Genomic DNA, 503,014 nt, shown 5'->3' with positions numbered 1-503,014 from the left:
AATTTTTGGTTGTAGGTCCTTGCTATTCATCACTTTGAATATTTCTTGCCACTCCCATCTGGCCTGCATAGTTTCTGTTGAGAAATCAGCTGACAGTCATATGGATACTCCCTTGTAGGTAACTAACTGCTTTTCTCTTACTGCTTTTAAGATTATCTCTTTGTCCTTAACCTTTGGCATTTTAATTATGCTGTGTCTTAGTGTGGGCCTCTTTGGGTTCCTTTTGTTTGGGACTGTCTGTGTTTCCTGGACTTGTAAGTCTATTTCTTTCACCAGGTAGTAAAAGTTTTCTGTCATTATTTCTTCAAATAGGTTTTCAATATTTTGTTCTCTCTCTTCTTCTTCTTTTGGCAACCCTATTTTGCAAATGTTGGTACATGTCTCCTGAAATTGGTAGAATGGCCTTTTGTAGTAGGTGCCCTGTAGAGCCCAGTGGCTTAGCCTCCCCAGTCATCTGAGCTGGGCATTCTAGATGTGCCCCTGTGTGGGCTGTGTGCACAATCTTGTAGTTGAGCCTTGATTGCTGTTGGCATCACTAGGAGGAATTGACCTCCAGGCCAATTGGTTGTGAGGACCAGCTGCAACTATAGTGGAAGAGCTGCTGTGCAGGAGACACCCCTATGGAGAGGACTTGCATCAGTGGGGCTTTGGTGCTCACTGAGGCTGCCACTTGAGTGTGTTGCTTGTGGATGTGTAGAGTTGTAATCTGGTATGGTCTGAAGCTGTACATCCGGTGCATTGGCTCTGGCACCTCCTAGGAGGTGCAAAGTCAGACACTGCCTAGGCTTACTCAGCAGGAGCTACAGAGAGATCTGTAGATGGCTGCTACTTGTATTGGGCTTGGAAGTGTCCAGGCAAGGTCTAGCTGTGAAGCAAGGCAGGCTGGTGCTAGTGCTGGGTCTTGGGCCTTTTACTGATAGGATAGGGGCATGCTGACATCAGCTGCTGCTTGTTTGAGAGATTTTAGCAAAGTCTGAAACCTGAGCCAGGACAGGCTATTCATATGGAAAAGCCACTGCAAACAATTGAGTGGGATCTTAGGGAATCACCAGGGTGAGCAATGTGAGCCATGCTGATGGAAAGTCATATATGGCTGCCAGTCAGGTCTGGGATGGGGGAGGTCCCAGCACAGGAACAATGACTCCTGCAAACACCCCTGTCTGTGAGAAAGCTGCCCCAGAGTTCTGTCCCAATGCCAGACAGTCTAGTTCCTCCACATATGTCCCTGGTTCCCCCAATGCTGCTGCTGCTCGGCAATGGCACTCAGAGGAAGCGAGTACAAGTAAGTTTGTGTGCCAGCCCTTTAAGAGGGACACCTGGGTCTCCAACAGCCTCCTTGTCACTCAGCCACGATCCCCGTTTTGACTGCCCAAAGTTACAGGGGCTTCTCTTCCAAGCTCTGGAATTCTGGGCTGGGGGTCGGGTGTGGGGCTGGCATCACTTGCTCCTCATGGGGCGGGGTAAGGGGTTGCGGGGTGAGTGGGGGGCTCTGCAGAGATGATCTCCCTCCTGATTAAAAAAAAAAATGCCACACGTGGGTGTTGGACCAACCCGGTCCGCACCTCTGCCCCTCCTACCAGTCTCAATGTGCTTTCTTCTTTACTTCTCTAGTTGTAGGACTTCCATTCAGCCAGATTTCAGGCAGTTTTGAATGATGGTTGTTCTGTATTGTAGTTGTAATTTTGATGTGGTTGTGGGAGGCAGTGAGTACCGGCCTTTACCTGCCCCGCCATCTTGGTTCCAGCCAGCCTGTTTTCTATTTGGCCTCATGTGAACCATGGGATCTTTGAGTTTTAGATCCTCTGACAGTCTGACCCAGTGTTTTGTTTCTTCACAGATGAGGAAAACAAGGCCCCAGCCTGAGGCCACAATGCTAGCTAGTGAGAGGAAGGAGCCTGGAGAGACTCTGGGTCTTCCAGCCCAGAGGCAAGCTTTCTGGGATTGTGGAAGCTGCTCTGCACAGACTAGCACAAGAGAGAGAGCCCATGTGCGTGTCATCGTGTGAGTCATGCCAAACCCACCAGGCTCCCTGTGGCAGGAGCGGACAGAGCGAGACCGAGCTCCTCTGCGCACAGCTGTGGGGTACAGTGCCCAGCATCCCACATCCCATCACCCTGTTAGAACAGGTACCGCCGAGGCTCTTCCTCAGCGTCCGTTACAGTCTGGAAGATCCGGGGTCAGCAGTCAGCATCTGGTGTGCTCTGCGCCGGGCTTTCTGTGGCCACATGCTTGTAGACCCATAGAAGCCTCTGAGAGGACCTGGGCTGCCCCTCATTTCAGAAATGAGGAGACCCAGGCCTCAGTAGTAAGTGGCATGACATGGTCCCTTTGCTCGCAGTGGCCAGCGAGGAGCAGCATCATAGAACCTTGGAGCCAGAGGAAACCCAAGATCTCTTCTCCTCCTGGTGCAGGAGTGCCATCGACAGCAAGGACCAGACTGGCTGCTGTCCCTGTCGCCGCCAGGCGCCTGCGCAGGTGACAGTCCCTGCCTGGGAAGACATGTCATGTTCCCGTCCTTCACTCCACACTCAGGAAACATTTACAGGTGTGAAAGGTAACATGCACACACCGCACCAAGAAAACACCTGGAATACTAGTACGCCCCAACATTTATTCTCAACGTAATGTTCCTGCAGTTTCATAAAAATGACTTTTAGTGAACACAGAGGCTAATCAGTAGATTATGGGCAAGAGGATTTAATAACCAAGAAAATTGGTTGAGGGGGAGGAGGTCAATTGGGGGAAAAGGAGACATATGTAAAACTTTAGACAATCAAAAATATAAAAATAAATAAATAAATGAAAGTAAATTGGTTGATCCATAACACAGCAAATGCAAGAGTCTCAGTTTCCTTCCTCATAGCTTTTGCTTAAGAGGAAAATGCCTTAAAACAAATTTACTCAAATTGTGAGGCTCTCCTGATCCATCTTATGTTCAGAGCCACACGGAACAATTGGATAATCACGAAAACATAGTTGACATATCGAGGGAGGAAGTTGTTGTTTGTACAAACCCTACATTAAAATGTCCTTGGAAAGCAATGCTAAAGTTTTTAGCAAGCAACAGATGGTGAAGAGAATTTAATTGTACATTAGCCACCATTAGTAATTTAAGATGCGGAAAATGTCATGGAGAATATCTTTATTTAAAATGCTTCCCTTAATGCTTCCTTTCAATAGAGGCAGAAAATGCTCCTAAATTTCCTATAGGAGCCTCCCCTCCCAGGCTTTGCTGCAGAGCCTCTGCCCCTCGGGGCAGGGTGTGGAAGCTGGAAAAGGGTTTGCTGCTAAAACTAGGATGACTGACCGGAAGCACGGTGTCAGAGGAGTCTGGACGTTCTCCTGCTCCTTTGTAGGCAGGGAGGGGAGTAAAGCAATATTTTAGGAAAATTTAAGTTGCGTTGGTCTATGGAAGGGACTAAGTGGGGAGGGGGAGAGACTAGAAGCAGGAGCGGGGTCTAAGGGCCACTGTGGACATGAGTGAGGCTATTAAGAGGCACTATATCAACAATAAAAAAAAGAGAGAGACAATATATTGGAATGATGGTGAGGACAGGCTTGGAAACCATAAAACGCTTCCTTCAACCCCAAGCTGCTCCCCATACTAGTCATGTGGCCTCGAACAAATGACTTACCCCAGTGCTTCCACCTCCTCACTCACAAATTCAGATAATAAAACCCAAAACTTCTCCCACATGCTTGTTATGAGACTAAGAACCGTGTTCAAAGCTGGAGCGTGGTACTTGGAACATGGCATCCCTTCAAGTAAACTGCAGCTTTTAGGACTGACTGCTGTTGGGTTGCGATATGATGTAAAACCTTAGAAAAGTCTCTGTGTTACTGACAACAATAAAAGCATTTCCACGTGCACACCCACAATCCATTTTCTCCGCATCAGAAAGGAGCATGCGCAGATCTGACCGGTTTTGCCTGCTGCAGCTTCCTCGGATGAAGCGCTGACCCCCATCTGTAGCACAGTCTCCCTGGCGCTGGGAGTTTGACCAGGAAAAGACAGCAGCAGTGGCTGGAAGCCAGCAGCCCCTGGCACTCAGGGTCCCCCAGCAGCGTCAGGCCTGGGACCTGAGCTGCACCCAGTCTCCCGGGGAAACCTGTGATATTGTGCTGCTTAGGAAAAGGGAAGGGCCTCCAGGTTTTCCCGTCTGGGGAAAAGGGATGAAACCTCTGGGTTTGCAAACATTTGGGGTATGTGTGGCCCTGCTCTTCCTGAATCGCAGATCCATGGCTGGATACACCAGCATCAGCTACATCCATCACACATCAGATATCTCAACCAGTAGCTCAAAGCTGGAAAAACAGTCATTCCTAATTCCAGACTTTAGGCTGGTTTATACAGCATCAGGCATTCAGATAAAAATGGAGGGGCTGGGGGGTTCACCTAAGAACCCAAATAAAATCAAGTCATTTAAACCTAAAAATCAAGACATTTGCACTAGCCGGTTTGGCTCAGTGGATAGAGCGTCGGCCTGCCAACTGAAGGGGTCCCAGGCTCAATTCCGGGTTGTGGCTCCATCCTTGGTGGGGGGCGTGCAGGAGGCAGCCGAGCAATGATTCTCTCTCATCATTGATGTTTCTATCTCCCTCTTCCTCTCTGAAATCAATAAAAATATATTTTTAATTAAAAAATATATCAAAAAATAATTACAAAAAATAAAAATATATATAAAATAAAAAATAAAAATAAAAAATATATCGCCCTAGCTGGTTTGGCTCAATGGATAGAGCGTCAGCCTGCGGACTGAAGGGTCCCAGGTTCTATTCTGGCCAAGGGCACATGCCTGGGTTGTAAGCTCAATCCCCAGTGGGGGGCGTGCAGGAGGCAGCCAGTCAATGATTCTCATCATTGATGTTTCTATCTCTTTTTCCCTCTCCCTTCCTCTCTAAAAATCAATAAAATATATATATATTTAAAAATCAAAACATCCCTGACCGGTTTGGCTCAGTGGATAGAGCGTCAGCCTGCGGACTGAAGGGTCCCAGGTTCGATTCCGGTCAAGGGCATGTACCTTGGTTGCGGGCGCATCCCCAGTAGGGGGTGTGCAGGAGGCAGCTGATCAATGTTTCTCTGTCATCCATGTTTCTAGCTCTCTATCCTCTCCCTTCCTCTCTGTAAAAAATCAATAAAATATATATATTTTAAAAAAATCAAAACATTTGGTAACCTAAGCAGTATTGCAATGTTTATTGGGTAAACACGCACCCAAAGTGATGGAAACTTGCATTTGTTTGTTTAGTTTTTAAGAACAAGTTTGGCCCTAACCTGTTTGGCTCAGTGGATAGAGCATTAGCCTTGGGACTGAAGAGTCCCGGGTTCAATTCCGGTCTAGGACATGTACCTCAGTTGCAGGCTCCTCCCCGGCCCAGGCCCTGGTTGGGGAGCACGCAGGAAGCAACCAATCGATGTGTTTCTCACATCAATATTTCTCTGTCTTTCCCTCTCCCACTCTCTCTAAAAATCAATGGAAAAATATCCTCTGGTGAGGATTAAAAGTGAAAATAAAAAATAAGTGAAGACCTGTTGGAAGACCACCTACATCTTACCAGAAACGCCAGAAGCAGCAGTGGAGGACCTGCCAGGCCCGGACAGCGGGGAGATTCTGGTTTCAGGAAAGGGGAGTCCGTGGGCCGCTAACAACCTTAGAGTCTGAGTGAAGCTAACTGTGGGCAGCGACTCCATGCCGGCTCCTGTCACAGAGAGCCCCAGAGAGAGGGGCGTGGCCTCTGCAGAGGAAAGGCGGGGTTGTGATCAACCATAAATCGCCACCTGGACAGGTCACCAGACATAAGCACAGCCCAGGCCTGTAACTTCTTGACTGATAGGTTTTTAAGCCAGCCCTGTCCGTTTTTTTCTGTCATCTAGGTCAGTGGTCGGCAAACTGTGGTTCGCGAGCCACATGCGGCTCTTTGGCCCCTTGAGTGTGGCTCTTCCACAAAATACCACGTGCGGGCGTGCATGTACAGTGCAATTGAAACTTCGTGGCCCATGCGCAGAAGTCGGTTTTCGGCTCTCAAAAGAAATTTCAATTCTTGTACTGTTGATAATTTGGCTCTGTTGACTAATGAGTTTGCCGACCACTGATCTAGGTTGACACACTTTTGAAATGCCAGAAGTAATACCTCTCCAAGAGGCATTAACCCTCAAGAGAGCAGATAATCTTTTTTTTTTAAATATATTGTATTGATTTTTTACAGAGAAGAAGGGAGAGGGATAGAGAGCTAGAAACATTGATGAGAGAGAAACATTGACCAGCTGCCTCCCGCACACCCCCCACCGGGGCTGTGCCCGCAACCCATGTACATGCCCTTGACCGGAATCGAACCTGGGACCCCTCAGTCCGCAGACCGACGCTCCATCCACTGAGCCAAACCGGCTTTGGCAAGAGAGCAGATAATCTTGTTAGCTCTCCTGTAATCCAATCCCCACCTTCCTGTAATCTTGCTCACATTCCTTCCACTTCCAATGCATAGACGAAACTGCAAAACTGTTCTCCTTCAGAGCATTTGAGATCCTGCTCCCATGCAACTGTCCTCAACTTTGACTCAAATAAACTCTTACATTCTCTACAGGTTTGGACTTTTAATTTTTTTTAAATTTATTTATTTTTGAGAGAGAAGGGGGGCGGGGTGGAGAACATGGACTTGTGGGTTCACTTGTTGATGCATTCATTGGTTGATTCTTGTATGTGCCCTGACCAGGGATCAAACCCGCAATCTGGGCCTATGGGAACGACGCTCTAACCAATTGAGCCACACAGGCCAGGGCATGTGGATGCCGCTTTTGTGAAATGATGTGCTGGCTTTCTCAAATCATCGTTGGTGACACCAGGTATTGACGGGGCTGCGACTACAAACAGAAGCTGCGGGGTGGAGGAAAGCATTCATTCAGTCCACAATCATTTATTTAGTAGAAACCGTCTGCTCGGAAGGCTCTGAGAATGTAGGAATGCGGAATACAGCCTCTGCTTCTTCCCGGGGCTCCGTCAACGGCGAAGATAAGTAACTACAATGGAAGGTCCGGGACCGAGGGCACCAGGGCCAGTCGCCATAAATGCAGACAGAGACCAGCTTTCCTCCCCACTCCCTCCCTTTTAAGCTCTTGTGCTTGAACTCATTGAGCCTCTCAGGCTTGTCATCTAAGAAAATAGTAATGAGCCCTGGCCCGAGTCACTCAGTGGTTAGAGCGTCGGCCCACACACTGAAGGGTCGCAAGTTCAATTCCAGGTCAAGGGCACGTACCTGGGTTGCAGGTTCAATCCCTGGCCCCAGTTGTGACCCATGTGGGTGGCAACCAATCAATGTATCTCTCTCACATTGATTTTTCTCTCTCTCCTACCCGCCCCCTAAATAAATGGAAACATATCCTCCAGAAAACTTGACACCAAACACCTGTAGTTAAGAATAAAGAGGAAATGCTGATGCTATCAGAGGAAAGGGAAGAGAGTTAGACGACATCTGTTTGCTTCCTTAATATCCCAGGGTAGAGGAGACAGAGAAGGGTAATGGATGGATTAGCTATTAAAAGTGGGGAAATGGGGAGAAGAACAGAAGTGAGTTACCTTGGGAAAAAGAGAGAATGGGTAGAGATATAAAAAACTTGAGATAAAGATAACTTGGAGAGCCCGGCTGGTTTGGTTCAGTGGACAGAGCATCAGCCTACGGACTGAAGGGTTCCTGGTTCCATCAAGGGCACATGCCTGGTTGCCGGCTTGATCCGCAGAACGGAGCGTGCAGGAGGCAGCCGATCAATGATTCTCTCTCATCATTGATGTCTCTCTCCCCCTATCCCTCTCCCTTCCTCTCTGAAATCAATAAAAAATATATTAAAAAAAAAAAAAAGATAACTCGGAGAGCCCACCCAAGGGATGATAGCCTCAGTATTCTTATCTACTAAAAGTGAGATGGGGAAAGATAAATTTGAACCCTTGAACATTTTTATTTTATTTATTTTTAAAAATATATTTTTATCGATTTCAGAGATGAAGGGAGCGGGAAAGGGGGAGAGAAACATCAATGGTGAGAGAGAATCATGGATTGGCTGCCTCCTGCACACCCCACACTGGGGATCAAGCCCACAACCCAAGCATGTGCCCTGACCGTGACCTCCAGGTTCATAGGTCGACACTCAACCACTGAGCCACGCCGGCCGTGCATCCCTTGAACATTTTAAATATGGAAAAGCTGGGCGGCAGGCTGCTACTTGCCGCTCTAAGTTCTTTTTCTCCTTTTCCTGCCCCAATGTCTTGTTTGGTAGGGCACTTTCCTCTGCTGGCGTGTCGACTTGGACTGGGTTTTGGTTAATGAGACGAGAGCAGAAGTATTGTGGGGTTCCTCCAGGAGGCCCCCTTAAAAAGCAGTCATGCAATCTTCCCCCCTCACTGCCCCCCCCCCCGCCCCCCAGTGCCACAGGTCTGCTCTGTGTCCAGCTTTGTGTGGAGACTTTGGGAAATGAGGGTTAGTTACCTCTGCTGCCATTCCTGCCCTTGGAGAGGAGATGCAGTTACCTCCATGAAACCATTGTGACCTGGTTCAAGAGGAGAGTAAGTATTGTTTGGAACAGACAGTAAGTTTTGCAGATCAGAAAAAGGAGAAATCCTTGAGGGCCGGAGTATTTGGGAAGACAGCAGGGGGAGCTTAAAGAGTGGGTTGGGTTGAAACAGCCGGGATGGAGGAGGGTCCGCGGGCGGTACTGAGGACACTGTGAAGGTCGGGAGGTTGGGTGGAGTCCAGCCTGTGCTGAACCGGCGGGATGATGAGGCCCGCACGAACAGTGAGAGGTGCACGTTTGACAAGGCGGTAGTAGAAAGACTTGATATGTCCGTGTTAGTATATTTAATATCAAAATGTACATGAGATTAATCCAGTGTCGGCGATTCAGAGGTTCTCCTGCTTCATAACCGGCTGCACGATTTGGTAATACAGGGTCCATGGGAGGGGTGGGCGCATGCAGGGTTCGCTTCGTCATTTGGCAGTATTTACCGAGCACCTACCGTGCACCAGCCACCCAGACTCTGCTGCCCGGGATGAGCTTGCATTCTTGCTGGGGGAGACAGAGAATAAACTAACAATGAAGCAAGAAAACGACAGGGAGTGATAAGTGCTTGGCAGAGCAATCAAACCGGATGACGCTAGAGTCACTGGGTGTTTCAGATGAAGTGGTTGCAGAGGACTTCCTGGAGGAGGTGGCAGCCATGCTGCGCTCAGCGGGGTGTGTGTGTGTGTGGGGGGGGCATTTCGGACAGAGGGAACTGTCAGGGCAAGGCTGCCCTTGGAGGAATCTGATCTTCATGCCCCCCCCTCCCCTGCCTGCCCCATGTGCTCTCTGCCATCTCTGCACTTTAACCTCTTCAGTTACCTGTGGTCTTGTACTGAGACACATCATTGGTGTTCTCTGCCACTCTTGCCACCAAGGCCTCTACTCTTCTGCCGCCTGAACTCTGCCTCCCAAGCATACAGCCCAGCACCGCGTCCTGCGTAATGAGAGTAATCTGTGTGAGTCACAAAACGCGTGGTTTGGTCCGTTTGAAATGATGCTCACACCGTGACGCCTCTCTCACTGGAGGAAGTTACCGCTCACTCCTCCGTTCCTCACCCGTTTGCACAGCCCTCTGCCACCTCTCACCCCTCCACCCAGTCTCGGCTGCAGGACCCCCCCGCTCCCCGATTCAGGACACACTCTCTCTCCGAAGATGAACTGCAGGTGCTCTCTAAGTTGGCCTTTAAGCTTATAGTTTGGATGGAGAAATCACAAAAGGAAGCAGGAGCCAGGGCAGTGTCAGTGTGAATACAGAGCAGGTGATGGGTCCCGGGACATTTTGAGGTAGAATTGGCAGGATTGGTTATTGGGGTGGAGGTTGGGTTGTTGAAGAGTGAAGCCACGTTCCTAGTTTGATTCCCCAGTCACACGAGGTGGAAATGGGGACCCAGCTGGGAACCAGGGCCACGCCCGCGCTGGTAGAGGGAGAGGTCAGGGGAGGAGCTGTGACCTGACTCTGGTCTCTCTCTGGTCCTGAGAATGGCAAGTCCCGGAAGAGAAGTATCCAGGTTCTCTGCCAGGAAGACCATGCCATCTGTAGGGTGGGCTCCTGCCCAGGGAGAATCACGGAGTATCAATAGTCACCTCAAGCTTATTGCCCTGGTCGGTGTGCTCAGTGGTTAGAGGTCGGACTGCAGACTAAAGGATCCTGGGTTCGATTCCCAGTCAAGGGCACATACCTGGGTTGCAGGTTTGATCCCCAGCCCTAGTCGTGTCGCATCTGGAGGCAACCAGTGATGTGTCTCCTTGCATCGATGTGTCTCTCTCCCCCAGCATCCCTTCCACTCTCTCTAAAAATTAATGGGAAGAATATTTTTGGGTGAGGATTAACAACAAAAAAAGATCATGTTTATTTGAATAATGCCATTAAATTTTCATTTCTGGGCTGAAAGCACACACACACACACCTCACACACACACACCACACACACACACACACACACACACACACACCTCACACACACACACACACACACCTCACACTCACACACACCACACACACACACACACACACACACACCACACACACACACACACACACACACCTCACACACACACACCACACACACACCACACACACACACACACACACACACACTCACACACCTCACACACACACCTCACACACACACCTCACACACACACTCACACACACACGCACACACACACCACACACACACGCACACGCACACACACACCACACACACACACACACACACACACACCTCTCACACACACACACAGCGTATCTGCCCTCCTGAGGCCCAGAGAAGAAAAGGGCGGCCTGGGCAGAGCGGCGAGTGATGAGTCAGTCTGTCCCGCTCCAGGGCTTCGTGTTCTGGGCGGAGCACCGAGTTGTGCGGACTCCCTCTGGCCCCCAGCAAACTGGTCTTTCTTCTCTGGCCCAGGAGGAAGGCCAGGCTCAGGCAGGTCTCAGCACAGAAGAGGCGCAGGCTGTTGCCTGAAGCCGCCCAGCACACAGCCGCCAGCCCTCAGTGCTTGGAGGCCCACCGGCGCTGAGCCACCCTGACCCCTTCCTGTGTCGCTGAGACCGCTCACAGCCTTGGGCTTCAGACAGGCCCTGGAGCCGAGGCTAACATTAGCCAACTTTATCCACTGAAAGATTTGACAGTTTAGGGGACATTGAATAAAGGAGGAAAATGGCTCCTTATAAAGTAGAATTTGCCTGGAGACCCACAGTCCCCAAGAGGGACGTCCTACAGCGACAGATGTAAACAATCTGCGTGCCCTCACTTCTTTAGAACCTTTGGTTGAGACAGAAACTAAACATTCTTTTTGTTGTTGTTAATCCTCACGTGAGGGTATTTTTTCCATTGATTTTTTTAAGAGAGAAGAAGGGAGGGAGGGAAGGGGAGAGGTAGAGAGAAACATACACATGATAGGAACACATCAATTGGTTGCCTCCCGCACAAGCCTCCGACCGGGCTGGGGATCAAACCTGCAACCCAGGTATGTGCCCTTGACTTAGGTTCGCAGGCTGACGCTCTAACCATTGAGCACACCAGCCAGGGCTAAACATTCTTATCTTCTCAAGGGAGTCCACACTTGCATGTGAAACTCATGGAGAAATTCAAGGAAAATAAAAAAACTATTTTTACTTGTGAGTCCCTCACCAACTCTCTCCTTTACAAGAAAATTGCTGCATTCTGATGGGATTTTATTTTAATGGCGAGACGAAACTCCCATCGCCATTCTCAGAGGCCCCTGTGGACCTTGGCGAGGGGCCTGGGGGCAGTGGAGTCCCAGTAGGTTCTTCACTTTGGAGTTTTCTGCTTACTTTTGCCTTCCTGTTCTTAATTAAAAACAACTTTTGTTTTCCCGTTATGAGATTTTTATGTGTTGAATTAAGGAAGAAATGTAAATACAGTAAAGAAGAGAATTAAAACCCCCATTGCTCCATTACTTAAGAGATAATTGTTAGTTACAACCTGGCATATATCTTTATGCTTTCTAAGTGCATATGTAAACAACTGTTCCATGTACCAAAAAAAGGAGACAATAGTGGTTTACTCTTCCTTTGAAACCTGGCAGGTTGCCATGTATTAAAACCTCTTCGGAACAATTTTCTATTGACTGTGTGTCCCCCACTCTATGAATGTGTCCTCGTTCATTTAATCAACCTTCTAGCATTGAATATTTGTATTTTTCTAACTTTTCTATGTCACAGCAACTCCACCGTGACAACTCTGAATATCTTTGCAACGAAATCTTCGTGTGCGTTCTTACTTCCTTTCCCCAGATAAGCTCTATAGCACCTCTGAATCAAAAGACACCCAGCCTGGCTGGCTGGCTCAGTGGTTGAGCTTTGACCCAGGAACCAGGAGATCACTGGTTTGATTCCCAGTCAGGGCACATGCCTCGGTTGCAGACTGTATCCTAAGTAGGGGGCATGCAGGAGGAGGCCGATCGATGATGCTTCTCTATCATCAATGTTTCTATCCCTCTCCCTTTCTCTCTCTGTGAAAATCAATTTTAAAAAAAACATATTTTAAAAAATTAAAAAAAAAGACGCCCACATGCTTCGTGCCTGGTGCCAACCTCTCCTCAGAAAGGCTGCAGACCCCCAAAGCACAGACCAGCGCGTAGCTCTGTGATTCACAAGCACTAGACTGTTTTAGACTTAAGACTCAAAATAGTGTCTCCGTGCCTTCTCTGGATGCCTCTGACTGCGGGTGGCATTTCTCTTCCCGTCAGCTTCTTTTCTTTTGCTGTGTCACTGTCCACAAGAGGCAGGACCGGAGGTGGTCAGGGGCCACCTGGGTTCCACATCTGTCTCGCTCATCAGCGAGACAGATGATCTCAGACAAATAACTGCACCTCAGTTTCCACGTCTGTAGAATGGAGTAACATGTAACTCAGAATCGTGGTAAGAATTCAGTGAGTGTATACATGCAGAGCGCCCCAGCTCATGAGAAGCACTTCATACGTTGGCTGTTATTTGCCTGTTTAAAAAAATGGATGTATGAGAGCACATTCCAAAGACTAGTATACCTGTACCGTATACATTGCAAGTATTTTCACCTTGTTGCTTTTTTAGAATTTTTTGTCATAAAATCTTTACTTGAGAGGTTTGACAATAGGGAAGATCTTTCAAATGGCACCATTTTCTCAAATGTTACCGCTGCTGGTGTAAATCTGTGTCTCCTAAAGGATTTGGACGGGAAAGTTACCTGGAGACTTGCAGGCTGGCTTTTCCCGTCGGGAGAGGGAGGGATGCCCGACCTGCGTGAACTCTTTTCCTCCTCTGCCTCTGAGAAGAGGATGTTTCCTCAGGCCTGGGGCTGACTTCACTCCTGGGAAAGCAGCCTGTGGAAGGACAGGAATGCAGTGGCCTCTGTTATCCAAAGGGTAGGCATGACCAGGAAGTTAGTCTAGGCCTAATCTAAGAAGGAACTAACTGTGACAGACAACCAATGGGTCCGTGCTGCCTATCACTACTTGAGCCAATTAAGCAGAGACGGCGTTGTATCATATAGTATGTGAGCGTTTATTCCAATACAGCCGGCAGTATGGGAGAGCAGCAGGTCATCCATGAAAATCTGCTCTGCACCTCCCATAAGCCAGCTGCTTGTATAGGTAGGACAAGGATTACGTGGGGAAGTAGGGATTACAGGCATGGGGAAGTAAGAGGCTGGGGTGGGACTCGATTGTTTGGGCAACTAGGTTGTTAACCTTTCCATGATGACAGGCAGTTCTTGAATGAGAATGGTTCCAAGGTTGACTCGCAGGTCCTGGGGGCGTACAACTCCCAGCCAGGTAAAAAAGTTCTTTATTAACCTTCATCACAAGGCAATCATGGTTAACAGAGCATGATTAACATTTCCAATAACCATAGCTAGTCCCCAATAGTCTATCTTTGCCCCTAACATAACCACAGGGAGGCCGGGAGGCAGGGATTCCTGCTGAGGGACGCCTGGACAGGTGACCCTACAGGGATGGCTGCGTGGGGAAGCCTGGACTAAGGAACACCACGTCTCCACTTAAGATTTCCCCCTAAAGTCAAGTTCGGCTCTCCCAGTCCTGGCTCTTCGGGAGCCGTACTCCCTCACCTAGTCTCTCCCTTTTCTTCCCGTCAGACCCCAGACTCCTGAGGCTGTGGGGTTCCCAGGAAAGAAGAGGGGGCACTTTTCCTGCTTTTGTTGTGGGCAGCAGGAACGGCACCGGGTGTTAGACCAGTGGGGTCAGACCAGACCTGGGTTCAGCAGCCTCAGTACTAGGGTTCTGTCTAGGAAAGAATTCAGAGCAAGACTCAAACTTTAAGAGAACACTTATTTATAAAATCACAAGTAGAAGTAATTTGTGGAAGAAATGGGCTGAGGAAACAAGTTATAGAGGCAAAGAAAGGGCCCTTGGAGTGAGGAAGGTGATAGTAATGTGCCTGGGGCAGGCAGCGGGGAGGGGAAGGCGAGGGCGGGCCTGCTCCCTGGAGGGAGAGCAAACTGGGTCCTCCGAAGGGATTTAAGGGCGGAGACTTTAGGGGAGGTCGGAGGGAACGATCTTATTAGAATATTCTGCAGCTTTCCAGGTGTGTCCTTTCAGGGTTGTGGTCTCCACTGATTGATTGGCTGGCACCGGGGCGGGGGTCATTGTCCAGTGCAGCTGGTCCTGCCATCAGCCGAGGCTGGTTTTGTTGTTTGTCTGGGCCTGGAGCTGAAATACAACTGAGGCCTAGACTATCTCTGGGGAGGAAAGGTCACAGGGTCCAAACTGCATGACCAGCGGTGTGCTAGTGGAGGGAAAGTCACCCTGGGGGCAAGATCTCATCCTACCATTGGTTGCCCCTCGCTAGGCACGGAGGCTTTCTGTATCTGGCCCATCGTCCTTGCTCTGCTCATGTCTAACTGCCTACAACACTTTTAGCCACTTGGCACGTGGCCATATTGTTCCAAACTCTTGTCTCCGTTTGGGAAAGTTTTCCCATGTTGTTCCAAAGAGCCCCCTTCCTACCATTGTCGAAACTCAATGATTTCAGTGTTTGCCTGAAGAAAAAAAAAGGTCACAAGGAAGCCAAGGATTTATTTGAAGTCGGACTGTAGTTCTCACGCACCCTTGGGGTACCCAGCTACATTCTGTGTAACTGTGGACAGAAATCCTCGCCCGGGATAGGATTCTGCCTATCTCAAATCAGAATAACCAGAAAGTAGAGGAGTCCTCCTGGAAGGTCACTGTGGTGAGTTGTAGGTGGGGCCATGTCACACTGCACCCACCCTGTCCTTCAGGGCCGACGGTGAGAGCTGTAGTTGCTACTTGTATGGTGTACAACTCCTGAAAATGGATGCCATCTGCAGGACGGGATCACCTAAATCAAGTCCGGGGAAGAGCTTTTGACAGCTGTCCTGACTTTATAAGAAGTGGGGTGATTGGATTGCAACCCCCACGTGAGACAGCTGGGTCCAGAGTTGGAAAGGAGCCTATGGGGGAGACGGTGACACTCACTTCCTCAAAACCACCCAGGTCCTGGCCAGGGAGCCCCTCCTGCCTCTCCCTGTGCACAGTGTCAAGGCCTTTCTCCAAGTTTCTTTCCCTTCATTTTAATCTCATCATCTAACCTGACAATGTAGTTAGGACGGGAGGGAGCAAACAACGGTTCCTCTGAGCTCTGAGTCCTCCAGGGAGTGCCATGCAAATGAAAATTGTCATCCTCCTAACCACAGTCATCACTGTGGCCAGGCCCGAGGCCCCCAGGGCAGCCCTTCATCTGGTAAACATTTTTTTACTAAATAGAAACACTCCCAGAAAGCAATCTCTTGGAAAAGTCCAGGCTGAGCCAGAGGCATCCAGGCTGGGCCTCGGTCTGCTGCCTCCGATGGCCTGTCTGTCACTCTCACCCCCGGCTGCCTTCTTGCCTGTGGAGATCAGTTTGCCTTTGACTAGCACTCGTTGCATTTCCAAATCCCTGTAATCTCTACTTCATCCAGTCAGCACAGTGGGCCCATTCTCTCCTGGCAGGCTGGGAGCAGAGAAACAGCCTTGTGTCTAATAAAGCAGACGCCCCTAGGGTGGGCCGCAGCCCATTTTAAGAAGACCTTAGAATTAACTAGCTATTCTAATATTCTGATTCTATCCTGAAATGGATGCCTTCTCAAGAAATATGAGCTAAATCAAGTTTCTGATGGAATTATAATATTCTGATTCTCTTCAAGATGTGAACGATACAGCCATGAATAGCTTTCCATCTTACCCCCGCCCCCCCCCACACACACACACACACACTATGCTTGCATATAAGCGGGGCCTTCAGTACTCTAGCCCAAGGTGAGAATGCTCAGCACTGGTTCTAAGCTCACCCCCAGGTGAGGTCCCCAGGCAGGAAGTTCTGCAGGGCATGAGTCACGTATTAGTCAGTGCAGGACACTCACCAGAGTCCAGTGTTGCTCGGACTTACTGGATGGTGGGACATAGCTAGGCACCCAGGCTTTCACTAAACACCTGCCAAAGGGGTGAGTGAGCCTTCCGAAGAGCCCACACGGGGGACGCTGCTTCAAACCACAGGGTTGAGGAGCATGAGGGTATTATATTAAAGACTCAGGCACTATAACTTTGGACAGGTGGTCCCTTACTACCCCTTCAAATCACACTCTAGGTCCCTGCTCTGGCGAGGCTCAGTTCCGCCAGCCTGCAGACTCCTGGGCAGGGCTGTCTCCACCCTACTCACCTATCCTGGCCGGGAGCAGGGCGCCTGGTGCTGGCTGATGCTCTTAATAAATAAATGCTTGACAAATTTAATAACTCCATTAGTTAATGCTTAGGAATGAGTACATTAACAAATAAATATCACCCTTAGTAGTAGAGACGCTCCCCGCTAAGTTTCCTCTAAGGGATTCTTAGAAGCTGCTGTTCCTGGGGAAGGAGCTGAGACCGTGGAGAATGAGTGGCTGGCTCAAGGTCACAGCTGAGTTAGTCATGAAGGTACCTTGACTGCTCTTCCTACAACAGTGCCTGATGGGTGACTGGTCCAGCCAGCTCGGCTGTTTAAACTACAGAGGGTACTCCACGGCCGGGGTAAGGCAGCCTCTTCCATTAAGCAAAGGCGCACACAGGGGCTGTCCTTAACCCTGCATTGCAGTACCAGCAATTGATTTGCAAGTGTATGACATTGTTTAATGTGTAAGTGTTCAATATTGTATAAAATGTTTAATATTGTCAGTTCCAAGAACAGATATTAAAGATCTGAGGGCTTTTAACTTTGATATAATAATCACTTTAGCAATCAGATATCCCCTTCAGTTCAGTATTTCTTACTGGATTTTATGGGAGCTTTTTTTTCCCCCTTTTTTTCTTTTTGGCTCCCTATTAAATTCCTTAAAAGCTCAAAAGAACTCACATGTATTCCCTTCTGAACCTGACTTATTCTCCAGGGAGTGGAGGAGGGTTTGTTTTGCAAGGGAAGGATGATAGGATGGGTGGTTTAAACTGTGCCAAGCCTTCAGTGACTATGGAAGAGTGGCCAGGATTTAAGTAGATGGCACAGAGGAGGGTAAAAAGTACAGCATACCTCAGGGATATTTCGGGTTGGGTTCCAGACCACCCTAATAAAGCAAGTAGTAACCTTTTTGTTGCTGGAGGGTCTTACCTTCAATTTGTAAAAAACACAACATCTGTGAAGCACAATAAAACAAAGTGCAATGAAACAAGGTCGGCCTGCAACCAACTGGTAAACCCTCAAAGAGCGGGAGTAGCTTGTACTGGGGTGGAACGGTAACCATTTGGAAAAGCTGGTGGGCATCCAAGAGCCAGGAAAACACTGATCTCAGGCCCTTGTTACACATGGTTGGCATAAACAAACTACCTCCACCCACTGCTGCTCTGGGGGAGCCTCATGTTGGACAAGGACAGAAAGGGTCTTGCATCAGAGAATGTCTACAAAACGCCACTCAGTGCCTGGCACACCAATTGATGTGTCAACCAATCAACATGTCTCTCTCTGTGTCTCACCCCCTTCCTTCCACTCTCTCTAAAAATCGATGGAAAGCCCTAACTGGTTTGGCTCAGTGGAAAAATACCTTCTGGTGAGGAAATAAATAAATAAATAAATAAATAAATAAATAAATAAATAAATCCTATATAATAAAAGGCTAATATGCAACCGGTCACTATGATGCATACTGACCACCAGCGGGAAGACACTCAATGTAGGAGCTGCCTCCTGGTAATCAGTGCGCTCCCAGAGGGGGAGCTCAGTGGTGGTGGTGAGAGCCTCTCCCACCTCTGAGGCAGTGCTAAGAATGTCTGATAGCCATCAGTCGGACATCCCCCAAGGGCTCACGGACTGTGAGAGGGTGCAGGCTGGGCTGAGGTACCCCCCCCCCCCCAATGCACAAATTTCATGCACTGGGCCTCTAGTAAATAAATAAATAAATAAATAAATAAATAAATAAATAAACAAACAAATCTCTATAATAAAGAGCCAGGGTGTAACACCATTACCACCGAAGCTTGACCAGACCGGAAGTCAGTGCTGGGTTGCCATGGCAACCCAACGCTGACTGCTTCCGCTGCAGGCATGGTGCCCCAGCACTGACTGCTGAGGGGGCTGCGAATAAGGGCCAGGGAGGGGTCTGAAGAGAGAAGCAGGAACTGATCCGTTGCCTCTGTGGCAGCTTTTGACCAACACTTGCCTCTCTCTTTCTCTCCCAGTCTGGCCAGCAGCCGCGCCTCCATCTCTCCAGGACTCCACTGGGGCTGCTGATCAGCCCCACCTTTCTGATCAGGCCCCGTTGATAGGCCCAGAGATGCTGACTGGCATAGAAACTGACCAATCAGAACCAAATCTGGGAGCTTAGAGGTGTTTCTGTCCATGGAGAGCAGTTGATCTCGAGGCCAGCTCCAGCAATGGCCTTTGCAAATCTACAGAAAGTGTTCATTAGTGACAACCTAGACCCTTGATGCTGGAAGATCCTGCAAGATGGAGGGCTGCAGGTGGTGGAGAAGCAGAACCTGAGCAAAGAGGAGCTGATAGCCGAGCTGCAGGACTGCGAAGGCCTTATCCTCCGCTCAGCCACCAAGGTGACCGCAGATGTCATCAATGCCGCAGAGAAGCTCCAGGTGGTGGGCAGGGCCAGCACTGGTGTGGACAACGTGAATTTGGAGGCTGCCACGAGGAAGGACATCCTGGTCATGAACACTCCCAATGGGAACAGTCTTAGTGCTGTGGAGCTCACCTGTGGATGATCATGTGTCTGGCCAGGCAGATTCCCCAGGCGATGGCTTTGATGAAGGATGGCAAGTGGGACCGAAAGAAGTTCATGGGAACCAACTTGAATGGAAAGACCCTGGGAATTCTTGGCCTGGGGAGGATCGGGAGAGAGGTGGCTGTCCGGATACAGTCCTTCGGGATGAAGACTGTAGGGTACCATCCCATCATCTCACCAGAGGTCTCGGCCCCCTTCGGCATTCAGCAGCTGCCCCTGGAGGAGATCTGGCCCCTCTGTGACTTCATCACTGTGCACACCGCTCTCCTGACCTCCACGACAGGCCTGCTGAACGACAGCACCTTTGCCCTGTGCTAGAAGGGCATGCGCGTGGTGAACTGCTCCTGCGGAGGGATAGTGGACGAGGGCGCCCTGTTCCAGGCCCTGCAGTCGGGACAGTGTGCGGGCGCAGCGCTGGATGTGTTCATGTAGGAGCTGCCTTGGGACCGCGCCTTGGTGGACCACGAGAACGTCATCAGCTGCCCCAACTGAGGGGCCACTGCGGGGAGATCACTATTCAGTTTGTGGACATGGTGAAGGGGAGAGCCCTCGCGGGGGTCGTGAATGCCCAGGCAGGCCCTTACCAGTGCCTTCTCTCCGCACACCAAACCTTGGATCTGTCTGGCAGAAGCTCTGGGGACTCTGATATGAGCCTGGGCAGGGTCCCCCAAAGGGACCATCCAGGTGGTAACGCAGGGTTTATCCCTGAAGAATGCTGGGAACTGCCTGAGCCCCGCAGTCATTGTCGGCCTCCTCAAAGACGCTTCTAATCATGCGGATGTGAACTTGGTGAACGCCAAGCTGCTGGTGAAGGAGCCCGGCCTCAATGTAACCACCTCTCATAACCGCACTGTGCCAGGAGAGCAAGGATGCGGGGAAGGCCTCCTGAGCGTGGCCCTGGCAGGTGCCCCCTACCAGGCTGTGGACAGGGCACCACACCTGTGCTGCAGGCACACAACGGAGCTGCCTTCAGACCAGAAGTGCCTCTGTGCAGGGGTTTGCCCCTGCTCCTGTTCTGGGCTCAGCTCTCCAACCCTGCCATGCTGCCTACCATGATTGGGCTCCTGGCAGAGGCAGGCATGCAGCTGCTGTCCTACCAGACCTCGGTGATGTCCTATGGGAAGACCTGGCATGTTATGGGCATCTCCTCCCTGCTGCCCAGCCTGGACGCCTGAAAGCAGCATGTGACTGAGGCCTTTCAGTTTCATTTCTGACCTTGGGGCTCACCAGGACCAGCCTTGGGGGCTTTGTGATCAACATTGACAGGTCACATTCCCGGGGCTGACACCACTTATGTAGTCTGATCCCTGTAATAGCCACTTAATAAACAGCCTACCCCCCCCTGCCCCCCCCCCCCCAAAAAAAAAGAACCAAATCTGGGTCAACTGTGAGGAGTCAATGGCTGCCTAGGAGGAGGAGCTTTTGATGCTGACTGGCACAGAAACCGACCAGTCAGAACCAAATTGGCCAGCAGAGGAGGGTAGTTGGGGACGAAATCAGGCCTGCAGGGGAGGGCAGTTAGGGGCAAGATCAGACCAGCAGGGGAGGGCCGTTGGGGGGTGGAGATCAGGCCGGCAGGGGAGGGCAGTTGGGGTTGGGGGCAACCAGGCTGGCAAGGGGAGGGAAGTTAGGGACGAGATCAGGTCGGCAGGGGAGGGCAATTGGGGGCAACCAGGCCTGCAGGGGAGGGCAGTTGGGAGTAAGATCAGGCCAGCAGGGGAGGGCAGTTGGGGGCAACCAGGCCGACAGGGGAGGGCAGTTGGGGGCGAGATCAGGCCTGCAAGGGAGGGCAGTTGGGGGCGAGATCAGGCAGGCAGAGGCAGTTGGGGGCGAGATCAGGCCTGCAGGGGAGGGCAGTTAGGGGCAATCCGGCAGGCAGGCAGGTGAGCGGTTAGGAGCCAGCGGTCCCAGATTGTGGGATCGGGCCTAAACCGACAGTTGGACATTCCCCCAAGGGGTCCCCGATTGGAGAAGGTGCAGGCTGGGCTGAGGGAACCGCTCCCCTCCGTGCACGAATTTCATGCACTGGGCCACTAGTAAGTAAATAAAAGGCCTGGTGGAAAGGGAGATTGGGTCAAGGGAGAGGAGGCCCTGGCAGGAGGAGGATGAGCACAGGGTTGGGTGGTAGTGAGGGTGATGGGTGGGAAGCACAGCGGAATGACCTGACCTGACCCCAGGTTCCTAGCTCATTCTGCCTCTGGGGATAGTGTCCAGAGGTGACATTGGGCCAGATTCTGTCTCTGAAGAGATTGTGAGGGCCTGTGTGGCTAGCGATTGGTGGGTTCTGTGGTGTCTGCTTCCAGTATATGTCCTGTATTCCTGTCTTCCTTTTATTTCCATTACGAGAATCCAATTCAAGCCCCATGATTTCTTCCCTGAACTCTTTTTTTCTGCCTCATGTCGTTTCTTCCATACTACTTCAAAGTGAACCTCCCATCATTTCCCGGCTCAAAACCTTCAGTGCCTCCCTACTAAATAAAGTTAACTGTCCGCACGTAAAGGTTGCAACCTTCCACGACATGCTGAGAATAGTTTTGTCCTGTGTCCAACCATGTCACCTTTCCCACTCACTACTCCCTGAGGTGGCGTCTTACTGTGTCTTCCTCGCTTTCCTGCAGGATGTCCCTCCTCCCAGCATGCCCTCTCAGATTTCCACCTGTCAAAATCCTGTTCTCATCAGCACACTGCATGCGCCAGCAAGCTTACGAAGCCCTTCTCCCTCACACGCACTCAGGGGTGATACTGAAAATATTTAACCACGCCCCACCATCAGCACCATCCTATCTACTCTGGCTGTGGACAGAGGAGGGCCTCTAGGTCCCTGCCATGATGGGTGTTAACCCTTTATCGCTGGATTGGGGGAGGGCTGTGGGTCCCAGGGGAGGGAGCCAGGGTGAGGGGCAGAGGGGAGTACAGTGAGAGGCTCAGGGTTTTAATATTTTAACAATGGCATTGTAGTGCAGGCCAGCTCCTCTGACACCCTCATGCGAACATCCTGTTCAGGCCTCTTCCAGTGTCCTTGACTTGTGCAGCATCCAGCCCATCGTGCTTGGTAGGTAATTGGTACACGCTTGTCCATCTCCTTCCCCTGCTTGCAACAAGATTACAGATCCTTTCCAAGGCTCTCTGACTCATCGCTGTGCCCTCCCTTCACGACACCTGGCAAATCACAGACACTCAACAAATGTTGGTTCCTTTGACTTGAAGAAGGGGACATTGTTCACTTTCAGATGTCAACCAAGTAAGGTTCCCGAGGAAAAGGGAAAAGATAAATCTTTTCAAATGAATGCCTGCTCCTTAAATGTCATTTCATTCTCATAATACACCTGGGAGTTGCTTTTCGTGTTCCCATTTTACAGCTGAGCAAATTCAAGTTCATTTCTGCCAGCTGGAAGGGGCAGAAATGCACTTGCCATCCTGTTTGTCTCCCGCTAAACTCACTGTAGCCTGTTCAGAGCTTGTGTGTCTCTTCTGAAGGGTAACCACTTGGTTTAATCGGTGGCTCTTTTCAGAATGTGCTCCCCTCAGATGTGTGTTGATTCTCTTGAAGATAAGTGGATGGGACCCTTTCTCCTGTGACTCCTAAAGTCCGTGACGGGACAGTGGGCCCAGTAAGAGCAGACCCCTTTCACCTACTCCTTCCCGTTTGTTCCCCGCCATTTCCTTTCACCAGCTCAGTTACAGTGTTCTTTCGAAGGACATGTCTTTCCGGATCTTTGCAGAAGGAAGATTTCAGCACAGCCAAGAGGTATAAAGGGAAACCATTTTAATGTTTTAATTCCTGCCATTATTAGCTCCCCAGCATCAGCTTCTAATTATGCAGGAGTGCGCATGTCTGACAGTGCGCCGGGCCCTTACTCATGACTTGCTAATGAGATCATATTTTTCATTACAATTCCAAAACCCCATCAATCTCTCCTTAATTATTGTAAGTGAATTTGCTGCTTGAGAAAGGAAAGGGCGTATGTGGTGCTAGCAGGAACGGGGAAGTTTCATGTGATTTCAATCTCAGGAACTTTGTTGGCAAGATGGCCCATCACTGTTGCCAATATTAATAAATCAAATTTTAAAAAAGTAATAAATCAAATTTTGATGTCTAGGAATGGGTTTCATGCCATGGGCTCTCCACCCCCACCCCACGCACTAGACCTCACTCTCAGATTCAGTGGGTCAGACCTTCAAGCTCCGCCACAGCCAAGCTCCTTCCAGATATCTCTGCCAACACGTATTCCAGTTATTGGTGCTGCCAGGGCTAATGCGTGCGATGTCTGACGGGTTTGGGTCCGAGCTGTAACTCCGAGACCCTCTGGACACCAGCTCTGCCGGACTTAACCCTTTAGCAGCTGGATTTTGAATAGCTCCGGAGGGGGCTGGAGGAGGCTCGGGCAGACAAATTTGGGGGTGAAGTGGGAGGGAGTGGAGCAGCATCCATTTAATGGCTGGCTGATGGAGGTGTATTTGAATATTTTATATATTTAAATTTTTTATTTATTGATTTATTTATTTATTTTTTTTAGAGAAAGAAACATCGATTTGTTGTTCTACTTAGTGGTGCATTCTTTGGTTGATTCTTGTATGTGCCCTGACCGGAGATAGAACTCGAAACCTTGGCTTATCGGGACAACACTCTAACCAACTGAGCTACCTACCCGGCCAGGGCTTAAATATTTTTATGTGTAACATGGTGTGGGCACTGACCGGTGTCCACGCTGTCCACAGCTCCCAAACCGATCAGAGTCACTATCTTGCCAGTCATGTGACCTAGTGATGTCCAACACTCCAGATGGGCTTTTATTAAGTGTCACACCTGAGCGTTGGCCAGCACCTGCCTCCACCCCTTCAAGTAGCTGGCTGTCCACTTGCCGTCCTCAGGCAGGATATGCGGAAAGCAGGCACTCGTCTGCGGTTATGTACCTGAGGGGGAGCCAACGTGGCAGGCGTTGTCCTCCTTGCTCAGGCTGACCTTTGCTCCACAGACTAACTTTTGTGTTTTCACCACGAAATACAGGACCTCAAAAGTGAAACTCCAGTTGTCTGATTACAAATTTAAAGGGTTTAATTAAAAAGATTTTTTAAACTTACAGCAGACGTTCAATGTTGATGCCTGCTGGTTCTAGTTTGTAGCTCAGGTTCTAGTAACCCCTTGAAAACTTGCCTGAAGGAGCGCCCACCGCTTTGGCTCCCAGGCTAGGCTCAGGGGCTGGTCTGGGCAGGAGGCACCCCTGGCTGCCCCTAGAGTCTGTCCACAGATGGACAGCCCCTGAGCCCTGACCTGGGCAGCCCCACTCTACTCTAACATCAATCCTGGAGCAGGTTCCCTTTTTCAGCGCATTGGTCTTATTTGTTATACTTGGTGCCTGGGCTGGAGCTGAGCCACTAGGGCCTCGCTGACCTCCCACTCCCTACCCGGTCCCCTTTTTGGAAATGTCCTAGCCCTTGCGCTGCCTTCCCCCTCCCCGCCATGGAAGGAGCCCAAGAAGGCGCCCTGGGCCGGGCAGTGGGAATGTGACCCGTGGCCATGGCAGGGCCAGGGAGCCCACTCCGCTCAGCCTGCAGCGCCAGGCCTGGCCTCCGAGCCTGCCCTCCCCGTCCATGTACTGTAATAACCAAGTCAACTGGAAAAGAAAGACTGAAGAGAGACGCAGGGAGGCGGTGCGGGCGGCCAGGCCAGGAAGGGGAGCGCGCAGCATAAAGGGGCATTGTGCGGGGCCCTCCCTGCGGGCTTGGCACCCTGAGCCCAGGGCACTGCGCTTTCTCTGGAGGGACCCTGAGATCCCCGCTGAATAATGAGCAGCGTGGGAGGGGCCCGGAGAGCAAAGAGGAAGCCAAGTGAGGGAGCGGGAGGGAGAAGGGGGACACAGAGCCCCTGTCTTTCCTGCTCCCTCCCCTGGGATTCCTCGCGGCTCCTCTTGCCAGCTGTCTCCAGGAAGAGCAGCTCCCCAATGACTAGTGAACGGCGCAAAAAGCCTGTTCTTGCGGGAAGGGGAAGGAGAGGGACTCGGACTCCATTGCCACGTGGTCCATCGCGATGCTTTGCAGCCGTCCTGGGAGACTAAGGAATGGGAGAGAGGACAGGAGAAATCAGGGAATTCGACCTCCCAAGGGATGTCGGATGAGGGGTTTCTTTTTCACATCTTCAATGACAGCAACTCCTCCTCAGCTTCCTGATTGGGAGCCTCCCGCTCCTTCTGGGAAGGTAGACAGAGCCAGGAGCTGTTCTCTGAAAGTACTGAGGAGTCAAGAGAATCTCAGGGTCAAGGGTCCAGGGCCTTGAGCTCCCCTCAGTCCCTTCCCTCTGGAGTCCCTGGGGCCACCAGTCAGCTCTCCTGCTCCCCAGGGGACAACCAGTTCACCCTGGACGGTGGTTTGCCCCAAGGTCACGTGGGGTTAGGGGAAACTGGGACCAGCCAAAACTGCTGAGAGGAGGAAAGGGCTGGCACTGCTACAGGAGGAGGGTTCCAGTGGCCGAACCCATCCGAACCCATCTGGGGCAGACCGTTCATCAGGTGGGGGCCCCTAAGGAAGGGAACTGGGAGCCCTCGCGCAGCCTGCCAGTCCCCCCTCACAGCTTCCTTTCCAAAGCCTAGTGTCTTTGTGCAGGAATTGTCCAGGCCAGCCCAGTCAGGGGCCACCTGTTCCCTGGCCTCGGAAGTGAGAGGAGACGTGGTGGGAAACCCAGACAGCTGTGACCCCCCCTTCCCCATAGAGCAAGCCCCCCAGTTTTGAGAACCCTGCCAGACCCTGGCAGATGCGTCGCTCTCTGTGAGAAATGCTCCTGGAAGCACATTAACTCTTTCATTCAATGACTAACTCTCTTACTGAAGAGAAGATGAAGTCAGGGCTAGGAGGGACCACCTACACCAGTGATGGGCAACCTTTTGAGCTTGGTGTGTCAAACTTCGCCAAAAAACTGAGCATAACTCGGGTAGTGTGTCACTTTGAGGAAAAAACTAACTCCAAGACTCTAGTCGCAAATGTTTCATCCTCAGGAGCAGCAAATATTTCATCCTCGGCATGCAGCCGCGTGTCATCAGAAATGGCTACGCGTGTCAGTGCTGACACGCGTGTCATAAGTTCACCATCACTGTCCTACATGAAGCCCAGTCCTCCCCTCCCTGTCCCAGCAACCTGCCCAAGGTCAGGACACTGATTCTAGCAATCACAGCAACGGCCCCCAAGAGTCCCTCTCACAGTGACTAGGGCTGCCCTGGGAAATCAATGGATTATCGCAGAAGTGACCGGGTGTGACTTCCAGGGCTAGGTCATAAAAGGCGTTCCAGCTCCCGCCTTCTCTCTCTCCTCTGTGGGAAGCCTGCTGCCATGTCTCAAGCGGCCCTGTGGCGAGGTTCCGCGGTGAAAGCTGAGGCCTAAGAGTTCATTGAGGTGTCATAGGGAAGCAGAACTGGTCTTTTGTGGCAACATAGACTCTACTTCGACTGCTGCAGGACGGGAGCGAGACTTCAGCTCCAATCTGTGCAGAGACTGGGCGTTTCAAGGGAAGAGGGAGAGGGCAGGGGGAGGAACCACTGAGCAGAGTCAGCGAAGTGGAAAATTAGCAAAAGTGGGTAGGGAGCTGTTTTCTGAGAAATGTTAGGCAAGGCAGGTGTTGGGTCAGGGTAAATCCCAAATGGAAAATTCTATCGGCAGTCTGAGTTTTTCCAGGCAAGAACTCAAGGGGGTAGGGTCATGCCAGGGACCTGGCCTCAAGCTGTTGGAAACCAGGCTAGTGTTTGTTCAAGTCCCTAAGTGTGAGGGGTGGACAAAAGTGTGTTGAGATTTTGCAGTTCTCACAGGCCACCATGGAGACCTTGTTAAGAAGAGGGCCCACGGGAGCCTGAGTAAGGTTTGGTCAGAGAGAGTCCTTGGCAGCATTTCTGAGCCACCGTGAGCTTGGGACTCATCTGTTTTGCAGCAGCAGTAGATCATTCATTATACCCTGTAAAGATGTAAACCCAGACCTCGAGTCCGTGCCTTACGCATTTTCTACTATACTGCTTGGCCCTCTTTCAGCAGATATCTCACCCGTTACAGTAATTACAGAGCTTCAGTCAACATATGCATGACAGTTGGATCTTTCTTGAATCACCTGTCTGTATATTAATTCTCGTGACCAGTCAGGGCCCAGCAGACAATCAAGTATATTTCTAGACTTAACAGACATGGCAGGGTCCTTCCTCACTATAAATACCTCCCCATGTGACATCCCTGCACCTGGGTATGAATCCCTTGAATGCAAGTGTCTGACATCAAACCCAGCATATAACCAACTTGCTGAGCACTTCCCACATGTCTGCATGCTCATCTCTGCCCTCCAGAAGCAGAGTTTTGGAACCCACTGCGGACTTGTTGTTTAGAGTGGGTTTAGAGTAGGAATTAGGGTTTGTAAATGTAACCCAGCCCTGGCCGGTTTGGCTCAGTGGATAGAGCGTTGGCCTGAGGACCGAAGGGTCCTGGTTTCAGTTCCAGTCAAGGGCATGTACCTCGGTTGCAGGGTCCTCCCCAGCCCGGGCCTTGGTCAGGGCGTGTGCAGGAGGCAACCAGTCGATGTGTTTCTCTCACATCGACGTTTCTCTCTGTCTTTCTCTCTCCTACTCTCTCTAAAAAAAATGAATGGAGGGGAAGTGTTCTCCGGGCCCAGAGCTATCTGGCTGGAGCATCCGGAAATGACTAAAGATTAGATTGCAGGAAAAGTAGAAGCAATGTTTTGAAGACCTGTATTGCAGGCTTTTCATAAATTTGTAAGACATGAGTTAGAAGTAGTAAGCAGCTTGGTTCTTGAAAGATCTCTGAATCGTGTGCAGTTACTTGGGCGAGTTGGTCAGGGTCCTGTCACAAGACAGGTGGAAGGGAAAAACCCAGTGACAATATTTTCTCTAGCAACAAATAAGATGTGGAAATCAGGAGACAATGAAGCATACCAAATGGGTGACATCAGTCAAAAGACAACATGGCACAGAATTTCAGTATTCCAATCAGGCCTCAGAGATGTGGCATATCAGTATGTGAAAAAGGGGTCTCGAATTTATGTGGGAGAGAAAGTAGACTATGGTGAATATATGGATAGAAATAATGTGAAGCGACAAGCAACAACAATCATCGCTGATAACATTGTATTTCTGAGTGACCAGACAAAAGAGAAGGCATAGAGCGGACCATTCTTCTTTGGCCAGTGTGTGGTATAGTCTCATTTCCAAATCATGTATAGTCTTTATAGTTTCTAAAGACAAAAATTAGAATATTCTTTTATATTTAAAAAATGAATGGAAAAAGCGTCCCCAGGTGAGGATTAAAAAGAAAAAAAGATGCACCTCAAATTCCTTTACCCGGTTTTCAGATCCTTTCTTCCTGGCTGCAGGAAAACTGATAGCCAATGAGATATTCCCAACACAGCCATCCTGATGGACTTCCTCTTCTTTCTCTTCCAATGGGTGGGCAGGTGTGTGCCAACCCTTTAGGACCAACTAGACAACCGATCAATATCATTGGGACAATGGTCTATACCAGGGTGGCCATTTTTCTCAAAAGACAATCCTAGGCCTTCTATGGATAATTTTTTCTATAGGCTTTTTTTTTTCTCTATAGGCTTTTTAAAACTCATAAACATCCTTAAACATTCATATTCAAGTTAGAGTAACAAGGGTGGTTGCCAGGCAGCTTGAGAAATCACGGCCTTCAACAAGACTCAGCACAAGTACCACTTCCTCTTAGAAGCCTCCTCTAGTTATTCGAGTAGAATTAAGTGTCCACCCCTCTGATTGGCTGTGTCTGCTGTTACCACTTGACTTTAACTATTTGCCTCCATCAGACTCAACCTCTGATTTCAGGGATCCTGTTGTCCACCTGTGGCCCTGACACCTAGAATAGTGGCTGGCAAGTAGTAAGTCCTTAACATGAGTGTAGGATGGATGGATGATGGATGAAGGATGATAGATGGGTAGATGGGTGGGTGAATGGGTGGATGACTGGATGGATGGATGGGTGGAAGGATGGGTAGATGAGTAGATGGATGACAAAAATGTACAGGTAGACAGCCAGTTATCCTTAAAGTAACTTCTAAATAGATAACATAAAGTAGTCAGCTCTACAAGCAGTCTACCAATTGTCAGAATGATGGTCTAAAATTTAGGTCTATGACCCTCCCTTAAATTTGGACTGTATTTCCCCAAAGAAACAATGCAGCAAAACTGGAAATCACAACAGTCAAACCACCAATTCTGTTAACCAGGATGTACGTGCACTACTTCAACAACACATGCTCACTATTGTTAGTCCAGGTTTCAAACAACAAACTTAACCAATGGGCTTCACTCATTTGTTAATTAATTTAGAAAAAAATAATATATCAATTATTATTATTTTGTTGTTGTTAATCCTCGCTCGAGAATATTTTTTTCCATTGGTTTTTAGAGTGGAACGGGGGCGGGGGGGGGGAGACTTAGAGAAACATCAATGTGAGACCGACACATCGATTGGTTGCCTCCCACATGTGCCCTGACTGGCACTGGGGATCGAGCCTGCAGCCAAGGTACCTGCTCTTGACTGGAATTGAACCCACGGCTGATGCTCTAACCACTGAGAAAACTGGCTAGGGCAAGTGTATCAATTATTCATAGGAAACACTGTTGTTTGTCAGGGACTAGTGCTGGATGGTGGAGACTCAGAGATGAAAGCAGAGTCTTTATCCCGGCTGGAGCCCCATTCTCCTGGGGAGAAAACAAACAGGTGTCAAATGCAGCAGGTGCCCAGCAGAGAGAGGGGCACCAGAGGCCAAGGTCCAGGGAAGAGTTCTTGGAGAAGACACTTGAATTGAAGCTTAAGGACAGCAGGCAGAGGAAAGAGCATTTTAAAGGACACACAGGTAAAGGAAAGGTAGATGATTTAGAACAAAACTTTAGAGTCACACCGGGTTCCCATAGTGCCTCTGTGCTTTCCAGTGGTGCTGCCTGTGGGTCCCTGGGTGAGTTACTCAGCGCTCTCAAATTCATCTTCCCATCTGTAGAGTGGGCGACACCGACCTCATGGGCTTTGTGAGCATGAAATGAGAACGCATGCACCTGACACAGGGTCTGAACCTGATGGCTTCAGGGAGGAATAGCAATGGCCGTCCTCTGGAAAATGACTGCCACTCTGGGTCAGCATCAGCGGGGATGCCGACCAGGTTGATGGGAAGTAGGATCAGTATCAGGAGCGGGAAGGAGCTAGGGAAGCAGTCAGACAGCAGGCAGGACCTGAAGCTGCGTGGTGAGAAGCCAGCACTGAGCCCAGCGCCTGAGAGCGAACTGTGAGCACAAAGGAGGGTTCAGTGAATTTTGGTCCAAAACCTTAGCAGGAAAAACCAAAGATGTACTATTTCCTCTGTTTCTAATTTCAGCTTCCCTGGGCCTTTATTTTGGGTGCAAATTACCCGAGTGATGGGCAGTTTTTCTCACAGCCATAGATAATGTGCCAGAAGTGGAAGAATTAAACTTCACAGATGAAAGACTTAATTAATCTTTAAGATCCCCATGAAATGGCTCAAAAATGCATTAAAATCAAAGTTAGATTCCAAGCCCTGCCAATTGTTGAGCGTCGACCTATGAACCAGGGGTTGTGGTTCAGTTCCCCGTCAGGGCACGTGGCCAGGTTTCAGGCTCAATCACCAGTGGGGGGCGTACAGGAGTCAGCCAGTCGGTGATTCTCTCTCATCACTGATGCTTCTCTTCCTCTCTCCTCCCTTCCTCTCTCTGAAATCAATTTTTAAAAAAATTAGATTTCAAAAGTAATGGAGTGATAGAAGCTAAGAGAAGGTACTTTTATGTTTGAGGCTCTCTGGAGTTGGGCTTAGCCTCACCATCCAAAAACTATAAAATTTGTCATTAGCTGATTGGGTCTTTTTCTTAAAATAAAAATGCTCAATTTCATTGTGAAAAAGGTATATACATAGACACATATGTATGTAAATGCAAAATGTGTCCTGGTTACCATCACCCAGGTTCTCATGTGTGAGAGGGGCAGGTTAATGGTGCCTTCTGCACAGAGACGTCATGAAGATTTAAAACATTCCCGGCATGTAACAATCACACAGTAACCATCCTACATAATAAAACCCTAATATGCAAATCGATCGAATGGCCAGTCGCTCTGACACGCACTGATGCGCGGACATCCCCCAAGGGGTCCCAGACTGTGAGAGGGCGCAGACCAGGCTGAGGGACCCCCCCCCCCCCCGCTAGCCATGCATGAATTTTGTGCACTGGGCCTCTAAGCGACCGGACGACCGGCCAGCCGGTCAGTAGGTATGACACGCACTGACCACCAGGGGGCAGATGCTGAACGCAGGAGCTGCCGAGGGACAGCAACTTTGCAGAGTGCCCTCTTGCACTCCAGGACCCCCTGGGGATGTTGGACTGCCAGTTTTGGCCTGATCCCCGCAGCCAGGCCGAGGGACCCCACCTGCCCGAGGGACCCCGCTCACTCTGCAGACACCCTTCGAGCCACGGCGCTGCCCCAGGTGCGGCCAGCCAAGGGAGGGACTGTAGGAGGTTGGCTCCAGGGAGTGTCTGGCCCGTCTCACCCAGTCCTGCCCCACTGTCCACCTTCTAATTAATTTCCTTTCAATGTGCATGAATCCGTGCACCGGGCCTCTAGTTAGCAATAAAAATACTACAACTACGGCCTGTCAATCATGCCTCCTAAATAGTCTTAATCCAGCAGGTCTCAGTGTGGCCTGGGCCCCTTGGAGGCAGCAGGTGTTCCTGAGACCTTGCAGGACATCCACAGGTCCAAACAATTTCATACTAATACTCAGACGTTGTTGCCTTCCATTCTCACTCTCTCACAAGTGCCAGGCAGAGCTTTCCAGAGAGCACATGGCCTGAGATTCTGCAACAGATTACATGCAGCAGATATAAGAATCCAACTGTCTGCTAATAAGCCAGTTAAAGAGAATTGTAATAACAAAACATGTCACTCTATCACTAAATGTTTTGTTTGGGAAAACGGTTATTTTTCATAAAAATTAGCTTACTATACAATGGGTTTATTATTGTTCATTTTCAATCAATTAAAGACTTTTTCATTTTCTCAGTTTTAATTTCTAATCGGTAAATCTTGGTAGCGATAGCCCATGTGGACAAAAAGCATTAAGGTTCTCAATCATTGTTAGGGTCAGAAGGTTTTGTTTTGTTTTGTCTTAATTTAGAGAGAGTGGAAGGGAGGGGGAGAGACAGAGAGAAACAATGATGTGAGAGAGACACATAGATTGGTTGACTCCTCTCCCAGCCGGCCAGCTCCCCCTACCCCCCCGCCCCTTCCCAATGGAGGTACGTGCCCTTGGTCAGAATCAAACCTGGGACCCTTCAGTCCATGGGCCAATGCTCTATCCACTGAGCCAAACCGGCCAGGACAGGATCAGAAGGTCTGAGAAGCTCTCCACAGTCCTACCTCCTGTGGTCTCTACCACAGTCAATGCCACTGTGATCACAGTCTGCACCCCGGCCCGGCATCCACTCTGACCCCATCGCCGTCCTCACGGAACATTGGAGCAGCTGCTCTGTACCTGGCTCTGGACTAAGCCAAGGAGACTCAAGGCGGTCGTGGTCTTTCCCTGTGGAGCTTGTATGAGGAAGACCAGGAACCAACAAAAGCAAAACAAATCAATAGAATGATTGCAAATTGTACTAGTAATAGCAGGAGGAAGAACAGGATCGTGGGGCTAAGACAGGAAACAGAAGGGGCATCACGAGGCCTCCTCGGCAGGAGGTGGCTTCCTGGTTCAGACCTACCGCAACCTGCCTCCCCAGTGGGGAAAGAGCATCGGGAAGCAGAGGGACCAGCTGGCCCAGCTCCCAGGGGGGACAGACGTGAGGGGTGGGACCAGAGCCGAGCAGGCCCGCAGCATTGAGCGTGACTCCCACAGTCGTGTCCCTGCGTCCCAGCCAGAGCCCCTGCATCTGCTCCTGTCACATGGACTCCTTTCACTGGCTGCCTATTGCTCTGGGAATGAAGAGCAAACCCATGGGTCCGGCTCCTGGTGACCCTATGACTGACCTCACACCCTCTCCCTCCCACAGCACACGTCTCGGCCTCTTCCCTCGACATCCTGTCTCTCAGGATGGGAGCATGTGGCCACTTCCCCAGCCTCCCTACCGGCAAATGCAAGATGGAATCTGAAGTCGGGGAGACCTGCTCGGGGAGAGTCTGAGAAGGACGAGGGAGGGGAGCAGCGGAGGACAGTCTGGGGCCAGGTGCAGGTCTGACACCTGCACTCAGAGGGAAGGACAGAGCAGGTGGGGAGTGAGCCCTAGTCTCCGTCAGGCCAATGCAGAGCCCAGAGCCAAACTCTTCAGCCTCCACTACCTCCTCTGGCCCTCCCTGCCACCCACGCCGAGGAGCGGTTCCTGCGTGTCGGAGCTGAGGACTCGGGCTCTCAGGGTGAAGTCGGCTACCCACACCCTACAGCCCAGCGGGAGCCCGAAGCCCACGTCCTCAGCTAAGGGTTTGTTTCTGTCCTCATGTGGCCACAGGGTGTAAATTCCTTGTGTTGGGCTCTGACTTCACCTTCCCTTTTAGCCTCCAAAGTGATTGTCTGGCCTCCAGCATACAGCTAGTCCAGAGGCCGAGCTGGGGAACCTGAGGAGGGCGCGGGCCTGGGGCTGACTGCTGAGCGAATCAGCTTTCCTTCCTCCCCACTCCCTGCCCTGGCCCCAGCGGCTGCCCCAACTCAGAGGACCCCAACTTCTCTAGTGCCCTTTCTTTTGAGGATTGCTTCCCAGGAAAAGCTAACCTCCTCAACTACATGCAGTAGCATAGAAATATCAGAATATAAGCATCCAAAGAAAACGTGGCTGCATGGATGGGGGACATTGGCGAGAGCAGCCTGGGTGTGTGCAGAGAGCTCCCAGGAAAGGCCGTGCTGCTGGCTGGCCTAGCCCCTGAGCAGCGCGGGCTCCCCCCACCCCGTACCCCCTCTGGGATGCACGTGCTCCCCCCACCCCCTACCCCCTACCCCCTCTGGGATGCACGTGCTCCCCCCACCCCCTACCCCCTCTGGGATGCACGTGCTCCCCCCACCCCCTACCCCCTCTGGGATGCACGTGCTCCCCCCACCCCCACCCGTTCTGGGATGCGCAGGCTCCCACCCAGGATGCGCTCACCGAACATGTGCGGGTGCTCACTTGGCTTTGCAGGTTGAGGGGAGTAGTTGGGTTTAGCTGGCTCCGTCCTGCCCGGCTCTGGCTCCCAGCTGCATGGTGGAGCCTGGGCCACGTTCCTGCCTCTCCCTCTGCTTCTGTTTCTCACCCGTAAAGTGGGAATAGCCTTCCATCTTCCTAACTGGGTTATTGTCAAGATGATATTAATAAAAGTAAAATACTTAACACATTGCCTGCCATACAGTAATGGCAAGTTTATCGTCGTCACCATCATTAGGAAAATGTCCTCCCCCCAAAACAAAACAATTTTACACACACCAATATGGATTTGCCTCTGTCCTGCATTCTACCTGAAACTGTAATCTCTACGCTTACTAGTCAGACAGTTATACACTGGTTCTCTTCACCTCTAATACTTTCCTTTCACATGTGTTTTAAATTTCTTTACTTCTTAAAATTTTTCCTTGAGTATAGATATGAAATTATTTAAAATAGGAATAGAGAGGAAATCTACAAAAATTCCTGATGAACCTTATTTTGCATCATTTGCTATTTTATTACAAATGTTTGGTAATTTAACAATTTTTGCTGTGGTTTGGATTTTTAATTACAATGTACATGAGTCCACACATTCTTTTTTTTTTTTTTTTTTTTTTTTTTTAAATATATTTTATTGATTTTTTACAGAGAGGAAGAGAGAGGGATAGAGAGTTAGAAACATCGATGAGAGAGAAACATCGATCAGCTGCCTCTTGCACACCCCCTACTGGGGATGTGCCCACAACCAAGGTACATGCCCTTGACCGGAATCGAACCTGGTACCCTTGAGTCCGCAGGCCGACGCTCTATCCACTGAGCCAAACCGGTTTCGGCGAGTCCACACATTCTTACTGTAGAAGATTCAAACAGAACAAGCCCACAGGAAAGAAGGCTACCCCCAGCCTTTGCCCTGTCCCCGCCCTCACTTGCAATGACTTGTAATCTACTTCCTGTGTGCTGACAGGCATCCTGCTGCCAGGGATCAAGCCCGTAACCTGGGCATGTGCCCTGACCAGGAATCAACCAGCAACTTTTCGGTGCCCAGCATGGTGCCCAACCAACCGAGCCACGCCGGCCAGGACTTTGCTTCTTTTCTACACACAAAACCATCTGTGTACTGACTTCTCAACATGCTTTCCCCCCCTTTGTGTAGAATATACAGCCTTCCCTATTAGGATATATCAACTGATTGATCCATCGATGGATATTTCACTCTTAGCAATTATTACCTTAACCCCTCTCCCCTTCACAGACTTTTGTTTCCAACATGTTACTTACAGATAATGCTTGAATAAACATCCTTCATATATATACACTGAGTGGCCAGATTATTATGATCTCTGAACGCATAATAATCTGGCCACTCAGTGTATATCCTATATAATAAAAGGCTAATATGCAAATTGTCCCCTCGACCAGGAGTTCAACCAGCAGGCAGGCCGGCCAACCGCCCATATCCCCTCCCCCTGGCCAGGCTGGCCGGACTCCACCTATGCACGAATTCATGCACCGGGCCTCTAATACACACACACACACACACACACACACACACACACACACACACACTGAGTGGCCAGATTATTATGCGTTCAGAGATCATAATAATCTGGCCACTCAGTGTATTTCTATCATTCTGTTTTAAATGTATTTATACACTGCCTACTACTAAAAAGGGTTTTAGAAAGCTAAAAATTATTTTCTAAGTTGAATCCAAGTCTGAGGGATGCCAGTTATGATTTTAGATAATGAGAGTGGGGAAATCAGGCGAATGTCAGAAAATTCATATGTGAATTAAGCTAAAATGGAAATTTGGAGAGGGCGAAGCAGATGGGGCCCTCTGATTTAGGATCCAAAGGTTTTCGGCGACACTTATGTTTGAAACAGAAGACGCAGCCCGGTGTTCTTGGCAGCACAAATCGAAAACACAGTGATGTTAAGCTGATTTTCCCGAAAACAGTCACTCACCAAATCATCCTTCTATTTTTAAGTAGCAATGAGAATGTTGTACACATTTAGGATCAGTGAATGTCATTAAATGAGGCTCTTATTTATGTCCTTTTTCCTTTTTTGTATATATTCTCACACTTTCTATCTTTCCATTTCTAATGTTCATTCTCTCCTCAATATTGGAAATGTTACTGGGAACGTTGTCCGGTCCCCCCGCACTAGCCAATTTAGAGAAAGGCTTGGAGTCATCAGGAAGTTCAGTCAAACCCTTCCCTTCCACCCACTCCCAGACTCCAGAAAGACACTCAGTTGCGATGTCACGCCCTGAGGACGCGTGCAAAGAGCTAGTGAGGCCAAGTCTGATTAAACTCAGCTCCTTACTCTGAGGATTTTCACAAGAAATTCCAGTGAAGGTGAGGGTAGTGGTGATGAGCCTGGGGAAAGTCAGTGAACAGTCACATAGGATCTTAGATAAAGGAAGGGACAGACAAGTAAGCTCTTTCAGTATCACACTCTTTCTGCCACCAAAGTAAATCCTGACGTCACGTGGCTCTGTTTGCGTCCTCCCCACGGCTCCGAGCCCCGCGCTGCTCCAGCTCCCAGGCCTGCCCTGCTCTGGGACTCTCGGCAGCTTGCCAGCCACACTCTCGGCGTCGGATCCTCCTGCTCTTGTCCCCGGTGGAAGCCGCAACTACCTCCAAGCCACACTCACCCAGCGTGACCCAGCCAGACACTTGCAACACCATTGTTGTCTCAAGCCTGTCTTTGCTGGGGACCTGTGGCAAAATACTCTGTGCTGGACTCGTAGTGTGATCAGCTGTGAGAACAGATGGTACTAGACCGCAGCTCCTCTTCCTCGTCCCCGGCTCATTGTGACGGTGAGGACTCAGAGAGCCATTTAGGATACAAAAGCCTGGCCTGGCCGGGTAGCGCAGTTGGTTAGAGTGCTGTCCTGGTACACCAAGGCTGTGGTTCGACCCTGGTCAGGGCACATATAAGAACCAACCCCTGAATGTATAAGTGAGTGGAACAACAAATAGAGGTTTCTAATTTTTAGTTAATTAATTAACATAAAAGAGAGAAAGGCTGTGTCCGCGGGTGGGCTGCACCTGGACTGCGCCGGCTCCCTCAGCCTCTGAGAGCAGGTTGTAAAAATGTCGGGTACTCTGCCAGCAGGTGGGTACCACCCTGGTAGCCTGAAATCAGTCATGGTGCAGCTTTCACACCATGGAATTCATCAAAATGAGGGCCTTTAAAAAAATGTATTCCAGAGAGCCATGGACTCAACAGCTACCAGCACACCAGCAGTCACACCTGAAGGGCTGAGACAACTTTCTAAGGGTGTGGGTCATTCTTTTGAGACTGTGTTTTCAAAGACCCTACCTCTTTCAGTGAACGAAACTGAAAGCAAGCCAGGAAGTGTGAGCGCTGGAAAGAACTCCTGTGAGGCTCTAGAAGGTTCCTGGGCCCTAGCTGACACCTGCACCTGCTCATGAAGTCCTTCCTTAACACATAGGACCAGGATCTGCATCCTGCCAGGTCATGGAACCCACAGGAGAACCATGTATGCTGCTTGAGCTAATCATGGAAGGCTACCCGGAGCGGGCGGCTTCCAACCAGCCTTTCAGTCCACTCCGTAGGCAGGGCAGCAGCACATGCCTCCTTGTCTTAATGCCCCACGGCTGCTCTGGGAGAGGGCTAACAAAGGTTTTTGGGGGAAAGAAAAGGAACTGCAGTGGGGACCGGCTCCAGTGCCAGCTGGACTGGAAGGAGCCATCTCCGGCCGGCTGGCTGGCTGTTTTGCACTTGCACCTGCTGAGCACAGATTCTTGTACAAGCAGCAGCGTGGATGACGTTAGGGATGCGAGCCCTGGGTCAGGACCCCACTCTGCCTGCTCAGCCGGCTGCCTCCTCACTCTGCACCTCAACTGCCTGACCTGTAAAGTAGAGACAGTAGTAATACCTGGCCTGATGGCTCATAGGGAAGATTGAAGAAGCAGGCCTTACAGAAGGCCACCCGCGAGGGCGTGCAGTCAGGGTAGTGACACCCTGCTCGAAGGGTCGGTGCTTGGGATCGAACCTTCTGCAGTCATTGTCTTGCAAATTGAAGAATATTTTGTTGCCCAGTCGTGTCGCTCAGTGGTTGAGCATCATCGACCTGTGAACCAGGAAGTCACAGCTCAATTCCCGGTCAGGGCATATGCCTGGGTTGCAGGCTTGATCCCCAGTGAGGGGCATGCAGGAGGCAGCTGATCAATGATTCTCAGCATTGATGTATCTATCTCTCTCCTCCTCTCCCTTCCTCTCTGAAATCAATAAAAATATATATTTTAAAAGAATGTTTTGTTTTATTTTGTTTTTAATTGTATTTATTGATTTGAGAGAGAGAGAGAGAGAGAGAGAGAGAGAGAGAGAGATTTGTTGTTCTGCTTAGTTATGCACTCACTGGTTGAGTCTTGTGTGTGCCCTGACAGTGGTGGGAATGAAAGGATTTACTCTGAGAACTTGGTGTGAATGTGAACTAACTGCCCACTATTCAGTCATTTTTATGATGCTGCGATTGGAAGTTGAAAAGTTCTGTACTTGTCAATTCTTCCCCATTTTCTAACACAATGTAAAACTATAACTTAAATATCTTAAATAATAAAATGAAATAAGGGGCTAATTTTATAATTGAAAATACAGTTGTTGGGCACTAACTGGTTCGGCTCAGTGGATAGAGCATCAGCCTATGGACTGAGGGGTCCCAGTTCCATTCCGGTCAAGGGCACATGCTCCGGTTGCAGGCTTGGTCCCCAGTAGGGGGTGTGCAGGAGGCAGCCAATCAATGATTTTCTCTCATCATTGATGTTTCTCTCTCTCTCTTCACCTCTCCCTTCCTCTTTGAAATCAATAAAAATATCTTTTTAAAAAGAAAATACAGTTGTTGGTATTTAATGGAGAGAGGAACTGTATCTAATAATCTCTCTATGAGTACTAAAAATATGAATAAATGTGTGTATATACATATTCAATCTAAATCGGTAGGTAAAATATATTCAGACCCATAAAAACTGTGGTTCACAGTTTAAACATTTATTTTTGAAATATATTAAATGAATTATAAACATAATAAAATTATGGCACTAAATAGGATCTTAAAGATCAAATAGGGTGACTTCTGTAGCAGATAAGGAAGCCACCTCAGCAAGGTTCAAATTCTTGAATCCTTTCATCTACAAAGTAGTTGAAACTCAGCTTATCTAAAAAGAGTTGGCTTAATAAAAACCATTTCATTGCGTAAGGGCTGAGGTAGAACCCGTGGAGAAATTCTTAACTGAGGGAGTTTCATGAGTTTAATTTTGAACTCAATAAGAATACTAGGCAATATTTAGTGGTGCCAGGAATCTTACATAGAACATACGATTCAGTTTTCACAAGGGTCCAATTAGTATATGTCTTTGTCAGTTCCTGCTGCTATAACAAAGTACCATAGAGGGTGGGTGACAGTTCTGGAAGCTGGAAGTCTGAGGTCGGGGTGCCGGCAGGGGGGGTTCCTCTGAGGAGCCTCGCCCAGGATGCATCCTCACATGGTAAAAACAGCAAGGCAGCCCTCTGGGGTCCCCTTTTTAAGGGCACTGACCCCATTCATAAGGGTTCCACCCTCATGACCTAATCACCTTCTGAAGGCCCCACTTTCTAATGATGTTCCTCTCATACATCACTTTGGCAGGAAGGATTTCAATATACCAATTGTTGGTGGGGGCGCGGGACGCACAAACTTTCAGTCCACAATAATATAGATATATTTATCCCATTTTACAGATTGGAAAGGTAAGTTTAAGTAACTTTAAGCAATTTCCTCACACTCACACAGCCTGAAGGGAGCAGCCATGTGCCTCTGGTCCCACTCCTTGCTCTGGGCACGCCGCACTGCCTCTCCACACAGTGTCCTTCAGCTTCGTCTTTCCACAGTCCTAGAACTCACTCAATTTCCTGGATCTCCGTTTCGCTTCTGTAGCGTGAGAGGGCAGACCCATCTCTAAGAAAATTAATGACATATGAAATCCTAAAATGAGGCTTTCTCTTCCTTTTTGTGGATCTAATTTCTCAATGTATAGATGAGATAATGTATGTCATTTCTGTTTCAACAACAAATATTTACTTCTTATTGTACTTCCACTATTAAATTGTTAGTTTAAGTCTGAGTTCCGAAGGCTCGTGGACTATATCAAACCTCACAGTGTTTTGAAAACGTAATCTGGAAATGTCACCTAAAAGTCTCGATTCCCAGCTTTCTGGGGAAAATGGGAAGGTCAGGCACTACTTGTTATACAGTCTGAAATGGGAATAATTAGCAGAAGTGAATAGCACAGTCCCTTAACCCATCCTGGTTCCTGCCACGTCCTTGATCCCACAACACTGAGGTCTGCTTTTTTCATTTACGCACCCTTATAGTCATGGGAGTTTGCAAACCCTGGTGTAAGAAAGGCTTTTCCCAGCCCTGGCCAGAGTTGAGTGTTGTCCCATGCACCAAAGGTCACTGGTTTGATTCCTGTTCAGGGCACATACCCAGGTTGTAGCTTCAATCCCCAATTGGGGTATATACGGGAGGCAACTGATCAATGTTTCACTATCACACATTGATGTTTCTCTCTCTCTCCCCCCCCCCCCCCGCCTCCCTTTCTCTCTAAAGTCAATTTAAAAAACCCATTTTAAAAATAATAATGTAAAAGGGGAATACTGGGACTAGAAAGGGGGAAGAGACTTTTCTGAGATACTCAAGAGGTAAGTCATAGACTGGACTTGGTTGCAAAGGACAGAGTCCAAGATGGCCCTGAAAGGGAGCAGTGTTTGTCACCACAAAATATGCCTCTTTGGGACATTGATCAGTTTCAGTTCGTTGTTTTTTAAGAAACAAAAGGCTCAGCGGGCCAGTGTGGCCCAGTTCCTTAGAGCATCCCATACACCAAAAGGTGGCAGTTCAACTCCTTGTCGGGACACCTACCCAGGTTGCAGGTTCGATCTCCAATTGGGGTGCATATGGGAGGCAACCATGTTCCTCTCATACATCAATATTTCTCTCTCTTCCTCTCCCTTCCTCTCTCTCTAAAATCAATAAAAACATATCCTCAGGTGAGGATTGAAAGAAAGAAAGAAAGAAAGAAAGAAAGAAAGAAAGAAAGAAAGAAAAGGCTCAAACAAAGATACTTGACCTTCCCCCTAATTCCCTGAAAGAAGTTAGACAGAGGACCTGCTCCAGGAAGGGCGAGATCACCAGAGATAACTACTAATATAGTTTAATCTGAACCAGGTGTGATCGACAGGGAGGAACCTAGCAAGGTTTGTTTGATCCAAGTCTTCCCTGTGTCCCATTGTTAAAGATGGTCCAACAAACATTTATTTACCAAACATTTGCTTTTCCATCCCCAAGTGAATTGTCTCCCTCCCCTTTGAAGTCCCAAACCACTACTCCATGCTCCCTTCTCCTTAGCTCAAGATGGCACTCAAGCCTTCAACTGCCCCATTTGTCCTGAGGCCCCATAGTCTATGCGACCCCTGTATGTACATACATAGTTAAATGTGGTTATTTTGTTCTGATAATCTGTCTTATGTCATTTTAATTATTCCACCAGCCAGAAGAACTAAGAGGGGAAAGGGGAAACTTTCTCTCTCCATTGTCCTGAGGTCTGGAAAAGTAGTTCTCACACTTGGCTATATGTTTGAATCATCAACAGAGTTTTAAAAAATGCCTCTGGAGTCTGGTTGGTGTGGCTCAGTGGTTGAGTGTTGACCTATGAACCAGGAGGTCATGGTTTGATTCCTGGTCAGGGTACATGCCTGGGTTGTGGTCTCAGTCCGTGGTGGGTGGCATGCAGGAGGTAGCCAATTGATGATTCTCTCTCATCATTGATGTTTCTATCTCTCTCTCCCTCTCCCTTCTCTGAAATCAATAAAAGCTTTTTTTTTAATGCTTCTGGATATTCCAATATAAGTGATCTGGGGTGAGGCCATGCATTTTTGGGTAAGATCCCCCCCTCACCCCCCTGCCGTGCCACACCAGAGTGCAGGTTAGTTGAGACCCACCTACTGAGAACCTCGGTGACCAGGAGTGTGGGAAGTCCGGTCCTGAACAGAAATAGGGAGCACAGGAGAGGTTGGTTTGGGAGGAAACAGAACGTCCTCTCAGGCCCAGTGAGTCCAAGGGGTTGGTGGCACCTCCAAGAGGAAGGACCCAGGAAATGTTGGAAATGCAGAGTAGGAGTTGTTGAGAGGTTAAATTAAAAATGTCAATTTACTATAGGGGTAAGCCAGAGACTGGAATTTATGGCATTGGGGTGATAATTGAAATTAGCTATTCTGAATATTGTTTGAAAGTAGGTTGGGGCCCCAACCGGGTGGCACAATTGGTTGGAGCATCATCCTGTATGTACACCAAAAAGGTTGTAGGTTCAATTCCCAGTTGGGGTGTGTACAGGAGGCAACCGAATTAATGTTTCTCTCTCTCTCCCCCCCCCCCCTTTCTTCTCTCTATAATCAATAAACATATCCTTGGGTGAGGATTAAAAAATAAAATAGGTTGTATGTCTGGCAAACAGTAAGTAAGTATGAAATTATCATGGGAGACAGAGAAAGAATAATATGGGTCAATGCTAGAATCTGAGGAAACTGACAGGTAGGGACTCAAGAATGTAGACCATTAATGTTTAACAGTTTAACTCCCTTCCTCTTTTCCTTTCTTCCATCCTCCCTTCCTTCCTCCCTCCTCAGTTTACCTCTCTCTGACTTTGAGGATGTGCATTTGTATGTTAGAAGAAGTGGAAAGTGGTGAGTTGTGGGGGCCTGATGCGGCGGGGATCTCCCTTTTCCGTGGCCAGCACGGAGAGAGATGAAACTGGTTCTTGATAGAGGCGTCCAGGGATTGAGAAATAAAGAAATAAAGAGACACAGAAGTAGATGCAAGCTGGGTGCCGGGTGGGTCGCTGACCTCTTCTGCTGGAGAGACAGCCGACTCCCTGAGCCACACAGCACATTTATTTATACTCCCATATACAAGGGGGGTTCACTGGAAAACTTAAGATTAAAGGAGCTTGGGAGGGCCCAGGTCTATTTCATTTCCTCTTTTCCGGTGCTAGACTGGTTCCACATCTCAAAGCCCTCTTCCGGAACCTAGACAAAGGTAAGCCAGGAAATGACAACACCTCCGCACTCCTGGGGCGGGGTGCAACTGACATGACTCTGTCAAATATCTTGGGCTCAGCAATCTAAAGAATGTCCATGTGTCTTCCCAGGGGGCCCTCTACAGTGAGTTATACACTTATATGATTAAATTCCCAACCTGGACCATCTTGGCTTCTATTTTGAGTTGGCTTTCCCAAAACATGACAGCATCCCTTAGGAAAAATACTCTTTACTGTAAGTGGAGAGTTGACTGTGGAGGTTGCGAGGTACATTGGCCAGGAAAGCCTAGGACTCAACTGGAACTAACCAACCTAACCTCTCAGACGCAGAGTAAAGGGAAATCCAAGGCGTTCTGGGGCTTGACCATGGAGCTCAGGCCTCACGTCTGTTTGAGAAATGTGGGCCTGGAAGCTCGCCAGTTTACTAACCTTCCTGAGGAGCCTCTCCCCACGCCTTCTCCGCTAACTCACCGGTTACTGCGATGGGGAGTGTGGCCAGCCTGGCATCATTATTCTGCTGTCATTACTTTTACAAAGTGATTTCTTTCTTTTTTTAATATATATTTTTTATTTTGGAGAGGAAGGGAGAGGGAGAGAGAGATAGAAACATTAATGACGAAGAGAGTCATTGATCGGCTGACTCCTGCATGCCTCTACCGGGGATGGAGCCCACAACTGGGCATGTATCCTGATTGGAATCGAACCATAACCTCCTGGTTCATAGGTCAATGCCCAACCACTGAGCCACACCCGCTGGGCCAAGGTGATTTCTTCATAGGCAAACACCTTTACCAATTTTCTGGTAGGGGAGTTTCTGAAGGGGGCAGGTCCTGAGGGAGTGTGCGGTCTTTGACCTTGGGGAAATCTGCTTGCCACCTACAAAGGGGTGAAGGAGCATCTTGGGGTCATGAGAGCTAACTGTGCCTGCGTAATGACTGTGAGGGAAGCTGGTCATGGCTGAAAAAAGACAGATAAGTCTGTTGTGACCAAGGCTGACCTCGTGCAGCCACAAAAAGCACCATTAAGAACAATATATGAAAGAAAAAAAAAAAGAACAATAAATGATCCTGTCAACCAAGGGGACATGTATGGGACCCAGGTAACAAGGTTAAGACGTCAGTAGTGGCTTATATGGACATAGACTTTTAGTCCATCTGTTACAAGATTTAAATTTGTTACAAGATTTAAAAACCCTATTATCTTGTTTTAAGCGTCCCGACTGCCACCCCAGCCCTGAGAAGTGTGTGGGGCAGGTACTGTTAGCCCAGGTCACACAACGAGCTACAGCAAAACCCAAACTGGAGGTCAATGTCCTGGACCAAAGCCCTAAACCTTTCACAGGGAACAGGGAACGCCCACCATTCTGCTTGTTCACCATCGTTACCTGTGGACAAGTGGAACCTATGACCTGACAAGTGGAACCCATGAGCTATTTAGTCGGAGCCTGTTTGGAATGGAATAGAGAACCAATTCAAGATGGCCTTGACTTATTGCATGAATAGGATAACTGCCAGGCCTACATTCAAAATACTTGCTACTGACCTCGCTTAATATAGGTCCTTCATTGTAACTGGAAAATGACGAAAGTCCGCAGGCCCTTTGGCTCACCAAAATGGGCACAGTTGTAGTAAATTGGAGCACTCACCTGTACTGACCCCCGTGTGCCTGGCTTTTGCTGTGCCATGGGGATGTGCCAGAGGGCAAGGGGGCAGGTGCCCCTGTTTCATGAATCCTTCATCCTAGTGCAAGTGAAAATCAACAGTAAATGAACAAACAGAATAAGTACAGCCTGGGATAAATGCTTCTCAGAAAGTGCTCTGACAGAGAAAGAGAGGGGCATGTTTCAGCCAGGCGGATTGGGTGTAACTTCTGCAATGAAGAGGTAATTCAGGTGAAGACCTGGAGGATGAAAACGAGACTGTGAGGTGTTGAGACCAGTCACTTGTGTCAGTCAGCTTGGGCTGCCGTTCCACAGACCGGGCGGCTTCAGCAGCAGACGTTTATTTCCTTACAGCTGTGGAGTCTGGGAAGTCCAGGATCAAGGTGCCTGCTGATTCAGTTCCTGGCTTTCAGAAGGCTGCGTTCTTGCTGACCTCACATGGCAGGGACAAAGTGAGCTCTCTTCTGGGAAGGATGCTAATCCTATTGGATCAGGGCTCCACTCGATGATCTCTTTTAACCTTAGTTACCTCTCAGAGGCCCCATCCTGAGACACAGTCACACTGGAGGTTAGAGCTTCAACTTGCGATTTTGGGAGGATGTCATTCAGTCCATAGCATCATGCAAGTTTTCTGGGCCTCAGTGCTTCCCCCAAAGATATGCCCTATGAATCCTACATAGAAAGTGCAGAAGAGCAAGTCAAAGTCGACTCAATATTGGCTAATGCTGGTTGATTTCCTTTGTGAGTTTACCAGTATACCAACTGATATGGATGCCAAGAGGGTTTTTAATTTTTAAAAGTTTGCTTTAGTCCAGATAAACAATTTAATATGAAAACAAGGAAGAGATGGTTACTTGCACAGACAGGGTTTTTTCTTACTGAGGCAAAATATGGTTAGATTCATTACATGGTCCCTCACCTTTTCCAAAAGGGACCGGAGCCATTTGGCTGCTTAAAAATTGTGTTACTGCAGAAAAAGCCAAGGCAGGCTGGAATTTGTTTTGTTGTTGTTTATTATTGCTACATGTGTCTCGTTTTGTATTTTATCTCCCCAATACTCTACTTCACCATTTAATACAGGTAATGAAAGAAAGTGTGGGGTTTTTTTTCTTCCATTCAGGCATATAGACATTAGTTCTTTTTAAAAAATCTTTATTGTTGAGAGTATTACAGATGCCCCTCTTTTTTCCCCCATTGCCCCCCCCCCTCCACCTGGTTCCTACCTCACACCAGGCCTTCACCACCATATTGTCTGTGTCCCTAAGTAATGCATATATGCATATAAGATCTTTGGTTAATCTCTTCCAACCCCCTGACCCCCCTACCTCTGAGATTCATCAGTTTGTTTCATGTTTCCATGCCTCTGGTTCTATTATATTATACTAGAGGCCCAGTGCACAAAATTCATGCATGGGGGGGTGTCCCTCAGCCCAGCCTGTACCCTCTCCAATCTGGAACATCCCTCTCACAATCCAGGACTGCTGGCTCCTAACTGCTCGCCTACCTGCCTGCCTGATTGCCCCTAACTGCTTCTACCTGCCAGCCTGATCAACGCCTAACTGCTCCCCTGCCGACCCAATTGCCCCTAACTGCCCTCCCCTGCTGGCCTGGTCACCCCTAACTGCCCTCCCCTGCAGGCCTGGTCACCCCTAACTGCCCTCCCCTGCTGGCCTGGTTGCACCCAATGCCCTCCCCTGCAGGCCTGGTTCCCCCCAACTGTCCATCCCTGCAGGGCTGGTCCTTCCAACTGCCCTCCCCTGCTGGCCTGATTGCCCACAACTGCCCTCCCCTGCTGGCTATCTTGTGGCAGCCATCTTGTGTCCACATGGGGGCAGCCATCTTGTGTGTTGGAGTGATGGTCAATTTGCATATCACTTCTTTATTATATAGGATTTTATTTTTTAAATATATTTTTATTGATTTCAAAGAGGAAGGGGAAGGAGAGAGAGATAGAAACATCAACAATAAGAGAGAATTATTGGTCAGCTGCCTCCTGCACACCTCACACTCAGGATCAAGCTCACAACCGGGGCATGTGAACTAACTGGGGAGTCAAACTGTGACTTCCTGGTTCATAGGTCAACGCTCAACCACTGAGCCATGCCAGTGGACTCTGGTTCTATTTTATTCATCAGTATATTTTGTTCATTTGATTCCCTGTTCATTTATTTTGATTCAGTTGTTGATAGATATATATTTGTTGCCATTTTATTGTTCATATTTTTTACCTTTTCTTCTCCTCTTTCTCCTTCCTCTTCTTAAAGAATACCCTTTAAAATTTCATGTAATACTGGTTTGGTGGTGATGAAGTCCTTTAGCTTTTTCTCCTCTGTGAAGCTTTTTATCTGACCTCCAATTCTAAATGATAGCTTTGCTGGATAGAGTAATCTTGATTGTAGGCCCTTGCTATTCATCACTTTGAATGTTTCTTGCCACTCCCTTCTGGGCTTCATAGTTTCTGTTGAGAAATCAGCTGACAGTTGTATGGGCACAACCTTGTAGGTAACTAACTGCTTTTCTCTTGCTGCTTTTAATATTCTCTCTTTATCTTTAGCCCTTGGCATTTTAATTATACTGTATCTTGGTGTGGGCCTCTTTGGGTTCCTCTTGTTTGGGATTCTGTGTTTCCTGGACTTGTAAGTCTATTTCTTTCACCAGGTAGGGGAATTTTTCTGTCATTATTTCTTCAAATAAGTTTTCAATATCTTTCTCTCTCTCTTCTCCTTCTGACACCCCCATAATGGAAATGTTGGTACAGTTGAAGTTGTCCCAGAGGCTCCTTACACTATCTTCCTATTTTTTAAATATTTTTTCTTTTTGCTCTTCTGATTGTGTGTTTTTTGCTTCGTCATATTCCAAATTGTTGATTTGATTCTCAGAATCCTCTTTTCTTCTATTTCAGTTAATATATGCTTAATTTCTGACTGGTTCTTTTTCATATCTTTGATGTTCTCACTAAGGTTCTTGAAATTCTCACTAAGATCCTTGCAAATTTCACTATGTGCCTTGAAGCCTTCATTAAGATCATTGAGTAACCTTATAACCATTATTTTGAGCTCTGTATCTAGTAGTTTGCTTGCTTCCATTTCATTTAGTTTTGTGGGGGTTTTTTCTGGAGATTTCTTCTATTCTTTCATTTGTGATATGTTTCTTTGTCTCTACATTTTGACTGCTCCCCTGTGTTTGTTTCTATGTATTAGGTAGAGCTGCTATGTCTCCTGGAATTGGTAGAGTGGCCTTGTGTAGTAGGTGTCCTTTAGGGCTCAGTGGCTCAGCCTCCCCAGTCACCTGAGCTGGGCACTCTAGGTGCACCTCTGTGTGGGATATGTGTGCAGTCTTGTTGTAGTTGAGCCTTGATTGTTGTTGGCATCACTGGGAGGAATTGACCTCCAGGCCAATTGGCTGTGTGGACCAGCTGCAACTACAGTGGAAGAGCTACTGTGCAGGAGACACCCCTATGAAGAAGGACTTGCTTCAGTGGGCCTTTGGTGCTCAGAGTCGACCCCTTGAATGTGTTGCTTGTGGATGTGCAGAGTAGTATAGAGTTGTAATCTGATATGGTCTGAAGCTGTCCACAGTGTGCACTGGCTCTGGGACCTCCCAGGCGGTGCAAAGTCAGTCACTTCCTGGAGCCACCCTGTAGGATCTACAGAGCAATCTGCAGATGGCTGCTATTTGTATTGGATTGGAAGTGCCCAGGTGAGGCCTATCTGTGAAGGAAGGCAGGCTGGTGCTAGTGCTAGGTCTTGGGCCTCTTATTGATAGGTATGGGGCACACTGACATCAGCTGCTGCTTGTTTAAGAGATTTTAGGAAAGTCTGAAGTCTGAGCCAGGAAAAGCCACTGCAAACATCTTGGGTGGGGCTGCAAATTGGATAGGGCGGGGTCTCAGGGAATAACCAGGGTGGAGAGAACAGTGTGAGCCAAGCTGATGGAAACTCACATATGGTTGCCAGTCAGCTCTGAGACAGGGGAGGTCCCAGCACAGGAACAATGACCGCTGCGAACACCCCTGTCTGGAAGAAAGCCACCCCTGAGTTTTTGCCCTGATGCCAGACAATCCAGTTCCTCCTCGAATGTCCCAGGGTCCTTTCAAGCCGCCACCCAGCACTGGAGCCCACAGGGATCAAGTCCGACTAAAGTCCACGTGCCGGCCTTTTGAGAGGCACTGTCTGGGTCTCCAGCAGCCTCCATGTCTCTCAGCCACAATCACCCACTGCTTTTTACAGCCTGGACTTATGGGGACTTCTCTTTCCAGCTTTGGAACCCTGGGATGGGGCTGGGACCCCTTGTGCCTCACAGGAGGCCTCTGCAGCCACAATATCCCTCCCAATTAAAAACACACCACACACCCTAGCCCATTTTGCTCAGTGGATAGAGCACCAGCCTGTGGACTAAAGGGTCCCAGGTTCAATTCTGGTCAAGGGCACATACCTCAATTACAGGCTCCTCCCTGACCATGACCCTGGTCAGGGCACGTGTGGGAGGCAACTGATTGATGTGCTTTTTCACATCAATATTTCTCTCTGTCTTTCCCTCTCTCTTCCATCTCTCTAAAAATTAATGGAAAAATATCCTTGGTGAGGATTAAAAATAAATAAATAAAATAATAAATAAATAAATAAATAAATAAATAAACACCACACACGGGTGTCAGACCATCCCATTCCATGCCTGTGCCCCCCCTACCAGTCTCAATTGCATTCTTCTTTATTTCTCTAGTTGTAGGACTTCCATTCAGCCAGATTTCACACAGTACTAAATGATGGTTGTTCTGTATTTTAATTGTAATTTTGATGTGGTTGTGGGAGGCAGTGAGTACCGGCATTTACCTATGCCACCATCTTGGTTCTCTAGACATTAGTTCTTTAAAATCAATTGTTGCCCTTGCTGGTTTAGCTCAGTGGTTAGAGCACCGGCCTGCAGACGGAAGGGTCCCGGGTTCAATTCTGGTCAAGGGCACATGCCTGGGTTGCAGGCTCTATCCCCAGTAGGGGGTGTGCAGGAGACAGCCGGTCAATCATTCTCTCTAATCATTGATGTTTCTGTCTCTCTTCCTTTTCCTTCCTCTCTGAAATATATAAATAAAAGCAATTGTTGGCTGGTGGTATCAGTTTACTATCCAGTAGATCTCCCATGTAGGCTTGCTATATTCACATATATATTTTTATGTTTGTATATATATATATATATATATATATATATATATATATATGTTTTTATTGATTGCAGAGAGCAAGAGAGAGGGAGAGAGAGATAGGAACATTAGTGTTGAGAGAGAATCAGATCAGCTGTTTCCTGCACACCCCCTACTGGGGATCAAGCCTGCAACCTGGGCATGTGCCCTGACCGGGAATCGAACTGTGACCTCCTGGTTCATAGGTTGACTCAACCACTGAGCAACACCAGCCAGGCTATAATTCATATATCTTTAAAAAAACAACAGCACTCATGTAGAATAGTCAACAGATCTGCTATTATCTTACTTTCCTCAGTTCTAATAATCTTTTTGATAACTTTTCATGACACTGTTATAAAGTCCTAAAGGCAGTCATCCACAAGTCAAGGAGAAAGACCTCAGAAGAAACAAACCCTGCATACACCTTGATTTCAGAGTTCAGCATCTGGAATTGTGAGAAAATAAATGTCTGTTGTTTAAGCCATCCAGTCTATGGTACTTTGTTACAGCAGCCCTAGCAGACTGATACACCTTCTTAGATGCTCTGGATCCTATACTTACCCTTCCTCAAAGGAAGTGGGGGACGGACAGGCTTTAAGAGCTGCAGTGGGGGAAAATATCATCTGACATCCTTCTCTTGTGGATGGCTGCTTCTTGATGTGCCCTCACATGGTCTCTCTCTAATCTCTTCATAAGGACACCAGTCTTACTGGATTTGGACCCACCCAGGTGACCTCATTTTAACTTAATTCCTATTTATTATTTTTTTAAAAGTACATTCATCCTGACATGTACTTTGAATCACTTTTCTAGCACTGGGGGTTGAGATCATTAAAAAACATTTTTGAAATCTGGAGGTGGTAACATTTCTGGTTTTAGTTTCTTTCATGGAACTAAAACTCAATAAATACATTTTCAGTTTGATTTTTAGTCCCTGCATCCCAATTTTTAATTATTTTCTTTTGATTATATAAATACTTTACAATCACTAGAAAAAATTTGAAAGTCCATTTCTAATTTTTTGTTTCTTTTTATTTTTTGGAAATTCAGAACCACTACTATTTTGCCATATACTAGTATCCTATATAATAAAAGCCTAGGTGGCATCATGTCACGCACAACGCCATCACAAGATGGCTGCCACAAGATGGCCACGCCCACAGCGGAGGCAGGGCCTGGTAGCCACTCCACGCAGTGAGGCCTGGGGGTCCTGCAGCTCTGCGTGGCACGGAGGAGGCTCTCCACTGCCTCACACAGAGGAGGCAGGTCCCAGCAGAGGAGGTGGGTCGCAGCAGGGGAGGGCAGTTGTGGGCGATCAGGCTGGCAGGGGAGGGCAGTTGGGGGTGATCAGGCCAGCAGGGGAGGGCAGTTGGGGGTGATCAGGCCAGCAGGGGAGCAGTTAGGCGTCAATCAGGCTGGCAGGGGAGCAGTTAGGGGGCAATTAGGCTGGCAGGCAGAAGCAGTTAGGGGCAATCAGGCAGGCAAGCAGTTAGGAGCCAGTGCTCCCAGATTGTGAGAGGATGCAGGCCGGGTTGAAGGACACCCCCCGAGCCTCTAATATATATATATATATATATATATATATATATATATATATATATATATTGATTTTAGAGAGAGGAAGGGAGAGAAATATCAATGGGAAAAACTCCTGTATATGCCCTTACCAAGGATCAAACTCAAAACCTGGGTATGTGTCCTTACTGGTAATAGAACTGGCCACCCTTCAGTGTACGGTATGCTTTCCAACCGAGCCATCCAGCCAGCCCTTAAATAGTACATTTATATAACATTTCAATCAATTTAAAATGTTAAACAATATTTTAACTCAATATGTTTGTTTTTTATTGCTGTTGTTGTTGCTGTGGTTAATCCTCACCTGAGGATATTTTTTCCATTGATTTTTTCTGTTGTTGTTAGAGAGAGTGGGAGGAAAGGAGGGAGGGGGAGAGAGGGAAACATCTATGTAAGAGAGACACATCTTACAATCCCAACTGGGGCTGTGGATTGAACCTGCAACCCAGGTACTTGACCTGGAATCAAACTGGAGACCCTTCGGTGCACCTGGCTGACACTCTAACCACTGAGAAACACCAGCCAGGGCCAAATACGTTATTTATTTATTTATTTATTTATTTATTTATTTATTTATTTTCCAAATATGTTTTTATATACAACTAGAGGCCCAGTGCATGATTGAATCATGCACGTGTAGGGTCCCCTACACGCTTTCGCTTTTCGCGGTGGAGCTGGGTGCCTGTACGCTGGTGCACCAGGCCTTTCAGAAGCCTCCGGCTCGGCGGAGGCTTCTGAATGGCCTGGTGCCGGAGCAGACAGGCACCCAGCTCCCCCACTTTTGATGGTCCGCGGCCGCTGAGGGGGGCTACCCTGCTGTTGAGAGGCGCAGGGGGCGGGAGTCCCGCCCCCTGCGCCTCTCAACAGCAGGGTAGCCCCCCTCAGTGGCAGTGGATCCGTGCCTCTCAATGGCCGGATAGGCCACCCCGAGTCCCACCCCCCAGCCTCCCGCCGCCCAATCGTGGGCGTAGAGGAGTGATGGTAATTTACATGTTACTCTATTATTAGATAGGTTTACATTTTTTTGGCTTTTTTTTTTTAATATAATATGGCATTGGGCCATCTTATTAAACTTTTGCAAACATGCCCTAACTGGTTTGGCTCAGTGGATAGAGTGTCGGCCTGCGGACTGAAGGGTCCCAGGTTCAATTCTGGTCAAGGGCGTTTACCTTGGTGTGGGCACATCCCCAGTAGGGTGTGTGCAGGAGGCAGCTGATCAATGTTTCTCTCTTATTGATTTTTCTAACTCTCTATCCCTCTCCTTTCCTCTCTGTAAAAAATCAATAAAATATATATTTTAAATAAACTTTTGCAACATTCTATTATGTGCGAGTATGCATTTTATTTAAACTTTCCCCCATCAATGTATCTGGACTCACCGGTGGGTGGAGGTTGTTTCTGTATCTCCATCTCTCTCTTTCATCGCTCTTTTTCTTCCTAACACATTTTTTGCCTCAATTCTTGGCTGATTCTCTCTCTTCTCTGTCCTAGAAAACGAATACAGTACGTCCTCAGGTTATGTTGGAGATCCATTCCTACGGCACAACGTAATGCGATTTTCGCCATAAGCCGGAACCCACCTACATAAGCGCCTACGTCACTCACATGGAACACATACACAGCAGTAATGAAGTGAAATAGTAAAAAAAAATTTAAAAGAAAGATAACAATTCCTGACCTTTACTTGTGGTAAATAAATAATTAAAAAAACATAAAGCACATATGTACATACGTCGAAATGACAGAACTTTTTTTTATATATAAATAAACTAGAGGCCCAGTGCACGAATTTCGTGCACTGGGGGGGGGAGGTCCCTCAGCCCAGCCTGCCCCCTCTCACAGTCTGGGACCCCTCAGCAGATGTCCTACTGATGGCTTAGGCTCGCTCCTCTGCGGGAGGCAACCGGGCTGATCAGGGGAAGGCGCTGCCCCCATCACCCCGCTGCTGCTGCCACTGCCAGCTGCCGCAGCTGCCAAGGTGTTTTCATCAACATGGACTCCAGTCCCTTCACCACGAAAAAATTACAACTTTCTTTAGGCATTTTTCAAGATGTCTCTTTCATAGGCTATGACATTTCTTTCTTTTTTTTTTTATCCTCACCTGAGGATATTTTTCCATTGATTTTTAGAGAGCGTGGAAGAGAGAGAGACAGAGAGAAACATCAATGTGAGAGGAACACTTGGATTGGTTGCCTCCTGCATGAGCCCTGACCTGGGCCCCAGCCAGGGAGTAGACTATGACCTAGGTACATGCCCTTGATCAGAATTGAACCCGGACCCTGCGGTCTACAGGCCGAGGCTCTATCCACTGACCCAAACCGGCGAGGGCAGGATATGACATTTCTTAGCCCCTCCAGCAGCGGACCTTGGTTTTTTCCTCTAGGAGTGAGGTGGAAAAACCCTAGATCACCTTCTTGGATTCTTATTACCCAAGTTACCAAGAACACTGCAAGTGGCATACAGAGAGCTTAGCCAATGAGTGGTCAGAAAAGGTGTTTCCTCTGCAGCTCACACGCAGAGGCAGGACTGCTGGCACGCCGCGGTGTGTCTGCTCCAGGCCTGCTCCAGCCAAGCCACAGCGGCCCTCCTGTGTGTGTGTCCGCTCTGGGCCTGCGCCACCCATGGCTTGCCTCACTGCACACGCAGTCCCCTCCCGCCCATCTGCGCGCACAGCCTCCTCCTGAGCCAGTTGTAACTGTTACGGTGTCCTGGCTAATTTGCATATCACCTCTTTTTAGATAGATAGATAGATAGATAGATAGATAGATAGATAGATAGATAGGAGATGGCGACATAACCATGAAATGACATACATTGAGTCTGACGTAACCCAAGGACTGTCTGTATTTCTTGCTGAAGTAAGAAATCTGATTCCAACAGGAAAAAGCACAGGCCACGACAGAAGGACAAGCTAGGGATATAGTCAGGAGAAGGCAGAAAAGAAGAAACATCTGGGCACTTTTAGAACCAATAATGGCCAAAGGTTACTGGCATCCTAAGGTACCACAAATTATTGCACTCACCTCATGAATGGGTCTTAGAGGGTTCAAGGCAGCTACAAGATCAAAAGTAAAGTGAGGTAGGTAGCAAATAGGAAATAAAAATATAATAACATGATGCAGTCCAGATAAAGCATTTAGAACAATGTCCAGCACATAGTTATTGCTCAGTCATGTCGACAGTGTCATCGTCATCGTCGTTGTTACTCTGTAACCCTTTGGGGAATCCCTTCTTCTTACATAATCTCTCACAGTTGTAACTATTTTTAGGTTCATTTTCATCAAGGCAATGACTTTCTAAGTGGAATGTGTACCACAGGAACATTATTTCCTTTCTTGTTGTTTGAATCCTCACCCAAGGATACTTTTCCATTGGTTCTTAGAGAGTGGAAGGGAGAGGGAGGGAGAGAGAGAGAGGAACATCGATTGGTTGCCTCCCACACGCACCCGACTGGGTCTAGGGATCCAGCCTGCAAAGTAGGTATATGCCCTTGACTGGAATTGAACCCAGGACCCTACAATCCACGGGCCGATGTTCTATTCACTGAGCCAATTCAGCCAGGACTCCATTTTTTTACTCAAGTTTTCACTTTCATACAACCTGATCTTTCCTTGTACCAGGGGACTGATAAGAGAAATAATGGGGTACATCCAGTTGCCATATATCATTCCAATTACTTTCCATTTTTGAGCTCATTCTATTTATTTACAACAAAAACTTAAGGTCATCTCTTCTTCCTAAATCTTAAGTTCTCTCTGTAATGACGTCTTTCACAATTTTACATAACCTACAGCAGGTATTTTAAGCAGATTCATTCCGTGGCCAAGGGGCTAAAACAAAGTATTATACTGAGCTCAACAGTGTACACCCTGTCTAAAGGGGGCAGCAGCTAGTCAGCTACACACACAATCAGGCAAGAAGTGAGCAATGTCTTCAAATTTTCAACAGAAGCAATTCGGTATTTTATCTGAAATCTCCCAGTTTTTTAAATCTTGGAAACTAATTTATAAACATTGTGAGAAGTAAAACACATCTGTAAACCACTGGTGGGCAACCTCTAACTCAAGGCATATTTATTTCCCATTCACAGAATCTTTCCCCCTTTTTGTCTAAACTAAATTTCCAATCACAGCCCAGGCTGAGCTGCCATGAAGATGTCTTTACCACCAGGTAAAGCCACAAGCCCATCTCTCCCAGAGAACTAAAGAGGTTGCCTGCTCTTTCCTTCTAGTCCAGGAAATACACTGCCAACTGAGAAATGAAACTGTGCCAAGGCATTTGGTAGGGGATTATAAAAATCCTCAGTGCCCACGCATCGGAGGCAACCAATTGATGTGTCTCTCTCACATCGATGTTTCTCTCTCTCTCTCCCTCATCCCCCCTCCCTTCCACTGTATCTAAAAGCAATGGAAAAATATCCTCAGGTGAGGATTTTTTAAAAATCCCTCTTCCTCTAAAAATCAACAAAAGTATTTATTTTTTAAAGAATGACACTTGGGCATAAGAAAATATGCTAATTTTTACATATATCCAATGAGAGCCAAGAGCTTCTAAGACTGAGGGTTGCTAATTGGTCAAAACAGAGAACAACTCCTCCCTTTGGAAAATTAGCTGGCAATTAGGAATTAGCTACAATAAAACATATAAGGTCATTTGTTGTTTTGTCAGCTTTTCATCTTTATAAAAAAGATTTGGCATCTACCCCAACCTTTTATTGATAATACTATACTATAGAGCAGTGATGGCGAAACCTGACACGCGTGTCAGCACTAAATATTTAGTTTTTGGTTTATTAAATACAATTATATATAACAATTATACATTTATGTTATTTAAACTATAAATATCGCGAAATAATGTTTTTTCCTCAAAGTGACACACTACCCAAGTTATGCTCAGTTTTTTGGCGAAGTTTGACACACCAAGCTCAAAAGGTTGCCCATCACTGCTATAGAGTAATAAATATGGTAGTTCAAGTATTATAATGTTACTGCTAAATTGATGGGTAAGCTCATGTACATTAAGCTCATGAATTTAAAGGACATTTTCTTTTTAAAAACTTTATCATTTACTTTCTTGATGACCATGTTTCTCATAAATGTAAAAAATTCACATCCATACATTTCGCACATAGATGATAAAATATATTGTTTTCTTCCCAATTCTGTCGATTTTAGATGTAAAAACTGGATTTTAAAACGAAATAAAATTATTTTACTGATGAAATATGCATTTGGTAAAGTAATAAAAATATTTGAACACAATGCTTTGCATAGAAACACATGCAAATGTTTGAGTACAATGCAATGCTTGGATTATATTAAAGATTTAAATGTTATTTGAATGAAATGTTTTATTTCATTGTAATATTGTAACGAAACACTTCAAATAATTACTATGTCAAAAAATATAAACTAAGCGTCCAAGTTTTAGTATTTTCAATCTACATTTTATTCTTAGATTTTTATACAGTTGGGGGGGGGGGTAACATAATTTGAATGGCCAAGTAGTAAAAATTAAAACCTGATAGTCACTGCCCATTCACTGTGTTAACATAAAAACATTCAAACCTGTAAAGAATTTTTGTATTTTTTGTGAGTTTATTTGAGCCAAACTGTGGACAATTGCCGGAAACAGAATCTCATCGGATTGGGATAAATGCTCCAGAGAATGGTGGTTTTTCACCTATTTTTATAAGTTACAATCAAAGGAGATGTAGGTGGGTTACATGAAATCCACTGGTAATGGATTAGAGAGAAGGGAGAAAGCAACGCCAGGGAAACCTCTGGGATGATATAAAAAGTAAAATGATAGCCCGGCCTGCACGACTCAGTGGTTGAGTGTGGGACCATGAACCAGGAGATGACAGTTGGATTCCCGGGTTGGGGGCTTGATCCCCAGTAGGGGGTGTGCAGGAGGCAATCAATGATTCTCTCTCATCACTGGTGTTTCTCTGCCTCTCCCCTCCTCTCTGAAATCAATAAAAAAATATTTTTAAAAAAGTAAAATGATAAGACACATACTTCTTTTACTTAGGTGGGTACAGGATAGATAAGTCAACAATTAACATGATAACAACAATGAAGGAATTTATGTTATCTGTCCTGGAGCCCAGGGCATTTGGCTGTGCCCTGAGGGGTCCGGAAAAAGGGAAGTTACAAGTTACCCTGACATTTCAATGTTATCTTAGATGCAAAAAGACAATAAGCTCAGTTAAGGTAAAGATTGACCTTGTCAGGGAAGGTACGGGCCTAGGAGGTGACTACCCACCATAATGGCTTTTAGAGTTTATTTTCAGGCCGTCCTTTTCCGTTACTTTAGGTCTCTGAGTTTGCAAGACGGCCAGGCAGGCCTCCCCTGAGCTTGTCAGGTTCGCATGTGGCCCTTTCGTCCACAATTGCAAGAGTCCTAAGCAAATTGCATGGAGAAGTGAACAGAACGGATACATGAACTTGCGCTGCTGAATTAGGGACGGTGCATCAACATCCATTTTGCGGACTGACCGCCACCAAAGAGCAACAGCGCAACAGCGCACCAGCGGTCCCAGCGGCGGGGAAGCCGGGACCAGACCGCCAGGGCGAGGTGAGCGAGCGTGCGACCGGGACCTGGGCTCCCGCGGGCTTTCACCGAGGCGTTCACTTCATTTAATTCTCCGCGTCGGAGCCGAGCAGGGAGACGTGCTGGCCGATGGCGAGGACCCTCCGCCGCCGCGCCGTGCTCAGAGCCCGGCGCCCGGGAAGCAGGGTCCCCGCGGCGGTGGGACCTGCAACCCGGCCGGTGGGTGGGCCTAACGCTCCTGCACGGATCCCTCCGCCGCCTCGGGTCCTTCCGCGCCAAGTAGTGCGCCGCCGGCCGCCAACGCGGGCCGCGGGGACCCGGCCGAACGGCGTGCGGACGGCCGCGATATGAGGAGTCCCCGGCAGTGGAGGGCCGATCGAGTGGGCCGTGTCTTCTTCTGTGCGGTCGCGGCGGGCCCGGTGGTCGGGGAGACCGTGGGGCCGAGGGCAGGAAGCTGGGAGAGCACCAGCCGGCGGCCGGGCGAGGGAGGCAGGTGCCGCACGCCGCCCCGCCCCGCCCCGCCCCCACCGCCGGCCGGAACAGGAAGCAGCCGGGCCAGGCCTCCCTGGGCGAGGCGCCGGGGCTGGGGGAGGCGCGTGACCCAGTTCGTCCCAGAGTAGGTTTGACAGGTTGTCAGCCGGGCTCCCCGCCCCCACAGCCTGCCAGGTTCCCCTCCCGGCGCCGGGCCGAGGGTCACCCGCTCTCTCGGCCTCGGCCTCAGCCTCCTATTGGCCCTCTCGCTCCTGCCGTTCCGCCACGCCTCCGTCTCGGTCTCTCATTGGTCCTCGTGCCGCCGACTCCCTCCCATTGGTTAAGAGGAGGCCCCGCCCACCCGTCCTCCCATTGGCCCGGGCCCTCTTGGGAGCCTAGCCCTGCTGGCCGCTCCGCTCGCGGTTCTTGCGGGCGTCTCCAGCCCCCGGCGCCCTTCGTCCTCCCCCGTCCAGGTCCTGCCCCTCGCTTCTGCTCCGCTCCCAGGGTTTTCCGTCTCCCCGTCTCTCTCCCTGCCCTGCGCTCCGGGAGCCGGAGCCCCGAGCCGGCTGCACCCGCACTGCCCTGCTCCGCCGGACCCTGGGGCTCCGCGTCCAGCGCTGCCCACTCGCTCCTCCCTGCCCCTTTCCTCTACTTTGCGTCACTTCGCATTTCCCTTTCTTCCCTGGACTCAGAGGCAGCGGAAGCCGTCTCGGGGCTTCCTCTTGGTGTCCAATAGGTGGGGGTCTTAGCGCGTCCCCCTTTCTCCGCCCCACCCTGCAGTTCCACCCTCCCTGAGCTCAGCCAAGGGGAACAGACCTCCCAGCTAGCACGGGAGGCAAGGGATAAAGGTGACAAATATCATTGTTACGATGGTTATTGCTTGGGTTTTTGAAACGGAAAGTGAACTGGAACGGCCAGATCAACCCAGACCTAGGGTCAAGATTGAGTTTCTCAAAGGACCAAGTGAAAACGTAATGACAAAGTTTATTATCCCCAAAACATAATCCGTTTTTCTTGGGGAATTTACTCATATCTTTGCCACATTGTTCTAACAATTTAAGCTGTGTGTGTGTGTGTGTGTGTGTGTGTGTGTGTGTGTGTGTGTTAAATTTGTGCTAGTTTTGTAAATGGCTGCTTGGCTGATGAGGCTGAGGTTTGGAGCTTAAGTGTTTTGGCTTAAAAGAAACCCAAGAAACCCTTAATTTTTCGAATGAGGAAAACTCAAGTAGATTTCTCAAGGTCATTAAAGTGAGAGATCAGAGTCCTCAGAGGCACACTAGGAAAACCCATCATGGCTTATTAATGTGTGCAGAATAGCAGGTATATAGCTGTGTTCCCCTGTCACAGGGGCCCCAAGACAGCTCCCACCTGGCCCCAAGGCCCTGCCTTCTAGGACTCCCCAGGCCTCTCCAGCTTCCACTACTGCACTCCAGGTACCTGACCATCTTTGTTTCCTGCTCACGTGGCTTAGCCATGCACCCCAGGGAGGCATTTCTGTCCCCTTATCTAAAGCAGGACCCTCCAGCCTGACTTTGTATCTGACGGGCCCTGTTATTTCCTTCAGAGCCTGGGCACAGTGTGAAATCGACTTGTTTATTTACGTATGATCCGTTCCCCTTAGCCTCCCCTCCACCACTAAGGTGTGAGCTCCTGGACACAGCAGCCTTTTCTGTGTTTTTTTCAGAGCTGTATCTCCAGGGCACAGAATAGGTACTCAATAAATCCTTGATAAATCAATGAGTGGTTCGGTACCTTAGCTGTGTTCACATGGACTAACCAGCTGTCCTTCATGAGCTCGTCAGAGGGGCTCTGAAGGACTAACCAAACTGTCCCTGTCCAATCCTGCCAACATTGTATATATAGTCACACCTGTGAGTGAGAGAGTTGGGGAAAATGGTTCCTCTCTCTGTAAGTCTTTTGTGTTTGATTTGTGTGCTTTATTTCTGGCCGTTCTTTAACAAGGAGAGTGAGAAACCTGTTGCCCCGAAAACCACCTTTCCAGTCGCCTCTTTTACAGCTGTTCCCAGCCTGTTGTCACTGCCTTGCCCTCACCCTGACCCCAGGTGGGCAGATCCCTGGCAGGGAGTGCCTCCTTCCTCCAGGGCAGTCTCAGAGGGCGTGGGCTTTCGGCGGGTTAGGGTGGAGGAAGGGAAGGAGCTGTGGCTCACTAGGCTGGGTCCCTGTCGTCGGTTCTACCTTAAGCAGAAGAGAAGGAAGCCCCTTTTCGTTTCCCCTTCCTCCTTCTGGGGTTCTGTTCAGCAGCTAGAACTGTCTCATCTTTCCCAGGAATCCTTGCACAGGGAAGCAGTCTCTACCTGCTGAGGCCGAGAGATCCTGAGTCAGTTGCTGGGAAGTAGAAATCTAGTCCTAACCGCCCCAAACAGGCAGTGTGACCTGGCTGGGTCTGTTACATCACCTGCTTTGCCTAGGCCTAGGGTGTGTGCGCATAGTTTGAGAGATATAGACAACTGTCAACCCAAACAAGAACCCTGCGGCTTCCCCTCGGGCCACAGAGAGGCTGCCAGGAGCAATAAAGCCAGTGCTTCCTAATTCCTGTCCCATAGGACAGATTGGACGTCTCGGCCTGTGGTCCAGGCCAGAACCCTCCAGTTCACTCTGGTGGGGCCGTTTGGGCCCAGGCCCACCCCTGGACCAGGGACTGGCCGGGAGAATGGAAAGTGTGGACCAGGTTAAACCAACCAGAGCATATCCTTAGACCAGGCGTGGGGTCAGCTCCTGGTAAGTGTGTGGCACTGAAATCTACTTGAAGATGGGGTGGGGATGGATGCTGAGGAGGAAGTCAACAGTGCCCCTGTAGGTACTTGACACAGTTCAGGTGTGGCTCCTGCCATTAGGGAGTGGCCTAGGGAGTGACTTTTAGGATGGGAGGTAGGTTATAAAACAGTATGGAGTTTCCTCAAAAATTTAAATTTGGAACTGACCATATGACCCAGTGATCCAACTTCTAGGAATATATCCTAAGAAACGCAAAGCACCACTCAGAAAGAATGTATGCACCCCTATGTTCATAGCAGCACAATTTACAATAGCTAAGATCTGGAAACAGCCCCAGTGCCCATCAGTAGACGAGTGGATAAAAAAGCTGTGGTACATTTACACCATGGAACACTATGCAGCAGTAAAAAAGAACTCTTACCCTTTGAGACAGCATGGAGGGACCTGGAGATTATCATGCTAAGTGAAATAAGTAGTCAGAAAGACAAGTATCACATGATCTCATTCATATGTGGAATCTAATGAGCAAAATAAACTGATGAACAGAGTGGATCCAGAGACATGGAAGCATGGAACAGAGTGCGGAATCTCGGTGGGAAAGTGGGGGAGGGTGGGTGGGTGGGAGGTAACCAATCAAAGACCTTTTATGCATATATGTGTAACCCATGGATGCAGATAATAGGGTGTGAAAGCCTGGGGTGGGGGTGGGCTGGAGGGGGTCAATGGGGGGAAAAGGGGGACATATGTAATACTTTCAACAATAAAGAATTATAAAACTAATAAAATTTACTGACCAAAAAAAAGCATATCTGTCTTGGAGTGACTGTTGAGGAGTCACTCACTGGGGAGGACAAATCTGGTGTGAGGAGGAAGCACCCTGCAGAGTAATCTGTTTAGGGCTTGCCCGCCCTGGTTAGTGCAGGTCCTCTACAAAGGAGGTGCCAGGTCAGGATTCGCCATGCAGCAGATTTCCAGGCTGAACTATCTGTGAGGGAAGAAAGAAGAAATCGTTGGAGGAAGCAGGGAGGTCTGACTCCTGGGGAGGGGATGGGAGGGGAGGGGCAGAGCGGTCTGCAGCTCTGAGATGGTGTTGGCCAAGGAATGTGGTTCTGGAGCCCAAGCTCCCTTCCAAGGAATGTGGTGCTGGACTCTGAGGACAGGTGCTAAGTCCACAGGTCCGCTCCTTGGAGCAGAAGATGTGAGTGGGGTGTTTTCACAGTCCCACCCCATTCCATGAGGTTTCAAACTGGTTCCTTCCTTTCTAACTCCTTTCTGTAGGCTGAGCATCTATACCAAGTGCCATGTGTCAGTTGCTATAGCACATGTGACCCTTGTCGTTCCCAGTTATCTCCTATGCAATTTGTTATTTCTTTTAACACTTTAACATTTTTTTTTTTTTAGATAGAGAGAAGGGGGGGGGGGGTAAGAGAGGGAGAAAGAGAAATGGGTTTGTTGTTCTACTTATTTATGCATTCACTGGTTGATTCTTGTATGTGCCTTGACTGGAGATCAAACCAGCAACCTTGGAGTACTGGGGATGATGCTCTAGCCAACTGAGCTACCTGGCCAGGGCCTAATCTATACTAATCTACACTAATAAGAGAGTAAGATGCAAATTGACCGTACATTCACGACACCCACCAGCCAATCAGGAGTGAGTATGCAAATTAACCCAACAACGATGGAGGGTTAATTTGCATATGCAGGTGCCGAGCGGCCCGAGGCATTCTGTACTGCCCCACCGCTCCGGGCCTCTGGGCAGCGTGGGAAGGCGGAAAGGCGGCTCCGACTGGAGCGAAGGCGGTGCTGGCAGCCAGGGGAAGGAAGGCCCATTCTTGCACGAATCTTTGTGCATCGGGCCTCTAGTCTCTATATATAAAAGCCTAATATGCTAAGTCGACCATTTGGTTGACCGCTCAACCAGTTGCTATGATGCGCACCGACCACCAGGGGGCAGATGCTCCAACCGGTAGGTTAGCTTGCTATTGGGGTCCAACTGATCGGGACTGGGCCAGATGGGCCAGACACACCCTAGAGCCCTCCCCCTGTCCCTCCCCGGACAGCCGGCCCCCATTGGCCCCAATCGGGACTGGATGAGATGGCCCTGATAGGCCCCAATTGCTGGCCAGGCTGAGGGACCAATACCTGTGCACGAATTTGTGCACCGGGCCTCTAGTTTGTTATATTTCAAAATGGCAAGTTTGCCTGATCAAGATTCCAAGCTGAATTCTGGTATCTGAGTGGTTCTTAACACTGGTGTGACACTGGATACATGTTCAAATAGCAGAGATAAACCCACTGTACCACACTGTGATTTAAGTATAGTTACATTTACTTCCAGAACTCTCCACTGTTGACTGCGCAGAGTGAGAGGAAAATGTTAACCATCAGCATTTCTGGAAGCCTATTATTTGATTAAGTCCAAAATACAAGTATATGAAAGTTCAGTAGATAAAAGAAGAGGGAAAATTGATGAAAGTAAAAAGCTGAAGAGATCAGGAGAGAGTAAAAAACATGAAAGAAGATAAATTTATGAAAAGGAAATCCAGATCTTGGGGAAAAAATAAGGAGTTATCTTTCTGCTTAACCTTACTCTTTTCCTTAAGGTTGAGCAGGCATTTTAAGAAGCTATTGATGAAATAAAAGCAAAGAAGATTAATTACTCACTGCAATGAGAACCCATAGAAACTGATGGAAAAGTAGAAACCATGGGCAAAGGAATAAAGAAATGGTTGAGAAATATATGATTAGGAATTTGAAATAACTCCGTGAGAAAAACAACACACAGAAAATGAAATGCGGGAGGGAGGAGAGAAGCAATTATACTTAATGAATTTGTAACAAAAAGTGTTGGTGAGGCTGTGGAGAAAAGGGAACCCTGGTGCTCTGTGGGGAGGAATGTAAACTGATGTAGCCACTATTGAAAACAGAATGGAGGTTCCTCGGAAACTTGAAAATAGAACTGCCATATGGTCTAGCAATTCCACTTCTGGGTATTTATCTGAAGAAAACTAAACTGCTGTCTCAAAAAGATATATGCACCCCATGTTCATTGCAGCATTATTAACATCCCAACATGGAAACAACATAAGTGTCCAAGTACAAAGGGATAGAGAGGGTGTGGCACAGCCCTGGTCAGGTAGCTCGGTTGGTTGGAGCATTGTCCCTATGTGCCAAGGTTGTGGGTTCGATCCAGGTCCTGGCACGTATAGGAATCAACCAATGAATGCATAAATAAGTGGAACAACAAATCCATGTTTCTCTCTCTTCCATTCTCTAAAATCAATAAAAAAGAGCCAGGCTGGTGTTGCTCAGTGGTTGGTGTCAAACCACGAACCAGGAGGTTAAGGTTCAATTCTCAGTCAGGGCACATGACCAAGTTGCGGGCTTGATCCCCAGTAGGGGGTGTGCAGGAAGCAGCCAATCAATGATTCTCATTATTGATGTTTCTCTCTCTCCCTCTCCATTTCTCTCTGAAATCAATAAACATATTTTTGAAAAAAGAAAAGATGTGGTACATATATACAATGGAATATTATTCAGCCATAAAAATAAGGGAATTCTGTCATTTGCAACAACATGAATTAACCTTGAGAGCATTATGCTAAGTGAAATAAGTCAGAGAAAGACAAATACTGTATGATCTGCTTATATGTGGAATCTAGAAAAATGAAGAAACACAAACTCATAGATACAGATAACAGATTAGTGGTACTAGAGGTGAAGATGAGGGTGGGTGGGGTGGAGATAGGTGGGTGAAAAGTGGTCAAAAAGTACAAATGGCCAAACTTGCAGTTATAAGATAAAAAAAGTCCTGAGATATAATGTACACCATGGTGATGATAGTTTACAGTACTGTATTTATATTTGAAGTTTGCTAAGAGAGTAGATCTTAAAAATTCTCATCATAAGAAACCAGTGGGAGGTGAGCAGAGCCTCTCAGAAATCCGTCAGCATCTCTCATTTCCAGTCTCCACTGTAACCTTCTTCCTCTCCTCCCGTGGGTGAGGAAGGGGGATCTTAGCGTGTGATGGGGGCGGGTGTCTTGGGAGAAGAGCGGGCTCAGCTGCCTTTGGAATCACAGATTCTAAGATCTCTGTGTCTACTGCAGATTTCCACATTTTAGTGCCACAGGGACAACTCCCTTGGGGCAGTGATCTTAACAGGTAACTGAGTACGTATAGAGGAATTTATTATTTTTTTTTAGATTTTTAATTGAGCCCCGCTGGTGTGGCTCAGAGGTTAAGTGACGACCTATGAACCACCAGGTCAAGGTTCAATTCCCTGTCCGGGTTGCAGGCTTGATCCCCAGTGGGGAGCATGCAGGAGGCAGCCAATCAATGATTCTCTCTCATCACTGATGTTTCTATCTCTCTCTCTCTCCCTAGCCCATCCTCTCTGAAATCAATAAAAAATATTAAAAAAAGATTTTTATTTTTAGAAAGAGAGGAAGGGAGATGATCCTATAAGATGCCTGAGTTCTCTGTGTCTTCAAATTTCAAGTGTGGTCAGGTGTTTTTACCTCTACAGCTCTCAGCATAAGCTAGTTAAATTTGTGCCTGCCATACCTTTCTTTGTCCCTTGCAAGACTGATCTTGATCATTTTTACTTGCATTTATATATACAAAATTGTGTGTGTGTATCTGTCTATCTAGAGGGAAAGGAGATGGCAATGAAATGTTACAATATGATTTCTCCCCAAATAAATTATCAAAACTTCCCTTGTGTATCAACCTTAGAATATTTAAAACACACTATGTTACATTGTCAGCTCTCCATATGTCTTGGATCTATAACTGAAATGTTCTCTGTGAGCAGGACCATCTATATTATTTATTTCTTATGAAACAAACATGGCTATTTGTCTAATGTTAAAAACACTAATTGTAGATTTTCAAAGGGCCATTTTAAGGCATATTTGCTTTGTAATGATAGGGGTTATATCTCTGAAAACATCACAATAGAGAAATTTATGAAATTTATGATTGGGGCAATAAACAGTGACTAAAATAATAGATTTCCCTTTTCTATTACTATGTAAAATTTACTATTGTAAAATTTCTGGAGCTCAAATGTGTCTCCTGCAACTGAGAGAGAATCCAGCTTCTTTCTCATAAGTGTGTTTTGATGATTAAATAAAATATTCAGTGTTCTTTTGTACTGCTTTAGAACGTCATTCTGTCATCACTATTATGGAATCGAGACTGTGAGAATACAGAACTTATGGGCAGGAGAGAAATATGAAAGCGCTTAGTTATATTCACTAAAATACAATGATGAAGACAAAACAAGGAAAGCCACATCATATGCCTTAAATTAGTAATAATGATTATAGTTCGCTACATTCTCATTTGCCATCATTTGTTCACAAACAGCTTTTCAGGACTTCACTTCTTGTGAATTTCAACCGCATCTTTGCAAATGTGTCTTGCTTGGTTGCAGCTAATGTACCTATTATAAGGTCTTTGTTTCTTGAGTCTGGCTCTCTCTCCAAATGCTTAAAGCTCTTCTGTTTTAAGATTCGAAGAGACTATAGCTTTCTATCTCCTAGATTCTGTCCCTAGATTCTGCTCTCTCCCCAGAGGCAGAGTAACCGTAGGATGGATGGCAAAGTGGAAAAGGTGTGGGGAGCATGTTCTGCTCTGCTCCCAGCTCTGCCCAAACCCTCTCTTCAATGCCCAGGGGTGTCCAGTCATAAAGCTAGCCCAGCCCAGAGGTCCTGGTGCCAGGTGCTCCTAGCTCCCCGCCCCTGCACAGCAACCTCAGTGAGGTCTAACCTGTGCGTTCTCATCTTTTGTTATCCATGCCAAAGATGCTTTAAAAAAACTTTACTGTTGAAAGTATTACAGATATCCCCTCTTTTCTCCCATTGACCCCTTGTAGCCCCTCCCCCCACCACCTCAGGCTGCTACCACCCTATTGTCTGTGTCCATGGATTATGCATATATGCATACAAAGGATGCTTTTAGAAAAAGTTATATTTCTGCCTGCCAGCTGATTTTCCTCCACGCTCCTCCTCTTCCTTCCCTCCTCCTCCTCCTTCTTGCCTCAAATAATATTCCTTCCTTTTTCTAAACACAGCAGGGGTGAGCAGCCAGTCCTGTGAGCTGGGACTGATGTTCTCAGATTACTAAAGTGACATCTAGAGAGAACTTCACATCCATTTAGGACATCACGCAGGAGCACGCAGAGTGGGGAAGAGAACCCTGCAGGTTACGTTTTTTCATCCCCCGGAACTTAATCGAGAAATCTTTAATAGGATTGAATCCCACTCTTATTGGAGGGAAGGAATAGGATCTGATGGACAGAAACAGGAAATAAAAAAAACGCCAAGAATCTGAAAGGAGATAAATCAATGAAAAGGACTTTTATGTTATTTTTTACCTAAAGAAATGGACTCTGTCCCACACATGGAGGAAATAAGGCCAACCATCATTGGGGGGGGTGACTGTGCCCTCCTTGGCAGCCCCCCCGTTTCTGAGGACGCGGCTACTGGCTGTCCCCCGCGGGCGGCGGGCGCTCCTGGGCCTTCCTGGGCTCGGGCCCCGGGTCCCGCTGGAGCGGGGCGCTCGTCTTGGCCAGCACGATCTCGTCCACGGAGGCCAGCTGCAGCACGACGTCCACCACGGCCCGGAGCGCCTGGGCCTTGGCCGCCAGCGCGTCCCACACCTCCGCCTGGGCCACGTTGACGAGGCCCTCGACGCCCACGCCTATCAGGAAGTGCCCGTGCTGGTGCGCGGCCGTCATGTCGGCCATCACCGTGGAGACGGCGAGGCCCGCGTTCTCCGCCAGGGCCGCGGGGAGCGACCGCAGGGCCTGGGCGAAGGCCAGGAGCGCGGGCCCGCCGGGCCCGTCCAGCGCGGCGCCTTTGTCCGCGAGGATCTTCGCCAGAGCCATCTCGGTGGCCCCGGCGCCCGGGAGCAGCCGGGGGTCGCGGCACAGCTGCGAGAAGGCGTCGATGCCGTGGTACACGGCCTGCTCCGCCCCGCGGAGCCCCTCCTGCGTGGCGGCCCGCAGCACCAGCGTGAGGGCGGGGGTGTCGCGGCCCTCCCACTCGAACACCACGGCCGAGCCCTCCCCCAGCTCCTGCGGGTACACGCGCTGGCACCTGCCCAGCGGCAGCGGCGGGAGCAGGTAGGGCATCACGGGCGTGCCCAGCACCTCGCTCAGGTACACCAGCTGGCGCAGCGCCTTCACCTGGATCACCAAGATGCCGCACTGGTCCGCCTGCGCCAGCGTCTTCTCGTCCACGTGCCCCCACACCACCGCCACGTTCACGGCGCCCATGGCCAGCTGCAGCACCTGCTTCTCCGTCATCTGTTCGGCTCCCTTCCGGAAGCGGACGAGCTCGGCGGGGCTAGAGAGGGTGGCCGTGGCGGGCGCATTGGGGCCGACGAGGCCGAAGGAGCAGGCGAAGAGCGCCACCCGGGCGCCGCCCACCACGGCGGTCACCTGCCCGCAGGGGTGGCCCGGCACGGCCAGCCCGGGCAGCAGGCACGAGCGGTCCAGCTGCCCGCCCTGCAGCGTGCACACGCCCAGGCGCTCGGGGCGGAAGGTGCCGTCCAGCTCCTTGGTCTCCCAGCACGCCTGGGCCACCAGCCGGGTCAGGGACTCGGCGTGGGACAGCGTGTGCGTGTTCATCACCGAGTGGAGGGCCCAGAACGGGTCCTCCAGCGGCCCCAGCGAGCGCACGGCCAGCGAGGGCAGCAGCGCCAGCGTCTCGGCGGTGGCCGCGGCGTAGGCCTGGCGGAGCTGGGCGCGGGGCAGGCCGGCCAGCAGCAGCAGCTCGGCCTGCGCCAGCAGGGCCTCGGCCAGCAGCACCACGAAGGCCGCGCCGTCGCCGCTCTGCTCCGCGTGGCTGAGCGCCGCGTCCCGCAGGAGCCGGGCGGCGGGGTGCTCCAGCTCCAGGGCGCCCAGGATGGCCGTGGCGTACCCCGTGAGCACCGTCTCGCCTTTGGCGGTCACCAGGAGCTTCTGGAGGCCGAGCGGGCCGTAGCACGGCCGGATGATCTTGGCCAAGGCGTGCGCAGCCGCCAGGCTCCGGAGAAGGTGCTGCTCTTCGCCTCCCGGGCCCGGCCACAGCCGCTGCGGCAGCTCCCGCGCCGAGGGGGCTCCGCCGTCCATGGCCTGCGGAGAGGGGCCCGCCGGGCTGCCGGGGCGCCCCCACGCCGACCTCTGACGCTCCTCAAGGAGCCAGTGGACAACAGGGAGACATCCGCCCTCCCGCGCAGTGCGGGGTGACCTGCTGAGAGCGCGGCCTGAAACGGATCTGTCCGGGAGCGGGCTCTTGAGGCCTGGGAGGGTGGGAAGCTGAAAGGGATCTTATCCTGATGACCTCACAGAGTGGCCCGTGGAACCCTGCGCGGGGAATGCGGTCACAGAGGATGGTTGCAGTCCGTAGGAGCTGGGGGCAGGCAGAAGGCAGGCCTGGTGGTCCGGTGATGAGGGACAGGCCTGTGCGCCAGGCCCCAGTTTCATTGAAACTTTGGAGACAAGAGGAAGGAGTCCGATGAAAATACCGACCCACGGCTGGAGCCGTGGTTCCCGCTCCCCTCTCTCTGCCCCCGCCCCCGTGCTGCCTGTCTGAGGGGAGGCGTGTGCAGCACCATCTGATACCGGCCAGGCTGTAACCTGTCTGCCTTTGCCTCCTTGGCCACCTTATCCGTCTGTGCTGTTCACCGGGGCCTTCAGATGGCTGTTGGTCTGTTTATCTTTCAGGTTGCAGGTGTGTGAGGCCACACAGAGTGTGACAACTCCTCCCAGTGACAGCCATGTCACTGATCTGGCACAGACAGGACCAGGCGAGGGGAGAAGAAGCCGACAGCCCATAGACACATGGAAATGGACTCAGGGGAGTGAAAGGGCCCAGCCGCCCAGAGTGAGGAAGGCAGGAAACCCAAGTGCCTGGAGTTGGGGCCTCCCACATCACCCTCCACCCTCAGAAGGTACGTTTCTTCCTGCCTCCTCGCTCCCCCGCCCCCTCCTTTCCTCTGTAGAGCCTGTTGGAGTATCGATGGCTTCTTTTTCGGTTTAACAAATATTTATCGAGCACCCACAATGTACAATGTAATGAGGAGTACAGAGGTGACAGGAATATAGAGCCCATCGCGGGAGAGAGATTTCTACCAAAGGAACACAACTTCCCACCAACTTCCCACAGGTGTTAGGCAGGGCACCAGCTGGTGGGCATGAATGTGTCTTTATTTATTTAATCTAGAGAGAGAAGAAGGGAGAAAGAATTAGAGAGAAACATTGACCTGTTGTTCCACTTATTTATGCATTCATTGGTTCTTTTTAAAAAATATATACTTTTATTGATTTCACATAGGGAGAGGGAGAGATAGAAACATCAATGATGAGAGAGACTCATTGATTGGCTTCCTCCTGCATGCCCCCTACTGGGGATCAAGTTCGTAACCCAAGCATCTGCCCTTGACTGGAATTGAACCCGGGACCCTTCCGTCCACAGGCCCACGCTCCAGCCACTGAGCCAAACCAGCTGGGGCTCGTTGGTTCTTGTATGTGCCCTGACTGAGGATCAAGCCCGCAACCTTGGCATATGGGGACGATGTTCCAACCAACTGGGCCCCCTGGCCAGGGCTGAATGCTGGAATAGCTATTATGATTAGGGGAAAGATGATGCTCACTGGTTAGAGCGATCGGCCCTCGCACCGAAGGGTCGCAGGTTGGATTCTGGGTAAGAGCACACACCTGGGTTGCAGGTTCGAACCCTGGCCTCAGTGGGGGCACATGTGTGAGACAACCAATCGATGACATATTGATGTTTCTCTTTCTCATCACCAACTCCCCACCCCTGCTGCGCTTTTCCACTCTCTAAAAAGCAATGGAAAAAAATATCCTCAGGTGACGATTAACAACAACAAAAAGGGATTAGGGGAAAGACAGAGCAATACCACTCATTTTCATTTGGAAAAACCTTGTTTAATGGCAGATGTTCCTGGGGAGTGGGAAATAGAACTCTGAAAGGGATAATAACAGTCCAGAGTCATGATAGTATGGCAGACATTGTTTTAATATTTCCACAGACAAGATAGTAGTGAGAAAGAAAAGGAAAAAAAATCACAGTGAAAGTGAAATATAATTAAGGCTAAAGAGGAGATAATTTTGGAGAAAAAAACTTTTCCCTTAACAACTTGATTGCTTTTATAAATATTATAGTTATTCATTATAAAAGATAAAAAGAAAAATACAAAGAAATGGGGATGTAAAGTACAGTATAGGGAACATAAATAATGCTATGATAACTATGGATGGTGCCAGGTAGGTCCTAAACTTATTGGGGGACCGCTTTGTAAGTTGTGTCTCACCACAATGCTGTACACCTGAAACAAATATAAAATAAAATAATATTGAATGTCAACTGGAATTGACAAATTTTTTTTAAAAAGGAGAAAGGAAAAGAACGTCATTTGGAATCTCAGCCCAGAGATAATCCTTGTTTATATTTTGATGAATGTGATTACTTTATGCATATACATACACAGAAAGTTGTGGACTGACACAGTTTTATAGAAGTGGGTTGTATGATACATATTGTATATGCTACTCTGTAGTCATTTTTCCCCTCAACATTATCTTGGCTGCGAGAAATGTTTCTAAGTAGGTGTCATGCTTGTCTAAAGACTATGGGCAACTCTTTCTGCAGCAGCAGCAGCTCAGAAACAGCCTCTGGTTCCCAGGAGGGCTCTCAGAGGGCATGTTGGTGTCACCACTGCCCATGTGCAACTCTTTTGACAACTCGTTGATTTTGGAGACTCTGTGAGAAACAGGCATGATCCTCTCCACTCAGGTGTCTGAAAGCCAGTAACACTGGAAGAGTGTCACCTAAGAAATGTTGATTATAGGTGGCAAAGATGACTTGCCAGTTTCTTTATAGAACTGTACATTGCGACAACCAACATAGAATGTAGCAAGGTATGCACATACACATTGTTTATAAAGATACAGTTTCTTCTTAAAAAGTAAACACTCCTGTAAAGGATTGTCTTAGATCTTTTTCTTAAGCATGTTTTCCCATTTATTTCACTTATTCCATAGTTGTTTATTGAGCTGCTGCTGAATAATACGTATAAAAGGTGAATAAGACAGACAGCTAATCCACAACTCATTACAGGCCGGGGACCCTTGATGAGGTAAAGCTCAGGTGTTACAGAAACATGGCGGGGAGGGGAGGGGGACACATAACTATCCCCATTGGAAGAACAGTGGTCTGGAATGGAAGTGAAGTCTAAAGTGTGAGCTGAAGGAAATAAAAAAAAAAAAAAAGTGGGGATTGGGACAAGCTGGTAACGGATGTTGTCCACCTAAAGTAGCCCTGAAGGCTGCAGCTCCTGGTGAGGAGGAAGGGAAGGGGCTAGAAGGAGGTGGCTAGAGGGTGGCAGGGGCTCCCGAGAGCCATGCCAAGGAATTTAGATTTCCACCTGAAGGGTGACCGATGGACTGTGAGTTCCATTTCCATTGGACAAGTGTATCATTTTCTGCTGTCAAGTCCTCACCTATTTGAGTACACAGCACAGGGGAAAGTGACCATTTGATCGCTGTCTCTGACCCTTAAGGATGGCCAGTGTCATAAGACAGGTCTCAAACTATACATTCTACACTCAATTTTTTTTTACTTATCTTTACACAGATCAAACTAGCCAAGGAACTACTAAATCTTGATTTTACTTTTTACTATGTGGACACAGCCATTGTTAAACTCACTTTGATTTTATTTTATTTTATTTATTTTTTTATATATTTTATTGATTTTTCACAGAGAGGAAGAGAGAGGGATAGAGAGTTAGAAACATCGATGAGAGAGAAACATCTATCAGCCGCCTCCTGCACACCCCCTACTGGGGATGTGCCCGCAACCAAGGTACATGCCCTTGACCGGAATCGAACCTGGGACCCTTGAGTCCGCAGGCCGACGCTCTATTCACTGAGCCAAACCGGTTTCGGCTAAATTCACTTTGATTTTATTTAACCTTCAGATTGATTGGATGTAAAATAAATGTAAATACATTTTTTTTGTGTGTGCCAAGAAGAGTTTGCATGCAGTTAACCCATTTCATACAATTGTCTAACACTTTGATCTAAGATGGGTAGGCATCAATGTAGGGTGTTTGGTAGTTATATCCTTACCAGAACCTGAGAATGTGATCTTACTTATAAACAAAATTGTTGCAGATATAATAATTAAGACGAGGTTATACTGGAGTAGGGTGGATCCTGAATCCAATATGACTGGTATCCTTACAAGAACAGAAGACACACACACAGCGAACCCCAGGTGAGCACACAGACACACACACAAGATGGCCATGTGATGATGGAGGCAGAGATTGGGATGATGCACCTGCGAGCCAAGTACGCCAAGGACTGTGGGCAGCCACCAGAAGCCAGGCCGGAGACATGGAACAGATTCTCCCTCAGAGCCTCCCGAAGAAGCCAGCCCTGCCAACACCTTGATTTTGGACTTCTAGCTACCAAAACCGGAAGAGAATAAACTTCTGCTGTTAAAAGCTGCCCAGTTTGTGGTGCAGCATCCCTAGGAATCTATATGGTCGTCTTGCATGTCAATAAAGGAGAGGAGCCTAAGAAAGTGTGTGTGTGTGTGTGTGTGTGTGTGAGAGAGAGAGAGAGAGAGGGAGAGAGAGAGCGAGCGCATTTGTAGGAGTTTATGACAATGCTGGCAGAATGTTTTCTAGGCCACCTCTTGTGAATAGACACAGTCTGCTGACTTGTCCCATCCCTGCCCTTCCCCTCAAACGCCTATGGTCACGGACACCATAGATATCAATATTTAATCATTCTATTGGCATGTTTTTCCATGTTTATTTTTCAGTTGCCTGCTCGCCCCTCTTTTGTTTATTTTGTTAAGTCGTGCCCGGCTTAGAGTGTTCACCCCCAGAGGGCAAGATGCTTATCTTTCTAAAATGTGCTCAGAAGGCCTGCTGACTCATGCCCCAGACTCTCATACACATATTATTATTGTTATTTTTAATTTATTTTAGAGAGAGGAAAGGGGAGAGATAGAGAAACATCAATGTGAGAGAAGCATTGATGGCTGCCTCCCATACGCGCCCCGACCAGGGATCGCACTGTAACCTTTTGGTACAGGAAGATGTTCCAACTAGGCCACGCGGGTCAGGAACACAAATTATTTTTGAAGGCGATTGTTTTGGTTGTGTCTTCTAAGTTTTTCCCTTTAACTTTTCTATCACACTGGTACACGGTCTGCATTACTGAAATAACTTATGCAAAGTAATATGAATTTTAAAAGCTAAAAATGCACCACAGACTAAATATGAGTGAATTTTAAATGATTGAAGTTATTTTTAAAACATTTTTTCTACTGAGAAATAAAGGAGAAAACAATGATAGCCATTAATGCAGCTATTTAAAGTGTAACTTTGATAGTAAAAATATGAACGCAAAATGGTACAATCTAGAATTTAAGTTTTCAGTGGTCTTTCCCCAACTGTAAAAGTTTGGTCCCTAAAAAACTCTGAGGAATTTAAGACTTTAAGGGAAAACAGAGAGGAACAACCATCAGTGAATCTACAGGAACAACAATCATCAGTGAATCTATAGGAGATCTTACGAATATTTTTACATTTACGCCCTGGCTAGTGTGGCTCAGTTGGTTGGAGAGTCATCCCTTGCGAGGAAAGATTGCTGGTTTGATTGCTGGTCAGGGCACATACCTAGGTTTTGGGTTCAGGCTTGATCCCTGGTGGGGGTGTGTACAGGAGGCAATCAATCGATGTTTCTCTCATCAAAGTCTGCGTCTCTCTAAAAAAAAAAAAATCATTAAAACATATCCTCTGGGGAGGAGATATATATATATTTTACATTCACTAAAAGTGATAAAGACACACTCTGAATAAAGACCATGTCAATGATATTTATAGGCCTTCAAATAGTAAAATGGGCACTGTACTATGAATTCTTATGCACTGCCACTTGTTTGCTGGACTCTGAGAATCTCATTTGCTTACAGTTCATGAGAGGTTTTTTTTGTTGTTGCAGATAAAAAACCCTTACCTACATTTCATATATTTAATATATAGTTCTGATTATACTACCTGTGCTTTGAAAGATTGTATTATTATAGAGCAATGTAATATAGAAAGTGAACGTTCCCGTAATCCCACCCTTCCGAGATGACTGCAGTTTGGTACATATCTACCATATTGGGAAAATATGCCTACTTAACGCGTACTGGATAGAAAGGAGACATTCCTTTTTTTATTTTTATTTTTCCCCAGATGCCCCTGCCTTTGTAGCTTTATAATTTGGAGGCATCTCAGCTACCTGCCTTCTGGATTTGTGGCCTCAGAGCTGTGTAATTTGGACAATGGAGATAGAAAAACCTTTGAAAACCTTTGTTGAACAATTATTTCTTGACTACTTCATCTGCATCCTGAGTTTTATTTGTTCTGCCTGTGATAACTTCATGCGGATGAGCCTACTATCCTTTTTAAAACAGATCCCAGAGACTTGTCTGCTCACACTACCCAAAGGAATAGAGATTGAAGGCTGGGCTCACTCATCATCACCATCTTTTATCTTTCCAGAAGCATCACTGCACAAACCTCTACTTTGCCCTTCCATTCGTTCCACCCACTTTCTGTCCTTAGTCCTTCATTGTTTCCTTTTATTTATTTACTTTTTTAAGGGTCTTGAAATATACCTTTTAAATATTTAAAACAATATTTTTATTGATTTCAGAAAGGGAGAGACAGAGAAAAATAGAAACATGACTGATGGGTATCATTGATCAACTGCCTCCTGCACATCCCTCACTGGGGATTGAGCCTGTAACCTGGCCATGTGCCCTGACCAGAATTGAACTGTGACCTCCTGGTTCATGGGTCAATGCTCAACCACTGAGCCATGTTGGCTGGGCTATACATTTTTTAAAATATATTGATTTGAGAGAGAGAAACATTGATTGGTTGGTCCATTTATTTATGCATTCATTGGTAGATTCCAGCATGTGCCCTGATGGGGGATGGAACCCAAAGCCTTGGCTTAATGGGAGGATGCTCTAACCACTGAACCACCTGACCAGGGCCCGAGTTGTTTCCTTTTAAAACGCCTCTCCAGCAGGAGTGACTTGCAGTTTGCACACACTGACACTTAAATTCCCCCAAGTGTTGAAGAAGTGAACTTAATTATCCAGGTACATAATTTTATGCACATTTGGAAATGGCTGTTCTAATTCCAGCATTGAACCCAGATAAACACTTGGATCAATAATCCAATTTTTCAAAGTTTAAAGTGTCAAGTGTAGAAAATATGAAAATGGGTAAGTAATAATAAACTTTATTTATTTATTTTTATTTTTATTTTTATATTTTATTGATTTTTTACAGAGAGGAAGGGAGAGGGATAGAGAGTTAGAAACATCGATGAGAGAAACAATCGATCACCTGCCTCCTGCACCCTCCCCACTAGGGATGTGCCCGCAACCAAGGTACATGCCCTTGACGGGAATCGAACCTGGGACCCTTGAGTCCGCAGGCCGACGCTCTATCCACTGAGCCAAACCGGTTAGGGCAAGTAGTAATAAACTTTAAATATGCCACTTCATACATTTATCGTTTGTCACAGATATGTCATATTTCTATGCATAATAGACACTTTTAATTTATAGTTTGCATTTACCAAGTGAGCTTCTCCCCAAGCTCAAAATTCCCTTGGCTGTAAATTTAGTCAACTTGGAAAAGCCAGTAGGGAATAAGCCCTGAAGGAATTCAGATGACTATCTTATTAGAGTCGTCATTTCAGCCATTTCAAAAAATGATGCTTTAATCAGAATAGACTCTTGAAATCAAATGGTGTATTTTGCTCAAATAGGAAACACAATTTAAAGTTTATTCTGGCTATTGGGAGAAAGGGAAGGTGAACAACATAGCTGGAAAAACCAACACAAACTGTTGTGAGGATGAAAAGAAATAATAGGAAGTGCCCAGTGTGTCCAGCCTACAGTTTGTGCTTATTAAATGGGTTTACCCTAATTCTTTTGCAGATGGTTTGATAGGATATTTCCCCCCCAATTCAAATCAATGATGTTTTCAACTACCGTGCTAATCTGGACGGAAATCACATAGTCCAGTTGCCTCCCTGTTCAAACAAGAAACCCAGAATCCCACATTTGTAGCCAGCCTTCCTTCCAGAGACTGCACATTTCAGATCTCTGACTCTAGCCCCATTTTTCTTTTGCCATTATTACTCATGACAAGAGTTAGCTTAGAAGTACTTGGTATTTTTTTGTCCGTCCATCACAACACACTGCACATTAAAATCAAGCTGCTGGGTTTGTATGGGCTTATATCTCCCAGCATTTTAGTCCACATGCCACCGTTATTTTTGTGTGCCAGCTGTATCAGCCCTTTCTGGATCATTTTATTAAAATGACTTTGTAATAACAAAACTGTCGGTGGAATAGGATTATCTCGAAGGTGCAGCGCATCTCTCCTTCGCAGACACGCTTTTCAACAGGAGAACCCCGGACGGGGCCGGCGGAGCCTGTCCGGCTCCGGGCGCGCGCAGCAGCAGCCTCCTCCTCCCCCCGCGGCCGCCGCGCACACCCGGACCCGGATCCCGGATTCTCCGCTCCGCAGCTTGGCGCTCTCCCGAGCCGGAGCCGGAGCCGGAGCCGCGGCGTCAGAGGAGGAGGCAGCGGGGGCGGGGGAGGGGCAGTGAGGTCAGCGGCGGCGGCGCGGCCGCGGGCGGCGCATGCGCGGAGCCAGCCCCGTGAGTGGCAGCGGCGGCGCGCGGGGGGCGGTGGGCCTGGCGGGTGGGGGAGGGGGGAGGGGAGGAAGGGGGAACTCGCGGCGGCCGTGTGTGGGCGAGACGACGGCGGGTGTGAGAGGTCTGTGGTGCCGGGCGCCCGAGCGACACCGGCGCGGCCCTCGCGCGACGGCCACGGTGTGTGGTGCACGCACGCCCGCCCGCCAACTTCCTCCTCCCCTGCCCGGGAGGCGGGCGCTGAGGGGCCGGCGCTGGCGCGGCCCGGAACCCACAACAACAACTGGAGCAGCTGTCAAAACTTCGCCGCCGCCGCCCGGCCTGACGCGGCCCGCGCGGGGGAGGGGCAGCCGCGGGCGCGACCCCCGCCCGCCCCGCGCGCAGTTCCCCGTCCGCCCACGTCTCCTCCCCGCGGCGGCGGCCTGGGGGCGGGGCGCGGGCGGAGACCCCGGCCGCCGCCCCTCACCCTCCGCTTCCCCGCCGCGCCCGCACCCGGCCCCCGCCCGCGCCCCGCCCGCCGCCCGCATCTCCCCGCCCGCGGCCCCTCCCTCGCGCCGCCCGCCCCGCCCGCCGCCCCCCGCCCGGCCCCTGCGCGCCGAGGTGCGCGCGCCCGCGCCTATGTGTGTGAGTGCGTGTCCTGCTCGCTCCATGCTGCCGCCGCTCCCGGTACCTGCTGCTGCTCCCGGGGCTGCGGGAAATGCGAGAGGCTGAGTCGGGGAGGAGGAACCCGAGCGGCGGCGGCGGCGGCCGCGGCGGCGGCGGCGGGAGGAGCCCCCCAGGAGGAGGACCGGAATCCATGTGTCTTTCCTGGTGACTAGGATGTCGTCGGAGGAGGACAAGGGCGCGGAGCAGCCGCAGCCGCCGCCACAACCCCCCGAGGAGCCAGGAGCCCCGGCCCCGAGCCCCGCAGCCGCAGACAAAAGACCTCGGGGCCGGCCTCGCAAAGATGGCGCTTCCCCTTTCCAGAGAGCCAGAAAGAAGTAAGTTGAGTGTGAGCCTCCAGGCCGGGAGCCAGCCGCGGCGCCGGGCCGGAGCTGTCACCGCGCGCCCGGCCCGCCGCCCCCGCGCCCGCCGCCCCCGCGGGGTGGGGGTGGGGCCGCCGCGCGTCCCCGACCCGGCGCCCTGCCCCGCGCCCCTCGCCGCGCGCGGGCCTCCCGCGGGCGCCCCGCACCTCCCGCCCAGCCGGGCGCCGCCGCCGCCGCACTTTACTTTTTAGTTGTTCCGGGCGCCGTGCTCGCCGGAGCCCCTCTCGGGCGACCTGTCTCGCGGACGCCGCCCGGTCTCTCCGGTCTTTTAAAAAACAAACGCTGCGCACACCTGGCGGAGCCGGGCGAGTTTATTGTCAACTACAAAGCGGCGCCCCGGGACGCCGGCCGAGCTGTCAAACGCCGCGGCCAGGTGGTCCCCCGGCGGGGGGTGGGGGTGGGGAGCGGCGAGAAGGGACGCGCCGAGTGCCGCTTTTCTTTGTCACCCTTTAACTTTCCTGGCTCCCAAACCTGCGCTTTCCTCCTTTCACGATCTACTAGGAAGTCGTTTGACTTTTCCCTCCCCTCCCCCACCCAGAGCCACACTGCCCAGCACCCGCACGCACCGCTCCCGTGCGGTCGCCCGGTGGAGGCTGAGCGTGCAGGAAGTTTGGGAAACGCGGCCGGCTGTGCCGAGCACGTTTGCTCTCGGGACGCCGGCGAGGCGCTGCCGAACTTCCGTGGAACTGGTAGGGCCGGGGACAGCCCTCGTCGGCTTTCGTGCGCGCACCAGCGCTGTTGACTCCATTGCTCGCGGTGGCTATACGGCAACTTTGCCTGGAAATGAAGACACCCGTTTTGGTGCCAGTGAGTCGCTCAGCCCTTGTGACTCCTGAGGGTGCCCTGGAAGGTCTGTGACTGTTCCGAAGTTGTAGAATCGTGTGCGCCGCTTATTCATGTCATTGTACGGCGCTCTACCCAACTGTTGGTAATGGAAGGGTGCAGGGGATGGAGGAAAGCTGCGCATTTATGGATACCCTTGTTTTTGTTGTTCCGGCGAATTCATTTAGTAACATTGTTGCGTTTGCTGACACATAGTTAAAATAGCAGTATTAAGTGAGGTAGAGCAGAGCAGGGTTATGGGAAGCTCAGGAAGCTCTCGAATGGAGTGCTTTTCCCCCTCTGCTTTCCTTTGACTATAAAGACGATTTAGGGCCTTCATCGTGCCTCCATATTTTATTGCCAGCTCTTACCGAGCTGTGACAGATCGTCTGGGAAACAAGTACAAGATGTACATATTATTGCATTAGCTTCTTTGTGATACAGAGTTAGGGTTTGGTATGCCATTTGCTTTGTAATGTCTGGTATAAAATCCCATTACTATTCCTGTATTAATTGAAATTTGGAGAAGGAAGGTAGAGTTTTGAATAACTTTAAACTTCTTTGCTACTTTTCGTATCCAAAGCAACACCTATCAAATCATATTAGGGTTTTAATTTGTTTCCCATTTCGTTATTTGGAAAGCACTTCTTGGCTTCTTTCTGAACATTAATTTGGGATTATGATATGTTTTTATGTTCGTTTTTAAGTTCTTACTCTAGAAAGAGTACACCTATCTGTTGTCAAGCCCCTCTTCCGTACACATGGCAAGTGTGTGCGGGCCCACGCACTTCCCCTGAGATGGAAATGAGCTCACTTTTATCGCAACTTCCAGTACACCAGAAGGAAGGCTGATTTGGGGTATTACAACTGTACTATTTTAATTTCTACAGAGTATACCCATCTAACAGCATAGGAAGTGTTTAGAACAATTCTAATTCTCAAGAGAGTTTTCTCTTTTAGATTTGAAAACGGGTACAGCATTCCTTACAGGAAATTAAGTCTAGTGGTAACTTGGATGGTTCCAAACTTTTTAGTGAATTCTTTAAAATTAGGTACCTTTTGAAGAGGATGGAATCTCCAATTGTTTTAAAGAAAAATATAAATGGAAACCAATGAGTGAAATGAAAGCAAAGAGAAGGGTTTTCAGTTGGGTAGTTCTACACAGTATTAGGACATGTACTTGCGGACAGACCCCGTATTTAATTGGGTATTGAAGACCCTGAAAGTGAAACTGATATGTAGCAAATGTAAATTGGGTTTGTAAATGCTAAAAGTATTTGCAAATTAATTATGTAAGAAATGAAAATTAGTATTCTTTGTGAAATGCGCTGGAAATAAAGGTTTTTAAATTGTCAGTGTTATTTAGATAGTCACTAAGTGGGTTGTTTTCTGCAGAATATGGATGCATTATGGCACATTAAAATTTTTATCTTTATTGTTGAAAGTGTTACTTATGTCCCCCCTCCCCTCCCCCAGGCATCATGACAATTTTTTTTTCATGACAATTTCTAAACAATGGATTTGTGTATTTGTCTTTGGACTAGAAAAAGTACTGCTAATTATACTTTCTTTGAGTTTGAATTTTTAATAATTAGGTAAACAAATTAAACATCTTTATAATAACTTTTTGACAGATATTGCCTCAGGCTTATTTAATATTAGACAATTTTAATGTTTTATCAAATTAAAAACACAGGCTATATAGTTACTGGTTTTACATTATTATTACTTTAAAATTATGTTTACTACTTAAAATCAAGAATTTTGAACTGAAGCTATTAACCTTATAATTTGAAAAGTAGGTATATAAGTAGGAATTTCCTGTAGTACAAAAGTCAAGTGCAACAGTGAACTTTACATTTGTATAAAAGTTCTTCTTAACAGTAAGGGCTGTCTAATTATTTGGTTATTTGGAGTAATTTTTATCAGAGGTACAGGTCTTTCTATTGGTGAAGAAGTTCCTGCCACAGAGTAGACAACATTCTAGAGGTCTGATTACTTTTCTATTAATATTAAGGAAACTCTTCTGAAAGTTTTGCTTTTTTTTCGTTCTCTTCCCTAGAATATATAAGGGAAGCCAAGAGAATATTCTACCATATTTCTTTGTTGTTAACCCTCACCCAAGGATATTTTTCCATTGATTTGTAGGGACAGTAGGAAAGAGAGGGTAAGACAGAGAAACATCAATGTGAGAGAAACAAATCTACTGGTTGCCTCCTGCATGAGCCCCACCAGGGCCCGGGGCCAGGGAGGAGCCTGCAACCGAGGTACGAGAAACATGCCTCTGACTGAAATCTGAAATCGAACCCTGGACCCTTTGGTCTGCAGGGCGACACTCCATCCACTGAGCCAAACTGGCTAGGGCTCTACTATATTTCTTACCAAGTCAACAAAGTTGTTATTAGGGATGCGATGGGTTTTGGGGTGGCACAAAAGCAGCAGGTGGTGGGGATAGCCTTTCTGAGGCGCTGTTCTTGACCCTCTTTCCATAAACTCTTTATACCCTGTACCTACAGTAGGTCAAGTACTATTATTAGAAGGCCACCTTGAAGATTCTTGCTGCAGAAAAATTAGGCAAAACTAATGCTGTCATATAAGGGATCAGCAAAATATAGCTGGGCTGCAGGTGATGTGAGGCCCCTCCCCCAACAGGTTTTCTCCTTTCTGTAGCTGTGAACTTGAAATAGTGATTAAAAAAACTGATGGTCCGTGTGGCTGAGTGGTTGAACGTCAGTGCAGGATCTGGTTCAATTCCCCGGTCAGGGAACTTGTGTGGGTTTCGGGCTTGATCCCCACTAGGGGCTGTGTAGGAGGCAGCTGATAGATGAAGTTTCTCTCATTAATGTTTCTGTCTCTCTATCCCTTTCCCTTCCTCTTTCTCTAAAAATAAATAAAAACATATTTTAAAAAATACTCTGTTGCACTATAATATATGCAGTTTCACAAAACAACAGTTTATAGTTAGGTATTGTTATTTATGCTTTTTGAGATAATACAACTTTGTAGTCTTTATGATAGTAATTCTTTTTATCTAAAAAAATTAGGTAAATGGACATTTTCAGTAATTACTGACCTCTGGAACTTAATGGGCACTGAAATGTTTTAATTTATTTGAAAAAGCTGGTCCAGGAACGGCACGCGTTGTCTAACCTGACCCTGCTCCTGTTTGTCTTATTCATGGAATCTCTGGTCTTTGAGAATATGATGTGAGTTTTTCTAAAATCCTCAGGTGAGGATATTTTTCCATTGATTTTTAGAGAGTGGAGGAGAGAGGGAAAGACAGAGAGAAATATCAATGTGAGGGAAACATCGATTGGTTGTCTCCTGCACGATCCCTGACCCCGGCCCCGGCCCCGGCCCTGGCCCTGGCCCTGGCCCTGGTCCTGGGGGAGCCTGCAACCGAGGTACGTGCCCCTGACTAGAATTGAACCCAGTACTCTTCAGTCCAAAGGCTGACGTTCTATCCACTGAGCCAAACCGGCTAGGGCGAGAATACAATGTCTTTATTTTTATTTTTTTTAAAATTTCTTTATTGATTAAGGTATCACATATTTGTCCTCATCCCCCATTCCCATCCCAAACCCCTCCCCACGCATGCCCCCACCCCCCTAGAATACAGTGTCTTTAGTCAAATATAGAATTTCTAGTAAGTATATTGGTGGTTATTAATATGTAAACTTGATAAACATGATTCTCATGTAAATATAAAAGTCTCACAAGCTTATTTTCCCATTCTGAAAGTAGTGCTTTAATACATTTCCCCATTATATCAGTTAATTCTACCATGCCAGATTTGTAGTCAGTTTGCACAGTGACAAGGCACACTGCCCCACCCTTACCTTTCCCCTACCTTTTTGCAAAACTGCACCTTATTCCCCAGCCACAATCAGATTTCCTCCGGGCAGATAGTACTTGTTCAACCTCGTGTTCTTAAGCCACTTACTGTGGTGCCTGGGGGCCTTCCATGGAGCCTCACAGTCCTTCCAAACGGAACGGTCAGTTTTTAGTGAGAGAGCCTGGATGCTCTCTCTGTGTGCTTTCCTGTTGGGGGCATGTGAGATCCCTGACAGGATTTGCTAGAATTTTTAATCTTTGAGATGTTTGGACTAAACATAGCTGATATAGAATAAACTTTCCGGTCACTGTGTGTGTGTTCCTTTTTTCTTTATTGTTTTGGCCCATCTTTTCATGTCAATAAACATATTAATTCCTTCTCTCTTAAAAAATTTTCTTTATCATGTTTGTGCTAAAGTGGCTATTTTCAGAACTTCTTGGCAATATAAATTGCAGAAGTTATTGAGTGAAGTAGGGATGATGTCTTTTTTTTTTTTCTTGTGATGGCCTGTATGCACATAAACACAAGCTTGTGGTTAGTGTAGAGCAGTGATGGCGAACCTATGACGGGCGTGTCAGCACTGACACGCGTAGCCATTTCTGATGACACGCGGCCGCTGAGGCGGCCACATGCCGAGGATGAAACATTTGCTGCTCCTGAGGATGAAACATTTGCGAAATAATGTTTTTTCCTCAAAGTAACACACTACCCGAGTTATGCTCAGTTTTTTGGCGAAATTCGACACACCAAGCTCAAAAGGTTGCCCATCACTGGTGTAGAGTCTACATTGTAGACCAATCTTGAATTAGTAATTGGAAGTGTCATTTTCTCTATTTGCAGAATTTGAAGGACTTCAGAACACAAGAGAAGCAGGAATGACACAGCTTTTTTTGTACTTTCTCTAGAAAAAACCTGTAAAGGATAGGAAAATTGTTTGACTTTGCTTCTGCTGTTAATTTTTGTGGGAGCAGTAACTAGGTGTGATGCACAAATGCTGGAATTGTTTAAGAAGTTTCATTCATGTAATTCACAGAGCGTGTACGTAATATGCTGGGATGTGGACAGTCAGCCTGGAGGAAGGTTCCCTGGGGCCAAGAGGGGTCTGCAAAGATTTGGAGGAAGCAGTACTTGAATTAGACCTTGAAGGATCCACAGGATTTAGCCTAGTAGAGTGGGAAGAAAGTGAGTGTTGGAGGTGGGTAGCAATGTGATTAAAATTATTGAGGACTGAGGAAAGTGTTAAAGGTGTTTTCTTAGAGTGTGACTAGAACAAGAGGCTTAATATGGGGATTAGGGCCAGGCTGTGATGGTTCTTGCATGCCACGCTAATGAGTTTGTGCTTTACAGTCCTGGAGTTATAAACTGTTTACAAGGACCAGGTAGGTAATTTAAATGAGTTGCTTGCGGCTTGTAAGATCCTGAATGACAGCTGACACTGAGGCCTTTGGGGAAAATGGTGAATGAAAATCTGGAGAGTCCCAGGAGCCCATGGGCCTTGCCTATGTGCAACCCATAGACAGTGAGACTGGGAGACGTTGCTGCTAGATACTCTGGTTTTTATGGGACTACGCCTTGTGGGCTAGGTTTAATCTGTGGTCCGTGGGTGTGCTGCAGGTCTTCAATGAATGTTTTATGCCCCAGGTTATTTTATTTTGTAAATTAATGCTTTGAAAGCAGATATTTGCAGTCTTCCAAGGACAGAATGCTATTAAATTACTTCGTATTCATTACTTTATTGAATGAAGGTATCTAATTCTTGGGGATTTGATGATAGCTATTTTAGGAAAACCATCCTGATGTTAATATGAGGAGAGGACTTACCTGGAGGCAGAGAGAATAGGCTCTTGCAGTAATCACAGTATGAGGTAATCAGGGCAGAGGGTAGACTGTTGGTAGTATGGTTGGAAAGGAAGAGGGATTTCAATCAATGCAGAGGAGGAATTTCAAAGTACCTCACAGAGAGGTCTAGAGGATGGAAATATCTGGGAGTACTGGGATGTCGAGTTGGAGTTTAGGAGCTAGATTAGGATAGGCGATTAAAGATGTGATTTATCTGAAATCTGAGAATATGGAGAGTAGAAAATAGTAAAAGGATTAAAATATTTACCCTTGGGAGATGGGGGAAAAGGGACCCAGAAAGTCCGTAAAAATGAGAAAGGAAATCAGAATATATTCCCAGTATAAATGGGCAAGTATGCACATATGTACAAAGATGCTCATGGCAGCAGAGAAAAGTAGAAAAACAGTAGAGAAGAATTGGCAACAACAGAATACCCATCAGTGGACAGCCATGTGGTTTTTGTCAGGACAGAGGGATAGAGTAGACCTGTGGGTACCCAAGTCTATGATAACATTTGTTGATTTGAGGAAACAATTTCCAAGAGTTGCAAAGCAGTAAGTTTAGAACTATTTTTTTTGTAAAAAGCCCAAACTATATATTTTGTGCATAGAAAATGATTTGGAAGGATACATAATAAACCTGAGTACTTCTGGGGAGTATATACTTTCGATAAAAGTTTTAAAAAAATACTTTTATTCAAATATAAGTACAATCTTAGTGGTTATATTAGTTTCAGATGTACAACATAGTGATCAACATTTTTATATCTTACACTGTGAATTCTTTTTCTTCTTCTTTTTTTTAATCCTCACCCGAGGATATTTTCCCACTGATTTTTAGAGAGTGAAAGAGAGAGAAATATCAACGTGAGAGAAACACATGGATTGGTTGCCTCCCGAATGAGTCCCGACCAGGGCCCCAGCCAGGGAGGAGCCTGCAACCGAGGTATGTGCCCTTGACCCGAATCAAACCCAGGACTCTTCAGTCTGCAGGCCGACACTCTATCCACGAACCAAATCAGCTAGGGCTCGATGTAATTCTTAAACAGCCAACACAGCTCACCCAGCATGGCTCAGTGGTGGAGCATTGACCTATGAACCAGGATGTCAGGGTTCAATTCCCAGTCAAGACACATGCCTGGGTTGTGGGCTTGATCCCCAGTAGGGGGCTTGCAGGAGGTAGCCAATCAATGATTCTCTTGCATCATTGATGTTTCTATCTCTCCCCCTCCTTCTCCCTTCCTTCCTGAAATCAATAAAAATGTAATTAAAAAAGCCAATGTAGTTGACTTTTGAACAATGTGGGGGTTGGGCACTGACCCCCTGCACAGTAAACAATCTATGTAATTAAAAAAAAATTCTCTTCATTGATTTGAGAGAGAGAGAGAGAGAGAGAGAGAGAGAGAGAAACATCAGTGTGTTCCACTTATTTATGCACGCATTTGCACTCATTGGTTGATTCTTACATGTGCCCTGACTAGGGATCGAACCCACAACATTGGTGTATCAGGATAATTCTCTAACCAACTGAGCTACCCAGCAGAGCTATATATGTTATATATACACTGTGTTCTTACAATAAAGTAAACGAGAAAAATGTTATTAAGAAAATCATAAGGGAGAGCAAATACATTTATAGTATTTATTGAAAAAATTTAGTATAAGTGCAGTTCAAACCCATGTTGTTCAAGGGTCAACTGTAATTTAAAACTGTGGTCTTGTTTTACAAATGAGAAAACCAGGTTCTGGGGACACCACCGATTCTTGAGCCAAGATGTTCTGAATTCAAATCCTGGATCCATCACTTATTAACTGTGTTTGACTTTGGGAAGTTACTTGACTCTTTTGTGCCTTTGTTACCTCACCTGCAAAGTGGGCATACGAGTACACCCAATTTTGGATGGTTGTGAATTTATATATGTGTAGAATTCAGAACAGTGTCTGGTACAAACTAAGTGCTATTAAGAGTGCTTTTATAAGAATTTGCTATTATTGTTTTTGCCACTGTCATCAATTATCAATCAAGTGTTTGCCTGGAATCATAGGACCTGTTAGTGACAGACATGTGATAAGATACCAAACTCTCTAAAAATGCCGTGGCATAAAATAAGGTAGTAGTTATTGGGATTCAGGAGTAAATAAAGATTTCCTTTCTATACATCTGTCCTTAATAAAGAAAAAAAGAAGATAAAAAACCTAGGTCAGCCCTAACTGGTTTTGCTCAGTGGTAGAGCGTCGGCCTGCGGACCGAAGGTTTCCAGGTTCGATTCCCATCAAGGGCATGTACCTTGGTTGCGGGCACATCCCCGTAGGGGGTGTACAGGAGGCAGCTGATCGATGATTCTCTCTCATTGATGTTTCTAACTCTCTATCCCTCTCCCTTCCTCTCTGTAAAAAAAAAAAAAAAAAAAAAAAAAAAAAAAAAAAAAAATCAAAAAAATATATTTAAAGAAAAAACCCTAGGTGAGCAGAAATTTCTATAGAATATTTCATATTAGGAGTAACACATGAAAAGCAACCACAGCAATTCTATAGAAGCTATATGTATGGTAATGTTATTACAGAATCATTTCAAAAATTTTCATTACCCAGACTTATTAATGCTTTCATAGTGATCTTTGATTAGGTCTCTCTAAATGAGACTTACAATAAAGTGGGGTTTTTTATTTTTCAAAGAATATATTTTTATTGATTTCAGAGAGGGAGAGAGAGATAGAACCATCAATGATGAGAGAATCATTGATTGGCTGCCTCCTGCACACTCCCCACTGGGGATTGAGCCTGCAACCTGGGCATATGCCCTGACCAGGAATTGAACCTCGACCTCCTGGGCCATGCCAGCTGGGCTGTAAGGTGGTTTTAAAGTGATTTTTTAAATGTCTTTTATGCTTGGGTCACTTTTAATCCATTTATGCAATCCATTTACATCAGAAGCAAAATAGTTGATGGTCATAGTGAAGTCTGTGTGTTTTGTTCTTAATTCCATCTTAAGTGAAGCCTAGCAAAAACTTCCTAATTTCCTGATCTTTGGGATCCTGATGACATCATATACCATGTGTTTGGAGTAAGCACCTCGTTGCATATAAAGTAACAATGTACTTAAAGAGTTATAGAATTTAAAGACTAGATGAGAATTCTGAGAACATTTAGTCTATCCCCTCATTTTATAGGTAGCTGAGCCCTAGAGAGATTACAGCATGCCAAAAGTCCTACATCAGGTGTTAACCTATCTATACTAATAAAAGGGTAATATGCTAATTAGACCAGATAGACCTGACATCTTCCGATCATCCAGTCCTCCTTCTGGACAAAGCCACGGTGGTGGGGGCCAAGGCAGAGGCAGTTAGGGGTGATCAGGAAGGCAGGGGAGGGCAGTTAGGGGAGATCAGGCCGGCAGGCAGAGACAGTTAGGGGCAATCAGGCAGGCAGGCAGAGGAGTTAGGGGTGATCAGGCAGGCAGGCAGAGGCGGTTAGGGGTGATCAGGCAGGCAGGCAGGCAGAGGCGGTTAGGGGTGATCAGGCAGGCAGGCAGAGGCAGTTAGGGGCGATCAGGTAGGCAGGCAGGTGAGCAGTTGGGAGCCAGCAGTCCTGGATTGTGAAAGGGATGTCTAACTGCCGGTTTAGGCCCGATCCCTAAACTGGCAGTCCGACATCCCCCGAGGAGTCCTGGATTATAGAGGGTGCAGGGCAGGCTGAGGGATCCCTCACCTCCATGCACAAGTTTTGTGCACCGGGCCTCTAGTAGGTAAATAAAGGGGAGGAGGTAGTCTGTTACATTGGTGACTCCCATGCTATTGAATCCAGTATCTTGGCTAGCTCTGTGACTCACTTTACCCAATAGAATGCAGCAGAAATGACACTGTGCTAAGTTTGGGGCCTACGTTTTAAGAAGGCTGGAACTTCCACTTTTGCAAGCTTGGAGCCCTGAGTCGTCATGCAAGAAACTAGATCATACCCTGCTGAGGAATCCAGGTGGAGTTAGGAAACAGAGAGGCCCAGCTATCCCCATGTCCCAGCTGAGTTCTGCCCAAAGTCAGGTGACCACCAGTAAGATCACCTGAGGAGCCAGCCAGCGAGCCTTGCCCAGATTGCAAAATTATGAATAAATAAAATTGTGTTGTTTACATTTGTTAGTTTTTATGGTGGCTTGTTATATAGCTGTATAGATTGAAAGCAGATGATTTTGGGAATTAAGGGACTCTGAGAACAAAAATATATTTGAGGTGTGTATGATAAAAATCATTTTTTGGCTTCTTTTACTAAGATAGTTCAATGATGTTGTCCTCTACCCTCTGCTCCTCATTTCACTAAAGGCATTTTGACATAGAGATGGATTTTTATTATTGGGGAATTTAAGTGGTATTTTAAAATGTAGCTGTCACAGTGGATTGGACTATAATTAGATAACATGCAATGGAAAGATAAAAGAACTATGAATATCAACCTTCAAAAAAGTATGATACTACTTTTTTGACTTATACAGAAGTCTCATATATTTAAAGTATCACAGACTCTGTGTCAGAATACCTGGTTCTGTTCTGGACCTGGGTTAGATTCATTTTTACATGATAGAAAAACCTCAAAATAATAGTGACTTGAATAGGAGTATTTATTTCTCTCATATCACAGTCTGGAGGGTAAGCCCTAGGGGGCTTGTTTGGGGTCTTGGTGCTGCAAAGGTGTCCGGGACTTGGCTCATTTTATCTCACTGCTCAGATATTTCTAGGATATGGCCTTTGTTGTCAGATTCCATGATGGCTACTAGAGCCCTGGTCATTGCATCCACATTGCATTAAAAAAAAAAAAAAAAAAAAAAAAAAAAAGACCAACTGCCAAAGACAATCCCTTTCTTTAAAACATTCTCTAAGAAATACCATTGGCTTCAGCTTGTGTGTAATTGGCTGGAATGTAGCCATTTCACCATATGTAGCTGCAAAGGAGTCTGGGGATATAGTCCTTAGCCTAGTCCCGTGGTCGGCAAACTGCGGCTCGCGAGCCACATGCGGCTCTTTGGCCCCTTGAGTGTGGCTCTTCCACAAAATATCATGGCCTGGGCGAGTCTATTTTGAAGAATGGCGTTAGAAGAAGTTTAAGTTTAAAAAATTTGGCTCTCAAAAGAAATTTCAATCGTTGTACTGTTGATATTTGGCTCTGTTGACTAATGAGTTTGCCGACCACTGGCCTAGTCCATTGCTGCCTAGAATGGATTTAGAGTGTTATTACCAAGGTTGGGAGTGGACATTACAGAAGTATCCAGCAGTTTTTACCATGTGGAGTAAGGAAACAGAGCAACCGGTTTATCTCCATAGGCCAAGTGAGATAGATTATATTGAACACTGGAGATACAGATAGATTTTATATTGAGGGCCAGTCCCAATTCAGTGATAGTGACTGCTTGCAATGCTCTGTTGAACCCGAGTTCCTAATTTTTTGGCCCCAGCAGGGTAAGGAAGTAGTAGAAGTATTTGTTTTTGGGTAAATATGGGAGTGATAACATGCTGTCATTTTCATATTATCCCATGTACACCTTAGCCTTTTATTATGTATAGTTACTTCTAAAAATATTTTTATTCAGAATTTTTTATTATTTTGCTAACCTTTGGACTTTTTTTTTCTTTAAAAAAATGTCCTAAAATGTATTCCATATTTTAAAAGTTTGCTAATAAGCCTGAGTCCCAACTTTGTGCAGAACATTCTCCAAACTGGAGATGATGATGATGATGTAGAGAAATACTGACCTCTTTTTATGTGTATGTCAGAATGTCTAGAATATACTGTGGAAACAAGGAGCTTCAGTTCTTAGTGGCTTCAGTCAATAGGGGTGTATTTCTCATTCATGCTGCACTTTATGATGGGCCGGTTTAGGAGCTGTGCGACATCTACACCTGGCCGAGGGAGCTGTCTCTCTGTCCTTCCATACTTGTCGAGGGAGGAAGACAACAGGGTAGACAGTGCTCTGGCTTCTAACGGCCCTCCAGAGGTGGCGGTGTCAGTCCTGTGTATGTACCACTGGCCCAAGAAGACCAGTGGGAGCACCCAACGAAGGAGGCAGGGAAGTGAAATCCTGTCGTATCTGTGGGGGGAGACTGGAACGATTTGATGAAGAGCACTACTAAACATCATATAGGGTAAAATTTATGTTAGACCAAATATTCACATTTGACTTTGGAATAAGTTTGGTTACCTGTCATTGAATATGACCACCTGTTTGTCTCTTGTACAACAGTGTTATAATTAAGGGCTGTGTTTAATACTATTAAACACACACAACGTTTTCCAGAGGTAGAAATAATACAGGAGGCATAGGGCTCGGGCTCTTGATTCTTTCTCTACTGTAGTCATGCTTTTTTCATTTTCCCCACTCACATGAAAGAAGGGAAGGAATCAAATGTTAAAATGGCTATGAAAAGTTAGTGAGATTATAGTTGACCTAAAATCTGTTTATTTCAAGGTTGGTTTTTCAAGCATGTGTTTTATTTTCAGGCTACTTTGCCTGTTTCCTACCAATCGCTCAAGAAGATGTTACTGACCATTTATGCACCATATACTGGAGAACCCAAAATAAGACACAATTCCTATCCTCATTTTTTACTAATACTGTGCAAATTATACCAAAACGACAAGTCCTACAATGGAAGATATTGCAAAGGACTGAGGAAGCTTAGAGAAGGAACAACTTAAAGCATGGGCATTGAATAAAGGAAACATCTGAGTTGAGTTTTGAAGAATTAAATCATTTTGACTGAAGGAAGGGGGTGAGTGAGGAACTAGTACATGACCATCATGGGCGAGGCACAACTGGGCTGACCAGTGTTATTCCAGTTGATATTTTTAACAGTCACATGCAGTAGAATCATTAGGTCTAGCTTTACAGGTGAAGGAGCTAAGTTTCAGGAAGATCACTTAGTGATTGTGTTAGGATTTGAATCCAGGTGTGTCTGACTCTGGTCTTTGCTTTTTAAAGAACTCCAGTCCAGCTTTCAGCTAGACCATGAAAAAGGTCTGGGAATCTAATGTATAACATGGTGGTTATAGTTGATAACACTGTGTTACATGATTGAAATTTGCTATGAGACTGGAACTTAAATATCCTCACCAAAAAAACGAAGATAAATATGTGATGTGATGGGTTTATTAATTAACTAGATGGGAGGAATCCTTTCACAGTGTTTATGTACAGTATATCAAATCATCATGATACACACTTTTAAATATCTTATAATTTTATTTGTCAGTTACACCTCAGTAAAGCTGAGAAAAAAATGCCCATGCACACAAGAGAAATTGCAGTCCTGTATGTGAGAAAATGAGGAAGGGAAAGAAAGTTGGGAATTTCAAAATTTAACTGTAGGCAATAGGGAGCCATTGAAAATTTTACATAGTTACATTGTCTCTTGGTTAGAAAAATAACCTTGGCAACAAGAGGGAAGATGGTATGTAGGAGGCATATATCCCATTTGTCATTTAAAAAAAATTGATTTCAGAGAGGAAGGAAGGAGAGGAAGATAGAAACATCAAAGATGAGAGAGAATCATTGATCTGTTGCCTCCCACATGCTCCCCACAGGGGATAGAGCCCAAAAGAATCGGTTTGTGCCCTGACTGGGAATCAACTGTGACCTCTTGGTTCATAGACTGATGCCCAACCACTGAGCCGCACCGGCAGACTACCTTATTTGTCTCGTTATAGGGACCAGAATGAAAACCCAAGTGATTTTTTTTTTTCAATCAAGAAATAATATATGCCTAGCTTTCACTTTCAAGTTATTCAACCCCAGAACCAGAAAGTCATCTATTCCAGTGTCTTCAATTTATGGGTCGAAAATGAAATGCCAACAGTCAAGTTTGACATCTGAGATTACACTTCCGGATTGGGAGACAATAGTCTTTTTTGCCAATAAAAGAAGGTAAATACCTATGGTAGGTTCCATTAGCTAACAACCAAGTGTTACACCTCTGATTGGAAAAATGTCCTTGTGGTCCATCCATGTTGTTGCATGTATCAATAGTTTCTTTAAAATTTTTTTAAATTTATTGACTAGAGGCCCGATGCACTAAATTCATGCAAGGGCTCGGCCCCTGCCTCCGCGGCGGCTGCCTCTGCCTTGCCCCTGCCCACTGCGGCAGCCCTCACAGCCCAGGCTTCGTCTGGAAGGTCGTCCGGAAGGACATCTGGTCTAATTAGCATATTACGCTTTTATTATTATAGATTTGAGAGAGAAACATCGATTTGTTGTTCTACTTATTAACACATTAATCAATTCACTTTTTAAAAATTTATACAAAGTGGATTTGGAAATACTGCTCTTATTTATTTTTTTATTTATTTCTCGTTGTTATTAAAACTATCTCGCGGATATTTTTCCATTGCTTTTTCGAAATAGTGCAGGGGATGGGGAGAAACTGCTAGAGAGAAACATGGAAGTGAGAGAGATACATCCATTGTTGTCTCCCACAGAGGCTGGGACCAGGGCCGTGGGTGGAGCCTGCAACCGAGGTATGTGCCCTTGACTGGAATTGAACCTAGGACCCTTCAGTCTGCGGGCCTACGCTCTATCTACTGAGCCAAACCTGTTAGGGCCATTAGTTCATCACATGTGCCCTGATCAGGGATTGAATCTGCAACTTTGGTGCATCAGGTCGATGCTCTAACCAGCTGAGCTATCCAGCCAGGGCTAATAGTTTGCTTCTTTATGTTGATGACTAGTACTCCATTGTATGGATTTACCACACTTTATTTATCAATTTGCCAATTGATGGACATTTGGATTGTTTTCAGTGTTTTGTCTACAGTGAATAATGCTACTACCATATTTGCTTACATGTCCTTGGACAAATGTTTTCATTTCTCTAGGGAGATACGTAGGAATAGAAATTGCTTGATTATATGGTTAGTGCATGTTTAACTTCTTGAGAACTTTCAAATCTTTCAAAGTGCCTGTACCATTTTACATTATTAAAATTGTATGAAGGTTCACATCCTTGCTGATGCTTGGAATTATATGTCTTTGATTTCAGCCATTCTAGGGGTGTGTAGTGATATCTCATTGTGGTTTTAATTTGCACTTCTATAATAATTTATGTTGGTGAGCATTTTTTGAATTGCTTATTTATCATTTCTGTATCTTACTTGGTTTAAATATCAATTTAAATCTATCCTGTTTTGGGGGTGTTGTGTCTTATTTTTGAGTCATAAGAGTTCTGTGTATGTATGTATCTATATATATAAAAGCCTAAGTGACCATCATGACCGAACGACCAGAATGACCAGTCAACCAGTTGCTATGACGCACATGACCACCAGGGGGCAGATGCTCAAAGCAGGAGCTGCCCACTGGTGGTCAGTGCGCTCCCACAGCCAACCTCCTGTAGTCGACTGGTGTTGGCATCCGATGTCCGTTCCTTCTGCACCCAGCCCAGCGACCATTGCCTTCTCTCCTGACTCCACTGGGGCCTTTGGGCCCCAGGCTGGGACGGGGAACCGGGGGTGGGTGGCGGCGGATGCGACCCCTTTTCCAGGGGGCTGAGGGCCAGCTCCCTCCTTGGGGTTGGCAGCCAACCTGTTGTGCCTAGTCCCTCCCCCCTGGCTGGCAGGCCCCGATTGGTCCAGTCTTGATCAGCCCTGATTGCTGGCTAGGCCTAGGGACCCCACCCATGCACAAATTCATGCACCAGGCCTCTAGAATGTATATTAGACTTTTTTTTTTTTGAGCAATTTTAGGTTTACAACAAAACTGAGAAGAAGGTACCTAGATTTCCCATATACTCTCTGCCCCCACACATGCATAGCTTCCCCCATTATCAACACCCCCCACCAGAGTGGTACATTTGTTATAACTGGTGTACCTACACTGACACATTTTCGTCACCCAGAGTCCATAGTTTGATGTGAGATTTCACTTTTGGTGTTGTACATGCTATGGATTTTGACAAATGTGTAATTACATGTATCCATTTTTATGATATCTAGAGTACTTTACTTCCCTAAAAATCCTTTGTATTCCAACTATTCATCCCTCATTTCTCCCTAACACTTGGCAACCACTATAGTTTGCCTTCTTTATATATTTTTGATACAAGTCCTTTATAAGTTACATGTTCCCACTCTAGCTTATTCTTTTAATTTTTAAGTAGTATCTTTTGAAATGCTGACGTTTCTAATTTTGATGAAGTCCAAATTATCATTTTTTCCCCCTTATGGATTATGCTTTTGGTTTCATATTTAAGAGCTCTTTGCCTAACCCAAGATAGAAAAGATCTATGCTTACTTCTCTAAGCTTTTATAGTGTTAGGTTTTACATTAAGGTCAATGCTTACATATATGTTGAGTTAATTTTTGGGGTGGTGTGAGGTAAGGTCTGAGTTTATTTTGCATATGGACATATAGCTGTTTCAGCACCATTTGTTGAAAAGACTGTCCTTTCCTCATTGAACTGTTACGGCTCCTTTTTGAAAATCACTTGATTGTAAATGTGGGTTTATGTCTGGATTCTCTTCTGTTCTTTTGATCTGTATGTCTGTCCTTATGCCAATACTACAGTAACGTGATTACTGTAGATTTATTATAAGTTTTGAAATCAGGTAGTGTAATTTCACCAGCTTTGTTCTTTTCCAAAATTGTTTTGCCTATACAGTTTCCATATAAATTTTATGGTTAGCCTGTCAACTTCTATAAAAAAATCTATGGGACTTTTGATAGGGATTACCTTACTCTTCCAATTATGAAATTGTGTATCTCTTCATTTTGATCTTGTTTAATTTCTTTCAACAATATTTTATAATTTTCAGTGTACATTCAGTGTACAGCTTTGTGCTTTTTTGTTAAATTTATTCCTAAGTATTTAATGTTTTTTGATGTTGTTGTAAGTTGAATTGTTTTCTTAATTTCATTTATAAATTGTTGCTAGTATATAGAAATGCAATTGATTTCTTTTAAAGGTGGTAAGGCAAACTTGATTTTGGTGGGGACTACTACATTGGGGTTTTGCAGTAAGAGAGATTGGGCTCAACTCCTGAGCTATAATTGATTTATTTATTGGTCTTATATTCTGTTACCTTACTAAATTTACTTAGTATTAGTATTACTTTAGTTGTAGTATTAGTATTTTTTGTAGGTTCTTCAGCTTTTTTCTACATCCAAACAGATAACTCATAACTGATGAGCTGCTTTAAAAACCTCAGACTACGTTTTATCCTGGGACAAGTGTCTTTCATGTTCCCCTTTCAACACTTGTACTCATGGTCTTTTTTTCTCTCTCTTTTTAAAAAGATGTTTTTATTGATTTTTAGAGACAGGAGGAAGAGAGAAACATCGATGAGAGGGAAACATTGATTGGCTGCCTCTTGCACAGCCCCCACCAGGGAATGAAGCCCACAGCCCTGACTGGGAATCAAACCATGACCTCCTGGTGCCTGGGTTGGTTCTCAACCACTGAGTCACACCAGTTGTGCGTATAGTCTTTCCTGAACTGAGGATCTATCTGTAAGTTGGCAGCCTAGCAGAGATGAGTTTTTGACAAAAAACCCACTTAATTTTCTCTCAAACTCAGGCGAGGGTTAAACAGAAAGACAACTAGCCAAGAGAAGTAAGAGAAGTGTACACAAGCAGCCACATTTCATTCTGAGAAGTTTTACACTTTTCAAGCAGAGTAGCTATGTGATTTTTAGCAAATGCCTTCTTGGTGCTTTAGTTGCTTCAACTGCTAAGTGGGTTAATAATAGTGTCTACTTCTTATGGTTGTTGAGATAATTAAATTCATGCATGTGAAGTGCTTAGCATGGTGTCTGACATACAGTAAACACTTTATTAATTTCATTAGCTTTAAACATGCAGGAATTCAGCAGGAGGATGAAGAGAGGAAAACTGTTTAACTGTCAGAGTCAGATCATCCTAGTGTAGGTTTGATGAAATCTTGGGGGGGGCGGGGCGTTCTTAATCTCTTTTTGGATTATAGACCCCTTTGGATATATTCTTCTGTAGATCTTTCTTCAGAAGAATGCAGATAGGATATAGCTATACAAATTTTGTGTAATTTAAAGGAGAAGGTTCAGTGACCCCCTGAAGCTTATACAAAAGCTTTGTAGGGGTGCATAGTCCCCAGAATAAGGACTCCTCAAAAAGTAAAGTGCTCTCTGAAGGCCACTATTTTGGATGTGGGAGGGGATGGAGGTTCCCCTCAAAGCTAAGTCCTTGAATGGAACCGTTTAGGACATAAATACCAGCATTATGTTGGAAGTCACCTGATTAATGATGTCCAGGAAGGGCACTCACTCTCAGGAGTGTGACCGGGTTTTGGCAGGTTGTGGGTTGTGTGCATTTCAGGGCATATGTTTTGATTGTACCCAAGAAAGCATGTTGAAATGAGTGAAGTTGTTAGAGAGATAACGGTGAAGTGCCCTAATTTATTAAGTAAACTAGAAGCCCAGTGCATGATTTAATCATGCACGTGTAAGCTGTCTGTCCGCTGGTCAGCAGCTCCGAAGTCCCTGGGCCCCTAGGGCGAGGCGGGGCGGGGGCGTGGTCCTCCTGTGGCAGGAGCCCAGGCCGGGGTCTTGCCTTTGCCTCCCGCCCAGGAAGGCTGGGGCCGCCGCCACGTGCTCCTGCGGCCCAACTGCCGCCAGACTCCTCCCTGGTGAGCCGCGCCCCCCCTCCGCCGCCTCCAAACCTCCAAAACGCCGGCTCGCTGCCCCAGAGGCCTGTCTGTGCCGCAGCACAGCCATGGCGCAGACGCTGAGCTCGCGTCACCGCTGGCAACGCGAGCTCAGCATCCTGCCGGCCCAATCACCACCCAGCCACCCCGAGTCCCGCCCCCTGTGTCACCCGCTGGCCCAATCGTGGGTGTAGCAGAGTGATGGTAATTTAAATATTACCTTTTCATTATGTAAGATTTGCACAAACTTTAGCACTTCAAGTATAATTAGTAGAAAAGTACAGTGACAAACCTCTTGTTGCCATATTGAGACCTAGAACTGAGGTTCAAGGTTTTTGCAGTTAAGCCAGATTACAGCTGAGGGACAGATTAGACTACTAGTGTCTTGGACAGTGCCTATGGCTTCTCCACATTGTATCCCCCGAACACAGAGTGCAAAGTGTTTGATATCCTTATGTTTACATTCTTTTCTTTTTAATCCTTACCTGAGGAAATGCTTTTATTGATTTTTTTTTTTTTTTGGGAGAGAGAGAAAGAAAGAAACATTGATGTGGGAGAGAAACATTGATTGGTTGCCTCCCATATGCGCCCCAACTGGGGATCGAACACACAACTTAGATATGTGCCCTGACCAGGAATCAAACTTGGGACCTTTTTTTTTTCTTCATTTTTAATAAATCTTTATTGTTCAGATTATTACAATTGTTCCTACCCCCCACCCCCATAGCTCCTCTCCACCCGGTTCTCACCCCACCCTCTGCCCTTACCCCCCCACTGTCCTCATCCATAGGTGTACGATTTTTGTCCAGTCTCTTCCTGCACTCCCCACACCCCTTTCCCCCTGAGAATTGTCAGTCCACTCCCTTTCTATGCCCCTGATTCTATTATATTCACCAGTTTATTCTGTTCATCAGATTTTTTTATTCACTTGATTTTTAGATTCACTTGTTGATAGATATGTATTTGTTGTTCATAATTTTTATCTTTACCTTTTTCTTCTTCCTCTTCTTTTTAAAAAAAATATATATATTTTTTTGATTTCAGAGAGGAAGGGAGAGGGAGAGAGAGACAGAAACATCAATATGAGAGAGAATCACTGATTGGCTGCCTCCTGCATGTCCCACACTGGGGACCGAGCCCGCAACCTGGGCATGTGTCCCTGACCAGAATCGAACCTGGGACCCCCCAGTCCACAGGCTGATGCTCTATCCACTGAGCCAAACCAGCTAGGGCTCTTCTTCCTGTTCTTATAGAATACCTTTCAGCATTTCATATAATACTGGTTTGGTGGTGATGAACTCCTTTAGCTTTTTCTTATCTGTGAAGCTCTTTATCTGCCCTTCAATTCTGAATGATAGCTTTGCTGGGTAGGGTAATCTTGGTTGTAGGTTCTTGCTATTCATCATTTTGAATATTTCTTGCCACTCCCTTCTGGCCTGCATAGTTTCTGTTGAGAAAGCAGCTGACAGTTGTATGGGTGCTCACTTGTAGGTAACTAACTGTTTTTCTCTTGCTGCTTTTAATATTCTCTCTTTGTCTTTTGCTCTTGGCATTTTAATTATGATGTGTCTTGGTGTGGTCCTTTTTGGATTCCTTTTGTTTGGGGTTCTCTGCGCTTCCTGGACTTGTAAGTCTATTTCTTTCACCAGGTGGGGGAAGTTTTTGTCATTATTTCTTCAAATAGGTTTTCAGTATCTTGCTCTCTCTCTTCTTCTGGCACCCCCATAATTCTGATGTTGGTACGCTTGAAGTTGTTCCAGAGGCTCCTTACACTATCTTCATATTTTTGGATTCTTTTTTCTTTTTGCTTTTCCGGTTGGGTGTTTTTTCCTTCTTTGTATTTCAAATCTTTGACTTGATTCTTGGATCCTCTAGTCTGCTGTTGGATCTCTGTATATTATTTTTTATTTCAGTCAGTGTATGCTTAATTTCTAGTTGGTCCTTTTTCATATCCTTGAGGGTCTCACTAAATTTATCAGCCTTTTCTAGAAAATTCTTGAAAAACCTTATAACCGTGGTCCAGTCATTTGCTTTCCTCCATTTCTTTCATTTGTGATGTGTTTGTCTCCACATTTTGGCTGCTTCCCTGAGTTGATAAGAGTGGCTTTGTGAGCTAGGTGTCCTTTATGGCCCAGTGGCTCAGCCTCCCCAGTTACCTGAGGTGGACACTCTTGGTTCACCCCTTTGTGGGCTGTGTGCACAGTCTTGTTGTAGTTAAGCCTTGATTGTTGTTGGTATCACTGGGAGGAATTGACCTCCAGGCCAATTGGCTGTGAGGATCAGCTGTGTCTACGATGGGAGAACTTCTGTGCTGGAGACACCCTTATGAGGCAAGACTTACTTCAGTGGGGCTTTGGTGCTCATTGAGTCTGCCCCATGAGTGTGTCCCTTATGGATCTGAGGAGTTGTAATCTGGATGGTCTTACTCTGACCCCTGGGTACACTGGCTCTTGGATCTCCAAGGAGGTGCTAATTTAGCCTCTGCCTGAGGCCTCCCAGCAGGAGCTACAGAGAGATCTGCAGATTCCTCTTCTTTGTTTGGGTTTTGGAGGTGCCCAGATGAGGCCCAGCTGTGAAGCAATGCAAGCTGCTGGTGGGACCTTGGGCCTTGGGCCTTCTTTTGGATGTTCTGGGTCTCACTGACAAATGTGCAGTTTGTTAGTTAAGTTTAGATTTTAAAGGACCAGGCCGTTCTTATGCAAAAGCCTCTGCACATAGTTTGGATGGGACGGAGTCTCAGGGCAGAGCAAACAGCAATGGCTTCCTGTCAGCCCTGCCTTAAGAGGCCCCCGGGTCTCAGTGTCCCTTGGTAATCGCTGCAAGCACCTCTGAGAGAAAGCCGCCCTCAAGTTTCGCCCACTGCGAGACAGTCCAATTTCTCTCGTATGATTCTGGTTCCCCAGAGTCTCGCCCGGAACTGGAGTTCAGAGTAGTCGGGAACTTTTGTCTCCCTCCCGATTGAGAAAGCCAGCCGCGTATTCAGTTGCCAGCCCTCTCCGCGTGTGCGCCTCCGTACTTCTGCCTTCTGCAGCTCCTGTAAGTCTCAGTATGCTTTTCTCTTGCCTTCTAGTTGTAGAGTTTCCACTCAGCCAGCCTTCCTGTGGTTCTGGATGATGTCCGTTTTGTCCTTTAGTTGTAGTTTTGAAATTTTTGTGCGAGGCAGCAGTTTAGGTGTTTACCTGTGCTGCCATCTTGGTTTCTCTAAACTTGGGACCTTTTGATGAATGGGACAATCCTACAGTTAACTGAGCTACACAGCCAGGGTGTTTTTTTTTTTTGTTTGTTTTTTTTTAAGGGTGATGAAGATTGGGAATAAATCAAAGTATAAATTCCCCCATCCCATATAATTATATCAGGAATTGTTCTCCCTTTCTAATTGCTGGCTTTACTTCTCTGCTTTTATTTTGTCTTTACCATATAGCCCTCTTTATTAGCCTTTTTAGTGACCCTTTACTCTTCCAATTAACCCTTCTTTTCAACCCCTTTTCTCTTGTTTCCAAGGCAGGGAGGGCCTGTTCCATCAGAAGTAGCTGGGCTGTGCAGGCATTGCAGTGGCATACTGTTGGTGCCAAGTGCCCTGAGGTTCTTATTTATTTATTTGTTTACTTTTTTTGCTCTGAGGTTCTTGATCCTTGTTATTGCTGCCTTTGGAAAATGATACTGGGTAAAGAACTTAATGATCACTTCACATTTGAAAAAAATATTTTAAAGTTTTTTTTATTGCCAAAATTCCATATCATGTGTTTATTTATGATATCTCATGATACTTACCAGTCTAGTATTTTTGAGTCCTAATCCAGGTCATGGTAACTGTTAACCTCCCTGTGTTATTAAGAGGGCTTTTCTTTCAAGGTGTATGGAATAATAGTGATAGGTTGGCATTAATTTGAGCTTTGGATAAAATAGAATTAGTTTAGCTTAAAATCAGCATGACGGATTACATTATGAAATAATTTTTTTCTAAAATTTTTGAAATATAACTAGATTATCCTTATGCGTATTAAGGCATGTCAAGCCTGATCAGTTGCTCAGTGGTTAGAGTGTTGGTCTTTGGACCGAAGGTCACGGGTTTGATTTCCAGTCAAGGGCATGTGCCTCAGTTGCAGGTTCAGTTCCCGGTGGGAGGCAACCAATCAATGTGTCTCTCTCTCTCTCTCTCTCTCTCTCTCTCTCTCTCTCTCTCTCTCTCTCCCTCCCTCCCTCCCTCCCTCCCTCCCTCCCTCCCTCCCTCCCCCCCTTCTCCCTCTCTTTCACTCTCTTTAAAAATCAATAGAAAAAATATCCTCTGGTGAGGAGTAAAAAAACATTGCCTTTTTCAGGTTGAGCCTGAGTTTCTTCTGCTATCATCATATAACCTGTGGATTTCTAATTGTAGAAATCTGTTATTTCAATCACTGAAAAAAATTTTTAAATTGTATTTTTTATTACAGAAAATATGGAACATGGAGAAAAAGAAATTCATCACACTACTCTTACACAGATACTGTTACTTTAATCTCTTTTCTTTTTCCAACTTTTTCCATATGCATATTTTGTTTTCATTGTATTAATGATGGTATATTACTCTAGATTTTGTAGGCTACTTCTGTGCTTGACATGTAAAAGAAAATTTCCATGTCATTAATCTTCATAACATTTTTTAATTTAAATTCTTTATTGTTGAAAGTATTACACATAACATTTTTAAAGGAGTTTAATTTTCCATTGAGTAAACTAATATAAACATCCTCTATCAACCCTGTTCCTCCATTTTTCTTGGTAATACGGTGTTTTGTTTTTTTTTTGTGCTTATAATTATACCATGTAAAATGCTTTGCAGACACTTTTGTAGGTAGTCATATTCATATTTTCGATTATTTTTATAGAAAAGATTTCCATAGGCAGGATCACTAGGTTAAAAGAAAGAACAATTTTCTCTAGCCGGTTTGGCTCAGTGGATAGAGCATTGGCTTGCGGACTGAAGTGTCCCTGCCCCGGTCAGGGCATGTGTGGGAGGCAACCAATTGATTGTCTCTCTCCCATCCATATTTCTCTCTCTTTGTCTCTCCCTCTCCTTTCCACTCTCTCTAATAATCATTAGAAAAATATCCTCAGGTGAGGATTAACACACACACACACACACACATACACACACACAAGAATTTTATGATTCTTCATACGTATTTAGAGGGGAGTGGGCTCTAATGTCTAATTGCTGGGTCTCAAATTTTGGCTCCATCACTTTCTAGTTGTTGGACTCTGTATAAACTGTTTAATTTCTCCGTTTGTTTACCCACCTATAAAAAGGGGTTGAAGCCTGGCCGGTGTGGTTCAGTGGTTGAGCCTGGACCTAGGAACCAGGAGATCGTGGTTTGATTCCCAGTCAGGGCACATGCCCAGGTTGTGGGCTCAATCCCCAGCAGGAGGCAGCTGATCAGTGGTTCTCTGTTATCATTGATGTTTCTCTCCCTCTCCTTTCCTCTCTGAAATCAATAAACATATATATTAAAAAAAATAAAATGGGCTTGATGATAAAATCCCTGCGTTAGGGTTACTGGGAGAACTAAAGAAGGTACATGTTCAGAAAGCCTTTAGAACAATGCCTATTAAATATGAACTCTTATTTTTATTAAAAAATGTTAAATGCTCCCTCAAAGGAGCATTTAACATTTTTTAATAAAAATGTCAGCAGGAATATGTGTTAGGACAAATTTCACTGAATCTTTGTCATGCATGGTACATTAAAACAAAACCTTTATGCCCTGGCCCGGTAGCTCAGTTGGTTGGAGCGTCGTCCCCATGTGCCAGGGTTGCAGGTTCGATCCCAGGTCAGGGCACATATAAGAATTAACCAATGAGCCCTAGTCGATTTGGCTCAGTGGATAGAGTGTTGGCCTGCAGACTGAAGGGTCCCGGGTTCGATTCCAGAGCCCGGGTTGCTGGCTTGATCCTGGTGGGGAGCGTGCAGGAGGCATCCGATCAATGATTCTCATCATTGATGTTTCTGTCTTTCCTCTCCCTTCCTCTCTGAAATCAATAAAAATATATTAACCTTTTGCACTCGGATGTCGAGATTAAAATTACTCTTTGAATGTATCAATAATTTGAAATATAAAAAAATCCAAATAAATAAGTTTGTATGAAAAGAAACTCCAGTTTTTTATTCTACTGCCGCGCTTTGTAAAATCTGGGGTATTTAAAAAATTAAATCCCGAGTAGAATAAAGGAATTGAGAAAAAAGCATGCGAGTGCAAAGGGTTAAAAAAAAAAAATCAGCCAATGAATGCATGTATACATGGGACAACAAATCAATCTCCTCCCTCCCTCTCCTCCCCCCATTCTACCTCTCTCTACACTTCTCTCCCCACTCTCTCTAAAAAAAAAAAAAAAAGAATTAATTAAAAATTTTAAAGAAATCCTTTATGTTTATAGTTTAATCACTGAAAAACCAGTTTTAAATTTTTACTTCCTTTACTAATTTTAAATTAGTAGGATTATTGAAGACTTCAATTTTACTACTTGTATTTCTTGTGAATTTCTCAAAATTTATGTTTTGTTTGTAGTTTATTAGCCAGAGTACATTCTTAATACTTTTTATATTATTTAACCTTTTTATATGACACTAGTGGCCCGGTGCATGGATTTGTGCACATTGAAAGGAAATTAATTGGAAGAAATATTTTAATATCGCTATTTGCCCTTTCTCTATAATAGAAGTGTCAACTAAATTCATGATCGACAATGACAGATCAAAACACATGTGTGCAATTGGCGCTAGTGAGAGCTTTATATGTATGGTGCATGCGTGAGTCAAATATTAAACTTGCTTAATTAGACCTGCTTTCTGATTTAGCTAAACTTTTTCCAGCCCAGTGAAGCACCCCAATTTCTCTTTCAGGTAATTGTCAGCAACACAGCAGTAAATATCAACACAAAGCAGATTATTATTGTAGATCACGCAGGGAGAACAAAGGGTAAAATATTTAACTGCAGCAGTGTTTGACTATATTCTGTGCAGTGAGAAAACCTGAAGTCATTTTCAAGGTCCACCATTTCTTACTTTTCAGTCAGGTCAAGTTTCTAAACTTTCTAAATCTCCGTTTTCCGGCTAATGAAAAAAAAAAAAAGGATTCTACCAAGTCTCCTATCTACCAACTCCAGGACTTATGAGTTGAGGCATGGGAAAACTCTTCACAGACATTTGGTTAACACGTTAAGCGCCCTGTTAGTCACTGGTGACTGACACTATACTTTCCGTTGGAAGACAAAACAGGCTGGGCGTTTAAAGTGTAAAATGTTTGTACCTGGCTGTAAAGCAAGTTGTGTTCCTGGACTGAAGAAATTGCAAGGAGGCTAGTCGCTAGGGAGAGGAAGCCAGGCATTGCTACGTGATGTCATTACCCAGCGCCCACAGCGACTGTTTTCAGGCTGGGCTGGACTGTGGGCCGCATTTTGCACCATGGGGTCTCGGCAGTATTGGCTGCGATTTGGTGGGATTTCGCTCTGGGGTGGTGCCAGGGTCTGTGTCCCACTTATGGGAAGCTGAGTGTTGCTTTGTTGGCATCAGGTCTGTGGTGCCATTTCTTTGTAAATGGCCAGTGCGCATTACAGCGGCTCCTGCATTAAGTGTTTGCTCCCTGGTGGTCAGCACACATCATAGCGACGGGTTGGAAGGATGGAGGGACACTTAGCATATTAGCTCTTTATATATATAGATAGTAAGACATTTAAAGATATTTTTATTGATTTTAGAGAGGAAAGGAGAGGGAGAGATAGAAACGTAAATGATGAGAGAGAATCATTGATCGGCTGCCTCCTGCATGCCGCCTACTGGGAATCGAGCCCGCAACCTGGGCATGTGCCTTGAATGGGAATCAAATCATGATCTCCTGCTTCATAGGTTGACGCTCAATTACTGAGCCATGCCAGCCAAGCACATAGGAAGACATTTGCTGTAAATATTTTGTCTTCTTTGGCAGTATAGAAAATTATCTTTTGTGTAGTTATGCTTCCTTATTTCTTTTAAGTGTTTCAAGATTTTATTCAATTCTTATTACAAGGAAAGGATTAGAAAAATATTTATAGATTAGGATAGGACCGTGGTCGGCAAACTGCGGCTCGTGAGCCACATGCGGCTCTTTGGCCCCTTGAGCGTGGCTCTTCCACAAAATACCACGGCCTGGGCGAGTCTATTTTGAAGAAGTTGCGTTAGAAGAAGTTTAAGTTTAAAAAATTTGGCTCTCAAAAGAAATTTCAATCGCTGTACTGTTGATATTTGGCTCTGTTGACTAATGAGTTTGCCGACCACTGAGATAGGACATTAGGACTATGTAATGTCAAAACATTTAATTTTTTTAAGTTCTTTTTCTTTCCTTTTAAAAATATATTTTTATTGATTACAAAGAGAAAAGGAGAGGGAGAGCGAGATAGAAACTTCAGTGATGAGAGAGAATCATTGATTGGCTGCCTCCTGCACATCCCCTACTGGGAGTGAGCCTACAACCTGGGCATGTGCTCTGACTGGAATGGAATCGTGACCTCCTGGTTCATGGGTCAATGCTCAACCACTGAACCACACCGGCTGGGCAGAACATTGACTTTTAATGTCATTTTTGTTTAATTCCATTCTTTATCTCATTAGTAGGGCATAATACTAGGAGGAAAAATGTCATTAGGTTTTAATCAACACAGGTATTGCTCCTCTGTGTGTGTGTGTTTTTAAAAAAATAATTTAGGACTAGTAATGAGTCTTCTCTTTTATTAGTGAAAAAATATTTTAATCTTTATATATGTGTAATTAAAAAGTTGACTTCATTTAAAGGTGTATGATACAGGGGAGAGTCTCGGAATTAGTGAAAACATTGAGAAGTTAACTTCATAGCCTTAATGAAAAACGGTAAAATATTTTGGGAGTCACAGATAAACCTGTTACACAAATGCAGAGGAGTTCTGTATCTTTATTTATTGTCATATCTAATTTTTTAAAACTCTTATTGCTTTTTCTCCCTTCATATTTACATTGGCAGCTGCTAAAGAACAGCTCTGTGCTTCCACAGAATTCTTTATTTTCCTTCATATTGAATTTATTGGGGTGACACTGGTTAACAAAATCACATAAGTTTTAGGTGCACAATTCCACAACACATCATCTACATCCTCTCTCGTGTTCTACAGAGTTCTTGCCTGCACTATGCCTTTGGTGTCTATTGCCTGCTTTGTAGTGATGTTTGGGATTTTAGGGGAAGTTGTGGGGAAAGTGAGGGGAACCATGGAGTGGGTGAGGGGATGCGATAAGTTAATTAAAGCCAATTGTGCTAGATTAATTAATCTTCCTGCTGCCGACAGAGTCCTGTCATACAGAATAAGCCATTGTGCCACAGTTTAGTTTGTCCTGTGGTGGAAGGACACAAAACCCAAAGTGATGAAGTAAAGAGAGTCTAGGAATTGATGATAATAGAAATGATTTCTCCAAATACAATATTTTTATTAAATCTTGTTGAGTAGTTTTCACCATTGGCAAATCTGTGTGTTTTATATACACTTTCTAAAAGACTTTTGTAAATTTAATTGATTAGAATAAAAATCTTGGGATTGAAACCTGTAGAATTTTATTCATTTTTGAAACTAATTACAGTGGAAATGAAAACTAGGAACTGTTTTGCATTGTGTCTCTAAGATATTCTTTGGAAGGACATTGTTTAACTCTGTTAAAATAAAAGAATAAACTTCTACTTTTTAGTTGTTTTCTTCTGCCCCCAAAGCCTGGGTTTATCCCTTGTCTGACCATCTGCATATAAGCATCAGTCATGCAGTCAGCATCTTTATACAAGGACAGCTTTCTTGGTTATGTCTTAAATCTGACCTCCTTTAACTTATTCTGAATTTCGGTGGTATTCCTATAACATTGTAGGTTTGGAGATTGTCGCCTAGAAGGTGATGATCTGTAATCAAGGTTATGAGTTGGTAAGATTTTGCAGGATACCAGATATGAAAAAGGCAATTTATTGACCAGGCCTCTGTGGGAACTTGACTTCCATTTATAGGGCTCTAACCCTGTGGCCCCTCCCCTCACTTTGAACCTCTTCAAAATATTTGTTTATTTAAAAATAGGGATTCTTTGGCCACCAAGACCACTGTTAAATCACCATTTAAGTTAGTTTATTAGAACAACAGAAGTAGGCTTCAGTTACATAATGGTTTTTAAAAATTTTATTTGTTCAGTGCCAGAAGTTGAAAACATTTGGCCAGCTTCATAGAGTATTAGGAAGTTTGTGGAGGAAAAGTAGAATTATTTATTTATTGAGCAGTAGGACAATTCTCCATAATTACAGATACTTGTTTAGAGGTTTGGAAAAGGTGGTTAAGAAAACTTATATATATTTAAAAAAAACACAAGATAAACATCTATAAATAAAAGGAGAAAGAAAAATTTGGCAAAAGTGATTGCAGCATCTTAAGTAGACTTTTTCATGGAAAAATATCCTTGTTAAATGGAAAAGAAAAGCTCTGGTTTGAAAGAGTGAGACTTGTTTGTATCCTTTTGTTTTATCTAACCTTTATATTCTCGGCTCCCAACAAAATTTCATTAAGTAATATAAAAGAATAAAATGTACTTGTTGGATTATTTGAAATTAAGCTGTAGAGGGGGAAAGTTCCTAGAAATGGTTAGCACAGAGTTAACAAAGAGTTAACGAGTTAACGTTGGGGGCTTCCTCCATTGGCTGGCGGTAGGCTCCCGGTCTGGACTTGGAGAAATCCATCCCACCTTTTTGAAGCAGCTGCTACACAGGGATCTACTTTCCCTGGTCTTCCTTTTTTCCTCCACCTACCTTCCCCCTCCTCTTTCTTGTAGGCTCCTGGGAGTTCTGTGTGGGTTTTTGGTAGTGGGTGTGTGTGGCAAGACCGTGGGAGAGCTTGCAAGAAAGACCTTTCATGCTCATTTGTTTTGTCCTGTGCAGTTGGTGCTGCAGGGTGATCAGGTTGGCAGGACCTGGTTGGCAGCCTTGCAGCCTGCCCTAGTGAATTGAGCTGCCTGCCTGAGGCTGAGCGGTGAAGCTGAGCATTCTCATCCCGGGGCATTGGATCTGGCTGGGGAATATGGCTGATCTGAGTGGTGGGAGCAGTTTTTTATAAGATGGTTTATATACAGAAATGAAAAATGACAATAAAAAAGAGCCAGAACCCCAAATACCCGGAGGGAAAAGTTGTTTCTTTTCAGATGATCATATTTTTGCATCTGGTTCCGGAGGGTGACTTGGCTTGGATTGTTACTATTAAAAATAAACAGAACCAACAGAAGCCTTTATTTCTCTATTATGTACTTAACTGTATGAAAGCTTTAGATATGGTCTATGGTACTGGATATTGAGATGTGTATATTTATTGTTGAATCAAATCTAGGTTTGGAAATAAGGAAATAACAAATTATCATGAAATTTCACATTCTGCATTTGGAAGTTGTTTGATAGAGGAGGATTGGGAATAAAGTAGCATTTTTATCCCCTCCCTCTTTAGTTCTCAAGATTTTTCACTTAGTTTCTTAAGTAGTTTTATTAGGTATTCAAAAATAATTCAGCATTTTTATTCTAATTCTGTATAAATTATGTGTATATAAGAATATATACTTCTGTAAAATATTTAAATGGTAATATGAATTTAACACACTGAAATATTTATATAATATGAAAACTCTGAAAAAACACTTTGGCTCAAATATTGCATTATAGGTTTGAGGATTTTCAAAATAGTTCTTCATGTATGTTTAATTCCCAGTTATAATTAGAAAAGTAAAAGAAACGAGAAGTACAATCTTTGGTTCCTTAACCAGCATTTGACCTATGTCTTCCAGTAATTTACTAGAATTTAGTCAGAAGGAATTATTTTAAAAATCTCAAATTATTATTTTTCTGTTGTGTTTTAGGGAACCTGTTTCAGCAGAAGATAAACAGTTTGATGGATTAAGTATATTCTCTTTTTGTTAAGTAAAACTATGATAGTATAGGGTTAACTTCATTATGTTTACAAACTCATATTTAGACTTTTACCTATACACCTGTCCTATTTAATATTTAGATATATATTACTTGTAAAATTTATATATTTAACCTCAGGTGGCATGTTATACTTGTTTTCTTACAAAACCTTGTATTATCCTAATATATAAAAACACTGGGTCCGTCGCATCCACAATGACCGGGAGGCTCAACCGTTCGCCAGGCTGTGCGTGCAGCAGGCAAGCGGGCTGAACTGCTGACAGAGAGAGAGAGAGAGAGAGAAAGAGAGAGAGGGGGGGCAGGGCTGATCAGCAGTGGCAGCGGCTGCTGGCAAGGCCCAGATAGAGAAGCAGGGTGATTAGACCCTGCTTCTCTCTCCCTCGCCAGCAGCCAAGCCTCTCTCTCTCTCTCTCTCTCTCTCTCCCAGAGGTCAGCAGTTCAGCCGCTCGCCAGCAGCCTGGGGTGGCTGCTGATCAGCCCTGCCTCTATGTTCAGGCCTGTTGATAGGCCCGGAGATGCTGACTGGCATAGAAACCGACCAATCAGAACCAAATCTGGGTGAATTGCAAGGAGCCAATGGCTGCCTAGGAGGTGGAGTTTTTGATACTGACTGGCCTAGAAACCAACCAGTTAGAACCAAATCTGGGTGAATTGCGAGGAGCCAATGACTGCCTAGGAGGTGGGGCTTTTGATGCTGACTGGCATAGAGGCCCACCAATCAGAACCAAATTGGCCGGCAGGGGACAGCAGTTGGGGGTGAGATCAGGCCTACAGGGGAGGGCAGTTGGGGGCAAGATCAGGCCAGCAGGGGAGGGCAGTTGGGGGTGATAAGGCCGGCAGGGGACAGCAGTTGGGGGTGATCAGGCCGGCATTGGAGAGCAGTTGGGGGCGAGATCAGGCCGGCAGGGGAGGGCAGTTGGGGGTGATCGGGCTGGCAGGGGAGGGCAGTTCGGGGGGGACCAGGCTTGCAGGGGTGGGCAGTTGGGGTGACCAGGATGGCAGGGAAGGGCATTTGGGGGCCATCAGGCCAGCAGGGGAGGGCAGTTGGCAGTTGGGGGTGATCTGGCCGGCAGGGGAGGGCAGTTGGGGGTGATCAGGCCAACAGGGGAGCAGTTAGTGATCAGGCTGGCAGGCAGAAGCGGTTAGGGGCAATCAGGCAGGCAGGCAGGCAGGTGAGCGGTTAGGAGCCAGCAGTCCCAGATTGTGAAAGGGATGTCTGACTGCTGGTTTAGGGATCGGGCCTAAACCTGGAGTCAGACATCCCCCGAGGGGTCCCAGATTGGAGAGGGTGCAGGCTGGGCTGAGGGACACGCCCCCTCCCCAGGGCATGAATTTCATGCATCGGGCCTCTAGTATGTTAAATATTGTAAACTATCTCTTCTAGAATAATTTTTATTTCGTATCAAAGCAGCAGTGTCTAATTTATAAATAGTTCCCCCCCACCCCCCCTCATTCAGGGCATGAAATCCTTCTTGGCTACTTTTCTAAAAGTAAGATAAAATAATATTGAAATATATGTTTTATTTTCTGTAAGGATCATTGATTTGGAAACATTGTATTCTTAACAAGATAAACTTGAATGTAACTTGAATAGCATATATTTCAGAATAAACAGTTGCTGCTCCTAATGTAAAATCATTTGTTACATAATCATTATTGTTCTACTTATGTAGTTTCTTTGCTTACATGTTTTTCATGTCTAGACCCATACAAAGATTAATGTGATATAGTTGTGTCCTTTCTAAACTACACAATGCGTTATTAAACACTGAACCACTTTTTTATTGGCTTCATTTTAGTGACAACAAAAAAATGTAATTTTCTGAAGTGTCAAATTACACAATAGCTTCCTGTATTTTGATTTGAGAGGAATTTGGTAAATTATTTTTTAACATTGCTTAGCTTTTTGTTACATCTCATGGATAGTGGCAGAGTGGGTCTGTAACTTGCCTGAAACGTGATGTGTGATGTGTTCATCTTGTGCTGCCATAGGCACTTGGCTCTTGATGCTGAGGGGAACCTAAACTGTTCTTCCAGTGAACACCTGCATCAGTTTATGTTTAACGGGTGTTGATGTCACTCGGAATGCTAAAGAAAAATGTCGTCATACTGATGCTTCCTCACAATGTAATTTGTAGTTTGAAGAAGTAAACTCAGTTTGTTTTTGGCATTTTTTTAAAAAAGGCTTTTGTTTCTTGAGTAGAATATTGTTAAACAAAATGACAAACACCATAAACCATAATGTTACAGTATTCCCCTTGAGCTGCCTTCTCCCTGCAGAAAAGAAACCACCACCACAAACAACAAACAAAACAAACTCAGAAATGCTTGTAATAAAGGCCAACAACCTTCCTCACTCCTTACAGCCGTTCTTCAAAGGAAACGTGTAAATAGTTTCTTCATGTGATATTGTTGTGATGAAATAATACGCTTACTTTAGGATTTATCAATTTTAGATCGATTTATGCTCTGACAATGAGGATTTAGCTCCCTTATATTCACTTTCCCAATGGATGTTATCACTTTTAGTTTCTCTTGTTATCTTTGTAGTTTATTTAATACAACAGACCTTTGCTTCACATTCCTATAGGTTGTGTATCTTGATTTCCCTGGTAGGAAAATGTTAGTACGTCCCCCCTATTCTTCTCACCGCTCCTTTCCCCTTTATGTTATGTGTCTGTCATTTCCACGTGGGCATTGTCAAGGTTGAGAACATTTATACTCTGTACCATACTCCCTTATTCTTTGCCTATGATTTGGTTTTAATTGTTGAAAATCAACAAATAGTTTCTACATTACTGTGATGATATAAATAATTGTTCAGAGCAGAGGCAAAGAGAATATCATTACCTGTTCTGTATTGTTTCCACTTTGAGTCAGTAATTGCCTTTTTTCCTTGCTTTATTTTTCACTATTTTTTTCTTCCATGTTATCAGCTTCCCATACCATTGTCTTTGTTACTGTTATATGATGCACATTAGTATCCCCCCGAGGAGAGGTCTTCCTGGTCCTCTTTCTCTAGTTTGGACCTGTTGTTACCCAGGCCTGTTCCAGGTCACTCCCTCTCAGTGCTGGACTCTAGTTCGGTTGTGACTGGATCTTTTCTGTAATGAAGTGCATCCCTCACATGCATTTTAGGAAAGAATACGTAGGAGATAAGGTTTTGAACCCTGGCATATCTGCAAATGTTCTCATTAGTCCTTGAAATACCTTGACTGCTATTATTTTATTCAAGCCAAACTATGTTGGAGATTATTTCCCCTCAGAGCTTTGAGTTCATTGCTTCCAGGTCTTCAGCATCCACTGTTGTTGAGGAGAAGTCTGATACAGGGTGATTCTTGTTCCTTTGTGGGTGATGTATTTTGTCTAGAAGTGTTCTTATTAAACTAAAGACTCATGTTTTTTAATTCTTGGAAATTCTCTTATAATACTGTAATTATCTCTTCTTTCTTTAACTCCTTTTAGTTGGTTATTGGACTTCCTGAGTTAGTTCCTCTCCCCCTTTTGTCTTTAAAAAGAAATTTTTTTAAAAATTGTTGCTAGTATTACAGATATATCCCATTTCCCTCCTTGTACCTCATTTTGTTCATTAGACTGCACAAATAAGTGAGATCATGTGGTATTTGTCTTTCTCAGATTGGCTTATTTCACTTAGTATAATATTTTTCATGTCCATTCATGATGTCCCAAAGGGTAAGAGATCCCTCTTTGTTACAGCTGCACAGTCTGCCACAGTGTAAATGTTCACTCATGTACTGATGGGCATTGGGCTGTTTCTAATTCTTAGCTATTGTAAATAATGCTGCTATGAACATAGGGGCACATTTATTCTTTCTGATTGGTGTTTTGGGGTTTTTAGGATATATTCCTAAAAGTGGGATCACTGGGTCAAACGGAAGTTCCATTTTTAATTTTTTGAGGAAACTTCATATCTGATTCCCATCAGCAGTGAACTAGTGCTCCCTTTTCTCCACATCCTCGCCAGCACTTTTTGTGGGTTGATTTTTTGATGATAGCCATTCTGACAGATGTGAGGTGATAGCTCATTGTGATTTTAATTTGCATTTCTCTCATGATCAGTGACTTGGAGCATTTTTTCTCAAAGCCGTGTATATGTCCTCTTTGGAGAAATCTCTATTTCTGGTCTTCTGCCCATTTTTAAATTCGATTGTTTCCCCCTTTTGTCTTTTAGTTCTATTCTTCTGGCCATTTCCTCTACTTTATTCTCAGGTTCTATAATTTTACTTTAAGCAGTCATATTTGAAATTTTTAAGAATTCTCCCCTCCTGCCACTCCCAGCATGTTTTTTTTTAAGACTATGGATTCATAACTTTCTTTTAAAAAATATTTTATTGATTTTTAGAGAGAGGAAGGGAGAGGGAGAGAGAAATAGAAACATCAGTGTGAGAACGCAGCATCATCCATTGACTGCCTCCTGCATGCCCCCCTCACTGGGGATGGAGTCCACAACCAGGAAGTGAGCTGCGACCCTTAGGTGACCAGGCTGGCAGGGAGGGGGCAGTTGGGAGCCACCTGGCCAGCAGCAGGGGGCAGTTAGGGGCAATCAGTCCAGCAGCGGGGGCAGTTAGGGGCAATCAGGCCAGCAGCAGGGGGCAGTTAGGGGCGACCAGGCAGGCAGGCAGGTGAGCGATTAGGAGCCAGTGGTCCAGGATTGTGAGAGGGATGTCTGACTGCTGGTTTAGTTGGACATCCCCAAGGGGTCCTGGATTGGAGAGGGTGCAGGCTGGGCTGAGGCCCCCTACCCCACACGAATTTCATGCACCGGGCCTCTAGTAATCTATATATATAAAAGCCTAGCCGGCTTGGCTCAGTGGATAGAGCATTAGCCTGCGGACTGAAGGGCCCCAGGTTCGATTCCAGCCAAGGGCACATGCCTGGGTTGTGGGCTCGATCCCCCGTAGGGGGCATGCAGGAGGCGGCTGACCAATGATTCTCTCATCACTGATGTTTCTCTCTCTCCTTCTCCCTTCCTCTCTGAAATCAATAAAGAAATATTAAAAAAAAAACAAACAAAAAACTTGCGGTAAATGGAGCCCGTGGTTTGGACCCATGTTCAAGGATCAACTGTAATGCTTTGTGGTTTGCTTTTGTCACTTAACAGTCTATCTTGGACATTCTTCTATCTTAGCATATAGACAGTCTTTTCAACAACTGCGTAATATTCATGCAGCTGATGTGAAGTGTTTTCTTATGCCTGATTCTAGATTCTAGAGATTCAGTGGTAAACAAGAGAGACTAAGCCCTTGCCTTCACTGGACCAATATATCAATGGTGGGAGATACAAAATAAATGTGTTTCTTATAATTAACTAGAGGCCTGGTGTACAAATTTGTGTACCAGTGGGGGTCCCTCGGCCTGGCCTGCGGGATCGGGCCAAACCTGGCTCTCCAACATCCCCCGAGGGGTCCTGGATTATGAGAGGGCACAGGCCAGGCCGAGGGACCCCACTGGTGCATGATCAAGGCTGGGGAGGGATGTGGAAGGTTAGCCAGCCAGGGAGGGACCGTGGGAGGTTTCCAGAGTGTGTCCAGCCCGTCTTGCTCAGTCCCAATTGGCCAGACCCCAGCAGCAAGCTAATCTACTGGTCAGAGTGTCTGCCCCCTGGTGGTCAGTGCACATCATAGTGAGCAGTTGAGTGGCCTTAGCATGTCATTAGTATACTAGAGGCCCGGTGCACGGAATTCGTGCACGGGGGGTTGGGGGGGGAGGGTGTCCCTCAGCCCAGCCTGCACCCTCTCCAATCTGGGACCCCTCGAGGGATATCCCACTGCCCATTTACCAGCCTGATCACACCCTAACCACTGCCCTGCCAGCCTGATTGATGTCTAACTGCTCCCCTGCCAGCCTGTTTGCCCCCAACTTCCCTCCTCTGCCGACCTGGTCACCCCTAACTGCCCTCCCCTGCAGGCTTGATTGCCCCCAACTGCCCTCCCTTGAAGGCCTGGTCCCTCCCAAATGTCCTCCCCTGCTGGCCATCTTGTGGTGGCCATCTTGTGTCCACATGGGGGCAGGATCTTTGACCACATGGGGGCAGCGATCTTGATCTTGTGTGTTGGAGTGATGGTCAATCTGCATATTACTCTTTTATTAGATAGGATAGAGGCCTGGTGCATGGGTGGGGCCCAGCTGGTTTTCCCTGAAGGGTGTCCCGGATCAGGGTGGGGGTTCCCTTGGGGCGTGGGGCAGCCTGTGCGAGTGGCCTGTGGTGGTTTGCAGGCCGGCCATGCCCCCCGACGACCCAAGCGGAGGCCCTGGTGTCTGGAATTTATTTACCTTCTACAATTGAAACTTTGTAGCCCGGAGCGAAGCCAAGCCTCCTGCTCGCAGCCATTTCTGTTGGAGTTTATTCACCTTCTGTAATTGAAACTTTGTATCCTTGAGTGGAGGCCTGGGCCCACCAGGGTGTGTGGAAAGCTTGGCTTCCTCTATTGCTGGGGAAACCCAAGCCTCTTTCCTGCTCTCTGTGGTGGCAGCCATCTTGGTTGGGGTTAATTTGCATACTTGCACTGATTGGCTGGTGGGCGTGGCTGGTGGTATAGCGGGGTGTAGGTTAATTTGCATATTACTCTTTTATTAGGTAGGATTATGCTTTGCTTGGTTGAACAGCCAGCCAGACACATCGCATATTAGGCTTTAATTTTATATATATGGGATTTTAGACATTGAGAAATGCTATAAAGTAAACAGTGGTAATGGTATTGGCAGTATCTGTTAGCGGTTCTGAGAGTGATGCATGTGGTAGGGGAGTCAGGCAGTCCCTCTGAAGTGATGACATTTAAATTGACCTGAATAATGAGGCAGTTAGACAGTTTAGGAAGAGCACGGTTAATTGTGAAGGCTCCAAAACTAGATACTGAAGAGACCTTCTGCCTCCCCAAATAGAAGGCTGGTGTTACTGGACCTTGAGGAGAGCCTAGGAAATGCCATCTAAGAGGCAAGCAGGGCCTTCGTGCCATGGTAGGGAACAGTGGAATATTTTTATTCTCAAAGCAGTGGAAGCCACTGAGGGTTTTAACCTGGGTGACCAGTTGGGCTATTGAAATAATCTTGGCAGATATGGCTTAGAGTAGGCTTATGACTAAGGAGAAGAGTGATAGGTTTCATATATGTTTTGAAAGTTACTAGGATAAGATCTACTAAAGGATTTGATGAGGTGAGCCTGAGTAAAAGAAGAAATTACAGTGGTTTTACAGATTTTTGGCATTAGCAGCTTGAGTGGACAGTGTGTCATTTGCTTAGATGAGAGAGCCTAGTGGAGAAATGGGTTTTTAACTAGATGGAGGTACCCTAATTTATTTAACCATTTCCTATTGGTGGTCATTTAGTTGTTTCCAATTGTATTATCTTTGTAGTGACCATCCTCATATACTCGTGGGCATGTTATAGAAGTTAGATTCCTCCATGTAGAGTTCTCTTATCAAAGAGCACATCAGTTTCAAGTTTTGATAGTGAGTGACCAACTGCTCTCCAGAAATGAGGTAACTGACCTGGCCTCCCAGAACAGAGCATGTCTTTCCTCTGGCATTCTTCCCAACAGTGGATGCTGGGGAGAGGATGGGACAGGACATACATTTCTGGTGGTTCTAATAATTTTTTCTTACTCACTTAACACTCTTCCCAGAATGAACACCAGTACTTGTTCTCCTTTCTTTTTTGGATTCTTGAAGTTGTAACATGTATGTGGTTTCTTTCAGCTACTAGCCATACAGTTGTTGGTTAGACTTGTAGTTTTGGTGACATATTTGAAGCCCTTCATCATAAGTATGATGATAATCGTGATTGTTTAGTGTGTGCCAGGCATGAGACCAAGTGCTGGCACATGCCATATTTATCTATTTAATCCTCATAACACTCTAAAAATACTGTGCCTGCTTCAGCCTTTATCCTCTGCCTTCTAGTAAATAACTATTATCTCCATTTTTTTCAGTTGAGAAAACTGAGACAAAGGACTTCTACAAATCTTTGTCTTTTCATTTCTATCTTCTTTTTCTGTCACAGCGTTTCTTTCTGGTAAGTTTGGCACTTGAATATCTTTTGTCAATTGTTGGGTTGAAACCCAAACACAATAAATGGCAGCAAACAGGGCACTGATGGAGTAAATGTGTTACAGACCCATTCAGTCTGGAGAATGCTCTGCCTCTTGGCTGATCGGGTTGGTAGGATGTTGGGTCTGGTCGTTAAAACTGACTAGGTGCAAATTTTAACCTCATCACTTAGTAGCTACTTGATTTGGGTCAACTTTTAAAATGGGATAAGTTAAAAATAGTACCTCTTTTGTGGGTGTGCTGGAGCCATAAATAATGCATGTAAAAGTGGATGGATAGCACATAGCCAGGTGTGCAGTAAGTTCTTCATCAGAGTTAACTGCTGTTTTCACATTATTGGCCAAGAATGAGCATCCTTTCTAGCACTCAATGCATTGGATGGAATAACAACTCTTATGAATGGTATATGTTTATGTATAAAATTTAAAAAACTAAATACAGCTGGTGTTTTAGTCATGTTGAATGGGATATACATCAGTTAATCTTTTATGTTGTTTTCTGTGTGACATTATTTCATGGTTATTTTAATTTACATGCCTCATGATTGAGATAAATTGGCTATACTTGCCAATAGCTTTTTTTTTTTTTTGTCAAACCACCTGTCTATGTCCTGTATCAGGTACCTTTTGGCTTCAAATAACACAAACCTTAATTTACCGTATTTTCCGGCGTATAAGACGACTTTTTAACCCAGGAAAATCTTATACGCCCAGTCGTTTTATACGCTGGAAAATACGGTACCATGTCTGAAGTGATGGGTAGAATTTTACCTCATGTGATCAGAAGTCCAGATGTAATTCAATAGCTCAGTGAAAGTACCAAGGACCCAGATACTCCTCTTTCCTGGTCTTTCATCTTCAGCGTGCTGTTGATGGTTGCTCCATGAATTCACTAAAATAATTATTCAACATCCACCGTCTCCCAGGCAGTAGTCTGTAAGTATGAGAAATAATAGCACTGAGCAAAACAGACCACAGGCTGAGTGTGTTGCCCTCGGGGAGCTTACTTTTGGTGGGGGCGAGGGAGGAGACAGACAAGTAGGTGGAATGGATTTCCATTGAGAAAATAAAGCAGTGCAGGGGACTGTGAGGCTGAGTTGGGCTATATTAAATGGGGTGATCGGGGAAGGCCTCACTGAGGTGACATTTGAGTCGCGTCTTAAAGGTGCTAAGAGAGGGTAAGGGCAGATGTGTGGGGAAGAGCATTTCAGACAGAGGGGTAGTGAGTGTGCAGGCCCTGGGGCAGGAGTGTGTACTCCAACCAGGCAGAGGAGCGCCAGTGTGGCGGAGCCGAGTGTGGGCCACGGAAGAGCAGGGCCTCCTAGGCCATCGGGAGCGATTTGGGCTTTTATCCTGGGGAGATGAGATCTCTTTGAGGGCCTTTGAGCAAAGGACTGACCTTATCTGATGAAGGCTTTCAAAGGTTCATGCTGGCTGCTGTGTTGAGACTTGAATGAAGAGGATAAAGGCGGAAGCAGGCATGGTGGTTGGAGAATATTGCAAGCAGGCAGGGAAGAGATGATTTGGAAAAAGGAGTCAAAGCAGTTTTGCAAGTTTTGAAGGTGGAGCTGAAAGGACTTGTGGGATGTAGAAAACAGAGGAGCTATAGGTCACAGTTCCAGTAGTCATGTGACGACAGCCAGTGGAAGCGAAGTACATTTGTTCACAGAACAAAAACCTTTCCTGGAAGCCGCAGCAGGTTTGTCCTCGGGTCCTATTGGCTATGACTGGTCACGTGCTCATGTCATGTGGTAGGTGCTAGTGAGGTCAGAAAGCAAACATCTGTTCCTCTTAGGCCTTAAAATGGGAGGTGGCCCTTGACCGCAAGATCAGGTTGTGAGGTGGGGTGGCTGTTGGTTGGGTAATATATGTCATTGCCCACTTTTCTGTTGGGTTGGTCACCCCCCTGCCCCTTAAAGTGATTTGTAAATCCTTTTTGCATCTTAAGAAAATAAGCTCTTGTTATAATAGATTCTAAATATTTTTAAGCCATATATTTCATTGAGGTTTTTTACTCTGAGATCAGTTTTTAAATTTTGAAATAATGAATCCTTTTGAAGCTACAAGTAGGAGCAGGTGAACGCAGAGTCCCATGCATAATTTATAGTTTTTCCTACTCTGGGTGCAAGCGTCATTTTAACCTGAGTGCTGGCTAGTCATTCTTTAGAAAACTATGCTTGTGGTCTTGTAAGGGCAGCAGTGGGGTGGGGGTGGGGGGGAACCAACTCCTGCCCCAATTCCTCTGTTCCCCTTAGACCAGTGGTCGGCAAACTCATTAGTCAACAGAGCCAAATATCAACAGTACAACGATTGAAATTTCTTTTGAGAGCCAAATTTTTTAAACTTAAACTTCTTCTAACGCCACTTCTTCAAAATAGACTTGCCCAGGCCGTGGTATTTTGTGGAAGAGCCACGCTCAAGGGGCCAAAGAGCCGCATGTGGCTCTCGAGCCACAGTTTGCCGACCACGGCCTTAGACCACTCAGTTGTTATTGTCTCCTTGCACCGAAGATGTGTATGTCTTGCTTCTTGCTTCTGTCTTCCATAGTCATTATCTATTGACCTTACTTCCTTTTCTCCCTCCCTTTCTTCCTTAGCCCACAAGGCCCATAACTGTGTTATTATATAACGAGAGATTTTTGTTTTGTGTGATTAATTGTTCAAGCTTCACTTTCAAGATGGGGGCAGTGTGGCTTTAAGGTTGGGAGTGTGTTCTTTCTTACCAGACACAGCAGAGTTTTTGGGCTTCAGCGTTATGGTTTACTAGCTGTCTGACACAGGCCACGTCACTGCACAGCACCATTCATTCTGTGCTAGGGCAGCATTTGCCAAAAGTACAATGCTGGTACCCCTTCCTGGAGTTGTGCAATTTGGTGATTCTGATGCGACTTTAGGCAAGTTAATTAAACCCTGAGCTTTCAAGAAGATAATGCATGCTGAATGCTAAGCTCAATGCCTTTAAGCCACGTAAGGGGGAAGATGACAGTTCCATAGCCTTTCATTTTACCTTGGAGTAAAGGTAAATGATGACTGATAACTGACTGGGTGAGTTACAAGTGGGGAAGCAGGGTCATTGTGAAGCAGCTGTGAGATATTATGGAAGGTATCTTTTAGAAAGCTGTTCTCTCCTCTAACACCAGACTTCACTGTTGAAGAAGCAATTGTGAGTGTATGAGTTTGGATCATTTCCACAGTTTTGGGAGTGCTCTGAGCCCTTCCCAGGTGCCAGTTGTGATGGAGATAGAGTGCATGGGCACGGAGAGGTGGCACACACTGACACTTCCTTCATGGTGACTTACCAAGGCAGAGCCAAGAGAATTCAGTGGAGGCAAGTAAATATCTACTTGGTTCTCTTTCTCCAAAGTGTTCATTTTGATATACTTTTGGTAGGGTATTAGAATAATTTCTACGTTCCCAGTTGTGTGTGTAAAAACAGGAGATTCTCCAAGCCAGTCACTGGTTTAGTGTCTGTGCCATATGTGAACAGAGTGACAACGTTGTTCAAGTAGTTGTTGGGTATCTAGGGTTATAGGGTTTCAAATAAACACACATTCACTATGTCCTTTTGTGCAGAATACTTTTGGGGGGAAGATTTAAGTGTAGATTTAAGAGGAAAATCGGTTTTAGCATGCACTGTATATACAATGTATTCCTTCTGATCAAAATTCGTCTGCATGAGGGTTTTTCCAGAAGGTGCAGAGGGGGGCGGGTATAATAATAAATAGGATAGTTTTATTCTTAATGTAGTTGTCTTAGAGCAAGAGAAAGGTACCTAAATTTTTTCTTATAGTAGGCCTATATTATAATTTGACTTACAAACTCATAGCCTTAGATTTATAGAGTGGTTACTATCCACCTGTCGCTATGCAGCTTTGTAAAGACTTCTTGGTAAGATGAATAGATATTTGCCGAAAAGGGTAGGAGTTGTGTGTTAGTGGATGTCCGGACAGAAGGAACAACTTAAGGATAGGTGGCACAGAGGCGGGAATTTGCTTGGCCTGTTCGTAAAGTGTTCAGTGTTAATAAAAACACAATATACTGTTTGTCAGAGTTCTTATGGGGTATTGAACCAAAATTAACTATGTAATTGTGGCTCTAATGCAGTTGTCTTCAATCTTATGTTTTTTTCTTAAAATATATTTTTATTGATTTCAGAGAGGAAGGGAGAGGGAGGGAGGGAGGAAGGGAGAGAGAGAGAAAGAGAAACATCAGTTATGAGAGAGAATCATTGATCGGCTGCCTCCTTCATGCCCCATACTGGGGATTGAGCCTGCAACCTGGGCCTGTGCCCTGACTGGGAAATGAACCGTGACCTCCTGGTTCATAGGTTGACACTCAACCACTGAGCCATGCTGGTCGGGCTCAATGTTATGTTTGAATCATGACTCCATTAGTAAGAATTTGAATCTGTGACTTCAACATTTGTATCCTTTTTACTTTTATGAATAAATTGTATGCAGGGGTGGGAAAAAGTAGGTTTACAGTTGTGAATACATGAAACAGTTTATTCTTGTGTAATTATTTATTATTATTTTCCATATGAACAACTGTAAATCCACTTTTCCCCACCCTGTACGTCTGTTCTTATATTAGGTACTAGAGGCTCAGTGCACTAAATTTGTGCACTGGGGAGGGTCGGGTCCCCTCAGCCCTGCCTGCGCCCTCTCGCAGTCGAATACATTAGTGTTGCGTGGAGGCAGGAGAGGCTTCCACCACTGCACTTGCCAGCCGTGAGCCCAGAGTCTGGCTGAGCAGTGCTCCCCCTGTGGGAGCGCACTGACCACCAGGGGCAGCTCCTGCATTGAGCGTCTGCTCCCTGGTGGTCAGTGCATGTCATAGCGATCGGTCGTTCCGCTGTTTGGTTGACTTGCATATTAGCCTTTTATTATATAGGATAAGGATACCTTATATTAGGTATGGATTACTAAATTTTAGGAGAGCTAAATTTAATGTTCCTTTTTTTTTTTTTTAATTAGTCCTCAGTTCTAGTGTTTTCTAGTTATAGTGATAAGGAGATTTGAGTGTCTCATGTGTGCACTCCACTCTGAAGCCCACTACTCTAAAAGACCAGGTTGTAAGGAAGCCTCAGAATGTCTATTCTTCTATTCTGAGTGTTAAGCAGCATGTAGTGTAGGAGAATGGGGTAGAGTGAGTGGAATCTGAGTCTTGAGGAGACCTTTGGAGAAATCATAGCACTGACCAAATACAAAGCTCTGGGTCTCAGAAGATAGGTGTCCCTTTCTAATCTGGCTTGTGGGACTCTAGAGGGAGTCAGTCTGCAGCAGTAAGTGCTGAGTTCCTCTGACTAGTGTCAGCATTTTGATGTTGGCTTTAGATATGCCAGATATCACTGATTGACTGCGGATGAAGTGGTCCCCCCATGGAAAGCTGTTCAGCTAATCTAACCAATTGCTAAAAAGAATTTAAAACAATAAAAACTTCTAGGTCTGCTTAACTCTGTAAAGGTTTGTAAATGAGTATTCATGTTTCATTAACATTTATTTAGTACCCACTGTGTGCCAGGCACTCTTCGCAGCAATTTCACACATATAACTTAATCCAGCGCCCCCCCCCCCCCCTTAAATCTACAATCCTTTTATTTGTTAATTTATGTAAATGGAAAATTTAGAATTTTCCAGGTCTTGGGACACTGATCTCTTTATCTTCCTCTTCATTCTATAGCTCTTTTGAGGAGCTCTAAAATTAATTACAGAGGTAGGAAAACATGTACGCAATGAGTGTGAAATCCCACACCAGGGATTGAGCCCATGACCCAGGCATGTGCCCTGACCAGGAATTGAACCGTGACCTCCTGGTTCAAGGTGAACACTCAACCACTGAACCACGCTCCCAGGCTCTAGAGAAGTGTTTAATAGCAGTGCTCTTCCCCGGAGCCGGCCTCCATCAGCTGAGCTGGTGAAAATAAAAATGAATCTTATTTTATCTCATTATATTACTTTGTTTCAAATTAGAAATAGTAAGATGCGGTTTGGCCAGAGTATTGTCAACTCTGATGTCTAGGATATTCAATTATATCATTAAGTTTAATAATACGTTTTAAGGTTTTAAAATACAGACTGACATGAAGAAAATGAAAATGTCCATAATCCCATTGTTCACATAACCTCTGCTGATTTAAAAGATATTCCATGGCCCTGACTGGTGTGACTCGGTTGGGTGTCATCCTGTGCACCGAATGGTTGCTGGTTTGATTCCTGGTCAGGGCGCATGCCTAGGTTGTGGGCTCGATCCCCAGTAGGGGTGTGTGCAGGAGGCAGCTTATTGATGTTTCTCTCTCAGTAATGTTTCTATCTCTCTATCCCTCTCCATTCCTCTCTTTCTAAAATCAATAAAAGCATTAAAAAAAAAACAAAAAAACAGGTCAGCCCTGCTGGTGTGCCTCTGTGGTGGTTGAGTGTCCCCCTGTGAACCAGGAGGTCATGGTTTAATTTCCCGTCAGAGCACTTGTTCAGGTTGTGGGCTCCATTCCCAGTAGGGGCCATACAGGAGGCAGCTGATCAATGATTCTCATCGTTGATGTTTCTATCTCTCCATCTCCCTTTCTTTCTGAAATCAATTAAAAAAATATATATTTTTATTGATTTAAAAAAGTCAGTTTGGGAGTCATAGCAAAGTACCATAGACTGGGTGGCTTAAGGAACAAAAACTTATCTTCTCACAGTTCTGGAGCCTGAAAGTTCAAGATCTAGGTGTTGGCAGGTTCGGTTTCTTTGGCTTCTCTCCTTGCCTCACAAATGGCCGCCTTCTCTCTGTGACCTCTCCTGGTCATCCTTCCGTGTTCTCTACTTATAAGGATAGCAGTCATCTTGGATTAGGGCCTACCCTAACAACCTGATTTTATTAACACAACTACTTTTTTAAAGCCCTATCTCCAAATACTGGGCGGGGGGAGGACGGGGTTGAAGGCTTTAACATGAATTTTGGGAGGGACACAATTTAGCATATAACACTGTCCTACCATTACAACTATTAATAACATTTATTTACAGAAAAATTTCCTGTCCTTATTTCTGTGGACACCTGAATTTATGATTGGGATGATTAAATTAGCTTATTTGAACTCAGTGTGAGTAGTATACATAGCAGCAAGGAATTAATTATTAATAGGATTGTGCTCGGTTGGGGAAATGAACCTGTTACCAGGTGTACTGGTTAATAATGTGGAATTTTTTCAATAGATGGAGTTACACATATGTTGATATATATGCGGTTTGATATGTATGCTATTTTGTTGTATTGACAACAAGCTTCAAAACTTCATATGTCAAATTTGCTGAAGGTGTTAACATCATAGATACTTTTACACTTAAAAATGTCGAATTTCGTGCCAAAAAAAGAGAGCATTTGTGGAAGTTATAATTCATTACTTTGTTTTGAAGAAAAGTGCTGGTGAATACTTTGGGAAGCTTATGGTGAACATGCTCCATCTCAAGATACTTGTGAACACTAGTTTAAACACTTTAAAAGTGATGATTTCAGTGTGAAAGACAAAGAACGTCCAGGTCAACCGAAAAAGTTTGAAGACCAACAATTACAAGCATTATTGGATGAAGATGTGTGTCAAACTCAAAACAACTTGCAGAAAGATTAAACGTTGCTCAGCAAACAATTTTCGATTGTTTACAAGCAATGGGAAAGATTTTAAAGGAAAATGGGTGCCACATCAACTGAACGAAAGACAAATGGAAAATTGAAAAGTCATCAGTAAAATGTTGCTTCAGTGGCACGAAAGAAAGTCTTTTTTTGCATCGAATTGTGACTGGCGATGAAAAGTGGATTTATTTTGAGAATCCCAAACGCACAAAATCATGGGTTGATCCAGGGCAACCATCAACATCGACTGCAAGGCCAAATCACTTCGGAAAGAAGACAATGCTCTGCGTTTGGTGGGATCAGGAAGGTGTGGTATTATGAGTTTCTAAAACCAGGTGAAACCATTAATATTGATCACTACTGACAACAAATAATCAATTTGAACCACGCTTTGATCGTGAAACGACCAGAATGTTGCAGAAGACACAGCAAAGTAATTTTGCTTCATGATGACGCACCATCACACACTTCAAAGCCAGTTAAAGACACGTTAAAAGATCTTGCCTGGGAAGTATTAACCCACCCGCTGTATTCACCACACCTTGCTCCTTCAGATTACCACTTGTTCCGATCGATGGCACACACACTTGCTGAGCAGCACTTCAAAACGTATGAAGAAGTGGAAAATAGGGTCTCTGAATGGTTTGCCTCAAAACAAAAAAAGTTCTATTGGGAAGGTATCCACAAATTACCTGAAAGATGGGGGATGTGTAGCTAGCGATGGACATTACTTTGAATAAAGCACTTTTGATGTTTCTCTTGAAATTATCATCTTTTTTTGATTACAGAATCCGCATTATTAACCGGTACACCTGGTATGTGGACATTTATCTATGGGTATGTGTATGTATATAAATACCAATATATTAAAGCCTCTTTAGTAGAGTTGACTAGCTTCATGTTTGTCTTAAGTCATTAAGGTGCTAAAACTTGTTTTGGCCCTAGCTGGTTTGGCTCAGTGGATAGAGCGTCGGCCTGTGGACTGAAGGGTCCCGGGTTCGATTCCAATCAAGGGCACATGCCTGGGTTGTGGGCTTGATCCCCAGTAGGGGGTGTGCAGGAAGCAGCCAATCAATGATTCTCTCTCATCATTGATGTTTCTCTCCTTCTCCTTTTCCCTCTCCCCTCCCCCTCCCCCTCCCCTTTCCCCTCTCCTCCCCCTCCCCCTACCTCTCCCTCTCCCTCTCCCTTCCTCTCTGAAATCAGTAAAAATATATTAAAAAAATAAAACTTGTTTTGTGTGTGAATCTATGTGTGTGACTTACTGATTCTGTACTGATTTTGCACCTGCTGCTCTGTCAGGTACTCTGCTAGGCATTAGCAGTATGGGGAATAGTAAGATGAGGTGCCTGTCCATAAATTCTACACTTGGGTGATGGGGCAAGGGTGGACCAGGTGGAGATAGGTATATGCTCTGAGTGCTGAAAAGAGAAGCGCCTTCTTGTCTCCTGAGGCTTACTCGGTGCTTTCCTGGATGAGGTCACCCTTAAAACTGAAGCCTGTAAAGACTGTCCAAAGGTGTTTCAGGCAGAGGGAACAGCACATGTGAAGGCCAAGAATTTTGAAAGGGACGATAAAGGGGTAAATGTGATAAATATATAACGTGGAGGAGAGAAGGTGAATGAGGCTCACCTGGTGGGCATAGAATGCGTCTTGAGGGTCCTTTGTGCTTTAGTAAGAAGGCTGTATTTCTGTCCCTGAGACATGTGACTACTGAAGGATGAAAGAAGGGGAGTGGCATCAGATTTGCCTTTTCAGAATACCTGCCTGGCACTAGTATGAAGAAGAAACAGAGGAAGTTGTTTGGAAGTTGTTGGTTGTTAGTACGTGAGAGGAATAAGAGCCTGAAATAAGACAGTTTTGGGGATGATGGAGAGGCAACAGATTGAGGAGGTTTCAGGTGTAGGATTAATAGGAGATATTTAGAAAAAGAAAATTGAAATGATTGAAGTTAGGCAGATGGAACAAATTTAGGTCGAAGCCAGACGATGCCAAGTTTACTTTGGGATCTGTTCAATTGCAGGTGCCCGTGTTACATTCAGGTGAAGGTAGCCGCTGGGTATTTGTATATGTGGATCGTGGGAGTGAACTCAAGAGCTAAGAGCCAGTGAAAAGGCAGGCGTTGAGGGAAGAAGAACCTCTCTAGTGAAAAGAGAGTATTTCCACGAGTTTTCAAAAGAAACATTGTCAGGAAGACTGAGAAGGACCAGCCAGAGAAGCCAGGAGACAGAGATTTGTAGCAGGAACATGTATTAAGTACAGAGGGTTGTTCTGGAGACAGCTCTGGGGGAAGGTGAAGACAGCTCACCATGTCTGATTGATCTGACAGTCCATCGAGTATCCGTAAAACAGTGGGTTTGTTAACCGGATGGCAGAAGGTTCAGTGGTGAATTAGAGATGAGAACATATAGGAAGTCTGATGAGACTCCCTAAAGAAGCTGGGCTCTGAAGAGAAAGTATATGGTGTCAGAGGAAGCAGGGTCCAGGAAGTATGGACATTGAGAGGTAGGTATGGCTGTGGCTTATTTATAGATTTACTAGAGGCCACAATGCACGAAATCTTTGCAGCCATGGCGGCTGCCTTGATCCCTGGGCTGCAGCACCAGCTTTGTCCAGAAGACCGTCTGGTCTAATGAGCATATTACGCCTTTATTATTATAGATGGGACGGGGACAGTGGCAGGGGTGCTGGTCATTAAAGATAAACGGGAGGGGGTGTGTGCATTTGGAGTGAGGGGTTGACTTCAGACCCAGAGCACGTGCTGCTGGTAGGTATGTAAGCACACATAAATATGGATATCTCCATGTTACAGTCCTTTAATTTCTAAAATGGTGCTACTGTGAATATTAAGGCAAGCTTTTATTCTTTATATTTTCCTCCTCTACTAAATGATTTTCTTGGATAATCTCTTGAGTGAGAGATGGAATATCCTCAGCTTGTCCCAGGGAGAAGGATCTATTCCGGTATCAGGAACTAGGTTTTCTTCCATCTCCAATTGCACTTGCATAGGAAAGGCAGAAATAATGAATCTGTGACGGAGCATCCAGACACCTGTTGATGGGCCTGCTGGTTACATGGAGGAAGAGGGGAGTCATATTAGTTTTGTAGGGCATTGGAACAGAGTACCAGAGATTGGATGGCTTGAAACAACAGAAATTCATTGTCTCACAGGTCTGGAGTCTAAACATCGGGAATCCAGGTGTGGGCAAGGTTGCTTTCTTTGGAGGCTCTGAGGGAAAATCTGTCCCGAGCCTATCTCCTAGCTTCTGCCAGTTGCTGGCAATCCTTGGTGTTTCTTGACTTGCAGCTGCATTACTCCAATATCTGCCTCTATTTATATTGTCACATGTCCTTGTCCCTGGCTGTCTGTGTGTCTCTCTGGGTCCCAGTTTCCTCTTCTATTTCTTCTTTTTTAAAAAACATATTTTTATTGATTTCAGAGAAGAAGGGAGAGGGAGAGAGACAGAAACATCAATGATGAGAGAGACTCATTGATCGGCTGCTTCCTGCACATCCCCTACTGGGGATTGAGCCCACAACCCAGGCATATGCCCTTGACTGGAATCGAACCTGCCACCCTTCAGTCCACAGGCCAACGCTCTATCCACTGAGCCAAACAGGCGAGGGCAAATTTCTTCTTCTTGTAAGGGCACTGCCCATCCTGTTCCAGTTTGACCTTATCTTAACTTGATCTGCAAAGACCCTGTTTTCGAATAAGGTCACATTTCTCAAATGGATAGGAGTTTTAGGGACACACATAAACTGAAATGGGTAGTTTTATAAATGAATTTCTAAAGTGAAAAATTTAATGAATTTAATGCATCCATTAAAATGTATAAAAGTATAGGCAGTTTTTATTAATGCAGTTGTTAAAACAGGCTCATTTCATTTGTTTGGACCTATTCAGGGCTAGAGTCTGATTACAAGGCTTAAAAATTTTTTTTTTAAACATTGAGTTTATGGGGGGAGAGAGAGAGGAAGAAAGAGAAAGAGAGAGGGAAAGGAAAACATTGATGTGAGAGAAACATCGGTTGCTCCTGGCCCTCTACAGCCCCCACCCCCTACCCCCAGGGCATTCGGACAGGGCTTCGATGACAAGTTTTTAGTAATTTTTAAAATTATGAACCAATTCAGATAAAATCCTATCTAGATTCATATATATGAATTATAAATTAAAACTTACTCAATTTTATTACTTTTTAAGCCCATGAATACCATTGTTGTCAAGGACAGCTCATTGAACATAATCTTTTCTGATGAGAAAAGTCACTGCATGTTTTCGGTAGATGGTTATAAAATGCTTACTTCCGGGTTCCCCTCAGTACCCAAATAGCATATAGGTTTGTTAACCTAGTCCAGATAGACATCACCCGAAGACGCAATGCTTCTTGAGGTTCTTTGTGTATAATTTCTGCTTTTTGTTGTATTTTCAGTTTTCAAGAGTGGTGGAGGGGTAGGTTTTCTTCACTGTCTTACCTTCTTTTAAAGTTGCCATCAGGCTTCCTTGTTGTGTTTTAGACCAGAGCTGTCTGTCCAGCACATCTGTCTGGAGCGATGTAAATGTTCCCTGTCTGTGTTGTTAGGTGTGATAGCTACTGGAAATGGAGCTGGCAGAATTTAGAAACTGATTTTTAATACTATCTAATTTTAATTAATTTAAATTTAAACAGGCACACATAGCTAGAATTCTTCCTTTTTCTCTCTCCAGTTCTGCCTTCTTCTCCTCTCAAGGGGTCATTGTTAATAGTTTAGGGTCTACCCTACTAATTTTTTTGTCCATATGTAAGAAAGAAATGCACACGTTGGAGGATACACTGTTTTTAAAACAAGAAAATGCGATTCCACTTTGCACACGAATCTGCATCTTGTGTTTTTTCACTTGGATGAGTTCTGAATTTCTCCATAGATGCTCCTGGACCTCTGGACCACCCTCAGTGTTCTGGTCGGGATGGTTTCTCAGCTGTTAATATCTACTTGTACATCACTTTTATTGTATGATGTGCATTTAACTCAGTAATCATTAATTCCAATTAAAATCGAATAAGGAAAGTAGAAATCACTCATTTTAAGATGTGAACTGCTTTATTAGATTTCTTTAGATAAATCAGAGTCCTCTCTATTTCTTATATTTGGGCTTTGTCTTGCTCTCTCATCTTTGTTATTTTTATGAGTTTACTTCTCTTTCAGATTAAAACTCACATGAGATCTTATACTTCTTTTTAGTGCAACAGTTTGAGTGATGGCAGCCAATTTTAATAACCAGGACAGTGGCTTTCTCTTCTGACTTGTAATAAAACCTTAAAGTTTTAAAGCTGCCAATCCTAGATTAACCATGTTTTTTGGGGAGAGGGAAGCAGAATGGAGATAGAAAAGATGCATGTAAAATTTCATTCTTTTTTCAAATAACCACTAGAATCAAAGAGACTGGGTTAGGTTGAACCACATGAAGTTGCCTTTTTTTTTTTTTAAGGATAAAATAGTCAAATATTCACAATTTCATGAGGTTCAAATGAATTGATTTAGTTTTTTTCAGTTTATATAGGAAGAAGCCCTAACTCAAGGAAGGCTGCACAAGTGAACTGATTCATGCAGGGAAGCACAGTTGAAGGTCATGCATCAGTTCAAGGTTCAGTTATTGGACAAGGCAACAGGATTGGGACCATATTATAAATATTTTAAATATTCCTTATTACAAATATGACTTTTGTGGAATCATCCTTTTTTTTTCATAGTGCAACTTTATTTTCATACACTTTGACTTTAAATTTTCAGCTATCAGAAAGTTTCTCAAACTGAAACAAGCCAAATATTATTTATTTTGAATGCTTGTTATTTGGGATTATCTTTACTATAGTCTCCCGCTCCCCCAATTCTATTAACAGGGGGTCATAAAACATTGTTTTCGCCAGGTTGGTGTGGCTCAGTGGTTGAGCATTGATTTATGAACAAGGAAGTCACAGTTCGATTCCTGGTCAGGGCTCATGCCCGGTCAGGGCTTGATCCCCAGTGTGGGGCATGCAGGAGGTAGCCAATCAATGATTTTCATCATTGATGTTTCTATCTCTCTAGATTTCAAGCATAATATAATTTAATTTATAAATATTTGAGAATGCATCTCTAAAAAGAAAACCCTAATACTACCATCGTTACCTATAAATTATTTAACAGTTAAATCCATAGTATCAAATATTCAGTGTTCAGATTAAGTAGGTATCTGTTTTTTTTTTAAAAACCAGTTTGCTTGAATCTGGATTTGAATAAGTGATTAATCCTTGTGATTAAGTCTTTTAATCTATAGTTTACCGCCCTCCTTTTTTACTTGCAATTTAGTTGTTGAAGAAGCAATTTCCCACTGCTTCTCGCTGCAGTGCCTTCTTCCATTGGGAGGCACATAGAGTCTGGGTGTCGCTTTTTGTGATGCCAGCTGCTGTTGGTCAGTGCCTAGATCCGTTGATCATTTTGGGTTGTAAAATGTTGTAAATGATGATGTTCTAGTTCTGCTATTCCTTCATTTATCTAGAACAGTGGTCGCCAACCAGTGGTCCATGGGCCACCGATGGTCCGTGAGGTCTGAAAGGTTGGCAACCGCTGATCTAGAAGACACCCCCCATATTCTTTGGTTGCCTGCTGTGTAGCAGTTTATGCATCAGTCACTGTGCTGAACAGTATCTGGAAACGCAGTGAAGGCCGGATCCCTACGCGGAGTCACAGCTGATGGCGTACAGCTCAGTGTGGCAGGGCTATTGTGAGCACGAAGTGGGAGCACACAACCGGCCCTGGGCACGAAGGTCAGGACAGGGCCCTGAAGTTGGTTCTAAGCTGAGTTTTGGAGGTTGGATTGCAGTTTGCTTCTGGAGGAGGCAGAAGTTACTTCTCAGGCAGAGGGGCTGCATGTGCGAAGACTGAGCACAGAGTGAGTTTGCACTGAGGATATTTAGTGTGGCCAGAGCCCAGTGTGCTTGGCGTAAGAGGTAGTATGGATTTTTTTTTTAAAATTTTTATTGATTTCAGAGAGGAAGGGAGAGGGAGAGGGAGATAGAAACATCAGTGATGAGAGAGAATCATTGATTGGCTGCCTCCTGCGCGTCCACACTGGGGATTGAGCCTGCAACCCGGGCATGTGCCCTTGACCGGAATCAAACTCAGGACCCATCAGTCCACAGGCTCACGCTCTCTTCACCGAGCCAAACCAGCTAGGGTAGAGGTAGTATGGATTTTAAATCAGTTTAAGGAGCAGTTCTGATTTAACTCTGAAGGCCACGGAGAGACACCGAAAGGTTTTATCCGGTGACATAGATACTGTTTTATGGAGATCTCTCTGGCAGCACTGTGCAGTGACTCACGGTACCTTGTTCCTGGTGTGCCTCTGCAGATCTGATGTTCTCTCCTGGTGTTACTCCTTGCTGGCCCCCCTCCCCCATCTTCAACATACACACACTGCCTCAGGCTTCCTTCTAGAGTCCTGGCTTTTGTTCTGTACAGACCCTAGGCACCTGACAAGGCTGTCTTTAAAAAAAAGTGGTTGACAGTTGAGAAGTCACCACTGCTGTCCCAAAGGCACAACTTCATGTCAGAGTTACAGGAGTAACGAGGATGCTAACCTTAATCACAGTGCCTGGCCCTGTTCTCAGTATGCTCTCATCCCCGTTATACAGAGGAGCAAATGCGCAGGAGAAGTTGCTCAAGGTGATATTTCTAGGGAGGTCAAGGTGAGATGGAACGGAACCTAAGCATCCTGCCTCTGGAGCTCATCCCCACAGCACTCCCACCATATTGCCTTTCTCATCACCCAACACAGACCAGTCCCATGCCACCTGCCGTGCAGTCCCTCCTTTCTCAGGCTTTCCGGGCCTCCTGTCTCACCCTTAGCCTTGTATCAGCACAGTCTTTGCTAGGATCTCTGGTCCAGTCGCTGCCCAGCCTGTGTCAAAGTGACATCCCCAGTCTAGCTGATGATTCGGTTTGATCATTGAACTATATGGGTGTGTGTGTGTGTGTGTGTGTGTGTGTGTGTGTGTGTGTGAGAGAGAGAGAGAGAGAGAGAGAGAGAGAGAGAGATATGGGGGAAGTGTTGTAGCATTTCTACTGAAAATGTTTTTCCCTCAGGTTTCTTGGGTTTTATAAGACTGCCATTTAATTATAAATAGGCCTTAAAATGTTTATATAAAAATTAATATAGCTAAATTATAAATATTCATCAACAAAAGAAAATAAAAATATTTTGTCCTAGCATCTTTAGGTTTGCAAACACTTAGTGGTATATGTTTTTTACATATGCACATGGTGTGTGTATTATACATATGTAGGAAACAATTAGAAAATAGAAAATCTAATCTAATAATAGACAAATATGCAAATTGACCGCACCTTCGCTACGCCCAAGCCACGCCCACCAACCAAACCACGCCCACCAACCAATCAGGACGAATATGCAAATTATCAAAACAAAGATGGCGGCTAATTTGCATATCACGGCAGCGTAGAAAGAAGCCAAGAGCTGCAGAAGGGAGCAAAGCTGCAGAGAAGCAAGCAAACCGGGGGGTGGGGGGGAGTGGGGGGGGGTGAAGCGGAGGCGGGGCCGGGGGAGAAGGAAGTTGAGCAGGCGGGGCCGGGGGAGAAGGGGCGGGGCCGGGGGAGAAGGGAGGAGCAGAGGCGGGGCCAGGGGAGAAGGGAGGAGCGGAGGCGGGGCCGGGGGAGAAGGGAAAAACAGGCGGGCTGGCAGAGAAGGCGGGCCGGGGGAGAAGGGAGGAGCGGAGGCGGGGCCGGGGGAGAAGGGAGGAGCGGAGGCGGGGCCGGGGGAGAAGGGAGGAGCGGAGGCGGGGCCGGGGGAGAAGGGAGGAGCGGAGGCGGGGCCGGGGGAGAAGGGAGGAGCGGAGGCGGGGCCAGGGAAGAAGGAAGGAGAGCGGGCTGGCAGAGAAGTTAGAAAAGCAGGCGTGCTGGTGGAGAAGGCGGGGCGGGGGACAAGGGAGGAGAGCAGGCAGGGTGGGGTAGAGTGCAGCAGGAAACCCTATTGCAGGATTTTTCCTGCAACGGGAACGCTAGTACATAGTATAAAACTATATAAATAAGGTCTATGAATCATCCTATATAATAAAACCCTAAAATGCAAATCGACTTAACGGCGGAACAACCGGTCACTATGATGCGCACTGACCACCAAGGGGCAGATGCTCAACACAGGAGCTGCCCCCTGGTGGTCAGTGTGCTCCCACAGGGGGAGCATCACTCAGCTAGAAGCCGGGCTCACGGCTGGCGAGCGCAGCGGTGGCGAGAGGGATGTCTGACTGCAGGTGGACATCCCCCGAGGGGTCCTGGACTGCGAGAGGGTGCAGGCTGGGCTGAGGGGATGACCCCGCCCCCCCCCGCCCACAGTGCACGAATGTCGTGCACTGGGCCTTTAGTATTGTTTATATTTGTACACTTAAGGAGGGCGATCATATAAAGATTTCCATGTCAATAGCCACGGTGCTACAGGAGTTTAGTAGCTGCAGAGCATCACCTTGCTTCGAGAAATGACTCATCTGAATAGTCTTTTCTTGTTGGACAAGGAGGATTTTTTTTTCTAGTCTTTGAGAGTTAGAAACAGTGTGGGGGTGAACATCCTGACAGCTAAACCTTTATGCACTTGATTATTTACTCATGATAAATTCCTAAGTGGAATTACTGGGCCAAAAGATATGTAGATTTTAAAGACTTTTAATATTCACAAATATCACTATGGCATAATTGTACCAATTTATGCTCCTACCCCAGATTGGAGAGGGTGCAGGCTGGGCTGAGGGGACCCTCCCCACCCATGCATGAAGTGCACGAAATTCATGCATGGGTGGGGAGGGTCCCCTCAGCCCAGCCTGCACCCTCTTCAATCTGGGATCTCTCTCACAATCCTGGACCGCTGGCTCCCAATCGCTCACCTGCCTGCCTGCCTGCCTGCCTGGTCGCCCCTAATTGGTCGCCCCCAGCTGCCCCCTCCCCCCCCCCCGCAGGCCTAGTCACCCCTCACTGCCCCCCCCCGTCAACCTAATCGCCCCCAACTGCCCCCCCCCCCCGCCAGCCTGGCCACTCCCAACTGCCCCCTCCAGCCGGCCTGGTCGCCTCTTACTACCCACACTGCCCCCCCTCCCCCCCGGCGGCCTGGTCACCCCCAACTGCCCCTCAGCTGGCCTGGTCACCTCTCACTGCCCCCCCCCCCCACTGGCCTGGTTGCCCCCAACTGCCTCCCCCCGCCCTGCCAGCCTGGCCACCCCTCACAGTGCCTCAGCTGGCCTGGTCGCCCCATGCAGCCTGCTGTTCAGTCATTTGGTCGTCCCTCGGGCTGGCCCTGGGCGGCTGGGCAGCTGACAGCCGAGGCTTGCCTGCGCCTCGGGCCGGCCCTTGGTGGCTGGGGGGCTGAGGGGACTGGGGGACTCCGGAAGCAGGCGTGCAGAGCAGCCGGACCCACCTGGGGGCAGGCCTGGCCGTGCCGTGCGCCTGTCGCCCTGTGGGGGCTGAGGGGACTGGGTGCCGCCATCTTGTGGCTGTGGGTGCTGCCATCTTTGAGGGCGTGGCAGTCAATTAGAATATTCCCTCCTTATTGGCTGTGGGCACTGCCATCTTTGTGAGGATGTGACAGTCAATTAGCATATTCCCTCTTTATTAGATAGGATGCCTATTTATCTATTTTCCTACCAGTGCTGGGAATTGTGATTTAAAAAAAAAAAATCTGTAAAAGCATTGAAGATTGGTTTGGGAATGGAAGTACCGTCTTGCCCTCCATAAGTTTACAGTTGAATCAATCATAATTTTAGCTGTCTGAATATAAAAGAAAACCAGTAAATGTGGAAACAGCACGTTCATTGCCAAGTAATGCTGCTCTGGAGCAGGGCTGCTCATCTCGGCACTGTTGAAGTTTGGGGCTGGCTGCTTCCTTGTGTGGGGTGCCTTGAGGGATGTTTGGCAGCATTCCCAGGCTCCACCAACCAGATGTCTTCAGACATTGCCAACTGTGTGTGTGTGTGTGTGTGTGTGTGTGTGTGTGTGTGTGTGTGTGTTTAAAAAAATGTTCCCCTTCTCAAGTTGAGAACCACTGCTCTTGTTATAGAACTGGACTACTACGTAAGAATGATTGGATCCCCAGAATGGTTTCCAGCACACAGCCAGCACTCCAATATTTGTTGAATAAACGAACAATCATATTTTGGCTTGAAATAAAAACTGAACAAGACTTGAGCTGACTGTTTAGGCTTCTTTATCACAGAAGAAGCTGTCCATTGAACACTTCTTTCAGGCCTTATTTTCTAATCTGGATTATTAAATTGACTGGGTTATTTCTTCCAGTGTGTAATTGATTCTGATTTTTTTTTTTGCTGTAAAATGTTTAGGACCTATCTGCTGAATTGTGTTCAAACACCTTAGTGTGGCATTCAAGTCCTTCCCATGTCCTGGGTCCATTTTATTTGTTTTCTTCTGGATGTGGCAGACTTTTACCCTCACCTCTACCTGCTCAAGGCATTCTTCCTACTTGAATTACTTCTCTCTCCTCCCTCTCCTCACTTTCAGTCTGAAATCTGACCCATCCTTCTTTGTGAAGTCTTCCCCGATCATAAGCACTCTCTCCTCTCTCACCTAATTGGTTTGTATTCACGGTACTTGAGACACTCTACTGTTTATTCCCATACACACAAGTTGTTTTTTTAATCTTCAACCAAGGATATTCTCCCCCCCCCCCCCCCATTGATTTTTTAAAGAGAGTGGGAGGGGAGGGGAAGTGGGGGGGGGAGAGAAAGAGAGTAAGAAAGAAAAAGAAACATCTGTGTGAGAGAGATACATCAATTGGTTGTCTCCCTCAAGCTGGCCAGGACCAGTTTTCAAGTTTGATGAGTTTCTCTTACTCATACTTGTATCTCCATCTAGGCGTTGTCATTATATGCAGTTGTGGGCGATCAAGCCTGCAGGGGAGGGCAGTTAGGGGTGACCAGGCCAGCAGAGGAGGGAATTTGGGGGTGACCGGGCATGCAGGGAAGGGCAGATGGAGGGGGACCCAGGCCTGCAGTGGAGAGCAATTGGGGGGGACCAGGCCGGCAGAGGAGGGAAGTTAGGAGTGACAGGGCCTGCAGGGGAGCGCAGTTAGGGGTGAACAGCCCTGCAGGGGATGGCAGTTAGGGGTGACCAGGCCTGCAGGGGATGGCAGTTAGGGGCAAACAGGCTGGCAGGGGAGCAGTTAGGCATCAATCAGGCGGTGGGATGGGGCCTAAACGGGCAGTCGGACATCCCTCGAGGGGTCCCAGATTGGAGAGAGTGCAGGCTGGGCTGAGGCACACCCACCCCCCACCCCCGTGCACGAATTTCATGCACCGGGCCTCTAGTATATATATATATATAAAATAGAGGAATATGCAAATTATCTGGGACGCCATCACATCATGACCGTTCACAGGGTGGGCGGGGCCGTGTGGTGGGATTCTGGCTCTAGCGCAATTTTGTCCCACCCAGGCAGACTCCTCCGCAGCTGAATCCTGACGCCGACCTGGGGTTTACTAAACTTGACTGGAGCTGCTCCCCACACCCCACCCCCTGCCCTAGGACCACGCTGCCCGCAGCAGGGATCCCCGGAAGCCTCCTGACAGGCGGGCGGCTGGGGAGAGCCGAGTGGGGTGGAGCCTGCAGGGAGCCACGGAGGGGTGGGGCAGCCGGAACCAAGTTCCTGGGGTCTGAGGAGAGCACCTGACAGGAGCCCGGACTGCAAATAAGGAAGATTTTTAAAAATGGCTCAATACATTTAAAAAAATAGATTTGCAAAGTACAGTTCCTACGTACCCCTCCCTGCAAGAAGTCTTACTTTAAAGGAAATTTTAGGTAAACAAAGTAGATGATGTGAGTTTAGTTTGTCATTTTTTAATTCAAGGCCCTTCTGAAAAATTGATCTCTGCATGGATCTCTTCCTTGTGCTTTGCATTTCTGTTTTTTTAACTGTCGTTCTTACAAATGCTCAAACTTCACAACTGTCTATTATTGAAATTTCTGTATACTACTGTAACTTCTTCAGTTGCAGAGTGGTAAAAATAAAACAATAATAAAAACAATATTGTTAGGTATTTATTAGGAAGTTTTATTTATGGTAATTATGATATGTAATTCCTCCTCACTCCAAATATTCAAGTCTTTGTAAAACCCAAATTTAGCCAAACAGTCATACCTGTTGACACACTGTATGAAATTATCAGCTGTAAATGTATCCAACTGTACTTACAATGTAGGAGGGACGATGTCATTTAATTATTATACCTATTTTGAGTTGCTGTGATGATTATTAGCTATGTAGTTGCAAAACTCTTGACGTTTTTCTTTGTTTTGCCTATAATGTTCTTATCGCTACATAAATTTACCCTGACAAATACTTGCATAACATTTCAGTCTTTATAATACCGGATGATTTTCCTCTTGTGTCTTTCTGACACAAGAGAATAAATAAGAGCTGCATTCTATATGCTCTGTATTTAGGATATTGTCTGTTTGGTTGTTCAATTTACATTCATACTCTAGCATCTGACTTCCTGTAACATGCCCAGATGAGGGCATTATCACCCTTTGCTCATTTGATTTGTAAAATGATATCTCCTTGCTTTAATTTCCATTTCTAAAATTGTTGGTGAGGTTGAATATTTCATGTTTAAAGTCCATTTCATATTTTAAAATTGCTCTTCATATTATTTATTCTTTGTTTTTCTATTGAGAATTTTTTTTCTCTTTAAAAAACACTACTGTATTAGTAATATTTTTAAGAAAAATTATATAATATTCAGTAAGTGACATATTTTAGGTGGCTTAAGGGGCAAGTTACATTCTGACCATAGAACAGTAATGTAGTGACTAAGTTTTTATTGTGTAGGTATGTATTGTATATACCAGTGATGGGCAACCTTTTGAGCTTGGTGTGTCAAACTTCGCCAAAAAACTGAGCATAACTCGGGTAGTGTGTCACTTTGAGGAAAAAACATTATTTCGCAAATGTTTCATCCTCAGGAGCAGCAAATGTTTCATAAATGGCTATGCCTGTCAGTGCTGACACGCGTGTCATAGGTTTGCCATCACTGGTATATACATATGTTCATACACAAGGTAGATATCAAATTATTGAACAAAATAGTCACAGGGATTTTTTTTTTTCTTTTTAAATAATCGGAATGATTGGCACAATTTTTCAGATTCCTGGTGGTTTGGTATTATGTGGTCTCCTAATGGTTAGAAGTATCACAGGTTGAAAATCAGGCCATTTCTACCTATTATTATAAACAAACCCCAAATACCATAAACTATTCCTTTACTTTTTAATTTTTTTTAAAGGTACACATTTTTAAAATATATTTTATTGATTTTTTGCAGAGAGGAAGGGAGAGGGAGAGAGAGTTAGAAACATTGATGAGAGAGAAACATCAATCAGCTGCCTCCTGCACACCTCCTACTGGGGATATGCCCGCAACCAAGGTACATGCCCTTGACTGGAATTGAACCTGGGACCTTTCAGTCCGCAGGCCGATGCTCTATCCACTGAGCCAAACCGGTTAGGGCTGTTCCTTTATTTTTGCATATGACTCCTAAGGACTGTCATGAGATACATCATTTTGGAAGGTTTGCTATATAGAGTGGGATTAGAAATAAACTAATTTTATACTAGAGCATAAAAGATAAAGCGCTCTCCTAGTAGTTCCCAAGGAAAAACATCTTTTAACCCTTCCCCCACTTACTAAATTATAGATGAACTAGAGGCCTGATGCACGAAGATTCGTGCAAGAATAGGCCTTCCTTCCCCTGGCTGCTGGCACCGGCTTCGTTCTGGCACCCAGGACCCGGGCCTTCCCTCTGGCCGCCGCCTTTCGCCTTTGCTCTGGCCCTGCCACCCTCCTGTAGCTGCCTCCACCTCCCCGCCCCCCATAGCAGGAATCCCACCCCGCCCTGGCTGCTCCGCACCTGCGCGCATGCTGCCCAGAGGCCTGTCCCGGCCTCCGCTATCTTTGTCGTGTCAATTTGCATATTCCCTCCTTATTGGCTGTGGGAGCTGTCATCTTTGTCATGGAGTGACAGTCAATTTGCACATTCCGTCTTTATTAGATAGGATATATGCTCTTTATAAAGAACTTGCCAGGAATTGAAAGGCCCTTCCTTGGCCCTCGTTTTCCTTCATGCCTCCAGAGGAAACCACTGTTACCAGTTTAGTGCCTGTCATTCTAACTATTTTGCTGTGTGTTTTTTGTGTGTAAACACACATGGTTATAAAACACAAATGCTTATTTATACATGCGTGTACACTTATAAAACTTTCATGGAATCATGTACATTCTGTAGTGCATTTTTTCTCATTAAACTATGTCTTAGTCTTAGAGGTCTTTATTAGTACAAATAGGTCTTCCTTTTTGTACTGATAATGACTGAAAATCATTGAATGGCTAGCACATACTTTATTTCAATATCCCTTCAACCAGCTTTTATGTTGTTTGTTCTATAGTCAATGTCCTCAAATATGTATTATCTAGATATTTATGCACGTGAAGTTGGGTATAGTTCTAGACATGAAACTGACAGAGCAAATGGTGTGAATGTCTTATATTTGGTACGTATTACTAAATTGCCTTCCAGTATACGCTACATTATTCACACCCCTGCAGCTGTTATGTGCGAGTTTTGTCTCTTCTGTGTCCCCACTGTCCCTGGGTTGTATTAGTGTTTTTCACTTCCCATCTCACTGTTTGAATTCCCTGATTACTTGGTGAAGTTCAACACTTTGTCATATTTCTAGGTTGAATCATTTTGTCTACACATGACTTATTTGAATCCTTTGTCCATTTTTATATTAGGTTTTCTCTGTTTACTTTTTTTTTTCTTTATGTTCATGAATAAGGTTTATTATATTTTTCATTGAAGTGATTCCTAGTAACTTGATTGTTTCATTGCATTTGAATTGATTATCGCTGCTGGTTGTTCAGCATGACGTACAGGAAAGTTGATGTTTTTGTTACTGTGTTGATCTGACAATCTTTGAGAACTCTTCACTTTTCAGTTAATTAACCTGTGTTTTCTAATAGATGTTGGTGGTGATGTTTGCCAATGATGACAGTTTTGTCTGTTCCCTTGTGGTGTTAAAAGTTGTTATTTTTTCTTTATTTCCCTTAATGACAAACATTTAGTATTATGTTACATGGCTTACTTTTAAACTTTGACCCCAGTCCTTGGCCGGGTGGCTCATTTGGAACATTGTCCTGTATACCAAAAAGGTTGCAGGTTTGATCCCCGGTCAGAATGCCTACGGGAGGCAACTGATTCTTCTTTCTCTCTCACATTGATATTTCTCTCCCCACCCCCACCCTTTTCTCTCTCTCTAAATCAATAAACATATCCTCGGGTGAGGATTAAATAAATAATAAACAAACAAACAAACAAACAAACAAACAAACAAACAAACCAAGTTCGGCTCCCTATGAAATTTTATTTTTCTGCTCAGTGGGAAGCAGAAGTATATTTGCATCTTTATTTTATTTTATTTTATTTTTTAAAATATGTTTTTATTGAATTTTATCGACAGAGGAAGGGAGAGGGATAGAGAGAATGAAACATTGAGAGGGAAACATGATCGGGCTGCCTCCTGCACACCCCCTACTGGGGATCAAACCTGCAACCCAGACGGTGCCCTGACTAGAAATCAACCTCTTGGTTCCTGGGTCAACGCCCAACCTCTGAGCCACACCAGCCGGGCTATAATTTGCATCTTTAGAATGGTTAGGTAGCTATCTCAATTCTTGTTATTAAATGTGTATTTTTCTCCCGAGTTGTAGAACCATTGTGTTCATTCAGCAAAGCCTGTTTTGAGGGCCTGTGATATGGCTGGTACTGTTAGGCATTGAAAGTGCGGTAGTGAATAGAACAGAGTTCTAACACTCATGGGGATTTCATTCCAGTGAAATGAAACAACAGGTAAGTATGCAAAGGCTTTAAAGTGGAACATCTTAGGTGTGTTCATGAAAGCAGTACCGCAGGGCCATGGTGTGGAAGGAGAAGTGTGCTCATCTATGACCTCAGAGGGAACCAGGATAAACACATCAAGTTGGCCATGGAGGATTTTCTCTAGGTGTGATGAGTAGCCACTGAGAGGAAGGAAGAGTGACCTGATTTAATTTAAGGCTTTAAATTATCATTAATAATTGTTCCGAGAGCCTGTAGGCCAGTGAGAGTGGAAACAGGGGCTACTAATTGCAGTATAGTCAGTGGTTAAGAATGTTGCTATGGAGCTAGAGCCATTAAATTTGGGCATAGCCATTATCTTCTCTGAGCTTCACTTTTTTCATATGTAAATAGAGATGGTAATAAGAGTGTCTCTTACATACTAAATACTCAGTAAAGGTGAGTTATATAATTCCCAATTGTAATAGTAACAAAAAACCCATGGTGACATTAGGCTGTTGACAGTGTAACTGGAACATATCTTGAAGGTAGAGCTGACAGGATTTGCTGATGTGATATATGGGGCATGAGAGAGAGGGATCTAAAATTATGAAGCCGAGCTACTTGGGTGATTGGTGTCACTCTTTACTGAGATAGGAAACACTGGAAAAAGAGCAAGTGTGGAATCAGATTTGTTTTTTGACATGTTAACTTTGAAATGTTTGTTTGAATCCAAGTGGAGCTTTTGGGTAGACAGTTAAATATGAGTTAACAGTCGACAGGTAGGGAGCGGAGGAATTGTGGCCAATGACAGCATAAATGTCAAGAGACTGGGTGAGATTGCCCAGGGAATGAGCCTTTGTATGTGGAGAAGAGACTTTGTGCCCGAGCCCTGGGCACTCTACTATTTAGAGGTCAATAAAGGGGAAGCGGAACCAGCAGAAGGAAAAATATGGGAGAAGTTTTAGGAGAGTGCTATGTCCAAGAAGCCAACGAGAAAATGATCACTTGTCTCATGGGCATGTGATAGATGCTGTCTGCCTGTACTGTGTGCAGCACCAAGTAGTCACCCTGGGACTTTGCTAGACATCTTATTAGTTCACTTCTGAAAGTCGTGTTGTACTGATTAGGGTCAGGCCCACCCATGGGCAGGTTGCAGATCAGCTCAGGCGCTCACACCTCCTCTGCACGCTCTTCTGGGTTTCAAACTGCATTGAGTTCATTCAGTACAGGGGATACTGGAGAGGTAAAGTAGTGAGTGAAGTCACTGACATTTTGGCAATACTTTGCATTTTGGTGTTTGTTCCCGATTAACCTGCTGTTATTATATATTTTTTCTAAAATATATTTTTATTGATTTCAGAGAGGAAGGGAGAAGGAGAGAGAGATAGAAACATCAATGATGAGAGAGAATCACTGATTGTCTGCTTCCTGCATGCCCCCTACTGGGGATTGAGCCGCAACCTGGGCATGTGCCCTACCAGGAATTGAACCGTGACCTCATAGTTCATAGCTCGACACTCAACCACTAAGCCACACCGGCTGGGCGAGCTATGTATTTTTAACCCATTGTATGCTATAAGCGTCTGTAGATGCAAGCAGTGGACCTTCCCCACATGCCACGTGCGCCTACGAAAAAATGTTTTCCCTAAGTGGCAGCCCTGACCAACTTTAAAATCATTTTTCATGAGAATTTTTAGCTGAAAATATTCAAGAACACCCGAATTGTAATGTATTTATTTTTTATAATATTCATTGCAAATTTACTTTTTTAATTAAATTCAAAATAATGTGGCATGTGGGGATGGTTTCTGTCTTGGATGCATGGTAGTTAATTGGTTAAGGAAACTCAAATAGTTGTTCCATATATTATTTTCATGTTTTATATTTGCATTCAGTGGGTGGCATATTTCTAAATCATATATAGAACTGGACCCCCTTGCTTGAGATTTTTTTGTATGTTTTTAGTGAAAAAACAGGCTGTATTGCATTTTTCTTAGTTTGATTTGGTATGATAATTTTAATATCTGGGGAAAATGGGTGGTAGAATGCCCTTTTTAAAATTCTGTGAAACAGGATTTTTGTTTATGATGGATGTTTGATTATGTCTTTGATTTTGCTGTCAGCGTAATGCCTACCTCATAGAATGAGTTAGGAAGTATTCCTTCCTCCAGTACATCCTGAAGATAGTATAGGATTAGTATTATTTCTTAAATGCTTAATAGAATTAATCAGTAAAGCCACCTGTAGCTGTTTGTCCTTTTTCACTTGTCCTTTAATTTTGGATAGATTTTTTTTTTTTGCTATGTCTTTAAGGTCAGTTATCTTTTTTTTTTTCTTTTTGCTGTTTCTAATCAGATGTTGATCTTTCAAAGTGAAATTTTTATTAGATGTTATCTTTTTGTTGTTGATTGGAAGGTAGGAAAGGAGGGAGAGAGGGAGAGAAAGAGAGAGAGAGAGAGAGGGAGAGAAACAAACATTGATGTGAGAGAGAGACATCAATTGATTGCCTCCCTCATGCACCCCCATGGGGCAGGGAGCAAACCCGAAACCCAGGTATGTGCCCTTGACTGGGAATTGAATCTGAGACTCTTAGGTGTGAGTGTTGATGTTCTAACCATTTAGCCGCATTGGCCAGTGCTGAGGTTATCTTTCAATGTACCTCTATGAGTTCCATTTTGTTTATATTTAATATCTCTATTTCTCTCTTCATATTCATTTTCTGTTACATTCTTGAGCGTATGAGGCATATTGATATAGCTGGTTTAATGTCCAGTCTTGTCCCTTTTATCATTTTTGTTGTCTGTTTCTATTCTTTGATTTTTATTCTGATTATGGCTGACATTTTTTTTTGCTTCTTTGTAAAATTTTATTGGATGCCACATATTGTGATTTTGTGGTTGCTAAGAGCTAGATTTTGTAATGCTTTCATAAGTGTTGAACTTTTTTTCTTGCCTGTCAGGGAAGTTAGTTGTGGATCATTTGGGTTCTGTTGAGACTTACTTGTCAGCTCTTTTAGGTCTAGAATAGCATTCGTTAGCCCTATTCCTGAAGAACGTTCCACTGTGGTCTCTACTGAATGCATAGTCTACTGAATCCATAGTCTTTCTTAGCACTCTGTGAACTCTGGGGCTTGCTTGTATTGCAACTCTTCTATAATCGTCCTTTTTTTGAAGGTGTTCTTGTTCAGCCTTATGGGGTTTTACAGCACATTTATACAGATTGGTATGCAGATAAAAACTCACAGGTCACCTCATGCAGGGTTCTGGAGAGCTCTTTCCACTCCACAGCACAGAAATTCTGTCCCATAGTTTGTAACCTCTTTTAGCCTCCTGCACTGATGATTTGTCCCCCCTTTTCAGCACAACTGCCCGTCTGTGAGTGCCACTCTCTGGTGCAGTTTAAATTAACTCCATGCAGACAGCTTTTGTGATGGCAGACTTCACCTTGTTTATTTCCCTTTGTTCAGACTCCAGTCCTGTCCCTGCCTGTTGTCCAGTGTCTGATAATGGCTGTTTCTTATATTTGGTCTGGTTTTCTAGTTGTTGATGGCTGGAGGGTAATTTTGAATCTTACTTCCAGGTGGCTTTAAGTAGAAGTCTCCTATATTATTTTAGTAACTCAGATTAGTTTTAATTTATAAGATTAATATGGACATTAAGTTTTTGAAGTCTCATATTTAGTTCTGCCTCTTTCTCCCCTCCCCTCATGAAATTTGAAATGATGCTGTTTTGGCTGTTTGACCTCGTGTGTTATATTGACAAATCTCTAATATTAAATCATGCTTGTATTTTGATTATACTTACTCATATTTTTAGGTTTTTAAAAATACGTTTTTGTTAATTTGTGAGAGAGGGAAGGAGTGGGAGACAAACATTGATGATTGTTTGTCTCCTACACGCCCCCTACTGGGGATCGAGCCCACAACCTGGGTATGTGCCTTGATGGGGAATCGAACCCCAGTGACCATGTGGTGCATGGGATGATGCTCAACCAATTGAGCCACACTGGCTAGGGTAATACTTTTTAAATCTATGTATTTTTTTTGCTATATTTATTAGGGTTTTGGTTCAGGTGTTTCTTTTTAATTGTATTTTTTGGGTAGAGATGACCTTTTGACAGTGTGCAATAATTCATTTATAAAAGCATTTGGACTTCGATCACTTTAACTCTAAAAAATTCTTATTTAAAAATTATTATATCTCCTTTATTTGTTTTAATTGTTGAGTGCACTAAATAAGATTTAAATGGGTTTCCTATTGTTTAAAACAGCCTTTTGCTTTATTTTTCCATTACAATGCTTTATTTTTTATTCTTTTAATGCTTCTCAATTAAATACTGAGTTTATTTGTATTTTTTCGTTTTAAGTAATAATTTATGTGCTGAAATCTGAATACTGCTTTGCCTATTTCTAAGTTTTTAAAATATGTAATGTCATGTTCTTTATTTTATTTGTTTTAATTTTTTGACTCATTTTTATCCCTTAATTACAAGACATGAAAAAATTTAAAGACATTAGTGTGTTTTTTTAAAATTGTTTGGGTCAAAGAATCCCACTTTACAACAACACTTTTAAAAAACTGTTTTTATTGATTTTTAAAAGAGAGAGGAATGGGGAGGGAGAAAAGAGAGAGAGAGAAACATCCTTGAGAGAGAAACATCAACATTGACCAGTTGCCTCCTATACCTCCTCTACTTCTCACTGGTGATCAAGCCCGCAACCTGGGCATGTGCCCTGACCGGGAATCGAACCAGCGACCTCTTGGTGCATGAGTGGATGCTCAACCACTGAGCTACCCGGTCAGGATACCACAGCTCTTATGTTTACTTTACTGAAGTGTTTATAAGTTAAATTTCATCACACTTGTAAGGTTGATATGACTAAATCTTGCTTATTACTTTAGACTTTTTTCTCTTTGAGTGGTTGACAGGGTGTGCATTGTTTTCTTAAAAATATACCTGTCTGGGCGTCACTCCTTAATACTAGATGTAGTGGTATAACCTGGTGTATGAACTTTGAAAGGAACCCATTAGGTGATCAGAGACCAAGACTGTAGACAGAGGGCAGCATCTGAAGATTAGCTAAACGAGGGACAAAGCCTAAAATGCAGAGTAATTGAGAAAGTGAGTTACGATGGCACAAACGTAGTAATCAGGGCTTGTCCTCACATGCAGGTAAAAGGCACACTAGGATTTGAGGGGGAAATGACTGTAAAGTATTATATTACTATTTAATATAGTAAAGTGTTAGAAATGTTTATTTTATTTTGTGTACCTACAACTGGTGCTTTACATTGAGTTTAATTCTAAGACTTAAAATTTAATATTTAACTATATATATTTATTTCTTTATAGGCCTCGAAGTAGAGGAAAAACTACATTGGAAGATGAGGACAGTATGGATGGTCTGGAGACAACAGAAACAGAAAATATTGTGGAAACAGGTATTGGAACTTAATAAAAATCATGAAAATGCACATAATAATTTGCACAATTAGCATTTGTCTGTATACAGAGTTCTGAAATTTCCTGTACTGAAATAGTTGGATAATCCTGATGAAGTGAAAAAACGGATTACTCTTTTTTTCCCCTACAGTCCTGATTTAGTAGAAATTATTTAATATCTGTAGAGAATGTTTTTTAAATTAAATCTTTAATGTTCAGATTATTACAGTTGTTTCTCTTTTTCACCCCCCGTAGCTCCCCTCCACCAGGTTCCGACCCCACCCTTGCCCTTACTCCCCCTCCCCCCGCCCCCACTGTCCTCATCCGTAGGTGTATGATTTTTGTCCAGTCTCTTCCTGCACCCCCCACACCCCATTCCCCCCGAGGATTGTCAGTCCACTCCCTTTCTATGCCCCTGATTCTATTATGTTCACTAGATTATTCTGTTCATCAGATTTTTTATTCACTTGATTTTTAGATTCACTTGTTGATAGATATGTATTTGTTGTTCATAATTTTTATCTTTACCTTTTTCTCCTTCTTCCTCTTCTTAAAGAATATCTTTCAGCATTTCATATAATACTGGTTTGGCGGTGATGAACTCCTTTAGTTTTTCCTTATCTGTGAAGCTCTTTATCTGACCTTCAATTCTGAATGATAGCTTTGCTGGGTAGAGTAATCTTGGTTGTAGGTTCTTGCTATTCATCACTTTGACTATTTCTTGCCACTCCCTTCTGGCCTGCATAGTTTCTGTTGAGAAATCAGCTGACAGTCGTATGGGGGCTCCCTTGTAGGTAACTAACTGTTTTTCTCTTGTCTTTTGCTCTTGGCATTTTAATTATGATGTGTCTTGGTGTGGTCCTCTTTGGATTCCTTTTGTTTGGGGTTCTCTGCGCTTCCTGGACTTGTAAGTCTATTTCTTTCACCAGGTGGGGGAAGTTTTCTGTCATTATTTTTTCAAATAGGTTTTCAGTATCTTGCTCTTTCTTTTCTTCTGGCACCCCCATAATTCGGATATTGGTACGCTTGAAGTTGTCCCAGAGGCTCCTTACACTATCTTCATATTTTTGGATTCTTTTTTTCGGTTGGGTGTTTTTTGCTTCTTTGTATTTCAAATCTTTGCTTGATTCTTGGGATCCTCTAGTCTGCTGTTGGATCTCTGAATATTATTTTTTATTTCAGTCAGTGTATGCTTAATTTCTAGTTGGTCCTTTTTCATATCCTTGAGGGTCTCACTAAAATTATTGGACTTTTCTAGAAAATTCTTGAAAAACCTTATAACCGTGGTTTTGAACTCTATATCCAGTAGTTTGCTTTCCTCTATTTCTTTCATTTGTGACCTGTTTCTTTGTCTCTGCATTTTGGCTGCTTTTCTGAGTTGATAGAGTGAGTGGCTTTGTTGCTATGTGTCCTATAGGGCCCAGTGGCTCAGTCTCCCCAGTTACCTGAGGTGGGCACTCTTGGTTCACCCCTTTGTGGGCTGTGTGCACAGTCCTGTTGTAGTCAAGCCTTGATTGTTGTTGGTATCACTGGGAGGAATTGACCTCCAGGCCAATTGGCTGTGAGGATCAGCTGTGTCTACGATGGGAGAACTTCTGTGCTGGAGACACCCTTATGAGGCAAGACTTGCTTTAATGGGGCTTTGGTGCTCACTGAGTCTGCCCCCTGAGTGTGTCCCTTATGGATCTGAGGAGTTATAATCTGGATGGCCCTACTCTGACCCCTGGGTACACTGGCTCTTGGATCTCCAAGGAGGTGCTAATTTAGCCTCTGCCTGAGGCCACCTAGCGGGAGCTACAGAGAGATCTACAGATTCCTCTTCTTGGTTTGGGTTTTGGAGGTGCCCAGATGAGGCCCAGATGTGAAGCAATGCATGCTGCTGTGGGGTCTAGGGCCTTCTTTTGGATGTTCTGGATCTCTCTGACTAAGCTGCAGTTTGATAGGTAAGTTTAAATTTCAAAGGAGCAGGCCATTCATATGCAAAAGCTTCTGCACACAGCTTGGATGGGGCGGAGTCTCAGGGCAGAACAAACAGCAATGGCTTCCCGTCTGCCCTGCCCTCAGAGGCCCCTGGGTCTCAGTGTCCCTTGGTAATTGCTGCAAGCACCTCTGAGAGAAAGCCGCCCTCGAGTTCTGCCCGCTGCAAGATAGTCCAGTTTCTCCCCATATGAGTTTGGGTCCCCAGAGTCTCGCCCGGAACTGGAGTTCAGAGCAGTTGGGAGCTTGTGTCTCCCTGAGGATTGAAAAAGCCAGCCACATACTCAGTTGCCAGCCCTCTCTGCGCGCGCGCACCTCTGTACCTCTGCACTTTACTTCCGCAGCTCCTTTGAGTCTCTGTGTGCTTTTCTCTTCCCTTCCAGTTGTAGAATTTCCACTTAGCCAGCCTTCCCGTGGTTCTGGATAATGTCCGTTTTGTCTTTTAGTTGTAGTTTTGAAGTGGTTGTACGAGGCAGGAAGTTCAGGTGTTTACCTATGCCACCATCTTGGTTTCTCTCCTGTAGAGAAATATTTTATTAAAAGAAATAAATAAAACTGGAATAAAGAGTAAGTCTAGGCCAGTAGGATGACAGCTCATAGTATATTTTTGGCTTATGAACCTGTAGTGTTTGTTTAAAGCTGATTGTGTTATTGTGTGTGGTGGGGGGAATAAAAGTTCCATAGTGCGTAATATTGTGCTGTGCTAGGTTACATGAGACCAAATGTATTCTAGTCTTGTCTGTTGGACTGTTAGGTGTCTTCAGTAAGCTAATGTGTCTGCAAAAGGTAGAATAGAGCTGGTTGCCCAAAGTAGTTTCCAAAATTTAGACAAGGTTGGTTGTTTTATAAGTTGCCTAAGGGATGAGGTTCCATGCTGTATTCAGAGGATGTTTGTGTGATATGGTCTCTCACTGGCAATGTTTTTAGCATCTGTTGCATAGAATTTAGATATGGTGTCAGGCTTTTTCTCTGAAGTTGAATGCCTTCTTGATGCTTATAGAATGTCATGCAGTTTTTAGAGAAAAGTTAAAAAGTGCTGTATCTTTTAAAATATAATTTTCCATACAATATTTTTGGTGTCAAATGTGTTGCTATTATATAGTTACAATTCTTGGGAAAGCTTTCAAATATTCTGTAAATCTCATCTCTCTTTCCAGCAGGGTCTGGTTAGGTAAAGTGACAGAAGTGAAGTTTGGATGATCAGAATTCTGCATTTCACTTTTTGGTGGACATTTATCACCATACTAGAGGCCCGGTGCATGAAAATTCATGCACTGAAGGTGGGTGGGTCCATCAGCCTAGCCTGCCCCCTCTCAGTCCAGGGGCCCTTGGGCAGGAGGCAACTCAGCAATCAGGGAAAGTCGACACCCCATCACACCTCTGCTGCTGCCACTGCTGGCAGCGCAAGCCTCAGCTGGCCCTGGATAGCTGAGCCTCGGGCGGCCCTGGGTGGCTGGGGGGCTGGGGGAACTGGGGGACTCCAGAGGCAGGCACGCGGAGTGACTGTACCTGCCTGGTTGGCGGGCCCGGCCGTGCCGTGTGCCTGCTGCCCCAGTGGGGCTGAGAGGACTGGATGCTGCCATCTTGTGGCTGTGGGCACCACCATCTTTGAGGGCAGGCAGTCAGTTAGCATATTCCTTCCTTGTTGGCTGTGGGTGCTGCCATCTTTGAGGGTGGGACAGCCAATTAGTATATTCCCTCCTTGTTGGCTGTGGGCGCCACCATCTTTGCGACAGCGTGAGGGTCAATTAGCATATTCCCTCTTTATTAGATAGGATTAGTAGCCCTGCGCATGAATCCGTGTGCCAGTAGCTTGCTGCTGCCCTCCAGTAGCTCTCCGCCCACTGCCCCACCCTCGTGTAGCTTCCCCTGACTCCCTTCCCTCACCCCCCCCATAGCTTTCTGCCCTGCCCCCTCCTGTAGCTCTCCGCCGCCCGCTTGTAGCCAGTAGCTCGCTGCCGCCCTCCTGTAGCTCTCCGCCTGCTGCCCCACCCTCCTATAGCTCCCTCTGCCCCCCGCACCTTCCCCTCAAAGCTTGCTGCCCTGCCCCCTCCTGTAGCTCTCTGCTGACCACTTGTAGCTCGCTGCCCCACCCTCCTGCTGATCCGTGATCTGGTTGTTACACTGTTGGTCGTTATGCTTCATGGCATAACGACCATTTGCATATTACATCTTTAATATATAGGATTATTTCAAACTTGGATTTATATATGTTTTCCACTAGTTATTTTTTGTATGACTTTTCCCCCCTTAATTTAATTTTTTCTGTACTGTATACAGTTACTTCCTAGTGAAAATCTTTGAAATTCTAAGTAACATTTCAGAGTGGCCCACAGGTCCCTTGGGTTGCACTTATTAGCAGCCTTCTGAGAACTCACCTGCATTCTCTGACAGTTGAGCACCTGCCTTCCTACTCTCCTCTGCTTTTCCCATTGCCAATTTTATTTAATTTTTTAATTTTTTTAAAAAATATATTTTATTGATTTTTTACAGAGAGGAAGAGAGAGGGATAGAGAGTTAGAAACATCGATGAGAGAGAAACATCGATCAGCTGCCTCTTGCACACCCCCTACTGGGGATGTGCCCGCAACCAAGGTACATGCCCTTGACCGGAACCGAACCCGGGACCCTTGAGTCCACAGGCCGACGCTCTATCCACTGAGCCAAACCGGTTTCGGCAATTTTTAAATTTTTTAATATATTTTATTGATTTTTTACAGAGAGGAAGGGAGAGGGATAGAGAGTTAGAAACATCAATGAGAGAGAAACATTGATCAGCTGCCTCGTGCACACCCTCTACTGGGGATGTGCCCGCAACCAAGGTACATGCCCTTGACTGGAATCAAACCTGGGACCCTTGAGTCCGTAGGCCGACTCTCTAGCCACTGAGCCAAACTGGTTAGGGCTAATTTTTTAAATTTATTTTTTATTGATTTCATAAATAGAAATGAAGAGAGAGATAGAAACATCAATGATGAGAGAGAATCCTTCATCAGCTGCCTCCTCCAAGCCCCACACTGGGGATTGAACTCGCAACCTGTGCATGTGTCCTTGACCAGAATCGAACCCGGGACCTTTCAGTTTGCAGGCCGACGCTCTATCCACTGAGCCAAACTGGCTAGGGTTCCCATTGCCAATTTTAAAACATGTTTTAAAATGTTTTTATTGATTTCAGAGAGAGAGAAAGGGAGATGGAGAGAGAGAGAGAAACATCAACGAGAGAGAAACATGGACAGCCTGCCTCCTGCACGCCCCCTACTGAGGGTTGAGTCCACAACCTGGGCATGTGCCTTCATCCAGAATCGAACTGGCAACCTCTCAGTGAAAGGGGCAACACCCAACTAACTGAGCCACGCTGGCAGGGCTCCTGTTGCCAATTTTAATAATCTATTCAATACCCAGACCCTTAGCTCCTTGATGCCCTAAACAGTCTTACTCTCCAGCCCATCCCAGCCACTTGTTCTTATGGTCATGCTTTTGCCTTTGTCATTGTATCACTTACTGTTTCACTTCCAAAATCTCACTTTCAACAATTGTTCCCTGTAAATACTTCCTGCCTCTTCTTTTCCTAGCTCACTGTCTCTTAATGTCCACACCAGCCATGTCGAGTCCTCCAATCTGGTGATCTTACAACAGGGTTTGTTACCATCCTTTTCCAGGTCAGATTCTCTGACCCTTCCCTGTAGTCATTCTCTTATGTACCCTCAACTCCTTTGCTGTTCTCCCACTGCTTTGCCTTCATAACAAAACCCAAATTCTGCACTTTTCGACAGAAAAAAACCCATAAACTTGCCAACTAGTTTAATTTTAAATTTATGACCCCAAATCACAAGTAGGTCATGATTGCTGCCCTCCACTCATCCCACTTTACTTAGACATTCTTTCTCTTGTTATCAGTGATGATTGTTTAACCACCTTCGCTCTTCTTCAACCTTCTAACGTGTCCTCCCATTGTTTTCATTCTTCAATCCATGATCTTGCTTATTACTTCAATGAAAAAAAATAGAAGCAACCAGGAAAGAAATTCCACATTCACTCCTGTCAAGTCTTTCCTGCTTGCATCTTTACCTATATATTCCATGTTCCCTATTGTCAGAATGGGATGAAGTAAGGCTGATCTTACATTTGTGTCCTGGAGTCTGTCCCCTTGCATTTGTTATGGACCTTCAGTTTTCCTTGGCATCATGAATTCTTTTCCCAATGGATCATTACCATGAGCATTTGAGCACAAATCACTTCCCTTGACCAAACATCCTTTTCAGCTACTATATTGCTTCTTTGCTCATTTTTATAGCAAACATTTCTGCAACTTATTTTTGACCATTTTCTCATGAGCCTACTTCTGTCGGTTTTCTTCCTCCTACTCTGCTGACATTGTTCTTGCAATGTCACCAAGGATGTCATATTGCCACGCTCACCTTCACTACTCAGTACCATTTCCTGCAGCTAGCCACCTTCAGGATTGGACCTCTTTGTTTTATTTTGTTGTGTTTTTAAAAGACTTTCAGGCCCTGCTAGTGTGGCACAGTGGTTGAGCATTGACCCATGAACCAGGAGGATTCCCAGTCAGGGCACATGCCAGGGTTTTGGGCTCGATCCCTAGTAGGGAGCATGCAGGAGCCAGCCGATCAATGATTCTCTCTCTCATCTTGATGTTTCTATCTCTTTCCCTCCCTTCCTATTTGAAAACAACAACAACAAAAAACACAAACTTACACTTTCAGGATACCACATCCTCTTGCCTTTTTCCTTCCTCTCTGGTCTCTCTTCCCTCTTTTGCTCATTCTCACATACATTAGGTGGTCTCATTCATTTTAGTTACTTTAAATATTATCTATATGGTGGTGACTCTAAAAATTATCATCTCTTTTCTTGCTTTGAACACAACCTATATCTTTAGCTTCCTTCTTACCATCTCTTTTTTTAAAAAAAATATTTTTATTGATTTTAGAGAGAGGAAGGGAGAGGGAGAGATAGAAACATCAACGATGAGAGAGAATCACTGACAGACTGCCTCCTGTACGTCTCCCTTTGGGGATCGAGCCCACAACCCGGGCATGTGCCCTTGACCGGAACCTTCAGTCTGCAGGCCATCGCTCTGTCCACTGAGCTAAAATGTCCAGGGCCTTAACCATTTTTAATATGTGTAAAGAAGATCTCAAAGTTAATGTGTCCTCTGTGGAACTATTTATTATCATCCCAAAACCTCTCTCAGTGTTTCCACCTCAATAAGTGACATCATGTATTGTTCAGGCTAAATATACAGTCATGGGCCACATAACAGTGTTTTGGTCAATGACAGCACATACAACAGTGGTCCCATAAGATTATGATGGAGCCCTGGCCTCTTTGACTCCATGATTAGAGCGTCGGCCTAGGGACCGAAGGGTTGTGGGTTTGATCCCTAGCCCTGGTTGGGGTGTGTGCAAGAGGCAACCAATTGATGTGTGTGTCTCTCCCCCAACCCCCCCCCCCCCCCACTTCTACTCTCTCTTAAAAAAAAAAAACAACAATGGAAAAATACAAAAGATTATAATGGAGCCATGGCTGGGTATGACTCAGTTGGTTGAGCATTGTCCCTTGCACCAAGATGGGGCTGGTTTGATTCCCAGTCAGGGCATATTCCTAGGTTGTGAGCTTGATCCCTGGTAGGGGGAGTGCAGGACATAGCTAGATCGTTTTTTGTTTGTTTTTTAAAATTTGTTTTTATTGCTTTTAGAGAGCGAGGAAGGGTGAGGGAGAGGGAGAGAGAAATAGAAATATTGATGAGAAACATCAACATCTTTGGGCTGCTGCCTGCACGCACCCTGCTGGGGATCAAGCCTGAAACCCAGTCATGTGCCCTGACTAGGAATCAAACAGGTGACCTCTTGTTGCATGGGTCCATGATCAACCACTGAGCCACACTGGCCGGACTGGATTGATGTTCTGCTCTTACATTGATGTTTTTCTCTCTTCTCTCTCTCTCTTCAAATCTCTTCCTCTTTCTCCCTTCCTTCTCCTAAAAATCTTAAATAAAAATACAATCATGGGCCACATAACCGTGCTTTTGACAATGACACATGGCACATACAACAGTGGTCTAATAATATTATACTGTAGCTGAAAAATTCCTATTGTTTAGTGATGCCAGGGCCATCATAATGTTGTAGTGCAACAGTTACTCGCATGTTGTGGTGATGTGATGTGAGCACACGTACTGTGCCATCAGTCGAATGAAAGTATGCACATACAGTTACAGTAGTAGGCTTCACCATCCAGGTTGATGTAGGTGCACTCCGTGATGCTCACACAGTGAAGATATTGCCTAAGCACACATTTCTCTTGTGCGTTGTTTGGCAGCATGTGATTACTGTATGAAGCCCATTGGAAAGTCCTCTGGGTTTTACTTTCACAAAATAGCCTCACTTACAACACTTTCACTTCCTTCACTGCTGTCCCTCCAGGACTTGGCCATCACCACTTCTCACGTGGAGGGCTGCAAGAACTTCTTAACTGCTCTGACAGCTTTTACTATAGCCCCAATCTAGTCTTGTTCTTCACATAATAGGCAGAATGATATCTTTTCAAACCCAGAGTAAGAGTCTTCTGCTTCTCTTCGGTCAACCATCCAAAGCTTCTAGTGATACTTAAAATAAAATCCAAAGTCCCTACCGTGATCTTCACACTCTACTAACCTGACCCTGGCTGCGTATCCAACCACATCTTCCACGCTTGCTCCCTGGGCCACACACACATTGGTCTCCTTGCTATTCTTAGAGTGCACCAAGCACAGTCCTTTCTCAGGCATTTGACTTTTGTCTTCTGTGCTTGGAGCATCACCACGAAACTAATATTCTGGAACTTAATTTTTCCTTACCTGAAGCCTCACAAATAAACTTACCTCCTCACACTATCTCCTATGGGATGTCAAGGCAAATACAGTTTAGTGAAAGATTTTAACAGCAGCAGGATGATCTATTTCTCATCCTGGCCTTTTATACTAAAGTTAAATAAAGCCAAGTACGTTAGTTTTACTCTGTCTTTGTCCTTGGCCTTTGCCCAGTTCTTTTAGTGAGCACACAGGACAAGGAGAATAGTAAAGAAAAAGGACAAAGAACAATTGTTAAAACTACCAACCTGCAAAGACACCCAAGCAAAGAGAAGAGTTCCGTACATTTCCAGTCAATTTGAAAGCATGCTCGAGTTGGCTACAAGGCTTGAACTTCTCTGTGCATGTCTCAAGGCCCTGGGTTTATTGGAAGGCCTCTTATTCCTGTAAAATCCATGTCTTGACACATTTCTTTAATGATTTGTATTAATAGAAGAGCATTTATGAAAATGAGCACTCTGTAGGGGGTGTGAGGGATGTGAGTGTTGAGAATGCTGTCTTACAAGTGGTTATTGGGAAAGTAGCAAGACTTCCGTCCCATGGATCAATTTGTTATATTTTATTGGTAAGAAAACCCAGTCTTTCTTTTGGAGGTGATGGTTGTTACCAGTCTCTGCACTCTCCTTTATGAGTAAAATAAACTTGCATGCAGTGCTAGTTACTTGAGAAGAGGAATTCCACTTTTCTTTGAGAATCATTATATAATTAGGGCTTCATAAACTTGTTTTAGTTACTTATAATTGGTTAATTATGATTTAGCTAATTATAATCAAACTTTTTCATTTTATTGTTCAAATTGTCAGAATGTAGCTAGTGGGAGTCTCTTTTCACCTGGCTTCTGAATCTTTTTTGATACATCTCAAAACGTGCAAACATTGCTCTTTGATAACAGCGTTTTTTCAGGCCCATCCCTCATTCTCTATACCCCAAGACTCCTAGTTCTTTTTAGTGGGGAGAATAGGATTAGAGATAAAAATCTAGGCTCTGAGGATGAATATCACGTTGTTCTTTTGGTAGGAGAAATAGATATTTCATTTTAGTGATATACTAGTAAATACATAGATGTGAGTGTATACACATGCTTATGCACACCCGCTCACATTGATACTTTCTGTTTAACCTTAGCTTAATTTTTTAAATAGACTTTAGTTTTTAGAACAGTTACGGTTCGCAGTAATATTGAGTGGAAGGCACAGAGATATTTCATATACCTCTTACATCTACACATGCATAGCCTCCCCAATCATCAGTACCCCCACCAGCATAATACATTGTTAGAGTTGAACCTGTGTTGACACATCATTATTACCCTAAGTCTATAGTTTATTCTAAGGTTCATTCTTGGTGTTGTACATTCTATGGATTTGCACAAATATACAATGACAGGTATCCATCATTATAGTGTCTTGCAGAGTAATTTCACTGCCCTAAAGTACTGTGTTCTGCCCTAGCCAGTTTGGCTTAGTGGATAGAGCGTCGACCTGTGGACTGAAGGGTCCCGGGTTCAATTCCGGTCAAGGGAACATGCCTGGCCTGGGTTGCCGGCTCGATCCCCAGTAGGGTGTGTGCAGGAGGCAGCTGATCAATGATTCTCTCTCATTGTTGTTTCTGTCTCTTGCTCCCTCTCCCTTCCTCTCTGAAATCAATAAAAATATAATAAAAAAACCCCCAAAAACGTCCTTTGTTCTGCCTACTTGATCCCTTCCTCTCCTCTGACCCCTGGCAATCACTGTTCTTTTTATTGTCTCCATGGTTTTACCTAGTTTGTAGACTTTTCAGATTGGTTCCTTTCACTTAGTAATATGCATTTAAGGTTCTTTTCATAGCTTGATAGCTTATTTCTTTTTATTGATGAATAATATTCTGTTGTATGTATATACAACAGTTTGTTTATCCATCACCTACTGAAGGCTATCTTGGTTGCTTCCAAGTTCTGGCAGTTATGAATTAAAGCTGCTATAAACATTTGTGTGCAGGTTTTTGTGTGTGGACATAAGTTTTCAGCTCCTTTGGATAAATACCAAGGAGCATGATTGCTGGATCATATGGTGAGAATATGTTTAGTTTTGTAAAACACCACCAAACTGTCTCCCAGTGGTTGTACCACGTTGTATTCCCACCAGCAGTGAGGGAGAGTTCCTGTTGCTCCACATTCTCGTCAGCACTTGGAGTTGTCAGTGTTCTGGGTTTGGCCATTCTAATAGGTGTAATGAATGGTGTCTTGTTTTTAAATTTACATTTCCCTGATAACATATAATGTGGTCTTTACCCAGTTTATTTAGTGAACACACTGGACAAGGAAAATAGTAATTTTAATAGTAAGTCTAATTTATCAGTTGTTACTTTTATTTATCATGCCTTTGGTGTTGTATCTAAAAATTCCTTGCCACATCCAAGGTCATGTAGATTTTCTTCTCTTGTTATCTTCTAAGAGATTTATAGGTTTGCCTTTCATAGTTGGGTCTCTGATTCATTTTGAGTTAATTTCTGTGAAGGGTGAGATTTGTGTCTAGATTCATTTCTGTGTGCATAGATGTCCAGCACTATTTGTAGAAAAGACCATTTTTTCTCCATTGTATTGCCTTTGCTCCTTTCTCGGAGATCAGTCAGCTATATTTAGTAGGTCTGTTTCAGGGCTCTCCATTTTGTCCATTGATCTGCTTGTCTAATTCCATCAGTACTACTATGTCTTGATTATTGTAGCTTCATAGAGGTTTTGGCATCAGGTAATGTCAGTCCTCTCTCTTTGGTCTTCCTCAGCTGTAAATATTGCTCTCTTTTCCACATCTAGCGCAGCTAGAGAGCGGTCCGGTTCCTGAGTAGGGGCTGCTGGGGATTGAGAGAATGAAAGAAAGAGAGACACAGAGATGGAAGGAAAAAGCTGGGGCTGGGTGGGACCACTGTCCTCTGGTGGAGAGACATGGACCCAGAGCCAATACAGCAAAAACCAGGAAGTTTTACTAAAAGTAAAGACAAAGGAGATCTTGTGCAGTCTTGGGTGGGCCCGAGTTGTATTCATTCCTGGTGCTTGGCTGGATTTAGATAACGAAACCCACCCTCTGGCACCTGGGCTGAAGGTCAAGTTGACAACACTCCTGCCTCTGGCAAGGCGTGTTTCCAGGACATGGCTCTGCCAAAGACACTGGATTCAGCTGACAATAATTAAAGAAATGCCCATGTGCCTTCCCAGGCGCTCTCTACACTCAACCTTGTGTTGGCTATTCTGGGTTTCTATATAAACTTCAGAATCACTTTGTTGGTACCCACAAAATAACTTGCTGGGATTTTGATTAGTATTGCACTGAATATATAGTTCAAATAGGAAGGAACTGACATCCTGACAATATTGAGTCGTCTAATGAATGAAGGTGGAATGGTATTTCATTTTGAGGGGAAGGTGCTACTGTTAATGGTATATATTTTTTAAATTTCAGTTTCCACTTGTTTATTGCTGGTGTATAAGAAAGTGATTGACTTTTGTATATTAACCTTTGTATCCTGAAACCTTTCTATAATAGCTTATTAGTTCCAGGAGGTTTTTGTTGATTCTTTCAGATTTTCTACAGAGATGTTCTGCAAACAAAGAGTTTTATTTCCTTCTTCCCAACCAGTATGCCTTTTATTTCTTTTTCTGTCTTATTGCAGTAGCCAAAAACTTCCAGTACATTATTGAAAAGGGGTGTTGAATCATCCGTCCTTCCTCCTGATCTTACTAGGAAAGCTTCTATTTTCTCACCATTAAATATTATATTGGCTCTAGGTTTCTTTTTTGTGGCAATTCTTTATCAAGTTGATGAAGTTCCCCTTTATTCCTAGTTTACTGAGAGGTGTGTGTGTGTGTGTTAATCATGAATAGATTTTAGCAAATGTTTTTTCTGCATCTGTTGATATGATGCTGTGATTTTTCATTTTAGCCTATTGATGCAATGGATTACAGTAATTGATTTTTAAATATTGAACCAGCCTTGCATACTTGGGATAAATCCCACTTGGTCATGGTGTATAATTCTTTCTATACTTTGTTGGATTTGATTTGCTAATACTTTGATGAGGACTTTTGCATCTATGTTCATGAGAGATATTGGTATGTAGTCTTTTTTTCTTGTAAAATCCTTGTTTCTCTTTGATATTAAGTTATACTGGCCTCATAGAATGAGTTAGGAAGTAGTCCCTCTGCTTCTGTCTTCCATAAGGCATTGTACAGAATTGGTATAAAATCTTCCTTCAGTGTTTAGTACAATTCACCAGTGAAACCATCTGAGCTTGGCACTTTCTGTTTTAGAAGATATTAATTATTGATTCAATTTCTTTAACAGATATAATCCTATTCCGAGTGTGTCTTTCTTGTTATGAGTATTGGCAAAATGTCTTACAAGTAATTGGTCCTTTTCATCTAGGTTATCAAATTATGGGCATAGAATTGTTCATAATATTCCTTTATTATTAATCTAATGTCCATGGGGTCTGTAGTGATGTAACCTCTTTAATTTTTTATGTTAATAATTTGTATCTTTTTTTCTTAGTTAATCTGGCTAGAAGCTTATTGGTTTTAAAATATTTTTTTTAAATTAATTTCAGAGAGGAAGGGACGGGAGAGGGAGAAAAAGATAGAAACATCAATGATGAGAGATAATCATCGATTGGCTGCCTCCTGCACGCTCCCTACTGGGGATCAAGCCCACAACCTGAGCATGTACCATGATCAGGAATCGAATCATGACCTCTTGGTTCATGGGTTAACACTCAACTATTGAGCCACACTGGCCAGGCAGAAATGATACACTTTTTAAAAAAGATATATTTTTATTGATTTCAGAGAGGAAGGGAGAGGGAGAGAGAGATAGAAACATCAGTGATGAGAGAGAATCATTGATTAGTTGCCTCCTGCACACCCCCTACTGGGGATCGAGCCCACAACCTGGGCATGTTCCCTTGACAGGAATCAAACCTGGGACCTTCAGTCCACAGGCTGACGCTCTATCCATTGAGCCAAACCGGCTAGGGCAGAAATAATACACGTTTAAAAACTGCTTTCCGATTATAAAGCTATGATTTATTTTTGTATGTTTGCCTTGTACTCTGCAATCTTGCTAAACTCACTGTTTGTATCATGTGAGGTGTAGACATTTTTGTGGATGTCCTTTTCAGCTTATGGAGTCATGTTTGGTTCATTCATCTTCCTTAATTACTAAACGAAAAAATAAATTGCTTAAGGCTGGTGAGTTTTTTCTCTTAATATGACTTATGGTGTTTCCCTTTCGGTTTGGATATTATTCTTATTAGCTTTATTTTCTGAGTGGTTTTCAGTTGCAGCTTTGATCTCCCCTTTGATTTGCCAGGTGCTTGAGAGAGTCTTTAAAATTTCTAAGTATTTGTGCAGATTTTCTTTTTTGTTTTTGTTATTAATTTATATTTTTATTGTTTTTTCATTTTGGTATTTGAGGTTTCTTGAAGTCTTCATTTGTTTTTTGACATTCTCAGCTATTACATATTCCAATACTGCTTTTGTACCATATTTCCTTCTCTCTAATTAAATGCTCATCATACTGTATCACTGTATTTGTTGCCATTTATCCTCTTTTTGTATTTTTTAAAATTATTTTTGGACCTCTGTCTTGTATTCTAGACAGATCATCCTAGACCTTCTAGCTCACTTACCCTTGTCTTGCTTTGTCTAATCTGTTGTTACATATACCAGTTGAGCCCATTTACACTTAAAATTTTCTCTGTTATTCTTTTTAAAATTTGCAGCATTACGTTTTATACTTTCTAGTCTCTCTTGAAAATTTTAATGTGTGGGTTTTTATTACCTTTAACATAGTCAGTACAGATGGTTTTAAAGTTTGTGCTTGATTGTTCCAATATCTAAAGTCCTGTGGCTCTGCTCCCGTTGTTTCTGCCCATTCTTGTTCATGTTGTCTTACCTCCTCGTATAACTGATTACCTGTGCTTGTGTGCTGGACAATGTGTTTGACAGCTTTTTTGTAGAAATACATTGATGGATTTTATTCTCCCGCCAAAGATAGTTTTGTTCTGTCTTTTTAAAATTTTTTTAAATTTTCCACGGATCTAGGGGCACTTGTGTGATCTGGGACCAACCAGTTCAGTGTCATAACTATATTCTCTGTTATAAGTGTTGACTCAAAGCTGCCCAGCAGTCCTTGCAAGGACTGATTTATTCCAAGGTCACTCTTACTCTTCATGTCCAGCCATTGGGGTTCTTGCCCTCCCTGAAGCCCATTCCCAGATGGTTGTAGACCTCGAGGATCACCTACCGGTCTGTTGTAGACCTCTAGGATCACCTGCCGGTCTGTTGTAGACCTCGAGGATCACCTGCCGGTCTGTTGTAGACCTCTAGGATCACCTGCCGGTCTGTTGTAGACCTCTAGGATCACCTGCCGGTCTGTTGTAGACCTCTAGGATCACCTGCCGGTCTGTTGTAGACCTCTAGGATCACCTGCCGGTCTGTTGTAGACCTCTAGGTCACCTGCCGGTCTGTTGTAGACCTCTAGGATCACCTGCCGGTCTGTTGTAGACCTCTAGGATCACCTGCCGGTCTGTTGTAGACCTCTAGGTCACCTGCCGGTCTGTTGTAGACCTCTAGGTCACCTGCCGGTCTGTTGTAGACCTCTAGGTCACCTGCCGGTCTGTTGTAGACCTCTAGGTCACCTGCCAGTCTGTTGTAGACCTCTAGGTCACCTACCGGTCTGTTGTAGACCTCTAGGATCACCTGCCGGTCTGTTGTAGACCTCTAGGATTACCTGCCGGTCTGTTGTAGACCTCTAGGTCACCTGCCGGTCTGTTGTAGACCTCTAGGATCACCTGCCGGTCTGTTGTAGACCTCTAGGTCACCTGCCGGTCTGTTGTAGACCTCTAGGTCACCTGCCGGTCTGTTGTAGACCTCTAGGTCACCTGCCAGTCTGTTGTAGACCTCTAGGATCACCTGCCGGTCTGTTGTAGACCTCTAGGTCACCTGCCGGTCTGTTGTAGACCTCTAGGTCACCTGCCGGTCTGTTGTAGACCTCTAGGATCACCTGCCGGTCTGTTGTAGACCTCTAGGTCACCTGCCAGTCTGTTGTAGACCTCTAGGTCACCTGCTGGTCTGTTGCCGACACCCCCACGAGGGAAGGCAGCTCTGGGTACCAGGCTCCCCTTCCTCACTGCTTTTCCCCAGGAGCTTGGTCTTGTATTCTTTACCACTTGTTAGTAGACTTTTTAATTTTAAGTTTAATTAATGAATTATTTGTTTATTACTTTTTTAAGTAACAGAGAGATGTTACTCGGTGGACAGTTGCTGTCCTATTGTGAAACATCAGCTAAAAAACAATTCCCTCGAACTTGAAATCCCAAGCAGGCTCCAGTGACTTACTGCACAGTTGCTTTCGTTTCCTCCCTCTTGTTTTTGAGGGTTCTGCCGCCTCTCCTTGCATTCCTTAGTCTTCACACGGGGCACCACCTTGCCGGGGCTGACCGCAGCCCCTGGGCGCCGGGTGCACAGGCCACTCAGACGCAGTGTCACTGTGGGGAGAGGGCTAAGGGGCTCCTGGCTCTAGTGGCCAGAGCAGCCTCCATTGCCTGCCTCATTAGGGCTTTATTGGAATTTTTATCTTTAGATGCAATCAGCAGGTGAGAAATCTTGGGAGGACACGTGTTTACATGGTCCTCTAGGCAAGGGCATCCAGGGACTGAGCACAAGGATTCCCGTAAACACCTGGGGGTCTGCATGTGCACAGGCTTGTTTGGAAAGGTCAAGGAATAATTAGGGGTGCCGCCTGCGACACTCCCCTTAGTCTCCCCTAAGTCAGAATTCCGATAAACGGGGCAGGCGGCCTTCCGCACACTTCCCTTTTCTCAGAGTGTCCTCCCTACAACTTTCCAGCCACGTTTCTTGTGCTCACCGACATAAACAAATTATTTACTTAATTAACAAATTATTTGTTTCTTTAATCCTCATCCGAGGATATATTTTTAAAATTGATTTCAGAGAGAGGAAGGGAGAGGGAGAGAGATAGGAACATCAATGATGAGAATCATTGATGGGCTGCCTCCTGCGCAGCCCCTACTGGGGATCAAGCCCTCAACCCGGGCTTGTGCCCTGACCGGGAATTGAACCCTGATGGGGAGTTGAACCCTGACCTCCTGGTTCATGGGTCGATACTCAACCACTGACCCCATGGGCCGGGTGAGGACATGTTTATATTGATTTTTAGAGAGAGAGGAAGGGAGAGAGAGAGAGAGAGAGAGGGAAACAACGATGTGAGAGGAACATTGATTGGTTGCTTCTCTAATGCCCCCTACTTGGGATCAAACCCACAACCCAGGCATGTGACCTGACCAGGAATTGAACCTGAAATCTTTTGTTGTACAGTACGACACTTCAACCAACTGAGCCACCAGGCCAGGGCTGCTAATTGTGCTCGTGAGCAAAGTTCCTCTTACTTGCCTCTTACTTGCTTCCCCATCTGTAATACGGAGATGATCATAGTAGCGGCTGTTGGAGGTGTCTCTCCCACCCCACTTGTCCTGCTGAGCAGGCCAGCAATGGAGGCCTTGGCCGCTCCTTAGCCGGGCCACTTCTCAGAATTGTGTGTCTGCATTGAGCAGCCTGGATGCATGAGGCAATGAATGTCTCCTTCTGGGACAAAGTGCAGGCTTGTTTAGTGCTTATCATAAAAGCAGTGGGTTCCCCATGCTCTTTGTTCCTTCCTTCCTAGTAATTCATTTCACCACCAGTGCAAGCATTTACTTGGGCTCATGGTTTCGCCCCTTTGAGACTTGGGGGCCAAAAGGGAACTGATAGCCTCATGCTCATGCTGCTGGAGTGAGTAATGCAGTCCTTTGTTTTTGATCCCGAAGACTGAGACTCATGTCTTCTGCCAGCATCTATGAACAGTAACCCTGACTTGTTAGCTTGTGTGAAATCCCAGACCTGGCAGCTGTCTTCAGAAGTGTTGTGAAGTTTACATGAGTTAGTGCATGTTAGTCACTTCAGTATTGCCTAGGACAGTGGTGGGCAAACTCATTAGTCAACAGAGCCAAATATCAACAGTACGATTGAAATTTCTTTTGAGAGCCAGATTTTTTAAACTTCTTCTAACGCCACTTCTTCAAAATAGACTCGCCCAGGCCGTGGTATTTTGTTGAAGAGCCACACTCAAGGGGCCAAAGAGCCGCATGTGGCTCGTGAGCCGCAGTTTGCCGACCACGGGCCTAGGATATAGTACTTTTACTGAAAGTTAGCCATGAAGATATTTCTTTAAATACTCTTTTCATATTATTTACACTGAATTTTGAGACCTAAGTAAAGATATTTCTAAGATTTCTGTAAATAAGCTGGTATTAGGTGGTAAAGATGTATATTGCAATTTGTTGGTTTTCGTTTTTCAAATTAATTGCCAACAATGATTATCCAGCTGGTTTTGCTCAGTGATTAGAGTATCGGCCCTCATACTGAAGGGACCCCGGTTTGATTCCAGACAAGGGCACATACCTTAGTTGCAGGCCCAATCCCCTGCCCCAGTTGGGGCCCTGTGTAGGAAGCAGCCAATTAATGTGCCTCTCTCACATTGGTGTTTCTCTCTCTGGGTCTCTCCTCTTTCCTTCCACTCTAAAATAAATAAATAAATAAAATAATCAATGAAAAAATATCCTTGGGTGAGAAGGATTAATAAAAACTAAGAACAAAAACCAAAAAACAACAACAATGATTATCCATTAAAAATATATTTTAAAAAGTTATATAGAAAAACTAAAGGAAATACTTTTAATGACTAAATTAAACATCCAGAGAGCAGTTGACTTTTAACAATTACTATTTTAATTAATGTCAGCGTGTTTTTGGCTCTTGGTAAGGGTTGGACCCTTATTCTTAATCCTTTGCTTAAAAATAATCACATTAAAATTAAAATAACAGTAATGCATGTTTCTGAAAATTTATAAAACTATGGATAAGTATCTATACTAATAAAAGGGTAATATGCTAGTTAGACTGGACATCTTCTCGACATCTTCCAGACGTCCTTCCGGACAAAGCCACGGTGGCAGGGGCCGAGGCAGAGGTGGTTAGGGGCGATCAGGCCGGCAGGTAGAGGCAGTTAGGGGCATCAAGCCAGCAGGCAGAGGTGGTTAGGGGCAATCAGGCAGGCAGGAAGGTGAGAGTGGTTAGGAGCCAGGGTCCCGGATTGGAGAGGGTGCAGGCTGGCCTGAGTGCGCTCCCCCCTCCCCACCCCCAGTGCATGACTTTCGTGCACCAGGCCTCTAGTACTCTAGTAAAGAGAATAGGTAGCTATAAGTGTTAAGTTCTACCCCTGGCCCATGTGGCTAAGTTGGTTAAGTGTTGTCCTGTGCACTGAAAGGTTGCAAGTTTGATTCCTGATCAGGACATATAGCGATATTGTGGGTTCCATCCCTGGTCAGGGCCAGTGCAGGAGGCAACCAATTGATATGTTTTACTCTTGCATCAATGTTTCCCTCCCTCCCTCCCTCCCTCCCTCTCTCCTTCCCTCCCTCCCTTTCTCCTTCCCTCCCTCCCTTCCCTTCTTCCTCTCCTTCACCCTCTCCCTTTTTCCCTCTCCCTTCCTGTGTCTCTAAAAGCCATTACAAAGCATTTCCTTGAGTGAGGACTAAAAAAAAAAAAAGTGCCCATAAAAAAAGTGTTATGTCTTAGAAAAAAACAATCTTTCACATTTTTATTCATTTATTTATTTTTTCAAATGTTTTTACTGATTTTAGAGAGAGAGGGGAAGGGAAAAGGATGGAAAGAGAGAAACAGCGATTGGCTCCCTCCTGCAAGCCCCCTACTGGGGATTGAGCCCACAACCCGGACCTATGCCCTGACAGGGAATCGAATTGGTGACCTTCTGGTTCATAGATTGACATTGAACCACTGACCCACACCAATGGAGCCACATTTTTATGTATTTACTAGAGGCTCAGGGGGTCCCTTGGCCTGGACTGTGTCCTCTCGCAATCTGGGACCCCTTGGGGGATGTTGGATTGCCTGTTTTGGCCCGATCCCCACAGGCCAGGCTGAGGGACCCCACCGGTGCACAAATCCGTGCACCAGGCCGCTAGTATGCATGTAAGATCTTTGGTTAATCTCTTCCTGCCTTTCCCCATACCCCCTTCCCTCTGAGATTCATCAGTCTGTTCCATGTTTCCATGCCTGTGCATTGAGCGTCTACCCCCTGGTGGTCAGTGCACATCATAGCTACTGGTGGAGCGGTCGGATGGTTGCTTAGGCTTTTATATATAGGTTTTTAGTTGCTACATTTAAAAGTCTTTCTGTGCTCTGTCTAAATAAGTGGCTACTTCATACTAATAATCAGCATCAATATTTTACGTAGTTTAGTGAATAAAGGTAGCATTAATAAAATGTTTGCTTTTTTGTGTTTTTCTTTCTATTTTTCTGTTTCTATGGCAGTGCTAATTCTTTTTCTGTTTCTGCAATAGTGCTAACATTTTGATTGCAGCAGATATGCTAGACTCAGTAAGATACAAACACATCCAGAAAGTGGAACTGTCGAAACTCCAACTTCCTTTGGCCACTGCTATTCAAAAGAAGGAAAGGACACATTCAAACAATTTCTTAGATACATTTTCTTCTCTCGTCTTAGTAGAAAAGAAGCATGAAAAGTATTGTCATTCTGTGGACGTAAAGGGAGTTAGGAGAGAAAAATAATTTTTATTCTACTTAATAGAAACCAGCATATTGTTTGGATTACTAGTAAAACTTGCTAGTGTTGACTAATGTAATTAGCAAATACTAGCCAATTTAAAATATTTTGTCTATCTATGTGCTTTTTGTAAGTATTTATGTATATGTGTATAAGATTTATCTGCACGGTTTATATTACATCGTATATAATGAATTTAACAAGTATTGAATGTCATCCAGGTTTTGTGATAGACTCTGGTTTGAAAACAGATTTGGTGCCTGTTTTCGTAGAGCGCAGTCCAGTGCAAGTGCTGTCTCCTATGAGTTGGATGCTTTCTGTGCCATTGACCCCTTGGGCAGGCTCTTTTCCAACCTATGTTTTACAATGGATAAAATATATAAGACTACAAAGATAATTATATTTAACTAGAGGCCCAGTGCATGAATTCGTGCACTGGTGGGGTCTCTTGGCCTGGCCAGCGATCGGGGCTGGCCAGGGTGAGGGACTGCGGGAGATTGGCCAACCATGGGAAGTTGGCTATGGGAGTGCACTGACCACCAGGGGACAGCTCCTGCATTGAGCTTCTGCCCCATGGTGGTCAATGTGTGTCATAGCGACTGGTCGACTGGTCGTAATGGTCGCTTAGGCTTTTATATATATAGGTAAGATCAAAATAGTAAAAAGCCAAATTTGTAATTTTGTAATGTGATTTTTTAATTACCCATAATTATAAAATCTAATTTAACAATTACTGTAATTTAGAAGTAGAGATGAAGGTAAATGATATTTTAAGATATCTGCAAACACTGAATGTGATAAGAAATTACCTGCTTCCTGTTGGTGTTGAGACACAGGTATGGCTATACAGCTCTGCTTGTGCACACATTCATAATGAAATGGCTGTTTAGAACTCCAAATCTAAAAGGTTACTAAAAATAAAGATGTAACTTCTCTCTCCAAGATCTAGAACACTTGATTAAATGCATTTTAGAAATTCATTAAAAGATATGGTGCTTTGAGAGCATATACTGTGTGCTAATGAGGGAGGCCATAATTGGGCGCTGGCCTATTTTTGACATCTTGTAGTCTGTCATGCTGTCATGTTGGTAAGTGTGCTGAATATATTAATAGGGCACATGCAGCCCTTTCAAATAAATTATTTAACCTTTGAGGGAAATAATTTCATCATTGTCCCAAATCAAAACTTGGCTGTGAGGTGTTTTCTCTATAATCTTATTCAGTAGTGCTTAAAAAATAAAGCGAGAAACTCTGTATTTTCAGATTTCATCTCATATTCAACAAATGTTCCTCAGTAACACAGCCTTAGTAGAAAGTGAACATTTCTCTTTAGCTGTAAAGCTCCTGCACTCCAACCAGGTGCTGTGCCAGGTGCCTTAGTACCTTGTTATCTTGTGTGATGATGGAAAGAGCGCCCTCTGGCTTTGGCTCCCAGCTTTGCTTGCTGTTAGCCAGTGATCTTGAGCTTCTTGTTCTTTCAGACTTTAGTTTCCTTATCATTTAAATAAGGCTATTATGTTAGATATTATTGTTATTTAAAAGGGAAGGGTGAAGTGAGAGAACTCTTAGCTGGGCTTCTCATTCCTTTCTCAGCTGCACTCCTCATCTCTTCCCTTACCTCTCATCCTACCTCGTACTTCCACCTCGACAATTACTGCATCTTGGCATTACCATTTGCTGTCTCCTGACTAGACTCCTTACAGATAAGGATCCCAATTCTGTTTCTGTACTGGCTACCATTTGAATAAAATGTATGTCAATAGTTATTTTGTTTGGTGAAAAATCGTTCTAAAGCAGTGATTTGTTAACTCCCTAGCACGAGGCCAGGAGGTGCTGAATAAGTTTTCATTCCTATTACTTTTCACAACACAGTTTCATAATGTGGGATCTGAGGTCATGTGTTCGATGTCTGGGGGTATTATCCAACTAGATGGGCAAGTTAATACGTAGTTAGAATGTGGATAATTGGAATAGCAACCACATAACCACACTTACTGTATACTTCAGGCAGGGGGCTAGGTCTTTGCATGTATTGTCTTTTCTGATCCTAAAGACAGTTTTATACTAGATGGTATTAATTAGCTACCTTTTATTTTATTTTTTAAAATATATTTTTATTGATTTTAGAGAGGAAGTGGGGGGGGGGAGAGAGAGAGAGAGAGAGAGAGAAACATCAATGATGAGAGAGACTCATTGATCAGCTGCCTCCTGCACACCCCCACTGGGGATTGAGCCTGCAACCAGGGCATGTGCCCTGACTGGGAATCGAACCACGATCTCCTGGTTCATAGGTCGATGTTCAACCACTGAGCCACACCAGATGGTTAGTTAGCTACCTTTTAAATGATTAGCACACTGAACTTGAGACGCGGTTAAGTAACTTGCCAATGTCACATTGCTAGCAAATGACTCAGCTAGGATGCAAATTCTGGACCATTCAATTCCAAGGCTTTGATTTTAAGTACCCCAACAAATAGGCTTTGCTATTCATTTAAAAAATTTTTGTCATAGAACCAACTATTTAGGAATAAGGAACAGTTGTCAGAGGTGGAATGGCAACTTCAGATCTGGCTTACCATCGTACCCATTTACATTTGTTTCCCCAAAGAATTGCCAAGCACAAAGCAGTGCCTTTGAGTGACAGGCACTGGCGTCAACTTCTCTTAGGAACCCCCTATCTGATGGGTTCTTTAGTGTCGTTAACCCCACACGTGTGCCACCTAGTGGTTCCAGATTAAGCACTGGGAGGGGCTGAGGATAAAATCACCCCCTCCCTGCACCCCCAGAGGTGGAGTTCCTTGCTTTAGGGACCAGCCCAGGATGGTGTTCGAGAGTACATTTTCAGTAATAAACTGACAACTGGCAACCAGCATCAGAACTGTTTCCTCAGTTGCCACTGGTTGATAGTCCTTTCATCGAGAACACTGTGTTCCACATCTTGCTGACACACTCTGACATCTTCTGAAGACTTGGGCCAGGAGAAGAGAGGGACACAAACACGTATGTAGCTGTCCTGCTTTGACGTTGATGAAGAGCGACAGTTAAAAAAGATAGGTTCTTTATGGGTGCCTTTTTCTTTTTCTGTTTTGTGCCTGGAACAGCTCTCTAAGAAGCAGGTATAAGAGTCTTCCTTATTCCTTAAAGACGAAGGACCAAAACAACAAAATCCAAACCAAAGTAAAACCAAACCCACTGTCCCTGCTGTTTCTTTAGTATATACGGGTTAGGGTCATGGGCAGAGGGGAAGAGAGAGAGCAGGATGGACCCCTGAGCCTGTCTTATGTTCTCTCTGTAATTCAGGCTTATTCCTTCCTTCTCCCATTTCTAAGGGGGAAAAGCCTATAGTTAAGAGTCTGTTTTTCTTCCCTGTGAAATGTAGTGAACCTAATTTCAGAAGGTTGTGTACTTGAAAACTACCAACCTACCATTGACATTCATGTTTAACCTTGCCTGCTTCCTTCTAGGTCTAATTTGAGAGAGAGAGAGAGAGAGAGAGAGAGAGAGAGAGAGAGAGAGAGAGAGAGAGAGAGAGAGAGACACTGTCCTTCTACTTGCTTCTCTTTAGTTGCAAGCAAAACAAACAAACAAAACCCTAAGAATGTTAAAAGTTTTGTTATGTACTTTCTTTTTGAGGGGAAGAAAAATTCTGACTAGAGGCTGTGAGTGGTAGTGAGTAGGCAGGCCACCCCCTGTGGAGGGACTAGGTTAGGGGTGGAGGCTAAATGGAGCTGCTCTAGAACAGTGTTCCCAGGGGACGGTAATGGCTGTGACCCTGGTCCCTTGGGGTCAGTCCGACAAGCTTCTGAGACAGTCTTCTTCCTCATTTACATTTCTCATCTCTTCTCTGAACTGACTCTTTCTCCTTATCTAGTAATAGAAATGGTGCCAGAAAAGCGTATCCCACGCATGCTCGGGGCATCTCTGGGTAGAAATGAAATGCTCCCATACAGGGATTTTACATGTGGTCATTGTATAAGACTTTGCATGTAATGGACAGAGACTCTCTCTAGCAGTTCTGTATTGCTTTGTATCTTTGGTTGTGAAAGCACTGAGGGCCACCAATACAAATCCTGGCTCTTTCCAGATGTTTTTCCCTAGATCTGCAGGCTCTGTAGATACCTGCTCTTCTTCCCATGTCATCGCAGGTCCAAGATCTATCACATACTTGATACAGCATAAGAAGAGTCATTTGATTTCTAAACTCCAGTGTCACCGTTCTCATTGCCTGGTCACCAAACCACCTATTTGAAGTTTTTCTTGTGGCATTTCCCCACTCCTGATACCAGTTTCTGTGTTAGTTAGGACATGGGTTAAACTGCTGTGACAGAGACCCCAGTGGCTTAAACAAAACAACTTTCTTTTGTGTAATATTTCTGAGAGCGAGAGGTCCCTACTGATGGGGCATCTTTGCTCCTTCTGGTTGTCTGTGGTCCCAGGTTCCTTCCATCTTGTGTCTCTGTCCTCCCTTGGCGCGTTGCTCTCACCTGCGGTGCCACACCTAGGTGGCTGATGTGTCCATGTTCCAGTGCATGGGAAAGGGGGGAACGATTAGCCTTTCAGGGGAGGTGGAGGCTGCATGGTCACTTCTGGTCATTTTCTCATGGTGAGAACTTGTCAGGCTTGGCTGCAAAAAACATTGGGAGAGCGGCCGGTGTTGCTCAGTGGTTGAGCATTGACCTATGAACCCAGAGGTCACAGTTTGATTCCTGGTTTTCGGGGCGCATGCCCAGGTTGCGGGCTGGATCCACGGTGGGGGGATGTGCAGGGGGCGGCTGATTAGTAATTCTCATCATTGATGTTTCTATCTCTCTCTCCCTCTCTGAAATCAATAAAAAATATTATTCAAAACAAAACAAAACAAACCTTGAGAAATATAGCATATGAGAATGAAGTATGGGTTTTGTCCTTTGTCCATTTTTCTATTGGTTATGTGACTTATGCATCTGTGGAATACCTTACATACTGGATTTGAATACAGTTTAGGGGATACAGATTACATTTATATTCTTCCAGTCTGTGCATATTTTTCATTTTGTTCATGGGAGGGCTTTGTTGTATATAAATTAAAAATTTTAATGTAGTAAAATTTGGAGATCTTTTTATAACTTTTGATGGAGTGTACTTTATGTTGGTAGTTTTTATTTTAGGTACTCTACATCCATTTTGTGGCTGCGGTAGGCAGGGCAGGCGCCATGATTGATAAGACTCCACAAAAATGTAACTTATGACTGACTTTTCTCTTTCAATTTTAAAAAGAAACATGCTCTTTTAAATAGGAAAAACAGAACCATCTGTTTGATGCCTCATCTTATCATTAATTTTATTATTTGACAGGCTTTATAATTATTTGCCCTTTTTCTAACCAAACAATTAGTAGTTCTCCAAATTATTCAGTTGTCAAAATATTTCCCTAACGTTCATTTTTAATCTAGAAGACTCTGAAAGTCCCAAAGGTAGGGGACTCAGATTGAAATGCTAACCCAGAAATCAGAGATCAAATGTGGTGTGAGGGTCAGTATTCCAGCTGCTGGGTGTGTCTCGGGTGCAGTGGAAATTAGGTCCGGAACTCAGGAGAGGAAACAGGGTCAGAGATGTTGATTTAGGAATCCAGAGGAGACGGTTGAGACCTGGGTAGTAATTAAGTGCCTCACAGAAGAGCACATATAGAGAGGGCTGTACCCACATTTTGAGGTCTGAGAGAAACCAGCTGCAGGGACAGATGTTAGACCAGTTCCTCCTCATTAGCATCTTCTAACTTATGGGCAAGTAGATCGAGGCTGAGGCAGATGACTGTACCTATAGTTAGTAGTTGGTAGAGCTGGTACCTGGGACCAGATCTTTTCTTTTAAAAATGTTTTTATTGACTTCAGAGAGAGGAAAGGAGTAAGGGGGGGGGGGGTGGCGGGAAGAAAGAGAAACATCAATGATAAGAGAGAATTATTGATCAGCTGTCTCCTGCACACACCACACTGGGGACGGAGCCAGTAACCCAGGTATGTGCCCTGATAGGGAATCGAACTGTGACCTTCTGATTCCTAAGTCTATGCTCAACCACTGAGCCACGCCGGCCAGGCCTGGGACCAGGTCTTTATGACACCAGGTCTACAGTAATCTGTTGTACCCCCTGCTTACAAAGGCAGAAGAGAATCTCGCCGAGGAGGAGGTAGTCGTTGGTGTCAGGTGAATTTTCGATTATTGGTTCTGCTGCCCTGGGTGGTGGAGAGGCCGGTTGCTGTGATACGGAGCATGGGTGCAGTCACCCCAGAGGCCTATTTCATAAAGTTTGGTGGTGAAGAAGGACAGGCAGAGAGGAGGAGCTTGAGGGACTGTGAGGGGCTGTGTGTATGTGTGTAGGGGTGCAGAGAGATCTGAGTGAAATTAGAGGTCTAAGCCAAGACTTCTGTTTGCAGAGCAGAATGATATGAAGGGTGATCGTGTTAGAAAATCCTCGCAGCAGTTACGTTGCCTCCTTAGAAAGTACATGCATGTGAGGTGTTTGGGGTGAAGTCTTGAGGATAGTTGAAAAGGCAATAGAGTGAAGGTGTGTTCTTTTCAATTATTTAGCTTTTAGAGTGGCTGATAATTAGAGGGCATAATGATTGTTTCAAATTGACCATAATCTAAATTTATGAATTGTGAAGAAAGTATTTTTTTTTAATGAGTTACTTTGAAATACATTTGTTCTGTAGACGAACTGCTATAATCCTGAACATCAGGTTTATAACAGTTTCTACTAGGAGGAAACTTCTTAGAGTGAATTGTAATTTGAGGACAACGAAAAAGTATGGCATGTTTTACATTATTTGATTGTCATATTGCAGTAGAGAATAAATATATAAGCAATGCCATTAATCATGTACATAAACTTTTCCTGTGTTAGTGAAGTATTGTCATTGTGTTATACTTTTTCCTTTATGACACATGCTTTATAGGTAAATTCACTGAAGATTAATGTAAATGCAAAAATGACTCTCTATTCTCTTGTTCCCTATGCAGCAGAAATCAAAGAACAGTCTGCAGAAGAGGATGCTGAGGCGGAGGCGGATGGCAGCAAGCGGCTGGCCCCGGCCCTGCAACGCTCTGTGTCTGAAGAGTCTGCGAGCTCCCTGGTCTCAGTTGGTGTAGAAGCCAAAATCAGGTTAGAGGACAAGTGCAGCTGGTTGGAGATGAGCAGCAGGAGAGTACAGCTTAGGATGTGAATCTGGATGGCATTTTATTATTTAGTAGCTTTACATTTCAGGCTGATGCCTCTCTGTGTAGTTGCGGGGAGGGGTGTCTGTGGGCTCAGGTGTAGAACCAAGCGATACTCTAGCGCAGAGGTGGGGAATGTCTGGCCCAAGAGCCATATGAGGCCTGGGAAATCATTTGGTCTGGCCATGCCAAGGTATTAGAGGTGAGTTAATTAAATGAAGGCAGGGCTTTTTTCTGCAATCTATTGGATTGGTAATTTTTTTTCCTATTGATTATACATTATATTTTGCTTTTAAGATGGTTTCCCTTAACTTAAGGCTCAGACTTCATAATTCTTCATTGAATTTAATTTTGAAAGAATTTGAAACTTACAGTTTTGATTGATTTTTTAAAAGTCTTATATTTTCATATCTCTGCAAATTGTGGCATTTCATTTTCAGTTCTATAACCCCTACCACCAGAAGTTAAAGAACAGTTCCAGCCCTAGCTGGTTTGGCTCAGTGAATAGAGCGTTGGCCTGTGGACTGAGGGTCCCGGGTTCGATTCCGATCAAGGGCACATGCCTGGGTTATGGGCTCAACCCCAGGGGGGAGCGTGCAAGAAGCAGCCAATGAATGATTCTCTCACATCATTGACGTTTCTATCTCTTCCCTCTCCCTTCCTCTCTGAAATCAATAAAACAACAACAACAACACAAAACAAAACAAAACAGATCAGTTCCATCACACCAAAACTTCTCTGAAGCCCGTTGTTGTCACCCCTGACCCTGGCTTCTGCCCTCAGCAGCCACTCACCTATTTGCTGTCCCTATCATTTTGCCTGTGCAAATACATCATGTGAGCGGAACCATCAAGTATCTATTCTTTTTCTTAGCATGATGCATTCAGGGTTTATCTGTGTGATTGCATATGTTGTAGTTGTTCTCTTTCTATTGCTGAGTAGGGTTCTGTTTTGTGGAGTTGCCTACCACAGTGGTTTTTATGCATTTCCCAATAAAGAGTATTGGGGCAGTTTCCATTTGTTGGCAGTTATGAATAAAATTGGTGTAAATAGTCTCTTCTAGGTTTTGGTGTGAACATAGGGTTTTTATTTCATTTGGGCAAATGCCTGGGAGAGTGATCATTTTAAAGGAAAACACCGTGTTTCCTCGTGCACTGTACTGTTTTGTGCTCGCACTAGTGATGTGAGAGTTCCACTGGAGAGTGGGTAGGAAGGATGCTTCTTGTTGTTCCGATTCAACTTGATTCTTAGGTAGGCACAGTGCCTTTAGGTTTCAGGGATTGGTGTTCTCAGTGGTCCTGCCATTGCCCCAGCTGTGGGTCCAGGATGTAGTCTTGCTCCTTGTCCTGGGTTAAAAGTCCCTCCCTCTAATTCTATTCCTCCATCCACAGTTGGTCATCACCATTGCGGCATAGTGATTTTTGCTATCCTCCCACCAGCCTAAGGTTTTTGTTTCCCAGGAAAAATGGGAGGGACAATCTGGGTGGGTCTTTGTGACTTCCCAGATTTCCCGCCCCCAGCTAGTTCCGTGACTGGCACATCCTTGGGACTCTTCCCCATGCACATGGGCACCCGGGAGGTCCACAGACAGATTCCTCTTGTGTCTGTAGGTCATGGATGTTTTACATTCTGATACTCAGCCTTCATCAGTGCCTTAAATTTTTTGCTGAGTTCTTCTTACCCTGCTTGTAAGACATAAGGGGGCTCTTCCCCAGATGCAGCAGGTGCTTGTACCTTATCTCGTATGGAAATGCCTGTCCTTCAGTTGCAGGTGTGTTGGTGGCCCTGCAACTCCTGCAGTCTGATGGGGCCAACAGAAGTGAATTTGTAGATTGTCTGGCGAGTGTTGGTGGCAAGGAGGGAGCAATGCTCTGCAGCTTTCTAAATCCAAAGTGGAGACCAGGGGTTGCCCCTGTGACCCCCAAAGTTAACAAATTACTCTGAGATGTTCAACTTTCTTTCTACATCTCTTATAACCTTTCCTAATGCTTCAATAATTTGAGTACTTCTCTAAAAATATTTTCATGCGGGCCTATTGTATGGTAAAATTTCTGAGGTCTTATAAGCCTAGGAATGATTTTATTACACCTTCACTTTTGTTGTTGTTGTTAATCCTGACCTATTTTCCCATTGATTTTTAGAGGAAGTAGAGGGGGGAGGGTAGTGGGGGAAAAAGAAAGGGGAGAGAGAAAGAGAGAAAAAGAGAGAGAGAGAGAGAGAGAGAGAGAGAGAGGGAGAGAGAGAGAGAGAGAGAGAGAAAAACGTGGATATGAGAGGGACACATTGAATTGGTTGCCTCCCAGATGCACCCTGACCAGGGCCAGGGATCGAATCTGCAACCCAGGTATGTGCCCTTGACCAGGAATTGAACCTATGACCCTTTGGTGTATGGGCCAGTGCTCTAACCATTTAGCACACTGGCCAAAGCAACACCTTTACATTTGAGTGATGGTTTTGGATATGAAATGGAAGGTTAGATATTTTCTGTCAATACTTGGAAAGTATTGCTTGGCTTTTAATCAGTGTTGTCAGTGAGGCTGGTGTCAGCCCGGCTGTTGTGCTCATAGCTAATGTTTCCAGGGAGAGAGACAAGCCAGAAACGGGGTACGCGGAGAGAAATGTCAGCTTAATAGTGCAGAGAGAATTACACACAGAAAGTTATAAAATTAACGACACTGGCAAAGGATACTGGTGGTAGTATCTTTTAGGCAAGAAAAAACATTTTTTTTTTTCCTATTTGACTCTACTTCTCTGAAAGTAGACCACATTTAATTGTGTGTGTGTGTGTGTGTGTGTGTGTGTGTGTGTGTGTGTGTGTGTATCCAGGGGGCAACACATTTATCATTAAATTGAAATAGGTAATATTGGAAAAACATAAATAGGCAACTTTCATAAATAAAAGGAAATTAGTTGAGAGAGACCCAATATGAATTTAACTTACATTAAAAAAATTATTGAGAGCCCCTTCTAGTTGCTTGATGGGATACTGCCCGATTCATGAATAACTTAATAAAGCCAATTAGATCTTCAAATAAAAAAATGACCTAAAAGAGATTATTTCTACCACCTGTTAATGCAAGACATTATGAAGTTCGTGGGGTAGATACAGCAGAGGTGATGGCGGAAACTTTGATTCCTGGGAAGAAAGATTTGGGTGGAGCTGTTGTATGAGTAGTGAAAAGAAATATATCCAAGAGAGATAGTACTTTTCATTCTGTTCTTTCTAAGGTCCCTCATTAAGCATACATTCCACAAGCATATATTGTTCTTGTCCTTTAACTTTTAAAATAGTTTCTTTAAAAAAATTAATAGATTTTATTGTTTAGGACAATTTCAGGTATACAGAAAAATCAAGCCGATGGTAGAGAGTTCCCAGTGCCAACCTTCTCCTGCCTCTATTTCCCCATTGTTAGCATTGTTCATTAGTGTGGTACATTTGTTACAACTGATACACCAGCTGTGACACATTATTACTAACTGAAGTGCATAGTTTACACTAGGGTTCATTCTTTGTGTTACATAGTTTTCATAATTGCATAATGTCAGGTACCTGTCATTACAGTGTATCCTAGGAAACGGTTTCTCTGCTCTCCCAATCCTTGCTCCCCTTCTTCATCCTTTCCCATTCCTGTCGAACCCTTTTCACTCCTCCCTTCGTTAACTGTCCAGCCCAGAAACCACTTACATTTATGTTTTCATATCTCTCCCTGTGTCTGTGTGGGTGGTGATATATCGTGCATAAAGAACATCCTATCAGGTGGTTAAATAAAAACTTTGTCGTCACTTGTTTTACAGAGCTGGTATGTAATTGTGTGGCCATTAAACCCTTTCCTTTTCCCCAGTCTTAGCTTTACTTTCTTTATTCGTATTAATACTTGGAGTTTCTTGAATCAGATTTAAAAGAAAATCGTGTTTCTAAGTACAAACTATAATTTTTTGATTTGGTATGTTGGTTATTTTTTTAAAAATCATTCTGTGGAAAAGTAGAATTACAAATGTATAATTGTTACTAAACTTAATTGCTCTTACGCTGTAGACTTACTAGTATTTAAAAATGTCTTACTAAAAACACAGTATTTAATTTTAAAGCACAGCTATCTGTAGCTGTCACTTTGAAAAATTAAATTTCTTTTTCTCTGTCTCCTTTACTTTCATTTCTACCAGTGAACAGCTCTGTGCTTTTTGTTACTGTGGTGAAAAAAGTTCCTTAGGACAAGGAGACTTAAGACAATTTAGAGTAACGCCTGGATTTATCTTGCCGTGGAAAAACCAACCTTCTAGCAAGAAGGACATTGATGACAACAGCAATGGGACCTGTGAGAAAATTCAGAATTCAGCACCACGAAAACAGAGAGGACAGAGAAAGTAAGCAATTTTTTGTTCTTGTTTTGTTAAGCCTCACCTGAGGACATATTTTTTCCATTAATTTTTAGAGAGAGTGGAAGGGAGGGGGAGAGACAGAGAGAGAGAGAAACATGGATGTGAGAGAGACACATCAATTGGTTGCCTCCCGCACACGCCCCTACTGGGGTCAGGGGGATCCAGCCTGCAACCGAGGTATGTGCCCTTGACTAGAATCGAACCTGGGACTCTTCAGTCCAAGGGCCAATGTTCCAACCACTGAGCCAAATTGGCTAGGGCAAAAGTAAGCAATTTTAATTTAAGTGGCTGGAATGCATTATGACTATATAACTTCTCTTTATTGCATTGTTTGTGACTGTATAAATGGTGTTACTGAACAGTGTCTCATGTTTTCAAATTTCATAGGGTGCTCTATGACTCAGCATTAACCCAACAAACACTCCTTTTCTCAAAATTTCTTTCTTATTTTTAAAAATTTGCTATCTTAACCGTATATTAACAAAATCAATGTAATCACAAAAGTTAACTTGTGGAAGAGAACTTTAAAGAACATAATGTAAATGGAAAAGAAGGTAAAAAAAATTAATGAAGTCTTTCCTTCCTCTAGGTAAGTTTTTAATGGTTTGTAAGAATATAATAAGAGAACAGCAAAATCAAAGTGTTTTTCACTAATGTTCTTTATGTGCCATTTATTAATTTATTTTTATGGTGCAGAGAATGTTGAGCTGTCTTGTAAACTCTTATCACAATATAGTGTGGACTTGCTTTCTTTCTAAGTAGTAATTATATGCTGAGAATGCCCTTTCTGAAGTTAAAGATGTTCTTTTTTTTAAAACGAAACAAAAATATTTGTATATCTATATATTTATATTAAAAACTTTGGTCTAATACGTTTGCTTTCTGAGTTAAAAATCTCTTTATATGTTGTAGAGTTTTGGTTAAAGGCCATTTTATTAATCTTTGGATTTGGCTTTGGTAGTCGAGAGAACAGAATTTTCTGAGGTCCACGAGAAAGTGTAAAATTAATTTAGCTTGGAAGGCTCGCCAGTTCTGCCCCTGGAGGGTGATGATGTCATCCTCGGAGTGCTTGTCTGGCTTCTCTCCAGAGTTAAGTTCTAAGGCATTGTTGTGTTGTACCTATTTGATTGGTTCCTTCTTTTGGACTGCTGCCAATGCCTTGAAGACCTGAAGTAGGAAATGAAACAATCACAAGAGAGAATCTTTGAAAAGAATTTAAGGTGGAACAGTTTAAGGAAGTTTAGAAGTACTGTATCTGGAGTCCTGATATTTTAATCATACATGCAAGCTTTCCCATTGTGATAAAATGAGTGGTTTTATCCGAAGGAGGACTGCTGTAATCCTAAGAAGGGCTGCTGTCCTTAGGGTTGACATTAGCATCTTAAAACCTGACAGGTAAATTTGATTGAGCCGCTGGTTAGGACTGGTTAGTAATAGACTGATTATCCATTCCATTGGTTTTTATACCCATCCCCCCATTACAACTCCATCAATAATACAAATTTATGGATTGGATCAGGTTATATCTTATATCTTCATGTTCTGCTTTGAATAATGGCAATTATGTCAACACCTGTTCTGGGGAATACAGTTGGGCTTCAATAACTTACTTATTTTATAAGCCAATTTTTAGTGAAAATGTTTATGAGCTAAGATGTTTATTATGTAAAAATAGCCTTTTTTGGTTTAATGAAAGTCTTTATATACACTTAGTGTTTACCAAGTTATTAAGTAACGGTAATAAGCCAGTTAGTGGATCTTAGGAATAAAGCACATTTATAAAATTTGGAAATCATTTAAGAGGAAACAATTAATTTAGGTTGGTAGTGATTTTAAATATTTACAGAATATGTAACTAATGGGCTGTAAATTAGATGAACAGCTAGTTGGTTGTTTTTTTGTTTTTTTAATTTGTAAAGGAGGTTTTTAAATAGTTCTTTCTTGGTTTGCTAAATAGAAGACTATATAATAAAGAGTTTATTTCTTCTTTCCTTTTGTTTAGACTTAAAATTTTGGGGGTATGTTCTTCATCTGGCTTCTCTTGATGCTCTTTCCCAAGGAGGGTTGCTGTCATCTTTAGGGTTGACATTGGCATCTTACTGATTGGGTGCATATGTACAAACTGGTTGCAAACCTGAAGGGGAAATTTGATTAAGCCTTGGGTTAGGAACTGGTTAGTAATAGACTGGTTAGCCATCCCATTGGTTTTTATACCTATCCTCCCATAAAATACTGGTACAAAGGAAATATGTCAAAAACGGTATATTAGTCATTGTAAGTGGGCTATTAGTCCTCCCCTCCCCCCAATCCTATCTAATAAAAGAGTACTATGCAAATTAACCATCACAAATTAACTATACTCACAAGCCACGCCCACCAGCCAGTCAGAAGCGAAATGCAAATAAACCCAACCAGGATGGCTACGGCCACAGAGAGCAGCAGGGAGGCTTGGGTTTCCCTGGCAATGGAGGAAGCCAAGCTTTCCGCCTGCCCTTGCCGGCCTAGGCCTCCACTCAAGGCTACAAAGTTTCAATGATAGAAGATACATAAATCTAAACAAATGGCGGCAGTCACGGAGCAGGAAAGAGCAGGAGGCTAGGGTTGCCCCTGGCAATGGAGGAAGCCAAGCTTTCTGCACACCCTGGCCGGCCCAGGCCTCCGCTTAAGGCTACAAAGTTTCAATTATAGAAGATACATAAACCCCAACAGAAATGGCTGCCGCCACGGAGCAATCAGAAGGCTTGGCTCCGCTCCAGGCTACAAAGTTTCAATTGTAGAAGATAAACCCCAGATACCAGGGCCTCCGCTTGGGTTGCCAGGGGGGCGTGACCAGCCTGCAAACCACCACAGGCCCCTCGCCCAGGCCGCCTCACGCCCCAAGGGAACCCCCACCCTGATCCGGAACACCCTTAACCCTTTGCACTCGCTGGCTTTTTTCTTGAGCTGCTACTGATGCTAACCGTGTCGAGTCACACTCGACATCCGAATGCAAAAGGTTAAGGGCAAACCAGCTGGCCCTCACCCATGCACCAGGCCTCTATCCTATCTAATAAAAAAGTAATATGCAGATTGACCATCACTCTAACACACAAGATGGCTGCCCCCATGTGGTCAAAGATCCTGCCCCCATGTGGACACAAGATGGCCACTACAAGATGGCCAGCAGGGGAGGGCAGTTGGGAGGGACCCAGGCCTGCAGGGGAGAGCAGTTGGGGGGGACCAGGCCTGTAGGGGAGGGCAGTTAGGGGTGACCAGGCCTGCAGGGGATGGCAGTTAGGGGCAAACAGGCTGGCAGGGGAGCAGTTAGGCATCAATCAGGCTGGCAGGGGAGTGGTTAGGGGGTGATCAGGCTGGCAGGCAGAAGTGGTTAGCGGAAATCAGGAAGGCAGGCAGGCGAGCAGTTGGGAGCCAGCAGTCCTGGATTGTGAGAGGGATCCCAGATTGGAGAGGGTACAGGCTGGGCTGAGGGACACCCCCGCATCCCTCCACCCCTGTGCACGAATTTCGTGCACCGGGCCGCTAGTAAAATAATAATGATTAATAATGAAGACTATATTTGTAGGAATGGAGATTATATTTATAGGAGAGAGTTTGTTCTCATTTTCTGTGGACATTTAGAAAAATGAGAATTTAAAGATAGCATAGTATGCTAAACTTTATAAAAAAATTAAGTCTATGAATTTCTAATGCTGAACATAAAACATACTGGTTATTTTTACATGGTTTGACATTTAAATGTACTTATTGAAATATGTTAATGCTTTTTTTTCTTTCAATGATTCCCGGTATAAAAGTTTAGTACCCTGGTCATTGTGCTGATATTCTCTTAGTAGGAATCATGATAAATACCCAGCAGACAGAAGAGCAGTGAGTTGTGATCTATATTCAATAGTGCATAATTCTGTAGCATTTAATCCAGGTGGTAGGACAAATACTGTGCCTCAGGAGACATAGCGTTTTACTGACAGCTACCTGGGTGCCCACGCTGCATGTTTAAGTGCAATAGCAGTCGTTATTTACGTGATTATCTTAATTAATACCTGAAGTTTAAGGGCTTGGAAGTCTGAAATCTCCCATTTATTGTGTACCTTATTCAGTGTTGATTTGTATACTGTGGTTTTTGCTGTTACATCGTCATCTTCCTTGTCCCCAACCCACTGGTGGCTATTTTGCTTTTGCCTTTTTACTTCTGACTTGTGAGGTGCAGTCTTGGTAGAGAGAACCTGCAGCATCCTGCGGCGGACCAGCTGCGGAGATTTGTCGAGGGGACCATAAGCAGCTCCAGCTGACACGTTCTGCTCCCGCGCCTCCCTCTTCACACTTAGTGCATTCTCATTTCCCCTGAGAAATAACCTTTCTTTACGTAAACAACTGCCAGCTCTGCGGTTGCAGTCCTCACTTACAAAAAAGCAAATTAAATTTCTGATTTGAATGAGTTAAGTTTTATAAGCTTTAAAGAAAGACCAAAGAGAATATTCACTTTATATGATAAAATATGGCTCCTGATAAGAATTTTAGAGCTCAAGTTTAAAAAAAAAGTTATATCAAGTTTAAAAAAATAGTTATAGAATGGCAAAATAAATGTGAAACTGTGATTTTTACATTTTTTACTGATTTAGAGACTTTTTAGTTGTTGCTTACATGACAAATGTTTTACACTATGTATGAGTAATAACAGATGTGTTCTAAAAGTTGTTTTATGACAGCTTATGCCTAATAAATTAAAGATGACCTGGCAATACGTGATATTTAACTTATAAAATGAAACATTTTGGTTGTTACCACTTTCACATCGGTTTTATTTTATTTCCCTAGAGAACGGTCTCCTCAGCAGAATACAGTATCATGTGTGAGTGTGAGCACGCAGACTGCTTCTGATGACCAGGTTATTCAGTTATGGGATGAGCTCAGTCTTGTCGGTCTTCCCGACGCCATTGATGTCCAAGCCTTATTTGATCCCACAGGTAGGAGCTGGTCTTCAATCATAACTACCTCTTAATTCTTTAAACATCTTAATTTTAGTGAATTACCAACTTCACAGTAAATACCTTTCATCTAGAAATAATTATGATCACATTGTAAAAAATGTCATTGTTAAGTATCCTATTTAGGTAAAATACATTGTCTAATTATGTTGAGCTAATTTAGTTAGCATCTGCACAGAGCTAACCCTGGACTAGATGCTTTCATAAATATTTGCATTTACTTTTAAAAAAATATATATTTTATTGATTTTTTACAAAGAGGAAGGGAGAGGGATAGAGTTAGAAACATCGATGAGAAAGAGACATTGATCAGCTGCCTCCTACACACCTCCTACTGGGGATGTGCCCACAACCAAGGTACATGCCCTTGACCGGAATCGAACCTGGGACCCTTCAGTCCGCAAGCTGACGCTCTATCCACTGAGCCAAACCAGTCAGGGCTGCATTTACTTTTATCTAGGCAGCAATGCCATGGTGATCTGACAGTTGAAGACAGAGGACATTGTAAAGGGATCTGTGAGAACTTGGGGAACATGGCAGTGTGGTATATTTACTGTAGGGGTAAAGACTATTAGTTCTTAGCCGTGTGGATATCCCATTATAACAGAACTAGAGGCCTTTTGCACGAAGATTCGTGCAATAGGCCTTCCTTCCCCGGCTTCCGGCACTGGTTTTCCTCCGGCACCTGGGACCCAGGCCTTGGTTCTGGCCGCTGCCTTCAGTCTTCGCTCCGGCCGGAGCGCCGCTCCTATAGCTCCCTCCGCCTCCTGCCCTCCCCCTCATAGCAGGCATCCTGCCTCGCCTGGCCGCTCCGCACCTGCATGCATGCTGCCCAGAGGCCCGGAGCGGCTGGGGGGTGGGGCTTCCGCCATCTTTGGCAGGTTAATTTGCATACTCACTCCTGATTGGATGATGGGCATCATGAAGTGACAGCCAATTTGCATATTTCTCTTTTATTAATGTAGATAGTAATGTGTACTCATGAGATGGTGCTGCTGGAGTTTTGAGTAAAGTTCATTCCATAGATGAACTGCATATTGATAGTGGTTCAAGTGCTCTGTGATAGAGAATTTAATGACTGAGCTGTTATCAATGATGATGTGGACTCTTGGTGGGTGTGGGATAGAGCAAAATAGAGGTGTACTGGTATATTGTAGCCTATTTGCCATATAGCCTGTTTGTCATAAACAAAGTATTAAATTATGTCCTTTATATTTTACTGGAGGCCCAGTGCATGTATTCGTGCACAAGGTGGGGTCCCTCGGCCTGGCCTGTGGGGATCAGGCCGAAACTGGCTCTCCAACATCCCCCGAGGGGTCCTGGAATCGGGCTCCTGCCTCTCTAGTTCCAGCTGTGTCACCTGAGAACCGCAGCTGCCAAGTCACCACAGCTCAGCAGCTCCTGCGCTGAGTGTCTGTCCCCTAGTGGTCAGTGCACGTCATAGCTACTGGTTGGAGTGTCTGCTCCTGGTGGCCATTGCACATCATAGGTACCAGTTGGACGGCCGGTCGCTTAGGCTTTTATATATATAGCTGTGTAAGAGTCCAAATAAAATATCTTCCAGTAACCTATATAAAAGCCTAAGTGACTGTTACAACTAGATGACCGGCCAATAGCTATGATGCGCACTGACCACCAGGGGGCAGACGCTCAATGCAGGAGCTGCCCCCGGTGGTCAGTGCACTCCCATAGCCACCTCCCGTGGTCCCTCCCCCTGGCTGGCCGCCCCCTATCAGACCCTATTGGGACTGGGCGAGACAGTCCTGATCACCGGCCAGGCCGAGGGACCCCACCTGTGCATGAATTCGTGCACCGGCCTCTAGTCCTATTTAATAAAAGCCTAATATGCTAAGTGTCTGTCTATTCGTCTGTTCAACCAATCAAAGAGTAATATGCTAATGATATGCTAAGGCCATTCAACCGCTCGCTCTAGTGTGCACTGACCACCAGGGTCCAGACAGTTGCCTGGTCGACCAGTTGCTATGACGTGCACTGACCACCAGGGGGCAGACGCTCCAACCAATTGGTCAGCTTGCTGCTGGGGTCCAGCTGATTGGGACTGAGTGAGATGTGCCGGACACGCCCTGGAGCCCTCCTGCGATCCCTCCCTGGCTGGCCAACCTCCCACTTCCCTCCCTGGCCCCAATGGTGCATCGGTGGGATCCCTCTGCCTGGCCTGTGCCCTCCCACAATCTGGGACCCCTCGGGGGATGTCGGAGAGCTGGTTTTGGCCCAATTCCACAGTCCAGGCTGAGGGACCCCACTGGTGCACGAATTCGTGCACCAGGCCTCTAGTATTTAAATAAAATGACTAAAAACTGATTTTTGTTGTTGTTGTTGGAGAAATAACTTATAATTCAGTGATTCTCAGTCTTTTGTGTTCATCAAAATCACCTGGAGGGCTTGTTGAAACATTGATTTCTGTCACCACTGCAAGAGTTTTTGTTCCATCGGTGTTTGTTGGGGTCTGAAATTTTGTATTTCTGACAAGTTCCCAGTTTGGTACAGGGCCATGTTTTGAGAAGGGCTGCTTTAGTGCCTTTTTGCAATTTGCACTTTAGAATGGATTTGGGGGTTTTATGTCTTTCCTTATTAGTATTCCTATTGTTAATGTTATTCATATGTTCCTTTTCACTTTAATGATCTTAGGCACTTGTTGGGCTCATCACCGCTGTGTGGAGTGGTCACTGGGAGTGTGCCAGATGGAAGAACTGTTATCAGTGAATGTGGACAAAGCTGTTGTCTCAGGGAGCACAGAGGTAAGTAGAAGAAACAGACATTTAAGCACAGCTTTATACATTTCCTGTAGTCAACATAGAAGCTCACTTGTAAGCATTATTTATTAAATGATTACTGTAATGCAAAAACCCTTAAATTAGGAAATTATTAATTTATATCCAAGAGTTGTTTATGCAAACCCCTAAAACATAGTATTTTAAGTTATGCAATAAATGTAACTTTTTAAGATACATATTTTACATTTAAAACAGAAGTTAAGCCCTAACCAGTTTGGCTCAGTGGATAAGTGTCGGCCTGCGGACTGAAAAGTCCCAGGTTCGATTCTGATCAAGGGCACGTACCTTGGTTGTGGGCACATCCCCAGTAGGAGGTGTGCAGGAGGCAGCTGATTGATGTTTCTCTCTCATCGATGTTTCTAACTCTCTATCCCTCTCCCTTCCTCTCTGTAAAAAAATCAATAAAAATATATTTTTTTAAAAAAGAAAGAAACAAAAAAAATAAAACAGAAGTTAAAATGTTTAGAAATGAGAGTTAGTGACTGAACTTATAAATCCATGTGGTTACATTTAAAAAAATATATTTTTATTGATTTCAGAAAGGAAGGGAGAAGTGGAGAGAGAGAGAAACATCAACGATGAGAGAGAATCATTGATTGGCTGCCTCCTGCATGCCCCACACGGGGGATCGGGGATCGAGCCCACAGCCTGGGCATTTGCCCTGACCGAGAATTGAACTGTGACCTCCTGGTTAATAGGTCAATGCTCAACCACTGAGCCACGCTTGTCACCAGGCCAATGTGGTTACTTTTTAAGACAAAATTATTTGGTGAAGATTTAACCTAATAGAGATGAGATTTGACAGGTCTTTAGTCCACAATGTATACTAGCCCTGTTTGATGTTTTAAAAATTGATTAAAATACTTCTTTTCAGCTAAGTTGGCACTGTCCCCAAGTAACATCATGTCCGTAGTATGCCATCTTTCGGGGCTTTCATTGTAGAACAAGTAGAGAAATAAATCCTCCCTCTATAAAGACAACAAACCCTGTGAAGTGAAATTGCTTTGCTGCCTACAAATTCTCTTTGGTTTTTGACAAGTATATTTCGGCAAAGTGAACAGCTCTTCCAAAGAAATAATAAAAATGGAAATTTTGACCATAGAAATTATAGGGTCTTTGATAGGTTGAATATAATTAAAACTTCCAAAAGTGTAAGGACTTAGATTCAAGTAATAGTTCAATCATTATAACATTTGCTTTACTCAGATTATCACAGTGATCTGATTTACATGGATAAGTAACTCTCACCTCAAGATTAGTCAAGTAAGAGTGCTTTCTTTGGTAATGTGACATTACTTTTGAGTGCTATGTTATCAAAGTTTGAACAGTGTGATGCATAATAGTAAATTCTACTGTCTGAAAATACTTAGGTGGCCAGATCAAGACTATGATAGATCAGTGAGAGCTATTTTTTCTGTGAACTCAGAAGTAGTTTTGTGACATTGAAGAGAACAGGCATATCTTGGAGATAATTGTGGGATTGGTTCCAGACCACTGCTGAAAGCAAGTATCACAATGAAGGGAATTGTAATCATGCTGGTGGAGGGGCTTGCCTTCAATGTGTGGAAAACTCAACATGTTTTGTGAAGCACAATAAAACCAGGTCTGCCTGTATTATAGGAAAGGCAATAAACAAAGGCTAAAATGAATTTTTGATATTGGATTGGAATTGAAGGAATCAATATGAACTCTTTAATATTTATACAGGAACAGAAATGTAGAGATGTGCATATACCTGGGTTAGTGTGTATACACATATTTCCTAGCTCTATTTGCTAAAGAGGGTAAAGGAAAGATTGCCTCACCCTGTCTGTTTTGGACAAAAGATACCATTCTTGTTCTTTAAATGCATACTGATGAATATTTAGATGAAATTTAGAGATTAAGGCTATGCCTTACCCCTGACAGAGGAATCCGGGTCATGAGAAACCTGTATTCCTTTTTCTCCCCCACACCCCCACCTTAATATATTTTTATTGATTTTAGAGAAAAAGGGAGAGAGAGGGGGGGGGGAGAGAGAGAGAGAGAGAGAGAGAGAGGAGAGAGAGAGAGAGAGAGAGAGAGAGAGAGAGAGAGAGAGAGAGAGGAGAGAGAGAGAGAGGAGAGAGAGATGAAACATTAATGATGAGAGAGAATCATTGATCAGCTGCCTCCTGCACACCCCCTACTGGGGATCGAGCCCACAACCTGGGCATGTGCCCTGACCCCTGACCTGGAATCAAACCACGACCTCCTATTTCACAGGTTGAAGCTCAACCACTGAGCCACACCAGCCGGGCTGTATTCATTCTCACTTCATCTAGGCATTAATGTGGACTGGGCCCAAGCAAGTAGAATGCTGGGAATAGATGGAGAGATGAGGTCAGAAAGGAACCAGGGGCAGCTTTGTCAAACCCTTACTTCTCTACTGCATTCAGTCAAAGCAGGGTAGCATTAGTCTTCTGTTGCCATTTTTATGCGTTTGTTTTCTCCTTTATAAAATAGGCACAGGATAGACCAATTAGCTAGAACTTAAAAATTTTTTTTTCTCCTAAGAAGAGTTTGTCTCACTGATAAAAAATTTAAGCATATAACAACACATTTGTTGATGAGACTGTGGGAAATGGGCACTCTATACTTTGTGGGTGGGAATACAAACTGGTAAAATTTTCTGGAAGAAAGTTTGGCTATGTCTAACAAGCTACATATGCACTTATCCTGTGATGTTTTTAGGAATCTACACTGAAAACATGCCTGCATTAATGCAAAACACTTGCACTATTAAAAGTTAATAGTTGTAGCATTGTTTGATTTGTAGAATGTTGGAAACAACCTAAATGACCACACATAATAGAATGGTTGAGTAAATTATGGTTCGGTTCATACAGTGGAATATGGTGCAGCTGAAAACAACAACAGGAACAGCTCTTTAAGCTGATGCACAGTGGTTTCCAGCATGTACCTTTGAGTGAAAAAAAAGTGCAAAAGACCATTTATGGTGTGCAACCCTTTATGCAATAAAGAATAAGATATAAGGAAATATACATGCATATGCTCATTTATGGGAAAGGTTTACAAATAGGATAAACCAGAACTGAAGCTTGGTTCCCAGTGGGTATGGGCAGGAAAGGGGTATAAAGAAGAGGGAATGGATTGGCATAGCAGACAGACACTTCTCAGGTATATCTTTTTGTAAAGCTCTGACTTAGAGCTGTAGGAATGTCTCACATACCCCTAAATAAGTAATTACAACCATCTAGGACAGGGGTCCTCAAACTTTTTAAACAGGGGGCCAGTTCACTGTCCCTCAGACTGTTGGAGGGCCCGACTATAGTTTAAAAAACACACCTATGAACAAATTCCTATGCTCACTGCTAAGTCGGCTGCTAAGCAGGACCAGCAGCGGTGGCAAAAACACCCGGCGGGCCCGATAAATGTCCTCGGCGGGCCGCATGTGGCCCGCGGGCCGTAGTTCGAGGACCCCTGATCTAGGATATAGGGAACCAACAAGAATAGCAAAATTTACACTTAGAGGGATAGGAAAGAAAAGAGCTAATCTAAGTAACTGGAAAACAGTATATTTTTAAAAATATATATTTTTATTGATTTCAGAGAGGAAGGGAGAGGGAGAGAAGGATAGAAACATCAGTGATAAGAGAGAGTCATTGATCGGCTGCCTCCTGCATGCCCTGCACTAGGGATCGAATCTTCAACCCGGGTGCGTGCCCTGACCGGGAATCGAACCTCCTGGTTCATAGGTTGACGCTCAACCACTGAGCCATGCTGGCTAGGCTGGGAAACAGTATCTTGAATGGATAACTGTAAAACTAATGACCAAGAACTGGATGTGGTATAATCCAGCGAGTTACATGCGTTTCTCACAGGTGTGGGTTAGGAACTCTGAAACTGCTTTACGGATATACCATAAGCGAACAATACGTAAATATGTGGTAGGTAACGAGAGCTAGGTTTTCCAGAGTTGGAGAAAGGAGCTACAAATAGGGAGAGGCTAGCCTGAATTTTGTGGTGTTGGAATGGAATCAGAAGGATTGATGTAAACTCAGGTGTTGACTTACACAGACATGTACTGAACAATAGATGTGTGTATTATGACTGAGTTGGCATTCTACACAAATTACCCAGCTCTGTCCTGTGAGGCCCGGAAGCTGGGACCCCGGAGCAGGGAGCACCCCCAGTGCCCAGACCTTGGCTTCTAACCACTGTTCTCCTTGAGAAGTAAAGTAGTTCCTGGGGCAGGGAAAACGTGATGAGGCACGAGGGTGTCAGCAATGGATAGAAAGACGGGCACTTACGGAGAGCAAGGAGTCAGCTTGAGTGAGTTCCGCAGAGCTTGTTGGAGCAACAACAAAACATGACCGCAACGGGTTTTCATCCCCAGAATAAACTAAGTACTCACGAGTCTGGACTGACATAAATAGTGCAAGTCAGACACACCTCTTCTTTACCTAACATTCTGCAGTGGCTTCCCATTTCATTCATAGAATAAAAGCCAGTCCTAACTAACCAACTAGGCTCTGGGCCCCCCTCCCCTCCCCCAAGTACTTCTAAGACATCACCCAGTAGCACTCTTCCCCTTACCTGCTTCCTTCAATCACACTTGACTGTCCGTGGTCTTCCTCAAGTATGCCAGACACCTCTCACCTCAGGGCCTTTGCACTTCTTGTTCTTTCTCTGTTGAATATTCTTCTTTGATACATGGGTGTCTTGCTCTCTTATTTCCTTTAGGTATTTATTCAAGTTACCTTATCAGTGAGAACTTTGCTGGGCTCCCTATCAAAAATTTCAAGTGTCTCCTCTTCCCATAATACCCCTGCTTTATTGTTTCTCCCCTGTTTAAAAATTTTAAATACATTTTAATTAATTTAATTTATTTTATTTTTTTAGTTGATTTTGGAGAGGAAGGAAGAGGGAGAGAGAGATAGGAACATTAATGATGAGAGAGAATCATTGTTCTACTGCCTCCTGCATGCCCCTTACTGAGGATCTAGCCCACAACCCGGGCATGTGCCCTGACCGGTAATCGAACTGTGACCTCCTGATTCATAGGTCGATGCTCAGCTGCTGAATCGCCGCCGGGCTATTGTTTCTCCTTTCATGTATTGCCATCTGACATACTAGTAGTGTGTATTTACTTGCAATCTGGTTTCTCTATTCTCATTAGAATAATAGTGCCCTTCTCACAGGATCTTTTTCTGTTTTGGTTGTTCCTTAAGAAATATTTGTAGCCTAAATGAATAGCACTAAAGATCATTCATGGAATCATTCATTTATAGTTATAAGTAAGAAGTCCAGAGTTTAGAGTATTAAAGGAGATTGCCACTGTGGTTCATTTTACACAAGTTTACAAATTTGTAATTGTCCAAACAATGTCTAAAACAGAGCAAATTTTTACAAGTGATGGGGATAAGGGGTTGGGGACAGTGAAAATCTTGAATATCTCAACAGGTTCCCTGGGGCAGAGTATGTGAAAGTGCTGTTGAATTTAGACGATATTTTTATTTATTTTTACCAAAAGACAGATGTTCTAAATTTATTGATTTTCATTATGATGAGATGTGTCTGAATGTCATGCATGGTACGTCATCTGCCTCTTTAAGATATATGTGAAATCAACAATGAGAACATAATGAGTTTTCAAATAAGTGTGCTGGGGTTGAGCATTTCAAAAATGAATATTTGGGCCCTGGCTGGCTAGGCATCACCTTGTGCACCGAAGGGTTGAGGGTTCGCTTCCGTGCCAAGGGCTGGTACAGGTCGGGGTGTGCAGGAGTCAGCCAATCAATGTGTGTTTCTCACATTGATGTCTCTCTTTCTTCTCTCCCTCTCCCCGTTCCCTTCCACACTCTTAAAATCAATGGAAAAATATCCTCAGGTGAGGATTATAAAAAAATGAATATTTGGAACTATTTTTTTAAATTACTTTATTGATTAAGGTATCACATATTTGTCATCAACCCCCCTTCCCCCGGACTATTTCTATTGTTATTTTATTAACAGAAACAAGAAAAGTTTGTAAAAACAAACAATGAAAAAATATTCTGACATTTGTCATTAAAAAATCTTGGACACGGAATTTCTTGATCTATTTAAAATATTTTTTAAACTTATTTATTTATTTATATTGTTAATCCTCACCGAGGACATTTTTCCATCGAGTTTTTAGAGAGAGTAGAAGGGAGGGAGGACACACAGAGAGAGAAACATCGATGTAAGAGAGACACATTGATTGGTTGCCTCCCACACATGCCCTGATCAGGGCCAGGGATCGATCTTGCAACCAAGGTACATGCCCTTGACGGGAATCAAACGTGGGACCCTTCAGTCCGCAGGCCGATGCTCTATCCACTGAGCCAAACCAGCTAGGGCTGTTTAAAATATTTTTTAAAGATTTTTGGTATGTTTTAAATCAATTTGTTAGAAAGAAAAAAAGTACTTTCTGATTACAGAAGGTGAAAATATATTTGCTAAATTTAAACTGGGGAAAAATAATGGTTGATAATGATGCACAACTTCTATTTAGATCTCCTTATTTTTATGAGGCCCCCCTCAGCCCCCCAATTGGTAGCAATTGAAATCAAGAGGCCATTTAATCTAAGAAGTATGAGAACAAGGTATAGAGCTCAGATGGATTGACTTCAGAGAAGAAGGAAGAGGGTGAGAGAGATAGAAACATCAGTGATAAGAAAGAATCATTGATCTGCTGCCTCTCCTGCATGCCACCTACTGGGGATCGAGCCCAAAACCCCAGGCATGTGCCCTGACCAGGAATCGAATTATGATGATCTGGTTCATAGGTTGATGCTCAACCATTGAGCCATACCGGCCAGGCACTGTTAACTTTTTGAATGTGCACATCCTATCTAATAAAAGAGTAGTATGCAAATTGACCGTCACACCAAGACACAAGATGGCCGCCCCCATGTGGTCAAAGATGGCTGTCCCTATGTGGACACAAGATGGCCGCCACAAGATGGCCTGCAGGGGAGGGCAGTTGTGGGAAGTTAGGGGTGACCAGGCCAGCAGAGAAGGGTATTTGGGGGTGACCAGGCCAGCAGAGGAGGGCAGTTGGGGGGGACCCAGGCCTGCAGGGGAGGGCAGTTGGGGGGGGACCAGGCCTGCAGGGGAGGGCAGTTGGGTGGGACCAGGACTACAGGGGAGGGCAGTTGGGGGGGGGGTGCAGGCCTGCAGGGGAGAGCAGTTGGGAGGGACCAGGCCTGTAGGGGAGGGCATTTGGGGGGGACCAGGCCTGCAATGGAGGGCAGTTGGTGGGGGGGGATCAGGCCTGCAGTGGAGGACAGTTGGGGGGGACCCAGGCCTGCAGGGGAAGGCATTTGTGGGGGACCAGGCCAGCAGGGAGGGCAGTTAGGGGGTAACCGGACCAGCAGAGGAGGGCAGTTGGGGGAGACAGGTTAGCAGTAGAGGGCAGTTGGGGGGGACCAAGCCTGCAGGGGAGGGCAGTTGGGAGCCAGCAGTCCTGGATTGTGAGAGAGATGTCCGACTGCCCGTTTAGGCCTGATCCCAGTAAACAGGCAGTCAGACATCCCTCAAGGGGTCCCAGATTGGAGAGTGTGAAGGCTGGGCAGAAGGACCCCCACCCCTCCATGCGTGAATTTTGTGCACCGGGCTCTAGTCTATAATAATCTTCTATAATAATCTATAATAATAAAAGCGTAATATGCTAATTAGACTAGACAGCTGAACGACCTTCTGGATGAAGCTGGGGCTGTGAGGCTGCGAGGGCCGAGCCCCTTGCATGATTTCATGCATTGGGCCTCTAGTCTTATAATAATAAATATTTGAGCTTGCATCCTTATTATACATTCTCATTGGAACAGGTAGCTCTCCTTTTGTCACTTAGAAACATTGGTATACTTACATTGTTTGTGTGTGTCTTTATTTCTTTGGTCCCCTGACTAGGGCTGTAAGCACCATGAGGGCATGGATAATATGTTTAGGTTTATCATTTTATCTCTAGCATCAAATAGAGTATACCTGGAACACAAGAGAGTCATTATGGGATGAATGTATGCATGACTGGAATTTGCCAATGAAATGCATTCGCTGGAATGGAGAGGAAGGTGCTACTGTCACCTAGTGGCTGCTGCTAAAAGTCCTGAGATGCACAGGACAGCCTTCCACACAAAGAATTAATTACCTCGCTCAGAATGCCAATAGTGCTGAGGTTGAGAAATCCTGGTTTGACTAATAATATCGTTATTCTTTTCAAGTTAATATATTTAATATAATTTCCTCAATTGTTAAATGGCATTCTTTATCAAGTAGTTCAGTTTTTCTGGAATTTCCCTCAGACTGCTTTTCAGTTTTTCCAGGGGGAACATTATTTATCTTTTTCTAGGTGGAAGAATATGCTAAAACTAGAAACCTGTGTTCAGGAAAGATAATGATGTTTCTTTTAATTACCTCTTTGGAGCCTGGGTGTGCTACCAACATCTTGGAAACCTAGGTAGTTTGCATATTACCAAAGGAATAGTTTAATTCTGCATGCTACAGATGCTTGGTCATTTCTTTATCTAAAGCCTCTCTTTCCTGCACTCTCCTCGTTCCCCTCTGAGAAGAAATAACTCATCAACCTCTAACACATATTTCTGTCCTTTTAACTATTTCTGAATCAAATGTAGTGTCATACTCTTAAAAATAATTAAAAATTGCTTATATCATTTCCTTAGAGTTTGATAATTTCTTATCTTTTCTCTACTCTCACCCTCACATCACAAACCCATATTGAAATTCCATCGTATATTGATTTTGTGCCAGGTGTCTTTGTGTAAAGCCAACTTAGTTCTGAGAGAAGAGTTGTAAGTTTTTGTTTTTGTTTTTATATTTTGCGTTTTTTGTAGACGAAAAAAAAAAGCTTTTCTATAATAAGATGATAGTGCACATTAAGAATGTAAGTAAGCAATGTAATGTAAGTGTGCTTTTAGTTAAAAACCATTAAAAGCAGTATACAGTACAGTAAAAAGTCTATATCCACGCTCCTCCTCTAACCAACTGAAAGTAGGTCCAATAAGATTTAAAACATTGGTCTGCCTCTTTATGGTATGGTATGGTAGGTGATCTGCAAGTACCTATTTTATCACTATTGTCTAATACTGTTTTATTTTAATACTAGAGGCCCGGTGCACGAAATTTGTGCACTGGGGGGAGAGGGTGTGTGTGTGTGGGGGGGGGGTGGTCCCTCAGGCCAGCCTGCACCCTCTCCAATCTGGGACAACCTTGGGGCCTAAACCGGCAGTTGGACATCCCTCTCACAATCTGGGACTGCTGGCTACTGCTCGCCTGCCTGCCTGCCTGATTGCCCCTAACTGCTTCTGCCTGCTAGCCTGATTAACACCTAACTGCTCCCCTGCTGGCCCGATTGCCCCCAACTGCCCTCCCCTGCTGGCCTGGTTGTCCCAACTGCCCTCCCCTGCCGGCCTGATCTCGCCCCCAACTGCCCTCCCCTGCAAGCCTGGTCCCCCCAGCTGCCCTCCCCTGCCGGCCTGAACTCGCCCCCAACTGCCCTCCTCTGCCGGCCTGATCTCGCCCCCAACTGCCCTCCTTTGCCAGCCAATTTGGTCCTGATTGGTCGGTTTCTATGCCAGTCAGCGTCAAAAGCTCCGCCTCCTAGGCAGCCATTGGCTCCTCACAATTCACCCAGATTTGGTTCTGATTGGTCGGCTTCTATGCCAGTCAGTATCTCTGGGCCTATCAACGGGGCCTGATCAGCAGCCCTGGTGGAGGCCTGGAGAGAAATGGAGGCGCAGCTGCTGACCAGGTCCGGAAAGAAAGAGAGAGGCAAGTGCTGATCAACAGCTGCCACAGAGGCTATGGATCAGACCCTGCTTCTCTCTTCATGCCCCTCAGCAGTCATGCTGGGTCACCGTGCCTGCAGCTGTAGCAGTCAGCAACCCAGCACTGACTACAGGACTGGCTTCCGGTTGGTCGAGCCTCCTGCTCGTTGTGGATGTGACGGACCCATGGTTTTTATATATTAGGATAATCCTAGTGATCTGTAATGTAAATTTTAAAAATTTATCAAAGTATATATTCTTCCTTTTCTGCTATAGTTTTTTAAGAGGAAAGGCAAACATTCACAGTGTGGTGCTGGGTCTATAAGACTGTGTCCAGGTTAGAGGCTCCCAGGAGGAACCCACGGGACTCATAGAGTTGTGATTATGCCTGAGACTTACGTGATTTGGTGAGCATCTCCAAAAAGATAGACACTGGGAAAGACACTGGCAGACTCTGGAAGAATCCAGGTGCAAGCTTCCTTAGGTGCTCTCCCTCCCATGAGGGGTCACATAGAGCACCCTCTTCTTCCAGCAAGGAAAGTGCAGCTACATGTGTGTGATGCTCCTGCACCAAGAGTTTCAAGGTCTTTACTGGGGCCTGCCCACATAGGCACCCTGGGCCTGACCTTACCAGAGGGAAAGCCACACTGTTGGCACACTTAGTCTAGCTGCAGAAAATTGCCCTTTCACTTGGGGAAATGAGGGTGCCAGCTGGCAAGCAGGCCTTGGTAAGGATAGTAGTCTTGGGCCTGTTATGTTAACCCTTTTGCTTAGTACTTAAGTTGGATTGTATCTCAATTCTAGTATATTCCTCTTTATAGGACTGTAGTAGGTACTTTTTAGTGTACAACATTGAATTATTCTCCATCATAGAGAAGCTGTGATAATGCTCTAGTAGTGGTTATCCTATCTAATAAGGAGGGAATATGCTAATTGACTGCCATGACCTCAAAAAGATGGCGGTGCCCACAGCCACAAGATGGCGGTGCCCAGTCCCTGTAGCCCTGCCAGGGCACCTGCCTCTGGAGTCCCCCAGTCCCCTTAGCCCCCCAGCTCCCCAGGGCTGGCCCGAGGCGCAGGCAAGCCTTGGATGGCGGCGGCCCAGCTGCCCAGGGCCTGCCTGAGGCATAGGCAAGCCTCAGATGGCGGCTGCCCAGCCACCCAGGGCCGCCCGAGGCTCAGGTAACCAGGGCTGGCCGAGGCTTTCGCTGCTGGCAGTGGCAGCAGCAGAGGTGTGATGCGGGTGTCACCTCCCCCTGATCACCAGGTTGCCTCCCCCCACCTCCAGGGCTCCTGGACTGAGGGACCCCCCCTCCAGTGCATGAATTTTCATGCACCAGGCCTCTAGTATAAAATAACTTTGTTCAGAGGAAAGATACTGGTAAGGATACTTCAATAGAAAACGCCTGTATTTAACTCTGAAATCTATTTTGTCTAATATTAATATAGCCACTCCAGCTTTCGACTAGTGTAAACATCCTATATAATAAAAGCCTAGTATGCAAATTGTCCCCTTGATTGCGAGTTCCCCTGGGAGTTTGACCACTTGACCAGTTGCTATGACATGCACTGACCACCAGTGGGTAGATGCTTCGACCTAGGCTAGCTTGCTGCGGGTGCTGGTGGGCTGGACTGGAAAGTGTGGTGTGAAGTGAGAGCTGTCAGGAAGCTCTCAGGGTTTGGCCCCAGTCCCCAGCGGAGGCGGCCGGGGGCGGGAGCCAGGAGGGACCCGGTGGCTGCTACTTGTGATCCGAGAGCCGTAGACTGCGCAGCCCTCCGCAGCCTGTGGCGTTCTCAGTGCACAGTTTATAATCTTCAGAGCTGCTGCTTTTTATTTGTCACGTTTCACTATTCCAGGAGAGTGGATAGCACCATTATGGGGTGACTGGCCAGGTGCAACTGCCCGATGCCAAGGGGTGGCCTCGGGCTCCCTGGGATGCAGCAGAGAGGGGGGTGGGGCTGAGTTGGAGAAACCGAGTCCAAAACTTGAAAGGAAGCGGGAGGCAGCCAGGGGCAGAGGGCGACAGCTGCGCAGGGGCCTAGAAAAGCTGTTGGGTGCGGGGCAGCCGAGGAGGAGCCGGGTGCATCTCCCATGGGACAGGCTCATGTCCCTCCCTGCTCCTCCCTGTGACCTGTCACCCCAGCTCTCCTCCCAGGCCCCGCCTGGGCTCGCCCCATACTTCTCCACACCCAGCACAGCCTTTGGGGAGCTCTGCCCCCGGAGGAGAAAGGGGGAGGGGCAGAGCAGGGCCCACCAAATTAGATGGAGGGGAAGGAGGGAGAGACCCCACAGGACTGGGGACAGAGATGGGTGGGGAAGGAGAGCTGTGCAGAAGCATTGCCCTTGGTTAGAGTCTCCTCCCTCTAGAGCCCCTCCCCCCTCCAGCTCCTGGCCATCACTGACCTGTTCCTCTTCCTGCAGTTTTGCATTTTCTAGGCTGATACTGAAATAGAATCGTACAGCATGTACTTAGCATAATGGTCATTCACCAGCTGGTAGTTTTTCTTGGCTATTATTTATAAAGCCGCTGTGAACATAGATGCGGCATTGTTTGTTTGGAAGTATATGTTTAACTTGGCCTGTACACCTTTCCATTTCCCCCAGTCAGTAGTGAGAGGTGCATTTGCTCTATGGTGTTGCTAGCACTGGATATTGTCAGTGTTTCTGAATTTTAGCAGTTCTGGTTCAGTGATATCTCCTTGTGGGCTTCTTTTTTGCTTCCTGATGATTAACGAGATTGAACATCTTATGTACTTACTTGCTATTGTGTACCCTTTTTAAAAAAAATATTTTGTTGATTTTTTACAGAGAGGAAGGGAGAGGGATAGAGAGTTAGAAACATCGATGAGAGAGAAACATCGATCAGCTGCCTCCTGCACACTCCCCACTGGGGATGTGCCTGCAACCAAGGTACATGCCCTTGACCGGAATCGAACCCGGGACCCTTGAGTCCGCAGGCCGATTCTCTATCCACTGAGCCAAACCAGTTAGGGCGGTTGTGTATCTTTAGTGAAGTGTTTGTTCAAATCTTTTGCCCCTACCTCTACCCTGTTCCAGTTGATTTGTCTTCTTACTATTGAGTTGTCAGAATTCTTTATATATTCTTCATATAAGTTGTTTATTAGAGATGCATTTTATAAATATTTCTGCCTAGTTTGCAACTTGTTTTCATTTTCTTAGTGTTTTCTGTAGAGCAGAGGGCTTAATTTTGATGAAGTTTGTCATTTGCCAGCTTGTAAGTTTTTTCTTTTATGCGTTATGCTCATTATGCCTTATATTAAAAAAAAACTTTGCATATTCCCAAGTTACTTTTAGGTTATTTATCCATTTTATAGTTAAGTTACATGTATGATATGAGAATATGAGATGAGATTCAATGTTCTTTGTTTTCAGTAGCATTTTATAATCTATCTGTATACAATTTTTGTTTATTCCCTAATCCATAGTATCTTTTCTTTTAATTTTAATGAATTTTTCCTCTAACTGAAAAAGTTAAAAGAAAAAGAAAGAATATTGTTTATTTTGTGCATCAATTTAAAAGAATCCAAAATAACTATATTAATATAAAACATTCAAAGCTAGTAGATAAAAAATGAGATTTAATATTATTGCTTTTTGCCATCACCTTTTTACCACAGTGATATAGAGATACTTTGAGTTATTTGAGTTTTTTATTACATACATTTTTGTTGTTATTGTTAATCCTCACCCGAGGATATTTTCCCATTGATTTTTAGAGAGAAACATTCTGACATCTTAGTTCATGGAACGATGCTCAATCACTAAGCCACACCGGCCGAACTTCTCTGTGTTTTCCATACTGTAACGCTCTTGCGTACAGAAAAGAACTAAAATGTGCATTAGTCTGTGGATTTTATCTATAATAATAAAAGTATAATATGCTAATTAGACCACACGTCCTTCAGGAGAAAGCCCGGGCTGCAAGGGAAGCCCGGGTCCTGGGTGCCTATTGGCGGCCGGAGGGAAGCCGGTGCCGGGTGCCGGCAGCAGCGGGGGAAAGGAAGGCCTACTCTTGCACGAATTTCGTGCATTGGGCCTCTAGTATAAAATTAAAATGGCACAGATACAGCTAGAGTTTATGAGTGACTTAAAAACTCCTGTGGTCTGTTGGCTGCACTCAGTGTGTGGCAGACACACCAGGAGGTGCTAAGCTTTCTCATATTGATTCGAAGCAGAGGACCTGAGGTTATGAGATTTTGATGGCATGTGCTATCTTATGTAGGTTTACACATAAATGTTGAAATGTAGAGCCAACATTGGCATGTGAAGATGTCTGTGGTTCCTTGAGGCTTGGTTTTCCCGCAGATCATCCTGTTTGACTTTAGGTATTCCAGCTGTGCTATTGGTAAGCCGCTCTCACAAATGAGAGTCCTGAGAGTGAGATCCACTTAGGATATATATGCCTGGCCTTTCTCTGTCAGCAGCATTCATGGTGCTACGTGAACAAAGCTAGGACAACCAGTTTCTACTTGGATGTTGGAACAGGAGGAAAAGACAAATCACCATGCAAATGGCATAAATGCTAACGCAGAGGTTAATGTAACAAGGACAGCCTAGCCTCTTCTACACAGAGGGAGGTTCTACACTATACAGTGCAGGCCTCCCAGCCGAAGCTCCACAAAAGAAATGATGTCCAAAATGGGCTTGGGCGGATAGCAAGTCATTCTTAGGGAAAGGTGAGTTAAGGAAGTAAAGCATTATAGATCGATCATCCAAATTGACTTCTTACACACTCAGTTGCCCTAGACCAGTGGTCGGCAAACTGCGGCTTGCGAGCCACATGCGGCTCTTTGTCCCCTTGAGAGTGGCTCTTCCACAAAATACCACATGCGGGCACGCACGTACAGTGCGATTGAAACTTCGTGGCCCGTGCGCAGAAGTCGGTTTTCGGCTCTCAAAAGAAATTTCAATCGTTGTACTGTTGATATTTGGCTCTGTTGACTAATGAGTTTGCCGACTACTGCCCTAGACTTACTTTGTTGATCATGGGGGCCTTATTTCTTTGCTGTTACTGCTTGTAAGAGAGTAGCAGCAGATTGAAATTGGTGGGAGTGAGGGGAGAGGAGATACTCATGACCTAATTTTTCTTTACACTCCTAGCATTTACTAAGAAACTTAAAATGAATTACCACAGTGAAATGTGTTGATCTGTTGCCTTGAACAATATAGTTGTCCCTCATTAACCTACTCTGTGATTGACTAGTTTACTTCCTATTGATTTTTAGGCAGGGTGAAAGATGTTTTATACTGTATATTCGTTTTACTTGTTTATTGATGGGATTTAAACACTTAAGAAAATAATGCTCAACTAGAAACCTGCCTTTTTAACCATACTACTGATTTTTAAAAAAAGTTGTTTGTACAAAGTCAGTGGGAAAAGCGAAATGCTAACTTTGTAACTTTAGTTTTATGAGTGATGTACAAAGATTTTTAATACTTTCCTAGCCCCGCATTTGAATGTTCCTCTACCAGGTTTTATGAAGAAATTCCTTTCCCTTTTTCCCCCTTCAGCGATGTGCATTTTGTAAGCACCTTGGAGCCACTATCAAATGCTGTGAAGAGAAATGTACACAGACATACCATTACCCTTGTGCTGTGGGGGCGGGCACCTTCCAGGATGTCAGCCACTTCTTCCTTCTTTGTCCAGAGCACATCGACCAAGCTCCTGAAAGATGTAAGTAGCGCACTAACTTAGCACATTCTTAGATGTGAGCCAGTGTACTCACTCACAGGATTGCATGTCCTCACTTCCCTGAGTGTTACTCTGCTTCGATTAGAAGATAACACTATATAATCTTGATAATCTGAGGGATCCTTGCCAGAGGTCCTTGGGGGAAATCTGTTATCAACCATGTCATTGAAGTTAAAGCCAAAAAGTTACTTCCTCAGCAATTCAAATGTCATTTACATGGTTTTTCCTATTTTGTCAAAAAATAGAAATACTGAATATATAGTATTTTAATATGCACTATAAAGTACGTCCTTTAAAAACTTAAACAGTATTCAGTGTCTTTTACACTAAAAACCATCCAGCACCCAGCTGGAAAATTAGAAGATGATTGACCCTAATTTTTCAATGTCCGTGCGCACAAGGACTTTTAAAACATGCAACATCTGACTACTGAGTCGGGGCACTGACCTCTTTTCCCTGAGATTGTCAGATGAAAAATGATAACAGTCAACACAACCTAACCGTCCAGTGTGAACCAATCAAAACCATACCTTTTTTTTTTGGTCAGGCAAAAATACACTTTGTGTTGTGCCACAGAATTTTAGTAATTAGTTTATGTGCCATGAGATGAAAAAGGTTGAAAATCTCCAACTCAGGCATTCTTGCAGAGGTACACTATTGACAGGGTCGCCGCAGACCTTTGAGCTCGAGACCGGCCTGGTCCTCGTGGAACCTGTCCCTGCAGCTTCTGAGTCCTCTCTGTTCGCTGCAACCACACTTGCGGTTTCTCCTTTCTCTTCCAGACAGTATTTTTTCATTAAGTGAAAAACACTTAAATGTTTGAATTTCATGTTGTACAGAAAGTTATCATTCTTTGCTGTCTTTGTCATGAAACAGATATCTTACCTTTTTATTTCTATGAATTTCCAAAGAGTATGTATACTTCGGGATCTTTTTCCCCTCTTAAATTGAATTTCCAATCTCATTGTGAAATGCTTTATTCAATCTTTTTAACCTAATTGTTAGCTTTACTTATTTCTTAGCAATGTCAATAAAGGCTTTTCCCTATCTTTTTCATCTCTGTGAAACATAAATATAGCTACCTATATTTATGAGGCATAAACTGAAGTATTCTCAAGTACAGTTAGATTTCATAATCATTATTATTTATCTTTGTTTAGTACCATAATTTTATATTCAGTTAAAATTATTTTGTGTCTACATGTATAATCACCATACAGATATAAATTATAGGTAAGGCAAACCGAAATGTCAAATTGTATTTAGGCTGAGGAGGGATTTAAAGTTTTAAGAATGTTTTGGATTACACACTAAAATCTGGGAGAAAAAGAACATTCATGCACAACCACTCTCCCGGGTATTATTATTGTAAGACCTCATGCAGTGAATTACTTCACCAGGTGCACAAGCTACGATGCCAGTTGTTAGAGTCAATTGCATTCTGGGTGGTTCGTTACACTTTGCCAATGGGACAAAACAATTGTGTATGTATTTAAGAATCTGAATTTTACTCAGCCTTTTGTACTCAGTCATGCTTTAGAGCTCAGTAAACAGTGTGTGAACTTTTCCGTGGCTGTGTTTCTGATGTTAGGTGTTTGTTGCCTAATGGCTGTACTGCTCTGTGCTGCAGTCTGTGCTCTAGCAGCGTAGACCTCATTTATGTGTGAGAGATCATAAATGGTTTTGTAAAGTAATGACGTGTCAGAACTGAGGTGAGATGATTTGTCATCATTTTTCATCCCTAGAGTGAAAGGTTCATGCTGGCAACATAAAACCAAAAGATATTCTGACATTATTGGTACAGTTCCTTGTTCCAAAATAGACTTATGGAGACACATAAAAATACATGAATGGTAGGATAAAATAAAACTAAAAATGGTAGGATAAAATAAAAATAAGCAAGGAAATTTGGCCATTGTAAAATACGGGTAGGATAAACACGAAGGTAATGGTGAGGCCAGGACCCAAGTAAACACACATTTCCTAAACCTAAACTACAAATATGGCTCCAGAGCTTTCCAGCAATCAACACGAAGAGTTACCTGGTTCATAGCAATATGACAAGAATTCACTTGATACTGAGACTATGTACACTATATACTGCAGTGTTAAAATTGTCTCCAAGTAGCTGCCTTGTAGTGTAAGAAACAAATCCCACAGGGCAGTTTTTTTATAACAGACCTCAAAATAAGCTAGTGGTATAAAATCAAAGCCCAACCGAGAAAATTCAATTTTTGGGGGATTTTGAAAAATGCAGTCTAAATACATAGCTTCCTGACCATCCGTCTTAATCCACGAATATAGAGAATATTGGAGATATAATGTATTTCTATAATATATAAGACTATGCAATAGTCTTCATAAAATCTTTCTAGTTGTTGTAATTGTGTGTCATAGCACAAAGTACATAACTTTTATGTCTCAAAAATGGGGGATAAGTGAAAAGACACTAGTCAGTGAATATCATGTGGCATTGGACCTTGTCTATATTAATTGCTTTACAAAAAGATAGTGATTTTAGTTCTTATCTAAAGCTCAAGTTATATGTATACATTGAATACTGATGGCTAAGTGCAGAGCAATTTGTTAGAGTGATAGTTAGCTGAGTTAGGAGTAAGATTGACATTTTTTATGGAAGTTGACAAATCTAACAAAGACACGGACACCGTTAGAAAGAAATCCCAACAAAGACAGGGTCAGCGAGCAAGGCCAGGACTTTCAGTAGAAAGCAGTTGCAGGGTGCTCTGTGTCATGGATAGATGCTGGCCATACCTCCAGCATTATTGTCATGATGATGATGTACATGAACCTTGTCTGGAAAATTCCACTGAATGCTTGTCGTGGAGACACGGCCAGCGTGCTTCCTGAGGAGTGTGCTGCCTCCTAGGGAAAGCTGAACGCAGGGAGCCAGCCATGCAGGATCAGGGGGGAGAGCATTCAGGCAGATGGAGCAATACTGCACAGGCCTGAGGAAAGAGCGTGGCATAGCTGTGGACAGTCGCTGGTCATTGTGCCTGGACCATAGTGTCTGCTAGGAGGATTGTAGAGGCAACACCCTGATGAACACAGGCCAGGTCACACAGGGCAGGGTTTGATGTGATTCTGTCTGCAGTGTGACCCTTTGCAGGGTTTAAACGTGGGAATTCTCTCTCTCTGTCTCTCTGTTTCTCTCTATCTGTCTGTCTCTGTCTCTCTCTCTCTCTTTCTCTCTCTCTCTGTCTCTGTCTCTCTCTTTGTCATCTCCCCTCTCCAGTGTATTTATTGCCACCACTCAGCTTTTCACTCCTTTTACTTCAGTTAAGCTTTTAACTCCAAACTTCATTTCTTGCTAGTGCTTGTATTTCTGGACACCAAGTCGTGCTGCTTTGCATTCTGTCAGTCCCCTGACCTACCTTTCTTACCTATCTTTCTACCTACCGTAAAGGCCAGCCTCTCTGGACAGCATCCATGATTTACGTTTTCTTTCTAGAGACACCCCGTGGTAGGCCAGCCACCTGGCACAGTGTTCTGCCAGCAGTGACGGTGTCGATGGTCGGTGCTGTCGTGCAGCAGCAGCCACGTTGATGTAGCCCTTCTTAAACTGACGCTATCTGACATCACTTTGACATTTCTCACTCGTTATTTATACCAACACATTTATTCTTACGTGCTTCTAGACACTGGTAAGCAGTATAGTCTCACCTTCCAACTTGACCAAGTTGAAGGATCCATGATAAGCTCCCTTCTACTTTGAGCTCATTGTTTTTGCCTTTTCCTCCACCTTTTCTTGTCACAGCTGTCACTTAGAAAGTGACCTTGTCCAAAGTTTATCTTTCTGCTTCTCCCACTTTTTCTCCCCCTCCCCCAGTCATTTACCCTCCTCATTCTATGCCTGTGCTGGCACTTGCTGCTTTTGTCCATGCTCAGATGTTCCCCACCTTCTTTGCTCTCCCCTGGGAGTCAGAGTTGATGAGGAGTGAAGAGCGTGGCCTTTGGAGCCACACTGACCTGGGCTTCACTCCTGTCCTCCCAAATTCACTTCAGTCTTACACCCAAGCTCTCCTGCTTTCCAGCTGCTTCAAGAAAAACCTCACACAGTTCGTGGATTATTGCTTCAAATTTAATGTCTCTGTGGTTGTGCAGACACAGTAGTATGTCTGTGTACATATACTTACATGAGACAAGACACTTAAGCTGTCCAGTAGTATCATCTTCTTATGCATGATCTGTAACAGGCAGTGCTAGGGTTTCTGCATGTATCTTCTCCTGGATTGGGCAGTGGTTGGAATTAACTCTATTTCTTTATGTAGCACTTTTTTGCTGTTAATTACTTTTATATATCATAAAGTAAATGTTTCTGGACCCAGTGAGTGTATCCTGTGGATGTTTTCTTTGTTTCGTTTACTACTAATGATCCACACCAATCAACCAATATGACAGCATTGTCATTAAGGAACTGCTGGCATCTGTAATAGAATGGAGAAGTTATCTCTGCCATAGTGACACACATGTATCTAGGTGTCAAATGGGCTTTGCTATATAAAACAGCGCTCACTGTGTAACAGAAATATCGTGTGAGCAACAGAAGTAATTGTCATTTTTCTAGTAGTCATGTTAAATAGTATATACAAAATAGTAATATTTCATCATGTAATCAATAAAAAATATTTGAGATATTAGACATTTCCCCCTAATATATTTTTGGAATCCACATTGTAGCCACATTGGCTGGCGGCTACCGTGGTAAGTGGAAGTGTCAGAGTCAAACTCTAGGAAGTTCCACGGAAGCACTTTGGACAGTATTCCTGGCAAATTACAATAGGAAGATGAATTGAGTATCTGATCATCAGAGTCCAGTACTTGCTCCAATTTCTATATGTTCTGAGGGTAGCAAATATCTGAGACTAGTTTTTAAACGTCCATAGCTTGAATGAGTAAATATTGGCACTCTATTTTAGAATTAAGAAAAACAATTCACCCTTAAAAAAATGAACTAGTTTATGACATTTCCATTTTTAAATTAATGCCTATCAAAGATTTTTTTTAAAGTGACTTTAGAAGCAAGTTATTTACTTAAACTATATATTTAATAAGACTTTATTTGTGCTAGGCAGTTGAGGATGCAAAGTCAAAAAGACAAGGTCCCTGCCCTTCAAGGGAGCACAGTATTGTGTTATAATTAATTATAGAACAGTTTCTTCTAAGCATACGGAGAAAGGAATATTCAACAACTACACACATAGTTGCTTAGGAGTGGTAATATTTTATATTTGGGGACAGTGTTTGAGCAGAGTTTGGAAGGTCTCTTTGGAATGGGCTCAGGGCACAACAAGGGAACCACATTTCATGCAGAGGGAATAGAAGGTGTCCAAGCACACAGCACTGAGCAACAGCATACACTGAGTGACCAGATTATTATTATCTCTGAACGCATAACAATTTGGCCACTCAGAGTGTGTGTGTGTGTGTGTGTGTGTGTGTGTGTGTGTGTGTGTGTGTGTGTTAGAGGCCTGGTGCACGAATTCGTGCATGGGTGGGGTCCGGCCAGCCTGGCCAGGGGGAGGGGACATGGGCGGTTGGCCAGCCTGCCTGCTGGTCGAACTCCTGGTCGAGGGGACAATTTGCATATTAGCCTTTTATTATATAGGATATACACCGAGTGGCCAGATTATTACGCATTCAGAGATCATAATAATCTGGCCACTCAGTGTATGTTACGTGCATAGCAAACTGCTTGACGTGACCAGGAATTGGTGAGTGGTCCTGAGAGTCAGTTGGAAAGGGAGAGAATGGTTTTTTGTTTTGTGTTTTTCTTTTTTGCCTCATACTAGAAAGTTTTTATTTTTTCACTTTTAGGTGAAAAAGGAAGTACTGGTGCAGTTTTAGTTTCAGCAGGGCATAACCAGTTGGATGCATAGTTAGATTATTTAGAGAGCACATCAGAACCGTATGCAGGGATTTCATTCAGAACGCATTGCAGTGACCACAGCAGGGAGTGCAAGGACCCAGATGTACCAATAGAAGGACAGGGACAGGGAAAGTTGACTCAACAAGAGTTGGTGTCCCGTGGCTGTGTTGGGTCAGGGAAGAGTTAAAGGGTCAACAGAGATACTAATGCTGGTTGAGAGAAGAGGGAGGAGGGGGTTAGATTTTTAAAATATTTTAGAGGCATTGAGTGAATATTTTTAGAACATCTGGCTATTGAGGTTCAGGAAGACTTGCAAATAGTGTGTTGGGGTTTAGAAAGAAGTTTGGGGCTGGTGATATCCATTGGGGAATTGGAATCGTGGGAGTTGATGTGATCACAAAGAGAAGGCATGGGGAATTAGAAAAGAAAGAACAGGGTGCAATCCTGCTAGACAAAAGCATTTAGAGGGACTGAGAGGCACAAAAGCCAACCCAGGAGGAAGAGATGGAGGCATGGGGACCTTATGGAGAAACCAGGAGAAAGAGGCCATCCTAGAAGCCAAGGGAAGGGAAATCTTACTTAGATAGTAATATAAATGCTGCAAAGTGCAAATAAGGTAAGGTTCAAAAAGTGACCCTGGGAGCCTCATTAAAGTAGCTTCAGATGAATGGTGGGTGTGGCGCCACCAGGGGGTCCAGCTTGGGGGCCAGGTACATCTCAGTCCCAGGGCCCATTTGTGTACTGCCCTCAGGCTACAAACGGTTTTTTACCATTTTAAAAGGCCTCTAAAATAAAAACAAAAAGTCTACACCAGAGACTTCTATGGCCTACAAAACCAGTTTGCTGACTGGTATAAGGAAATGGAATAGGTTATTACTTGGTTTCAAGATGCTTGACTGGGAACAAAAGAAGGTAGAAAGGGCTTATAGTCAGAGAGGACTGACCAAACCTTCAAAATACAAAAGAGGAAAGAAATTATATATCGATTTAAAACAATCCTAGGGTAATCAGCTCATCAGACCATTTGGTTGAGGCCCTAAGTGTCCAATATAGGCATAATTGTGTGTGTGTGTGTGTGTGTGTGTGTGTGTGTGTGTGTGTGTGTGTACTCTGGAGGCCTGGTGCACGGATTCATGCACCGGTGGGGTCCCTCCGCCTGGCCTGCGGAGATTGGGCCGAAACAAGTTCTCCGACATTTCCCGAGGGGTCCCGGATTGCGAGACAATGCAGGCCAGGTCGAGAACCCCACCGGTGCATGGTCGGGGCTGGGGAGAGACCGTGGAAGGGCTCCAGGGTGTGTCCAGCCCACCTAGCCCAGTCCCGATCAGCTGGACCCCAGCAGCAAGCTAACCTACCAATGGAGCGCCTGCCCCCTGGTGGTCAGTGCTTGTCATAGCGACTGGTCAAATGAACTGTCGGACACTTACTTAGCATATTAGGCTTTTATTATGTAGGAGATATATCAGATTGGTATAAATAAGGAAAACCTTATTCCCTTATTTTGTAATGTGAAAACCTTATTCCCTTATTTTGTAATGTGAATGAATTTATGTACTTGGCAAGGCAGTTTATTCTTACAGTTATTTTTTTGTTTCAGTGGTAAAAAAACTGTTAAAAAGCGACATTTCTTTTGATCCACACTTAGGAGGTAGATGATGTCCTTAATTATATAGAATTTAATGCTTTTTAAAACAGCTTGCCATTAATATAGATGAATATTGAAATAGTGAATGAAGTATTGTATTTGGGTATGAATGTGTAGCTTCCATCTATAATGTTCTCCCTCATACAATATTTTTCAGAATTAAAAAAATTTATTTGATTAAAATAAAAATTAGTCTGTTTATGCTTAAGAAGCATCTTAATCTAATGGATATTAACATTTCTTAATTTTTTGTCTTTTATTTTGTTAATTTCAGAATATATTTAACATCCAAATAAAATGTGTTTTTTTTTACATTACCAACGTCTCAGTTGATACTTTCCTGGTTTGGTTCTTTCAGCAGCATATATGAAGCATTAAGTAGGCACCCAGCATTGTCACTGGTACTAGGGATATAAGACTACATCAGAACTGCTTGGTCTCAAGTACACATAGGCACAAATTGCAAAACCAGATGATTAAACTGAATGTGATTACATTTAGATTAAATATATTGCATTGTTTCTATGGAGACCATATTCTGATTGGATATCACTTCAATGTGGATAACTTAAAGTGTCTGAAAGATTTACCATGCAAATTCCTTTAAAGTGATTTTTAAACTGTAAAGTCAGAAAATTATCAAATTCTTATACAACAATTTCATTGTTTTACTGTTAATTATAGCAAAGGAAGATGCAAACTGTGCAGTGTGCGACAGCCCGGGAGACCTGTTAGATCAGTTCTTTTGTACTACTTGTGGTCAGCACTATCATGGAATGTGCCTGGATATAGCGGTTACTCCATTAAAACGTGCAGGTTGGCAATGTCCTGAGTGCAAAGTGTGCCAGAACTGCAAGTAAGTTTTAATTTCAACTCACAGGTGTGTATTGAGTTTGTGAGAGACCCTATTTGTAGGTACAAGAGGTTTGTGTGATGTGCTAAAGGTTGTTCAGACTGCAGCTTTATTCATTCACATCGCTTCATCATGTCTTAATTTAAGAGATAAACGCTAGATGTGCATTAACATTTATATTACTTTGAAACAAAGGCTAAACAAAAGCTAATTTAAATTTGCCAACAATTTTTTAAATGAGTGATATTAACAATTTAAAATAAATATTAGAAAACTAAAGCAACTTCTTTAGAGGGAGAGTGGGGAGGGGATTTAATAGGAAAATAAACCTAACTACCAAAAGTGAGTCACCTTCCTTTCCAGGAAGAACTAAGATCATTGTTTTTTAAAAAATCTGGATCTCTCTGAAGACCGTTCTGGACAGTAGATCCTAGTCACCATAATACTGGAACAGAGTATCATATGGCATTTAAACATTGCAATGGGATGTTCTTTTCCTATTTGTTCTGTTCCATTCTTAGGTCATTTCTCCAGTCTTTTCTGTGATATTTTCTCATGCTACTAATTAGCATTATAAATTGGGGCTATTACCTGCATCTATAGCAGTCTTTAAATTATTTACAAGCTGAGGACTTTTGTAACTAGGAGAAATTATGCCCACCAGTCTGTTTTATTCATAATTTAATTTCTTAAAACATCAGTATCTCAGAATTATGTGGAATAAGTAGGACCAAATGCTGTTATATTTTGGTAAAAATTAAAGAAAATATCAGTAACCATTTATTTGGTACCTTGTATCTGTGCCTAGTTTCTTGGGAGGGAATATGAAAACTTAAAGAAAGAGTACTTTTCCTATGAGATCTTTCCATGTAGCTGAAGAGATAAAATATGCAATTTTATATGTAGAATTTGTTAAGCTAAATAAGAAATAACTGGAGACCAACTAACCCATCTTCCGTTTTACTTCTATTTATCCCCAGGTTTAATTCAGCATTTCCTCTCTCCACTCTTCTTGCATTCCCCAGTTTTTCTTTCCCCTCCTCTTGAGTTAAATTCTTAGTATCTGAGAGTGATTAATAGCCAAGAATCAAGGCAGATATTTATTTTTAGTATAGTTCTTAATAATGATAAGATTGTTATTCTTATACCTATTTATTTAGTACATAGTGCTTAATGAGTATTCTAAGCTCTTCAACCAGAATTACTTAATTCTCAGAGTAACCTTTGGAAATTATTCATATTTTATACCTGAAACTAACAGAACTCAAGTCTAAGTTATTCAGGAGTCACATAGCTAGAAAAACAGCAGTTGAATATAAAGATAGGTCTGATGCCAAATTTGATCCTCCTTTTATAATGACTGTGTCTTCCCAGTTCACTGTGCTGAAGGGTGTTCCTTCAGCATCAACTATCAGTTATAGCTCCTTCCCAAGAGAGGATAGTATGTGATACTTAAAGATCAGAGTCAGGCATCTTGCCTTAACCCCTCCTTCTCTGCGGAATCCCCAGATGACAAGCAGGTTCACCCTAGGTGAGCTTTCAGTAGGAAAAGCCTTTAGGGAGCTCGGGACGAATGCTGTCACATCCAGGGGACAAAACAGACACTGAGGTGTTTATGAACTGGGCAATCCCAGAGTTGATTCTTTAGATGATTACTTATGTTATAAACATAAGTTTAAAGGTCAGGCATCATTAATGCTATCTTATTTTTTAGACAATCGGGAGAAGATAGCAAGATGCTAGTGTGTGATACGTGTGACAAAGGGTATCATACTTTTTGTCTTCAACCAGTTATGAAATCAGTACCAACCAATGGCTGGAAATGCAAAGTAAGTTGTTTATTTTTTTAAGAAAAATATCAGCATCTGTATGTTTTTTAAATATATAGAGCAGACAAACCGGATACTTACGCAAATTTATATACACTGCCATCACCTTTAAAATAAACAGCTCTATTGATGCATAATTGATATACAACAAAGTGTACATATTTAAAGTCTATAATTTGACACATATATACCCTTATGAAACCATTATCACCTTCAAGATAATAAACATATTCATCTACCTTAAAAGTTTCCTGGTGCCCCTGTGAGTCCCTCCAGCTGTTCACCAGTCACCACCCTTATCTTCCAGGCAACCTTCTTTCTTTCACCGTACATTAGTTTGCATTTTCCAGAGTTTTATATAAAGAACATTATATAGTATATAATCTCTTTTTTGTTCTGGCTTTTAAACTCAGTATAATTATTTTGAGATTCACCCATATAGTTGCCAAGTAGTGGAGATACCACGATTTGTTTATTGAATTGCTTGTTGGTGAACATTGGGGTTGTTTACAACTTTAGGCTGTTATGAAATGCTGCTGAATCTGTTAATACGTATAGGTATTTATGGCTTAAAACATTTTTAAATGATTTATCTTTAATCTTCCCAGAAAGTCTGAAATAGGTAGTATCCCCATATGAGGATACTGAAACAGAGATATATTTTAAAATTTAAAATCCAGAGATAAATTACATTAAATTTCTATAGGGAAGTTTCTAGGTGGTTTTACAGTGATTTTCATATGTACATATATTTATGTATGTATGTATGTAACACTTGTACTAAATATTTGGAATCATTATATATGCATATGTATATGCATATTGTGCCTCCCCCGTGGTGGTTTTAGTAAGTGATGATTGACTTAGATATTAATTATTTTTGGTGTTGTTTAAAGTTTCTCTTGGATTTTAAGTATTAGACAAGATCTATAGACATTTTTTTCCCATTTTTTCATCACTTAAGATACTATGCTTGGTATTGCATAGTACACATCATTATTGATCATACATACCCCATTCAGTCAAATCATTTCTATTTAACACAATCAGTCTTTCTGCAGTTATTTTTAATTCTTTCTGGATATTCTTTGAGTCAGTGATTCTCTGTTCTTGCATCTGTTTTGGTATTTGCATCTTTATGACCCTGAGTGTTCCATGCTGGTCTCTTTAAGCTTCCTGAGGTTCTGTCTCCATAAACCTATAGGTTGGCTGACAACTCTACTTATGGGGAGAGTTAGTATAGTATCAGGTAAACAAATTATTTGTCCATGGAAGCACAAAATATTTAAAGTAGAAGGTAAGAATAACTCCTTTACTTCCATTAATTTTTTAAATTAAATTTATTGGGGAGACATTGGTTAATAGGATCATATAGGTTTCAAGTGTACATTTTTCTACGATATAAGATTTGTATATTCCACTGTGTGCCCACCTTTAATTCTCAACTGACTGCTTTTTTTTCTCCCCCTGTTTAGGAGATATTTACAAAGATATTTACTGTGACCTTTCTTTCAATGTTCTCTAGGCTGAATCAATCATAAAAGTAATTCACATGCTTCTTTTGAAATCTATATAGTTGAATAAATTCTGGATTAGGAGCTGGTGAGAGCCTAAATTACCCAAGTTTACTGTTTTGTAAAGGCAGCACAGGAACTAGAACTCAGGTCTCCTATAATGTCAGTGTGATGTTTCATCCTGCACATCATCCATCTCCCTGGCTGTCATACTGTACTGAGTAGCAGGGCTTTGCTCTCTAGAATTATTAAGAGATATTGCTGAGTCTCATTTTCATGTTGTACCTTGTATAGATGGTAAAAACCTGGAGACTAGAGTGTCTGCACTCCCCTCATGCTGAGAGTTTTAAAAATTATAATCTTAATTTTATAGAACAGACACGAAGCTAGGAATCAACTTCTTTTACCTACAGTAATTACAATGACTTTAAAAATAAAACTAAATAGAATTTATAAAGTAAATATTCATTTAATATAACAAATAGTTTTGCATTGAAACAAAACAGCCAAGTCTCGGTTTAGTAGACAGATACTATCTCAGGTCCAGTTCAGCACATTAGGTTTCTTTTGGCTTTAGTAATGTTGGTACTGAAAATGCCTTTTGTATAGGTATTTCTATAAAAATAGTATTGATATGTGATGACCGTGTTTCCTGATTCAGAGAAATGAGACCTCAGACCGCCAGCAGGCAGCCCTTGAGCTTTAGATGCAATCAAGTGTCACTGGGTAGCTCTGAGAAGCTTCGTTCACAGGTGCACCGTTCACAGGTGCACCATGGTGGGTACTGATCCAGTGGTTGCTTAAATATGGAACAGCAGTTCCTCATTGTGAGTTACTGGCGTGCTGTTTGCGGGTGTTACTGTTGCCACGTGCTGTGAATGGAGATAGAATCCTCTGCTATTCTGTGGATCTTCAGCTGAGGGCTGCGGTGCAGGTACCTGTGCCCGCCAAGCATCTCTGCCTTTGTATCGGTCAAATCTTGCCTCTTTCTATCTGACAGCACTTGGGACTAACAGTGATACACACAAGTGCTAAATGCAGGTATTAAGACTTGCATTGCAGCACCTTGCAGGCCAGTTAATATTTTATTATTTAGGGTAGCATTTCCCTGAAAAACTTGAAGTTCTCAGAAAACACATAGCCCTCCAAGGGTACATTTGTGGGCTCTCAGCAGCCTCCCATTCTTGTCCTATTGACTCAGAAATGCGTTTCTGGACCCCTGTCCTGGTCCTTATATTTGCCCTCCCAGACGGCGTGTGTAGATTTCCCTTCCGCCAGTGGGGTGGCTGGGTGGCCGAGGTGGTCCCTGGGTCCCAGGCCCGGGGAGGCTCCCAGGCGGAGGCTCCTTCCGGAGATGGAAAGGTGTGGAGGCCTGAGGGAGGGAGCGAGGCGCTGGCCCCGGGGGTGGAGGTAGGGGCATTTTGTCCTCCGGGGGCGGGGTCCTGTCTAGGGGGACGAGCCCGCCGGGAGAATCCCGGGATGGAGTGCGGGAGAGGGAGTGGGAGGAGGCGCAGAGCGAGCCCAGCAGCTGCGCCGCACCCCCGGGCCAGGTGAGGCTCGGCGCCTGGACCTGGCGGCAACTCCCCTGGTTCTCCGGCCGTGGGCGGCGGGCGGGGAGTGCCGTGGGTGGGCACTGGAGGGGAGGGAGGGGGCGTCTCCCTTTACCTGCCCGGTGTGTGCCCGCCGGGGAGGGAGGGGCTGAGGCCTGCTGAGGTCGGAGCTGCGGCCGCCCGTCGGCGAGTGCGGTCCCTGCCGTGGGCTGGGCGCGCTGGTGCGGTGGGCGCTCCGGCGGGATCGCCGTGGAAACCTGCCGTCGGACGGAGCGTACGTTCACACTCATCCTCGCCGCCGGCCTCTGCCGGCCTTCTTACTGCTCTCAACTAGGAAGTTGTCTCGTAATTTGTTTCCTTCGCTTTTTCAAAGGAAAAGGATATGTAACTATAAATTTACCTTTAGTTAGAGTGTTGTTGTCCCCAAAGTCGTTATATTTTTAACCTTATCTGCATTTATATACATTGGACCTAATTTATTTTTTAGGTTGTGCTTTAAGCATGTTCATTTCTGCCCTAATTGTATTTAATCAGATACTTTAACCAGTGTGCTTTTTTTTGGCAAATATTTTGATACTTGAAATAGTGACTTTTTAAAGGTGTAGTATTTGTTTTTAATTTCAGTCCTTATTTTTTAGTTAGCTGATTCAACAGCATATGAGGATCTATATAAAATTGACTTCTATACTTTTTCATATCAATTTCTACTTGTATTTTACTTTTTGTTATTGTTAAGAAACTTATTTTGTGGCTGTTATTGAGCAAGTAGGTCAGGCCATTGTTGATATATCTATCTATCTATCTATAGATAGATAGATAGATAGATATCTATATATCTATATCTCTCTCTCTCTCTCTCTATATATATATATATATATACATATATATATATATATATATATACACATATATATATAAAATGCCTTTTATCAATGTAAAACTGCCTGTGTATCCTGTGTAACACTTGTATTTTTCACCAGATACTTTGCTTGACAATATGGCCACAGGGGGTTTTAGTTTACCAATTGAATGATCTTTTCACATCTTTTTTATTTTTTATTTTGGACCCTTTGTTGTAATTTTAAATGTTTCTTCTGAAAGGTTTAATAGAGCTAACTATTTGAGATTAATGGTTGTGATTGAGATGCTTGACTATTTTAAGACAAACTAGTTCTATTTCCTGCAATGATTTGCAATTCAATTCAGAATCTTATTTTATGAATGTTAAGTTACAATGTTGAAAGTGTTTTTTTTTCTTCTCTCACTTCCCACTGAATGAGAATTCTTTCTTTTTCTCTCTTTTTATCTTGGTTAAGTTAACTCAGACTAATATAAACTTTGTCACTTTTTCTTTGCAAAAAAAATAAATAAATGAGTGTGTGTGTGTGTGTGTGTGTGTGTGTATGTGTGTGTATTATCCTCCCTAAATTCCAGTCTCATTTCACCTCTAATCTTTTGGCATCCTTGTTGTTCTCCTCTAAAAGAGAATTGTAAATTTTTTGAAATACTATATCTGAAAGAATACTGTTGCCTGCAGACTACCACAAGAATTTGGTTTGGTATAATTTTATGTTACACCTTTTTCTTTTTTATACTTGGGAAACCCCCCCCCCCTTCTCCCCCCCAAGAGTTTTTTCAGCTTATCACAGAAGAAAAGTTTTTATTTTTTCTTTTTTAAGTTACCTAGCTATAATCCTTTTTTTTTTTTTTTTTTTTTTTGTGCTTAAAAGCGTTAGGATCTTTTTGTTGTTGTTCTCATTTCTTTGTATTTGCTTCCAGGATGCATCTGTGGTTCTACACTAATTAGTGTGGCTTTCAGTCTCCAGGTCTAGAGAAGTGTTGGTTAACTTTGCCTTTAAAAAAACTACCTTCTTTATATTCTCTTTAATACTATTTAGTAACATCTAGATAATTTTGTTTCCTGCTCTTACTTCATTATCTTCTTTGTCATGGTTTCCATTATCTTGGAAAATGTCTTCAGAATTTCAGGTTTACTTCCCAAGGTTGTTCTCAGAATTCCCTTTGTCCTGGTCTCTTACTAATTTGCTCTCTGTCATTTTCTGCTATTCTCTTTCTCAGTCACAGAATCATTTATAACCGTGCTGGGAATCGGATTGGATTGTTGTGTTTTGTTTTGTTTTTAATCTGTTCAATGGAGTTATTATAATGTGGATAAGAGGTTAGGTTGTGGTGTCAAATATCAGCTTTTCTGGTTACTAAATGTAGGATTTGGGGCAATTATTCGACTTTCCTGAGCCAGTTTTCCTCAAGTAGAGAATGTTAATAGGACTTAGCTCACAGGGGTGTTGGATTTAGGGAGATGTGCCTATAAAGTGGCCAGTGTAATGCCTAAAATGAGTATCCAGCTACCCACGGAATCGGCGTGGAGCTTTTTGTAGTAGGAAGGCTTATCCTCTGAGCAGTCTGAGGAAGGATCCTCTCCTGTTAAATCCTTCCATGCACCTCTATGATCTTTAGTCAGAATTTAACATCTGAAGGCCTCGTACCTGCCCAACTCTGTGCGTCCGGAGACTGGAGACACTGGGGCCTTGTGGGGCCTTCAGGGCCGTGAGGCTGCTCCTGGAGTGTGGGTGATCTTGGCTGTAGACCAGTCATTGTCAGGTAGGTTTCTTTTCCCTGTTTCTCTTTCACGAATGCTTGCGTGTTGGTATATTATACATTTAAAAAAACTTTTATTTGAAAATAATTTCAAACTTTAAAAGTTTGAAAAATAAAAAGACCCATATGCCATTTACCTAGATTCACCTATGGTTGGGGTTTCAGTAACAACATCAGTTGATCAGTGCAACAAAGAAACCTTCATTTTGCTTTCAGTGATAGATTTTATTCCCCTTTTCTTATGATTTCTATTTTTAAAAGCATATAGAATACTGGCATGCCTTCAGAAGTTCTCAGAATTGTCATTTACTCTTGAACCACTTCCACCACATTTACTAGCTTGCTTTCTGATTTGCCCTTCCTGCATTATTTTTATAATGATAAGCAGATATATTATTTTCACTTTATACCGAAGGTAGCATATTATATGTGCTCTTTTGCTTGTTGCTTTTTTCACTTAAAAAAGTCTGAAAAAAAAAAAAAGTCTGCAAGTCATTTCATATCAGTTGATAGATTTCCCTCTTCCTTCCCCTCCCCCACTTTCTTATCTGCACCATAGTTTATTCAATGGCCTATGCTTGGATATTAGGCAGTTGTCCATATTTACATAACAAATGGTTCTGAAAGGCAGTAACTTTGTGTTTAAGGTTTTTTGAATTTTTGAGAGAAGATTTCTAGGACAAATTCCTAGAAGTGGGATTACTGGCTAAGGGGTGAATACTCAAGGAATTGACAGAGATAATGTCAAATTCCTTCCCCAGGGGCTAATGGTAGTTCACATTACCACCAGGAAAGTAATGTGTGAAAGAACAACTTTTTCTATAGCCTGGCCAACAAGAGTGTCATCATCAGCTTTTGAATTTTTGCCCATTTTATGGTGAAAAATGATATCTCAGTGTAGTTTAATTTTTTTTGAGTGAAGTTGATTTTTTTATGTGTGTAAGGGTAATTTTTACCTTCTTCTATATGAGTGCTGCCTGCTATCCTTGAAGAATTTTTTTTTACCCCCCAATTTAAATGTTCTTTATATATTGGGGATATAAGGCCTTTATCTGTGTTATATGTTGCAAATATTTCCTTCCAGTTAGTAAATTTCCCTTTTGACTTCGCTTATGTTATTTTTTGCCACACAATATAGCCAGATTTATCAATTTTCTATTACTTCTGGATTTTTTGAGTTAGAATCGTCCTTCCTTACACTGAGGTTATAGAAGAGTTCTTTTTTTGTTATTGTTAATCCTCACTGAGGATATTTTTCCCATTGATTTTTAGAGAGAGTGGAAGGGAGGGAGAGAGACACCGAGAGAGAGAGAAACATCAGTGTGAGAGAGACACATCGATTGATTGCCTCCAACACATGCTCTGACTGGGGCTAGGGATCAAGCCTGCAACCAAGGTACGTTCCCTTGACCAGAATTGAACCCGAGACACTTTAGTTTGTGGGCCAACGCTCTAACCACTGAACAAAACCAGCTAGGGTGAAGAGTTCATATTTTCTTCCAGTTTTTGCACCACTTTATTTTTTACTTTTAGCTCTAGTCCATTTGGAGTTGCTGCTTCTGTATGATTTGAAGTATCATTTTCCAGGTGGCTATGCGGTAGCCCACGAACCAGACGTTAAAAAGACTCTCTTGGCCCCATCCACTTGAGATTCCAGATTGCAGTTCTAGATTGGGTTGGGTTTATTTTTGGAATTGCTAGTCTGCTCCATGGATCTTTCTGTTACCAATTCTAGAGGCTCTGTAGTGTGTGGAGGACGTATTGGTCCCCCTTCAGAACTTTTTAATTTCATGTATTTCCTGGCTCTTCTTTTGTTTATTTTTCCTTATGAACTCTATGTCAACTTAGATCTAACTACATAAAAACATCATTGGAGTTTTTATTGGGATCACTTTAAAATTTTTAATTGATTTAGGGGAGAAATGATATCTTGATGATAAGACATCCTAACCATGAACAGGTATGTCTTTGCATTTGTGCAGGTCTAGTTCAGTGTCTTCTAATAGTGCTTGTAATTCTCTTTGTATAGGTTTTAGGCATTTCTTTAGTTCATTCCTAAATATTTTATCCATTTTGTTGCTGTTATAAGTGAGATTTTCTCATTTATTATACCTTTTAACTGGTTATTATTTGTGTGTGTATTCTTTTGATTTTTCATTGCTTGTTTTATATCATGCTACTTTCTTAAGTTCTTTTATTGAATTTGTGATCAGTTCTCTAGGATTTTCAAAGTATATTACTTTGACATCTACAATATAGTTTTATTTCTTCTTATTACTCTGTCTTGGTTTTTGTTTCAGTGTTTACATTGACTTCAGAATCGTGTTAAATGGTAGTGGATATAGTAGACATCCTTGCTTCAGTGGGAATACCTCTAGGGTTCCCCATGTAAATAAAGTGTTGGCTTTAGAGTTGACGTGTGTATGTATATCACATTAAGGAAATAACATCCATTTTTATTTTCTTAAGAGTTCTTTAATTAGGAATGGGTTTTGGATTTTTTTCCAAAGGCTTTTCAGAATCTATTGAAATTATTCTTCTCAGACCTAAGAATGTGTTAAATTTTATTAATAGATTTTCTTTTTAAAAAATATGCTTTGTTTTTTTGTTTGCTTTTAAGAGAGAGAGATAGGAAGAGAGAAGGAGAGAGACAGAAACATTGTTGAGAGAAATATCAATTGGCTGCCTCCTGCATGCCACCTACCAGGGTTTGAGCCCACAACCTGGGCATGTGCCCTTACCGGGAATCAACCAGCAACCTCTTATGCATGGGATGATGCTCAACAAACTTGAGCCACACCTGCCAGGCGGATTTCTAATATTTAACCATCCTTGCATTTCACCATCCTTGCATAAAATCCACTTGGATGTGGCTTATTATTTTCCTGTTTGCTACTGGAGTCTATTTGTAATATTCAGGATTTTTGCATTAATATTAGTGCATTCATATGATACCTGTAAGACTTCAGCAGGTTTATGGCTCATGCTAGTTTCTCACTTTTGGTGAGCAAGTCTTTTCATGTCAGCCCAGCAGCTCAAAAAGATACAGCTCCCTCATGCACTGCTGGTGGGAATGCAGACTGGTGCAGCCACTGTGGAGAACAGTATGGAGTTTCCTCAAAAAACTAAAAATGGAACTCACATTTGACCCACTTCTAGGAATATATCCCAAGAAACTAGAAACACCAATCAGAAAGGATATATGCACCCCTATGTTCATAGCAGCACAATTCACCATAGCTAAGATTTGGAAACAGCCTAAATGCCCATCAGCAGATGACTGGATCAGAAAACTATGGTACATCTACACAATGGAATACTACGCTGCTATAAAAAAGAAGGAATTCTTACCATTTGCAGCAGCATGGATGGACCTGGAGAGCATGATGTTAACTGAAATAAGCCAGGCAATGAAAGAAACATACCACATGATCTCACTCATTTATGGAAAATAAAGAACATTATAACCTGGTGAACAAAAAGCTAGACACAGAGGCAGTAAAGCACCGAACAGACTGTCAAATTACAGCGGGACGGCTGGGGAGTGCTGGGGAGGAGGGGAAAGAGATCAACCAAAGGACTTGAATGCATGCATGTAAGCACAACCAATGGACACAAGACACGGGGGGGGGGGGGGTGTGGGATGAGGGCATGTGACGGGGGGTAGAAGAGGCTGGGGCAAGGTCTATGGGGGGGGGGAAGGAGATATATGTACTACTATATGTAATACTTTAAACCATAAAATAAAATAAAATAAAAATAAAAAAGATACAGCTCCTTTTTTTGGTGTCTTAGATCAGAAAGCCACGGTAGGTAATGAGAGCTCCGCAGTCTTGCGCCCAGGGCTTTAAGGCAGGCTAACTCACAGGCACAAAGGAGGGTTTGGGCTGGCCTTCGCAGGCTGGCACTTCGTAAAAACCTCTATTTTGGAAAGAATAGTGCCATTCTGTTCAGAAAATACCAGAAGCCATAGTTGGATTTTGATGTGGAGTGATTATTATCACAATTTTAGACACCAAGTCATTTGGAATGGGTGGTGATACTTCTTTAGTGTGAATCCTTGTCTAAGCTGCCCATAGCAAATGGAGCACCCTAGCAGCACCAATTTGCATTCTGCAATGGGGGTTTAGCAGATTATTCCACACAAGCTACTTCCTGATTCTGGAATATGCTCTTTTTTTTTTTTTTTTTTTTAAGTTTGAGTAGCTCTTGGGCTTTCCCCCCTTCTTATGTTTACTTGGATGTCTCCATCCTCTGTTTACATTTTCTTGGAGGTTTTAGCTCAAATTGAGTGATGTCTTATCAGAGGCTCAAAACAAATTGCTTTTTCAAAAATATATACCCTAAATTAGCATCATGAAAATGAAAGCTTAATATATAATCTATAAATGTTTCATGAGTTCAAAATGGTTTATACAAGGACTGTAATACATATGCATAACACCCTGGTTTTGTTTTCATTTCTCCTGGCGTTTAGAATTGCAGAATATGTGTAGAGTGTGGCACACGGTCTAGCTCTCAGTGGCACCACAATTGTCTGGTGTGTGACAGTTGTTACCAGCAGCAGGACAACCTGTGTCCTTTCTGCGGGAAGTGCTACAACCCAGAACTGCAGAAAGACATGCTTCACTGTAATATGTGCAAAAGGTAAGAAGACATTTGCCCATGGAAGTGTTTTGTTAGTTCCTCTATGTGATCGTTCTCTGCCTGTATCTGTGCTCTGAGCTTTATCACTCTAATGTTCCTTTTAGTACTGAGTGCTGTTGTAGGTGAAGTTAAGTCACATTTTCATGAATCTGAAAGGCGTAAGGAACTGAATGGGCAAAAGATAAGACCAGAAATGAGCATTAAGAGGGGGAACTGAAGAGGAAATAGTTGGACAATATGGAAGTAAAAGTATGTCAGCACCTCTCATGCGGAAATGCCCATTCCTTAAATAGGGCCTTCCCCAGTTGCCAACCCCTATAACCTCTCTCTCTTATCCTCAACCTCTCCTTTGCCCAGTTTTTCAGCAATTGTTTCTCTTTGCCCTACTTTATGAACTTGACTTTGAACTAGAACATTTTATTTAAAAATATTTATCACTGCAGGTGGATTCACTTAGAATGTGACAAACCAGCGGATCAGGAACTGGATTCTCAGTTCAAAGAAGAGTATATCTGCACATACTGCAAACACTTAGCAGCAGCCGAGATGGATGCGCTGCAGCCCGGTGATGGTGTGGAGATGGCCGACATCACTGCAGGTACACTTGGCCCCAGCCAGCCACCAGTATACTGCTTTAGTAATAATGAGTGACTTCTGTGTGCCAGGTCCCATCTTACTCTTAATTTCTCAGCCTTTAAATACACATGTGACCCTGATACCTGAGTCTGATGGCTGACATCTCATCTAGCTTCTCACAACTGTTCTCCTGATGTTCGAATCCAGGACTGTTGTGCTTTACTCCAAGCATATCTTTGAGCCAACAGTGCAGGTTCCTCCAGGTTTGGTAATAGGACTTAATTTGTGCTTCAAAATCTGGGTCATTTCACCCTAAACAAGTTTTAGTTTTATAATTTCGTTCTTAAATGTTAATTTTCACTTCTAGAGTCCCAAATTTTGCTCAGGTATTTTAGTAGTGTACTGTTAACTATAAATATGATTACAAGATTCTTAGATGTGAAGAAACAGACCTTGCCATTGTTTTTCATTTTCATCCTTTTGCGTTATAGCCTCTATAAAAGTCTCTGTTATTATCTGCAAAAGGATTAAATAGATACATCTTAATGACTCATATTATTACTGTATGCATCAGTATACAGTTGTGGAATATCCTTTTAAAATAATAAAATGTCATTACTTTTTTTTTTTCATTGATTTCAGAGAGAGGAAGGGAGAGAGGGATAAAAATGAGAAAGAATTATCGATTGGCTGCCTCGTACACACCCCCTACTGGGGATCGAGCCCACAACCCAGGCATGTGCCCTGACCAGAATCAAAACTCGGCCTCTTGGTTCATGGATCGATGCTCAACCACTGAGCCACACTGGCTGGGCACCAGTTACCTCTTAATTCATTATGCTATCGATGTTTTTATTTTGTTTATTATTTTGTTTATTTATCTTTTCAAAATATATTTTTTTATTGATTTCAGAGAGAAGGAAGAGGGAAGAGAGATAGAAACATCAATGATGGGAGAGAGAATCATTGATTGGCTGCCTCCTGCATGCACCAAAACTGGGGATCAAGCCCGCAACCCCGGCATATGCTCTGACCAGGAATTGAACTGTGACTTCCTGGTTCATAGGTTGATGCTCAACCACTAAGCCATGCTGGCTGGGCTACTTTCCATGGTTTAAAATATGTAAATATATATTGGGTTCAAAATAGAAAAATATAAAGAAGAGTTTATGATATTTTTGGTGATAATTTACCCTCACTAAAGCAACATAGTAACTGTTAACTTAGTTAACAACAAAAACAAAAACAGGAAAAGTCATTCTGAGCTAAAGAATAAATAAATTTCTGTTAAGATTATAACAATGAAATGGAAGTTGAAGGCTCTGAAGACCCTGTGGTGTTTCTAGAGCAAGCAGTTAATAAAGATGCCAGCAGTCAAGAGTCTACACCTGGAATTGTTCCAGATGGTAAGAGTGTTTTCCATAATGGATATAGTCTGTATTCTGGAGAAAATGTGTGTACAGTGAATGTCTGCTGAAATTTTAGTATCCTAATAAAAATTAGCCAAGACATACATACTGTTTAGAGGGGAGCTTTTAGTAAAATAACCTTAGACAGAAATCAATAGGGGAAAGGATACGGATATATTAGTAGTTGAGTTGTAATCTAGAATTAATCACAAATAAATTCTTTGTTTAGGGATTAATTGATTTTCATTAAAAAGTAATCTATAATAATAAAAGAATAATATGCTAATTAGACTGGACATCCTTCCCAACAACCTTCCGGATGAAGCCGTTGGGGGGGAGGGGGCGGGGGAGGCAAGGGGGAGGGAAAGCCCCTTGCACGAATTTCATGCATTGGGCCTGTAGTTTGTAATAAAAACCCAAAAAAGTAATTTGTTATTTTCTACTTCTGAGTTATACTTGTTAATTACTAACTAGAGCCATTCCTGATTGTGAGATATTCCATGCTGAGATAATGAAAAATTTATTTTAGGTCATCTTAGCAATCCTATTGAGGGGTGTTTTAGTTATTTGAATTAAGCTTTTTGCAAAATTGATAATATTACTGTATTTGAGGATCTGAAATTAATATGAGACCAGATTGAGGGAAAAACTACTTCTTGGGCTCATTTGATAGTTTGTGGTAGTTTATGTAAAATTGTGTATTTTATAGATTGAATATAATTATTGAGATTTTTTGAGATTAATTATACTTAACAACTTATTAAAAGGTATATAAAGTCAATAAATAAGACAAAGGGCTATCTATAACAATAAGCCTCATCCTATCTAATCTAATAAAAGAGTAATATGCAAATTGACTGTACCTCCGCTATACCCACAAGCCATGCCCACCAGCCAATCAGAAGCAAGTATGCAAATTAACCCAACCAAGATGGCTGTGGCCACGGAGCGAGCAGGAGGCTTGGGTTTCCCCAGCAATGGAGGAAGCCAAGCTTCTTGCACACCCTGGCCAGCCCAGGCCTCCGCTCAAGGCTACAAAGTTTCAATTATAGAAGATAAATAAATCCCAGATACAAGGGCCTCCGTTTGGGTCGCCGGGGGGCGTGTGGCCTGCAAACCACCACAGGCCCCTCACCCAGGCTGCCCCACGCCCCAAGGGAACCCCCACCCTGATCCAGGACACCCTTCAGGGCAAACCAGCTGGCCCCCACCTGGGCACCAGGTCTCTATCCTATCTAATAAAAGTAATATGCAAATTGACTGTTACTCCAACACACAAGATGGCTGCCCCCATGGGGACACAATTTGGCCGCCACAAGATGGCCTGCAGGGAAGGGCAGTTGGGGGGGGACCCAGGCCTGCAGGGGAGGGCAGTTGGGGGGGACCCAGGCCTGTAGGGGAGGGCAGTTAGGGGCAATCAGGCTGGCAGGGGAGTGGTTAGGGAATGATCAGGCTGGCAGACAGAAGCAGTTAGGGGCAAACAGGAAGGCAGGCAGGCGAGCAGTTGGGAGCCAGCAGTCCTGGATTGTGAGAGGGATGTCCTGCTGCCCGTTTAGGCCCGATCCTGCCTCCCTCGAGGGGTCCCAGATTGGAGAGGGTGCAGGCTGGGCTGAAGGACACCCCCTTCCCCCCCCCACGAATTTTGTGCACTGGGCCTCTAGTAGAGCATATTCAGTATCCTCATTCTTTTTCATACCCATCTTCACACCCTGCTTACTAAGAAATATAGTATGGTGTTTTGTGCTTATATTGGAAATTGGCATTTGGCAATAGGATAAAAATGTTAAGTTACTTGGAAAGAGCAGGGTTTGGGAAATTTGACTCCTTGCTGCAGATTCCATGCATGTGTTATTCACAGCAGTCCTGATCCATGCTGGAGAACAGCGGAAGAGCAATCTGCCAGAAGGTCTGGACACACATGGGCTTCTCACTTCTGGTAAGCGGCATGTTCCTATGGTCTGTTTGATCCCATTACAACCATAACCATGCCTTTATGGTTTCTATGCAGATTGGTCATTGTCTATTGACTTTTAAAATTAATCATCCCAAATAATTATTTACTACTGCTTACATTCTCTAAAAAGAATTGCTAAACCAAGTGTTCATTATTTAGGCAAGTTAAAATCATTGTATAAAACTAACTGACTATAATTGAACTGTGTATTTATATTTCTATCTTAATACTTCCTAGCATAGAACAGAAGGAATATACTTGTGGTCTCTACGCGTGTTACATATAGGCTCCTCTTTGCCAGTGTGACTTGAGGCTGTTGGTCTTCTGTTAGCATATGACTTAGGCTTCCTATAGCATTACGATAAGGTTTTTTCATTTGAGTCACTCAAATGATGGTACTTGTGGTTTTAAACCCTTAAGCATTTATTCTTCATGTGTGTTTAATTTTGTATTAAGTATTTTAGCATTTTTTTTTGTGTTTTAAAATATTAAGTACAGCCTTGGCTGGTTTTGCTTAGTGGATATAGCGTTGGCCTGCGGACTGAAGGATCCTGGGTTTGATTCTGGTCAAGGGCACATGCCCATGTTGTGGGCTTGATCCACAATGGGGTGCTTGCAGGAGGCAGCCAATCAGTGATTCTCTCTCATTGATGTTTCTGTCCCTCTCTCCCTCTTCCTTCTGCTCTGAAATCAATAAAAATATATTAAAAAATACTTTAAAAAGGTACAGTCAGATTTGTTATTTAATGTTTTTTCTTTATTCTCAACTATAGTCTTCCAATAAAATGGAAATGAGAAGTGAGATTTCATTTTGATATAAGGATGTAGATAAATTTCAGTTACCATGGTAAATCATAAAGGAGGAATTAGTGTCTCTGTTAATGGAACCTAGAAAGTACCATGATGGTATTTGAAAAACTAAGTGCTTTTTATCGTCGGTGGTCTTACTTGATAGGGCACTTAGGGCTCATGTTGATTGGACCACTAAAATTACTGTTAAGTAAGATTAGGTTAATGGTCCAACACTATTCCCCTGATTTAAAATTTACTAGTCAACAACTAGAGATATTTTTGACATCTAATTTTGTTTATTAACACATGCCTTGAGTAGGTTAGCAGGTATAGCTGAGCAAAATCTTTTCTGCCTGTGGTCATTACACATTTGAGTCTACAGAGCTTTGTTTACATCTGGTTGCCTGCTGTTGCAGAATAGCCTTATATTCTAGACCATTCTTCACTTTAACTTGGAGACCTTACATACATCACTGAACTTCATTTCCCAGTTGTTAAATGAGTATAACTTCACCTACGAAGTTTTAAATAGTTTTGTAAGTGCTCAATTTATAAAACACCTATACATGTAATAGAAATTCTACTTTAATATTCTTACCAGAAATACCTTACACCTTGGGGATTTTATTTAATGTAATGTTTTTGTAGGTTTTCTGGTCTGATCTGCGGTTAATTCTGCCCAAGCCTATTCTTTTTAAGCCACAAAGCTACAGACATATAAGACATTCATATCTTATAACTACTCCTAGTTAGAAATTTAAAAATTCATGTGTACATTAACATAACAAATATTTCAACTTTTCTAGAATCATCTCAAGATAAAATGCATCCAGAATTGGAAAATCGGATTTCTCATGCAGTTGATAATGAAAAAGTGGAAATGTCTTCTAAAGTGATGCATACTTGTGATGAAGATCAAAATGAAAACAAAATGGATGTAATGGGAAATGTCGACATCCTTGCACACCCGGCCACTGCACAAGAGGAGCTGAAGTTATTAGAGGAACCTAAAATGGTGGCATCCGCTGAGGAGTCCAGGCCTCCAAATTCAATCCTCGACTCCATCACCGTTCCACCAGAAACCTTGGTGTCCCCCTGTAAGGAAAGTACTGTATGCCCTATGGAACTGTTAGCTGCAGAAAGGGTACAAGAAGAAATGGAAAAGAAAGTTAGTTCTGAATCTTCCACTGCCTTCATGGACTTTGAAACGACTCCTGCAGTTGAGAGTTGTGTGAAGGATGGTTTATGCCAAGACAAATCGATAAAATTACTGTCTGAGACGGAGTTATCGTTTCCATCGGCAGTGGACATAAGCAAGGCCCATGTGTCTTCCTCTCCACCTTGTTCCTCCGACTTGCCTTCCCATGACATGCTGCACAGTTACCCTTCAGCGCTCAGTGCTTCTGTTGGAAATATCCTGCCAACCACTTACTTTTCAGTCACTCCAAAAATTGGCATGGGTAAACCAGCTATTACCAAAAGAAAATTTTCTCCTGGTAGACCTCGTTCTAAACAGGTAGGGTGATTTTAATGATGTTCATAAACCATGTTGGAGCATTTCTATAAAACAAGAAGGTGTATGGGTGGCTATGGAGGACAATATTTTTTGCGTTCAGGTTGAACTTAATGTAGTATTAACAGGTATATTGGCCATTTTTTTTTTAAAAAAAGCTGTTAATGAAGCAGTAAACTTGAAGTGACCTTATTTGGAATTTCAACACATTTGCAATATAGAAATGTAACCTATTTGATTACAGCTTCTAATATAAAACACTTAAGATTTTTTTTAAAGTTCTAGTTTGCAGTTACAATAGAGCCCTTTAAAAGAAACAGTAAAGTTTTGGGTATAGTGCAGCTGACATTTCAACTTAGCACTTATATCAGTGGTTTCATGGAAAAATCTTAGAATTGTATTGTTGATCTTTAGGAAGTGAAGGGAGCTCCTTCTGAAGTTGTTTTAGGTAATGTGGGCTCTACCTCTAGAGCGTAAGTTCCAGTTCTTTTTAAGTGGCACTTAAGCGAAACTACATGCAAAGTGAAGACACCATATCTAAGATTGATTTATTCTACAAAATTCCTACTTTCTTAAGTTTTTATAAAATGGCCAGATATCAAATAGTGCAGAAGTGTTTAGTCAAAATGATAATTTGAATTTTCAAGTCTCATGACTTAAATTGATCAAAATTTTGACTTTTTATAGGAATAGTATCTTGGTCATCTATTTTGGAATTATAAGATCAGTAGCAAAATAAAATTGTATTTTATTTTAATGTGAGAATTAGCCTCCTCTAAATAAAGTCCACATATATATTTTATTCTGTAAATACGGCATGTTGCAGTTATAAACCAAGAGAGATTTCTATTCTCAAATCAGTTTTCCTGCTCCTTAGTCTTCTCTTGTTTTCTTGTCCTTTTTATTTCTTGAATAGTTATATAGTAATTATGTAGTTTTGGCTCTGTAAAGATCTTAGCAATGGAAATTTGATTCTCACATTTAATTTTGATCCAGATAATTTACATTCTTTAAGAATGTAAATTCTTTACATTCTTTATTCATAAATAAATAAATACAGTATTTCTCCTTATTTAGAGACTTCTTTTCCAACTGAGAAACCATTAGGATTATTTTTATGTTGACTTATGTTCTGAAATTGTGTGTGTGTGTGTGTGTGTGTGTTTCTTTTTTTCCAGATTTATCCCATTTTATATGAGCCATGTCCCCACATTTGCTATTGCTTCTCCTGTGTCCTCTTTTTACCCCCTAGTCTGGTAGTGTCTTGCCTCCTATTTATCTCACTACTGCTTCATAATTTGTTGCTAATCTCATGAGTGTTTTGTTGGCCATGTTTTACCTCTCCCTTGTATTGGTTGTGGTTGGGCAGCAAACAGCCTCCATTGCTGAGTTCTAGCTCTGTAGTACACTGCCAAACTTGTGCAGAGATGTCTTGCATAGAACAAGGTAGCACTTTCACTTTTTAAATCATTGCTTAGGTACTGAACATCATATGTACATGAACAGGAATGTGTACAGCCTTATATTGGAAATCCATTATTCTATCACATGAATTTCTTTAATATCAGGCATTCTTGTGTTATGTTTTTAATTTTATTTAGTGCTTATTTTGCATACTCTTGGCAGTGGAGACTGGCTATAAAATGAGATGGATTGTCATAGCAGTTGTTGTGATATAAGCAAGATTCTTTGGCTTCCATATTTTTAAAATTTTATTGTTAATATCAGTGTCATTTCCATATTTTGTTAAATGTAATTAGTTCTGTGGTCTTGACCAGTATAGTGAATGCCATCCTAACAAGAGAATTGTGTTTCACCAATTAAAATTCTGTTTTATAGTGGTCAAATCTTTATTTACCTTAACCATTTCCTAAGAGTACATGAACTTTCCCAAGAATTCACTTAGAAATTAAATGAATTCTTTGATTAGACACCAAGAAAATCTATAAGTTGTAAGTTGATGTGACAGTTATTGATTGGATCCAATGTTTTCTGAAGTTACACTGGAAGGGTAAGCCTGTGCTGTGCAATAGAAATATTCAAGCCTTAGTCTAATTTCAATTTTTTGAGTAGTCCCAATAAAAAGAAGCAGGTGAGGTAAACTTTAATGTTTTATTTAACCCAACATATTTTAGCTTTTAATCTACATAAAAATTATTAATGAGATATTTTCCATTCACTTTTCAGGCTCAGTGTTCTAGCTCTGGTTTTAGACTAACTACATTAGAAGTGCTTCATAGCCTCATGACTAGTGGCTACCTTAATGCACAATGCACAGCAAAGCATTTTGGTAAATGTGAAAATTTCAGTTCCAGAATTACTGATGAAATTAAAAGAAATACTAAATGAATTTAAAATTGATAAACCAAAGATTTTGCTATGCTTTCACTATTAAAAAACAGTGTATATGTATATATATGAAAACACACACACACATATATATATATATATATATATATATATATATATATATATTTATTTATTTATTTATTGATTTCAGAGAGGAAGGGAGAGGGAGAGATAGAAACATCAATGATGAGAATCATCAATTGGCTGCCTCCTGCACGCCCCCTTCTGGGTATACAACCTGGGTATGTGCCCTGACCAGGAATTGAACTGGTGACCTGTTAGTTCATGGGTTGATGCTCAATCACTGAGCCACACCGGATGGGCTGCTCTCACTATTTTTAGGGACTGAAGTAGGAATATTATACTTCCTCCAATTGCTCACGGGACACATTTTAAAACAGATAACAAAACCATTTGTTGTAGCAACAAATCACTGTGTATTTTCAATATAGATTATCCTAATATATAAAAACCCAGGGTCAGTAATGTCCAAAATGATTGAAGGCTCGACCGACCAGAAGTCAGTCTTGCAGTCAGTGCTGGATTGGCGTGGCGACCCAGCACTGTCTGCCGAAGGGGTTGCGGATCAGGCCCAGAGAGAGGCCTGGAGAGAGAAGCAGGGTCTGATCTAATGTAGCCTCCGTGGCAGCTATTGATCAGTCCTTGCCTCTCTCTTTCTCTCCGGGCCTCCACAGGGGCTGCTGATTAGCCTCGCCTCTCTGATCAGGCCCGGAGACGCTGACTGGCATAGAAACCGACCAATAAGGACCAAATCTGGGTGAAGTGTGGGGAGCCAATGGCTGCCTAAGAGGTGGAGCTTTTGACGCTGACTGGCATAGAAATCAACCAATCAGAACCTAATCTGAGAAGGCATAACCTAAGGTGGGGGCTGAGGAGGGGTTTTAAGGGCAACAGCTGTTTTGTATAAGGTGTAAGAAAGCAGTCCAATTTGTTAGTGACCGGTTTGGCAGTATAGTGCATATGGCTGGCTATCAGTCCAGATATAGGGATTATGTATTTTTGTCTGCCAAGAGCATTTCCTCCTGCTGAAAAAGGCTTTTCCCCCCGATTTAAGCAATCCTATCCTATATAATCTATCTATACTAATAAAAGGGTAATATGCTAATTAGACCGGGTTGACCGGCCATCTTTCAGACATCCGACTTCCTTCTGGACAAAGCCATGGTGGTGGAGGCCGAGACAGAGAGGGAAGTTGGGGGCAAGATCAGGCCAGCAGGGGAGGGCAGTTGGGGGTGAGATCAGGCCAGCAGGAGAAGGCAGTTGGGGGTGAGATCAGGTCGGCAGGGGAGGGCAGTTAGGGGCGATCAGGCAGGCAGGCGGAGGCAGTTAGGGGCGATTAGGCAGGCAAGCAGAGAGGTTAGGGGTGATCAGGCAGGCAGGCAGGCAGAGGGGTTAGGGGTGATCAGGCAGGCAGAGGGGTTAGGGATGATCAGGCAGGCAGGCAGAGGGGTTAGGGGCAATCAGGCAGGCAGGCAGAGGCAGTTAGGGGTGAGCAGGCAGGCAGAGGCAGTTAGGGGTGAGCAGGCAGGCAGGCAGGTGAGCGGTTGGGAGCCAGCAATCCCAGATTGCAAGAGGGATGTCTGACTGCTGGTTTAGGCCCAATCCTTGTGGAATCCGGCCTAAACTGGCAGTCAGACATCCCCCAAGGGGTCCCCGATTGGAGAGGATGCAGGCTGGGGTACGGGAACCCCTCCCCGCCCCGTGAACGAATTTTGTGCACCAGGCCACTAGTCAATATATAATTCATATACCTATACACCTCATATTCACATCGATACACACATATATGAGGACATTTATAAATGTGCATATATATAACACACACGAGTATGTGTGTAGTGATATTGGGGTATGGGTATATATGTCACTAATCTTAGTCGGATGTCAGGACACAGGGAATGGAATCGATTTCTCAAATATTGGGAGTCCATTATCAAATGGCATTATTTTCCCTTTGGAAGAGGTTAGTAATTTAACTTTAGTGTTTTATATTGTGACCTTTATGTGGGAGATTTTAGCTGTTATTTAGTGAGCAATATGTTTTCTTCATGAGATGTTTCAAATATACGGCTAATGTATGCTTCCAAATCTTACTAACTCCAGGAGTAGTAACATAAATTTTTTTTGATGGTTGTAGATAGGTAAACATTTTTCGTTGTTGTTTTCTTTCTCATTTCAGACACAGGATTTCACAAAGATGAGAAGGAAAAATTTAGACCTGATAAGGTAGTGGGAGAAGGAAATTATTGGGCACAATGACAGGCAGCAGATTGGACTTGGTTTCATACTGATTGTCCCAATGAACCAGTTGGTTTTTCTGTCATCCTTTATTGAAGTTATACATTCATATATACTTTATTATTCAATTTTTCAATGTTTTTGTAGGTATATCCACATTGGGTTTAGAAAAGTAGTTATTGCCCTTATAGCATATTTTAATCATCTGGGGAGATTTTTAAACATAAAACACAGCCTTTGAGAGTTATTTCACCTTAACCCTGTTAGTGGAATCCTGAATTACAGAACTGTGTCAGTCATTGTTTTTATTATTTTTATGCATTAAACATAATACTACAAGAAATGCTCCTTAATCAGTGGTGGAAAATAAGATGGAAAATTATTTCATTATATCAAATGTGTTTTTCAGTTTCTATTTATTTCTCTTATCCCACAGTTGTACTTAATGCATTCTAATTTGGGAATTCTGAGACACTAGTCACCTTAGCTCATCTGTTATTTACCCTGTTTGTAGCGTCTTATTTTGTAGGGAAATATTTAATGTAATCACACAACTGTGATCTACTTTAGACATTTATCTACTAATTACTTTCATGATAGTATTGAGTTTTTATTTAAGCTATAAAATGTTTTCTTGAAATATTTACTAATATTTAAATTTCGTTTTAAAAACTACTCTTAAATTCTAAGATTTTTTTAGTTTTGATTTTGCCTTTCCACCACTTTTTGTTGCTAACATCATCAATATGGAAAGTTTAGGAATTTCTCTAAGTTCTAAGACTGATATCTGTTGAGAGTTTCTTATAGAGAAGGTGAAATTCCTTCAGTGTAGTAGGGTTCCAAAAAGAGTTCTTTATTAGATCAAAACTGTGTTCCTATTACATTGTGAACTGGATTTCTTATTTTTCATTACATTAAGTAATTTTATTGTGAACCATGAAATTTTATAACATACTTGTATACTGCGATAACATTTTTAAATAAGTGTTTCAAGTGACAACTCAGTTTCATGTTCTATTCCTGTGAGAGTGAAAATGGTGGAAGCGGCTCATGTGGCGTAGGAAGCTTCATGGTTAAGATGGCAAGTGCTTGAACTTGCCTGGCAGGACTTAGAAACAAAGAATTTCTTCCCAGGGCTCCTGATGGAAGGTGGAGACTAAACCAGTTTTTAAGCCGGATTGCCTAAATCCTGGTTTCTCTCTGGGCTTATAATTTGCTAGTTGCTATCTGTTACCAAAGTCTGCCTAGCCTTCTCCCCTCCCCCTTTACTTTTCCTTCACTATTCCAGTTTGGTCTCATCTGTGGTAGTTCAAAGGAAGAGGAGATCATCCTATCTAAGAAAATAATAATATGCAAATTGACCATCACTCCAACACACAAGATGGCTGCCCCAGTGTGGACACAAGATGGCTACCACAAGATGGCCAGCAGGGGAGGGCAGTTGGGAGGGACCAGGCCTGCAAGGGAGGGCAGTTGGGGGCGATCAAGCCTGCAGTGGAGGGCAGTCGGGGGAGCCAGGCCTGCAGGGGAGGGCAGTTGGGGGGGAACAGGCCTGCAGGGGAGGGCAGTTAGGGGTGACCAGGCTGGCAGGGGAGCAGTTAGGCATTAATCAGGCTGGCAGGGGAGTGGTTAGGGCGTGATCAGGCTGGCAGGCAAAAGTGGTTAGAGCAGTGATGGGCAACCTTTTGAGCTTGGTGTGACAAACTTCGCCAAAAAACTGAGCATAACTCGGGTAGTGTGTCACTTTGAGGAAAAAAACATTATTTCACAAATGTTTCATCCTCAGGAGCAGCAAATGTTTCATCCTCGGCATGCGGCCGCCTCAGCAGCCGCGTGTCATCAGAAATTGCTACGTGTGTCAGTGTTGACACGCGTGTTATAGGTTCGCCATCACTGGGTTAGAGGCAATCAGGAAGGCTGGCAGGTGAGCAGTTGGGAACCAGCAGTCCTGGATTGTGAGAGGGATGTTCGACTGCCCGTTAGGCGCGATCTTACTGGGATCAGGCCTAAACGGGCAGTCGGACATCCCTCGAGGGGTCCCAGATTGGAGAGGGTGCAGGCTGGGCTGAGGGACACACCGCCGTGCACGAATTTCGTGCACCGGGCCTCTAGTCTATAATAATAAAAGTGTAATATGCTAATTAGACCGGACAGCTGAACGATCTTCGGGATGTCATTTTGGACATCCTTCCGGACAAAGCCGTGGTGGCGGGGGCCGAGGCAGAGGCAGTTAGGGGTGATCAGGCAGGTAGGTGATCAGTTAGGGGTGATAAGGCAGGTAGGCGAGTCGTTAGGGGCGATCAGGCAGGCAGAGTGGTTAGGGGCAATCAGGCAGGCAGGCGAGTAGTTAGGGGCAATTAGGTAGGGAGGCGAGCAGTTAGGAGCGATCAGGCATGCAGGCGAGTGGTTAGGGGTGATCAGGCAGGCAGGCGAGTGGTTAGGGACGATCAGGCAGGCAGGCGAGTGGTTAGGGGCAATTAGGTAGGGAGGTGAGCAGTTAGGAGCGATCAGGCATGCAAGCGAGTGGTTAGGGGTGATCAGGCAGGCAGGCGAGTGGTTAGGGGCGATCAGGCAGGCAGGCGAGTGGTTAGGGGCTATCAGGCAGGCAGGCGAGTGGTTAGGGGCAATTAGGTAGGGAGGCGAGTGGTTAGGGGCAATTAGGTAGGGAGGCGAGCAGTTAGGAGCGATCAGACATGCAGGCAAGTGGTTAGGGGTGATCAGGCAGGCAGGCGAGTGGTTAGGGGCGGATTCAGTAATTATTGTTGGAATCAATTCAATCTCTGCCAAGTAGTATTTTTTAGGAGTTTCTATATGATTTAATAGCAAGTTGGTTCTATTTTGCTTTCTTTACAGCTGAAAGCCTCCTGCTGTCTGCATTTTGAACCTTTTTTATTTTAATTCATTTTGTAGATATGTTGTAAAGAGTAACAGAGCATTGGATAGATTAATTTTTTTTATAGATGAGGAAATTCAAGATCCTAGGCTATAACTGGTGGGTGAATTAGTGTGGTTCATATCATACTACAGTGTTTATTGGTGCATTTATGCATGCAAAAAAAGGCAATAAGTAGGAGAAAAAAGTAGATGTTCAATAAATGCTAAACAACGTTTAACATATCAGTGAACGGAAAGAGCATGGTCTCTTCTCATCAAGCTTTATACACCAATGGCAACAAATAAATGCAAGTGTAGTTAGTGTAAATGCAAGTGCAATGGCAGTGCAGTCTATGTTGCAGTTGACAGGGAGCACTAACTTCCTCTGGTCTGTTCTTTTTGATCAAAGCTGAGATCTGAAGGATAATTTATAACTAAAGTTAATAATTACAGCTAAATTTCAGTTTTAAGGTCTAAGGAATATATTAGATAATTTCTCCTTTGTCAAAATATCGAAGTATATCATAATTTTTCTTCTGTTCCTATAAAATTGCACACCATTTGTCTTCCAATGTCTTATAACATACTTATTAAAATTCATAATGTAATTACCCAAGCTTTTATTATATAAGTTCTTCATAGCAGTTGGGTGGTTTTCCAATCATCCCTAAAATGACATCCAAACATTCTTGATCTATAGAACCCTTCATTTTGTTCATATTTTATGAAACATGAATGCTTTTTAGAATGATACATAGTTTTGGCATCAAAGGCAACTTTTAAATTATGATGGATAATATAACATTATCGAGTAAGACTTTTTATGATATGTTTTAAGAGCTGCCTATTGACATAACCTTAAACAATCTACCAAAAGGAATTTACGATGTACATTAGCCAGATATCCTCAGAGAAAAACCAGTGGAAATATTGAGAACTAATTCACACATCTCTGGCCTCTACTCTACCACTAAATAATTATAAGCAATACAATATATGAGCCCAAATTGTGACCAATGAGAAGATACAAAGGTGTGATAAGGAAAATGATGGTTCAATTGAGTGCTGAGGAAGGGCCTTGCTAATGAGCAAAATTAAGGCCATACCTGAGGAGTCGGAAGAAGCAGCCATCAAAGTTGGAGTTGCTCTGAGTTAGCAGGGCTCTGTGGGATGCAGAGTGAGTCATGTTTGAAGGACAGCGGGGAGCCTGGGTAGCCAAGATGGGTGGGCAGCAGGACTGTGCTACAAGCCGAGGTCGGAGAGGCAGTGGGCAAGGTTGGATTTGAGGTGCACTGAGAACTGTTGAAGGGTTTACAACAGTAGTGACTTGCTTGGTCAGATTTGAATTTTTGAAAAGTCTTCCTGGCTGCTGCATGGATAAAGGCTTGAGGAGATGCAGGCAAAGAAGAGGCTAAAAAAGTTGAGGCCTTTTGGAGTGGGATTGAGCCAGGCAGTGGGGGACGGAGAAGCAGAATGATCAGAGAGACTGGAGGATAAAAGGAACCGGATTTACCAGTGGTTTGGACTGAAGGAGTGGTGGGGGAAAGGATTGAGGAGGCAGCGGGGAGAGTGAGGAGGGAAAATAATGTTATTTCGTGACTCCCAAGCCATTTCTAAAGGGTTGGTTAGAGTCTGAGAGGGGACTGGTGAAGGGAGAGAGTTTAGACATGGTAAACTTAAGACATTTTGTGAGAAAATGGAAATGCTAAGAGGGCAGTTGGAAATCATACCAACTTGGTGCTCTCAGAACATGTGAACTTGGGAGACAACAAATCCAACAGGGGGTTTCCAGCCCTCATTGCCAACCAGACCATTCAGGTTGACTGCGTAGGGAGGAAGGTTGTCCAGCTCCAGCCTTGGGAAAGGCAGGGCTTTGGAGGGCAGGTGGAGGAAGAACTTGGTGGAGACTGAGGAAGGTCGAAGTGTGGCATCGACGGCAGGGAACCATTCACAGGGGGCTGCTCCGAACCCAGCAGAGCTCTGTGGATGTTGGGTTTGAGTAAAAGAAGCATAGAGAACGGGCTTTCAGCGACCGCAGGTTACCAAAGCCTGGGCCCAGTAGGAAAGAAGACAGGTCTGCATGAAGTTGATCTGATAGTGGGAAAGTGTAGCGGTTAGCTGAGCTTGAGGGGAGGTAGGTAGATTGATTAAAAGTGCAAACAGTCTCCCTCTGTGGTTTTTCCTTAAATACTGTTTTCCCATTAACTATCTGCTCCACAGAGGATAGTCAAGCTCTTCTTTTTGGTTGATTATTTAAATTCCCAATGGTATTTTTATGTGATTAATAGGCTACTATGTGTTAGTTTGATAATATTCTAGAAACCTGGTAAGTACTGTGTTGTCTTAAGTTTAAGCATTGTTGAATTACCTAATTCAAAATAGGTTCTTTATTGTTTGACATTTATTTTGTGTTTTCCTTTAAAATGTTATCTTTGTGGAGTAAACATTTTTCTTCATGCTGCTTAGCATTTTCATCAGATTAGTTCAGATTATTGCTGAATGTAGTTATTTGGTAGTAAAATGTCTTAGTTTTATTGTAACTATTCTAATAAGTTACTATTTCTCGTATAAATAATCAGATACTTTAGGCATTTTAATTTGCAAATTTAGGACAATTGCTTTAACATTTTCAGTTTTCAACTTAATCCCTAGGATGTAATCAAAGTATAATAGTACCTTAACTAAAAACCAAAACTCACAATGAATGGTCATTGAAGGAAGAGTAATTAGATGCTAGGATTATAATGGTATTTGCATCTGAAGGTTACAAACTAACTTTCCACAATTTAAAGTGAATGTGTCTATTGATTGTTCATTTTTTTTATTGCATTTTCTGATTGCATTTTTTGCCTACTGGTTGGGTGGTTATAGCAATGGGTTACATGACATTCTTTAAGGTTATCTATTTCCCTTCCTTTCCAGTGGAGTAATTGATTGTTGTTAGAAGAAAGTAATCCCCAAATAGTTTCTTATAGTGCTAATTTTAGAGTTTGCCTTTTATTTATAGTTGGTGTTATAATTGCAATGCATAAGTCAGTGTTGATTTCATATAAGCCTTAATTTTTAATGTTTCATTGTGCTGATGTTTCAACCAGAATAAAATATTTAATGTAATTTGTAGCTGCAAACATTTAAGTATAAAGTCACTGTAAGTGATAAGCTTATTTGCCCTAACTTGAAGCAATTTGTCCTAAATTTCCACACGTCTGCATTTGTTTTTGCTGTTCTAAAATTCCTTAGTTGCTGGCTTTGACCTTTTATGTTGCTGAGTTTTACACATCTATTTTCTCACCTGCCATATCCTAGGGGGCTTGGAGTACCCATAATACAGTGAGCCCACCTTCCTGGTCCCCAGACATTTCAGAAGGTCGGGAAATTTTTAAACCCAGGCAGCTTCCTGGCAGTGCCATTTGGAGCATCAAAGTGGTAAATAAAATTGCATTTACATTCATGTATCATTTCTTCCTGGTTTTATCCGAGTAGAAGTTCAGAATCGAGCCTTTCTTTTCTAACTGGTTCAGCTTTCAGAGCCACGTCTTTAACCTAAACATTTTAATAATGAAGAGACAACCTGCTTGCACTTAAAAATATGAATTAGGAGGAAATTAAATTGTAATTTTGCATCTGTCATTTTAAGTGTAAATTTTTAATACCCTTTTCCATGGTTTCTTCCTTTTATGTTGTAATTAGCAGGATGGGTGAAATCCTTGTCACAGAGGCTATGAAGTAATTAGTTATTGGTCATTTTTTCGTGATATCATAAAATTTTGTTGCTTACAAAAGAAAAACTACACTAAGCTGTTAATGTAATAGTGGAGAAGAAATACCAGAGTCGCTGCAGATTTCATTGGCTGTGTTAACCTCAAAATTATAGGGCCTTTTCCATGTCATTGGGTGACTCCCTAGTTCTTGAAGTAAGTTTAGTCTGATGCATTTTGAAGGGTAAAAAATTAACTTGAAAATTGTTAATCATCTGTTTATTTTACTGACTAGAGAACACAGTTTTCCTTTCTCTTTTATATTTGATGTAATTATGGAATAAGGGTGTTTAATTTAGATGAATCAAGGATTTCAAAGGAGTTATAGATTCCACTTTGTAATTTTCTATCAGCATTGGAAGAATTATTTTTTTAACTCATTCTGATATCATGCAAGGTGTTTAAAGTATAAGTATTTGTTTTAAAAGTATAAAAGATGACTTGTTTGACAATTTTGAAGCAAATACCACCAATTTTCACCTGTGTCATTGGATGTTGGGAAAAAATAAATTGTGAGATTATTATAGTCTTCATTTAATCTTTGACTTAAGTTTTAAAAATTGTTTCATACCTATTGACAAGAGATCAAGAAGAAACTATCCAAGTCAGCCCTACTACCCCTTGTTCAAAGAAGCTCAGAGATCTAGAGGACAGGGACAAGGAGGGGCAGTTTGAAAATTGGAAGGATTTATTAAAACTGAAGGAAGAAAGATTCTTCCTCCCCTTTTGTTCATATGTATGTGTCTTATGCTCACAATATAATCATTAATTATTGACTTGGAAACTGTTCTGCTAAATTGGTAATGAGTGCAGCATTTCAAACTGTGATTAGTGAGAGATCAGTTGAACATAAATACTGTTTAACTTGTTAGGGAAAAAATAGCAAAGGATTTTCCTGAGTATTTTAATATTTTTAAAAATATATTTTTATTGATTTCAGAGAGAGAGAGAAAAAGAGAGAGATAGAAACATCAATGATGAGAGAGAATCATTGATTGGCTGCCTCCTGTACGCCTCCTACTGGGGATTGAGCCTACAAACCAGGCATGTGCCCTGATAGGGAATTAAACCGTGATCTCCTGGTTCATAGGTTGATGCTCAACCACTGAGCCACACCAGCCAGGCATAATTTTAAATATATACAAGGATATGTAAATTTCAGGTTTTTGAGGTAGTAAGAGATAAGTCTGAGTATAAACAAGAAAAAGAAAACCACAACAAATAATCCTAGTATTTATTTGTTAAAATATCTGGGAATTTAACGTGTTTTCCCATAGAATTTTTTCTTGGGTTGGGTAAAAATTCAGATAAATTTTTTCCGTTTTAAGTAATTATTATCCATATGATTCAAAGCAAGCCTTTTATACTTCCACCATTTTCCTATCTATAACTAAACTGCACTCTAAACACTATAGTACCATGGTCGGCAAACTGCGGCTCACGAGCCACATGCGGCTCTTTGGCCCCTTGAGTGTGGCTCTTCCACAAACTACCACTGCCTGGGCAAGTCTATTTTGAAGAAGTGGCGTTAGAAGAAGTTTAAGTTTAAAAAATTTGGCTCTCAAAAGAAATTTCAATCGTTGTACTGTTGATATTTGGCTCTGTTGACTAATGAGTTTGCCGACCACTGCTATAGTAGAATGAGGCACTCATGTTCAGTCCATACAGACAACTATTGAATAATAAGGGAAGTTGACGATTTTAATGGCTAGAAGAAATATTATTGTGTACTAGCAAGAATTAGCTTTCATGCAGTGTGGCAGTTCAGAATAGTGGTTAAGAACCAGACTTGCTAGGTCTGTGGCTTTTGATAAGTTACTTCACCTTTCATTCCTCAGTACACTGTATCTCTTAAATGGGGATAATAAAATAGGACTGACCTTATAAGATTGTTGAGAGTAAAACATGCTAAGATAGTCCTAGTAAGTCTTGCAAACAGGTTAGCTCTTACTATGTTTACTGAGAGACCAGGTAGCCAGAGTCGCTCCTTATACTTCCTGTATATTGATTACAAGTGTTGCACATGGAGATACTTGGGTGGGCTGTGGATGTTCTAGCCATCTGGAATGCAGGGTTAGGCAATGGAAAAATAAGGCCAGGGTTTGGGGATGTAGGGCATTTGTAACCGACAGACCTGAAGTTTGACTCTGAGGTTGTAGGCGCTTTATGTTTTTAAGTTGCAGAATACATATTAAAAGATAGAAATAATAACCCTGATATCTCAATATTTATCTGATCAAAATAAAAGAAAGAAGCAACTATATGTGTAACTAACATTTACTAAGATGTTTTGCCTCCCACTTAGTTTTTTAATTCTTTGGGGCTTGAGCAGAATGCTGACCTTTCCTTATCTGTTGTGTAGGGCCGTGGGTCGGGGTTCCCAGGAAAGCGGAGACCTCGAGGTGCAGGCCTGTCGGGCCGTGGCGGCAGAGGCAGGTCCAAATTGAAAAGTGGAATGGGGACAGTTGTGCTACCTGGGGTAAGGCTCTCCTCCTTTCCGTTAGCTGTAATCCTTAACACATCGACTGGTGATGGTAATCTCCTGGATAGCAATTATGTAGATGTTAAGAGTCACATAAATGGGCTAAAATTGTTATTTTACTGTGTTTTTACTTAAACACTTCTGGTCAGGCTTTCTACTTTCTAATCCTTTTTCTTTTTTCTTGCCTTCTTTTTTGACACTGTTCTTTCTATGCTAATCCTCCTCCCAAATCCAAATGGATAATTTCTTTATTATTTAAAAAAGGGCAAACTCCTGTCATATTCTTGTTTACTTGAAAAAATTCTGTTGGCATTTTAAGTTTTGGTTGTAGCTGTTCTCATCAGTGTTTTATAAAAAGGTTTACAGAAGAAATGAGAGATATTGCAGGTTAGTACAGACTCTAAAATGTGGAGGATTTTATGACTACTTTGACATTTTAAGATTGATAAATATTTGTTGACACTTGATGAGGCTTTAGTTAAATGTATATTGAAAAAAACAACAACAACTATTTGGTAATATTTCCTGCAGTAACTATTCCCTAAAATCCTGTTTTTCAAATTCTAATTGTCATTTTAAGTTCAGGAGTCAGGTGGGATTGTTTAATTTTACTACTAAAGGAGTAAAGAAACATGGGTTCTGGTCCTGTTTTAACAAAGCAAATTCATTTCTTTTCATAACTATGTCTAGTAAAGACGAGATGCTTTAATTTTGACGAAGTCCAATATATTTTCTTCTGTGGATTGTGCTTTTGGTGTCTGAGAAATATTAGTATGACCCAAATTAGAAATCTATTCAGTGTTTTCTTATAACAGTTTTAAAAAATATATATATTCTATTGATTTTTTACATAGAGAAAGGGAGAGGGATAGAGAGTTAGAAACATCTATGAGAGAGAAACATCGATCAGCTGCCTTCTGCACACCCCATACTGGGGATATGCCCGCAACCAAGGTACATGCCCTTGACCGGAATCGAACCTGGGAACCTTCAGTCCGCAGGCCGACGCTCTGTCCACTGAGCCAAACTGGTTAGGGCTCTTACAGCAGTTTTGTGATATTAGATTTTGCATTTAGTTCTGTGATCCAATTTGAGTTAATTTTTATGGCTCGTATGAGTATGGATCAAAGTTTACTTTTTGGCATACTGACTGTCCAGTTGTTTTAGTACCATTTTTTGAATTGCCTTTGTATCATTCTTGAAAATTAGTTATCTGTATATTTGTGGATCTAATTTTGGAATCTCTAAATTTTCTCTATCTTTAGGCAATCCAATACTGGGCTGTTTTGATTACTTCTACTTTATAACTAGACACCATTAGTCTTCTAATATTCTACTTTTTCAAAGTTGTTTTGACTATTCTAAATCCTTCATATTTTTGTATGAATTATAGAATTAGCTTGTCAATTTCTACAAATAAGTCTTGTGGGATCTTGGTTGGTTTTGCATTCAAAGGACAGATCAGTGTAGGGGAAATTGTATAACCATATTGAGCCTTTTAACCCATGTACTTTGTGTATCTCTCCGGTTTTTAGGTCTTGAATTTCTCTTCAGTGCTATTATTTAGTTTTTAACATACACGTTTCTCACACCATTTCTCAGATTCATGTGAAGTCTTCCATATTTTTTATGCTAATGTAAATGGTAGTGTTGTCTCAATTTCATATTGTGGTTGTTACTATCTGGAGACAATATTTATTTTTGCATATTGATTTTGTATCCTACAACCTTAACTAAAACTCCCTTATTGCTTCTAGTTGCATATTTGTAGAATTCATTTGTAGATTTCGTGCATACACAATTATGTCTGCAAATAAAGTTTTATGTCATTTCATTTTTATTCTTTATTACATTTGCTGTTACCTTTAGTATAGTGTTGGGTAGATGGGATGAAATCAGGTAATCTTTTTTTTTTTTTTGGGGGGAGTTAGCATTTAATCTTTCATCATAACATATGGTGTTAGCTCTAGTTTTCTTAATAGACATCCTAAATCAGTTTGAGGAAGCTACTATCTATTCATAATTTGTTGAGTTTTTTTTAAATTGGAAGTGGATGTTGGATTCTTCAAATGCCTTTTCTGAATTTTACAAATAATCCTGTGGCTTATTTGCTAATATGCTGAATTACATCAATTGGATTTTTGTGTGCTAAAGCTATCTTGTGTTCCTGGGATTAACACTACTTGGTCATGATATTTTATCTTTCTTGCTTTTTCTAGGTGTCTGCTGCTGATATTTCATCAAATAAGGATGAAGAAGAAAACTCCATGCACAATACAGTTGTGCTATTTTCTAGTAGTGACAAGTTCACTTTGCATCAGGTTTGAACTTAGCTATTTCCAGTTTTCCACTTCGGAATCCTCCTTGCCCACTTCTGTTTTATCTTAATGTGCATCTGATATCTAGCTCTAGAGCTGTGCTAGCTAAGAATTATACTATAAAATTATAAAATTTTAGTACATTCTTATGTTCACGTGTACTTAATTTCAGGATATGTGCGTAGTTTGTGGCAGTTTTGGCCAAGGAGCAGAGGGAAGATTACTGGCCTGTTCTCAGTGTGGGCAGTGTTACCATCCATACTGTGTCAGTATTAAGGTAAATATGCTTACATTTAAATGATGTAACAAAAAGTGCAGTTACATTTTATTTGATTTGGATAGTATACTGCTTCCAATTCTTATAATTAATCAAATATTGTCAGGATAATTGTACATATGGACCAATACTTAAATACTTTCAGTATTGCCTTTCAAGTGTTAACCTGAAGAAATTGACTCTATAAATCTATTGTCTTTGAATTGTAGTGATTATCCTGCTATTGTCTTGAAAAAGTGATTTTTATTTTAAAATGTGCTTTATACTATTATTTCTAAGGCATGAGGTTTAGTTGATGCATTCTGTTTATTAATTATAAAAGTTGAAAGCATCTAGAATAGTTAGTGAAGTATTAGTCCCCCTGCGTCTCACCCCATTCTCTCTTCTCAACCCTGACCATATACAGCGTGTGTCTGTTAGGCTTCTTGGATCAGTAGGTTGATATTTTTAATCAGTTTGGGTCCATCTTAGCCATTTTTCTTCAAAAATTTTTTATGTTTCCTTCCCCTGTTTCTAGAATTTCAGGTGTGTGTGAAATTGCATAACATTTCCCCCAGATTACTGACACTGTCGGTTTTCCCCCCCAGTTTTTCTCTGTGCTTTAGTTTGTATAATTTCTATTACATTTCCCAAAACTCAGCGTTGTTAGAAGTGTGTAATCTATTTAAAGCCCATCCAGTGGATTTTTCAGAGAATTGTATTCTTTAATCTCAGCTCCATTTTATAGTTTATTATTTTGTAGTTCAAATTTTTTTCTTCAAGTCTTTGTATATATTTACCTGGCATTTCTCACTGTATTAACTAATTGTTCTGCTCATTGGTAGATGTTCTCCTGCTTTGATAGCATGTAGTAATTTTTGATTGAATGTGGACATTGTGAATTAAAATAGTATATTGTAGGGAGTCTGGATTTTGTTTCTTTAAATTGTATTTAGTTTTTCTTGTGGCAGTTATTTGTGGATAAATTTAAAACTTTTGAAGCTTTTTAAGCTTTCTGGTGTCATTCTAGAGAACCTTCATAATGAAGTGTGCATTCTTAAACGTTTTGGTTTTAGAACCATTAACACTCTTAAAAATTACCATAGAGTTTTTGTTTATGAGGACAATAACTTGAATATTTTATTTTAGAAATTAACTGGGAATTTTTTAAAACATAAAATTATGCAGGCACAGCTTGGATGGTGTTATTGTAATGCTGTTGTGTACATCATGCAGCCTCTATAAAGCATCACTGAGTGGATTAACATGGAAGAGACAAAGCCTTAGTATAATTATTAAAATAGTTCTGACTCCCAGACCCACTGGGGTTCCCCAAATGACACTTTTGCGATGGCCGTGGTAGTGCTAGTTTATTCTTCCTTGCCACTTGGTCATACCCTTCCTTCCCCTCCCCCCCATTCACCACTCTGACTAGTTAAGTTCCACATGTTTTCCAACATTGTGTGGGCTCTGATAATGTTCAACTTACACATTCCCAGGAGCTGTTGCCCTGGTCGTGGGGCTCTGTTTGGCTTCATAGATGTCTACAGCGAAAGGCCTCAGGGAAATGCTGTGTAGACTGCTCCTTCCTGTCCAGTCCTCTGTCCCGCAGTTGCCTCAGCCTCCCTGAGCTCCATCATGTGTGCTAAGCTTGGTGAGACCATCATACTCTGCTGGGTTTCTCCCTCCCTTGGCAGCACCCTGGAAAATGTCTACAGGCAGAATATCATAGGTCTCACCTCACTTGTCCCACACCCCTCAGAAACCACAGTCCTGGACTGCATTTTGTCCAGTGTCTGAAAATGAGTGCTTCATACATTTGTCCAGTTATCTAGTATTTTATGATGGGAGCAAGGTCTCCTCCCAGTTACCTTACTGTAGTTGAAGCAGATATGCATTATCCTCTCTAATAAAATGGTAATATGCAAATTAACCATCACTCTGCTACATAAGCCACGCCCACCAGCCAATCAGGGTGAGTGTGCAAATTAACCCCAATCCAAGATGGCTACAGCCACAGTGAGCAAGGTTTCCCAGGTAACAGAGCAAGCCAAGCTTTCCATAGCCGTTGCAGGCCTAAGCCTACACTCAAGCTACAAAGTTTCACTTATAGAAGGTAAACAAATTCAAACAAATGGCGGCAGAATGGAGCTTGAGAGAGTAGGCCAGGGTTGCCGGCGGCAACAGGGGAAGCAAAGCTTTCCGCACACCCTGGCCAGGCTCACCCGCTTAAGGCTACAAAGTTTCAATTGTAGAAGGTGAATTAACTGCCACAGAGATGGCTGCCGCCCCAGAGGGAGCAACAGGCTTGGCTCCGCTCCAGGCTACAAAGTTTCAATTATAGAAGGAAAATAAATTCCAGATACCAGGGCCTCCCCTTGGGTTGCCAGGGGGCGTGGCCAGCCTGCAAACCACCACAGGCCCCTCGCTCAGGCCGCCCCACGCCCCAAGGGAACCCCACCCTGATCCGGGACACCCTTCAGGGCAAACCAGCTGGCCCCCACCTGTACACCAGGCCTCTATCCTATCTAATAAAAGAGTAATATACAGATTGGTCATCACTGCAACACACAATATAGCTGCCCCCATGTGGTCAAAGATCCTGCCCCCGTGTGGACACAAGATGGCCACCACAAGATGGCCAGCAGGAGAGTGCAGTTGGGAGGCACCCGGCCTGCAAGGGAGGGCAGTTGAGAGGGACCAGGCTTGCAAGGGAGGGCAGTTGGAGGTGATCAACCCTGCAGGAGAGGGCAGTTAGGGGTGACCAGGCCGGCAGAGGAGGGAAGTTGGGGGCAAACAGGCTGGCAGGGGAGCAGTTAAGCATCAACCAGGCTGGCAGCGGAGTGGTTAGGGGGTGATCAGGCTGGCAGGCAGAAGCGGTTAGGGGCAATCAGGAAGGCAGGCAGGCAGGCAAGCAGTTGGGAGCCAGCAGTCCTGGATTGTGAGAGGGATGTCCGACTGCCCGTTTAGGCCCGATCCCGGTGGGCCTAAACGGGCAGTCGGACATCCCTCCAGGAGTCCCAGATTGGAGAGGGTACAGGCTGGGCTGAGGGACAACCCCCCGCTGTGCACGAATTTCGTGCACCGGGCTTCTAGTAGACTATAAAACACATGCATCACGCCGTTATACATGGTGCGGACCCTGCATGATGCCATACCTGAAAGAGCTTTTAGAAATGAAGACTAGACCAGATAGGAGAGCCCTGGAATCTGAACTAAGAGGGGATTTTGGGGAGTGGGAGCTGTTCATATGTTGAAATACTGCAGAGAGGTCCAGTACACACTAACATGTCAACTGCATTTGGGAGTCAGGAGATCTTAACTGGCTTGAGCATTTTCAGTGGTGATGGGCATAGCAATCAGATTTAGTGTGCTGGAGAGTGACTATAAACTGAGTAATTTGAGAGTTTGGCTGTAAAGGACCACAGCATAGTTGTCTGTGAAAGAGGAGAACTTAGTAGGAGTAAAAATATAATATAAAAAACTTTTTCTACCACTAAGTCTTTCTTCCACTTTGTCTTTCTTCTGCATCAGGGATTGGTAAACCATGGCACACAGGCCAAATCTGGCCCACCAACTGCTTCTGTAAATGAAGTTCCGTTGGAATGCAGACGTGCCCTTGTTTACACCTTTCTGTAGTTGGCTTCTCACTGCAATGGCACAGTTGTGGAGTTCAGCAGGACACATGCCCCATGAAGTCTAGAATATCCAATGTCTGACCCTTTACAGAAATTTGCTGGCCACTGCTCTAAACCACCTTGCTCTTCCTACCCAGGGTTCTTTCCTCCATTTGGTAAATAAGATCATGTAAGACTAATTTACATGAATTGGTAGACTAATCAAAGTAATGAATACACATGCTTAAAAGTATCAAATGGCTTTAAAAGCCTCACCATGACTGACCCGCAATGATTGACCCACCCCCTCTTGCTCCAACTCCACTACTGAATCCTGTTCTCCACAGGTGGACACTTCTGATCTGCAGGTCTTGGTAGTGAATGAACTCTGTAGCTTTAAATTGAATGCTGGTGCTGCTGCTTTATCTGACTTAGATTCTGTGACTTTCTGCTGTGAATGAAATGAATGCTAACTTAGCTTTTAAAATACACTCCTTGCCTTCTCCTGGCATCCAATGCCTGTAGACATTTTCCAGGGTGCTGCCAAGGGAGAGAGAAACTGCATTTAGTTAATAAACAGTGTTGGCTATGACTCAGTAAGTGTTCACTGAACATCTGAGTAGCATACCGTGACTTTCTTTTGTTTTTCATGGAGTTTTTACTAGCAAGAAGAAAATGCATGAATTCGTGATTCCCCGTCAGCTTGTTTTGCCATTTGTGTGTACCTGCTGTAGAAGCTAGATCATACCCGGTTGTTCTGGCAGGTGTCTGCTTTCCTGGGAGGAGTGATGCCCCTCCCTGCACACCCCGTTCCAATCCAGGCCTTGTTCAGCTGTCTTCCTTAAGCTTCCCTTCATTGGGGTCATTGCTTTCTGGAGCCCATATCGTCCCTTTTCTTGGTACACACACTCATTTTGTTTCTCAGACCTTTAAGTAACTTCATTAGGTGGGTAATTGGGAAGCTGAATTTTGAGTCCTTGGATGCCTGAAAGGTATTCTACTTTCACACTTGATTACTGGTTTACTTGGGTAAGAATTGTACCTTGTAAAGTATTTTCCCATAGAATGAAAGTTTCCAACTCTGGCTGCTGAAATAAAGTTTGATGCCATTAAAAAATATATGGTTATTTATTGATTTCAGAGAGAGGAAGGGAAAGGGAGAGAGATATAGGAACATCAGTGATGAGAGAGAATCATCGATTGACTGTCTCCTGCACACCCTTTACTGGGGATCGAGCATGGGATTGGGCATGTGCCCTGACTGAATCAAACCATGACCTCCTGGTTCATAGATGGACTTTCAACCACTGAACCACTCCAGCTGTGCAAGTCTGATGCCATTTTGATAGTTGTTCCTTTATTTAACTTATTTTTCTTTTAAGTAGCTTTAGACTTTCTTATTCCTCGTGATCTGAGTTTTATTGTCTTGATTGCTTGCTATTTCATTATAATAACACAGGCCTTTTGTGATCCTTTTTGTCAATAGACTCTAGGCTTTAAGTTGATTCTAAATTCTTACTATTACATGGTGTGACTGCTTTGAGGAGTTTTTCAGAAGTATAGGGATTCAAAAACTTTTCTAGAGATTCTGAAAGTTACCTGAGAGAATAAACAGAGGAGTGAATGTGAACTTCAAAAGTCCTAGTTCTCTTAAGATCATAAAATGTTCTTGGGAACTCATATTTTACTTTTTTTTTTTTGCATTTTTATGTTGACTAATACTACAAGTGCCTTTTCAATGTACACAAGTTTCAGGAGCATGAATTCATGAAATGTCAGAGTGGAAACTTATGTTGATACATTTTAAATCCTATCCTATATAATAAAGAGCTAATATGCAAATGGTCATCACGCCCTCACGTCGTTACGCCCCCACGGCTCAGACGCTCAACACTGGGGAGAGAGGAATGGGGACTAGCCAGGCTGCAGCCTGGGAGAGGGATGAGCTGTCCGCCTTGCGGTCCGGGTGCCAGCGGCTGCGCCTGCACCTGCGGTCCGGGAGAGGGACAAGCCGCCCACCCTGTGGTCCGGGTGCCAGCGGCTGCGTCCCGGGAGAGGGACAAGCTGCCTGCCCCGCGGCCCAGGGTGCCTGTGGCTGCGCCTGCGGCCTGGGCGAAGCCACCCACCCACAGTCCCCTGTAGCTGCAGCTGGCCCGGGTCCTGGGTGCCTGTGGCCGGCCAGAGGGATGGAAGCCTGGGGTCCTGGGTGCCTGTGACCAGCCTGAGGAGGGAATCCTGGGTTCTGGGTGAGGCAGAGATGGTTAGGGGCGATTAGGCTGGTAGGGGAGCAGTTAGGGGCAATCAGGCAGGCAGGCAGAGGTGGTTAGGGGCGGTCAGGCAGGCAGTCAGACAGGCGAGCAGTTAGGAGCCAGCAGTCCCGGATTGCGAGAGGCAGTCAGACATCCCCTGAGGGGTCCCGGATTGGAGAGGGTACAGGCTGGGCTGACGGCTCCCCCCCTCCCACCCCCAGCACGAATTTCATGCACCAGGCCTCTAGTATTAACAATAAGGGGGCAGTTTACTTGATTTCTGTAAAATCCAGTCACCACATCTGTAAAATGGACAGAAAAGCCACTGCACAGGGTAGTTATATGGATGGAAAAAGGCATTACGATATTAAAATATTTACTGCTTTCTTTTATTCTGTCCAGTTGGGGGACTCCTCGAAGTATATGAATGTGTCCACCTCCATGTTGGGCCACTGTTGGTACTCAGTAAATGTTAGTTTTGCCTCTTTTCTGCTTTTAGGTACATAAGCACCATGTTCAGTTCCATGGTGTATTCGGTCATGCGCATTGTGTAGGTTATGTATAAACCACGCGGCGACTGTTTCTTTTCCAGATCACTAAAGTGGTTCTCAGCAAAGGTTGGCGGTGCCTCGAGTGCACTGTGTGTGAGGCCTGCGGGAAGGCCACGGACCCAGGGAGACTCCTGCTGTGCGATGACTGTGACATCAGTTACCACACCTACTGCCTGGACCCTCCCTTGCAGACGGTTCCCAAAGGAGGCTGGAAGTGTAAATGGTACTCTAAGGTTTACGCTACTTCAGCTTTTAAAAATTAGCCATGTCTGCTTAATTGCATAATTCATGTTTACCATGATAGCTGTCACTAATCAAATTTTTCAAATACACATTGAATAATTTCCATCTACTCTTCATGTGTAGCTTCTTTTATTACAGTAACTGAATAAGTAAAATTGCGACTTGTGGCGGGGATTGGCTTTCAGGTGTGTTTGGTGCAGACACTGTGGAGCCACGTCTGCAGGTCTGAGGTGTGAGTGGCAGAACAACTACACGCAGTGTGCCCCCTGTGCAAGCCTGTCTTCCTGCCCCGTCTGCTGCCGAAACTACCGGGAGGAAGACCTCATTCTGCAGTGCAGACAGTGTGATAGGTATTGTGCTGGCGGTGTTCCCCCATCGTTTGCAAGCTTTTCTCTCAGAAATGTAGTAGAAGGAAATTAGAAAATAACTTCTCTAAATTTAAGAAACAACACCTTTGCTTTCCAGATTTTTAATAAGCTAGAAACCCACAGAAGTTTCCAGTTTTGTCTTCTCAGTTCCAGACTAAAGATTTTAAGTTACTAGTAGGGCTTTTTGAGAGTTGATAAAATTCCTTGAAAATAGATGCAGCCAAATTATTGCCTGCATATATGCATTTTTCTCGGATAGTTTCTGAATGTTAGATTTTACAAAGGATATCACACATTCTGTTTTCCTTAAGCCACTTTTTCTTAACGCTCTAGACACTAAGTACCTATGTGCTCTCCCTCTGTGGTCTGTGTGCAGCTTCAAAATCAAGAGTGTTGTCTTGGTTTTAATGGTACACTCTGTGCTCTGTGAGCAGTTAACTCTACATGTGATATTAGTAGTATTTCATCAGTTCTGCAGGATTCTCAGGACTCTGCCCACAATTCCTTGTTCCAAGGCAAGACAGCTCCTTTTATTTCCCAGTTACTGTTCAGCTTCATTTGCATGAGCTGTGTATTCCCACGGTAGGTGCCCCACGTGAAACACACACAAACACACACACACTCACTCACTCACTCACTCACTCTACAGCAGGCGTCCTCAAACTACGGCCCGCGGGCCACATGCGGATGTTTTTGCTGTTTTGTTTTTTTACTTCAAAATAAGATATGTGCAGTGTGCATAGGAATTTGTTCATAGTTTTTTTTAAACTATAGTCCGGCCCTCCAACGGTGAGGGACAGTGAACTGGCCCCTGTTTAAAAAGTTTGAGGACCCCTGCTCTACAGTTTGCAGTCTCTGAATTCCCATGTACTTACTTGCCCCAACGAACTTCCCAGATCTTTAGGGTATGACCATCAAACCGTTACCCCTTCCTAGTACTTGATTTCATTCCTTTTTCTTTCCTTCTTCTCAGCTTTGAAAATGTTTGTGGGTCAGTAGGCAAGGTTAGGAGGAAAGGGTGAGCATTTGAGGATTCGGGATTTGAAGTGTGAAGACTGTCAACTCCTATTTTTAAAAGAAAACCATTCTTAGTATATTTCCTTTTTTTAAAGTGTACAAATATGGTCTTTTTAGATGGATGCATGCAATTTGTCAAAACTTAAATACTGAAGAGGAAGTGGAAAATGTGGCAGACACTGGTTTTGACTGTAGCATGTGCAGACCCTATATGCTGACATCAAATGGTAAGAGAATGGTTTAGACAGCAAGTCTGCTCGGCTACAAACCTGTGCTTTGCTGTTCAGAACCAGTGAGTGGTTGACACTAATTCTGTTTTCTTTTTGCGAAACTATGTTTTAACACATATTTTATGAAAATTAAGTTATTTTTGTTGTAAATAATTCTTATCATCCCAACTTAATATATTAAAACAATTTGCATCCATAAAGTAAAATAAGCATACATTTTAGCTATAAAGTGTAATTTTGCTTTTAAAGCTTATAACCTTGTTGTTGGCAGTATGTAGCAATCCCAGTACCTTGGTTCTTTTACCCCAGTGCCTGTGCAATAAAGTCTAAGTGCTTTATTTGGCTGTTGTTTACAAAAAGATACAAGTGCATAATTATTGATTTAACTTACCCGTTTTTTCTTCTTATGTGTGCATTTTCTTCACCTGCTTGTTTCATTAATTTTAATTTTTTTGTTAATCCTCACCAGAGGATATTTTTTACATTGCTTTTCAGAGACAGAGAAGTGGAAGGGAGGAACAGAGGGAGGAGAGAGAAAAACATCGATGTGAGAGAGACACATCAAGCTGTTGCCTCCCCGCACATGCCCAATAGGGGCCGGGGAGTGAACCTGAGACCCAGGTACATGCCCTTGACCGGGAATCGAACCAGTGACCCTTCAGTGTGCAGGCCGATGCTCTAACCACTGGACAACTCCGGCCAGGGCTCAACTGCTTGTTTTAAAGACAACTTTTAAACACTATTTAGTTTTCATGCATTTATTTTAGTAAAATGGTTACAGAAATAGAAATTTTTAGTATTTTTAATCTTTGAATATATTTCACCTTTTCCAAAAAGAAAATCTCATGACTTTTTCTCTCTCACTTCAGTGCCTTCCTCAGACTGCTGTGACTCTTCACTTGTAGCACAGATCGTCACAAAAGTGAAGGAGCTCGGTAAGGTCTAAGTGCTTTATTTGGCTGTTGTTTACAAAAAGATATAAATGCATAATTATTGATTTAACTGACTTTCCACATATACATGAAACCTACCTTAATCATATGGGTGCTAGTCTAAATTCCCTAATGTTGGTAATCATTTCTTTTATTTTTTAAAATATATTTTTATTGATTTCAGAGAGGAAGTTAGAGGGAAAGAGAGATAGAAACATCAATGATGAGAGAAAATCATTAATTAGCTGCCTCCTGCCTGCCCCCTACTGTGGATCGAGCTCACAACCTGGGCATGTGCCCTGACCGGGATTCGAACCATCGACCTCATGGTTCATAGGTCGATGCTCAACCACTAAGTCACCACAGCCGGGCAGTAATCATTTCTTTTTTTAAAAATATATTTTATTGATTTTTACAGGGAGGAAGGGAGAGGGATAGGGAGCTAGAAACGTCGATGAGAGAGAAACATCAACCAGCTGCCTCCTGCACACCCCCTACTGGGGATGTGCCCGCAACCAAGGTATATGCCCTTGACCGGAATCGAACCTGGGACCTTCCAGTCCGCAGGCCGACGCTCTATCCACTGAGCCAAACTGGTTTAGGCAGTAAGCATTTCTATAATTGATACATAAATGCTCATCTTATTAGCTTTAGTGGGACAGTATTCCTATAAATCTCCTCAGTTGGCAATGAAATAACCATTAAGTCCATATTTGCTATTTCCATTGATACATTACCTGCTTAGTTATCAGCAGAAAATAAGACCTAGTTAACTTCCTTCAGCATTAACTCAATCTATTGCTATTTTTTTCTGTACTAGGTCAGCCTAGAATGGTGATTAATAACTTTTATGAAGCTCTCATTCTTTTGTGTACTTCCATTTGCTATCACCAGTACAAAAATATTTGGATAGTTCAGAAATTGTCCTAATGAATGGCAATTTTGTGGGTTTAAAAAATATTGCAGGATTTCTCCTTATTTATATCTCTCCCTGTAAGTGATTATATTGATACTTTGCTTTCCAGATGGGTTTCTGCAGTATTCTTGTTTCTCCTGTATAAATTGGTCCTCATCTTTTAGTCTGACGGATTCCCCAGGAAAAGACTTACACCTAGAAGCTGAAGCTTCCTTTTGGCTTCGTTGCTTTCTTTCTAAATCCTTACATTGATACATGAACAAAGAAATGCCAGGAAGATAGAAAGGGAGAGGGAGAAACAAACATTGAAGTGAGATCACAACATCGATTGGCTTCCTCCTGCAGTGCTCACTACTAGAGATTGATCCCAAAACCCAAGCATGTGCCCTGACTGGGAATCGAACCAGCAACCTTTTGTTGCATGAGATGGTGCCCAACCAACTGAGCCACATCAGACAGGGCCAGGAGGACCATTTGAAAAAAAAGCCCTAGCTGATTTGGCTCAGTGGATAAGGCATTAGCCTGCAGACTGAAGGGTCCCAGGTTCGATTCCGGCCAAGGTCACATGCCCACGTTGTGGGCTTGATCCCCAGTAGGAGGCATGCAGGAGGCAGCCGATCAATGATTCTCTCTCATCATTGATGTTTCTCTCTCTCTCTCCCTCTCCCTCCCTCTCTGAAATCAATAAAGAAATATATTTTTTAAAAAACACACTTGCAATCTTTTCTGCTATAACTTGAAGTTTTGCCAGTTACTTTTTTATTTTTTATTAATCCTCACTCAGGGAATGAGGATATTTTTTCCATAGATTTTTAGAGAGAGTGGAAGGGAGGTGAGGGGTGGGGGGAAATATTGAGTGAGAGAGACACATCAATTGGTTGCCTCCTGCTCAAGCCCTGACTGGGGCTGGGGATTGAACCTTCATGCTCTTGACCAGGAATCGAACCCATGACCCTTTGATCTGGAAGCTGATGCTCTAACCACTGAACAAACTGGCCAGGGCAGTAACTCTTACTTTTAATTAAGTACTCTTAGCTAATTATTCATGCATTCAGTAGATAATTGCTCTATACAAGTCACATTGAGTATTTCGTATCCACCTTTTTTGTTGTTGTTAATCCTCACCCGAGGATATTTTTTACATTGTTAGGGACAGTGGAAGAGAGAGGGAAAGACAGAGAGAAACATCGATGTGAGAGAGACACATCAATTGGTTGCCTCCTGCACCAGCCCCAACCACGGCCTGGGCCAGGGAGGAGCCTACAACCAAGGTATGTGCCCTTGACCAGAATCGAACCTGGGACCCTTCGGTCTGCAGGCCAAAACTCTATCCACTAAGCCAAACCAGCTAGGGTCATCTTTTGTATCTTGAATTAACTTATCAATCAGAATTAAAGCCAGAGTTTTAATTTGTATGCTTGGATATTACAATTTTAGATCCACCCAAGACCTACACCCAGGATGGTGTGTGCTTGACTGAATCAGGGTTGACTCAGTTACAGAGTCTCATAGCTACAGCTCCAAGAAGAAAGCGGTCAAAACCAAAGTTGAAATTGAAGATTATAAATCAGAACAGCGTGGCCGTCCTGCAGACCCCTCCAGACATCCAGTCTGAGCACTCACGGGATGGAGAATTGGATGATAGTCGAGGTAATAATAATTTTATTTTTTGTGCAGTATGTTTGCAAGAATTAAAGTAGATAAAATAGCCAAATATTTAAAGAATGACTTCTTTAAAGGTAAATCCCACTGATTCAGATAACCCTGGCTATGACACCTGATCTTTCCAAGTGGGTGGTCGTACTGGACCGGCCTTTACAGGTTCCCTCCCTTTTCATGTGTCCTTTAGCACAGAGCTTCAGGACCTCCCCAAGCATCGTGTGCAGAGGATCACGGGTGGGAAAGTTCAGAGGGTGAGGCTGTAAGCTTGGGCACCATGGTTATGTTAAAGCAAAATGTGACCATGCATCCTATTGTAGAAATGGAAACACCATTCTTAATCTTCAAGTATACATTTATAAACATTTTCCTGAACTAATGTCAATATTTTTCGCCCAGCCGGCATGGCTCAGTGGTTGAGCATCGTACTTTGAACCCGTAGTTCATGGTTCAATTCCAGTTCAGGGCACATGCCTGGGTTTCTGGCTCAATTCCTAGTAAGGGGCGTGCAGGAGGCAAGGCAGCTGGTCAATGATTCTCTCTCATCATTGATGTTTCTCTCTCTCTCTCCCTCACCCGTCCTTTCTGAAGTAAGTAAAAAAAATATTTTTAAAGAAAAGATTTTCTTAGCTGAATTCTTGAGATGACAATATAATTTTAGTAGTATTAAATTCAATATGAGTTATTTTTGCTTATCTTTGAAGTAGATGACCACAGGCTTGCTTATTTTTAGGGTGGTAATGTCTTTTCCGCTGATTGAAAAATAAAGTAATTATTATTTTTGTTCTACAACATCTCGTCACTGAACAGTACTTATTGAAAGCCTCCTGTGTGCCAGATGTCGGAAGTCATATCAATGAACAGAACAGATAAAATTCTCCTCTTGTGGAACTTACATTTTAATGTTAGGAGGAAAGACTGTTAAAATATATAATAATAAATAAGTTAATTATACTGTGTTTGGCAACTGCTATGAAAAAAATAGAGTAATGGAAGTAGGGGTGCATAGGGAGGGGTGCAGGATCAGGTGAATGGAGAGCAGTGTTTGAGCACAGAGTTTGAAGGGTTGAGTGAGTGAGCCACTGGATTGATTACCTGAGGTAGAGCATGCAGACAAAGGCCCTGTGCAGGAGTGCTCAGCATGTGTGAGGAGCGTGGTGGAGACTAGTTGCATTTTCTGACATATTGCCTTAAGTTGCATGAGTTCTATGGCCAACTTGGGACTTCTTCATCTCTCCTACACCTTTCATATCCTGGGATGCATGGAGCAGGGCTTGGCAGCCACTTTGCTTTGTGTGTCCTGTTACATAAGAATCATGTATTTGGTAGGTTTCCCCAATTTTCATTGTATATTTACTTTTTTCCAGAAGGAGAACTTATGGACTGTGATGGAAAGTCAGAATCTAGTCCTGAACGGGATGCCGTGGATGGTGAAGCCAAGGGTGTGGAAGGAACAGAGGGTGTCAGAAAGAGGAAGCGGAAACCGTACAGACCAGGTGTGAGCCATGCTGCATGCTCTGATCCAAAGCTCAGTTACGTTAAGAAAAATAGAATGGGGTGGGGGCGGGGGGGGGGGGGCGCTTCACTTATCCTACCTTATAATAGACAAATATGCACATTGACCGCACCTTCGCTACGCCCAAGCCACGCCCACCAACCAAGCCACGCCCACCAACCAAGCCACGCCCACCAGGAAACCGTTGCAGGGGCGTTGGGGTGTGGCGGAGCCCAAGGCCGGGAAAGCCTCGGGCACCAGCAAGGAGCCTGCACGGATCGCAGGCAACGACCAGGAGGTCGGCTCCTACGATCCGTAGCAGGGACGCTGGGTGCGGCCGAGCCCAAGGCCGGGAAAGCCTCCGCCCTGCACGGATCGCAGGCAACGACCAGGGGGTCGGCTTCTGCGATCCTTAGCAGGGATGCTGGGTGCGGCCGAGCCCAACACCGGGAAAGCCGCCCGAGGCTTTCCCGGCCTTGGGCACCAGCGGGGAACCTGCACGGATCGCAGGAAACCACTGGGGGTCAGCTCCTGTGATCCCTAGCAGGGACGCTGGGTGCGGCCAAACCCAAGGCCGCCGCCCGGGGCCAAGCCCCGACCCTGAAAGAAGGCAGAAGGCGGTGGCCACAGCCAAGGCCTGGGTCCCCGGTGCCGGCAGAAAACTGGTGCAGGAAGCCAGGTGAATGAAGGTCCTTTGCACAAATCTTCGTGCAAACGGGCTACTAGTCTTATATAATAAAATCCTAATATGCTAAGTGTCCGGTCGTCCATTTAACCAATCAAAGCGTAAGATGCTAATGATATGCTAAGGCCGCTCAACTACTCGCTATGATGTGCACTGACCACCAGGGGCAGACACTCCTACCTGTAGGTTAGCTTGCTTCTGGGGTCCGGCTGATCGAGACTGAGGGAGACAGGCGGACATGCCCTGGAGCCCTCCTGCGGTTCTTTCCCTGCTGGCCAACCTCCCGCATCCCCTTCCCCCGGCCTGCCGTAGCCGCCCCTGCCGGCCGGACCCCATCTGTGCACTAATTCATGCACTGGGCCTTTAGTGAGGCTTATAAGTACACTTTAAAAAAAATTTAATTGTTTTTTCTTTCTCTGCCTCACATGGAAGTTGTCCATCCCTCTGAGTGGCCCATTAAGTCACAAAGTATGCTTTAGACTTTTGGGTCACATGATAAAAGCATTGACTGTGTATTAGGCACTATTCCAAGCACTTTATATCTGTTAATTTATTTCATCCTTATATGTATGAGGAGGTACTGTACATTGTCACTATTTTACCAGTGAGGAGTCTGAAAAGTTAAGTAGTGACCAGAATTTTAGAATCTGGCTCCAGATTCCATGCCTTTACCTATAGAGTTGTGTGCGTCTTGGTGTCTAAGGGTCTTACTGAGGAGTGACTAGACACACTAGTACCCCTGAAATCATTTGGATTTTGTTTGCATCATATAGTGTATTATTATCTCTTTTCTCCCTCAGCTAAGAGACCATTTACTAGTAAGTGATAACATGTGAGTTATAGATAAAGAACATTTACTCTGGCATTGTGTAGAAGAGGAAAGGTGTGCAGTCTTGCTGCCCTCGAATGTCCTGTTTTGGTTGGTTAGTGATAAGGCTTTAACGTTTTTATTTGCTTATTTCCAGAATTTTATAGTTTTGCATTAAAATGAAATTAATTGTTTAAATTAGCCCATGTTGAATCTGTACAATGCTTCATTATGTAAGACTAAGCAATTTCACCCTACTTACTGTGGATGTATAGGGATAAATTAATTATTTATGAGGTTATACAATTTCTTTGGGGATAGGTATCGGTGGATTTATGGTACGGCAAAGAAGTCGGACCGGGCAAGGAAAAGCCAAAAGATCTGTGATCAGGAAAGATTCCTCGGGCTCTATTTCTGAGCAGTTACCTAGCAGAGATGAAGGTATGGATTTTGTTTGTGTTGCCATTGCTTCTGGAAAGAGCTATCCTAAATAATGCTACAGTGTCATTGCTGCTTATGATCAAAGGATTTGAGCGCCTGTCCAGTTCATACCAGTAATACAGAGATTAGGTTTGATAAGGAAATGATTTGAATCTAATAGACTATATTACTTTGAGATTTTTAAAACAAGTTTCTTGCATGTGTTAAGTATAGATAGTGTAGGGACTGAATCACTTAGTTATGTATCAGGCACTTTAAGGCCTTTGCACAAGAGACCTTCCTCTGACTGCCTTAGCTGCTTGGCATCAAAGTGGAAAGTTTTGGACTATGCAGTTGAAAATAGTAGTGTACCCAGCAATTTTTAACAAAATTGTGTAATGTTTTAGAAATACATCTTCCAATTAATAATCTGTCATCTTCACTTAGAGTCAAAGAAAACTGAATCATTGCTTAAGCCATAGCATAAGAACTGATTCTGATAAAGACATTGTAATCATGATGGTTATGATCTGTACGCTTACATATTTTAAATGCTTTACATAGGATAGGGGAAGAAAAATTACTGTGTTCAGCATGTGCTCCATGCAGAGTTCTTGATTTTAAAGAAGTTTCTAGTATGACTCAACATGACTGTAATTAGTCCTAATTAAGAAATGTGACATGATCAATGAAACAATTTTTTTGTGTTTTTGATCTGTCTCTTTATTTTCTCCTCTAATTTCAATTCTTTTAGTTCAATATTCTATTCCTTCACCTGTGTCACCCATTGAGTTTTAATTTACTTGCATTTTCACCCTTTTCTAAACTGCCTTTTTGATATTTCAGTAGTTTCTCGTTCTAGCGTCAGCCAACATTCATTTCTGTGTGTATCTAATTAGCTTAGAATATCAGCTATCTGGTTCTACTCTGCACCTGCTGGCTCATCCCTGTGCCTCATTCACTGTGTTTATTATGTGAGATACATGGGCCCACATGCATGTATATTGATTTTACCATACTGTGAGTTCATCTTCTTTGGAATATTCTTTGAACTCTCTGAGAACTGAATTGAAGGTGGGCTCTTTCAGAGACTGTTTGTATTTGTCAATTGCAGGAGCATGAGGTGATACTGCACCAGGACTTCTTTGAGCTAAGTTCTTAGATTGAAGTGTTCGTTGGTTCACCTATGTTGTGTAAATTCAAGTTTCTTACACATTAGGGCTATATTGATTTTATGAATTCTCAGGGAAGGTTTTTATTTCTTGCTTTTCTATCCAGCACCAAATTCTATGACAAGATGACAAGCAGTTTTCTTTGCTGTTGGTGGAGGTGGGGGAGGGGTTTATTTTTGTTAAACCAACCTGAGCATGGAGTCCTTCAGGGTCCCACCTTCATACAAGACACCTCTGGTTAATCTCCACTTTGAGGAGAAGACTTAAACTTTGTCTTCTATTCCCCATTCCTACTAAGGCTCTGAAAACGATAGAGTTCAAGGTCAGTAGATTTTTACAAATTTTCAGAGAGTTTTATTTATTTGGTAATTTCTGTGATTCTTGTTTTACCTTAATATTTGGTCTTTGAGGATTCATTTTCTGGCTAGATTACTAGTGCATTAAAAATGTTTTAAATAAGTGTTTATCTACTGTTTATAGTCTTTTTTAGAAGAGTCACTCTACCTATGTAGTCTGACAACAAAAGCGCTCACATTGATTTTCAGAAGGGAGGTGGCATTTGCCCTAAGAAGCGGAGGTGATGTCATTGTTGCTCACCTGCTCTAAGTAGCATACTTGTTCTTGGCTAATTTCATAGTCCAAATTTTGTTTAATTTCCATTTCTGAGTTAAGATGGACCATTTATCACATATTGTTAAGTATATTTCATAGTCATGTATTATCACAATGTGTATGTATTACAAATACCTAATGTGCAATAAACCCTTGGAGTTGCTAGATTGAAGGACACACATTTCTAAAAAGACGTTGGTTGGATATTCCCAGTAAACTATGCACAAAGGTTATACTTCTTAAATTAGTAGTGTACTAGTAGCCATTTCCCCATACTCATGAGCACCAGGCATTTTCATTTTAACTATTTTTTTTTTAACAAAATGCTGAGATTCTAAAAACAAGCTGTGCTTTGCTAGCAGGAAAATGCTCATTAAGAGATAGTAGGAAACATGCTGATACTAAATAGACATGAAATGAGATTTTATGGTGCTTAAAATTTACTTTCATTGGTACACTTGCTTTGAGATACACTTGTGAAAGGCCTGTTTGTCAGGTCATTATGCTGTACACCTTAAACTTATACAGTGTTGCATGTCAATTATACCTCAAAAGAAAAAGCTTGTTTGTTAAATGGAGCTGTGTATATTGGTAAGCTATACAATTACTTTGGGTGGATCTGTCTGGAAATTTTAAATACCACGCATTCTTAAATGTGACTCCTGTTTTCAGGTTGGAGTGAGCAGTTACCAGATACTCTTGTTGATGAATCTGTTTCTGTTACTGAAAACACTGAAAAAATAAAGAAGAGGTACCGGAAAAGGAAAAACAAGCTCGAGGAAACTTTCCCTGCCTATTTACAAGTAATATTTTGCTTCACATTATATTACGTAGTTTGTTATTGAAGGAAATGTAATGTACTAAGTTTTGAAATATAGGTTGTTTGGTTTTGTTAAATATTTTACTTGTCTGAGAAAAGCTCATTCTTGCAAAGCAGCCACACCTATGTGCTGCCCACGCCCAGGTCCTGTGGACATCTCCCTTTGCTAGTACAGGTTACAGCAGCGATTGTCGACCTTTTTCATCGCATGGCACACATAAACAAATTACCAAAATTCTGCCACACACCAAAAAATACATTTTTTCCCAACTGACAAAAAAAAAGTATAATTTAGATTCATTCACACTGGATGGCTATTATGTTGGCTGTTGTCATTTGACAGTCTAAGGGAAAAGAGGTCAGAGCCTCTGCCTAAATAATCAGGTGTGGCATGTTTTAAAACTTCTTGCAGCACATGTCTGAACATCGCTGAGTGACAGTAATAATGTTGCCTAAGTGAAGATGGGCATTCAGCAGCCAGTTACAGCTTTTTTTTTAAATCAATCTTTATTGTTCAGATTATTACAGTTGTTCCTCTTTTTCCCCCCATAGCTCCCCTCCACCCAGTTCCCACCCCACCCCATGCCCTTACTCCCCCCCCCCGCCACTGTCCTCCTCCATAGGTGTAAGATTTTTGTCCAATCTCTTCCCGCACCTCCCACACCCCCTCCCCCCCGAGAATTGTCAGTCCACTCCCTTTCTATGCCCCTGATTCTATTATATTCACCAGTTTATTCTGTTCATCAGATTTTTTATTCACTTGATTTTTAGATTCACTTGTTGATAGATGTGTATTTGTTTTCACTTTGTTGTTCATAATTTTTATCTTTGCCTTTTTCTTCCTCTTCTTAGATAATACCCTTTAGCATTTCATATAATACTGGTTTGGTGGTGATGAACCCTTTTAGTTTTTTCTTGTCTGTGAAGCTCTTTATCTGACCTTCAATTCTGAATGATAGCTTTGCTGGGTAGAGTAATCTTGGTTGTAGGTTCTTGCTATTCATCACTTTGTATATTTCTTGCCACTGCCTTCTGGCCTGCATAGTTTCTGTTGAGAAATCAGCTGACAGTCATATGGATACTCCCTTGTAGGTAACTAACTGTTTTTCTCTTGCTGCTTTTAAGATTCTCTCTTTGTCTTTTGCCCTTGGCATTTTAATTATGATGTGTCTTGGTATGGTCCTCTTTAGATTCCTCTTGTTTGGGGTTCTCTGTGCTTCCTGGACTTGTAAATCTATTCCTTTCACCAGGTGGGGGAAGTTTTCTGTCATTATTTCTTCTAATAGGTTTTCAATATCTTGCTCTCTCTCTTCTTCTGGCACCCTCATAATTCAGATGTTGGTATGCTTGAAGTTGTCCCAGAGGCTCCTTACACTATCTTCATACTTTTGGATTCTTTTTTCTTTTTGCTTTTCCAGCTGGGTGTTTTTTGCTTCTTTGTATTTCAAATCTTTGACTTGATTCTTGGGATCCTCTAGTCTGCTATTGGATCTCTGTATATTATTCTTTATTTCAGTCAGTGTATGCTTAATTTCTGATTGGTTCTTTTTCATATCCTTGAGGGTCTCACTAAATTTCTTGGAGGTTTCTAGAAGATTGTTGAGTAGCCTTATAACCGTGGTTTTGAACTGTATATCCAGTATTTTGCTTTCATCCATTTATTTCATTTGTGACTTGTTTCTTTGTCTCCGCATTTTGGCTGCTTCCCTGTGTTTGTTTCTATGTACTGAGTAGCTGCTAAGTCTCCTTGAGTTAATAGAGTGGCCTTGTGTGGTTGGTGTCCTACAGGGCCTAGTGGCTCAGCCTCCTCAGTCACCTGAGGTGACGCTCTTGGTGTACCCCTTTGTGGGCTGTTTTCACAGTCTTGTTGTAGTTAACCCTTGATTGCTGTTGGTATCACTGGGAGGAATTGACCTCCAGGCCAATTGGCTGTGATGATCAGCTGTGTCTACACTGGAAGGTCTGTTGCACAGGAGACACCCTTATGGAGCAGGACTTGCTTCAGTGGGGCTTTGGTGCTCACTGAGTCTGCCTCTTGAGTGTGTCTCTTATGGATGTGAAGAGTTTCAATCTGGTATGGTCTCACTGGGTACACTGGCTCTTGGATCTCCAAGGAGGTGCAAGTTCAGCCACTGTCTGGGGTCGCCCAGCAGGAGCTACAGAGACATCTGCAGATTCTTCCTCTTTGTATGGGGTTTGGAAGTGCCCAGACGAGGCCCAGCTATGAAGCAAGGCCATTGCTGCTGCCAGGTATTGGGCCTTCTTTTGGAATCTCTGGGGCTCTCTGACCCAGCTGTGGTTTGTTTTAGGTGAAAGGACAGGCCATTCATATGCAAAAGCCGATGCGCATTGCTTGGGTGGGGTTGTAAATTGGGTGGGGAGGGGTCTCTGGGAATCATCAGGGCAGAGCAAACAGCAATGGCTGCCCTGAACCGGAGAAGTCCTCTGTTCTCCATGTCCCGTGCCTCCATGCAGGAACAATGATCGCTGCGAGCACCTCTAAGAATAAGCCGCCCTTGTGTTCCTGTCCCGATGCCACACAGTCCAGTTTCACCCCATATGTGCCTGGGTCCCCCAGAGTCTCGCCCGGAACTGGAGTTCAGAGCAAGCAGGAGCTTGTATCTCCCTACCAGTTTAGAGAGCAGCACATCCAGGTGCCAGCACTTTCCGCACCTCCGCACCTCTCACGTCTCAATGCGCTTTCACCTCTCTAGTTGTGGAACTTCCACTCAGCCAGCTTTCTCGAGGTTCTGGGTGGTAGTTGTTCTGCCATTCAGTTGTCGTTTTGATGTGGTTGTGAGAGGCAGCAGGTATAGGTGATTACCTATGCCGCCATCTTGGTTTTCCCTAGTTACAGCTTTAATAACCATTGATTGCTTCTAGAGGCTTAGTGACCCAAAGATTTAAACAGAATTGTTATTGTGTTTTAAAATATACATCAGAAAAATATCCATCAATAGAAAGAAGTGATTTTTGATAGATGTAGACCAGGCGTCCTCAAACTACGGCCCGCGGGCCACATGCGGGTGTTTTTGCCGTTCAAAATAAGATATGTGCAGTGTGCATAGGAATTTGTTCATTTTTTTTTTAAACTATAGTCCGGCCCTCTAACGGTCTGAGGGACAGTGAACTGGCCCCCTGTTTAAAAAGTTTGAGGACCCCTGATGTAGACTATGGGAAAAATACTATTTTGTAAGTACGAAGTACCAGAGAGTTCAGGGCCATGTGCTGTGTGGGAAAGAACCCTGGATTGGAGGAGTAGGACTGAGATTGACCATCTGGCTCGGCCACAAGCTAATTTCCCATTCCTGAGCCTGTTCATTCTTCCTCGTGTATAAGAAGCACAAAAATAAAATAATCATTTAAGTGAAAAGTCTCCTGTATTTAATAAATAAGACTTTTAAGCATAATCACTTATGTACGTAGTAATATTTACGAGTGTCAGTTTTTGTTAAACAACTAACATCTTCAGGGCTGTGTCCATTTTATTTTATTTTTTTTAAATATATATTTTATTGATTTTTTACAGAGAGGAAGGGAGAGGGATAGAGAGCTAGAAACATCAATGAGAGAGAAACATTGATCAGCTGCCTCCTGCACACCCCCCACTGGGGATGTGCCCGCAACCAAGGTACATGCCCTTGACCGGAATCGAACCTGGGACCCTTCAGTCCGCAGGCCGACGCTCTATCCACCGAGCCAAACCGGTTTCGGCAGGGCTGTGTCCATTTTAAATAGCTGAGCCTTTGGGAGTCCGGGATTTTAACACTACTGCTACTGGTTCTGTGTGATCTTGTTCTGTTTAACATCTGTGTGCCCAGTAGTCTCATCTGTAAAATTGTGGTCATACAACACAGAAATGAGAGATGAAATAAAAATTAAGCATGTAAAGTCCTGTTCCTGCTGCTGCTCCTCCTCCTCCTCCTCTTCCTCCTCTTCTTGCTCCTACCCCTGCTCCACCTCCACCTCTCCTCTTCCTGCTGCTCCTCCTCTGTGCAGTGTAATCTATATTTAGGAAGCTTCCTTGAGCAGTTTATGAAAGTATGGAAACTGACTATTTCATACATTAGCAAAGGGATTTGATTCCTGCTGTGATCTTTATCTACTGAGCTGGGTTGTTTCCTCTGGTGACCAGTGTACTTACTCTGGTACACATAGTATATAGCTAATTGTTTTGTGGGTTTTTTTGTATGTGAAGGAGTGAAGGAAGCCTTTGTAATGGTGCTGTTTCTTGAACATCTTGTGATAGCAGTTGTATTTTCCCCTCATCCAAGGTGGGTGGGCAGAATACATAGGTACAAAAACCCACTAGGAATTCAGTAACAATTTTTCCCCCAATTTTAAATATTTTTTTATTGATTTCAGGGACAAAGGGAGAGGGAGAGAGAGAAACATCAGAGGAGAGAGAATCATTGATTGGCTGCCTCCTGGACACCCCACATTGGGGATTGAGCCTACAACCTGGGCATGTGCCCTGAAAATTGTTTTTATCAGTAGGAAAAATGCTGAGTGGCAGAAAGCACCTTAGAGTTTTAGAGTTAATTTATTTAATGACTTTAGTATAAATTTGAGAAATCTGAGACCATAATTTAGGTCACCAATGGTCACCTAAAATAAAAACATGTGCGCTTTATTTTGTTAAATACCAAGCTTGTCTGTTATTTCTGCCTTCTTGTCCAAAAGGGTAACGGAATTATCTGTTGTCATGTTAGAATTTTATAACTAAGTCAGTCATTTTCATATGCGCTTTATTTTATCTAGGAAGCTTTCTTTGGAAAAGATCTTCTAGATACAAGTAGACAGGTCGAACCGTGACCTTCTGGTTCATTGGTTGACACTCAACAACTGAGCCACGCCGGCTGGGCCAATTTAATTTTATTATTTACAACAGTGTCACAATAAAATATACATAATTGTATGATCTATCCAATAGAAATATTTATGCAGACTACTAAGTAGCTGTGGTGCCATGTGATCTGGAGAAGATCCATGTCATCTTGAGTCACTTAAAGAAAAAATTTTGCTAATTATGGTCTCAGATTTCTCAAATTTATACTAAAGTCATTAAATAAATTAACTCTAAAACTCTAAGGTGCTTTCTGCCACTCAGCATTTTCCCTACTGATAAAAACAATTTTGGTATGAGAAACAAAGCCAGTGACCTAGCTTTATGGATTTTCAATTTTTTTCATAGTGAAACAACTCGTTCATTTAAAAAATGTGCAGAAATTTGAATCAAATATACTATTACCTCTACCAGACTTCACCTACCCCCACCCTCCCACCCCCAATCCCTTTTCCGTCCACTTAGCATTGTTAATACTCTGGTGTTTGTCCGGTCATAACTTCTTTTATAGTTTCATTTTTACACAGTCCTAATAGTCTTGGTTTGTATTTTATGGTTAGCTGGACATATCACTCAACTTGCTTTCTTTTAATACTGTATTTTAGAGCTTTTCTTTGACAGCATGGTTCTATATCCTTTTTAACAATTGTTGTATTGTGTGAGTGTCTATAATGTATTTAGTCATGTGCCTTTTGACAGACATCAGGCAGTTTTCACTTTTTTGGTATTAAAAAAAAATGCTGCAGTGAACCTTTTTGTGTGTATGCATCTTTAGCAAGAATGTGTTAAATGTTGACAAGTACTGCACAAGTGTTCTGTACAGAGAGGGTCCCTTTTCCAGGCAGACCACCTTGTGAGATAATAGGCCACAGCAGACTTGCTGGGTTAAAGTAAGTAAAATTGGGGGTGGGGGGGTCCTAAGTGTTTCCTTTTGTCCTTTTGATTGGTCCTTCAGAAGTTTTGTAGCTATACTGTGTTGTAAAGAACCCAGTATGAAACCTTGGTCTTTAGAGTAGAGAACGTATATCGAAATGGAGAAGTGTCAGAGGAGTAAAGAAAAAGCCAAAAGCCTTTTAAGAGAAATAAATTTTGTGCACATAGTAAGATTAGAATGGCTACAAAAACCCCTTTCAGATTTATAATGTATTCAGTCTTTAATGTGTTCATGAATCAGCATGAGGTTATTAATCTGAAGTTTGCACGTTTTAACAGTGTAGATCAGACCCTGTGCTATCCTCTGCAAGTAAACTCTAAATAATAATAATATTCATGAAGCTTGAGTTTCTCTTATACAAAGTAGGTGCCAATAGTATTTTAAATTTATCAATCTTTAAATTTAATTGTAGCCTAAATCTGGAGTTATTGTATGATTAAACTGCTGTCGCTAGAACACGTTGGACAGAATCGTGTGCTGTTGTTTGCATAATTTCATTTGTCTCTAATAAGCTGCAGATAATTGTACTTTTAAAATAAGGGAAATCTATGTAAAAGAATTAACAGGGTATTTCTGTATCATTTATATATTTCTGTATTCAATTTTTATGTTGTTAAATACCAAGCTTGTCTGTTATTTCTGCCTTCTTGTGCAAAAGGGTAATGGAATTATCTGTTGTCATGTTAGAATTTTATAACTAAGTCAGTCATTTTCATATGCGCTTTACTTTATCTAGGAAGCTTTCTTTGGAAAAGATCTTCTAGATACAAGTAGACAAAACAAGCTAAATTTAGATAATCTACCAGAAGACACAGCTCAGCTTTCTTATAAAGCAAACGTGAACACACATTTCTTGGATCCTTCCTTAGACCCACTACTTAGTTCATCCTCAACTCCAGCAAAACCTGGAACTCATGGTACGTGGAAATTTTATCATGTGACATTATCTTCTTTTTAATTAAACCTCTGAAATGCTTTGGTTTGGCCTTATATACAGTTTTTAAATCATCTTTATTGAGGTGTGACGTATTTAGTAAGTGTAACTGTTTTTTAAGTGAGCAGATGTATAATATCTGGCAAATGAATTTATCTGTGTAATTACCACCAAAATCAAGAAGTTGCAAAGGAAAATGTTAGGGTTACACTTTGCTGTAGGTAAATGTAAGGGGTGTAATTTGGCCATGAGTTATAAATATAATAATCTATTTAAGTAAGATAGATTTTTGTTACTTACACAGCCCAAAGAAATTCAGGAGAAGACAAGAATGCTGTGTTAGTGACCTGGCTTCCAGACTCTGTTAATCAGTGAAATCCATATCCTTAGATCAGTGTCTCACTGCTGACAGCTTGGGCCAAATAAATCTTTGTTGGAGAAGGGAGGTGGTTCTGTGAAGTGGGGATTACTTGCCAGCATCTCTGTTCCCATGATGTCATGATGCTCAGAGGTACCCCCCCCCACCCCCCAGATTTACTAACAATTATAAATTAATGTTCTTCTGACAAGCCATTGATTACATTTGTTGCTCAGTTAGTTTTATAAACTCAATTTGGAAAATACTCTTAAGGCAGTTTTCCACTGAAAGACCACTTGATACATTAAGTCATTACAGCTTTATTAACTTGGCATTATCCTGGATCAAAATGCAGGCTTTTGTTTTTTGGTTGTAACTTTTCTTGACTGAATTATAGAAGCATCTCAGCCCCTCTGCATGCATGCACACGTCCCGTCTCTCCCACTGGTGTACTGAAGGCCATGCTTTTGTTCGTTGATTTTAGCAGATTATTTTACCTTGACTTTCATTCTGTTGTTTTAAGTACTGACCTGCTCTTGTCCATGTGAATGTGTTAAAATAATGTGTACTGAAAGGTCCTTACAAGGATACCCTACCTATGGAAGTTATGTCTTATCGTAAAAATCATGACTAGGGATTAAAAGACTTAAACAGAAGTTATTTGCACTTGATTTTTTATTTGCACTTGAATTTTTGTGGAGAAGAGAACTGAAATTGGACAGAAGCTGTATTGTGACAGTAAAGAAGTTACCACTTGTTCTTTTTCCTCTTTATTTGAAGTTGTTTTTTCCACAAAACTGCTGAAGAGAAATGGTTTAATGATAAAACCAAACATGAGGACTAGAGTAAGATAAATGTTTCAAAACTTAGATGAAATGTAATATTCTTTGCAGTTGAATCACTCTTTGTCTTTATAATGGGAAACTTTCAAATAATGGCTTTCTTTTTTTTTTGCATTTAATTTAATGTAGTCCATGACATCAATTTTAATAATTTGCTGATAAGATATAAAATCTGTTTAGTTAGGGGCAGACTTTTATTTTATTTTTATTTATTTATTTATTTATTTATTTTTATTTTTTTTTTAGGGGCAGACTTTTAAAACATGGACTTTTAAAAAGTGTTCGTTATCATTTGTGTATAGAATTCCATTGGTCTAAAACAAACACAGTCACTCACACTAAATGACTCCTGAAGGAATTATCCAAAAATTTTTTTTTCAAGTGTACTGTTGTCTAGACTCGAATATATTATTGAAATAATTTTATTTCTCTTATAAATTTATGAATATTTGGGCAAACAAAATTTATATTTTCTTTCACTTTGAAAAATTCTCACATATATATGAATTCTATTTGGGAAGTATGTGTTTAATGGGACAAAACTATTTGTCCCATTTCGTTTAAAAAATCATGTTCCCTAACTTAAATGACGAATATAATTACTAAAGATAGCCTAAGTATTTTTCTACTTGTTAGGTGAGAAACCTTTGGAGTCCCCCTGACTTTTTGTTAACTCCCATTCTACCTCTAATACACCCACACAGTCATCTCTGTCTTCAGAGTTGGCCCCCACTTCGTATCTCCTGGCCCCCAGCCTTCCAGCAACTTCCCGTTACACATCATATTTGAGAGTAAAGCTCAGTCTTCACCGTGACCTGTAAAACCACGCACACTTAGCTGTCTTTCTTACAGCAACCACACTGGCTCCCTCTGTTGGCAAACCTTACCTGCTCTGGTCTTAATGTCTCCTTTTTTTCATTTACACATATTTGGACATGTGTGGCCATGTCCTTTAAAAGGTCTTTACTGACCCGTTAATTTAATACAGCACCCCCACATCTGTGACTTAGTCCTGTCTCCTTATTTTTAAAGTCTGTATGGCACTTATACTGATGTAATTTATTGTCTAACTCCCTCAGAGAAAGTAAGCTCTGTAATGTACATGGTTTTAGACAATTCTGTATTCTCAGTGGCTGGAACATGTCTATTAACACAGTCCACAACCCCAGTTCTGTGGGTACTCAGTGAATAAAGAAGGGAATGAATTATCAATGTTAGGTGGGGGCGGGGGGTAGACTGGATCCAGATGGTTTCTGGCTTACACAGGGAATTTCTAAATAATGGGTTTGCCTTTCATATTTTATTTATCTTCTGTGTTTTATTTTCCAGATGTCATTTTTAGACATGTCACTTTCTTAGTAATTTTTTTTTGCTTTGTTTCTTACAGTATTTTATTTTACTTTTATTGCCTATAGATCTTTGTTTCATTGTGAATTTTAAATTAGCCACAAAATAAAAATGGTCCTAATCTTTAATATTTTGTTATTCAAAACATTGGAGTACCTTTTCTATGAAAAATATCTTTTATTTTAGAAGTAGCAATCTTAATGTTTTATGATTCTCGCACTTAGCATCTGCTGTACTTGGGATGTGTAGTAAATGGTTGGATGAAGCAGGGTGTTTTATAATTTAATGTCTGGGAAAATGTCAAGACATTAAAAATACACTTCCTATATTTAGGTACTGCTGACGACACCTTAGCTGATATATCCGAAGTCCTAAACACAGAGGATGACATTCTTGGAATAATTTCAGATGACCTTGCAAAATCAGTTGATCATTCAGGTATATTGACTGCTGTTGGCCCAGTGTCTGTTTTAGGGCATGAGAGAGAGGTTGCATGTGTGTGGAACAAGTTTAGTCTTTTCTCTAAAAGTTAAAAAAACTTTTTTTTTTTTGAGTCATTATCAAAGACCTCAATCCTATAATGTGATCTAGCTTGGCTTTCCTGCTTTAGGAGGGGAAACAGTTAGTTAATTTCTTCTGTCTTTCTAATGGCATCACATGGAAGGCTTAGGCTTTCAAGGCTCCTGTGTCTTGCTCTTTTGTTTGTGTTGTCCCTTGCCTCCGCTCCTATGATAATCATCCATTTTATTTGGTTTGGGTCTTGTAGGTCTTGATTTATGCACTTTCCAGGTTGACAACTCACCTTTTCCATTTGGTAAGAACCTGAGCAGTGGATGACGGCTGACTAGAGTAGTCTTTTTTATAGTGATTTCCGCTGCCATGGCCTGTAGGTGCATGCGTATTTGTGATAGTGCTAATTTGTCACTAATCCATCTTTGCTTTCCCCTTTATGTGTGCAGCTAAAGCATGGTACAGCTGTACTGTGCTTTGGGTGACTTTCTCAGTCATTTTTTTTTTAATGAATGGTTTTATTTTTGTTACTATGTGAAAGATGAAACAGAGGGCTGGAGACCATGGGATACCAGGATACAGGCTTTATTGGAGATCACCCTGCCGGCCGCCTTCCAGAGGGGGAAAGGGAAGAGAGAGAGAAAGAGAGCTTGCCGGGGTGAGAGTGCCTTTTAAGGGGAGGAAAACAGGGCACGGGGCTTAGGGCACTCAGGACACGCTGATTGGTGGTTTCATGTAAGGCACATGATTAGGCACCTAGGGACTTAGGAATCGGGGGCTTAGGGTATATGGCAGGTGCTGATTGGTGGTTCAATGTGCAGTCCATATAAGGTGTTCAGGAATGTCCGGCTGCAGGTGGAGTTTACGTCATACTCCATCCATCAGTTGGGGGAAGGGAGGATCTATCATTCCAGGCTTTTGCTAATATTAAAAAAAAATTGAGAGTCCGGGCAGGGTCAGGGGGTGAAGGTCCGTCTTCCGTAACTGCTTCCAGCTGAGAGGGGGTGTTGTTAGGGGCATCTACCCAGGGTCTCAAGGATTCTGGTGTTAGGTTCTGAATTCAGTGCCAGATAGATCTCTCCCACCTTCTGGTTGGTGAACGCCTGCATTCTGTTCTGCAAGAGACTAGTGAAACAACGCATGAGACAGGGGGTAAAGAAATAGACACCATTTGGCCTAATGATGGGTGGCTGGACTAGGAGTGCAGCAGCATGATTTCCCCAAGAGGCTGGTTGGTGAAGTCTTGAAAGCGATCCTGTTGAGTCACTTGGGAGGTAAAAGCTGGTCCTGAGGCTGCCACAGCGTCACTTGTCTGGTTTTGCTGCTTTTCTGGGCCTGGAGCTGAAATACAACTGAGACCTAGATGTTATTTTTAGGGGGAAAAGAGTAGGGGTCTCAGTTTCCTCACTAGTGATATGAAAGGGGAGACTAGGTTACCCTGGGGGTGAGGTTCTTGCTTTGTAGGTCCTGAGACAGGGTTTCAAAATAGGTAGAGCAGTGGTTAAGCTCCATGTGGCAGTTCCAACCCCTGCTATGATGCCGTGGGTTAGGAGGAGAGGGATTATCTGGACTGCCCTTTTGTGTCAGATATGATGGGTTACGGGGACAGGTAAAGACTGATTATTGGGGGCTGCATCTACATTGGGTGAGAGATAGATGGGAGTACAGGCTCCTGTCCAGCTGATGGGGAGACAGATGTATGTGTTTTCCCCACAGAGGAAGAAAAAGTTTCTGATCATGGAGACAAGCTGATAGGTGTAGGGAGAAGAGGTGGACTAAAGGGTATGAGATTCCTTTTAGAGGGTGGTCACCATGGCGCTACCAATGAGGGGTGACAGATGAGTGATTGAGATTGTGTTGCAGTGAAAGTGGGAGGGAAAGGGAAGGAAAGGAGTAGTGGAAGCCAGGGACCTGGATGGTTGGATAAGAGGTTAGACACTGAATATTCTGGTTTAGCTTAAGAAGTATCCAGCAACCTTGTCCTGCCAGGCTTGGAGACTGAAGCCTCACTTTCTTGCTTAGAGTAACTTTATTTCTTTCTACTTTTCTCTGATCCATCTCATCACATGCACAACCTTCACAAAACCTTCACAATTTCAAATTAGCCTTCAAACCTTCCTTCTATGTCCTTCAAAAATGCATAACCATGCCTCAGACCTTCTATTGAGTATTTCCCTAATCATGTGCCTTACATGAAACCACCAATCAGCGTGTCCTGAGTGCCCTAAGCCCTGTCCCCTCTTTACCTCCCCTTAAAAGGCACTCTCACCCCGGCAAGCTCTCTCTCTCTCTCTCTTCCCTTTCCCCCTCTGGAAGGCGGCCGGCAGGGTGATCTCCAATAAAGCCTGTATCCTGTTATCCCATGGTCTCCAGCCCTCTGTTTCATCTTTCACTATGTAATTTATCATTTTACCCAAATGTTATAGAATTTCTAATATAAAATAAAATAAGAGCAGACTAAATTTTACTTTATGAAATAGTAATATTGAGAAAGCATGGTAAAGCAATTAGATGATAGACTACTTTTAAATGTGGATATTGCTTTAAAAATCAGTTTTTATGAGAATAGAACACGTTATGTAATAAACACAATCTATATTTTGTATTTTGACCCCAGAATATTTCAAAATTATGATCTATAGCTGAAATTCACAAGGGTAGTGTTTACTAAACACTGAATAAGAATTTTAGAGCTTCTCATTAATTTTATGTGAAACGTATTCCTCCTGTTTCACATGCTGTATATGATAGTTAAACTATGCATTAGGAACTACCATTTCCAAGTTAAAGCTATTATTTGTGTAGTGGATATTGTATATAGAATATTCTCTTAGACTCCTATCTTATTTTCTGTAGAAATTAGCACTTTACAACCAGAAGTGTTCCTTTATTAATCAGGAAATATATGTATTTTGATTAAACTAACAAAGTGGCACCAGTTTACAAATACATTGTGCCTAATTTTTATTAATTTTGACTATCCAGATTGATATAAGAATCTTGATTAATTCAGAATTTCAGGCTTTTCATTGCTCAATTTTAATCATAGTGTTGTGTATTCATGCAGGTCAATAGTGAAATGCATTTTGTGTATATATTCAGAATTCACTTTTTAATTTCTTTCCCTTGTTCCTCCAGCCGGAATAGATATTGGCCCTGTCGCCGATGACCCTTCCTCTGTGTCTCAGCCAAGTGTCAATCAGAGTTCACGACCTTTAAGTGAGGAGCAGCTGGATGGAATCCTTAGTCCTGAACTAGACAAAATGGTCACAGATGGTAAAATATTTGCCCTACAGCTAGGCTTTCTAAAAGACATGAGTAAATATGATTTTCAAAGATTTCTGCATGCTTATTTATAATTTTAACTTCTATTTTGAAGATTTCTATGAAATGCTATTTTGTATCAGTATATTAAAATGGTAATTATTAATATTTTTATTTATCTTAGGAGCAATTCTTGGAAAGTTATATAAAATTCCAGGTAATTGTGTTCATATTTTTTAGTTTCCAAAAGTGGCATTCCCTATATGGCTTTCATAGACTTTTAATCATATTATCATTATAATTGTATTTTCTAGAGCTTGGAGGAAAGGATGTTGAAGACTTGTTTACTGCTGTGCTCAGTCCTGTGACTCCTCAGCCAACTCCATTACCACAGCCTCCCCCTCCCCCTGCACCACAGCTGATACCCCTACATAATCAGGGTATGTCACCCCAAAAAGCGTGGTTCTCTGTGTGTGAGTGCGTGGGTTCACTAAAGCAGACCCTGTCTCTTAGTAACAACATATACAGACTGATAAGAGGAAGCCCTCTTGTGACAATGGAAAAGACTAATCTCTGAATTTATCTCAGTCACGCATCTACTTCATTGAAACTCTCTGGAAATTCACGATCTGCTTTATGACCAAAGTTCCTTTGCTCACTCTATTGGCAGTGGGGACAGTGTTGCAGTGTCTCTCTCTTCCCTCCCCACGTCTCAGCCCACCTTCACTCAGACCTTGCATCCGTGTTGGGAGAACTACTTCCCCTCACCTGGCTGCCTCGTATTCATTGATCTAAGTTTCACTGTCATCTCTACACCTGCCACCATGCTTTCCATTTTTGGTAGTGCTGCCGGCACACGGACCCATGGGTATTACAGTTTTCTCTCTCGATTGTGAGCTCCCTGAGGTCATAACTGTCGTCATCACTGTGTACCCTGCCACAGAGTGTGTGCTCAGTACATGCGTTCAGAGGAAACCAGTGACCTTTCTGCCCATGTCAGCCGTGAAATTCTTAATTCTGTGAAAATTGGCCTATTTTGTGTGATCAGTTTTTTTATACTGTCTTGTAACTGGCTGCCAGATACAGTAAGTTTAAGGCTTTCATTTCTCCCTCTCTGGGGAGCTGAAATCGGACAGCCTAGAAGGAGAGGTTGTGGGAGCGGATGGGAGAGAGAGTTGCAGATACGGAATCCCCTTCAGAAAGGAGTTGGGATCTCAGGTCATTTTTCTACATCCCGTTTATTACATCCCGTTTATTACCACTGCTTCGTCATTACATGCTGAGTTGAATAATATAATGATACTTAATAAAAAATATTACACTGTTTTATATTTGCCGAAATGTACAAATGATTGAATGTTATCTTTACTGTCAATTTTGTGTATGCATTAAAAATTCTATAATGCACGTAATTAAAATATCTCAGGTTTCTGCCAGTTTAGCTTCTATATAACTGTACCTTGATTTTTGCTGGGCTAAACTTGTGCACGTATGGATAAAACACTCATTGAAAGTGCTTCTTACCTTAATTGTCCCCTGTGCGTTCCTAAAGTTTACAGTAACAGCTCTTCAGTATTTCTCTTCTCAACTTATGAAAAAGATCTAGCTCCGTGTATTCTGAAACTGAAAGTATGTTCTTTAGAAATCAGATCAGTTAAAGATGTGTTTCTTATAAAAGGTTTTTAAATCATTTAAATCACTTCACTCTGCAGCCTCATTTAGAAAGTTTTGAGGAGGTGACTTTTTTTGCAGGGGTGTTTGTGTGGAATACAACGATGAGTAAGGCTGTCCACCCGTAGGACTTTATAACCCTAATGTCTAGACTTGAGGCAACAACTAACAGCACAGGGAGGAGAGGTTAGTGGGTGGTGTTTAAGGAGGCAAGGCTGGAAAAAGCACCTTGGAGGTAGATGGCATGTAGGCAGCTGTGAGAAATGGTAAGGACAGGTGGTGGCCTTCTTCCCCAGGTCTCTGAGCCACTGAAGACTGCACAGCTGTGAAATGACCTCACAAGTTTGGCAGCGTAGCTCTCGTGAATATGGGAACTGATTTTGAGGCAAAGAAGAGTTGTGCTGATGAGTTTATTAGGGTTGGGACTGAGTGAAAACTTGTGTTCCATGTAGATCAGTCTGCAATGCTAATTGAAAGGCAGAATTGAAGTTGTGGGAGGAAAAGATAATTCTTTAACAGGACTTAGTACAGCATTGACAGTAGAGTACAGAATCTTGAACTTTAAAAAAATTTAAATGTAGTGAGTTACATGCTTAACTCAACCAAATTTTATTAGTTATGCAGTTATATGTTTCTCCTTTTTAAGGGTTAGGTGAATGTGAAAAAACAAACAAACCAGATTGAGACATCAAATGATGATCATTAGAGACTAGTTGTAAAATGGTGAGAGTGCTGGAAAGATATTTCATGGGATGGCGAAGAAAGGGCATTTCAAGATTTGAGAGATAGTAGGTTGAAATCACTTTAGGTGAAAGTTAAGCAGTTCATTAATTCTTATCATTCACATCTTGAAAAAAGATTACTTTTATACACTAATGTGATCAGTTGGGTGGTATGGTAGGCTTGAGGGTGGTGGGGGAGACCACTTCTTAATTAGAATAAAAATGTTTTGCGTTGACTTATGTGCCCTTGAACAAGTGATGTAACTTCTGGGGAAGGGGGTCTTCTTGCTTAAATGAGCTGTGTAATAGCTCTTTCCATGAGGTTGTTGTGAGGACCCAGTAGTGGCTGCACAAGAAGCTTGAAGGACAGTGCTAGTTATGGAGCAGAGTGCTTCATGAGTAACTAGAGGCCCAGTGCATGAATTCGTGCATGGGTGTGGTCTGGCCAAACCAGCCCCAGTTGGGGCGGATTGGGGCTGGGCCTGTTGGGAGGAGGAGATGTCAGGAGGTTGGCTGGCCTGCCTGCCCTGACCTGGGCTTGATCAGGGCCAGGCCAGCTGGGGGAAGGGGCTGAGGGTGATTGGCTGGCAGGGCCTGCCCCCAGTTGGGGTGGAGGGGCTGATTGGGGTGGGGGACAGCTGTGGGGAAGGGCTGTGGGCAGTGGGCTGGCCAGCCCCACCCCCGGTTGGTGTGTGTGTGGGGGGGCAATCAGGGTTGGAGCTGGCTGGGGAGAGGGGCCGAAGGCCAATCGGGGTGGTGGGGGCTGATGGGGGGTCAGGCTGGCCAGGGGCTATGGGCTGGCTGGCCCCGCCCCCAAGTGGGATTGGGGGGATGGGCTATGGGTGGTTGGCCGGCTGGCCCGGCCCCTTATCAAAGTCGGGGGGGGGCTGATTGGGGGTAGAGCTGACTGTGGGAAGGGGCTGTGAGCCGATCGGGGTGGTGGGGGCCCATGGGGGTGAGGGGCTGCAGGAGGTTGGCCAGCTGGCCCCGCCCCCTGTTGAGGTAGGCGAGGGAAATTGGGTGGGGCCAGCCGTGAGTGGGGGCTGTGGGCCAATTGGGGGGAGGGCCACGGGGTGGTTGGCAGCCCCCCCACCCCAATCGGGGTGGGAGAGGCCCATCAGGGGCTGGGACGGCTGGGGGGAGAGGCCGCGGGAGGCTAGCCGGCTGGCCCCAACCCCTGATCTGGCCGGTTCACTGGCCGCAGTGGGTGTCATAGCGACTGGTCATTGCAGTCGTTATGGCGTTCTGGTCTCTAGCTTTTTATATATATAGACTAGCGTTCCCATTGCAGGAAAAATCCTGCAATAGTGTTTCCTGCTGCACTGCTTTTCCCTTCTCCCCCGGCCCCGCCTCCGCTCCTCCCTTCTCCTCCCCCCCGGCTTGCTTGCTTCTCCGCAGCTTTGCTCCCTTCTGCAGCTCTTGGCTTCTTTTTATGCTGTCTTGTTATGCAAATTAGCCGCCATCTTTGTTGGGGTAATTTGCATACTCGTCCTGATTGGCTGGTGGGTGTGGCTTGGCTGGTGGGCGTGGCTTGGGTGTAGCGAAGGTGTGGTCAATTTGCATATTTGTCTATTATTAGGTAGGATAGCTGCTGTTATCTCGAAATGTTTCATGTGCTCGTTGTGGTTCCCGTTTTCCATGCTGACAGATAGCTAGGGGATGGATTACATTCTCATTTTTAATAACGACACCTTTTTTTATCCTAATTACATAATGGAGCTTACTTTTTGCTGAAGTTGAAAATAGAGTTAGCCCTAGCCAGTTTAGCTCAGTGGATGAGGGTCCCAGGTTCAATTCCTGTCAAGGCCACATACCTCCGTTGCAGGCTCCTCCTCGGGCCCAGGCCCAGGCCCTGGTCGGGGCACATGCAGGAGGCAACCAGTCGATGTGTCTCTCTCATGTCGATGTTTCTCTTCATCTGTCCCTCTCTCTTCCACTCTTCCTAAAAATCAATGGAAAAATACCCTCGGGTGAGGATTAAAAAAAAAAAAGAAAGTTAGCATTCTGCTTTGAATTAAATCTCACTCTTTAATCTTGGCGTGAACTTAAGTCTCTCCAGACCCTTGTCATTGTGGGGGCCTGATCCAGTGGACTCTGCTGTGCAGTGTAGTAGGATAAGCCCTAACCTAGAAGTCCTTGAGACCAAATCCTAAAACCTGCCAGCGATCAGCCTCAGAATCCTCAGGTAGGAATAGGAGCTCTGTGTGCTTTAGATGTAGTTTAGGTGAAAGCACATCACACAAGACACTGCGCTGGGCTATTTTTTCTTTTAACCTGATGGCCAAGTCATCAGGTTGGGGTCTCTGTCATTACACCAAGTGTGCCAAGTGTTGATATGGGGACTATATTCTAGTTGTAGAATTGACTGTGATGTGAGTGAGGATCTCCCAGTGTGTTCTGAGTGCTGTGACAACAGAGGTCATGTACTTGTTACTTTAGAGTGTGACTCTGAATTGGGAGTTTTTGGGGTTTTTGGTTTTTTTTTGCTAGAAAACTGCTTAGATAAGGACAGTAGAAGATCACAAGTAAGGTTGGAGTAACATGCTGAGGAGAGTTCTAGGGGAAACATAAGGTTTGCCTACTGTCGATCAGCCCCTGATCGGCCTCTCCCATCCCGATTGAGGGCGGGGGGTGGCCGGCCAACCTTCCCGCCCCCCCCCCCCCCCCCGTGGCCCTTCCCCCAGGACAGCCCCTTTAGATGATAAGGTATTGGAAGTGTGGGAATAAGACGGAATAAGAACTAAAATGCATTTGAGAGCTGAAACCACAAGTAATGAAAATTAGGCCAAAACCAGAATGAATATATTTTTAGCAGTAATGATCTAATCGATGGTGGAAGATGAAATAAATACTGCTTGTTGTTCGAAACTGTTTCAGAGAAAGTGCCAATTTAAGAAACATAGATGGTTTTTTGTATTAATGGGAATAAGTAAATTAGAAGAATGTCTATTTGTAAATTTTGAATAAAGAAGAGAAAGAGTATCTGATAAAAATTCGTAGATTTATTCTTTTTGTAGCGCTGATATGTACTGAGCAGTCACTGCGCATCATTGCTGAGAATGGCCATACATTTTGTCAATCACAGAATACCTCCATTTACAGAAACAGCGATTGATTCTGCTTCTAACAAGTAGCAGAATTAAGATTCAAGCCTAGGGCAGTCAGACTCCAAAACATATACTATTTCCAGTAAACTATAACCAAGTAAACAATTTTAGAGACCAGATTTCAAAAAATTTATGACCAATCATTCTTTAAGCAATATTTTGCAGGATAATATTGAACAAATTACCCATATCCAACTTTATTATTAAATCGCAATATAAGTTTTTATCTAGAAACATTTCTGTTGCTCTTTTATTATTTATGAATAACATGCAGACTGAATTCTTATTTTCCTTTAAGATGTTTTTTCACGGATGCCACTCGTGAACGGCCTCATTGGGCCCAGCCCTCACCTCCCACACAACTCTGTGCCTCCTGGAAGTGGACTGGGAGTCATGGCACAGCCCCCTTACACCGGTGCCAGGTATTCAGAGCCTTCACTCCCTGTGGAAACTTAAAGCATTTTTGTTCTATGAATGGTAGCCTGTGATTGTGCGTGATATTAACATTTGTTACGTTTATTGTGGTCTATCATTTAAGCTATTTTATAATAAGTTTTGATGAAATTATGCTCGAAAGTTAGTTATGTTTATGAAGTAATGTTGTATATTATTTGCCAGGGATAAGAACCCAGCATTTAATCCAATGGCCAGTGACCCTCACAGCTCTTGGACTTCCTCGGCGCCCCCTGTGGAAGGGGAGAGCGATACCATGTCCAATGCTCAGAGAAGCACACTTAAGTGGGAGAAGGAGGAGGCTCTGGGGGAGATGGCCACCGTTGCGCCAGTTCTCTACACAAACATTAACTTCCCCAACCTGAAGGACGAGTTCCCTGGTATGTCTTGGGTATATGATTGCTATCTATGTTACCAACTTCTGCATGTGTAAGACAAACTTTGTTTTGTCTGTGTTCTTTTTACTACAGTAGAACGCCCATGTGTCATCACTAATTTTCATCTAGTATGACTATGCTCAACCTGATAGTCCTAGTTCAGAGATATGTGGAAGCATCTTGCATTTTCTTAGTCCTAGGCCCTGTGGCCATTTGCATATTTCCCTTAAACTAATTTTAATGAATGAAATCTGTTTTTCCTTTCTTAAAGACTATAAATATTTAAAGTCAGCATTGTGTTATATGTGTAACTGTACAAAAAATTTCCTGGAACAGAATATCATCATTTAATCAGAAGTGTTAAGTTAGCCTGGCTGGTGTGGCTCAGTGATTGAGCATCGACCCATGAACCAGGAGGTCGTGGTTCGATTCCCGGTCAGGGCACATGCCCCGGTTTTGTACTTGATCACCAGTGGGAGGTGTGCAGGAGGCAGCTGATCAATGATTTTCTCATCATTGATGTTTCTATCTCTTACTTTCCCTTTCTCTCTCTCAAATCAATAAAAACATTTTTTTAAAAGTGTTAAGTCAGTAAAAAAAAAAAAAAAAAAGTAAGTGTTAGTTAGGCTGTATCAGACTGCATTCTAAGTATTGTTCCCATCAAAATGAACTCAGTATTAGATTCCCTTTCCCCCAAGTGTCCAGTCTGTTTGAACAAAAATAGCAGATGATACAGTGGTACCTCTTTTGGAAATTCTGATGGACTAGAGCAGTGGTTCTCAACCTTTCTAATGCCGCGACCCTTTAATACAGTTCCTCATGTTGTGGTGACCCCCAACCATAAAATTATTTTCGTTGCTACTTCATAACTAATTGTGCTACTGTTATGAGTCGTAATGTAAATATCTATGTTTTACGGTGGTCTTAGGCTCTACAGCTAGCAGGGTCGCCTAAGACCATAGCAAAATTACAGTAGCAAAATTACAGTTATGAAGTAGCTACGAAAATAATTTTATGGTTGGGGGTCACCACAACATGAGGAACTGTATTAAAGGGTCGCGGCATTAGAAAGGTTGAGAACCACTGGACTAGAGGATGAATCATTTGGATTAATGAAACCAACTTGTAGAATATTTGTAAGCAAGTGCTGGTATTGTCTTGAGTTCATGTTGCGGACAAACCAGAATTGGAAAGGTCTCGCACACACTGTCTTGCAGTAGCTTCCCGGCTGTCAGCACACTGCTCTGTTAGATAACCCAGCGGCTGCCCACCTGCAAGTGCACTTACTAATGGATGACCTAGTCTGTTCAGGTGCCCTTTCAGTTCATCCTCCTTGTGGTACTTGATTTATTATGTGTATAGAAATAAACGCCACCTTCCCTAACAGTAATCCAACAGTTTCAGTGCAGGGATGTCTGTTAACGCAATACATATATTCTTCATGTGCATCTAACCACACTTTATCTGCTGCCTACAGATGACCACATCTGGTTATACCAAGTCATTTTGTGTCAGTGTAAATTGTCCTGAGAGCAGAGCCATAGTTTGTTTGTGTAATTTTCTTTAATGATTTTACTGTGTGACTCTAGAACCTTACAAAATAGCAGGTTAAAGCTGCTGATCTGTCAGCTGATTTCCATTTACTTTCAGTGCCTTTTTTGAAACTTCTCCTTCCCTCTCTCCCTCTCTCTCTCCCTCCCTTCCTCCCTTTTTTCTTCATTTCCTTTAATATAGACTAAATTGTTTCTACATTAACCATTAACTGTTCATCTTACCTAAACTTCATTTTATACTAGTATACTATCCTGACAATGAATTTCATAGAAGTGGCTTGAAATCATGACTTTCCATGTCTTTGTTGTGCACAAATGCTGGTGAGATGCTCGTTTCTAATACACTTCCTTTTGGTCAAATTGATAGCCTTCTCGAGTACAGATATTTTATAAAACTTTTAGCTTTGGTTCTGATAGCATCTTACAGGATTGAGGGAGTTTCTAATACTTGACTTAAATTTAACTTGACTGCTTAGCCCTTTTGATTTAAAAACTTCCCAACTCTACATGTGAGATTGTTAATAAGGCAACACTTTATTCAGAAAGTATATTTTTAGCCTACTATGTGCCATGAACTTGTACTGTACAAAGAACTTAAATTATGAAAATCTGGCCAAAAAACATTTAACTGTCAGGAGTTCATAGCTTTTTTATTGTGACACGTCCTTATTGTGGGCTCCATAAATGTACCTGCTGTATTCTTCTGTTGCAGACTGGACTACTAGAGTGAAACAGATTGCTAAGCTGTGGAGAAAAGCAAGCTCCCAGGAAAGAGCACCATACGTGGTATTGAAAACTCCTCTGCATTACATCTTTGAACATAATCCTGAGCCTCATTTTTATTGTCTTAGGTTGCTGGAATGATTTTCCATTCCAGAAAACATGTTTATACTTGTGCAACACATAAATGTGCCCTGATTGGGAATCTAACCGTGACCTTCTGGTTCATAGGTCGATGCTCAACCACTGAGCCACCCTGGCTGGGCAGAAATTATTTTTGATGTGTTGGTAATGCCTAAACCTGGACTGTCAGAGGTAGTGATAGTATTGAGATGGGTTTTCTTTTGTGTTAAACTTCGAATTCCAGATTTTAAATTTGGAGATTGATTTGATATTTTCCTTTTCTCTAAATTGAGCAAGATATAAATTCTTCCATTGTTAAGTCAACACTAGATTATGCCTGGATTCTCTAGCCTGATTCAGGGTAGGGATGGTAACACCCATTATGGAAGGGAGAAGGTGGGGTGGTGTCCAGTCCTTTCACCCAGAAGGCTATAAATTCTAAAGGGTTATGTTTCAACTATTTATTTATTTAGTTAATTAGGTAGTTTGTTTATTGTTAATCTTCACCCAAGGATATTTTTCCCAATGATTTTTAGAGAGAGTTGAAGGGAAGGGGAGAGACAGAGAGAAACATCGATGTGAGAGAGACACATTGACTGGTTGCCTCCCGCAACCACCCCGACGGGCTGGGATTGAGCCTGCAGCCGAGGGACATGCCCTTGACCCTTCAGGTCTGTGGGCCCGTGTTCTAACCACTGAGAAAACTGGCTAGGGCTGTTTCAACTATTTAACTAGACCTTGTCTTGCTTTTATCTGATAAAGATCAACATAGTTTCATTTTATCTTTATGTCTTAAAATTTGTTCACATTAACTGACAGATGATTTTCTGATCCGTTCTTCAAAGCAAAAAGCTAGAGACAACCGAGCTGCCTTGCGCATCAATAAAGTGCAGATGTCAAATGACTCCCTGAAGAGGCAGCAGCAGCCGGACAGTAGCGACCCCGGCTCTCGGCTTGACTCGGATCTCTTTAAAGATCCGTTAAAGCAAAGAGAATCGGAACATGAACAGGAATGGAAATTTAGACAGGTATGTGTATTTTTTTCAAAATTGCATTTAAAAACAAATCAAACAAAATTGCATTTTTGCTTAAAGAGAGCTATTTATGTCATTATCTCAGAACATAGTTTTTATTAGAACATAAAAGTTTGGTTAAAAGTAGACTTTCCTTTCTCAGTAAAATGTATGTAAGCTGCTTTGGGAAGTTCATTGAGTTGCTGAGAATGACATGCTGCCTGGGCATGAGTTAGGTGGACTGGTGAATGCTGTCTCCTGTTAGGAGACTGAATACAAGGTGGGCACCACCTGGCAGTGCAGATCTCAGACACGTTCACTTTCAATAGAACTAAGAATTAATTTCAAGAGAAAGGCAACAGCCTCTCCCCCATGACAGCTGTCTTCTTCCTTACCCACATGATTGCTTTCTCTGTCCCCACCCAATAGCAAATGCGCCAGAAGAGTAAGCAGCAGGCGAAGATTGAGGCCACCCAGAAGCTGGAGCAGGTGAAGAGCGAGCAGCAGCAGCAGCAGCAGCAGCAGCAGCAGCAGCAGCAGCAGTTTGGCTCACAGCCTCTGCTGGCATTGTCGCGCTCGGACACACCGAGCAGTGGGATACAGAGCCCCCTGACCACCCAGCCTGGCACTGGGAACATGTCTCCCGCACAGTCATTCCATAAAGACCTGTTTACAAAGCAGCTCCCCAGCACCCCGACTTCCTCAGCTGCAGACGATGTGTTTGTGAAGCCACAGGCTCCTCCTCCTCCTCCCACTCCCTCCCGGGTTCCCCTCCAGGAGAGCCCTTCACAGCCTCAGTCTTCTCAGCCGCCTTCCCCGCAGGTGTTCTCACCTGGATCTTCTAACTCCCGACCACCATCTCCAGTGGATCCTTATGCGAAAATGGTTGGTACCCCAAGACCACCTCCTGGGGGCCACAGCTTTTCCAGAAGGAATTCCGCACTGGTGGAAAGCTGTGTATCTTTATCGTCAGCACCGAGGCCCCCTCAAATGGGTGAGGGCGCAGCAAACAGGCCATCTCCCATCCGAGATTTCTGCTCTTCCTCCTCGACAAGTAGTGACCCCTATGCAAAGCCTCCAGACACACCCAGGCCTGTGACAACAGACCAGTTTCCCAAACCCTTGGGCCTGCCCCGGGCTCCTATAGTTCCAGAACAAACTGCGAAAGGTCCTCTAGCAGCCGGAACCAATGATCACTTCATGAAGCCATCTCCTAGGGCAGATGTGTTTCAAAGACAGCGGATCCCTGACCCATATGCACGACCCTTGTTGACGCCTGCACCCATTGATGGTGGTCCTGGACCTTTTAAGGCTCCCATGCAGCTGCCTCCGCCCTCCCAGGACCCTTATGGGCCAGTGCCACATCCACCAAGGCGGCTATCCGTCGACCCTTATGAAAGGCCTGCCTTGACACCAAGGCCTGCAGATAACTTTTCTCATAGCCAGTCGAGTGATCCATACAGCCAGCCTCCCCTCACCCCGCGTCCTGCAATGAACGAGCCTTTCACCCACCCCTCCAGGGCTTTTCCCCAGCCGGGAACCATGTCAAGGCCAACATCTCAGGATCCATATTCCCAACCCTCAGGACCATCTCCCTCCAATCCAGACCCTTACTCGCAGCCTCCTGGAACTCCTCGGCCCCCGACGATTGATCCATATAGTCAGCAGCCACCAACCCCAAGGCCTCCTACACAAGCAGACTTGTTTGTTACATCTGCAACGACTCAGAGGCTCTCTGACCCATATGCTCATGCTCCGGGAACACCAAGACCTGGTGTCTCTGTTTTTTACTCTCAGCCACCAGCAGCACCAAGGCCAAGGGTTTCAGAGGGTTTTGCTCGGTCCTCAGTGGCAAGACCTGTCCTCATGCCAAGTCAGGATTCGTTCCTGCAGGCGGCACAGAATCGAGGCACCGCCTTACCTGGCCCTGTGGCGAGGACACCCGAAGCCTGTTCCCAAACACCTGTGCCGCCGGGACCTGGCCTCGCAGACACATTCAGCCGTGTCTCCCCATCTGCTGCTCGGGATCCCTACGACCAGCCCCCAATGACCCCAAGGCCTCAGGCTGATGCTTTTGGAGCAAGTCAAATGGCTCCTGATGCTGCTGATCAGCCCCGGCCTGGGTCTGAGGGGAACTTCAGTGCTCCTTCCAACACCCCCATGAATTCTCAAGGCCAGCAGTTCTCCAGTGTCTCCCAACTTCCTGGCCCGGTACCAACGTCGGGAGTCACTGACACACACAACACCATCAATATGTCCCAAGCAGATACAGAGAAATTGAGACAGGTAAACACATTGTATGTTCTTTGATGTTTTAAGTATATTATTTGAAAAAGCTATTCATTTCATCAAACTTGAACAGCTGTTAAAGTTTATCTTCTATACTGCAAACAAGAAAAAAGGAAGTGGTAAAATTAATACCAGTTGATCTGGATTTATTATATTTTCAATACTTATGAATTTTTAGCGGAATTGTTATATATGAAATCTTTTAAGTTTTGTGGTAGTTGTCAGGCAAGGAAAAGGCCCCAAGTAATCTCTTTTATAACTATTGAATAGTTAAGTATAATTAGTGTTTCATAAAACTTTAAAATATTAAGACATTTCAATTATTGATGGATTGATTTCAGAGAGAGAGAGAGAGAGAAACAGGGATTTGTTGGTCCACTTATTTATGCATTCATTGGTTGATTTCTTGTACATGCCCTGACCAGAGATTGAATCCATAACCTTAGCATATTGGAATGATGCTCCAATCAACTGAGCTACCCACCTAGGGCAAAACATTAAGATGTTTTAAGCACTATCTGGCCATCGTGGCTCAGTGGTTGAGCGTTGACCTATGAACCAGGAGGTCACGGTTCGATTTCTGGTCAGGGCACATGCCCAGGTTGCGGGCTCAATCCCCAGTGTGGCGCATGCAGGAGGCAGCCGATCAATGATCCTCATCATTGATGTTTCTATCTCTCTCCCCCTTTCCCTTCCTCACTGATATAAATTTTAAAAATAATATTTAAAAAATATTTTAACATTTCCATAGTCATATATTGGAAGCCTTAGTTACCAGAAAGCCCTTAGTAACCAGAAATCCCAGTGATTTTTGTTTCTTTCCTTCAGCGGCAGAAGTTACGTGAAATCATTCTGCAGCAGCAGCAGCAGAAGAAGATGGCAGGTCGACAGGAGAAAGGTTCCCAGGATGCAGCCTCCGTGCCTCATCCCAGTCCCCTGCAGCACTGGCAGCCTGAGAGTGTCAGCCAGGCTTTCTCCAGGCCTCCGCCCCCCTATCCTGGGAGCATCAGGCCGCCTGCTGTCCCTCCGCTGGGACCTAGATACGCTGTCTTCCCAAAGGACCCACGTGGACACTATCCTCCTGAAGTTACTGGTATGGGAATGAGACCTCAAGGATTTAGGTAATGCGTTTAATTTCCTGCCAGATTTAAATCGCTGTTAGAACTTACTCGTAATTAAGAAGTTGTTACTGCTTTTTTCTGGTTATATCCCTTTGAGGTAAAACCAGTGTTATTTCCATGAATGAGAAATCATGGATTAAAATAACCAACAAACTGGGTTTTTCTTTAGATTGGAAAATATTTAAAGATTGATAATAGGAAACATAGGTAATCTGGTAAAGTTCCATGGATGTGTCTGTTGGCTCAACCATGGACAGTTTGGCAATACAATACCATTTACTTACAGGAAGTTTCACTTAGGAATTTACAGACACAGTGGTGCAGGTGTCCAAGGAAATCGATACAAGGTCATTCTTTTAGCCACTGGTTATAAATAGCAAAAAAGGTAGGACGTATCTAAATATCGCCCTGTAATAGCAGTAAATAAAGCAATGGCTAACTTTATTACTTTGTGTGAAGCACTATTCTGTGCACTTCAGGTGTTTTATAAAACCCTTACAAAGGTTCAGTTACACTCACTTTAGAGGTTGAGGAGCATATGGCTCAGAAAAAAAAGATTAAATATAGTATGGTATATCTGGGTTACAGAATATAAGACAGACATTAAAATGTTGTGCTTTCATAATTGAGAAGAAAGATCTTTATGATTTATTGGATGGAAAAAATAGACTATTCAACATAATTTCATTTGTATAAAACTACATAATTGCATAGATAAATATCTTGAATGATACCCAACAAGTTGATAGTGATTATTGGGAAAATTTTAATTAAGTTGATATTTTATACCTTTTATTTTTATATTGCTTGGGTTTTTAAAAATACAAGTTTTTATTGATTTTAGAAAGAGAGGGGAAGGGAGAGAGAGAGAAAAAATAACATCGATGTGAGAGTTAACATCCATCAGTTACCTCCCGTACACACCCTGACCAGGGATTAAACCCACAACCTGGTCATGTGCCCTGACCAGGGATTGAACCCATAACTTTTTGGTGCACAGGACGATGCTCAACCAGCAGAGCCACACCTGTCAGGGCTTGCTTGGATTTTTTACATTGTATAATTTTTTAAATATATTTTATTGATTTTTTACAGAGAGGAAGAGAGAGAGGGATAGAGAGTTAGAAACATCGATGAGAGAGAAACATCAATCAGCTGCCTCCTGCACACCCCCCACTGGGGATGTGCCCGCAACCAAGGTACATGCCCTTGACCGGAATCGAACCCGGGACCCTTCAGTCCGTAGGCCGACGCTCTATCCACTGAGCCAAACCGGTTTCGGCTGTATAATTTTTTTTATGATAGAAAAATGCCCCCCAAAAATGCCATTTTCACTTAAACATTTTTTTTTTTTGAAATTACTTCCTCATTTCCTCTTGTTACCTTTAGAAAGAAGATTTTTATTCGAAAATAGTCCAGATTTTTAGAATCTTGAGGTCAGGAAGGACTAGAATGAATTATATAGAAAAAAAAAATAAACCATAGCCCTAGTCACTTTGGTTCAGTGGTTAGAGCGTTGGCCCACAGACTGAAGGGTCCCAGGTTTGATAGGAATCAAGGGCCAGTATCTTGGTTGCAGGTTCAATCCCCCTTGTGCGGGAGGCAACCAATCAATGTGTCTCTCTCATGTGGATTTTCTCTGTCTTTCCCCCTCCCACACTCTAAAAATCAATGGAAAAAAATATCCTAAGCTGAGGATTAACAAAATAAATTAATTTAAAAAGTAAACTTTAGAGAAGTCTTTCAACGAAGAGTACTGTGTGATTTCCTTAGAGGTTGTAGAACTAAATCTAGACTTTGGGCACCCTCAGGAAATGGTTTTGTAAGGATAGTCGAATGTGTTTTTTCCCTACCTCCACCCCAAACCTCACCAGTTTTGCAGTCGGACTTCCTTGCAAATAATTTATTCAAATAATTTAAATTTATTGATCCCACTGGATTTTTTTTAACTTTTAATGAAGACCCTAAATACCCCTTTGTTTTTAAGTATTGACTCTGTTAGCATTACATTACAGCCATAGGACGTAGTTTATCACACCCTCAAATCTCTAAAGTGTAACCACTGTATTCAGGCAGAGCCTCCTGCGACAGGATGAGTGAGGATGCTCTTCTCCCCCAACTTCTTATTTTAGTTTACGTTGTGAATATTTGTGGAGATTTCCACATGAAACGGATGTTCTCCTTCTGGAACTTTTCATGGTGAGATAGAGTTATGAAGTCAGTGGGATTTTTGTTTGTTTTTGAAGTGGCTAGTAGTGGCAAGATCAAAGCCAAACATATGCCCAGGTATACTGAGGAGTGAGTTCTTTAAGATGAGACTCTCAGTTTTATTAAACATAGTTTTTAGTCTAATACCAACTCCCATGTTACAGTCTTACCCTTATTTTCCTTTTTTCTTCCTCAATTTAATGTATGCCTCTGCTATTTCGTATTTTTCTTCTCTCTAAAATGAGGTACAGTATAAATAATTTACTGATTTGATAAATCTTTAGAGATGATGCCTTTTAGTGTCTGTCTCTTTCTGCCTCCTGTCTTCATTCCTCTCACAGAGATAGGACGGTCCACCCATTTGTCAGGCTTCTGCCTTGTCTTCTATGTACAGAGGCCAGAAAGGCTCTCGAGTACAATTCTTGAGATTTCTGACCTTCATTCAAGCAGCCACCCACCGCCCCAGTCAGTTTCCCCCATAGAGCTCCCTAAATGCAAAAAGGAAATGGACTCAGATACAGTGTTCATTTTGGGTTCACTTAGCAAAAATTTATGTACATATGGATGCTTTCTGAGTACTTTCTAATCATGATAATTTTGTCTTTCCTAAGTCACTGTATTTGGCAACATTTGTGTCTGAGTTTAATCTGAAACATTTCCTTTCCTCAATTTAACTCTAAATTTAATGTAATACTTAGTGTTTACTATTTGCTCTTTTTTCTTTTAGATTTGGATTTCCAGGAGGTAGTCATGGTACCCTGTCAAGTCAGGAACGCTTCCTTGTGCCTCCTCAGCAAATACAAGGACCTGGAATTCCTCCACAGCTGAGAAGATCAATGTCTGTAGATGTGCCCAGGCCTTTAAATAACCCACCAATGAGTAATCCAGTTGGTCTGCCTCAGCATTTCCCACCACCAGGTCTGCCCGCCCCCCAGCATCACATACTCGGCCAAGCATTCATCGAGCTGCGGCACAGGGCCCCGGATGGACGGCCACGGCTGCCCTTCAGTGCTCCTGGCAACAACATTCTAGAGTCACCTTCTCATCCACGACATGGGAACTTTATTCCCCGGCCGGACTTTGCAGGCCCTAGACACACAGACCCCATGAAACGACCTTCCCAAGGTCTACCTAATCAGCTGCCTGTGCATCCAACTTTGGAACAGGTGCCACCCTCTCAGCCAGAGCAAGGCCATCCTGTCCATTCTTCTATGGTCATGAGGTCCCTGAGTCATCCCTTCGGTGGGGAGTTTTCAGAGGCCTCTTTGTCAACATCTACACCAGTTGAAACAACGTCTGATAATTTACAGGTAACTTCCCAGTCTTCTGATGGTCTTGAAGAAAAACTTGATTCTGATGACCCATCTGTAAAAGAGCTAGATGTTAAAGATCTTGAGGGGGTTGAGGTCAAAGACTTGGATGATGAAGATCTTGAAAATTTAAATCTAGATACAGAAGATGGCAAGGGAGATGAATTGGATACTTTAGGTAATTTGGAAACTAATGATCCCAACCTGGATGACCTCTTAAGGTCAGGAGAATTTGATATCATTGCATATACAGATCCAGAACTTGACCTAGGAGATAAGAAAAGCATGTTTAATGCAGAACTAGACCTTAATGTCCCAATTGATGATAAGTTAGATAATCAGTGTGTATCTATTGAACCAAAAAAAAAGGAGCAAGAAGATAAAACTGTGGTTCCTTCTGATAAACATTCCCCATGGAAAAAATCCACTGTCACCAGTGAGATAAAAACAGAAGTGCTGTCTCCAAATTCTAAAGGGGAAACCAGATGTGAAAGTGAGAAAAGCCACGAGGGTAACGATCACGCTGACACTCCCTGCTCCCAAGCTGCTGCTCACACAGACTTGCACGGTGGAGACGAGCCCCCTCCGCAGTCCTGTGACGCAGACCTACCTGACAAAAGGGCTCTTTGCGAAACCGCTGGCTCCTGCACAGGTGCTGCTCATGGACCCACTCAGCTGCCTGCTGAAGACACAGCCAACTCTTGTGGCATAACTGGGTCAACTCCGGTTCTTTCCAGTTTACTTGCTAATGAAAAGTCGGATCCTCCAGACATGGAGCCGTTGGGGTCTCCACCACCAGCGTTGCCAGCCTCAACATCCAGTCACATGCCAAGTTTGCCTCCTGCACTGATGACGCCGCCTGGCCATGTTTTGGATAATACCATGAATTCTAACGTAACAGTAGTCTCTAGGGTAAACCACGCTTTTCCTCAGAGTGTGCAGGTAAATCCGGGATTCCTTCAGGGTCAGCCGGCAGTTAATCATGGTTTTGGGACAGGAAAACCTACGGATCAAACTGTGCCCCTATCCAGTCAGCCTGGACCCCCGCCACTGGTGGTCCCTCCGACACTCACCCCGCAGAGCCGAGAGAGACCCCTCCTCCTGGACGAACAGCCTCTGCTGCTGCAGGACCTTCTGGACCAAGAGCGGCAGGAGCAGCAGCAGCAGAGACAGATGCAGGCCATGATCCGGCAGCGGTCGGAGCCCTTCTTCCCCAACATCGGTAGGAATGGCCTTTGGTTTCAGTGGTAATCACGGTGGGCGTCAGGGTGGTGTGCGGTGTGCTTGTAAGATTGCAGTGTTAACGATACACGTGGACTAGACACTGAGGGTCACGCAGTGATGAAGAGTTTAGATTCCTCCCAGGTCAATTAAGAGGTTCAGAACTCTGAGTTTGACCTACTTAGTCCTGCTTATGTTATTGTTTAACAGGAACAAGTCCTCTTATTAGTTCCTTTCTTGTAACCATTTATTTTCAGAGGTATTTAATTTAAAGAAATTATGATAGAAACAAACTCCTTAATGTCCATTTGTGTACTATAAATGCTTGGCAGTTTTTTGTTATATAAAGCTCTTTAACTTGTTTCCAATTGCTTACTAGTTTGGGGGTTGGGACCCACTAAACATCAATGCAGTAAAATTACCTGAGTGTCTCTAGAGTAAAAATTAGCATATTGTCCCATCTCTTTTTTCACTTCCATGCAAAGAGGTCTTTTCTCAGTAGCCTATCTTTATTGCAAGGCTATGTCCTCAAGAATGGATACATTTTTCTCTCAAAGGGTGATAACTGATTTAGTGGAATTCCTTAGTATTGGAAATAACTGTAAATTCTCATGACATTAATATTTTGAAGCATGACATTAATATCAAAACTGCTTCAAAATGAAAAGAATCTCACTACTTTAGATTATTGCTGTAATTACCCTTAAATTTGACAAGCTTTCCATTTTCATTCCTGCAGGACTAAGGTATCCAAGCTTGCTTCAATGATGGGTCACTGAGTTGCCATTAAGTTTGGTTAAGGTTCTTTGCATCTTATCATTCCTTACGTAGTCTAGAAACCTGTGATAATGCTTATTAAATAATAAGGAATAAAAGCCTCTAAATTATATAATGTTTGTGACAGTTAAGTGTAACTTGAATCAAGTACTATGAAATTAGTAACTTTAAAATGTATTTCTTCTTTAGATTTTGATGCAATTACAGATCCTATAATGAAAGCTAAAATGGTGGCCCTTAAAGGCATCAATAAAGTAATGGCACAAAACAATATGGGCATGCCACCAATGGTCATGAACAGGTAGGTGAAGGTGTTTTTCATTCTTACTTTACATCAAGAAGTGCATGAAATTACTAGTTCCTACAAAGAATATAGTGTACCTAAAAACCCTATGTTCTAGCCCGGCCAGTGTGACTCAGTGGTTGAGCATTGCCCCAGGAACCAAGAGGACACGGTTTGATTCCTGGTTAAGACATATGCCTGACTTTCGGGCTTGATCCCCAGTTGGGGTGGGGGGTGGGAGGGGGTGGAGGCAGCCAATCAATGTTTCTTTCCCTCTCACTTCCTCTCTCTCCAAAACTCAAATATATATATAAAAAAACGACTATGTTTTAGGAATGAATAGTATTTATATTTATTGTGATATTAGCTGGATATGATCAATTTCCTTTAGTTTCAGGGTAAACGTAATAAAACATGATAGAAAGGCTTGTAAGATTGACGTGAGTAATCAGTATCTCTAAGTGTGTGATTCTTTAAATACCTTTAGAATAGCTGACTAAGAGCTTCTTGGGACCGAGATCTTTCATCCTAAACAAAGATGAGACGATAAGCAGGAAAATAGTAGTCAAACTGTGGAGATAGGACTGTGGTTTCTTGAAGCCTGTGAATTTTTTTATATACCATCAAAGGAACAATGCAGAGAAAAACATGGGACATTTCAGTGAAGTGACTGAGAGCCAAGCTCTAAAGTGAAAGTCCCCAAACTAACTCAAATCAGAAAGAAATGGGAAGGGGAATAGAAAAGAGGGCATGGAAAGTTAGCAGTGGGATAATTTGTGTATCTCTTCACCATTAGCAGAAAAATGGAAATTATGCGTTAAAGAAGACTGTAAGAGTTGTTTGACCATGTGAATTTATGGGATTAAGAGTACTTGTGCCAGCTAAGAGATATTAACTTCAGGGCAGTATCTTGTTTGTTTGTTTTGTTAATCCTCACCTGAGGACATCTTTTTCCATTGCTTTTTCAGAGAGAGTGTGGTGGAGGGCGGGGGGGGGGGGCGGGGGGGGGCGGGAGACAGAGAAACATCAATGTGAGAGAGACACACGGATGGTTGCCTCCTGCACGCGCCTCAACCAGGGATCGGGAGCGAACCCACAACTGAGGTATGTGCCCTTGAGCGGGACTCAAACCCCAGACCCTTCTGTTTGCGGGCCCGTGCTCTAATCCATGAGCCATGCCAGCCAGGGCTATATCTTAAGTTTTTATCATGGACACTGTCAGAATTATATGGCAATTTAAAAAAATACATTTGCATTAATCCAACACAGACCTACTAAGTCAGCATATCTGCAGATGGCGCTGGTCCTCTCTTATGGAGATCTCTGGTTGATAGCCTCTGTCAATAGTGAGGATAAAGCCTCATTATCTTGTTGAGCAACTTTTATAAAAAGAAGGATTATGGAATTGAATGTAAAATCTATATGAATTTAATAAGCGAGACTTCCGATTAATTAGGAGTCCTTAAAGAAGTAGTTCTTTTCATTTGTTGAGATAGTTTGGAAATGGGTAAGAAGTATTGTTGAGATCAAAGTAGAGATTTGCACTGTCACACAGCATTTATTCACACAAATGCTTTATCATAGTGTTCTTTTTTATGTCATAAACCTTTTTTTTTAAATATATTTTTATTGATTTTTTACAGAGAGGAAGGGAGAGGGATAGAGAGCTAGAAACATCGATGAGAGAGAAACATCGACCAGCTGCCTCCTGCACACCTCCCACTGGGGATGTTCCCGCAACCAATGTACATGCCCTTGACCGGAATCGAACCTGGGACCTTTCAGTCCGCAGGCTGACGCTCTATCCACTGAGCCAAACCGGTTTCGGCATGTCATAAACCTTTTGACTCAGAACATTTTATGTGCAAAACCAAAAACATACCACAAAGGAAATCAGTCATGTTTGAAACGTAGTTATTTAAATTTAAAAACTATGGCATATGGCCGAAACCGGTTTGGCTCAGTGGATAGAGCGTTGGCCTGCGGACTCAAGGGTCCCAGGTTCGATTCTGGTCAAGGGCATGTACCTTGGTTGCGGGCACATCCCCAGTAGGGGGCGTGGAAGAGGCAGCTGATTGATGTTTCTCTCTCATCGTTGTTTCTAACTCTCTATCCCTCTCTCTTCCTCTCTGTAAAAAATCAATAAAATATATTTAAAAAACAACAAACTATGGCATATGTGCTTCTTAATACTTTAACAAATTTAGCAGTAGGTCTAATAATTACCATAATTTCAAAGTAACGATGAATTGGAATATTAGTATGTGCAACAACTTTTGTTATGAAAGTAATGTGAGTTCCGTTGGTGACAAAGTCACACTACTGCTAATAATACTGTAGTTTGCTGTTTATAGTCAAAATAGAAGGAAATGCTAAACTTTGTGAGCCTTTAGTTTAAAAGATGGGCCTCAGAATGAGAATCCTGCTGACTCAGCATCATACCTTATACGTCTACGAATTAGAGGCGTTAGCCACGTGTTAGGCATCGTGTTTGCTATTCTGCTGAGTGCTTTGAAGAAGTGGAGGTGCTAGTCCCTCAACATAGTGTGATATGCTCCTGAGCGTGACGGGCAGTGAGTGCTATTTGGATTGAGAGATCATTCCTGCCCAGGCTGTAGTGGGTGCAGCCGTGATGGGTGAATCAAAATATTGACCAGCCCTAGCCGGTTTGGCTCAGTGGATAGAGCGTCGGCCCACAGATGGAACGGTCCTGGGTTCAGTTCCGGTCAAGGGCATGTGCCGTGGTTGCAGGCTCAGCCCCCAGCCCTCTCCCATCAGTGTGTGTCTCTCTGCCTCTCCTCCTCCTCCCTTCTGCTCTAAGAATCAATGGAAAATATCCTCGGGTGATGATTAACAACAACCACAAAATACATTGGCCAATTTTAAAATATATCTTTTTATTTATTTAGAGAGGAAGGGAGAGGGATAGAGACATGTGTTTCTAAAATGTGTTAGAAACATCAATGAGAGAGAAACGTCAACCGGCTGCTCCTGCATTAGGGATTGAACCCACAACCCAGGCATGTGCCTTGATCCGGAATTGAATCGGTGACCTTCTGGTTCATGGGTTGATGCTCAACCACTGAGCTACACTGGCTGCGCTGGCCAAATATGTTTAACCTTGTAGACTTTTTCTTGGTCTGTGACCAATTTTTAATTTGCTTTAACATTAGGTATAGAAAATGTGTGAAACTTCTTGAGAGGTGCATCTTTAGTTTAGAATACAAACTAGCTAAGTTACCTATTATCTTTACTTTTTTTAGTTCAGAAAAGGCATTTTTAAAAATAAAGATTGAAGAAGAAAAAATTTTCTTAGAATGTATATAATAAAACTCTTCATTAGATTTTTTTACCCAAAAGAGTTGAATTAATTTTATTTTCGGGCATGATGAAGCGTGTAGTAGGAAGTGAAACAACTCTGGCGTGGCCTGCGTACCACGGCTCACTGGTGGTGCTGGGGAAGGCGACTGGGCCTCGGCCTCTTGCTTTCGTCATGAGTCAGGACACAGGAAGAGGCTGCACTGCAGAGGCCGGGAGGTGACGTGGGGTCGGCACAGAAGACTGGGCCTTCGCAGATGCTCATGAGGAGGAGGACATTGCCATTCTTTCTTCCCTGGAAGAGCACATTGTTAAGCACTTAAAGTAAGTGTAGGTGTCCATGCTTGTCATCTGACGCCTAGTGCTTCCCTTCACAGGTTCCCCTTTATGGGCCAGTCGGTGACTGGAGCGCAAACAGGTGACGGCCAGACTCTGCTGCCACAGGCCATTCCTCAGGTATTGTCACCAGAACCACACTGTCCTGTTCCCAACAGACCTCTTCTGCCCAGCGAGGCCACTCCTAGGAAGTCATAGGAGCTTAGATAGCTGCGCAGCAGGTGTAAGACTTTCTTATTGAGACTGAAATTGACCACAGCTTCTGAAAAGGACCATATATTTAAGGGTAGAAAGTCACTTGGAGGGCAACCAAATGCTTAGGGTTTCTGATGCTACATGTATATGTTTTTATTGTTGACACTATTACAGATGTCCCCACTCCCCGCTCCTCTCCACCCAGCCCCTCCACCCCCGGCCTTCCCCACATAGCTGTCCGTGTCCGTGTCCATGGGCTACGCATTTATGTTCTTTGAATAATCTCTTCAGTTTTTATTTTGGACTCCACAAAGACATTTTCATGTTCTGCATTTTGGATTTAATTCATTATTTTTTAAAAATGTAAATCTGTTATAAACAGTAGAAAATACTGATTGTAATCATTCTATTTAGATACAGTCGTGTTCTGCTATTTATTCCTTAGAATAATTTAGTCTTTTAAATATTCATCATTCATGATAATCAGCTTGAAATATAAATTTGAGTGTCAAACGATGTTAGGGAAAGTAGACCTGCTCATCTCATACAGAGTTTTCTTCAATTTTTTTTTTCAAGTATCTGCCTAGATTTAAAAAAAAAACAAAAAACTACCTGTTAAGTGACCTACTACATGTCTTTGTGGAATCTTCTTTCCTGCCAAGCAATTTGTGCTTCAGCTTTATTATGCTGATAACTATGTTCTTTTTATTATTAAAAGAAGAGAGAGCATCTCGCATCTCAAGCAGTGGAAAAAGCATAGGCTTCATGATGAGTTTTTATAAAAACTCAGTTCCACTCCAAATTTCCTGTGCAAAGTTTGTATACGTTCTGTGACCTGCAGTTTTCCCACCTGTCAAATGGTCCCCAGCCTCGCAGTGTAAGGGCTACATATAGCACGTTCTGGCTGCTAGTGTCTCTTACGATTGTTACCTTGTGGATAGCTCATGTCTAACAGAACTTGTAACAACTGGTAAATATTTTCTCAAAGTTAAACGTATTAGATTGTCGCCAGGGAATTGTGAAATTAAAAACTGTTTATTCAGTCACCCTGGGAAGAAACAAGACATTTAATTTAAAAATGAGACTAATATTTTCAATTACTTGTGCATGTTAGAGATGTCGGTTTTTGTTAATGAAGAAGTGTGTGCTGTGAAGTGGGATTTAGTCAATCCAGAACCCATGTTTCTGTCTTAATTGCAGAAGAAACCAGGTGGATTTCATTAAAAAATGGAGTTTTACATGATCTCTAGCTATGTGCTAACAGTATTTGATTTGCCCTACTATTGCATTTCCGATGGATCATCCCTTACCTCACACATGTTTTTCAACTGAAATCTATGAAATGAAACAGTTCAAAGATAATTAAAAATTTTCAGAAAATAGGTTTTCACCACTCAACTCATCTACTTTTTATTAAAAGGAGAGCTTTAAAGATGTCTTAGGAAATTAAAGGTTTTTTACCCCCTTCCATTTCTTTCTCTTCCTTTTTTAAAAAAGTTTTCCCCCCTTTAACTGAAATGTGGAATAAACCTATTTGTAAATTTTACTTATTTTAGGATGGCAGTATAACACATCAGCTTTCTAGGCCTAATCCTCCAAATTTTGGTCCAGGCTTTGTCAGTAAGTATAAATCTAATAAGTCACCTGTTCTCTGGGGATTGCTTGTTTGCGCTCTGTGTTCTAAAAACGTGGAGTTAGTGTAGGTGTGTTTTTAAGTCTGAGTGCCCTCATCTTTTATGAAACCTTACTTGGTGTCTTTTCCTCAAGGCATGTATTTTCATTGCTTTTTTCTCTATGCATGAAGAATTATAGTTAGGTAAATATTTAAATACAGAAAAATCACCCTTCCCATTCTCTTCAATATCGTTGCTGGGTTTTTTGTTTGTTTTATATGTAGATTGGGCACTTTACAACTAGAATTTAGCCTTTTCTTGCTCTAATGACTGTCTGCCTCTGACAAGGACACTAAATGGGAACAACAGGGAATGTGCTTAGGAATCATTTGGGTTAGCATGGTGTGAAGGGCAAGGATGCAGGATGCCACTGAGTCCTTTTGCGTTATCTCCAGGGGTCCCAAGGTGGTCCAGGATAGTGTTTAAAGTTCTCCCCAAACTGAACCTTTCTGAAATCTTCAGACTGTTTAGCTAACTTTTTTTTCACCATTATTTTTCATTTTGCTCACCTCTGCTCTCCTGGTTCCAGAAACCAGAAAGGCTATCCTTGCGGTAGGTCTCATTCTACCAGAAGCAGAACTTCTGAAACCTTGTTGAAAAAGCCTGTTCTTAAAAAATGCCCTTCAAATTTAGACTAGATTTCAAGTTCATACATGTACTGGGACTTCTGGGTTTAGGAACAAACCCAAAGTCTGACCCGTTAAAATTCCCCTGCATTAATTATTATCATAATTTGAACACATTTCGCATTAAAAACAAACTGCTGTACCCAACTGGCTTTTTCTGGCTTTACTGTGCCCATTGATTGGCTTTGGTTGCATTCTCACTGTATGACAATATTGTTATCCTGGTGTAATTTTCAGCGAATTTCCTTCCTGGAATTGTACTTATTCATTTCTTTGTCGTATAATAAGTCAAAAAAAGGTGTATTCTGAATTTCACTACCATGAGATGACTTTTTTTTTTTTTTTAAACTTGGAATCAGTGACGTGAAGTGCCCTTAAAGAATAAAGGACTGTTGGTACAAGATGAAGAGATATAACTATTTGGGGGCAATATCAATGACAGTCATAAAAGTAGTCAAGATTCTACTTGGTTAATTAAAGATTTTACTTTGCTTACTTATACAAGTACTAAATTATAAAATTCATAAATTACCTATGTTTTTAACTTAGAGATTTCCTTTATAAAACATAGACTTCAGGTTTGTCCTTTCTAAGGCATTCTAGGTCCCCTCCCTCTCAGTTTAGGACATGTTTTCACTATTGAGAAATAGGGCAACCCTGATAAACGTGGGGAAATTACCATGGGAAAGGGCACCTAACCTATGCTTTGGACTTTAATAGGATGCACGTGTCTTACTTTGTCTCTTCAAAGTCTGTAAGTGTGACTTAATGAAATACACACGTGGCTTAGAGAACTTGGTAGTTCAGCAGATTGTTTTTATCTGTTAGATGAAAGTCATCGCTTTCAGAGACTAGATTTATAGTCTTGATAAGTATGAAGGTAGCCTGTGAACTAAAAACATGCATTCTTTGGTTTTCTCAAAGAAATATTTTCCTAAAATCTCCTACTTTATAGTTACATTATGGTCTAATGTTTAGTATCATGTTTTCAGAATACCTATTACAAGGTCATGGTAAAGTGCATTTCCTTACAAAAATGGGTTTATGTAACTTTTATATTGAACTCTAGAAAATTAACAGAGCTGAATTTTTCATTATCCCCTCAGATGACTCCCAGCGTAAGCAGTACGAAGAGTGGCTTCAGGAGACCCAGCAGCTGCTTCAGATGCAGCAGAAATACCTCGAAGAACAAATCGGCGCGCACAGAAAATCCAAGAAGGCCCTCTCGGCCAAGCAGCGCACCGCCAAGAAGGCCGGGCGGGAGTTCCCAGAAGAGGACGCGGAGCAACTCAAGCACGTGACTGAGCAGCAGAGCATGGTCCAGAAGCAGCTGGAGCAGGTAACGGCCGGTCTGCACGGCAGGGCAGGGCTTGATTAGTGTTGGGCGACGCAGGAGCCGCTCGCGGGCCTCTCACTGACCTGGGAAATGAGAGCCAGTCCTGTCCCTGAAGTAGTGGTCACACAGCACCTATTTAATAAGTGCCTGAAGAGATTAATTCATAACCCTGACCTAGAGGAGCCGCTTCCACACTCTGGTATGAACCCTGGGGCAGCCAGGGAAATCCAGGTACTTGCCCGCCCAAGAACTCCCTCGCAGTCCTCAGCTCCACTCAGCACAGAGCTCACGGGGAACCCTGGTTCAGGCGGGAACAAGAATTGGGCCCCAGAAGTATTTGTTCACTTGGAGTTGACCTTTGCTTGCCCATTGTCTTTAGTTCCCTGGTTTCTAGCGAAATTTCAGATATAGCATTTGAGTCATTCTGGTTATTCATTTTCATAGTATTTTTATTAATATTTCTAAAATACATTGGTATATTTTATGAAAAGTACTCATTCCTAAAAAATGAAACCATTCTGCTGTTATCTTCCATTACAAACCAGATATTTCTCAAAAAGATCATTGAAGTAACAATTATACTTAAAAAGAAGTAAAACTTTAACTTTTTATTTAAAATTAAACAGTAACTGTTCAAGATGAGCTAAGAACCCTCTCCTAGGTATTTACTTAAGGGAATTAAAAACTTGGGTTCACGTAAAAGCTTGTACACAAATATTTATAAGAGCTCTGTTCATAGTCACCAAAACCTGGAAACAACCCAGGTACCCTTCAGTGGTGAACTACACAGAATTACTTGAATGGATCTTGAGAACATTCTACTGAGTAAAAGAAGCTAATCCCCAAATGTTGTAGGCTACTCTATTTGTATGACATTCTTGGAATGACGGTGATAAAAATGGACACTAGAGGTTTCCAGGGCTGAGGGGTGAGGGAGGAAGGTAGGACTGCTAAGCGGTGGGTCACATGAAGGAATTTTCTGTATCTTGATTGTGGCGATAGCTACACCAATGTCTGTGCGTTAACTAACATTAATGCAATTGTACACCCAAAAGGTCACCTTGGCTTCTAACTGTGTCTATTTTAACTTTTAAAATAAAATTGAAAAGTAATCTAAATGTTAATATAGAAAGGGAGGCATTCAGGCTGACAAATCGGAGTGTTTTCTGTGTAATGAACACTCTGGTAAACAGCCTTCTCTTACCACCTTCCGAAGACGTGAGTATTAAACCATGGCACGCACGAAGGGTCTGAGTCCTCCTCGCAGAGGTAGGCACGTGCTCACTCACGCAGACCATTGAATTAGGGGTTTCGACTCAAATGACTTATCTGCGAGCTACACTGGTGCTAATCTAGAGTGAGAGGTTTCTTTTCTCTTTAAATTTACTCTCTGGGTTTGTGCTTATGCAAGTAAATGTTCTTTTAGGGTATTTCTTATAAAGTAATTTTAGCATTTTCATTGCCTTCAGTGTATTTCTATCACTTCTTTATGCTAAGGGCCTAATTTTATATCCATGCATCAAATCCTGTTTAGAAGCTAATACTGAACTTGGAAAATGGGCATGTCATCTGTTACTGTATAGTTGTCAACAACCCATTGTATCTCAGTAAGGTAAGCGTTTGCTGACGGTGTTTTCTGAAGTATTTGTAAATGTCCTGGGAAAGGCAGGGACCACCACCTTCTATTTCCCAGGTTCTGAGGTGTTGGATGTCTATCCTGCTTCCCTAATCCAATGCCAGTAAACTGGTCAGAAAAGATAAGAAAATAAGGTAGAAGTTACACAGCTACTGGAGAGCAGGTCAGAGCCATCACGTGCAGAGAATGTGCCAGTTGGCCAGGGAAACTGTTAGAACTGCTGGTATAATATACATACATCCAAAACTGGAGTGGTTGTGAAGGATGCGAATGTCACCCAGAGCCTCTCCCTCCCAGCTCCCTAAGGGAGGCCGTGTGCCCTCAGGACTTAGTGTCTTTCTCGGGATGAGACTATGGCTTCTTGCACTGGGGCACAGAGGATTGTGGAATGAAGTACCTGACACCAGTCAGTCGGGGCGCTACTAGGAGCTATTCAGAACGTTACCTTGGGCCTGTACAGATTTCAGAAATCATCACTTGAGCATGTTAGCTGTTAAATGCAGAGTTGTCCAATCCAGTCTTTTTACCCTTTGGGGGAGGGTGTGGAACACATGCTAGTAATTATCCTGACATGTCGAGCCATTTTGTATATTGAAAAAGTGAAATTGTAACATGTTTCAATGGTAAGTTTGAGTTAAATCTCACAGTTACTCTAAACTTGTGTACTAATGTCACTTCTAAGGTGTCGCAGTTAACGAATTCCTGTGGAGTTTTTATTGTTTTGTGCAGTTTAAATAGTTTGACTTTCACAATAAGGTTTTCTTACTCTTCATTTCAGAAAATTGTTTTAATTAGTTTTTGGTATATCATAAGTAAAGAAATTTTACAGATGATAGAAAAATTCTATTGTTAAAAAAGATTGGCAATCTTTAGTTAATGCATATCAATCCAACTTTTTGTGATTTTGCCCTTTGCCTAAGCCAAATATCTTTGCCTGTATTGAGATGGAACTGCTTTCGATATAACCCCCAGAGCCCTTGGGCACCTGCAGCACCATCATGAGTGAGATTTAACTCTTCTTCCAGATCCGGAAGCAGCAGAAGGAGCACGCGGAGCTGATGGAGGATTACCGGATCAAGCAGCAGCAGCAGCAGCAGCAGCACGCAATGGCCCCGCCCGCCGTCATGCCCAGGGTGCCACCCCTCGTTCCCGGAGCTGCCCCACCCGCCGTGGGCCAGCCCAGCTTCCCGCTGGTGGCCCCGCCGCTGCAGCACTCGGCTGTCATTCCTGGCCACACCAGCCCCGCGCGGATGCCCAGCTTACCCGGGTGGCAGCCTCCCGGTACCCCTGCTCACCTCCCCCTGAACCCTCCCCGGGTCCAGCCTCCAGTTGCCCAATTACCAATGAAAACTTGCCCATCAGCCCCAGGGACAGTGCCCAATGCAAATCCACAGAGCGGCCCGCCTCCACGGGTGGAGTTTGATGACAACAACCCCTTTAGTGAAAGTTTTCAAGAACGGGAGCGGAAGGAGCGTCTCCGAGAACAGCAGGAGAGGCAGCGGATCCAGCTCATGCAGGAGGTGGACCGCCAGAGAGCCCTGCAGCAGAGGCTGGAGCTCGAGCAGCATGGCCTGACGGGTCCGGAGTTGAGCGCAAGGACAGCCATGCCCCAGGCCCCGTTCTACGGCCCTGACCTGCCTTGTGACTTCTTGCAGCCCCCACGGCCCCTTCAGCAGTCTCCTCAGCAGCAGCAGCAGCAGGTGGGCCAGGTTTTGCAGCAGCAGAGCATGCCCCAAGGGTCTGTGAATTCACCCCCCACCCCAACTTTCATGCAGACCAACGAGCGAAGACAGATAGGACCCCCCTCGTTGGTCCCTGACTCGCTGTCAGTTCCTGGCGGGAGCCCAACCTTCCACCCTGGTAAGCAGGCGCACAGCAGTCTTCCCGGGGCCGGCTTCCAGCAGGCCCCTGTGCGGGCGCCTTTCACACCTGCCTTGCCCACAGCATCGCCAGGAGCCAACAGCAGTCTCCCCTGTGGCCAAGACCCTGCCTTAACCCATGGACAAGGCTACCCCGGATCGGCCCAGTCTCTCATTCAACTGTATTCTGATATCATCCCAGAGGAAAAGGGGAAGAAGAAAAGAACAAGAAAAAAGAAGAAAGATGATGACGTGGAATCCACCAAGGCACCGTCCACTCCACACTCAGACATAACTGCTCCACCGACCCCGAGTGTCCCTGAATCTACCTCCACACCCACAGTCCCCACGCCCAGCGAGCTTCCTCTGAAAGGAGAGCCCGAGTCCGGGGAAGCAGCTGGCTCATCGGCTCCGAGCGCGGCCGCAGGCCAGCAGTGTACAGACCTGGAAAACAGCTTGCCCCACGAGCAGTTCTCACAGGGAACCCCACGTCAGCAGACGTCCGCCACTGCAGGGGCGGACACGCGGCCCTCGAGCACTCCTGCCACAGTTGAAGAGGTCAAACCGGAGATGGCCGAGCCCCCGCAGTGCCCAGGCCCCGAGGGGCCTCCCTCAGAGGGACCGGCTGGGAGTCAGGCAGCAGAAACGGCTGTGGTCTGTCCCATCTCCTCAGGGCAGAGCCCTCCCCCTGCTGCCAAAGGAGATTTGGGCAATGAGCTTCTGAAGCACCTGCTGAAAAACAAGAAGGCCGCTGCCCTCGGCACCCCGAAACCTGAAGGCACTGGTTGCCCACAAGACGACAGCACAAAGGACAGCAAGCCGGCGGAGAGGCAGAACCCAGCCAGAGGACCGGTAAGTGAGGCCTGCCCGGCAGCCGTCTCCCGTTGTCTCCGTGGTGGGGTAGCCGAGCAGGCCCCAGTGTTCATGCCAACCCTCGCGCAGCCTTCCGACGCGACAGGACCGCTTTATCTTCTTGTCTTTGCCTTCACGGATCCCACGTTTTGAGGTAGACACATATATGTTAAGTAATTGTTTATCTTTTTTTTCAAAACTCAGAGACAGGGTGATGCTTTTCAGATGTAACCTGGGCCTGTCAGCTGATTTCTCCCACATCAGGCAGCTCTCACGAAAGCAAAGAAATGTCTGTGAATCTTATTGGGAAAGTGTGTGTTTTCCATTGACCTTTGAAATACACAAGGGCTCCCACCCTCTGGCTTCCTGGGCTCTGGGGTAGCCCCCGTGTCGCATGTATTAACACGTAATGTTACACAAACGCAGTTCTACACACAGGTGCTCGTTTACCTTTGTCTTTTCCCACCTATCAGAGTTTGCTCTTTGATGTGCTTTTCTTTTTTATTTTTCTCTTTTATGAAGGGCCGTATAAAAACATCTTTACAAGATTCCAGCCCCCGCATTTTGATGAACTTCTATGAGATGGTTCTCAGACTGGGGTTCCTGGGTCACAGGAACATTTTGCTTCTTTGTCTTTCCGAAGCTGTAGTACGTTCCTGTGTATCCATAAGCTTTCCCACAGTGCTTTGCACATTGCGTTTCCGTTTTTTCACAGTGGTATCTAGTGGCACAGAGCCCAGCTTTAGGCAGGTGTTGTTTCCTTCCCTCTTGTTTGACTGTTCAGTAGAAGGTGGCTGTTGAGTCGATAGATAGATGTAATTTTTGTAAATTCCAGTTAGTGGAATACTTTCTCAGCCTCTTTGTCACCAGCAGAGATGCCCAGTCTCCAGCTACCCGCTGCCCGCCGGGCAGTGAACTCTTGCAGAGCCTGAGTGCCCTTACGTCCTCACCCTCCCACGTGCTGTGTCGCCCGCAGCTCCCCTTGGCGTTTACATCCAGCCAATATCTTTTTCCTTTGAGAACTCCGTTCTGGAACCATCTTCTCCAGGCGCCTTTCTCAAACACATCTTGCTGCCCCTGTGCTCACGTCGCCTTGTCTGTGGTGTCCTCCCCCACTGCACCGGCTTCCCAAGGGGCACGCTGCTTCTGCGCACTTTGTCCTCGGTGCCTGGTACAGTGCTTAGCAAGGAGTCAGCACTCGGTAGTGAAGTGAGTCCTAATAACGGCGACCAGGTAGAGAAAGGGGTGAGATTAATCACGTGTGTATAAATGTTTGGGTTCTGTCACATTCTCATGTCCACACGGGGAGTCGCGGGAGCAGGCACACAGTTACCATGCTGAGCACTTGTCCTGACACATCGTTACCCCCACTTTGCAGATGATGAAATTCAGGTACTTTGTGGTCCCACGTAAGGCAAAATGGTTGTGGCGGTAGTTGGATAGACCCAGTGCTTCTCCACACTGTTTTCTCTGCATCAATTGGGATTAGGAGAGGGGCACCCTCCTCGTCGGAGTGTGGGGGCTCCCGGCACTTCCCAGGGGTCCTGGGAAGCAGCCTTTCTGTTCCTCGCTCTCCTCACCTGTAAAACGGGATCTGCATCCCCTGTTGTGTGGGGCTGCCGCAAGGATGCAGAAGCCAAAGCGCAAACAGTGCTTGTAACACTTTCTAAAATATCGCACATTTAGGAATCTGGCCTCAGGAGTGTAAGATTCTAATACGTGCAAAGATGTAACTACATGAATAGATAAGGTCCTGTCTTTACTAACAGAGAAAAATGAGAGAAAGAAAACAACCTAGACTCACTATAGCAGCTATTGGTTAAATCATTATTTACTGTCTCCAAGTCTGAATGACATACAGGGCTTTTTGCAGCCATTTCATTTTGCTTTGTAAGAATGTTCAATGTCATGGGAAACCTGTCAAGTTTAAAAAGCAGCAACCAAACAAAAGAAAGCAAAGTGCAATCCGTTGTGGTTTTTTATTTTATTTTATTTTATTTTTCAATCTGTTGTATTTTTAACAAAATACATGTAGGCACCCATAAAAGATCGCAAACATACATTAAAATGTTGACTATTTTTGTTTTGTTTTTTAATCCTTATCGAGGATATTTTTTCATTGATTTTTAGGGAGTGGAAGGGAGAGGGAAAGACAGAGAGCAACATTAATGTGAGAGAGACACATTGATTGGTTGCCTCCCACATGCACCCTGACTAGGGCTGGGGATCGAGCCTGCAACCCAGGTCCGAGTCCTTGACTGGAATTGAACCCAGGACCCTTCAGTCTGCAGGCCATCGCTCCACTGAGCCAAACCTGCTAAGGCAAAATGTTGACTTTTTAATCTCGGGCACACTTTCCGATTATTTTTGTGTTCTTCTGTAGTTAAATGTATTCTGTGAAACGTAGTAATACCAGCTTCCTAAGGGGTAGTTGTGAGGGTTAGAGCTAATGTCTGTGCCTAGCCCACTCACACTCACATAAGCGATTACATGTTAGTCTCTTACAAGCCAGTGAGCAATCTTAGGCACTTGCTCTGTGGACTGCAGTCCTTGGGATCAGCAGTGTGACCTCACCCAGAGCTTTTTCAGAAATGCAGAATCCCATGCCCAACACAGACCTACCAATATGTTCTCATAAGATCCCAGGTAATTCCTATACATATGCAGAGGACGGCTCTAGGACTGAGGTTCCCCGAACTAATGTGTCAGAATTGCCTGGAGCCCTCACTCCCAGGTGTCTGCTTCAGTAGGTGTGGGTGGGGCGAGAGAACATGCATTTCCAGCCCAGCCAGGTGGGGGGCAGTCTGAGCCTGCTCCCACCTCTTCCCTGTGTGAGCTGAGAACGGCTTACACATTTTTAACGCGTTGGAAAAAAACCTAATGAGTAATATTTCTCAACATGTGAAAATTACACCAGATTGAAGGTTCAGTGTCCATGAATTTTAAGTTTTATTGGGACACAGCCAAGTTTGTCATTGGTGGATTATCCATGGCTGCCTTTGCAGTATTGAGCCGAGAACTGATTAGCTGGGACAGATGCTGTATGACCCGCAAAGGCTAAAATGTTTCCTTTTTGGCGCTTTGCAGAAAAATTGGCTGTCCGTGCTCTAAGCCATTTAGATTATAACGGGAAACTATAATCTTCAGAACCCTCAAAGATTCATTAAAAGAAGTTCAGCAGCTATAGTTACCAATTTTAGAACTAATTTAGAACAAATTTAGAACTAATGGCCCTTAAAAAAACTCCTGTATCTTTAGGTATCAACAGCACTACCTTAAAAACCTCTTCAAGGACTGATTTATTCTCACTTGTTAATTATAAAGACAAAAGTAAAGAAAGGTTTGTTTGCATCACCTGTGTTCTTTTTCATCGGCTCTAAGTAAACAGCAATAGGTAGTGAGTCAAATGCATGATTGGGAGCTGATCTGAATGACCAGTGTTGGTTGTTCATTGATCTGAGGCCAGTTCTCAACTAGAGGTGCGCAAGGTAAGGCTTTTCTGGAGCCTGCCATTGTCCTGCTGGCCTAGTACTTACCCACGCCGCAGGGGAGCCCAGGACAACTCAGCCAGGCCCTGTGTGCAGGCCACAGCAGGGACCGGAGCTCTGGTCCGTCGGCTCGGCTCGGCTCAGCTGTGCTCCACGCCAGGCTGTAGCAGTGCTTCCTCTGGAGGAGAAAGGAGCCAACTTAGGAGTTCTGCTCTTACCTCCAGCTTTGCAGCTCACTGACTTCCACACTTGAGAATGTTTGAAGAAAGGGATGATATTTTCAGAAAACAGTGAGAGCATTCGATGCCACTGTCTCCCCTCCTGAATTTTGCTCCTCATGTTAGGAATGTGTGTCAGAGATTAGCATGAACTGCAAATCCATGTGTGAACAGTCCACTTCTTAACTTTTCCAATTACATTAGCAAACTCTGGGAGCTCACACGCAAGGTGGTTTTGGATGTGGCAACAACCAGCTGCCAAAAGTAGATGGAGGAGGTGAAACCAAGAAACCACGAGGCAAACGGACCCAGAGGACAGGGGAGAAGGCAGCTCCTCGCTCAAAGAAAAGGAGAAAGGACGAGGAGGAGAAGCAAGCTGTGTATTCTCCCAGCGACACCTTTACCCACCTGAAACAGGTGAGCCTTTCCTAGTAGCCCCTGTAACAATCCAGGATGTGAGAACATCAAATGCATTTTTAGCCCCGAAGTAGAGAGTTACAGGGATAAAACCTATCTCAGCAAGGAACCCAGTGAGTTCCTGTTTGCGGAACTGCAGCTTGTCCTACTGGCCCCAGAAAGCACAGTACAAGTGCATTGGCAGGTGATGGTCAGGGCAGCAGCTCAGCACCACAGGCACTCTGTCCACGTACTTGGGAGTCTAAACACGCAGAAGTGCAGCTGCTGGTCCATCCCAGTTAGCGCTGCTCTTGGACCTTGTAATAGTCACTGAGGTGGGGCGTGGCCTCTGAGAGGTGCCCCTGGGCACCCGGCCTGGTTCACACCATGACTCTTTCTGAGCAAAGATAAGGACGTAGTTTCCTTGTTAGATGCCTGGCAGCAGCTCCTTAAAACAGACCAGAGTGGAGCTTATTAAAGTAGATCTTAAAGGTTCAGCAGTCTCTCACTTATTCCAGAATTTTGATACTTGAAATTTTTAAGTCTTATTTTTCTCAAACCTGTTTGACTAAGTTGCCTCGGGTCTTAGAAAAGTTGAGAATCGCCCTGTTTTGTTTGCCGTGTACATTACTCTTAAATGTGTTTTTTAATAGCAGCTCTCTCTGCTCCCTCTAATGGAACCAATCATTGGAGTGAACTTTGCGCACTTTCTTCCTTATGGCAGTGGCCAATTTAATAGTGGGAATCGACTTCTAGGAACTTTTGGCAGTGCTACCCTTGACGGGGTTTCGGATTACTATTCTCAGTTGATCTACAAGGTATGTTTCTTTGCAAAGGTGTCACCTCGCTTCCTCGCTGGATACGTAGCAGCATTGGCAGAGCTTGTCTCACTTTCCCGTCTAGTTTACATCTAATCTTCCGACTTCCATTTAAACTTCAGTTTAGCTACAAGGTTAACATTTTTCTGGTGAAGTGTTTCTGATGTGAACATTTGAGATTTTTGTATATGAAATATTAAAAATTGTGAAAAATATCCATTATGTATTTCCATGGCGGAGAAAATACAGGGTGGGGCAAAAGTAGGTTTACAGTTGTGAGTATGCAAAATAGTTTATTCTTGTATTATTACTTATTAATTATGGAATTATTTTCCACACGAGCAACTGTGGACCTACTTTTGTCCCATCATGTATTTTCCTATAACCTTTATTAACTCTTAAAACAAATCTAAATTAATAGTAAATAATGAGGATTAAAAATATAGTTAGGAATTTACCCTGAAAAATTAAATGAAAAATATTTTAAAATGTATTTTATTTAATTAGGTACTAATTGCAATTATACATTAATGCTTAGGCTACTAAAATATCAAACCTAATCAAGTTTATCTTTTGGTATTATTTTTTAAACCAAGTTTTATAATAGCCTTATTAGACAGTCTTCATTTTACATCTAACTTCTGCAAAAACACATCTTTTTTGCAACAATGTTTGAGAGTATCGCCAGCTTTCCTGAGGACTTCTCTTCTCACTTTCCTGTTCTGCCTGCTTTCCGGTGGCGCTCCTTTATGCTGGTGCTGGCTTTCTCTTCAGCGAGAGCTGGCCTGCCTCTCGTAAATGCCTTCTGTTCTGCTGCAGGCTGTTCTCCAGCACAACTTCGTCTTCATGAAACCCTGGGTCTCTGTCACATTAGCATTTCACCTTGCACTTGATTTGCATGTTGTTATTGGTAGATTCCCACAATCAAAAGTAAATGACAGCCCTCGCCGGTTTGGCTCAGTGGATAGAGCATTGGCCTGCGGACAGAAGGGTCCCAGGTTCGATTCTGGTCAAGGGCACATGCCTGGGTTGTGGGCTTGGTCCAATGTGCAGGAGGCAGCCAATCAATGATTCCCTCTCATCATTGATGTTTCTACCTCTCTCTTCCTCTCCCTTCCTCTCTGAAATCAATAAAAAAAAAAAAAAAGTAAATGACAAATTGGTGACAAAGGTGAAGCAGGGAGAAATGTTTGGAGGAGGAACAAACATACATTTGAGAATGACTTAGTCATTTTAGTATTATTGCTCCTGCTTTTGCTTAGAGATTTTGGACAATCCAGATTCTAATGTCTAGGATGTGAGTTGCAATGATAGAATTAGGGCCACAAATTCTCAATTTTTTATAGAACTGGGGCATATCTTAATGAGAATTTAATAAAGGAATTTTTGAGAACTTTTTACAATTCATTGCTTGAATTTTAAAACTGTCCTTTCACCGGCTACAGCTTTAAAGAGTTGTATAGGATTGAATCCGGTGTAACGTAAATTCGCTTCTTACTGTCAAAGCTGAGCACTCAGGCTGGGCCAAGTAAGTGGACGATAGTATGCTCACACTGTCATGAGTGTTTGTTCCACTGGAAAGCCTCTTGGCCTTGGACATTTGTTTGTCTTCTTGGTGTGAGTTAGGGAGGAAGAGGCACCTTGATGACATTTCTGTAGCCTTGCTCCCATGTGCTAAGAATTCACAGAACTATATTTTACGAGGTCATGGCTTATTTGCTCAGTAGCATGTAATTTAAAATTTTTTGGTCTCCTGCAGCAGAATAATTTAAGTAATCCTCCAACACCCCCTGCCTCTCTTCCTCCTACACCACCTCCTATGGCCTGTCAGAAGATGGCAAATGGCTTTGCGACAACTGAAGAGCTTGCTGGAAAAGCCGGAGTGTTAGTGAGCCATGAAGGTACGATGGGGACCTCGCTGGGACCCCTTGAGGAGTGTGCCTTTGCCAGCGGATGGGGAAGGGCTGTGATGTTCTTCCCACTCAGCAGTTCTGACTAAATGTATTCACGCCTCTGTGTGTTTGCGTTTCCAGTTACCAAAAGCTTCGGACCTAAACCATTCCATCTGCCGTTCCGAGCTCAGGACGACTTGCTGGCCAGAGCCATTGCTCAAGGCCCAAAGACCGTCGATGTGCCAGCGTCCCTGCCCACACCACCTCACAATAACCAGGAGGAGTTAAGGCAGGCGCTCTTTTGTCACAGCATTTTGTAGTTATCCCATACTTGTGTAACGTATGTACGTGTGCATAATGATGTCGTAGGAATACCCTGTAAAAACATTTAAGGGGCAAAATTTGGTGAATAATTTTCTTCAGAATTTGAAGTTTATAAAGCATTCTTGCTATTAAACAAAATTGGTTTGTGAATTGTTGAAATCTCTTATAATAGGAAGTTAAATAAAAATTAGGTAGACATTAAGACAAAGGGAATTTCCATGTAAAATATTTCAAAAGATCATTGTCCTTTACAAGCTGTGAAGGTGATGGATTTGGCTTATTGATGCTCGCAGAGTCTAAAGTAGAAGCAGGTCACAGGGATCAGAGGTGCTTGTTTCAGGACTTTCCTGGACAGTTTTGTGGCTTCCTTGTGTCAGTTCTTTAGTCCCAGGAGTCTAACGGGACGGCCAGGTCCCTACTCGATCCTCATTGCTGACGTGCTTCTTCAGGTCCCTCTCTCCCTGAAGGTTTGAGAACTACCTTCTACTTGATGAGGCATCACTTAGTCCAAGTCTCTTACTTTATTCATGAGGCAGCTGTGGACCAAAGCGGAGAAGTGACTTGTTCAGACTGAGAAGCCAGGTCTCCTTTTCCTCCTGTACCTCTGCCAGAAATCAAAGTCTGCGACAGAGCAGCTGGGGGCGGCGGCCCCTGGTGTGCGTGGCACCCCGGCCAGCAGTCACCCGTGCCGGCTTCCCCAGGGACTCAGTCTGGAAGCTGTGCTTGGGTCTCCTTTAGCAGGCAGCATCTCCTGGGGGAGGAGTGGCGACATCAGGTTCATGCGGTGTCCCGCACTGTTTAGCCTGAGACCACGGTTTCCTTGGTAACCTCTAGCTTCTCATGCCACTGCCATGTCCAGAGAACCTCACGGTCCCACTGGTGGAAGGGGCCCACATTGATGTGTCGCATTAACTTCTTTTGTAGGATGCAGGACCACAGTGCTGATCGGGACACTCCTGACAGCTTTGTCCCCTCATCCTCTCCTGAGAGTGTGGTGGGGATGGAAGTGAGCAGATACCCTGATTTGTCCTTGGTCAAAGAGGAGCCCCCAGAGCCTGTGCCATCCCCCATCATTCCAATTCTCCCCAGCAGTGCCGGGAAAGGTAGGAGACCTAGCAGTGTGCTGCTCTACTAAAGCTCACATTTTGGTTTTGAAAAACATTAACATTCCGTCTTCCCTGTCTCCCTCCCTTCCTTTCTTTTCTCTCACCCCCCGCCCCCCCTTTAGGTCCTGAGTCCAGACGGAATGACGTTAAAACTGAGCCAGGCACTTTCTTGTTCTCACCACCTTTTGGTTCTTCCCCAAACGGCCCCAGGTCGGGTCTCATATCTGTGGCCATCACCCTGCATCCAGCAGCTGCGGAGGTAAAGCTCACATGGGTCCCAGCGTCCCAGGAGTGTCCCTTGTTTAAAGCTGTCACCGGCGGCTTCGCATGGAGTGGTATCGCAGGTCCCGGAGGAGACGGAGGGAGGTCGGGTTGGGGTGTGTGGTCACTTAGACACCTGGCTGCTTGGAGTACTGCAGACAAGCATCAGACTGGTCTGAGCCTAAGTCCAGGTTAAAAGGGCGGAAGGAAGTTAGAGTTCTCATTTTTTAATCAAAGGATGTGTATGTTAGAGAACTCTTTACAGAGAAACCTTTTGATAACTGTTTACACATAGAAAATTTAGCAGTGAAAAACAGCTATGAACAGTACAATTTTACGGAAGCAAAATATAAACCTTGTTTAGGTGGCAGCTGCTTGTATCAACAGGAGTGAATTGCTGAGTTGTTTCTTAACTCTTAATTCTGTGAGGACATTTCATTGCTGCCCAAACTAGTGTTAATGGTGTGACATTCTGGTGGTCAGATAACACGGCTGTCATGAGGCCCTGTATTCTCGGGACGCTTCAGCCTGGCGTCCTGGGCTGCACAGAGTCCACGCCTGACACAGCTGAGCAGCTGTGAAGCAGGTGCCGCCTGGCGCGTTCCCCTGGTGTCCCGGACACCACACTGTCCAGTACTAAGTTACCTGAAGTGTTTCGTGCTCTTTACCATCGACGGGAGTCCCTGCAGGAGCAGGTCTGTTGATGGAAACTTAACTTAGATACTGGTCCATTAAAACGGGCTTCCCCGAGGCCCTGAGTGGAAATAGACTCTGTGGGGTTTGTTACAGGGCTGTGTCACACAGTCAGCACTTCTCCTAAGTAGGAGCATCTCCAGTGAGTCACTGGGTGGGTGACACGTGCTCACTTACCTTTCTGTTTCAGAACATCAGCAGCGTTGTGGCTGCGTTTTCCAACCTTCTTCACGTCCGAATTCCTAACAGCTATGAGGTCAGTAATGCTCCAGACGGTCCATCCGTGGGTTTGATCAATAGCCACAGAGTAAACCCAGGTTTGGAGTATCGACAGCATTTATTTCTTCGTGGGCCTCCACCAGGATCTGCGAACCCCCCCAGATTAGCAAGCTCTTACCGGCTGAAGCCGCCCCATGTACCATTTCCACCAACGAGCAATGGTGAGCTGGTTTCCATTTTCACTTTAGATTCATTCTGCACTCAGAAGTTAAGCTTATTCTCTTTAAAATTTCACTTTAATTTTGAACAGTAACAGGTGGCAAGTTGGTGTGTGGGGCTCAGTGAATTAACCCCTGGGAGTGTTCTGTCTTCTGCAGTGTGATTTGGCCTTTGGTGCTGGGGGTGTGTATGATGTGCATTAGAGCAGTTACCCAGAAGCAGCTTTGTTCCTTGCACGCCCAGACCTCCCATCCCACCCCTGCTGGCTTCACCCTGTGCCCAGAGGGCTGGCAGCTCTACGTGTTCCTTTCCTCCCATCACCACTCCCCCTTCCCCCTGCGTCGTCCTCAGGGGGCCTTCCCCAGACCTCTCCCCTCCTGCCTCTGGTCAAGTCTCTTCCTCACTCTGCTTCTGCCCCTCTGCAGTGGGTCCTTGCCTGTTTTTATCCTTGTGCTGCATGAGGGCCCAGCACTTCCTAGACCTCATCTCTGAGCTCCGACAGAGTGGCCTGGGTTGGGATTTGAACTCTTAGCTCTAGCTATTCCTGTCGCCCCCATTTTTCCTGCTTCTTGCTTCCTGCAGTCATGCCCTACATGAGTCCTGTTGTTTTTATCTTGCCCCGGAACTTTGCTCATCCCTCTTTGACTGTCCATTTGTGTCTAAGACTCTCATACATGTATCTCTTCATCTCTCACAAAACGTTTTTGTATCATCTTAACCCTCAAGCCAAGGTGACCTCTCCCCCCGACTCACTGTGCACTTAGACTGGAGAGTGATGTGCTGTGGGTCCTTCCTGCCCCGACGACCCCCAGTCTCTTCCCGCTGCTTGAGAATGGCTGCGACCCTTGATTCGTACCCTGGTGCCATGCACATAATAGATGCCCAGTATGCATTGCTTGGAAGATAAGACTTTTATTAATTAATAACAAATCATATAGGTCAGTTAAATGAGCCATTGTAATGAGTTTGTGGAGCCCAATTTGACACCATTACCACTTTGTGTTACTGGTTGTTTCATCACTGACGAAGCTCTTGCCTTCAGGTCTTTCTGGCTACAGGGATGCTGCTCACGGAATCCCAGAGAGCGAGGCCCTCAGACCACGGTGGTGCTGTCACTGCAAAGTGGTGGTTCTTGGAGGCGGGGTGCGCAAGTCTCTCAGAGACCTGGCCTTCGTGAGCAAGGTACTTGGACATTCCTTCTCCCGGGCATGTCCTGAGCAGGCTCTGCTCCTTGGTCCCGAGAGACCCCCATGGCGACGCCATGGGACACATGCTCCTGGGAGCAGCCTTAGCGTATATTCGACAGACTTAAAATGAAATAGCTACAGCAGACTTAATGTTGTATATTATGAAAACACATTAAAATGGGAATGGAATGTAGATAGTAAAGTTTATTTTCATAAATTTATTTTCTCTCTGGTCAAATTATTATGCTAAATAGACATGCAGTCATCTTTTTTACTTATAAGATAGGAAGTTGCTTCACTTTAACATAGGATAAAACCAACAGCACATCGATCTTGTTTTTATTAAATTACTAGGGGCCCAGTGCATTAATTCATGCACCTTGAGAGGAATTGTGGGCCATGAGGCTGTGGTGGGCACAGGAGCAGGTCTCGGCCTATCCTCTCCAGCCCCTCCCACCACGGCCCTCGGTCCCCAGTGGTCCCGTCTGCTGGCAGCCCCGCTCCTGCCACCATTCCCATGCGCTGACCGCGTGGAGCAATTGGGGCCGGCACCAGCAGTGGGTGTGAGCGCGACTGCCGCCCCGATCGCCCCTCAGGAGCAGGGGGAGGTGGAGAAGCCCTCAGGGGTGACCAGGGTTGGCAGCTGCCACTTGCACCCGCTGATGGTGCTGAGCGATCAGGACTGGCGCCAGGGCCGGCAGCGGGTGCAAGAGGTGGCTGCCAGCCCTGATCGCCCCTCAGGGCTAGGAGAGGTGGAGAAGCCCTGAGGGGCGATCAGGGCTGGCAGCCACCTCTCGCACCCACTGACAGCGCCAAGCAATCAGGGCCAGAGCTGGGCACCAGCAGCAGGTGCGAGTGTCCCGTGGGACCATGGTGCGCAGGAGCAAAGAATTTTCAGTAACCACCAGAGGCTTGTCCTCATGACAGCGACTGGTGCCCCGCCTTGGTCTGGCGCCCCGCTCACCTGCTCCACCATCCCACCACAACCGATGCCCACCATGTTCCGCAAACACCCCCTGGTGGTCAGCACACGTCATAGTGACTGGTGGTTCTGTTCCGCCATTCGGTCTATTTGCATATTGGGGTTTTAAATATATAGATGACCTGTTGAGACCCCCACACACTTATCTTTGCTTTTCAGAGTTCCTGCGAAAGCTCCAGTGGAGTGGAGAAGGACATTGTCTTTTGTAGAGACCCAGTGCATGATTGAATCATGCACGTGTAGGGTCCCCTACACGCTTTTGCTTTTGATCACGGGGAGCTGGGTGCCTGTCTGCTAGTGCACCAGGCCTTTCAGAAGCCTCCAGCGCGGCGGAGGCTTCTGAAAGGCCTGGTGTCTGAGCGGACAGGCACCCAGCTCCCACGCTTTTGATGGTCCGTGGCCGCTGAGGGGGGCTACCCTGCTGTTGAGAGGCGCAGGAGTCCCGCCCCCTGCGCCTCTCAACGGCCGCTGAGGGGGGCTGCCGCGGACACCTGGCTACCCTGCTGTTGAGAGGCGCAGCTGGGTGTCCGCGGCAGGCCCCCTCAGCGGCTGCGGATCTGGCCTCTCAACAGCAGCGTAGCCCCCCTCAGTGGCAGCAGATCCGTGCCTCTCAATGGCCGGATAGGCCACCCCGAGTCCCGCCCCCTAGCCTCCCGCCGCCCAATCGTGGGCATAGCGGAGTGATGGTAATTTACATGTTACTCTATTATTAGATAGGATGACCTGTTGAGACCCCCACACACTTATCTTTGCTTTTCAGGGTTCCTGCGAAAGCTCCAGTGGAGTGGAGAAGGACATTGTCTTTTGTAGTAATAACTGCTTCATTCTTTACTCATCGACTGTACAAGCAAAAATCTCAGAAAGCAAGGTAAAATTAGTAGTTTCAATTAATCAACGCATGGTGAGTGACTTCTGTGTCCTGGGGAAACGTCAGTGAATGAAAAGTTCCCAGAGCTCCTGGGGAGGAATCGAAGCCGGTGCTGCTCAGGTTGAGAGCGGTTCCAACAACTCTCTATCCATGTTGCCATTTCAGATTCGATTAGTTATTTGACGAGTGGATAAGCTTGAATTATGTCTTAAAAGTTCAGAACTGAATAAAACATTAATATTAAGATGTTTAATTTTACTTACTTAGTTACACATATCTTAATTACAACTATAAAATATTATTTTTATTGATCTTATCCCAATGGGGAAACCTATTCACAAACACTTAAATTCCTTTTCCCTTTTTTGCTCATGCCCCAAACTCTCCATCTGGTGACCATCAGTTTGGTCTCTGTTTTTCTTTTGTTTGTTCATTTATTTGTTTCTTTTAAGATTCCATATGTACGTGAGTCATACAGTACTTGTCTTTATCTGACCTATTTCACTTAGCATAATATCCTCTAGGTCAGTGATGGTGAACCTATGACACGCGTGTCAGCACTGACATGCGTAGCCATTTCTGATGACATGCGGCCGCCTCAGCGGCCGCATGCCGAGGATGAAACATTTACGAAATAATGTTTTTCCTCAAAGTGACACACTACCCGAGTTATGCTCAGTTTTTTGGCGAAGTTTGACACACCAAGCTCAAAAGGCTGCCCATCACTGCCCTAGGCCCATCCATGTTGTTGCAAGTGGCACGATTTCATTCTTTTTATGGCTGAGTGATATACACCACATTTCTTTATCCATTTGTCTGTTAATGGGCATTTAGGTTGGTTCTGTATCTTGGCTATTGGAAATAATGCTGCAATGAACATGAGGGTGCATGGGAGAAAACTTTCCTCCACGCAATCTTTTTAAATTAGTGTTTTGGATTTCTTCAGCTAAACACCCAGAATGGAATTGCTAGGTCATATAGTAGTTCTATTTTTTATTTTTTTGAGAAGCTTCCAGACTGCTGTGTTTTTTTTTAAATATAGGTGACTTGCATTTTCCTCAATATTAATTTTTGAATGTGGAAATTTTAGGTATTTTTAAAAATACATATTTTTATTGATTTCAGAGAAGAAGAGAGAGAAACATAAAGGATGAGAGAGAATCACTGATTGGCTGCCTCCTGCACACCCCTACTGGGGATCAGGGCTGCAACCCGGGAATGTGCCCTGCCTGGGAATCGAACCTTGACCTCCTGGTTCATACGTTGATGCTCAGCCACTGAGGCCTGCTGGCCGGGCTCCATACTGTTCTCCACAGTGGCTGCACAGTCTACATTCTCACCAAGTGCACGAGGGTTCCTTTTTCTCCACATCCTCACCAGCACTTGTTTGTTCATTTCTTTTTTCTCATTTTTACTTTTTAATCCTCACCCGAGGATATTTTTCCATTGATTTTTAGAGAGTGTAGAAGAGAGAGGGAAAGACGGAAAGAAACATTGATGTGGTTGCCTCCTGCACGCACCCTTGACCAGGGCCCGGGCCAGGGAGGAGCCTGCAACCCAACCGAGGTATGTGCCCTTGACCGGAATCAAACCCGGGACCCTTCAGTCCACAGGCCGACGCTCTATCCACTGAGCCAAACCGGCTAGGGCATTTGTTCATTTCTTTCTGTGTTTTTTGTTTGTTTATTTCTCGATGACAGTCATTCTGACAGGTGTGAGGTGTTATCTCATTCTGGTGTTAATTTGGGGTTCCCTGATGATTATTGACATTGAGCATCTTTTCCTGTGTCTGTTGGCCATCTGTGTGGTGGACAATGTATTTGCAGTCATTTGCGTGTAGGAAAGTTTTCCCCCATGCAGTAACACTGCCAGTCATCCATCCCTCCAGATTATTGCTCTCATGTCTTTCTGGAAAGAAGGTCCTGGGGACTCTTATTTTTTAACAGGCAGTAGGCCAAGTGACGTGATAAATAAGTTTAGACTTGAACTTAGTTTGTTAGCTCCCTGAGAGAAGGAATGTTTTTCTCCAATTTCCTCAGTCAGTGCAGTGCAGCCTGCTTCTGGCTTCTGTGTGAGGTGTGTCTTCTTTCAGGTGCCTTGCAGGGCGGCGTGCCTGAGAAGAGGGAACCTGGGGGGTTATTGGCTTAGGAGATTCGACCTAAAGAGAAACTGTTGGACTCTTTCAGCAGCTGAATTCCAACCTGGCAGCCTCAGAGAACAGTTGCTTGCTCATTACAGGGGACTTCTCCCTTCTTTTCACATTTATGCCAATAATGCAGCCAAGATGAGCAGACAGGAGGTTCAGATAAGCTCATAAAAGATTATCTCGAAGCTCTTACTCGGTTTACCAAAAGGGCTGTTCCATTATACAAATTAAATTCTCCAGCTTCTCTGCAGCACCAGTTTTTCTGGGTTTGTTATGGTTAGAAAGGAATGTCAAAGAAGGGTTTGGAGCAGAGCTGCTCTGGAGTTAGGGCTTCGTAGAGAAGCCTGCGAGGAGTCCACCCGCAGCTGGCCTCCCTCCATCAGCCCTCGCCCTCCATCCTTACACCCTGGATGTCGGACACTGGCTGCTGCTGGCCTGAATCTCACCACTCAGCCGCAGACCCTCTCCCCGACCTGCCCGCCACACTCTATTGCTTGGCTTCCATTTCAACAAAAACTGCTTTTAGAGCTTGTGAATGACTCTTCTCTTTTTTCTTGGCCAGGAGTCCATTCCTTCATTGCCCCAGTCACCGATAAAAGAGACACCTTCCCGAGCGTTCCATCAGTACAGTAACAACATCTCCACTTTGGACGTGCACTGCCTCCCGCAGCTCCAGGAAAACACTTCCCCTCCAGCCTCTTCTCCCATCACTTTCCCTCCAGCCTTTGAAGCAGCCAAAGTCGAGGCAAAGCCAGATGAGCTTAAGGTCACAGTCAAGTTAAAGCCTCGGCTAAGAACGGCCCCTGGGGGGCTGGACGACTGCAGGCCAGTGAGTAAGAAGTGGAGAGGGATGAAGTGGAAGAAGTGGAGCATTCACATCGTCATCCCCAAAGGCACGTTCCCACCGCCTTGTGAGGACGAGATCGACGAGTTCCTGAAGAAGCTGGGCACGTCCCTGAAGCCCGACCCCGTGCCCAGGGACTATCGCAAGTGCTGCTTCTGTCACGAGGAAGGGGATGGCTTGACAGATGGGCCGGCCAGGCTGCTCAACCTTGACTTGGATCTGTGGGTCCACTTGAATTGTGCTCTGTGGTCCACGGAGGTCTATGAGACCCAGGCGGGTGCCTTAATCAATGTGGAACTGGCCCTGAGGAGAGGCCTGCACATGAAGTGTGTCTTCTGTCACAAAATGGGTGCCACCAGCGGGTGCCACAGGTTGCGGTGCACCAACGTGTATCACTTTACCTGCGCCATGAAAGCACAATGCATGTTCTTTAAGGATAAAACTATGCTTTGTCCCATGCACAAGCCAAAGGGAATTCATGAGCAGGAATTAAGCTACTTCGCGGTCTTCCGGAGGGTTTACGTGCAACGGGACGAGGTGCGACAGATCGCCAGCATCGTGCAGCGCGGCGAACGCGACCACACCTTCCGCGTCGGGAGCCTCATCTTCCACACGATCGGCCAGCTGCTCCCGCAGCAGATGCAGGCGTTCCACTCCCCCAAAGCGCTCTTCCCTGTCGGCTACGAAGCCAGTCGGCTGTACTGGAGCACACGCTACGCCAACCGGCGCTGCCGCTACCTGTGCTCCATCGAGGAGAAAGACGGGCACCCCGTGTTCGTCATCAGGATTGTGGAGCAGGGCCACGAGGATCTCGTCCTAAGTGACACCTCACCCAAAGGTGAGCCGCCGCGGGCATGCCCTGCAGCGCTCGGCGCTCTGCTGTCAGGTTGTGAACGTTTCGGTCAGGGCTTCCATGCTTTTTTTATCATGTTTGTTTGTTTCTTTATAGATGTGGATGTTTCATTTACAAATGCAAATCTGAACTTCTTTTTGTAATTCTACCTTGCTCTTTGCTGCACCATTTTTTAAACACTTGCTAGACTTACTCTAAATCAGAATATATATTCAAACACAAATTTAATGAAATAAATAGAAAAATTTGTCGATAAAGGTTGAGGACATTTAGATTGGGGGCCCTCTTCTTAATGTCACTGAAGGCAGCATCTATGTGCGTGCACTGTGTTACTCAGCACATTAGATGTTAAATGCAGAGCTAGTGACGAGCCAGTTCTGACCTCCAGGGTTGTCTCGGTTGTCGTGGTCACTTTTGATGTAGAAAGTCCTGGGGAACGGCTTTTTTAAAGGTTATCCGAGCTCTTTTTTCTTTTTTCCCTTAAGGTTAGCAAGTTTTAGAAAATGTATGGAAATGCTCTAACGATGACTAATAAAAATATCAATTTCACGGTTTAATTTAGATCTGAAAGAAAAGTAACGTTTCATAAATTGGATATTTTAAAATCTAATGTTATATGGCCAATATGGAAATAAATTAGCTACTTGCATAAATTTCAGTTACTTAAAATTTCCCACTTTTACTCTTTCCTCCCATTAATGTATCATATTCTTCCCCCGAATGTCCTAGTCCCCAAGCACGCCGCCGCCGGCGCCCCCCTGCCTCCCTTGGCCCTGGGATGTCTGGGAGGCTGGCTCCTCTGTCTGCTCTGGGTTGCGTGCTGCATCCTGCCTGCCTTTCTATTAGCTGAAAGCTCATTTGTCATGAAAACTTTTTTTTTTTGGTCCATATGTACAGGTGTCTGGGATAAAATTTTGGAGCCCGTGGCTTGTGTGAGAAAACAGTCTGAAATGCTCCAGCTTTTCCCAGCGTATTTGAAAGGCGAGGACCTGTTTGGCCTGACGGTGTCTGCCGTGGCTCGGATTGCGGAATCAGTGAGTGCCGACGCGGCGGGCGACGCGCAGTGCGCAGTGTGGCCCCTGGACCACATGCTGTGGATGGCGTTGCCTCTCTAATGAGGCGTCTGTGTTCCCATCACTCATGCCGTTCGGGGGCTCCTCTCCCCACTTCTGTGAGGCCCCTGCACTTCATGAGGGTGCTGTGCCCATCCCTGAGGGGGATATTTGTGGCTACTGTCAGGTTACAGAACGCATGTCTTCTCTGACATCTCTTTGTAATCTTTTAATATTACAAGCGTGTTTGCCAATGAGTTCCTCACAGTTTTGGAAAATTGCATGACTATAAGGCATTATTTTCAAGAATAAAAACTCATTGATGAGCTTTTTTGGGAAAAGCAAAGAACCCCCAAAGCTACTGAGTAATATGCCCAGTTGCCTCCTTTGGTAGAGAGTCCTCCCTAAATGCTGTGTGTCTAAGGATAAATATGCTCACAAGAAATATGTTCTAGAAAAGACCTTAATATGTAAAGTATTTTGTAAGTAAACCTTAAGTTTTACCACCCATACTCCTAGGACACTGAGGGTGATAACCTCAGCATGTCATAGTCGAATTGGGGAAGTGAGAAGTGATCATGAAAGTAAGCCATGTAAATGATTTGAAACTGTTCTTACTGGAAATTTTAAAATTCCAAACAAAGACACAAGTTGATATTGATGTTGTGAATTAGTATGCTCCCGCGTTTGGGATGCTGGCACTCTCAGCCCTAAAATCCCACAGGCAAGCACGCTGGCTTTCTTCAAGGAGCATTTGCCAGCATTTACTAAGGTCTGCTTTGACGCGGAACTTGTCTGTTCACACTTTAGTAGAGCCGAGTGTAGGCTGATCTTGTTAACGTAAGTTACATTTTGAAGATGTTGACAAGTTATTTCCACACAACTTGGGCCGTCCTTTCACCAGCTCAAGACTGCCTGTCGTCTGCATCGAGTGAGTTAACTTTTTGTCTATTTTGCTTCCTTTCAGCTCCCTGGGGTTGAAGCATGTGAAAACTACACCTTTCGATATGGCCGAAATCCTCTCATGGAACTTCCTCTTGCCGTTAACCCCACAGGTTGTGCCCGCTCTGAGCCTAAAATGAGTGCCCATGTCAAGAGGTTTGTGTTAAGGTATTTTGTTTTAACTTCACATAGTACAGCCCAGGGTTTCGAGGCATCTTAGTGGTTTTGTGCTTGACGTGTCTGCTGCTTACAAACCCTGTGTCCCTGGCTGTGTCTGTGCCGACCACACCAGAGAACGCGCCGTGCGCTCAGCTAGGCGGCTTCTGTGCATGCTCCCGCCACGCTCATTGGAACTGGCCGGGTTGAGCGGACTGGAGATGTCTTCAGTTCTCTTCTTCTCTCCCGTGCTACGCCCTGCCTGCAGGCCTCACACCTTGAACAGCACCAGCACCTCCAAGTCCTTCCAGAGCACAGTCACTGGGGAACTGAACGCCCCTTACAGCAAGCAGTTCGTCCATTCCAAGTCGTCGCAGTACCGGAGAATGAAGACCGAGTGGAAGTCCAACGTGTATCTAGCCCGCTCTCGGATTCAGGTGGGAAAGACTTCCCGGGAAAGGAGAGCGGGTGGGATCTGGCATTCGGGAGAGGAGCGTCCAGTGTGTGAAAAGGGTTGCACACGGCTGTGGGAACGGGCATGTTTTCTAGGTCACAGCAGACCGTACGGTTTATAACACTAGCAAGCCCACACGCAGTCGCTGGGCATGCACATTTCGCTTCCCGAGTGGACAGACCATGTTGGATTCCACACCTTTGCTCAAGGGAACAGGTAGCACTGGCCTCTGCATACACACGCGTCTTTCAAGCACTTGTGAGCACTCCAGTGAAAATAGTTGGGAGTGTGCTCCTGTTCTGGAAACTCCCCTGTGGGATGTTGCACAGGTGAAGCCATCTGGGGCTCAGCGTGTAACTTCCTTCCCAAGCTGCAGTCCTCACAGCCAGAGGCTGCTCAGCGCCTCCCCTTGGGTGTCCCAGGCTGGATTACCAGGTTCTCTGATCTACTCTCAGGCTCTGCCGCCCTGACTTCACCCCCATCTCCCTGTCTGCACCTCTGCAGACCCACCCGTCTCCTCCCAGCCAGCCCCCCTCAGAAGCCATCGGGGTCCCTTCAAATGGAGTCTCCTCTGCAGGCCACTGTCTGTGCTGTCAGGCTTGTTCCTTCCTGGGAGCCTCTTCCCTCTCTGAAAGATCTTAGGATCTTTTCTTTATTCTTGACTAGAGGCCTGGTGCGTGAAATTCGTGCACGGGTAGGGTCCCTAGGCCTGGCTGGCGATCAGGGCCGATTGGGGCCTTCCTTCTGGCTGCAGGCCAAGGCCTGCCTTCATTCCGCACCACCCCCTGGTGGTCAGCGCACATCATAGCGAGCGATTGAACCCCTGGTCTCCTGGTCAACTCCTGAGGAGATACTTTGCATATTAGCCTTTAATACCCTACTAGTAGCCCTGTGCACGAATCCGTGCGCCAGTAGCTCGCTGCCCTGCCCTCCTGTAGCTCCCCCGTCCCCCCACCCCCTCATAGCTTGCTGCCCTGCCCCCTCCAGTAGCTCGCTGCCATCCTCCTGTAGCTCTCCACCCGCTGCCCTGCCCTCCTGTGCTCCCTCTGCCCCTCCCCCCATAGCTTGCTGCCCACTTGTAGCTCGCTGCCCCACCCTCCTGCTGATCCGTGATCCGGTCGTTACGCTTCCTGGCGTAACGACCATTTGCATATTACATCTTTTATTAAATAGGATATAATAAGAGAGGAATAAGCTAATTATCTGTTACGCCGTGAGGCGTAACGACCGGATCACGGATCAGGAGGGGGGGGGGCAGCGAGCTACAAGCGGGTGGCGGAGAGCTACAGGAGGGGGCAGGGCAGGAAGCTATGGGGGTGGGATGGGGGAGTGGGCCGAGAGCTACAGGAGGGCGACAGGGACCTACTGGCACACAGATACGTGCACAGGGCTGCTAGTATATAAATATTTGGGAATTTAACAAAAATGTGCTGCGTTAGGGTCTTACCAATTCCACACTGGTGAGCCCTTCCAGCCTGGAGCAAGATGGCCTTCTGTCTCGGATTTGTCACGTGCATTCTTTACTGAGTTCCTTCCTCCCGCACCCTCTGTTTGCACCTGTGGGCACATGCCTGACCCCTGAGACCTGGGATCTCGGCGTGGACCCCAGACCAGCAGCAGCAGCAGCGTGTTCTGGGGCCTTCGGCACAGCCAGAGGGTCCCGTGTTGTATCCGCCCTTCTCACCCCTTCTCTCTCGGTTTCCTAGCGCTGACTTGTGCTGAGCTGCTAATGTTTCACGTTAGCTCAGCGCCCTTCTGCTCTTCTCTCCCAGCTGGTATCGGTGTTACAGTTTGAATGCAGTGTCTGTCTGTCCTCAGCTGTTGCCGCCAGAACGGAGCCTTTCCCGATCCTGGGGCGAGAGCTCCCCCGGCTCCCGGCAGGGGCGCACCTCCCCTCTGCCTGACCAGCCACGTCCCCCTTAACGTGTTTGCAGCGGCTCAGCGCTCTCCACCGTTCCTCTCACCATCACTGTGATGGTTTGGGAGCTGCCTGTGTTCAGTCTGTCATCTCGAACCTGAAGCCTTCTTGCCCTTCTCCATTCTGCCTCCCAGGTGCTGGGTGCTACTCCCTCCGCAGCCCAGCCCCTGTGAGCATCTGGGAACGTGGGTGGGCTACACGCTTTGGCATCTTTTCACGAATCCCCAGTCTCCAGACCAACGGAGTTGGCTCTTCAACGGCCGTGATGCTCCATGGTGTTGATGAGCTGTAGTTAATTAAACCGTCCACTACTGACAAGCATTTATTTTCTTTACAACTTTCCCAATGTAACCATCAGTATCTTGTATAATCTCGTGTGTTGGTAGCCGTGATTGCTTGTTTCTTCCTGCATCCACTGAGACTGTTTTCCCATTTGTAGTAAAGGTTACAGCCCTTTTATTTACTTATTTATTTTGCCAGCCGGCTAAGTGTAGACTGATATTGTTACTTTAATTATGAATGACTTTTTTTTTTTAAGCTTTATTGTTAAAAGTATTACATAGGTCCTCCTGTTCCTCCCATTAATCTCTTCCACCTGCTCCCATCCTCCTCCCCACCCCCAGGCCCTCACCATGCCATTGTCCGTGTCCACGGGTTATACATATATGCATACAAGTTCAGTGGTTGGTCTCTTCCCACCCTCCCTTGCCTTCCCTCTGAGGTTCAATAGTCTGTTCATGCTTTGGGTCTATATTTGATCATCAGCTTATTTGGTTCATTAGATTCCACATATGAGTGAGATCATGTGGTATTTATCTTTCTCTGGCTTATTTCACTCAGCATAATAATCTCCAGGTCAATTATTGCTGTTGCAAATGGTAAGAGTTCTTTTTTTTATTTTTATTGCCACGTAGTATTCCATTGTGTGAATGTACCATAGTTTTTTTTTATCCAATCATCTGCTGATGGGCACTTAGGCTGTTTCCAAGTCTTAGCTGTTGTAAATTGCACTGCTATGAACATAGTGGTGCTTCTATTCTTTCTGATGAGTTTCAGGTTTCTTAGGAAATATTCCTAAAAGTGGGATCACTGGGTCAAATGGCAGTTCCATATTTAATTTTTTGAGGAATCTCCATGCTGTTTTCCATAATGGCTGCACCAGTCTGCATTCTCACCAGCAGTGCACGAGGGTTCCCTTTTCTCCACATCCTCGACAACACTTGTCGTTTGTTGATTTGTTGATGGCAGCCATTCTGACAGGTGTGAGGTGATACCTCATTGTTGTTTTAATTTGCATCTCTCTGATGATCAGTGACTTTGAGCATTTTTTCATTTGACTCTTTGCCATCTGTATGTCCTCTTTGGAGAAGTGTCTATTTAGGTCCTTTGCCCATTTTTTAATCGGATTGTTGTCTTCTGTTGTATGAGTCCCCCACATATTTTGGAGATTAACCCTTTATCAGATGTATCATTGGCAGATATGTTCTCCCATGCAGTGGGCTCTCTTGTTACTTTTTAATTATTATTATTATTATTATTATTATTTAATATATATTTTTATTGATTTCAGAGAGGAAGGGAGGGCTAGAGAGATAGAAACATCAATGATGAGAGAGAATCATCAACTGGCTGCCTCCTGCACAACCACACTGGGGATCGAGCCCGCAACCTGGGCATATGCCCTGACCGGGAATCGAACCGTGACCTGGTTCATAGGTCATCGCTCAAGCACTGAGCCATGCCAGCCAGGCTCTCTTGTTATTTTGATGGTGGTTTTCTTTGCTGTGCAGAAGCTTTTTATTTTCGAATGAGTGACTTTTCATGTTTGCCATAGGGATTTATTCTCTGTGAATTGCATATTCATCTTTTGTCCATTGTTGATTAGTAAGGACTCGCTCACTATTAGATATTTCCCCTGCAGAACAAACTTTGCCTAACAGAAGGTATACTGTCTTTTTATTTTTTTTCTTACAAAAGTCTTAATTTTAAGTAGTCAAACACATAATTTTCTATAGCTTCTAGTCTTGGTTAAGACTGTACTTTGTATATGTCGTCTCTTAGATTGTTTTCTTTCAGAAGTTTAACTTTTTTATGTTTAAACGATTTGATTTTCTTCCAATGAGTAAACAGTTGTTGGAGCACCATGTAGTCCAACTGTCCTGCTGTCCATGCTGTTTTGTGTCCTGGTTTGTGCACCTCCCGAGTCATATCTGAAATTGAACAGATAAATTAGACCCTTTTTCCCCAAGAAAGTAATTTACTTCACAGGAAAATCTCTAGCATAGGCCTCTGTCCGGGTGCTCCCGGGCGGCCCAAGGACAGTGTGTGGGGAGTCCCCAGGCAGCATGGAGTCGGCCTGCTTCTCTGCTGAAAACACAGAAACTCAGATTGGGATGAGAAAATGCAGATCTCCCTGGGAATTATCCATATTTTTTCCAGCATGTTATTTTTCCCGAATGTGTTCTCCTGAAGACTAGGTGGTGCCTGTAGCGTGGGACTCAGTAGGCTCCTAGCGCAGACAGCACACGCTGCAAAGGAGAATGATGCTCCAGTCTTTGGGCCGATTCAGATTCCTGTATGTTTCTTTAGCAGCTCAAAATCTTATATTGGGGGGAAATCTCCTTTCCCAGGAACTTGCCAACTTTCCAGATAGAGTAAATTAGCTTTGCCTGTTTCTCCTTTTGGCCCTAGCTTCCAGGAACTCACTGTCAAATCTGATGCCTGTTTATAGTCTCATTCATAATCCCCTACAGTTAGCCCTGTTTCAACGTCATTAAATTAAGTGTCTAGTCCCTTTAGAAATAGGGACAAGATAACCCTTAGAAGCCATTAGCCTGTCTAGCTGGTGGGGTCTCAGCAGGGCTACTTTATAAGGCCCTAAGGATTTAGCGTAAACAAGACACAGCAGGGTGGTGATAACGTAGCTTTAAGAGGTACAGTTATCTGTTCTTCAAGTTGCAGATAGCACATTCAACAGACATTCAATAGACATTGAAGTATGTTGGAGATACACACACACACTTTTTCCTGTAGGGGCTGGGCCTGTATGCTGCTAGAGACATCGAGAAGCACACCATGGTCATTGAATACATTGGGACCATCATTCGAAATGAAGTAGCAAACAGAAAAGAGAAGCTTTATGAGTCTCAGGTAAGTGTCACAGCCCTCCCCGCTCCGTCTCTGTGCCGCAAACAGCCCGAGAGACGGCCAGCGCTGACTGTCGTGCTGGGTTCAGTTTTGAACAAAAGCCTCATCTTCCCATTAGTCTTCACTCCATGTTGTTATTAGAGATGTGTGTAGATTAATGAGCCTGGCTGGTTTTCCAGGCACCTCGCCACTTCGTTAATTTCCACTCAGAGCACGTGTCAGCTGACTGGCTGCTGTCACATCCGTGGAGAGTGTGACCAGGGGCATTTCAGCTCACATCGGCCTAGGTTTCCCGTGTGAGCAGGACCGAAGAGAGGACTTTTGAGTTGTTTCTCTTTCAGAACCGCGGCGTGTACATGTTCCGCATGGATAATGACCACGTGATCGATGCAACACTCACAGGAGGGCCTGCAAGGTGAGACACACAGTCTGATGGGGCCCTTTTCCTTTCAGCGGGCCACTGTCCCAGCCGTCCAGGGTCAGAAATGTAGAGCAGATAAGTTTCAAAAGTTTTATTTAAAATTATATTTGTTCTTGTTCTGTAGATGAGCAAATAGAAGTGTAATTAGGGAAAAGTTTTCCCTATGAGCTGCAAGTTTTTAATGCGTCTTCTAGTTGATGTATAGTTTTCTGAAATGGTGGTTTGCAGATACATCAACCATTCATGTGCACCTAACTGTGTGGCTGAGGTGGTGACTTTTGAGAGAGGACACAAAATTATCATCAGCTCCAACCGGCGAATCCAGAAAGGAGAAGAGGTAAGTGTGTGGAGCTTCGCTGTGTGCGGGTCCCTGGGTGTGGTTTCCGCCTCCGTCAGTGAACGTGCCCGTGGTTTCCCAGTTCTTTGTTCTAGACCCAGCCTTCTCCGGGTAGGTCCCCTTTCACCACTGTCCGACGTTCCACACAGCAGCACTGAGTACTTACTGCCACCTCTCCTTGGTCCCTCCTTCGTTCCCCCATCATTCACGTGGCATCATTTCCTGTGTCTGGGGCTCCTCCTTCCCCTACTCTGGTCACAGTGTGGCAGGATTCCTTTAACGATTAAAAGCCGCACCGCTGCCTCCTGTGGCCTCAGGACCACGGGCTCGCGTGAGGCCACCGCAGGGCTGTAGGCAGCGGGGTTGGGGCGCCCTTCGCTCCAGATCATGTATTCCCAGGCACGAGGAGTACAACTTACAGGTTTTCACAGCAACAGATTTTCACAACCGTTAGTTGCTTTATTATTTTGTCTTCAGAATGCTAGATGCTGACCTTGACATTTCTTTGGTCTCAAAGATGACTTAAGGTTATTAGTCCTGATTGCCTCCTTTGCTTTTCCCGACTTTGTCTTCCACTAATGCCGGCACGCACCACAGCAGCGCCAGAGCTGGGAAGCTCCCGCTGAGCGCCGGGGGCCGCAGGAGCCCTCCCGTTTGGGTGGGAGGGGCCCCCAGCCCTTCGTGAGCAGGGCTATGGTATTCCGCTTGTGTTTCGGTCATCTTTTTGGAATCCCCGTTGTTAAATCAAGAGCTGAACCAAGGCCTTTTTGCACGTCTTGAAGTAACTTGATGAGGAACTCAGAAAGTGCGAAGTCCAGCATGGTGCCAGTGAGCATGGGGGTCGTGAGAGTGAGGTTCCTCCCGGGTTTGGGAGTGTTGGGGTCCAGGGGGGTGTACCATGGGAATTGGGCAGACTCCCAGCTTCCTTGACAGCAGGCTTGGTCTGAGATGTGAATAATTGGGTGACTCCTACAGAAAGACGTCTTTGAAATACTCCGTGAGGAGCAATGAGGGAGAAGGATGGTACTCGCAGTGCCCCATGGGCCAGTGAGGGGCGGAGGAGCCTGGAGCTGGCGGCGGGGGGGGGGGGGGGAGAGGGGGGCAGGGGACCCGCGGTGCTCCGCCTGCAGGGCAGCGTGTGGAGATGCTCCGTCTCCAGCCAGCTGCCCGTCCTCGGGTCTGGCTCGGCCTCCCGATTTCCTGTCCCTTTGGGATCCGAGGTAAACACAGCCAGGCTGGTTTCTTTTGTTGTTTCTGTTGTTAATCCTCACCCAAGGGTATTTCCATTGAGAGAGAGAAACATCAATGGGAGAGCGAGACATCCATCGGTTGGCTCCCAGGGTTGGGGGTGGAGCCTGCAACCGAAGTACATGTCCTTGACCGGAATTGAACCCGAGACCCTGCAGTCCGAGGGCTCTACCACTGAGCCAGACTGGCTAGGGCCGGGCTTGTTTCTTTACTTCTTCAAGAGGTTCCCCCATCACCCCTGCCAGCCCCCACAGAGCCTCAGCAAAGCGGTCTTCCTGGGCTTGTGGGTTGGCGGGCGTGGGCCCTGGGCGGCGGGGGGCGGGCCCTTTCTCCGCCCTCCGGCCCTGACCCTGTCTTTGCCCTGGGCAGCTGTGCTATGACTACAAGTTTGACTTTGAGGACGACCAGCACAAGATCCCCTGTCACTGTGGAGCTGTCAACTGCCGCAAGTGGATGAACTGAATGCATTCCTGCTGTCCGGGCGGGCGGCGTGTCCCTAGGAAGAAGCGATTTAACACACCGTTTGGATTTGGCAGCAGAGATATTTTTATTTTCTGTTTATGACTGAAATCGAGCTTCTGGGAGTCTGATTTCCTCAGCCCTGTGGGCGAAGCGGCCCCAGGGAAGGCGGACTCGGCAGCGCTCCTCCAGTGGCTGAGGTTACAGAATTACAGATGGTCCAGCACTTTTTTCTTTTTCTTTCCTCCTCTTTTCTTTTTGTGGGTGGGTTTTGTTTTGTTTTGTTTTGTTGTTTTAGTCTCACTAAGGAGAAACTTACTGGGGCACAGAGCCGATGGCTGCCCTGCCCCGGGGCAAGGGCCTTCCTATGAATGTAAGACTGAAATCACCAGCGAAGGGACATGTCCAAAGTGCTGGCCACGGCCTTATCTGAAAAAGGGGCAGGCCCTCTAATTTAAAGTTTTTTAAATAAAGTAGACACCACTGAACAAGGAATGTACTGAAATGACTTCCTTAGGGATAGAGCTAAGGGATAATAACTTGCACTAAAATACATTTAAATACTTGATTCCATGAGTCAGTTTATTGTAGTTTTTGATTTCTGTAAAATAAGAGAAACTTTTTGTATTTATTATTGAATAAGTGAATGAAGCTATTTTTAAATAAAAGTTAGAAGAAAGCCAAGCTGCTGCTGTTACCTGCAGAACTAACAGACCCTGTTACTTTGTACAGATATGTAAATATTTTGAGAAAAAATACAGTATAAAAATAGTTATTGACCAAATGCTACCAGGCTCTGCAGCAGCTCGGGTGCTTATAAAATGTTCATAGGGATGTTACAATATAATTTTGTGTTATAAATATGCCATTATAATTATGTAATAACCAAAATTTCAACCTAGAGTGTTTGGAGTTTTTTGGAAACCACGGTCAATTAGTACTTAATGTTTTATACACCTTCTGATAGAACAGAGTGTATGCCATGACTACAACTTTTATAGCTGTTTTGGTAATTTAAACTAATTTTTTCATATTATATTGTTGCATCCCTACTTCTTCAGTCAGGTTTTTTTGTGCTTACAATTTGTGATAACTGTGAATAACTGCTTAAAGAGACACCCACATAGAGGCTGACTTTTCTTCAGCAAAAGTAGTTTTGATTAGAACTGTTTCAAGCCACAAAGAATCATTTAAACATACTAGGATCATGTAGCAGGAACTCTGATCTAACTCTAGCCTTCTATTTAACACAAAAATTTGAAAAAGGAAAAAAAAAAAAAGGAGATGTGATCATGGGCTGCAGGACTCCGGCAAAAGGGTTTTGGAAGATGTGATTTTAAAATGTGTTTGTATGATCTGTTTGTTTACATTTCTTTAATAAAAAACACACACTGTTTTGTGTTTGCTTGTAGAAACTTAATCAGCATTTCGAACCAGGTTAGCTTTTTATTTTGTACTTAAAATTCTGGTACTGACACTTCACAGGCTGAGTATAAAATGAAGTTTTGTGTGCACAATTCAAGTGGACTGTAAGCTGGTGGTATATTCAGTGATGCAGTTCTGAACTTGTAATGTATATGGCATGATGTATTTTTATCTTACAGAATAAATCAATTGTATATATTTTTCTCTTGATAAATAGCTGTATGAAATTTGTTTCTTGAATATTTTTCTTCTCTTGTACAATATTCTGACATCCTACCAGTATTTGTCCTACCGGTTTCTGTTTTGTTTTTGGTTCTGTATAATAGTATCTAATGTTGGCAAAATTGAATTTTTTGAAGTATACAGAGTGTTATGGGTTTTGGAATTTGTGGACACAGATTTAGAAGATCACCATTTACAAATAAAATATTTTACATCTCTAAAAGCCAGCTGAGTCTCTTTTAACCCCTTTCATGTTCTGGTTTGAGCTCTGAAACTGATGATTGCTTGAAATTCACTGATGGTCTGGTCCACATGTCAGAATTACCGGCATGTTGACATAATCAACTCGGTTCTCTTCTCAAAGTTTAGACACAAGTTCATAACTCATTGCAAATGGAGACTGTCTTCCTTGCAGTTGAATACAGGGAACTTCGTTTCGCTTTAGCTTATCAAGGCCTAATTAAAAATATTCGTGGTGCCTTATTCCCTTGTGTGAAGTCCTTTTTATTTTTTTTTAAAGATTTTTAGTTGACTTAGAAGGGAGAGAGAGAAGCATGGATGTGAGAAACATGGGTCAGCTGCCTCCTGCAGCCCCACACTGGGGACTGAGCCTGCAACTCAATCACGTGCCCTGACGAGCCCTGAGGTCTTCGGGCCAACACTCCAACCCCTGAGCCAAACTGGCCAGAGCTAGTCTGTTTTTGTTTAACTGGTCAGTTGCTCTCCTAGATTTATTCTACGTGGTAGATGCTCTATTTCTATAATATTGAATGTATTTAACACTTAAAGAGGTTACTAAGAATTAAAATTGCTCAGGATTTTTTTTTTTTTACTTAGTAGAGAGGTTTATGACAATTTGTGAAGAAACCTGGTCTTTTATGTGTTTATTTTTTCTGCCTCAAGTAAAGTTCTATGCGCAATGTGAAATGTTTTATTTAAAAATATTTTTACATTTTCAAATAGTTGATATATGCAATATTAGTTTCACATGTATAGCATAGTGATCATCCTGATATGTCTAGTGCCAATCTGAGACGATTCATAGTTATTGCAATATTAATGACTATTGTTGCTATGCTGTAATTTGTATTCCCGTGACTGTTTTTATAGCTGGCGATGTGTACTCCTTAATCCCTTCACCTTTTCATCCATCCTCCAAGCCCCCTGCCATCTGGCAGCCATCAGTTTGTGCTTTGTGTCTAGGAGTGCGTTTCTGTTCACGGATTTTGTTTTTCAGATTCCACGTATAAGGGACATTATATGGAACTTGTCTTTCTGTGTTTGACTTATCTCATTTAGCATATTACCTTCTAGGTCCATCCAGGTTGTTAAAAATGCTAAGATTTAAATACTTTTTATGGCCGAGTAATATTCCAGTTGTCTATTGATAGACACTTGTGCTGTTTCCATATCTTGGCTGTTGTAAATATCAACGCGATGAACAAAGGGATGCATGTATCTTTTTGAATCAGTGTTTTGGATTTCTTCAGATAAATACCCAGAAGTCAAATTGCTGGGTCATAGAGCAGTTCTATTTTTAATTTTTTTGAGAAACCTCCACACTGTTTTCAAACAGTGGCTGCACCAATTTGCAATCCCACCAGCAGTGCATGAGGATTCCTTTTCTCTGCATCCTCACGAGTACTTGCTGTTTGTTGATTTATTGATGACATCCTGACAGGTCTGGGGAGATATCTCAAGGTGGTTTTAATTTGCGTTTCCCTGATGATTAGTGATACTGAGCATCTTTTCATTCCTGTTGTCCATCTGTATGTCCTCTTTGGAGAAATGTCTATTAAATTCCTTTGTCCGTTTAAAAAATGTTTTATTGATTTCAAAGAGGGAGAGAGAAAAATATCAATGATGAGAATCATTGATCCCCACGGGATCGAGCCTACAACTCAGGCATGTGCCCCGACCAGGAATCGAATCATGACTGCCCGGTTCAGAGGTAGATGTTAAACCACTGAGCCACACTGGCTGGGCTGCCCTTCTTTTAAAATTTTTTCTTTATTAAGGTATTACATATGTGTCCTTATTCCCTTATTGCCCCCCACCCCACCCATGCTCATGCCCTCACCCCCCTGGTGTTTGTGTCCCTTGGTTAGGCTTATATGCATGCATACAAGTCCTTTGGTTGATTTCTCCCCCTTACCCCCACCCTCCCCTGCCTTCCCTCTGAGGTTTGACGGTCAGATCGATGCTTCTCTGGATCTGTTTTTGTTCATCAGTTTATGTTGTTCATTATATTCCACAAATGAGTGAGACCATGTGACATTTATCTTTCTCTGACTTACTTTGCTTAGCATAATGCTCTCCAGGTCCATCCATGCTGTTGCAAATGGAGTTCCTTCCTTTTTACAGCAGCATAGTATTCCATTGTGTAGATGTACCACAGTTTTCTGATCCAGTCATCTGCTGATGGGCACCTAGGCTGTTTCCAAATCTTAGCTATGGTGAATTGTGCTGCTATGAACATAGGGGGCATATATCCTTTCTGATTGGTGTTTCTAGTTTCTTGGGATATATTGTGTGTGTTTTGGGTTTTTGTTTTTTTGTTTTTTGGTGTTGAGTTGTGAGTTGGTAATTGTTTTATTCTAAAAACTTCTTGGTGGAATCTTTAGGGTTCTCTACAGTATGTCATCTGCAGATATTGACAGTTTTACTTCCTCCTCTCCAGTTTGGATGCGCTTTATTTCTTGTCTGATTGCTGTGGCTAGGATTTCCAATACCATCTATCCTGTATAATAAAAGGCTAATATGCAAATTGCCCCCTTGGGAGTTCAACCACTTGCTATGACGTGCGCTGCACAAAAGGGGGAGAGCATGGAACTAAGGAAGGCCCCGATCAGCCCCGATCGCCGGCCAGGCCTCTCTGCCTGAATTTTGTGCACTGAACCTCGAGTGTATTTAAAAGCCTAAGTGACCATTACGACCAGGCGACTGGCTGGTAGCTGTGATGTGCACTGACCACCGGGGGGCAGACACTCAATGCAGGGGCTGCCCCTGGTGGTCAGGGCCCTCCCACAGCCAACCTCCCGTAGTCCCCCCAGCCGGCCTGCCCCGATAGGCCCCAATCGCTGGCCAGTCTGAGACCCCACCTGTGCACGGATTTGTGTGCCGGGCCTCTCGTGTTAAATAAAAGTGGTGAAAGTGGACAACCTTGTCTTGTTCCTAAGAAAAGGCATTCAGCTTTTCACTGTTGGGTATGTTAGCTATGGGTTGTCATATGGCCTTCATTATGTTGAGGCATGTTTCCACTATTCCCACTTTGTTGAGAGTTTTTATAATTAATGAATGCTAGATTTTGTCAAATGCTTTTCTATGTCTGTTAATACATGATCTTTATCCTTCCTTGTTTATGTGGCGAATCACATTAATTGATTGGCAGATACTGAGCTAACCTTGCATCCTAGGAATAAATCCCACAGGATCTGCAATTGGCTGCTGCTGGCACTGGGCTTGGGCTGCTTTACAAGAGGTCCAGCTGCTCCGTTAGGGTTTGTGATCTCTGAGACTTTAGGAAAGCGGGCAGAGGCTGGCCACGTGTGGGAAAGTCGCTGGAAGAGGTTCTGGCTGAGAGGTGAGTTGGGTGGGGCAGGGTGTCTTAGGGCATCAACAGGGTGTCGTGGTGTTAGCCAGGTTGATGGAGACTCAGGCTTGGTGCCCAGCGGGTGGGATGGGAGGGGAGCTCCCAAAAGGAGCTGTGGCGCTGGCCAGCACTTTTGTCCCTGAGAGAGTTGCCCTGATTGCTGCCCCTCCAGTCCTTGCCCGTGCCCTTAAGTTAGTCAACTTCTTTTCTCCCCACATGTCCCTGGCACTTTTAAAAAATATATTTTGTTTTTTACAGAGAGGAAGGGAGAGGGATAGAGAGTTAGAAACATTGATGAGAGAGAAACACCCCCTACTGGGGATGTGCCCACAATTAAGGTGTCCCTGGCACTTTTGGAGCTGCTGCCCAAAGTGAAGAGCGGTGAGTCTGTGCATGGCCCCCTTAAGCCCTGCAGCACCTACGTCTCTAGCCACCCACTGTCTTTCTGGGACACAGTCTTTGCTGCTTTTCACAGCCAGATGTTATTGGGGACTTCTCTTCCCAGCACTGGAACCCTGGGCTGGGACCCCTCGCTCCACAGCTGAGGAATCCCTCCTGATTTTTACCACCACACCCGGGCGTGGGGCCTGCTGTTCTACATCTTAGCCCCTCTACCGTTGTTGATGTGGCTTCTTTACATCCTTAGTCATCGGACTTCTGTTCAGCTGGTCTTCAGGTGGTTTTCAATAATGGTGGTTCAGTGATTTAGCTGTAATTTCGATGTGGTCGTGGGAGGCGAGCACAGTGCCACCATCTTGGTTTCTACAGCAGACTTTTAGCTTGTGCTTCATGAATACCCAGAAGTAACAAGCTTTTGTACTGTGTGGTTTTACAAAACGTCTCAAAGCAAATATCGTCTGAAATTTTGTTGAAACGATTCTAAAACATTTGCAATTTGAAATTGCCAGTTTCACAGTCTGGGCCAGGTTTTAAGCTGTTGTCACTGTCGTCTTTTCTTCAACCTCAGACTTGGTCTCGAACAATGAGACACGTAAGGAAGGAAACTTCTGAGTCATCGCAGAGCCTGGGATCTGCTGTCTGCCAGAGTGCGTGCCAACTCCGTGTTCCATACCAAGGAACGGCAAGAAAGCTCATTCTAGCCATCAGGTCTGCGAACCGGAGTACCCTGTCACGGGGAGAGGAAGCATGGGTGGTTATGAATCTGGGATGCGGGCGAGCATCGCACCCCAAATCAGGGTAGACGGTTCTCTGCAGGGCCACCTGGTGCCTCTACCCCTGCAGTGGGTCCCAGGGGTAAACAGCGGAGGAGTAGCAAGCCTGTCCCTCCCACGTCAGACATCACAGTGGTTGCGTATATTCTTTGACCACGGCCTCAACATGTTTCTCAAATGCCTAAAAGGCTCCGGGCGTGACAAATGAGACAGCTGTGGCCCCGGGTTTCACCGTTGGTTCTCTAGTGGAGAAGACAGACAAAAGCAGGACATTTTTATGGTAGAAATCTGGTGAGCTGGGCGGCAGGAGAGGCTCCCTGAGGTGACACTGAAGCTAAGCCCTGTGGCATGAAGCAGCCAGTGCAGGGACGAAGGCAAGGCCTTCCTGGCGTGTGCAAGAGGCGGAGGTCTGAGAGGCAGGGAGTGGAGTCAAATGCGGCTGGAACACTGGCAGGAGATGAGGTTAGAGAAAAGCAAGGGCCGTTCACAGGATGCCGACCTACGGCAGCGGGAAGCCTGGAGGAGTCGCTGCGCGGGGCCCACTAAGGATGGCTCGGAGCCTGGGGGAGCAGAACGTGGGCCGGCCGGCCGTGGAGAGTTCCGGCAGTCAGTCCGGCTGCTCTGTCAATAGACGCTCCATCAACTCCTCCCAATTACAACCTCCTCGCCCTCCTGCTGGCCAAGTTAACAGTGATCTGAAGTACAACTTGTAAAGCTGCCCTCTTCCAGGAAGCCCAGGATGCCTCAGGGACCAACACCCTAAAACGAATGCCCGAGTTCAGCTTTGCAAAAGCCCGGAAGCCACAGGAGGCGGAGAGCAAGCCGCAGGCCCTGCACCCGGAGACAGGAGACCTTGTCGCTGCGATAAAGGAGGTGGCTGTGGCCGCACCAGGGCCGCACCAGGGCCGCAGAGCAGGCAGCGCCTCCGCGGTCCTTTCCCTTCCTCCCGCCCCAGCCCCGGGGAAGGGCTGCGCAGGCTCAGTGACCGGAGACCTTGCCTTCCATTTCAGCGCAGCCGGACGCTTTGCCCGGGGACCGTCCGCACTCCCCAAGGTTCCCAGCTCAGGAGCCAGCGTCCTCTAGCCAAGCCGAAGGCCCTTAGCCACAGGCCAAAGGGAACGCTCCTTAGCCACAGGCCAAAGGGAACGCTCCTTAGCCACAGGCCAAAGGGAACAGGTCATTAAGCAACAAAGCAAGACGGTTCCCGTCAAGATGGGCGTGGCCCCCCCACCCATTCAGCCTGGCGCTGCTGCTGCAGACACACAGCATGGAGATCAGCCCCCCTCACCTGTGGTTCCAGGTTTCTTACAAATTCCTTAACCTTCTGAAATGGAACCCACCTCCTACTTGGTAGACAGAACAGCTCCTTCTCCCTCCAGCCCCCTCCAGCCCCAGGGCCTCGCCAGGGTGCCCTCCCGGCGGACACGGCAGCTCCCAGGCCAGGCCGGCTGGTTTGCGGCGGTCTCCCTGCCTGCAGAAAGGGCATGTGCCTGGGTGGCAGGTTCGTCCCGGTGTCAGAAGATGCTTTCTGGGGCTCCAGAAGTTCTTTCCACCCAGTTCCTCTTCCAACCACTGGGACGGAAAGCACGTCACTCCTTGGCTTCTAGCCGAGTCCAAGCACCTGGCCCTCCCGCCCCGGCCCCCACCCGCCTGCCCTCCTGCTCCCGCCGCCCCACCCTCGGCTCCACGCCGACCTCGTCCAGCTTCCCAAATAGCTCCCTTCTTAGCTCCAAACCCAGGCACAAGCACAAGCACAAGCCTGCTGTTACTGCTGCTTAGCTGCTCGTGTTACTATAAAAGCTACAACTTAAAAGACTCAATCTTTATTTTCTTCCCCAAAACTACTCCACTAGTATTTCCTGTCAGAGGCAGCTCTGCCCACCCAGGTGCCCCCCCGCCAGAAGCCCCAGGCTAACGCTTCCGCCCCCCCCCCTGCCCCCCCAGCTCCCTCTTGCAGCCCTGCCCTTCCGTGCAGGCTCTTGGCTGCTGCTGACCGGGCCTGGGCGCTTCGAGTCTGCGTTATGCCGCCCGCCCCTCCCGGCTCAGAGGCAGGGCCCACAGCGGTGCCTCCTGCTTCCTAAGGGGGCCCCTGACAGGAAGGCAATTTTTGAAATGAATGATTACTTCTGACGTTGGAAATTAGTACTTATGTAAAACTTTGGTAATGTTTTGTGATTAAACTATCCATTTTTATCCCTAAACAACAAAAGCAGGGAGGGAAATGTTTTCTCATGAATGTGCTGTGATGAGTATTTTCACATGTGCCTTAAGTAAAGTGTATCATTGCAATTTACTGGCCTTTTAAGTCGACTTCATTTGAGGTTAGTTTTAGATTTACAGAAAGGTTGCAAAGATAATAGTCCCCCCGCCCCCCGTCCCCCCTTCCGTAACTGGTACATTTGTCAGAACGAAGACATTTGCTTTCACCAGCTTTTTCGTGCCCTTTTCTGTTCCAGGATCCGATCCAGGACCCCACAGGGTCATCACGGCGGCCGAGGCTCCTCTGGCCTGGGACAGGGATTCAGGTTTGTTTCGTTTGTCAGGACCCTGATAATTCCGAGTTTCCTTCCTTTAAAATTTTTAGCACATTGAACATATTTACAATAGCTGGTTTTAATATTGCTGTTTGCTAATTCTTTCACTTCTGGGCCTGTTTAATTGATCATCTCCTTGTAACAGGACACATTGGATCCAGAGTTTGTGCCTTCGCGTTGAGCACTGGATTGCGTTGTTCCCGTTAAAGAGTGTTACATTTTGTCCTGGCTGGTGTGGCTTAGTGTCAGAGCGTCAGCCCATGCTCCGAAGGGTCTCGGGTTCAATCCAGTCAAGGGCATGTACCTGGGTTGCAGGTTCATCCCGGTCGTCAGAGCTTGTGGACGAGGTAACCAACCGTGATGCGTCTCTCTCACATTGATGTTCCTCTCTCCTCCCTCCTTCCCTTCCACTCTCTCTAAAAGGTAATGGAAAGAATATCCTTGGGTGTGGATTTAAAAAAAGAGATTTCATTCTGGTGGCAGTTGTTACTGGGGATTGGTCTGCCTTTTGAAGCCTGCCCTTTACTCCCATTTTCTCCCTACTCCCCCCGCTCCCCTGCCAAAGCCCCACCCCACCCTCAGGTCTTCACCAGAAGCTTGTCCTTCAAGCATTTTCAGGATGAGGCTGATAGCCCTTTGGGGCAGCTGCCTGATGCCCCGGGTGTTCGGTGTCTTCACTTGGCTGGTGAGGCGGGAATGACTGCGGCCTCCTGGGCCCTGGGGAAGCGGTGCAGCTCAGAGCTCCCCAGGACTTCTTTCCTTGGCGCTTGGCCAGCCTTGTGGAGCCACACGTCACCTGTGGACAGAATGACGCACAGCCAGACTCAAGTGGACCCCTGCACACATTTCCAGACCTTCCTCTGGGCGCTCCCGCCTCTCCTCCACGCCGGGCGCCGGGCTGCCAACCCTAGCCACTGTGGCCTCCCTGAACTGTTCTGTCTCAGTTCAGCAAGATCACCAGCCCCTTTGGTTTCCCCTCCATGACTAGTACTTAGTCATGAGTTAGAAAACCTCTGCCTAATCTCGGTCATGGAACTGCTAAGCGTCTCAGAAATGGATGTAGGGACTTGTTCGCTGGGCTGGGCAGCAGCAGGCAGAGATGTGTTCATGTTCGCAGGGTGCTTCTCCTTCGGCTGTGCGGTGGACACGTCGTTAAGGACTTCAGTGCAAACTTGCCTCCTTGCTGGTACTTCAACAGCATAAATCGTATGAATTCTTGTAGCTGCATTATATATACTTTGTGTACTCTGTTGCTTTTTGTCTCGTTTTTAATTGAACATTAAGGGAATGCAGTATTTTATTTATTCACTTATTGGTTAATCCTCATCCAAGGATATTTTTTCCATTGATTTTTAGGGAGAATAAAAGAGAGAGGGAAAGACAGAGAAACACATCGATTGGTTGCACAAGCCCCAACCAGGGCCCGGGGAGGAGCCTGCAACTGAGGTACAATGCCCTTTACTGGAATCGAACCCAGGACCCTTTGGTCCGCAGGTCCATGCCTTATCCACTGAGCCAAACCGGCTGGGGGGGGGGGGGGGATGCAGTATTTTAATTCTAACTCTGCCAATAGCTTTATCTAGAGGCTTGTTGTCTATTTTTGTCCTTTATGAATTGTTTATCACCAAGAAAGACAGGATTACATTTTCTTCTTCCAGACTGAGTTGGTGCAGTGTACTGCCTACTGGTTAATAATGTGGATTTTTTCCAATAGATGGAGTTACACATATGTTGATATACTGGTATTCTTGGTTACCAAAATACTCCTGCCGCTTTGGGATGGTAATGGCAAATACTCATGATGTGTGAAAAGCACGATGCATAACTCACACAACGGTGATTACATAAAAGTGGAAGCTTAGCTGTGTAGGTACACAGGGGACCTAGAAGGACACGTCCGACTGGACCTGCTCGTGGTTATGGATGACTGTGTTCTTTGATTTTTTGTTTCTGTTTGCTCTTGTGGGGACACACTAAATTTTAAAAAATAAATATTATCCTTAAAACCTAAAAAAAATAAATTGTTGCCAACCCTAAAGCCATGAAGGTGCGCTTCACTTTATAGTTTCAGTTTGAAGTAATTTCTGCACGTGATACAAGCTTTTGTCCCAGGAAGGCAAATGGAGGTGCCTTTCTCCTAAAGCACAGTAACCTCCATCTTGGGTAAAAACTGCTGTTTAAAATTTAACCCTGCTATGCTGGCTTCTGTAAACGTTTGCTTGCTTAAATAACAGGGAGAGGCCATAAACCATGCCCCAGACAGAGTTGTCAGTGCTGGCACTAGACCCAGGTCTCACGGCCCAGTCCCAGCACACAGGACTTTTTCTCAGAAGGTCCGGAAGTCTCACTCCAAATTTGGGAAACAAAGAGCTGAAAACATATAAATAAGGAAGACTTCCACCATATTGGGCCCCAGAATTTGAAAAGCAAGATTTTCCTCTGGGCCCACTACAGCGCTAGCGAAATGAACAGGACTCCAAATAAATTTGGCTTATTGATTAAGGCGTCTTCTGATTTACAATATCACACTCCCAGTACCATTGATTATTTGGTTTTCCTTCCTCAGTGTTGGGTTGGTTGCCCATGTGCGTGGGGTTGTTTCTGTTCCACAAATATATTCATTATTGATAAGCCATTAATCAGTCAGTTTGGAATTTGTGCAAGTCCTTCTGCTTTATTCTTTTCAAAATGATTTTGGCCACTTAGTTGTATGCATTTCTATGTAAATGTGTTTGTGTTTTGTTAATCCTCACCCCAGGGCATTCTTACATTGATTTTTAGAGAGTAGATGGGAGGGTGAGAGACACAAAGAGAGAAACCTCGATGTGAGATGTGAGAGACAAGACTGGTTGCCTCCAGCACATGGTTGGCGGGGATCTAGCCTGCGACGGAGGTATATGCCCTTGACCAGAATGGTGATCCTTCAGTCCACGAGCCAACGCTCTATTCACTGAGCAAAAGGGCTAGGGATAAATTTGAAAATGAGATGGAGGGCAGCATTCAATTTGTAGATCAAATTGTGGATCAAATTGTGAAGAATTAATGTCCTAAAAATATTGAGTTTCCTAATCTGTGAATATAGCTTTCCATTTATTTAGGTTGTCTTTATTTTCTCTCAGCAATATTTTATACCTTTCACCACTGTTCATATTTTTAATGCTATTGTATCCTGCAATTACCATTATTTTCCATTTTGAATTACATAAAAATAGTTGTTTTATATTGACCCTTTATTTTGTGATCCTGATAAATCCTTTAAAAACGATGATTTTCCGCACACGTGACTAGTCTTCAAATAGACAGTTTTACTCATTCCTTTCCAATGTCCCTGCCCTTGATTTCCTTTTCATTTTCCTGTTACCACTGCTGCCTGAGGCCATCACTGCCAACGCTGAGTGGTAGTGTTACCGGCATCCTTGCCTTGTTCTAATCCAGTCTTTTTGTTTTTATGAAACTACTAAAGTTTTTCATAGATGCCCTTCATCAGGGTGAGGAACCTCCCTGCCTAGTTGGCTGAGTTTTTACTGTTGAATTTTGCCAAATGCTTTCTTTTGCAAGATCATAAGCCTTTTCTCCGATATTACTGTCACAAATGCATCCCTGGCGTCAGACTCTTTTCACCACATCACTCTTTTTGCATATTGTTGGACTTGATTTGCTAATGTTTTGTGAGTCTTCTATATTCATGAAGGTTATAGGTCTACAGTGTTCCGGTGTATTGCTTTTAAAATTGCTCACAATGTCAAAATTTCTCAGAAGTTTTCCAGAAGAGGCTATGTATTATGGTATAGTGTTTTCCTCCAATGTTTGATAGAACTCATCAGTGAAGCCATTTGTGGCTAGAGTTTTCTACGTGGGAAGGTTTTAAACTACAAATTCCATTTGTTTCATAGCTATCAGCTATTTAGGTCATCTGTTTCTTGAGAGAAGTTGGGTAATTTATTTCAAGGTATTTGTCCATTTCATTTAATTTATTGGCATAAAGTTGGTCATAATAATCCCTTATCATTTTTTAAAGCAGTTTTAGTTCAGAGCAAAACTGAATGTATAGAACACACACACAGCCCCTCCCCACCACCAACACCCTGCATCTGTAGTACCTTGCTACCAATGATGAACTTTTACTGACATGTCATTATCATCCAAAGTCCACAGTTACACTAGGCTCTGCTTTTGGGTTTGCATTTCTATGCATTTTGACTAACATATAGCATACACAATAGTTTCACTGCCCTAATAATCCTCTGTGCTCTGACTGTTCATCTCTCCCTCCTTTACCTCTGGCAACCACCCATCTCCATGGTTTTGCCTTTCCAGAGTGGCATTCAGCTGGACTCACACAGTAAGTAGATTTTCGGATTGGTTTCTTCCACTGAATATGTACTCGAGGTTTCTCCGTATCTTTTTGTGGCCTGGTATCTCAATTATTTGAACACTAAATAATACCATTGTCTGGATGTACCACAGTTCACCCATTCACTTACTGAAGGACTTCTTGGCTGCTTCCAATTCTGGGCAGTTATGAATAAGCTGCTATAAACGAGGTGTCTGAGGGAGCGTAAGCTTTTAACTCCTTTGGGTAATTACCAAGAAGCGTGATGGTTGGACCAAAGACTAGGGCTGTTTTGTAAGAAACCACCAAACTGTACTCCAACGTGGCGGCGCCATGCTGCATCCCCACCAGCAGGGAGGGAGATGCCTGCTCACCCTTTTAACATCTGGAGACTCTAGAAAGGCTGCCATTCTCTTTGCCAATGTTGGTAATTTGTGTCCTTTTTCTTTTGACTAGAGGTTTCCACTTTTGATATTCTTAATCCAGTTTTTAGTTCCATTAATTTTCTCTATTTTCATTTGTTTCTGTTCTGATACTCAATATTTCTTCTGCTTCTTTGCTCTAACTTGTTCTTTTTCTATTTTCTTAAGATGAAAGCCTAACTCACTGATTTTTAAACCTTTAGGGCTTAGTGCTATGAATTTCCAAGGACTGAGTTAGCTGCACCTAGTCTTTGCTACGCTTTCATTTTCAGTCAATTGAAAATAGCCGTTTGCATATATATTTTTTATTTTTTTGGTTTTAGAGAGAGAGGGAGAGAGAGAGAGAGAGAAACATCTATCAGCTGCCTCCTGCATGCCGCTCACTGGGGATTGAGCAATCAAATGGGTGACCTCTGGGTTCATAGGTCGACACTCAACCACTGAGCCACACCAGCCCGGCAAAAATAGCCTTCTGATTGCTTCTTTGACCCACAGGGCACTGAGGAGGTGTGACTGGTAGACTTCCCCGGCATCTTTATTACTTTTATCTGGTTTCTAATGTTTCGTGAGCTGAGTCTGATATCCCAGGAAATACTGTCTTGGTAGATGTTTCAGGCGTACTTGGAAACCATTACTGTTCCTGGGTGGATGGAGTGTTCCCTGTTACTTATGTCAAGTTGGTTCACAGTATTTTTCTACTTGTTTTATCGCTATTGAGAGCTGTGTGGAAATCTCACACCTGTAGACAATCTCTCTCCTGGAAGTTTGAACAGGTTTGGTGGCTTGTATTTTGAAGTTCTATTGTTTGGGATTATTTCCTCTTAATGCTCAACATGCATGTACTTTCCCATCTTTTTATCCAATCTAACAATCTCCGCCTTCTACTAGGGCATTTATTGATTCTACTTGGTTTAAATCTGCCAACGTGCTGCTTTTTGTTTTTGATTATGTACCCATGTGGTCTTTGAAGTTGAAGGACTGATAAAAAGTTTGGGATACAGATATATTATTCTCCAACATGTTTCTAATATGATGCTTAAACTGCTTTCTGATTCAAGATTTTAAAAACTCTTTATATTTGGGCATGTAATACAGACACAGGATTCCTAAATTTATATCTAAATGGCATATAAATCTTGACCTCCAGATCCAACAACTTAATATTCAAATTCACAGACCTTCCGTTTCAAACTCCTCGTTCAAGCCTAGAAACGGGAATTCCCTAGTCAGAGCTGCACACCGGTCACAGCTGAATCTGAGTTTATTTCTTACCATGCATCACAGACACAGGACAGCTCAGACCTGAGGCTCCACTACAAAAAGGTAAATAATTAAAAGGATTCTTTATTTTAAATGTCTATAGTACCATAAGTCATCAAAATAATTTATAGTAGTTAACCACCTCTTAAATATGATCTTATAAACAATGTGTGGATTCAGTCAATTTGTTTAAAGTTCACTAGTCTGCTATGAAGTCTTCTAAGAAAGGAAATCATGACACATTCTATTCCATTATTAAAGGGGATTAAAAAGAAGCATAAACTAATTTGAATAGACCTAGCAATTTCCTGGGTATAATCCTCTGTATAAACCTGACTCTTTATATTGAAACTGTATTCTGATTTCCTACCATTAAGAAATTCCTTAACAGTGGCCTAGAAATGACCTCACTGTCACATACTTCCTCACCGCCGGATGGTCCTGGGGGCTCGATATGGACGGAAGAGTGTGTCTGCTGTTTCACTCTGCGAACCTTCCCAGGGCAAGCATCCACTCAGCCATCGCATCCCCCTTAACCTTCCAAATGCCACTGCTGAGAGGAGGAGCCATCACAGATTGCCATAGCAACATAGCCTTTGTGACTCAGTGGATCAACCGCTTTCAGGCACTGTCCAACTGACACCTGGTACAGCCGATTATTCTTCTGAAAAATGAAAAAAGAGGTAACTCACAACACTTACTATCCAAATAAGGTAAAGAAGATACAGTAATCCAGAGAGATGTGGAGTACTTAACACATTGCGGATGGATCACGAGAATTCTCACTTCATATTACACAGTGTTTTACAAAGTATCACACTTTAAAAAGATAATAGAGTGTAAGAACATGTAATAAATAACTACAAAATGCAATGGGTATTTAATTTTAATGCGTGCCTTTAACATTTATGTAAAACGTTGTTTGTACTTATTCAATAGAAACCTATCCGGCCACTGGGTAAAGCTAGCAATAAAACTACTGGTCCGCAATGTGTTAAGAGTATGTATAGGATGCTACAAGCTCAGAACATCCTTCTACAAGGTAGACTATGAGCCTCCGCCCATCCTCACTGAGCAAGTGTCTCACCCCAAAGGTCCACTGCTGGGATCCTCCCGACCCGTGGCACTTCATGAGTCGGGGTGGGTCAGAGGATCGAGTTTCTGACATATCCAGGCAAAGGAGATTACTTAAAACCAATTCATGCTCTTCATTATAAATCCAGATCTAAGGAAGAAAAGAAAAGATAAAAACCCCAAGGCCTACTACCACCAGCAGTCAAAGAAAAAAAAGCATCCAAATTGGAAAGAAGTAAAACTATCAGAATTTATAGATGACATGCCATTACATTCAGAAAGCCCTAACACTCCACCAAAAACTATTGTGCTTTTACATACCAATAATGAATTCTCATAAGGAAATTAAGAAAATAATGCCATTTATAGTAGCATCAAAGGAATAAAATACATAGGAATAAATTTAACCAAAGAAATAAAAGGCAAATACTCTGAAAACTGTAAGACATGGATTATGTTTCCTTAAGCTAGGGAAACAGAAGAAAAAGTAAACAAATGGAACTATACCAAACCAATAAAGTTTATGCACAGCAAAGGAAAACACCAACAAATCAAGAAGCAACTTACTGAATGGGAGAAGATATATGCAAATGACACATCAGATAAAGAGTTGATATCCAAAAAATATAAAGAACTCATACAACTTAACACCGAGAAAACAAAACCATCCAATTTAGAGATGGACAGAGGACACACAGACGGACAAAAACAGTGCTGGCGAAGATGTGGAGAAGGGGAGCCCTATGCACTGTGGGTGGGGATGTAAACTGGTGCAGCCACTGTGAAGACAGTATGGAGGTTTCTCAAGAAATTAAAATAAAACTACAATATGACCCAGCAATCCCGCTTGTTGGGTATTTATCCAAAGAAAACAAAAACTCTAACTTGAAAAGATATCTGCACCCCTTACAGTAGCCAAGATGTGGAGGTAACCTATATGTCCATCAATAGATGAATGGATAAAGAAGATGTGGTACATATATACAATTCAGCAATAAAAAAAATGAATCTTGCCAATTGCAATTACAAGGATGGACCTAGAGGGTATTATGCTAAGTGAAATAAGTCAGACAGAGGACACAACTCATGATCTCACAAATATGGACTACACAAAAAAACAACAGATCCTTAGATACAGAGAACAAGCAGATGGCTGTCAAAGGGGAGGTGTGTTTGTGGGGGGAGAGGAGGGTGGTGCTCTTCCTTTGCCATTTCTCACAAATTCACACAACTTTCAATTCATTCTATATAGTTGGAAGGGTCAAATAATGCTCTAAACAAACAAAATGCTACTACGATCAGATTAAGATCTAACGTCTGCCCTCCCTTCACTGAAGGACACCCTTCAGGGTCTGGCTTTGAATACAAAGGCATCGCTCACCTGGTTTGGGTCACTGTAGTCACACGCCTTAAGCACTACGAGGCCTCCCTTCTGACTTGGGCGGCTCTGGGCCACCAGACACTTGCCGGTCTGGAGGTGATAAAGCTATAAAAGGAAAGAATGCTCTCGTGAGACCCAGCATCGAAGAAAGACCAGTAAAAGGAGGCGTGGGATAAAATATGGAAATATTATTCCAGAGGTATGAATGCCAATGTCATAAAAGCATTTTATATTCCTAAATTCTAGCTTCAGCACATAGGAGCATTACAACAGACTTCAAGGTTACAGGCAATTTTAACAACATATGCAAGCAATGTCACATGGCATTTCTACCTACAGTTACAGGTTTACTAGTCTCCTATAGGGAAGGAAGAAAATCAAACTATCATTTTAGCACTAAAAAAAAAAAAATGGGGAAATGAGAACAAAGGTATAAAGCCAAGCAGAACTACATCATTAATGTAATATACATGCTGACCTGGAGATAAATACAGTTTATAAATGCCACAGGAATTCTAAGAGTGAGATGCATAAGAGAAGCCAAAGCACAGCGTCTCAGTACAAGGACGCTGTAAGCACCAAGTGGGATATGTACAAGGCAAGAATAATGTAAGGGATGAATTATATGGACATACACTGGTACCTAATTTTACTTTAGCAGAAAACACCTAATAACATCTTGATGGTTTTTTAAAATCTTAGAACAAGGGGGAAAGCTCTGGGCTGAACTCTGGCCCCTTAGTCGTTGGCACTGAGGAGGAACCTGCAGGGGAGCGCCTTCTTTGTAACAGAAGAAAACTGGGCAATGATTACAACATCACACAACTCACAAAGAGGAAATTCTGAGAAACGATTTAGGAAATCGGTAAAAACTTCTGGCTAGATCCTTAACATTTAATTGTGAAGAAATTCCATAAGAAACAAAAGGGAACATCTAAACAAATGTGGTTGGTCAATGGGTTTTCTGCTCAATTCAGATCACCGGATATGAAATTTCAGCTTGTACCAACACTTAGACCCTAACCCACCTCTTACTTCTGTCTGCAGTCAATTCCCAGAGCTGAGGTCAAACAATATATAGCTGCCTCAATTTCTCCTTTTGTTTTCCTAATTATCAGGTTTCTGCCAAATACTCATATTTATATCTACCTACAGAAGTCATGCTCTTAACACTGGCAGTAAAGGATCTCAGCATAGGGAAGATTTTAAAATGTCTAAGGTCTTACACCTGAGTAGAGTTCATAAAAAGAACATAATGGAAGACAAGCTAAAGCCTATCATTAAACATCTGTTAAGTCTATAATGTCACTTATTATATCATACAACATTCATGAAATACTCTGATAAGATTACTTCCTTACCCTTCCACGCTGAAGGATTTTGGGGCGTTTTGGCCCTCTGTTGATAAAAATGGGTTGCTGGGGTTTGGCATTGGGCCCAGATATCTGCATCTCTGGGTAAATGCTATCCAAATACCATTTAAATGATTTACAACCCAACTTCTTCCTCAATTCAACTCGCTCACTGACATTTCCATAGCTTCTTGTCCTCAGGTCAGGTCTTAAGGAAAAATACTGCTCCTGAATTTAAAAAAGAAAATTGAGAAAGGGAATGGATTTTTTGTTAAAATGAATATCATCAATTATATCTGAGGTTTAAAGAATTGAAAAAATGGATGAGCAAAAATATTTTTCATACCAGTGTTTTCTTGATGTTAACATAAAATGTCAGAAAGTTTTTACACAATTAGTTCCATAATTGGCAACGATTATAAGACATCTTACATTACTTCTAATGCATCTTGGAATTGATGAAACGGGCTATATATGAGATTAGCAGTTTTAAACTGTTTGTCAGGACTCTATATTCTTCAAAACTGTTGAAGACTCCAAGGAGGTTCTGTTTCTGTGAGTTATATCTATTGATATTTACCATACTAGAAGTTAAAATTTACAAGTTTAAAAACATTTATGTCATTAAAAAATAAACTCATTGCCTATTAACATAACATGCTTGGAACAAAACATGGAGTGAGAACAGTGACACTGCTTTGTATTCCTGCAAATCTACTCAATGGTTAAAAAGAACTGAGCTGGGTTCTCATATGTCTGCATTCAGCCTCTAAGTTGTTAGGTTAAATATATTTTTAAAAATATAAGTTAATTAAAATATTTTAATAAAACGATTTCAGGTAATTATGGTGACATTAAACATTAATAGCTTTTATTTATTTTTTTTATTGATTTCAGAGAGGAAGGGAGAGAATCATTGTTCGGCTGCCTCCTGCACATACTGCCCGCCCCCGCAACTGGGGATCAAGCCCACAACCTGGGCATGTGCCCTGACCTCCCAGTTCATAAGTCAATGGTCAACCACTGAGCCACACAGGCAGGGCAAAGCTCAATAACTTTTAAAGGTTGGTTGCAATAGATTAGAGCATTTAACTCAAACACCTGCACATATTTTTCCTGGTGACAATCACTGTCTCTAATCCACAGCACAAGTGCTCTCTGTATAATGGCTACGAACACTAACAGAGAACACTGAGAGGATGTCAACATGGTGACATGGCACTTTCGTTACAAACCTGACTGTGAAAACAGCTTTGCACCGGTAGATGACCTGAAAGGGTGGTCAGGACTTCCCTGGGTCTGTGACCACATTTTGAGAGCTGCTGTGTTATACAGTGGTGATTCCAAAATGATTATCATAGAGCTGGGCCTCAAGGAGCTCAGTCCCGTGTAGGGAGGAGGCAACCAATGTTGTAGAAAAGTGACAGGTGCCTACCTCTTCTCCCAAGTACAGCAAGTCGCTTCATCCTTCCCACAGGACACGTATGGACCCCTCCACTTGCATTTACCTCAGTGTTAAAAATTACTGTGCAATGTCTTAGTCATCTTTGTATCCCCCCAAACCTGACACAAGCAGGTAGTATGCAGTAGGTGCTCAATAAATGCTTGTTTAAAGAAATTAATTGTGCACATGAACATTTGTGCACAAGTCAGAAAGTGGAAACAACCGAAATGTCCATGAACTCATCCTATCTAATAAAGAGGGAATATGCTAAGTGACCATCATGCCCTCACAAAGATGGCGCACCCACAGCCAATAAGGAGGGAATATGCTAATTGACTGCCACGCCCTCAAAGATGGTGGTGCCCACAGCCACAAGATGGCAGTGCCCAGTCTCCTCAGCCCCACCGGGGCAGCAAGCGCGCGGCATGGCCAGGCCCACCCCCAGGCGGGTCCGGCCACTCCACGCGCCTGCCTCTGGAGTCCCCCAGTCCCCTCAGCCTCCCAGCTGCCCAGGGCCAGCCCGAGGCACAGGCAAGCCTCGGATGGCGGTTGCCCAGCCGCCCAGGTGTGATGGAGTGTCACCTTTCCCTGATCGCTGGGTCGCCTCTGGCCCCTGAGGGATCCCGGACTGTGACGGGGCAGGCCGGGCTGACAGACCCTCCCTCCAATGCATGAATTTTCATGCACCGGGCCTTGAAAGGATAAAAAAAAATGCAATATGTTCACAATGGAATATTTTTCACAATAAAAAGGAACTGATATATGGTATAATATGGATGAAACTGACATCATTCTAAATGAAAAAAGATGGTCACAAAAGGCCACATATTGTGAGATTACATTTGTATAAAATGTCCAGAATAGGGAAATCCATAAAATGAGGCGGCCGATTACTGGTTGTCTAGGGTAGGAGGGGTGATGGGTGAAGGATACAGTTTCTTTTCAGGGTGATAAGATATTCTAAAAAATTGTTTGTGAATTATACCTCAATAAAGCTATTGCAAAGAAAATAATACTGCAGGTTGCCTCTAACAGAGAAGATGATCGGAAGGATACTACATGAGCAGAGTCAAAGGAAAACTAAAAGATCAAACAGGAAAGAGTGAAACCCTAGGCAAAGGGACGCGATTGAAAAGGAACCTAGAAGGAGATGGTCCGTCAACAGGAATGCACACGAGCGAAAAGCAACCAAAGCTATCCCCAAAGGAGGAGGGCCTAACCCTTCCTTCTCAATGAGAAATTTAAGCTCACCTTATATTCATCCAACCAAACGTGTGCCAGCCTCAAGGAGTTGTGTGTCATGGTGTCCTGGCCTTCAGGGGAACCATAGGGTCGCCTTTTCCGGAAAATGTGTCCGACTCTGGAGCAAGGGATGATGAAGAGCTTACCCCCACACATCCAAATCTGGTCAGAAGCAAAGCATGTATCAAAAGTTGCCTCACAGTGCTATGGAGTCAGTGTATGACTTGTTGTGAAACTAATCTTTGTTAAACAGCTGTATGTAGGACTTTGCAAGATGCTTTATCTTAATAGATGTAACTATTTAAATAGAAGAAAGTCAAAGGCTATATTTTTTATAATCATCTGTATGATTTTTTTTAAAAAAGTAAACTCTTAAACAATGTAATATTCTTTTACTAACATACATTGTTGTTTTACTAGATCAAGAAACTTGATCTTGAGAACAGCGAGAGTGGTTGCGCAGTGAGGTCCCTAGCGGGTTTGCTGGAATTGTGGCGGCCGGAGGTCCTACTACACCGCAATCATGTCTATTATGTCCTATAACGGAGAGGCCGTCATGGCCATGAAGGGGAAGGACTGTGTGGCCATCGCTGCCGACAGGCGCTTCGGGATCCAGGCCCAGATGGTGACCACGGACTTCCAGAAGATCTTTCCCATGGGCGACCGGCTATACATCGGCTTGGCCGGGCTAGCCACCGACGTCCAGACCGTTGCCCAGCGCCTTAAGTTCCGACTGAACCTGTATGAGCTGAAGGAAGGTCGGCAGATCAAGCCTTACACCCTCATGAGCATGGTGGCCAACCTCTTGTATGAGAAACGGTTTGGCCCCTACTACACTGAGCCGGTCATTGCTGGGTTGGACCCGAAGACCTTTAAGCCCTTCATTTGCTCTCTAGACCTCATTGGCTGCCCCATGGTGACTGACGACTTTGTGGTCAGTGGCACCTGTGCCGAACAAATGTATGGGATGTGCGAGTCCCTCTGGGAGCCCGACATGGATCCGGAACACCTATTTGAAACCATCTCACAAGCCATGCTGAATGCAGTGGGCCGTGAGTGACGCAGTGTCAGGCATGGGAGTCATCGTCCAAGTCACTGTGAAGGACAAAATCACCACCAGGACCCTGAAGGCCCGAATGGATTAACTCCCATTTCCAGTGCCCTCGGTGGTTTTTTGTCTTTTTTTTTTTTTTTAAGTAAATGTTTTTCTTTCAAAAAAAAAAAAGAAACTTGATCTTTAGGACTTAGGGACAAGGAATGCTTAACAGGTCCTGTAATTTCAGTTTTACAGGTACTTTCTTATAAAATGTATATATAATTTTTTAAAGAAATAAGTTGTATAAAATATACAGAATAACTCTAGTTAAGATATAAAAGATCTTGGTTCTGGTTTAAATTTCATGTTAGACTATGAGTTACTTTATACAGTTATTTTAATTTTTGTGGGACTCAATTACCTTATTTATAAAATAAGACTGAACTAATGTCTATTATTCCTTTCAACTTTAAAATTCAAAAGATTATGCAAGAAAAGCTACCTTGTAAAAATACTGTGGTCAATACATTTGCAGAATTACAAAATGACATATGCACAAGGCTCTGTGCTATTGTCTGAATGTTGATTTGCTATCTGGACCAGTAGATGGGAGATGGATACGGGGACTTCTGAGTTCTTTCCCTCCCCCCTCTTCCTCCTCAGGTTGGAGGTACTTGTATATGAAAGGGATTCAGTAAGCTATACATGAGCTGATGAATAATTTGTCATATAAACTGGGCTACTTCTCAAAGTGAAATGGGGAGCTATTACCAATTTCTCTAGGGAAACACTGTGAACCAGATGGTCTTGGGCAATCGGGGAAATCTGATCCCAACTATATACAGCAAGAACAAAACTATATTAAATGCTCATTAAGTCCTCTGAATTGATACCCAATCATTTCTTTTTGAATTGAAAATAAAATTACCCGAAATGATATTTCCAAGTTTTCTCCTCCCCAGATATCCATGCCACTGTCATATTGCCCGAGTTCACTGAAGTAGCTTCTATTCATGGCAAACAGTCCTCCAGCCATTGTAGGTGACCTAGAAAAGGAAAATAATTACTGTATCAATTCTATAAATTCAATTAGCTACTCTTTCAACTATTATAAAACATAGTTTATCTAAAATCAAGGGAGGAGCTGGGCCACAGATCACTAGTGATCTACTAAACAACGGGTAAGTGAAGACTGTTTTCCTAAGTACCAAAAAGACTGTTTTTATTAAAACAACTAGAAGCCCGGTGCACGAAATTCGTGCATGGCGGGGGGTTGTCCCTCAGCCCCGCCTGTACCCTCTCCAATCTGGGACTCCTGGAGGGATGTCCGAATGCCCGTTTAGGCCCGATCCTGGTGGGATCCGGCCTAAATGGGCAGTCGGATATCCCTCTCACAATCCACGACTGCTGGCTCCCAACTGCTTGCCTGCCTGCCTTCCTGATTGCCCCTAACCGCTTCTGCCTGCCAGCCTGATCACCCCCTAACCACTCCACTGCCAGCCTGGTTGATGCTTAACTGCTCCCCTGCCAGCCTGTTTGCCCCCAACTTCCCTCCTCTGCCAGCCTGGTCACCCCTAACTGCCCTCTCTTGCAGGGTTGATCACCTCCAACTGCCCTCCCTTGCAAGCCTGGTCCCTCTCAACTGCCCTTCCTTGCAGGCCTGGTCCCTCCCAACTGCCCTCCCTTGCAGGCCGGGTGCCTCCCAACTGCCCTCTCCTGCTGGCCATCTTGTGGTGGCCATCTTGTGTCCACATGGGGGCAGGATCTTTGACCACATGGGGGCAGCTATATTGTGTGTTGCAGTGATGATCAATCTGTATATTACTCTTTTATTAGATAGGATAGAGGCCTGGTGCACGGGTGGGGGCCAGCTGGTTTGCCCTGAAGGATGTCCCGGATCAGGGTGGGGTTCCCTTGGGGCGTGGGGCGGCCTGAGCGAGGGGCCTGTGGTGGTTTGCAGGCCGGCCACGCACCCTGGCAACCCAAGGGGAGGACCTGGTATCTGGAATTTATTTTCCTTCTACAATTGAAACTTTGTAGCCTGGAGCGGAGCCAAGCCTGCTGCTCCCTCCGGGGCTGCAGCCATTTCTGTGGCAGTTAATTCACCTTCTACAATTAAAACTTTGTAGCCTTAAGCGGGTGAGCCCAGCCAGGGTGTGCGGAAAGCTTTGCTTCCCCTGTTGCCGCCGGCAACCCTGGCCTGCTCTCTCAAGCTCCATTCTGCTGCCATTTGTTTGAATTTGTTTACCTTCTATAATTGAAACTTTGTAGCTTGAGTGGAGGCTTAGGCCTGCAACAGCTATGGAAAGCTTGGCTTCCTCTGTTACCTGGGAAACCTTGCTCTCTGTGGCTGTAGCCATCTTGGATTGGGGTTAATTTGCATACTCGCCCTGATTGGCTGGTGGGCGTGGCTTATGTAGTGGAGTGATGGTTAATTTGCATATTACCATTTTATTAGAGAGGATTGTTGACAGAAATCCACCTGAATTATGAATTATTTAATTCCTTTTGGCAATCTCAGAGCCACTGGGATAAACACTGGACTCCAGGGCCTGTCAAGGTGAGACCAGACAAACCCACCACTTTCAATTGGACTCAAACATGTGTTAGACCAGTGGCTTGTAAGTAGAGTGATTCTGTCCCCCAGCAAACATTTCTCTAACTTCTGGAGACCTTTCAGCTGTCATATCTGGGTAAGGGTGCTACTGGCATCTGATGGGTGCCAAAGAATTTATCAGGCCCCAAAGGTCAATCCTGTCAAGACTGAGAAACCCGTGTTAGTGAGAGTGACGTGGACTGGTCCTCCCCGAGAGCCAAGGCCGGCTTCCAGGCCTCTCTTCCTGAAAACGGACTAGGTGATCATGGATTCTAATGTCCCACGCTGCCAGCCCCAAGTAAAGCAAAATTCTCTATGCAAGAAGAAAACATCTCCCCAGGTATGAATGTATTTCTATAATTTTTCATATACAGTGTTTGGGGCTAAAACAAACAAGCGAACAAATAACCAAGCAATGAAGAAGCTAAGAAAGAAGACAAAAAACAATCTACAATAAAACGGGTATGCAAGGGTGTCAAATAACAATCAGGCAGATATTTAAAAATAACTTCAATATGTTCAAGCATAAAAGATGGGAGTTTAGCAGACAGATATTATATAAAAAGAAACCAAAGTTGTGCCTATCAGGAAAACACTCTGACAAAGACAGAAAAAAAAATGAAGCAGCCAATAAAAGAGATTCACTTCCAAGGAAACAAAAATAAGACTGTTCCTGATGTCTCACCAGAAACAGTGGAAGCCAGGTTTTAGAATGAAACATTCAAAATCCTGAAAGAATGTATCGGCCAACCTGGAACTGGGTATCAAGCAAAATTATTCTTCAAAATAATGGTGAAACAAAGACCTTTTCTGAAAAAGGAGTAATCACCAGAAGGTCCAACCAAAAGAAATACTTAAATGTGTTATTTAGTCAGAATGAGAAGATTCCTAAATAAAAATCTGCAGGTGCAGAAAGAATAAAGAGTAACATGAGAAATATGTGGGCAAACCTAAACCAATCATGTCTTGTAGGGTAAAATATATATTTACACACACACATATACATTTCAACAATGTAACTTGAGGAGGGATAACTGGAAATTGAGCATTCTTAGTTCCTTGAATAGTTTGGAGGAAGTACCAATTTATATTACACATTGGTAAGTCAAGAATATATGCTGTAGTCTCTAGGATAGCCACTAAAATAAGCTATAATAATAAAAGGGTAATATGCAAATTGGTCAGGATGCCCTCACAGTAACGACCAAACAGCAGGCTGTGTGGGGCGACAAGGCTGGCGGGGGGGTTAGAGAGGGATGACCAAATGACTGAACAGCAGGCTGTGTGGGGCGACCAGGCCAGCAGGGGGGGCAGTTGGGGGCAACCAGGCCAGTGGGGGGGGGGGGAGCAGTGAGGGGCAACCAGGCCGGCAAGGGGGGGTGACAGTTGGGGGAAACCAGGCCGGCAGGGGGGGCAGTTAGGGGCGACCAGGCCAGCAAAGGGGGGCAGTTGGGACAACCAGGCCAGCGGGGGAGGACAGTTAGGGGTGATCAGGTCAGCAGGGGAGGGCAGTTGGGGGGGACCAGGCCTGCAGGGGAGGGCAGTTGGTGGTGACCAAGCTGGCAGGAGAGGGCAGTTAGGGGCAATCAGGTCGGCAGGGGAGGGCAGTTAGGAGGCAATCAGGCCAGCAGGGGGGAGCAGATAGGGGCATCAGGCCGGCAGGCAGAGGCAGTTAGGGCTGAACAGGTAGGCAGGCAGAGTGGTTAGGGGCAATCAGGCAGGCGAGCGATTAGGAGCCTGGATTGCGAGTCCTGGATTGCGAGTCGGACATCCCCTGAGGGGTCCCGGATTGGAGAGGGTGCAGGCCGGGCTGAGGAAACCCCTCCCCGCCCAATGCATGCATTTCATGCACTGGGCCTCTAGTTAAATATTAAGACCACAAAAAGATTGACAGCAAAGGGGAAGAAAATTATACAATGAAAAAATACTGATCACAGCAAAGTTTCACTGTTTTAAAAGTATAAAATAAAAGAATTCATAATGACAAATGGCTTCATTCACCAGAAAATTAAATAATTCTAAACTTTCATGTATCTATTAAAAGAACCTCAAAATATATGAAGAAAATAGATAAAGAACTATGAGAAACAATCGTAGTGGGAAATTTTATATACCACTTTCAATAACTGATAGAACATGTAAATTAAAAATTAAAATATAGAATATTTGAGTAACACAATAAACTTGACCAAACTGATATAGAATCCCATCTTTAACAACTGCAGAAAATACAAATTTCCCAGGCAAAGAATACTTACAAAAAGTAATCATGCTAGACCATAAAGCAAATCTCATCCATTTCCACTGAATTAAAATCATACAGAATGTTTTCAGACCACAGTGTAATTAAATGAGGAATAAATAACTGTAAAATCTCCCTGTCTGGAAAATAATAAATGCACTGATAAATAACCTATGAGTCAGGGAAGATATCACAATTAACATATTTTGAAATAAATATCGTATTTTCCGGTGTATAAGATGACTTTTTAACCCAGGAAAATCATCTTTACGCCCAGTCATCTTATACACCGGAAAATACGGTAATAAGAATGATGTATCATTTGTGGGATGCAGCTAAAGCCATTAGAAGATAATTTAACATCTTCAATAAACATATTAGAAAAAGAAAAAGGCTGAAAATTTTAAAAATCTAAACATCCAACTCCTGGTTGTAAAAAAAGCTTATGTATCAAATATTCTTCATAGCACCACTCATACTAGCAAAGAACTGAAGATAGTACTAGTAAACCTGCATAGCACAAAGGGTACTCCCAAGGTGCCCTCCAAGCTTATCCCAGGATACTGTTGATTTTGTCTGCCTTTCTCACTAAGCCACAAAACCTTGAGAGCAGCAGACAATGTCTTATTCATAAATCCTTAGGACTTGGTAGAGTGCATAAAATTCAATAAGTACTCAGAATTTTTAAAAATGTTTTTATTGATTTTTAGAGAGGAAGGAGAAAGAGAGAGACAGAAACATCAATGAGAGAGGATTATCATCCATCGCCTGCCTCTCTTGCATGCCCCTACTAGGGATCGAGCCTGCAACCTGGGCATGTGCCCAAACTGGGAATCGAACCCGTGACCTCCTGGTTCCCGGGTCGACACTCAACTGCTGAGCCACACCAACTGGGCAGCACTCAGAATTTAATGGACAAAGTAAGCCAACACTTTTGCTTCTTGCAAAGAAGAAGGAATTATCTTTAAAAGGTTTTTTCTCTCCTGAAGAAGTTCTGGTGGTAATTTTCTAATACACAGGAGAAATCTTACTTTATTGGTGCAGCAGCTCCTTCTGGTCCTCCGAGCTCGGAAAGGGGAACAAGATCCCATTTGAAGTGCAGTCCCCAATTGAACCCTCCACGCACCACAGGGGACGAGCTGTAGGCCAGAGTGTCCGCACTGATGATGTCGATCACCGGGCACACGACTGTCCGCCGGTCCTCCCGGATGGCCGCCAGCAAGGGCTGCAGCCACATCACGTTCACTTCACAGTGGCTGTCCAGGAACACCAGGACTTCTCCTGAGGAGGCAAATGACAGGCTTTACAAATTCATCTCACTGCCACCACTCCTCCGGTACACCCACTGGCCCTTTGCTGGGTTTAGTTGGGACTTCATTTTTAGACTCTTCTCCCCTCCTTTTTTGTTTAAAACCCACTCGAACTGAAGCAAATCAATAAAAAATGAGAACTCCTCTCCATGTAGCCTGCAGTCATATGCAGATTGAATTCAAGGCTTATGACTTTTCTCCTATTTAATTCTACTCAAAGACTTACTGAAATCAACAAGATAAAAATTATGGAGTATTTGTGGGGAAAGGCAAAATTATGCCATTCGAAACGCTGTACTGTTACAACATATTATGGAGAGCTGTATTTCTCAGAGACCAATGATCATTTAGTTTTTTTCATTATGATCTGTCAGGTATCAGCCAGTTTGGGGGCAGCCCCAGGTTCAATGTGACTATGTGTAATCTTACTTCATTTAGTTAAATTGAAAAAAGTAACATTTATAGAATTAAGAAAAACTATCAATACATTTCTTAAAGGAACATTGATTTAATTGACTTCACCTGGCACTGACTGATGATGGACGGGGGAAATTCTGCCTTTCTGTATTTAATGACACCGGCTGTATTTATGCTCTCTGCGTCTTCACCTGGTTGTTCACAGACGCAGAATTATATGACTAACTCACTGTCATCATAGAGAATGTTCTTGCCTGTGGTATTTCTGCTATCATTAACTGAAATGGGATGATATTGGTGCTTTAAAAGTCAGCGGTCGCCAACCGGTGTTCTGTGGACCACTGGTGGTCCATGAGGTCTAAAAGGTTGGCGACGGCTGCTTTAAGTGATTCGTGTGAAATCTATAGCGATACATTTCATAGGTAAATCTTTAGAATAAAAATGGTATCTGATGAATCAGATTATCACTTAACTGCTAGGAATGACAGGAAGTTATCAAAGAAACCCTCATTTCCACTCACATTTATCAAGAGGAGTTAAAAATGTCTAAATTTTTTAAAGAGTTATGAATATGATTTCTATGTGTCCCTCAATCATAACAGTACATTCCAGGCAAAATTCCTAGCTGAAAGACTTCCCTGTTTCTGACCTGGAGTAAACTAATGGTTTAATTGTTTGGGCTGGGAGGGTAGCAGTTATATTTTATGCCATGTAAATACATCATCCGACTGAACTGGCAGCAGTACCTAAATAAATTACCTTTATGATTTTTGGGGGGCCATACCCATGCATACATGCAGTATTATGTACCTAATATCTTTAAGTAAATTCATTTAACTTGAATTTATTTTAAAAGGACATTTTTTTACCAAGACCAGAAATGACAATCAGGATCACCAACCTTACACAGAGGTAACCATAAGAAGAAATACAATGGTACCAATATAATGTAACTGAAGACTAACCAGATATACGTGCAGCAGAAGATTCTGAATTTGATACCTGTTACTTCTTTTTAAAAGGGTCAAGATAGGTGTAAGCTGGAAAGTTTTTAAAAACACAGTGGTACCAATGGAGACTTTCTCCTTGATGGACTTAGGAAAATTACAAGTAAGAGGAAATTTTTAAAGAAAATGTCTTTATAATTATGTAAGTCAACTTTTAAAATATGTTTTTATTGATTTTAGAGAGAGAGGAATGGAGAGGGATAGATAGTGAAGAAGATGCAAATATATTTGAGGGGCAGTAATTAACAATAGGGGCCTTTAAGAAAATAGGCCTGAGGACTCTGGAGTTCGCCTCCTTGTAGTTTGTGCTTTGGGACACCAAGGTTGGAGTTCTGAAAAGGCCTTTCCCAAACTGAACCACCTCATCTCTCCCGCTGGCAATGCCCACGTAAGAGCCACTTTTCAGACCTCTGCAGAATGCGCAAAGGCACCAAGGACAGCCCTCATCACTCAGCACCCACCCACAACACCCAATGGGAAGTTATACCTGTTGCATGAGCTGCTCCTATCATTCTTCCGCGAATTAGTCCCTCACGTTTTGTATTTCTTATTAATTTAATTTTTCCAGGGAGGTGTTTTTGGACAAATTCATCTAATTCTCCTTTCAAATCATCTGAAAATAAAGAGTCCCATAGTTATTCAAACCACATGAGACACATATAAAGACATTTCATAGCTACTCTAAGGTTGTATCTGGTACTTCCAACAACAAATTGTCAAGTAAATATAGAATCTTGTTTTATTTTAAAAGAAGATTGTAACTTATCTGATAAGGTGAAAATAGGGAAAGAAATGAAGGGTAGGAATTGGAATACCAGCCGAGAAATACTTACCTTAGTTATACACTTATTTGTATTTTGACAGCAAACTGGTACAATGCTTTGCATAAAAAATGTTTGAAAATAAATATCGAGTCAATGTTCCACTGACTGCACATAAATCAGATTTAAAACAAAATGAGATGTAAATGTCTTTTGTTTAAAAGTAATTTATCATGTCTTACTCCAGAATAACTGAGAAACAACTTCTATGGTCCCTACCAAAAATTATATAATAGCAGCAATAAATATGCCTTTTATTAGTTTAGGACCTTCCAAGGGTAACTTCTACTTAGTAGGTTGCTTTTTTGTTTTGTTGATGTTTCCTTGGCTGTGCCAAAAACTTAGTTTGATGTAGTCCTGTTTATTTTTTTCTTCTTTCTCTTGCCCGAGGAGACTTGCCCAAGGAGATGTATTACTAAGAGCAACATCAGAATTTACTACCAATGTTTTCTTCTAGGAGTTTTATGATTTCAGGTCTTACATTTATGTCTTCAATTCATTCTGAGTTTTATTCTTAAAAGTGGTGTAAGGTGATCTAGTTCCTTTATTTTTTTGGCATGTATCTGTCCAATTTTCCCAACACCATTTATTGACTAGAGTGTGTTTACCCTATTGTATATTCTTACATCCTTTGTCATAAACTTACCATATAAATGTGAGTTTATTTCTGGGCTCTCCATTCTGTTCCATTGATCTATGTGTCTGTTTTTATGCCAGTACATACTGTTTTGATTATTATAGCCTTGTAATATAGTTTGATATCCAGTAGCATTATTCCTCCATTGCTGTGGCTATTCAGGGTCTTTAGTGGTTAAATATAAATTTTAGGTTTATTTGTTCTAGTTCTGTGAAGAATGCCTTTTGTATTTTGAAAGGGAATGCATTGAATACATAGATTGCTCTGGTTAGTATAGACATTTTAATGATGTTAATTCTTCCCATCCATGAACATAGTATATGCTTCCATGTATTTGTATCTTCCTCAATGTCTTATAATTTTCCAAGTGCAGGTCTTTTACTTCCTTAGTTAAAAATTTTATTGGTTTGAAATAAAGGAGAGAAACCAAGATGGCGGCATAGGTAAACACCTAAACTGCAGCCTCGCACAACAATATCAAAAATACAACTAAAAGACAAAACGGACATCATCCAGAACCACAGGAAAGCTGACTGACTGGAAATTCTACAACTAGAAGGAAAGAGAAAACCACAAGGAAAATCAGAGGAGCTGTAAAAGCCTGAGGTACGGAGACAGGGGTGAGCGCGTGCGGAGAGGACGGAGCCGGAGAGGACGGGGCGGCTGAGTGCCTGGCTGGCGTTCTCTATCGGGAAGGAGATAAAAGCTCCGGACTGCACCGAACCCCAGTTCCGGGTGAGACCCTGGGGACCCAGGCTCACACTGGGGGAATCTGGGCTGTAAGGCGGAAACTCTGGGGAGCGGTGAAAGGCAGAGCTCCGGAGGCGCACACGTGAATGCGCACAGAGGACGGACTGTTGACTGTGCCACTAGATTGCCCTAGCGGGGAGACTAATACTCTGGACTGCGCTGAACCCCAGTTCCAAGTGCACTGAACCCCAGTTCTGGGCGAGAATCTGGGAATCCAGATTCATTGGGGGAGAGACTAGACTGTCTGGCAGCGGGCGAAACTCGAGGGCGCCTTTCTCTCAGAGGTGCTTGCAGCGAGTACCGAGGGACACTGAGACCCAGGAACCTCACAGGGCAGGGCTGACGGGAAGCCAAGGCTGTCAGCTCCACCCTGAAACTCCGCCCCATCCAAGCCGAGCACAGAGGCTTTTGCAATTTTGCAAGTCTAGTTGAATAAGGCTGTCTCCCAGCGTAGACACAGCTGATCCTCACAGCCAATTAGCCTGGAGGTCAACTTCTCCCACTGATACCAACAACAATCAAGACTTAACTACAACAAGGCTGTACACACAGTCCACAAAGGGGTGCACCAAGAGTGTCCACCTCAGGTAACTGGGGAGGCCGAGCCACTGGCCCATATAGGACACCTAGCACACAAAGCTACTCTACCAACTCAGGGAAACAGCAAAAATGCGGAGACAAAGAAACAGATCACAAACGAAAGAAATGGAGGAAAACAAACAATTGGAGATAGAGTTCAAAACCACGATTATAAGATTTTTCAAGAATCTCCTAGAAAAGGCTGATAAATTTAGCGAGACCCTCGAGGATATGAGAGAGACCCTCGAGGATATGGAAAAGGACCAACTAGAAATTAAACATACACTGACTGAAATAAAAAATATTATACAGACACCCAACAGCAAACTAGAGGAACGCAAGAATCAAGTCAAAGATTTGAAATGCAAAGAAGCAAAAAACACTCAACTGGAAAAGCTAAAAGAAAAAAGAATCCAAAAATGTGAAGATAGTGTAAGAAGCCTCTGGGACAACTTCAAGTGTACCAACATCAGAATTATGGGGGTGCCAGAAGAAGAGAGAGAGCAAGATACTGAAAACCTATTTGAAGAAATAATGACTGAAAACTTCCCCCACCTAGTGAAAGAAATAGACTTATAAGTCCAGGAAGTGCACAAAACCCCAAAAGGAATCCAAAGAGGACCACACCAAGACACATCATAATTAAAATGCCAAGAGCAAAAGACAAAGAGAGAATATTAAAAGCAGCAAGAGAAAAACAGTTAATTACCTACAAGGGAGCACCCATACGACTGTCAGCTGATTTCTCAACAGAAACTATGCAGGCCAGACGGGAGTGGCAAGAAATAGTCAAAGTGATGAATAGCAAGAACCTACAACCAAGAGTACTCTACCCAGCCAAGCTGACATTCAGAATTGAAGGTCAGATAAAGAGCTTCACAGATAAGAAAAAACTAAAGGAGTTCATCACCACCAAACCAGTATTATTTGAAATGCTGAAAGGTATTCTTTAAGAAGAGGAAGAAGGGCCGAAACCAGTTTGGCTCAGTGGATAGAGCGTCGGCCTGCGGACTGAAGGGTCCCAGGTTCGATTCCGGACAAGGGCATGTACCTTGGTTGCGGGCACATCCCCAGTGGGGGGTGTGCAGGAGGCGGCTGATGGATGTTTCTCTCTCATCGATGTTTCTAACTCTCTATCCCTCTCCCTTCCTCTCTGTAAAAAATCAATAAAAATTTTGTAAAAAAAAAAAAAAAGAAGAGGAAGAAGAAGAAAAAGATAAAGATAAAAATTATGAACAACATATCTAGGGGAAAAGATGAACAACATAGACTGAAGAACAAGAACAGCATTGATCAGACTGTCAGACCTCAGAGGGAAGGTAGGGGAGGGTGGGGACAAGGGAGACAGATCAACCAAAGGACTTGTGTGCTTGCATATGAGCCTAACCAGTGATCACGAACAACAGGGGGATGGGGGCATGCGTGTGGGGGGGGGGGGGTTGGGATGGAAATGGGGGGGGGGGTTGATGACAAATATGTGATACCTTAATCAATAAAGTAATTTAAAAAAATTATGAACAACAAATACATATCTATCAACAAGTGAATCTAAGAATCAAGTGAATTAAAAATCTGATGTACAGAATAAAGTGGTGAATATAATAGAACTAGAGGCCCAGTGCATGAAATTCATGCACGGGTAGGGTCCCTAGGCCTTGCGGGCGATCAGGGCTGATCTGTGGGGTCCCTACTGGCACCCCCCTTGGCCAGCCTGGCGCCGCCCACTTGCCAGCCCTGCCACCGCCACTGCCAGTCACCTCCCTCTGCGGGTGACCAGCAGGGTGATGGCGGCGGGGAGAGCCCACTGGCACCTGCCTTGGCTGGCCTAGGGCCTGTGGGCTGGGGGCAGCTCCTGTGTTGAGCATCTGCCCCCTGGTGGTCAGTGCGTGTCATAGCCACCAGTCGTTTCGCTAGTCATTCTGCTGTTCGATTTGCATATTAGGCTTTTATTATACAGGATCAGGGGCATAGAAAGGGAGTGGACTAACAACTCTCAGGGGGAAAGGGGTGTGGGGGGTGCGGGAAGAGACTGGACAAAAATCGTACACCTATGGATGAAGACAGTAGGGAGGAGTAAGGGAAGAGGGTGGGATGGGAACCAGGTGGAGGGGAGTTATGGGGGCGAAAAAAGAGAAACAACTGTAATAATCTGAACAATAAAGATTTATTAAATTTAAAAAATTTTATTGGTTTTTATTGAGGAAAGGAGAGGGAGAAAAAGATAGAAACATCAATTATGAGAATCATTGATTGGCTGCCTCCTGCACACCCCCTACTGGGGATTGAGCCCCCAACCCAGGCATGTGCCCTGTCAGGGACTCGAACCATGACCTCCTGGTTCATAGGTCAATGCTCAACCACTGAGCCACTGCAGCCAGGCCTCCTTCGTTAAATTTATTCCTAGGTATGGGGAATAAATTTAATGCAATTATAAATGGGATTTTTTTAAAAACCAGCACATGAATTTAATAAAATTTAGGTAAAAGAAGAATGGGAAAATTTACAATGTGGGTGAATCAAGGTAAGAATACTGAAACCAACTGATCAATCTTTACATCACCAAAAATGCAACAGATAGCATGTGCTTCTTTTTTCATTTTACATTCAATATTATTATGTATTGGTTTAAGGTATACAGCATAGTGGTTAGATAACCATATACTTTACAAAGTAGCCCCTAAATATTTGAGTATCCACCTGGCACCATACTTAGTTATTACAATATTACTGACTATATTCCCTAGGCTGAACTTTACATTCCCATGACTCATTTGTGACTACCAATCTGTACTCAATCTCTTCCCTTTTCATGTCTCTGCCATTTCCACCAGTCTCGACATGGCTTCCTCTGTATAAGACTTCTGTTCAGCTAGTCTTCCTTTGGTTATTCAGGTTGACTGTTCTGTAATATACCTGTAATTCCAATTTGGTTCTGGGAGGCGGCAAGTGTAACCATCTTGGAACAAATCCCAATGGAATTGTTTTCTTTTTGTTTGTTGTTTTGTTAATTATCACCTGAGAACATTTTCCCATTGATTTTTAGAGAGAAACATCTATTGGTTGCCTCTCACACATGCCCAGACCAGGGCCAGGGATCAAGCCTGCAACTGAGGTACGTGCCGATGCTTTAGCCAATGAGACAAATGAGCTAGGGCAGAATTGTTTTCCTAATTTCTCTTTCTGATAGTTCATTATCCTATACTACAGGCCCCGAAACACGATATTCTTGCAATGGGGGGAGAGGGGTCCCTCAGCCCGGCCTGCGCCCTCTCGCAATCCAGGACCCCTCGGGGGATGTCCGATTGCTGGCTTAGGCCTGCTCGCCCCGGAGGGGTCCTTAGTGCTGCCAAGGAGGTGGGAGAGGCTCCTGCCACCGCTGCTGCACTTGCCAGCCAGAAGCCCTGAGCCGGGCTTACAGTTGGCGAGCAGTGGGTGGCGGGAGCCTCTCTGCCTCCGTGTAGCGCTAAGGATGTCCGACTGCTGACCAAGCTGTCAGTTGGACATCCCCCAAGGGCTCCCGGACTGCGAGAGGGTGCAGGCTGGGCTGAGGGCCCTCCCCACCCCGAGTGCACTGGGCCTTTAGTAGGATAAAAGCCTAATATGCTAAGTGTCTGACCATTTGTTCAACCGTTCGACCAGTGCTATGATGCTCACTGACCACCAGGGGGCAGACGCTCCAACCGGTAGGTTAGCTTACTGCTGGGGGTCTGGCCAATCAGGACTGGGTGAGATGGGCTGGATATGTCCTGGAGTCCTCCCGCGGTCCTATCCTGGCCCCAATTGTGCACCGGTGGGGTCCCTCAGCCTGGCCTGCACCCTCTCACAATCTGGGACCCCTTAGGGGATGTCGGAGAGCCAGTTTCAGCCCAATCCGCGCAGGCCAGGCCGAGGGGCCCCACCAGTGCACAAATCCGTGCACCAGGCCTCTAGTTGGTGTATAAAAATGCAGCCAGTTTGAATAGTGATTTTATTCCTGTTACTTTACTGAATTCATTTATCAGTGCTAGTAATTTTTAGGGGAAATCTTGAGGGTTCTGCAAATGATAGTTTTACTTCTTTTTTTCTAATTTGGATGCCTTTTATCTCTCTTTGTCTAGTTGCTATGGCTTCTAATACTAAGCTGAAGAAAAGTGGTGAAAGTGGACAGCCTTGTCTTGTTCCCAATCTTAAGGAACATGCTTTTAGCTTTTTCCCATTGAGTATTATGTTTGCTCTTTTTAAAAGGTAAGCCAAGGGAAAAAATTTAAGGGCCAAGTTTAGGTAGCACAGTTTGTGAACAGATTACAAAGGTAATGCAGTTTCTTCAAAATTATCCCATAATCTTTGGACAGGTATTTATTTGTGGTTGGCTCCATTGCAATTGCATGCATAGGATTCTCCCATCCACCACGTATTGAAGGGTCAGCCTTGCTGATGTTGTCAATGCCACAGGGAACAACAGCCTAGATCCTACATTACCAGTGACAACATTCCTTACCAAAGTCACTGCTGTCATCCACAAGGATGATTTCATGGAGAAGCCGGGCTGGTGTGCGGTCCAGGACGCTGTGCACAGTCCGTAGCAAAGCAGACAAGGCTTCGTTGTAGAAACAAATAACAACACTAGCGACTGGCAGATCTGTAGGGTATACCTTATCTTTACATCTGCAAAGATGAATGAGAAAAATTCCAACAATTTAAAAGGCTCAAATGTTTTACATTATTATTCACTAAACCTTAACTACGACCTTATTCTGCATCTTCCTTGCACTATAACAATTTTTTAAAAAGCATTTAAGGAAACAATGTGGTTTCTTACAAGAGTTTTACATTTGTTAATAACTTCTTCCTCTGATATGTGCTACTCTGCTTATTTTAAACATTTTAAAAACTATTTTTTTTTCTTTTTTGGTTCATAGGTTACATAAAATCACTGCAAGTATTTTTAAAATATATTTTTATTTATTTCAGAGACGAAGGGAGAGGGAGAGGGACAGAGAGATAGAAACATCAATGATGAGAGAGAATCATTGATCTGCCTCCTGCAGGCTCCACATTGGGGACTGAGCCCACAACCTGGGCATGTGCCCTGACCAGGAATCAAACCGTGACCTCCTGCTTTATAGGTTGACGCTCAACCACTGAGCTACAATGGCCGGGCTCATTGAAAGTTTTTAATGCAGCACTTGTAAGTTGATATTCAGCTTCTCCTCAATGAGGTCTCGAAAAGGAAAAAGAAATATAAAACTTGTTTCTGAAAATTTTATTTTTTACTCAGTAATAGAAAAACATTTGAGTAAACTATGATATATATCAAGATAATGGAAGAGCTTCCATGCAAGTACCTAACAGTTAGGTGGCTTTATACAACAATAACAAAACCACCAACTTACAGAATCAAATCCAGAATTCTATGCTCTTTTGCACGGCATAGAGAGCCCTTCCATTGGCTGGGCCCAGCCTATTCCAGCCTCTTGCCACTCTGCCTCTATAGCTGAACTGAACCATTTGGGTCCCTTTGACAAACTATATACCTTTATGCCTCAGTCTGTCCTCTTACTCCCTTGCATCACTGCTCAGTCATCACTGAGAAACTTTCCCTGACCACTCAAGTTTGGGGGCCCCATTTCACTAGTTTCCGTCATGGCCATCATTCTTGTGCTACTACAATTATTTGTTTCTTTATCTCCCCTGCTAGACTTGAAGGCCTGTGAACCCAAAAATGTCTTATTCTGTTTATTTTTGAGGCCTAATACAGTGTCTAGCAAACAGTAGGTGCTCAAATAATCTGTATGTGGAATGACTGACCAACTATCTATAATAATAAGCGTGTAATATGCTAATATGTAATTAGACCAGACAGCCGAACAACCTTCCAGACATCATTCCAGACCTCCTTCTGGATGAAGCCACGGTGGCAGGGGCTGAGGCAGAGGCAGTTAGGGATGATGAGGCAGGCAGGTGAGCAGTTAAGGGCGATGAGGCAGGCAAGCGAGCAGTTTGGGGTGATCAAGCAGGCAGGCAGAGTGGTTAGGGGTGATCAGGCAGGCAGGTGAGCGGTTAGGGGTAATCAGGCAGGCAGGCAGGCGAGCAGTTAGGAGCCAGTGGTCCCAGATTGCGAGAGGGATGTCCCGGATTGCGAGAGGGAGCAGGCCGGGCTGAGGGCCCCCCGCCTCCGTGCACGAATTTTGTGCACCGGGCCTCTAGTAAGAATGAAAAGCCTTTGACAAAACTAAAATAATGAAAACAGAAAAGTGAGCCAATGAGTCAAATTCTTCACTGATTTACTGGATTCATGGCAAAAAGGAATACATTAACATTTTAAAAAAACTTATGCTCAGGCCCTAGCTGATTTGGCTCAGTGGATAGAGCATCGGCCTGCGAACTGAAAGGTCCTGGGTTTGATTCCAGACAAGGGCACATGCCTGGGTTGCGAGCTTGATCCCCAGTAGGAGGAGTGCAGGAGTAAGCCAATTAATGATTCTCTGTCATCTTTGATATATCTCTCTTTCCTTCTCCCTTCCTCTCTGAAATCAATAAAAATATTTTAGATAAAACAAAACAAAAAAAACTTATGCTCAGAAGGTTATATAATTACATACAGTTGGCCCCTCTCATCTTTCTCCACATTATTTTAACTTTTAAAAGGGACACAGCAAGTTCTAGAATGGTGTTGGGATAGTCTCAGACCCTGCGGATTCAAGCGCCATCAGAGTGGAAATCTGGCTTGAGTTATCCAGTATCCGGAACAACAAAGCCTAACTGCAAAGTATGAACTCCGCCCTCAGGCTCCTTTCACGGGTACTGACAGCACTGTCACTAAGCTGATTAGCAGAGCCCGAGAAGGAACTTACGCTGCATTCCTGGTGTCTGGCACCTCTCTGTGGTAGCCCAAGCGGTTGCTAATAAGGAGATTGAAGGCATGCTTCTGATACCCCAAGTCTCTCAACTCCTGATCATGTTCATTAAAAATCATACCTGCAAAAGAGTGAAGTTATAGTCAGTGCATGAAATCTGCAAAAGATTACAATTACTGTTATGTTATGATCTTAAGAAAATCTTGACGGGGATGAGGACAAATATGTGATACCTTAATAAAGAAATTTAAAAAAAAAAGAAAGAAAATCTTGACTTTAAACTCTTAAAACCATATAATAGCCATGTTTCTCAATCCATTTTTGAAAAAGTAAATTGAGGTTAAAGCCAAATTTGTATCAGTCCAGCTCAAAACGCAAGTGCAACTTAACCATAAAAGACACCTTCTTAATAGTCATAATCTTAAAAATATTTTCAAAAGAAAAACTTACCTCTGACCAAGAAAAAAGGAAACGTAATGATTTTTTCCATAAAAGCAGTAATTATTGAAGCCATATAGACTCAACAGGCCCCAGTTACAGACAAGTTCTTACATAAGCCCCTTCCCTAAAAAAGACTTAATAAACTTTTCTATAAAAAGTCATTGGTTCCAGGCTTAATCAGCATCAGTCAAGAAAGCCCCCGCAGGTCCCCTCAATTTAACATCCCTGCTCTAATATTCTGCCCAAAATCTTACCCTGACCTTTTGCTTCCTTTTTCCCATGTCAAACCTTTAGCCTCTCCTCAAAGAATGACTCCCTTGCAGCAGCACTTCCCAAGAGCTGGTCATGAAAACTAATTCCACTGGACATTAACAGATGTTAGAAAGAAAAAAAAGGATTCTATGGTCAAATAAGTCAGGGAAAAGCTAGGTTTTAAAAGTCAAGTAGTTTCTTTTATGGCAGGAGAACTCTGATCCTGTAATAATGGTGACGTGATCATTCTCCAGATATCAGGGGAGGGGGCAGAAGGCAGTGTTCCTCCTCAGTTAGCTGACCAAGTGACTGGAGTCCCCATATCCACCTTGGGAAACACTACCTCTTTATCCACATTCTTGCGGGAACTTTTAAAGTTGGAGCACATTCTTTGTTAAATACAAAAGAACAAAGCTCTTTTAGCATTCTGTATAAGAATGAAAACTCCATGAGAGCAAAGGCTTTGGTTATGTTCAAAACAAAAGAAATAAAAATTGCTTAATAAAGAAATTTCTTTATTGCTTAATAAAGAAATTTAAAAAAAAAAAGAAAAGAAAGAAAATCTTGACTTTAAACTCTTAAAACCATATAATAGCCATGTTTCTCAATCCATTTTTGAAAAAGTAAATTGAGGTTAAAGCCAAATTTGTATCAGTACCTAAAACAGTGCCTTGCACAAATTAGATCTTCAATAAATAGTCCTGGGTTCAACAAATATAATACAAAGAACTATCTCATACTGAATACTGAAAAGATTATGTCCTAATATAGACAAACCTCTTGGTGAGAAATTATTCCATATTAAAAAAATCATTTTGTACCCATCAACAAGATGAATGGATAAGAAAATGCAGTGTGTAAATACAGACATACACAATGGAGTATTATTCAGCCACAATAAAGAAGGAAATCCAGCCATTTTCAACAACGTGGATGGAACTTTTAGTTATATGCTAACTAAAATAAATCAGACAGAGAAAGACAAATACTGTAATATTGTATGAATCTCACTTATACAGGGTGGGACAAAAGTTGGTTTGCAGTTGTGAGTACGTGAAACACAGTATTCTTGCATTATTTATTGTAGTATTATTTTCCATACGAACAACTGTAAACCTACTTTTGCCCCACCAGGTATATGGAATCAGATTTGTGGTTGGCAGAGATGGGAAGGGGGAATAGAGATACTGGATGAAGTTCATCAAAAGGTATAGACTACCAGTTACAAATTCTGGACATGTGATGTATAGCATGGTAACTACAGTGAAGAATACCGTATCATACATTTGAAAGTTGCTAAGAGGGTAGATCTTAAAAACAGGGGGTTAATTTAGCTTAGTTTATCCCTTCCCCTGCACTAATAAAATTACAGCCAATTTTCAATTAATTAACATGCCAGAAAAGAAAAACAAAACAAAAAAACATGCCAGAGGCGTTATTTCAATTAATTTTATAACTGTTGATTAAATCAGAATACCTATTTTTAAGTTTTATTGTTGATAATCTTTCTAAGGTGTACTTTGCAGATTCTTTTCCGATTGTTGATAGTGCCTTATTCAGAAATCAGTATACATTCAACTATTATTATACTGATTTACATTAAGTCCTTCTAAATTAACTTCTCTTCATAAAGGAACTAGAGGCCCGGTGCACAAAATTTGTGCAGGGGGGGGGGAGGTGCGCGGGTGTCCCTCAGCCCAGCCTGCACCCTCTCCAATCTGGGACCCCTCGAGGGATGTCCCACTGCCCGTTTACAGGGATCGGGCCTAAACTGGCAGTCAGACATCCCTCTCACAATCCAGGACTGCTGGCTCCCAACCACTCGCCTGCCTGATTGCCCATAACCGCTTCTGCCTGCCAGTCTGATCACCCCCTAACCACTCCCCTGCCAGCCTGATTGACACCTAACTGCTCCCCTGCCGGCCCAATCACCCCCAACCGCCCTCCCTTGCCGGCCCGGTCGCCCCCAACTGCCCTCCCCTGCTGGCCTGGTCACCCCTAACTGCCCTCTCCTGAAGGCCTGGTCGCCCCCAACTGCCCTTCCCTGCCAGCCATCTTGTGGTGGCCATCTTGTGCGAGGGTGTGATGGTCAATTTGCATATTACCTTTTTATTATATAGGAGGATTCAGTAGGGGTTTTCTCAGTTTGGATTATAGTCAAATGTAGACATAAAATTTGCCATTAGTGATATTTAGTGCATTTTCAGTTATACAAACAGCACAACTACCAAGTTGCAGAATATTTTCGCTACCCCAAAAGGAAACCCTATCACCATAGATCAGTTACTCCCCTTTCCTCCCTCCTCCAGCCCCTGGCAATCACTAATCTCTTTCTGTGTTTTTTAATTTGTCTATTCTAGACATTTTACATAAAAGGAATCGCACAATATTTGACCCTTTGGGTTCTCCTTCCTTCACTTACAATGTTTTTAAGATTCACAATAACTTCATATATCATAGCATACATATGTCATAACTTCATTTCTTTCTATGCCTCAGTAATATGCCATTGTATTTATACCACATTTTGTTTGTCCTTCCATATCAGTTGATGGACATGTGAGTTGTTTACACCATTTGTCCATTTAGAAAAATGCTGCTAAACAATTTGTACACAAATTTTTGTTTGAACACCTATTTGCAATTCTTTTGAGTATATACTCAGGAATGGAATGAATTGCTAGGTCATACAGTAATTCTATGCTTATTTACTGAGGAACTCTTTTCCACAGTGGCTGCGCCATTTTACATTCATAGCAGCAGTATCTGAGGGTTCCAGTTTCTCTACATCCTCACCAACACTTATTACTTTCCTTTTAAAAAAATTATAACCATCCTAGAGGATGTATCTCATTTTGGTTTGAATTTCTGTAACAACTAATTATGTAAAACATCTTTTCATGTGCTGGTTGGCTTTCTTCTTTGGAGAAATGTCTATGAAATTGGGCTATTTGTCTTTTCATTCTTGAGTTTTAAGAGTTCTTTAAATATTCTGGATAATGGACCCCTGTTAGAGATATGTTTGCAAACATTTTCACCCATTTTTTGGGTTGTCTCCTTCACTTTCTTGGTAGTATTCTTTGATGTTACAAAAGTTTTTAATTTTGATGTAGTCCAATTTTTTTCTCTTTTGTTGCTTGTACTTTTGGTGTCATATCTAAGAAACCATTGCCAAATCCAAGGTCATGAAGATTTATTCTTATGATTTCTTCTAAGGGTTTTATGATTTTAGCTCCTACATTTAGGTCTGATCCAATTTGAGTTAATTTTTATATATGATATGAGGTAAGGGTCCAACTTCATTCCTTTACATGTGAGTATCTAGTTGTCTCAATGCCATTTGTTGAAAAGACTATTCTCTCCCCATTAAATTGTGTTGGCACCTTCTTTTTGTTGTTGTTAATCATCAACTGAGGATATTTTCCCATTGATTTTAAGAGTGGAAGGAGGGGGAGAGATAGTGACATACCCATTGGCTGCTTCCCGCATATGCCCCGACCAGGGCCAGGGATCAAGCCTGCAACCAAGGTATGTGCCCTTGACCAGAATTGAACCCGGAACCCTTCAGTCCAAGGGCTGATGCTCTATCCACTGAGCCAAAGCAGCTAGAGCCTTGGCACATTCTTTTTTTTTTTTTTAAATATATTTTTTTAAATATATATTTTATTGATTTTTTACAGAGAGGAAGGGAGAGGGATAGAGAGTTAGAAACATCGATGAGAGAGAAACATCGATCAGTTGCCTCCTGCACACCCCCTACTGGGGATGTGCCCGCAACCAAGGTACATGCCCTTGACCGGAATCGAACCTGGGACCCTTCAGTCCCCAGGCCGATGCTCTATCCACCGAGCCAAACCGGTTTCGGCAGCACATTCTTTTTTTAAAATCAATTGACCACAGCTGTCATAGGTTTATTTTATATTTATCAGCCATCCACTAATCTATGTCTGTCCTTACACCAGTACCACACTGTTTTGATTACTATAGCTTTGCAGAAGTTTTGAAATCAGGACATATGAGTCATCCAACGTAGTTCTTTTTCAAGATTGTTCTGGAGACTGCTAAATCTCTCAAACAAGCTGCAGCTGATGAAAGTGTGCCCCAAACCTAAAAATAAAAGGCCCTACACCCAGCACTAGCACCCACCCTGTCTTGCTTCACAGCTGGGCCTTGCCTAGGCACCTCCAAGCCCAATACACATAGAAAATAGCAGCCCTCTGCAGATCCCTCGGTAGCTCCTGCTGTGTGATCCCTGGAAGCCCTAGAGCCAGTGCACCCGGTGGACAGCTTCAGACCATAGCAGATTACAACTCTACACATCCACAAGTGACACACTCATGGGGGCAAACTCAGAGAGCACCAAAGCCTTACTGAAGCCAAGTCCTGCTCCACAGGGATGTTTCCTGAACAACAGCTTTCTCTCTGTAGTCGCAGCTGGTCCTCACAGCCAAATGGCTTGAAGGTCAACTCCTCCCAATGATGCCAACAGCAATTAAGGCTCAACTACAAGACTGTGCACACAGCCCACACAGGGAGGCACCTAGAGTGCCCAGCTCAGGTAACTGGGGAGGCTGAGCCACTGGGCCCTACAGGACACCTACTACACAGGCCATTCTACAATTCCAGGAGACATAGTAGCTCTACCTAATACATAGAAACAAACAGAGATACAGCCAAAATGCAGAGACAAAGAAACATGTCACAAAAGAAAGAAATGGAAGCCAGCAAGCTATTGGATACAAAATTCAAAACCACGGTTATAAAGTTACTCAAGGATCTTCATGAGACTTTCAAGGATCTTAGAGAATGTCAAAGACATGAAAAAAGGACCATTCAGAAATTAAGCATACACTAAGTGAAATAAAGAATAATTTACAGGGATTCAACAGTAGAATAGGGAATTCTGAGAATCAAATCAAAGATTTGAAATATGAGAAAGCAAAAAACACCGAATCAGAAGAGCAAAAAGAAAAAAGAATCCAAAAATATGAAGAAAGTGTAAGGATCCTCTGGCTTCAAGCATACTAACATTCGCATTATGGGGGTGCTAGAAGTAGAAGAAAGAGAGCAAGATATTGAAAATCCATTTGAAGGAATAATAACAGAAAACTTCCCCTACATGGTGAAAGAAATAGACTCAAGTCCAGGAAGCGCAGAGAGTCCCAAACAAGAGGAACCCAAAGAGGCCCACATTAAGACACATCATAATGAAAACAACAAGGGTTAAAGACTAAGAGAGAATCTTAAAAGCACCAAGAATTCAAGGGAGCACCCATATGACTGTCTCAACAGAAACATTGCAGGCCAGAAGGGAGTGGCAAATATTCAAAGTGATGAATAGTAAGGACCTACAACCAAGGTTATTCTACCCAGCAAAGTTCTCATTTAGAATTGAGAGTCAGATAAAGAGCTTTACAAACAAAAAAAAGCTAAAGGAGTTCATCAACACCAAACCAGTATTACATGAAAGGTTAAAGGGTCTTCTTTAAGAAGAGGAAGAAGAGATAAAAATATGAACAATAAAATGGCAACAAATACTAGTACAGATCTATCAACAATTAAATCTAAAAATATCAAAATAAACAAACAAGAAATCTAATGAACAAAATAAACTGGTGAATAAAATCGAGTCAGAGGCATGGAAGCATGGAACAGACTGATGAATCTGAGGGAAGAGGGAGGGAGGACGGGAAGAGGCCTATCTTTGCCTTAAGCAAGCCCTGTCCATTGTTTCTGTGCATCTAGACTAATACACTTTTCAAATGCCCCTTTTCAGACCTCTCAAGAAAGCACATAATCTTAACTACCCTGTAATCGCATCCCTGAGTTGCTTTTCTTCCACCTCTATGTAATCTTTCTTACATTCCCTCCTTAATTTCTAATGCATAAAAGACACTGCAAACTGTTATTTTTAGAAGCATTTATCTCCGTCCATTGAGATCCTGATCCCTCTTTTTGGCTCAAATAAATTTTTATAAAACACCAGAGGCCCAGTGCATGAATTTGTGCACTGTGAGATCTGGCCGCCCACCCCAATGGGAGCTGATCGGGGTTGGGCTGGTGGAGGGGAGGGGCCATGGGCAGTTGGAGATTGGGATGGGGGGCGCTCGGGGGCCAGGCTGGCCGGTCAGGGGGAGGGGCCGTGGAAGGTTGAGAGAATCGGGGCCCCAATCAGACTGGTTGGCCGCCACAGTGCGCCTCATAGCGACTGGTTGTTCCGGTCGTTCCATTGTTCTGGTCACTTGGCTTTTATATATACAGATTAGAGGGCCAGTGTATGAAAATTCATGCACTGGAGGGGGCATCCCTCAGCCCGGCCTGCCCCCTCACAGTCCAGGAGCCCTCAGGGGCGGGAGGTGACCTGGCAATCAGGGGAAGGTGATGCCCCATCACACCTCTGCTGCTGCCACTGCCGGAAGCGCAAGCCTTGGCCAGCCCTGGTTACCTTAGTCTCGGGCGGCCCTGGGCAGCTGGGCAGCCGCCATCCGAAGCTTTCCTGTGCCTTGGGCCAGCCCTGAGCGGTTGGGGGACTGAGGGGACTGAGGGGACTGGGGAACTCCGGAGGCAGGCGCGTGGAGCTTGCCTGCCACCCCGGTGGGCCTGAGGGGACTGGGCACTGACATCTTGTGGCTGTGGGTGCCGCCATCTTTGAGGGTGGGGCAGTCAATTAGCAATATTTCCTCCTTATTAGCTGTGAATGCCACCATGTTTGAGGGCAGGGCAGTCAATTAGCATATTCCCTCCTTATTGGCTGTGGGCGCCGCCATCTTTGTGATGGTGTGAGGGTCAATTAGTTTATTCTCTCTTTATTAGATAGGATTTCTACATGTTTGAACATTTCCTTATGTTGACAGGCTCCACATTAATTTTAGAATCAGCTTTTCCATCTCTTTAACAAAGGCTGTGGGGATTTCAATAAAGTTTGCATTTGATCTGTAGATTGGCTTTGGGTAGTACTGACATCTTAACAGTATTTAGTATTTCACTCCATAAACCTACGTATTTAGATCTGCTTTTATTTTTTTCAGCAATGATTTGTAGTTTTCAGTGTACAAATCTTATACCTCCTTAGTTAAATTTATTCCTAAGTATTTTATTCTTTTGGATAGTATTCTTGCTACTAACTTGTACAAAAATACAACTGGTTTTTGCATGTTGATCTTGTACCCTGTAAATTTGCTGAATTCATTTATTAGCTGTAATAGATTTTTGTGTATTCTTTAGAATCTTTTTGAGAATTTAGTTGTTCGGTGAGGCAATTTGGGTTTGTCACTTCAAATAGCTACAATTCTCTCGCTGCTTCTTTCTAAGGCAAATATAATAAACCCAACATTACTTCTGAATAAAAGTTTTACCAAAGTAACTATGAATAAGAATTTTTCCCACTAATACTCTTAAAATATCTACATGGCTATTTGAAAAAGATTAGAAGACGTACTTTATGAAAACTGAAGTATTAGCTTCTGTTTCCTCATATCATTTTAAATACTCTTAACTTCATGTATTAAAAAACATTAAATCCTAGAAACTGATTTTATTTTTTTGGAACTAAGATACAAAAATGTTTTAATATTTCCTTTACATTCTATCTTTCAATTTCTTGAAATACTAATTTATGCTTCCATGATAAGATCAAATTCCTTTTAAGTTTTAAAGAAAACCAAAATGGCTCATTTATCCCTTAAAATAAAGTTTGCTAAAACCAGTACTCGAGAATTATAATATTCAAAAACATATACAGTCGATTCTTGCTATCAACTTGAAAAGAATTTTTGAAGACAAAGGCTTCTATTTTATACTCAGATTTTATAAAATTCTATATTTATTAAATATTTACAGCAACTTAATTTGTATAAGCAGAAATTAAACATAAGTAATCTCAAATTATTTCTAAACCCAGTGGTTTATGTTGTTTTAACTAATTTTGTGACTTTCAAAATATCTTAGAGTCAAACATATTCCCATATTAAATAATAATAGCAATTAAAATCCTTCCCCATAGGTTCCACTGTCTTTCCAAACACTTAATTTCTTATTTCCTATTCTGGACCTTACTAGGTTCTCCCAAGTCCTCATAAAGTACTGAAGTCTGAATTGGACATATTAGAATATAACTCCCCTCTAATTCTACAAAAATCATAAAGACCTCAGCTAGTTCATGAACAAAATAAACTGGTGGGGGGGAAATGATACATTTCTGATCCCCTGAGCAACACACGACTTAAAGAATAATTAAAACTTAAACTTCCAATGATTAAATACTGACATGCTGCTAGCAAAAATCAAATACACTTACCCAATTCAGAAGAGAATTTCATGTTGCCTTTTTCTGCATCTTCAATATGATTATCTATCACATCATCAATCTTGTTTGCTTTGAACTGTAATTCTAATATTCGACTTGGACCTCGGGTAAAACGGGGATAGAATTTTTTGGGGAATGGCCCATGGGGCCCAGACCCCTTGATGGGCACATTCTTAAGTGGCTGAGTCACTTCACTGAAGTTGAAATAAACAAAAAGCAAAACCGTCCAGGTCGCAGATGTAAAAAGGCATCCATAACAGAAATATCGAACTGTGATGCTTCCCATTATAGACCTAGCATAGCTGAAGGGCCATTTTCAGTTTCCTAAAAGAGAAGGATAGATAAGTTAGACACTTCAGGATATCTGTAAATCTTCCACCAAGTTCATATTCAACGTTTCTCAAACCACCTTTTGCACTTCTGAACTATTTACTTAGGATCCCTATGCATACTATTAAAGATTCAAATGGAAGAAAATATGTGAATAGCCAAATTAAAAAATAAATGCAACAATTAAAAACACAGGCCAATGAGTTAATGCTCAGGAAACCAATGGCAGCAAAATAGCTGACTTATTCACCTGTCCATGTTAATGGATACTGCTCCACCTTTGTTCTGGATTGCTTTCAGTGTGGTGTGTTTTTTTTCCAGATTCTAACTTTTAATGAGGGAAATACCAGTCCAACACGTGTCATGACAGTACATCTAAGATCCCTTCCAACTATAAAATTGTAACTCTTTTAACCCGAGGATCTTAAAATCTGTTATTAAAAATAAGCAACTAAAAAAATAGTTCACTTTCTAATCAAAGATTAAACCTACACTAATGCCTACTCTAGATTAAACAGTTACATTTTAAATTTATAAGCAAAAGCATTGTGGACGAAAAGGGGCCACATGCTAACCTGGCTAACTCAGGGAAGGCCTGCGTGGTGGCCTTGCAAACTCAAGAGACCTAACATAACCACAAAGGATGGTCTGAAATTAAAACCTTTAATTAAAAAGCAGTTTATAGTGGACTAGAGGCCTGGCGCACAAAATTCATGCATGGGTATGGTCCCTAGGCCTGGCCTGTGATCAGGACCATCTTCCCCGGCTGCCCACAGCCGGCCCCGCCCCCCACCCCCGGTTTCCCATTCGCCATCGAGCGTTTGGAGCCTGCCGGCCAGGGGGAGGGACCAAGAGGTTGGCCATTCCCTCTGGCTCGCCAACCCCACCCCACCCGTCTCGGGTTGCCCTCTGTTTGGGGCGACCCTTGGAGTGGGGGCCTAGGCCTGGCACTGCCAGCATCCCCTGTCACCCACCCCCGGTTCCCCATTCGCCATTGGGCGATCGGAGCCGAGAGGTGGTCAGTGCACCTCATAGTGACTGGTCAAGGCGTCATTCTGGTCATTCTGCCTTTAGGGTCAATTTGCATATTACCCTTTTATTATATAGGACTAGTAGCCCATTTGCAGGATTCAATCCTGCAAGCGGCCGTTGCAGCCACCACGCCTGCACCCCCGCGCCGCTGCCGCCCGTCCTGCCCCGCCGCGCTTCGCCCGGGCTTTCCCTCTGGCAGCCACCTTACTTTCCGCTTTTCCTCCCTCTTCCTTCTAAGTTGTCTTCAGTCTTCACTCCTCCCTCCCTCAGCGTATGCAAATTAACCACCATCTTTGTTGGGTAATTTGCATACTCGCCCTGATTGGCTGGTGGGCGTGGCTTGGGCGTAGCGAAGGTGCGGTCAATTTGCATATTACTATTTTATTAGTTAGGATTGTTATGTCCAAGGCCAGTATCTCCTGACAAAGATTAACTTAGATTTTTACTGAGCCTACTGTCTTTTTGAATGTAAGATAACATAACTTTGGAAAGTCAGGGTTACTTTTTCTGGACCCCTCTGGGCACAACAAATGGCACCAGGGAGGAGACTAAAAATTCCCTCATTGTTATTGTTATCATGTTAATTGTTGACTGTTATCTATCTTGTCCCACCTATGTAAAAGCATGGTGTCTATCATTTCATTTTTTATCCAATCCTAGAGGTTCCCCAGCTTTGCTTTCCCTCCCTAATCTATCACCAATGGATTTCCTGTAATCCACTTACATCTCCACCTTTGATGATAAAATAGGTGAAAAACCACCATTCTCAGAGCATTATCTCAATTTGTTGAGCTTCTGCTTCCCAACAATTGTTGACAGTTTGGCTCAAATAAACTCACAAAAGTTCTTTACATATGAATGTTTTCATATGTTAACAGAGTTCAAATAATTCTATTTCCCCTCTCCTTATGATGTCCTATAAACAACAGAACATCAAACCAATTGATGTTTCTTTCACATTTATAGTTCTCTGTCTTTCCCTCTCTCTTCCACTCTCTCTAAAAATCAATGGAAAGATGTCCCTCCCTCTCCCAGGTATTTTTCTGGGAGGCAACCAAGTTGCTTGCCCTGTTTGAAAAAAAAAAACAATCAATGGAAAAATACCCTCGGGTGAGGATTAAAAAACAAACAAATAACATCGCATTGATGTTTCCCCTACACTTTCTGGTATCTGGTCTTCATGGAGGCCTCACAAAACTTCCCGAGGAATTCTTTGTAAAGAGACCAACATACATACAAAATAGTCTCACAGAATATTAGGGCACAGAAACCCTATATAAGTAATGTACAAATAGAAGAAATCTACAAAGCGATACTAACATTATTCCTTATTTCTGCAGTATGAAATAATTGTAGAAATAGTAGTATCACCACCACCCCAAATCCAAACAAAGCAAATCAGCATTAAGTCCAACTTCAAAAATTAAGCTGTTTATACGTTAAGCCATAAGTCTAGAAAATGGTCGGTAAATAGCTCAATTCTTGCCAACCAAGTAGTTATTTTACCACATATCAATTCAAAAGCTTAAAAAAACAAACAAAACAACAGCAACACCCAAACAAACAAAAACTCTCCCACTACAATAATACCAAAGAAGCGGGAAATGACTGCATCTCAGAAGGAAAGTCAGGCACCAGTGAAAGTGCTGTCCAGTCAGCTGTTAGCAAATGAAAGAAATGCACATAAAAACAACTGCTTTACTTAGAAGTGGAAGAAAATATTCTCTAAGCAACGTGAATGGAACCATCAAAGCAAATAAGACAAAAGGTTGCAAATTTGCCCCTTTGCAACAAAAATGTAAAGAATAGAGATATGTAGGTGAAACATTAGATTTTTAAACTAAAACACATTCTAAGTTCCTAAAATATTCACTTGAGGGTAGGCGAAAAACAAGCAAACAACATCAAAAACAAAAGCACTATTTCTTTAAAAGGCCATGGAATTCTGAAGTTCAAGACTAACTACATAGGCTGCCGATTCCAATAAGAAACTATACATCTAAGGAGCCAATCCCTTCTTCAATCCTAAGGGGTAAAATAAGGCAAGGAAGAGCAATATATAATGAGATTTCTATTTAGATCGTTTTCCTCAAACCATTCTAGGCCTTCCCACTTCCACATTGGCCACCTTAAACCCACACACGGAAGGGAACCAGGCAAAAGGGCCAGAGAGGGGAAAGCCAACCAATCTCTTCCTTAATCACAGGAAGAAGCCAGAGAATGGTAATCAAGGGCTATTCCATCAAGCAGCTCTGACCAATAGATGGACGCTCTGACATTAATTCACATCTTTTCCTTTACCCCAAGTCCCACCAGCTTGTTGGGCAATGTCCAGAGCCCTTCAAAACACATCTTTAAAATTTCTTCATTCATGATCCTCCTACAACCGTCACCCATATTCTATTTAAGTACCTTTCCCTGCCCCTACCCTGATTTCATCATCATTTGGAACTCATCTAATAAATAACCTCTTAAATCTTAATGTAAAGTCACACTCTGACCACAACCCTGACTTCCCAGGAGTGTCATTCTAACCACACTACACTACTCTTCAATTTCACTGCAGACAGAGTCCAGACATTCAACCTTCCCTTTCTCCTACAGCTTATATTTCTTTTGTTTCTGTGTCCAGGTACACATCCCTTAATGTCTTACTTCTTTCCCTATTTGCTTGGAACATGTTGGATAATATTAGAAAGTGCTAAATGCTAAGGGGTAAATTAAGGCAGGGAAGAGCAATATGAAGTGGAAGAGGGTGTGTGAAATTTTAGGTAGGTGGCCAGGGAAGTTCTCACTGAGAAGGTGATACTTGAATCAAGGCCTGAACAAAACAGTAAGCACTGCAAATACCTGGGAAAGAGCTATTCATGCAAAGAAGCAAAAGCAAAGACCCTCTAAAGTAAGTGTGCCTGGTGGGGTCAAAGAGTTTGCATCATATAGACCACATGCTCTGGTCACAAGACAATCACACAGGTTAAAAACCAATCAATGACAAAAGAAAAATAACTAGAAAAATGAGAAACATATAAATGGAAATTAGAAATTATTTAGAACCAAATAGTGAAAATACTTTTCAAAACTTATGAGATAAAGCAAACACCAAATTTAAGTGTCTAAGAAATTAAAACCTCCAAGCAAAAATCAAAAGCTGAACATTTAATCTAATCTGTGCTAACAAAATAATGAATCCAGCATCTACAAAGTCTGTTTGCTATTCCTTCCATAGGCAATTACCTAGGTCAAAGCAAATGGTTAAAGGTTAGTTGTAAATATTTCTCTCTTTTCCACGTCCAGCACGGCTAGAGAGCGGTCCAGTTCCTGAGTAGCGGCGGCTGGGGATTGAGAAAATGAAAGAAAAAGACAGAGATAGAAGGAAAAAGCTGGGTCCGGGTGGGACCACTGCCCTCTTCTGATGGAGAGACAGTGACCCAGAGCCGATACAGGAGGCTATTGTACAGGAGGCCCAATGCCTTTCAGCTGCTGTACAGGATCCTCTGCATCGCAATTCAAAAAATTTAAAGTATAAAGAGCATGACTGAGTTTGTTTTGAGGTGACACATAACATCCATCTCCCCCTTTTTGTTTTAGCAATTGCATTTTAAGAGTACGATTGGCGCCCCTGGGTCCGGGTGAGGCCACGTGCCCCTGGGTCTGGGAGAGGCCACGCGCCCCTGGGTCCGGGTGAGGCCATGCGCCCCTGGGTCCGGGTGAAGCTAGATCCCGGGTCCGGGTGAGGCCGTGTGCCCCTGGATCCGGGTGAGGCCACGCACCCCTGGGTCTGGGAGAGGCCACGCGCCCCTGGGTCTGGGTGAAGCTGGATCCCGGGTCCGGGTGAGGCCGTGTGCACCTGGATCCGGGTGAGGCTGGGTCCCGGGCCCGGGTGAGGCCACGCGCCCCTGGGTCTGGGAGAGGCCACACGCCTCTGGGTCCGGGTGAGGCCACGCGCCCCTGGGTCCGGGTGAAGCTGGATCCTGGGTCCGGGTGAGGCCATGTGCCCCTGGATCCAGGTGAGGCTGGGTCCCGGGTCCGGGTGAGGCCGTGTGCCCCTGGATCCGGGTGAGGCTGGGTCCCGGGTCCGGGTGAAGCCGCGCGCACCTGGGTCCAGGTGAGGCCACACACCCCCTGGGTCCGGGTGAGGCCACGTGCCCCTGAGTCCGGGTGAAGCCGTGCCCCTGGGTCCGGCCGAGACCAAACCAGAGGGAGTCGGACCTGCATTACCACCATTTGTCCACCATCCAGAGCTGAGGGGTCAGTGCCGACATGTACACATAAGGAACTGGTGGACATTGATATTGGGTCTCAAAAGAACTGTTGGTCCAGAAAGAAACTCACTACAGACTGATTCATTTGCCTGTCAGCATAACTATTACTGCTCGTCTCACATTCAGTTCTTATAAGTATATCTCTAGTGACACATGATCTCGCTCATCTAGGGGAAATGATGAACAACATAGACTGATGAACAAGAGCAGAACCAGAAACAAGGAGGCATCGATCGGACTATCGGGCCTCAGAGGGAGGATAGGGGAAGGTGGGGGGAGGGGAGAGAGATCAACCAAAGGACTTGTGTGCATGCATATGAGCCTAACCAATGGTTAAGTTCAACAGGGGGTTGGGGCATCCATGGGGAGGGGTGTGGGATGGGAATGGGGGGATGAGGACAAATATGTGACACCTTAATCAATAAAGAAATTAAAAATAAAAAGAGTACGATTGGCTTTTTCCACTATTGAATGACATCCATTTGCCAGATTTGATTAGGTTTAAGTCCTCGGGGATTTACCCCTAACCCTGGCACAGGGAGGTGGATAACACACTGAGGGCATTGCTTGGCACTTGGTGAGCCTACTCTTGGGAAATATGGAGTTCCTTGTGCAAGGCAGAGGCATTTTGATGATGTAGGGCATGTGAGGCCTGTGCCATGGATAACGGAGTGACCTCCTCTACTGAGGCAACAAGGTGACCTAATTCCTCATTATCTTTAGCCAAGGGACCTGGAAGGCCAGAATGGGATCTAATATGGCCAATAAAACATGGAAATTGTCATTCTCAAATAACCTTTTGAAGGCTGAAAAATAAATGAAAGAGTTCCTCTGAATTAGTATGCCCTATAGTAGCTGTTTTAATAATTTTGGCCATACTTACCACATATGCACTATCACTATAGGTTGATGGGCTCCATAGCAAAATCTGTCAAGGCATAAATAAGAGCTTGTATTTCTACCCATTGTGCTGAAATATAAGGGGTTTGAAGGACCTTTGCTCCCCTGCTGCAGTAGATCCAGCCTTTCCAGAACCGGATCCACCTGTAAAAATCGTTAATACCTGAGGTATAACATCTCTTTTAATGTGGCAGCTAATACCATTCCCTGTGTTAGAAATAAGGCAAGCCCCCCTAAGTCAGGGGTCCTGGTAAGGGTGCGCACACATGGTCTGGAAGCGCACGCACACCGACGTTCTTTGCTCTTGGTTGGAGCTCAGGAGCACAGTCTTTCGTGATTGGCTAATTCAAAGGGAGGGGTTGGCCTTTGTCGTTTCAAGATGGCGGCCCCCAGGGGAGCTGCAAGCCATGCGGCCAACATGGCGGCTGCCAACTCATACAGTCAAAAATGGCGGCTGTCTAAACTGTTTGACAGAAAAGATGACTTGTTTATTCCCACACCTGAACGTAGGCTGGTGTTTTTATGAATATTCATTTAATTTAATTAGCCAATTTAAATCCATCTGTCCTAGGTTTTGACATTAATTAAATTTTTGCAGTTAGTCTTTGAGTAATCTTACATAAGCTTTGTCAGGAAGGCAAAAAACACAAATTACTTTTCTTTACAAGGCCTAATATATTGACTTATAATTACAGTGTTTTTTGGGGTTTTTTTAGACATTTGAAGGAAATCTTTTTTCATTCCCTTCCAGAATAATTTTCAGGCCAGCTTTTAGAGTTTCAAATTTTCGGCAGCAAGTTAAATACTTAACTTAATAATACTTTTACATTTTTAAGGATACATTTCAAATAAAATACAAGGCATATTCAATTAACAGATTAAATTCTATCCTCTAGATTTCATTAGAGGCATACTCAGATTGACATTTCAGTATTATGTCATTTCAAAATATTTACATATAAGTTTTTGTCATTTGATTTAGTAAACTTCAAAGTCTTTAAGTTTCCAGCAACTCTGGAAAACCACGCTTGAGGCTGGCAAAACAGGCCTGGCCAAGCCGCTCGACCATAATTCTTTCTGCTGGGGAAGTCAAGAAGCAAACCTGTAGCCATTCAAATGCAAAATTGTCATTCTTTTCTTAGAGGTCACTGTGGGTGGGGAAACCTTGGCCCACCTGCCTAATTTAAAAAGACCACATTTTTTTTTTCTCCTTAGAAATTGCCTTGGAAAGCCAGCCTGTATTTTTTTGGGGGTCAAATCCGCCATCTTCCCGAGGGAAAAAAACAGTCTTTGGGGTTTTATCCTGTACACCGCCAAAAGCTAAGCTCAGCTCAAAAACTTTATCTAAAATGTCCAAAAATCAGACAGTTGCGCACATCTGTTTTAAGCTTTTCTCTTTACACGTGCACAGAAATCCCATACGCATTTCTAAATTTTGTAAAACTTTTTAATTTGCACTCGGATGTCTAGTGTGACTCGGTTAGCATTAGAATAAAGGAATCGAGAAAAAAGCAAGCGAGTGCAAAGGGTTAAGTCACTAGCCGAAAAAAAAGCATGACGAATATGAGACCTTTTAAAATGGCTTTCTCGGGGAGGGGCTTCCATATTGGATCACCACATGTCTCCCTTCCCCCACTTCCTTCTTGCTTTGGGGGGAAATTCAGTAATGGTCTGGCGTCTACTATTTTATTTTTATTTTATTTTATTTATTTTTTTTAGGGAAAGAAAAAGATTTTTTAAGATAAAGAATTATTAGCAGTTGCTGAGAAATTCCTTTAATCCTTTCTACTTGGTTCAGCCTAGTACAAGTAGTTAGAGCCTCCAACAAAATGAAATATGAAGTCGCTTTCACTTTCGGCCACTGCAAGCAAAACCTTTCTTATCCTGCTCACAGTGACGCTTGTCCCGCTCTGTCTCAAACTCTAGCTCCTGCTTATAATACGAGGTAAATCTTTATCAGGTGGGCTCTTGACTGCGGTCGCAGGAGCAACCAGCCAAGGCGGAGGAGGCACAGAGAGGGGAAGTGGTATTTTTAGAGATTTGCACCCCTCCACTGTACGCTGTAAAGCCATGGCTATGCCCTGCTTGGACATTCTTAAACTCTCCTGTGCTGGGTCAAGGCAATCATGAAGAATGTAGGAATAGAAATCTTCTCTGGACCGTCTGCTGTGTATCGGTCATGCAACTGCTTTCCGACCTTTTCCCACGTTTCATCAATAAAACTTAAGAAATCAAGAATCTGACTACGCTTAACAGAGAGCATAGTTTTAAGCATCTGAGAGTAGAAATCTCTTTCCTGAGACCCTGAATTACCCATGTTTTACACCCAGCTAATACAACTTACAACAATCGCTCCTTACCTTACTTCTTTAAATCTGTTGCGCGGCGCACTTCTTGGAGCGATCCCCTTGCCTGACTTACTTTTGTGAGTACCCCTGTACTCAGTCCCTGTTCCGGGGCGCCAGATGTAAATATTTCTCTCTTTTCCGCGTCCAGCACGGCTAGAGAGCGGCCCAGTTCCTAAGTAGGGACGGCTGGGGATTGAGAAAATGAAAGAAAAAGACAGACACAGAGATAGAAGGAAAAAGCTGGGACCGCTGCCCTCTTCTGATGGAGTGACAGTGACCTAGAGCGGATCCAGCGTGTTTATTTTAGACCCCAAATACCAGGAAGTTTTACTAAAAGTAAAGACAAAGGAGATCATTCTAGGGTGGGCCCGGGTCGTATTCATTCCTGATGCTTGGCTGGGTTTACATAATAAAACCCACCCCCTGGCACTTGGGCTGAAGGTCAAGCTGAGAACACTTCTGCCTTTTGGCAAAGCGTGTTTTTCCAGGGCGTGGCTTTGCCGACGCCCTGGATTCAGCTGACAATTTAAAGAAATGCCCATGTGCCTTCCCAGGCGCTCTCTACAGTTAGTTAATACCAAAACTAGAGAACAAATTCTTTCAATAATAAACTTGAATAGTTAATTAAGCCAAAACTTCAGCAGTTAAATATCACTGTAATATATTTCTCAAAAGGTAAATGAATAATAAAAGGAAAACCAGTTGTGTACATGAACTTTCAGGGAAACAAGGCAGTATGGTTTTATGGTTTTCTTTAGTCATGGTCTGGTAGCTGCTCAGGGACACCTGTAAATTGAGAATCAGGGTTTGCCAGGGGAATACAGAAGAACGAGGAGAGGTATGTGCAATGTGATTAGAATGACAGACCACAGGTCAAAGCCAGGCAAAGAGAAATGTAAAAAGGTGGAAGAATGGAGCAGGATGAAAACTACGGATGGGCTAATGGATTAGAGGTCCTGATGTGGCTGAATAATTGCTGAAATTATGTTACCTAAGAGAGTGATCTGGAAAGACTGAGTGTTGTGGTTGGAAAATGAGCTGCCAACACTCAGACTGTAGAGAGGTACAACTAGTGATATATCTTTTCCAGATACAGGAACTAGAGATTTGCTAAGAACAATTTGCCTATAGTGCAGGCACACCTGAAAACCAAGCTTAGCATTGCTAGTGTTAGCATCTACTGTTGTTATATAAAAAATGTGCTGTGGCACACTAGATCACAGAAGTCTAAAGTGTCATGAGATCTCAATCAATTTAAATCCCTGCATCATTATCAGATTAGAGTGAGGGGTATTTCTCAACAGCACAATAGTCTGAGCTAAGACCCATTTCGAGATGCTTTCACAGTTAGCTTCTCTTAACAAAGAATGCAGCATACACCCGCTACTAAATTATGCTCCATAAAGTAGTTAAATTATGTCATGTCCACTGAGACAATTCCTGTTATGCAATGTCACTCTATACATGATACTTTAAATCAGAGGTCGCCAACAGGTGGTCTGCAGACCACTGGTGGTCTGTGAGGTCCAAAAGGTTGGTGACCACTGCTTTAAATCATTCCATTAATCTTCTAGTCATAGTCTATTAAATATACTGAAGAATCCAACATTTTTCTTCTGAAAAATGATGAAATAATCCTAAAGGAGAGGCTAATATCTACCACAGTAGAAGCTTATATTGCCGAACACATGAAAGGTACTGGGGATTTGTATTTTAGGCTCTATCACACTTAAAAAAAATAAATAAATAAAATAAAAAATCAGAAATTACAGATAAGCAAAAAGTTAAAAAAATTAAAAACCACCTGAAATCTCACCACTATTAATGTTTTGCTGTAAATTCTACTATTTATTTTTAATCTCTCTATATTAGCTATAAAACGTTATACCACTATCGGCACTTACTGGAAAATAAATTTGATGAACTCAGGTTAGTGGCATTATGGGTACTTTTCTAGTTACTTTGCTTTATTTAAAACATTTTCTACAAAGAACATATTTATGTCTTTAATAATCAAGGCAAAAAAATTCTTAGGAAAAAACTTCCTAACTTAAAAAATATAAGAACAGATTGGAGAGGATTAAATGTTAAGGTTTGAATCTCAGAAGCAAATGGGGATTTTTAGCTAAAAGGAAATATTTTAATCCCATTAAATTTGTCAAAAATTTAATAAAATCTGAACAATGAACATTCTAAAAGCATAATCTGAAAAACTGTTTTTCTTCTATGAACCACTAACTAGTTTGAAATTCGTGTGCCTTTCACTGTTCATCTTTTTTTTACTACAAGACTAATGCAACATTCTAAACAAGACAGCTTTCATTTTCCTTTAGTACAAAATAATTTTTATAATATTTAATGAAGTTTAAAATGTCTACCTTTAAATGTTACATTTTTACCTTTGAGTAGTTTCCAGCTATTTTCTTGTCAGGATACTCTCTATTCCAAATTGTCAAACAGAATACATTTGTTAGGTTTTTCCATAAAAGAGACACATTTGGATTTTAATTCAGCTACAGTCATGTGAGTACAAATACTGATTTACAACAGTGCCCTTCCTAAATACCCCTGTGAAATTACCAGGTGATGACAACACAAAAGCACACATTATTTTTTCTCATTTGTTATCTACCCTGTAAGACTAGAAGAAAACATTGCCACCAACATGTTTCATAATTACAAATAAGAGATGATTGAATTAGAAAAGGTTCAGAGCAAATTCCAGACATTATATGCTCTCCAGAAATAATTAACCCTTTGACATCCTCTGATATTTATGAATCGCCTCTAAGAAAATCTAAGGAGAACATAAACCTATGTAGTGTCTCTATTTTATAACTCAAATGCAAAGGAAAACTGCATGCTGATATTGATGGGAGAAAGAAGCAAAATTAATGAAATGCTAAAAAACAAACTAAAAGGACAGACAACATGACAAAGCACCTAAAATAACCAAACTTGGGATACCTATTTGGTCAGTGAATATGGGCTGGTAGAGGCCAACCATTACTCTTTAATGCCCTGTCTGATCAAATGCCCAAGCAGAAAGGAGAAGCTCTCCCTGGTTAAGACAAGTAGAGGACAATAAGGAGAGGACATAAACACTTACTTCATGGAATCCTTACATTGCAGATCTTCCTAACCATACATTCTACTATAAACATTTAATCTGCTTTATTAGTATGTCATATTTTAATAACTCATTTCTGACCCCATGTCACTCAAGGAAATGCCCTGACTGCACCTGCATTTATCTAAACACAACAGCTCATATTATGTCAACAGAGGGGTCATAAAATCAAATGTAATCAGAAGACAACCAGATAAATGAGGAAAAAGAGAGAAAACATAAGAGCAGTGGAAGTAACAGGGCATGTCCCTCACCTAAAGAAATCATTTGACCCAGTGATCCCACTTCTAGGAACATATCCTAAAGAAAACCGAAGCACCAATCAGAAAGAATGTATGCACCCCTATGTTCATAGCAGTACAATTTATAATAGCAAAGATCTGGAAACAGCCCAAGTGCCCATCAGAAGACGAGTGGATGAAAAAGCTGTGGTACATTTATACCATGGAATACTCTGCAGCAGTAAAAAAAGGATCTCTTACCCTTTGAGACAGCATGGAGGGACCCGGAGAGTATTGTGCTAAGCAAAATAAGCCAGTGAGAGAAAGACAGGTATCATGATCTCACTCACATGTGGAAACTAATGAACAAAATAAACTGATGAACAAAATAGATCCAGAGACATAGAAGCATATAACAGACTCTGGGACCTCAGAGGGAAGGGGGAGGAGGGAAGGTAGGTGGGAGGGAAGAGATCAAAGAATTTGTATGTATATATGCATAACCCATGGACACAGCAGGCGGTGGGGGTGGGCTAGAAGGGGTCAATGGGGGAAAAAGGGAGACATATGTAATACTTTCAACAATAGAGATTTAATTTAAAAAAAAAAAGAAATTTAAATTCCAAAAGCTCTATTGATCAGCCAGCCTCCATAAAATAAATAGTATCAAAACACTTAGGAACCCCAAAATTATGAAAGCTATTATCTCTTGTTCTCATTCTGCCCACAAAAAGGGGATTAAACCCAAAGTACATCTAAAGAGGGTGATCACCCTCAAGAGAACTCAATCATAACTTTCCTATAATCCAATCCCTGCCTTTCTTTCTTCTCCCTTCATATAATCTTCCTGATGTCCCCTCCTTAATTCCAAATGCATAAAAGAAGCTACAAACCCATTTTAAAAAATATATTTTTTATTGATTTCAGAGAGGAAGGGAGAGGAAGAGAGAGACAGAAACATCAATGATGAGAGGGAATCATTGATTGGCTGCCGCCTGCACGCCCCCTACTGGGGATTGAACCTACAACCCAGGCATGTGCCCTGGACTGGAATCAAACCCGGGACCCTTCAGTCCACAGGACGACGCTCTATTCACTGAGCCAAACTGGCTAGGGCTGCAGTTTCTTTTATGCATCTGAAATTAAGGAGGGAACAGGGAACATTATGTGAAGGTGTGAGAAAGCAAGCATACAGGGATTGGACTATAGGATAGTTAAGATTATTTGCTCTCTCTCGGGAGTGGTTAAGTCTTAGTGTGAAAGGGTGGCTCATGCATTAGAAGGATGGGTCTATAAAAAAAAAAAAGGAGGAGAAGAAGGATGGGTCTAAAAAGAGGCGTATCAGAGGTTTGTGAACCTATATACAAAAACAATGGTTGGGCTTACTTACAGCAAAGATAAATCCCTTACTAAAGTCATTATATTCCTGGGACATGATTACCCCCACCATGACCTGTCCAGTTAGGAATTTATGACCAGATAACCCTGTGTGGTTACTTTCCATAGAACCCCCTTTTTTTGGTCCACACTTCATAAGGTATATAAACATCTAATCACTATATTATACTAGTAATAGAGGCCCATTGCACGCACTATATTATACTAGTAATAGAGGCCCATTGCACGAAGAGATTCGTGCAATAGTCCTTCCTTCCCTTGGCTTCCAGCACCGGTTTTCCTCTGGCACCCGGGATCCAGGCCTTCGCTCCGGCCAGAGTCTGCCTTCTTCGTCTTTGCTGCAGACTCTGGCTGGTTCATCTTCGCTGCTTCGCTGCAGACTCTGGCCTGAGTCTGCCATCTTCGTCTTCTTGCAGACTCCGGAGTCTGCAGTCTTGTCTTCGCTGAGGCACTCCGCTCCAGTAGATCCCTTCATCCCCAGCCCTCCCTCTCATAGCAGGCGTCCTGCCCCACCTGGCCACTCTGCACCTGGAGCAGCTGGGCAGCCACCATCTTTGGCCTTCTAATTTGCATACTCACTCTGATTGGCTGTGGGCGTAGCAGAGGTACGGTCATTTTACATGTTTGTCTATTATCAGGTAAGATACCTAGAATGAATATCATAATGTATATCCTATCTAATAAAGATGGAATATGCAAATTGACCATCACTTCATGACAAATATGGTGGCGCCCATATGCAAATTGATGTGACAATGGTGTGGCTGGGACGCTTGCATCGTTGCCATGGCGACGATGCAGGCGTTCCACCCCGCCCTGGCTGCTCCAGGCCTCTGGGCAGTGCACGAAGGCAGAAGGTGGCTTTGGGCCGGAGCGAAGGTGGAAGGCAGCAACCAGAGTGAAGTCCTGGGTCCTGGGTGCCAGCAGCCAGGGAAAAGAAGGCCTATTCTTGCATGAATCTTCGTGCATCAGGCCTCTAGACAACTATAATTTAAAAATACATTAAAAATTTCTTTAATTAAAAAAAGGGGGGTAACTTTTGCTTAGAAGCCCACTCGCATAGAACAAGAGAAGCTGGACAAATTAAAAATTAATAACACTTTTGGACCCATCAGAGAACTGAAGTTACAGGGCAAACTGCCACTGAAACCTGGAGAGATACAGCTGAGATCTGCTTACCTGGAGCAAAAGCTGCTGGAGCTATAAACTTGTGCTGGAGCTGGGTGTGAACTGGCATGAGAGTTAGAAACTCCAGGAATGCAGTCCTGGGGGGCTGGCACACTTCTGTGGGCTTTACCTCCAGGAACCCCACCAGGTCCTCAAGGTGAAGGTGAAGATCCCAGAAAGATCCTCTGGTGAATCTGGCAGGAGAGGGAAAGAGTAACCACTATGAAACAAGCCCAGAGCCTTCTCCATAAAAATGGTTGGTCTGGCCCTGCCAATGCAACTGCAGGCAGGACTCGAAATTCAATAAATCTAGGAGCTTTTTTCATAGCAATATAAATTTATATTAAGTGGATGATGTTATAAATAACCAAATAGCCCTTGGCAGAAAAAAGGTTTCCCACCCCTGGCTTATAGGAAGATTGGGAACTCTGCAGCTAGGAAAGGGAGTAGGTTGCAAGGAGGAAAAGCTACACCTTGGGAGAACCCTTGTGAAGGACACAGGCTGAGACTTAATTAGAAGATTACAGAACTCTTACACTCCCTCTTGCTTTACCCAGAACAACAGTAAAATACATATTCTTCTCTAGCCCACACTCACCACTGTAGACCACATTTTGGGCCATAAAACATACTTTAACAGGCATAAAAGATTAGAAATCACACAAAGTATGTTCTTAGACACAATGAAATTAAACTAGAAGTCAATAACAAAAAACCCCTCAGATATCTGGAAATTAAAATCTCAAGAGAAATTTAAAAATATTTTGAACTGAAAACAAAATTTTTTTAACTGAAACTTTAACATCAAAATTTGTGGGATGCAGCAAAAGGAGAACTTGAGGAAAATTTATAGCATTAAATGCTCATATTAGAAAATAAGAAAGATCTGAAATCAATAACCTTAGGAAACCAGAGATAGAAGACCAATTTAAGCCTAAGGCTACCAGAAGAAAATAAACAGAAGCCTATAAAATTCAAAACAGAAAAAAATATTAAAAAAAGAGAAAAGTCAATGAAACCAAAAGCTGGTTCTTTAAAAAGATCAATAAAATTGACAGATCTCTAGGCAGGCTGTTGTACACAGTTAGACAGACCTTAGTAGAGCAAGAATGAAGGGTCAGGTGTCAAAGGTCACCAGGATGGAAAGCCCCAGGTGCCTCGAAATGGACAATCAATTGTAGGGTGGGACCTCACCCAGGGTGACTTTTCCTCCCACACTACAATGCTGGTCATGCAGTCTGGACCCTGTGACCTTTCCTCCCTCTATGTCTCAGTTGTATTTCTGCTCCAAGCCCAGACAAACAACAAAACCAGCTATGGATGACATCAGGACCAGCTGCATTGAATAAGGGTTAGTCAATCAGTGGAGACCACAACCCTGACAGGATACACCTTGGAAAACTGCTGAATATTCTATTAAGATCTTTCCCTGGGACCGCCCCTAAAATCTCTGCCCTTTAAATCCTTAGGACAGAGGACTCAGTGTGCTCTCCCTCCAGGGAGCACGTCCCTGCCTTTCCCTTTCCTGGCCTGCCCCTCCAGGCCCCAGGCACATTACCATTAGCTTCCTCACTCCCAAGCTCCAACGGCCCTTCCTTTCCCTCTACAACTTGTTTCCTCAGCCCATTTTCTTCTAGGAATTACTTTTTCTACCTCAGTAATTTACCCAATAAATGTTCTCTTACAGTTTGGGTCTGGACTCTGAATTCTTTTTTAGCCAGAACCCAAGTACTGAGGTTGCTAAACCCAGGTTTGGTTTGACCCCACTGATCAGACACCTGGTGCTGGTTCCTGCCACCTACAACAAGGCTACCAACTCATCACCACCCCTTCCCCAGAAGGGGGAGAAGACACAAATTACCAACATCAGAAATGAAGGATGGAACATCACTAATGTTCACATGGGTTAAAAGTATAATAAAGAAATTACTAGAAATGTTAGTGGCAAAAATAGTATATTGGGGACTAGCTATGGTTATTAGAAACTAGGAGCCCAGTGCACGAATTTGTGAAAGGAACTGTGCGCCGAGAGGCTGTGGTAGGCACAGGGGCGGGTCTTGGCCCATCCTCTGTGCTCCCCCTCCCCCCCCCCGTCTCCCTCTCTACTCCAACCCCCCTTCCCCCAAGTCCTGTCTGCTGGCAGCCCCGTTCCCACTGCTGCCGCTCCCACGTGCTGACGGCACCAGCTCCACTTGCACCCATTGACAGCACGAAGCGATTGGGGCTGGCGCCAGCAGCAGGTACAAGCAGCAGCTACTGCCCTGATTGCCCCTCAGGAGCAGGAGGAGGTGGAGAAGTCCTCAGAGTGATCAGGGCTGGCAGCTGCCACTTGCACCTGTTGATGGCGCCGAGTGATTGGGACCAGCGCTGGGCACCGGCAGTGGGTGTGAGCAGAAGCTCCGGCACTGGCTGCGGGTGCGAGCGGGGCTGGCACCAGCAGCAGGTGCAAGCGCCAGGCGGGAATGCAGCGCACGGGAGCAAAGAATTTTCAATAACCACTAGAGGCTCGCCCCAATGACAGTGACCGGCTCCCCGCCTTGGTCTGGTGCCCCCACTCACCTGCTCCACCATCCCACTGCGGCCAACACCCACCATGTTCCGCACATGCCCCCCTGGTGGTCAGCACACATCATAGCAACTGGTTGTTCGATTGTTCCGCCGTTCAGTCTATTTGCATATTAACCTTTTATTATATAGGATGTTAATCATGCTCTGTTAACCATGATTGCCTTGTGATGATGGTTAAGAACTTTTTTACCTGGCTGGGAGTTGTACGCCCCCAGGACCTGCGAGTCAACCTTGGAACCATTCTCATTCAAGAACTGCCTGTCATCATGGAAAGATTAACAACCTAGTTGCCCAAACAATCGAGTCCCACCCCAGCCTCTTACTTCCCCATGCCTGTAATCCCTACTTCCCCATGTAATCCTTGTCCTACCTATACAAGCAGCTGGCTTATGGGAGGTGCAGAGCAGATTTTCATGGATGACCAGCTGCTCTCCCATACTGCCAGCTGTATTGGAATAAATTCTCATATATGATACAACACCGTCTCTGCTCAATTGGCTCAAGTAGTGACAGGCAGCACGGACCCACTGAGTGTCTGGTTACATAAACAGTTCTATGCCTACAAATACAACTTAAGATGAAATGAACCAATTCCTTGAAACTACCAAAACTCACACAAAAACCTACACACAAATATTTATAGCAGCTTTACTCATAATTGCCAAGACTTGGGGAGCAATCAAGATGTTCCTCAAAAGGTGAATGGATGGCCCTACATGCTTTTGCTCAGTGGTTAGAGTGTTGGCCCTCAGACTGAGGGTCATGGGTATGATTCCTGGTCAAGGGCACGTACCTGGGTTGTATCCTCGGCCTGCTCAGGGCACTTGCTGGAGGCAACCAATCCATGTGTCTCTAACACACTGATGTTTCTCTCCCCCACCCCCCACTCTCTCTAAAAATAAATGGGAAAAAATATATATAGAGAGAGGCCCGGTGCACGAATTCGTGCATGGGTAGGGTCCCTAAGCCTGGCTGGTGATCAGGGCCCACCAGCAGGGCGATCAGGTCCCCTGCTCACACCCGCCTTGGTTGGTCTGGTGCCGCCTGCTCGCCAGCCCCGCTCCCCACCAGTTGGGGCCTATGGGCTATGGGCAGCTCCTGCATTGAGTGTCAGCCCCCTGGTGGTCAGTGCGCATCATAGCAACCGGTCATTCCGCCATTCGGTCAATTTGCATATTAGGCTTTTATTATATAGGATATCCTTGGATGAGGATTAACAAAAAAAGGGTGAATGGATGAGCAAACTGTGATACAACCATACAATTAAATATTACTTTGCCAAAAAAAAAAGAAAAAAAAAGAAGAGTAGGGGAAGGAGGTAAGAGTGAGGGAAGGAAGAAGAGAGGGAGGAGAGAGAAAAAGAGGGAGGAGGGAGGGAGAAGTTACACAAGATATGGAAGGATCTTAAATGCATTTTACCTAAGAAGTCAGCTTCCAATTATATGACACTAGAGGTCCAGTGCACAAAATTCGTGCATGAGTAGGGTCCCTAGGCCTGGCTGGAGTAGGGTCCCTAGGCCTGGCTGGCAATCAGGGCTCATTGGGGCCTTCTGGCTGCCAGCTGGGGCCTTCCTTCAGACTGCAGGCTGGGGTCCCCCTTCCCTGGCTGCCGGCTGGGGCCTTCCTTTGTTCCGCACCACCCTCTGGTGGTCAGAGAACATCATAGCGAGTGATTGAACTCCTGGTCTCCCAGTCGAACTCCCGAGGGGACAGTTTGCATATTAGGTATATATATATATATATATATATATATATATATATATATATATATATATATATATATGTTCATATCCTGAAAAACGTGAAACGACAGAGATGATAAAGAGATCAGTCGTTGTAAGGGGCTCAAAGGATGGGGAAGTTGAGGTTGAATAGGTAAAGCACAGATTTTATTAGGGTAGTAAAACTATTCAGTATGATATTAAAGATGTAAATACACAACACTGTTTTTGTCAAACCCATAAAGCTTTACCTAACAAAGAGTGAACCTTTATGCGTGCAAATTAAAAAATAAGTATTTAAGAGTTCAAGAGACCCCAGAGTGAAATGCAAAATGAGAAAAAAAACCTAATTGTATTACAAATGTATGAAATAATCTCGCTGAATGGAATAGTGAGAAAAGGTGCTGACTTAATGTTGGAAATTTGGAGTCTATTAGACTAAAGGCAAATATAACTGTGCATGTGCACCGTATTCTAGTTAATAAAGTTGTTTCCCAAGGAGATACAGGTTAACAATTATGAAAAGACTGTATATACAGTCATGCAGTCACTTAAAGATAGGGATACAGTCTGAGAAATGCACTATTAGGAAATTTGATAGTTAAAATGGCCACATTACCTCAAGCTATATATAGACTTAATGCAAACCCCATAAAAGTCCCTATGGCACTTTTCAAAGAACTAGAATAAATAAAAACATCAAATTTATATGGATCCACAAAATATCCTGAATAGAAAAAGCAATTCTGAGAAAAAAGAACAAAACTGGAGGTATCACACTCCTTGACTTCATGTTATACTACAAAGCTAAAATAATCAAGACAGTATGCATTGTCAGAAAAACACACACATAAACCAGTGGAACAAAATTGAGAGCCCAGAAATAAACCCACACATATATGAGCAACTAATTTTTGACAAAGGAACTGAAAATATACAGTGGAGAAAGAAAAGTCTGTTCAAAAATACAAAGTATTTGGAAAATTGGAAAACCATATGCAAAAGAATGAAACTATACTGCTATCTGACACTGCACATAAAAGTTAACTCAGCCCTAGCTGGTTTGGTTCAGTGGCTAGAGCGTCAGCCTGTGGACTGAAGGGTCCAGGGTTCAATTCCAGTTAAGGGGACATGCCCGGGTTGCGGGCTTGATCCCCAGTAGGGGGCATGCAGGAGGCAGCCGATCAATGATTCTCTCTCATCATTGATGTTTCTATCTCTCTCGCCCTTTCCCTTCCTCTCTGAAATCAATAAAAAATATACTTAAAAATAAAGTTAACTCAAAATGGATTAAAGACAAATATTAAGACCTAAAACAATAAAATAGAAAATGTAAGTTCAAAACTTAGGGACCTTGGTCTCAGCAAGGTTTTTGTGAACTTCACCCCAAAGGTAAGGGAAGTAAAAGCAAAAAAACATGAATAGGACTACATCAAACTAAAAGGCTTCTGCACAGCCTGGCCAGTGTGGCTCAGCGGTTGAGCACTGACCTATGAACCTGGAGATTGCTGGTACAATTCTCAGTCAGGGCACATGCCTGGGTTGCAGGCTTGACCCCTAGTGGGGGGTGTGCAGGAGGCAGCAGATCAATGATTCTCTTTCATCATTGATGTTTGTCTCTCTCCCTCCCCTTTCCTCTCTGAAAAATATAGTATATACTAGAGGCCCAATGCATGAAATTCATGCACAGGGCGGGGGTCCCTCAGCCCAACTTGCACCCTCTCCAATCCAGGAGCCATCAGTGGTTCTCTGCTCTCTGTGGGGCCGGACTGCTTTGCCACCACCACGGCGACAAAGCTGCCATGCCCTGCTGTCCTCTCTCTGTCTGCGGGGTCTGGGGGCTTCACCGCCATTGCTGCGTGAAGGAAGCCGCCACGCCCTGCTGTCCACTCTCTGTCTAGTGGCGGGCAAGTGGAGTGGCTGGATTCGCCTGAGGGGAGATCCCGCCATGCCACTCGCCCACTGCCCACCCCAGCAGGGCTGACAGGACCGGGCACTCCTGCAGGGCTGAGAGCACTGGGCGCCGCCATCTTTGTGATGGAGTGATGGTTAATTTGCATATTACTCTTTTATTAGATAGGATACTAGAGGCCTGGAGGCATTGGAGGCGGGTCCCTCAGCCCGGCCTGCCCCCTCTCACAGTCCGGGAGCCCTCAGGGTCAGGAGGTGACCTGGTGAACAGGGGAAGGCGACGCCCCATCACACCTCTGCTGCTGCCACTGCCAGCAGCACAAGCCTCAGCCAGCCCTGGTTACCTGAACCTCGGGCGGTGCTGGGCAGATGGGCAGCCACCATCCAAGGCTTGCCTGCACCTCGGGCTGGACCTAGGCAGCTGGGGGGCTGAGGAGCCTGGGGGACTCTGGAGGCAGGCACCCCGGCGGGGCTGAGGGGACTGGGTGCTGCCATCTTGTGGCTGTGGGCACTGCCACCTTTGAGGGCATAGCAGTCAATTAGCATATTCACTCCTTATTGGCTGTGGGTGCCGCCATCTTTGAGGGAGTGACAGTCAATTAGCATATTTCCTCCTTATTGGCTGTGGGTGCTGCCATCTTTGCGACGGCATGAGGGTCAATTAATATATTTCCTCTTTATTAGATAGGATGTATTTTTTTTTTAAGGCTTCTGCACAGCAAAAGAAACCATCAACAAAACCAAAAGGCTAGCCCTTGCCAGTTTGGCTCGGTGGATAGAGCGTTGGCCTGCGGACTGAGGGGTTCTGGGTTCGATTCTGGTCGGGGGCGCATGCCCAGGTTGCAGGGTCAGTCTCCAGTAGGGAGTGTGCAGGAGGCAGCCGATCAGTGATTCTCTCTCATCATCAATGTTTCTATCTCTCTCTCTCCCTCTCCCTTCCTCTCCGAAATCAATAAAAATATTATTTCTCCGAAATATTAAAAAAAAACACACAAAAAAAAAAACAAGCTAGCAACCAAATGGGAGAAGATATTTGCAAAGGACACCTCTGATAAAGGGCTAGTATCCAAAATATATAAAAAACTCATACAACTCAACAACAAAAAAACAAACAATCCAATTTTTAAAGTCAGTAGAGGAGCTCAATAGACACTTTTCCCAAGACGACGTCAATGGTGAACAGATATATGAAAGATGCTCAACTTCACTAACTATTAGGGAAATAAAAACCAAAACCACAATGAAACATCATCTTCACACCTGTTAGAATGGCTGTCCTATATAATAAAGAGCTAGTACGCAAATGGTAGTCACCCCCTTGCACCCTCGCGCCGGGGCCAGGGACCCGAGGCCGGGCTGGGGGACCTGAGGCTGCGCCCTCCGCCCCGGTGCCAGGGCACCTGAGGCTGCTCCCCACCCTGGCACTGGGGCCGGGGGACGTGAGGTCGTGCCCCCCACCCAGCGGGGCTTGATGGGGGACCTGAGGCTGCGCCCCCCTCCAGCAGGGCTTGACAGGGGTGGGGCTGGCCGGGTCTGGGTCTCACGTGATTTCGAGGCGTGCGCAGGTGGGCGGGGACTTGACTCTGGGTCTCATTGTACGCCCCAGACTCTGACAGGACATTTTACTAATTTTCTTTCATCTCTGACACTTCTATTATGGAGAAAGGGCAAGTAGCAATATTAAAATATTTCCTCTAAATAATTCCCTCTTAATGTGCACGAATTTCGTGCACCAGGCCACTGTTCCTTTATAATAAAAGGCTAATATGCAAATCAAATGAACGGCAGAACAACCAGTCACTATGACATGCACTGACCACCATGGGGCAGATGCTCAACGCAGGAGCTGCCCCCTGGTGGTCAGTGCGCTCCCACAGGGGGAGCGCTGCTCAGCCAGAAGCCCTGAGCTGGGCTCACGGCTGGCCAGTGCAGTGGCAGTGACAGGAGCCTCTCTCGCCTCTGTGGCAGTCGGACGTCCCCCAAGGGCTCCCGGAGTGCGAGAGGGCGCAGGCCGGGCTGAGGGACCCCCCTGAATGCACGAATTTCATGCATCAGACCTCTAGTTATCAATAAGACAAGAAATAACAAGTGTTGGAGAGGCTGTGGAGAAAAGGAACCCTTGTATGCTTCTGGTGGGAATGTAAATTGGTACAGCCACTATGGAAAACAGTATGGAGGGGCCTCAAAAAATTAAGAATAGAGCTAGCAGCTTTAATTGGTTTGGCTCAGTGAATAGAGTGTTGAAGGGCATGTACCTAGGTTGCAGGCTCCATCCCTGGCCCTCATCAGTGCGCAGGTGGGAGGCAACCAATCAATGTATCTCTCTCACGTCAATGTTTCTCTCTCTCTCTCTCCTTCCCTTCCATTCTCTCTAAAAATCAGTGGAGAAATATCCTTGGGTGAGGATTAACAACAACAAAAAAAGAACAGAACTATCATATGACCCAGAATCCTTCTTCTGGGTATCTACCCGAAAAATTTGAAAACATTTATTCCATAACAATGTATGTACCCCTATGTTCACTGCAACATTTTTCACAGTAGCCATGACATGGAAACAACCTTAGTGTCCTTCGATGGATAACTGGGTGAAAACATGGCATATATATGTAATGGGATACTATTCAGCCATAAATATGATTGGAATAGTGCCATTTGTGACAACATTAAGTGTATCATGCTAAGTGAAATAAGTCAGATGGAAAAGGACAAGAACCATATTTCACTCATATGTGGAATATAAAACAACCCTAAACAGTTTGGCTCAGTGGATAGAGCATCAGCCTGCGGAATGAAGGGTTGTAGGCTCAATCCCCGACCCTGGCCAGGACATGTACAGGAGGAACCAATCAATGTGTCTCTTTTACATTGATGTCTCTCTCTCTTTCTCTCTTCCTCCCACTCTCTCTAAAAATCAATGGGAAAATATTCTCAAGTGAGGATTAACAACAACAAAAAACAAAACAAAAAAACAATAAATGAACAAAAAACATAGATTTAGACAGGAGGAAAAGAGGTAGGAGGATGAAAAGAGTAAAGGGAGTCAAATATATGGATACAGGAGAATAGACTTTGGGTGGTTAGCACACAGTACTATATACAGATGATGTATTATAGAATTGTACATCTGAAACTTATGTAATCTTATTAACCAAAGTTGCCCTAATAATTTTAATTTTTAAAAATGAGACACGGTAAACATAAGACTGCTGCTGGGATAGCATGGCATACTGCTTTACAACAAACTTTAATAAGTAGAAAGAGTGTACTCTAAGGGTAAAAACTATAGTATAGTAAATACATAAACCAAACAATCACTTATTATCAAATACTAGGGGCCTGGTGCATGGATTCATGCACATTGAAAGGAAATTAATTAGAAGGTGGCCGGTGGGGCGGGGTGGAGCAGGACTGGGCAAGATGGGCCAGACACACCCTGGAGTCAACCTCCCACAGTCCCTCCCTGGCCGTCACACCTGGGGCAGCGCAGTGTCTCGAAGGGCGTCTGCGGAGTGAGGGGGTCCCTCCGGCAGGTGGAGTCCCTCCAGCAGGTGGGGTCCCTCAGTGTGGCCTGTGGGGATCAGGCCAAAACCAGCTCTGTGACATCCCCCAAGGGGTCCCAGAGTGCAAGATGGTACTCTACAAAGTTGCTGTCGCTCGGCAGCTTCTGCGTTGAGCGTCTGACTCCTGGTGGTCAGTGCACGTTATACCTATTGGCCAGTTGGCTGGTCACTTAGCCATATATCCTATCTAATAAGAGTTTTATGCAAATTAACCACCACTCTGCTACATACACAAGCCACGCCCACCAGCCAATCAGGAGTGAGCATGCAAATTAACCCAACCAAGATGGCTGCGGCCACAGAGCGAGCAGGAGGCTTGGGTTTCTCCGGCAATGTAGGAAGCCAAGCTTTCCGCACACCCTGATGGCCCCAGGCCTCCACTCAAGGCTACAAAGTTTCAATTATAGAAGATAGATAAATCCCAACAAAAATGGCGGCAGCCACACAGCTGGAGAGAGCAGGAGGCTTGAGTTGCCTCAGGCGATGGAGGAAGCCAAGCTTCCGCAGCCCTGGCCTGCCTTGGCCTCCGCTTAAGGCTACAAAGTTTCAATTATAGAAGATAAATAAATCCCAACAAAAATGGCTGCGGCCACGGAGCAAGCAGGAGGCTTGGCTCCGCTCAAAGCTACAAAGTTTCAATTATAGAAGATAAATAAATCCCAGATATCAAGGCCTCCGCTTGGGTCGACAGGGGAGCGTGGCTGGCCTGCAAACCACCACAGGCCCCTTGTCCAGGCCGCCCCACGCCCCAAGGGAACCCTCACCCTGACCCAGGACACCCTTCAGGGCAAACCAGCCGGCCCCCACCCGTGCACCAGGCCTCTATTCTATCTAATAAAAGAGTAAAATGCAAATTGACCATCACTCCAACACACAAGATGGCTGCCCCAATGTGGTCAAAGATCCTGCCCCCATGTGGACACAAGATGGCCGCCACAAGATGGCCAGCAGGGGAGGGCAGTTGGGAGGGACCAGGCCTGCAAGGGAGGGCAGTTGGGGGCGATCGAGCCTGCAGGAGAGGGCAATTAGGGGTGACGAGGCCAGCAGAGGGCAGTTGGGGGGTGGGGGAACCAGGCCTGCAAGGGAGGGCAGTTGGGGGTGATCAAGCCTGCAGGGGAGGGCAGTTAGGGGTGACCAAGCCGGCAGAGGAGGGAAGTTGGGGGTGACCAGGCCTGCAGGGAAGGGCAGTTAGGGGGGAATCCAGGCCTGCAGGGGAGAGCAGTTGAGGGGGACCAGGCCTGCAGGGGAGGGCAGTTAGGGGTGACCAGACCTGTAGGGGAGGGCAGTTAGGGGCAAATAGGCTGGCAGGGAAGCAGTTAGGCATCAATCAGGCTGGCAGGGGAGTGGTTAGGGGGTGATTAGGCTGGTAGGCAGAAGCGGTTAGGGGCAATCAGGAAGACAGGCAGGCAAGCAGTTGGGAGCCAGCAGTCCTGGATTGTGAGAGGGCAGTGGACATCCCTCAAGGGGTCCCAGATTGGAGAGGGTGCAGGCTGGACTGAGGGATACAGCCCCCCGTGCACGAATTTCATTCAACGGGCCTCTAGTATATATATATATATAATATAGATTATGTACTGTACATACTGTATATACTATCTATTTGTAGGACTGGCAGTGCAGCAGGTTTATACCAGCATCACCACAAATACATGCTATGACATTACAAAGTCACTAGGTGATAGAAATCTTTTTTCAACTCCATTGTAATCTTACTAGAGACCCGATGCACAAAATTCATGCAAGGGGCTTGTCCCTCACAGCCGCGGTGGCTTTCCTCGGCCCTCGCAGCCCCGGCTTCATCCAGAAGGTCCTTCAGCTGTCTGGTCTAATTAGCATATTATGCTTTTATTATTATAGTTATTATAGATGGTACCATTTATAGGGAGACCATTATCATATATGCGGTCAGTCACTGACTGAAAAATTGTTATGCTTGCATGACTGCATACTAGAACTAAGTAATTACATAAATGGATGGTGGAAGCCAAGTTTCTAACTGTTGGAGTAGAAAGTTACAGATAAACAAGGCTAGAATGATCCATGTAGTAATGGGTTAGAGTTCAAGATATTGTATAAAAATGTTTAGCTCAGGGGTCCTCAAACTTTTTAAACAGGGGGCCAGTTCACCGTCTCTCAGACCGTTGGAGGGCCGGACTATAGTTTAAAAAAAACTATGAACAAATTCCTATGCACACTGCACATATCTTATTTTGAAGTAAAAAAACAAAACGGCAAAAACACCCACATGTGACCCGCGGACCGTAGTTTGAGGACGCCTGGTTTAGCTTAACATGTTAGTTTTAGATACATATATTTTCTTGCCTGTCAGCTCAGAGGGCCTAGAAGGGCGACACCCCAGCAACACGAGCACACCTAGTGTCCAAATCTTGGTTTCTAATAGCAGAGAAGGATAAAATACAAGGAACCAAGGCTCCTTGGAGAAATGACTGATTCTAGAGCTGGGACAGGAAATATACAAGATGAGCCTGGAGTACCTTGTAGTGTTAGCAAGGAAGGAAGTGCATCCAAAAAAGACAAGAACAAAAACAAACCCTCAAAATGAACAACAAAACCCCATAATGGGGGTATGTCAAAGGAACAGATGGAATCAACTGAAAGAGCTCACAATGGCCATAACAAAAACTATCTGAGCAACCAAATAAAGTGGTATAACCCAAAGTATAAGATGAATACCTGAGTCTGTAACAATACAAGTGATTAAATATATAAATAATAAATAAGGTAGAATATAATAGATCTCCCTGCAGAATTCATAATAATTTATGTAGCTACTTTGCCCTCAAGAAAGTGAAGCATAACTTCCACTCCTGAAATGTGGGCAGGAAATAGGGACTTCCTTTCAAACACTACTGTAGGAAAAAAAGAGGAGAAAAGAAGTAACATTACAGTGCAGAAACCTGACAAACAGTACCTCAACTGTGATCGGTTAACATGGTGATGAGAGTATGAACCATCAATAGGGTGTGATGAGAATGACATTTTACTTCTGTGGTTTTCTTCTTCCAAATCCAAGTTCCCAATATAATACTGAGAAAAATATCAGACAAATCCCAATTGACAAACATGCTATAAAATGACCCTTAATTATTCCTCAAAACTGTCCGGGTCATCAAAAACAAGGGAAGTCTGAGAAACTTGGCTGATAAACAGGCAAGAAGAGCCTGAGGAACCATGATGACTAAATGCAATGTGGTATCCTAGATACGACCCTTTGTTTTTACCTAATGTCCTTAGAACAGAAAAGGACTTTAGGTAAAACTAAGGAAATCTGAATAGTCTGGATGCTAGTTAATAATATATCAGTACTGGGTCATTAATTATGATGAATGTACCATGCTAACATAACTTGTTAATAAGTGAAACTTGGTATCCTATATAATAAAAGCCTAATATGCTAAGTGTCCGGTCAACCGGTCAGCTGTTCAACCAATCAAAGTATAACATGCTAATGATATGCTAAGGCCGCTCAATTGCTCGCTATGACATGCACTGACCACCAGGGGGCAGACAGTTGACCAGTCAACCAGTTTCTATGACATGCACTGACAACCAGGGGGCAGACGTTCCGACCAGTAGGTTAGCTTGCTGCTGGTGTCTGGCTGATCAGGACTGAGCCAGATGGGCTGGACATGCCCTGGAGCCCTCCCGCAGTCCCTCCCTGGCTGGCTAACCTCCCGCGTCCCTCCCTGCCCCAATTGTGCACCAGTGGGGTTCCTTGGCCTGGCCTGCGCCCTCTCGCAATCCGGGACCCCTCAGGGGATGTCGGAGAGCTGGTTTTGGACCGATCCTGCAGGCCAGGCCGAGGGACCCCACTGGTACACGAATTCATGCACCGGGCCTCTAGTGGGATATATAAGAACTCTCAGCACTATCTTTGCAATTTTCTGTAAATCTAAAACTATTCTAAAATAAAAAGTTTGCTTTAAAAAAATTGCATGCAGGAGTCAGCTGATCAATGATTCTCTCATCATTGATGTTTCTCTCTCTCTCTCCCCCCACTTCCACTCTGAAATCAATAAATATCCTATCTAATAAAAGAGTAATATGCAAATTGACCATCACTCCAACACACAAGATGGCAGCCCCCATGTGGACACAAGATGGCCGCCACAAGATGGCCAGCAGAGGAGGGCAGCTGGGGGTGATCAGGCTGGCAGGGGAGGGCAGTTGGGAGGGACCAGGCCTGCAAGGGAGGGCAGTTGGGGGTGATCAAGCCTGCAGGGGAGGGCAGTTAGGGGTGACGAGGCTGGCAGAGGAGGGAAGTTGGGGGTGACCGGGCCTGCAGGGAAGGGCAGTTGGGGGGTACCCAGGCCTGCAGGGGAGAGCAGTTGGGGGCGACCAGGCCTGCAGGGGAGGGCAGTTGGGGAGTACCAGGCCTGCAAGGGAGGGTAGTTAGGGGTGACCAGGCCTTCATGGGAGGGCAGTTAGGGGTGACCAGGCCTGCAGGGGAGCAGTTAGGCATCAATCATGCTGGCAGGAGAGTGGTTAGGGGGTGATCAGGCTGGCAGGCAGAAGTGGTTAGGGATAATCAGGAAGGCAGGCAGGCAAGCAGTTGGGAGCCAGCAGTCCTGGATTGTGAGAGGGATGTCCGACTGCCCATTTAGGCCCGATCCTACTGGGATCGGGCCTAAATGGGCAGTCGGACATCTGGGATCGGGCCTAAATGGGCAGTCGGACATCCCTCAAGGGGTCTCAGATTGGAGAGGGTGCAGACTGGGCTGAGGGACACAGCCCCCGTGCACGAATTTCATGCAATGGGCCTCTAGTCTACACTAATAAGAGAAACATGCAAATTACCATCACTCCACTACACTACCAGCCAATCAGAGCGAGTATGCAAATTAATCTGAAAACATGGAGGCAGCCCCGTCCCCCCGCCGCTCCAGGCCTGTGGGGGTCAGAGAAGTCAGGCGCCAGCGTCTGAGGCTGGCTGCAGCCCGGGAGACGAAGAAGCCACCTGCCCCCTGATCCCAGGCTACAGTCAGCTAGAGAAGCCTCATATCCGCCTGCCCCATGTCCTGGGGGAGATGGAGAAACTGGGCCCCAGCTCCTGAGGCTGGGTGCGGCCTGAGAGATGAAGAAGCCGCCTGCCCCATGATCCCAGGCCGCAGCCAGCTGGAGAAGTCGCCCACACTGCATCCCAGGGAAGACAGAGAAGCCGCCCGCCTGCGGTCCAGGCGCCAGTACCTGCAGCTGGCTACAGCCTGGTAGACGGAGAAGCCGCCCACCCCGCAGTCCCGGGCACCAGTACCTGCGGCTGGCTATAGCCTGGTAGACGGAGAAGCCGCCCACCCGCAGCCCCAGGCACCAGTACCTGTGGCTGGCTACAGCCTGGTAGGCGGAGAAGCCGCCCACCCCGCAGTCCCGGGCACCAGTACCTGCGGCTGGCTACAGCCTGGTAGACGGAGAAGCCGCCCACACCCGCAGTCCCGGGCACCAGTACCTGCGGCTGGCTGTGGCCCGGGAGATGGAGAAGCCTCCCAACCCGCGGTACCCGGCGCGAGCACTTGCGGCTGCAGCCCAGGCGAAGCCACCTGCCCACCATCCCCTGTGGCTGCAGCTGGCCTGGGTGCCTATGGCTGCTGACCAGAGGGTGGGAAGCCCGGATCCCGGGTGCCTGTGGTCGGCTGGAGGAGGAAATCCTGGGTCCCAGATGCAGGGCCGAGGCAGAGATGGTTAGGGGCAATCAAGCCAGCAGGGGAGCAGTTAGGGACAATCAGGCTGGCAGGCGAGTGGTTATGAGTCAGCAGTTATGGATTGTGAGAGGGTGCAGGCCGGGCTGAGGGACTCCCCCTCCCATGCACGAATTTCATGCACCGGGCCACTAGTATGTATATAATTTTTAAAAGTATTTTAAAAATTGGAGGTCAGAACTTGTTTTATATTGCTAAAATCATCTAATCATATATCAGCCAATAGGAGAGATAGGTGGGGTTTAGATGAAAAAAAGTTGACTAATAGATTTTTAAAAATATGTTAATATTTTAAGTCTAAATTTTCTATAATAAAACTTAATCACCCAACAAATGCTCCTCTGGCCATGACCCTTATATTAAGGTGCTAGGTTCTATAGATACAGGATGGGGGAAAAGTAGGTTTACGGTTGTTTTCATATGGAAAATAATACAAGAATAAATTGTTTTGAATTATTGTATTATTTTCCATACGAACAACTATAAATTTACTTTTGCCCCACCATGTATGTTGGTTCCTAGAGATTGTAATGTGCTTACACGATTTAGTCCTCAGCTAATTCTTGTGCGTGGAATCAAAGGACACAGATTCTGTGGGTTTTGTGGGTTTTTTTGTATATATTTTCTCCTCACTTCTGCTTCCTCCTTGTTTTAATAAAAGTTTCATTGGAGACTAACTTTTCAATTTAATTTAGGTAACAGAATGTTCACATGGAAGTGAATAGTAAAGGGTGTGTATAGATGCTGAGTAGTCAAAAGGATGTATTGTACCTGTATACTAGTCTCATAGTGCCAAGTCCACTCTCCTTATTCTACTCTAGTGATTCTCAGCCAGGGGCTAAGATATTTGGCAATGTCTGGAAAAATTTGGCAATATCCATAGTCTTTTGGTAATGTTTAGATACGTTTTTGGTTGTCATAACTGGAGGGATTTTACTAGCATCTCATGGGTAGAGGCCAGGAATGTTGTTTAATATCCTACAATGCACAAGACGGTCCTCAGCCACACAGAATTATTTGACCCAAAATATCAACAGTGCCAAATTGAGAAAAACCCTGTTATATTCTATTATGCCGGAGCTGGAAATCTACATACAGCATTTTTCAAACTATTCATAAATGAAAGAACTTGGATAAAGCTTGGGAATACATACGGAAAAGTCTTCAGTCTCAATAAGTAAAGACATGCAAATAAAAATATTATTTTCTAACTCTTAAATTAGCAATGTTTTTATTTTTTACTTTTTAACATATATTTTTAATGATTTCAGAGAAGAAGGGAGAGGGAGAGATAGAAACATCGATGAGACAGATCATTCATCAGCTGCCTCCTGCACACCTCCCACTTGGGATCGAGCCCATAGCCCGGGCATGTGCCCTGACCAGGAATCAAACAGTGACCTCCTGGTTCATAGGTCGATGCTTCAACCACTGAGCCATGCCCGGCCAGGCAGCAACATTTTTAATACTTGTTGAAGTACAAGTAGTTAAATGACGCATTTATCAGTGATGAAGTTATATGTAAATTGCAGGGCCTTTTTTTGTGTGTGTTTTTAAACCCTCACCCAAGGATATGTTTTTTATTGATTTTGGAGAGAGAGAGAGAGAAAGAGAGACACACACGGACATCGATGTGTGAGAAACATCGATCCATTGCCTCCCAAACACACCCTGAACAGGGATTGAACCCACAACCTGGGGTATGTGCCCTGGTCGGGAATAGAACCCACCATCTTTTTGGTGTATGGAATGATGCTCCAACTAACTGAGTCACCCAGCTAGGGCAACTGCTGGGCCTTTTTAAAAAGCACATTTGACAATGGCAAAGGAGCCTTAAAAACCTTTATACCCCTGGTCAGTAATCTTACTTTCTCTAGGAACAAAAAATCCTAAAGAAAGAATAAATCAAGTGAAAAACTTGGGCATATCCTAAAGCAAACTCTAAAAAATACTACAATAAAGACATAAACAAACAAATCTAGAACCAGGGAGTCCAATAACAAAAATTCCAGTAAGAGGCAACCATGGTTTGATCTAGAGCTGTGTAAGTCAACGAAGAGGAGGGTCAGAGACAGAACTGTCTGCACTTGTCAACTTGACTGGACATGGGACCCTAAGGGAGAGGGGGAATAAAAACACCAGCTTTCAAGTCTTAATGACAGGAAGCATGGAGAGAACAGGTTTGGGAGGATTAACAAGTGCATTTTGTTTTGGCATTCAAGAGAACACTGATATTGCCCATAGTTTGAAATTCAAATCTAATCCTCAGAGAGAAGTTAAAAATAAACATCAAAATTATAGTTTAAGTTACATGGACAGAGGAGGGTTTAAGAAATGAAGAGAGCAAAAGTGGATTAGGGAGCAAGCACTGACCTCTTGTGTGCAGGAGGAGGAGCCTATGAAGGACCTGAGGAGAATCACCAAGTGAAAACCTCCAGAGGGCGCTCTAACCAACAACACGGTGTCCCAACAATTGAGAGAGGTCAACCTGAGGGCGTTAAGGTGGGAGGTCATCAGACTTAGCAATTAGTAAGGCACGAGGGTCTTTAAGAAAGCAGTTTCAAAATGTGAAGAGTTTGGTAGCTCTTCAAAAGGTTAAACAGCCCTGGGGAGGAGGACAGAGCTCAGCTGATCATCCCGTCTCCTGCTGTGTGCTGCTTCTGGTCCTGCAGGTTGATTCCCACTCAGGGCACATCACTAGGTTTCAGGTTCGATCCCCAGTCAGGGAGAAAACCGGAGGCCACTGATGCATGTCTCCCTCTCCCCTTTAGGGTCCCAAGTCCAGTCAAGTTGACAAGTGCAGACCTCCTCTCCATTGTCTTCCACAGCTCTAGATCAAACCATGTTTTCTCTCTAAACATATCCTCCGATGAGGATTAAAAAAATAGCCCTAACCGGTTTGGCTCAGTGGATAGAGCGTCGGCCTGCGGACTCAAGGGTCCCCGGTTCGATTCCAGTCAAGGGCGTGTACCTTGGTTGCGGGCACATCCCCAGTGGGGAGTGTGCAGGAGGCGGCTGATCGATGTTTCTCTCTCATCGATGTTTCTAACTATCCCTCTCCCTTCCTCTCTGTAAAAAATCAATAAAATAGAAAAAAGAAAAGTTAAACATACATTTATCATATGACCCAGCAATTCCTACCCCAAAGAACAGAGACTCCAACATACCTGTAAACATATATTCACAGCAGCATTATTCATAGGAGCCAAAAGGTGGAAACAACCCGTGCCCATCAACAGATAAATGGAGAAACAAATCGTGATACGGCTATGCAACCGAGTATTATTCAGCCACAACAAGGAATGAAGTCTCCAATGTGCAATAACCTAGGTGGACCTTGGACCTTAACAGTCAGATACAAAAGGGCAAATACTGCATGATTCCACTTCTAAGAGGTGTCCAGAACAGGCAAATTGGACAAAATGGAGAGAGGCAATTGGGGAGTTACTGCTTAATGGCTACCGTTTGTTTGGGGTGATGAAAAGCTTGGAAACAGACTGTGGTGAGGGTGGCACAGTATTGTCCATGCACTTAATGCGTCTGAATTGTATGTACACTTAGAGTGGTTAAAATGATATATATGTATATTTCTGAAGTTAGCAAGTTGCAAGGAACAGCACAGAAATTGTCTAGAGAAGATGTGAAAAGCGTGATCTGCTTTTTCATGACATTTCCCTCAAGAAGCTCAATTTTATACGTATTGAGGGCAGGTTGTCTGTTTCCTGCTTTTCTAAAGACGGCGGCAGAGCAGACCTCAACATCCGCTATTTCTAGATAAAAGGGAAGAATTGGGGGAGAAAAAAAAAGTCTGGTCTAAAACTGTGATTTGGGGGACTCGAGAGCAGCACCAGTGTCTCGTGGGTGCACAGGAGTATAAACAGCTGTTCAAAGCCATGGTTTAATTTTATATTTTGAAAACCAACCAGATGTCTTCACAACAGAAGGCCGGGCCAAGTATTCGATGACAAGCCCCAGGCCAGCCCGGCAGGAGTGTTAATGTCCTCAAAGGGGTGTCTACCGAACCGGGGTGGGCCTGAGGTTTCCATGGTCCTCACAGTACAGGCGGTGCGCTGTACAATACCCCCCGCCCAGCGTCTTCACGGACACAGCCAAGAGATGAGAAGGAAAGGTAAGAGGCTCATCCACCAAACGCCTCGGCGGACCGGGTACGAAGCAGCTGTGAAATGCATACAAACAACAGCCTTTCCTGGTGACACTTGGGGAGAGGTGTGAACACTGCCCGGGGGTCGGGCTCGGGAGGGGGCGCGCTATTCGATCGCTCGGGTTTTGTGGGGAATTCTCCGCCATCCCTCCGCACCGCTCGGGCTCCGTCCGGCAGCCCCGGCCCCGCCACCGTGACCCCGGCGCGACCCGCACCCCCCCAGCGCCGAGCAGCGGCCCCACCGGAAGTCACTCGGGGCGGGCGCCGAGGTCTCCGGAGTCTCTTCGGTCAACACCCCCGCCGGAAGAACCGTGCTCGGGTTTTTAAACGCCGCACACGCGACGGCCGCCAGGCCCGCCGCTCAGGGACCGCGGAGAGCGCGGCCGCAGCCCGCAGCCCTCGGAGCCCGGTGCGGGGCGCGCGCCGGAAACGCTCGCGTGAGGCGCTGAGGGGACGGTGGCCGCGCCGGGTCGGACGCCGCCGCCGGCCGCGCGCTACTCACCCCGGCGCCGGCAACGCAGGATCCCGGCCTTCTGGGACTCGGGCTGTGGCATCTTCCCTCCCACCGCAGCCCGGGTCCAGCCGCACTAGCCGCCGCGGGCGGAACAGCCGGGAGAAAACGCAGTGCCGAGCGCGGTCGTGGCCGCGGGCTCGCCCAGGCCTCGGGCGCTCGCCCAGTGCCGGCGCCGCAGCCTCGACTCGAGCGAGCGCGCGCGCCGAGGCTGCGAGCCGAGGCCTCGCCCCCGCGCCGCGCGGGTGACGTCACCACCCGCCGGTGGGCGCCGCCGCCCCAACGTGGTCCCCGGGCGTCCTCGAGGCCTCGCGCGTGGCCCCTTTGGGTTCCCCCTCTAATAAGAAGCTTTGTCAAACACAATACCCTTAGCAGATGAAAGGGTGTTCAGCGTCACTTACGGTAAATAAATGCGAAATGCTGGCTGAAAGGTAAAGGTTTAGCGATACGCTCCAGGAAGCTGTGCAGAAAGTCCCCGTGTCGCTGGGGGAGTGAAGAATAAAGCGCTCCCGGGAGCGCCAGCCACGTGCAGCCCCCTTGGCCTCGCCTGGCGACACGCGGAATCTTGGATTTCACGCCTGGCGGACCTGCTTAGTAATCAAAATCTGCATTTTACCAAGATCTCAGATGGCACTGAAATGCCCTTGGAGGAGCATTGTGGTTAAACCCAGGGTCTTTGAGGTTGGGCTGATGAGCTAGTGTATGGACTGTGCTAGTTTGGCCTTACAATTGCCAGATGAAATATAGTCCTGAAATATGAATTTAAGATAAAGAATAATTTTGTACTATAAGCATACATACTTAAAGTATTACTGTTTGTCCAAAATTCAAATATACCAGGCATCCTGTATTTTTGCTAAATCTTGCAACCCTAATCTCGGGCAACTTCTAACCTTAGTTTTCTCATCTATGAAATGGGGATAATAATAAAAGGACCTATATCATAAAGTTGTGTGGTTGAAAGATAATCCATGCAGAGAGTACTTACCAGGTGTATGAAAGATAATGCTCAGTAAATGTTAACTCTTAATTATTTCATACTGGTGTGTCTTAGGATAAATTCCTAAAAGTATGCCTTTGTTATAGAACTCTGGCTTAATTTACTAGGAAGGCTTGTCTGAGTATTCGGTCACACCAAAAAACAGTGTTTTGTGAAAAGCCTTGAGTAGGTTAGGAGATACTTCTCTACTAGCTGCAGAATACAATTCAGATTTTTAATGCCCATATGAAAACAAAAAGTTGTCACCTCCCAGCAAGTATGGATTTCCTCCCAATCACACCAAATAATTGGATGTTGATTTGAATTTTATATTCCTGAGTCAACTGAATCAATATTCAAGAGGTTGTTGTTTAAGCAACATTTCTAGTGATGAACTAGAAATGATGTCTAGTGACTGAACTAAATTATTAGAAAGCTGACTTAATATTAGGCCCAGGGCTGTAAAAGAACATTTGCCTTTTTCTTTCTGCAAGCTGATAGTTACATCCTCCTCCTTTATACTTAAACAAATTATTCTTAAATTTTAAGACTAGAAAAGGTGTTGCTTTAAGAGAATGCTCTATATTTCTACTACTTTATTTTTTTCCTTCCGCTACAGAATTTCTGTTTTGTATTTTACTCTAATTTTAACAGATTTATGGGTTCATTATAATCAATCTTTTACTAGGTATAAAATATGGGCCAAGAATATAATGATAATGTTGTGCTTATTTTGTACCTTTTAATGTCTTTTTAAAAATATATATATTTTATTGATTTTTTACAGAGAGGAAGGGAGAGGGATGGAAAGTTAGAAACATCGATCAGTTGCCTCCTGCACACCCCCTACTGGGGATGTGCCCGAAACCAAGGTACATGCCCTTGACCGGAATCAAACCTGGGACCTTTCAGTCTGCAGGCCGACGCTCTATCCACTGAGCCAAACTGGCCTCGGCCTTTTAATGTCTTAATCAAGTTACCCTGGCCATCTGTAATATATGAGCACAGGCTTTTCCCATGTCTTTCTAGCAACAGAATTTATAGAGTATTTTGCTAAATATATAAGTACTAGAGGCCCGGTGCATGAAATTTATGCACCAGGGGTGAGGTGGGGGGTGTCCCTCAGCCCAGTCTGCACCCTCTCCAATCTGGAATCCCTCTCACAATCCAGGACTGTTGGTTCCCAACTGCTCACCTGCCTGCCTGCCTGATTGCCCCTAACTGCCCTCCCCCGCCAGCCTGGTCACCCCTACCTGTCCTCCCCTGCCAGCCTGGTTGCCCCTAACTGCTCTCCCCTGCCAGGCTGGTCACCCCTAACTGCCCTCCCCTGCCAGCCTGGTTGCCCCTAACTGCCCTCTCCTGTAGGCCTGGTCCCCTCCAACTGCCCTCCCCTGCTGGCCTGGTCCCCCCAACTGCCCTCCCATGCAGGCCTGGTCCCCCCAAATGCCCTCCCCTGCAGGCCTGGAACCCCCCAACTGCCCTCCCCTGCAGGCCTGGTCGCCCCAACTGCCCTCCTCTGCTGGCCCAGTCACCCCTAACTGCCCTCCCCCGCAGGCCTGGTCACCCCCAACTGCCCTCCCTGCAGGCCTGGTCCCTCCCAACTGCCCTGCAGGCCATCTTGTGGTAGCCATCTGGTGTCCACATGGGGGCGGCCATCTTGTGTGTTTGAGTGACGGTCAATTTGCATATTATTCTTTTACTAGGGGCCCAGTGCACGAATTCAACATGCACTGGGGTGGGGGGGGCTCTCAGCCCAACCTGCCCCCTCTCACATACTGGAGCCCTCAGGAAATGTCCTACTGACAGCTTAGGCCCGCTCCCCACAGGGAGCGGGCCTAAGCCGCAGTCTGGCCTCCCTTTGTGGGAGACAAACAGGCTGATCAGGGAAGGCACCAGCCCCATCACCCCACTGCTGCAGCCACTGCCAGTCACCAGAGCCACCAAGGTGTTTTCATCAACACGGACTCCAGTCCCTTCACCATGAAAAAATGACAACTTTCTTTAGGCATTTTCAAGATGTGTCTTTCATAGGATATGACATTATTTTTTTTTAACCTCACCTGAGGATATGTTTCCATTGACTTTTAGAGAATGTGGAAGAGAAAGGGAAAGACAGACAGAAACATCAAAGTGAGAGGAACACTTTGATTGGTTGCCTCCTGCATGAGTCCTGATCTGGGCCCTGGCCAGGGAGGAGCCTGCAACCTAGGTACATGCCCTTGATCAGAATCGAACCCAGACCCTGCGGTCGGCAAGCCTAGGCATTATCCACTGAGCCAAACCGGCTAGGGCAGGATATGACATTTCTTAGCCCTCTAGTAGCGGACCTTCATTTTTTTCTCCAGAAGTGTGGTGGAAAAACCCTAGATCACCTTGTTGGATTCTTATTACCCAAGTTACTAAGAATATTACCAGTGGCATAAAGGAAGCTTAGCCAATGAGCAGTCAGAAAAGGTGTTTCCTCTGTAGTTCACACCAATCCCAGGCCTAAAGCCTCAGGCTGAGGCTTTAGGCCTGGGCAGGGGACCCCCAGCTCCCTCAGATCGCCAGCTCCGCCCCTGCCCTCTCGGCTCTGATTGCAGGCTTGGCCTTGCCCAGGAGCCCCCTGGCTCAGGCCCTTCCCAGGCTGCTCAGGGCCCACGTGGGGCCTACCTCAGAGTGACCTGGGTGCCAGGATGTTCCCGGGACCCAGGCGCTGGGCGCCTATGTATGCAAATTAACCGCCATCTTTGTTGGGTTAATTTGTATACTCACTCTGATTGGCTATGGGCGTAGTAGAGGTACAGTCAATTTACATGTTTGTCTATTATTAGGTAAGATTAGATAGGATAAAGACATTGTAAACGGATTCCTTTTTCTTTACATTGCCTTTATTATCTCAAAGAACACAAGTTTCATAAAGAGAGGGGTGTTTGCCGGCTCCATTTCTGCTGCACCCCAGCACCTAGGAGGACACCTGGCCTGGGATGACCACTCACTCAGTCGTTGACTGAATGAGCATAACAGATGAGCACAGTTGTTTATTGCTGTAAAAAACACTTTATGTGTATAGCTCAGTGGTTGAGTGTCAACCTATGAACCAGGAGGTCACAGTTCGAATCCTGGTCAGGGCACATGCCCAGGTTGCGGGCTTGATCCCCAGTAGGGGGCGTGCAGGAGGCAGCCAATCAATGATTCTCTCATCATTGATGTTTTTAATAATTAAAGATATTAATTTAAAAAAGTTTTTGTCTTCTCCAGCATAGGCTATGTTTAGTGGTCCTGCCCTAAGTCTCCCACACTCCTTTTTACTCCTTTCAGTGTATTCCTTCACTTATTTTCTCATTCTCTTTGTCTTTGTGAATTAAATATACTTCACTTTCCCAGCCACCTGCACCAGGGTGGATGCAACAGACATCCCCTCTACTGGAGGGAAGTACTTTAGACATCTGGGAGTGTGTTCACACAGGACAGACTTGGAACCTAGCTGCCTCTTCCCCGATCCCAGCTAAACAGTTCTCGAGTCAGAACAGAGATGATCAACAGGGCCCGCAACTGAAGAAGTGTTAGGAGAGCTATAGGCCAGAGTTAAAGGAGAAGAGACATGAAAAAGGCAAAATCAGAAGAGGGGCAGTAGGGGTGTCTCTAAGTGACGGGACGGATGGGAACAGATGGGAGCTGGATCGGGACACCCAGGCAAGCGGACTGGACATCAGAAACTCAGGAATCCAACTAAGCAAGGTGCCAATGCCATTGTCGATGTCGGCAGCAAGAAAGGAGTTGAACCAAAGTGAGTATTACCAACCAAGGCTCTCGGTGAGTATCTCTCTGAGAAGACCACAGGGTCAGGCCGCCTTTCTGGAGTAGGAATAGAGTTGGCAAAGGCTCTCAAGGCTACCAGGACCAAGTGAGTTTAGCAAACAATTGGAGATGATTATGTGACAGAGTCTCAGCTCATTGACAGCGTACATTTCCAATGTTCAAGGTCCTGCCACCCAGAAATTGGGTGGCTGATGAGTTACAAAGTTAAGGGCTATCATTAAAGGAGCAAGAAAAGAGTCCTGTTGTAGACCACTCTGGCTGTATTTCATATAATGTCACGATGTTCCAAACTTGTGCTCTTCTCTGTGTTGAAGGCCGAGGGGACTTTTTAACCCTTTATTGATGAAAATTATTTGCTTTCATTTCATCAAATGTCTCCAGTTCTGGGAAGACAGTATCCAGATACCACTGAAATGACTTGCAGCCCAATCGTCTCCTTAATTCAACACGCTCACTAATGTTCCCATAGGGGGTGGATTTCAGATTAGGTCTTTGTAAAAAAAACTGCTCCTAAATGGAAATAAAGAGTTTCATTAAACCAAACCAATCTTTGGTCATCAAAACATGACATCACAACAACTTTACAAAAAAATTTTAAAAACCCTTCTAACTTCCTCTGTATAGGTACACACACAGAATCTGGGACTTACTCACCCCACACGTATGCACAATATGTGCTATGATGGACCATGGCAGAGGTAGGGTATACCCCCTTTCTCTTACCGTCTCAGTGAGACTCAAGGACAAAAAGCCCTCACTGCCCCATTCCAACCAGTACTGTCTTGGGTTCAGAAATGGGCATGATGTGGTAGCTCAGGGCAAATGGACTCTGGAGGAAGACAGCCTGGGTTTAAATGTTGGTTGCTTCTGCTACTTATTAACTAGGTAACCTTGGCCCCTACCCTCATGAGGTTGTTGTGAGGACTGAACACTTTAATGCACGCAAAGCCTTGGGGAGATGAAGGCTAGCTAGTAGTGTCATGTCAGTGTCGGCCACTATTATTACCATACCTGGTTAGTCTTTTACACTTTCTGATTGAAGGGAGCATCAAGAATGAATATCTAATGCACTCCACCTGCTTCATATTAAAAGTAGTATTCTAAGTAGACCAAAGCCTCCTTGTGTTTTCATCTGTGTATTCCCAGTGCCCAGCATACAATATAGTAATATTGTTGAATGAGAGGAGCTTGCTTATTTAAATTAGCATATTATGGAATCCATGTTGGATTCTCCCAGGGACCCTTGGCCATTGGAGGTCTTTGCCTTCTTCTCTTGTCACTGCCTAGCTCCCCAGGGAGGTTGATGCAGGGGGTGAGTGAGCCTAAGGGTGGGGGAGGGGTGTCCTCATTTTGGAGTGAAAACAGAGAAGACCTTAGGCAATATCTCCCTGTTTGAAGCCTTCTCTTATCCAGTGTCACTCACTAAGGTTCCCCGTGTGCTGTCTCATACAGTCCATTGAGTATGCCAAACATCATATTCTTTTTAAGTTAGAGGAACTTTTTGTCACTATATCTTCTGTGATATTCAGTAAACCCAATCCTAGCTGTGATCAAGTCGACTATTTAAATCTGTGATCGGAGTTCACAGAAAAGAAATCAGCAATCATAGCACACAGTTACCAAGAAACTGTAATCAGTGTAATTTAGAGATTACTCAGGGGCAGAACTCTGGGCTGAGAAAGCTTACATTTCACTTCATACTCTCCGGTACTAAGTGCCTTTTTTAAAATCAGGAAATATAATACATACAAAAAGTTCATAAAACATAAATGTGCAACATAATGGATTATTGAAAAATCAACATTGGTAATGCTGACTAGGTCAAGAAATACAACATAACTCGCATCCCAGGAGCCCTTGGCCTCCCCCTTCCTGGCCAGCATCCTTTCTCTTAGTTTTCAATGCCTTCTTGATTATGGAGTCACTTCTTTGCTTTTCTTTCTAGCTTTGGTATCTAAATATGCATATATAGATTATATGGTTTAATTTTACCCATTTTAACTTATAGAAAAATACTATATTTTACTGTATTTGGCTGCTTTTGTTCTCTATTATGTCTTTAAGATTTACCTATACTGTTGTATCTACTGTTGGTTAATTTCCGCTACCGTAGCAATTAAATAATATCACATTTATCCATTCTACTTTTGATGAGTATTTGTGCTGTATTCATTTGAGGCTAATAAATAATGCTGTTTATAAACATTCTTATTATGTGTTCTGGTACACAAAAGCACGCATTTCTGTAGACTGGAACTGTTGGATCATGAAATAGTCATATCTTTTATTTAATGTTGCCCAACTGTTTTCCAAAGTGAGTTTGTGATAATAAGCACTCCTACCATCCATGTCTGAGAATTCCTGTTGCTTGCTAACACTTGGTCCTATCAGATTTTAAATTATAAATATCTCCCTGAATTGTTGTTTTTAATCCTCACCCGAGGATAAGTTCTTCATTGATTTTAGAGAGAGAGGAAGGGAGAGGGAGAGAGAGAGAAACATCAATGTGAGAGAGAAACATCTATCAGTTGCCTCCTGTATATACCCCAACCAGGGATAGAACCCACAACCTGGGCGTGTGCCCCGACTGGGGATTGAACCCGTAATCTCTCAGTGTATGGAATAATGCTCCAACCAACTGAACTGCACTGGCCAGGGCTCTGCCTGAGGTTTTCATTCACATTGCCCTGACTGCTAAAGAAATTGAGTATTATTACTTTCATAACTTTAAATAATAAATTAAAGGACTATTAGATCAAGACCAGGGCATATAATATCACAGAGATAATCTTACACATTTCTACCCATGTATCTGAAGGGAGGTCTTGTTGAGGTTACTGTCCATGTCTGTTGTGCAGGGATTCTGGATGAACGACCTTTGAATCAAAATGGAGCCACACTATAGTTCTCTGTACGTGCACCCATTTAGGTCCTGGCAGGGGCTTACACTTGGGGAAATGCACCCATGAAGGGGCGTGGCTTTGGTATAGAAATCTTTGACTGTTTATAGAAAAGATGAAGGAGATCTACATGGCCCTGACCCAGTGGCTCAGACAGTTGGAGCACCATCCCATACACCAAAAGGTTGCAATTTCTAGTCCCGGTCAGGGCACATACGGGAGACAACCAGTCAATGTTTCTCTCTCACATCAACGTTTCTCTTCTTTTCCTCTCCCTTCCTCCCTCTGTAAAATCAATAAAAACATATCCTTGGGTGAGGATTGAAAAAACAAACACAAAAGACTTGCATAGTCCCCACATCAGCAGTCACATAATTGGGAACTTAGGCGTGGAAGAAGAGATCTAAGAGTTGCCTGTGCGGATGGGAGCAGGGAGAGGTATTTACTTCAGAGGGGCAGTCCTTGGAGGGCAAGGGGCCAAAAGACCTAAGCTAAATAAATAAATAAACAAACAAATCAATAAAATACTCCTTGTGCTGGTTGAGTCCCTTCTGAGAAACTCGAGTTTCCCTAGAAATTAAAAGTCAGGTGCAAGTGTAGCAGCTTCGAATGAACAATTGAGAACAGGGTCTGGAGATGAGTGGCTGAGAGGTGGGAGGGATACCACTAAGTTAAGGAAAACTGAGGAAAGAACAAAACTTGCTGTCTGGAAAGGCAGTAGAAGACTTCTTCAGAGCAAGTCCCACGGTGTACGTTCATCTGTTCAAAGCAGAGACGTATCCTTTACCTTGTATTCATCCAGCCAGACATGCACCAGTCTGAGGTTGTTATATCTCAGGGCTTTGAGAACTTGGGTTACATTGTGGATAATATGTCTATCAACATGTCCTACTCGAGAGCAGGGCAGTATAAAGAGCTGGCCTCCACACATCCAGATCTAGACATAAGAAAAACAGAAAACATATTCATGTGCGTTTGCTAGTAACAGGCAACTAGTGATTTTTTTTTTTTACAAACATAACAATAGCTCACGTTTATTAAGTTTCTTATTTCATTCAATCCTCACAACAGCCCTATCCTATCTAATAAAAGAGTAATATGCAAATTAACCATCACTCTGCTACACCCACCAGCCATGCCCACCAGCCAATCAGGAGCGATTATGCAAATTAACCCAACCAAGATGGCTGCAGCCATTGAGCGAGCAGGAAGGAGGCTTGGGTTTCCCCAGCGATAGAGGAAGCTAAGCTTTCCGCACACCCTGGCCGGCCTAGGCCTCTGCTTAAGGCTACAAAGTTTCAATTATAGAAGATAAATCCTAACAAAAATGGCAGCAGCCACGGAGCTGGAGAGAGCAGGCTAGGGTTGCCCCCAGCGACAGAGGAAGCCAAGCTTACCACCTCCCTGGCCGGCCTAGGCCTCCACTCCAGGCTACAAAGTTTCAATTATAGAAGGTGAATAAACCCCACCAGAGATGGCTGCCGCCACAGAGCGAGCAGAAGGCTTGGCTCTGCTCCAGGCTACAAAGTTTCAATTGTAGAAGATAAATATATCCCAGATACCAGGGCCTCCGCTTGGGTTGCCGGGGAAGCATGGCCGGCCTGCAAACCACCACAGGCCCCTCACCCAGGCTGCCCCACTCCCCAAAGGAATCCCCACCCTGATCCGGGACACCTTTCAGGGCAAACCAGCTGGCCCCCACCCATGTACCAGACTTCTATCCTATCTAATAAAAGAGTAATATGCAGATTGACCATCACTCCAACACACAAGATCAAGATAGCTGCCCCCATGTGGTCTAAGATCCTGCCCCCATGTGGACACAAGATGGCCACCACAAGATGGCCAGCAGGGGAGGGCAGTTGGGGGCGATCAAGCCTGAAAGGAGGGCAGTTAGGGGTGACCAGGCCGGCAGAGGAGGGAAGGAAGTTGGGGGCAAACAGGCTGGCAGGGGAGCAGTTAGACATCAATCAGGCTGGCAGGGGAGTGGTTAGGGGGTGATCAGGCTGGCAGGCAGAAGCGATCAGGGGCAATCAGGAAGGCAGGCAGGTGAGCAGTAGGGAGCCAACAGTCCTGGATTGTGAGAAGGATGTCCGACTGCCCATCGAGGGGTCCCAGATTGGAGAGGGTGCAGGCTTGGCTGAGGGACACCCCCCCTGTGCACGAATTTTGTGCACCGGGCCTCTAGTAACATAGATATTGTGTTATCCCCATTTTACAGATGGAGAAACTAATACAGAGATTGGTTAAGCAGTTTGCCCAGTGACACAGGGCTGGTAAGTAGCAGAAAACAGGATTTAAACTCAGGAAACCCAGCCCCATCACCAGTGTTCTGAATACTAAGTGATTCTGCTTCTCTTATACACTGAGTGGCCAGATTATTATGATCTCTGAACGCATAATAATCTGGCCACTCAGTGTATATCCTATATAATAAAAGGCTAATATGCAAATTGTCCCCTCAACCAGGAGTTCGACCAGCAGGCAGGCCGCCAACCGCCCATGTCCCCTCCCCCTGGCCAGGCTGGCCGGACCCCACCCATGCACAAATTCATGCACCGGGCCTTATATATATATATATATATATACTAGTAGCCCATTTGCAGGAAGAATCCTGCAAGCGGCCGTTGGGGCTGCGTGCGCTGCTGCCGCCTTTGCGGCCGCCGCGCCTGCACCCGCTCGCCACTGCCGCCGGCCCCGCTCCGCCCCGCTCCGCCCCGCCCCGTTCTGCCCCGCTCTGCCCTGCTCCGCCCCGCCCCGCCCCACCCAGGCTTTCCCTTTGGTAGCCACCTTGCTTTCCGCTTTTCCTCCCTCTTCCTTCTAAGTTGTCTTCAGTCTTCACTCCTCCCTCCCTCAGCGTATGCAAATTAGCCGCCATTTTTGGGTAATTTGCATACTCACCCTGATTGGATGGTGGGCGTGGCTTTGGCTGGTGGGCGTGGTTTTGGCGTAGTGAAGGTGTGGTCAATTTGCATATTACTGGTTTATTAGGTAGGATATATATACACACATACATACATACATACACACATATACATATACATACACTGAGTGGCCAGATTATTATGCATTCAGAGATCATAATAATCTGGCAACTCAGTGTATATGACCAATTCTGAGGCTGATTATGTGTGAAGAGTGGCATGATGAATTTGTCTTAAAATATTCTCCACAATGGAATAATATGCAGCTGTAAAAAATAAGGATCTCTTACTCTTTGACACAGCATGGAGGGACCTGGAGAGAATTGTGCTAAGTGAAATAAGTCAGTTAGAGAAATATAAGTATCACATGATCTCACTCATATGTGGAATCTAATGAACAAAATTAACTGATGAACAAAGTAGAGACATGGAGACATGCAATAGACTGATGAATCTCAGAGGGAAGGTGGGGGAGGGGGAGTGGCAGGAAGAGATTAACCAAAGAACTTATATGAATTTATATGCATAACCCATGGACACAAACAATAGTGCGGTAGGCCTGGGGGAGGGGGGAATGCAGGGCGGAGGGGATCAAAGGGGGGGAAAGGGGGACATATGTAATACTTTGAACAATAAAGATACCTTTTAAAAATTAATATTCTCGCCAAAACCGGTTTGGCTCAGTGGATAGAGCGTCGGCCTGCGGACTCAAAGGTCCCAGGTTCGATTCCGGTCAAGGGCATGTACCTTGGTTGCAGGCACATCCCCAGTAGGGGTTGTGCAAGAGGCAGCTGATCGATGTTTCTCTATCATCGATGTTTCTAACTCTCTATCCCTCTCTCTTCCTCTCTGTAAAAAATCAATAAAATATATTTTTTTAAAAATTAATATTCTCACCCAGCTGGTGTGGCTCAGTGGTTGAGTGTCGACCCATGAACCAGGAGGTCACAGTTCAATTCCCGGTCAGGGCACATGCCTGAGTTGTGGGCTAGATCTCCAGTGTGGGGTGTGCAGGAGGCAGCCAAGCAATGATTTTCTCTCATCGTTGATGTTTCTATCTCTCTCTCCCTCTCCCTTCCTCTCTGAAATCAATAAAAATATATGATATTCTCAAACAATATAAGAAAATATTACACTGTTAACACGGGCGTGGCTTCACATGGTGTGAAGTGGCAGAGGTCAGCTCTGCGGCCAATGAGGTGCGAAGACAGAGTTGACAAGAACAGTCTTGGGAACACCCACGTTAAAGAGACGCACAGAAGAGGAACTCCTGTGGAGGAAACTGAGTACCACCAGGCAATGGAAGGGGAACCAGAAATGTCCTAAAAGCCAAGAAAACTTCTGGAAAAGTCTGGTCTGTAGGGAGCAGCTATAGGGTGAAGCCTCGGATTGACCTGTGGCAGGGCCACAAACCAGTCCTAGCCTGGAGGGCAGAACTCTCTTAGCATAATTAAGCCTGACCTGTAGCCCTCCCTAACTCCTTCCTAAGTAGCTAATGGTCTGTGGGAGGTGCAGCAAGTGTTGCCAAAACAAGAGAAACTCATAAGAACATTGTAACTATGTTGACCACTCCTTGTTTATCTCTGAACATAAAATAAAGCCTTAGCTTGCCAGCTGGATCTTTCTGTGTCCTCATCCAGGCATGGGAGATCCACCGAGCCCCAGCTGTATTCTCTTTGTCTGTCTTCTTTAATCCTTCACCGCCCCTCCTCAGGTTCAACCCTTGGCCTTGCTGGCACGGCACATGTGGTGCCCAACATGGGACCTGAGTACGGGGGAACTACAATTGCAAGATGAAAGGGCGCTCCAGTGAAGCACGAGCAGAAAGCAAAAAGTAAGGTAAGGAGCGCAGTTTAGTAATAGCTTAATAGCTAGGCGTAAAACATGGGAAAAGGGATCTCTAAAACAATGCAAATTCTTAAATTTCTTAAGATGTCAAAAGGTACTCTCTTAAATCAGGCTCAAGGAAAACGAGTGCCCTTGTCATCTTTACCTAGGTGGGCTCTTGTTTGAACTGCATTATGCCCACTTCGTGTTGAGGATCAAAAGTCTGTAACACCTAAGGCCCCGGATCCTCCGCCTCTAGTGTGGGAAGGCTCAACAGCTAGGGAAAGTGGGACTAACAGTCATCTTACAAAAGGACTCTTTAATGCTTTATCTGAAAATTACCATATGATGCCTTGGGACAGGCAGATTTTAGCAAAAATAACTTTAGACGCCAGTCAATGCTATGGAGAGCAGAATATGATAAGATCTGTGATCAGCAGGCTGAGATCTAGGCTGCATTCTGCCTGTAAGTCCCAGGCAATTTAAAAAACATCTGAAAGATCCATGAAAAGAACTCTGATTTATTAAGTCCTATCTATGTGTTGTGGGTGCTTGTCTGTTTATTGTTGTTTTATCTGTTTGTTGTTTGGTTTAATTTGTTTATTGTTAGTCTATTTTTTTTTTAAATTTCTTTATTGATTAAGGTATCACAAATTTGTCCTCATCCCCCCATTCCCATCCCACACCCCTCCCCACGGATGCCCCAACCCCCTGTTGAACTTAACCATTGGTTAGGCTCATATGCATGCACACAAGTCCTTTGGTTGATCTCTCTATTGTTAGTCTATTAAGCATGCCTTTAATGTAATTTTAAAGAAACAGTAGATGGCCAGACCATTACTAAATTTCCCCAGAGCAAACAGAATGTGGGAATGGGGAGAGAAAGAATATGAGTGGTACACGTGGCCGATAACACAGGTTCTAAGAAAATTCTCTAAACAGAAGGAAGTAACTAAAAAAGGCCCCAGCCCATTGACTAGTCTTTTGGTGATCCTGTAAAATGGATACCCACTCCCAGGAGTGTTATTAAAAGTCTTATTTTTGCCATGTTTTTATTTCCCAGTCCGTTATTTGAAATTTGGATAGATGAGACATTTCTCACAATTTAGGGATACGTCTGGGATTTCTGTACTCGTGAAGAGATAAAGGCTAGATTAAGAGAAATGGCGTGCCCCACCCAATTTTGGGTGGCACTTGAACTGAGCCACATATCTCTTCATGGATGCTATAGAATAAACCCCAAGACTGTTTTTCTTTAAAAGATGGCAAAAATGACACAAGGAAAATATACAGGCTATATTTGGGCAACAAGATTAGTGTTTCCATAATAATGGGTAGTTCTTGAATAATAATGGTCCACATTCCAAGGTTGCCTCACAGGTCCCGGCACTCCTGTTTTTATAAAGGAAAATAAAATAAAATAATAAAGCCACTGAAAGTCAGTAAGTTATGTCTGTTACAGAATTTGCCAAAGAAAATGCCTTAGATAATAATAATTGGCTTTAAAATCTCTAAATTGTTAAAGGGCCAGTCACCTTTCTCCCTATAAAAGCAGGAAAACCACAGCAGTAAGGAAAAATGTGGCAGTTTTGCATCCGGGCAGCTATGGGCCTGCTCCCTCCTCCCCCTGCCTTTTCGCCATGCCTCTACATAATTTTCCAAAGTCCTTGGTAACTTAAAGACTTTGGAACATTGCTAAATTAAAAAAAAATTGTTAAATATCTAAAAAACAAAATACTGAAATATCAAACTAAGTTTCCTCATATGAAAAATCTAGAGAATATAATTAAATCTATTTAATTGAATGTGCCTTGTGTTTTGTTTGAAATATATCCTAGAGATGTGGATATGTTGATAGTCAGAGAAATGCTAGGTGTTTGGCTTGCCGGCTAGAGTTTGAGGCTTCTGGGAGTTTGGAGTTCAGGTTAGGTTGGGAGGAATTGTATGGTTGTGATGGCACAGTGCATGGAGTGTGGAGGTTCATCTTTGAGAGGAATGGTTCTTGTGTTTTCTCTGGAGAGACTGGTGGTTCGGAGTGTATTGTGGTCCTTATGTGTATTGCGTGTGGTGGAATTTCAACCTAGGAAATAGTATTTTGTTGGCCTAATTAGAGGATAAGGATTAATTCTATGGTCTAAACCAAATTTTTAATGCTAAGACCAGTTTGAATTTAATTGATGTCTTTTAACTACAAAAAGTGTATAATGTAATCTTTGGATTATGCATATTTGATAGTCTTTCCAAGTTAAATTTCAAGGCTTTAACCAAGAGATACCTTTGGGACATTTCAAGGGCCCTGGAATGATTCAAGGATTTATTCTCTCCTCTTAAAAGAAATATTTTTAAACTAAGTTAGGCCAATCTAATATACTTGAAATCATGTGGGAAGCTTTATCAGATAAAAGTTAATAACTGTGTTCTATTTATTTATTTATTTATTTATTTATTTATTTATTTTTAAAATATATTTTATTGATTTTTTACAGAGAGGAAGGGAGAGGGATAGAGAGTTAGAAACATCGATGAGAGAGAAACATCGATCAGCTGCCTCCTGCACACTCCCCACTGGGGATGTACCCACAACCAAGGTACATGCCCTTGATTGGAATCGAACCCAGGACCCTTGAGTCCGCAGGCCGATGCTCTATCCACTGAGCCAAACCAGTTAGGGCAACTGTGTTCTATTTAAATACATATAAACAATTGATTTTAACAAAGTCCACAGTAAAATCTGCAAAAAGAATACTGTTTAAAAGTAAATTTAAAAAGGAGAAATTTTAAAATCTCTTCCACTACTATTTACAAAGTAAACTAATACTTATTATTCTGGCATTAAATCTCACCATTACTGAGACACCATGAAGAAAAAGAAAGTTACTTTTACAAGAGATGTATGCATTGCAGTATTGGCCAGCATGTTTCTCTCCTACTGGTTCTTCTGAAAAGCAACCAAGTTGTTTGTTCTGTTTAAAAGAAAGTAAAAGTTTTGAAAAGAACTCCCTAAATGTGGCTTAGGGATTGCTCTGGGAAAAAATACAGTGGGAAATGCCCTTCAAATACCTAGAAACTGTACTTAAAAATCAATGTATTAGGCCTCAGAAGGTAGAAATATGAAAGGATTGACTCAAGACCTTAAATGACTTAGAAATTATTAGAGGACATTAATTAGTTAAGACCTTATCTAAAAATCTCTACAGGAAAAATGACAAATTTATTCAATATACTTAGGAATCCTAAGAAAGTTGTTATTAAGTGTATGCACAGACCCACAGAGTCATTTTTTCTAATTTCGTGGCTTGCATGTAACAGCAGTTTGCAACCATCTAAAAAATATAAGTGCCAAGCGGTTTGGGGCCATCTAGTAAATGCTATCTTCCCTAAACCAAGGACACTTAAAAGTCAATAATTTGCATTTTGCCTCCCTAACCAAAGCTCTATATACTCAAAAAGACTGATAGCAGGAATCCAATTAGTGTCATTTACTGTCCACACCCTAGGACAAATAAAGTTCAGGGGAGCTAATAGTGTAAGGTTACCAGAGGCTTAATACTGTCACAAAGGCTTGTCTCTCACCTGGAGATTACTTATTATGGAAGCATTTTATCTGTGTTTGTGCTGATATTGGACCAGCCTATGTTCAGGGAATGGGCCAAGATGCAGGAGAGGAAAGCATTGGGTAAATGAGTGCTGCTCCAAGACTGATGTTGATGATAAGTTAATGCCCCCCGGGCAGGGAAACTTCAAGTGGGGCCAGCCCCAGCCCCACCAAACCCTAGGGGCCTTACCTTTGACCCCACTGCAGCCTTTCCAGTCAGCTTAGTCCCAAAGCCAACCATTCGAAACCTTTACTGTGCCACCCCGGGAAGTGCAGGATTGGACCTCAGTCCCACCTCCCGATATGTACTAACCCCGGAGATGGGGCCTCAGGCCATTGCTATGAGAGTCTATGGTCCCTTTCTTGCGGTCATGATGGGCTAATATTAGGGAGGAGCAGTTTAACATTGAAAGGGTTTCAAGTTCTCCCTAGGGTGATAGATCAGGACTATACTGGAGAAATTAAAGTAATGGCACAAACAATCTATCCTAATAAAACAGTAATATGCAAATTGGTCATACCTTCGCTATGCCCACAGCCAATCAGAGCGCACAAGATGGCGGTTAATTTGCATATGCTGAGGGAGGGAGGAGTGAAGAAAGCAGAAAGCATGGCGGCTGCGCGGGTGGGCAGTGGCGCAGCTGTGGAGCATGCGTCCATGGTGGCCTCTGAGGCAGTGGCGGGCAGTGTGAGCGGCAGCGACGCGGCGGCGGTGGGCGGGGCGCGCAGTGGAGGCGGCAGGCGGGGCATGGCTGGCGGTGTGCGAGGCCGCAGTGGCCTTGGAGGCGGTGGTGGCTGCGGGCGGGGTGTGGCACAGTAAAGGAGGCGGGTGTCGCGTGGTGGGGCGGGTGGGCGGGTGGGGTGGCTGAGGAGGCCGCAGCGTCCGCGGCAGGTCAGGGTGATCAGAGGCGGAGGCAGTGCACGGCCACAGAGGCAGCTGTGTCAGCAGGCGCAGAGGGTCGGGAGTGCGGGGGCGAGGTGGGCTGGGTTGGGTGGGCAGGACGGGCGGGAGGCGCCCCGCCCCGCCCGCCGCAGCAGGAGAGGTGGGGGGGCGGGAGGGAAGCCCACCGCCAGAAGTCTTGCAGGAAATATTCCTGCAATGGGTCCCTAGTTAATACTATAAACCAGGTCTTACCAGAAACAAAAATAGCACAAATTCAAGGTCAGGCAATAGCAGAAAGAGCCAATCCTACTCTTAAAAAGCAATTACAAAAACAAAAAAATGGGGAGAAGGATGTTATGTGTTAAATTCTTCGAATTATGATGCAGAGTTGTACAGAGGCCGAAAGGCATCGGACCTCCAGTGCAGTAGCCTCCACCGAGTTAGCCCGGTGGAAGGATGCACAAACCAGACAAGAGTTTTACCGGATCCAGTAATGATGTGGGGAAGAGGTTGTGTTTTGTATCTTTCCAGAAGGAGCAGCACAGCCAGTTTGGGTGCCAGAGCATTACATGAGTCACCACAATGGGCCCAGAGAAGCTCCTTGTCCCTTTGTTCAAAAGATTGAGAGTTGGCCCAATGACAGCAAAGCGGAAGAAGAAAACAAAGGCTATGCAAGGGGCTGAGGTGCCAACATGGGGTCAGCTGAAGAAGTTAACAACTGAGGCCCAGCAGATGGTAGAAAAGCAAGAAGTGGAAGCTACTCCCTCAACCATGTTTCTGGCTATGCTAGCATTGGTTAGCTGCCAGTCTTCTGCAAAGTCTTGCGCAGCCAAGTCCGAGGACTCTGAGTAAATATATACCAGCAGCAAAAGAAACTTCCATTTTGTAGCTGAAAATGTTAACATGTCTGTAGTTTGATTTCTCTCTTATTGCTGTGTTGCATTGGCATTGTGTTGTTATTGTTTTAATAGCCAGAGCTTTGTTCTTGATGTTTAAGTTTTACTTTTATAGTAGCTTAAAAACAAAAGAAGGGGGAGATGTAGGAAGCAGCTATAGGGTTAAGCCTCGGATTGACCTGTGGCAGAGCCACAAACAAGTGCCAGCCTGGAGGACAGAGCTCTCCTAGCATAATTAAGCCTGACCTTGTAGCCCTCCTTAACTCCTTCCTAAGTAGCTAATGGTCTGTGGGAGGTGCAGCAAGTGTTGCCAAAACAAGAGAAACTCATAAGAACATTGTAACTATGTTGACCGCTTCCTTGTTTATCTCTGAATATAAAATAAAGCCTCAGCTTGTCAGCTGGATCTTTCTGTGTCCTCATCCAGGCATGGGAGATCCGCCGAGCCCCAGCTGTATTCTCTTGTCTGTCTTCTTTAATCCTTCACTGCCCCTCCTCAGGTTCACTCTTGGCTGTGCTGGCACAGCACACTGGTCTATAGTGCCAAATGCTGCAGTAACCTTAAGTCTAGAGAAGACCAAAAGCCATCCATTAGGGACATCGCTATTAAGCTGGTGACAATTCCTGGGATGATGTTGCAGGATGCTGAAGACCCCCCATGGTTTACTGGATTGAAGAGGAAGCAAGAAACGAAGAAGTATACACAGGTATAGACTCGTTTCTCAGGAAAGACAAGGTTACTTCTTTGGGTTAGAGACCACTGCTAGTGTCACAACAGCACTTTAGCTATTTATTCATTTTTCGTTTGTTTATGCAAAACCCAAGGATATTTAAAGGATAGGAAAAGGTCATTATGAATGGATTGGTTGAAAATTTTGAAGCAAGGAGAGTTAATACATTTGAATAATAAGTTAGGTGTTCTTCACTATATGGAGGGAATATAGAGCCAGAAAAAGGAATACACTTACTTTTCGAATATGAATGTATCATTCACAAAATTGATTTTAGGGGGAAAGTCCATATACTATATTCTCAGAGCAATGTAATGAAAAGGAATGATCAACCAGACAAATAAAAGTGGCAAAGGCATGGGTGTTATAAAACACTGGCTGGTCAGAAGGGAAGACACGAGTGGAAACAATCAATGAAATAACAAACTAACAGGATGCTGCCAATAAGGGCTTGGAAGAAAATATACTGCTCTAGATATTCCTATATTCATAATACAGTGCCTAAAGGTTTATGAAATAAGTCTGCACTTAAAATAGCTTTAAAAACAAGTGAATGAAGTAACCAGCCAAAAGAAGGAAGAGGGAGCTAAAATCCAAAACAGAAAAGAAATCGTTGGAAAAAAAAAAAAAAACACGGAAAAGAAATATAGTAAACAATTAGTACATGCTAAGGTAACATGAAATTCAAAGTGTGATCTCTGCAGATGACTTCATTGAGTATAAGGAACAGATGGCAAAATGTAAACTGAAATAGTAGTGGCTCTCACTTATTAATCAGCTCATATAAATTCATCAATTAAGCTGTTTGCTCCACACCAACTTTCTTGGTTGGGCAAAGAGACAAGATAGAGAAAAGTGAGGGGAAATGTGAAGAGGAGTAATAGTGAGCTCACAGCCTAGACTTTGATGTACAGTCCATTATAATAATCTCTTAGAATTCAGTAAAAAACAAATACCTATGGTAAACATACAATAAATGTTTGAATAGTACCTTATATATATTTTTAGACTCTCTCTCTAGGAATATCTACTTTATACTTTATTCTCTACCCCAATTATTTCACTCAATATCACAAAATTCTGAGAATGGCATTTATATTTGTTACTACTTTTCAGGTGAGGAAACTGAGACTAGAAAAATTAATGACTTGCCAAGGATCTTACAGTGGTAGAGCCAGGACTAATTCTCAGGTCTAATATCACAGGATTTTTTAAAAGTTGAATCTATTTTTAATAATTGAGATACAATTCACACACTACAAGAAATCACTCTTAAAGGACGAAAGTTCGTGATTTTCAGTATTTCCTCAAGATTGTGCCACCATTGCCATTAATTCCAGAACACTTGTACCCTCTTTAAAGAAACTTGGCACCCACTAGCATCAGACTCCTTCCTCCAGCCCCTGGCAACCACGAATCTACTTTCTGTTTTAATGGATTCACTTATTCTAGCCATTTCATATGAATGGACTCATAGATATAAGTGGCTTTGTGTCTGGCTCCTTCCACTTACCATAATGTTCTCAAGTTTCATCCATGTTGTAGCAAGTACTCCAGGATTTAAGAGTTAGGAGACAACTCAGACATCCTCTCATTTTACAGCTGGAGAAACTAAGACCAAAGATAGTTTATATATTTAGTGGCATCCAGGTCCCCTACCTCCTGATCCTGTGTTATTTCTACCACACTATAACTACAAAGACAATGAGTAGAATAAAAAAGAGATTCCACAATAGATTGAAATAGTCTATTAACTTGATATGCCATACATTGGAAATAACATATGGTAGGAAAGTCTGATATTTTATGAAATGTTTTCAATTTTTTGCAAGGAGTCCCACAAATTGTGTATTTCATGGGCTACCAGAATGATACCAGATACTCATGTAGAAAAATGGCATAATTGCCACAGCAGATTGCATGACTTAAAGTTTGATTTCACTTTGTATGTACAAAGGTAACTATTAAAAAAAAAACCAACACAAAATCTGAATTACCCTTAGTGAAAGTTCCAAATTTTCTGCTCCCCAAAGGTTCATTTCCTTGTCGTACTGTCCGATCTCGTTAAAATAATGCCGATTTATAGCAAAAATTCCTCCAGACATTGCAGGGGACCTAAAAAGGACACAAATATTAAGTTGATTCTACAGACTCAGTTAGTATGGATTTTTGCCAAAATTATATTGAATATTAATGATAATACAGTTAAAAACTAGAAACAACCATATTAACTGATGTCCAAATTTTTAAACATACATTTAAACTATGTAAAATTACTAAGTTAAAACCATAACTACCAAAAAGTAGGCAATAACATTTACTTAGCTCTTACCAAATTATGCAAGCAATATACAGGGTAGGGTTAAAGTAGGTTTACAGTTGTTCATATGGAAAATAATATAATAATCAATAATAATACAAGAATAAACTTCGTGTTTCATGTACTCAGAACTGTAAACTTACTATTGCCCACCTATGTTCTAAATGTTGTGTTGGTCAGCAGGAAAATTATCTTTAGACTGCAAGTTTCCTATGGGGATGAAGACTGAATTGGGTAGTGAAGTTCAGAAATCCCCCTTACTAAGGGCATTAAGAGCAATACTTACTTCAGGGAAAAACCATCACATTATAAAGCATTTTTTTTCTTTTGTCCATCAAAGCAGGACCCATAAATACCAAACTAAATAGTATGAAAGAAATTACATGGGCCCGGCCGGCTTGGCTCAGTGGTTGAGCGTCGACCTATGAACCAGGAGGTCACAGTTCGATTCCCTATCAGGGTACATGCCTGAATTGCGGGCTCAATCCCCATTGTAGGGCGTGCAGGAGGCAGCTGATCAATGATTCTCTCTCATCATTGATGTTGCTATCTCTCTCTCCCTCTTCCTTCCTCTCTGAAATCAATAAAAATACTTAAAAAAAGAAAGTATTTACATATTCATTCATTCATTTGTTCAAAAAACTACCTATTTAAAAACAACAACTACTATTAAGCAGCTTTAACATGTTAGGGATAAATTAGTGAGTCAACAGGCGAAGGTGAGAGTAGGGATATCAGGTAGAGGTTGCTGCAGTGGTCCCAGAGAAAGACGATGGAATCTTGGATAAGGGTATAGCAAAGAAGGTGGTGAGATGTGGTCAAATTCTTGATATATTTTGAAGATGGAGCCAGCAGATTTGCTTATCATGGGATGTGGGGTGTTGGGAGGAAAAGAGTCACCATTGGCTCCAACGTTTTAGGCCTGGGAACTTGAAAGACAGACTTGCAGGGCACTGAGATGGGGAATGCTGTAGGTGGGGCAGGGTTTTGGTGGGAAGATTCAGTTTGAGATGTGTATTCGGCATCCAAGTAGAGAGGCCAGTGAGAGTAGGATAGTTGGATAGATGCATTTGGCATTCTGAGAGAGGTCAGGGCTGGAGACATAACTAACGGGCATCGTCAGTCTAGGAGGATGAGATTCACTCTGAGGAGGGAGTGGGAGGTGGAGAAGAGGACACATGACTGAGACGTGGACACCTCAACAGTAAGAGGTGGGAGAGAAGAGGCGGATTCGGCAGAGAAGATGGGAAGGAGTAACGGTGAGGCGGGAGGAAGACCAGGAGGCTGTGGTGGTCAGGAGCCCAAGGGAAGCCTGCACATACGAGAGAAGTAAGGGAGAGCTCAGCAGGCAGAGCAAGTGAGATGAGGACTGAGAACTGGACACTGGATTTAACAATGGGAAGGCCATTAACAAGTGTTTTTTTTTGTGGGGGGGGGTCAAGGCAAAGCCTGATTAAAGTGAGTTTAAGAGACAAGAGTTAATAGAGGCAAAGATCAAGAACTTGCTAGGCTATAGTGTTAGAAAATTTACTCACGTGGTTTGTGAAACAAAGGGGTTAAAGGTAAAAGAAGAGAAGTGAGCTTGGTGTCCAAAGTTACCAGTAAATATGGAAAGGGACCTGGAGGAAGTCTCTTCAGAAAGAGCCTCATCGATGCAGTTAAAAGTCACAATATTCAACTCGCTCTCACAGTTAGAGGCCCCGTTTCCCAGACTAATCATCTAGGAAAATCATGTTCATCTCAACCTATAACGTTAGATAGAAGCCCCTGGATAAATATTTTAGAAACAAATGTGGCAGAGACATCTACTTTTTCTATCCACACTGCAGGCATTTTGGTCATTGGTCAGCATAAACAACTTGTTACTGAGAACCAAGTCCACATTCTAAAGATGGGCCTTTGAGCCAGAGGGATACTAACCACAGAGGTGTTGTGAACTGGGGTGAAATGCTCATTTTCAGTGGAAGGAATTCAAAACCTACTCGATTCTATTATTATAGATGTCTAGAAACAAGATAAATAACTTTCAGACACAAATATCATTAATAACAAAATATCATTAAGCTCAAGAAACTGAAGAAATAATCTCTGAAAGCTTCTTTCCCCCGTCCCTCCTCGTCCCCCCCAGGAACCAATACACATATGTTATTTCCCCGTAACCTGAAGAAATCTCACCGGATGGGTGTGGTGGGTCCCTCTGGTCCATCCATCTCATAAGTGAAAACGGTGTCCCATTCAAATTGTAGATGCCAGTTGAAAGCTCCTCTTACAATAGGAGAGGGATAGTAGTTCAGTGTCAGGTGGTCAATGGAATCCACCATGGGGCACACCACCATTTTGCGGTCCTTGGCGATGGCCGCCAGCAAGGGCTCCAGCCAGACTCTGTTCACTTCACAGTGGCTGTCCAGGAACACCAGCACGTCCCCTGGGGAGGCAAGAACAGGCTCAGGTTCGTCCATGTGGATGAAACACCTGACCACCCAAGTCAAAGCCCAACACAACCCATTTGTGGAATATTCGCTGTGTGTTTGTCTCTCAAGGTGCTTTCAATCCCACTGCGGGGAGATAAGAGACACATATTTTGTACCAAAATGTGGGACATCATACACTACAGATGTGCAGAGGGAGCCGGGGGACGGCAGGCTAGAGACTAGGTTTGGGGAAGATTCTAAAGAAGCAGGGAGAACTGAGCTAGCCTTCGATTAAAAGTATTTTTTATCTGGGCTTTGACCACTCAGCTCCGAGCAAGAGTTTACTGTGAGGATACCTTCTGTGCTATTTACTTCAAGATGCATACTTATTTCTGCATTGGAGTTCAAGCTCTAACGAGGGTCTATTCTGCTTAGAGGCACAGCCCAAATGAAGAAAACGTGTTTGGAAATATCCAGTGTGGGCTCTGCTCCAGGCGAAGGGCCCTCTTACACCCTGGGATGGGACCCTTCACTGGTGCAGTCTTTTTGAGGACAATTTGGCAGTATCTATCAACATTTAAAATAAGAATTCCCTTTGGTCAGGATTTCTACTCTCAGCAGCTTATTCCATAGGCACAAGCACATATTTGCACAGAATATATCTGTACAAGAATTGCCAGTGCAGCCTTTTTTTAGTAATCGTAAAAAATAAAAATCACCAATTGAAAAATGGCTAAACAAATTATGGCAATCCATTCATGGGATCCACAAGACCACACTATGATTAAAAACTGACATACATCTTAAGTAATGTCAGAGGAAAAGTTCCAAAACATTAAAATTAAAAAAGTAAGTCTCGGGTAAATAAAGATGGTATGATTCCATATACAAGGTGGGGGCAAAAGTAGGTTTATAGCCCAAGCCAGTTTGGCTCAGTGGATAGAGCATCAGCCTGCAGACTGAAGGGTCCCGGGTTCGATTCCAGTCAAGGGCACATGCCCAGACTGTGGGCTCGAGGCAGTTGATCAATGATTATCTTATCATTGATGCTCCTATCTCTCTCTCCCTTCCTCTCTGAAATCAATAAAAAATATTTTAAATATATTTTATTGATTTTTACAGAGGCTTTTACATATTTGGCTTTTATTTGGCCTTATGCTTAATAAGGAGTCCTGGCTGCAACATGGCCTGATGAAATACGCTGGACACTACCCATGTCCTTTGGTTCTAGTTTTATATTTTGCCCAAAACCTCTGCCGCTTCAGGATTCCAGGCAGGCCGAGAGCTGGAATGGCCAGAGCCCCTTGGGACTCGACCCCAGCAGAACTGACTGCTCAGGGCTCCCCGCTGAGTCCTTCCCTAGGAACCACCGTTGGCAGAGGAGGGGGGCTGCCTTGTCCAAGCGACGCCCCCTCCCTGGGGCAGGCTGTCCTCATCCCTGCCTGATCCCCTTACTCTGATGTGGCTCTTGGTGGAAGCCGAGGGAGTGTGCTGCCCAGATCTCCGTTCAGGAGAACCTGCTGTGAGGAGCCCATCTGACAGCTTGCGCATCTTTGGACCAAGCACAGCATTCACACCAAGACCTTGCTCTCCCCGGGGCTCCCCGACAATGACTGAGCACTCTGTGTGTGGAGGGACAAGGGGGAGAGTGTGGGGGATGGGAGAGCTAGAGCTGGGCCAGCAGAACCCAATGCGGGGCTCCTCTAAGGGGCGCTCTTTGCTCAGGGTTCCCCACTAGCCCAGTGGAGCCTGCCTGAAGCTCTTCGAACTCAAACCTTTTTCCCTCTCTCCCTTCCCAGGTGTTGGATCCACTCTCCTCTTTATCCCTCATAGACATGTCTCCCAGCAACTTTCTCTTCTCTTTTCACCTTGGCTTCGGAGTCCCTGAACGGATGCCCTTCCTGGCTTCAGAGTCTCCCATGCCCCAGGCAGCTGCCCCTCAGCTCCCCTGGCCCCCCAAAGTCTTGCTTCCTCACTGCCTGACAGACCCGGTTCCCAAGAGCACTCGAATGCGTTCCATGTGTGGGCAACTGCCCCTCAGACTTCAGATCTGCGGCCCCTCACCCTGTACCCGGGGCTGACATCTCCTACATATTTGAAATAACAAATTGATGTTTTGAAGCAACATACTTTGAGTCAAAAGAAAATTAAATTCTCATAGGACAAATCCAGGTCCGGGCTCTGTTTAGGCTGGTGGAGACGTGGAGGGTGTCTGTGTGTGTGTGTGTGTGGGGGGGGGGGGGGGGGGGAGGGGTAGGGGGGGATGGGTCCTTTGCACAGGGGCGGAGAGGTCACCGAGACATAGCCGCTGGGTCATGTCCCCAGGGAAGTGTTCATACCTGAAGCGCGTGCCGCTCCCATCAGCCTTGCACGGATCAGCCCCTCCCTCTTTTTGGTTCTTATTATTTTAATCTTCTCCCGAAAAATTTCCAGGTGATAGTCTAGTTTTTCTTTCAAATCATCTGAGGGGAAACAAATGCAAGACTTGACAATGTGTAAACAAGAACTGCAGAGATGAAAACAGCTGAGCACAATTTTGATTGATTCCTAAAAACCATGGTAATCCGCAGAGGTTCTCACTTGAAAAGAAACATTTATTCTATGTGAGGAAGAGAAGGACGAGTGTTTCAGCACTGACCTGTAAATAGTCTTTTGTTCCTAGTGAAATAGCTCTATCTTAATAAGTCATTCTGTAAATTGTAATTGAAGCATGAGTTACGGTGTTTTGGAGCCGTCTGGCTTTATTACTTCCAACTGCGCTTCTAACTTGGTGGTAACTCTTACCCAAGTTATCAAACCACTTGAGTCTCAGTTCCCTCGTCAGTGGGAAGGGGTACCCACCGTGTTCCTTGCTGTATTGTAGTGAGAGGAAGAAATACCACACTCAGCATAGCTCGGTACCTCACAGTCGCTCAGTATTTAGAGGTTAATGTGATGCTGATAACGGAGGCTGGGCTCAGGTGAGACGGATACAGATGCCTCAGAGACTAACTTCCTAATCCTAGAAATCTGGACCAGGAGATGGGGATCAATGGATGCAGGTTGATTGTCTTGGAGAAGGAGGGATCTCCTGCCGGGTCTTTAAACAGAGGCCAGGGCCCTGCTCAGAGGCCCTTGCGAGGCAGGGGCAGCAGCTGGGCTCAGGTGTCGGCAAACACCTGTCTGCCCTTCCGGACACAGAAGCAGCCTGGGAGTGAGACTGAGGAGGAAATGGGCGCTCAGCAGTAACTGCTGACATTGAGTGGAGGGCCTGCGTTCCTAGGAGACAGGCTTGCTGTTGGCTTATAGTCAACAGGGACCAGGACTCGGAGAAAGGTGGGCACAGAGGTCAGCTCTGGACATGCCTCTGGTGTAACTCAGTGCGGGCAGATCCCTGGACCCGTCTCCTGCTCCCCAGGCGGAGGGAGTCCATTGGCAGATACTGGTGTCAGCTGGGAAAGGCAAGCTTCCGTTCAAAAAATTCTCCTACTGGTGAAATTGTTGCAAATTAAAAGCAGGAATATGTCCATCCTGAGTTCCATCAGAACACAGAACACTCCATTTCCTGCATTTTCTGTGCTGAGGTTCTGTGAGAGTCAAAGACTAAGCTCCTTGGTGGTGGCAGGGGCGGGGGGGGGGGCAGGTCACCACAAGCCAGGTGACCGTGGATCAAGGAGGACACGGAGAGGTATCTAGGCTGGCACACACCCAAATCCTGGGCATCAGCAGCAATTCACCTCATGCCTACAGAATGGATGAGCAGGTCGCCAGGTATTCTCTGAACGCATGATGCGGTTCTGCAAGGCTGGGAGTGGTGTCCCTGGTTATCTGGGGCCTGGATCTCCACCGCACAACCCCTGTCCTTCCGGGTGAGAAGGTAGAACTCCACGGTCTAGCAGAAGACCCCACCTTGTCCCCCGCTCATGGCTTTTCTGGGGACTTCTTGCCCAGCATGTGATAAAATGCGTTGCTCCCTGCTATTGATCAGATAAGGAATTTGACCATCTCTCCACATTCCCTCCCGTGCACAAGACTAGAAATAAGCAGTGCTGTGCTGAATAGGAGTGGCTCCTGTAGAAATAATGTCGTGTGTGATGGTGCCTGGCCAGAAGGGAAATCCCTAAATGTAGCTGACATTAGCTTGATTTAGAGTCCACCTCTGAGTTGACACACCTGGAGTTCCTTCTCTTTTCTGCTCTTCTTCCTACTGTCTCTCCTTTTTTTCTTTCCCAGCCCACAGTGATTGGGTAAACGGATGCATTGCTTCCATGGGAAATGGACCCCACAGGGACCTGTAGACTACAATAATTCCTTCAAGGACCTGTAATCTTTTCACTCATCTGGGTCCTTTGGGCTGGCCTCTGGTTTGTACTTAGTTGTAAAACAAACAACGAATTTAAGTGCTAAGCGTAGTTAATCAGATTTTTGTACTAGTATCACAATTCTTTAAACCAGTGAGCCAGCAGGTATGAGCACTTACCTGTACTTGGTCCAAGTAGAATTCTTTCATGGAAAGAGCCTAGATCATGTCTTTTCCCTGCATTAAGCCCGTAAGAGCTCCCCATTTTCTCCAGAAAAAATCCGAACAATGCCCTTCGTAAGCGCTTGCCTTTTTATATCTCTGCTTCTATGTCCACCCTTCCCCTCAACTCTACACTCAGACATAAACTACATAAAATACAGAACTATTCCAAACTCACCACATTTTCTCTAGCCTCTGGGTTTTTATTTTTGATGCTATTTCCTCTGCTTAAAATACTGCTTCCTTCCTGTCCGTCTAGATAATTCCAATTCACCCTTCAGGCCCTCAGTTTAGATGTCACTTCTTCCTGAGTGTCATCAATGATCTCTAAAGACCAGGTGGGTGCCCCTACGTTTACCTCATAGAAGCACTAACCACCCAATGTGTCCAAGAATGTAAGACCAGTTCTTACATCCACACCAGTGTAGCAATAGCATCTAGCTTAGTGGTTGTCTCAACACCACCCAAAACTGTTGTGTAAAATAACTCTCATGCCATCAGAGATAGCACTGCCTTCCCAGTGGATTAGGTAGACTACTGGTGTTCTGTCTTACCAAATTCGCTCATGTCATCTACCAAAATAATTTCTTCAAGGATCTGGTGTGGAGTGAGGTTCATGACACTGGACACTGTCCGAAATAAGGTATTAAATTCTTCATTGTGAAAACAAATGACAACGCTGGCAGTAGGTAGCCTGGTTGGGTAACGTTTTTTAAGACACCTGTAGGCATACATAAGAGGAAGAAAAATGATTCATGTTTTGGGATTGCAGCTAACCTGGTTTCATACTATATTACAAAGCTATAGTAACCAAAACAATATGGTATTGGCATAAAAACAGACATGTGGATCAATGAAACAGAATAGAGCCCAGAAATAAACCCATGAATATATGCTCAATTAATTTATGACAAAGGAGGCAAGAATATACAATGGGGTAAAGACAGTCTCTTCTATGAATTGTGTTGGGAAAACTGGACAGCCACATGCAAAAGAATGAAACTGGACCACTATCTCACACCATACACAAAAATTAATTCAAAATTAAGACCGGAAAGCATAAAACTCCTAGAAGAAAACATAGGCGGTAAGCTCACTGAGATCATTCTTGGCGATGATATTTTGGTTCTGACACTGAAAATAAGGGCAACAAAAGCAAAAATAAACAAGTCGGACTGCATCAAACTAAAAAACGTCTGCATTACAAAGGTGAGCCATTAATGAAAGGAAAAGGCAACCTAGTGAATGAGAGAAAATATTTGCAAATCATATACCTGGTAAGGGGTTATATCTAAAATATATAAAGAACTCACACAACTCAATAGCAAACAAACAAAACAAACAATATGATTTTTTAAATGGGCAAAAGATCTGAATAGATATTTTTCTAAAGAAGACATACAGATCGCCAACAGGTACATGAAAAGATGCTCAACATCACTAATCATCAGGGAAATGCAGATCAAAACCAAAATGAGATATCAACTCACAACTGTTAGAATGGCTATTATAAAAAAGATAAGGAATATTATGTGTTGGTGAGGATGTACAGAAAAGGGAACCCTGGTGCTCTGTGGGTAGGAATGGATTTAAATTGGTGCAGCCACTATAGAAAACAGTATGGAGCTTCCTCAAAAGTTAAAAATAAAACTGCCATATGGTTCAACAATTCCATTTCTAGGTACTTATCTGAAGATAACAAAAACACCATCTCAAAAAGATATCTCCATCCCCATGTTCATTATAGCATTACTTACAATAGCCAACACATGGAAACAATCTAAGTGCCCATTGGTGGATGAATGGATTAAAAAAAAGTTATAATAAAACCATAAAAAGTTCCATCAAAAAATGGAACCATAAAAAGAAGGAAATCTTGCCGTTTGCAACAACATGGCTGGGCCTTGAGGGCATTATACTAAGTAGAATACGTCACAAAAAGACAAATTCATATAATCTCACTTACATGTGGAATCTAAACAACAACAACTTCCATATTCTCCCCTTACCGCCCGCAGGAAAACCAAGCTCATGGATACAGAGAACAGATTGGTGGTTGCCAGAGGTAGAGGGTGGGTGAAATGAGTGAAAGAGGCAGGTTGAAAGGTACAAACTTCCAGTTATAAAATAAGTAAGTCCTGGGGTGTAAAAGACAGCATGGTGACTGTAGGTAATACCACTGTATTGCGTATATAAAAGTTGCAAGGAAAGCCTGGCCAGTGTGGCTCAGTGTTTGAGTGTCGACCCATGCAACAAGAGGTTGCTGGTTCAATTCCCAGTTGCGGCACATGCCCAGGTTTTGGTCTCGATCCCCAGCAGGGGGTGTGCAGGAGGCAGCCAATCCATGTTGATGTTTCTTTCTCATTGATGTTCATATCTCTCTTTCCCTCTCCCTTTCTCTCTTTATAAAATCAATGAAAACATGTTTTAAAAAATAAAAATAAAAGTTGTGAGGAGAATTGATCTTAAAAGTTCTCAACACAAGAAAAAAATATGTTTTGAAACTATGTATGGTGACTGATGTTAACTAGATTTATTGTGGTGATTATTTTATAATATGTACTAATATAAATTCATTATGTTGTACACCTGAAACTAATATAATGTTATATATCAATTATATTTCAATACAAAAAAATGGAGAAACATACATTTTATCTCTGGTATCTGGCACATGTCTCTGATTGCCCAAGCTTTTACTGATAATGGTATTAAGTCCATATATTAAAAGGCCATGAAGAAATTCTGGGTCCGTATAGTTAAAATTCTCATCTGCAAGAATAGGTAATTAGAGTCACTAAGTATTGGCTTACTACCATCACTTTGATAAAGAGATGACATTTTTAATATATTTTTATTGATTTCAGAGAGGAAGGGAGAGGGATAGAAACAGCAATGATAAGAGAGAATCATTGATTGGCTGCCTCCTGCATGCCCCCTACTGGGGATCAAGCCTGCAACCTGGGCATGTGCCCTTGACTAGAATCGAACCCGGGACCCTTCAGTCCACAGGCCAACGCTCCATCCACTGAGCCAAACCAGCTAGGGCAAAGGGGTGACATTTTTAACTCTACCTATTAAAATTTATTTTTTATGAAAAACAGAAAGCTACCTGAAACAAATATAACAAACTATATTTAAAAATTGTTAAATTCAGGTGCTAAATATATACACACCTGTTTTATTATTTTTTGTATATAGTATATAAAATATTTCATAATTTAAAAATGGAATTGGTCTAAAAGGACATTCTCTCACTCTTTTTTTTCTCACTCTTGCGAATATTAATATATGACATATTTTCCCCTTAAAATGGCTAACAGAGAAATTCAAAATAGTTACCTAATTTTAAAAATGGACGCCGTTCCTTAGTTTCATCTTTGTTAGGTCTTTCAGTTCGTACATGTTGTCTTGGTATTTGCCCTGAGCCGAGGATAGCTTGCTGTTGCAATTTTTTATCAAGTTTCCAAATTGATGCAGGCTCCTGGGGTTTCTTCTGCCAGTTGCTCACATGATCACGGTGAAAATGTACATATAACAGAGCTGACAAGATCCCAAGTGTCAAGGTTCCATAGAGTAAACATAGGATTGTGACATTTCGCATTGTAAATCTAGCACTTTTTAGGGTCCATTTTTAAATTTCCTAAATCAGAAGGATTTGGGAGAAGCTATATTAGACATTTCAATGGTTTGTAGGTTCACCTACTTGACTTAAATTCCATCTTTAGCCCTTTAAAAACAATCATTTTGCTATCGATGTTTATTATATATTTTGATAAGATAGTGTACTTTTTTCTATTATCAGAAACTCTTAAAATCGATATTCATAATATTACGTAACATCAAAATGTGTAAGATGCTTATAAAACATACAATATAATTAGAAGTCACTGGTCCATACTCCTGAGCATGTAGTAATAAAAATAATGTGAAAGGTTTATGCATCAGTCCATCTTGGGGTGCTAGTATAGGATTCTATTTTAAAAATCTGATTTAACATCAGTCAGGCTGTTAAAAACATAAAAATACAATATCACATGCTGTGTGAATACAATATTCACAACATGGGAAAAATGGGCAGTGAACACTGTGGTACAGCCCTGAGGGAGGTGAAGCGGTGCGCCCAAGGTGGCAGCATCGAGTTAGGTTGAGTTTATACACGGGGTACACACCCCTGTGAATGCACCCGGGGAGACTCTGCAGGAGCACGATTCCTGAAGTAATGTCCGTAGAAACAGGACACAGCTGCTTCTCTCTACAGAAGAACGGGCAAACGGAGGCTGTTCCATCACTACTGGGAATGAACCAGCTGCAGCTCTATGGATTAACATTGGAGAGTATCAGAAACAATGTCTTCAAAACCAAATAGGGTCTGATGCTACCTATATGCCTTTGGAAAACATGGGAAGCAGTGCAATTGTTTATGGCCACACCGTATGCAGCAAATGATGGGGCGGGGGTAGGGGTGGGGAGTGCACGCAAATATACACAGGTTTAGTATGTGATTGCTCCCGTGGGGGAGGATACAGGGGAGGAAAATGAGAGCTCCTAATGCTTAAAACACACACACACACACACACACACACACACACACACACACACACACACACACAAACCCTCTGAGCCCTGTCTAGGTCGCTCAGTTGGTTAGTGCGTTGTCTTGATATGCCGAGGTTGCAGGTTCAATCCCAGGTCAGGACATATAAGAATCAACCAATGAATGCATAACCAAGTAGAACAACAAATCCATGTTTCTCTCCCTCCTCTCTCTCTCCAAAAATCAAATAATAAAGCTCTGAAGCAGATGTGTCAAAACAATGAAATTTGACAAAGATTGGTGATGTGTACATGGTGTGTGTGTGTGGTATTTTTCTTTATATTTCCCTTAGGTTGGAAATACCTCATAATTTATGAGATTAATTATGACGTCTGTCTCTTCTCCCTCGTGTCTCTACTAGGGATGAAAGTAAAGCTAAAGCCCCAGGGCAAAGGAAACTAAGGAGAAAATAACAAATGGGACTACATCAAAATAAACAGCTTCTGCACAGCAAAAGAAACCATCAACAAAACGAAAAGGGAGCCCACTGTATGGGAGAACATATTTGGCAATGATACGTCTGATAAAGGGTTAATATTCAAAATATATAAGGAACTCATACAACTTAACAGAAGGAAGACAAACAATCCAATTAAAAAATGGGCAAAGGACCTAAATAGACACTTCTCCAAAGCAGACATACAGATGGCTAATAGTCATATGAAAATATGCTCAAAGTCACTGATCATCAGAGAGATGCAAATCAAAACCACAATGAGGTACCACCTCACACCTGTCAGAATGGCTACAATCAACAAATCAACAAACGACAAGTGCTGGCGAGGATGTGGAGAAAAGGGAACCCTCGTGCACTGCTGGTGGGAATGCAGACTGGTACAGCCATTATAGAAAACAGTATGGAGATTCCTAAAAAATTAAATGTGGAACTTCCATTTGACTCAGTGATCCCACTTCTAGGAATATATCCTAAGAAACCTGAAACACCAATCAGAAAGAATGTATGCACCCCTATGTTCATAGCAGCATAATTTGCAATAGCTAAGATCTGGAAACAGCCCAAATGCTCATCAGTAGATGAGTGGATAAAAAAGCTGTGGTACATTTACACCATGGAATACTATGCAGCAGTAAAAAAGAAGCATCACTTTGAGACAGCATGGAGGGACCTGTAGAGTATCATGCTAAGTGAAATAAGTCAATCAGAGAAAGACAAGTATCACATGATCTCACTCATATGTGGAATCTAAGTAACAAAATAAACTGATGAAGGGAGTGGATCCAGAGACACAGAAGCATGGAACCGAGTGCAGAATCTCGGCAGGAAGGTGGGTGAGGGTGGGTGAGTGGGAGGTAATCAATCAAAGACCTTGTATGCATACATGTGTAACCCATGGACATAGATAGTGGGGTAGTGAGGGCCTGGGACGGGGGCTGGCGTGGGCTAGAGGAGGCCAATGGGGGGGGGCGGAAAGGGGGACAAATGTAATACTTCCAACAATAACAATTTAAAAATATATATAAAACTAAAGCCTTGGCCAGGTGGCTCAGTTGATTGGAATGTCATCCCATACACCAAAAGGTTGAGGGTTCGATTCCTGGTCAGGGCACATACCTAGGTTGTGGGTTTGAACCTGTTTGGGGTGCATGCGAGAGGCAACCGATGGATGTTTCTCTCACATTGATGTTTCTCTCTGTCTTTCCCTCTCTCTTCCACTTTCAATGGAAAAATATCCTCGGGTGAGGATTAAAAAATAAAAATAATAGCAAGCTAAGATCCCTCCTGGGGAAAGAATAGATAAAGGACTGCATGAGATTGTAGCACAGGTTTGGAGGACAGAAGGCTGTGGACATGTGATAAAGATTCAGATGGACAGAGGAAATCACACTCCGAGCCTGTGGTGACAGGACCCTGAGGGGGACCAAGTCCAGATCCCGGAGCAGCTCGGGACGTGGAGGTACAGGCATGTCGGCGGACACATGGAGGGGCGGGTTTAGGAAAGGCCATGAGTTCCTGCGCAGAACAGTCCATTCTCCCGCCCCGCCCCGCCCCGCCCCGCACAGAGCCCGCAGACAGAAGCCTGCAGGGGCTGAGAACTGCAGAAGGCAACCTGGGCTCAAGAACATCTGGCCCACAGGGCCGTTTCCACCTCGCACACAGGGGCCTGGCAGCCAGCTTGTTATACCCGAGGCAGCAGCGGGGAGAACTATTCCCTGATGAGAAGACAGGCCCCAAGGAAAACCTCCACGTGCTGAAACGTGGGGTGACCCACAGAGCAGCCGACGCCCGTGTGTCACCTCGAAGACAGCACACCTGTGGCCTGGTCACAGACACCAGAGATGCCAACCAGCGGTTAGGATCTCACTTTTCAATGGGAATGGAATGCTGTCGCGAGCTGAATCGTGGCCCCAAACATCCTATGTTGAAATACTAACGCCCACTGACCACATTTGGGATGGGGCAGGAATATTCCTACTCTGTCTAGAGTTTGTCCTTGTGATTTATTAATAGTCACCGCAAATGCTGACATCACAGGAAACTGTCTTCGAATTAATTTAAATGGGAGGCCAGTGTCAGACGGGGACAAATCAATTCTTGGAATCAGAACAGCCTCTCCCTCTGCAGATCCTGTTAATACTTCAGCTTCGATTATGTTAGGTTGCAATCTTGTGATAATAAATCTAGTACCATTACAAAGACCCCATTTACTATTACGATTTCTCAGTAGCATGATGATTGCACACACTTTCAATTTTAATTTATGACATGGCATTCCTGAAGGAGTAATCCTATTAAGAAATTCAATGGGAAAATTTTCCTTTTTGGCATCATCCGTTGAATCCATGGAGTCATCACTCAATGTGCGAGTCAACGTTTATTTTTAAATTGCCAGTGTGCATCATATGTACTGGTCAGTCAGTCAGTCAGACGGTCAGATGGATGTGCGGTCAGTCACTTAGCCTTTTATATATATAGATATGTTTTCTTTTTATTATTATTATGTTTTAATCCTCACCCGAGGATATGCTTAGAGAAGAAGGGAGAGGGGGAGGGAAGGAGAGAGAGAGAGAGAGAGAGAGAGAAACATCAATGTGAGAGAGAAACATTGATCAATTGCCTTCCGTGTCAGGGATAGAACCTGCAACCCAGGTATATGCCTGACCGGGAATTGAACCGGCAACCTTTCCATGCACAGGATGACTCTCAACCAACTGAGCCATTTCAGCCAGGCTATTAAATTTTCTTAATGCAAAGTTCCCACGGTGTCTGGAATGTGTCATTGTCCCCCCTGCCCCCATCTCCCACACTCCCCAAAACACACAGAAAACCTCTCCTACCAAAAACAACAGATCCGGGAGGTCTGTGATCAGCTTTTCATCTCTGTCTCCTCAGAAGGAAATCATGATCAATTATTTTCTTCTCTAAAATATGCTGACTTCACAAGCTAGAAAAATACAGACTTTGTAAAACTTATTTTAGTGATCACTTATATGTATAACAAACAAAATTCTAAATGCATTTAAAACCCCTGCGCAGGAACTAACATGCACGCTTGCACATGCACCCACTGAGAAACCAAACCCAAACCCTGAGCTAAGTCTGGAGGTAGTCACTGAGCTGGTTTTGAAATGTGCGTCTTCACAGTCAGGACAACATGGCCACGCTTTCGATAATGTCACGACTAATTTTTCTGTAAATAAGTGTTTGTAACCCTTCCCTTGCCTAGGACAATCTTAATACCGATCTCCATACAAGACCTATGGCTTTCTCACACCACAAAGGGCTTTCCCCCCCCCCCCTCCCCCTATTGAATCTTGTTGAGTAAATAATACCTTCACTTGGTATAAATCTTGAGAAGGAAAAAGGGTTACATAATGAATATTAGCCCTGATTTTCAAGACCGGAAGTCACTGCGATGCCCTCCAGGGTGGTGATAAAACCTTTAAAAACCCAGATCTTCTGAACCCCAACCCCGTTCGAGAGCCAGCGGTCTGGTGCGCGGCTTCCACCGAGCCCCGTGGAGAAGCCGGGCCCCCACGTCGGTCCCGCTCCCAGCACCCGAGCTCACCCTTCCCGCTGAGACCACCTCTCCAGCCACTTTGTAACGGAAGTGTTTTCTAAGTTGAGTCCGAGGCGGAATTAGGCAGGAATGTGAGCGGAAAGATCTGGAAGATGGAGTTCGTTTCGGAGTGGTTGCCTGGTGCCTGAGTTTGAGCAAATACCAGACTGGCCTGGGCTGTGCTGCCCGCACCCAGCTGCCTCACAAAGCCCGGTGACATCACACAGGGCCCGGCCCCAGAGGCCCCCCTGGGAGCTGCAGCCAGCAGGTGGGATCAGGACTGCAGAGTCCAAGGGTCCTCAGAGAGTCCGCATCCTCACGCCCCAGCTGAGGAAATGGGAAAGTCTCCTAGGGGGAAAGCCAAACTCTAGCCTCTCTTACGTTTTTAACTCCTTTTAAAAAATTTATTTTAGCCCTTGCTCGTTTTGCTCAGTGGATAGAGCATTGGCCTGCAGACCGAGGGGTCCTGGGTTCGATTCCAGCCAAGGGCACATGCCTGGATTGCGGGCTCAATCCCCAGTGGGGGGCATGCAGGAGGCAGCGGATCAATGATTCTCATCATTGATGTTTCTATCTATCTCTCCCTCTCCCTTTCTCTCTGAAATCAATAAAATAAATATATATTTAAAAAAAATTATTTTAGGGAGAGAGGAAGCAGGGGCGGGGTGGGTAAGAAACATCAATTTGTTTTCCACTTATTTATGCATTCATTGGTTGATTCTTTATGTCCTCTGACCGGAGGTTGAACCCAACACTTTGGCATATTGGGACGATGCTCTAACCAACTACCTGGACAGAATTAATTCTTTTGAAATAAACTTAAGAAAAAGAACAAGCTTTCAACATACCACAATTAACTTAAAGATGAGCCAAAGGGTCATTGGCCGCCTTTTAACTTTTTACTCTGCATTACTCAACATTTAGATGTTAGCAGATGCATTCAGCCAAATGCTTGTGAAGTTTCCTCTCTCCTGGCATGTCTGAGCAGGTCTGACCCTCCCCCGGTGGAGAGGCTGACTCAGTGTTTTGCTTGGGACCTGACATCTGCTTCCAAGTATGTGAGAGGCAGTGGGCAGGGTGGGGCCTTTTGATACCTCTCTGCCCAGCTGTGGTGGCAATAATGACCTCCAAGCATAGCTCAGTCTCCTTGGGAAAGGCTCGAAGGGAAGTCCTTCTTTGTCCCTTCATAATAAGAGTAACATTCAAGAGAAACCTTTATGCATAATAACCCTCAACTGGAAACAACCCAAATGTCATCAGGAGTAGAATGGGTAAATTGTAGTCATCCTACCTAATAATAGACAAATATGCAAATTGACCATACCTCTGACACACCCACAAGCCACGCCCACCCTCCAATCAGAGCGAGTATGCAAATTAACCCAACCAAGATGGCTACAGCCACAGAGAGCAAGGTTTCCTAGGTAACAGAGGAAGCCAAGCTTTCCACCTGCCCTTGACAGGCCTAAGCCTCCACTCAAGCTACAAAGTTTCAATTATAGAAGGTAAACAAATCGAAACAGAAATGGCAGCAGAACGGAGCTTGAGAGAGCAGGCCAGCGTTGCTGGCGGCAACAGGGGAAGCAAAGCTTTCCGCACACCCTGGCCGGGCCCACCCGCTTAAGCTACAAAGTTTCAATTATAACCCCAACAGAAGTGGCTGCCAGCCATGGAGGGAGCCCCAGGCTTGGCTCCGCTCCAGGCTACAAAGTTTCAATTGTAGAAGGAAAATAAATTCCAGATACCAGGGCCTCCACTTGGGTTGCCAGGGGGCGTGGCCGGCCAGCAAACCACCACAGGCCCCTCGCTCAGGCTGCCCCACACCCCAAGGGAACCCCACCCTGATCAGGGACACCCTTCAGGGCAAACCAGCTGGCCCCCACCCCTGTACCAGGCCTCTATCCTATCTAATAAAAGAGTAATATGCAGATTGATCATCACTGCAACACACAATATAGCTGCCCCCATGTGGTCAAAGATCCTGCCCCCATGTGGACACAAGATGGCCACCACAAGATGGCCAGCAGGAGAGGGCAGTTGGGAGGCACCCGGCCTGCAAGGGAGGGCAGTTGAGAAGGACCAGGCCTGCAAGGGAGGGCAGTTGAGAGGAACCAGGCCTGCAAGGGAGGGCAGTTGGAGGTGATCAACCCTGCAGGAGAGGGCAGTTAGGGGTGACCAGGCCGGCAGAGGAGGGAAGTTGGGGCCAAACAGGCTGGCAGCGGAGTGGTTAGGGGGTGACCAGGCTGGCAGGCAGAAGCGGTTAGGGGCAATCAGGAAGGCAGGCAGGCAAGCAGTTGGGAGCCAGCAGTCCTGCATTGTTAGAGGGATGTCCCAGATTGGATAGGGTACAGGCTGGGCTGAGGGACAACTCCCCTCCGTGCACGAATTTCGTGCACTGGGCCTCTAGTTCCTATAATGAAATGCAAAACACCAATGCATGACTGAACCACAGCCACATGCAACAACATGGAAGAATCTCATAGCCATAATATTGAGCAATAGGAGCCAGACACAGGAGTTCATAGTCCTGTTTCTATAAAGCTCAAGAAGAGGCACAATTAATCTAGAATGACAGCCACAGAGCAGCGGTTGCCCAGGGTGGGGTTGGGGAGTGCCTATTTCTGAGACACGCCAAGAGTGAGCCTTTCAGAATGGTCTGTATTTCCTTGGTCTGGGCAAAGGCTTCATGGAAGTCATATACAAACTTTCATTGGGCTGTTCATGGAAGACTATGCATTTCACTGTATGCATGTCATGTCCTCAAAAAATTAAGGAGGAAAAAGTGAGTAGGCACCATCTATATATATAAAAGCCTAAGCAACCATCGCAACCGAATGGATGACTGGACAGGCTGCGTGGGGTGACTAGGCCGGCACGGGAGTTAGTGAGGGGCGACCAAACGACTGAGCAGCAGGCTGCATGGGGCAACCAGGCTGGTGGGGGGGTGGCAATTAGGGATGACCAGGCCAGTGGGGGGGCAGTAAGGGGCCACCAGGCTGGCAGGGGGGCAGTTAGGGGTGACTAGGCCAGCAAGGGGGCCAGTTAGGGGTGATCAGGCAGGCAGGCAGGTGAGCAGTTAGGAGACAGTGGTCCCGGATTGTGAGAGGGATGTCTGACTGCCAGTTTCGGGCTGAAACCGGCAGTCAGACATCCCCCAAAGGGTCCAGGATTGGAGAGGGTGCAGGCTGGGCTGAGGAGACCCCCCCTCTGAGTGCACAAATTTTGTGTACCAGGACTCTAGTTTTTTGATAAAAGGACAGAAGATATGGGTTCTCTCCTGGGATTTGCTGAAGAGTCACCAGGGAGCTAGAGTCCCCAGACAGGACTTAGGGGAAGGTGAAAGGTAAAATGTGCATTGCGTGGCTACACCTGGAGTCAAGGTTAGAACACTGGCCAGGAGTCGGGGCACAGTAAGGAGAGAGGACACCGTAACAAAACAAGAGGCTTAGAGCAAAGTCACAGCATAAGGCAGGTAGCTGGCAGGAAGGAACTGCAGGGAGGAGGGCGGGAAGACGGGGGAGAGCAAGGTGAATGTGCAACTATGGAGGTCCATTCCCAGAAACTTCTGGAACTTTCCCCGTGGCTAAAAGGAAATTAGAAGGCTGCCACAGGGCATGTTTTCTCTCCAATTAGTAGCACCTTGCATTTTAGTCAATTCTAATTAAACAATTACAAGGAGAAACAAAGCGGCTCTGAGCTTTATTCTTAGGTTGAGAAGGAAAAGGAAGACACTGATGGGGAAGGCACAAGAGATACAGAATGACCTTCTGTTAAGAGAGGTAACACTTCAAACACAGAGAGTCAGGAAAACCTTATTCTTTCTGGTCCTATGTCCCCAGAGAGGAAAAAGCAATGCTTTAAACAAGGGGTAGAGAAGCAGAAATGAGGAATACAAATGGAAAGAAAACAGGCGAACACATTTGAGTATAAATCTGCCAACTGTTGCAAACCATCCCAAGCGTTTTAGGGGGTTGTCAGCTCTTGGAGGGCAGGGCCCCAGTCTCCTCTAGCTCTGTGTTCCATGATGCTGGGCCTAACACATGGTAGGTGCTAGCAGATATTCACTAAATAAATTCCCAAATAATTATAATACGTAAGGCAAAGAAATCGGTAAGTGATGCTAAAATGTGAATATGTTTTATGGGGGGAAAGGAAGGAAGAGGGAAAAAAGAGTTAAAAGTTAATCAAGTGACTTTAGTCTCAGTCCTGCCTGGCTCCCTCCAACCAGCCCAATGGGCTCATGACTCCAAAACCCCTTTTGTTGTTCTTTGCGCCAGAGAGAAAGGCCCGCAGATCTCCCAGCACACCACTCTGACCTCTAAGTTCCTCCATACCCTCTTGGTCACACTTGCCTCCCTGTGCTCTTCCTTGTCTTCTGAGCCTTCAGAAGAATCCAGTCCCCATCCACTCTGTCTCCCCCCACCCCCCAGCCATCCATTGAGATCATGGTTTCGGCTCCGATCATCTCAGGTACCCTCATTTCCCCCAATAACCATGCAGTGAGCTTTTCCCATAGAAGTGGGCGGTTATTTTAGGAAACTCACAAGCAGGGGTTTTGTTTGTTTGTTTTGTTCTGTTGTGTGTGTGTGTGTGTGTTTTTTTTTTTAAATATATTTTTATTGATTTCAGAGAGTAAGGGAAAGGGAGAGAGAGAGATAGAAACACCAATGATGAGAGAGAATAATCGATCAGCTGCCCCCTCCACGCCCCCTGTTGAGGACTGAGGCACAACCAGGGCATGTGCCCTAACCAGGAATCTAACTGTGACCTCCCGGTTCACAGGTCCATGCTCAACCACTGAGCCACACCAGCCAGGTACAAGCAGGATTTTAATTTGAGAGGTTCCCGGTAGAAATGTATGACTTGCTGTCTTAAAGGGTGGGGGATTACTGTGGACCCAGGGCTGAGGGTGTGGGGTTGGGGAGGAGGCATGATCCGGTAATAAATTTCAGGCAGCAGCCTTCCCTAGCCGAATATCCAAAGGGGGACCATCTTATGTGACAACAAGCTGACTGCTTCTATTCTATGCCAATGTTTTATTTATTTGACTCAAGGTTATAACATCCGTATATGTAAAAGCCCAGCGGCCAGAATGGTGGAACGACCAGAACGACCGGAGTGATGGTGGCTATGACGCACACTGCGGCAGCCAACCAGCCTGATCTGGGCCCCGATTGGCCCCCAGCACCCCGATCGTGGGCGGGACCAGCCACCAACCACCTGTAGCCCCTCCCCCCGCACTGGCCTGGCCCAATGGGCCCCCATCCGGCCAGGCTGGCTGGACCGCGCCTGTGCATGAATTTGTGCACCTGGCCTCTAGTTTAATATAAGACAAAGAAGTGTGTATGAAATGGTAAAATGTGACTATTTAGAAGTGGGGGAAGATGGTTTTCATTTGTAGACTAGTGGCCTGGTGCACGAAATTTGTGCACAGTGTGGGGGGGTGTCCGTTAGCCCAGCTTGCACCCTCTCCAATCTGGGACCCCTCAGGGGATGTCTGACTGCCGGTTTAGGCCCGATCCCACAGGCAGTCAGACATCTTTCTCACAATCTGGGACCGCTGGCTCCTAACCGCTCACCTGCCCGCCTGCCTGATCGCCCCTAACCACTCTGCCTGCCGGCCTGATCACCCCCAAATGCTTCCCCCGCCAGCCTGCTCACCCCCAACTGCCCCCCCCCCACCCGCCAGCATGCTTGCCTTCAACTGCCCCCCACTACTGGCCTGCTCGCCCCCAATTGCCCCCCTGCTGGCCTGATCGTCCCTAACCACCTCAGCCTCGGTCCCGCCACCATGGCTTTGTCCGGAATAACGTTGGGAAGGTCTAATTAGCATATTACCCTTTTATTAGTATAGATGCCTCCTGGTTGAAGTAGCTGCCAGTGCTGTGCATTGAAACCTGAGCTGGGCTACATCACAGACACAGAAAGGGCCCTAAACCTGGAGCGGCTCACATCTTCAACAGGGGAAAAGACATTGCTCAGGATATTGGTTCAAATTCTATGAATAGATCTGGCAAAGGAGGCAGTTCCTCTGGAAAAGTAACACCAAAACTGCTTCTGGGAGATGTGGCTCAGTGGCGTCTTGAGTGAATGATTGCTTTTGTTTTCAATTAATTAAAACACACACACACACACACACAAACCACCCACACCCCCCACACACACACGCACACACACACAAACCCCCCCCCCACACACAACCCCCCCCCCACACAAACCCACACAACAAACACACACACCCACACCCACACCCACACACGCACACGCGCACACACACACAACCCCCCCACACACAAAACCCCCACCCCGCACACAAACCCACACACACACACGCACACACACACAAACCCACACACACACAAACCCACACACAAACCCCCCCCACACACACACAAACCTCCCCCACACACCCACACACAAACCCACACACACACACAAACACACACACAAAAACACACACACACAACCCCCCCACACACAAACCCACACACACATGCACACACACGCACACACACACACACAAATACACCCACACCCCCCCCCCACACAAACACACACACAAAAACACACACACAAAAACACACCCAAAACACACACACCCACACACACACACACACACACACAAACCCACACACAGAACTTTGTTTCTGGGAATGTTAAGAACATCTGTTGGCCCTAGCCAGTTTGGCTCAGTGGATAGAGCATCGGCCTGTGGACCAAAAGGTCCCGGGTTTGATTCTGGTCAAGGGCATGTACCTCGGTGGCTGGCTCCTTCCTGGCCCTGGCCCTGGCCGGGGCTTGTGCAGGAGACAACCAATCACTGTGTTTCTCTCACATCGATATTTCTGTCTGTCTTTCCCTCTCTCTTCTATTCTCCCTAAAAATCAATGGAAAAATATCCTCGGGTGAGGATTAACAACAACAAAAAAGAATATCAGTAGGACAAAGATGCTCTAAAGATAAGAATTACATAAACTCTCAGTTAGTTATTCAAAATATTAATGATTCAATGATAAATGGTCCATTTGGAGACTTTTTATGCTTGTAGCTTGGTTCAATGCCAAATTATAATCATTTCATGCAGCATATTCACAATGGCTAAAATGGGGAAGTAACCCAAGTGCTCATCGGTGGATGAGTGGATAAGCAACATGTGGTGTCTACATACAATGGAATATTTTTCAGCCTTAAAAAGGAAGGATATTCTGGCACATGCTTACAACATGAATGAATTTTGAGGACATCATGCTAAGTGAAATAAGCCAGTTACAAAAAGACAAGTATTGTATGATTTCACTTACAGGAGATTTTTAGAGTAGTCAAAACCATAGAGACAGAAAGTAGAATGGTGGTTGCCAGGGTGGGGTGGAAGGAGAGAACGGGGTGTTATTGCTCAAGTTTACAAGATGACAAGAGTTACGGGGATGAATGGTGGTGATGGTTGCACAACATTATGAATGTAGTGTTTTACACCCCTGAACTGTACACTTGAAAATGGTCAAGCTGATCAATTTAATGTTATGTGTATTTTATCAGTAAGCATGGGGGGAGTGCATAGGTGATTTATATGCTGAGAAAACCTCCCCCACACCCACTGTTGTTCTTGGTGTGCTTATTAAAACGTGGTTTCACTTCCTTTCCCCACACGTTTGGCTTCCTGTTGACTTCCTGTCCCACTTGCGTTGCAGCTTTCACTTCTGGCTCGCTCAGACTGCTCTGTCCTGGATGTCATCTTTGGAAGTAAAGCAACAGCGCCCAACCCTAGTGCATCGCCTGCATATTTTTGTCTTAGTGAAAACAAAGCCAGTGAGCACTGCAGCATTTCCCCTTTAATTCAAGTAGCTGTTCAGGAGCAGCTATGTCAGGCTCTGTGGATGTTAGGGTTACTCAACTCCTTCTCTTACTGGGAGGTAAAAGGGGGAAGTTTTATTAGAAAATGTGCGGAGCCACGTGCCTCGAAGGACCCGGTCAAACCGTGCAGAACGCGAGCTCCGTTGGGGGCTGAGCAGAGAGCAGCTTTTCCCGGTTCCCTCTTCCTCTTCCTTCCTCCCACCTGCCCCTCCTGTTTTCCTTTTGTTTGCCGTCAGAAGCAGACCCACCTGCTCAGGGTCTGTGCTCTGCTCCACCCTCTGTCCCCCTCACCACACTCAGGTCCCTACTCCAAGGAGAGGGCGAAGCAACGGCCGAAAAGTGATTGCTGAGTCCTAGCCATGGGAAGGGAAACTATGACATGACCTGAAAAGCAAGTTTCGCCAATGCTAGTTTTCTTTTTTTTTTTTTTTTTTTTTTTTTTTAATTTCTTTATTGATTAAGGTGTCACATATTTGTCCTCATCCCCCCATTCCCATCCCACACCCCTCCCCTTGGATGCCCCAACCCTCTGTTGAACTTAAGCATTGGTTAGGCTCATATGCATGCACACAAGACCTTTGGTTGATCTCTCCCCCCTCCCCCCACCCTCCCCTATCCTCCCTCTGAGGCCCGATAGTCCGATCGATGCCTCCTTGTTTCTGGTTCTGTTCTTGTTCATCAGTCTATGTTGTTCATCATTTCCCCTAGATGAGCGAAATCATGTGTCACTATAGATATACTTATAAGAATTGAATGTGCGACGAGCAATAATAGTTATGCTGACAGGCAAATGAATCAGTCTGTAGTGAGTTTCTTTCTGGACCAACAGTTCTTTTGAGACCCAATATCAATGTCCACCGGTTCCCTATGAGTACATGTCGGCACTGACCCCTCAGCTCTGGATGGTGGACAAATGGTGGTAATGCAGGTCCGACTCCCTCTGGTTTGGTCTCGGCTGGACCCAGGGGCACTGCTTCACCCGGATCCAGGGGCCCACGGCCTCGCCCGGACCCGGGGCCAGGCTCACCCGGATCCAGGGGCCCGCGGCCTCGCCCCGACCCGGGGCCCAGGGCTCACCCGGCTCCAGGGGCCCGCGGCCTCGCCCCGACCCGGGGCCCAGGGCTCACCCGGCTCCAGGGGCCCGCGGCCTCGCCCCGACCCGGGGCCCAGGGCTCACCCGGCTCCAGGGGCCCGCGGCCTCGCCCCGGACCCGGGGCCCAGGGCTCACCCGGCTCCAGGGGCCCGCCGGCCTCGCCCGGACCCGGGGGCCCAGGGCTCACCCGGCTCCAGGGGCCCGCGGCCTCGCCCGGACCCGGGGCCCAGGGCTCACCCCGGCTCCAGGGGCCCGCGGCCTCGCCCGGACCCGGGGCCCAGGGCTCACCCGGCTCCAGGGGCCCGCGGCCTCGCCCGGACCCGGGGCCCAGGGCTCACCCGGCTCCAGGGGCCCGCGGCCTCGCCCGGACCCGGGGCCCAGGGCTCACCCGGCTCCAGGGCCCGCGGCCTCGCCCGGGACCCGGGGCCCAGGGCTCACCTTGGCTCCAGGGGCCCAATGCTAGTTTTCTAACAGTGACATCTTTGTTCTTTAGGCATCTGGGATGCCTTTAATGTCTGTATTTTTTTCCTCACTCCCCTCTAATCCCATTTATTACTTTATTGCTTTTCTTTGTTTCAAACAAAGCAAGAGTATAATGTTCAATGTACTCTTGTATGAAGGGTGACTTTCATAATTTAAGAAGTTGAACGGCATATCCTATCTTTCATCTCAGCACCCGGCTAGCAGGCCTCCGTGGAAGGTGCCCCACCTCGTCCCTCTGCGCCCGGCGTGGAGTCTGTGAGTCTGTGAGGACCTTGGCGGACCTGCTCGAGGGCCAGACAGGCCGGGCGATGTCAGGGTCAGGGCTGTGGTGCTGCCATCTTGGGCCTCCATCCCTGGAAACAGGGGGTGCAGATGCCGGCCTCCCAAGGTGGCTGTCATCATTAAACTTGAACATCATGCCAGGCACACAGCACGTGCTTCCCCTGGCTGCCCGAGGAAGGGCAGGTGAGGAAGAGGAAGGTAAAGAGCTCTGGGGGACAGTAGGGTATGGAGTGGCCCAATCCTTTTGTGAGTGATTTGGCAATAGTGGGAAAGTTGGAGAAACCAACATGATGACCCAGCACCCTTCCATAGGGTGTGCCCCAGGGAAACGCCCTCATGCATACGCCCGGGGGAGAATGTCCGCATGTTCCCTGCGAGGAAACTCAAACCATATCCATATCCCAGAATAAGAGGATGGCACATGCAGAGTGGTTCTCATTCCATCAGTGGGAAACAGAAGAGGAGCAGGAAGGAATGGGAGCCCCCAGGAGAAACTTCTCGGGGAGAGAAGCAGTTGTCAAAGATGCACCCAGCATTTTCAGAAAGTCTAAAAACTGCAACCCCGTAGCTGGTGTTGCATTGGTACCCTTACATGTAGAACACCATAACAATACATACGTGAGTCCTAAGTACAAATTCAGAATAATGGTTGCCCTGGGGAGGGGAGAGGCCGACAGGGAGGCTCCAAGGGGCCCTCTACCGCATCTCCTTCAGTTTGTAAAAGATCTAAAGTAAACATGGGGCCAAATGTTAAGATTTGATAAAGCTGGTGTGTGACCGTGTGGTCATTTTTATATCATTCTCTAGATACTTTTCATAAGTAAGTGTGTAATATTTACTAGTAAAACAACGTAAAGCCCTATTCAAATCATAGGATTCAAAGACATCGATTACTTAGAATTCGTCATTGTATCTATTTAAGACAATGGGCGTGTTTTATTACACAGATGGCCCACAAGAGGGAGACCTAGAACAATTCAGCACCAGGTGTGTGTGTGTGTGTGTGTGGTGTGTGTGTGTGTGTGTGTGTGTGTGTAGATGTATATAATGACCAGGGATTGGCATCGTGGCGAGTTTTTCCAAGTGCCACTGTAACTAGGGATTGTCCCAGGCTCCTATATCCCCAAATCTGCAGGACGACCACTTTGGTAAAGAACACACATCCCTTGCCTGACCAGTGTTGCTCAGTGGTTGAGCGTCGATCCATGCACCAGGAGGTCACTGGTTCGATTCCCTGTCAGGACACATGCCTGTTTTGGGCTCAATCCCCAGAAAGGGGCGTGCAGGAGGCAGCCTATCAACGATGTTTCTCTTATTGATGTTTCTCTCTTTCTATCCCTCTCCCTTACCCCCTCTCTAAAAATCAATTTAAAAATATAATTTTTAAAGCGAAGACATCCCAGGTTGCAGGGATACACTGTGCAGTGTTGGGAAAATGCAATGTAATGAGACGTTTGCGGCGTAAAGAGCTGTAGCAGTGAGAAGGGAGAGCACCAGCAGAGGGCAGGTGATCCTCCGGGCCCCGCCCCTGGTGCTTGGGGTCTGCTCCCGGGACCAGCAGAAACCAGGAACTCCTGCTGCTTAGCCACGGAGCACAGAGAACCCCGAGGCAGCCATTCCTATCACAGGCCAGACCCCCAGGGAGGAGTGCGCTGTCTCGTGCAGACTTACCGGAGGAGCCCCTCAAAGATTTAGTTATGTTTTGGGATTTACAAGCTTTCCCGTCAATACCTCTGAGACTTTGTTTTTAAAAATCAGGTGCCAAAGGTTTTATTAAAACTTGTGGAGGATATAGAAATGTTATAAAGTCTATACATTGGTGTCTTCAGGAGCCGGAAAGAAACTGCCACCATTTTTGGTCATTACCGTTTCGTGCCTCGTCACCTGCCGGAGGGCAAGCCCCCTCCCCTCGTCCCCCCTCTTCAATAGCAACTTCATCGCCAGTAGCAAATGCTGTGTCTGCTACATCACTGGCTCCAAACAATGCTTTTTGTTTTTTAAAAAAATATATATTTCAGAGAAAAGGGAGGGGGGGGGGGAGAGAGAGAGAGAGAGAGAGAGAGAGAGAGAGAGAGAGACATCAATGATGAGAATCATTGATCAGCTGCCTCCTGCACGCCCCACACTGGGGATCGAGCCCGCAACCGGGACATGTGCCCTTGACTGGTATCGCACCCGGGACCCTTCAGTCTGCAGGCCTCCGCTCTATCCACTGAGCCAAACCGGCTTAAGGCAGAACAATGTTGGTTAAATTAACGCTGTGGTCAGGCATCCACCGAGAACTGAATGGGTGAGCAAAATGCAGTCTGAACCTCAATGGGATGCTATTCAGCCTTCGGAAGGAGGTGGTCCTGTCACAGGCCACAACCCGGCTGAGCCTGGAGGACACGCTGCATGACCCAGGCCAGACCCAGAAAGAGGAGCGCTGTGTGGTTCCGCTCAGATGAGGTCCCTAGAGCCATCACATTCGTGGAGACAGAACGCGGAAGGTGGGTGCCAGGGGCAGGGCGGGGCTGGGCGGGGCGGGGTTCCAGTTTGGGAAGAGGACAAGTGCTGGACGTGGGGGTGGGGTGGCTGCAGGCGGTGAGTGTACCGAGTGCTGCTGAGCTGTACCCTGAAAATGGTAAATCTCGTGCTGTGCATGTTTTGCCGCAATTTAACACAATGCGCCAGGGAAGAAAGGAAAGCTGCAGAGAAAGGACGTTGGAGAGAGGCCGTTGCACTGTCGGGGGAAAGGCTTCCGACGGGTCTACACTGGGCAGAACGACAAGCGCTGCGACCTGCCGACCTGCCGGGAGTCCCGCTGCCCCTCAGGGGCCCTTCCAGTCTGGCCAGCCACATCTGGCCCTGCCTCCCCCAAACACAGTCCTTCAGGGTCATCCTGATGCTGAACCCCGAGAGAGCTCCCACCAACAGAAACCAAGGGGAAGGCCAGAGACTGCCTAGTGAGTGAAGTCACAGGTAAGTGGGGTCACAAAGGCCGGCAAGCAACCCACAGCGGGGGGTGAGGAGGTGGGGGGCTGGGGGAGTGGGGGGTGGGGGGGGGTGGGGGAGTAGGCCGGGAGAGACCCACCAGCAGAAGGGGGTTCTGCCAAGTACTGTTAGTGACGGGATGTTGGCCCAGGCGAGGTCCTAGCCCCCAGGACAGGAGGGGGCCCTGCGGAGGGAAGTCTCCCACGGGGAGGGGCTCGGTCCTGCAGAACTCTCGGGAAAAAGCCGCGGGAAGGGCTTTCACTAAGAGCCGGGGTAACGGTGACCCACACGGCAGACCTGCGCCCTGTGAGATCACAGAAAATGCAGACGTTGGCTCTGCCCCGTTCCTAGCACGGAGCGCCTCCGTCTCTTGGAATTTCCTGAGTGGTAAGAGCGCCAGGAGCATCTTTTGTTCTGATATTTGCTCTTTGTGCGGGCTCCTAAATTCCTTGGAACGCCTGGTGTTGACAGTGATTAGAAGCTTGTAATATTCAGCCCCGCCCCCCACCCCCTGAGCTCCGAGAGGGGTTGGAAATAGTGATGAATCGTGCCTATGAGATGAAGCCTCCATAGAAGTCCCGCAAGGATGGGGTTCGGGCGGCTCCTGGGTGTGGACACGTGGAGATGGGGGGGTGGCGAGCTCAGGGAGGAGGGAAGCTCAGCCTGCCCATGCCCTGCCCCGTGCATCTCCTCCATCCGGTTCTGAGCTGATCTTGTTATGAAAAACTGGTGATCTGAGGGCAAAGGGTTAGAGTTCTGTGAGCCGCTCCAGCAAATGCACTGAACCTGAGGGGGTGGGGAGTGAGGGGGGTGAGGGGGGTCATAGGTCAGAGGCGCAGCGCCACCTGGAGGTGGGACGGCGGCTGCAGGGAGCGGCAGTGGGACTGGGCCCTTTACCTGCGGGTCTGACGCCATCCCCAGGGCATGGTGTCCACGTGGAACTGAGCTGCAGGACACCCAAGCAGGTGTGAAGAGAACTGCTCCGCGTGGAAACCCTACGCACACCTGGTGTCAGAGAGCGAGTGCAGGGTGGTGTGAAGTGACTCCAGGAGGAAGGCTCAGGGCTTCTCTGCCCCGATGGAGAGGAGGGCAGGGTCAGCCTTTGAGGATGGGCTTCCTGTTGGGGTCAGGCGTCTCCACCCAAGACTTAAGCGCCCAGAAACCAGGAGTGAGCCTTCGGAAGCAGTAGGTTCACCCCTCTCTAAGCCATCCTTCGAAAGGACCAAGAAAAACAGGCCATTCAAAGCGCTCTCTCTCTCTCTCTCTCTCTCTCTCTCTCTCTCTCTCTCTCTCTTTCTCCCTCCTGCCCTCCCTTTTTCTCTCCCCACCCCCCCTCTCTGCAGTGTACTTCACGGTAAAGAAAGAAAGCATAGACTTTCAACTAAGACAGGCAATGGTGTGAATCCTGGTACCACCACTAAGTACAAGGCCTTGAGAAAGTTAACCTCATGAAGCCTCAGTTTCCTTCTTTTGCAAAATTTGAATAATATTGCTTACATCATGTGCCAGAACGAAATATGAACTAGTCGAGTGTTTCATTCATTGGTTCGTTTTTAAGAATTCACCACATACTGGGTCAATAATTTGTTTCATAGATATTAGTTTATTTTTCCCTTCCTCCAAGCAAGGGAGAAAGGAATTTGCTGAATTATCACTATCTTGTAAGAGGAATGATAAAAGCCTTTTGCATTTATATTGGTGCCCAGATCATTAAGATTATTGGGAGAGCCCTAGCCAGTTTGCTCAATGGTTGGAACAGTGACACAAGGATTGAAGGGTCTCAGGTTAGATTCTGGTCAAGGGCACCTTTCTTGGTTGCAGGCTCAATCCTGGGCACTGGTTGGGGGGCATGTGAGAGACCAATCAATATGTCTCTCTCACATCAATGTTTCTCTCTCTGTCTTCCCCCCTCCCTTCTCCTCTCTCTGAAAATCAATGGGGAAAAAAATATCCTCAGGTGAGGATTATTTTAAAAAAGATTATTGGGAGAAAGATATTTATATGTATATGTACATGTACAAATGTGCATGTACAAATATGTATATATATACACACACATACATATATGTAATTTTATATATCATAATATTATTATTATATTATACCTGGTTTCCAAAAAGGATTTTCATTCAGTCTAAGGAAAAACAACAGGGTAGTTAGAAATTGTGCAGTCACTTAAATACTCTCAAACTCTGCTAGTGGTAGTGCCAGTTAATAAAATGTTTAAACAGTTTTAAAAATTTTGAAATATTTTGAGCACTTCTAGAATCTATCCTAAGTAAATATTAACATTTAAAAGATTATGTTTTCAAAGAGCTTATTATATATAATGGCAAAATTTGGGACATGCCTGCATGTTTAACCATGAAGAAAGAAGGTAAGTAAATAATTAGAAATGATATTATGTATATAGTGTGATTGCAACTGTGTAATGATATGTAGCTGTCCATGTGTAAAGCAAAAACGATTGGAAACAAATGGGTCACAATGCTACCAGCAAAGGTGAAATGACAGGTGACTGTTATTTTCTTTGTGTTACTCAGTATTTTCAATTTTGCAAGTTTGCTTTTGTCAAAGAAAACATAAACATAATGCTTAAACAACAGAAATACTTTCTATGAGACAGGTCAGAAGAGAGCAACGGAGCAATGCCTTTCTGAACGTCGGCCTACACCCATCTTCATCCTGTTTGATCTTAGGTGTGGAGCATTTGACTCTGTGGACCCGCCTTACTTCTAGAAATCCTCTCCCTCTGACTTCTGCTGCCCTGGGCTTTGCAAGGCAGGGCGTGGTGATTGATTAGCAATGCCTGCTGCAGGCACAGGACAGGGGTGATTGATTAGCAATGCCTGCTGCAGGCACAGGAGGGGGAGTGGGAGCACAGATGCTGCATATTTGCCGTTTTGCCAGAGCTGCTGCTGTGCCCTTAATGTCCCCATCCTCACGGCATAAACAAAGCAGATAATGTCACTCCCTTTGCCAGCGGATGAAGATCTGAAGGTGTTAGATCGGCCCGGGAAGCCTGTGGCAGCTGGTTCCAACCCCACTGCCACCCGGCCCCGTCACATGCCCCTTTGTTCTGGCCGTGGCAGCGAACACACCAGCTCTTGCTCAACTGCTTACCCTCCTGTCCTGCCAAGTTCGATTCCTCCTTGAAGATTTAGGTGAAATGCCACTTCTTGGTAATGAATGCCTCCTCTCTTCCAGGCGTTTCTGCACCCGCTGTGCCAACAGGCACCTCCTGTGCTCTGTCTGGCTTCCTTGTCCCGCCCCCGCCAGGGACCATGGCTCCTCCAGGAAAGCACCGGTGCTCCTGGACCTTGGAAACCACAGGGGCAGAACCTGCTTCCTGAACACGCTCCTCGGAATGAATGAGTGAATGAATGAGAACGGAAGGTGCAATACTTTCATCGGGAACCTGAGAAAAGCTGGTTTTTATGCAAGCATTACCTTTGCAGGATATCACTGATAGCCACGAGAGACTGGAACTAGGAGAGGTCGTACCAGTCCCCTTGTCTTTCCAAACATTAGTTATTTAGGAGAAAGAAGTGTCTGGGCCCTAAATTCCAATGGTATTTGCTCATTTGAATCCTCTGGTCTAATACACACTTCCCCATCACCGAGGCCCATCTGAGGGAAGACACTCCGGGATGTGCAGACAACCCTTGTCTTTGGGTCAGAGCCTCGTCTAGAAGAATCCATGCAATTTCAGCACCCAGTGGGCTGGGGTGGCGTGAACATTCTCCTTTCCATCCTTGAGGCTCCCTCTGGAACAGCTCGGAGGTGGGCTCACGTGGGTGGAACATCACTCTTTGCCATCCCCCCACACCAAGTCCCTCACCGGCCCCAGCTCAGAAACGCACAGCAACCTATCCAGGGGCAAAGCCCTGGGGGACCTCGAGTGTAGCATCAAATGGTCTAGACTACAATAGCACTTTACTGCACAGATGTGAGGTGGCTTAGGTAGAGGACAGTTTGAACTCATACTTTCCCAGCTAGAGAAATGAATGTACAAAGTAAATCTCAAAACACTCTAAAGCCACATTAATTTATTGTGAGGGATAATGCTCTTTGGCTGAAACCAAACGTCTAGTGTTTGTTTTAATATTGAAACAAAACAAAAACAAAGAGAAAACCAGCCTCAGTTCTGGTTTGATATTTAATCCCCTTTTGCATTTCTCGCTTTAACACGAAGTGTGAGAATATCTTGTTGCATCAGCATATTGTAGAAAACGTTATTATTAAAGTAAAGGTTTTGTTTCATGGCCCAGAATTGTCACACCTCGTACATAACCCAATGCTGCCAGCCAGCAATTCGAAATGGTTATTATAAACTGTAAAACTGCCTTCTACTTGTTGAAGCCCACACAGGTCAGCCTCCCTGGCACAGGGCAGGTGGGGGAGGGGGAGCAGGACCTGAAGGGGCGGCCAGAGAGAGGCAGCATGTCAGATGACCTCTGACAGAATTCGGTTTATAAAATAGGTTGCTGGTATCAGACCTCTGGTCCAAGTTTGCAGCCTGCCTTTCGCATGGAGCATCCTCATATTGTGAACATTTTTTTCACGCCTCCAGAAACATTGTTTTAAACTAGTGGCCTGGTGCATGAAATTCGTGCACTAGGCGGGGAGGGGTCCCCAGCCTGGCCTGTGCCCTGTCACAGTGCGGGAGACCCACAATCCATTGCACCAAAAGGGTAGCCCCCGCCCACCCATCCGGGGCTCCTTGATGGATTGCCCCAAAGAGGTAGGCTGGAGCCGGGGTTCTCACCTCCACGCTATGTGGAGCCGTGGGACCCCCAGGCCTTGGTGCACAGAGCCGAGGGACTCCCAGGCCTCCGTTGGGCCCCACCTCCGGGCCGGGCCACGCGGGGGCCTCCGGATCCCCGGTGCAGGTGCGCGGAGGCCTCCACCAGGCCCCAGGCCTCCTGGTGATGGATTGTGACTGTGTGACGCAAGTCCCAGATGCTGCAAGTCCCTGCCCACCCGCGCCTGCTGTGCACGCAGCCTGCTGATTGGTCATTACGTGTGAGGGCGTCCCTACCATTTGCATATTACCCTTTTATTAGTATAGACTAGAGGCCCGGTGCAAGAAATTCATGCATGGGGGTGTGTGTCCCTCAGCCCAACCTGCACCTTCTCCAATCTGGGATCCCTCGAGGGAACTCTGACTGCCCGTTTAGGCCCGATCCTGGGATAGGGCCTAAATGGGCAGTCAGACATCCCTCTCACAATCCAGGACTGCTGGCTCCCAACTGCATGCCTGTCTGCCTTCCTGATTGCCCCTAACCGCTTCTGCCTGCCAGCCTGATCACCCCCTAACCACTCTCCTGACAGCCTGATTGATGCCTAACTGCTCCCCTGCCAGCCTGATTGCCCCTAACTGTCCTCCCCTGCAGGCCTGGTCACCCCTAACTGCCCTCCCCTGCAGGCCTGGTCACACCTAACTGCTCTCCCCTGCAGGCCTGGTCACGCCTAACTGCCCTCCCCTGCAGGCCTGGTCACGCCTAACTGCTCTCCCCTGCAGGCTTGGTCCACCCCAAATGCTCTCCCCTGCAGACCTGGGTTCCCCCCAACTGCCCTTCCCTGCAAGCCCAGTCGCCCCCAGCTTCCCTCCTCTGCTGGCCTGGTCACCCCTAACTGCCCTCCCCTGCAGTCTTTATTGCCCCCAACTGCCCTCCCTTGCAGGCCTGGTCCCTCCCAACTGCCCTCCCCTGCTGGCCTGATCATCCACAACTGCCCTCCCTTGCAGACCTGGTCCCTCCCAACTGCCCTCCCCTGCTGGCCATCTTGTAGTAGCCATCTTGTGTCCAGATGGGGGCAGCCAGCTTGTGTGTTGGAGTGATGGTCAATTTGCATATTACTCTTTTATTAGATAGGATAGAGGCCTGGTGCACAGGTGGGGGCCGGTTGGTTTGCCCTGAAGGGTGTCCCAGATCAGGATGGGGGTTCCCTTGGGGCGTGGGGTGGCCTGGGCGAGGGGCCTGTGGTGGTTTGCAGGTGGCCACGCCCCCCGGTGACCCAAGCGGAGGCCTTGGTATCTGGGATTTATTTATCTTCTATAATTGAAACTTTGTAGCCTTGAGCGGAGGCCAGGGCCAGCCAGGGCCGGCCAGGGTGGGCAGAAAGCTTGGCTTCCTTCATTGCCTGGGAAACCCAAGCCTCCTGCTCACTCTGTGGCCACAGCCATCTTGGTTGGGTTAATTTGCCTACTCATTCCTGATTGGCTGGTGGACATGGCTTGTGGGTGTAGCAGAGGTACAGTCAATTTGCATATTACTCTTTTATTAGATAGTATGGCTGGTTACCTTTCTAGTATCTGGCTGTGACAATGCACTATTCCCTTATTTAGCACTGGAGTGATTTCCAAGTTTTCCCAGTGGCGCCCTTGGGCTTGACAATGGCCCTGTTGCAGACACCCTGCCTCCTTACCACTTTGTGTGCCTGCTGGCTGGCTGTCTGTCCACCTCCCTCCTACACTGGGACCTCTGTGAGTTCTTTCCTCAGAAGGCCCAGCTGCTGACATGGAACAGTCCTCAATAAATATCTGCTGGACAAAGAAATGAAAGAATGACAAGCCAGCAAGGTGGAGGCTGGATTCCAGCAGAATGCAATGGATCTCTCATCTTTGGTGAGGAGGCAGCCAGCTCTGCGGGAAAGGGTCCTGGCTGGAGCGTCCACGGGCTTGGTGCGCGGAGGGAGCAAGTTATTTAATATCTCTGCATCTCAGGTCCCTCTTTGCAAAATGGGAACTTCAGGGTTTCCTCCGGAGGGGTTTACTGAATGTTTCTAATCCTTGCAACCCTTAATGTATTACTCTCCCCTCTTGCTCAGTAGTCACTGTTGCCTGAGAGTTTGTCAAGCAATTGCATAGAGGCAGAAAAGAGAGAAATTGAGGGAAGCCTAAGACTGCAGTGGAAAGACACGGTCACCGGAGGAAGACAGCGTGCCACTGTGACCGACTCCCCTCTGCCAAGACAAACGCTCCTGTCACTCTCCTCTTCAAGTCCTACAAATACTTTATTGTTCAACATTGAACAACTCCACCTCTTGGACAAGTCTTGATTCACCTGAGGAAGTCTCATCCAGTGAAATATTGCTGTATCACAAAACAGTGAAAGATGTACCCCCAGCTTCAGACGAAGAGTTGGCCGGGCTCAGAATGTTTACGCGAGGGGACATTCTCCCTGGTTTTCTTAGGACAATAAGTGGGTGATTGGGGCCCCTGTTCTGTTAACATCTGACTCCTTTAGTCCTAGTCTCTCTCCCCCCGGGATTGCATTTCAGATTTTTGGAGGGTTGGTCTATTTCTGGTGGGCCCAGCCCCCCGGTGGGCTTCGGGCTTCCGGCCTCCACCCTGGGGCACATGCTCTTGCTCTGTCCCAGTGTGTGAGGCTGCTGGCCAGTCGCTCGCCCCCTCACCCCTTCCCAGCCTCTCCTCCAGGGCACGGAGGAGTCACAAGTGAAGCCCATAGTGCAGGCTCACTGCTCTCTGAACCCTTTACTCTGGGTTCTTCACCCCTCAAGTCCTGGCAGTGAGTGTTGCTATTTTCCCTTTACCTTTTCCTCTCACCATTTACAGGGAAAGAATCCAGGAAGCCATAGTTTTTCTTGCCCGAACACAATTCCCACTCATTCAGGTGAGTGCTCTGGCCACCTGGCTCCTTTACCGAGTGGCTCCACCCACTCACTGGACTGTCACACCCTAACTGCACCCCTGAAACCTCAGGCTCACACACGCGAGCACCACCCGCTGTACTCACAGCTCTCATGTGCTCTGCACCGCGCCAGCAGCCCTTCTTCCCCAGTCTGCCCTGTCTCAGCATCCCCCAGATGCTCACCTCTGTCACCCAAGCCTAGACTTCACTCTAACTGCTGACCCTCTGACCTCCCTTTCTCATTTCTTCCTCTGCCCAACCCCCCTCACCCCACACCTGTTGCTGGGTGTTGCTTCCACATCAATTTTGAATGGGCACTTGACAGCCTGGCCACCAAGTAGGTCACTGGTACACCTGCGTCCCTCTCCCAGTTGTCTGCCTTTTCCCATTCCCCAGCTCCCCACCGAGGACCTCAGCAAAATGACAGATGGAATATGTTCGGTCCAATGAAGCTTGTCATCTTCCAACACCAGTCCCACCGAGGTCCCTGCACATGTGCCTGAAACATTGCCCTCCCTTCATTACAGTGACTGGCCCTCCCTGCCTCCTGTCTGAAGCTACCTCCTCCCCAAGTGTATAGAATTCCAGCTCCCCAAGTGCTCAAGGCTTCACTCTCCATGGCACTCCCTTCTCGCTTACCTTGTCAGCTTCTTCCTCCCAACTAGACGTCAGCACACCATCTTCATGCAAACTTCCTGCAATTTCACACATTCGGACCTGGACGCCATCTCTCTCCTTGACCATGATCCTCACCTGGACCATGATCCCTTCTCCTGGACCATGATCACTCACCTGAACCATGATCCCTCTCCTAGACCATGATCCCTCTCCTTGACCATGATCCTCACCTGGACCATGATCCCTCATCTGGACCATGATCACTCACTTGGACCATGATCCTCACCTCGACCATGATCCTCACCTGGACCATGATCCCTTCTCCTGGACCATGATCACTCACCTGAACCATGAGCCCTCTCCTGGACCATGATCCCTCTCCTGGACCATGATCCTCACCTGAACCATGATCTCTCACATGGACCATGATCCCTCACATGGACATGGTCTCTCACCAGGACCATGATCCTCACCTGAACCATGATCCCTCACCTGGACCATGATCCCTCACATGGACCATGATCCTCACCTGGACCATGATCCCTCTCCTGGACCATGATCCCTCTCCTGGACCATGATCCTCACCTGGACCATGATCCCTCACCTCGACCATGATCCCTCTCCTAGACCATGATCCCTCTCCTAGACCATGATCCCTCACCTGAACCATGATCCTCACATGGACCATGATCCTCACCTGAACCATGATCCCTCACCTGGACTATGATCCCTCATCTGGACCATGATCCCTCACATGGACATGATCCTCACATGGATCATGATCCCTCACCTGGATCATGATCCCTCACATGGACCATGATCCCTCACCTGGACCATGATCCCTCGCCTGGACAATGATCCCTCGCCTGGACCATGATCCCTCTCCTGGACCATGATCCTCACCTGAACCATGATCCTCACCTGGACCATGATCCTCACCTGGACTATGGGCTGCCGGGGGAACCCTGGGAGACAGGCCAAAGTTGTCTGGATTCAGACAATCCAGGAAGGCGGGAAGAACAGGTAGTAAGACTCGCACTCCGCTGCTCGGCTGTGGCCACTGGTCCAGCAGGCGGCTCAGTTCCCAGATTCAGGGGGTTAGCAAAGCCACTGGCCATTCCATGAATTCCCATGGTCACAGGGGGAGACTCAGTGAATGAAGGTTTAGGAGAGAAACAGCTTCAAGAAGGAAACGCCCCCACTGGGGCATGTGTGGGACCGCCCCCTACAGAGAAAGAACACGCCCGCCTCCGTGAGTGCCCCTGAGCTTCCCAAGGAAGGGCGCAGCCTGGTGTGAGCACTGATTGAGCAACGCTGTGGACGACAGCTACTATTTTTATAGCACTTTATCACGCACAGATTATTTTCACATGCGTTGGTTTCTTTTGAGTCTTAAAACAACATGTGTGAAACCACCATTTTACAGATCAGGAAACTGAGGCCCAGAGAGGGTGCAGAGGAGAGAGGCAACGATGGTTTATGAGAGCCCTGCAGTGTTGGGCACACGGGAGCTCGTCCATTTCCTTGTCACAGGAAGCGATTCTGATGCTTCTGGTCGCCATGGTTTCCAGGAGGACGCTGAGGTCTGGATGGTGAAACCACTCGCTTGGCTGGCACGATGGCGCGAGGACCTGCCCCCAGGACTCAGACCGCTTCAGATTCCTGCTTTTACCACCAACATGCTGGCCTCCGTGTACTTGGTCTGAGGACACACAAGATACCAAAAAGGGGAAAGGCGGGGGGCGGGGGTGGGGGCGTGTAAGACCTGCTCTCTGACTGGCGGCATGGCCTTCCGACCTCGCACCTCTGTGGCTTCCTGGCTCCGTCTGGGACCAGGGCGCCAGGTGAGAGGGCGCCGGTCCACCCCCAAATACCAGGCGGCCTCTCCCTGTCCGGGCCTCGCTGCCTCCCTGGCCCTCCGCAGGGAAATAGTCTCCAAACCTGGGGAAGCCCTTCAGTGTTCTCTGCTTCTGGCCGGTACCTCATGACTTGAGGTTCGACACGATTGTCTGTAGGTTTCCAGAAAGCACAGAGGCCGAAGGCTTGCTGGCTCTTTCCGTTCTGCCCCATCCTTCCCTGAAGAGAGACATGAAGGCAGACTGCCTGCTGCCATGGCGGAAGGTCAGGGGAAGGAGAGCATTGCGGGTGGCATCCCCCCAAAATATGTCCCAGTCCAGACCTCCAGTGGCCAGAATGGGGCCTTATTTGGAGACAGGGCCATCACAGACGTACTTAGTTTAGAGGAGGTCACCCCGGAGCAGGGTGGCCCCAATATGACTGGTGTCCCTATGAGATGACAGCCGTGTGGAGACGGAGGATGCGGGCCATGCGCTCCAAGCCGGGGAGCTGGCCAAGTCCCGAGGCCGGAGGCTGTGAGGAAGGGCCCCTCGCCGGCTGCAGAGGGAGCGGGGACTTGCGGCTTCACTGCCATCTGTTGTTTCCGGTTACTCAGCCCGGGAAACAGAGAGGCAAGGGGACCATGCCCGCCCCAGCCCCACCATGAATGAAAGTCTCAGACTCACTGGAGTTATTAGCCATTGCTTAGAGGGGAAAGGATTGGACTTGGAAGAAGAGGTAACGCAGAGGAGAGCAGTCAGGGTCAGGGAGGGACTGGAGGTGGCTTTCAGGGCAGAAGAGGGGCGTGTGCGGAGCGGGGTGATGAGGCCGGACAGGCAGGTGGGTCCCGAGTGCGGGAGGTCTGCACGGTGGGTTTATGAGAAACCAAGGTAGGGTTTAAAGGTGGGAATAGCAAGAGCAGTTTTTAACACATAATGTAGTTGGAGCGGGGTGGAATAAGGGCTCTACTTAGAGCCAGGTCCACATGCCGGCTTCCCCGCTCACTGGCTGTGTGGCGCGAAGCAGATCAGCGAACCTTCCTGGGAGCGATGTCTCCTCGGGCTGAGAATGAAGAGACGCAGGAGAATCCCTGGCAGATGCACAGGCGCGGTAGCAGCGCAGTCTGCGGATCTTTCCAAATTCCCGAGTAAAAATACAAAGCAACTGGGCAGGAAAAGGAAAACCAACGCACAGCACTGCCCGGTGTCAGGTGTGATGCATCTCCACGGACCCACAGCACCAGCGGTGGGCACCCCACGGAAACAGCAAGACCTGCTGGTCGGTCGGTCGCAGCACCTGCGCTGAGGACGCAGGGAGGCGATAGGCAGCCAGGGAGGCGATGGGCAGCCAGGGAGGCGATGGGCAGCCAGGGAGGCGATGGGCAGCCAGGGAGGCGATGGGCAGCCAGGGAGGCGATGGGCAGCCAGGGAGGCGATGGGCAGCCGACAGGTGGAACCTGGCAGACCAGTTTGCAGGCAGCGGCTAAACCTGGGAGACGTTCGCCCGTTTCAGTGGAGAGCAAAAGTCCTCCGTGAAACCTCGAAGGGCTGGGTCAGGCCAACCGGATGAACTCCTGAAACTGGCCCGGGCTCCCGGCCTGGACGCCCGCCCCCAGGAGAAACAGCTTGTGGAAAATCACAGTTGAGGGGAAAAGGAATTACAGAAGGGGAGAAGACAGAATGTCCAGATGACTAATCCAAGCCAATAAATGTCATGAAGCAGCTGTGACAGAAAACAGCAGAAGGATCTCTTACGTTTAAAAAAACAACATAAAAAAGGCTGATAGAACCAACACTTTTTCTAAAAGTTAGGAAAACTAACTTCATATAAAAATTAACAGCAGAAAAATATCAAGGTCAAATCACATACAAAATTACCAGTTAGGAAAAGAGAGACGACGAGACTGTCACCCAGACCAACAAGGGAATCCCAAGGCCGCAGCATCCTCGCCCGCGACTTGGCCGATCCCAGCCCCGTGACAGAATTCCTTAACGGGTTGAGTCCTGTTCCCATTTTCACTCATTTAATAACGAAACATCGTTTTCTCCCTGAGCACGCTGGCTGAGCAGGGAATAGCCAACATCCAGTCTTCCCTCTTTGGCTGAGCAGCCGGGGCTCTTTCCCCACCTCTAGTCCCTGGGACAGAGCGGCTGCTGTGACAGTGACCACAGGCCACCGGAAACGGGGGGCCGGAGGCCAGGCGTAGGGAAACGAAGCTCTGTGGGGTTTTCATTTTTACCACAATTGCACACAAATACAGCTTCCGGGGCCAAGTCCTGCTAAAACGTCAAATAGTTTAAAGAATTTAAACATTGGACAAAGACTAAAAAATAAAAATAAAAATAAAAAAAGCTGTTTGCTCCCAACTTCCTCTAGAGAGGTTCCTCTTAAAAGTGTTTTGCAGCCGATTCCTGGGCATTCACCTCCACGGGCCGGTCAGTGGGCTTTTCAGGAGGAAGAGCCCTGTGCTTTCCAACGTCGGAGGCACAGGGTCCGATGCTCAGTGACTGCTGAGAGGGAGGGGCCGGCGTTGCCTGAACGTGCTGAACGGGAGACCCGCGACCTCAGAGTTGCACGGTGCTTGGCAACTCAAAGCGTCATCGCAGGTTCCCGGAGCAGACCTGAAATACTGGAGGGATTTGGGGACGTGTGTACTTAAAATTCTGAAAAGGTTGCCTTTTCGCAGACTTCTATCACTACCCGCTGTAGTGTTTGGCCTGGGAACACCTCAGCGAGACCGTCTTTGGAATCAGGTACTTCAGGTCAGCAAGGGATGGCAGAGCCCCCCCCCCCCCCCCCCCCAAGTCCTGTATCCCCCAACACGGGTTCTTCCACTGCAGCTCAGGCTCATCCAATCGCTCTAGGAGGCAGGGCTGCGGCTCACGCAGAGCCGATAATGACTGTCCAGCGGTGCTCTGTGCAGATTAATTTAAATGGACGAGAAGAGCACGAGTTCCTGCCAGGAAGCCTATTGCATCTTCCTGGGAGCCAGACGTTTCCTGTTCTTCCCATCCTTCCCAGTCCCCTAACCGCTGCGGAAGGAGCGGAGAAGCCGCATGACCCTGGGAAGGCAGTTGAGGCTTCTATCCCTGGGCTGCTATCCTGCAGTTTCTTGTGGTCCCACTGCTACACCTTTTACAATCATTCCACCAGTAACATGTGGACTCTGCTGAAGGAAGTCTCCTCTCCTTACCCATTTCCCCCCAAAACCATTATTGACTTTTCTCCGATATTTTAGGAGGAATTTCAAAAGTACACATTCCAGTTTTAAAAAATCCTGTGTGTGTGTGTGTGTGTGATAGAATTTGATGCTGTTCACTTAACAGTATTTTGGGAAGTAATGGTGGTTTTACTAAATGAAATCTCCCTTCCCCAAACCTCACTCTCCATTCATTCCAGTTTCCTTCAAGTCTCACACTGAGGTTTTGTCATTTTCTTGACAAAAATCACCTTGATTTTTGTGAATCAAATATTTCTTCCCCTTAATTTCCCAGCTGGCTGCTGTTATGACATAACAAAGCATTCAGTTATGAGTATTTATTTCCCAGTCACTTGCTAGAATTACCTTATTAGTTTTAAGTGTTTTTTTGTTTTTTGTTTTTTTTTAGTCATTTCAATTTGTTTTTTAGGTAAGTGATTAATGTCATCAAACAAATTCTTGTCTCCTTTTCAATATTTATACTTACTTGTCTGGTCAGAATTTGATGAGAATACCTCTCTTGTGTCATTGACTTGGTTAGGGACTTTTTATTATTATGTTAAGAAAATAACACTTGATTACTGTTTCACTATGGATATTTTAAGTTTGGAGTTTGCCCAGATGAAGACTCTGGGGCCAGACTTGGGGATCAGGTCCCATTGAGCGAGTGGGACGCGGGATGCTGTGTGCCAGGAAGACAAATCTGGTGTCAGTGTGTAAGGGGAGAATATTTTATTTTTTTGTTTTGTGTTTTTTTTTTAATATATATTTTATTGATTTTTTACAGAGAGGACGGGAGAGGGATAGAGAACCAGAAACATCGATGAGAGAGAAACATCGATCAGCTGCCTCCTGCACCCCCCCCACTGGGGATGTGCCCGCAACCAAGGTACATGCCCTTGACCGGAATTGAACCTGGGACCCTTCAGTCCGTAGGCCGACGCTCTATCCACTGAGCCAAACCGGTTTCGGCAAGGGGAGAATATTTTAACTTCGAGGAAGTCTCAATGACTTATGGAGACACAGGGCCATGTATAGAAATGAGATTGTTCGGATAACCCAGCCCAGGTGGGATGACTGGCATGCTCCCTGGCCACCAACACTCTGGAATTTACCGCTGCCTCCCCGAGCTGCCTCGTTGTAGGGACGACATCCCCCAGCGCCCCCGAGAGCTGGTTTGGCCAATGGAGGCAGTAGAATAGGAGGGAGGGCCAAAGAAACGGGAGGCCAGTGTTCCACCCCCTCTTTCTCTGCCTTCTGGGTGTCCTTGGAAGACACCACACCACCTCCTTGGCTCCACTCCCACTGAACGGTCCTTTATTGATGGTCAAGCGACAGTCAGACGACCCTAGGTTTGGGGCCTTGCAGTAGAGCCGCCTGAAACCTCCTGTCCTCCATTAGACCCCAGCCCTCCAGCCAGGGTCCTGGCTTAGGCGGCCGGCTTTCCTGTGCACTTTCTCCGTTGTGTGTGTGAGTGAGCCATCCTGGGTCTAACGCCAGGACCCCTCCCATCCAGCTCTCCTTGCCCCGGACACTAGCGGACTGGAAACAGCTGCTGGAACCAGTCCTCCCTCCTCTCAGCTACACAAGCCCCGAGGTTAGCCTGCTGCACCAGCCAGCTTTCTATGTGCCTTTTTGCTAAGCATTTGGCATAGGAAGTGGTGCCCTGGGCCCCGGAGAGAGCCTGTGGGTCTGTCCTTGTTAAATAGGACGTGTTGATGAAGATGCCAGCCACTTAAACGCTTCCTTTCTCAGCAGCTTAACCACTATGTTGGAAGCAAAGCCACGCCCAGTTTTTTCTCTGGTTATCAATCATTTTCTTCCAAGGTCCTTGACATTGCCTGAGTCTTGCAGGCCTTTCCTCTTCCTCTCTGTTTAGCTGGAGGAAGAATACCCAATCTAGTGAGATCTTGGGTTTAAATCCAGCTCTGCCTACTAACTGTGTGGCCTTGAGCAAGTAACTTAACCTCTCTATGCCTTAGTTTTGTCATCTGTAAAATGGGAGGAACAACAGTACCAACTCTTCCCCAGCTTACATCTCTCCCTGACTTCTGAGCACCCACAGACCAAATGCATAAGGACCCCCCTCTCTGTTTCCTCAGCTCCACTGTGTTTTGGGCACCTCCTGTCTTACTTCTGTGCTAGACAATGTCACACACTGGACCTCACTTATGTCTCAGATTTGCAAGGTGCATCGCTGTCTCTATCCACAGATGAAAAAGCAAGGTTAGATGGTTGAGGAACTGCCCCAAATGTCCCTGGCCTTTCCTCCTTATCCTGCCCCTCTGTCCACACGTGCTGCTGTCCAAACAGAATATGCTGCAGTTTTAAGAACATTCCATGCTGTCCCATCCCTTGTTTCTTGGTCTGTATGTTGTCCTCCTCAGTGTATTCAGAGAATTACAAGTAAGTGAATTTGGCAAAAGTAAGTGGCGTGGACGTGAGGGAAGTGGGCGAGTAGAAAGTTGGGGTTGAAGCTAAGCTGTAATTTAGGGGGGTTTGTACAGAGGTATGAACATGTCCCCTTCCTGAAGGGGGAGCTGTGCCTTTCTACTTGGGATCCTGACACCAAAACCTGTGATTTCATCATTTGAGGTTCAGGTTGAAAAGTGCACACAGCGGGTCTGCACCTGACAGACTAAAACTCAGTTTAGCCCCTGCACGGTTGCCATGGCTACATATAATCACCCAATCACTGCCCATCTTTGATTTCTTCCCCTACAAATGATTTTCCTTCAAGACAGGTGTAGGTATTTCTCTCTTTCCGCGTCCAGCGCGGCTAGAGAGCGGGTCCAGTTCCTGAGTAGGGGCGGCTGGGGATTGAGAAATAAAAGAAAGAGACAAGACACAGAGATAGAAGGAAAAAAGCTGGGACCGGGTGGGACCACCATCCTCTTCTGATGGAGAGACAGGGACAGTGACCCAGAGCCAATCCAGCGAGTTTATTTTATATCCCAAATATCAGGAAGTTTCACCAAAAGGTCAAGACAAAAGGAGATTACTTGCATTCTTGAGTAGGCCCTGAGCATTCCTGGTGCTAGGCTGGATTTAGATATCAAAACCACTTCCCCACACCACAGGCTGAAATGAAGGTCAAGCTGACAACACCCTTGCCCTTTTGGCAAGGAGTGTTCCCAGGGCGTGGCTTTGCTGACGCCACTGGGTTCAGCTGACAAGAATTAAGGAATGCCCATGTGCCTTCCCAGGTTCTCTCTACATCTCCCCCTTCTTTATTTTTAAATGTAGCTTGTGGACATCTAGTTGGAGACTTCAGACTTGAAATTGCAGGAGCTTGCTGATGACTGAAAAAAAGCAGGATAAGATTAGTAGTACACAAAGGAATCCAATTAGGTACCAGGCAGTGTTTTTTAACATATTCCATGGATTAAATTCTTTTAGATCATCCAGCAATTCTTTTGCCAGTTTTTGCCGGAGATATAATTTCATCATGACTATTCTGAATGGCTTGCACATGTTTGTGTAGCCGCACTAGGTCTATACTGATATTATTATGATGCCATATTCCCTGTAGGTGCATCTTGATTTTATTCCAATCCCATAGAGAACTGTTATAGTGGGCTGAAGTCACACAAATATATGTAAAAGCAGCATGGCATTGCAGCTGCTGTCTAATCTTAATACTTTCTAATTCATTACCTAGTCCTATCACTACAGCTTCCAAAGCATTTAGCTTTGTTTCTAGCCTTTTATCTATATCTTCTTGATCATGAAATGTAGTTGAGGTGTTCTGAGCCAATTCCTTGACAAACTTTGTGTTCTGGATGCTTTGGGTCAAAGCAAGAGAAGCAGTCACAGCAGATACAATAGCAGTAACTAGGGTGACAATACCAAAAATAATAAGTCCCAAAGCACGCTTCTCCCGGGACAGTTGATTGTGTAATTCCTGCAATGCCTGGAGGCCCGCATCATGATACCATTTTCCTGTTATGTCAGTAGGAAGCATAATAAAAGAGGGCTGCTTTAAAATTAATATATCTTCATTCAGGTTATGCCTGGAAACACAGCTGGTAAGGTTACAGTGATGGCATTGGACAGCATAATGGGTGTCCAATCTGGTGATATTCACATTTCCAGTCACCAATACATATGGGGGCTGGACACAGGCTAGTAAGCTGTAGCAAGGGCTCGATGTACATGCTCCTTTAGTATTAGCTAAGAAAGAGCCAGTAAAATTAAGAGAGTCAAGAGCAGCGGCTAAACGCCACAGATCTTTCTGTACATTTCCTGTTTTCGTGGTTAGGGCATTACCTACAAAACCTCCTGGTGACATAGGCTCGTGATAGGGATACTTAGCATCAAGCCTGTGGGACCAATCCAATACATACAAGTCAGAGCCAGAAATATTACGTCTCACGGGTACAGGGTTGGCGCAATCTTGCCATTGAGGAAATGCTCCCAACTCAGTAGTGGTGCTATTAGGGCAGGAGGGGAGCGGGGGATGCTCATCAGACAGCCATCGGGTGGCCTTAGGAAATCCTAGTTTAGTAACTGTCTGAATATATTTTCCCATGTCTCAGGGGCCTTCAATGTTAGCAATGTTTGTGCCTCCATAGGACGTCTTATTTTCTTGGCCAAGCTGCAAACATCCTGAAGTTCCCCTTTTTGATAAACAAATAGGAAGCTCCCCACTAAAGCCATTATAAGTATAATCACCTTGGGAAGAAGGAGTTATATGCTTGTCGGAGCTACCCCCGACCACATTGGTGTTGTTAGTAAACACTGGCACTGATTCCCCGGTCCAGGTGGCTGGATTGACCACAGGGGGATCTGGAACATAAGTCCAGTAAGTTTCTGCTGCAGCCATACTTACCTGGCAGCTGACAAGTGCCATCATAGCAAGAAAAAGGTTGGAGGGAGTTACCTGAACCCCCTGTTCTTTCACCACTTGCTGAGCATCTGTGGTCAGCTTCTTCAGTTGACCCCATGTGGGGACACTAGCTTCTCGGGTGGTCTTGGCCAGCTGCCTTCTGCTTCTCTCCTTCTTTGGGGCCGGCGGCTGGGCTGGCATCATCACCGGAGGTGTGATCTTCATCTTCTTGAATGGTGGGATGAGTTGTTCTCCCAGGTCCGTGGTCATGACGCACTGCTCGCTCTGGCACCCAGATGGGGTTAGAAGCACCTTCTGGAAAGATACAAAACACAACCTCTTCCCCACATTATTACTGAATCTGATAAAACTCTTGTCTGGTTTGTGCGTCCTTCCACCTATCTAACTTGGCGGAGGCTATTGTACAGGAGGCCTGATGCCTTTTGGCTGCTGTACAATCCTCTGCATCACAATTCAAAAGATTTTAAAGTATAAAGAGCATGACTGAGTTTGCTTTGAGGTGACACATAACATCCGTCTCCCCCTTTTTGTTTTAGTAATTGCATTTTAAGAGTACGATTGGCTCTTTCCACTATAGAGTGACATCCATTTTGCCAGATTTGATTAGATTTCAGTCCTCGGGGATTTATCCCTAAAGTTGGTACAGGGAGGTGGATAACACACTGAGGACACTGCTTCCAATAAAACATGAAAATTGTCATTCTCAAATAACATTTTGAAGGTTGAAAAATAAATGACTGAATTAGTGTGCCTTATAGTAGCTGTTTCAATAATTTTGGCCATACTTATCACATAAGCACTATTACTATAGGTTGATGGGCTCTGTAGCAAAATCTGTTAAGGCATAAATAAGAACTTGTATTTCTACTGAAATATAAGGGGTTTGAAGGACCTTTGCTCCCCTGATGCAGTAGATCCAGCCTTTCAGAACTGGATCCATCTGTAAAAGTGGTTAATGCCTGAGGTAATTTTAATTTTTGCACAGAAATATGACTGCTTTGGATTCATTGCATGTAAGCAATTTTACTATGAGATGAACTATCAATAAAATTTTTTAGTTAATACTTCAGGAACAGTTTTTGTACAGTACAATTAAGTTTTTATGAATATTCACTTATTTTAATTAGCCAATTTAAGTTAGTTTGAAATAAGATTAATTTATTTATTAACTTTAACTTTATTTGTCCTAGGTTATGGACAGTAAATGACATTAATTAAACTTCTGCAATTAGTCTTTAAGTAACTTTACATAAACTTTGTCAGGGAGGCAAAGACACAAATAATTTACTTTAGTTTAAGAGGCCAAATATATTGACTTTTAAATAGTTCTTAAGATGTTTGAAGGAATAGGGGGAGTCAAGATGGCGGCGGAGGTGAACGGCTGATCTGTTGCCTCGCATGGCATTTTCGGATATACAACTAAAAGATGGACTGGTGAGCGCGGCGACTCCTGCTCGCGTCTCCCCAGGCCGGGCGGCGGCTCCTCTCAATCAGCACCGTAGCCGGGGCCATGAGCTCGTGGGCGCCGCGGCAGCTGCTGTGGCGGCGGCCGCGGACTCGGCGCAGCGGCTCTCGGTGAAGGAAGAGACCATCGTTCTGCAGGACGGGCCCATCCGCGTCACCGACCTGGCCCAGCTCCCCACTGAGATCCTCGGGGCCCCGGAGACAGCCAACACCGACTTAGAGGATTCTTAGGACTTCCTGTCTTACACTCAAGTCCTCTAGCCATTTTGAGAGAAGAGAACCAAGAAGGCAGCAAAGTTAAACAAAGGAACTTCGCCGCGCACAACAATTTCAAAGTTAAACAAAGGAACTTCGCCGCGCACAGAGCGTCTGCCACCCAGAACCACAGGAGAGCTGGCTGAATGGTGGATTTACAGCTAAGAGAGAAGAGGAAAGAGCGAATTCTGGAGGAGCTGAGGTGCGGAGGCGCGTGGGTCGGGCTGGGGGCGGGGGAAGGGACGTGCGGCTTTTGTTCCAACCCTAGGGGAGATTAGCTCCCCAGACGCCTGCGGGGAGAGGCTGGACTCTCGGCCTTCCTGTCGGAGAGTGGGAGTGACTTCCTTTCGGAGGTGTGCCCAGCAATCATTGTTAGCTGCGCTGGAGTGCGGAACAAGGGGGCTTGGAAACGTGGAAAGCAGAAAAAGCAGACTTGCAGCCAGTGCGGTTCGCCACACCATGGCCTGGTGGCACCCTGAGGCCCTGCCCCGCCCTGAGACCCGCCCCGCCCTGGGACCCGCCCCGCTCGTTTTGCAGGCCCGCCCCACACGTTTTGCAGGCCCACCTGGGCTCCAAGCAATGGCTTTTGCATGTGGGTGGCCTGCCCTATGGCAGCTTGACCAGATAAACTGCGGTTCTAGTCGGACTGCTCCAGGGACGAGGAGGAAACTGCAGTTTTTGCTGCAATTCCTGCTGAGTGGCCTCAGGCAGTAGCTGACCTACACACCATTGGAGACCCAGAAACGAGGGCATCTAGTGGTCGGTGTGAGATGACACCAGATTTCAACCACTCGCATAAGGGACACATTCAAGAGGCAGACTCAGTGAGCGCCAAAGCCTTGCTGCACCAAGACCCGGCCCATAAATGTGTCTCCTACACAGCAACTCTTCCTTTATAGACACAGAGGATCCACACGGCCAATTGGCCTGGAGGACAATTCCTCCCAGCGACACCAACAACAATCAAGACTTAACTATACAAAGGAGGACCAAGATGGAGGGATAGGGCGGAAGCCTGAGTGTTGCCTACCACAACAATTTTGAGTCTACGACGAGAGAGCAGAGCAGACACCATCCAGAACCACCGGAGGGCTGGCTGAGCAGATGCTTTACAACTAGAATAAAAGAGAGGGGTACTCGGGATGATGCTGATGCCAGTGACCCAAAGATCACACTTTAAGAACTATGGCTCAGGTGACACAATGGCGGCCTGGAACGTGCTCGGCGCAGTTCCCCCGGCGGTCTCCGGCTGAGGGGAAGGCCCCACTCGCTGTCGAGCACGGACAGACGAGCCACTGGGAGACATGGGGTGGGAGACTCTGCGCTTGCTGACCTCCGAGTCCTTCAAGAATCTCAACGCCCCGGAAGCGGCCAGGTGCGCACGCTCGGCGACCGGCCACCGCTGCAGACCCAAGGGCCGACGCAGCCACCCCAGACCAGCCCGCCGCTGCGCACCGGGCACACCGGAGCTTCGCCGAGCCCGCCGCCCAACGAGTTCTGCGGCGGCTGCCCTGGAGCTCTGAGAAAATGGCCGAAGGAATTGCTGAGAGGGAATTGACCAACAGGAATTGGGATCAAGAAGACGAAACCCCGCTGGGTCCCGGATCCAGGTGAAGCCGCGCGCCCCTGGGTCCGGGTGAGGCTGGGAACTGGGTCAGGGTGAGGCTGGGTCCCGGGTCCAGGTGAGGCCACGCGCCCCTGGGTCCGGGTGTGGCCATGCGCCCCTGGGTCCAGGTGAAGCTGAATCCTGGGTCTGGGCGAGGCCGTGTGCCCCTGGATCTGGGTGAGGCTGGGTCCCGGGTCCGGGTGAGGCCGTGGGCCCCTGGATCCGGGTGAGGCCACGCGACCCTGGGTCTGGGAGAGGCCACGTGCCCCTGGGTCCGGGAGAAGCTAGATCCCGGGTCCAGGTGAGGCCGTAGGCCCCTGGATCTGGGTGAGCCTGGGTCCCGGGTCCGGGTGAGGCCGTGGGCCCCTGGATCCGGGTGAGTCTGGGTCCCGAGTCCGGGTGAGGCCGTGGGCCCCTGGATCTGGGTGAGGCCACGCGACCCTGGGTCTGGGTGAGGCCATGCGCCCCTGGGTCCGGGTGAAGCTGTAAGACCCCCAAAAGGAGACCCTTACTCTGTCCCCCGAATTGACGGCAACCCCAATCAACCGCAGGAGGCGTCACTTGATGCAAACCGCAAGAGGTTTTTATTCCAGCGCGCTGGGGCTCAACTCCTAACTCACGCAGGAGCAGAGGGGTTGAACAGCCCAGTGGGAAATTTTACAAGCTTATATAGGCAAAAACTACACATTGGGAGGGGTCACACACGGGTGGGAGGAAAAGGGGACCAAAAGCTGTTGGGAAATTCCAAAGGGGAGCTGTTAGTTACATATTAATCTTATATTCTATGTTTCTTTCTCTGTCCGAACAACACCGCTCTGTTTATTCTTTGAGCCGAGACAAGACACACAGCTTGTTCCCATCACTGGGAGAGGGACCTTGAGGAGTCGAGACAAAACACACTCTCAGCCTTACCAGCACAGGGGGAGAGACCCAGGGGGGGCTTTGAGACAAAACAGCTTTTGAAAAAAACTCTTCACTATTCCTCACTCTCTTCTGGGAACTGAGCCATGCCCGCTCAATCCCAACTATTCCTGCCTCCCAGAACAGCCTCCGGGGCGCCAGCTCTGAGAGTGCACTCCTTCAAAGCTAGATCCTGGATCTGGGTGAGGCTGGGTCCCGGGCCCGGGTGAGGCTACGCGCCCCTTGGTCCAGGTGAAGCTGGATCCCGGGTCTGGGTGAGGCCGTGTGCCCCTGGATCCGGGTGAGGCTGGGTCCCGGGTCCGGGTGAGGCCATGGGCCCCTGGATCCGGGTGAGGCCATGCGACCCTGGGTCTGGGAGAGGCCACGCGCCCCTGGGTCCGGGTGAGGCCACGTGCCCCTGGGTCCGGGGGAAGCTGGATCCCGGGTCCGGGTGAGGCTTTTGACTACGGTCGCAGGAGCGACACTTGGAGGCGGAGGACGCACAGAGGGGGGAGGTGGTATTCTTAGAGATTCACACCCCTCTGCTGTATGCTGTAAGGCTGTGGCCACATCTCACTTAGACATTCTTAAACTCTCCTGTGCTGGATCAAGGCCATCATGAATTAAAGTAGGAATAGGAATCTTCTGCTGTGTATCAGTCACGCAACTGCTTTCCGACTATTTCCCACATTTCATCAACAAAACTTAAGAAATCAAGAATCTGACTACGCTTAACAGAGAGCATAGTTTTAAGCATTTGAGAGTAGAAATCTCTTTCCTGAGACCCTGAATTACCCATGTTTTACACCCAACTAATACAACTTACAACAATCGCTCCTTACCTTACTTCTTTAAATCTGTTGCAGGGCGCACTTCTTGGAGCGACCCCTTCGCCTGACTTTTACTTTTGTGAGTACCCTTGTACTCAGTCCCTGTTCAGGCGCCAAATGTAGGTATTTCTCTCTTTCCGCATCCAGCGCAGCTAGAGAGTGAGTCCAGTTCCTGAGTAGGGGCGGCTGGGGATTGAGGAATAAAAGAAAGAGACAAGACACAGAGATAGAAGGAAAAAAGCTGGGACTGGGTGGGACCACCATCCTCTTCTGATGGAGAGACAGGGACAGTGACCCAGAGCCAATCCAGCGAGTTTATTTTATATCCTAAATATCAGGAAGTTTCACCAAAAGGTCAAGACAAAAGATTACTTGCATTCTTGAGTAGGCCCTGAGCATTCCTGGTGCTAGGCTGGATTTAGATATCAAAACCACTTCCCCACACCACGGGCTGAAATGAAGGTCAAGCTGACAACACTCTTGCCCTTTTGGCAAGGAGTGTCCCCAGGGCGTGGCTTTGCCGACGCCACTGGGTTCAGCTGACAATAATTAAGGAATGCCCATATGCCTTCCCAGGGGGCCCTCTATAGACAGGTACATACCCTCGGCCCTGGCAAGGTAGCTCAGTTGGTTAGAGCATTTTCCCAATATACTAAGATTGTGAGTTCAATCCCCAGTCAGGTCGAATATAAGAATCAACCAATGAATGCATCAGTAAGTGGAACAACAAATCGATGTTTCTCTCTCCCTCCTTCTCCCTTGGGAAAAAAAAAAAAAAAAAAAGACAGGTGCATACAGGAGAAACCACTCCGGCTAACAGGAGTCACAACCCTCAACATAAATCACTCTTCATCTTCGCGAGAAATGGGGAGAATTCGCTACCAAAGGTGGCCGATGACAGGGCCCTGGAATTTGCTGCAGCGCCCAGACATGGGAGCCTGGGCCTCCGCCCCCGAGGCTCCATTCCAAACCCCAGCCTTTGGTATCCCTGCTCCACAGCCCAACCTCCCGGCCTCCAGGTTTGCCCTTCACTCTACCTGGGAGGCGAGCACTGAAGAAACAGTCCCTAAGATTTCAGAGTCTCATGGTTTATCCTAACAACAGTAATAAAACGTGATAACAACAATGCGCTGTGGGCTTTCCCATGAGTGAGACATGCAGCCTTTGCGGGGGGGGGGGGGGGGGGCGGGGGGTCTGGCGGAGGACCTCTCTAACTGTTGTTTTGAGAACAGACCACGGGGACAAGGGTGGAAACAGAAACAGTATCCAGGTGACAGGTGACCAGCTTGATCAGACTGGAACCTGGGAGGTGGCGAGAATGGGGTCCTGAATGTGCTGTGACAGCAGGACCCCCGGGTTTGCTGATGGGGTTGGAAGTCTGGATAAAAAAGGCAAAGACAACTCAGGTTCTGACTTGAGAAACGGAAGGCTGGCAAGGCCTCGGGGCCAGGGGGACTGCGAGGAGGAAGCTTCGGGTGGTGGAAGAGCGGGATTTCAGCGTGGGGCGTGCTCAGTTTGAGATCTGAGTCTACGAGACACCCAAGTGGAGATGGCATGTAGGCGTCTGGAGTTCATGGAAAGAGGTCCAGACCAGGGATGTAACTGGGAGTCACTGGAACAGATGATTTCTACAGCCACAGGATTGGATGAGCACAGTGAGGGAGAGAGTGCACCGAGGGGAGGGGGAGGCCCCCGGACGGAGCCTGGGTCGCCAACAGGGCATCAGGAGGAACCAGCAACAGAGAAGGCGAAAACCAGTGGAGGGAGAAGGAAACCAGTGGAGGGAGAGGTCAGCAAGTGGAGGATGTGCTTCGAGAAAGAGGTGGAGATAGCCCATCAACCAAGGCTGCTGGGAGGTGGGTAAGGTCAGTGGTCCAGCAATGGCGGCCACAGCACCGCAAGGCGTGTTGGCTCCAGGGCCAATTGGAGGGGGTCTAGGGAGAAAAATCAGGGGAAAGGAGCGACAGTGGGGCTACCCAGCTCCTTGTAGGACTTGGGTTGTGAGGGGGAGTAGCGCAGTGGCAGCAGCTGGAGGGGCCGTGGGTGGGAAGGAGCCGCATGTTTGTGGGCCGGTGGCCGGTGGCTGGTGGGAGCGTCCAGCGCGAACCTTGCTCTTGGCTGCAGCTGCACATTGGAATCACTGACTGATTAAGTCAGAATCTTTGGGGACAGGAGCCCCGTTTTTGTTTTTTTTTTAAAGCTTGCCGGGTGATTCCAATGTGTAGGCAAGATTAAGAGCCACTGCGTGAGAGAAAGGAAAATGGGTGAGCGGGAAGGAGGGGATGCTTGCCTGAGGGGGGGGGGGGGGGGGGCTGGTGAAGAGAAGAGTGTCTCCCAGGGCAGCGTGCAGGTTTGCCTCTGCTGACAGGCAAGAGCACAGTCTGTGGGTGTCCCTGCTGGGAGGGGCTGGAGGGGCGGGGCCAGGTGCAAGTTCCCTCTGACTGTCCCTTTGTCAGAGAAATAGGACAAAAGGTCATCAGCTGGGAGTGAGGGGAGTGGGGTGCGGAGGCTTGAGGAAGGAGCAGAGTCTGATATGGCCATCTAGGGCAGCGGCAAAGACAGGGTTTCTGGATGTCTCCTGTGGCCCAGGCAGCATCCAGGCCCCTGAGGCTTGTGGTCCACAAGTCACAGCGAGACCACTCAGCCCAGCCACCTCTCCCTGCAGCTCCACCGCGTGGGCACCTGCTTCTGGGCCAGCAGACCAGGCGGAAGTCCTGACTCTGCCACTTGCTATGTGATCTTGACCATGGGATTGACTCTCCCCAGTCACAATTTCTTTATCTGTGAACAAGGACAATAACTATCACCAAACGTGGGAAACTGCCTGTTGTCTTCACTAGCAGAGAGGCGTGGACAAGGATCCTGGAATGCTGGTGACCCTTGAGCTCTGGCAAAGGACAGAGCTATGCACCCACTGTTTAGTCCAGACAATGGTAGCTAAAGCAACTTCCCCACCTGACAGTCATATAAATCCTTACTGATAAGATAGTCTGCCTGTTACTGGAAATTGCCTGCCTGAGGGCTACAGGTGTATCCCCAATTGAATAAAAGGATGGCAAGGCCGGAGCCTAAGCGGAATCCTTCCTCTGGAGTTGGGCTCCCGCCTGGTCCCCTAATATTTCCAAATTATTGTTTCTTGTCTCATCCCTTTCATTTGCGTGCGGCCCCTCTTCCAGAGCCCGAACCCTGAACCACGTGGGATGTGGGACTTCACAACCAAAGACCACGTTCCAGGTCAGAGGGGCACTGGAAGCACCTAGCACAACAGCTGTCCCACGGCAGGCACGTGATAAACGTTAGCGCCTGTTAAAATTCCTGGTCCGAGACTGCTTTCTTCTCAGTGTCTCCTGGGCCACATGGAAAGTACACGGTCAGTAAATGCCTTTGGCTGAATGATTAACTACTCCATGAGCATCTGTCTAGGTATAAGCTACAAGATCATCGAAACCGAGACGAGGGCAAAAGCCAGGTGCAAAGATCAGCCTGTCTCACCAGTACCCTTTCCTCTCCCATCCTCCCCACTTCAACACTCAGATCTTCAGGGCAGTTATAACCCAATGCATGCTTCGTACCTCTTCTACTCAGAATAGAAGCGTCTTAGATCACGTATAATAAAAGGCACAAATATAACAGAGCCATTAAAATAAGGATGAGAAATATGACTGGACACCCCAACTGGGGGCCGAACAGGAGAGCGCAGGCCGGCAGGGAGCCCCTGAGGGTGGCGAGGGCGCCTCTTCGGCTGAAGACAGCACTCCCAACTTTGCAGGCGTGTCTTCCACATGAACTGGGATCCCCCCCAGCCCCCCTCTGTTTCAGAAAACGGCACACTTTAGGAGCCCTTTTAGACAGAGCTCCCCCTGGCCTGGGCGGTGGTGGCTGGTAATAGCCCCTGAGAGCCTGGGTGGTTCCCCTTCTCCCTCTGGAGTCCCCAGTCCAAAGCCCATCACCACGTCTTCCAAAATCCCCTGTGATTCCTCTTCTGCCTTAATAAGAACCCCTCTTCCCACCGGCCCTTCAGCAGGATCCCGTTTTCAGGCCTCTAACTCCGTCCCTGTCATTCGATGATCTAAAGCCACTCTAGAAAGACATAAAATCAATAACCCTAAAGCTACATTTGCATCTCAGACAACATAATATCTTCAGTAAAGGTTTGGTGCACACGTGGTGCACATAAGATGGAAAGGGACGCATGCTGGCATCCCCTTCCCCACATCAAACACACACACACACACACACACACACACACACACACACACACGGTGAACTCACACAGCTGGGAAGCTGGCTGTGTGCCAGCTTGGTGGGGAACAGCCGTGCGGTGCTGCCTGGCAGTCCCGGGGACGGGCTGTTCTCCAGGCCCCCTCCACAGCCACGCACCTTCTGGCGGGCGGCAGGCAGGCACGGCGCCTGCAATTCTCTTGGCAGGAAAGCAGAGCCAAGCGTGCAGCCGTTCAGTGTCTGGTTCCCAGAATACGTCCCAGGAGACGGGGCAGAGGAAGGGTCGGAGCGGCGGGTCTCACACCTCACATGTGCACGTGGCCTAACCCAGTGCGCACGCAGAATCTGAGGCAGGTGCCAAGAGCCGCGGGGAGCCTGGCTGCCCCCCCACCCCCCGCCCCCAGGCCCTGCTGCCCGGAGCAGTGGGATTTCAGAGCCGCACCTCCAGGAAACCCCTCCCCTCTGGGGTGGGTGCCACCTCTGAGTGCAGGCTGGGTGGGGTTCAGAGGGCCACAGGGCACGTGCCCAGCAAATTACAGACTTTGTGTGATTTTTTCCAGAAGAATTCTGAAAAGCACACAGGACTGGCCATGCCACTGGTGTGTGCTCTGCTTTGGGGACTGACGTTGAAGGAAAGGAAGGACCTGGCGTTTACTGAGCACGCCCCACGCACAGGTGCGCGCGCACTCCAGTGCCTTCCCCCGACCTGGACCTGCCCGCAGAGACAGCGCGGGCCGCGGAGAGGCAGGCTGACCACAGCGCCCACGCCCCTCCCACCGCACGTCTCTAAGTATGACAGCAAACCCCAGCGGCCATGACAAAAACATTCATAAAACAGACTATAGAAAAAGCAAAAAATCCTGCATGTTAAAAAAAAAAAAAGGCAAGATAAATTTAAACCAAGTCAAAAGACAGACTGGAAAGAAATATTTGCAACCCCCAGCACTGACAAGGGGCCTGTGTTTTCAATATATAAAAAGCTCCTATAAGAAACAAAACCTACCGCCCCATAGGAGAAGGGGCCAAATGCAAATCGCTCCCTCACAGGAAGTGACTGCGCAGGACAGCAGATGCACGGAAAGCTGCTCATTCACCCTCACGACAAGGAAATGCACAGGAGACATATGAGACACTCTTTTCACCGGACGGATTGGCAAATGCCTAACGTTGCAAAATGGACCGTGCTGCTGAGGGCCCAGCGAGAAAGGCGTGTGCGTACCCTGTTGGTGGGAGCACGAATCGATACCGTCTGAGAAGGACAATCATCCATCCGTGTATTGAATATTGAAATGAGTCGGGGACACACGCTTTGCTCCAGCAACTGCACATCCAAGCGTGCGTCCTTCCGAAGACTACAGGGTATGTGAGGACGTACGTGTGTGCATGCCAGCATCTTCATATTTATGCTGCAGGAACAGTTTAAAGAGATATAAGGCAGCAGATCATAAATCATATTCATGGTAAATTAGGTAATGTCTCTACAATGGAAGATGACACAGCCATTCCCACGAACAAAGCAGCTCTCTATAAACTGGTATGAACAACCTTCAAAACACACTGCCGCGCTCAAGAGAAAAACAACACAGCAATACCGCGCACTTCCGTCTGTGTGGGCCAGCGTCCCAGGGTGCCTCCCACTCCTGCATGTGGCTTTCACACCTCTGCTCTCTCCTCAAACCCCCCATTCCTTTTCCTCCATCACCTGCAGGCACTGTTTCCGAGACACCCCCCCACCCCCCCGCAATGCTCCCTGCCTGCATCTGCATGTGCCCCCCTCCTGTCCCACGGCTCCTGGAAGGCCTACCACCCGTTTGGCACATCTCACCCCTCTTGCCCATGTTACCAAGCGAGAGCTTGCTGCAGCCATGCACAAGAGCAAAGGCAAAGGACCACACAGAACCTAGCGCCGTGCCAAGGAGCATGTCTTCCTGGGAGTGGTTAAAATGACACAGTGCTCCAGCTGTAGCGGTTCTTGGTGAACAAATCACGTCAGTTTCTTAAACCTCCGAAGATAAAGAAAAGCCTGGGACCATCAAGCCTGATCCTAATCCTAACGCAGGCTCTCCTTGAAACAGCTTTTCTCCTTGGACCCCAACCGTAAGATTTAGGGACCCGCGTGAACCCTGGAGTCTCACACCCAACCCTCCACTACACATGGGCACCTCTGGCTGCCCAGAGGAACGCCTGCATCCATCCCCATAAGATGCTGGGAATCCCTTGTGCTGTGGAGGAATAAACTACGACAGGAAGATGTTCTCTCAGGCTGGCCAAAGATTAACGAACTTGGTAATTATGCTTTATTTTTTTCACCTCGTGGGTAAAAAGCTACAATGAGTGGGGTTAACAAACAGCAGGACAAGGCCTTTAGCACAGTGGGGCTACTGGGAGTGTGTGTTGCAATGATCTAAAATGACCTTACGTAAAAGCTCACGCATAGAGTTTTACTTGGAACGTTTCTCTCTCCAAGACCTCACACAACTCTTAGGAGTTGTTTAGGAACATTTTACAAAATGCCTTTTGACCCACCTGGCGTAAGGAGGGTTGTCAAAAGACACCACGTCCTTGAGAGCCTCCCTCACGTGCCCAGAGCACCTGTGGGCTGTCTGTGCACCAAAGGGCATGCATTCGTTACGGTATAAAGTGAGAAGGCGCAAGGACAGGGACACACGCTGGCAAGGCTGTGCATGTGTTGAACTCCGGCGTGACCAGCCCTGCGGGAGGGACGCAGCTTTCTCTGAGAGCCGGGATGATAACTGTGCCTCTGCCATGGGGTTGGGAGGTCAGCAGGTGTGCGTCTGTACACACCTGAAAATCCTGGACACGAGCTGGCACCCTGCTCTGCAAACGCTGCCAATCCCAAGGGATCCTGAATAAATATTTTCCTGGAGTCTTGTTGAAAAGCTGTAACTGGCATTCCGGAGGCCAGGTCTGGACAGGAGAGTTAAAGTCACACGGACAAATGGTAACAATGGTGCTGGCGACCAGAGCTTCAGGCGCAACCTCCCATCCAAGTCATGTTCACGTGTGTGCTGCCTACATGAACTGTGGGGCCAGTGTAATTACCAGAGTCATCTTATTTGTTTGGGAAATCATCACAATTAACTTGCATTATTTAATCCTGTCTCAAATAGATGGGGGAGCAAGAGGTCAGAAATGCGTCCTGAGTCAGTCAGGTCACGGTGGTATTCAGGGTTCATCTGTATGCTTTCAGTGCGATCAAAGTTCAGAAATGAGTAGAGGACCAACACGCACAGCCCCTTAGTCAGAAGCCTGTAGCTTAGGGAGCCTGAACCCTTAACCAGAGGGGAGGTAATGCCTGACCATTAGGACAAAGGTCACACGGGAAACTGTCACTCAAGCAGGCTGCTGTTGGCAGAACCAAAGACTATTCCCACCGAATGCTGTTGCCGTGACTACTGAATACCTTTAGTCCAGGAAAGGAGCACACGGCTGAGGTTGCCTCCTCTTTCACTCAGCAAACGGACACCTCAGGGGCAGTGTCCGGTGGTCACGCCCTGCTGGCCGAATCTGTCATTCTGCAGGACAGCTGGGTGTGTGAGCACAGAGCTGAGCTGGTCAGCACACCCGGCTGTCTTCTGGAGAAAAGGTGTCAACAGCAGTGTCTCTTGGGAGATTATTGCCACAGAGTTACCTTACCTTCATCCAAAGTGCTTCTTGGATTCCATGATCAGGATGGCCTAGTGGTTATGGATGGGAACAATCTGAACAGACACAAGAGGTGGCTGGCACAGCCCCACCGGAAATCCACAGGGACCTGGGAAAGAGCTGTTAAGAGCCGTGCTATCCCAAGGCAGCCCTCCCTGCTGGTCCTGAGCGCCCGCCTCCGTGTCTCCGTGGGATTGATATTACTCATTCCATGTGCACCAGGGAGCAAATGCTACCCGAGGTTATGCAATCTGTGCCCAACTTGGAGGAAAACAAAAACTGGAGTGACTCTCAGCCCTGGTTTTCACGATTAGATAACACTCCCTTTGCTCCGTGTCCGAGTTATCCAAGCACCGGCAAGAGTCCTGAGTCCAGAATCTTGTTGTTTCATTTTTCTAAGAGTTGCTTGTTGGACAGAATTGAGCCACTGCTTTCCTGACTACACAGATCACTGCTCTCCCCCAGTTCTATGTCACAGGCAGAGACCAAGGCAGCAAGGATGTTGAATAGTTTTTCCAAGGTCACCCTAAAGGATTTTCCTAAATAGTATTGTTAGCCTTGTGCAACGCTTTTACAACCGGGCCGGGGGGCGGGGGGCATATTTTAAAATGTCTTTTCAGGGGGTATAGTGAATTAAGATCAATGGAGAGAAGTTAAAGGAATACGAATAAACTCTCTAACAACTAGGTCTTAGTTTTCCTATCTGCAAAATGTCTATGGTAATTCTCTTAGGGTATTTTCATAGAAAGGAGGTAAGATAATATGAATGACCTAATATGATGCCTGGCATTTCATTATTACCAGCCTAGATAGATGACGCTCCAAATGGAAACATCTTTCCTGAGAAGCACTGTCCTAAACCACCTCTGATGAAGGTCTGGGATCTTTTGTTTGCTTCTGTATTTTTAATTCTCAATTCATGAACTTTTGTAATGTTCAATATAAAAGGGATTACTAAAGCAACACAATTAACGAAGACAAACGAAGTATAACCAGGATAAAACACATGCCCCCATTACACAGGCCTGGGAAATCTTCTCCAGGCCATCCTACTTCTCTTGGAGATGGGGAACAGAGTGACTTACTCAGGGTCCCCCAGCAGACCAGTGGCAGTGCCAGGGTGGGACTCCAGTCATACTCCTAACATAGGCAAGCTGGTTCCCAGGACCGCCCGCAGCCCTGGCCCACCTCTATTACTCACCCTTCCATCAACCAGGACAGAGCCACACAGCAAGGTGAGGCAAATGAGGCACTTGTCCTGGGTATAAAATTGAAGGGAGCACAAGAAAACCCAGCTATCAAGATAAATACTATCTCAGTGCAATATTCCTTTTAAAAAATATCTTTTTATTGATTTCAGAGAGGAAGGGAGAGACGGAAACATCAATGATGAGAGAGAATCATCCATCGGCTGCCTCCCCACACTGTGGATTGAGCCTGCAACCCGGGCACTTGCTCCAATCGGGAATCAAACCATGACCTCCCGGTTTGTCTGTGAACTCCTGGTTCATGGGCCAATGCCCAATCACCGAGCCACGCCGACCAGGCTCGGTGTAACACTTCTTATAGGCAAGGTTATGCTGTAATAAATAATTATCAAAATCTCAGTGGTGTAACCCAACCCAAGTACAATGTGGTAGGAGTTGCCCTCCTCTCTCTCACTGAATGCCATCTGCAGCACATGGCCTCCAAGATCATGGCAGCAGAGGAAAGGAAAATGAGGAGACACATCAATTCTTCACTGCTTGACCCGGAAGTAATAACACACTGAGTCTGTTCACATCTCATGGGCCAGAATTAGTTGTATATTCCTATCCTGACTGCCAGGGCACTGAAAAGTGGAGGGGATCACATAGTTATTTGGTTACCACTAAGAGCCTCTGCTTTATTCTTGGAGAGAAAGACAAATATTTACATATAAACTTTATTTTCCACTCCCCCAAATCATATTTTCTTCATAAAGACAGGATCAGTAACAATGCTGAGCTGAGCACTATTGGAACCTGAGGCAAAAGACAAAATCAGCAATGCAGTCTTTAATTAAACTGGTGACATGTTGTCAGTGTAGATTTTATTGCATTACGTTTGAGAAGGAAGTCACAGGTCAGGGAATTCCAAAACAATGGTGGGGGTCATCATATTGACACTGTTGCTTGGGCATGCCATGTTTAGTTACTGGCTAAAATAACTGTGTGGGTTGAGAGGTGGAGGTTCAAAGGGAACCCCAAAGCAAGACACTGTGCTCCTCCCTTGTAAGACTCCATTGGTTGGAAGATATATGATCAATGTATTAATCTCTTTCCGATAGAAAAAGTGGCTGGTAAGCTTCTTTTGGTACCATCTATAAGAAACACCCATATTTAAAAAATATTAACATGTAGAACAACAACAACAAAAAAGACTCTAAAAATGCAGGCGATTTGGTAAAATGTTTTGACTTAGGATTTCCAGGCACTAAAATCTGCACCCCAACAAAATAAACTCAGAGAACAAATTAGTTTTATTAATGAATGCATGAGCACATTTACACAAGTCAGCTGACAAAAGTACGTATTATAACAACTGCCAGGCCAGGCCCACCCCTCTACCAGGCCTGGCGGGCCCTGGGCAAGGGTGTTGTAGGGAAATAAAGCAGTGGCTGCCTCTGGGCCCACCCCCAGGGGACCCTTCCTAGTGGCTCCTCCTGAATTCCCGGTAACCTGTGCCATCCTACCTCCCTCTCCCCTTTCAAAACCAGTTCGCATCCATTGCTGGGATACGCACACCTGGCAAATCACCACTGTGACCAGGATTAAACTTCCGAGCTAAAGCCATGAAACTTAAACGGCAGTTTGGGGAGTAATGCTGAGTGAAGGTGGGCGCTGTGCCTCCTTTAAACCCACGCTCAGGCTCAAGGCCAGCCCCTCTCTACTCCTAAGCAGGGCTCCCAGCATCCAATGGGATAATGCGGTCTGTCGCCCGCCCAACACATAGGCAGCCAGGAAAAAGTCAAATCAGGAAATTCCACTGCTACGGGGCCACAGGGCCACCTGGTTCTTGCACCCAGACGCGCCCTCTCCAGAGCATCGGACTTCTGTCACCAGGCTTTGCTCAGGACCCGGCCCATTCCCAGTCTGGCTTCGCTCTGGTTTGGAGAGCAGGGCAGCAGGAGGACAATCCACCTGAACCCCGCCCCTGTGAACCCAGGAGCCACCCAGACTGTAGGGGACTCTACACAAGACGATGGCCCCTGGGTTGGGAAGGGCAGCTGGAAAGATGGCTGAAATGGGGTGCTTCTGGCGGGGGGTGGGGGGGAGCCACCTGAGGGGTGTCCCTCACTGGTCGCCCTGGCGTTCCCAAAGCGACCTGTGTCGCGTTTTCTCTGGGTGGCCTCCCCGCCTTACTGATTGCGGGGCGCAGCAGAGCTGACGTCAGCATTCAGGGCGCCGGAGTGACTTTGGGGGCCGTCGTCCTCAGCACCGGCACCCAACCTACTTCCAGCCGGGAACAAGGTCGCGCCCTGCGGGGGGCGGGGGCTGGGGGAGAACCCCCTCGGCCCTCGGCCAGGCTGGCAGAATGGAGAGGCGGTGGCTCTCCAGACCGTGGCGGCGCGTGGAGACCTCTCCGCACCCACTTCTTGCCGCGGGCTGAGGACCCTCGCGTTTCCCGGGCCACCGGGCTGCGGCAGCCCCGGACACTCACCGCGGAGCCACTGCGCAACTCCCGGCCGCCCCGAAAGAGCAGGCGGGGTGCGGGGTCAGCTGTGGGAAGCGCAGCCCCGGCAACCCGCCGCCCCACGCGCGTTCCGCCCGCCGACCACGGCCTCCGCGATGCGCATCCCACCGACAGCCGGCGCTTCCGCTGCGGCGGGT

General features: G+C 44.7%; 6 protein-coding genes and 1 pseudogene across 22 annotated transcripts; 4 read left to right on the top strand and 3 right to left on the bottom strand.

Moving 5' to 3' along the window:
* Positions 1 to 18,720: 18,720 nt before the first annotated feature.
* LOC307108283 (D-3-phosphoglycerate dehydrogenase-like) lies at positions 18,721 to 20,477 on the top strand (annotated as a pseudogene). The gene has a single exon. The product of its transcript is annotated as a D-3-phosphoglycerate dehydrogenase-like (transcript).
* A 3,050-nt stretch (positions 20,478 to 23,527) lies between these two features.
* Positions 23,528 to 29,046, top strand: LOC307108120 (single-stranded DNA-binding protein, mitochondrial-like; the record flags this gene model as incomplete). Its single annotated transcript, XM_079785819.1, has 2 exons — positions 23,528 to 23,553; positions 27,974 to 29,046. 2 exons carry the CDS (start codon positions 23,528 to 23,530, stop codon positions 28,407 to 28,409), a joined length of 462 nt encoding a protein of 153 aa, XP_079641945.1. The 3' UTR covers positions 28,410 to 29,046.
* Positions 29,047 to 68,208: 39,162 nt separating this feature from the next.
* On the bottom strand, positions 68,209 to 69,938 carry CCT8L2 (chaperonin containing TCP1 subunit 8 like 2; the record flags this gene model as incomplete). Its single annotated transcript, XM_079785818.1, has 1 exon — positions 68,209 to 69,938. The coding sequence occupies exon 1, from the start codon at positions 69,841 to 69,843 to the stop codon at positions 68,209 to 68,211; it is 1,635 nt and encodes a 544-aa protein (XP_079641944.1). The 5' UTR covers positions 69,844 to 69,938.
* Positions 69,939 to 78,460: 8,522 nt separating this feature from the next.
* KMT2C (lysine methyltransferase 2C) lies at positions 78,461 to 337,822 on the top strand. 14 transcript variants are annotated; one of them, XM_079786331.1, is made up of 60 exons: positions 78,461 to 78,489; positions 79,302 to 79,463; positions 148,570 to 148,658; positions 176,179 to 176,320; positions 180,538 to 180,738; positions 185,569 to 185,717; positions 188,388 to 188,497; positions 203,858 to 204,020; positions 212,255 to 212,426; positions 214,138 to 214,252; positions 224,413 to 224,582; positions 225,026 to 225,180; positions 226,451 to 226,564; positions 228,426 to 228,503; positions 230,120 to 230,829; positions 241,615 to 241,734; positions 244,429 to 244,545; positions 246,768 to 246,869; positions 247,039 to 247,143; positions 253,581 to 253,762; positions 253,968 to 254,132; positions 255,285 to 255,394; positions 256,267 to 256,332; positions 258,683 to 258,895; positions 260,272 to 260,400; positions 262,214 to 262,333; positions 264,769 to 264,899; positions 271,433 to 271,613; positions 274,511 to 274,615; positions 277,826 to 277,963; positions 278,136 to 278,168; positions 278,266 to 278,391; positions 283,750 to 283,873; positions 284,070 to 284,284; positions 286,547 to 286,620; positions 287,523 to 287,705; positions 288,120 to 289,976; positions 290,808 to 291,100; positions 294,036 to 295,840; positions 296,806 to 296,917; positions 300,595 to 300,673; positions 302,305 to 302,368; positions 304,154 to 304,386; positions 307,045 to 308,730; positions 312,641 to 312,853; positions 313,486 to 313,650; positions 315,410 to 315,551; positions 315,684 to 315,831; positions 316,791 to 316,969; positions 317,095 to 317,231; positions 318,117 to 318,366; positions 319,407 to 319,546; positions 321,294 to 321,401; positions 324,110 to 325,229; positions 326,142 to 326,278; positions 327,264 to 327,406; positions 327,663 to 327,831; positions 332,800 to 332,916; positions 333,255 to 333,328; positions 333,563 to 334,712. In XM_079786331.1, exons 2-60 carry the CDS (start codon positions 79,303 to 79,305, stop codon positions 334,023 to 334,025), a joined length of 15,102 nt encoding a protein of 5,033 aa, XP_079642457.1. In that variant the 5' UTR covers positions 78,461 to 78,489; position 79,302; the 3' UTR covers positions 334,026 to 334,712. The 14 variants fall into 14 exon arrangements, with proteins under 14 accessions (XP_079642457.1, XP_079642463.1, XP_079642467.1 ...); XM_079786337.1 differs by lacking the exon at positions 78,461 to 78,489 and adding an exon at positions 78,596 to 78,663; XM_079786335.1 differs by lacking the exon at positions 78,461 to 78,489 and adding an exon at positions 335,289 to 337,822 and having other exon boundaries at positions 79,079 to 79,463; positions 176,182 to 176,320; positions 333,563 to 333,671.
* Positions 337,823 to 344,886: 7,064 nt separating this feature from the next.
* Positions 344,887 to 419,227, bottom strand: GALNT11 (polypeptide N-acetylgalactosaminyltransferase 11). Of its 3 annotated transcripts, XM_079786351.1 has the most exons (14): positions 418,990 to 419,227; positions 416,699 to 416,813; positions 398,861 to 399,042; positions 384,052 to 384,384; positions 375,060 to 375,183; positions 372,704 to 372,870; positions 365,927 to 366,052; positions 363,737 to 363,986; positions 358,796 to 358,913; positions 356,841 to 356,993; positions 354,155 to 354,373; positions 352,794 to 352,898; positions 351,426 to 351,563; positions 344,887 to 351,002 (listed from the first exon to the last, which is right to left on the bottom strand). In XM_079786351.1, the coding sequence occupies exons 4-14, from the start codon at positions 384,344 to 384,346 to the stop codon at positions 350,871 to 350,873; spliced, it is 1,827 nt and encodes a 608-aa protein (XP_079642477.1). In that variant the 5' UTR covers positions 384,347 to 384,384; positions 398,861 to 399,042; positions 416,699 to 416,813; positions 418,990 to 419,227; the 3' UTR covers positions 344,887 to 350,870. The 3 variants fall into 3 exon arrangements, with proteins under 3 accessions (XP_079642477.1, XP_079642475.1, XP_079642476.1); XM_079786349.1 differs by lacking the exon at positions 416,699 to 416,813; XM_079786350.1 differs by lacking the exons at positions 416,699 to 416,813; positions 418,990 to 419,227 and adding an exon at positions 418,730 to 418,919.
* LOC307108390 (proteasome subunit beta type-3-like) lies at positions 357,282 to 357,997 on the top strand. Its single transcript, XM_079786357.1, has one exon. It carries the CDS (start codon positions 357,355 to 357,357, stop codon positions 357,889 to 357,891), a length of 537 nt encoding a protein of 178 aa, XP_079642483.1. The 5' UTR covers positions 357,282 to 357,354; the 3' UTR covers positions 357,892 to 357,997.
* Positions 419,228 to 424,114: 4,887 nt separating the features above from the next.
* GALNTL5 (polypeptide N-acetylgalactosaminyltransferase like 5) lies at positions 424,115 to 449,518 on the bottom strand (the record flags this gene model as incomplete). Its single annotated transcript, XM_079785817.1, has 7 exons — positions 449,418 to 449,518; positions 447,321 to 447,487; positions 444,605 to 444,727; positions 442,030 to 442,279; positions 439,532 to 439,649; positions 427,466 to 427,615; positions 424,115 to 424,288 (listed from the first exon to the last, which is right to left on the bottom strand). Coding segments are annotated over exons 1-7 (984 nt in total). The 5' UTR covers positions 449,420 to 449,518.
* Positions 449,519 to 503,014: the final 53,496 nt, after the last annotated feature.

The sequence above is a fragment of the Cnephaeus nilssonii genome, assembly GCF_951640355.1.
Source record: "Cnephaeus nilssonii genome assembly, chromosome: 12".
Classification (NCBI taxonomy): domain Eukaryota; kingdom Metazoa; phylum Chordata; class Mammalia; order Chiroptera; family Vespertilionidae; genus Cnephaeus; species Cnephaeus nilssonii.
Note: the sequence above shows the minus strand (reverse complement) of the source record. Positions and strands in the feature narration are given on the sequence as shown.

Coding starts and splice junctions, on each gene's coding strand:
- LOC307108390 (XM_079786357.1), top strand. CDS start 357,355: ATGTCTATTATGTCCTATAACGGAGAGGCCGTCATGGCCATGAAGGGG.
- KMT2C (XM_079786331.1), top strand. CDS start 79,303: ATGTCGTCGGAGGAGGACAAGGGCGCGGAGCAGCCGCAGCCGCCGCCA. Junction 230,830..241,614: donor GTAGACCTCGTTCTAAACAG/GTAGGGTGATTT, acceptor GCCATATCCTAG/GGGGCTTGGAGTACCCATAA. Junction 296,918..300,594: donor CCACCAATGGTCATGAACAG/GTAGGTGAAGGT, acceptor TTCCCTTCACAG/GTTCCCCTTTATGGGCCAGT.
- GALNT11 (XM_079786351.1), bottom strand. CDS start 384,346: ATGGGAAGCATCACAGTTCGATATTTCTGTTATGGATGCCTTTTTACA. Junction 351,564..352,793: donor ACTACAGTGACCCAAACCAG/GTGAGCGATGCC, acceptor TTTCTTCCTTAG/ATCTGGATTTATAATGAAGA. Junction 351,003..351,425: donor CCCAGCAGTGGACCTTTGGG/GTGAGACACTTG, acceptor TTCATTTTTCAG/AAGAATAATCGGCTGTACCA.